The sequence below is a fragment of the Podarcis tiliguerta genome (genome assembly GCF_965153285.1).
Source record: "Podarcis tiliguerta genome assembly, chromosome: 7".
Lineage (NCBI taxonomy): Eukaryota > Metazoa > Chordata > Lepidosauria > Squamata > Lacertidae > Podarcis > Podarcis tiliguerta.
In genome coordinates this window covers 74,481,804-75,058,519 of record NC_139540.1, presented here as the reverse complement: position 1 = coordinate 75,058,519, position 576,716 = coordinate 74,481,804, and the positions used below count along the sequence as shown (strand labels likewise).

The window sequence follows — 576,716 nt, the reverse complement described above, 5'->3', positions numbered from 1 at the left end:
CCAAGACATGCTTAATTTAAATGATGAAGAGATAGCAAGAGAAAGCCAGAGCCACTCCGCAGGAAGATGAAGAGGCAGGCAAGGAGGGATGTGGAGGCTGAGACAGCACAGCGAAGGAAAGCCCTTCCCTGTCAGACAGAAACGCAGGTGGGATTCAGTTGCATAGTGGCAAATCCAGGTTGTACACTTAAAGTGGATTTGGCACTCTTATGCAACAACCCTGCTTCACAAAAACAAAACAGCAAGCATTTTGCTGTAAGGAAAGAGATGAAGAAATGCAGTGGAAAGTGTGAGGTAACAGCTACCGTATTTTTCGCTCTATAAGACGCACCACTGGACTAGTACCCACTGGTGGCCTTCTCATGATTTGTCCAGTCCTATTTTAAGTTACTGTATTTTTTGCTCTATAAGACGCACCAGACCACAAGACGCACCTAGTTTTTGGAGGAGGAAAACAAGAAGAAAAATATTCTGAATCCCAGAAGCCAGAACAGCAAGAGGGATAGCTGCGTAGTGAAAGCAGCAATCCCTCTTGCTCTTCTGGCTTCTGGGATAGCTGCGCAGCCTGCATTTGCTCCATAAGATGCACACACATTTCCCCTTACTTTTTAGGAGGGGAAAAGTGAGTCTTATAGAGCAAAAAATACAGTACTTGATAGAACATTGCAAGTCCCCCGCAAACATGTGAGAAGGAAAGCTCAGATAATCGGTCTGTGTTATATAATCTCCTTGCAAACTTTGCTTGAACACTTCAATCGACAGATCATCTGGAAGCAACTGCTATCTTGCTTCACAGAGATTGCTGTGAATTAAGGTTTTTTTTCTCTTAACTGTGACACAATTGCCTCAGTTTCTAGTTCTGACCATGGTAATATCAACAGTTGCAGGCCTGGTCCTTTTCAGCCACTGCAGTGGCAAATCCTAGTGGAATGCAAGCAATAAGCAGGTTTCCATTTCCTCCGCCATAACTGATTGCCCAGAGCTGAAGGATTTCTCTATAAGCAGCCTCACCCTGTAAGAGACTTTTGACAAATTTCCAACTGATCCAACAAATGAGGCAGCAGCTGTCCCATGGTTTCATCTCCAACACAGCACTGGACCACATTGGGTATTTCGTGGGCTCGCGTCATAATCTTCACCCACGATTTGTCAATGTTGGAGAAACGCTTTGCTTCCTGTGTTAAGGTACAAACAAGGGAAGCATGTTTTTCAACAGTTTAGCTTCTCATGCTATTCTCTTGCGGCCACACTAAGTACATGTTCAGGGGTGTGTTATGTTGCAAGGGACAATCATTTTATTTTATTTTTTTATTTTTTTATATAATATTTTATTAAGATTTTCACAAAAGATAAAAAGAAAAATACAAAAATAATAAAGAAAAACAATTAAAAACAATTCAAATTTTGCATAACACATTCGGACCTCCCCACACCTCCCCTCTTTGTATTCCAATTCAGTTTATGTATTCAGCAAATCCTTTCCCTCTTTACTTTATCCTTATCGTGATCTTAATATATTATATCTTTAAATTTTCAGCTGTTAACGTTCCATTTTTACATATCCCTTCATACAGTTGTTACTAAAAATCCCTTAACCTTAATCCAACATCATTCTAACATTCATTAATTTTATAATATTTATGTAAATAGTCTTTAAATTTCTTCCAATCTTCCTCCACCAAGGGACAATCATTTTAAATACTCAAATTGCCCTGAACACATCTGCCGATTCCATCAGACAAAATCAAGGCACTTACCTTTGGAAGCTGTTTGGCAATGTCTCCGCCTACAAAGACAGCCTCTAAATAGATCCACAAATTCTGCACTGTCATCCAATTCTCAATGATATCAGTAGTGTTCGAGAGGTACTGTACCCACTTTTGTATTTGAGCTTTGAATGGTGTGTTGTACCTGAAATAAATGCACGTGTTTAGACAAATTATTAAAAATGATCACATAAATAACTTATCAGAAGAGAAAATGAGTCTTCCATATTACCTGTTGCTCATTAGGGAACCCAAAATCATCAAGCTGTCCTCCATGCTTGCAATGGTTTCGGAAGTGCTGTCTCCCCTCAAGAGCAGCTCCCCGCGAGTTTTAAAGTTAGCAAAAGTAAATGTTTTGTTGTCCCACTCTGCAATCACTTGTTTCAGCTTCTGTTCAATGTCTCTCTCCTTTACTGCACTGATGCAGATATCCTATCAAATCAATCAAGATTTTTTTGCATAGAATTTAACAGCTTGTCATAGCATCACCCAATACACAGGACTTAGAGGGGCTGTACACATCACTTCAGATAAGACTGTTTCAGCTCTTTGATGCGGCCAGCAAATAGGTACATGCAGTGCTTTTTTTCCTGGGGAACGCAGGGAGACGCATACCCCTAAACATTTTGTGAATCTCAGTTTGGCCTCATTGAGGGGCAGTATTTCAATATGAGTTGGAAAATGAGAGTACCCCTAAACATTTTTTTAGGGGTGGGAGCACTGCGTACATGATTAGTGCTCAGCAGCAGCAGTTCCCATTTAAACAATGAGCTGATGTCCCTTCTGAATGACCAAGTATTGTACTACACTGGAAGTTGGTGGCTTAAGTCTGCATGAATTGGCAGTATGCAGTTAATCTTGGCTTAGCCCAGACTCTTAGCATTCTTTTTCTTAGAAAGTAGGTCAATCCAATGTCTATAAAGAAAGTTAGAAAGCAAACTGTGGAGGCAACATTCGAAGATATATTATGCAGATATGGAGGTGCTATAAGCAATCAGGAGGAAGGAATGGAAGACATTCCCTGCATCTTCCCTCCTAAATAGATTCACTCTCTTCCAACAGGACTTCTTTCAACAGTAAGAAGTACAGGTAGAGGAACGAAGCAAACAATGTGTCTTTAATAGCTGTGTGACAGGCAGCAATCAAACAGGGCAAGCCTTCTTTAGTGTGGAAATGCAACCAGTTCTCACTATCAGACATCTTACTGTATCCTTGATTTAATATCAGACCCTACATGTCAGTACAGCAGCTTGTGACATTCCGAATACTGAGGGAAACGCCAAGAATAAACCTTTTACAAACTAAACAAGTTCGTCTGGATGAACTTGGATGGAACTAGTTTGTTTTGTAAAAGTAAAAAGAAAATTTAACTGGAACTAGTTCCTTAGTGGACAGGGTTAGACAGTTTGTTTATTTATTTATTTTATTTAATAAAATGTATATACTGCTTGATTGTAAAACACAAGCAAACATCAAACTGTTTTACAAAAAGAACTAAAACGGGGCTTTTTCCCTCAGCCAGAACTCAGGTGGGTGCCATTGCTAAGAGAATGAGGGTGGTGTTCATGATGAGTCCCACCACCTCTTTTTCTAAAAAAATATCACTGACTTGAACCACTTCCTTTTTAACATGAAGTTTCTTAACACTGGGTACGGGTAGGAATTCTTTCTGCCCTTTCTTTCCTCTCATGGTCCAAACCATGTACGAGCATGTGAATAAGACAAGTGCAGGTGTCATTCTAAATATAACAAGATAGTGTTCCTGTCCTACCTTCCGTTCTTTGGTACAGAAGCATTTGCTGACAGAGATGCTAATGTTTCCTTTGTGACTGGATGCAAAGGAAGATTAAATAGGTAGATCCTAAATTTAAATACTGGAGACGTCACGTCACTTACCAATGGGCTCATCTCAGTACTGCCAGCATTATTCATACCTCAATTTCCTCTTTGTATTTCAACAAAGGTGCTTCCATGATGTTTCTCAGTTTGAATGACTCATTTTCAACATCGAAACTGTGATCAGTGAGATCGGTGATGCGCTTCCAGTGACGCGCCATCATGGCTTTATTGGACATCAGATCAAGCAAAGGGCAACATTCATTGAAGTCGTCAATTGTTTTCTTAAGGTCCAGAAATGCTTGCCACTCCTTCAAAGCTCGAGGCAGCTTGCGGCACCTAGGGGCACACACAACAACCACCCATTATTTTAACCTGATTTCAAACATTTCCACAGTGCAATTCAAACATTATGGTCCACAACTCCTATCATACCTAGCTAGGAGGACCAGGGGACAGGGATGATGGGAGTTGTAGTCCAAAAACAGTTGGAGATCCAAGTTTGAGAAACACTGACTCAGATGTAAACCCTGCTGGGTTCAAATTCTTCCTAGCCTGCAATCCCATACACATGTCTCATTTCTCATTTTGATCCTCCTTAAATATCTACTCATAATTTTCTTCAGATTTGATTCCTTTTCACTCAGGCAGTTAAGAACTCATAGCTTGTTTTCCCATAATATTTTTGCAGGCAGTGCCAATCTTCAGGCTTATGGCTTTTTATGAAACATTCTTTTAATTTAAATACAGAAGAATACAGAAGACAATTAATTGAGTAAAGAATATCACTAGTCCCCCTCCCCCTCCACCCCTTCCTCTTTATTTCACTGAAACTCATTGCATACACAGTTCAGTATTCCATAATTTATAAATTAAGTCTTCACATTTTGAGCCATATACAGCACATGAAGCACTAATAGATCATTACTGTGTTAGCAGCTGTCATTAGTGGCTATTCCAAGATTTCTATGGCACAACCTCAAGCAAATTCCACTACAGTGGTACCTCGGGTTACATACGCTTCAGGTTACATACGCTTCAGGTTACATACGCTTCAGGTTACATACTCTGCTAACCCAGAAATAGTGCTTCAGGTTAAGAACTTTGCTTCAGGATAAGAACAGAAATCGTGCTCCGCTGGCGCAGCGGGAGGCCCCATTAGCTAAAGTGGTGCTTCAGGTTAAGAACAGTTTCAGGTTAAGAACGGACCTCCAGAACAAATTAAGTACTTAACCCGAGGTACCACTGTATATATCCTTGGTTCTGAGGATATTGTGTCTGCGTAAGGAGCACTGATACCACAAGACCCACCTTAAAGCACCCTTTATCGATAGCAGGGGAAGGGAACTCTAGCTCCCATTAGCCCCAGTCACATTCCCAGTGGTCAGAGATTATGGGAGTCATAATCTCTGGAAGGCTCCAGGTTCCACGCCCTCCTCCGCCAATAAGAAAATCCAGTTTATGGTTCTCTTAAGAAGAGGTAGCGCAATCAATATTCCTATTTGTACTAAAGGCACATCTGCTTCTCACATTAAGAAACAGTCACAACACCTTTATAATTATCAGAAGTGTTGAACACTTAATGGGAGAGCAACACCTCGAAAGATGAAAATGAAATTGGTGACAGATTCTGCCTGGCAAGTCAGGGACTAAAGAAGATTAAGTAAAAAAAAAACAATCAACTGAGGCTCAATATTTGTTCCATTGCTCTTTCAGAGATTTGCTGTAAGCCGCTAAATATTAGCACCAAATTTGAAGGAGTAAATAACATGGCCCATGTTTAACGCTAAATGCAGATTGAACGTCCTGGTGTTTTCTCACCTGTTCTGAAACTCAAGGAGTTCATTATTGATCTTCTCAATGTTCACTTCTGACCAGAGGATATCATAATAGCCATTTACTGTTTCAATGATATTGTTGTACAGGCTATAAAGCTTCTGCAACAAGTTCAGCTGCTTCTTTATTTCCAGAAGCTGAGGGTACTGCGTCACGGGCAAACCAAAAAGCTCTTCGCCCCCAGTGTAGGTGATGTATTTCCGATAAAGGTTGTCAAATCGGTTCTGGAGTTTAAAATCACATTTGAGCATACGGTGCTTGAAATCGCGAAAAATAAAATGAACACGGCTCAAAGAGGCCACTTATCTAAAACAGGAATAGTTAGCAGCTAAGGGAAGCAAGAGGTATAAAATGGAATGGAGAAAGGATTCTGCAGCAGAGCTAAATTCTGCATGTGGAAGATCTCAGGTTCAACCCTGGGCAACCTCAGTTACAACTGGGAAAGATCCTGAATGTCTCTGCCAATCATTGTAAACTGTTGTTCTGACCTAGTAGAAGGTGGGTTCTTCTGAATTTGTCACAGGTTTAGTCTTCCTTCCTTGTACTAGAAAGCCCTCTAAGTTCCCAAGTACATGCTAGTTTTAAGACACACTGAAAATCAAGCCAACTTAGTTCAGGGCTGGTCACCACTAGCAGAGGAAGGGGGGTGCGGTGGGTGCGGCCCACCCTGGGTGTCAGCCCTTGGGGGGGCAACATTGCCGCACCACCACACCAGGGTGCTCACCACAGATGGTACTTGCTGCAGGTGCCAGATCAGCTAGCTCATGGGTAGGCAAACTAAGGCCCAGGGGCCGGATCCAACCAAATCGCCTTCTAAATCTGGCCCGCAGACAGTCTGGGAATCAGCGTGTTTTTACATGAGTAGAATGTGTCCTGGTTATCTAAAACGATAGAATACTTTCATATTGCTGAACTAACAGGGAGGATAGGAGCAGATATGGTACAAAAAGTGAATACGGAGTGGGCTATCTTTAAGGAATACATCAAAAGCTATGTGGAAAAAGTAGAACTTTGGACAGATACGGAGTGAATCCAGAAAACGAATAGAGTGAAAGGAGAGTGAGGTTAAGATAGAAGAAGAGATTAAAGAAATAAGAAATGCGTTTAAGCCAACTGCAAATATAAAGTAGCGAAACAAGAACGGCTGGAAGTCAAGTCACTTTGGGGGTGTTTGTGTGGGGTAGGTGTGTTGATATGTATAGGATAGGCAGGGGCGAATGAAGGTGTTGTGACACCTGGGGTGGGGCATCGCTACATAGGGCGCATGTGCGGTGTCGCTATGTACGACACATGCGCTGTATGTAGCAGCGCTGCACATGCGCTGTACATAGCAGTCTGCCAGCGGCGCCACTCCAGTGCTGTACAGACGGTGCCGGGATCCTCTGCTCGTGGCTGCAGCCGCGAACGGAGGATCCTCCACATGGGGCTGCGGCGGTGCGATGGCTGCTCGTGCCGCCATGGGGTGCCTTCTTGTCACCCCCCACCCCCAGACATGGCACCCGGGGCACACCGCCCCACCACCGTTCGACGTCACTGAGTATAGGTAGGTATTATATAGAGTGCTGTAGGTACGTGGGTGGCACTGTGGGTTAAACCACAGAGCCTAGGACTGGCCGATCAGAAGATCGGTGGTTTGAATCCCCGTGATGGGGTGAGCTCCCGTTGCTCGGTCCCTGCTCCTGCCAATCTAGCAGTTCGAAAGCATGTCAAAGTGCAAGTAGATAAATAGGTACCACTCCAGCGGGAAGGTAAAAGGTAAACGGCGGAAAGATGTGCTGCTCTGGTTCGCCAGAAGCGGCTTAGTCATGCTGGCCACATGACCCGGAACCTGTACGCTGGCTCCCTCGGCCAATAAAACGAGATGAGCGCCGCAACCCCAGAGTCGGTCACAACTGGACCTAATGGTCAGGGATCCCTTTACCTTTACCTAGGTATGCTTTATGTTATGAAAATAAGGTACTGTGTTGTGCATATGTACTGTGTAAATGTAAATGTATGTGTTCTATATGTTAATAAAATATTTTAATAATAATAAAAAAGATATGGGCTAAAAGGTCAAAGAATACCTGGAACATGATGAGTCTGTCACTAGCTTCCTGAGGTTCAATACCAGTCACCATGGGACCATTCTGGAAGAGAGAATTGACATATCCTATAAATAAAAGTCCCATACATTTGTATAGCCTTTCAGAAAAAATAAAAATCACCCTTAGTTTTAAAAACTTCTCCATTCTGCCACCCCTATTCTGGCTACTTCATAAATTTTTTTTATAAAAAAAAAAGTTTAGTAAATTTCAGATAATCTGTAGAACTGTTGAAAGATTATTAGCTTTATTTCACAGAATCACAGAATTGTAGAGTTGGAAGAGACCACAAGGATCATCTAGTCCAACCCTCTGCACTGCACGAATCCTTTTTGCCCAACGTGGGACTCAAACCCACAACCCTGAGATTAAGAGTCTTGTGCTCTACCAATTGAGCTATCCCAGGTGAGCCACAGCATGGCAGATAGGGGGCTTTAAGCCTTTGCCCGTGCTGTGGTTGTAATCCAGATGAGGACCCCCATGCACTGGGAGAAAGACAGACAGACAGACAGACAGACAGACAGACAGACAGACAGACAGCAATTCAAATTGCAGGTGTTGGGAGGGGGGCTCTGATCTGAATCAGGACTGAAGTGGGGACAACTACTTCAAAAGCTCCCAGATTTGACAGTGGAGTGGAAAAATTAAGATTCCCTCAGTAAAAGCAATTATCTCCCCCCCCCCCCGACACCCTCCTGCATTCACCAAAGGATGTCAGTCCCATAGATTACGCTCTGGCACATGGATCAAACTTGAAACCTGTACAGAATGGAGCATGCAGGGTACTACAATAACAGTGTGATACAATCACAGAGAGCTGGTTCGCACATACAATAGTGCCTTATATGAGGGAATGCATCCCTATAAATTGAACGCAGTATGTTCGATGCCACTTCTAACACAAAGCTTTGCAACAGAGTTGGGTCATATATTTAGCTACAAGTCACCAATTGCACGGTAACCAGGTGTACAATACAATGGTACCTCGGTTTTTGAACAGCTTAGTTCCCAAACAACTTGGAACTCAAACACTGCAAACCCAGAAGTAGGTGTTCCGGTTTTCAAACTTTGCCTCAGAAGCCGAATGTGCTCCTGAGCTTCCGTTTTTACCCTTGTGCAGCTAATTTAAGTCCCGTCCCCCCATCGTAATTAAAGCCTTCTGTTTCTGATTGCAGTGTTCTGAGGTGATATTTGGTGCTTTTGTTTTTGCTTTTTTAAAAAAATTGCCTTTTTGTTTGTGTGGCTTTTTCATTTTTGTGACTGTGGCCTGCTCTTCGTTTTATGGGACTCTTGACTTGTGACTTCGTTTTTGTAACTTGTTTTTGTGACTGGAACCCAGTTCAGCTACTGATTGATTGGTTGTGTGACTGTGGAAATGGATAAAAGCCCCCAAACAATGACTATCATCAATGCAGGTAAGGAAAAAAAAATTATTTTAATTTTTATCATCTACAATACTGTCTTATTTATTTTATATTACAGAACATTGATTATTGCTTTCATTTTATGGATCAATGATCTTGTTAGATAGTAAAATTCATGTTAAATAGCTGTTTTAGGGGTTGTTTTTAAAAGTCTGCAGCGGATTAATCTGTTTTGCATTACTTTCTATGGGAAAGTGCACCTTGGTTTTGGAATGTTTTGGTTTTGGAACGGACTTCCAGAATGGATTAAGTTTGAGAACCAAGGTACCACTATATAGTATATGCATGCATATGTGAACCAACCCTTATTCTAAAATCAGGAGTGGGGAGTCTTTAGTCCTCCTGATATTGCTTGACTGCAAGTCCCATCATCTTTGACCACTGACCTTGCTGGCAGGAGCTAATGGAAATTTGAGTCAAACAACATCAGAATAGCCACAGGTTTCGCACCTCTATCTTAGAACCATCTGACAATGTTAACCCTTCCCAAAGGCTTAAGAAAGGACACAATCTTATTGCATGACTTTGTGTTGGTACTAAAAGGTTAAGAGGTAACAAGTCGCTCTAATCACTGAGCAGCTGGAAGTCATTAAGCATCCAGGAATGTGAGTTAGTTTGTATAAATAGTCAGTTCACCCGTGTGTTTCCGCCCCCCCCTGCCCCTTTTTTGACCTGACTCGCAGACTCAGTTTGTGGCCATGGGCGTGTTTGCTGATATGAGTTAAGTTTAGAGTAAAGTTTTCTTTATGCCGGAGATAAAAGCATGTGTGCTTTATTGCCAGGGTTTTTCTTTTGTAAATAAAGTTTTTTTCTGAGTTCCAAAGTGCTTGCTCCAGGATTCTTCATTGAAAGGTACTGACTCTCCTGCCTTCTTCAACCGCTGCACGAAATTCTCTGCTGAGATAAGATTTATGGCGTTGGAAGCGCACTGGACGTTTACTTAACATTAAACTAATTAAAGTTTAATGGACACTTTGGAATATCTTCCCTATTAGAAGACTTCCAGAGCCTGACCTGGAGATAAAAACATTTATATAGTTGTAGTTTTGTTTGTCGGCTGACGTTGGCCTTTTAAGACAATGCTGTTTAAGTATGGGACTGTTTAAATGTGTGTGAGTGCTTTGTTTTGTTACGAACTGGTTTTGCATAGGGATGAAAAGGCAGGTTATACACTTTAAACACACACTATCAATTAGAGCAGACTGCTTCATTGCAACCCATTAAAAAGAAGGCATCCACAGACCAAAAGAACCTAGCCAACCTAGTCTAGCTATTTTCAGTCCACAATCCAACCCCCTTAATGGAATTTGGGTTATCATCACCCATACTTGTTCTGTATAAAAAACAACAACAGCCTGAGATTATTCTTCAAGACAGATCATAGGATTGTGGAGCTGGAAGGGACCCCAAGAGGATGTAGTCAACTAAAATATACCGTATTTTTCACTCTATAAGACGCACCAGACCATAAGACGCACCTAGTTTTTGGAGGAGGAAAACAAGAAAAAAAATACAGCGGTGCCTCGCAAGATGAAATTAATTCGTTCTGCGAGTTTTTTCGTCTTGTGAGTTTTTTAATCTTGTGAAGCACCGCTGTGTATTGATGGTTTCCCATAGGAATGCATTGGCAGTTTTTAAAAAAAGGCGCAAGACGTTTCGTCTTGCGAAGCAAACCCATAAGGAAATCCGTCTTGTGAAGCAACTCAGAAAACGAAAAACTCTTTCGTCTTGCGAGTTTTTCGTCTTCCAAGGCATTCGTCTTGCAAGGTACCACTGTATTCTGAATCTCAGAAGCCAGAACAACAAGAGGGATCGCTGCGCAGTGAAAGCAGCGATCCCTCTTGCTGTTCTGGCTTCTGGGATAGCTGTGCAGCCTGCATTCGCTCCATAAGACGCACACACATTTCCCCTTACTTTTTAGGAGGGAAAAAGTGAGTCTTATAGAGCAAAAAATATGGTACTTTCAGTGTTTAACGCTTGACGCCTTTTCAGGCAGCTTCCCAAAAAATCTATACCTTACAAATAACAAAATGATATCCCCACCACCACCCACCACCCCAGTTTACTATGATCCTTCACCTTCTCATAATCCAAGTAGTACTGATCGCAGTCTTCCACAAATATCTCCACCGTGCTTATGAGCTCCCCTCTGAATTTGGGTTGCAAGGCTACTAATTCATTCTGCACTTCGTTTCCTCGAACCAGTACTTTCTCCCAGGTATAACGCAACGTGTCCACCTTTTCCATCTCTTCCTTTGCCACCAAGAGCTCATACTTGTTTAACATTGCATAGGACTCCTGCCGGGACAAAAGGCTGTTATCTATGACCATCAAAAAATAATCACCTGCATATAAGTATGTACATAATGAAACATTCTTTGGGGAACTAAAGATCAAAAATGTAGCAGGTGGTCCTGCTAAAGATGCAAAGGAGCTAGGCTGGTGGAACAGGTAACTTAAAATTGACGGTGACATGGAATTTTAATTAGCTGTACTTCTAGTTCGGCAACATGGCACCAGGGATGCAACAGAAATCTAAGAATTTCAGTTCTGAGAGTGAATCATATTTGCAGCTACAGATATGTGCCCCAGAGGTTGCCCCCAGAACTGAGGGGGCCCAGAGCTCAGTGTGTGCACCTGATGTCACATGAGCCATACATAATGAAACCACCCCTCCCTCTATCAAGAACAATTTTCTGTTTATGATGAATGATGGGCATATGTAAAAATAAGAAGATATCCATGCCAAATGAATAGAGATATATAAATTGGCTTAGTACGGCTTAATATTGGTATTGGTGCTGACCTTTAAAGCCCGAAATGGCCTCGGTCCAGTATACCTGAAGGAGCGTCTCCACCCCCATTGTTCTACCTGGACACTGAAGTCCAGCGCTGAGGGCCTTCTGGTGGTGCCCTCACTGCGAGAAGCCAAGTTACAGGGAACCAGGCAGAGGGCCTTCTTGGTAGTGGCGCCCGCCCTGTGGAACGCCCTCCCACCAGATGTCAAAGAGAACAACTACCTGACTTTTAGAAGACATCTGAAGGCAGCCCTGTTTAGGGAAGCTTTTAATGTTTGATGCATTACTGTATTTTAATATTTTGTTGGAAGCTGCCCAAAGTGGCTGAGGAAGCCCAGACAGATGGGTGGGGTATAAATAATATATTATTATTATATAATATCTCCATTTGCACAAGCAAGCAAAATAACAAGATAGTCTTCCATTAATGATAATTTCTCATTTCACTCAAATTGGGAAACAAGGATTAATGGTTTCAGAACAAGGCAGAATAGTGTTCTAAACCTACTAACCATAGTTACCCAATCTGGGCGATATGAGAAACTATAGTTAATGGTAGAGTTCTTGGTTTGTTTGCTTCGTCATGCAAAGGGAGGAACAAAGGGAATATGTAGACAGCCAAAGGCTTCTTCATAAATGATTGTCTGAACACTAATGCTAGGAGGATCTGAAAGGATCTGCAAGAAATCAGAAAAACCTGCCCTTGCAAAAATTGCAAATCCTCTCTTTTTTCTAGAGAAATGCACAAAGAATTCAATGTCGCTTTTCAACATCCACCAAAGCAAGGAACATTTTGCACAACCTGACATGTCACTAAACAGTTAAATTAGTGACCAAGGAAAAATCATTAACATCTCATGTGAAACACTGTTGACCAAACAATTTCAAGCCATCCTTTCGATGGATCCTGCACTACTGTGTTAGTTGAAGCGATAATGAGCCCCATCATAAACATACAATAGCAGATTAAGCCGTGGAGAAATATATAAAATACCTAATTTGTTTGTAAAATGGAGGGGAGGTATAAAGGAGTCCATAACTTTGCATCAACATCAGGTATGGGGAGGAAAATTGGTTTGATCAGCATTTAAATTTAATTTGTTTTTTTATGTGAGATATTATTGTTTTGATGTTCTTAGCTGCCTTGAAATTCCACTAGGAGAGAAAGGCAGGATATTAAATTGCATTGGGGAGGGGGGAATTATATAAAATAAACAAAAGAGCACAGCAGACTGTGATAGGACCCTGAGTTGTGGGCCAGGATGGGGACAGACACAATTCAGTGCCAAAGATCCCATCAGGAAATGGGTACAGGCTCCCTTTCCAACTACCTCAATTGGTCCCACTTGGAAGTCTATGGGGATCTGTTGCTCTCGGATCTCTTTTAAGGCAGCCATTGCTATCCTTATGTCATCCAAGTCTTTAATCGGACGGTTCAGTTTCTTGCTGATTTCCTCTACAAAGGCAAATATGTTTTCCATCTCTGTCCTGTATTTCTTGTTACAGTGGCGTCCAAAAGCAACCATCCAAGCCTTGGTTTCTGTTGTTAGGGCCAATTTCAGATCCGCTGAGGGAACAAAAAATCATTCAGTGACAGCCAGCTAAGGAAGTAGTGACACACCCCTTCCTGAATCCACCCCTCCTCCTTTTTCCATTCCGTGAATTTGGCGAGAAGGGACCAAAAACAAAACAGCTTTTATAATGCATTGTAACATACAGTCATGGGACGCAGGTGGCGCTGTGGGTTAAACCACAGAGCCTAGGACTTGCCGATTAGAAGGTTGGCAGTTCGAATCCCTGCAATGGGGTGAGCTCCCATTGCTCAGTCCCTGCTCCTGCCAACCTAGCAGTTCGAAAGCACATCAAAGTGCAAGTAGATAAATAGGTACTGCTGCGGTGGGAAGGTAAACAGTGTTTCCGTGCGCTGCTCTGGTTCGCCAGAAGCGGCTTAGTCATGCTGGCCACATGACCCGGAAGCTGTACGCCGGCTCCCTCGGCCAATAAAGCGAGATGAGTGCCGCAACCCCAGAGTCAGTCACAATTGGACCTAATGGTCAGGGGTCCCTTTACCTTTACCTAATATACAGTCATACCTTGGTTTTGGAACAGTTTAACTCCCAAACATGTTGGCTCCTGAACGCCGCAAACCCAGAAGTGACTGTTCTGGTTTGCAAACTATTTTTGGAAGCTGAACATCTGACGGGGCTTACACAGCAGCCATTCGGAAGCCGTGCTTTGGTTTTGGAAGTCGAACAGACTTCCGGAATGGATTCCGTTCAACTTCCAAGGTATGACTGTACGTTCATTAGAACCAATAGGTAGAGCAAAAGGAGTGACATTTACAACACAAATGCTATATATGAGTTCAATGGGATTTACTCTCAGGGAGGTGTGTGATGGATTGCACCCTTTTTGTTTTAAGCAAGATTCGCAAATGCAACAGAGACTAGCATGAATTTGATGGCATTTGAATATTAAATCACCATACCAGTAAATAGCGCAACTGTTCCCACACATATGTATTCAGGCTCAGAGTTAATTTCGAGTTCTAAGTCTCTGTAATATAGAATTTGGGATTCAAATTCAGAAAGCAGAGGGCTTCCTTTGATGAAGTTTTCAATGGTTTCCTCTTTCTCTCTCTGCCAGATGTGATGGTAACATCTGAAGCGCTCCAAGGCTGCAAGGACTTCCTGAAACATTAACAAGTCACAAAGTAAGGCGGCTGAATAAGCCAGCTCCACTACAATGTTTTACCTGGTTCCTAGGAAAAATGTGCAGGAAGAGTTAAGATTAGAATGAAAACAAACTCAAAGAAGTTGTGAACCTTCAAAAAGGAGTATATTTAATTCTGATCAAAAGAAAGACTTTGCAAAAGAGGACTCAAATTTCAATATTACAATAATTCAGAATAATAAGAAATTGTTATCTAAAACATATAATCTCCTAATGGACTAGGAATTGATGGATGAAGAAGTGAAAGAAACGATGATAAAATGGGCCCAAGATGTCGGCCATACTATTTATCTAGAGCAATGGGAGAAACTCTGGCAAGGAGCTATTCGATTTACCCTCATACACAATCAAAGAAAATTTTGTTAAGATGTTCCACAGGTGGTATCTAACACCAGCTAGGTTGGCAAAGATATATAAATTGAAATCCAACATTTGTTCGAGATGTGGTAAAGAAATAGGAACAACAATACATATGTGGTGGAAATGTGAGGAAATTAAGAAATTCTGGACAGTAATACATGAAGAATTGAAGAAGATGCTGAACATATCAATAATTAAAAAACCAGAGAGATATCTCCTTGGATTGATGGGGAAGAAATAGCACGGCAGCTAGAGTAGTGATTGCTACTAAACGGAAATCACAAACTCTACCTTCAAGGGAGGAATGGATTTGTAAATTAAATGAATACTTAGCTTAGGCGAAATTAACAGTTATGATAAGAAATCAATCGAATCAAAAATTTAAAAAGGAGTGGAAATGTTTTGATGAATATATGGAAAAATATTGTTCAAAAAAAGATATACTAATATGCCTAGATGAAAATGTAAAGTATCAGAGGGAATGTAAGTTAGTAAGGAAGGACAATAAGTATACATACATGAATTGAGAAGTCTGCAGAATGCAAGATAAATGTACTGTAATCTCAAAATGTAGAGGAAATTGAGTGGGGGCAGAGGGAAGCGAGGGACAAAAGAATATTACGTTTGATTGAGGATATAAATGATAAATATATGCGGGGATGGGGATTATGTGGGGATGGTTTTGGTATATTTGCATTGTGATGTAATATGGAATAAAATTAATTTTAAAATTTTTAAAAGAAGTTGTGAACCTTCAAAAAGGTTTGTCATGTTGCATTTATTCAAGTAGCTTAGCATGGAGTTGTGTGCTCAGTCAAAGCAACATCCACAATCACACACACAAAAATCTAATTTACAGTTTACATAAATTGCAAAAGGTTAAAGCTACAAGCTCCCAAACATGCAAACAGACCAGCATTGTGAGCCAAGAAAAAGGTCCCATCTCAACTGGCTGTTATATAGTCCAAAAAGGTCACTATTTCTTTCTAGCTCCTGTATGCAAACCCTGCAGTCTTGAATGGCTTAACGAATAAACAAAGATGCTCTCTGCAGAATGGCAAAATCACATGCCGTGTTGCAATGTGGGTTTGGTTAGCTGGAAATGGAAGGGACCCAGAACAGCCCTTCCGTTCATGGTCTGGTACAGAAAAGGCCTTCAGGCATGTATTGAGACAAAGCTCTTGATAGGGTGTTTTCCTTCACAATGTAAGGAAAGTCACAAAGCCAAAAGCAAAAGTAGTTAAGCACCTATAGCCAATGAGATTTATTTGTTGTTATTTTCCCCATTTCGAGGACTGTGGAATTCTGCTAGCTCAGAAGGCTGCCCAGGTCAGACATGGACCTGCAATAGTTGCATTCTGCCACCCTCTCCTTCTCATGGAAATTCCACTCAATATTGATGCAGAGCAGATTCCAACATAAACTTAAATACGTGGCAGGATTCCCAAAAAATAGACCAGAACCAATTGTACAGTGGTGCCTCGCAAGACGAAAAGAATCCGTTCCAGGAGTCTTTTCGTCTTGCGGTTTTTTCGTCTTGTGAAGCAAGCCCATTGACGGATTAGCGCTATTAGCGCTGTTGGCACTTTAAGGGCTAAAAACGGCTTTTTAAGGGGGGGGATTAGCGGTTTTGCTGCTAAAATGCTTCTAGCAGCTTAGCGATTCAGAATAAGGGGTTTTGGAGCAAAAAAACCCCTCAAAATTGTTCGTCAATTTTCGTCTTGCGAAGCAAGCCCATAGGGAAATTCGTCTTGCGAAGCGCCTCTGCAGACGGAAAACCCTTTCGTCTTGCAGGTTTTCCGTCTTGCGAGGCATTCGTCTTGCGGGGCACCACTGTATTTAATCCAGCAGAGCTTTACTGCTCCTGAAGGCAAATGAGCATAATGGTAACAAATCTAATCAAATCAGGATTGGCGCTGTCTGTAAGAAATCCATTTGCAGCAGACTTAACTTAAACTTACAATAACTTATAACAAAGCTGAAACTTAAAACTAAGCATACTATATACAGAACACCACACCAGAAGGAAAGAGATAGAAAGAGTGAAAACAGGACACCTTCTGGCCTTACTATTATAGTCAGCATGACCTTGACAGAAGAGCATGAACTTAAACAGGACCAGTTCAAGCCAGCTGCACTCAGCTTCTCTGAAGGTATAACCCAAACATCATAAACCTTCTGCTTGTTTCTTTCACACAGAGAAGCTTCCAGAACCCTCTTGAACTAATTAGAATAGGAAAGATCTCTACACAGCAGATCAATACTTTCTGCACTAAGAAATTCAAACTGACACTCCGAACAATGTTTGCAGTCCCATTTTTCCACTGACTTCTGCCAATTCCTTCCTCCTCCTCCTCTTCCTCTTGCTTTCCATGTACTTTCCTCCCCATCCCTTTCTGTGACTCTTTTCTCTTCCCGGTTTGGTTACTTCCTTTTACCAGCCACCTCACTTAAAGATCCCCTCTACACATTTACTTACCCTTTTGGTGGAATTGATAGATGTGCTAAGAACGGACATCAGCTTAATTATTTCCTTATTCTCTGAAATGCTTTTGTAGTAGTTCTTGTTTTGGACAGGAGAAGGCAAGATCAGAGAGGCTGTATCCGAAGCAGTGTCTTGAGCGGGGAAAAATTGCAGTCATCACATTAATACATTAGGCCTCAGAGACAAAATCAGAAATGTCAAAACACATCTTCATTATATATTGTGCTGACCATTCTAAAAACTTAAGCACAGCCTAAAATCACATGCTGATAGCTTTGCAGTATATTGATGCTAAGTTAAGTAATAGGCTCTTGTTCAATTGCTTCCTGGAGAACATTTCAATCTTCTCCTGGTGATTCTGTTATCTTATTTATTTGTTAAATATGGATTCCAGACAAGGTCTCTTGACATGTATTCATTTTTACGTTGACAAGCTACACCTCACTTCAGGCTTTGAGGGCCTCCATATATTATAGAATGTGGCAAAAAAAATACACATGGGGACTAATGCATCTGGTTTTGCTGATGTTTTAACATGCAAAAATCATCCCGAGTTGCACACGTCAGCCTGCTTGCAGGATCCTGCTCATGAATTCCTCCAAAAATTATGTAGAACCCTTGTAAACTTCACTTGCTTAGGAGATCTAAGTTACCATAAATGTTCCTTAATAACAATTTTTTAAAGTACAGATTTCTGCCAGTATATCTAATAAAGGCAAGATTCATACATAAGTGCTGCAAAGTATTACCAAGGATATTTCCAACTTCAGTTTGTCTCATTTCAGTCTCGGAATCGCTGTCTCCTTCATTTCGCAAAGCAGCCATTTTACTTTCTAGCATCTTTTGCTGGGCAGAAACAAAGGGGAGAGGGAGATTATGTGGTACCCAAACCTGAATGTATCTTATCAGGAAAGTTATCAGAAACACAGAGGTGCCATACCTTGGATAGCCTCTCCTTGCTCCACTGGCCAACTCCTTTCATGACGCTTACAATGCAGTCCACAGCCTTGTTGAGCGTTTGCTGTACTTCCTCAAGTGTGGGCATCATAGCAAAATTTGGAATGGAAAGGATAACACTAGCCTTAAAAATGGGCTGAGCACTCTGTCTCTGCTTGGAGGCACTCTCCTTATCTAAAAAGAAATGCAAGTGTCAGGCTTCGGGGAATCAGCTTTCTCCCCCATCGCAGTAGATAAGCAGAACAAAGGAAAAGAAGTCTTCTTACCAGTTAGAAACTATAATAATCATAGCAAGAGAACAAAGAACACATCTCCTAAGTAATGGTGGTGCTCCCAATTAAGGACTCCACCCCCTTCTGTCCCTATTAATCTATGGCACTTTTGTATCTCGTGATCTGAGTTTATACCCTCTGTGCTTTCTGTTCTGCCACTTTCTGAGCTCTTCTCGACTTTGGGGAGGGTGGTGGAGGAATGCTGTCTAGAGACTGTGAATCTGTTAATCCTCTCCCTTCCAGTTTTTCGTCTCCTAGCTGTTCCCCATCCAGTATTTCCCAGCTTCTGCCTTCTGAAATATGTCCCTCTGCAAACCACTGTTCCAAATCTATACTGTCCTCCTGCTCCTGGGAAGATTCAAGATCCAGATCAGGAACAGGGGGAGGGCGAGGCTCCCAACACTCCTCCTCAGTGCAGCCCTCTGCAGCACAGTCCCTGACAGCAAGACAGACAAACCATTATTAATCCAGGACAGTCTGCTGAAGAAAAATAAGAATCTCCAGGTGTCAAGTCTTCAGGGAACCCTATCCCTCCCCCAGTGGGAGCCAAAAATGCAGATAAATACAAAGAGTCCTTAGCACATAATTTATTCAGTATTCACACAGAGAAAGAATGTAGCCTCTATTCAATGATGGTGTTGCTCCAAGTAAAGTCCCACTCCCCTATATCTCCCTTATTTGACGTCACTCCTGCGTCTGTTAATCGGAGCTTTCTGCCTCTGAGCTCTCTGTTCTAATACCCTCAATGCCCATCTGGTCTTGGGAGAGCGGGGGCAGGAATGTTTTCCAAGGACACTGAGTCTGTCAGCTGGCTCTCCCCCGGTGCTTCTCCTTCTTCCTGCTCTCCCCTTCCAGTATTTCCCAGCTTCTTCCCTCTGCAGCCTCTGAACTATGCCCTTCCGCAAACCACTGTTCTAAATCTATACTATCTTTCTGATTTCAGGAAGGTTCAGGAGAAGGGGATGGCCCCCACCGTTCCTCTTCAGTCCAGTCCCTGATACAGATGACTTGGTGACACTCCAAAAGTGTTTCCACTGGAGGTGTCCATGGTTCTGGTTTGGCTTGGGGTGGTAAACTAAAAAAAGAACTATTCCTTGTAAATCCTTATATGACTCAGCACAGACAGACCCTGCACATATAGTGTCCATTATTCCACATGCACCAGCTCATGCTAGCCATGCAGCCCTGAAGAGGAGATGACCACCATAACAATCTGACAGTGGAGATTACATGTGCAGCAGAAGCACACCCAACACACCCAATCCTCAGTCCCATAGACGTTCCCATGATGTGCCTTCACTAGAACAAATCTGTATTGCGGGAGTATGCTAGGATTTGCAGCACTTGCGTTGTGGCCCACACACTGTGTCTCGGTGTGCTGGCAAACAAGGTTGCGTGTGGTGTCCATGCTGAGAGAGCATAAGTCTGCTCGACGCCATATCTTCTCTGATTAAACAGCAGCATTCTGTCAACGCAGACATCTAGGATTATTTAACCATGCTCCTCATCAAAACCCACAGCGGTTCATAAAGAAAGCACTAGCATGTATTTTCAATGCACTGCAGAACTTCAAAGCACCTTTGTCCCCAATCTGTCTGCATTCTTTCCCCCTTTTGCATGAAAGAGTAATATTCAGGAAGCTACAGTCCACCTCCATTAGCATCGGGGGAAGTTATCCCACTGATGTCAAGGGGAAGCAGATTGTGTGCCCTGGGAACCTTATCTGCTCTGTTTGATTGCTAAAGTCTGCTTTGTGCATAGACTATGGTGTAGCACACAAGTCGGTGGGGAGACGCAGAGGATGGAATAATCAGCCTCAATGCTAAAAATTAGGACTTGTCCAGGAGATACTGTATTTTTTGCTCTATAAAATGCACCAGACCATAAGACGCACCTAGTTTTTGGAGGAGGAAAACAAAACAAAAAAATATTCTGAATCTCAGAAGCCAGAACAGCAAGAGGGATCACTGCGCAGCGAAAGCAGCAATCCCTCTTGCTGTTCTGGCTTCTGGGATAGCTGTGCAGCCTGCATTCGCTCCATAAGACACACACACATTTCCCCTTACTTTTTAGGAGGGGAAAAGTGAGTCTTATAGAGCAAAAAATACGGTAAGTCCATTGCCGGTTCAAATAACAGCATGCAGCCTGTCCGGTATCCCCTAAGGCAGGCTTCCTCAAACTCAGCCCTCCAGATGTTTTTGGCCTACAACTCCCATAATCCCTAGCTAGCAGGACCAGTGGTCAGGGATGATGGGAATTGTAGTTTCAAAACATCTGGAGGTCCAAGTTTGAGGAAGCCTGCCCTAAGGTAACCTGCTGCCCTTGGGGGACAGTGAAATACAGTATGTTAGGGGAAAGATTCAGCTGGCAGCCTAATGAGCTTTTCAGCGTGGAATTGGGGAGGTAAGGCAACAGCTAGCCCTTTGCCTCAGGTGGCAAAATGTCTTGAGCTGGCCTTGGCTGATCTGGCAAAGTTTTGTTGTTGTTGTTTAGTCGATTAGTCGTGTCCGACTCTTCGTGACCCCATGGACAAGCGCACGCCAGGCACTTCTATCTTCCACTGCCTCCCACAGTTTGGTCAAGCTCATGCTGGTAGCTTCTAGAACACTATCCACCATCTTGTCCTCTGTCGTCCCCTTCTCCTTGTGCCCTCCATCTTTTCCAACATCAGGGTCTTTCCCAGGGAGACTTCTCTTCTCAAGAGGTGGCCAAAGTATTGGAGTCTCATCTTCACGATCTGTCCTTCCAATGAGCACTCAGGGCTGATTTCCTTCAGAATGGATAGGTTTGATCTTCTTGCAGTCCATGGGACTCTCCAAAGTCTCCTCCAGCACCATAATTCAAAAAGCTTTAAACAAGCAAAGCTTTAAACAAGCCGAATATTGTACCATCCAACTGTGCAGTCTCACCTAAGGCCACCAACAGCCAGTTCCATCAACAGCTTGTAAGAAGATGGGATGTTTGAAATTTTAACCGTGGTTTCGCTATGCCCAGCTTGTCCTGCTGAGTATGGCACGAGACTTACCTAAGAAGCTGAACATAGAAGAGGCTTGGATGCGCCTTCGCATGGCCTCCAGGGTGTTGCGAGTAACTTTCAGAAGAGCATCCACGTTGCGGTGGTTGAAATGGGACAGCAGCTCTTGGGCTTCTTCCTCTAGCATTTCCATTTCCCTCTTCTTTTTCTTGGTCAAGGGGGAAGACAAGCCTGCTGACATCTGGCTAGCTGTGTGCGAGGATGCTAAAGGGTCCGATGGCCCATCCTCCTCCGCTCCTGGGAACAGTAATCAGTGGAGTTAAGTCAGTAGCCTTCTGAGCAACCAGTCCTTAATCTTGACTATGTGCACAGGAAATGTGCCCGAATCCCCAGTCGCACAGAAAGCTCTGTGTGAATATGAATAGAAACTTTATACAGACCTTCCCTGTGCAACAAGGGGAGGGGAGAAACACTCACAATGAAATTGGGACTAGGGCTTGCACATGCACCCATCCCCCTTAGAGATATTTTGTGTTCATCTGAACATGCCTTCGGTCTGTCTGTCTGTCTGTTTCTTTCTCTCACTTTTTCTTGTTGTTAGCCACTTATGTAATTCGCTAGTTAATATGAGTCAGAAGCATAGCTGTCAGCTTACAGATTTGAAAATAAGGGACCAGTAGCCTCGAAAATAAGGGATCAGCAGCCAAAATTAGGGATTTTCCGAACACAGGTATGTTCAACTTCTGAGCCCCTCCGAGCCAAAGGCAGAAAGCCCAGCCAGCAGCCAAACAAAGCCTCAAGCAGTGGTGGAATGCCAGTCCTTACCTTCATGCATTTCCTCATTGCTGCTTCCACTCAGAAACTTATTGCCAGAATCCCCTCTGATTTGCCCCTCCGTGTCCAGTAACATGTTGATAAGCTCGTTTGCTGCTTCCTCCACCAATGAGCTTTTCAGGTGCAAAGTGCATGCTCCCTTCGTACAGAGTTCCTGCAAAAATGCCAATATCATTTAGATTTAATTTTTTTTCTTTTAAAAATCTTCTTTTTTATTTTGACAAAGTAATAATAATAAACAAATAAGAATAAATATATGCACCCCACCACCGAGACCATTCCGTTGTAACTATCCAACCTCCCAAAATTTCAACACCTGTTGCAATGGTTTGACCCCTTTCCGTTTTAACAGTACAAATCCTACAAACACCTTCCATATTTCCTCAAAATCATTTCTCCTGCATATTCCCTGTATTAGCTTAATGGCACATGTTAATTTATCATTAATAACCATATCACACACCTCTTTATACCATTCTTCCATTTTATATTCACCTTGCCCCTTCCACTTCCTAGCTATCGTAATTCATGCAGCTGTCAATCAATTAGGTTTAATTCTGGCTTAGCAATGCTAGCAACAAGACAGCTGTGTATGTAGTTCTCTTGAGTTACATAAACACATGGAAAGAGCCAACAGTCTTTGTTGCATTTTTGTCTCATCGTTGATCCAAGGAGCTCAGGGAAGCATATATGGGTCTATACAGACACAGAGAGACAGACACACAGACATGTCTGCTGTCACCATCCATTTTATCTTCCCAACAGCCCTGTGAAGCAGATTGGCTTGAAAGATAGTGACAGGCCCAGGGTCACCCAGTGAGATCTGCATAGCTGAGCAGGAATGATTTTGAACCAGAGTCTCCCAATTCCCAGGCTGGTATTCCTACTCCACACTCACTGTGACTATGTCATTTCAACAGAAACAAACAGGCCAGTCTTCAGAAGGCATCTGCTCAGCTCTGATGAGGCAACATTCCAGGGTGAACAGAAATGCCCTTTGCATTATTTTCTATGTGCAGGGAAGTGTGTGTGTGTATGTAAGGACATGCAATAATGCAAGTAGCTGAAAGTGGTGCAGCTCAGGCACAGGTTTACTTCCTCAGTGAAGGCTAGGTGTACATGATGACTATACCTTTGTCATGTGAAGGAATTGCTCGCAGGTCAGCGGATCGTCTTCAGGGAGATTGCAAAGGGGCACAGTGCTCATTTCTTGAAGAACAGCATTGATACGAAATTCTATTAGGTCATTTACTCGATCAAGCAGCAGCTCAAGGTCAGCTTTAAGGGCAAGGAAGAGAATAAATATAGTTAGGCCGAGTACTTTCAGAAGCCACTTTCCCCTCCCTTTTAAGCATGTGTTAGGAAATTCTTTAAACCATCATTACGGGGTGTAATGTAGCAGCCAGATGAGAGGGGAGAGGGCTTTTCATCATCAAAATCTTGAAGAGGATAGTTGAAAAATATAAAAACTTTTTATAAAAGAATGGAAATGGTTTACTGAATATTTACAAACAAACTGTAAATAGATAAGAACATTGGCAGGATTGCTGTAATAACCCACAATTTTATAAGAGTCTATATTTAAAGTAGATAAATAAATGAGTAAGTAAAGTTAATTTGGAATATGCAGAAGATATTAAAAATAAATTAAAGGAACCGCAGAAAGAGGGGAAAGGAAGTAGAATTTTGAAATGTTGAAATGATTGTAAAATTATTGAAATGTATAAAATTAAATAAATAAATTAGAAGAAAAATAAAAACCAATCACTTTTTAAGAGTTTCAGAAGTGAAACAAAACTGCACACAGGCTGAAACATAGACTTGGGACTCAGCTACACGGCTGCAAATACAGCGTTTTAAGTGTGTTGTAAGTTTATTATATAATTGTGACACTAGATGGCACTGGTGAGCTAATGGTAAATTCCACATATACTGTGGTTCCTCAGGTTACATACGCTTCAGGTTACAGACTTCGCTAACCCAGAAATATTACCTCGGATTAAGAACTTTGCTTCAGGATGAGAACAGAAATTGTGCTCTTGCGGCGCGGCAGCAGTGGGAGGCCCCATTAGCTAAAGTGGTGCTTCAGGTTAAGAACAGTTTCAGGTTAAGAACGGACTTCCGGAATGAATTAAGTACTTAACCTGAGGTACCACTGTATTTTAAAAACGTTTTTAAAAAGCATTTTCACAGTGTTTTTTACATATGTGTAGATTCAGCCATAGAATGGCTAACGCTACAAGACGTGGAATGGCTGGTGCTGCCACACAGCAAAGCTATATGGGAAAGGTATGATTTGAAGCATGGAAATAGCAGGCAATGGATCAGGTCTTTAATCTATTCTCTACCTCTTTTCCCTACACATACGCACAGCTTCTTCTCTGCAAGTAAGAAGCTTTCTTTATTGCTTTACAATGGTTTGGTCAACAACTGGTGTTCCCAGCCCCATGTCTTCTCCTAAATATCTAGCTTGGCATTAAAAATAAATAACCTATCACACTCTATATCGTTATAATTTCCACTTATAAGTAAGGATAAAAGGATGAGTAGTACAAAGAAATAGTGATAAGCTTCCTGAACTCCTTCCTGAAGTTCAAAGTCTTTATCCTGGCAGTAGAGAAGACAACAAAGATGAAACAAAAGAACAATTGTACAGTAAGTCTAGCTGGCCAAACACTAATTTCTTCTTGATGTCATTTAACACACCAATGAACGTCTGTGCTTTGCACCTAACAGTATACAGTAAGTCTGCAACTTACGCACATTTAACATGTGTGCATTCAGCAAAAAAAAAAAATCAATAAATTTAAAAGGGTGGAATGGAAAAATGACTTTGGCAATCTCACCCGCCATTGAACCTGATGGGTTTTGACTATACATGATTATGGCTTTGGGTGCGATCCCCGGAACATAACCCCTGCGTAAGTTGCAGGCTTGCTGTACCACCAGGACCGAACAGATCACATGCAGAGTTTGAACCGCAGTCCTGATCATTAACAAGGCACTGCATTTGTGTGCTCATTGGTTATAAGGGTCTTATTCCTAATGATAAGACTTACCGAGCTTATCCAAAATATTCTGTAAGTACTTCTCAATATTCAGGGATGTCCAGGTCAGTGTGGTCAAACCAGGCTGGATCGCATCATCCACTTTCGCCAAATGAGGAGCCATTAGCACATGAAGGGGAGTTTGGATTTTTGATTTCACTCTTTTGTATTCTGCCAGCATCATCTGAAATGAGGCCCAGGAAGAATTGTAAACATGCAGCATGAGAATGGCACTCAAAGGTACCAGCATCCCTTAAGATACCCCCGAAAAATCTCAGTATGTGTGTTATTCCTACTGGTGGATCATGTCCTCCCCATTTTGTAGCCCTGTCTCTTTTCAATGCGGCCACCATTTTGTGTTATGCCGTACACCCTACGGCAGCCATTTTGTATTATGACACACCCCACAGCAGCCATTTTGTGATAGGCACCCACAACATGCTCTCAAAATCCCAAATGTGCCTGCCGAACCAAAAAAAACCCTTTATCCACTTTATCTTGTCAAGTTCTGCTCTACAGATTAAAGACATACTTGGACTACGTTCAACTGACTGGGTCACAAGTTGTCCATCAACCATGTATTGTGGCCTGGCAATATATTTTATAACCATCTTGTTTTTGCTATCCTGGAAAAAGCCACTGCTGGGACTCAGCTACATTAGTAAAAATAAAACGTTATAAATGTGTTACAACACTGTGACACCAGATGCCGCTGTAGAGCTGAAATTGGAATTCTATGAAATTTTCCATTGTGAGCTTTAAAACTGGTTTTTTTCAGAGTATTTTCACAGCTTTTTTATAGTTGTGTAGATGCAGACTTGGCAGCCATCTATATCTGACAGGGTGGGTCACAGTATGTCAAACCTGGTTTAAAGGGTATCAGGATACAAAGAATATGACAATTTGCAAGGATACTCTTTTTTTTTTTAAGGTTTTGCTGTAGTTCATCTCATCATTATACTTGATAAGCCTCCAAGTTTACCGGAGGGAACACCTAATCAAATTTAGTGACATATGAGGATATAGTTTGAGTTCCTCACTAGTAGTTTTATAATCATTTAATGTGTCAACACGAATAGATGTTACGAATATTGCAGTTGTTGTATAAGGGATTATTAAGATGACTGGAATGTAATGGAAATTAATAAGATTTTGGAACACAGAAATAAAGCAAATAATCCAGCCAACAATTCTAGCACGTGGGGAGCCACCTTATCTAAATTATGTAATTCAGTATTTGAACTTTTGGTAGTAATAATTGAATTATAAATTGCTATTGTTATAATGAGGCTGTTATTGGATTGCAATTGAAAAGTAATAAAAATGATTATCAAAAAGAAAAAGAAAAATTTAGCGACATATAGATAAATTCAGTAGGAAAGACTACATAGCAATTAAAACAAGACAGGATTTCAACCTACTGGCACATCCCGGAGATCCTTAAAAAACTGTTTTATCTCTAAAGGGTCATATGTAAACACCGCATGAAGTAAACTAAAAAGACTGCACGAGGATAGTTTATCCTGGGACATCAGATATCTTCTTAAACCAGCGAGATGACTTTCCCATAGATGCAACAGTTAGGTGGAAGAAATCCAAGAATACCTGCAGCTTATTGAAGTTCTGTTTGTAGGAGTCACGTTTCTGTTGAAGTGCAACAGCAAAGGGTGGGATGTCTAGTCCCATGCGTGACATGCACTCTGTTTCCCTTATTAAGGTGAGGATCTCTGGGTCAAAATTGACAAATATTTCTCCTGGCTCTGGAGCTTTCACCAATAACGAGGCCTGAAGCCCGGCTCTAGTTAGGTGGACCTGCAGACAAGATATGTTACAGACATTACTGTCATCAAGAGGAGCTCGCATCTGGCTTTGTGCAAAACTATCACCTTACACCAGAGGTTTTCAACCTTTTGGGGTCCACAGCTCCCTTGACCAACTGCATTCTTTCTGATGCAGCCCTGTAGGGCTCAGGAGCCCAGTTATGCCACCCCTTGCCTGCAGAGCCGGCAGCCCCTCACCCTATTTTGAGCTTCCTCCCTTGTGAGCTCAGCCTACTCTCCTCTCCCCTCTCCTTGGGAGTCCTCCGGGCAGCCACAACTGCCACCCCTGGTCTCTAAACTGCCCCAGCCCCACCCCAAAGAGTGGTGCCTCCTCCCACGACCCCACAGGGGCCTGGGAAGCATCCCCTGGCCAACCCCAGAGACACTATTCACCTGAGGAGCTTATAGCCAGGGCTGCCTCAACAAACAGCTAGGCAAGCCTTTGGGAGGCAGAGATGCGAGAGGGCATCAGAGGAAGGGAGGGAGGGAAACGGGGATAGAGGCCTGTGTTGCCCGTGGCCCCCTGACCATCATTCAAGGCACCCCAGTGTGCCATGGCTCACTGGTTGAAAACCCCTGCCATGCACAAAAGCAGGCGCAGCCCAATCTAACCATCTGAGAAACTGGGATGCAACCAGTCTCAGAATCCTGCTCTTCTAACTATCTGGAAGCTTTCCATAGACTTTTGATTGCTATAGACTGGCTTGAGGATGAAGTTAGAAGACACAACTAGTTGATGCCTTTTATGCTATGCACTTGAGGAAGCCATCCTGCGTGGAAAATACAGCCCCAGAAGCCCTTTTCAGTAGCCTGGAACCCCACAAAAATACCTAGAAGAATCCTTCATGCTCATGGGTGGGTTTCAGTGTTGCGCTCTTCCAATTGTTCTGTCTGCGCAAGCGTTTCAGATTACCAGATGGAATGATTCCCCTCTCCTCCACCCATGTGCTGCTATGGGGGTTCTCCCAACACATACACCCAAGTCAATTTGTGGGGCCGTAGGGGAGGCGAGGGGGAAAACCCCATTGGGCAAGCAGAAGTCCTTGCACTGCAATTCCACTGATGGGGCTCATTAGGTAAATCCCACCCTAAGTAATGAAGAGGAAGTAACATATCAGCAAGCTACTGGGCAGTTCTGTAGTTCTATGGTTCTAGCAAACTGCAGTTCAACATTCACATCCAGCAAGGTTGGAGAAATGGCACTTTCTACACTTCATGGCGGGACGCGAGTGGTGCTGTGGGTTAAACCACAGAACCAATTGCCAATCAGAAGGTTGGCAATTCGAATCCCGGTGACGGGGTGAGCTCCCATTGCTTGGTCCCAGCTCCTGCCAACCTAGCAGTTTGAAAGCACACCAGTGCAAGTAGATAAATAGGTACCGCTCCGGCGGGAAGGTAAACGGTGTTTCCGTGCACTGCTCTGGTGTGCTTTCAAACTGCTCTTAGTCATGCTGGCCACTTGACCCGGAAGCTGTACGCCGGCTCCCTCGGCCATTAAAGCAAGATGAGTGCTGCAACCCGAGTCAGCCATGACTGGACCTAATGGTCAGGGGTCCCTTTACCTTTACTTTACACTTCATGGCTACACAACAAGCCCAGCTCTGAACCAATGTTGATCTTGGTTCTCCTCTCCCAGAGTTCCTGAAGCAAGGAGCCCTATTTCTGTGCTAGCCTTGCCAGAGACAGAAGCTGCTGTTGACACATTGCATGCACATTCTCACATGCTGTATATTCAGAAACCTTTCACTGAATAACCCATGTGAACATAAGGGGGGGGGGAATTATACTGAGTCAGAACACTGGTCCATCTAATCTTATACGGTTTCATCTCACTGATCATGGCTCTTCAAGACCTCAATCAGGAGTCTCTCTGTCCTGCTATCTGAGAACCTTTTAACTCAAGATATAAAAGACTGAACTTTCCACAAGCAAACTTTATATTATACCACTGAATCCTGGCAGCAATAAACCCACCCAGATTAGTAAACAATCTAATATACTCATTTCTGCTGAGCAATTTCACTCAAGAGAACACATTTTGTATACTATTTTCACTAATCTGCACATTAATGTGCCCATTGTTGTACATGCTACTCAGCTGGAGAACTGCATTGCAAAATTCAGAGAAGTGTAAATTTAAAGGGGACAACTGTGTTTCGGTTCGTGTAGTGTTTCAGAAAGTGTGAATTGCGCCAGCTTGCCTTAAACAGGAACTCAAATTTCTCCCCATCTCTAGCATCAATTCATACCACTTGAATTCCACTACAAAAACAACAAGAACGCCATCTTACCTGTTGAAGCCAAGCCCTGTGGTAGACAACCTCAAACTCCAGAAGGACTTTGGCCACCCTGTTGTAGTTGCGGATTATGGACTTGGCTTCTGCTGTCTGCAGAACGAGGGGGTGCTTCTGGAAGAGATCCATGGGTTCTTGAATCCTGTGGAACAGCTGCCGAGCCCACAAGATCTTACCAGCCACAGGAGGAAGGTTGCGCCCCAGCGGTGGGTCATTCTTTTGCTTGGAGTACAGCTTAGAGACCATCTCAATGTCATGACCATAGTTTTGAAGGATTATCTTGTATTTCTCATCAATGCCGAGGTCAGGAATTCCTAGTCTGCAAAGAGAAAGCATCACCGCCAGGAGAGGTTTGTGAAGACGGAGTTAGTTCATCGGTTTCTCTTCACAAGGTTGCGTACCAAGGCACTGTCTTGCCAAATGCAAGGCGGTTCTTACACCATCAAAACTTAACACAAGAAGGAGGGAGGGGGAAGGAACAGAGGCAAGAAGGGTAACCATATTAGAATTACTACCTCCTCAATATACAATTGGTCTTCCGGTTGGGTTTTCCCATACTGGCACCCAAGCCACAAAGTTCCCAGGAGAACAATAAAGCACACTGACATGAAGTATTTTGGTTTATGGGTTCAATTAGGCAACAAGTTTATTTATTACAGGTGTGAGAGGTTTGGCTTCAGCATTGTGGTGAAGCTAGGCTATATCTTGACTCCTGCCCATCTGCAATGAGTCCACTTAAGGGTAAACTACCAATAGGGGGCACCCTATGACTTACATCACATAGGGGCCCCCAAGGAGTCCCCGTAGGGGCTGTGACATGACCCTAGCCCACATCCAGGCTTCAGACAGAATTCACACCCCGAATCCCTTTAACAGGGTACCCTTACTGAGGAGGAGCAGGCGAAGGCTACAACCTCCCCTCCATCCAGGCAAAGGCTTAAAAAAGCTAAAGGACCCCTGACAGTTAAGTCCAGTTGCACTTTACAGGCCAAGGGAGCCGGCGTTTGTCCACAGACAGTTTTTCCGGGTTATGTGGCCAGCATGACTAAGCTGCTTCTGGCACAATGGAACACCGAAATCAGAGCAGCACATGGAAACACCATTTACCTTCCCGCCAGAGCGGTACCTATTTATCTACTTGCAGTTTTGGGCATGCTTTCGAACTGCTAGGTTGGCAGGAGCTGGGACCAAGCAACAGCAGCTCACCCCATCGCGGGGATTTGAACTGCCGACCTTCTGATCGGCAAGCCCAAGAGGCCCAGTGGTTTAGACCACAGTGCCACCCATGTCCCCCAAAACAAAGGCTTACCCAATGCCTAACTGCCACTCAAGCCCAACGCCCACCCTGAAAGCTGATTGGCTGAGGAAGTCCCACAGGGGGCAGACTCTAACAACGATGACAAGAGGCGGCATCCTTCTGCCCCCTTGGCCAGTAAACCATTGAGACCCGGCTGCCTGGCCACAACGCCACCCACCAGGAAAGGCGAGCGGACTTCACAAAACAAGTCTTATCAGTGGAAGACCTACACAAGGACTTTTGCTTGCAATGGGACTTTCCTTCCTCTCCACCCCCGTGAACCCCCCAAAATTGACTCCAGGGGGCACAGGAGAACCCTCAGAACAGCTTACAGGGCAAAGAGGGGGTCATTCCCTCTGGCAAGCTGAAATGTTTGGGTAGACAGGACATTTGTCCTAGCATGACATTGCATTCCACCTACAGAGTTGGAAGACACCACAAAGGGCATATAGACTCTAGATGATAAATTAACATTCTTTTATCTGTGAGCAACACTTTGAAAAATTAATTCAATAATAAAGGATGGCAGGGTTACAGAAGTACTGGTAGTTTCACATTAAATGATTTATAGGTAATCATCTTTACCTTTCGAACTTTGTCAGCATACTAAGGGCTCTTTCGGTGTTTGTAATCTTTTCAAAGGTAATATCCATAAATGCCTGTAATTGTTGCTGCAGGAGGAAAATATGAGGATGGAAGATGTTTATCAATTATATTCTAAATTAACTATCACAACCAAAGGACCGCCTCTTTCCGTATGAACCTAACCCAGACCCTGAGATCATCTTCTGAGGCCCTCCTTCGTGTGCCTCCTCCTCAAGAGGTCCAGAGGGTGACAACACAAGAACGGGGCCTTTGCTGCAGTGGCTCCCCGTCTGTGAAATGCTCTCCCTGGGGAAGTTTGCCCGGTGCCTTCATTATACACCTTTAAGCACCAAGCAAAAACATTCCATTTTAGCTAGGCCTTTGACTGATTTGGTTGACATCCTAGGCCCTTTTAAAATGTGGGGGTTTGTGGGGGGGGGGGTTATTGGGTTGTTGTTGTTGTTTTGAGTATGTATTTTATGGTTTTGTACTTTGATTTTGTTCTGTGAACCGCCCTGAGAGCTCCAGGTATAGGGTGGAAGAAGAAGAAGAAGAAGAAGAAGAAGAAGAAGAAGAAGAAGAAGAAGAAGAAGAAGAAGTAGTTATGTAAAGGTAAAGGGACCCCTGACCATTAGGTCCAGTCGTGACCGACTCTGGGGTTGCGGCGCTCATCTCGCTTTATTGGCTGAGGGAGCCGGCGTACAGCTTCCCGGTCATGTGGCCAGCATGACTAAGCCGCTTCTGGCGAACCAGAGTAGCACACGGAACCGCCATTTACCTTCCCGCCGGAGCAGTACCTATTTATCTACTTGCACTTTGACATGCTTTCAAACTGCTAGGTTGGCAGGAGCAGGGACCGAACAACAGGAGCTCACCCCGTCGCAGGGATTCGAACCGCTGACCTTCTGATCGGCAAGCCCTAGGCTCTGTGGTTTAACCCACAGCGCCACCTGCGTCCCATATGTAGTACATAGTAGTTATGTAGGGATGTATTTATTCTCAGTGACAAGGGTGATCAAGAATAAAATTTGCAAGTATCAAACTTACATGAAGATCATCTGTTTGCTTGCAGAACTCTTCATAGTCTTGATCAAAATCAGTTTTCCTCTGATCTAAAAAGTTGTACTGCTTTTTCTTCATGGTGGCAACAATACTCTAAATATAATTGGGAGTGAATATTGTTATAAAGGTGAATTAATCTCACCCGTATAGGACTGAACATTTACTTTTTCTCCCCCAGTGCCCGAGTAAAAATAAATCTTTCACATGGGGGTGAGGGGACCTACACAGCTTATATTTATAATAGTGTAGCTGATAATGCTAAAACGCAGGCAGCATTCATTAACTAGATAATAAAGTTTTGCACACAAAAAGGCTCAACCCAATGAGTTCTCATTTAAAAGCCAAATTTCTTTCAAGGAAAATAAATACTCAAACATGCAAAAATGTGCAACACTTCTGTAGAACACACTCTGGTGCAATTATTTATTTTGACAAAGGATATATAGAAGTAGAAACATAGGAGTTGAAACACAACGTCCCAGTGTTATTTCCTTTCATTCAAAGGCCTCCAGTGAGAAGCAAAAAAGTCGTATTCATAACCACAAATCACAGCATTAAAAACCCTGGCGCAAGTTACCTCCCATTGCTCCTGCATTGCCGTGGTCTGTACAAATGAAAGTACAATAAGATGTCTTACTACATTAATAGTCAGCAACTGCAAGGGGGTGAGAGGTCTCTAACGGATTTCTCGACAACCTCGACAAACTACAATTCCCAGGATCCTCGGGCAAAACCTATTACTGTTCAGCTGCTTGAAGACCAATATAAAATGTGCAGCAAGCGAAACACTGGATTTGGGTCTAAAACTCCCTATTTGGGTCTTGTTCTCCCTCGGGTGGTGAACTATGCAATGCATCATGTTTTACTATGGGAGGAAATGACCGAGAGCTCCTTTATACAAATACTAACCAATTCCCATGTGAAAATCGGCCAGAGCAGTGTTCCACAGCACCCTGAGGTGCTTTGAATGATGGTCAGGGGTGCTGTGGGCAACACTGGCCTCTGCCCCTCTTTCTTCCCTCCCCTCCTCTGATGCCCTCTCGCCATAGCTGTCAACTTACAGATTTGAAAATAAGGGACCAGCAGCCTCAAAAATAAGGGATCAGCAGCCATAATAAGAGATTTTCCAAGCACAGGTATGTTCACCTTCTGAGCCCCTCCGACCAAAGGCAGAAAGCCCAGCCAGCAGCCAAATGAAGCCTCAAGCGGTGGTTCCACAGAACAGCAACCCGGCAAAGGGGATGCAGCAAGGAAAACCACCGTCACCTCTCCGCTGGGAAGCGCTGAACAAAGGCAAGTCCCCAGGCAACGCGGCCGATTTGATCGCCACAAGGCATGCAAGCTCCACCCCCCAGTCGTTCTTAGACTCCTTATTGGGTGAGCAACGCAGCCAAGCAACACAGCTGGAGCCTCCCTCCTCCCTGGCCAGCAGGGAGGGAGGGAGGGAGGGAGGGAAAGGAGCTGCTTCCTTTGAAACCCGGGAAATTTAAGGGACATCATCAGTAAGGGACAGCAGCGGGACACGGGCTGGGATAAGGGAGTTTCCCGCCAAATAAGGGACAGTTGACAGCTATGCCTCTTGTGTTTCTGCCTCCCAAAGGCTTCCACAGTGGTTTGTTGCAGCGGCAGCCCTGGCTACAATGTGCTCCCCAAGTGAATGGTGCCTCTGGGGCTGAGCAGAGGGTATTGGTTGCCAGCCCTCGCTGTTGGGAATGGACAGACAAGTGGGAGGCCAGGCAAGCAGGCTGACCTTTCTTGTGCTTGCTGTGTGCATGGCCTACCTGGCAGCCAGGTGCCCAGTGCTGAAGGGGAGCCTTTCCGCCATGCAGGCAGGGCATTGCCCACCACTGCCTCCCCAATCTTTGGCCAGTCTCTGTCAGGCCACTAAGGCTGGGGGCATCCTCTTCCCAGGCCCTTGTGGGGCAGTGTGTGGGGGCACCTCTCTTTGGGGCAGACCAGGGTAGTGGCGGTGGTTGCCCAAAGGACTCCCAAGGAGAGGGGAGAGGAGAGGATGCCAAGGGAAACCCCCCCCCCCCCACAAGGGGAGAAGGGGAGGGTGTTCAGAAAGGGACAAGGGGCTGCCAGCTCAGCAGGAAAGGGGGGACATAGCTGGGATCCTGAGCCCCACATTGGTGCCTCATAAAGAATGCAGTTGGTCAAGGAGCTGTGGACCCAGAAAGGTTGAAAGCCTCTGGACCAGAAGCAAGAGCTCATGCCTAGCATTAGGCAATTAATGCATGGAGAAATTTAGACAGGCTTAGTGCCAGCTTTTGGCACACTTAGGCAAGTGTTTGGTTGCAGCAGTCCCGTCATGAGCATGACAGTGGCAGAAAGCTGGAACATACGGCTCTATGGCACAAACGTCCTGGGCTTAGAGGGCTCGAAACCCACTATGATGATCAAGGAGAATCAGGTGGAAGTGTGGCAGGAAAGGCCTTCCCTTGTCATAACAGCATGCCCTTTCTTATCGCCTTGACAAAATGCGACCTTAGCCTAAAATGCATTTTTTCTTAAATTCTGTCCCTTAAGATATACACCTGAGGTTTGCAGGTTTGTAGATAGGGACAGTGCTTTTGGGGGGAGAGAATGATGACAACAATAATAATAATGTGCCGGTACTTGCATGTTGATGAAAATGCAGTGGGTGCCAGCACAAAATGGCTGCCTTGAGCAGCAATACAATGAGCTGGCTGTAGTGTAGGAGAGAGAGAGAGAGTGAGAGAGATGAGGTTGGGCTCAACTAAAGGTAAAGTTAAAGGGACCCCTGACTGTTAGGTCCAGTCGCAAACGACTCTGGGGTTGCGGTGCTCATCTCGCTTTGCTGGCCGAGGGAGCCGGCGTACAGCTCAGGGCCATGTGGCCAGCATGACTAAGCTGCTTTCTGGCGAACCAGAGCAGTGCACGGAAATGCCATTTACGTTCCCGCCAGAGCGGTACCTATTTATCTACTTGAACTTTGATGTGATTTTGAACTGCTAGATTGGCAGGAGCAAGGACCAAACAACAGGAGCTCACACTGTTGCTGGTATTCGAACTGCCAACCTTCTGATCGGCAAGCCCTAGGCTCTGTGGTTTAACCCACAGTGCCACCGCGTCCAACTACTGATGACTAAATCCATTTAGGTTGGCTTTCTGCATACCTGGTATTTAGTGGCCATCACTTCTAGTCCTTCCATCTTGGAGTCTTGCAAAACTGAGTAGGTTGTGATGGTATCGAAGATGTGCATAATCTTAAGTAGGCGGCGATGAAAGGTTTCAAATTTTCCAAAGATATACATCTCACTGAAATCAAACTGGCGCTCAGATGGACTCTGTTCCAGTTTTTGTTTGGTCTTGTGGAAACAGTTCTGGTACTCCTTAAGACCGTGAGCCAGGAAATAAATAAATAGATGGATAAATGGAATTGGGTGCCATGACAAAAATGACACAATTGTTTACGACACACATGATCAGCAGTATACAGTCATACCTCGAGTTGAATGTGCTTCGGGTTGAGCGCATTCGAGTTGTGCTCCACGGCAAACCAGAAGTAATGGAGCACGTTACTTCCAGGTTTCGCCGCTCGCGCATGCGCAGACACTCAAAATGACATGACACACATGCATGAAAGCGGCAAAACGCGACCCGCGCATGCACCGTCGCGTCTTGCATTCCGTTCAGGATGCGAACTGGGCTCCGGAACGGATCCCGTTCGCAACCCGAGGTACCACTGTACTAGGTTGCTTTGATACAGTACACTGACTTTAGGTATTTCTTTGTATAAGTCAGAAAAAAATATATCCCTTGATGAAACACTACTATAACAGAATATTTTGCTATGTTTCTTGACAAATCCTTCACACTCTTCCTTATCCCCTCCAGATCTTAAACCTTGATTGTAGAATTTGTCATTGATTCACTGTTATATATTATACCAGGGTAGTTAACCTGCAGCCTGTGAACCACATCTGGCATCGCTAGAGGTTTTTTGTGCCATCCCAACAATTCCACATTTTTTTAAAGTGTTTTCTTTTGATATTGGTTGCATCCAGTGATTTTTGTATGTTTGCCCAGTGTTAGTATTTCATGCACCCGATGCTGCAGATGTGATTGGTGTAATTCACACGCCTGTCTGGGGGACCGTGGGAACAGAAGACGGGCTTATCTCTCTTCCATTGTGCGTACTGTTGGACTGTACTTTTGCTTTTACTTCGTTCTGTTCTCTCTCAGAGCTGATGAGAGAGGACGCCATCATTCTTTGTCTGTACATAGTGTGTAAATAAATACGTAGATTAGCTCTACGATGTCTCACGCTTCTTGCTGTGTAATGCTAGAAGACTAGTGTGCATATACCATCTGATATATGTCGCTGAGCGCACTGGAGAAGAAGGAAAATGCCTTTTCCAGAGTTGCGCATACCGGAGGACGCTTGGACAGCAAGGACTGCAGGAACACCTCAGGGCGTTTTTTCAACATTGGTACATAGCTGTCAACTTACAGATTTGAAAATAAGGGGCCAGCAACCTTGAAAATAAGGGATCAGCAACCAAAATAAGGGATTTTCCAAGCACAGGTATGTTCAACTTCTGAGCCCCTCCGAGCCAAAGGCAGAAAGCCCAGCCAGCAGCCAAACGAAGCCTCAAGCGGTGGTTCCCACAGCGCAGCAACCCGGCAAAGGGGATGCAGCAAAGAAAACCACCGTCACCTCTTTGCTGGGAAGCGCTGAGCAAAGGCGAGTCCCCGAGCAACACGGACGATTTGATTCTGCACAAGGCATGCAAGCTCCACCCCCCCAGTCATTCTTAGACTCCTTATTGGGTGAGCAACGCAGCCAAGCAACACAGTTGGAGCCTACCTCCTCCCTGGCCAGCAGGGAGGGAGGGAGAGGAGCTGCTTCCTTTGAAACCCGGGAAATTTAAGGGACATCATCAATAAGGGACAGCACTGGGACATGGCGCTGGGATAAGGGAATTTCCCTCCAAATAAAGGACAGTTGACAGCTATGCATTGGTAGCAGAGGATGGTTCTGAGACATCACCCTCTGGAGCAGCGACACCGGTTCTGCGTCCAGGGGGAACCTGCTGGTCGACACAGAAGCATGGAGTTCGGAATGAAGCTGAACTGAGCCGGTAAAACAGCCTGAATTCCAGACCTGCTACTGGAGTGAAGGAGCTGCAAGTCCCTTGATTTATGAGGTAATAAAATCCTCGGGGAAGTGAGCACCGTATGTTTGACACGCCGCTTTCATATTTTTAAAAAGAAAGCATGCTGGCTGCTTCTGTAAGTTCCCCCACTGTCGTACTGCGATGTCTAAAGTTTTTCTGTGCTCCTCTGAGCCCCCACCCCACATTTTAAACTATTCTTATTCTTATTAGGTTTGTATTCTGAACTTTATCCAAAGATCCCAACATTAAAAGAACATAATTTGTGCGGCATAATAATAAAAGCATGATACAGAGTATAACAATAGACAGCATAATAATAAAATAATAATCCTAATAACAGCCTCCACCCCCACATTTAACAGGCCAGACTATTTAATGTCCAAAGTCCTGGAGAAAAAGGAATGTGTTCGCCTGGCGCCTAAAGACATGCAATGATGGCACCAAGCAGATCTCCCTGGGGAGAGGAGAATGAATAAGGAATGATTTAAAAATAGTGGGGAAATGTCAGATAGCCTTGAGGACTGAAGTTCTCTCTACACCCACTTTAACCCTTCAGCCACACCCACTTTGCCGTGTGACCCATGGAGGGTTGACCATGGCTCATTGTAACGGTTAGCTACCCTGTCTTATGCCACGTTATAAGGTTACCTGCTTAAGTCGTATAGCGGCCTGTATTTTTTCCAGAACTACATCTTGCGGCTGATCCCAGATGGTTGCAGTGTTATTTTTGGTGATATAAGCTTTGCAGGCAGTTATCATTTGATTTGTAACCTACAGGTAAAACAAGAAGCTTAGTAGTCCCAGTCAGCTTTTTTTGTGAAATCAACAACTGTCTATCCCTGTTTTGGCTTGATCCAGGCCAGGCATTTTGCTAAGCGTAAAAAGCAATCCATCTCCGATGCTCACAAATGTAAAGCAAAGAAATCTAGAGGAGCTTATTTTTCATGAGTTCCCTTGATGCCTCCCCAAACTACTAGGGAAAAGAACCCACAACAAGAGAAATTTCACATGATAAGCATCATGTGAAGCCATATCCAAAAAAATACATCTAGCTTCAGTAGGCTACAATGAAATAACATACAAGTTATTGAAAATTAGCTCTAAGAGATTTATCAGTGACTCAACGGATCTCCATCCCAAAACTGAACGGATCCTAATTTTGGCAACTTAGCTTTCTACTTTGCATCTTTTTGCATTATTTCTTCATATGCTATATTTTCTATTGAAAGAAAGCTCATTTATCCACTCATATGATTAACTATGGCTGTGTTTGCACATAATCCTAAGCCATGGCTTGCTTTAACCATAGTTTGTTCAAGAAACCATGAGTAGTTTCACAGAAAAGCAAACAAGCCATAGCTTGTTTCTCAAAGCTTGGTTTCTTTTCCTGATGCTCTTGCCTTTTGCATCTGTATGCAAGACTGTTCGGTTCAGATATAACGCCATTGTTAAAACAAGTGAGGTTCAGAAACCAAGAGCAAGCCATGGTTTCACATCATGATGTGTTGCCAGAAAACAAACCATGGTTTAGACATTCAAAACACATACACTTTTGCTAAACAAACCATGGTTTAGCATTCTAAGTCTTTTAATTGTTCACAATAGCCTAACTTCAGTTCCCAAGAAAAAGAAAATAATTCAGTACAGTCTTTGCACCTACTTTCACAAACAAAGACGTTATCTTCTCCGACGTGTTATAATAGCGTGAGATACTGTGGATCATTTTGATAGCATGTATGAGTCCTGGAATAGCATCTACCATCGTCACCTGAAATGCCAACATGTCAGTAAGTGCAAATTCTTGTGTGTGTCATTTGGCCAAAGTGATCACTTAATAATATTATTCAACATGGACCAAGAGAGGTATCATTTTGAAGACACAATGCCACATGCTGTTAAAAATATAAGGTTAATATGCAAAAAATGTAATGTTTGTGTGCATAGTGTATGAAAAGATTTTGCAAAGAGACATTTGCATTGTGCAGTAGGTTAAACACTAGGTAAATTTGACAAGGAGAAACTGGAGATTTTCCATGAGTATGCTACTGTACTGTAATTTCTGGAGATGAAACTTGAGAACTCAATATCACAGCGGGAGAAAAAGCCAGCAGCTGCAGCAGTGGGAACTTAGCTTGTTGAACAAGCAATAATAATAATAATAATAATAATAATAATAATAATAATAATTTATTTATACCCCACCCATCTGGCTGGGCTTCCCCAGCCACTCTGGGTGGCTTCCAAAAAAAAATTAAAATACTGTAATACATCAAACAAGTTACTTAGTTTCTCTCTCTGGGAGCAGAGAGAGGCAATTACTGAACTGAATTAAGTGCTTAAAGAAGACTGGGATCCATTACTAGTATGTTTTACTTTGCATTTTGTAAAGTTTATTTGTAAATATTGTAAGACTGCTTTCAGTAAAGCTTTGAAACCCATTCTTGTGGACAACAAATTCATTTTTCCACTCTGCACAAGGGATTTAGTTAGCAGTGACTCTATCTGCAAACAATTTGATTAAATGTTAGGATTCACTATCATTCGCTTATGGCCTGGAAACTCCTTTGCTATACAGAAGCATATCTTTATAACAATGATTTGTTTTTTTAAAAAAAAACTTACAGGGTCACTGTTGTACAGAGGGTCACAACATTTCTCAAGCGTATACAGATACTTCACATTATCTTTAGCTTCATTTGCTGCATCTGTGATCCGAGTGTCCAGCTCTCGCCAACTCTTGGAAAATTAAAATGCAAAAAATATACTTTACTTTAAAAAATTTAATCTTTTTTTTTAAAAAAAAGGGGGGGAATTTCTGAAATGCTTTTGCCCTCAACAAATAATGAACAGAAATCCCTGTCTCAGGTCAAAGAACCACAATAGCTCATCCTGTGAAAGCAATAAGAAGCTGATTCAGACCAGCCTCCCTCAATTTATTTCTTTTCACATCTCTTGAACTACAATCCCCATCATCTGCAACTATTGGCCATGCAAACTGAGATTGATAGGAGTTGTAGTCCAATCCATGCAGATGGCACCAGGTTCAGGAAAGCTGCTCTTATCAACATATATTTACCCCTTGCCTATGTGCTAGGAAATTGCTGCAGGTCAATTTGTATTTAGGGGTATAATTAGGGGTTTAATTTATTAGGGGTATAATAAGGCCAAGGATAAGGGACATGGGTGGTGCTGTGGGTTAAACCACAGAGCCTAGGGCTTGCCGATCAGAAGGTCAGCGGTTCGAATCCCTGCGACAGGGTGAGCTCCTGTTGTTCAGTCCCTGCTCCTGCCAACCTAGCAGTTTGAAAGTACGTCAAAGTTCAAGTAGATAAATAGGTACCACTCCGGCAGGAAGGTAAACAGCATTTCCATGCGCTGCTCTGGTTTGCCAGAAGCGGCTTAGTCATGCTGGCCACATGACCCAGAAGCTGTACGCCGGCTCCCTTGGCCAATAAAGCGAGTTGAGCGCTGCAACCCCAGAGTCGTCTGTGACTGGACCTAATGGCCAGGGGTCCCTTTACCTTTACCTTTAAGGCCAAGGATATATCATTCATTTTATTGTATCAAAGTATATACCAAGCATAAGGAACATTTAAGAAGCAAGTTAAAGCCTTTGTTTTTCAACAGGCATAATTTCCTGTGCTAATCTTCATGAATTGTACAGCAGTTTTATATACAGTGGTACCTCAGGTTACATACGCTTCAGGTTACAGACTCCGCTAACCCAGAAATAATACCTCGGGTTAACAACTTTGCTTCAGGATGAGAACAGAAATCATGCTCCGGCGGTGTGGCAGCAGCAGGAGGCCCCATTAGCTAAAGTGGTGCCTCAGGTTAAGAACAGTTTCAGGTTAAGAACGGACCTCCGGAACGAATTAAATACTTAACCTGAGGTACCACTGTATATTTGTAGTAGTGCAATTGTTCTGTTACTGGAATGTTGTACATTATACTATCAGCTCTTTTACATTTTATAAGCTGAGCTGAAAGGCTCTCCCTGTGTGTTACTATATATGCATGTTATTTTTTATTGTTCTAGTCCTGAAATGTACCAGTACATTTTATTACGAGCTGCCCTATGGGCTAACCCCAATTGAAAGGCTCAGTGCGTGTTGCTATATTACAAGTATTAATTTTATAGTATTTTATTGTTCTGTTTATGGAACATGGCACATTTTATTATAAGCTGCCTTGTGAGCTGTTGCACTGGGTGGAAAGTCTCTCTCTGTATGTGTGTTTGTAAACAGGTATTGCCTTTAATACTTTAATAGGGATGCGGGTGGCGCTGTGGGTTAAACCACAGAGCCTAGGACTTGCCGATCAGAAGGTCGGCGGTTCAAATCCCCGCGATGGGGTAAGCTCCCGTTGCTCGGTCCCAGCTCCTGCCAACCTAGCAGTTTGAAAGCACGTCATGTGCAAGTAGATAAATAGGGACCGCTCCGACAGGAAGGTAAATGGCGTTTTCATGTGCTGCTCTGGTTCGCCATAAGCGGTTTAGTCATGCTGGCCACATGACCCGGAAGCTGTCTGCGGACAAACACCGTCTCCCTCGGCCTATAGAGCGAGATGAGCACGCAACCCCAGAGTCGGTCACGACTGGACCTAATGGTCAGGGGTCCCTTTACCTTTTTTATTGACTTTAAAGAAAAAGGAATGGGGTTCTAAATCTTATGAACACACCAGCAATTAACCAGCAGACTTACCTTCAGAAGTTTCGATTTAGCAGCCGTAAGCACTCCGAGCACAGCCTTCACATCTGAGGTCTTCAGCTGGTCCACCAGGTAATTAAACTTGGACAGACGTTTCTTCCAGTGATCCAGCTCTGCGCGTGGCCCCAGATCATCTGCTTCCTTCCGCAGCTGGCTGTTTTCTGCAATGACCTACAAAGCCACACAGGAGGTTATTATCAGGCGAATATGGGAAAAGCTAATTGCTCTCAGTGGACTGTGTGCAACCTGCTGGGCTTTCAGTGTTAACATCTTGAATCTGGTTGGATGCTGAGTTGTAATGCTAAGCAAGCTAGGAAGAAACTGACGGTTTACTTGAGAAATGCACTTTTCTCCTAATGAATTTCCATTAAAATTTCTGTCAGAAAGATACTAGCAGTCAGCAGTCAGCAAGGCCCTTAGTATCATAATGATGAATTATAGGTTTGGTTTTTTAATAATAATCATCACAATGTATAGTAAACTATTCAAACCTGGAATGCTGTGCCCAATTCTGGACACCACAATTTAAGAAGGATGTTGAAAAGCTGGAATGTGTGCAGAGGGGGGCAACCAAGATGATCAAGTGTCTGCAAACCAAGCCTTATGAGGAACAGTTGAGGTAGCTGGTTATGTTTAGCCTGGAAAACAGGAGACTGATAGGAGATATGATAAAAGGTAAAGGTAAAGGTACCCCTGCCCATACGGGCCAGTCTTGACAGACTCTAGGGTTGTGCGCCCATCTCGCTCAAAGAGGCCGGGGGCCAGTGCTGTCCGAAGACACTTCCGGGTCACGTGGCCAGCGTGACATCGCTGCTCTGGCGAGCCAGAGTCGCACACGGAAACGCCATTTACCTTCCCGCTAGTAAGCGGTCCCTATTTATCTACTTGCACCCAGGGGTGCTTTCGAACTGCTAGGTTGGCAGGCGCTGGGACCGAACAGCGGGAGCGCACCCCGCCACGGGGATTCGAACCGCCAACCATGCGATCGGCAAGTCCTAGGCACTGAGGCTTTTACCCACAGCGCCACCCGCATCCTAGGAGATATGATAGCCATCCTCAAATATCTTAAAGGGCTGTCACATGGAAGATGGAGCAAGCTTGTTTTCTCCTGTTCTGGAAGGTAGGACTCAAACCAATGGCTTCAAGTTACAAGAAAGGAGATTCTGACTCTACTGGAAGAACTCTCTGACTCCAGGAGCTTTTCAACAATGGAACAGTCTCCCATGGGAAGTTGTGGAGTCTCCTTCCTTAGAGGTTTTTAGTAGATGTTGGTTGGCCGTCTGTTATGGATGCTTTAGCCGAGATTCCTACATTCAGTATATTTGAAGGAGCGTCTCCACCCCCATCATTCTACCCGGACACTGAGGTCCAGTGCCGAGGGCCTTCTGGTGGTTCCGTCACTGAGAAGCCAAGTTACAGAGAACCAGGCAGAGGGCCTTCTCAGTAGTGGCACCCGCCCTGTGGAACGCCCTCCCAACAGATGTCAAAGAGAACAACAACTACCAGACTTTTAGAAGACATCTGAAGGCAGCCCTTCAGCTTTTAATGTTTGATGCATTACTGTATTTTAATATTTTGTTGGAAGCCACCCAAAGTGGCTGGGGAAGCCCAGCCAGAAGGGCAGGGTATAAATCATAAATTATTGTTGTTGTTGTTGTTGTTGTTGTTGTTGTTATTGCATCGGGTTGGACTTGATGACCCTTGGGGTCTCTTCCAATTTTACAGTTGTAGGATTCTACGATTCATCGAAACATCACCTGTTCAATTTGCTTAATCCACACTTTCATGCAGGCCTCTATCCGTTCCAGAGTCTCCGTACTATTTGATGCCACCAGGTAGTCTGCAGGTCCCTTGAGGGTTTTCAGATCATAGGTTTCACACTTCTTCAGATTCACCTAAGCAATATTTTAACCAGTTATTGTTCCATGTATACGTTCAGTAACCCATTCACCCAAGGAATTGTGGCTGTGCACAGACTAACCTCAAGGTTATTGTCTCTGCAAAACGTAAGACCCAGTCACTTTGAACTTCACACTGCCCTGCTCTAGACTTCAGCTGAATAAGGTGAGGTAAAGGTAAAGCACCCCTGGACGGTTAAGTCCAGTCAAAGACGACAATGGGGTGTGGCGCTCATCTTGCTTTCAGGCCAAGGGAGCCAGCATTAGTCCACAGAAAGCTTTCCGGGTCATGTGGCCAGCATGACTAACCCGCTTCTGGCACAATGGAACACTATGATGGAAGCCAGAGCACATGGAAACACCATTTACCTTCCCACCACAGTGGTACCTATTTATCTACTTGCACTGGTGTGCTTTCGAACTGCTAGGTTGGCAGGAGCTGGGACAGAGCAACGGGAGCTCACCCCGTCACGGGGATTCAAACCGCCGACCTTCTGATTGTTGGCTTTTCGCAGTAAAGTAACGCTGCAGAGAGCTTGCTGGGGAGAGCTTGCATTAAAAAGAAAAGGGACTCAAAAATAACTTAAACAAGGTTTTAATAAGAAAAACAAAAACTCCTTATACACCAAATACATCTACAAACAAACACGACCCAACCACCAACCCATCCCCAGCGTAAAAAGCAAAGCTAGGTGCTGCTCCTTATATACTACACCCAATTCCTGATGCAGCTCAATCAATGCAACTCAGCAGCACCTGCCATGCTCCACAGCTGTAAAGCTGGATCTCGTCAGCTTGCTCTGGCCCTTGCTCCGGCCCCTTAAAGGTATACACATTGGGTGAAACAATGATGAACCTTTACATTTAAAGAAACAGTTCAACACTGATCAGCAAGCCCAAGAGGCTCAGCGGTTTAGACCACAGAGCCACCCACTGAATAAACTGCATTAGCAGCATACCTCTGCTTCAGAATAACAATGGGCCGTTGCCCACATGACCTGCTTATGTGCTTCCCTGAGGCATCTGGTTGGCCACTGCAGAAACAGGATGCTGGACCAGACAGGCCTTTAGTCTGATGCCACAGGGCTGTTCGAACATTCTTAGCATATAATTTTCAAATGATGCTACCAGTAAATGCTGGGAATGGACACTCAAGAAACCTTGGAAGCTTGTCCATTACTTAATTCAAAGAGTACAATACCATTGGTGCATACTTCACAACCATGTCCTGTTTTAATAATAATAATAAATAATTTTTTTATTTATATCCCGCCCTCCCCAGCTGAGGCCAGGCTCAGGGTGGCTAACAACAATAAAATAATACAACATTCTAAAATCATTTCATTAAAAAATTGCTTCAAATCAAATTGATGGCAACCATTGGGCTAGAGTTCTGTGAAGATTGCCAAAGGAGGGAGTCAGGCTGTGCCCTGGCCAAAGGCCTGGTGGAACAGCTCTGTCTTGCAGGCCCTGCGGAAAGATGTCAAGTCCCGCAGGGCCCTAATCTCTTGTGGCGGAGCGTTCCACCAGATCGGAGCCACAGCCGAAAAAGCCCTGGCTCTGGTTGAGGCCAGCCTAACCTCTCTGTGGCCTGGGACCGCCAATATGTTTTTGTTTGAAGATCGTAAGTTCCACTGTGGGACATACCAGGAGAGGCGGTCCCATAGGTATGAGGGTCCTAGGCCATATAGGGCTTTAAAGGTTAAAACCAGCACCTTAAACCTGATCCTGTACTCCACTGGGAGCCAGTGCAGCTGGTATAGCACCGGGTGAATGTGATCTTGCAGTGAGGACCCCATAAGGAGTCTCGCTGCGGCATTCTGCACCCGCTGGACTTTCTGGGTCAGTCTCAAGGGCAGCCCCACTTAGAGCGAGTTACAATAATCCAGTCTGGAGGTGACCGTCGTGTGGCTCACAGTGGCTAGGTCAGGGCAAGAGAGATGAGGAGCCAACTGCTTAGCTTGGCGGAGATGAAAAAATGCCGCCTTTGTTATAGCTGCAATCTGCGCCTCCATGGAAAGGGAGGTATCGAAGATTACACCCAAACTCTTAACGGACAGTGCTGGCATTAATTGCGCCCCCGCAAGAGATGAGAGTTGGCCCCCCAATCCCATATCGTCCCGTCCCAGCCAAAGGACCTCTGTCTTCGAAGGATTTAACTTCAACCGGCTCCCACGTAACCATCCAACCACAGCTTCCAAGCATCTGATCAGTGTGTCTGGGGCCTAGTCAGGATGGCCATCCATCAACAGATAGAGTTGGGTGTCATCAGCATACTGATGGCAACCCAATCCAAAACTCCAGACAAGCTGGGCGAGGGGGCGCATAAACACCTATGCACCTTGCTCAGCTAATATTCTTCTAATACAAAAAGAAGAAAGATTACCTTCTCCATCAGGCTCTGCTGAGCCCCCGAAAGAACACTAACAAATCCCTCTAGAGAAGCAATGAAATCCTGCTTGATGGTAGCCCCTTTCTGTGGTCCACTCGACTCTCCCCAGCCGTAGTTCATTGTCTTCAGAGCTGGGATGAAGATATCAGACAGCAACTGCTGTACACTGTTCAGTAAACCCCCATGAGCTGTATCCATCATGTTGAAAGCTACTTCCTGGCAACAAAACAATACATCACATTGTTAGCTTGGGGCTGATTATACTACTGAAAAGAACACTGAGGACTGGAGCCTTGAATGAGGAGATCAAGCATGCAATCCCAGTCTGTTTTGCTTGATAAATGGCAAAGTGCAAATCAAACTCGAGATGGACACAGGGCAGTTCCCCTACATGCAATCACAAGTGCTCATGAATGCGACTAAAAAGCGGGAGATACTCACGCGATTAATATTTTCCACAGTGATTGGTTTGGATGGGTTAGTTCTGATGAAGAAAACGCATATGCCAGTTAAAGCAACATCCTTGCCTTCCGTCACAAATAATTTAGGCCCTTTGCTCTTAGCTGAGTGAGGGATATTTGCCGTAGAGCCTCCATGTCCTGGAACATTTCAAGGGGGGGGACAGTATCAGTGCAACCAACTGAACACTATGCTCTGGTTATCTCCTGCTTGGACAACTGCAATGCGCTCTATGCGGGGCTACCTTTCAAGGTGACCCAGAAACTACAACTAATCCAGAATGCAGCAGCTAGACTGGTGACTGGGAGTAGCTGCCGAGACCATATAACACCGGTCCTGAAAGACCTACATTGGCTCCCAGTACGTTTCCGAGCCCAATTCAAAGTGTTGGTGCTGACCTTTAAAGCCCTAAATGGCCTTGGCCCAGTATACCTGAAGGAGTGTCTCTACCTCCATCATTCAGGCCGGACACTGAGGTCCAGCTCTGAGGGCCTTCTGGCTGTTCCCTCACTGCGAGAAGTGAAGCTACAGGGAACCAGGCAGAGGGCCTTCTCGGTAGTGGCACCCACCCTGTGGAACGCCCTCCCATCAGATGTCAAGGAAATAAACAACTATCTGACTTTTAGAAGACATCTGAAGGCAGCTCTGTTTAGGGAAGCTTTTAATGTTCGACGTTTTATTGCTTTATTACTACTACTACTACTACTACTATTACTACTACTACTATTATTTGATGTTGAGCTTCAGACCATATTTTGCGCTCTCCTCTTTCACCCTCATTAAAAGGTTCTTTAATTCCGCCTCACTTTCTGCCATCAAGGTTGTGTCATCTGCATATCTGAGGTTATTGATATTTCAACAACCATTAGCAGGGTTTAATTCCCACTTATAATGTAACAAATACTGTGGATAATATGGATGGATACATAATATAGATTATGGAATAATACTGCATTTGTAAATGTTGACAATAGGACCCATGAAGGAGATGGGGGAAAGTCTCGAGATTCAGAGCAATCTCTAGATATGGATATGCATTTGGATTGTTGTAAATTTACATTTGTGAAATCAAATAAAAATGATTTCAAAAAAATAAAATAACCTTTTAAAAAGCACATCCGGTGTGTGTAAAGAGCTGATGGGTTGTATCTTTGACTTCTTTAGAAGTATGGGCAATACTCTCCCTACCTGTTTCCATTGCTTCCATCTCTTGATAGTAGAACATGACGTGACGAAAGCCTCCAGCAATGAAGAATTTATCAATACGCTCTATCTGTTAAAAGTTCATCATTTGTAGTTAACAGTTCAAAGTTAAATGTATATCAGTGCCTTGCTACGAGACATAGCAAGAGCTAAATGTGTCCATGTGCCAGAATCTTTGCATGCACTTGCAGAGAGTATGGAAATCAGGTCTTTCAACAACCTGCACATGCTTTCAACACCTTGGGGGCCTATCTGCTCTTTCCAGGCACGGGTCTGTGCTTAAAAGCTCTGTGCCCAAGCATTTTATTTTATTTTATTTTATTATTTTATTTGCACCGGAGCTTTCTCTGCGAAAACCCACTCTTTAGTGTTCCATCGGAGCAAACATCATGTTTCCCACAAATTGCCGTTTCCTCCGATTGAGCTTTAAAGAGCGGGTTTTCACAGGGAAAGCTACGGGGTGAAAAAGAGCAGAGCAAAGGTTAGTGTGGACACAGCCGTGGAGCAAGCCGATCAGGACCCTGGGGTGGCGCACGTGCCCTGTGCCCAGGGGTGGGGCCAGCCGGGGCAGGACATTCCGCAGGGCCTCCAAGGAGTCTGCCTGGCTCCTCCCACTCAGCCGCCCTACAGCTGAGGGGGAGGTGGCGGGTGGACCGTTTGGGGCAGCGCAGAGCCTGCGGGCTTCCAAGCCACCACATCACTCCCAGGAGAAGAAGAAGAAGAAGAAGAGTTTGGATTTGATATCCCGCTTTATCACTACCCGAAGGAGTCTCAAAGCGGCTAACATTCTCCTTTCCCTTCCTCCCCCACAACAAACACTCTGTGAGGTGAGTGAGACTGAAAGACTTCAAAGAAGTGTGACTGGCCCAAGGTCACCCAGCAGCTGCATGTGGAGGAGCGGAGATGCGAACCCGGTTCCCCAGATTACGAGACTACCGCTCTTAACCACTACACCACACGGGTTCTCAGAGAGACGTGTGACTCGGGTGCGCTGCAAGCCCTGCAGTGACTGCCACCCGGCATTTTGTCACCACCCTCAATGGTGACACCCGGGGCAGACTGCCCCCCCCCGCATCCCCCTTTCTCCACCCCTGTGTGAACAAGCCCTGATAGTGTAGTTGAGTCTGCTGAAGTTTTAAGCTCATTCCAGGCACAACTAACTGCAAACGGGTCAACGTTGCCCGATGGCATGTGACCAGGAAATCATTGGGGAGGTCTGAATTGCACTTCCCTGTGCTCTTGTGTGCTCTCATGGGAAGGGATCGTACCACAGGATCTCACAAGGAGAAGGAGACCTTAAAACAGTGGTTCTCAACCTGTGGGTCCCCAGATGTTGTTGGACTACAACTCCCATCATCGCTGAGCTCTGGCCTTGCTAGCTAGGAGTGATGGGAGTTGTAGTTCAACAACATCTGGGGACCCACAGGTTGAGAAAGGCTGCCTTAAAAAGGTCTTGGCCACAAGGGTTTGGGACTGTTTTGACACCCAGGCTTCCCACTCACCCTTGGGTAAGGCCCTCACTGAGCTACTCAGGTCACTGGTTGATAGGGTGTCAAGGACTGGCTGAATGAGGAAGAGCAGTGGGAGCCACCTGCCCAAGATAGCGACTTGGACCCCAGATCATGGTGGTGGGACTCTGAGGAGCAGTCTGGGATGTGCTAGAAGTGGAGGGTTTGAGCAATCAAGGGGCGTCAGGAGGAGGGCCTTCCAGGACAGGATTAGAAGCTGAAAGTCACAGTGTGAGTGCCGACTCAGACAGAGAGCAGCAGTCAGACGTTGCCCTTGCTACACAACAGCAGTGCAGCCCCAGTCCTGCTGGCTCTCTTGCCAGACAAGCCCACAGGGAGAGCTCACCAAACTCAACGCAGCTTTCGTCTGCTTGGGAGGAATCCAAAATGAGAGGCTAGGGTAGGGGTCAATTTTAGCAAAGTCCCAGTTAAATTAATACAAGCCAGAGGACTCTACTGTGTTATTTTCTGTTAATAAAAAGCTAATAAAAAGCCATTTCATGCCTCCAGTTCCTTCCTGCCCTGTGGATGACCTGGGCTCACTTGACAACCTCAATTGGCACCTTAGAAATTATGGATTTTTGAGACTGGTGCAGAAAACTCCTAATCCAAACTCCCCTTAAATATAACAAAGCCACAGCCCCAAGGAGCCTCAGTTGGCCTGGAGTAGCCAGTGTATCTGGCTGGCTACAGCAAGCCATCCCTCTTGGAAACGGCTCTGTAGCTTTGTGACATCCTCACACTCACAATGTGATTTGTACCGAGGCATAAACTGCCGCCCTGGAATCCTACTAGGATGAAGGGTGATCTATAAATATTTTAAATTATGTTCCTGACTCACTGGGATCATCCATTTCTAGGAAGATGACCCAGAACTGAGCAGGAGGAGAGGAGGAATGCTAAAGCATCAGCAGAGGCAATAAACCGGCGTACAAAACATCTGAAGGGATTTCTCGAAAACCATTTTGCTCCATTTACAGTGAAGCGAGTGCACATTTGGCGCACGCCAACTTGCATGTTCTTAAATGCATCCACAATCAACATGGCATTAAATCCGTTCCGCTCCCAGCAGGTTTCTGCCTTCTGAAGCTACATCCATTAGCCTACCTGATTTCCTTCAAGGATTGCATCTTCCACTTCAGCCTTCTCTAAATCCACACAGGAAGCAACAATCGACAGGATATAATCATGCCTGCCATCCAGGTGAGCACGCTTGGCCTCTTTTTCCTCCTTCAGCTTTTGCTGGAAGGACAAAATTCCCATTAGTACCTTAGAGGCAACTTAGTGTTTCTTTCCAGGCCCTGCATTAGAAGCTCAAAAATTCCCAATGCTTGAATCCATCAGTGAAAAAGCAAAAACTTCATGTGATATTCTTGGGGGAGGGGGAAATCTCATTTTTTTTTTTTGTTTTTTTTTTGTTTGTTTAAATAATATTTATTCGAATTTCCACAAATACAAAGATAAAATTTAAAAAGACCAAATACAATAGAGGAAAAAGAGGAAAAAGGAGAAAAAGTAAAAATTTAAAAATACATAAAAACACCCCCCCTCCACCCCACCAACAAAAAAGAAAGAAAAGAAAAGAAAAAAACAAAAACATTTAAAAAGAAAACACTTCCATTTTTCAAATTCCATCTTTCAATAACTTATTTCCTCGGCTTCCTCCCGCCTCCCTTTTTGTATTCCAGTTGTTAATTAGATCAGCAAATTCTTTCCATCTTTCACTGCTTACTCGCTTATTTGCCTTAATCCATTTAAACCTTATTCTCCCATCAGCATCTAAAAAGTTGTCCAAACTCCAATCTACTAAACAAAGAAAAAAAGAGAAGAAAAAAACCTTAAACCTTATAGCCTTAAATCCTAATATCGTATACCCTTAAATCCTAATATCTCAAATCTTTATCTTATTTCCACTAAAGCCAAATAGATTCATTCCACCATCTCCCAAAAGCCCTTAATCATACAATGTTATGCTAAATGCTATTTTTAAAAGTTCCCAATTTTTCCCCACCATCTCTTCCCCCTGGTTTCAGATTCTGCCAGTCTTTTCTACAAATTTTATCAGTCTTTCCTGTCAGCCATTAAGGGGGGAAATCTCATTGTTGACTGGGTAGGGCTGCAGTCATATGTAAGTTCCTTCGGATTCGTTCAACGGGAACTTTCCCCCAAGTATAAATGCATCATATGTAAGGCTGCTTCTGAAGACAGTTCGGAAACTTCAGCTAGTGCAGAATTCAGCACCCTAGTTGCTCACCGGAACAAGACAGTTTGAGCATTTTACAACGATCCTGGTCCGACTGCACTGGCTACCAATTAGTTTCTGAGCCCAATTCAAAGTGCTGGCTTTGACCTATAAAGCCTTAAATAGCTTAGAACTGCATATGAACCTACCCAGACCCTGAGATCATCTTCTGATGCCCTTCTTCATGTGCCTCCTCCTTGAGAGGTCCGGAGGGTGGCAACACGAGAACGGGCCTTTTCTGCAGTGGCCCCCATCTGTGAAATGCTCTCTCCAGGGACGTTCGCCTGGCGCCTTCATTCTATACCTTTAGGTGCCAGGCAAAAACGTTCCTTTTTAACCAGGACTTTGGTTGATCTATACCCTTTTAAAATGTGGCTTTTTTCGGGGTTGGATATAATTGGGTTGTTGTTTTTTATTCTGATTATATATGTTGTGATCTTTTCTGTGAACCGCCCTGAGACCTCCTAGTATAGGGCGGTATATAAACTCAATTAATCATCATCATCACATCATGTATAGAATTGGGCTCTGAAGCTGTCAAGGGAGATAGGAATGCAGATGGACTCCAGATCCCCAGTGGTGGAGGGGGGTGGTCCGCCCCAGGTTTCATCCCTGAGGGGGGGTGACATCGCCGCCCGGTCCCCCTGGGACACTCACTACAGGCAAACCCCCCCCCCCCCGGATGCTTGATGCTCACCGTGGGCGGCAGCCCCCTGGGACACTCAATGTGGGCGGCACCCCCTACGGCAGCTAGCCCCGCCCCCATGGTGGCTAGCCCCACCCCTGCAGGAGGCTAGCCCCGCCCCCAGGTGCATAGCATGTGGGCCGCACCAGGTGCTTGAGCAGCTAGCTCCGCCTCTGCAAATTCCATCAGCCCCAGCCAGTATGACCAATGGTCAGAGGTGATGTGAATTGCAGTCCAACTACCTCATGGTGCAATGAATCAGTGTGTCCGGCTGTTAACCAGAAGGTTAGTGGTTCGAGCCCACCCAGGGACAGCTGTGGGCAGGATTCCTGCATTGTATTCCTGCAACCCTACAATTCTATACATCTGGAGGGGCACATAGGCTTTGCCACGTACCCACAGGAAGGGATTGGTTATGCACTGTTTTCCTGACAGCTGAGCGGACAGAATGATTTCTTCGTTTATTTCCAATGGATTCCAAAACGCCTGCTTCTCAAAATGAGATCTAAGCGGGCTTTCGATTGTCGCCCAAATGAACCATGCTTCATTTGACTTCCTGAAAACGTCCTCGCCATGGGGTTGGAAAACAAAAGCCAATCATTTGATAAAAGCAACCTGAAAGATGGAGAGATCTCATTTCACCCGGGCAGCAAATTGCCTTCGACCGTTTGACAATAGCAGAAGCAGCTGCCAGAGCTGCTAAGCAACAGGTTACCCAAGCTGCCACAAACAAAACATTACAGAGGGGGTGTGCCAGTCTCTAGTCTCAGGCTATCATTTTCAGTCGTGGTCCAAGCTTCAGAAAGCCAATAGGGGTGACGCAGGGGGGTGTCTTTGTATTCAAAAAAACATGAGAAAGGATATCGCATTTAAGAACTAACATACAGTTCCCCTCAGTGGCTGGCAGGAATCCTGACAAAGCCCACAATCAGCAACATGAAAACAACAAAATTATCTGTAGTTTTTGGGTTTACATTTAGTTACCATGACTAAAAGACCTATTTCGCTTATAACAAAAGGAGGGGGGGCTGCAACTCGCCAATGAAGGTACTGAGACAAAAAGCAATCCATCATGAAATAAATAATACTGCAATATCAGCTCATGAATCACAAGATACGGTATTATAAGGATTCCAATATACACAGCTCAATCCATCATCTACGTTAAGTATCTGAAAACAAGCCGTCATTCCATATCTAAAGACCTTCTAGAAGACGCAGCGGTCTTTACGGCGGGAATTTTTCCTATTCAAAATACATAAATCATCAGAGCCCATAATGGGCGGAAGTTTAATTCATGAGGTAATAATAAAAAATTATGCACTAATAATGAACTGTCACTCTTCTCCAAATGGAAAAGTGAAAAGGATTTTAAAAAATAAATAAGAGAAAGAGAAGAAGCTTCACGCAAGAAAACCACCAGTGTCTATCTGTTCTCCAGGAACTCTTTACCTCATGTTAAAACAAGAAAGTTCTAAGCAATCCTGTGCTTTCTCTCTGTGTGCAATCGTTTATCATCTTTATTGTTTTGAACCAATAAAATGGTTATTGTGGGGTGTGGAAGGGTATCCTTTTGGATTCTGGATGTAGAAGGGGAGATTTAGTACTAAGAGGCCCAAAAGAGCATCCCTACATTTTGTGATGCCCATCTCTCACCCCAGCTACTAGTTTTTGAAGAATACGGGAGAAAATCACATGCCCATACTTCCACTTGCAGCTCATCCAGACCTGTGCTTTCCCCCAGGAAAACCCAATCTTTACTGCTGAATTGGAGCAAACACCAACTGGGTTTTCTGCATATTGACATTTGCTCTGATTTAGTGCATAGTTTTCTTCAATTATTATTTTTATTTGGACCATTTATATACCGCTCGTAGTTAAACAAAACTCTTAAGCGGTTTACAGCATAGGTCTTAAATATCTTAAATAAACAGCAAATACCAAAACAAAAAAGAGAGAATTTCTACGTTCTATAAAACTTAACTAAATAGAGCATCAAAATAAACATGGCCACATAAAAATCATCTGCAAAAAAAAATGCAAGGAAAATCCATAGTAAAGGACTAAATCCAAGCATCCTCTAAAGATCAGGAAGCAAAATAATTAAAAATGAAAATGAGCTTAAAAGTATAAATTTCACCTTTTTTAAAAAAAAACTGATTCGCAATGAAGCAAAAGAAAATCATCTCATTCTTCCCCACCACCATATGTCAATCAATCATCCCATTAAATGCTGATTATTGAGCATTCATTCCCATTTACTCTCCTGTACTTTTCAGCACATTTCCCCCTCACTTTCCTTACTGCAAAGGATTCAGGGAGGGAAGTAGGTTTGTTGCTCAAGAGCACCGAATCCACTTGTATTGCACAACCAGAATTGGCTGGTATGCAATTCCCAGCGAGGGTCTCTGGCGCTTACCTTCAAAACTCTGCTGATGCTTTGTTTCCAAAGTTGTCTCTTCCCACTTCTGAACATTTTGCTAGCTAAAGTTCACTAACAGTTAATCGGAAGCCAACATTTGCTCAGTTGCTCCAAGTCCCTTAGTCGAAGCTTTTGGGGCACGAGGATCTCTGGTAAAGATTAGGTGCCTTGAAAATTGGTTTAGATTCCCGAATGTGGCCAACGTTCACAGCTAAAACAGATTGTGAACAGAACCTGGCCCACCCAGAGAAGCCACCAGGAGTTCTAGAACTCAGGTGTTTGAGCTGCTGAGACAAGCCCAACATAGGTGTGGTGTTGTTATGGTAGTGTTGACTTCTGAAACTACACCAGCAAATTTGCATAGCAATCTTAGCTGTCCCTGTTCCAGTGCTCTCTCCTTTTTCACCACACTTCATCTTTGGTCTTGTTTGCTCTACGGGTCTTGGGCAAACACTTTCCCCTTCCTTTCTTTCTTGTGCTCTGTGAGGCAAGACAGGTGAATGGCTGTCAAAAGATGTCAAACCTTACACTGGCTTTAATTAATACAGCCACAAACAGAAGCCCAGTCTCTGACGCAGAGCTCCATGAGCGTTACTATGATCTCTCGCCATCTTGATCTGCACTGCCCTGAAATCTAATATGGTGAAATGTGGTGGATAGTTGTTTTTAATCAATGAATAAAGGTAAAGGTAAAGGGACCTCTGGCCATTAGGTCCAGTCGTGGCCGACTCTGGGGTTGCGGCGCTCATCTCGCTTTATTGGCCGAGGGAGCCAGCATACAACTCCCTGGTCATGTGGTCAGCATGACTAAGCCGCTTCTGCCGAACCAGAGCAGCGCACAAAAATGCCATTTACCTTCCCTCCGGAGTGGTACCTATTTATCTACTTGCACTTTGAAGTGCTTTCGAACTGCTAGGTTGGCAGGAGCAGGGACAAAGCAACGGGAGCTCACCCCGTCATGGGGATTTGAACTGCCGACCTTCTGATCGTCAAGTCCTAGGCTCTGTGGTTTAACCCAAAGCGCCACCTGCATCCCTTCCTAATCAATGAATACTTCAGTCTTTTTTCCTTTTTCTTTTTTAGGAGCTTTGCTCAGTCATAGAGCCTCTGCTTTGCCTAAAGTAAGTCCCTTGTTCAATACATGGAATCTCTAGGGAGGGCTATCTCCACTTCGAGCCCAATTCAAAGTGTTGGTGCTGACCTTTAAAGCCCTAAACGGCCTCGGTCCAGTATACCTGAAGGAGCATCTCCACCCCCATCATTCTGCCCAGACACAGAGGTCCAGTGCTGAGGGCCTTCTGGTGGTTCCCTCACTGCGAGAAGCCAAGTTACAGAGAACCAGGCAGAGGGCCTTCTCGGTAGTGGCACCCGCCATGTGGAACGTCCTCCCACCAGATGTCAAAGAGAACAACAACTACCAGACTTTTAGAAGACATCTGAAAGCAGCCCTGTTTAGGGAAGCTTTTAATGTTTAATAGATTATTGTATTTTAATATTCTGTTGAAAGCCGCCCAGAGTGGCTGGGGAAACCCAGCCAGATGGGTAGGGTATAAATAAATCGTTGTTGTTGTTGTTGTTGTTGTTATTCCTTTTCTCAAAATGGTTTCTTCCCTCAGATTCTCGTTTCTCAGTCTGTTGCTTATCCCGCATCATCTCATCTCTGGCCAGATGCCTCCCTGACCCTTTAGTTAGTTAGTTAGTTAGTTAGTCAGTCAGTTAGTTAATTTGTATCTCAGGGTGGTTCACAGCATAAAAATACAAAGTGCAAATGCGAATATCCCCACGTCCTGGGACTTCAGCCTGCCTCACAAAGCTATTCCCATTCCTAGTGACTGTGTGAAGTTTAAATACCAGCCAAACTGACAACTCTCTATCCTCACGGGAGATGGACATGAAACATTGACAGGTTTGTTCCCTGAGCTGTTGAAATGTTCATCAATGTTATGTGCCATCACGCCAGCTTAACTGATCGGTGTCAGAGAAGCGAATGGCCTTGATGCATTTTGGGGGGACGAATTCTACATTTCCCATGTTCAGAGACTAGTTTTGCAAACATAGAAAAGAGAGAGCCAATAGACCTTAAGTTTGGATATAAAATTAAATTGGTTCATGCTGTGCAGTGCTGTGATAATATTGTGCCAGGACGAACAGCTCATTGCAGCTAAAACCAGCTTTCGCTTTAAAACACACAGCCAGCAGGATGCCACCTACAAGGCTATGAGAAGGCACTTGAAAAGGGGTGAGATTCTCTTGCCCTGCAAAATGCAGAAAAGCAATACTGTGGTGCCCCCCAGTGGCAAATACTGTAAAATAAGCTACATTGAGCTCCCTTACGTAAACTACAGTATAAAGAAACAACTCACACGCAGTTTAAGAAAATGATTCAATATTCCTTTGTGACATGGAGATTACAGCTTAAGCTTTCCATGAAAGTCAGCAAGACTGTGCCAACACAAGAAAAAATCCTTGTGCCCAGATATGTGGTGAAACATTCAGAATTTTTGCGCCTGGGCATATAGAATAGGTAACTTGAAGTAGCAGGCTGGGTGTAAACAACATCGTGCCATGGTGGTCCTGATCTTTCTCTAGGGGCAAGATGCATCTCCCAATTTATGCCCAATTTAGAATCTCTCCCTCATTATAATTGGAAGAGCATATGGATTCTTCTTCTTTAAGACTGGAAATCAAGTCACACTCTCTGGCTGATTAATTGATCTAGATATCTAGATTCATCCCTTCATCAAAGGTCCGTATAGTAAAAGCTATGGTTTTCCCAGTAGTGATGTATGGAAGTGAGAGCTGGACCATAAAGAAGGCTGATCGCCAAAGAATTGATGCTTTTGAATTATGGTGCTGGAGGAGACTCTTGAGAGTCCCATGGACTGCAAGAAGAACAAACCTATCCATTCTGAAGGAAATCAGCCCTGAATGCTCACTGGAAGGACAGATCCTGAAGCTGAGGCTCCAATACTTTGTCCATCTCATGAGAAGAGAAGACTCCCTGGAAAAGACCCTGATTTTGGGAAAGATGGAGGGCACAAGGAGAAGGGGACGACAGAGGACGAGATGGCTGGATAGTGTTCTTGAAGCTACCAGCATGAGTTTGACCAAACTGCGGGAGGCAGTGGAAGACAGGAGTGCCTGGCGTGCTCTGGTCCATGGGGTCACAAAGAGTCGGACACGACTAAACGACTGAACAACAACAACATCTAGATTCATCACACTCTTGTCTCAAGGAGCTCAGATCTATCTCCCACCCCTCACCCTCACATTCCAGGATAAAATAATAAAGCAGGATAGCTTCTGTAAATTCGGAACTGTCCCTGGAAAATAGGGACACTTGAGGGGTCTGGAAGGCCCACCTAAAAGAAAACAGGGAGACAAATGTGCCTTCCTCCAACTCTATGAATCTATGGTTGGCAGATCCACATCAATGGCGCCATTACTGAAAAGGCCCTGTCTCTCGTTCCTGCCGATCTGATTTTGCCTGCTGGTGGCTTGCAAGCAAGCCCTCTGCAGCAGATCATAAGCCCCAGGCAGGTTCAGATGGAGGCAAGCGGCACTTCAGACATGCTCCTTGCAAACTATCTGGGGCTTTAAAAGGCCAACATTGGCCTTTTAAATTGAGCTCACAAGCAGTCAGGCAACCAGTGCAACTGATACAGAATGACTGTATCATTAATTATTTCATATGTTCCAAGGTTCAGCCATGGGACTGAATATCAGTTTCTGGGCTGAGCCCAGGCACAGATTCATCGCTGTTTCATCTGTGGTTTGTACCGGAGCTGATCTGAGTTCTTCTGGAAATTAAAAGCTCACATATCTTTAAAAGAAGAAGTGCAGTTTCAAGGAGGGAAAAAATGAAACCACAAGAGCGACAGTATCTGCAACAGGTCCTCCCCATTCCACTCCTACTTATACCAGTGACCTTATATTTCATAGAATTGTAGAGGTGGAAGGTACCCTGTAGATCATCTAGTCCAACCCCCCCCCCCCCCAGTGCAGGAATCTGCAGCTGTCCCGTACGGGGATTGAACCTGCAACCTTGGAGTTATCAGCACCACGCTCTAACAAACTGAGCTATCCAGCCTTCCACTATTTAACAGATGTTTCTCCACTGGCACTTGGAAATAATGTGGAATAGGTCAAACACAGGATAGACTTTTACAGGCTGGAAGCTAGCACATCGAAACGGGATCACAGTTAACTGGGGAAACAGGGGGTACTTCAGAGCTCAATTGACCTCAGTGACATGAAAGTGAATGCCAGTAACAGATAATAATGCATGCATCCTGGTTTAAAGGTAAAGGGACCCCTGACCATTAGGTCCAGTCGTGACCGACTCTGGGGTTGCTGCGCTCATCTCGCTTTATTGGCCGAGGGAGCCGGCGTACAGCTTCCGGGTCATGTGGCCAGCATGACTAAGCTGCTTCTGGCGAACCAGAGCAGCACACGGAAACGCCGTTTACCTTCCTGCCAGAGCGGTACCTATTTATCTACTTGCACTTTGACGTGTTTTCAAACTGCTAGGTTGGCAGGAGCAGGGACTGAGCAATGGGAGCTCACCCTGTCGTGGGGATTCGAACCACTGACCTTCTGATCGGCAAGTCCTAGGCCCTGTGGTTTAACCCACAGCGCCACCCGCGTCCCTTGCACCCTGGTTTACAGTAGTGCAAAATGCAGGTTGCCACCGGCAGACCTGATAATGAAATTGATTTGCACTCTGCTTTCTGTTCTTATGAGCAATTGACTGACATTAGCTAACAAGGGTGGCTTTTAATTAGAGGCTGTCGACAACTAGAGTTTCATGGCCACATTGCCAGATGCAACTCTAAATTTAAGAGGGCAGGTGGTCTTGTATGAAGAAGCGCTCAACAAACTGGGGAGGGGGAGAGTTGGATTTCTTGGGAGACTATTTCTTGGCTCACTCATTAAGTACAATAGAACTTGCTCAGGGAAGAAAGAAAATTCATTCTGGGGTCCGTATGTACCCCGAAAAGTCCGTATCTAGAGGTGCCACTTCTGCACACACACACGGTGCGATAGAGCGCTTCTGCGCACGCGTGCGCAGTGAAACCCGGAAGTACACACTTCCGGGTTTGCCGCGTTTGCAACCCGAAAGTTTCGTTACCCAAAGGTAACATAACCTGAGGATCCACTGTAACTTAATGCATTGCAAGGCAGTTCAGTGGCCTGACTGGCACCTTTTTTTGTCCTTCAGATCTCTCCTCAAAACCCATTTTCCTTAAAGTGTTTGTTTTTAACTCCTTAGACCCAGTTCAGGTACCTTTTGACCACCATGGAATCACTCCCCTGTGAGAGACCCCTGGGCATCTTTTGCAACTCAGACAAGATAATGCAGTGCTTTGAACCAACGTCTTCCCCATGGTGAGTGTGTTGTAATATACAGGTACTGAATCACACTTGCGTGCACGAAAGGGTTAATGAGCCCTGAGCTGAAATTACTAGAGTGGGTGCGGCTTAGCAGGCTCTCAGCAGCCTCTGCTCCCCAGCCCTTCTCAGTCTCTTTCTCTGTGTGTTTCCTGGAACAAGCAAAGGAGCCATGCAGCCATGGCTCCCTGTAAGTGAAATAAATCTCTACAAAATGAGATTTCATAGCCTGCACCTTTGCTAACCTAAAGATTGCACGATCCTTTTTGTAAGGAAATCAAGCACTTCTTTTTTAAGTCATTTGGAACCTTTCTTCTACTTTGTTTTACTGCCAAAGGATGGAGATTGTTTGATAAAAACTTCTGGAAGCCCTGAGTAAAAAAAAAAAGATAAGAAAAGCCTCACTTATTTAAAAAGCAAAGCATCTGTGATTTATTCTAGCCTAATTATTTCATGGCGAACTTTTGTTCAAAGGTGGATGATGGCAGATGCAAATCTAACCAAGTTTTAATGTGCTTACTGCAATTACCCTTGTGCTTAAGTCTGCTATGAGAGCAGTAGAGATCTCTCTTCCAAGCCTCTCTCTCCAGCAGAGTGGACATGTGGCTCCTGTGACTTACATTATAGCAGCAACTCAAAAAAGGTTTGCCAAAGCGTCATGTTTTGTTTCAGTGACCAAGGACAGGAAACCTTCAGCTAGAATAATTAGCAAATTGCTGACCCACTCTGAGCCCTTAGAAGGTGAAAAGTTCATAACCAATCTCACCTAATGGCAATCATGATCCCATAGTCATTTGCATGGGAGCCAAGAAAACACCTCAGTGAGGTCTTGGTTCTCATTCCGAACTATAGCAAGGACTAAATATATGTTGAACTACAATTCCCATCAGCCCCTGCAAGCATGGCCAATGGCCAAAGATGATGGGAGCTGTAGTTTGGCAACATCCTCTTCTCACAGTAGCCAACTAGATGCCAACACTTCAGAATCCCAAGTCAAGTGGCACCCCCATCATCTTCAAACCAGCATAAGTGCAATTTTACTCTCCTCCTTTTGGAATTATAGGACTTTGTGTCTTGGAAATCTACTCAATATTGTTCCAGAGTAGATTCCAATATATAATAAACATGGTTCCCAAAAAAATAGACCAGAGGCAATTAATATTTCATCCAGCAGCGCTTTACTGCTACTGAAGGCAAATGAGCATAATGGTCACAAATCCAATACATTCAGGATTGGCACTGTCCATAAGAAATCCAGTTGCAGCAGACTTAAACTTACAGTAACTTACAATAAGTCTAAACCTTAACACTATAGCATACTATGTATAGAATGCCACACTAGAAGGAAAAGAGTTAGAAAGAGAAAGCTCCTTCTGGCCCTACTTTTATAATCAGCATGACCTTGACAGAAAGAGATAAGAGAACTAGTTTAAACCAGCTGTACTCAGCTTCTCTGAAGGAATAACCCAAACATCATCAAGTTTCTTTCACACAGAGAAGCTTCCAGAAGCTTCCAGAACCCTCTTGAATTAATTAGAATAGGAAAGATCTCTACACACCAGAACAATACTTTCTATACTAAGAAATGAAAACTGACACTTTGACCCCAGAAACCACAAAAAGCCACCTCACTTTTAGCCTGTATTGTCGATGCAATGCATGACCACCGCAGCATAGACACCTGCTTTTGAGTCACCAGTTTTTTCTGGTTTTGCTATCTGTACTGTCCATCCTATGCTCAAGTTTGAGGATCAAATCTTAGGGTGGAGCAGCCCCTTATCCTTGGAGTATTTGACCAACAAAAACCCATATTAATTCCTTACAGCTCAGACAGGGCTTCCTTAACACATTTCCACACTCAACATTTGCACACTTAAGTTTAAATTCCTCCCTCCCCTCAATTGCCCTGTTGTTTCATCTGCGTCGTATTGCAATTGTAGCACTGAGGCCTGTGACAGAAGAGGTAGCAACAGGTGTAAGGAAACATCAATGTTGCTGGAAATAAACAAAAATGGGAAAACCCCTAATGAGGGAAGCAGCCCCCCAAAAAAACAACAACAGAGAGAACTGTATGTGCTCAATGCCCATAGAGTACTGATGAGGTGGACGGAGAAAATCAGATGGGGAAGTGGTACAAAATTGCATGAGGGGACATTGCTAGTTGATAGTGCAGTCCTATACATGGCCACTGCTCCCATCACCTCCTGGCAAATGGAAGGGGAAGAAATGGAGGCAGTGAGAGATTTTACTTTCTTGGGCTGCATGATCACTGCAGATGGTGACAGCAGCCACGAAATTAAAAGACGCCTGCTTCTTGGGAGAAAAGCAATGACAAACCTGGACAGCATCTTAAAAAGCAGAGACATCACCTTGCCAACAAAGGTCCATACAGTAGAAGCTATGGTTTTCCCAGTAGTGATGTATGGAAGTGAGAACTGGACCATAAAGAAGGCTGATCGCCGAAGAATTGATGCTTTTGAATTATGGTGCTGGAGGAGACTCTTGAGAGTCCCATGGACTGCAAGAAGAACAAATCTATCCATTCTGAAGGTAATCAGCCCTGAGTGCTCCCTGGAAGGACAGATTATGACGCTGATGCTCCAATACTTTGGCCACCTCATGGGAAGAGAAGACTCCCTGGAAAAGACCTTGATGTTGGGAAAGATGGAGGGCACAAGGAGAAGGGGACGACAGAGGACAAGATGGTTGGATAGTGTTCTCAAAGCTACCAGCATGAGTTTGACCAAACTGCGGGAGGCTGTGGAAGACAGGAGTGCCTGGCGTGCTCTGGTCCATGGGGTCACGAAGAGTTGGACACGACTAAACAACAACAACAAATACATGTCTCCTCTGAGGTAAGCCCTATTGATTGTAATGGGACATTCTCCCAGGTATGTGCAGCCTAGAACGCTAAACAGAAGCACTCAAACATTTTGTTGCATATGCCACGTGAGTGGGTGTAAAACACATTTGGCCAGAATGCTCCTTCACATTACAGGTGGCTGAATCTTTGCATAAACAGTGCAAGAGAGGCCCGAGGCTCAAAGATCATTTTGCTTTGTCAACTATTAACCAGATTTGTTAACCTGCCAGCCCTTCCTCCAGGGAACTCGGCAATAATTTTCTCTGATAGCTTGGGCTAACGCAGGGGTCAGCAACCTTTTTCAGCCGTGGGCCTGTCCACCGTCCCTCAGACCATGTGGTGGGCCGGACTATATTTTTTTATATTTTTTTTGGGGGGGGGGAGGAATGAACGAATTCCTATGCCCCACAAATAACCCAGAGATGCGTTTTCAATAAAAGCACACATTCTATTCATGTAAAAACACCAGGCAGGCTCCACAAATAACTCAGAGATGCATTTTAAATAAAAGGACACATTCTACTCATGTAAAAGCACACTTATTCCCGGACCATCCGCGGATCAGATTGAGAAGGCGATTGGGCCACATCCAGCCCACGGGCCTTAGGTTGCCTACCCCTGGGCTAACAGATATGAGCTGGCTTTGCACCCAGAGAGTTTCATTGCCAAGAATCCAACACTCCAGCCACCACACAATAGCAGCATTCCCTTTTCACACTTCTAGCACATAAGCATGTGAAAGAGAGAGAGAGAGGGAGGGAGGGAGGGAGGGAGGGAGGGAGGGAGGAGGGGAGGGACAGAGAGACAGAGAGCATGCCACAGTTTACCATCTGCATGCCCAGATTTTCTAACATTAGAAGCATCCCAGAAACTCTGGATTCAGCATCTAACTATTATGTCTGTTTGATCCCTTTTAACCGGAGCAGTCCACATCCAAATTATATTGTCCTTACAATAGCTGGGTCAGGGCCAAAGGAAGCGGGCTCTTAAATGAGCAAGAAGCTGTTCTCGAAAGTAAATAATGTGTACACATATTCAGAGGTATTTGGCAATATATAGCAGTCCCCTTGGCAGAAAAGGGTTGCTAGTCAGAAAATTGGCAAAGGAGATTGGAAACCACCAGCTCAGTCCCAATATCCAGAATGATGTACTAAAGATAGCTGGAGAACAGCCTTTACCAAAGGTGTCATGGAGTTTGAAGACACTCGAACTCAGAACGCAAGGGAGAAACGAGGAAGGCACGCTTGGCAAATCCACACTGTGATCAAGTCCCTCCCGGGAACCAATGTCCCCACTGTGGAAGGATGTGTTGATCCAGAATTGGCCTCCACAGTCACTTACGGACTCATTGTTAAAACCGTGTTTATGGAAGACAATCTTACTCGGCTATGAGTGATAGCCAAAGAAGAAGAAGAAGACTAGGGATAGAACACAAGCTCAACTATAGACATCTGGGGTTTTTTTTAAAAAAAATTGGTGGTTCTTCTGCTTTTAAGTAACCACAGACAACCTCTGTCAAATGGATTTGTGAGAGGGGGCTTTCAAATCCCAAAGTATTATTTGCAAGCAAGTTTAAGCGATAGTGTCTCTCATTTTAAAAACCAAGCACTGTTTAAAAATTAGAGCCAGTAGAGTGGTCAGGTTATTGGAACAGGGTTGGAGAGTGCCAGATTCAAACCCTAATCAGTCACAGAATCAGAGAATTGTAGAGTTGGAAGGGAACTCTGAGGATCATCTAGTCCAATGCAGGAATATGCAGCTGTCCATGCGGAAATTGAACCTGCAACCTTGGCATTATCAGCTCCATGCTCTGACTAGCTGAGCTATCCAATTGGCAAAGAAGAGATCCTTTAAGGCTTGAAACCCACAAGGCAAACACCACAGAACAATTGCCTTACCACTGAGAGTTCCTTCAGATGACCAACTTACTGAGCATTAATCCTGATTTGTTTGCACCAAGCTTATGCAGTGGTTAGACTACATCTGGTCTTCACTGAGCATTCATTTTGTTTGTGGGGTAATCATATAACAATGTGCATTCATCCTGCTTAAATTGCAGGGTGTTTACACATCCTTCCACAAATAATTTGTTCATTCTACACTTTTCAGTACATTTCCCCGTTACTTTCCTAACTGCAAAAAGTCCATGTTGTGTGTGTGGTTCTGGTTTTAACTTGCACTAGGGCAACAAAGCACTTTATTCCATAACTGTTAGCTGCACAAATCTAAACTTCTGGCACGGGCTTCAGTCCTTTCCACAAAATACTTGGCAGTCTTGAGGCAATCTGGGGCCCTTGATCTAGTCACTCACTCATTCTCAGCTTGACCTAACTCAAAGGATTATTGTGATGCTTAAAAATAAAAATAAGAAGTGGGGTGGAGGGAGAGAGTCAGGGCCGCTGTCTTGAGCTAACAGGGTTTCCCAAACTTGGGTCTCCTGCTCCTTTTTGGGACTATAACTCTCATAATCCCTAGCTAGCATGACCAGGGGTCAGGGGCGATGTCCAAAAACAGCTGGAGACATAAGTTTGGGAAACCCTAAACTAGAAACCAGGACGTGGGTGGCGCTGCGGGTTAAACCACTGAGCCTTGGGCTTTCCGATCAGGTCAGTGGTTCGAATCCCCACGACGGGGTGGGCTCCCGTTGCTCGGTCCCTGCTCCTGCCAACCTAGCAGTTCAAAAGCACACCAGTGCAAGTAGATAAATAGGTACCACTCCAGCGGGAAGGTAAACGGCATTTCCATGCGCTGCTCTGGTTTGCCAAAGGTGGCTTAGTCATGCTGGCCACATGACCCGGAAGCCGTACGCCGGCTCCCTCAGCCAATAAAGCGAGATGAGTGCCGCAACCCCAGAGTCAGCCACGACTGGACCTAATGGTCAGGGCTCCCTTTACCTTTAACCAGAAGAAAGGTTAGATACAGAAATGAATACACTAAACTCTAAACTCCCCAAAGTTCCTACAAGCAGTTGGGAAAGATATGGCACACAGCAGAGGTAAGCACCCTCAGGGAAATAGAGTGATCAAATTTCAAGGTGCTCTTGCGCTCAAAACAGGTAAGAGCCTCTCCTTACACGTTTCTGGGCAGATTGTGTGCAATGCAGCGTATAGGACTCTTCCCCAGCTGACATTGCCGGAAGGCAGTCAATATCCTTCAACCTTCGTCTCAAATGCCCATTTCTTTCTTTGCATGTTGTTTTCCAAGTTCCCTCCCTCCCGCCCCCCACCTCCTTCCTCGTGAATACATTTCGCAGCGAGGCAAAGTTTGTTCTCGCGCAGCAAAACAGCACCAACTCGGAAGAGGTATGGGGAGAAGGAGTTTCTGCGGGTGCAGCTTCTGGCGCCCTGGCATGTCATGCAGCAGCAAAAATAAAATAAAAAATAAAAACCTCTTTCCCAGTTCTAATAACAAGAAGAAATCCCTACCCTACACGTCCACAGGTTCAGATTGCCACCCGGGAGCAGGGAGCTGTACCCCCATAAATCCCCTCTTTTTGAATGCTTTGTTAAAGACCCCGGAACAAACTCGGCTAGGAGATCCGGGCGCAGAAGCAGCTTCCCCGCCTCTGCGTCTCCAGGGTCCCCCTGGAAGGGTCCCCTTCGCGCAGCAAAAGCATCCCGGAGAGCAAGGAAGGACCAGCGCGAAGATTCTCACCTGCATCTCTTTGATGTTCTCCATCGGCGCGATGGGCTGAGTCGGTCTGGGATGCTGCGCATGGGAGCCCAACTTGCTGGCGACGGCGGCGGCCGACGCTTGGCGACCCCCTTCCCCCTTCTCCATCGCTGGCCTTGGAGAGAGAGAGAGAGAGCGCGCAAAGCGCCTCCTGCTGCTGCCCACTTGGCTGAAGCGCCAGCTGCCTGGGCCTGTTTGCTGCCGCTGCTGTTTCCATGGTGAGCCTTGAATCCTCAGACACTTTGCAAGGCTGCTGCTGCTGCTGCTGCTGCTCTTTCTTGCTTCTCCCCCAACCCGCTTTTCTTGGCTTGCCTCTGAGCTGCCCCTTCCCGAAACATTCCTAGTGAACCCTCAAAAAAGGCCTGTCTATCAAGTGCAACCTTCTTTTTTAAATGCTCCTTGCACACCCCACCAACAAAAACATGCAACCTTTCTCTATTTCTTATTATTCCTTTGCCTGCCTCTGAGCTTTTTCTCTCCCCATCAGGTTGCTGGAGAACATACAGCCTGGAAAATGGCCTGTTCTACCATGTACATCCATGTGTTTTATAGATAGATAGATGATAGATAGATAGATAGATAGATAGATAGATAGATAGATAGATAGATGATAGATAGATAGATAGATAGATAGATAGATAGATGATAGATAGATGATAGATAGATAGATAATTTTTATTAAATTTTCTGTTTTTTCACTATTTCAAATACCCATTTTACATCCGTAAGCTATCAAGAACTTTCCTTCTTCTCTTTCCATGGTTCACTTTACATACCCTAAATCCCTGCATATTTTACAAAAACTGTACCATTCAATATTCCATTATTGCATCTATCAAAACTTATTTACACTGTTTAATTTATCTTAATACTGCCAGCATTTTCAGCTGTGCACAATTATTCCCCATATATTCAATAAACGTCATCCAATCTTCTTTAAACATATGTTCTTCTTGTTCTCTTATCCTATATTGTGAAGTCTGCAAGTTCTGCATATTCTGTCAACTTATACCAAGCGCATCCATTGCTTCGCCCACAGACTTGCAAGAATTCCAGCTATGCGCGTGCAACATTTTCATGCTGCTTCTGGCCACCACTACAGCCCACCCCATTACAAATCTGCTTAGCAACGTCAATGAGATTTCAAAGTCCTGACCAACCCTTAGGAAGCTGCAGGTGGAGGCTTTGAAAGTGACCTACCCCCCCCTGCCCCCGCCGCCAGCTCTCCATGTACCTTCTGGCCTGGAACTGGAAATACAATCCAGCCAAGTCAAACTTTTCATTGATTAGCTGGGATCCAAAGTGTGTGTTTCCGTCTCTTGTTTTTTAAATCAATGCACACTTCACTGGGTTCTTCACTCTTCCCAGAAGGAAGGCGTGAGCCACAGAGTAGGAAGAAAGAGACAGGGAACTTGCATACCTCCTTTGGAAATCATAACATGCAAGATTCTTCAAAGCGCTGTCACCAGACAAAACAGAAAGCAGCACTGAAAAAGAAGATTTAGAAGCCTCTGGAATTTAATCCTTCTCTCCTAACTTTTTTCATTTTAGCAGGAGGAGGGTCCACGTAGATTTGCTGAAGAATGAACACACAAACGCACACCACTGACACCAGGATTCCTGTGCGACGCAGAGGATTTGGTGATGTATTCCAGGCCACATTTTCAGGTCCTATGACTGATAACTTACCGTATTTTTCACTCTATAGTGCGCACCTAGTTTTTAGAGGGGGAAATAAAGGGGGGGGGAGTTATTTCCCCCCCCCCGAGCCCCAAAGAGCAAAGAAGCTTCCTCTTTAGCCATGCACAACCTCTCCAGCCGGGAGAGGCTGCGTGCGGCTTCGTTTTTAGCAGCGGGGCTGGGGCGTTGGAAGCCCAAGCTTCCCCCGATCCCAGCCCCCAGAACAGGTCCGGGAGCGGAGGCAAGGTTGCGCAGCCTTGCCACCGCTCCCGGAGCTTGCAGGCTGGGGGAGCGCTCCAAAGGCTTGTGGATAGCTTCCTGAAGCCTGGAGAGCGAAAGGGGTCGGTGCGCACCGAGCCCTCTTGCTCTCCAGGCTTCAGCGAAAGCCTGCATTCACTCCATAGGACGCACACACATTTCCCCTTCATTTTTGGAGGGGGAAAAATGTGTCCTATAGAGCGAAAAATACGGTAACTGCCCCAGGGTAGATTTCTCCCTGTCAAGTGGCAAAACTGTGCATCAGGTGGAGAAGTGTGATAGTCCAGCTAAGGAGGACCTTACATCTGATGATATATTATGCCATAATAAATATATAGTAGCCATCTATCATATTATTAATTATTATTAATATATTATGCCATAAGAAATGTGTTTAATATAAAAAGGATAAAATAAAATCATTAATTTAGAAAAAGTCAAAAACAACAATTAAAAACCTTTTTTTATAAAAATTTCAACAATTGTCAGTAAAGCATGAGACTCTTAATCTCAGGATTGTGGGTTCAAGCCCCACGTTGGACAAAAAGATTCCTGCATTTGCAGGGGTTTGGACTAGATAACCCTCGTGGTCCTTCAAACTTCACAATTCTATTATTCTAATAAGCTAAAAACCAGATGAGCACTCACATAAACTTTCTACATGTCTTCAGTACCAGGCTGTTTTGTGCCCTGGAAAAAGCTAGCTACTTGCGCGCGCACACACACACACCCCAACATTTCAAAAACAGGTGTCTTGTGGGGGGGGGAATGAAAAGCACAAAACTTGAGACCGCTGCATTTATTTTAAATTGCAAGAATAAGTAATGCAATTAGTAATGTTTGATTAGCTTTCTCAAATACAAAACAAAATGTTTTAGTGCACCAATTGTTTTGAATAGCCTTGTGAATGGTGATGTTAAAATTTAAGTTTCTTAAAAGTTTTAATTTCAGGCACATCAAAATCTCATTTTGTGTGCCTTTTTCCTTGCAATTCCTTCAGTTCAAGAGCTGTTGCTTGGGCATGTTCAGTTAATAAAGTTTCCAAGCCAACTAGCCTCCTTGGCAAACATTGTGGACCGTATGTCAGTTTTTGAGCTTTGAGAAACTGTTCACTGCATGCCACTGACACTGGAAGTGGAAGAGTGCTCTTTAGAGCAACAGAAACATGAGTTTTTGTTGTAGTATGAAGAGAAGTACTTCTTGTGGCAGCATAGACCTTGAACATCTTAAAACTATTGCTATAAGTTCACAGCAAAAATCTTCAGCATCACTAGACTGTATTTGTTTCCCTTGTGCATCAAGGATTTTTCCAAATTATACCTTTAGTCGATTTTTGTTGTTGTTGATACTGTATAGGTCATACAGGAAGCCAAATAGGGAAATATCTTCTTGTAGCTGTTGGACTCTCTCTTCAACAGATTGTATGGCCATGTCTAAGACAACAGAGCAGAAACCTATTTTTGCTTTGGATCTGGCGGTGCTTCTTCTTGGGCTTCATATGCAAACTGCTGTTTCTTTCACCTTTTTCTCAAAGTTTGGTAGTCTTTCTAGCTCCTTTGCAATCTCAGTAGGATGTATCCAAGTTGCTGAAAACCCTCACCACACCTACAGCCCACAAGGTAATTCTTGGTCACTTGCAATTAATTGCCTTTAGCTGAATTTGCATTGGCTTCCTTGTTTTGTAGTAGCTTGCTTGTAATAATGACTTCAAAATAGTGTACGATGCAACAAAGGAAACCACAAACTTGAATTCACAAATTGCATCATCAAGGGCCTTAGCTTCAATTTGGGAAATATTTCCAGATAAATCTTTTAGGCTTGTATCATCAAAGATCTCTCTAAAAACATCATATATAACACCAAGATGATATCTCAGTGGTTTCAAAGCCACAATTTGAATTTGAATATGGGGTGCAGAGCTCATCTCCGCTTTCAGGCCGAGGGAGACGGTGTTTGTCCGCATACAAATTTCTGAGTCATGTGGCCAGCAGGACTAAACTGCTTCTGGCACAACGGGACACCATGACAGAAACCAGAGTGCATGGAAATGCCATTTACCTTGCCGCTACACCAGTACCTATTTATCTACTTGCCCTGGCATGCTTTCAAACTGCTAGGTTGGCAGGAGCTGGGACAGAGCAATGGGAGCTCACCCCATGACGGGGATTCAAACTGCCGACCTTCCAATCAGGAAGCCCAAGAGGCTCAGTGGTTTAGACCACAGTTCCACCCGCCTCCCTCTCCTCTAGCCTGATAGAATGGTTGCAGTAGATGGCAATGACAATGTAGACAATTTCAGGTCCAGGGAAGGTCTATGCTTTTCAGCCTGCAGTGATACATCAGGCATTTGTCAGCACCTGTCAATCACAGTGCAAGCTCACTGAGGAAAACTAAGCCTTCTCACTCCAAAAATCATCTCTCTGCCCTTCTGTTCCAACAAGCATAGACACATCCGACACAGTGGCTCGGTGTTTCAAGGCAAGCTTTGAATCCTCTGAAGGCAAGTTCACGCTACCTAGCAAACATTTGGGGATCCCTAAATTGTGCCTCTTAAAAGCCTGGTTCTCAGGTCCATCTATAATAATAATAATAATAATAATTTATTATTTGTACCCCGCCCATCTGGCTGGGTTTCCCCAGCCACTCTGGGCGGCTTCCATAGAAACAAAAAATACAATAAAATATCACAGATTAAAAACTTCCCTGAACAGGGCTGCCTTAAGATGTCTTCTGAATGTCAGGTAGTTATTTATCGCTTTGACATCTGCTGGGAGGGCGTTCCACAGGGCGGGCGCCACTACCGAGAAGGCCCTCTGCCTGGTTCCCTGTAGCTTTACTTCTCGCAATGAGGGAACCGCCAGGAGGCCCTCGGAGCTGGACCTCAGTGTCCGGGCAGAACAATGGGGGTGGAGACGCTCCTTCAGGTATACTGGGCCGAGGCCGTTTAGGACTTTAAAGGTCAAGACCAACACTTTGAATTGTGCTCGGAAACGTACTGGGAGCCAATGTAGGTCTTTCAAGACCGGTGTTATGTGGTCTCGGCGGCCGCCCCCAGTCACCAGTCTAGCTGCCGCATTCTGGATTAGTTGTAGTTTCCGAGTCACCTTCAAAGGTAGCCCCATGTAGAGCGCATTGCAGTAGTCCAAGCGGGAGATAACCAGAGCATGCACCACTCTGGCGAGACAGTCCGCGGGCAGGTAGGGTCTCAGCCTGCGTACCAGGTGGAGTTGGTAGACAGCTGCCCTGGATACAGAATTGACCTGTGCCTCCATGGACAGCTGTGAGTCCAAAATGACTCCCAGGCTTCGCACCTGGTCCTTCAGGGGCACAGTTACCCTATTCAGGACCAGGGAGTCCTCCACACCAGCCCGCCTCCTGTCCCCCAAAAACAGTACTTCTGTCTTGTCAGGATTCAACCTCAATCCATTAGCCGCCATCCATCCTCCAACCGCCTCCAGGCACTCACACAGGACCTTCACCGCCTTCACTGGTTCTGATTTGAAAGAGAGGTAGAGCTGGGTATCATCTGCATATTGATGGACACCCAGTCCAAACCCCCTGATGATCTCTCCCAGCGGCTTCATATAGATGTTAAAAAGCATGGGGGAGAGGACGGAACCCTGAGGCACCCCACAAGTGAGGGCCCAGGGGTCTGAACACTCATCCCCCACCACCACTTTCTGAACACGGCCCAGGAGGAAGGAGCGAAACCACTGTATAACAGTGCCCCCAGCTCCCAGCCCCTCTAGACGGTCCAGAAGGATGTTATGGTCGATTGTATCAAAGGCCGCTGAGAGATCCAGCAGAACCAGGAAACAACTCTCACCTTTGTCCCTAGCTCGCCGGAGATCATCAACCAGCGCGACCAAGGCAGTTTCAGTCCCATGGTGAGGCCTGAATCCCGATTGGAAGGGATCCAAATGGTCCGCATCCTCCAGGCGTGCCTGGAGTTGTTCAGCAACCACGCGCTCAATCACCTTGCCCAAGAATGGAAGATTTGAGACTGGGCGATAGTTGGCCATACTGGCCGGGTCTAAAGATGGTTTTTTAAGAAGCAGTTTAATGACCGCCTCTTTCAGCGGATCTGGGAATGTTCCCTCACAGAGGGAAGCATTCACCACCCCGCAGAGCCCATCGCCCAGCCCTTCCCGGCTTGCTTTTATTAGCCAGGATGGGCAAGGATCAAGGAGACAGGTGGTTGGTTTCACGCGTCCAAGCAGCCTGTCCACATCCTCGGGGGTAACGGATTGAAATTGATTCCATGCAACTTGACCAGACAGAGCTCTAGCACTCTCCCGCCCCGGCCCTGCTCCCACGGTGGTGTCTAGCTCCTTCCGAATATGAGTGATTTTATCTGCAAAAAACTTTGCAAAATCGTTGCAGGAGATCTTGGGGTCTTTACAAGGCCCCGGTGGTAAAGGTGGTTCCGTTAAATTGCGAACCACCTGAAAGAGTCTCCTGCTACTATTTTCTGCAGATGCAATAGAGGTGGTGAAGAAAGTCTTCTTCGCCGTCGCTATCGCCACTTGGTAGGCTCGACGTTGAGCTCTAACCTGTGTCCGGTCAGATTCGGAGTGAGTTTTCTGCCACCGACGCTCTAACCGTCTCAACGATTGTTTCATCGCCCTCAGCTCCGAAGAAAACCACGGGGCTGTTCGGGCTCCATGCAATCGGAGAGGGCGCTTCGGAGCCAGACAGTCGATAGCCCTGGTTAACTCCGCATTCCAGCGGGCCACCAGGGAATCAGCTGAAAGGCCATCAACATGGGCTAAAGCATCCCCTACCACTCTCTGGAAACCATTTGGATCCATTAAGTGGCGGGGGCGGACCATCCGAATTGGTCCCACCTCCCTGCAGAGGGGAAGGGTCGCGGAGAAGTCCATCTAGAAAGGCAACAGAGCCTATGTGTTTTTAAAAAGCGGCATTACAGGGGAAACTCTTAATTTCAGAGACTTTGGAGACTAACCACTAGAGGGGGAAGAAGATCCCAGCAGGAGAGCAATCTGTAGCTATGTCACAATTCAACACCACAGTTCCTGATTTAGTGGCAATAGTAGCCCTTTTCTGCTGTCTTTCAATGTGGGGGGGAGCAGGATTCTACTCACTGCCGCCTTTCCTGCGTTCATTGCAGGAAAGGAATAGAACCTACTTGTATACAACTATGCTTAAAAAGGTAAAGGTAAAGGGACCCCTGACTGTTAAGTCCAGTCGCGGACGACTCTGGGGTTGCGGCGGTCATCTCACTTTATTGGCCGAGGGAGCCGGCGTACAGCTTCCAGGTCATGTGGCCAGCATGACTAAGCCGCTTCTGGCGAATCAGAGCAGCGCACGGAAACACCGTTTATCTTCCCGCCGGAGCGGTACCTATTTACCTACTTGCACTTTGACGTGCTTTCAAACTGCTAGGTTGGCAGGAACAGGGACAGAACAACTGGAGCTCACCCCGTTGCGGGGATTCGAACCACCGACCTTCTGATCGGCAAGCCCTATGCTCTGTGGTTTAGACCACAGCGCCACCCGCGTCTATGCTTACCTTATTATAAAGTGACAGTGTACAAGGGATTTTCAGTTGTGCAAGGAGAACTATGCACAGATTCTATCTTGACCTTTAGCGAATGCAGGGGCAGTTGTTTTATTACAAAAGAATTTCAGAAATAGACTTGAAAGAGAAGTTGCTGAATTACAACCTATTACTAAACTGAAAGAAGGGACGTGGGTGGCACTGTAGTCTAAACCACAGAGCCTAGGGCTTGCCAATCAGAAGGTCGGCGGTTCGAATCCCCGCGATGGGGTGAGCTCCCGTTGCTCGGTCCCAGCTCCTGCCCACCTAGTAGTTCGAAAGCAAGTCAAATGCAAGTAGATAAATAGGTACCACTCCAGTGGGAAAGTAAATGGCATTTCCGTGCGCTGCTCTGCTTCGCCAGAAGCAGCTTAGTCATGCTGGCCACATGACCCGGAAGCTGTCTGCGGACAAACGCCGGCTCCCTTGGCCTATAGAGCGAGATGAGCGCGTAACTCCAGTCATCTGCGACTGGACCTAATGGTCAGGGGTACCTTTACTACTAAACTGAAAACTATGGAGAGACCTGGTCTGAATAGAGATATTGGATTCTTGTCTCATTACATTTGCTAAAGCTATTTTTGCTCATCTGTATACTATCCCTTGCTTTTTCCTGTAGGACTAATTGCAGTCGTTAACAGTCGTCAACAGGTTTACCATACCCATTGAGTCAATCACCCATCTCCCACTACCCTTCTGAGAAAAACCCCAGCTCCACCCTCCCACTATATATAGGGTCTGGTGACTTCTGTTTCAGAGTATCTGAAGAAGTGTCCATGCACACAAAAGCTCATACCCAGAACCAACTTAGTTGGTCTCTGAGGTGCTACTGGACAATTTTTTAATTTTTTTATTTATTTCGGCTACATCAGACCAACACAGTTACCTACCTGAAGGTATGAGGCAAAATCACATGGAAGACATCTGTTTGGAGATTATTGTACTTGGCCCAATTGAGGAGTAAAAGGTCTTGAGCACTGTTTTCAGGAGATGCCACAAACTCTTAACCATCATCAATGATGGATGGCCCTGCCTTTGTTGCTTCCCTTATATCTCTTGACAAAGAAGGCATGCCGTTAATGGCAGTCATGTTAAACAAGAACAGGCCTGGAGAAGCGAAAGCTTCTCTGAAATGGAGCTCATAAACTGCTAATTTGCTTCAGAGTTTCCCCCATATTCTGCATGACATTAACGCCCCGTGGAAGCTGCCAAGAGAAACCAGTGCTCAATAGCTACTCAAGCCTTTTTAAATTATAAATATATCAGTTCGTTTTTCAACTTGGACTGAGCTCATCTTGAAGGAATGAGACTCTTCTGCCTGGTCCAACACTGCCCTCAAGAGGCTTTTCCTCACCCCTATACCAATTTGAATTTAAAGCCGTTCTGCTCAGATGTTTCTGGGGAAGGCTGCTCAGACATGGATGTTGGATGGATGCAGTCGCTTTGAAAGCAATTGTTGTTGATGATGATGATTAAATTTTTATACCGCCCTTCGTCCGAATATCACAGGGTGATTCACATACTAGAAACACAAAATGAGAACACAAAAATACATATTAAAACAAAAACAAACCAATAGCTCCCCTCGTATTCCTCTGTCCCGTATGATTCATCCTAAAAATGAAATGATAGTACCTATACATACATACATATATATATATATATATATATATATATATATATATATATGGTTTTTAAATTACAGCTTTTACAATCACATATCCAACATATAACATAAAAACAAGATTCCAAAGAATCTCCTGGACTTCCCCCTCCTCCCTTTTGTGGGGCCCATTATTAGTCATTTCCTCCTGCATCTTTTAAGTACACGGGTGGCGCTCTGGGTTAAACCACTGAGCCTAGGACTTGCTGATCAGAAGGTCGGCAGTTCAAATCCCCGTGACAAGGTGAGCTCCCGTTGCTCTGTCCCTGCTCCTGCCAGCCTAGCAGTTCGAAAGCATGTCAAAGTGCAAGTAGATAAATAGATACCGCTCCAGCGGGAAGGTAAATGGTGTTTTCGTGTGCCACTCTGGTTCGCCAGAAGTGGCTTAGTCATGCTGGCCACATGACTGGGAAGCTGTACGCCGGCTCCTTTGGCCAATAAAGCGAGATGAGCGCTGCAACCCCAGAGTCAGTCACGACTGGACCTAATGGTCAGGGGTCCCTTTACCTGCATCTTTCATAATAATCCAAATCTTTTACAACTCCATTATATCCAAAATTCACCATTAAACTGCAAGTGTTACTCCGATCCTACTAACGATTTTAACTGTTTACAATGGTTTTTAAGATAAATTATAAATTCCCCCCATTCTTTATTAAAATTTTGGTCTTCCTGATTTCTGATTCTTCTGGTCATTTTGGCCATTTTGGCATAATCAGTCAACTTGATCTGCCATTCTTCTCTGGTCAGGACTTTATCTTCTTTCCATCTCTGGGCCAACAACAGCCGCGCAGCCGTGGTCACAGACATGAATAGTCTTTTCTGCTGCCCTGGGATTTCGGCACCTAAAATTCCTAAAAGAAAGACTTCGGGTTTTTAAGAAAAAGTTATTTTAAACATTTTTTTAATGTTTTAATGTTTAAAAAAGATGTTGTGGGGGAAGATAGTACAGTGGTACCTCGGGTTAAGAACTTAATTCCTTCTGGAGGTCCGTTCTTAACCTGCCGGCGCCGCCATGTCAGGAAGAGGGAGAGAGAGGGAAAGAACGTGCGGGCTGGCGATCCACGTAGTGATTTCCAGACCATCCGCAGGCCAGATCCAGAAGGCAATTGGGCTTGATCCAGCCCGTGGGCCTTAGTTTGCCTGTCCACGTGCTAAACCATGTTATGCGCCAACCACAGCCTAAGGAGTTCTATGCAGTTGATGGGTTGTTCATTAAACTACATATAAGCTTGCTCACACACACATAGTTGATCTTAATATTGGTTCTTGAAGAGTTGCACTCCTGCCAACAAAAGTAGGTAGCAAAATCACATCAATATGCATCCTCAACCTTTGTGTAAGGCACTGCTTCCCAATTCTAAAAATATACCGTATTTTTCACTCTATAAGATGCACCAGACCATAAGACGCACCTAGTTTTTGAAGGAGGAAAACAAGAAAAAAACCATTCTGAATCTCAGAAGCCAGAACAACAAGAGGGATCGCTGCGCAGCGACAGCAGCGATCCCTCTTGCTGTTCTGGCTTCTGGGATAGCTGTGCAGCCTGCATTCGCTCCATAAGACACACACACATTTCCCCTTACTTTTTAGGAGGGAAAAAGTGAGTCTTATAGAGCAAAAAATACGGTAACTTAGCAAATTCCTATATGGCCTATGACTGGAACTGTTTGAGCTCCCTCCTTCCATCTAGAATGGAAGTACCTGTTAGTAGCTGGTATATAGACAGAGGCTTATTAAATGATGTATTTAATTTCTTTGCTATGTGTTTTATGCTGTTGGGAGATAAGCCAGTTGGAGAGATCCTCGTGTGATACTGAAGTATTGGCTTATTTGAGAGAGAGACCAGCTACTTTCCCCTTTCTTTTCGTGTGTTTGGTACATTGCAAAAGGCAAGCGGTGCTAACATAAAATAATTTGATGGAACGATTGCAACAGTATGCTTAAAAAAAAACAGAAAAAAGCAGCAACTGGTCATTGTACCTGCGATGAAGGTTTGAGCATCCCAAAAAAGATTCCTATGGGACATTAACACTTCAGACATACTATGGGAAACTGCTTGACTCTATTAAACGGTGAAAATAGACAATGCACTATTTTCACAAGTAATTTACTCCAGCAATCCCAGAACATCCACACAGCTTAGATAAGAATGCTACATTTCAGGCAGAAAGGACAGAATGATTGCTCCCGTATTCTTCATAACAAGGCAATCTGCAGTAGAATATCCACTCAACGACTGGAGCAATGCACCATGTTGGAGAGTCCATCACATGCCCCACATTTGCCACATTGAGGGCAAGGCACTTTTCAGAGTGAAAAACAAGGTGTCTTAATGTGACTACATTTCAAGTACAGTTGCAACATTTCTATTATTACCGTATTTTTCGCCCCATAAGACACACTTTTTTCCTCTTAAAATCTAAGGGGAAATGTCTGTGCGTCTTATGGAGCGAATGTGTGGTCCCTGGGGCAGGGGGGGGGGACGACCCGGGCTTCCCTCGCCAGCCCTGACAAGCTCTGGGAGCAGTGGAAAGGCTGCGCACAGCCTTTCCGCTGCTCCCCGACCTGCTCTTTGGGGCTGGCAGTGGCTTTCCCGGGGCTGGCGGTGAGGGAAGCTCAGCTTTCCCCACCACCAGCCCCACAAGCGAAAGGAACCTGAGGCTATCTGGAGAGCGACCCCAGAGAGCGGCGGGAGCTCCAGAGGCTTTGGGATGCCTTCTGCTGAAGCCTGGAGAGCGAGAGGGGTAGGTGCACACCGACCCCTCTCACTCTCCGGGCTTCAAAGATAGCTGCCTGAAGCCTCCGGAGCGCAGCAGGAGCTCCCGCTGCACTCCGGAGGCTTCGGGTTCCTTTTGCTGAAGGGTAGGTGCCCCTTCAGCTAAGGTGCAGTGCCCTTTCAGCTAAGCAGGGGGAGAAATGGAAGGGGCTCCGTTTCTCCTGCCGCTTCGCTGAAGGAGCGCTGCACAGAGAGGGGGAGAATTTTTTTTTCCTTGTTCACCCCCTCTAAAACAAGGTGCATCCTATGGTCGGGTGCATCCTATAGAGCGAAAAATAGGTAAATTCTAGCAAAGGGTCCATTGGGGACCAACTCTGCATATTGAAGATACTGTGTTTTCTTGGGGAGGGGGAGGTGATTATTAAATAGCATTCAGAAAGGGAAAGACAAGGATATGTGGCTGCCAACCAGTCTTTCCACTCCTCCTGTGCCTTGAACAGTGGCTCTATACAAGGTCCAGCTCCAATGTCCCTCCTTTCGCTTGTCTGTCACAGAGCTTATTACCAGGCCACAGAAGCCTGCCTGGAAGAAGGGAACCATCAGCCCCTTAGAGACAAGGCCAGAGGAGAATTCTGTTTGGTTCACATTTTGAAGCAAACTGACCTAATTCACACCTCCCAGATGAAGACACGGATAAGAACATAATTATCCTCCAGATTTCACACGTCTCCAAATTTTGTGATGCAATTCTCAGCTCAAAAACATATCCAAATTGCCTGTTACATGCCGTACTGTTTTTGTTAAAATGAATAAAACGTTGCCTTTTTTTAATCAAAGAAAAAACATACAAAAATGTGTTGTTGTTTTTAAAAAGCATGTTTTAGGATAAAATAAGGCTAGAAACGAATCCACTGAAATAGAATGTGCAAATAATAATTGCTGTGTGTGTTTTCATAATCTGCAGGCAGGATAGAAGGAACTTATAAATGAATATATGTGGATTGGTATGCAGACAAAGAAACCTGGAAACTGTAGTTTCCATTTGTGTACCTCCACCTTCACACCTAGTTTCGCATTGTGAACTGAGGAATCATTGATTGTGTGTTCAGACCCAGAGACCTCCCCCCTAAATAAATTCACACATGACTCAAATTTTAGTTTTGGTTTTTGGCAGAATTTAGGCCACAACTTTATTGATTACAGAATGTGAGTGGTTGCATAAGCTCTGGTTCAACTAGCTCCCTGCACCCTTGCAGGCAGTGCTGACCCAGGGCACCAGCATAGGTCAGCCAACGGTGAACACCTGGGTAGGCGAAAAGCCAAGAATAGACTATGTTCACCACCCAGATGCCCCCCTGGACTCAGGCACGGGCACAACCCCCTCTCAGGGGTTGACCAAACCAGCTGAGTCCCTGGATTCCTTTAACGGAATACCCTTCACATAGGGATGGCGAGACCACTCTCCCATCCCTATCACATGAACCAGTGCCTATCCGCCACACGAGCACCACGCTCACCGCCAACCACTCACACCTGTAACCAATCCCTTAACCCCGCTGACATGGAGGTCAGCCACAAATCATTCCCAATTACAGACAGATGAACCCCATCAAGCCTGTAAAGGGATGCATCGTGGAAGGTAATGCCCGGGTGATGGATCACCATCCCACCCAAGGCCAGAACCTTCTTGGCCACTGCGCTCTGGGCACACCTCCATCTCTGCGACTCTTTGTCCTGCGTTTGGAGCGATGATTTCTCTGCCGCTTGCCACCAGATGAATGGACTCTAGGCACCAGGAGATTCTCCTCAGAAGACTGGACACTGAGTGCCTCCCTCAAAGGTACAGACCGAACCTGTACAGAACTAAAAATATGTGAGGAGCTTGGCTGGGAGAAAATTCCCCCTCCCACAAGCTGTGCTGGCTGAGGCCCTGAGCTCCCAGAACCTGGGGGTGATGACTGCGAACGAGGTAGCCCTGACCGAAAGGTCTGCTGTACCAAAGCACCCATACGCCTAGGACGACCCCTAGGACTCTATGGGACTGGGATTCTGGAAGGCAGAAATTGGGAGAGCAAGGCCCCAAAAGGGTCATAAACCTCGCTCCCTTCGCTCACATCCGAAGGACCATGAGCCCCAAAAGCAGTAGAAGACATGGAGGGGTCCGGCTGAGCGTCAGGCTGGCTCCCAAATTGTTGGGCCAACAACTCAAGTTCTGAATTGAACCTAGTCATGGCAGCAGGGTCTGAACCAATATAGCCATAATTGCACTCAAGCGATCCAGCGTAAGCTGAGGGACCGCAGGGGCCGGCGCTGAACGCAGTGACTGAGACAGACCTCTAATCACCCTCTTAGAAGGGAGAGCAGGACTGGGATTCCTTTTAGTAGGCATCGTGATCCCTTCCTTACCGGGTGGGGGGAGGGGTACTAAATCATAGAATCCTAGAATCCTAGAGTTGGAAGAGACCACAAGGGCCATCGAGTCCAACCCCCTGCCAAGCAGGAAACACCATCAGAGCACTCCTGACATATGGTTGTCAAGCCTCTGCTTAAAGACCTCCAAAGAAGGAGACTCCACCACACTCCTTGGCAGCAAATTCCACTGTCGAGCAGCTCTTACTGTCAGGAACTTCTTCCTAATGTTTAGGTGGAATCTTCTTTCTTGTAGTTTGGATCCATTGCTCCGTGTCCGCTTCTCTGGAGCAGCAGAAAACAACCTTTCTCCCTCCTCTATGTGACATCCTTTTATATATTTGAACATGGCTATCATATCACCCCTTAACCTCCTCTTCTCCAGGCTAAACATGCCCAACTCCCTTAGCCGTTCCTCATAAGGCTAAATCAACGTTCACACAACAGGACCCAGGCCGTTAAGATGGCGCTCCCGCCAAAACTAGGCAGGGACGAACCTGTCCTTGCAAAAGGAACCCAAAATGGCGGCCGGAAGAAAAGAAGGGGGATTTCCCTCCCTTAAACAATACCCAACCAGACTTATTCAAAAGGGAACACACAGAAATCGATATTGCAAGGAGAGGGAACTCTCAATGCAGCGAAACTACTCAAAGCGCTTAACGGAAGTGCCCAGAGAGCGACAATCGCAAATTGCCCAAAGTTGCGTTAACTAAAAATCCCAAAGCTGCAGCCGCAGCCAAGGACACCAGCTGCTGCAAGGAGAGCCGAGTACGCAAAGATCAACAGGCAGCGGCAAGCTCCGCAACCGGGAGTGCTCAGGGACTGGAGCCCCTGTGGGGCAAAGCCCCATTAGAAGGAAGGGGAGGAGAAGGAAGGGGGGGAGAGGACAACTCAAAAAAGGGGAAGAATAAAGAAAGCAGTAGTGAAAAGGGGGGGAACAATGGAAAGAAATCACCAAGTCGATCCGTCTCTCGGCTGCACAGAGGACATGCTGTTAGCTTGTTCCAAATGCACGAGCCAAAAGAGGAAGCTCTGGGTATATATAGGTCCCTCGATCCGTTTAGACTGCACCTCATTGGCTGGATTGAACCCAACATTGAGGGACCTACCAATCGGGTGTTGTGGCTGACCTATCCAACCCACCCACAACACAGGGGGTCAATCTCCAGGTCTCACTGCAACATGTGCCCTCTTTTTTGCTCATAATCATTGCTTAGTTTGTCTTGGGTAACCTATATAGGGTATCTTTTCATTCATCTAGGTGTTGTGCAACTTAAAAGCTACGTCTTACGATTCCTGTTGACTTTTGGCTGTATAGTAACGCTGCAGAGAGCTTGCTGGGGAGACCATGCATTAAAAACGGACTCAAAAATAACTTAAACAAGGTTTTAATAAGAAAAACAAAAACTCCTTTTACACTAAATACATTAACAAACAAATACGACCCAACCACCAACCCATCCGCCAGGGTAATGGCAGCTAGGTGCTGCTTCTTATATACTACACCCAATTCCTGACACAGCTTAATCAATGCAACTCAGCAGCACCTGCTATGTTTCACAGCTGTAAAGCTGGGTCTTGTTATTTTGCTCTGGCCCTTGGTCTGGCCCCTTAAAGATATACACATCGGGTAAAACAATGATGAACCTTTACATTTAAAGAAACAATTCAACAATTCCAAGGCTATAAGGAGTCTGTATGAAGTCACCATGCTTGCCTCTCTCCCTTTCACAGCTGGTTTTTCTGAATAATGTGTAGCTAAGTTTTTCTCTTAACACCCCAAGTCTGTATGACTCTTTCTATAAGGGTGAAACCTTGGGAGGCTGGAATTCCATTCTCTGAGGATGCTTGGCCGAGAGAACAAACCCAAGCTTGATTGTCAGATGACTGAGCCCCTCCAGTCAGCGACAGCATTTTGACAAGAACTACATAATCACGTGGTTTAATTTTTGTGGAGCCTGGAAGCTTATGAAAAAAGAAATGTACATATTCATCATGCGGATGATGACTGTTCTGCTAGGTTAGGAAGCAGAAGTGAAATCGCCGTGTGCTTCCAATTTTACCTGATCAGAGATTATATTCATGAATTTTAAAATTCTGGCCGCTTTGCTGTTGCATTCCAGTGTTGAGTGTATAACCAAAGAGGCAAATTAAAAATGAATTGGAGCTTTCAGTTCCCCCTCCTGTGCAGCTATCCCAGGTGAATTCAAGTGGAAAAATGAATAAACCTCTATTTAATGAATGCTGATCTAGCATGGAACGCTTTAACAGTCTGGTGCCACTGGATGTTCGGAGTTCTTTCCTATCCCCCCGCCCCAGCCCCCAGCCCATGGGTTATACAAGAGCCAGACTGCTGAGGTTCTCAAAACATTGCTTTGAAACCACGGCAGCTGCTTGACCTGAACATCCAATCCTACAGTGAATATTGTAAAGTAACAGACACGCACCGCTTCCTTTGGGAGCACTGAACGCTGAAGGGAGTCATTGAAGACTTCCTCGCCAGAGTGGTGCTTTGTATTTGGCAGAATCAGATAGGAATGGGACGATAGAGACCCAAGCGGTAGACATGGTTATAGCCCTATTCATGTAGTACACATCTAAGTCGACCTTCAAGTTACAGGTTGGGAATTAATGCCTCTACATTAGAGAAGCCCTGCAAGTAGAAAAGGAGTAGAGCAGGGAGACTGCTGTCTAACTCCCTGTAATTAGGCTCCTTCTATTTCATCTCGGCTTCCTTAGAATTCTCTTGTTGTTGTTTAGTCGTTTAGTCATGTCCGACTCTTCGTGACCCCATGGACCAGAGCACGCCAGGCACTCCTGTCTTCCACTGCCTCCCGCAGTTTGGTCAAACTCATGCTGGTAGCTTCGAGAACACTGTCCAACCATCTTGTCCTCTGTCGTCACCTTCTCCTTGTGCCCTCAATCTTTCCCAACATCAGGGTCTTTTCCAGGGAGTCTTCTCTTCTCATGAGGTGGCCAAAGTATTGGAGCCTCAGCTTCACGATCTGTCCTTCCAGTGAGCACTCAGGGCTGATTTCCTTCAGAATGGATAGGTTTGATCTTCTTGCAGTCCATGGGACTCTCAAGAGTCTCCTCCAGCACCATAATTCAAAAGCATCAATTCTTTGGCGATCAGCCTTCTTTATGGAGAATTCTCTTAATTTGGTTAAAAATAAGCTGCTTTTTCCCCCCTTGAGAAGTACACAATGAGGCAAAGTTGAATCACTCAAATCATTTGGGGGCATGTACAGAGTTCCAGCCGAACTGAGCTACTCGGTAACACAATTCGCTCTGGGTAAGCAGCCCCTCTGTAATGAGTAGATTATGTCTCTCCATTCCCCAGAACGTGACGATAAAGCAGTGATCATTTGGACAAGATTGTCAGACGCTAGGCTCTCTGCCATAGCGTAGAGGCACAGATGACACATCAGTGTAATGACAAGAATTCACAGTAGACAACAAGAGGTTCTGCTAGAGGTTATAGGGCGGGGAGCTTTGTAACTCTGGGTTTGAAATTACACTCCACTGGGTAACACCGAACCAGTAAGAAAGACTGCAAATTCAGAACTGTAGCTGAAACAAATTAAACAGTTTGCCGAAGCACAATGCTTGGTATAGAGACAGTGGAGGAATTACAGTGTGACTAAATAATCTATCATTTCTATTATCTCTATTTTATTAAATAGGCATTCGAGTTACAATGTTTAGTCACACGCTATGATTTCTCTACTGTATCTGCATTGAGCTTTCGGCTTCAATAAACAGTTTAATTTGTTTCAGTTACAATTTTGAATTTGTGATCTCTCTCGCTGGTTCAGCTTTGCCCATTTTGCAGTGTAATTTCAAACCCAAATGTCAAAATACAGACTTGGGGGCGGGCAAACACCCTGGAAATATACAGTTGGGGACATGCAGATACCATGATTTTGGGACAGAGACAAGCAACACCATTTCAACCTACTAAACATGTGGACCAGAAAAAAACCTCAAATCCTACTAAGGTGTTTATCTTATACTTATCTTATAATTAATTCCTAAATTTATATGCCACTTGGTTGTTGTTGTTGTTGTTGTTTTAAAAACAAACAAACCTGAAAGTGTGTTAGAAAAAGGTAAAACAATAAAAAGTTGGAACAGAATTTTAAAACTGTTAAAGCTGCATTGGTTTGAAATGCCTGCAAAAGTCTCTACCTATTTTTTATATTTTTTATTTATACTTTTTAAATTTATACATTTCATTAGTTTTACAATCAAAGTTTGACTTCCTTCCCCCTCTTTCTGCGGTTCCTTAAATTTATTTTTTAACACCTTTTGCATATCCTAATTAACTTAATTTGCTCATTTATTCATCTCCGTTAAATATATACTCTTATAAAACTGCAGGTTATTACATTAATCTTGCTAATGTTTTTATCTGTTTACAATTTATCTGAAAATAGTCAATAAACCATTTCCATTCTTTTATAAAAAGTATGTTATCTTGATTTCTTATTCTCCCGGTAAGTTTCGCCATTTCTGCATATTCCATAAGTTTCTGTATCCATTCTTCCTTTGCTGGGACTTCTGCTTCTTTCCAAAGGTAGTTCCTACCTACCCTCACACACGATGCAACTGGAGGTGAACCAAATTGGGATGGAAGTGGGGAGGCATCTGATTAAAAATGTAGCTTGCTGAAAAATGTGGCCCCCAATTTGGGGGAGGGCGGGCTGTGAAACAGGACAAGCATCTGCGTCCAATCAGATTGAGGACAAGAAACACTGCCCTCGGTCTGATTGGCTTTTGTCACCATGATCTCATGAGTCGTCCATCTCAGTGGTGGCTGAAGCCTATTGGGAGAGGGTGGACAGCACTGATAGGAAGACCAACAGAAGCTGTCACCAGATCCAGCTAATTCTAGTTTTGTCCCCATCCGCCTCTCTGCTGAGTTACAAGAGGGGAACGATGAGGCTAAAGAGAAGGAAGCTGATATGTGGTTCCACTTCCTGGGCTGGTTGTAAGAAGGCAGGCTGAGGACAGAGTTGAGATTGGTGGGGCAGTGCCCCATTCTCCTTAATGGGGTAGCCTCCACTGCTACAACTAGCTCGAAATTCCAAAATTAATGGTCTAATCCAATGGTGTTGGTGTTTTAAACAGCACACAAAAATAACCTTGCACCCTTTTTTTTCTTTATTGCAGCTAACACCAGCTTGGCCACAATGGTGGGTTGTCTATTTGTGCCCTTGGGGAGCTGTATTCATCAACTGTACATGCGAATCAAGGCATTTTAGCAGATGGGCCTGTCTGAAGATATCCAGGAGGTTGCTTGTGCACCAAATGTGGATGAATTCTGGCAGGAGTCCTGCCAGAATTGGCCAAACAGCTGCCCATTCTTAATTTACACGCTGGTGCTTTCATCAAACCCGGGGAGAGTAGCAAACACGACGGAAAATTATTCCTGTAAAGCAGAGGAGGAACTGTCAATTTGCGAGATCAGGGTTAGCAGTAGTGTAGCATCTTTTCGTAAACTGTTTTACAGGATATACATGTCAAGTTTATATATAATCTGTTCAATATAAAAAAGCAACGAGATGGTTGCATTAAATTAAAAGCACACAAATATGCTGACATGTCTTCTTGTGCCAATAATGAATAAAAGTAAGCAAATTCCCAGGTGATTCATTATTGCCTTCCATCTTCTGACTTAATATGGAGGCAATTTCAACAGGATGGCGTTCAGGGAGTTTAAATTCCAGCATTTTATGTAGCTTAAAAGGTAAAGGTAAAGGTACCCCTGGGTTAACCTGGGTTAGCGGCGCAGCAGCAGCAGGAGGCCCCATTAGCTAAAGTGGTGCTTCAGGTTAAGAACAGTTTCAGGTTAAGTACAGACCTCCGGAAAGAATTAAGTACTTAACCCGAGGTACCACTGTAATTTAAAATATCAGCTGGAACGGCTGGAAGTCAAATCACTTGGTGTGTGTCCGTGTGGGGTAGGTGTGTAGGTATGTTGATATGTATAGTATAGGTAGATTTTATATAGAGTAATGTGGGTATGTTTTATGTTATGAAAATAAGGTAGTGTGTTGTGTACATGTATTGTGTATATGTATATGTATGTTTTATATGTTAATAAAATAATAATAATAAAAATATCAGAACAGTTTGTTTGTGTGTTTTGTTACCTTTATCACCACCTTTATCTTCCAAGTATCTCAAGGTGGTTCTCCTCCTCCCCATTTCATCTTCACAACAACCATGTGAAGTAGGTTAGGCTAAGAGGTGTTGATTAGCCCAAATCACATAGTGAGCTTCATGGCTGAGCAGGGATTCGAACCCTGTTGTCCCAGGTCCTCTAGTCCAGCACTCTATCCATTATGCCATGCATAAACCCATACAGATCGTGAAGCTGAGGCTCCAATACTTTGGCCACCTCATGAGAAGAGAAGACTCCCTGGAAAAGACCCTGATGTTGGGAAAGATTGAGGGCACAAGGAGAAGGGGACGACAGAGGACGAGATGGTTGGATAGTGTCTTCGAAGCTACAAACATGAGTCTGACCAAACTGCGGAGGCAGTGGAAAACAGGAGTGCCTGGCGTGCTCTGGTCCATGGGGTCACGAAGAGTCGGACACGACTAAACGACTAAACAACAACAAACCCATACAATTAAAAAAAAACATATAGACATTTTATATCGCAAACATACATTCCACTTAGTCTAAGTAAGGCTTGTAAATTAACAAAAGTCATTGTTCAGTTTCTTTTGACTTACCATGTGCTCATTCCATTATCCCATTGTAAGGCAGTCTCATAGTACAGTTCAATATCTGGCATAGCCAAACCTTCTTTTCTAGCATTTAGCGTAGCATCACTTAGCCTTCCGATTCTCCTAGGAAGAGCCTAACAAAAACCTGCCTGGACAGGCTTTTATACTTGAACAAGTTAGCAGAGGTAAAGAAACTTGTTCCGCAGGCTTCTTGCCAGCATAAAGTAAGTGATATAGCTTGTTAAGAGCAGCTACGTGGAATTTATGCATTTCCGCATGGTAGAGTTCGGTCCTTGTGGGATTCATTATTCATTGCTTTCTGTTGGTAAAATTGTCACCGTCCCACTGAAATTAAGCATTCCATTTTGTAGATCAGGGGGGAAGGGAGGTTGAGTATAGTCATTCAATTCACTGAAATTGTAAACGCTTGTACGCATTACTATGTTTTTAAATTTGATTGGTCGGTAACGGAATTATTATTATTGGTTTTTAAGTTATGCTTTATTATACTTACTTACAGCTGTACAACATAAACTAAAATTCATTGTTACCAATAAACTAATACATTAAAAAACACACACAAAAAAACATTTTGACAATCAATTTTCTTCCAAAGAACGGAATTCTAGCGTTCTCATGCAACTGGCTAACATTGGTTACAGGGGAGGTGTCTAGTAAAGGAGAGACTCCATTTTATTTGAAGCAGTATGAAGGTGTTTTAGAATCCACTGTGAACACTGCTAACTTGAATGGAGCGTTGGAACAGAGTGAATGTGCTGGTCCTGAGAGTTAACCATGCGGCGAGGTCTGAGTCCAGTCAGAGGTCGAGGGTGCGGTATGGAGGCTGTCCGTCAAAGCTGAAGCGGGGTCCAAGGCAGGGAGTCGGGTGAGGTCAGGAACTCTGGCAGAAGAGCAGGACAGGGTGCAGGCAGGAACGGGCTACCAACAACGTTGCTTCCGCAACCTGGGACTGGTTGGCTTTTATCTGCCCCGAGGCATAGGGCAGCCCCGGTCCACAGGTGACTCGGCTCTCCTGGCCTGGAGGCGAGCACTCCTCCTGCGAGAACTTAGTTCCCTCCGCCCCTCTGCCCTGAGCCTCTGCAGCTCAGGAGAGACTGGAGGGTTACCAGACCCAGAGGCAACCTCAGCTTCCTCTGACATGGCTGAGAGTGGAGCACCTGCAAGCAATGGGTCCTCCATCCCCTCAGGAACCAGAGGAGACTCAGCTGGTGCCTGCACCTGAGGATGCAGCACAGGTGAGGACCCTTCAGGCTCAAGCCCCGGCTCAGCTGGTTCTGGAGGCGGGGACTCCTGCGCAGGCTGGGATTCCTCAGGTTCAGCCTCCGAGTCTGAATCCCAGGCCATCACAGTGAAGCTGCAGGGGAAGATAAAAGTGGAAATCTCTCATAGCGGTTGCAAGGCATAGCCTGTTTGAGATACAGAAGGCTGAGCGTTGAGCTCTGGAAAGAGAGAAAAATAGTTAGCCCCCAAATAGAAAATGAGTGAGGTCCCAACCAAAGAAGAATGGCAACTTAAGTTATAAAAGTTATCTTAAACATCCTCGTACCTACGGGAACGCCTCTCCTGGTACGCCCCATGGAGGACCTTACGGTCTGCAAATAATAACACCTTGGAGATCCCGAGCTTCAGAGAGATTAGGCTGGCCTTGGCCAGGGCCAGGGCCTTTTTGGCCTTGGCCCCGGTCTGGTGGAACACTCTGCCACAAGAGATCAGGGCCCTGAAGGATCTGACATCTTTCCGCAGGGCCTGCAAGATGGAGTTGTTCCACCAGGCCTTTGGTCAGGGCTCAGCCTGACTCCCCTTTTCTTTTTGTATAAGAACTAATATGGAAGAGGCCTCCCAGCATTCTCACAGGCCCATATAAGATCAACGTAAACAGTTGGGCCGATGAGCACTTACTGTTCCCAACCCTAACCCTGCGGAAAGCCATCTAATTAGACTTTAATTTGATTTTGACCTGTTTTTAGGAGGTAATTGAATTATTGTTTGATTTTATACTAATGTTATATATCTGATGTTAGCCGCCCTTTGGCCAGGGAGGGCAGGATATAAATAGAAGTTTATTATTATTATTATTATTATTATTATTATTATTATTATTTCATTATAAATTGTTTCCCAATAGTTTTTGATTCTTTTGCAATTCCACCACATGTGGTAAAACGTGCCCTCGTTCTCTTTACACGTGATCTCTCATTCATTGGAGGTTTTTAAGCAGAGGTTGAATGGCCATGTGTCATGGATGCTTTAGCTGAGATTCCAGCACTGCAGGGGGGTGGACTAGATGACCCTCAGAACCCCTTCCAACTCTACAATTCTTTATTCTGGCATACTCTTTTATATATATATAAATTGTTATTAGTTTTTTTTAACATACCATTTTCAACAGTAATTAAACATGTTTTTACATCGTATTCAATTTTTTTTGACTTCCATCAGTCCTGTCTGAAAATTTTCCAATCTAATCTCTTAGTATACATTTCTTATTTTCCCTGTTACAGTCATACCTCGGGTTGAATGCTCTTCGGGTTGAGCGCGTTTGAGTTGCGCTCCGCGGCAACCCGGAAGTAACGGAGCGCATTACTTCCAGGTTTCGCCACTTGCGCATGCGCAGACGCTCAAAATGACATCACACGCATGTGCAGAAGTGGTGAAAAGGGCCGCACGCGTGCGCAGACGTGCCATCACTAGTTACACTTGCTTCTGGATGCGAACAGGGCTCTGGAACGGATCCCGTTCGTATCCAGAGGTACCACTGTACATTTAAAACAAATATTTCTACAGTGGTGCCTCAGGTTAAGTACTTAATTCATTCCGGAGGTCCGTACTTAACCTGAAACTGTTCTTAACCTGAAGCACCACTTTAGCTAATGGGGCTTCCTGCTGCCGCCGTCCCGCCGGGGCCTGATTTCTGTTTTCATCCTGAAGCAAAGTTCTTAACCTGAAGCACTATTTCTGGGTTAGCAGAGTCTGTAACCTGAAGTGTATGTAACCTGAGGTACCACTGTATTCTTTATCTACTTTGTAGCACTTCATATATTCCTCCTTACAAAACTTCTTGTAGTCCTACTAGCGTAACTTGTTGGTTACAATGGCTTTTCAAATAGTTCATATACTTCTTCTAATCTTCTGTAAATCTCTGGTCCCACAGGTTTCGAATCCTTCCTGTCATCTTGTCCAATTCTGCATAGTCCATTATTTTCGTCTGCCACTCTTCTTTCGTCAGAATTTCTTCTTGTTTTCATTTCTGGGCTAACAATACTCTTGCCGCATTTGTTGCATATAAAAACAATTTAACATCTTGCCTATTAATGTCCTGACCTATAATATATTCCGGCATACTCTTACCCCTGTTGTTCTTTTATAGCAGGCAGCGTACATGCGCCAAATAATCTACCTTCAATATGGTGGGCAGAGCTATGCTCACTTTAACAACCAATAGGAACAGAAAATGATCACACACGGCTCCCAGCTTTTAAAGTGGTCTCCCTCTGGTGAATCACTCTGTTTTGCGTTGGGGGGTAGCCTTGTAAACATGTGAAAGTTCCTGCTTATACAGATTTAGCCTGTTGCCGCAGGTCTCCAGATGTTAAACATCTGAGCTTGGAATAGACAGAAGCATTGGCAAGATGCAACACTCTCCATGATCACAGATGTATTGGGGATTGAACAACCCAGCATTTCACAAAATGCAATAGGCAAGGTTTTTTTCCCCCCTTTTAAAAAGTTTTTATTTATACTTTTCAAGTTCATTCGTTTCATTGGTTTTACAATCAATTAATTCAACATTTCAAAGTATGACTTTCTTCCCCCTCTTTCTGCGGTTCCTTCAATTTATTTTTTAATATCTTCTGCATATCCAAAGTCATAAGGCGCGAAACCGTGATGGCGGACCTCTTCGAGCTCTGAAGAGGGGCACCGCAGAAAAGGGTTGTTTCGCTACGGCGCAGCGGCAACCCATCAAGAAAAACCACGGACAGAGAGAGTCCGTGGCCGTGGGACTCGGCGGGCACCTGGAGCGACCCCAAATTCGCGGAAGGGACCCCGTAAGGGGCTCCGGAGTGAAGGAGGGGGAGCGGTGCTGTGAGTTCATCGCTCTTTCTGCGGAGGCGAAGCCGCGCGGCTGTCACGGATGAGCGCTGACCTTTCTTCCAAAAAATACTACTCTGAAACAGCAAACCCGTGAGTAAGGACTTAAGATTTGTTACAATAACTTGAAGAAATTTGGCTGAAACCGGGAGACGAGAAAGAGGAAGTCCGTCTTCCGGCACTGCTTATAAGATCAAAGCAGACTGTTTAAAGAGCGGAAAGCGCTGTGAACAGGGAAGCTTTAAGGCTTTAAAGTGGGACTTTCGTGCACACTTGAAATTCTATTCTTAAAGGAAGAAAAAATACAGTTTAAATTGGACTTGGAGCGGTCCCCCATGGGGCGAGGGAAGACTCTAACCCCAAATCTTCGGGTGGCCGGGTGAAGTTGCTTGACTGCGGAACTGTTACAAACTTCCAGATACTTTTGTAACTGAAGTGCAACTTTTGGGCTTACTTAGTTTGAGTGGATACAATTGCAGGCACCTTGTTGGAACATTGTTAAACGTTTTAAAGTGCTCTGCAGGACTTTTTTCTTAGTGTTTTGGAACTAACTTGCTTTTAAAATTGTTTTTGAAAACGGAAACTTTAATGGCGGAAAAGTTACCTTCTTCTTACTAACTTTTGGTGGCACTCCCCCTAGAGGACATTGGATAACAAAGGCCTGGGAAAAGTTTTTCTGCTTACTTTCTTTCTCCAGACTGTTTATAAATTTGGACTTGTCTTTCCCATGGGATTACAACATCTGACCTTGAACATTGACTGATGAGTGGTACAGGAAAGACAAGAGCAGCCAAAGCTAAGGAAGCTAAGGAAAAAGAAAAAGCAAAAAAGCAGGCACAGCTTTTGCAAACAACCTTAACTCAGGGACGTAGACTATCAGTGCCTGCTGTGCTTGCAACACAAAAAGTAGAAAGTGAAAAGCCTGAAAAATCTGAAGAGGAAGATATGGCATTAGGAGGAGCAGAGGCAGCACTGAAACAAGTTTTGGAACAATTGTCAACATTAAATCAAAAAATTGATAACCAATCAACAAAAATTGACCAAGCTACATCCTCGATCCAGAAATTGACAGATCAGGTTTCCCAACACACCCAAGCAATTGAAAAATTGCAAGGAGCAACGGAAGAGAACCGTAAATTGGCAGGGGAAGCCGTTGAAATCGCAACATCAGCTAAAAAAGAGGTTGAGGAAGTTAAAGCAGAAGTCAAGCCTCTGCATAAACAGATAGGGGACCAACAAACCTATCTCTCTTTGGTGGAACTGAAAAACCGGGAGACTAATCTTAGGCTTAGGGCGGTCCCAGAAATCGAACAAGAAGATTTGATTGGATTTTTGACAACAGAATTTTCAAAGTTCTGGGGCTTAAAAGAAGAAAGTGATTTTAAAATAGTATCGGCTTTTCGACTGGGAAGATTGGTAAGAAAAGATAGATCTAGAGACTGTCTAATAGCTTTGAGATCAAGAGAGGAGAGAGACAAAATATTAGGCCTACACTTCAAAAACTCAATTGAGATACAAGAGAAAAGGGTGGAAATCTACCGAGATATTCCTAAACAGCTATTGGATCTGAGAGCCACCTATTCAGAATTGGCTAAGTTGTTGAGACTTAACTCAATCCCTTATAGGTGGGAGTTCCCACAAGGACTATCATTTACTTACAAACAGAAGAAGGTTAAAATAAGATTACCAGAGGATCTACAAAAGTTCCAGCACGACCACGGAGAAGATCTCCAAAAAGAAGCAGCAGCCCTTTGGCCTATACTTAAACCAGGACCCACTCTGCCAGCAGGCGGAGGGACGCCTAAACCCTCGGAATTAGAGGAAAAAGAAGATACACCGCTCTAGGTGTAACAGAATAGTTCAGGATGTCTCTGCAGCTACTCAGTTGGAATATAAATGGCGGAAATTCCCCGGAGAAAAGAAGGAAACTGTTTCATATATTGAAGAAAGAACAATTGGATATTATTTGTTTACAAGAAACCCATGTGACCAGGCTCCACAGGAAAGTTTTGGTCAATTTCCTCAGACAAGGTAAAGAAAAGAGGAGTGGTGATTTATGCTAAGGAGAGCCTGATACCTAAATTTTTATTCAAAGATGAATATGGAAGAATTCTGGCAATTGAAATCCAGACCCAAGGAGAAAAAATATTGATACTAGGAATTTATGCTCCAAACGACGGGAAATCAGAATTTTTCAAGAAGCTGCATGAGACGCTGCTGGACTATCTGGACTATGCTAACATCATAATGATGGGAGACATGAATGGAGTGGTGTCTACACATATGGATAAGTCTTATAACCAAAATCTAACATCAGACGGCAGACTGCCTAAAACTTTTTTTGAAATGACTGACAATCTGGATTTGATTGATATATGGAGGACAAAGAACCCCCTAGGTAAAGAAGGAACTTTCTTCTCTGAGGCCCACCTGTCCTGGTCAAGGATCGACCAAATCTGGACCTCCAGGGGGCTGGCACCCAAGACTAAAAAGGTGGAAATCTGCCCAAAAACATGCTCCGACCACAACGCTCTGAAATTAGATCTCAGACTTACTCAAACCGGTTCCTTCAGATGGAGAATGAATGACACTCTTTTAAGAGATCAAGAGATTGTGAAAAAGGCCCAAAAAACATTAAAGGACTATTTTGAGATAAATTTGAATACTACAGTAGAAAAAAGAACGATCTGGGACGCAAGCAAAGCTGTCATGAGGGGGTTTCTGATACAACAGAATACAATTAAGAAGAAGCTCTGGAATGGAAAGAAAGATAAAATACTGGAGAAAATACATCAAGGAGAGAAAAAATTGAGAACTAAACCAAAGTCAAAGGATCTGTTGAGAGAAATTAAATTCCATCAAGCAGAATATTCAAAATTGATTAATCAGGAGATTGAATGGAAAATAAAACAGATGAAGCAAAGATCCTTTGAATCAGCAAATAAATGTGGAAAGCTGCTAGCTTGGCAGCTGAAAAAAAGACAAAAGTTGAATACAGTTACAAATCTAGAGATTGAAGGAAGAACGGTGCAGAAACCAGAGGAAATTAGGAAGTGCTTCCACAGATATTTTAAAGAACTTTATGTACAGGGGCCTCAGAAAGAATCAGAGATAGATCATTTTTTAAAGACAAATGGACTATCAAAAATAACTCAAGATAAAAGATCAATCTTGAACTCTACAATAACCACCCAGGAAATTGAAAGTGCCATTCAGAACATGCAACTAGGCAAATCTCCAGGCCCGGATGGGCTTACCTCCAAATACTACAAGACTTTGAAAGACTATTTAACACAACCCTTGTTGGAGGTATGCAACCAGATCATGGATGGGAAGAGGGCACCAGAAACGTGGAAAGAAGCGTTCATCACATTGATACCTAAGATAGAATCTGAAAAGACTCAACTCAAGAACTACCGCCCCATCTCACTCCTGAATGTGGATTACAAAATATTTGCAGACATTTTGGCAAGTAGACTTAAAAAAGTTTTAATTGAAGTAATTCACAAAGACCAAGCAGGCTTTCTCCCTGGTAGACATTTATATGAGAATACCAGAAACATCATCGATATTTTGGAACTTTTACAAACTAACAGGAACACAAGGGCGGTGTTAATTTTTGTTGATGCGGAGAAAGCATTTGACAATATATCTTGGATGTTCATGAAGAAAAACTTGGAAGGGATGGGAGTGGGGCGGGGGTTTGAAAATGGGTTACGAGCAATTTATTCAGAGCAAAAGGCCAAATTAATAGTGAACAATGTGGTGACGGAGGAGTTCAAAATTGAAAAAGGGACACGACAAGGGTGCCCTCTATCCCCTCTTTTATTCATTTCAGTCCTGGAGGTGCTATTGAACATGATAAGGGAGGACCGGCTGGTACAAGGGATAGAGGTCGGAGTGAAACAATATAAACTTAAAGCTTTTGCAGATGACCTAGTTTTGACATTGCAGGAGCCAGAATCCAGTACAAAAAGAGTTCTTGAACTTATATCTGAGTTTGGTCAGGTGGCGGGGTTTAAGTTGAACAAACAAAAAACCAAGGTTTTGACCAAGAATTTGACACTTACAGAAACAGAGGGGTTTCAGAGAGAAACAGAATTAAATGTGGTAAAGAAAGTGAAATACCTAGGGATCTATTTGTCTTCCAAAAATTTGAATTTATTTAAGGACAATTATGAAAAATGCTGGTTGGAAGTAAAGAAGGATTTAGAAATTTGGTCAAGATTGAAACTTTCCTTGTTGGGAAGGATTGCAGCAATTAAAATGAATGTATTGCCGAAAATGTTATTCTTGTTTCAAACCCTACAGATCGTGGACAGAGAGGAATGTTTTGGAAAATGGCAGAAGGATATATCTAAGTTTGTCTGGCAGGGCAAAAAGCCCCGAATAAAGTATAAAATATTAACTGATTCAAAAGAAAGAGGGGGGTTTGCCCTGCCGGATTTGAGGTTGTACTATGAAGCTGCAGCCTTCTGCTGGCTGAAAGATTGGTTTTTGCTAGAAAACACCGACGTCCTAGATCTGGAAGGTTTTGATAATGCATTTGGTTGGCATGCATATCTATGGTATGACAAGGTTAAAGTTCACAAATTGTTTAAAAGCCATATTGTCAGAAAAGCGATTTTTGCAGTCTGGATGAAATATAAAGACTTATTAGAGAGTAAAACACCGAGGTGGCTATCACCGGTGGAGGCCAAAGCTCGAAAAAGACCCAATATGGAGGCCTATTGGCCGAAATATTGGGAATTAATTGAAAAAATTGGAGACGGTTGGAAGTTGCAGAGCCAGGACAAATTAAAAAACAAGGTGCGAGATTGGTTACATTATGCTCAAATTCAAGAGGTTTTTAAAATGGATAAAAAGGTTGGTTTCCAGGAGGGGAAATCGAAACTAGAGACAGAATTGTTAGAACCAAAGACCAAGATTTTATCTAGAATGTATAACTTGCTGCTTATGTGGAACACACAGGATGAGACAGTTAAATCTGCTATGATAAAATGGGCACAGGATGTTGGACATAATATTATGTTTGAAGACTGGGAAAGGTTATGGAACACCGGAATGAAATTCACGGCATCTAGTGCCTTGAAGGAAAACATTATGAAAATGATATACCGGTGGTACATGACCCCAGTCAGGCTAGCCAAGATGCATCACCTGTCTGACAACAAATGTTGGAAGTGTAAGGAAGCAGAGGGGACTTTCTTCCATCTCTGGTGGACCTGCCCAAAAGTGAAGGCCTTCTGGGAAATGATTTATAATGAATTGAAAAAGGTATTTAGGTATACCTTTCCTAAGAAACCAGAGGCCTTCCTGTTGGGCATGGTGGACCAGAAAATGTCAAAGAAAGATAGAACTTTGTTTATGTATGCTAGCACAGCAGCAAGAATACTCATTGCAAAGAGTTGGAAGACACAAGATTTGCCCACGCTGGAGGACTGGCAGACGCAGTTGATGGACTACATGGAGATAGCTGAACTGACCGGCAGAATCCGAGATTTGGATAAAGAAACAATTGAGGAGGACTGGGGAAAATTTAAAGATTATCTGAAAAAATATTATAAGCTGTATGAATCTTAAGAAAGTGCATGATTAGGAAACGTTAAGCTTCTGCGAATATGATTAAGTAAATGGTAAAATTAGTGACAAAAGAGAAAAGGAGACAATTTAAATTGAATATGTTATGTTTATTTTAAAGGTATTGAAATTGAGATATAATATATTGTATTTGGATACATAACATTCGAAAGTTACAACAAGGTATGAAATAAGGTAACAAAATGCTGACATTGTTAATGCAAAGAACGCAGAATCGGAAGGGGTGGGGAAGTCCAAGTTTTATTTTGTTTTTGTTGTTAAAAAAGAGAAAATTTGTTTCTTGTAACTACTTTATTTGTTTATAAACCTATAAAATTATGGAAAGAAACGCAATAAAAAAATTTATAAAAAAATAAAAAAAAAACAAAGTCATAAACTCTTAGGAAGGAAACTGCAGGTTAATACAATATTTTTATCTGCAATTTATCTGTACCTATTCAATAAACCATTTCCATTCTTTTATTAAAAGTTTGTTATCTTGATTTCTTATTCTTCCTGTAAGTTTCACCATTTCTGCATGTTCCATAAGTTTTTGTATCCATTCTTCCTTTGTTGGGACTTCTGCTTCTTTCCACTTTGGGGCAAGTAACATTTTTGCTGCTGTAGTAGCATACATAAATAAATTTCTATACAATTTAGGTAGTTCTGCCCCTATAATTCCCAAAAGAAAAGCTTCTGGGTTTTTTTGTTTTTGTTTTTTTTAAAGAAAAAACAAAAGCTATTTTGAACTTCCCTTTCAATTCATTGTATATGATTTTGGCAAGGTTTATTTTTGAACCGTTATTATTCTGGTAAATGACGGGCGGAGAATTGGATCTGGCCGAAGACTGGATTTGTTACACCCCCATGGGCCAACTTTGATAGGTCATTACAATCAGCTCCTCTGAAGTCAATCTGCAGGCGTGGTGTGATGGCCTGGGATTCAGACTCGGATGCTGAACCTGAGGGATCCCAGCCTGCACAGGATTCCCCGCCTCCAGAACCAGCTGAGCCGGGGCTGGGGCATGAGCCTGAAGGGTCCTCACCTGTGCTGGATCCTCAGGTGCAGGCATCAGCTGTAAGCCTGCTCTGGCTCCTGAGGTGACGGAGGACCCATTGCCTGCAGGTGCTCCACTCCCAGCCCCATCAGAGGAAGCTGAGGTTGCCTCTGGGTCCGGTAACCCTCCAGCCTCTCCTGAGCTGCAGAGGCTCAGGGCAGAGAGGTGGAGGGAACTAAGTTCCCGCAGGAGGAGTGCTCACCTTAAGGCCAGGAGAGGCGAGTCACCAGAGGATCGGGGCACCCTATGCCTCGGGGCAGATAAAAGCCGGCCAGCCCCAGTCCCAAGTTGCAGGAGCAACATTGTTGGTTGCTAGTTCCTGCCTGAACCCTGTCCTGCTTTCCTGCCTGAGCTCCTGACCTGCCCTGGCTTCCTGCTTGCATGCCTGTTCCTGACTTCACCCGACTCCCTGCCCTGCACCCAGCTTCAGCTACTACGGGCTGCCTCCACGTTGCGCCTTTGACCATGGACCGGACTTGGACCTTGCCTCAGGTAACCCACAGGACCAGCACATTGGTTTGGATTCAAAATGCACCTGTAAATGGACAAAGCAGAACTTGTTGACAGCACAGATCAGCTGATTGGCGCTGGCAGTGAGCTCCCGCGGCTGCAATGGAGAATTCCAAGTGGGCAGCTCCTTGATGCAACCGATACAAGTGGAGCTTGCTATCGAGGAGCCCCATTTTGTTGGTTTGCATGCGTGGGTGGTATGAATCCAAAGCACCATTGCAAAGGGATTTGCTGTAATTAAGTGGGGAGTTACTTAATGCAGCTCATCCCTGCATGTTGAGGTCCCCAAGCCACCCCCTAAATAAATCACAATTCACACAGAAATTTTTGTTTAAGGTTTTTGGCATAATTTATTAAAATACATGTGAGTGGTTGCTTAGGCATTGGTTACAACTATCTGTCCCCGCCCCGGGACAGAACTGACTTTGATTCCAGTGAAAGCCAGTAAGGGAAAATAATATTGGGTAGAGAATGGGGCTGGGCAACATACCGTCACCCCTCCCTGCATGCTCCCAGGGGCTTGCACGGCCCTAGTGTTAAGTTGTGGGTGAAAATATCAGACGACACAGCGATTCTTCAAACAGCTCTTGTTTATTCACAGGCCAGAACAGAACTGAACTGAAGGGTTCCTCCAGTACAACGTACCTGTAACAATTTTCTAAAACTATCCAATCACTGAACGTCACTTTCGATCTCTTATTTGCATAACTATCTACAGTATCCCCCTGCTGGCCCAGGGTGAGAATTTCAGTACATAACACCTAGCCCCTTGCCGGGGATCCGCACAAAAACATGGCAAACCCCTGGATTCCTTTAATGGAATTCCCTTGCAGCAGGCCTCTGCCCTAGCCAACCCTTACCAACCAAATTTTAACCAATGCCTAACCGCAACCTTACAAGTTGTGACGATTTGCTACACAGTAGCAAAAACCAAATGGCACCAGCCAATCTGCCAAATGGACAAAATTCCTACCAGGCCACTGCCCCAAAAGCAGGCGACCCCATGACAGGAACAGCAAGGTCAAACGCAACAGCGAGGGTAGGCAGGCGATCCGATGCACACAGCAAAAGAGACTGAAAAAACTGTGTGCCAAGAATATATAACCTTCAGGCCATCCCTCTAAATGGTAAAATCAAAATCTCCCCAACAACCCAAATTGGCCCAATCTCAATCATGGCCATCCAAACAGTCCCGCCCAGTAACCAAGAGTGGGTATCCTGTTAGACCCCACCGCAACACGTGTTCATGAAGAACACGCTTTGTATGATCACTGACTAGTGCTGACAGTGAGCTCCCTTGGCTGTGGTAGCCAATTCCAGTGAGGCTGATTGATGCTGTTGCAAAGTGCTGCTTACAAAGGAACCAGGCAGGCCAAATTTGTGGGCCAAATTGGTACTCTTGTTGAGCCTAATTAGGCTCACCAGTTAGAGGTTCCTTACCCCTGCAGTCTATATTTAAAAGGGGGTAAAAGTGATTTCTCCTTTGAAATTGGTGCAGGACACAGAATTGCAGTGAGTATAAAATAAAGGAAGGGGGAATTAGCAGCAGAACAAATATAAATTTGCACTATGTGGACCACATCTTTAAAGTATGGCATGAGAAACAGCATTGTACATATGAGCAGGAAAGCTCCAAAACCACAAGGTGGTGTTCTCAATGTTCTGTGGCAAGCTGGTCCATCAATCTGAAAAGTTCTTAAATCAGAAGCAGAATTGGAGCGAGTACCGGCAGTGGATTCAGTTCTGTTTCCCCACTGAAAAGTCACAGCAGGTAACCACAGGAAATCTGTTGTGCATCTCTCTCCATAGCTACACCCAGGCAATGTTCCTCTTAATGTTGCATGAGATCATCTACAAATAAAAATGTAGTAAGGCTGCCATATGGTCTGGCTCTCTATATGCAACATAATAAATTAAGATTTGCTTTTGTTCTTTTTTAAGTACAATTTTACAGCTTGAACAATGAAGACTGAAGAGACCTGTGTTCTGGAAAGCTGAATTTGTGTGTGAGAGAGATAAACAGTATAAGCTAAACAAGCTATAGCTTAGGGACCCACTCACTTGGGGGGGCCCAAAAGATTTAAAGGGGGGAAAACTGGATGTACATTTCCAAAATAGAAGATAAAAAAATAAAAATAAAACCTACATACAGCAACAGTGTTTTGTGTTGTGTAGGCTCCTATGATGTAAGTAATGGGCCCCGCCTGCTAGCCTGCTCCCTAAAATATCACTAGTTTGCTCATTTCTCTATATAGGGTGCCTACATTCTGCATGGACTGGTGGCATGGCAACATGTGCAAATGGCTTTAGATACCAATTAGGTCCATAAATTCCATCTATCATATATTCAACACAAAAACCAGCGACAATTTGCTGTTGACAAAGGACAGCTGGACATATAAAGGGCCCCATTACCTTCAGTAGCTTAGGGCCTCTTCAAACCTAAATCCAGCCCTGAGCATGGGCCAGCTACAGCATCTCTTGCCTTCAGGCTGTCAACAGTTGCAAAACCCTTTCTCTGGTAACTCCCATGGAGTTACAGTTTATCGGATCTTTATATAATTGATTTAATGCGTCATTCCCCAATACAGGTATAAAATCGGGGGCTGCTCCCTGTACAGCCTGCTGCAACACCAATGAGAGGTGCTTAAAGTAAAGGTAAAGGGACTCCTGACCATTAGGTCCAGTCGTGACTGACTCTGGGGTTGCGGTGCTCATCTCGCTTTATTGGCCGAGGGAGCCAGCGTACAGCTTCTGGGTCATGTGGCCAGCATGACAAAGCTGCTTCTGGCGAACTAGAGCAGCACACGGAAACACTGTTTACCTTCCCGCTGGAGCGGTACCTATTTATCTACTTGCACTTTGACCTGCTTTCAAACTGCTAGGTTGGCAGGAGCTGGGACCGAGCAACAGGAGCTCACCCCGTCGCGGGGATTCAAACCGCCAACCTTCTGATCGGCAAGTCCTAGGCTCTGTGGTTTAACCCACAGCGCCACCCACGTCCCTATGAGAGGGGCTTACTTTGAACCAAATAATAAAGACCTGTTGTACCCTCAAGAAAAAATACTCAAGAGAATCTCTAAAGATCAGCTTGTAAACAGACACATGCGAGGACCGATGATCCATTCCCAAACCCTGTGATAATAATTCTAGCAAAAGAACATATAGGTAACCATTTCCACCACAGTCAAATTATAGGGGCAACCAGTGCTTTTTTCTGGGTGTACGCAGGGGGTACGCATACCCCTAAACATTTTTGTGAATCTTTGTACTTTTGTCCATTTACTATATTTATTTTTCCCGATTTGAGCTATAAAACGGTGCTTTTCTTGAGTCAAAATGAGAGTACCCTTAAACATTTTTAAAGGAAAAAAAAGCTATGAGAGCAACATCTGAAGAAACTCCAGCAGCAAATCTACAACCTAGAAGGTTTGAAGTTAAACCATTAAAATGGGCCAATATAATGGCTTCTCTGTATTTAAAAAGGTAAAGGGACCCCTGACCATTAGGTCCAGTCGTGACCGACTCTGGGGTTGCGGCGCTCATTTCGCTTTATTGGCCGAGGGAGCCGGCATACAGCTTCCGGGTCAGGTGGCCAGCATGACTAAGCCGCTTCTGGCGAACCAGAGCAGTGCACAGAAACGCCGTTTACCTTCCCGCCGGAGCGGTACCTATTTATCTACTTGCACTTTGACGTGCTTTCGAACTGCTAGGTTGGCAGGAGCAGGGACCGAGCAACGGGAGCTCACCCCATCACGGGGATTCGAACCGCCAACTTTCTGATCGGCAAGTCCTAGGCTCTGTGGTTTAACCCACAGTGCCACCCACGTCCCACTTCTCTGTATTTAGGTACGGATTAAAAAACATTAAGACATATATTCAAGAGTAGACCCAAGCCACGCCCTGTGACTGCCAAATATGACCCATTGGTTAATGTACTTAGCTTCTGCAAATCCCTTGTTTTAATTTTCTCTTCAGTGGTACCTCGGGTTAAGTACTTAATTTGTTCCGGAGGTCCGTTCTTAACCTGAAACTGTTCTTAACCTGAAGCACCACTTTAGCTAATGGGGCCTCCTGCTGCTGCCGCACCCCCGGAGCACGATTTCTGTTCTCATCCTGAAGCAAAGTTCTTAACCCGAGGTACCATTTCTGGGTTAGCGGAGTCTGTAACCTGAAGTGTGTGTAACCTGAAGCGTATGTAACCCGAGGTACCACTGTACATTTAGCTTGCTTCAAATCCACCGACACAAACAAAAGGGAAAGGAAGCAAGGCATTTCTCCCTGTTAACTCTTTTACATGTAGACACATAAGAGCCTTCCAACTCCCAGTGACTTGGAGGCGGCAGGAGAATAAATTCAGAGCCAATAATTAAGGTATATCTGGGCCAGATAAACTTATATATGGATAAACTTATTTATATGTATACACTTATTTAGGCAGATAAATAGAACCCTCCTCTGTACCTGGCTCAGACCTGCCCTTGTGGTGATAGTTTCAAGAAAATATTGAAAAGGATTCAGGTATTCCACCTTACCTCCTCCTTCCAAGTCCCTAAAGCACTGTTCTCCTTGCTATCACTGAAACACAGAGCTAAACACTAGGTTTCATATCCAATCTCTCGGTGGTTATCGTAATTCCCTGTTTTGCTGTCTTTGCATCTCATGTCAGATCTCATGAGGAATACCACCACAAGTGACCAGGACAGAACAAGCCAGCATTGCCTTTTATAGGCTAAAGTCTTGTCATTCCTTTCTTTTTTTTAATTATACTTTTTCTTAAATTTCTGTTTTACATTCTAGAATATTCACGTAAACACCCTTAAAATATCAGTGACTTCCTCTCTTTCCATGGTTCAGTTTGCACAACATAAATCCCTGCATATTTTGTACAGACCATTCGGTAGTCCATTATAACATCCATCAAAACTTATTTGCACTGCTGAATTTATCTTAATGCTGCCCACGTTTTCAAATATACACAGTTTTCCTCCACATATTCAATAAACATTTTCCAATCTTCTTTAAACGTATGTTCTTCTTGTTCTCTAATTCTATATGTTTGATCCATAAACTGCGCATATTCCATCAGTTTCAGTTGCCATTCTTCTTTAGTTGGGACTTCGTTCATTTTCCAGAAGTCTTGTCATTCTTAAGATCCCATTTTTAAAATGCCAGGCTTTTCTCAACCCTTTATCCTTCAGATGGAGGCCTCTGGTAGAAGCCTTTAGGTGCCATCCTCACAGAAGATTGCAAGGGACCAGAACACCCCCTTCTATATTTAAGTCACCAATTACTTCCCTGTGAACAAAAACTTCCCACCATAAAATGAGAGGCCCTAGCCATAAATTGGGCCTTTCGTTCCCTGCATTATTCTCCATTTAGTTGCTGACCACACCCCTCCTTCAATGGAGGAAAGATGCAAACCCCCACATTACTTGGTCGTATTTGTCATTGCAGCTCTATACTTTTACTATTGGCCATCAGAAAGGCTCACAACCAGCCCACACCACTTGTCAAGGATCTTGGGATGACACTTTCCTGGCAGAGAACCAACACGGCCTGATGTCCCTCTTGTGCGAAGGGGTACCTTGGCGTACGCTGCCACCAGATGAGCAGGCTGCCCACATGTTGTCTCTGCTGAAGTTCCCCTGAGCTGGGGGCGAGTTTGGCTGCTGCCCAACAGCAGGGGAGCCGGTTGTTTGACTGGCTGCTACGCCAACCCAGGAACTAGGAAGGAACCCAGCGGCTGCTCATTACTGAAGAAGGGGCAGGGTTGCCAAAAAAGCGCAGGTGAATGCAAACAGTGGTCAGTGCTGCAGAAAGGAAGCAGAGTTAAAGGAAGCAGTAAAGGACAGGTCTAAGGGATGCGGGTGCCACTGTGGTCTAAACCACTGAGCCTCTTGGGCTGGCCGATTGGAAGGTTGGCGGTTCAAATCCCTGTGACAGAGTGAACTCCTGTTGCTCTATTCCAGCACCTGCCAACCTAGCAGTTCGAAAGCAAGCCAGTGCAAGTAGATAAATAGGTACCACTGCGGCAGGAAGTTAAATGGCATTTCCATGCGCTCTGGCTTCCATCATGATGTTCTGTTGCGCCAGAAGCAGTTTAGTCATGCTGGCCACATGAGCCGGAAAGCTGTCTCTGGACAAACGGCGGCTCCCTTGGCCTGAAAGCGAATTGAGCGCCATAACCCGATAGCCATTTTTATACATCAACATCCTTTGGACTTCCATCAGCCTATCTGACAATTCTCCTTAATCTCACTACATCTCACATTTCTTAAATTTATATTGCACTTTACCACTCTTAATCTTAACCTTTCTTTCAAACAACATTTCAATCGATCTTTTTCACAAAGCTTCTTGAAAGCCAACAAGCGTTAGTTGCTCCTCACATACATTTTTGATATATTCTGTAAATTTATTCCAGTCCTTGGAAAATCTCTGGTCGCGTTGGTTTCTTATTTTCCCAGTCAATTTATCCATCTCTGCATATTCTGTCAACTTCATTCTCCATTCTTCCTTGGTCGGCATTTCTTCCTGCTTCCATTTCTGGGCCATCAAAATTCTTGCTGCTGTCACTGCATACCTAAACAATTTCACATCATTCCTGCTAATTTCATTCCCTACTATTCCAAGTAGAAATGCTTCTGGTTTCTTAATAAATGTATATTTCAACATCTTCTTCATCTCATTGTAAATCATTTCCCAGAAGCATTTCACTTTTTTACATTCCCACCACATATGGTAAAATGTTCCCTCTTTTTCTTTACATTTCCAACATTTGTTACAAGTTTTGTACATCTTACCAAGTTTCACTGGTGTTACATACCATCTATACATCATTTTCATTACATTTTCTTTTATTGTAGTGCATGCAGTGAATTTCATTCCCTCTTTCCACAATTTTATCCATTGATCAAATTGAATATTATATCCAAAATCTTTGGCCCACTGGATCATAACCGATTTCACTTCCTCATCTTTAGTATGCCACTCAAGCAGTAATTTGTACATTTTTGACAGAACTTTGACATCATTATTCAGGATCTCCTGTTGAAATCTCGATTGCTTTTCTTGAAAACCTCTTTCCAACAGTGTCTTTTTAAACATTGCATTTATCTGATGGTAATGCAACCAATCATTTACGTTTTTCTTAACTTCTTCATATGGTTTTAATTTCCATTTATCACCTTCTTTTATTATCAAATTCTCGTATGTAATCCAATTCCCTGACATATTGACCCTTCTTACACTTAAAATTTCCAATGGTGACAACCAGTATGGAGTTTTAAATTCTAACAGGTTTTTATACCTATTCCAAACCTCATTCAACGGTCCTCTAAAGATGTGGTTTTCAAAGCCTTTGTGCACTCTATTCTTTTCACACCATAACCCCATAGCCATTTTTGACTGGATGTAACCGTCCGGGGTCCTTGACTTTTTCCCCCCAAAGGACAGCCACCTGCCCAAGCAGAATGGGGAGAAACCGAGAAGGAAGGGAATAAGAGAGTCACTGAGCCAGGGGCAGAAGAGGCAGGCTTGGATGAAAGGAAGCCCAACATAAAATGCAAGAGGAAGGATGGAAAGATTAGAAAGAAGCAAACAGGGCTTAAGCTACCCTGCTTAGGACCACAAGCAAGGCACTCACCTGTTGCTGGAATTGTAGGAGGCTCCTCCCCATCTTGAGTACATAGGAGGCAAGATGGGATACCTACAGAGCCCGTGCAGAAAAGGGACGATGACTGGATGCAACGCCCCCCAGGCAGTTAGTCCAACTTCCCATATGGACAACATCCTCTGCAACACTTATGGGAAGCTGGATTAACTGCATGTGTTGTGGTAGATGGCCCATTTTCTGCTCAGGCTTTGTCTATGATGGCCACTGAATGCTTCGATGAGCCTCTGCTTGCTGACCACTTTGCAACAGCCAACATCTAATGCAGGCATAGGCAAACTTGGCCCTCCGGATGTTTTTTTTGAGACTACAATTCCCATCATCCCTGACCACTGGTCCTGTTAGCTAGAGATGATGGGATTTGTAGTCCCAAAAAACATCTGGAAGGCCAAGTTTGCCTATGCCTGATATAATGAATTGTCCAATGATGGATTTAAAGACGTAATTCTACAAGTCATGCAACTGGTTCTAATGCAGGCAATACATTTGAGGAGCTTTCTTGCCAACTTAAATTGCAACCTACGCTGCCCCAATCTTGGTTTCAGGAAGAGCAGGGAAGGGACTTCTGTTGGCCTCCTGATGGACTGCAGCCATCATCACTGACCCATTGGTCATGTTAAAATTGTAGAGTTGGGAGGGAGGGACTGCGAGGGTCATATACAGTGGTGCCTCGCAAGACGAAAAGAATCCGTTCTGCGAGTCTCTTCGTCTAGCGGTTTTTTCGTCTTGCGAAGCAACCCTATTAGCGGATTAGCGCTATTAGCGGCTATTAAAGGCTTAAGGGATTAGCGGATTAGCTGCTAAAAGGCTATTAGCACCTTAGTGCCTTAGAAAAAGGGGGTGGGGAGCGAAAAAAAATCGCAGGAACTCGCAAGACATTTTTGTCTTGTGAAGCAAGCCCATAGGAAATTCGTTTTGCGAAGCACCTCCAAAACGGAAAACCCTTTCGTCTAGCGGGTTTTCCGTCTTGCGAGGCATTCGTCTTGCGGGGCACCACTGTAGTCCAAACCATGCAATACAGGAATCTTTTGCCCAAGGTGGGGCTTGAACTGACAACCATGAGATTAAGAATCACATGCTCTACCGACTGAGCTATCCACAGGGCTAATGAAAGCTGGAGTCCAACAACATCTGGGTGGTCCCAACTTCCGCATCCCAATGTACAGATGTAAACACTCCCTTAAAAAAAGCCACCGGACCTTTGAGGTGAAATAGTTTAGCAAAGTGGAGTTTTTTTGGCCAGCAAAGTGTGTAGATGACCTTTTAAGACTGATAAAAAGAGAATTGGGTTAATAAAATTTTGGGAAGATTTCTGGCAAGCTGTCATCACTCCGCAGGTGGCAAAATTTGTTAAGGCCGCTGTCGCTCCTCTCAGACTTTGCCAGCACGTAGCTTGTCACTCTCTTTAATCTGCTATACTTGAGGCTGTGATTTTTGCATTTCGTGTTAATGGCCCGTTGGCAGTAATAAACGAACTGCTACTTACTCCCGTAATTGTAATTGCACACGTTGACAACTGATTCGGGCATCTTCCTCAAACGAGGCTCCTGCTAATAATGAAAGGTTAGAAAGCGGGGGAGGCCGCTTCTTGTGAGCACTTTCACCTTCCAACGCTCCTCACTGCTCTCGGCTTTCAGAATTGCACTACTTCCATAAAGGAAAGGGCACTTGACCTGCGGCCTCGCTTTATGGGCTCCCCATTTGGCGGAGGAGGAACCACACCTTTCAATGGCCTCCCCAAGAGAGAGGGCGCGCTCTGCTCCCCACCCCGCTGCCATCAAGGCGCATTAAATGCATACTCCGGCGCCGAGGCATTAAAGGGGATTTCCCCGCTTGCACATAATGCACCCCCCGCCCAGCCAATAGCAAAATGATCTTTCGCTCCGCGCCCCAACTGCCTCTTTCCTGTGCAGCCTCGCCGAGCGCGCACGGAGCTGCCCGGAACTTCCCGACAGGCTGCCGCTCCCCTCCCTCCCTCCTGCCCCGCTCCGAGGCTGCTTTCTCTCTTCCCCCAGCCAACCCCCGGCTTCCCTGGGCGGGGAATCGCCTCTCTTCCTTCCTTCGCTGTCCCCACCCACCTTTTGCAATGGCAAGCAAGATGGAGGAGCGGGGCGGCTTCGGCGCCCTCCCAGGGCGCTGTTGTTAAAAAAGCGCAGCTGCTCCCCAAAGGCTGCGGCGCCCTTGCTCCAACACCCCAACGCGCCCCGCTGCCCCCCTCTTCCCGGATTGCATCCCTCCCTCCCCACCCTCTCCCCCCATGCGCCCTCCCTCCCCTCCTTCCTGCAATTGTCTTTGCTTCTCCTCCCCCCTATCCTGCATGCACCCATTGCTTATGCACGCGCTCTCTGGAGAGGCTCTGCCAGAGCTGTGATCCCTCCACGCGCGCGCGCGCGCGCCTCCATCTATTATTGCGATCCTTTGGCTGCCGCCGGTGCAACCGGATCGATCCATCCACCCATCCAGCTGCCCCTTTCTTTTCTCCCCCCCCCCCCCCAATTTCCCCCCTCCTCTCCCCCTCCCTCCTTGCGCCATCGTCATTGCCAGCGCCGCCGCCGCGTTTCTTGGATGGATTTCTTCTTCCTGGGTGTTTTTGCTTGGAAGGTGAAGCCGGAGACCCGGGGCCCCCCGAGGTTTTAGATCTCCTCTTCTTCCTCCTCGACCTCCCAGCTCCTGTCAGCGATCCAGGCCGAGAAGGGAGCGAGGAGCCCGGTCAGCGTGGCGGTGGCAGCGCGCTCGGGTCCGGAGGAGCCACCGACCGCGTCTCGCAGCCATGAGCGGCTCCACCGCCGCCTCCTCCACCAGCGGCAACGCGGCCGGCGAAGGGGCGGAGGACGCCGCCAAGGATTCCGCGGACATCGCGGCTTTCTTCCGATCGGGTGAGCGCTCCGCTTGGCCGGAGGGGAAAGGTGGTCTGGCGTTGGGGAGGAGAGGGTTGGCCTTTCCAAGGAGTTTGGAGAAGGAAGCGAGGGGGAAATCTCGGTCGTTCCGATTTGATTTCCCCCGTCCGGTGGTTTTGTGCGCTTTGGAGTGTCGCTGCTTTCCTTGCCCAAGAGCTAAAAAAAAAAAAAGGGGGGGGGGAGGGAGGTATCAATCCTTGCCTCGGCAAGCCTCATATTTTTGCATGATTTCTATGGCCGTGCGTTGAAAAAGGCCAAGTGTTCACAGGACCAGCCATATGTACCGCTGTATGCGTTTTACAGGGTCTCTTTAATATTTGGTCGATGGATCTGGCTGTCAACTCCAAAGCCCCGATAGAGATTATCTTTTAGCCAGTCGGGGTACCTTATCGCGCCCCATTCTTCAGAGCCGCCTCACCTCCTTTAAAGACTAGATTTCCCCTCCTTGATAAAGTCAATAGACTACAGAAGGCCAAGACTATCTGTGGACTGTAGCATGTGTCTGGGTGTCATAATCCACAGCCTTTGTCACTGTTTCTAGACAGCTGCTGTAACCAAGGAATGGCAACCCAGCCGCATCCCCATCTTTCCCTTCCTCCATGGGGGAAAAAAAAAACCAAGCATTTGTTTTCTTGGCTAGCTTTTGGCTCCAGCTCTGGGTGTGTGTTTATTTCTATTAAAATGAAAAGCTTCTTCTCTCTCCATCTCTGCCTGCCTGCCTTTGCGGTTCGAATGCAAGTCTTGGAAGAGCAGGGTGTAAATAATCTACAGAGAGGCTAAGATAGAGTTGGCTTTGTTTGTCAGTTTTTTTTCTTTTCTGGGGAGCGAGCGTTTTTATTTTAATTTTTAATACAAATCTGGCTTAAGGAGTGGACAGTTGATTGTCTTTGTGCATTGATTTTGGTAGATGGTTGGATTTCGGGGGGGGGGTGCTGTTGGCAGAGGAAGACATGCATCTTGCATAGTTAAGCTGTAAGGGAAATACTTTGACACAAGGCAGGTGCTTGGAGCCTCTCCTTACATGGTCACTCCAGCTGTTGCCCAAACCTCCTTGTATCCTGTTACCCTAGGGTGGTAAAACTTTTATTATTATTATTCTCGTTATTGAGTGCTTGAGATGGGGTAACGGCTGCAGCTGGGAAACAGAATGGATAAGGCGCAGAAGGCAGGCGATTCCTCCAAAACAGACCTTTTCCAGAAACCCTACAAGTGCAGAAAGGTAACCTGTACATTAATGATGCCTGCCCTGTGTGTGAAACTGCCATGTTGCAAGGCTCCCAGTGAATCCATTGCTTATGGCCACAGGGACACTGGATTTGTATAAGACGGTAAGGGGTGGGAAAGGAGTAGTTAGCTGGGCCTGTATGTTTCTGGGCTTGCAGCTGAACTGAAAAACCGCTTTCTCCCCTTGGAAAACGGGGTGGGGGGAAAGGGTGGTTGTTGGGTCATATGTGCAAGTCACAGACATCCCTTTGCTTCTGGAGCAAACGTACCCGGTTCTGACAAATCCAAGCAAAAGCAAGGAGGCTCTGTGAATTCAGGTGGGGAGGGATATCTCTGGAAGGAGGGAGGGAAAAGGCATGGGGTTGTCCCAACCAATGCCTGCCTGCTGTTGGGGGGGGGCAGGGGGAGGAGGCTGAAGGGGAAGCCCAGCAGAAAGGCCCCCTGTAACGGCTTGCCTGTCAGACTCTGAACACCGCTTTAGACAGAAGCTCTCGCTTTGGGTTTTCCTCCCTCTTGCCAGAATTTGTTTGGTTCCTCCTCCTCCTCCTCTGCTGCTGCTGATATGCCGCTCATCACCATCCTTCCAAGGAGGTGGGGAGAGGGGGAGATAGGACAGCGGGCTTCTTTGCTTGCTTCATCTGGATGCCTTTAAAAGGACCGAGCCTAGGAAGTGGGGATAGGTTGGGGGGGGGGGGAGAGAAAGAGAAGAAATGCAGACTCATCTCTGGAGAACCGAAGGGGCGTCTGAGTTAGGTAGGTATTTTGCCTCTATTAGTGAAGGAGTGGACCATGATTGCTTGGAATAAGTGTTCGTTTGCTAGCGTTTGCCCTATTTGACGGAGAACTGGGGCAGTGCGGGGGGGGGGGGAGGCATATGGAGAAAGGAAGGATGAAAACTGTCAGTTGTTGGGTCTCCTCTTTCTTCTCCTCCTCCCCACTCCTCGAGTTGGTTATGGTCAGGGAACTTGTATACAAGGGTGATCACAAGCTTCTCAGCTCACAGTCCCTTAATCTGGTCCAGATATGATCCTTGAGGGTGGTGGCTGTGTGGACAGGTGGCTGCTTTTCTCGTGAGCTTTGATGTTGTTGTTGTTGTTGTATGAAATGGGCTCCCAGGATAGACTGCATGGATCATGTTCCTCAGGAACCCATAATCCCTGTTGGACATCACTGCCGTGGTTATATTGTCTCGCAGCGCTGAGTTGCAGGGAGACCCATTCATTCTGCATGGCTTCAAGGGTGAGTGTTTTGCTTTCCTGGGCATTTCTGGCGTCATGGGAATTGGGTGAGTTGCTGCCTAGGTACACTAACCAGCCCAATTGAGGCTGCTTTCCTCTAGGTTTGATCTGTGCTGCGTGACAAAGATGTTCTGGTGTGTGCCCGTTGCGAAACATAAATGAATTTTTTACTGTTGAAAAGACTTTCTGCACTGGGGTTATGTCAGAGCATTCTGGCTTCTCTTGAAGACAGGCTTTCAAATTCGTCGGCAAAATTTACTGGCCTTCATACCTGTCTATAGATACTTGTTTGGGGCTGTATCCACTGTCCTGGGGATAAGATTGTTGAATTCAGCAGGATTTGAAACCTGACAAAGGCAACATATGATTTCCCTTCCCTGGGCTACCTTGAGTTGATTCTTCTTGCCTCAGAGAAGTGACTACGGTATTTGCAAACCTTGTTCAGAATGTGTTATCCCATGGTGGTTCTGCTTCAGGTTTTATGTGATTTCTGATTCACCTGTGTTGTTACCCATTTTGAGCCATTCTGCAGTGAAAGCATCCCTGAGAATATTGGTAGTGAGAAGACTGGGAGAATTGGAAAGGCTGTTAAACAATAAACACAGGAGCTAATCATTGACAAATCCTTCTCTTTAGAATCCACTTAGATCAGGCATGCAAAGACACACACCGACTTGGGCTGTGTCTTAAATTTAATCCCACCTAAATCATGTTTTTTTTTTAAAAAAAATATAAGAAGACCTGATTTGGCTTTCTTTGTGTTGATTAGCCATTGACTTTGGGAAATTGGGAAAGGCATTCAAATAACTGCACATCTCTATAGGTAAGTCCTGGTGGTATGGGTAATAATAGACAATGAATGGGGTGGAAAGTGCAGCAATAGGAACAAAAAAAGTGGGGGGGGGGGGACTGGGAAGATCAGGGATGGGTGGATGGAATACCAGAATGGCGTTTCAAGCATGCAAGTAGGAGTTTGGGCGGGCACCATGACTGGTCTTCCAGGACCGGCAAAGAGGGAGGGGGCTTTGATTTTGGAATGGTGCAGCTGCTATGGAAGAGTATCTCTGAGTCATTGGGATGGGTGAACTTTTTATGGCGTGGAATGTATTAACTGTGGACTGCTGGTTGCTTCCACTGGACAAACAAATCAAAATAGGTCCTCGGAGCCTCAATGCTGAGGCCTGGAGGTGCTGTTGAATAGCTTGAGGACCTATTAAGATAAAGCCTGAAATGGAATGTGGTGGGGCTGGGATGCTGTACAGTGGCTGGTTTGGTGCAGTTAATAATGGTACATCACTCCCATGATGTTTGCTTGTTGCAGGAAGTGGGGAGAATCCAAAAAAGCAACTAAAATAATGCTTAAAAAAAACAAAAAAAAAAAAACAGATGGCTGTGTTGCATATTGGAGGTAGGAATGCCTCGTTTCGCCTATAATATAGGAATGACCTTTTTATTTAGCCTTAAAATGTTGGTCTCTTGAGCCTATAGGAACTACAGACTTTGTGACCAAACTATATGAGATGCTCTCTGATTAGATTTCCATGAATTTTCTGGGGAAGGTGGAAAATCCTCAAAATTGGATTCTTGGGGAGAAGGGGTTTCTGACTTCCTTTGCCCTCTACCCAGTCTGTCTCCAGCGTTAGAAACTCAGCTATATAAGCTGGGTGCCAAATGGGTTGCAGTCGCTAAAACAGAATGCCTAGTTGCCGTTTTGGGGCCAGGTGGCTCGGAAGTTGTATTTTTCAGTTTGACTTTTGGGTTCCTGAAATTCTTTCCGATTGTGAAAATAAAATATAATGGATAGAATTCCACAGGGTGTGTCGCTAGTGTGTGAAAACAGTCAAGATCCAAGGATTTCCAGGCAGGCACCTCCAGATGGTGTAGATGTCAGGCGCCATCCTCACGCCCGGGCATCTTCACTTGGTCACAAATGGTCAATAAAGGTAAAGGTAAAGGGACCCCTGACCATTAGGTCCAGTCGTGACCGACTCTGGGGTTGCGCGCTCATCTCGCTCTATAGGCCGAGGGAGCCGGCCTTTGTCCGCAGACAGCTTCCAGGTCATGTGGCCAGCATGACTAAGCCGCTTCTGGCGAACCAGAGCAGCACACGGAAATGCCGTTTACCTTCCCGTCGGAGCGGTACCTATTTATCTACTTGCACTTTGACGTGCTTTCGAACTGCTAGGTTGGCAGGAGCAGGGACTGAGCAACGGGAACTCACCCCGTCGCGGGGATTCAAACCGCCGACCTTCTGATCGGCAAGTCCTAGGCTCTGTGGTTTAACCCACAGCGCCACCCGCGTCCCTCAAACAGTCAATAGACAGGTGCAAAATGCGCCTGGCGAATTTCGAGTTTGCCGCCTGTGGGAAGCATGTGTGATTTTCCCAGCTGGGCAAATAGCATATTTGGCATTGTGGAAGCGGGCAATTTATTGATCAGGATAGTGGCATGAGTGGAAAAGGGATAGCTCCCCTCCTTCCCAGTGCCACAGCCCCGGTTCAGCGTGGCTGCTTTGTATAGATCAGAGCTCTGATCTCAGCTCATTGCCCTTAGCTTTTCAGAAGTGTGGTACCTCAAAAGGAAAGAAGCACTTCAAAGCAATGCAATGCTTTCTGCTTTCTTGGAAAGGGTAGACGTATTTCTCAGCATGCTGTAACTTGGGTGGAAATGTTTCCTTAATGCTTGAAATAACAGGCACAGCAACACTTTTGGCCCATTCCAATACGCACACTTTGAACGGATGTTGTTGCGCTTGTGGGCTTAATACTTTGGCATGCGCGCCGTTCCTGCCACTTTCAATTTCCTTATTTTTATTGGCAGAGATCAATATTGGTAGCACGATACTGCCCTCCATATTAAAAAGGCGGCGCGAGGGCCTTTCATGCGCTGACTTTCTGAGCCTCGTATACACTGCTGTGGTGTAAGCGGGACCAGGAGGAGCGAAGACTTCCTGTGCTCTCGTTCTCCCTCGTTCCCTGCAATTATATAACTGGGTCCACTCGGTTTGATGTGCAGTATAGCACTTCGTGGTCTACATTTTTTAAATGCTTCCTAAAAATAGAGGGAGGGATGACTTTGAAACAAACTAGATCGAGGAAGTTGTGTAACGCTAAGAGTTCTTTTGCTACTTCAGTGGGTAATTTGAACTACTTTGAAAGCAGGGTTTTTTTCCCTCTTGGGGGCCACATTCTCTTGCGGGGTAATCTATTTGGGGCCGCATGCTGGCTGCGGTCAGGGCTGCTCCCATTTCTCTCCCCCATTTCTTTCCCTTTTCTTCCCCAACCCTTTTGGTTGCATGCAGAAGGTCAGAGGTTTGAACTGAGAGTTTGTGGAGAGCTTTGTCCTTCAGTCCATTTCAGTTTTGATTCCTTTCCACCCTCCTTGTTTCCCTCTGGGTTTTCCTCACCTGCATGAAAACAGGCCATTTCAACGGAATTAGTATATTTTTATTAAACCTTTTTTTTAAAAAAAACAAACCTAAAATGCCCAAACTTTTGAAATACACAGTGCATTTCAACTCTTGTTTGGATTCTTGATTCCTGGATATAAAGTAAATATTTGCCCGGACACTTTCTAAGCCACTAGCAATCAAACTTCGCACATTCAGATAACATCAACTTGTCTCAAATAAATGCTGCATATTGCTGAGAATTCTAGCATGCCCAGTTGGATTGAGTTGCAGATGATTCAGGAATAACACCAGACCATAGTGCTATGTGAACAAGCAATCAAAAAACCCTGGGCTCCTCTTCTCAGGCATGGTAATGATTCCCTATCCCGTTTCCTGTAAAAAAAACAGCTATAAGTAAGTCAGAAATTAAATCACTATAACAAGTGGGGGGAAAAACGCTATGTAAAAATCAGAGATTTTTTTTTTTTTTTGCTCTCTGGCGCCATTTGGTGTTGCATGTTTGTAGCACATTCAAGGAGGTCCTTGAGAAATAATAATAATAATAATAATAATAATAATAATAATAATAATAATAATAATTAATAATAATTACAGTATTATTTATACCCCGCCCATCTGGCTGGGTTTCCCCAGCCACTCTGGGCGGCTTCCAACAGAACATTAAACTACAATAATCTATTAAACATTAAAAGCTTCCCTAAACAGGGCTGTCTTCAGATGTCTTCTAAAAGTCTGGTAGTTGTTTTTTTCTTTGGCATCTGGTGGTGGTGGGGGTGTTCCACAGGGCAGGTGCCACTACCAAGAAGGCCCTCTGCCTGGTTCCCTGTAACTTGGCTTCTCGCAGTGAGGGAACTGCCAGAAGGCCCTGGACCTCAGTGTCCAGGCAGAATTGCAGCCCTGAGCCATTTAAGACTTTATAGGTCAAAACCAGCACGTTGAATTGGGTCCGGAAACTAATTGGCAGCCAGTGCAGTTGAAGACTGCTACTCAAGATACACGCAACATTTGTCTGAGGTTGCTTGTTGCAGGTGAATTTCAGTGGTTCTGTGCAAAGCTATATATGCTTCTTGGGTCATTTGCAGTCTTCCAAATGAGTAAGCTTCTGAGAAACATGGGGGTTCCCTGAAACATAACTTTGAAAGCCACTGCTTGTGAACTGAACCAACATTCCTTCTGATTAAGGAAGGAAAATCTTTGGTCTTCGTTCTGTCCTTGGTTATTTCCCCAGGACATCAGTTCTTTTGCCAGATACTGCCATTATTTTTTGCTATTTCAGAAACTCTTCTTTTTCGTTCACCCTTCGTTTCTCATCTTGGTTATCATCATCATCATTTTTAATTTGTATACCGTCTTTCTATCTTACAGCGGTTTACAAGCTGAAGAAACAAAAAATGTACATCTTACAACAATCTAATGCAATACAAACATGTGATAATAAAACATAACTTTAAAATAGGCAGCCAACAACAAAAAAGTAACATTCAACAATCATTAGAACAGTATAAAATAATAATATCAACATATAAAAGTTAAACAGAAATCCACTCAACAGTTACAATAAATAATATCTAAACTATGGTCAATAAAACAACGGTAAGCCACAGTACATAAAACAATACAATACACATTGAGAAGCAGAGACTAGAGGGTGGGGCAAGGCAGGTGGAAGGAGGCCTTGCCTGATGGAGTCTCTCCCCTCATGATTCTTTTTTTTTGGGGGGGGGGGAGACAACGACTTCCTTCCTCAATATAACCTTTCGTCCGCAATTCTGCACTTTGCCTGCTCACCATGATATGCTGCTATTACTGTTAATATTACAGTGGTACCTTGGGTTACAGATGCTTCAGGTTACAGACTCCGCTAACCCAGAAATAAGACCTCGGGTTAAGAACTTTGCTTCAGGATGAGAACAGAAATTGTGCTCTGGCAGCGGGAGGCCCCATTAGCTAAAGTGGTACCTCAGGTTAAGAACAGTTCCAGGTTTAAGAACGGACCTCCAGAACGAATTAAGTTCTTAACCAGAGGTACCACTGTATTATTAGTTAATAATAGTTTATTAGCTGTCCTCCACTCTAACTTCCAAGGGTGGGTTGCAACAATTTAAAGAATACAACACAAAAAATGGTTTAAAACAAATTACAATCACAAGAATAGGGTGGGTTCTAAACATTTATATTTCAGGGCTCTTTGGGTAAAGAAGTGTGTATGTCACTCTCATGTCACTTCCCTCTTTTATTCTAATCACTGACATCCAGTTTTGTTTTGTTTTCTTGGTTTACATGGTTCTTCAGTTTACATGGTTGCGTCCTGCCTTTTAGAAATTCCCCACAAAGCAGCATTCTAGCGTTCTTTGATTCAGCTCCCCTTTGATTTCTCATTAGGTTTCAGTTTTGACTGTGGCTCTTTTCTTGTTATGGCAAAGATCTCGTGTTCCACATCCTTTTTTCTCTGGCCTCTTCCTGTGCCTGGAATGGTTGTTCTGAACATATTTTACCGTATTTAAAAATGACGTTTCCAATTTATCCAAATTGAATCTTTTTGAACATGTCACCCTTGATACCGCTAAGAAATTAAAATTACCAGGATGTCATAGATCCACTCTGCCATCAAATTCCACTGTTGAATATTAATACAGCACATCATTTTGCAATCTCCTGATTTATTCCCTTCTAAACTACAAATGGAATTTTCTACTTGGGCCAACAAAGCAGAAATGGACCCGCCCAAATATGAAATGCAACCAACACGTTATCTGCCGTTCACTATGATATTCCTGTCCTTGCAATCCTTCTGAGCTTTTGAGCCTTTTTGGAGATAAAGGGCGGGCTTTTAGTTACAGGACTACTTGGTTACTTGAATTCTAGAACAGATTTCAGAAAGACTCTCCTCCCTGGAAGAGAGGGGAGTGGTTGTGGGTGGGAGCCCGAGCTCCGCCCCTAGCAGGCGGCGTTAGCCCCCTGCCTCCCCCACTCACCTGGCTGGCGCCCACGCCCATCGGCAGGCACCCAACCAGGTGCCTCCGAGGGGGCGTGTACAGCAGCCTAAATGCTGCAGCGCCAGCCCCTCCTCGGCCTCACTCTCCGTCGTCCCGTCGCGAGTCACCCACCCTCCACTCCCTTTTAGCTCAGGGTCTAAGTTTTTCCTTGGCCTTGCTATGGACCTTAGGTTGGTCGCCCTGGTTGTCCGGGGGGCCTGGTAGGAATTTTTCCATTTGGCATTAGGCTTTTTGGCTTTTTCGCCTACCTCGTAGCAATCGTCACAACTTTCGTGGTATTGGTGGGTAGGTTAGGCATTGGAATAATGTGTTTTGGTGTGTCGAAGGGCTAGGTGTGGCCATCGCCTATGCCTTCAATTTTTGGGTATTCCTTTAAAGGAATCTGGCGGTCGTGTATTCTGTCCGATGCCTGCTTGGCGGGAGGCCATGGCAAGAGCCTCGGTGACATCAGGGGAGAGCCTATAGTTGGATTAGCATCAACAGGCTCCACCTACTGGTGAATAAACCCCCCTTGTTTCGGACATCCAATGCCTAAGCCAATACCTTTTCACTGCTGTAATCAATAAAGATGTGGCCTTTTCTTGCCCATTAACCTTATATCACGTGTCCTTGTGTATTCATTCCACATTGCGGGGGTTGGGTCCTCGAATCACAATCAGGAAATCCTGAGAAGGTTAGAGTAGGGTGCCATAGTCAGCAAAATGTCATGCTATAGTTCTTTCTAGCACATTATAACTAAAGGCTGCAAGTGGGTGAATAATGCTGGAATCTTTCTCAAATGTGCAGGGAATTTTTTTTATATATCGAGGGACATTCTGCAGGGATGTGCTAAGTGTAACCAAAAACGATAATTCTCAAGAAAGAAGTGTCCACAAAATGTCGCACTAGTGCGAACAAATTGGGGATTTCTAGTAAATGGTAAGAAGCCAAAACTGCTGTTGAACAAGTCTTGAGAGATTTGAGGTGGTGGAACAATTATTTTGATCTCTCGCAGCTTCATGAACCATGGTTTATGTAGTGGGGGACAAGCATCAGGACCAAGTGCTTCTCCCATGATCTCCCACCTCACATCCTGGAACTTTATTCCTGACTTTTACTAATCCAGGGTTGCTGTTACTATCTGAACGGTGAACTATTGCTTAATCTTGGGTAGCAAACCGGGATAAGTCAGCCGATATGCGAGTGAAGGGGAAGAGCACTTGAACCCAAAACTTGTTCCTAGCTTCAGGAACAGTTAATTGTTTTGTCAACGCAGACAAAACACATACCAGGGAACTAATTCGTTTGTGAAGCTGGGAAAGATCACCCGGACAATACCAACATGTGATTTTGTAAGAAATCTCTGGAAAGAATTGGGACGCGGCTGTGTTAGACCAGTGAAGGCAGCCCCAAGTGTACCACCCTAAACTATGGAGGAAGGGTGCAACAAAAAAGCAGTGTCATTAATCTCGAGTGTAAATAAGGTCACTGGGCACCTTGTAATTTTACTTTTCCAATTCTCCAAGTGAGGAGAAGCCGCCATTTTGTGGGATTCCTGTCCTCCAAGGCTCATGAATAGAGCCAGATTGTCGCCTGACTGGGCTCTTGGAGCTCTTTGTGGCAAAAGGGATGGGTTGGAAGAGGAGCTATGGGAAAGCATAGCCTACTTTTTATGAGCCCAGTCATGTGACCGTTACATCACCATGTGGAGTTTTGAGCTTAGCCATGTGGCTGTTGCATCACAAGAGGAGTGGGTGGGGCTACAGCAGGTTGAGTTTTTCAGCCATCTTTCTCTAGCCTAGTGAGCACTTGGTCACTTGCTTACATTGAGGTGAAGTACCCCCATGTGATTCACCACTCCAGCAAAGGACCAGGGCTACTGCTGACCTGATACTCAGGCAAGACGCCAAGGAACCATGTACTTCAATGAGGGGCACATGCTTTTCAGGCTCAGTTGTGGACATCTCTGTTTAAAGGCATTCTGGAAGTGGGAATGGGCAGAATCTGTTCCTGAAGCCTTGGAGAGTAGCGTAGTACTAGATTAGGTGGGTGATTGGTTCAAACTCTACGTAGATCAGCTGCTTGCATGCTTGGTTTGCAGTCTTGCGCAACTAGCGAATGTGAGTATTGCATAGTTTATTTCTAACCTCTTTTTCTTCTTCAAGGAAAGGCTTGGATATCTTTTTGAAATAATTCTAAATGGTTCTTCATCCCAACCGATTCCCTCAGTGGTGAACAATAATAACTATTCAATAGAAGCAAAATGTGATTCATCATAGAACAATAAAAGCTAAAAGGCAGCAGCAAAAAACAAGCACTGTGCGCAAGACAAATGGAGCCCCTTTAAAATGCCTGAGTAAGCAAGAAAATCTTAACCTGGCATCTAAAATATTGTAATATTTTTGCCAGTTGAGCCTCCCATAGGAGAGTGTTCTAGAGTTGAGGTTCCCATCTCCTTCTTGGGAATGTATTGCAGTTCAGCAAGCGATGGAACCTGGGGAAAGGCCTTGGCTGAACATCTTAATGCGTGAGTAGGACAATCATGGGATGAACTATATGGATCCCAAGCTGTTTAGGACATTAAAGCGAAGGATCAACACTTTGAATTGCGCCTGGAAGCAGATTGGCACCCAGCGTAATTCTTTGAGAATTGGAGTTATACAGCTCCATCTATGCACAGCAACATCTGGATGGACTGAAGCTTTTAAGCCATCTTCAAGGGCAGCCCCAAGCGTAACCCATTACAGTAGTCCAACTGGGTGGGCACCAGAGTATGGCTCACCATAGCTTAGCAATCCCTACCCAGGAATTCTAAGCGTACACAACTGTTCAGTTCTGTCGGTGGCTGTTGGTTACAATAGTCCCAAACAAATACCGTACTTTTCTGTCTGTAAGACGAGGTTTTTTTCTTCAAAAGCCATGTTAAAAATTGGGGATAGTCTTATACATGGGTAGTGCATTGTGGGGATGTGGGATTGGTGGCTGCAATGAGTTGGAGAATGTTGGTGGCTGCGTCAAGGGGCTGGTGTTGATTGGCTGTCATTGTGACAATTGGGCAGTCAATTTGCTTCTTTTTTTGACGAAGGGACAGAGGATAGGTGGCTTTTGCAATGCCGGCAGCGGTGGATTAAGGAACATATACATTTCCCCCCAAATAAATAGGTTACCTTGATAGCCTTGGTGCATTTCTGTGTTTGATTCAGCAAGGGAAATTTCTAAGTTCTAAACAGAAATCTAAAGCCAGTTCTTTTTGTGTAACTTTTATTATTTCGAAGGCTTGAGGTGCTTCCCCCCACCCCTAATTAAAACAGGGATTGGTGTGCGAGTCGGAACTGCGAGAGGGGAAAAAATAAAAATAAAATGGTGCTTCTGTTAATGCTTCTGAAACGACAAGTTGTGTTTTACCAGAAATCTCCTGCAGAGAATTATTAGCACTTCATTTTTATATTTCTGGGAAGCGTATCTCTGTGTGGACGCCTTCCAAAAACATTAACTCTTTAGGAAGAAAAACCTGTTGTGGTTTTCATTACCAATATGGGAAAACATTTTGGATCTTCAGAGCAGAGCTTGGGCCTGTTTCTTACTGTGAGGGGTTGCCACGGTGAGAAGGAGGATGCTAGGATGCTAGGCTAGATGTGCTGTTGTCCATCTGGCTCGTAATGTTCATCTGTATCCTGGTTCTGGTCTTGTATGTCTTCTTCAGCCTGAAAGTTCTCACATCCCAGAATGTTCCTCCACATGGAAAATTGCTTCTTGCTTTTTCTTCAGGTGTCTGCAGAGGGTTCCTCCTGGGTGGGAGAGCTGTCCAGAGAACAGAGGCCATAGCAAAGACCCGCTTCCATGTTGCTTCTAGATGGGCACAGTTAGCGGAATCTCCTTTGATGATCTGGGTGACCCACAAAGGTGTCTCTTGGGGAAGGTGGCCCCACTCAATCACCTGGTTCCAAGTTGTTTGTGTGTGTTACTAGCAAGAGATGGAAAGAAGATAAAGTCCTGTCTGGAGAAGAATGGCAGATTAAGTTGATGGATTATGCCGAAATGGCAAAAATGACCGGAAGAATCAGAAATCGGGAAGACTAAAATTTTAATAAATGATAAATCATTTCCCCATTCTCTATCTTAAGAACCATTGTAAACAGTTAAAATTGTCAGAATTGGAATAACAGTTGTAGTTTAATGGTGGATTTTGGATATAATGGAGATGTAAAAGATTTGGATTATTATAAAAGATTCAGGAGGTAATGACTAACAATAGGACCCACAAAGGGGAGGAGGGAAGTCCAGGAGATCCTTTGGAATCTTGTTTTTATGTTGTATGTTGAAGATGTGATTGTAAAACTAATTTGAAAAGCCACTGCATTCTGAACTGGCTCTAGCTTCCAAACCATGCTCAGGAGTTCATAAACACTATTCCAGTTGCAGAGTTCCCAGTGTGCGACCGCAGTCGCTAAGCTCTCTCTGTCCAAGAAAGGGCGGTTGATGTGTCAACCAAAGGTGACCATCTATTCTCCTTTCCTAGTGATAATAGTGGAACCTGGAGAACCCCCCCCCCCCAAAGTATGGTCATTGGGAAGCTCTCTAGCTCATTTCTTTGTGTGCAGAAGTTCCAGGTCCAATCTCCTTCATTTCTAGGCATCAATTCAGGTCACGCATAGCGGTTTTGGATTCCGATGTTACAGACAAGTAGAACTGGTTGTCATCAGTGCAACGTTCGAAATTCGCCAGGCGTATTTTGGCGTCTAGCTTATATACCTGAGTTTCTAGTCTTGCATCATTGTACAGTGATACCTTGGTTCTCAAACTTAATCCGTTCCAGGAGTCTGTTCCAAAACTAAGGTATGCTTTCCCATAGAAAGTAATGCAAAATGGATCAATCCGTTCCAGACTTTTAAAAACAAAACAGCAATTTAACATTAATTTTACCATCTAATGAAACCGCTGATCCATAAAATGAAAGCAATTATCAGTGTCTTGCACTATAAAATAAATAAGACAGTATTGTAGATGATAAAAATAAAAATTGTTATTTTTTCTTACCTGCGCTGATGATAGTTATTGTTTGGATGGGGGGCTTTTATCCATTTCTGCAGTCACACAGTCAATCGACCAGTAGCTGAACTGGGTTTCACACAGTCACAAAAACAAATGAACTGAAAAAGCCTCAAAAACAAAAGCGCAAAATAAATAGCAAAAACAAAAGCGCCAAACTTAATCCGTTTGACTTCCGAAATGTTTGAAAACCAAGGCACAGCTTCCGATTGGTGCAGGCACCCCGGAAACAATAGCCGACAGCCACATTGGACTGACTTTTGGGTTTTCGGCGTTTGGGAACCAAGGTGTTTGAGAACCAAGGTACCACTGTACTCCAAAATCTCCTAATGACAGCTCCCTGCATCTTAATATTAGATAGCATCTGAGTTACTGTACCATCAAGATCTGTATTGGCTCCAGTTATCCCTCTCTGCCGGTCCCCCATCCCACCTTCCTTGAGAAGAATAGGGAAATTGGGAATCAAGCCATTGCAAGTCATAACTAAAATTTAGGAGGAGTTTAGGCTCAGTTTATAATGGGACCTCCCACTTCCAAAATTTGCCGTCATCGGTAGCAACTATTTTCTTATTTCTCCCACATGATAGCGTCTAGGTTGAGTCTTTCTATGGATACTTTACTTACTCGCAAGCCACCCAATCAAAAGCATTGTGAAAATGAAGGATTCTGTTGCATATTGTACCACTTTCCTCAACGGGATGCAAAAAGAAGAAAGTGTTGTGGTTGTTGTTGTTTAGTCGTTTAGTCATGTCCGACTCTTTGTGACCCCATGGACCAGAGCACGCCAGGCACTCTGGTCTTCCACTGCCTCCCGCAGTTTGGTCAAACTCATGTTGATAGCTTCGAGAACACTGTCCAACCATCTCGTCCTCTGTTGTCCCCTTCTCCTTGTGCCCTCCATCTTTCCCAACATCAGGGTCTTTTCCAGGGAGTCTTCTCTTCTCATGAGGTAGCCAAAGTATTGGAGCCTCAGCTTCAGGATCTGTCCTTCCAGTGAGCACCCAGGGCTGATTTCCTTAAGAATGGATAGGTTTGATCTTCTTGCAGTCCATGGGACTCTCAAGAGTCTCCTCCAGCACCATAATTCAAAAGCCTAAGGGCCCTCAATTTTCGCCCTCCCTGCCCAGCCTGTTTTCTGTGAAACATAGGTAGGGAGTTCTCTGACGCAGCTAAACTTGAAGTTCTAAATGGAAGTAGGTAGGAAGAAGGACTGTGATTCAGTTTGCTACCAGCCCCTGGAAAGCTGAATCACTTTGTTCAGGAAAAATGCTGCATGACTAGGAAGTGATTCATAGTGCTGGTGACTTCCTTGCAGCTCTGGTTTTGATGCTCACTGTTATAGAAGGAGAAAAGGGGGGACTGGAAGGGGAGGAAAATTTGGGTTGAAAAAGAGACTCCAGTTTGCACCTTTAGACTGCATGAGCTATTCTGTTTTTTTTTTTGTTGCTGGGGGAAGTGGGCAACGCTTTCTTTCACATGGGGGTGGAAATGAGTCAGTGCAGCCAGGTAGGGAACATGCAAGCTGACTTTTGGCTAGTGGGAGTGTATCTGCGACACCAACCCACCTTTCAATAATGTGAGTGTCTTAAGAACTGTGATTTTTCCAGACCAGATGGCTTTTTGGGTTGGGCTTTTATTATTACACGTGTTTCAGGCTATCTTTTTTTTAGTGTTTTTTGCTACTAGCTGCAGTGCTTTTGCTCTAGAAAAAAAGGTACTGGTACTGCACACCCTTGCGTTGAGTTGAGTTGGTGGTGGTGCTGTGGTCTAAACCACTGAACCTCTTGGGCTTGCCGATCAGAAGGTTGGCGGTTTGAAACCCTGCGATGGGGTTTCATCGTTGCTCTGTCCCAGTTTGAAAACATACCAGTGCAAGCAGATAAATAGGTACCTCTGCAGCGGGAAGGTAAACAGCATTTCTTTGCGCTCTGATTTCCATCACAGCGTTTCGTTGTGCCAGAAGTGGTTTAGTCATGCTGGCCACATGACCCAGAAAGCTGTCTGCGGACAAACGCCGGCTCCCTCGGCCTGAAAGCGAAATGAGCGCTGCATACCTTTAGTCACCTTTGACCGGACTTTACCGTCCATGGATCCTTTACCTTTTACCCTTGAGGACCCCCAGAAAAAAAAACACTGGTAGTAAATGCTGAAGGACATGTCATGCTCCTTCTGGGGTAGTTTGTCCACCTTTGGTCCCCACCCAGCACTCTGCTGTCACCTGGGGGCGCCTGCTTTGCACTTGTAGGTTCCCCACATGGTGTATAATGAAGGTGCCCGGTGAACTTCTCTGGGGAGAACATTCCACAGATGGGGAGCCATTGCAGAAAAGGCCCGTTCTCATATTGCCACCTTCTGGACCTCATGAAGGAGGTGCATGAAGAAGGGCCTCAGAAGATGATCTCAGGGTCCAGGTAGGTTCATATGGAAAGAGCTGGTCCTTGAGGTATTGCAGTCCTGAGCCGTTTAAAGCTTTATAGGCCAAAACCAGCACTTTGAATTGGGCCCAGAAACTAATTGGTATCCAGTGCAGTCAGACCAGGATCGGTGTAATATGCTCAAACCATCTTGCTCTGGTGAGGAACCTGGCCGCTGAATTCTGCAGTAACTGAAGTTACCAAACCGTCTTCCGAGGCAGTCCTACATATGCGTTACAGCAATCTAACCTTGAGGTTACCAGAGCATAGACTACAATAGTTAGATTATCTCTGTTCAGATAGGGGTGTAGCTGGGCCACTAGCCAAAGCTGATGGAAGGCACCAAAAATGGCGCTGTGGCAGCGGGAGGCCCCATTAGCTAAAGTGGTACCTCAGGTTAAGAAGAGTTTCAGGTTAAGAACGGACCTCCAGAACGAATTAAGTTCTTAACCCGAGGTACCACTGTAATGACTGAAGGGGGCTTATGAAGCTCATTAAGTGGCTTTGGGCCAGCTACCGTCTCATGGCTTGACGTACCTTGATGGTTGTGAGCCTAAAATGAGACAATCTTTTTGGACACTTCCCTGAGCTTGTAGAAAGGGCAGGTTAGGAACAGGATACATTTGCACATGTGTGTTTGTCTGCTGCCCTTTTTGCATGCGACGAAAACGTCAACAATTGGTCTGACTAAGAGGAACATAATGTATGTCTGGCTTTAATCTGGCCGCTCATGTCAGAAAGCAATTTCTTCACCAGGTTAGCTGCAGATAGGAGCAAACTACTGTCCTGTGTCCATGACTTTAAGCAAGAGTCTGGTTCCAACTATAAAAGGCCGGTGTGGGGGAAACAAAATAGTTTCATAGCTCCTACAGCTAAGTGCCTACTCCCTCGCTTTGACCATGGAGGTGGAAAAGCCAGGTGAGATGTGGTCCAGGAACGAGCCCCTTTGTCTGCCTAAGGACAGGTCTTGTTCTCTTCACCCCTTTAGGGGAAGTGTTGAGGTAGAACTCCCTACAGTGATGAGCTTTCTAGGATCTCTTCCTGATAGATTGATCTGCTGTGGGTGGGAATACTGTTACTTGTCATTAGCTCTTGCCTGATGTCTGGAGAGGAAAGTGGTGTTGCACTTGAGTCCTGCTAATGGACTTCCTATAGTCATCTACGCCAGTGTGGTGTAGTGGTTAAGAGCGGTGGACTCGTAATCTGGTGAACCGGGTTCGCTTCCCCGCTCCTCCACATGCAGCTGCTGGGTGACCTTGGGCTAGTCACACTTCTCTGAAGTCTCTCAGCCTCACTCACCTCACAGAGTGTTTGTTGTGGGGGAGGAAGGGAAAGGAGAATGTTAGCTGCTTTGAGACTCCTTCGGGTAGTGATAAAGCGGGATATCAAATCCAAACTCCTCTTCTTCTTCTTCCTTTGTGAACTCAGGATGGGGCACTTTCCTGGTCTGTCAAGCAGTTCTTACATTCCACTTTGCAGCAAGAAACATGGAGGGCTCCAGATTCGAGGTGGTGATCTTCCTAGGACAGAACCCTTCCATTCTTGATTTCATGTCTCTTCTGGACCACACAGGGGCCTGTGAATGTCCTCAACCAGCTTGCTACTGGTGAATATGTCTTTTAATCTGGTGCGATGAGCTCAGTGCAACATTGGTTAGGTAGGGCTAGGCGATATCTGGTTTTCAACATTGCGATCCATCACCAGCTAAACATCATGATCCACTGGTATATCACAATGTTTGAAATAAGGATGGAGCTATGTAGACGCATTGTCTGGCTTCCTGATTCGTGATATATTGCCAGGTCAGGAATTTCGAAACCGATATCAGGATATGGACTTCAGACCAATTTTGGACGATATATTGGTGTATCGCCCAGCCCTAACATTGGGTAGAGTTCTTGTCCACAAGACTTTGGAGAAAGGCAGGGGATCTTCCTTCCAAAATAGCAGTGAAGTAGTGAGGGAGTTTCTAGATCTCAGCATGGCATCTAGGGGGAAGACTTTGTCCTCTTCTCAAGTGGTGGTGGGGAGGTGGCAGGGTTCGTGATGAGCGTAAGTTTTAGCGGACTACCAGGGCCAGCAACTCATTCTCCATACAATAAGACAAATCTGTGTTCAGGAGGCTCAGACCCAGGAGAAGGTAGGTCCCTGGAGATTTAACTCCCCTACAGGGATCAGTCTGTCTCAGTGTGAGAAATCCTCTTTCCCTGCCACAGTGTGTGGAAAGGTTTTTGCCGGGTAAAACATACCATTTAGGCTTGATGAATGAAAATAGCTACTAAGGTTTAAAAGGAGATGAGGATTCCTTGAACTTCAGCTGTTAGCTCTGATTGCTGTGCTTTGCTTGTTATGTGGTTCAGAGCACACAAATGGACTGCGGAATGTAGAACGAAAGCATTAAAGGGACTGGGGGAGGAGCTGCTGGAAAGATTAATATAATAATATTAATAATAATCCCACAACCCACCCACTTGCCTGTTAGATGTCCGGGAGAATACCTACAGCAAGCAAAAGGATTATGAAAGATGGGCAGTGTTTTACCGTGAGATGAAAGGTTTAAAGAGATAAGATTCTGAAGCGACCGGCCTTGTTTATCCAGGCTAGTCCCTATTAAGTTGCAAGCCCATCCATTAGTGTGATATGTCCAGTAAAGACAACTGTATGGGAAGAATGTCTCGGATGCTTAGTGTGCAGTTTAGGAGACAATATAGCTTTTGTGTGTTAATGGCTTTCGGAACTGGCTTGCCAAATAGCTACACGACTAGAGATGAGAGTGTCTGGGGGGATAAAACAAAAAGAATACCAGGGTGCTTGTGTGTGTGTGTGTGTGAGAGAGAGAGAGAGGGGGGGGGCATGTCTGTCTGATTTCTCTACCTACCCCTACCTTGCGAACCAGTGTTTGTAGAAATTATTTCACGTCACGGACATAAGAACCTTTTTTCTGGAACATGACTAATCTCCAGGCTTACAATGTGTTTTTAATGCACTCACCATTTATGTATGGAATAAGCTTTAGATACTAAAACATTGCTTTCCTCTCCAGACCCTTCTCTTCTCCTTTGTTATTGAAATGTTGAGTGTCCGGTGCTTGCTGTACGTTTTTGCTCCTGAATCTATAAAGTCCCATATACACCGACATAGTAGCAGTCATACAGAACAGGCACTGAATGCTACAGGTTTGTGACTGGGGCTGCAATCGTAGCCCGACCTACCTGGGAATAAACCCCATAGAAATCAGTGAGACCCACTTCTGAGCAGCTGTGGCAAGGAGTAAGACTTGTGCTGTAAGCTTAGTCTTGCTGTAAACTAGTCCTTTTGTCTTAATTTGACGTGAGCAACTCCCTGGCATATAGGGCAGGGGGGTGTATGTCAGACTTGGTACATCTCTCTCCCATTTACCCCAATGGCATGTATGACTAGAAGGTAGGTCCCATTTTTTATTCTCTACCTTGAAACGGGCAAAGCTCTTGGGTTCCCCTTTTGAAATAGTTTCTGTACTTTCCTGAGATAAGGTGGTGCCCCGCAAGACGAATGCCTCGCAAGACGGAAAACCCGCTAGACGAAAGGGTTTTCCGTTTTTCAATGTGCTTCGCAGGACAAATTTCTCTATGGGCTTGCTTCGCAAGACGAAAATGTCTTGCGATTCTTGCGATTTTTTTCCGCTCCCCACCCCCTTTTTCTAAGGCACTAAGCTGCTAATAGCCTTTTAGCAGCTAATCCCTTAAGCCTTTAATAGCCGCTAATAGCGCTAATCCGCTAATAGGGTTGCTTCGCAAGACGAAAAAACCGCTAGACGAAGAGACTCGCGGAATGGATTCTTTTCGTCTTGCAAGGCACCACTGTATTTCCCTATTTCAAGAAAATGTATTTCTTGTTTCAGTATTCTTTAGTAGCTAACCGGTTCTTTAAAAATGCCCACTCATCCTGCAGCTGGCTTCCTCCTAAGGAACTAGAAACGTGAAGGGAACAAATCCTGTATATGTGTGTGTGTGTTCAAATGTGTAAAAATTGCTTATGTACAGGTGGCAGATCATTTGAAATGAAATACACCATCTTCTTAAGCTCCTTAGCGTAGCTTAATTTTGACAAAAGCTATTTATGTATGACCTTACTGCCCCCTTTTTATTCCAGAGGGAGGGAACTAGAAAATAATGGCTTTTCCATGTCTTCTGGGACAGATTTGCCCAGTTATCTATTGATTCGCACTGTTTGGCCATGTAAAAACTGGACTAATACTGTGATTTTCACCTTCCTGAAGTTACTTCATCTTTGCGAACAAACAGAAAATCCTGGGAATTTTCTGCCCTGTTCCCAGTTCTGAACCACAGTAAGGAGAATGTGATCCAGATTCTTGGTATGTTCCCAGTTGATGTCAAGGAGAGGCACTTGAGGATTCCACAGTTAATATTAAGTACAGTAAACTGTGGTTAGATGAAAACACTACTTGTGGTTCCACCAGAAGAACAGAGAGGGTGGAGAGCACATAAGCCAGAGACATAACATGAAACAGCAGCTTAGCATCACATTCAAATCGGGTGATTGACCAGACTTGCGCTAGAACAAAAATTCCCCTAACCGTAATCTGTACCTTAGATTATGACTTTGGTCTGCCTACATAAATGGAGCATCATATGAAAAAAAACTGTTCCTGTACAACTTCAGAATGCAGATGTTGGATGTATATTTAAAAACTGCTTTATGGGAGAAGCAGACAACAACAGTTTCCCTTATGGATATTTATACTCTATAAATGGCCCTGTAAGCTACAACTTAAATTTCCTTAGTGGGTGTGGGGTGGGAGGAGGAGATTTAAGAAATTGGTGAGGGAACAGGAAACAAGCAACTTCAGTTACACCATATTGAGATTCGTTTCATTTGGGGAATGAGTTTCAGAAGTGAAGCCTTGCAGGACAGAGATTATGGCCTGTGATATGAAGGTAAGGGGTATTAGTTCTGGGAGAAGTTTCCAACCAGAAATGTATCACCAATCCTTTGATTGCCTTGTTAGCATGGAACGAACACCATTCGTGATTGCTGTTTTGCGATCATTTTTTCACAAAGTGGTTATGTGCCGATTGCGATTATCATCACTTTTGTTTGTATGTGTACAGTGGTACCTCGGGTTAAGTACTTAATTCGTTCTGGAGGTTCATACTTAACCTGAAACTGTTCTTAACCTGAAGCACCACTTTAGCTAATGGGGCCTCCCGCTGCTGCCTCGCCACCGGAGCACAATTTCTGTTCTCATCCTGAAGCAAACTTCTTAACCTGAAGCACTATTTCTGGGTTAGCGGAGTCTGTAACCTGAAGCGTATGTAACCCGAGGTACCACTGTACTGGCCTTCGTATGAGAGGAAATACTGAGGCGTTCTTCTCAAGACGTTCCATGTTCTCACTTAGTACATTTATTTAATTACTGTTTCGTCTAACTTAATAGCCTGAAACCTGAGGTTTTGAGGGTGGTTCTTCCTGTTCACTGATGCTATTGCTTACTGGTTTGTATGAAAAAGACCATTATCTGCCTTTCTCTGAAGATTCTGGCTGATTTCATCATGGCTGAGGACTGTTGTATTCTTTCATTTCCTTTTGGGCGTTGGGAGCGTTAGTTTGTTATCCAGCTTTGCCCAAACAAACCTTGTGCGCTGCTAAAAATAGGACACTCTGGGTGCCAACTTTCTCTTTGAGTCATGTCCTACACGGGTCATTCAAAAGAGGGAAACTTGTGTGAGAGAGACAGAGAGAAAGGGAGCAGCTGCAACTGTAGACTAATGACTTTGACATCGTTCTTGAACGTCTAAGTGTAAATGATGTGCATCTGTTGGGTGTGGCCCTGTTTTTGTAATCATTCATTTAGTTATAAAAGGTAAAGGACCCCTGGACGGTTGTGTCCAGTCAAAGGTGACTATGGGGTTGCGGTGCTCATCTCACTTTCAGGCTGAGGGAGCCGGCGTTTGTCCACAGACAGCTTACTGGGTCATGTGGCCAGCATGACTAAACCGCTTCTGGTGGAATGGAACCCTGTGATGGAAAACAGAGTGCACAGAAACGCTGTTTACCTTCCCGCTGCAGCGGTACCTATTTATCTACTTGCACTGGCGTGCTTTTGAACTGCTAGGTTGGCAGGAGCTGGGACAGAGCATGTGAGCTCACCCCATCGTGGGGATTCAAACCGCTGGCCTTCTGATCGGTAAACCCAAGAGGCTCAGTGGTTTAGACCACAATGCCACCCGTGTCCCATGTGCGTGATAAATAGGTACCACTGTGACGGGAAGGTAAATGGTGTTTCTGTGCACTGTGGCTTCCGTCACGGTGTTCTGTTGCGCCAGAAGCAGTTTAGTCCTGCCGGCCACATGACCTGAAAAGCTGTCTGTGGACAAACGCCGGCTCCCTCGGCTTGAAGGCAAGATGAGCGCTGCAACCCCATAGTCGCCTTTGACTGGACTTAACCATCCAGGGGGTCCTTTATTTAGTTATATACGTGGACATCAAGGAGATAGGATGTTGTGGTCACAAATGCCCATTGCTGGATCTGGATGCTGGCCTTTTAGATCAAGAGGCAATTGTTCTTTCAATGGACTCTTAGAAGTGGGTACATTAGCTGTAGATCAGGGGTCAGCAACCCTTTTAAGCCATGGGCTGGTCCACCGTCCACCAGACCATGTGGTGGACTGGACTATATTTTGAAAAAAACTAATGAACGAATTCCTTTGCCCCACAAATAACCCAGAGATGCATTTTAAATAAAAGCACACATTCTACCCATTTAAAAACACGCTGATTCCTGGACAGTCCGCAGGCTGGATTGAGAAGGCGATTGGGCCGCATCTGGCCCCCAGGCCTTAGGTTGCCTACCCTTGCTGTAGATTATTTGTCGTTGAAGTGGTATCCTGGGGTCACTCGCACAGAATCCCCACACTAACAGCACAATGACCCACATTTCTCTTTATTGCACACCTGGGACAGCAATAGTACACCTTTGCTGGGAGCAACCAGTGTTCATTGTGTGCAGCCCAAGCTTCCTCTGCCTCAGAATACATTTTAAACCTTATAAACCTTTCCGGGACAGAAGCATCTGTTCCCCGCCGAGGTTCTTCTTCTGCACCTTTCACTTCAGCACTCTTCTCATCGATCTTCCCCTCACAGTTTTGCTTTCAGCCCTTCTGCTGGCTGGCAGGATAGGTGGACACGGGGTCATGTAAACCTCACAAAGTGTGTGCCATCCAGTTCTTTCCTGTGGGGTAGCTTCAGATATGAGGGTCAGCACCATAAACCCCTGGCTAACAGTTTAATTAGATTAACTCGCTTTGATCACTCAACCGGGGGTGAGTTTTAATTAGCTTTCAATCCTCTGTGTGTGCTGTTGTTTTGCTGTTCCCACACAATTTGCCTGTCTTGCCCTGTTTCTTGCCCACTTAATTCTCTGATGCAGATTGTCAAACCAGTTCTGCATTAAATCCATTTTTTCTCTTAACACCATGTGCCTACTGTTCTGTTTTTACTGGAATGGTTTTACTTGTTCCTTTAGCTGTATTTATTATTATTATTAATTACTGTACAGTGGTACCTCGGGTTACATACGCTTCAGGTTACACACTCCGCTAACATAGAAATAGTGCTTCAGGTTAAGAACTTTGCTTCAGGATAAGAACAGAAATCGGGCTCTGGCGGCGCAGCGGCAGCAGGAGGCCCCATTAACTAAAGTGGTGTTTCAGGTTAAGAACAGTTTCAGGTTAAGTACAGACCTCCGGAACGAATTAAGTACATAACCCGAGGTACCACTGTATTATATTATTGCAACCTGCCCTGAGACATGATGATGAAAGGCAGAAAAAGACACCTTATCTATCAATAAATAGGTAGCTTTAAAACGACATTCTCTCCTTTCCAGGCTATCTGAAACTTTTGAGGCCGACTTACCTATGTTACTGAATGGGCTTGAAAAAACGGACCCAGGGAAAGCAGAGAAAGGAATTGGGAGAAAGAGTTTTTGTAATGTATGGAACTTGCTGTGACAGCAAAAAACCCACTTCTGATAGTGCGTATGGGAGAAGCGGAAGATGGGACAATTCCATCCTGACTGAGAAGAGAACATTTAAATGGGGCATTTGCTTTGTTCCCTTCATGCCTTCTCTCAGCCATCACAAAATATGGTGATGGCCCCAAATTAGAAGGCTTTAAAACAGGATTAAACAGATTCATGGAAGATGAGATTGTCAATAACTGCAAGTTGGAGACAGTATGCCTTCAAATTCCAGTTGCTATAGCGGGAAAGTGCTATTGTCGCCATATCCCGAGGCACCTTGTTAGTCACTATGGGGCGCTGGGCTAAATAACATCTCATCTGATCTAGCAGACCTGCTATGTTGCAGCATGGTGACTGAGGTTTTAGTTCTGTTGATTCCTGATTAGAAGCAGTGGGTTCAGTTGTCTTCTGAGACTTAGCTTGGAGCGAACTGGTTTGATTTTTTTATTGTTATTATTAAAAAAAGTTGACGTGATAAAAAATATTAGCTTTGGTGTTTAGCTCTTAGAATCATAGAATTGTAGTGCTGAGAGGGACCCTGAGGTTCATCTAGTCCAGGGGTGAGCAAACTTTTTCAGCAGGGGGCCAGTCCATTGTCTCTCAGACCTTGTGGGGGGCCGGACTATATTTTGAAAAAAATGAACAAATTCCTATGCCCCACAAATAACCCAGAGATGCATTTTAAATAAAAGGACACATTCTACTCATGTAAAAACATGCTGATTCCTGGACCATCTGTGGGCCAGATTTAGAAGGTGATGGGTCTTAGTTTGCCTACCCATGATCTAGTCCAACCCCTACAGTGCAAGAATATGCAGCTAGCCCAAACAGGGATCGAACACATGAACGTGGCGCTACCAGCACCACACTCTAACCAAGTGAGCTCAAAGCACTTGGTATTCACTTCAGCCATCCTTAAAACAGGCCTGCAAGGTAGGTCGCTGTTATTCTCAGGTGACTGAATAGAGGGATGAGATTGAATGATGGCTAGCTTGGCATCACCTGGTAGCCCACCCAGAAGATGCTTCCTCTCTCTCTCTTTTGTAAATATTTTATAAGAACTAAACCATTCAGTACAGTGGTATCTCTAGTTACGAACTTAATTCATTCCGGAGGTCCGTTCTTAACCTGAAACTGTTCTTAATTAGAGGCGTGCTTTTGCTAATGGGGCCTCTTGCTGCCACTGCGCCGCCAGCACACAATTTCCGCTCTCATCCTGGGGCAAAGTTCTCAACTCAAGGGAACTCTTCCAGGTTAGTGGAGTTTGTAACCTGAAGCGTTTGTAACCTGAGGCATTTGTAACTCGAGGTACCATTGTATTCCTTCATTGCATCCATCAAAACTTGTTTACACTGTTGGATTTATCTTAATGCTGCCAGTGTTTTCAGCTGTACACAATTATTTCCCTTATATTCAAGAAACGTTTTCCAATCTTCTCTAAATGTATGTTGTTGTCTTATTGTATATGTTAAGTCTGCGAATGGTGCATATTCTGTCAACTTAAGTTGCCATTCTCCTTTGGTTGGGACTTTGCTCGTTTTCCATTTTGGGGCTAACAAAACACAGGCCGCAGTAGCGGCATACATAAACAACCTTTTTTGGCACCTGGGGATTTCAGTCTGAATTATCCCCAACAGAAAGGACTCTGGTTTTTGGGGGGGGGGGGGCAAGTACTTTTAAACATTTTTCAGAAGACGCTTCTTCATTCTGCGGCTCAAAGAAACAGCACCCCCAATCTTTCCATACTGTGCTCTAGGGTGGAAATACTTATTTATTTATATCACCCTTCCTCTCACAGAGGGGTAGGGTGGGTCATGCAGTAAAAAAACCCCAATTGCAGTGGTACCTCAGGTTACATACGCTTCAGGTTACATATGCTTCAGGTTATAGTCTCCGCTAACCCAGAAATATTACCTTTGCTTCAGGATGAGAACAGAAATCGTGCTCTGGCAGCGCGGCAGCAGCAGGAGGCCCCAATTAGCTAAAGTGGTGCTGCAGGTTAAGAACAGTTTCAGGTTAAGAACAGACCTCCAGAACGAATTAAGTTCTTAACCTGAGGTACCACTGTACGGTGAAACGTAGTAATAAAGAAATCCATTGCAGCAACTAAGCTAACAGTAATACTTCAAACCCTGTGTGTGTGTGTGTGTGTGTGTGTGTTTGTGTATGTGTATGTATGGATGCGCGCACACACACACACACACACACACACTGTTCTGGAGGTTCCCGCAACCCTCTGGAGTAGATTTAGGGAGGTTGCAGGAGGGGAGATACGTTATGGAAGCTGAAATATTGCGTTGGTGGAACATCTTGGTTGAATACCACCCATGAGAGACAGTTCTTTTTACTAGGGGAAGAAATGGCTGATCTGGAACCCCAGACACCTTTCAGAAAGTCCTGGCTTTTTCCTTTAATTCATAGCTGGGTTCTTAAATCATAAGATGAGAATATCGGTGAAGGCCCTAACCCACCAACGGTCCATTTGTGTGGGGAGGAGGAACTGCATCCCTGCACTGAAAGCTTGCCCTTAACTTGTATTTCTCAACCAAACGTGAGGCAGAATCTTTCCTTACGACCCCTGGAACTTGAAGCAGAAGTGAATTCCGAAAAGGCTCATTTGCTGCCTCCAAAAAGGCCGCCTTCGTACACTTTGACATGTCGCCTCACTTCTGCGTCTTGTGTTTTTGGGAGTGGGTGGAGGCAAATGACGTTGGGCTTGCCGTTCGATAAATAGAAGTATTGAGACCCGGCCAAAACACGGGTCATAAGGGAAGTACTGAATCAGAAGCTCATTCCTAAATAAGGCGTCTGTTTTTAAAAACACAAACCTTTTGCCTCCCGTATCTGCTGCTCCCTGGATGGCTGAATCGCTCGTTTTTATACATGAGTAAAGTGTGACTGGTGCTGTGAATCATCATTTGTTAACTCTCCATATCTGGTCTGTGTTGAAACTTTGCTTGTAAAGACCTAGAGAAAGTCTTTGTGCCTGAGATTAAAAAACAAAAATCAAACCCATGCTCAAAACTCTCCCTGTTTTGAGTTGGTGAAAGAATCTTTCTTTTCGCAAAATCCTCTGAATCAATAATTGCTTATTTGCCTTGCTTCTGCTCTTCCTCATAAAGAAGCATTGTCTGTTTGGCATTTAGTGAAATAATCAATGCTGGGTATGTTTGAGTATCTCCAACGAGGCGGCACAATTTGACGAACAGCCGTAAGGAAAACGGAAATATCAAACTTTCGGCATAGCATTGCTCTGAGAAGGGTAGATTTTGATAATAACAATGAAAGGAAGTGTGCTTGTGTATGCATGTTTAGACTCCATTGTCTGTTGGTGGCGTTCAGTGAAGTCGGTGGGTTCTGAAACTTTTTGGAGGACAGCAGGCCTTGCGTCCAAGGGGAAATCTTGAGTCTCAGACTTTTCTTTCGTGAAAAGCAATGAGACAAATTAGGCTCTACGAGAGATGGGAACCTTTTTGACTTGAGGGCCGTGTTCCTTCATGTGCCCATTTCTGTGGTGCGTTGTGGCCACAGGCAAACAGTGGGTTGAGCAACAGATGCAACTCCTCCTTTCAAAGGCCTGGAAACGATGCCTTATGAGGAACGGCTAAGGGAGCTGGGCATGTTTAGCCTGGAGAAGAGGAGGTTAAGGGGTGATATGATAGCCATGTTCAAATATATAAAAGGATGTCACATAGAGGAGGGAGAAAGGTTGTTTTCTGCTGCTCCAGAGAAGCGGACACGGAGCAATGGATCCAAACTACAAGAAAGAAGATTCCACCTAAACATTAGGAAGAACTTCCTGACAGTAAGAGCTGTTCGACAGTGGAATTTGCTGCCAAGGAGTGTGGTGGAGTCTCCTTCTTTGGAGGTCTTTAAGCAGAGGCTTGACAACCATATGTCAGGAGTGCTCTGATGGTGTTTCCTGCTTGGCAGGGGGTTGGACTCGATGGCCCTTGTGGTCTCTTCCAACTCTATGATTCTATGACTTTCCCAGCTATGCAGGAGTCAGATATTTCTACAGAAAGACACATCTCTCCTTTCCCTTATCCAGGCAAGCAAGAAACATGTTCGCGGTTCAGGGATGCATTCCTGGCAGGCAAAAAATTCCTGGCAGGGCTGGTGAGTGTTGTTATTATTTTGACTGTTACATTACCTCGTTATTTCCTCCAAGAAGTTCAAAGTGATGTATAGGGTGTCTCCCTCCCCATGTTTTCTTCACAACAGCCCTGTGAGGTTGGTTGGGCTGAGAGACAGCGGTTGGCCCAAGGTCACCCCAGTGAGGGATGTGGGGATTTGAACCCGTGTCTATCGTGTTTCTAGACTAGTACCACCCAGTTTGTGTTACCTCTGAGGAGACAGACCCACTGACTTGGAGGGTTTCCTCCCCTCTTCATAGTAAAGGTCCTGTGTGTGTTTGTGTACGAATGCAGCAAAAACTAGGTTAAGATGGGTAAATGTTAAATTGTAGGTATAAAAGTGATGCAATGAGATATGGGTTGCTTTTATGAATTGCACAACTAATATCTTCAGTATCTCTTTGTTAGGTATTACGGACACTAATTAGTTGGTGTCTGATTTGTACTCAGTGTTGCCATGTACTTGGGTTTAATTTCTTTGGAAGAACTTGTATTAATCCATCTTGTATTTTTATGCTGTGAACCACCCTGACATCTGCGGATGAAAATATCATTTAATAAATAATAATATCTCATTTAATATAATGATGATGATATAAATAGTAGTAAAATGCTTGGGCCCTGATCCCAGTGAAGTCAAGCTCCTGTCAGCAGCAATGAGACTTGAATTATTTTTATTTTTTAAAACAAATTTTATATATACCACTCGATCGTAAGGCAGCCTCTAAGGAGTTTAAAATATATTAAATGCGTACTGCTGATGCTTAAAGCTGCATGCTAGGCAGCAGAGGGACGCGGGTGGCGCTGTGGTCTAAACCACTGAGCCTCTTGGGCTTGCCGATTGGAAGGTTGGCAGTTTGAATCCCCATGATGTGGGGTGAGCTCCTGTTGCTCTGCTCCATCTCCTGCCAACCTAGCAGTTTGAAAGCACGCCAGAGCAAGTAGATATATAGATACCGCCCTGGTGGGAAAGTAAAAGGCATTTCATTGCAGTCTTGCTTCTGTCACGGTATCTCGTTGCGCCAGAAGCAGTTTAGTCATGCTGACCACATGACCGGAAAGCTGCCTGTGGACAAACGCCGGCTCCCTTGGCCTGAAAGCGAGATGAGCACCGCAACCCCATAGTCGCCTTTGACTGGACTTAACCATCCAGGGGTCCTTTACCTTTATTTTTATTAAAAAAAAACCACAAACAAACAAAACCTGCTAGGCAATGTGCTTCTTCAACCCTGAAGCATTTTCTAAACATCTCGTTTCCCATGTTTTATTGTTAGCCTTCGAGTTATCTGGATTCACCTTTTCTGTGCTCCTAGGTTTGTGATACACAAGCAGTTGGCACCCTAATGCATTCCTGAAATATCTTGGTGTAACCAAGGAAGCTGGATGGGTTGTCAGCCGCTTAATTGTGTGTTGAGTATCTTTTGCCCATTGCCAAAGGTCTTTGGCTGCAATCCTAGATGCACTTACTTGGGGATAAGTCCCACTGAAGTCAATGATGCTTCCTTCTGGGTAAGCATATCTAAGGTAATACTCACATTTCTTAACAGCAGTCGGGAGCTAAAAAAAAAGGGGGGGGGAGCAGGATACTTGCATCATTTTGACCGATGGTACTCCTTCTGAGAAGCTATTCCAAAAGCAATCTGAAAAACAATTTGGTGTAGCCAAAGCTGAGAGGAATGAGTTAACCTGTTCCAAATCAGGAGGTCTCTATAATATTCTTAGCCAATCATGTCTGCTGATCAACGAAAGGTGGCAATTTTTTCTTCAACAGGAAACATTGCATTTTCACTTGATGCTGCTGTCCTGGCTTTTGCACACGCGACTCCTAGTAGCAAGAAAATTGCATAGCTTGGCATTTTCTAAAGCTTCGCATTAGTAATTGCCCCCGATTCGTAATTGCACTGCAATTCACCGGCTCAATTGATTGTAAACACACCAGAAACAATATTTCCCCACATCCCAGTTGCCAGCATAGCACCTTGCCTTACAGGGAAAAAATGCCCGAGGGGTGTGCACTGAATAATTACTCCCATTTAAAATTTCTGAGTTGAGCATATGTAAGAATTTTGTTCGAGGAAAGTAAATCCATCTTATATGTAACATAGATAGACTTCAAAACTGTTTCCTCCAACTCCCCCCTCCATTCAACTGTTGTACAGTGTTCACGAAGTTGATGTTGAATAATCATTGCTTCGGCACTGGTGATCTTTGCTTCTTCCAGTACACTGGCATTAGTTTGCCTGTCTTCCCAAGTGATGGAATCTTTTGAGGCGTTGGAGATGGTGTTTATAAGTGGTCCATGTTTCACAAGCATACAGTAAGGTTGATAATACAATAGCTTTGTAAACAGGCATTCTGGTTTTCCTACGACTGTCCTGGTCCTCAAGTGCTCTGCACTTCAGTCGGGAGAAAGCTGCAGTCGCAGAGCTCAGACGATGCTGGATTTGGGCATCAAGGTCGGCCCTTGTGGAAAGATAACTGCTGTCAGCCATCTCACCTGGCTTCACTAAACAGAGAGCCAAGACAGTGAGGCCCTCTACTTCAGAATCATAGAAACATAGAATTGCAGAGTTGGATGAAACCCTCTAGACTAACCCCCCTGCAATGCAGGGATATGCAGCTGTCCCACACAGGGTTCGAACCTGCAACCTTGACATTATCAGCACCATGCTCGGACCAACTGAGCTATCCTGACCTGTCATGCGGTTTTTGCTCTGCCAGGACCATTTCATCTTGATCACAAGTAACGTCATGAAAGTGCTAATGCCTAGAGGTCCTTCTTTGTCTCTGTACCCGAATTCTTCACGCTTTCAAAAATGCTCCACGATCTCTCAAAATTCACTATTGACAGCAGCACCAAAAAAGAGAGACCCCCCTCTCAAAAGAAACGGCTGGTTATACTATTCCATTAGAACAGTTTCCTGCTTTGCATGGATACATAAAAGATAGGATGGAGTCTAATAATCTAAAAGTGGCTGCTCAGCTCTTAACAGGTGGCACTATAATATCTGTATTGAGAGAGATTCTGTATAATGCGCCGGTTACTTAGGAACTGGGATATTGCTTCTGTGATTGTGTAAACTAGCTTAGAGAACATGCTAGAGAAGAAAAACAATTTAATTGTTTTTGGTAGCGTACTCCTGCTGGACTGCCGTTAGCTCTGGGAAAGGCTAGCTGGAGGAGCAAGAAGGCTTCCATGGGAAGAGATAGTCTTTTAGGTACATATTCTGGACCTTCAGTTGAGCATGGCTGTCACACCACCGCATTTCAAATATTCTTCGACGCAGAGCACATTGCAGTTATTTAATTTAGAGGTAACCAAAGGCATGTCTCACTGTGGCCAAGTCTGATCTTCTTAGCAGTGGGTTTATTTAGATGCTGGACCTCAGCATCCTTGGCCATAACTTCTACTGGAGTATCCAAGAGCACTCCCAGACCAGAAACGTTTAATTTCGAGGGGAACACAATGGCATACAAGACAGGCTGAACCTCTGCTCCCAGATCAGTTGACGTCCTTTGTTCTTCCTGATTAGGCTTCGTTTCGTTAGTCTTTGACCAGTCTATTTTTGCTTCCCAGAACTGATTCAGAATATCAGCAGCTTTTCTGAAACTGAGAGAGAAAGCCTTGTTGGGTACACTCTTGGGAGAAGGTCACGTCCATTTTATAACAGCTGCACTGGCTTCTAGTAGGTTTATGGACACAATTCATTAAAGACCTAAAATGCTTTGAGCCCAAGGTAGCTAAAGGACCAGCTCCTCCCTATAGGCCTGCTTACTTTTTAAAATCATAGAATCATAGAGTTGGAAGAGACCACAAGGGCCATCGAGTCCAACCCCCTGCCAAGCAGGAAACATCACCAGAGCACTCCTGACATATGATTGTCAAGCCTCTGCTTAAAGACCTCCAAAGAAGGAGACTCCACCACACTCCTTGGCAGCAAATTCCACTGTCGAACAGCTCTTACTGTCAGGAAGTTCTTCCTAATGTTTAGGTGGAATCTTCTTTCTTGTAGTTTGGATCCATTGCTCCGTGTCCGCTTCTCTGGAGCAGCAGAAAACAACCTTTCTCCCTCCTCTATGTGACATCCTTTTATATATTTGAACATGGCTATCATATCACCCCTTAACCTCCTCTTCTCCAGGCTAAACATGCCCAGCTCCCTTAGCCGTTCCTCATAAGGCATCGTTTCCAGGCCTTTGACCATTTTGGTTGCCCTCCTCTGGACACGTTCCAGTGTGTCAGGGTCCTTCTTGAACTGTGGTGCCCAGAACTGGACACAGTACTCCAGGTGAGATCTGACCAGAGCAGAATACAGTGGCACTATTACTTCCCTTGATCTAGATGCTATACTCCTATTGATGCAGCCCAGAATTGCATTGGCAATTCTGCAGAGCAGAATGTGGAGCAGGATTTCCTCCACATCCCATGATTTGGGGAGACACAGCTGGCTGGGGCATTAGAGAGGACGTTCTTTGGGGCAAATTGATTTGGTCCCCTTTCTTGGCATTATATTTCCTTCCCTCACCACCACACCAGCCTGTCAGTGCACGTTCTCCAGACAGATGACAAATGCTGGGGTTTGGTGCTTTGTTTTTGAAAATGTAATATTACTTGCCTCACCGGGCTTTGATTCTCCACCCCCCCCCCCCCACCACAAACACATACATAGGCTTTCTTATGAGAAACAGGTCACTTACTCAGTGCTTCCTGGTCAAATAAAACAATGTTGTGACACGCAAACTGGCTTCGTGATGACGCCAGTTCCACAACCGTAGCAGAAACACTGCTTTGAACCTGTTTGTGATGTCTTTATGATGCTGCAACAAATACACCTGGTTTTCAAACTTTCTCATATGCTAAGGACCCCCTCAAGCATTACAGGGGATTCTGGGTAATTCAGACGCATATCATGTGGCAAATTGGCCAGCTTAGGCCTTTCAGTGGCCTTGTGTGAGGATGAGCACACGAAGTTCTTCCTGCCATATTTGCATTGCAGATTTTCAGTGGTGGGCAATGTTTCTTTTTTATAATTTTTTATTGTTTTCTGCTTTACTATTTAAAATACGGTACTCTTTTTATATCCTTAAGATATCAACGACTCCCCTTCTTCTCTTTCCATGGTTCATTTTACATATCACAAATCCCTGCATATTTCACGAAAACTTGAACTGGTGGAGGTGGAGTGGTTTCTGCAACTTCTCCATAGGGCCCAGAACTGGAACTAGCTGCCCGGACACTAGGTTGGTGCATGTAGCCATCCGGAGCTACAGAAACGACTGTGGTATCTTTGACCATAAAGAGTTAACTATCTGCCGTGTGCATTCCTTAGCTTCAATGCTTCAGGTGAAATACCTGAATTTCTGTGCTTGGAAGTTCAAGTTAATAAGGAAGCTGAGCCACTGCTGCAAAGGAGATGAAAACGTCTATTCTAGTACAAATGTTTTACTAGGAAGAAAGGGGGGGGGGGGAATGCTTTCGGATACCAAATGCTCCAGTAGAAAGCGCCACTTGATGACTTTATTTCCTTAACTTGGTGTTGGCTGAGATTTCAGAAATTGCCTTTGAAATCTGGCGAGAATATGCTTCTGTGTAATAACAAAAACGTCCTCCAATTGCTTCCTTTTGCATGCTCTGTAACCTATCATTACCAGAAAAAAAATTAGGGTTTTTTTTTACTGGTCAAGCTCATCTGTCTGTAGTTAGGCGGAGAAATCTGTACGCCATAGATGAGTCATTTTCAGCACTGACTCAGATCCTTTTCTCGACTCTTTTGGAAGGAGATGCTCACTTCAAAACCTTCTGGAACTGAAGGCTTGGCTGCCGCGTTTGCCTCTTAATAATGCGCCATGTGAGCAGAATCCCCTTCTCTTCCTGAACAGGCCTCTAGGGCTAGGGAGTGGGGCTTCCTCTCCCCTGAAGCCAAAATGGGCAAGGATTGCTTTGGGTCAGTTGTACTGCTTTGCATTGCATTTTCTTTAGGTAAGAGCAGGGGTCGGCAAGGTTTACCTCGCCTGGGCCGGTTCACTCCAGCGTAGACGCCTCTGTGGGCTGGATCGCACGCGTGCCCCCGATTTCCGGCGCCCTCGCAGTCACGATTTCTGGTGCCTGCGGAAACAAGTCCCCGCGCTATGCTGCGCCATTTTAGCGCAATGCGTGGGGACATGCCAAGCAGGCGGCTCGGTTTGGGGGGGGGCTCGTGGGCCGGTTAAACGACCCCCCTGGGCCGCTTGTGGCCCTTGGGCCTTAGGTTGCCAACCCCTGGGTTAAGAGCATAAGGAACACCCCCCCCACACTGATTCAGTAGTGGTGAGGTGTTGTTGTTGCTGTTGTTGTTGTTTCATTTAGTCATGTCCGACTCTTTGTGACCCCATGGACCAGAGCACGACAGGCACTCCTGTCTTCCACTGCCTCCCGCAGTTTGGTCAAACTCATGTTCATAGCTTCGAGAACACTGTCCATCCATCTCATCCTCTGTCGTCCCCTTCTCCTTGTGCCCACCATCTCCCCCAACCTCAGGGTCTTTTCCAGGGAGTCTTCTCTTCTCATGAGGTGGCCAAAGTATTGGAGCCTCAGCTTCAGGATTTGTCCTTCCAGTGAGCACTCAGGGCTGATTTCCTTCAGAATGGATAGGCTGGATCTTCTTGCAGCCCATGGGACTCTCAAGAGTCTCCTCCAGCACCATAATTCAAAAGCATCAATTCTTCGGCGATCAGCCTTCTTTATGGTCCAGCTCTCACTTCCATACATCACTACTGGGAAAACCATAGCTTTAACTATACGGACCTTGGTTGGCAAAGTATGTCTCTGCTTTTTAAGATGTTGTCGAGGTTTGTCATTGCTATTCTCCCAAGAAGCAGGCATCTTTTAATTTCGTGGCTGCTGTCACCATCTGCAGTAATCATGGAGCCCAAGAAAGTAAAGCACCCGCAAAGGTGTTCCATGAAGCTGCCACCCTATTTAAATGTTGCTTGCTGTGGGTGCTGGGCCCCTTGCTTCTGTACCGGTGGAATATCCTCCTGTGACCCAGGCAGTCTGCATGCTGCGCCGTTTGTGTTGGACAGAGCCTCTTAAAGTCTTAATAAGACGCTAGCTGTGGGAAACAGCTATAGGATTAAGTGCTTTCTGCATTTGGGCTCCATCTGCACGAAGCATTTAAAACAGCATCGTACCACTTTAAATGGTCGCGGCTCCCCCCGCCGCCGCCGAGTACCCTGGGAACTGTAGTTTGTTAAGGGCGCTTAGGGTTGTTAGGAGACCCCCGTTCCCCTCACAGAGCTAAAATTCCCAGATTTCCCAGAGGGATTTATTGTTACACCACTCTGGGAACTGTAACTTTGTGAGAGGAACAGGGGTTTGCTAATAACTCTCACCTAGTCCCCCTACCCGCTTACCAGGCAGGTGGGATATAAATAAAAAAACTGTTAGAATTATTATAATTTTTATTTTGCCTTCTTGGTGCAATTGGGACTCTGCTCAGATAATGAGTGGAGGAAGTCTATAAGGTAATCTTGGTGGTTTTGCTACTTACCTTCTCTCATTCCTTCAGTAAAAATGACTTAGTACCAAATGTTTAACTGCCTCCCCTGTCCAGGCTTTGTTTTAAAACAAGCTGCTTAAAGCAATGTGTGTGTGGTTGTTGTTGTTTTTATAGTACAGGTCCAACCAGTCTGAACCTTCCTGTTTTCTGTAGCGTTTTAAGGATTGTGTAGTTTAAGATCCAAATTGTCCTGAAATTGGCAACTGCCTGGCGCCCAGGCCTTACTAGGAAGGGAGTCTGCCAATTTCATGCAAGTACCTTATAGCAAAGTTTCCTACATTTACTGTAAATCTCTCCAACACCAGCTTTTAGAAGCTGTTTTGCATAACATGAACCTGCATGTGTGGAATATATATATATATATATATATATATACACACACACACACACACACTATGCAACTAATGCAGGTCCAATAGAGACCACGTGGAGATCTCTGAGTGCCAGGTTGGTGAATGGGGAAAGCAAAATGTCACTTAGAGAAGTATCTGAAATATTTTCCTTGAATTAGTTTTATTCTGGATTGTTTCGTTTGATTTTTTTTCTTTATGTGTTGCAAACTGCTTTGAGATTTGTTCTTTAAAATATAAAGCGGTATAAAAATGGAATTAATAATAATAATAATAATAATAATATCAGGGATATCAGGGAAAGGGGAACAGTGTCTAGACCATGGGTAGGCAAACTAAGGCCCTGCGGCCGGATCCAGCCCAATCGCCTTCTAAATCCGGCCCACGGACGGTCTGGGAATCAGCATGTTTTTACATGAGTAGAATGTGTGCTTTTATTTAAAATGCATCTCTGGGTTATTTGTGGGGCACAGGAATTCGTTCATTATTTTTTCCAGAATATAGTCCGGCCCCCCACAAGGTCTGAGGGACAGTGGACCGGCCCCCTGGTGAAAAAGTTTGCTGACCCCTGGTCTAGACTTGCCATTGTGGCGACTGCAGCCCAGGTTTAAGGTGTCATTTGGCGATTAGTTTTTATGTCTTGAGTTTCTAACCGCGTGTGTTTATGTAGCGTTGAATAAAGCATGTACTGTTGGCATGCCACGGGCAGATAAACACTGACCAGCACTCCTTTCCAAAGCAGTAATATTAATGATAACCGAAAGTTTTAGCTTAAGGCAAAGCATTAACAGCAGACCAATCAGTGGGTAAAATGTTTGCATGCATAGCCCTCTTTAAGTTCAGCGCACACAAATTAAACCTAAGCGAGTTTCTTTCTAGCGTGTTGGTTAGCATTCTTAATTCCTGCAATTCAGTTCTCCTGTCAGCAACCCCTCTTTCTACAAAGATTTGTTTGCAGCCCTTTCACTGGGACCTTTGCCTATAGCAGTGCTGGCCATGTCCTGTCGTTAGCTGTGAACAGTTGCAGCTTGGTATTACCAGGGGATTAAAAGCAATCATTGCCAAAGCCTATTTGGTAGCAAATCCAGTCAAAGCAACTGTTGAGCAAGCTGACGTCCTCACAGGGTCTGGGAGGAAGATGTCGAAGCAGACGTCGTGCGCCGGGCTATGGGTGTCGTGAAGACCCCGATCTTTAACGCGCAGCCATGGTGGAAGAAATACTGTATCTTCAAGATCTGCTGTTTCAGGAAGAGAGCAAGACAGAAAGGAGGGGAGGTAATTTAAGTTCAGCAAGAATTGGCTTTGGCTAGCCAGACGTTTGGCGCTGACCTAGTTTGTGCTTGCATTGAAGCAGTAAATTCCTAGAACCTGAAGCTGCCCTTGTCTTCCCTTTTTAAGAAGGGACCGTTTTGTTTTAGCAGTGAGCTTCAGGGTCTATAAGCAAATATATTGATTTTTTTTTTTAATTAAAAAGCCCGTTTTTAAAGTTGTTGCTTTGATTATGCTTGAGATTTAGCCCTGTACTCAGCTGTTGCATTTAGCTTCGTGTGTGTGTGTGAATGCTAATTAGCATTAAAGGGCTTGGTATAATTTCCTCTCTCTTAGAAATATGTGACTCTCTTTTTTTACCAAATGGAAGCCAAAGAAAATGGAGGGTTGGTGATACTCTAAGAATGGCAGGCTGGTTTGTTGGTTAATAGTCATGTAGCTTGCTGAACCTATAAATGTATTTAGTGTTTCGTCATTTCTTCAGTTGCAGCCTAGGATCCATTGTCTTGGTGATTTTCTTCAGGTGATTTTATAATATACCAAATAGCAATGGTTCATTCCTATATGCTGTATAGAACATGCTCTATATATTATAGCAACCTTATTATTAATTGAACAGTGATTCATTTTGATGAGCCATTTTAAAAAATATAGTGCTGTCAATGTACAGGTCGTTTTGTTGAGTACCACAAGCCAAAACCCCATTGAGTTTCCAATTTAAGTGTTGACAAACGGAGGGGAGCAAATGAATAAATGCCTACATCATTTCCAGTTTGGTGCAGGGTATTTGTGTGTGTAACTGTAGAGACCATACAATGCTTTGTTGTTAAAAACGTAGAAAAAGAACCCTGGCCCGGTGACGGCATTTGGTTCGGCCTAAGAGGTGTCAATGTGCGTCTAATTTTAGAAGATGGTGGCAGCATTCTTACTTGACACTGTTTCCTGGTAACCTTTTTGTTGATCCTTTCGAAAGGCATCTGAGAAGGAAAGTTACGCGAGAAAATGCCTGGTATGTGACCTCATTTTCCATTTCTGTTTCCAGATGTAACACTGTAGAGTCTCTTGAAAAAATAATAATAACGGGACTCTGGTCGTGTGATGGAAATGGCTACGGGTTTAATAATCTGATATTCCAGGCCAAAAAGAGCTAGGAAGTAATCAAGCCTATAAATGGCTTTTTCGGGGGTTGGCATGATATGTGCTTCATCTTTGCCATCTGATAACCTCCTATGGATATTAAAAGCATAGGTCTGAGAAAGAGTAATACAGATGTGATCTTTGTTGGAGTGGCCACTTATGCCGGAAAATTCCCAGCCAAGGAGACTCTTGGAAGATGAAAATGCTGAATAAAAATATTGACTTTGCCACTAGGCTGCATTAATGCGATTTACTTTTTAATCTTTTCATTTTGAGTCCCGGCCTTAATACATATTATAACATGAAAAACTGCAGTCGGGATTCCTGTGCTAAATATTACTGGCATCAGATGCTGTGCGAAATTTCTGCGGCTTTCACAGTCAGATCCTCGTCTTTTTCATGTGTGTGTGTTCCAGCCTATCGACTGATCTTTAGCAGCTCTCCGCTCTTCTTTACTGTCTCATTATGCAAATATTTTCAAGTGAACATAGATCTTCAGACAGATTTCCCCCCTTCCTTTCCCAACTTCCTTTATGCATCTGTATCTAGGCCAAGCATTGTTGGACTCCAACTCCCATTAGCTGTAACCAGCATGGCGAATATTCAGAGATGTGGGCTAAAAAGCAAAACAAAACATGCCACTGCTGGTTAGGAGGAATTAAAACTATTTCCTTGTCTAGAAGAAGGAATCAACTTGAAGATGTACCACACACTTGTAGGTGGCGACTTCTAACATTAAAAAAACCCACACAAAACAGAGCTATGCTTCTGTACTTGTGGTCAAATGTTACCATGATTGGAGTAACCTCAGGGCTTTCCTGATAGTCTCCAAAGTGATTGCTTGAAAAGCAAGCTCAGGTGGAGGATTCAAACGTGTTTTAATGATAATTCAGCTGCTCCTGTTAGATGCTTAACAAGCAGCAGCTGCTTACAGGCCCTGCCCATTGTTTGATACAGGGCAAGGCTTTCTCTTTATGTTGACTATCGGTGCAGCCCAGCAGCACGGTTTGCAAGCATTTGTTTACCTGGTAGAAGGTGAGGAGTTTGCTAAGTGATGTGTGTGCAACTGTTGTATCCTGCTTTGGAAAGTGTACTTCGAACTTTATACTTTCAGTTTGCCCCACCCCTTGCTGCAAAGCCACAGGCTCATATTGGTGATCTCAACCTGTTGGTTTTTAATGTTGTTTACTGTTGTGTTGTGATTACGAAGCTGTATCCATCTGTACAGACACAGCAAATGAATTTGGGGGCATTGGCTAGTACTTTGAAGTTCAATGGGACCACCAGGCCTTTTTAGTGAGCGCTCGTCTCTTTTCTCTCATATGGAAGGCATATTTGGGGGTCCTTTGAGTGATGATTTAACCTGCTTCCTTTCTGTTCCGAAGTTGGGGGGGGGGCAAGAGGTGTGAATTTTGCTTCTCTTTGTGCTATTACAGTGGTACCTCGGGTTACGAGCTCAGTTCGTTCCGGAGGTCCGTTCTTAACCTGAAACCGTTCTTAACCTGAGGCGCGCTTTCTCTAATGGGGGCCTCCCGCTGCCACACAATATCTGTTCTCCTCCTGGGGTTAAGTGTTCTTAACCTGAGGTACTACTTCTGGGTTAGTGGAGTTGGTAACCCAAAGTGTTTGTAACCCGAGGTACCACTGTATTACACTTGACGGTAGCGTGCATATTTTGCTATAGTGAATTGGCTCTGCAATTTTGTGTTGTCGTGGATTAATGGCATCTGATCTTACACAGCGTCCTTAACTTTTCTATTGTGAGTCTTTTTCCATTGACAAAACGGAAGGCCAGAGGTCAGGTTAAAGCAGCAATCGTATACAGTGCCCCAGACATTAGCAGTAGTATTGACACATAGCTTATGTTTGGTTCTGGACCATGTCCCCAATGTCTTGATTGTTGCTTTCCTTTTCCTCCTCTACAATTGTTGGACATTTAGGTAGCTAGGTAGTTTTCCTTTCCATATGACCTGGCAGTTCAGCCTGGCTATAGTCATTTCGATGGCACATTGTGAGCAGGCATAGCTGTCAAAACTTCTTGTCTTGCCATAGTCCTATAGCATCACTCTGCAGTTTACCTGTTGCTTGGTAATGTTAGCTGTTGCCTCTTTTGAGTTAGGTCCACAACCCACTCTCTTTTTCTTGTGGGTAGAATTACAGTGGTTCAGCAGTTTCCAGGTATTTGTATACTTTTGGAATTAGACATCTGCTTCCATTGTTTATGATCAAAGTTGTACTCTAGTCTTTTTTTAAAACATAAACAATAGCCCCTTATAGTAGGTCTGGTCTCCATTTTCACTGTAGTACAATTGCCAATAGCTTCCAGTATGGATGAGAGATGCTTTGGGCTGCATCCATTTATGACATCTTAATGGTCAACATCTTAAAAAGCAGAGACATCACCTTGCCAACAAAGGTCCATATAGTTAAAGCTATGGTTTTCCCAGTAGCGATGTATGGAAGTGAGAGCTGGACCATCAAGAAGGCTGATCGCCGAAGAATTGATGCTTTTGAATTATGGTGCTGGAGGAGACTCTTGAGAGTCCCATGGACTGCAAGAAGATCCAACCTCTCCATTCTGAAGGAAATCAGCCCTGAGTGCTCACTGGAAGGACAGATCCTGAAGCTGAGGCTCCAATACTTTGGCCACCTCATGAGCAGAGAAGACTCCCTGGAAAAGACCCTGATGTTGGGAAAGATGGAGGGCCCAAGGAGAAGGGGACGACAGAGGACGAGATGGATGGACAGTGTTCTCGAAGCTATGAACATGAGTTTGACCAAACTGCGGGAGGCAGTGGAAGACAGGGGTGCCTGGCATGCTCTGGTCCATGGGGTCACGAAGAATCGGACACGACTAAACGACTAAACAGCAACAAGAGTTGAAACGGACCCTGGGGGTCATCTAGTCCAACCCCCCAGTGTTGCAGGAATCCGCATGTAACTCACGGGCTCTGCCACTGAGCAAAGTCCCCCATCGAAACACAAACAAGAGTGAATAAGTCTCGCTACTCACTTCTGCATTGGTCCTAAATGGATTCCATTTGGGAGACGTACCAACATAGGCAAACATTTGAGTTTGTTGGGTATGGGGCTCCCCAACAAGGCACCCTTTTCCTTCAGGATGTGACAAACATTTTGGCTTGGTTTGGGATCAGATTGCATTGCCTAAAAGGAAGGATTAAAAGAAGCTTTTTCCAGCAGTGCTGTACAAGTGAAAAATATGTTACCTTGGCACTATAGCAATGATTATTAGCTTGGTTGTGCTTTTGAGCCCCAGAGAGAGTTCCTGGATTAGCAGTTAACAGGAAATAAAGCTTATGCAAGTTCCTGTGTGGCAGGTGGTATGGGATGGATTTCCCACCTTAAAGTAAGGTGAAAAGATGCTCTTCTCAGATAGGAGTAATAAGCAAGCTCAGAAGAAGTTTTCTGCCCTTTCCAAGAGAAGTTTTCAGCAGTCTTTCTTCCTGTTAAATGTTAATCCAGTGCCCCCAACAGACTGTGAACTTTCTGTGGGAACAAACCTAACCTCCTTCCTGGCTTTTGCGTGTTCCCCTTTTCTTCTCCAATGCTGCTGTGAGGAGGAGCTCAGCTGTTTCTCCCTCCATTTTTGATTAACCACAGTTTGTCCGAACCCAGAGAAACCATGGTTCACCTTAACTGCTGTTAGCGGAGACATGCTTATGAAACTGGCTTGTTTTCATGATGATTACCCACCGTTGCGGTGCACCAAACTGCGCTTAATCTAAAGGAGGTGCTTCTGGTCTCCCTGGAGCCCGTTTAGAAGATGAAGAGGGGAACAGTTGAGCCTGGGATGGAGGCTCCATCCTTGTAATGCTGAACTATGGTTTAGCATTTGCATCTGAAGGAATCTGCCAGTGGGAGGCTTAGGGGTGGGGAGGGGAATATGGTTACAAAGCATTAGAATAGTAGGAAGCAAGCAGTGTTAGAAACTCAGGTGTATAGCTAGAGGGCACATGGGTCCTTAAAACAAGGTCACAGTCACCAATATGGAATGTCTAGTTGCTGTTTTTGGGCAAGATTGTTTTCAAGTCTTATTTTTCAAAGGATGGACTGACTGCGATCGATTCTGAGTTAAACATCTGGCTAGCTCCGATGACAACCTTGAGCTAGGTTAAGAACTTTGAGAACTTAAGGAAGAAAAGTCACTTGATCCATGGAGAGTCCACACAAATATTAGCCTATTCCTACCTCTTAATGGTAGGACGCTGGTGGCGCTGTGGGTTAAACCCACAGAGCCTAGGAATTGCCGATCAGAAGGTCGGCATTTCGAATCCCCGCGACAGGGTGAGCTCCTGTTGCTCGGTCCCTGCTCCTGCCAACCTAGCAGTTCGAAAGCACGTCAAAGTGCAAGTAGGTAAATAGGTATCGCTCCGGCGGGAAGGTAAACGGCATTTCCGTGCGCTGCTCTGGTTTGCCAGAAAGCGGCTTAGTCATGCTGGCCACATGACCCGGAAGCTGTATGCTGGCTCTCTCGGCCAATAAAGCGAGATGAGTGCCGCAACCCCAGTCTGTCACGACTGGACCTAATGGTCAGGGGCCCCTTTACCTTTGCCTCTTAATGGCTGCACAGATCATTCAAAATGTAGGAATATTCTTCACAACTGTGAGCAGGGCAGTGGGGTGGCGTGGGGGTAAGTGAAGACAAGTTGCAACAATGAACTATATAATGTTGCTCCCTGCTCCCGCTCAGGCCACACAGAAGAAGCATTTTGGTTCCTGAAATGCATTCCGATCGTGCAGATAAAATATAGGTGATAGACTTCTACAGGATGTGTTGCTTGTGGGTGAAAACAGTCAGGATCCAGTGATTCCCAGGCATTCACCTCCAGATGCTGGAGACATCAGGCACCATTCTGGCACCTGGGCATCTTGGTCGCAGGTGGCCAATAGTCAGGTGTAAAAAGCGCCTGGCTAATTTCAAACACCATTAGGAGCTGATAATTTACAAAGGTGACAGTTGTGGCTGTCCTTACTGATGTGGCTTTCCTCCCTCGTTGCTGTGGAGCGGGTCATTCACATATTTATAGAAGAGAGCTATATTTCTATCTATCGATCCGTTATTATAGCTGTAACTCTTGACCAAGTGCCTAGCAGACAAAGGTCTTCAGACATTTATGGTTGCTGATGATAACCTAAGAGGTAGAAACAGAGGCAAAACGGTGTTAAAGTTTTGCAGTAGGAATGGTTCATAACGCCTGTGTGTGTGTGTGTGTGTGTGTGTGGTGCATTCACTCGTGAATAACGCAGGAAAATGCACACAGACTATTTCATCTCCAGACAGTGCTTTGCGTAGCAGAGGTGGATCTTAAGAAACTAGCACAGACCATGCAGACCTTATAAGAGCCACATGGTTAAACAAAAGGTAAGCGCTGCGTTTTTATACTGATGAGAGGGGCTGATTTGTGTGTTCTCTGAGCAGGGAGCTGGCTACAGCCGGCTGAATTCAGGCAGGCAGCAAGAGCTTGGAAAAAATGGGTGTTCCCTTAGTGTGGCTTATGTCACTAGTGTTCGCCACTGGACAGAGCGCTGACTTAATAGGCAAAGCACAATGTGAGTGAAGCAGCCGGCTGGGCTGAGTAACAAAGGGAGTTGCCACCAGTTTTTGTGTGTGTGTTTTTTAATGCACATCTGGGGGAAAGAGTGTTTAGTGCAGTGGAGTTGCCTCACCCTTAGGAAGGAAATTTGTTTTTTTGTTTTTAATGACAAATGGAAAAGGGAGTGACCTTCCTGTCCTCCATTTACAAAACCCCACCCTTTGAATTCGTCCAGAAATCAGGTTGCCGTCCCAGTTTTGCTGTGAGTTTAATGCCATCTGTGGCTCTTGCTTGAGGTTTTAAAAGCAGGTTTCATCAGATTGCTTTGTTTGGGGTGGGAGAGGGAAAAACAGGTGTGTTTTTTGTGTGTGCCGAGTTCTTTCTGACATCTGGAAGCCCTTGTAAGAAGAGGGGGATCAGGGCAAGGTGGATCTCTCTCTCTCTCTTTTTATTTTGTGACATTTTCCAGCTTCAAAGGTAGGAGGAGGCAGGTGATAACTGCAGGAGCAGAAGAGGCAAAGCAGCTCCATCTGGCTGGGTGCTTTTGGTTTAAGCGTATTCACTGGCTCAGCTCTGCAAAGCGATGATGTAATCCGTTCTGCTGCAAGGGCTGCTGACTGTGGGTAGATGTTCTGTTGCTGCATTTTGCACGGATACCCGTGGCATTGTGCTGCTTCATTATCCAGAGTGGTTTCAGAGCTATCATAAAAGGCAGGTAGATTTTTGCCCCTTTCCCTTTGGAGTTTTGAATTATCTCCAGCATTGCGTCGCCTCTGAATTCTAGCAGGGCTGTGTGTTTGCTTATTAGGGAGGCGAGGGCTATTCCTTGTCCTCACAACTTGCCACTGTCAACATGGAATCTTTGGGACATCTGCCTGGGGATTGGATGCTGCCCTTATCCTCAGCTTTAGGGTGAGGCGGGGGAGGAAATATGGGTTGCTCTTGGCAACCACTTGCCTACATAAAAAGTGCATTTTTTCCTCTTTTGTGTGTAGCTCATTTTTCTTGGGATCTGAAAACATGTCACATATGGGCTCACTGCAGGAAAATCATGGATTTTAATTTTTATTTTTTTTGCAATAAAAATGTGTTTTTCTTTTAACCAATGCATTTTTAATGGGGATTCAGATGGTGCTTTTGCGATGGGGATATTGGGTTGATAATTTTCCAGGAGTGGTTTGAAAGGAATTCTGCAGTTTAGCACCAAACCTTTGTGCACAAATGCACAGCAACCAAAACTCTTCAAATCGTAGCGGAGGGAAGCAAAAAACTGATAAGAAGGGAGATGAGCTAGTGCAAAATGAGCAAATTGGGGGAAGAGTTCAAGCATCAAGTTGGGTTTCTTTACAATTGAAATCGGGGCGGAGGGCTCCTTAACACAGTTACATGATTGTGCTTCTCTTACTCAGTTTTGCAATTGCTTTTAACCGTGCTCAATACCACTTTCAGTGGGGTGGGTCTTTCCTAAAGCATTACATGGGGAGTTGGCATTTTTCCAGCAGAGCTGGCACACTGACTTAGAATCAAACAGTTGGAAGGGAGCCCTGAGGGTCATCTAGCCCAGCCCTCTGCAATGCATGCATTTCAGCACATGGTCTCCCATCCAGTTTGAAACCATACCGAACCCTGCTTAGCTTTGCAAATGTGCTAGTGGTTTTATTGCTGCACCGCTTTGGGTGGTGTTTATAAAAATCTGACAATGCTTCAACCCTCCCCTAGTCAAAAAAAAAGACAGGATGTTTTCCTTTGGTCCTTACAACAGAAATAAGTTTTTAATTGTTTGGACAGTGTTTGGTGAAACTTCTTAAGCAGGGAGCGGCATGGCCAGCAAGCTTTCTAGTGATTGGAGAATGAGATGTTATTGTCCCCCTTAGGACTTGGAGACGTATAAAAGAAAATCACAAAAACTAGGAGGGTAGTAATTTACACGATTCCTTGTTGCAGAACTGCACTCTTCTTGGTGTGGAATGTCAAGAGCACACAGCCCTGATGATTGGGAAAGGATTGCCAGTTATGTAGCTGGGGATCACATAAGAAACATTTATAGTCCCCGAAAGGGGTAAGAATTTGAACTCATGAATTTATGAAGTGTAGTGTTTATAATTATCTGGGTTGCTGTGTTTTGAAGTGGGAGCAAACATGGAGGTCTGACACCTGCTTCATCCCCTTAAGATGCTCCAAAATTTTAGTTAACCGTCAAGTAGGATTTAACTTGTTCACCCAAGACCCAGTCCCTTGCACTATTCTCCACAAAAATTTCACCTAGAACTATAACTCCACTTCTTCAGTTTCCCATAATCTTTGACCTGTTGGTGTGTTTGCAATTTCTTTTTTAATAATATTTTTATTAAATTTTCAACAAAAACAAACAACAAACACAACAACAACCACCACAAACAAAGAAAAATATACACAAAAACAATATCAAATCCATAAAATGGGATTCTCTTGGACTTCGCTCTCCCCTATTGTTAATCATTTCCTCCTGCATCTTTTATCCAAAATCCTTTACCTCTACATTGTGTCCAAAAGTCACCCTCAAACTACAAAATTCACCATTTTCAAGTGGACCACTTGGGATTGCTGGCTGCCGGGACTCTTGCAATGATTGCTGGGCTGGGTGGACCTTAATCTGACCCATTGAGGAACTCTTTATCATGGTAACAAAGAAAGCATGTGAAGGAACATTTAACACTGATTAGTTGTGCCTTCAGTACTTTGTTGTTGTTGACATCCAGCTGTCTTAAGAGGGTGACTCCAAGGGTGAGGTCAAACCACTAGATTGGCAACACTGAAGTGAACTTCCATGGTACGCAAGGCTGATCAGTGTGTCTGGAGGTCCAGGGCTGCCCAGATGGCCAGACCCTCATCTCTGCCTCACTGATGTGGTCCAAAGGAAAGCAGAACAACATGTTTGGCACCTGCTTGGCTGCAGGAGTTGCCGGAAGGGGGCATGGGGGCATCGTATTAGGGATTCCACTCTGGGTTTGTGTAGGATTTACTCCCTATCTTCTCCTGAAGATATCCACAAGGCGGCAGAGGATTACTTTACTACTAAGGGATAAGAAAATAAGAAGAAAAGATTAAAAGGTAAAGGACTCCTGGACGGTTAAGTCCAGTCAAAGGCAACTATGGGGTTGTGGTGCTCATCTCGCTTTCTGGCCAAGGGAGCCAGTGTTTGTCCACAGACAGCTTTCCAGGCCATGTGGCCAGCAGGACTAAACTGCTTCTGGTGCAACAGGACACCGAGACGGAAACCAGAACGCACAGAAACGGTGTTTACCTTCCGGCTGCAGCGCTACTTATTTATCTACTTGCACTGGCGTGCTTTCGAACTGCTAGGTTGGCAGGAGCTGGGACAGAGCAGCAGGAGCTCACCCCGTCGTGGGGATTAGAACCGCCGATCTTCTGATCTGCAAGCCCAAGAGGCTCAGTGGTTTAGATGGTAGCGCTACCCGCGTCCCATTACATCTTGGAGTATTTCACTATGCTACTGCTATGTAAATTCAAAACTAGTGCTGAGAGGATATGGCCTTCTAAAATTCTCAGAAAACTGAGAAACTCTGATTCTCTTTATGTTCAAATGAACTCTGTCTTGGTTCATCCTGTTGGAAAAAGGTAGCTGGCGTTGACCAAGAGATGAGGACCGGAAGGAGTAGGGGCCATGCTCGTTGTTTCCCTTGTCCATATTTAGATGAAATTAAGACTATTAGGACGTGGGTGGAACTGTGGTCTAAACCACAGAGCCTAGGGCTTGCTGATCCGAAGGTCAGCGGTTCGAATCCCTGCGACAGGGTGAGCTCCCATTGCTCGGTCCCAGCTCCTGCAAATCTAGCAGTTTGAAAGCACATCAAAGTGCAAGTAGATAAATAGGTACCGCTCCAGCGGGAAGGTAAATGGTGTTTCCGTGTGCTGCTCTGGTTCACCAGAAGTGGCTTAGCCATGCTGGCCACATGACCTGGAAGTTGTATGCCCGCTCCCTTGGCCAGTAAAGCGAGATGAGCGCTGCAACCCCAGTCGTTTGCGACTGGACCTAATGGTCAGGGGTCCCTTTACCTTTTAAGACTATTATAACTGGATCTAGTTTGCTGGATCCAGATTTCTCCACCACCTTACCTGGTAAAATGGGAGCTGCTGTTTCACTGATTATTATCCAGGGGATGACTGGCAGTCCTCAAAAGTTTGGTAGGGGCATGAAAGAGAACGATTTTTAAAAATTGTCAAGATTTTCTGGTAAATGTAAAACACATTGGTAGTTTCTGGGGGTTTGACAGTGAGAGTCCAGTGCAAAGTACTGACTGCAAAACTGAGGAGTGGGCTGGCTTCTGTTTTTGTGTGGGCGGCTCCCCCCCCCCCCAACCCTCCCTCTAATCCGGCTGTGGCCCACCAACCTGTTTTCCAGCTAAGGTAATATTTAAAAGGCTCTGTGTATCTACTTCATAGTGGGTGGAATTTTGTGTGCCTTTTATACAATCTGGAACCAAATGATCTCATCCTGGTCAGATGCTGCATTATGAGAAAGCACGCTTTTATCCTGACTTTCAGATGAGCTAGGATTATTTTAAATATTATGCTTGGTGGGGTTTTTTGTTGTTGCTTTTGGCAGTAGTGGTCTCCTTGGCTTTTTTTGCTCAAGAAGAGTTGGAACGCGTCCCAAGTTTGGATTGACTTGCATGTTACGTTACGTTAATTTGTTTGAGGTCGAGATGGCATTATTCACTCAGATGGCACAGTTTAGTCTTGGTTTTCTCTTGTATAAATCACGAATTTGGAATGACTGGCTCTCAGCAGCGATGCTCCTTAGGAAGGAAAATGGGCAATAAATCTGCATTTGGGGCCGTTCTGTGGACTTATCTTTACATTGTGGCGATTACAGTAATTGACTGATAACAGGAAAGTGTGATGCTCTGGTCCCAGTGCTACTGGTAAGCTGAGCATTTCCTCTCGCTAAAGCAAGCAGGTTTGCAACTTCAAAACTCCTAATGTTGATCTGGCCATTGCTGATGGGTTTGCACAGCCAGCAAGCTAGAAATAATATAAAGGGCAATATGGCGGCATGCTCAACTGCTAGAAACTACAGTCCTTTGATATCAAAGTGGGGAGGAGATTCGCAGGAACTGCGTTTACTGGGCTTCCTCCAACTTGGCCCTCCAGATGTTTTTGGCCTACAACTCCCATGATTCGTAGCTAGCAGGACCAGTGGTCAGGGATAATGGGAATTGTACTCTCAAAAACATCTGGAGGGCCAAGTTTGAGGACGCCTGGTGTGTATGGTGCAATATCCTCCTTGCGCGTAAAAAAGAACACCATTCATTTAAATAATGCATATTCAGCTCCAAAATTTACATCCTCGCTTTGCATAATCCTGGTTTTGGTAGCTCTGGGGAGATGCAAGGAACTGTGCCAAGATGCTTGCCTCTTCCCTCCACCCTTCCATGTGTGTTTCATCCTAAAGTTTTGGTATTTTGCTCCATTTGTAAAACGGGCACATATGTGCTGTGCCATTGGCTCTTGTTTAAATATGGTGGCTCATTCTAGACCAGAGTCTGATGGAAAGTGAAGATTCTGTCCATAACAGAATCTTCATCCGAACCAGCAGCCTATTGAAGCTAGTGATTCTTTGCAGAGTCAACCTTCCTGCCGAATATAAACCTTGGCTAGTTCTGATTAAGAGACATCTTGTTAACAGCTACCTAAAGGTGATCTCTTCCACCCTATCCTTTTGGCTCTCCAACTTTGACTCCAATTCTTGTGTGGAGCCAGGGCAACCAACCCAAGTTGCCATCTCTCTCTCTTTGCTTAGGAAAGCTTGCCTTGCCTGTAGATTCCTGTCCCCCTTCTTGATTCATCCTTTCCTGCTTTCACCGCTACTTTCTCTTCGCTGCTGTCCACACCTAGTCCCCTTCTGGTCAAGCTTGTGGCTATGCAAGTTGTGTGATAGTCACAATGAGTGCTAGTAAATGGAACTACAGATATGGCAGTAGGAATGCAGCCTCCTGCAGGTTTTTGTCATCAGAAAAAACTGCTTCAGCCCAACCTAACAATATGCTGGACTAACTTTGAGCCTGATCCTCAAAGTGTGATACTGATAGCACCTTGTATGCAAACTAAGTCGCTGCGGTTCTGTGGCTTTTGTGACTCTTGAATGAGTTTGGGCTGTAGTATCAAAGTTCAAACAGCAGTTACACCACCACCACTTTATGTCCTCTAAGATTCTAGGTAGCTGAAATTGTTTAAAGAGTTTGGGGAATAAAGGCAGCCAAGCAAATTAAAACTTTTTTTTAAAACAGAAATTAACTGATTAAGAAATCCAATTAATCATATTTTCCGATCCCTTGTCCCTGGTGTTCCTTCTCCCCAGCATCACCATCAAAAATGAAGATGAAAAAAGAAGGCTTAAAAAAATAAGACTTTTCTGGCATGAGTATTCCAGAGCTGGTTTCTGTTAGGGCTGGTTAACAGGCAGAAGACGAATTTGGGCGCCCCAAGAAAATTTGCAATGGTTATTTGTCCTTCCCTTTTTCAAGTTTTAAATTACTGTACTTTTCCGTGTATACATATTTTTTAAATAAAAAAGTATGTTAAAAATTTGGGGTCGTCTTATACATGGATTGTCAGTGGCTATTTGGTGTGCTATTGGTGACTTTGTCAAGGTCTTGTGTTGATTGGCTGTCGCTGCGGCAATAGGGCAGGCGATTGGTGGCTTCTGCCGGCGCGGGGACAGATGATAGGTGGGTTTTGAGACATGTATGAGTGGCAGTGTAGGTCAGGCTGGAGAGCGATTTTTGGCAATCCCCCCTAAAAAAAACTCAACAACTCTGGGCCACCCCCTGCAAGGAAAAGCTCAACAATGCTGAGCAATCTCCCCCCATTTTCTTAATTTGGAGTCCCCCCAAATAGGGGGGTGTTTTATACACGGCGACGTGTTATACACGGAAAAATACGGTAAATCGTTCAAATTCAACCAAGCATATCGGATCCAGTCCATACCATCTACTGTCAAGAGTATGTTATTGAAAATGCACCCACAGAGCACCCAGGATGGTGATCTGTATGGCTATCTCTATGTAGCTTCTTTGGAGTGGTTGGCCATTTACCAGAGAAGGCGGGAGGTTGTAAGGTCGGGGTCAGTCCCAGGCCCAGGGTGGTGAGTAAATTCAGGAAGTGTTTAACTGGAGTTGGTAAGAAGCCCCTGCAAAGATCTCATAGAATCCATCCATAATGAATTGGAAAAAATGTTTAAAAGTACTTTTCCAAAAAAACTGCACCAACCCAGAGTCCTTTTCATTGGGGCTAATTCAGACTGAAATTTCCAGGTGCCAAAAAAGGTTATTTATGTTTTTTTAAAAAAGATATTTATTAAAATTTTCAATATATTACAAAAATTAGAAAGAAAGAAAGCACGTCAAAGTGCAAGTAGATAAATAGGTACCGCTCCAGCGGGAAGGTAAATGGTGTTTCCATGTGCTGCTCTGGTTCACCAGAAGCGGCTTAGCCATGCTGGCCACATGATCTGGAAGTTAGAAAAAGGTTATGTATGCTATTACTGCGGCCCATGTTTTGTTAGCCCAGAAATGGAAAAAAAGCGAGGTCCCAACTAAAGAAGGACATTGGCAACTTAAGCTGACAGAATATGCGCAGCTTGCAGACTTAACATATAGAATAATTCTCATGGGGATCTGGTGGCCACTGTGAGAACAGGGTGCTGGACTAGATGGGTCACCACTAGGCTCTTTTGGGTGTTTTTGTTTTATTGTGAAGTGGGGACACTGCCCTCCATTAGGGCATCACTGTCAAGATGCTCGGTGAACTGATACAAAAATAGGGCGTGACTTTTCTAGATGGTTCAATAAATTCAGTATTTGGTGAAACTCCCAAGTATTGTTCTTAAAAGCTTTCTCCTAGTCTTCTTCTTAGGTTAGTCTTGTTTCATACCATTATTGCAGCTTGTAAAGGTAAAGGACCCCTGGACGGTTAAGTCCAGTCAAAGGCGACCATGGGGTTGTGGCGCTCATCTCGCTTTCAGGCCGAGGGAGCCGGCGTTTGTCCTCAGATAGCTTTCCGGATCATGCAGCATGACTAAACCACTTCTGGTGAAATGGAACACCACAACAGAAGCCAGAGTGCACAGAAATGCCGTTTACCGTCCCGCCACAGTGGTACCTATTTGTCTACTTGCACTGGTGTGCTTTTGAACTGCTAGGTTGGCAGGAGCTGGGACCGAGCAATGGGAGCTCACTCCGTCGTGGGATTAGAACTGCCGATCTTCTGATCAGCAAGCCCTAGGCTCAGTGGATTAGACCGCAGCGCCACCCACGCTTGTACCCAACAGTGAACTGATTAGAGTTGCCAGATTTCTAGAAGTAAAATGGAGCTTTTGGGGGGAAATGAAATTCAAAGTTGTTGAACATTTTTAAGGAAAAAATTCTGGGAAATACTGGATGTATGGCAACCCTCATACTGATGGGATATTAAGAATTACAGTGTTAGCGGCTCATTTTTGAAATGTACATAGGATTAGCATTGATTTCATATACCTAAAGGAGATTATAGCTTTATAGATCTTAACCTTTTCCTTTCAGTTGTCTGAAAAGCTTTGAAGACCACGTTAAATATTTTTGCTGATACTTTTAGTTGCTCTGGCGTGGCTGCACTTGCATGGGTGCCACACTCTTTCGCATAAAACAACAACAGGAGATTCATCTATGTGGGTGAAGGAATGTATGCTTGAGTTTGGCCACTGAAATACTTCATTAGCGGAACGGAAATGTTAGTTCACTGACTATATTTCTATCCTGGTTTTTGCAGGTGGGCAGCGAGTTTGCCTCTCAGAACGGCTTATGACAATCCAAGCGCTAAAATGCATCTTAAAAAAATTATAAAATACCCAACAGTAGTAGCAAATCAACAGTAATAAAAGAGGAAAGATTGGGATCTGACTGGTTTAAAACAGTGAAGATAAATGTTCATCTGCTGTGAGTTCTTGGACATCACAGAATGGTTTATCTGCTTTTTCAGACTTGGCTTCTTAGGGGATCCTCATTTTGAGCATCGGCTCATCTGTCTTTCAGCGGAAGTGACTAGTATTTCAGAGAATTGAGTGTAGCACCCTTGAAGTATAGCTTCTCAATTGCAATCGCACCTTTCATCTCTGAAATAGAGATTTGACATGAGATGTGATGAGTAAGTTTCAGAAATGAGTCCTTGGGAAGTGCATGCAGTCATACCTCGGGTTAAAGACGCTTCAGGTTGAGCATTTTCAGGTTGCGCCCTGCGGCGACTCGGAAGTAACGGAACGGGTTCCTTCCGGGTTACGCCACTCATGCTTGCGCAGACGCTCAAAATGATGTCATGCGCAGAAGCAGCAAATCGTGACACGCACAGACACGGGTTGCATTCTGCTCAGGTTGCAAATGGGGCTACGGAACAGATCCCGTTTGCAACCAGAGGTACCACTGTAGTTCAAAAAGCAGCCAGACCCCTGAAATGGAGGGTAGAGGAAAAGCCCATGCACAGTTGTTGTTGTTGTTGTTTTTAAAAAACAAAACAAAACCAGAGGCCAGTCCATCTAGTGTAGGCATAGGCAAACTCGGCCCACCAGATGTTTTGGGACTACAACTCCCATCATCCCTGACCGCTAGTCCTGTTAGCTAGGGATGATGGGAGTTGTAGTCCCAAAACATCTGGAGGGCCGAGTTTGCCTATGCCTGATCTAGTGCCTAGAGTGGATTTCTGCTTCCCTGCTCTTTTTGTTCCTCCAAACTTTGGGCTTGGGAGGACAGCTTTGCAGGTGATAGAACTTGAAAGAGGAGAAGCCAGCCAAAGGGGTGAAAAACAAACAGGATATATGCTATAATATTGTATGGGAGCAGAACAAAAACGTCTGTAAAGTGATGGGCAAGGAGATTATCCATCCTTCCTCCAGGTGCTTCCCTGTGCTCAAATCTTCCTGAGATGGCAAGGCAAATGGACAAAAGAATTATTATTTCCTTGGACTTTTATGTCCGACAACATTACTGTTGTGAAATATGGGACACGGTGCGTAGAATGAAGCTTAGAAGGCATTCGCAGGGCAGTTTATTCCATTTTCACGACTTTCCCCCAGCCTAGCTGTTAAGTTCTTCGCTGTATTTGAGGTTTCACGTGATGTAAAAGCCACTTCTAGAACTGTAGTGCTCATTTCCTTGTTACTTGCTTCCAGAAACAACCCATTTGCAAATAGTACAGACATGCGTGCTAAATGTATTCACTGTAGTTGCAGATAAAATGTGGAAATTGGAATAAACTGGCATGTGAATGCAGCCTTAGAAAATACTGGCTGGAGTGGCTGCACTGCATTGTAGAGATCCCTTAGCCAAATCTTTTGCGGGATGCTTAAGGAATTATTATACTTGTTTTTAATGGTAGATAAGAATGTCATGCTAGAATGTTAAAATTCCTTACAGAGTACAGATATGGGTATATGAAGGCATACATTTTGTGATTTTTTAAAAATGTTCGTGATGTTCAAGGTTATATGCATTAAACGGCTCAGGACCGCAATAACTCAAGGACCGCCTTTTTCCATATGAACCTACCTGGACCCTGAGATCATCTTCTGAGTCCCTCCTTCGTGTGCCGCCTCCTCAAGAGGTCCAGTGGGGGGCAACACGAGAACGGGGCCTTCTCTGCAGTGGCTCCCCATCTGTGGAATGTTCTCCCCAAGGAAGTTCGCCTGGTGCCTTCATTATACACCTTTAGGTGCCAGGCAAAAACATTCCTTTTTAACCAAGCCTTTGGTTGATTTGATTGACTTCCTATACCCTTTTAAAATGTTTTGTTTTGTTTTTTGTGAGGAGGGGCTATTGGGTTGTTGTTTTTATTTTGATTGTATATTTTGTGGTTTTATATCTTGATTTTGTTCTGTGAACTGCCCTGAGACCCCCCTCCCTGGGTATAGGCCAGTATATAAATTCAATAAATAATAATAAAATGATAATAACGGGGGTGGGGACAAAGTATCAAATAAGATCAAACAAAGTTTGGATCACTTACCGGGGGGGGTGTTGCCTAAAAGAATTATTCCTTGCCTACAGTGGGGTTTATTATCTCGGCTATTTATAGGAGAGAGTTTGTTATCTATGACATTTGTGGTTTGCGAGGATAAACAGAAAAGAAGCGTTGCAAAAATGGGCAATTCTCCCCACACTCATGAAGCAAATTAGTTGTTTCATTGTTCCTGCGGAAATCTTGTGGCCCTGTTAAATTCAGGCTTGTCAAAGCATAAACGACTATGCTTTGTTAGGTCAGGTAGGAATGACGTGAAGCCCAGTTCGTGAATCGATACGGTTCAAGCGTCTGCACGGAATAATGAGAGAATAATTTCCCTCCCATGTGCTGCGTGCAAGCGGGATTCAAATAAGGGAGCTCTTTCTGAGCTCCCCAGCTCGGATCTCGGCTGCGCTGCCTTGCACTCTGGCAAACCCGGCGAATACTGCAGGCATTGCAGTGGCAGCCGGAGCTGCAGACTGCCCTGATTTTGAAAAGATGACATCATCTCTATTAATGTGCGGTGCTGAGGATGCTGGAGGGAGGGATGCCGAGCCAGTGTGTGAGTAGAGATGGATGCAGATATTTATGGATCTGTACACGCATGCAGCAATTTTCAGAAACCCTCCGTGTTCAGACCTCAGCTATAGATGTTCTGGGGTGATTTACTTTAAAAAAAACCAACCTTGTAAATGGCTGGTGCTTGGCGTGAATTTCATGGCACACTTAGAGGGGGGAAAGAGGCACAATTTGTTTCTGGGTAAATAACCAACAATGAAATGCGGACTACTTTATTTGGTAATTGTTCTTGCTCACCTGGGCTGGAATCCATGCTGGAGGGAATCATTTTAAGGCAACCTTTTAAAAGACAAGGAGTGTTGATATATTTATTTTATTGTTGGAATTTAACGAAAGGGCATCCACAAAACCACCCCCTCCTTTCCCCTTCAGCATGTGTAGAACATGTTAATTTGGCCATAAATCGGTATTCTTGTATTTTATTAAGGCATTCCTCAAGAGTTGGGAGATACTGATTTCTTTGGATATCTGGAATAAACGAGCTATATATTCAAAAAGGGGGGATGGGGACCGGGACTTACATGCTTTTACCAAATGTAAAAAGCTGGTCAGAAGAATTGCCCACAAAAATGCAAGTATGGAAAATCTGGCTGCCTCCCAGAACAAAGGAAGCTGAGAGGGGGAATGGAATTAACAGGTAACACTGAGAGTAATGCAGTAGGGAGGAGAGAGGTGTGTAGATTTAAAGCTCGTTGGTTTGCTACTGACCATCCTCTCTGGGTCCAACTCCAGATAGTTGGGTGGAAAGTCTGAAGGCTAGGGGATGGTTCAGATGATGCATTTGTGTGTGTCTCCCCCTCAATGATCTTCAAAGTATTTCCAGCGGAAAAGTCTGAAATTGTTTTGTGTGTTGCATAAACGTATCTCATTCTGGGGTACAGTGGTACCTCAGGTTAAGAACTTAATTCATTCTGGAGGTCCTTTCTTAACCTGAAACTGTTCTTAGCCTGAGGTACTGTGGGTTAAACCACAGAGCCTAGGGCTTGCCGATCAGAAGGTCGGCGGTTCGAATCCCCGCGACAGGGTGAGCTCCCGTTGCTCGGTCCCTTCTCCTACCAACCTAGCAGTTTGAAAGCACGTCAAAGTGCAAGTAGATAAATAGGTACTGCTCTGGCGGGAAGGTAAACGGCGTTTCTGTGTGCTGCTCTGGTTCGCCAAAAGCAGCTTAGTCATGCTGGCCACATGACCCGGAAGCTGTACACCGGCTCCCTCGGCCAATAAAGCGAGATGAGCGCCGCAACCCCAGAGTCGGTCACGAGTGGACCTAACGGTCAGGGGTCCCTTTATCTTTACCTGTACATGTGGGAACCTCCCAGGCTCCTTTGCTCAGCACTTCAGGGTATCTGGAATATGAGAGGCAACACCTCATAAAAGATATTACACGGTGCAGGATTATTCGCGAACAGCAGCTTCGTACAAAGTCAGTCTGGATCGGATCAATTGTAAATCATCGGCAATTTCCATCCGCTTCTCGCATTTCCAAACTCATACATTATCCCAACAAGCCTGTGTACTGATTGGCTGCTAGGAGAGTTGAAATCTATTTTCTTGCAGCTAAATAAAGCATGGGTAGCTACCAAGGAGCATAAACCGGAACATCTGGTCGTGTTGCCCGTTTCCCTTTTGTGCCTTGGAGTGAAAGTGTGTTGGAATTGAGGAATTGATATAGAACGAGGCTGTTGCTATGCAAGCACTCTCCCCATCATAGGTGAGGCCTTGTGCAGGACTCAGTCCGGCAGCTTTAAGACAGCCAAGCTTTGATGTTGCTTTGACGGAGCAGCAGTCCTCTCCTTGTTGCCAGTTCCACCTTTACTGAAACGTGTCTCTTCAGTTAGAGGAGCCCAGCTTGTTCCAGCAGTCATGTATGTTAACAGAGTGAGGGATATCCCGGTGGCAATGGGGCTTCTGAGATGGAGTCCTCTGAGGGATGGCAGTGTGACGAGCTTACTGGGGACTGGGGGAGTCGCAGATAAGGCTTGCCGGATAAACCAAGTCCTCAGAACGCCCGATCTGAGGTTTTAATGGGGAACTGTGTCACTCTCACAGTCTCTCCCTTCTTCAAAGTGCTGGAATTCTTTCAGCCAAAAGACTCCATGACTGCCATACCATGTGACCAACCAGGAAGTCGGCAGTGTGACATTCTTGGGCTAGAGGGGTGCACTAATATCATAGGCTCATCTCGCAGATGTGATCGCCGAGATAATGTAACACTGGTCCTGAAAGATATTCATTGGCTCCCAGTACATTTCCAAGCACAATTCAAAGTGCTGGTGTTGTCCTTGAAAGTCCTAAACAGCCTCGGCCCAGTATACCTGAAGGAGCGTCTCCATCCCCATCGTTAAGCCCGGACACAGGTTCAGCGCTGAGGGCCTTCTGGATGTTCCCTCCCTGCGAGAAGTGAGGTTTCAGGCAACCAGGCAGAGGGCCTTCTTGGTCGTGGCACCCGCCCTGTGGAACGCCCTCCCATCAGATGTCAAGGAAATAAACAAGTACACTGGTACCTCTAGTTGCGTTCCGCTCTTGTTACGGACTTTCAGCTTACGAATGCAGCAAACCCAGAGGTGTTTACTTCCTGGCTTGCTACGCACACATGCGCAGAAGAGATCTGTGCGCTTCGTGCATGCACATGTAAGAGGCGCTCTAGTTGCGGACTTTTTGGGGTGCGGATGGCACCCCAAAACGAATTAAGTCCACAACTAGAGGTACCACTGTACCTCACTTTTAGAGGACATCTGAAGGCAGCCCTGTTTAGGGAAGTTTTTAATGTTTGATGTTTTATTGTGTTTTTAATATTCAGTTGGATGCTGCCCAGAGTGGCTGGGGAGGCCCGGCCAGATGGGAGGAGTATAAATAATTCATCATCATCATCATCAGGGATTGCCCCGCATGCAGTTCCCCTTCTGACATTAGTCCTTAGTTTCATTCCCTGAAGAAAAGGGAGTCTGCTTACAGGATCATGACATGCACAAGGCAGCTTACAAAAGAGATGAACTGTACAACCTTAACACCAAACAAATTAAAAAGCAAGCAGAGGTTTTAAAAAGCAAATCGCACAACGGAAGATTGAGGGCGATGGGATTGCACTCTCCTCGCCCTCCCTGGCTTTAGTTTATCATGCCAGCCGTAACCAGCACTGTTTGTTTAGGAAAGTAAATGTGAGATTAAGAGGTTGTGTTTTGCCATTCTATAGGTATCTAAGGACACTAAGCAAGATCACTTACTCGCAGACTAAAGGACCGAAAGTTTGCATGAGGAAAGGCTGTTGGTTAACTGGGCAGTATAATGTGCCTGTCGTGAAAAATAAAATGCCCACGTTGTTTTGGATAATGATTTTAATCAACTATCTGCACTTTCTGGAAACAGTTGAAGACATTTTGTTCTGACAAGCTTACCCAGCTGGAGAAAAGAGATTTTACCACTGGGGTTTTAGTCTTGCTTTAAATATACTTGTGTTTTAAAAAGGTAAAGGTACCCCTGCCCATACGGGCCAGTCTTGACAGACTCTAGGGTTGTGCGCCCATCTCACTCAAGAGGCCGGGGGCCAGCGCTGTCCGGAGACACTTCCGGGTCACGTGGCCAGCGTGACATCGCTGCTCTGGCGAGCCAGAGCCGCACACGGAAACGCCGTTTACCTTCCCGCTGGTAAGCGGTCCCTATTTATCTACTTGCACCCGGGAGTGCTTTTGAACTGCTAGGTTGGCAGGCGCTGGGACCGAACAACGGGAGTGCACCCCGCCGCAGGGATTCGAACCGCCGACCTTTCGATCGGCAAGCCCTAGGCGCTGAGGCTTTTACCCACAGCACCACCTGCGTCCCCGACACATACTTGTGTTTTAACTGTTATTAATTATCTTACCTGTAAATTGCATCGAGAAGGTGATTTAGAAGGCAATTAATAAATGTAATTATAATAATAAATAACAATTTTGCAGCTTACCCTGAAGAATTTCACATTGTCTTCATTGGTGTTTAGTTCCTGTTAAGTGTGTTTTTGGATTGCAGCCTAAATATTTGCAGCACAATGATAAATACGTGGCAATACTTATTGTGTCATACTTATAGTGCTTGACCTCTTGGCTCATATTTTGGACCTGTTTATGTTCTCTTACGGGCTTTTAACTCAAATATATGTGAGAGGATAATGGACTCAGATTTAAGATTTTATAACTGCGGTTGTTAGAGTATGCTTTTTTGCATGTGGATGACATTTAAACTAAGCTGTTTTTTTAAAAAATCTGATTTTAGGGCTGCTGTTCTACTACAGCTGCATTGAATAGGGTAGAGTTTTTCATGGGGAACTGTCCAATAAGCAGTCTTCTTCGCTCTCTGCAGTGTAATATGAAATGGTACAATCCATAAAAAAAGCTAGACCATGAAATGCTATAGTCCCAGAAACTTTTGTCTCTGTTGAATATGTATAGCTTAGTTCTCTTCTGGGAAACGCATATTGATTTTAAAGCCAAATAACCTCCATTTTATTTATTTCTTCAGGATTTCGTAAAAATGATGAAATGAAAGCTATGGAAGTCCTGCCAATCTTGAAGGAGAAAGTTGCATACCTGTCAGGTAAGGAGATGCATTTTGTGTACAACCCTGACCTGTATTTCATGGATATTTAGTCAGTGCTCACCAGCAACACAATGTTGTCCATTTTTACTCAGCGGTCAGGCTCATTTGGGTCAGTTGAATTTACCTGCATGGGAACGTGTGTTGGGCTTGCAGTCTAGGACATGAATGAGGTGTTGGCGGCAAAATAAAATATAAGATGCTTTGAAGAAAAACTTAACCAGGTTTTTCTCAAGTCATTCTCCTTTCCATGTAAATAACAGAAGTGTTTAATTTGTATACATCAGAACCTCAGTTTTCAAAAATAATCTGTTTGAAACGTAATCCGTTCGAAAACCCAAGGATCAGTGGGTGGTCGGCAGAATCCATTGAAAAAATGGAGAAACACGCCTCAGAAGTCGTTCGACTTCCGAGGCGCGTTCGAAAATGGAAGCAATTACTTCCGGGTTTTCAGCGTTCATGTTCCGAATTGTTCGACTTCTGAAACGTTCAGAAACCGAAGTTCCACTGTATAAGCAGTTCAAACAACTTCATATCTTTAGAAGTGTTGTCCTGTTTTTAAATTTACCTATCTAACAAATATTATTTGTCTTTCTTTTGTTTTGAGGTAGGGGGTGCATTCCAAATACTCATTTAAGAGTGGATCACTCCTGCATAAAATTGCTCAGGAATTTTTAACTTAAAAAAAGGATATATATTTTTTGTTTCTCCCGATATATATACTCCATAGTGCTACCTCTGAGGATGTCCGTCTGGGGTAGCCATTAGTACCTGGAAGACCAGGGTTGAAATCCCCACTCAACCACTGGGTGACCCAGGGCTAATCTGGGTATCTCAGCCTAACCCTATGGAGAAACACCATCTTGAGCTCCTTAGACGAAAAGCGGGCTGTAAATGTAATGAACTGTTCTTTATTCCTCTGAATCTTCTCTTTTTAAGAGAGGTTAATAGGACAGTCTCTGTATTCATTTGTTGTCTTGGGCTTATTAATCCAAGAGCCAGGTTGAGACATCCTAAACAGTTTGTGATGGGTTTGCCTTACTGGTTAAAAAAAGAGAAAAGGTTAAGGACCCCTGGACGGTTAAGTCCAGTCAAAGGTGACTATGGGGTTGCGGTGCTCATCTCGCTTTCAGGCTGAGGGAGCTGGCATTTGTCCACAGAGAGCTTTCTGGGTCATGTGGCCAGCATGACTAAACCACTTCTGGCACAACAGAACACCGTGATGGAAACCAGAGCTCACGGAAACGCTGTTTACCTTCCCACCACAGCAATACCTCCTTATCTACTTGCACTGGTGTGCTTTTGAACTGCTAAGGTTGGCAGGAGCTGGGACAGAGCAACGGGAGCTCACCCTGTTGCGGGGATTCAAACCGCCGACCTTCTGATCAGCAAGGTTCAGTGGTTTACACCACAGCGCCACCCACGTGTGCCTGAAGCTGTTACGGCATTTCAAAACAGGCTAGTTTCTAAATCTGTGGAAGAGCGGGAACTGAAAACCAGTCGGACCCTAAACATTGAAATGAGCTTTCTACGGCCCCATACGTCGCTAGGTAGCTTTCCAGAGAGCAGCATGCAACGTGCTTTAATGGTTTGCGGCTGTTAAATAGACTACGTCTGTGACATTCTTTCAAGTTTAAACACTTTAAAAGCTGTTGGGATTATCGTGGAGCAGTCTTTTCGCCCACAATCCCTAAGCAACTGACTACTTAAAAGGATGTGTTCTGCCTCCCAGCTCTGTTTGGTTTAGCGGTGTGAAATCGCAGAATGCAAAAAAAGGGTTTTAACTCTGTCCTATCGCCGCGGCCCAGATTTGCTTGAAAAACCCACTTGCTGGGCTCAAAACAGCACCCTCCCCTTTGACGCATCCCAACAGAAAATAAATGCGAATGCTGCTTATATAGTTGTATTATTGTGCTCATAGGAATACATTTAGCGCTGTATAATACTTTTCAAACTTGGTTTGAGTCTCATCTTAGCCATAAGTAGCCTGAGGAAAATTCCAAATCTGAGTTATGAGGATAATTATTCTGATTAGAGACATGAAGCTCCTTTTTTGAAAGGGGGGATGCAAAAAAAAAAGGGAGCCCCCTCCCTTTCCCCTAAAAACTGAAAAATGTTGGACTATGACATATGAAAGGGTAGAGAAGTTTGTTTTAGTCTGGGCAAGCCTTCAGTTGTAATTATTATTATTATTATTATTATTATTATTATTATTACTGCCATTCATCTGAGAATAACAGGGTGGCAGGGTGGTTTATAATATAAAAACTCAATAATGCACAACAAAGTAACAAAACCAGTAACACCAGTGCCACACAGACAATTTAAAAGGACATAGATTGTGTTAATAGCCAAAGGCCTGAGACAAGAGAAATCCATGATAAATATAACAAATATGAAGAAGCAGAAACTGAACGATAGCTCAGGAAAGGGGACTGATAATATTTCATGTAGTATTCATTGAGTCTTGGTTTCCTCCCTTTCTTCGCAGCTCTTTTTGTGGAAATAAGTTCTTTATTTCTGCTTGACACTTAGCTCATGGTGCCTAAGGTTAGTAAGGGTCGTGTGTTGCATGTTCTGCCACCGTGAGCAGTGGCCCCGACACGAGTTACCACCTTTTAGTGGAGGCAAAACAATAGAGAAGATTTCTGAGATCCCAAATTCAAGCATGATTTATCTGACCGTCGCGCAGGAGCCCAGAAAAGCACTGACGCCGTAAGTCAAGACACACACTCCCTCCCAACCCCATAACTGTACTTAGGGTGGAATTCAGAACCTTCAGAGTGCTACATGGTCAAAGTTAGCTCCGTACCCCTCACCAAGTTTGGGGCTGGCAGTGGCTGGATTTGTAGACATTTTGAGTGTTAGGAATATGGTTCCGTCTTTCTCAATTTCTAAAAGTCAAGGTGGCCATTTTTGTTGACCTTTGTTTTACTCCAGGCACTGCTTGTGTGTTGGTTACGACAAGCCTAGACTTGTATGGGGCCTCGAAGTGTGAGATAGAAATTTCTCTATAAATACCGTATTTTTTGCTCTGTAAGACTCACTTTTTCCCTCCTAAAAAGTAAGTGGAAATGTGTGTGCGTCTTATGGAGTGAATGCAGGCTGCACAGCTATCCCAGAAGCCAGAACAGCAAGAGGGATTGCTGCTTTCACTGCACAGCGATCCCTCTTGCTGTTCTGGCTTCTGAGATTCAGAATATTTTTTTTCTTGTTTTCCTCCTCCAAAAACTAGGTGCGTCTTGTGGTCTGGTGCGTCTTATAGAGCGAAAAATGCGGTCAGTCAATCAGTCAGTCTTATAGCAGGGAACTATTCCCAAATCAAGCTGAGCTCTCAAATCAACCTACACACACACACACACACACACACACACTTACTTGTACCTCAGAAGTTGAACGGAATCCGTTCTGGAAGTCCGTTCGACTTCTAAAACATTCGGAAACCAAGGTGTGACGTCCGATTGGCTGCAGGACCTCGTTGGACGTTCAGGTTTCAAAGAACGTTTGCAAACCGGAACACTCACTTCTGGGTTTGCGACAGTCGGAAGCCAAAATGTTAGACTCCCAAGGCGTTCAGGATCCAAGGTACGACTGTACAGCCTAGGCTTTAGTCAGGGTAGTTTGGTCTATGGTTAGCAGAAGATACGCGCCCTAGATTCCATGTTACATCTTTCACCAAGATGGGCTTCGATTTCTTACACAAAATGCCTGCCTTTTGCTACAGATCTTCTGTAGTTGCGTAAGAGGCAGCCTCCCTGCCATTTATGTCAGCCGGTGAAAGTATATGGAGCTAGAACCATTTTTCTCTTTTGGTTTCTTCGGCTGCAGATCTGTGGTTCATTTGTTCGTTGTTCTTGGTTAAACAAGACTGTGTTTTCTCATCCGGGAGAGTCTGACTAAGCTCAACTCGCCCTAGGTGTAAGTCTTTCTCTGCTAAGCCAAGTTAACGGAGCAGCGTGGAGCAGATGGGTAGTTAGACTTTGGAAGTTTAAAGTTTCGCTTTGTTATCTCGGTAGTGCCTCTCATAATATATGAGTCCAACAATGCTTTCACCCCGGTAAGTGTTGGTATCTATTGACAATGTCTCTCTCCTGTGTTAGAATATCCTTAGTTTCTGCAGTGAAGCTGGAATAACTAAGCACCCATCTAATCTGGGCTTCTACATGACCCCTGGAGACCCCAGTGGGTTCTTGCTGTTATGTTTCAGGGCAGAGGTGTTGTTGCCATGCGTGTAAAACGGGGTGAGACCATATTTTCTTGGTTTACTGTACCCCAAAAATGTGTGAATCCTAATCAGAGATGACTGTCAAAGATTAGGGCTGGAGAGAGATCAATATCTTATTGGGTTTGGGTTCATTAACAGTTGCACATTCCTTTTCTCCCACCACCAAACCTACATTCCTGGAGATTATAATTTTGCAATAGCGTTAAAATAAAGAAGAAAAATACCCTCCCCCCTTTTTTAAAAAAGGCGGTGTAACTGTATAGACAGGTTTGTTTAATTTAAAACATTTATTATGAGTTTTTCATTGCAAATACAACTCCTGAGCAGGTTACAAATGAAAGCAATTCTGGCTATAGGTACTAAAAAGTAAGGCAGGTGGTTAAGAAGCCAGCTGAAATAAACCTCAGCACTGGCACCAAAGTCCACAAACTGCTGTGTTGAATAACCAGGTTTCATCTGCTTTCGAAAGGCTAAAGTAGTGGGTGAGTCTCCATGGCAGATCTCTACAAATAGCATGGACGTGCCGTAATTGATTGGCTAATTTAACTAGAGTGAGCTGGAAAATTGTCCTGGGGGAGATAATAAAAACAGGTAAAGTTGCGCAGTTATGGGAGGAGTTGAAACTGATGAGATTGCTTTTTGTGCCTTTGCTCCACTGCAGTAAGTCCAACAAAATTTGTTTTCTGGCATTCCTTTTAAGTCAGGGGTCGGCAACCCATGGGGGCTGTTTAACTGGCCCACGAGCTGCCCCCGAACCAAGCCGCCCGCTGCGCTAAACTGGCGCAGTGACTCGCTTCCGTGGTGCTGAAAATCGCACATGCGCATACGCTGAAAATCGCGTCTATGCAGACTCCAGAAATTGCGCATGTGTAATCTGGCCCAAGGAGGGATCTCCGCTCGACTTAACCAGCCCAGACGAGGTAAACCTTGCCAACCCCTGTTTTAAGTGGTATAGTAATACCGATGTTAGTGATGGATGCCTTTACTTCCCCATAATTGGACCTTAAGTTAAGCACGTAGCATCACCAGGAATGCAAATAGTCCCCTGGACGTCAAGGAAATAGTCACAGCAGTGGCCACAGACTTTCCATGTCAGGTTTGGCACATGTCCTTTGTCCTTTCTCAAAAGGGGGCCAAGGTAGGAGATGAAGGAACGTCTGATGAGGTCATAGCCAGTCCTGGCTCCGTGTCGTTTCTCACACTGTGCATGCAGCTGACTCCGCCATGTGTTCATTGCGGCTCAGTGTTTTGCTGTCTTTTGCAAATGCCTCAGCTTCTATCTCTTGTAGCCTTCAAGAGCCTCAATAAAGGATGCAAAAGGCACATGACATAGTTGCTGGTATGAAGCTAAGGTTTCCGGGATCTGGCCAGTGTCTGCATGGAAGACTAACTGGGAACTCCATGCAGCCTTCTCTATAAAGTCCTTGGAAGTAGGGATAGGGTTGTTGGTTTTCTGGCTTTGAAGAACAATCCTGGTCTGCATGTTTTTGTAGTGGTCATGTTGCTCCAATGAGTAGTTTTCTGTTCTTGGCCTTTCCAAGTCGTATGAGAGGCATTGTAGAGTGTTATTAGGAGTACCAGTAATTGTATCTATCAGTGTAAGTGTGCAAAGTGGTTTATAGACTCCCAGTTAGCTTGCCGTCGAGACTGGCCAGTGGGGACGGGAGGGAGAGATGGAGGGAGCAACAGAGGGGTGTGGTCAGGGACTGGCTGGACAATGAGGAATTGTAGGAGGAGCCACCCTAGGGAAGCTTCAGAAGAGGACACAGTGGGACACGGGAAGACAGATCAGAGGATGAAGCGGGGTCAGAATGGCTGGATGCTGAACAAGTAACAGGCTCGAGTGAGAGAGAGGAAGAAGAGGCAGAAAACACTGCAGACGTAGGACAGGTAGCTGAGGAGGAGGCTGAGGCTGCAACAAATTCACAGGAGCCTTCCAGTCCTACTGTATTCCGCTCCGCTCCCCTCTTGTCTCCGGGAAGTCGGAGACTTTTGCATGTAGCAGAACGACGAGCACAGAGGAGACTTAGGGGGAAGTGGGAGGCTGGATTTTCAGTTCTGGCATCTGCTTGCAGTAGGTTTCTTTATATTCTGTTTCCTTGAATAAAGAATCAACTTTACTGCAGGTCAGTCTCCATGCTGACCTGCAGCTCACAGGTGTGAGCAATAGATAGTGTCGGCATTGGGAGTGGAAGATCTGGGTTCAAATCTCCATTTAACCTTCCAAGCTTATTGGTATAAGGTCCCAGGGTATGGTTTGAAGGCACATGAGGCCACCATCTTGCTAAAAACTAAGCAAATTGTAGTCTGATCCGTGGCTGGATGGGCCACTGCCTGAGAATCACATCTACGCTGCCTTTGGTTCCATGATGGAAGGAAGGCCAGATACAAATGCAATAAAATAAACCACAAAATAAATGTTCTGGGTTGTTTGGGGAATTAACAAAGGGTTGCTCTGTGAATGCTGATCTTGAGTCCTGGGACAAAGGCTGGAATGCCAATGTGATCAGATAAATATTAAATATTTACTTCCAGCATGTTTAGCATGGTTCTTGTAGACCTGAAAACAAGACCTTTTGTAAACTGCTTGTCCCCTGGTGGTGTGTGTGTGTGTTTTTGTTTTCAGCAAGATCTTAAAACATATTGGCAACATCTTTTTATTGAGCCAAAGCCACGCTTGTAGAAATGAACATGTGTAGAATCCCGTGCTGTCTTCTCAAATGCGTACTGTCAGATTTCATCCCTCCCCTGGGCAGAATCTCTTATCGCCAGTGCACACCGTAGCCTGCAGTTGGCACTCAATATGTTTCTTTTTCAGGTGGAAGAGATAAGCGCGGAGGCCCCATTCTAACATTTCCAGCTCGCAGCAACCATGATAGAATACGACAAGAGGACCTTAGGAGGCTCATTTCATACCTAGCTTGTATTCCTAGGTAAGGGCATCTTCCCTGTATTATGATTTGAAGCTGTGCTACTTGCCTCGCTGTGTCAAAACAGTTTAAAAGGGAGTCCTGTGTGGGTTCATATCAAGTTCATGTTCCTCTAACCTTCGAGTTGTTTAAGGAGATGTAACTCAGCAACCAGGCATGCCGCTCTGGAGAATTCAGAATGCTTTCAAAGAAGAAGCAGATCGCCATAAAGTTGGAGTAAGGTTGTTTTTCTGCACCGTCTCGCCCTGAATGATCGGGGCTGCAATTAACAACGACAACAACAGCAAATGCATTATTCCAAGAGGATTGCCCTTAACCAGGAGTGCAAAGTGAATTGTGGCGTGAAGCCAGAGCCTGAATCACTATTGCTGCATTTGCTAGCGTTTTTCAGGTTGCAAGACCAGTTTATGCAACTAGTGATAAACTCAGATGATAAAAACAAACCTATCCCTGGACTGTACCACTTCCTGCAGCGGGTTTGTGGTGGGGGGGCAGTTGTACACTATTCCACATTTACACACAAATTGAAAAAAGCATGTCAGGGAAAGCGTTCAGCCTAGTCATCTCTTCGACGTAATTTTTCCTGGGGGTGGGAATGTGTGTGTGTGTGTTAGCCTTGGACTGTGCAACCTACACCTGCTGCCTGAAGTGGCAGAGTCCAGAAAGAGCTTTACCACTTGATTCTGTGGATTTATAAGCTGTTCCGAATTTATGAGCTTTTTGGCAAAGGAAGAAAATGGCTTTTTGCGAACCATCGCTTCTTGCTGCACTGTTGAGGACCAGCCTTGTTGAGAGTTAATTGTGACTTTGGCCAGTTTTGGTGCTTTGGCAAAGTGGCAACACTTAAAAGATGTTTTTCCTGGTTCACACTAGGCTGAAGCTGCTGCTGCTGCTTCTTTTTTAAAAGTGCCAGTTTCACAGGGGGAGGACATTTCGTTGAACCGACTATTAATTCCAGAGTAAAGTTTGCACCTTATAAATGGTACTGAACATGACTCTGCAAGACTGCTCTTCAACCCAGAAATAGCTCACATCTGAGCTGGCTGCCTCTCCTTCAGTCGGTCAGAATAATATTGAGTGAAGTGTAAATTTCCTCCTTGGGGCCAGCTGGCCTTACTGTATCTGGCTATGAATTGTGGAGCTTCAGAGCTTTCCAAAAGACTCGGCGTGGACCGAATGCCAGGCTGAATTTAGGCACTGGTAGCATTTGACTCGAGTAGTCAAGTACGCAGCTCTTTGTTTTTTCTTTTGCCACTTCAGTAGGTTGTTTGGACAACAGGCAAGTTAGCAAGGCACCTTCGTGAAGGAGGGAGCATTGTGGGATAGCTGATGAACATTAGAGAGTAGTTTTTGTCGGCATTGGAAACTTGGGCAGCTGCTTTTGCCGCTCATTTGGAGGCATCTGATAGCTGCTAACCTAGATGGCTTTAAAACAAGGTTAGAGAGATTAATAGGATTAGGCCAGCCCTTGTAAGAACAGGATGCTGGACTAGATGGGCCATTGGCCGGGTCTAGTAGATTCATCCTAAATTGTTGCATACACAGGATGAGGTCCACTCGCACAACCAGACCTCCCTGCCTCCTTCCCCTCCGCCCACCCTCCACCCCCTGAATCTGCTCTTGAGGGCTAGAGGGGGAACTCAAAACAGGATTAGCAGGGCACTGGGATAAGAAAGGGAGGGGGAAGCCCTGCTAGACTAGTGGAAACCCCTGCGCTGGATACAACCCACCCCTCCGCCTGTGCACATCTGAAGTTTAAGCTAAAAAGTAGAGCATTAACATCATTGCTGCTTCTTTGGTGATCATTCTTAGCAGATAAGATTGTCTTCCATGAACACAGTCTAATTAGTAAGTCCATAAGTGACTGTGGGGCCAATTCTGGATCCACACGTCCTTCCACAGTGGGGACATAGGATTCCAGGCAGGAGTTGATCACAGTGAGGGTTTCCCAAGCATACCTTCCTCTTAGCACGTTTCTCCCTTGCGTCCTGAGTTCGAGCCTGTGACACCATTGGTAAAGGCTGTTCTCCAGCTGGAGTGCTCGCAGGCCAGTATTTCCCAGTTGTCAGTGTTTATACCACATTTTCATTTGCCTTTGAGAGAGTCCTTAAACCTCTTTTGTTGACCACCAGCATTGCGCTTTCCATTTTTAACTTCGGAATAGAGTAGTTGCTTTGCAGTTCTGCCTTGACTGATCTTTAAAGGAGAAACATCCACCATGGAGCCAAGGCCCTATATCAGATGGCTGAGAGAGTTGAAGCAGTAGCAAAAGTCAGTGGAAGGTCTTGTGAAACAAGCAGCTTGCAAGGATGCCTCTTCCGAATTCTTCACCCAACCAATATAACATGGAGGGGTGGTGCAGAGGGAGGAAGGCGGGAGAAAGCAAGACCTCGTTGGCTGCACACATACTTAGTGGTACCCCAGCGTATTTTTATTGGGGAGCATGGGGAATATGAGTGCTGTCACCCTGACCTGGGGGACGAAACGTTGCAGTGTATTTTCAGCCCTGGCAATCCCAGAGGAGAGATAAATAGGTTTTCAAGGAACTAGGACAGTCCATCAACAGACAATTGGTTTTTTGTTTTCTGAATCTCCCTAGGCTAAGTGTCATCAACATTCTGAAGTCAATAGGTCCTTGTTAGACTATGTAGGAAGGGTTTGAATTAGAGGGCATCTTAACAAAACAGAACTATTGTCTCACTGATATCTGGCTCTGTGACGCTACGGTTGCTTCTGTGCTGAGTTTTAAATGAACTGTTAAATTTTTACTGAAACCTATGTTGTGCTTTATCCACTAGTGCAGGGGCACTCCAATAATAGAGGTAAACTAGGCAGGTGCCTGGGGAATTGTAGAGTCATAGAATCGTAGAGTTCAAAGGTACCCCAAGGGTCATCTAGTCCAACCCCTCGATGCTTGAATCTAAACTAAAGCATCCAAGACAGATGGCCGTCCAGCTGTGAATACCTGTTGCAGATGTTCAGATGTTCTGCAGAAAGAGGGAGGAGAGTGTGTGCCTGAACGTTTGAGGAGATGCACCGAGACATCTTGGCATCTGGTTGCCTGGGTGATGTACATTATGTATGTGTAAAATGTTCATTCATCTAGGGCTGGCCGTGCACTAGTGCTTAATCCTACCAGCTTGTGCAAAATTCCAGTGAGATGTCCCTCTTCTACAGGTGAAGCTCCCACCGAGTTGACGGATGGGAACGAGAGTAGAATTGGCAGGCAGAGTAGCCAGGTTGGCGCCTGGGGACCATTCCTGCCTCTATTAACTGTTGTCTTGTTTGCTTTCTAGTGAAGAAGTATGTAAACGAGGTTTCACCGTTATTGTAGATATGCGTGGATCTAAATGGGACTCTATTAAGCCACTTTTGAAGATCTTGCAGGAATCCTTTCCCTGTTGCATTCATGTTGCACTGATAATCAAGCCAGACAACTTTTGGCAGAAACAGCGGACTAACTTCGGCAGCTCCAAGTTTGAATTTGAGGTAAACTTCTCGATAACCAATGCTGGGTGCCCAAAGTGCTGCAGGGAAACCCAGCATTTGAACAGTGTTTTGGGAAATGTTGTAAAACTAGCATTTGGTACATTAAAGTCCTCTCATTTCAACGTCGCTGAGGAAACTTACGGAGCTTAAACTCCTGTACTCCTCCATTGATGCTCAAGACTGCAGGTGGGAAAAATAACCCCAAATGGCAAAACAAGCAAACTAGAAATAATTCCTCAGTGGCCCTGGGAATGCTGGCTGTGTCAGCGATGACTGTGTCAGCGATGACGCCCATCATAGTTGTCAACAGTCCCTTATTTGGCGGGAAACTCCCTTATCCCAGCGCTGTGTCCCGCTGCTGTACCTTATTGATGATGTCCCTTAAATTTCCCGGGTTTCAAAGGAAGGAGCTCTTCCCGCTCCCTCCCTGCCAGCCAGGGAGGAGGGAGGCTCCAACTGTGTTGCTTGGCTGCATTGCACACCCAAGAACGACTGGGGGGTGGAGCTTGCATTCCTTGTGCCGATCAAATTGGCCATGTTGCCGGGGGACTCGCCTTTGCTCAGTGCTTCCCAGCAGAGAGGTGACGGTGGTTTTCCTTGCTGCATCCCCTTTGCCGGGTTGCTGCACTGTGGGAACCACCGCTTGAGGCTTCGTTTGGCTGCTGGCTGGGCTTTCTGCCTTTGGCTTGGAGGGGGCTCAGAAGCTGAACATACTTGTGCTTGGAAAATCCCTTATTTTGGCTGCTGATCTCTTATTTTTGAGGCTGCTAGTCTCTTATTTTCAAATCTGTAAGTTGACAGCTATGATGCCCATATGTTGCTCACACGTGGAAGGAACCAATGAGCCCTCTGCACCAACACATACTTATGACATCATAATGCCCATCAGACCATCAGTTTCAGTGGCCCAACCATGCCAAAGCTTAGGTGATCCCTACAGGCAGAGGTTCAGATCTCTTTACATGGTTAACCACTGTGATTTGGGGGCACAAGCTCCCTGGAGTTTGGTTCAATGGAATTGTACATTTCCAGTGCTTTAAATGTGTCTCGTTGTGTGGTTAACCTTTAACCGTTGCTGCTTTTCAGACCAACATGGTGTCTCTGGAAGGCCTTACCAAAGTTGTCGACCCTTCTCAGTTAACTCCCGAATTTGACGGCTGCTTGGAATATAACCACGAGGAATGGATAGAAATCAGAGTTGCCTTTGAGGATTACATTAGCAATGCCACACACATGCTCTCCAGGCTGGAGGAGCTGCAGGACATATTGGCCAAAAAGGACTTGCCTCAGGACTTGGAGGCGGCTCGGAGTATGATCGAAGAGCACTCGCAGCTGAAGAAGAAGGTCATCAAAGCGCCCATTGAGGACCTGGACTTGGAAGGGCAGAAGTTGCTGCAGAGGATACAGAGCAGCGAGACCTTCCCCAAAAAGAACTCTGGGTCTGGAAATGCGGATCTGCAGAACCTCTTGCCCAAAGTGTCCACCATGTTAGACAGGTTGCACTCGACGCGGCAGCATCTGCACCAGATGTGGCATGTGCGGAAGGTGAAACTGGACCAATGCTTTCAGCTCAGGCTTTTTGAACAAGATGCAGAAAAGGTAAAATGTCGGCAGGGGGTGGGGGTATTTCTTGGTCAACTTCTTAAGTTGATGGGATGCGGGTGGTGCTGTGGGTTAAACCCACAGAGCCTAGGACTTGCCGATCAGAAGGTCGGTGGTTCGAATCCCCGTGACAGGAAGAGCTCCCGTTGCTCGGTCCCTGCTCCTGCCAACCTAGCAGTTCGAAAGCACGTCAAAGTGCAAGTAGATAAATAGGTACCACTCCGGCGGAAAGGTAAATGGCATTTCTGTGCGCTGCTCTGGTTCACCAGAAATGGCTCAGTCATGCTGGCCTCATGACCCTGAGCTGTATGCCGGTTCCCTCGGCCGATAAAGCGAGATGAGTGCCACAACCCAAGAGTCGGTCACGACTGGACCTAATGGTCAGGGGTCCCTTTACCTTTACCTAATGACTTATTTAATGCAGATACCTCTATGATTTAGGCAAATTAATCGTAACAACTGGGATCTGAGAGAGATGCTTTACATGCTCACACTGCTTTTCAGCGCAGATCGGCTTTCGAAACAGATAACAATTAAAATCCGGCATGCAACAAACAAAAGCCTAATAAAACAGCAAGCCTCTCAATGCAGTGATTGTGGTTTACATCCCAGCACCCCAGACTCCTTGTTCTAGTTTTTACCAATTTCTCTTAACTCAACTCCTCTTTCACTAGAAGGGTTGGGGGGTATACAGGCAACTGAAAGCAACACCTTTGACCTGAGTCTCGAGAGAATAAACTAACCAGAGGTCATGCCCTTTCCCTAGCTTGCTCCTAAAGTGACCACCACAAAGGTTGTTGCTCCTTTGGGGTGGGGTGGCCTGCCACCCTTGGTGGGCCCAGTGTAAATAACCTCTCTGGAAATAATTGCAGAAGCAGATGTTTCTCACAGCAGGGGTGGGGTAGAGCAGGCCTTCTCTTCTGACATGATATTTGCTCATAGTAGACCAATATAAAGTAAGGAGCACACAAAACACTACCAAACCATTCTGCGTTCTAAAACTCACATTAATAATCCAAAACTTGAGAGAACAATGTACAAGATCTACTACAGAAGCCACAAACAGAAAACTCATTCAAATTGTGTCCAAAGGGAAGATTCAGTCTTTAAAATTCCTTTAGCCAGGCTCCTGTAGATATCAACAAAGGTAGGTTTGATCAAACGAAGTGCCGGTGATGTTACGCACAAGACTTAGACAAGGTGCCGGCTTCTTCAGTAAATTCTCTCTCATGGTTTTGATATATTTATAAACATTCAACTTCATATGCTAAGTTCTTTCTTGACTTCAGCATTTATTCATTTACATAAACTGGCAGTAGATATCACCACAGCATCAACGCTGTAGTGTTCTGGATTTTCATGCCACTTAAGTTGTAAGTGTCCAGCGCTGCTTGTTGTTGGAATGATGTACGGATTATTTAGTAAGAACGTACGGACCACCCTGCTTGTCACAGGAACATGCCGGTCAGTTCAAAGATGGAGTTCACTCTTTATTAGCAAAAACACGGTCTCTGCAGACTTGGCTGAGTGTCAGGCCTAATGAGCAGAACAGCTCATTTCCATTGATCTTCCTCCGTGAAAATCACTTGCCAAGGCTGAAAGACCCTGTCTCCTTGTGGCTTTCCGCAAGCAAGCGGAGACTGTGCCTGCATGCAACCAACCTCTCCACCCTTTTCATGCCTCTCCTGGTTCTAGGGGACAGAGGAAGGAGAGCTTGTCGCAGCAGGATGGGAGGGAAACTTGTAACATTTCGCCTTCCTGACTTATCTCTGCCTCTTGGCCTCCCTCCTCCTTGTCTCCTGCTTCCACTTCTGCCCCTGATTCTGGACATCTCTCTGCCATAGACTCTCCCTGCTCACTAAGACCTGTTACCTCTTCAGCTTCTGATACCTCTTCTTCCCAGTCCTCTCCCTCTGACCACTCATCGTTGTCCCACCACCAATCCCCGGGCTCTGAGCCTTCTTCCCTTGGTGGTTCCTCAGCTGGTGCCTCCTTCCTCTGCTCCCAACCAGTCCATGACATTGTCGGATCTGGTCAGGGACCAGCCAGATGCCCATGGGGGAAACAGAACCTAATCACTACATGCTCCCCATGTGCAACTCTTTGCAACTGGTATTCCAAGGCATATTGCCTCTGACAGTGGAGGTAGAACAAAGGTTTCATCGCTAGTAGCCATTGATTTATGTCTCCCTGTGCCAGGCTGCGTAGATACAACTTCTGTGCTGTTACTGAACATATGCAGACAAGGATGAGTCTAGACCCCCCTAATCTATCTTGATTCCCACCATGGCTTTGCAAGAGGCATTTCACTAATCAAATAGATCCTGAGTAAGTTGTAGATTAAATAAAAGCCCACGTATATTTGACAGTGGCTCCAGTTTAATATTGAAACATGGAATTGTGCTAAGCATTATTGCTTTATGTTGCAGGGTTACAACTACATAGGGATGGTATCAAGGGTTTGTAATAGCCCCCAAGAGTAATTCCAGTGGGGCCTTACTCATACCTTACTCATACATTTTATCCTCCAACTAAAAGGTACCTAGAGACAGAAATTAAAAACATGAATAATGCGCATATTTGAATTTTTATTACAAAAAAGTAGGTATTGTGGAATGAATGTTTGGGGTCATTTGGACCGCGAGTAATTTAGACATGCAGTTTTTAATTCCGCATTTTCGTTCTGTTGCAGTGGGGGTGTAAATGCTTGCAGTGCGCTCTCCTTAGCGAAACCCTCAAATTTAAGATAGAAAGCCCTAGAGGAAGCAAAACGATTGGCTTCTTTCACCGTAAAGTGTGCATACACCTCAGTTGCTTGGAAGGGTTTTAAAAGGTTAAAGCTGAATATTGTTCAAAGCTCAGGCCTGCTTGTCTAAGGACCAGTTCCAAAATCAGAAAGCCACCTCTCTCTTATCTGCATGCAATTGGCGAGCCTGAGGTTAGAACCCTGGACATTTTCACTTTGCTTCTGCTGCAGTTAGAACGATGACTGGCAAGGGATTTCCTTTTTGTAGAGCGCTACGAAGTTATAATACTTCCTTTGGGCTCTTCCTGCAAAGAGAGTAGAGTTGAGAAGCTCCAGGTGTACTCATACCTGTTTTGCAGCCGAACCCAAGAGATTTTCCTGTTTTAGAATATGCACATCCATCTAGCCCTTCCGCCCAGCCAGGGAACTCCCCCCAAGATTTAGGGCTCAACAGGGGCTGGGAAGCAGCATATGGAAATAAGAGATCCGTCCTCTCTGCCAATGACAACAGGAGATGATAACAGGAATCGGAGCCAATTCTGACATCATATTTTTCCCCCTCTAGCTGAATACCCGTGGAGGATTAACTATGAGAAAAGAAAGTTGCTAGAATGGGAAATGCATGTGGATTTTACTGTTTTTATCCTAAACGAAAGCATGTGTATATACAATGGTATTTATATTGAAGTTTTGCTTACTAGTTCGGACACTCTTCATTAAGTTGGGAATGCCTGATTCAGTGCCTGCCCACCCCGAGCAAATTGTTCCTGCCCGTGAAGTGCCATCCATTTTGACAGTGGTTAAAAGCAGGGGGAAATTAAGTAGACACCGTACAGAGGTGGGTGGAGTACAGCGCAAATTATATGCAAATCACGGGAATCGGAGAACACCCTATTCCGCCCAAATGTCTCAGCTGATCTGCACAGATCACCTCAGGAGGAGAGGGGGATAGTGTGCCTGGCCTGTGTGTGTATGACAGAGATCCTTTTTCGGTCTACGCATACGTTTCAAGTTTTGTCCGTAAGCTTCTTTCACAGGTGTTTAAGCCATCTGCAGGACCAGGGTGGTGATGAATAATAAAGCATGACTAAAGACCAACATTGGCAAAGGAATGAGACAGATTCTTTCACACAGGGGGTGGGGAATATTCTGACAACTGGTCCTTCAACGGTTTCCCACCCTCCATGTAACTATAGGCTCAGGCGACCAAGACACAGAATCATGGCAGAGTTGGAAAGGACCCTGGGGGTATATATATATATATAGTTGGTTTTTCATATTAAAGTTTTACAATCACATATCCAATATGCACCATAAAAAGAAGATTCCAGAGAATCTCCTGGACTTCCCTCCTCCCCTTTGACGGTCCTAATGTTAGTTATTTCCTCCTGCATCTTGTATAATAATCCAAATATTTTACATCTCCATTCTATCCAGAATTCACCATTAAACTACAAGTGTTATTCCAATCCTACTAACAATTCTGTTCACAGTGATTTTTAAGATAAATTATAAATTTCCCCCATTCCTTATTAAAATTTTGGTCTTCCTGATTTCTGATTCTTTCGCTCATTTTAGCCATTTTGGCATAATCCATCAACTTGATCTGCCATTCTTCTCTGGTCGGGACTTTATCTTCTTTCCATCTCTGGGCCAATAACATCTATGTAGCACCTAAAATTCCTAAAAGATAGGCTTCAGGTTTTTGTTTTAGAAAAAGTTATTTTAAACATTTTTTTCAGTTCATTATACATCATTTCCCAAAATACTTTTACAACCTGACACGTCCACCACATAATATGATAAAAGGTGCCTCTTTTTTCTTACATTTCCAGCATATATTTGACCCTGTTTTATACATTTTTGTTGGTTTACTGGGAGTTAGATACCAGCAGCACATCATTTTCATATAGTTTTCTTTCAACGTACAGTGGTACCTTGGTTCTCAAACTTAATCCGTTCTGGAAGCCCATTCCAAAACCAAAGCGTTCCAAAACCAAGGCGTGCTTTCCCATAGAAAGTAATGCAAAATGGATTAATCCGTTCCAGACTTCTAAAAGCAACCCCTAAAACAGCAATTTAACATGAATTTTACTATCTAATGAGACCACTGACCCATAAAATGAAAGCAATAAACAATGTACTGCAGTCACACAATCAGTAGCTGAACTGGGTTCCACACAGTCACAAAAAGAAAACAAAAGGAGCTGCTAAAACAAAAACGCAAAATAACAAAAACAGACAGACCTCAGCTTAACACTCAAAATGGGAGCATAACACTCAAAACGGAGCATGTTCGACTTCTGAAAAAAGTTCGCAAACCGGAACACTTACTTCCGGGTTTGCAGTGTTTGAGTACCAAGGCATTTGAGAACCAAGGTACCACTGTATAACATGCTGTAAATTTTAAATCTCAATTCCGTAACTTCTTCCATGCTGTAAGTCCAACCTCCTTCAATGCATTGGCTGCAGATCTGCTTGGAATCCAGGGTCAGATTGCAAGCCTTCTCTCTGAAGTGCTACATTTTGTGACGTGAGGGCACTTGCAGGCAAGTGATTCGCTTTGTGATGGGAACCTTCTTTCTGGTATAGCCCTTGCCTTAAGACTCTACCATCTTAGAGCCGGCTGAGATGGAATAACATCTAGGAACACTGAGAGCATGATGGTACCATGATTACTCCGAACATGTGCAAGCAAAGTGCATTAGTGATCATGCCAGTGGGGTTGGGGAGGAAAATTCACCAAGCCTGGCAAGTGTTGTCTTTTCCATTCAGGGATGGAGACTTGCTGTGCGGAAATGAGGCCCTTTCTAGACTGGCCTTAGAAAGAGCGCTAATTAGTTATGGATTAAGCATCAACATTGCTCACTTCAGGTGAGACGGAGTGGTAAATCTCAAACCCAGATAAGGGATCTGTATCGAAGAGTTTTTGTGTTAGCTTGCTTGTTGCTAAACCATACCAACACACAAAAAAAGAAATCAGACAAATAACATTGGAGTTTTGTAGTGAAGCTCAAAAACATAGTGAAGGGGAAGAGCCGGCCGAGACAATATAATTGGATGTTTTATAGAACTCTATAAAATTGCAGCTGTGCCATCTAAAGCGCACTACTGACAAAGAAGCAAATGTAATTCATTGACTAATAAATAATTGCATCTTTTTACACAGGCTGTGTTTATTCCCTCCCCCCCACCCCCGTTTCTAACTAGCTGTGCCACTGTTTCACATGGGATTATCTCCCTCACTTACAGCCAGCCTATACAATAAAAGGCTAAAAGCCAAATTAAAACAAAGATTAATGCCTAAGATGGATGCGCACGCACAGGGAATCGTAAGGTTGGCTTGTGAAGCGGAAGCGTCAGTCTCAAATTTTCACAGGAAGCGGAGTGCAGGGAGCTTAGACGTATCTAAAAATCACTATTTGATGCCCTGAAGATTTCACTTCAAATCTGCAAACTTCTTTATTTTTATTTTTTTAAAAAAACCTGGTGAACTCTGAAATGCCGTGAAGTAGATTATTAAAAAATCCAAATTGAAAATTTCTCAAGGGCTCTCTTGAAGCCAGTCTTCCATGTATGCTGTTTGTTAAATTACTCTTCTTTAACGCAGGCAGGAAAAAAAATGATCATTTTGTGACTGAAGGAAATAGCTAACCCGTTCCTTGCCAAACTGTACCAATTGATTAAGGAGGGTTTTTTTGGTGGGGGGAATCTAAGTCTAAATAGGCCTTCAAGGCCATTTTGCCTGCTGCAGAAGCCACAATGAAATACTCGAAGGAAGTAACTGATGCCCAAAGAGTGCAAACTATTAACGATGGCGGTGTGAGGGGCACCATTTGTGCTTGGGTTTCAGGCAGCGAAATGTCTCGGGCCTGCATCTGTGCTGGTAGCGAACATATTGCTCCCCATTAATTAGAGCTGAAATGTTTAATCAAGCTTAGCTGGGCCAGCTCTGTTGTTGGGGGTGGCTGCCAAACGCCACCGGAAGCCAAGTTGGCCCAGAAATTTCTGTGTTGGTTTTTCCCTGTCCGCCATTGCTGCTCCCCACATTTCCACGGCGGATGGAACTGGGGGTGAGCACGGAGCTCAGCCAGGCAGGCTTTGTTTTGCTGCCAGTCCTAGGGGCTCCTGGCTGCCAGGCAAGGATGCGGCTGCCTTAGGTTTTGTGTAGGTAGTGCCACAAGCGCTCACCTTCCAGCTCCCCAGTCTGCCAAGTTTGCACCATTCACAGATGTACAAAATAAAACGAGGGTAGGTTTCTTCCTCTGTGAACCCTCTATTCCCTGGTCTCTGGACCAGACATTGAGAAACAAGCTGGTTGGCTAACCCTTGTGATGTCGCCAAGAAACCCCTCTTCTGCCCCCCCTCCAACCCTCTACATAATCTTGTTTTCTAGCAAGACGACAACTTGCATGGACACTCTCTTAAAAAGCCCAGAACAGACAGCCTCTCTGAAGCATGTCGGAAGAGGCAAGACTGACAGCTGTAGCCATGCTCAGTTTGATGTACGCTGGTCTGTCATCTCAGCTGCAAAACTAGTAAATGGACGTGCTGTGACCGGTCCTTTTTATTTTGCAGCTTGTCTTCCCTCTGTATCTCAAAATGCGGAGAACTGGATATAGCATTCCAACTGTACTTGTAACTAGTGCAGTTCCGGGTGGTCCGGGTGAACTTTCATACTGTGTTCATTAGCAATTACTGTATTTTTCGCTCTATAAGACGCACCAGACCACAAGACGCACCAAGTTTTTGGAGGAGGAAAACAAGAAAAAAAATATTCTGAATCTCAGAAGCCAGAACAGCAAGAGGGATCGCCGCGCAGCGAAAGCAGCAATCCCTCTTGCTGTTCTGGCTTCTGGGATAGCTGCGCAGCCTGCATTCGCTCCATAAGACGCACACACATTTCCCCTTACTTTTTAGGAGGGAAAAAGTGAGTCTTAGACAGCAAAAAATACGGTACTTGTTGTGGCCCTTTCAATGTACACAGTTGCCTCGCAGTCCTTACGACATTTATTTCTCTGCTGACCTCTGAGATGTCTTAGAAATGTGATATCCAGTGCAACTGAGGCCTCCTTTGATTTTCGAATAGTTCTGATGACTGCTGCTGTTGCTGCTGCTGCTATTATCCTAAGTTAACCTAGTGCTTGTTGGTAGTATTCCTGCATAACTGGCCATCTTACTTTCGGTCACTGTGCATTTCTTTAATGTCCTTCTCGCTGCCTCTCTTTTAGCTGTAGGTTTTTTGGTTTTGTTTTACATTAATCTCTTCCTTCACTCAGTTTTCAGCCTAATTTTCCAGTTTACTAAGAATCCTTTGGACCCTGTCCTAACCCTCAGTTGTGATAATGGCATTTCTTCCCAGCTTTGTCGAAGGCACTTGGGGAGTGCCTGTTTGCTCCCTTTCAAACCAGAGAATTTGATGTGTTGGAACAGGATAGACACCCATAAGGCCCACCCTGATGCTTGCCCCTGCTGTTTTGGTCCATTGTTGAGCAAGTTGAGGAGTGTGGTGCTCTCACAAGTTAGGTATCCACCAAATAATACAGCCTTCTTCATAGTGTTTCTCTGTTTTTACTTGTGCTTTGCAAATGGGTACACAATGGACATTACTAGTAGTCCACAACAATTGCTACTTGCTTCACTAGTCACTCCTATCATTTACCACTTGGGGCATGTCGATGGCTGAAAAGAGCCGACTCATTTCTTTGCGAAAGCTTCTCCCAGCCGGTTGCTTGGGGTCAGTTCTTCCTTGCCACGGTTGTTGTTTAGTCATTTAGTCGTGTCCGACTCTTCGTGGCCGCATGGACGAGAGCACGCCAGGCACTCCTGTCTTCCACTGCCTCCCGCAGTTTGGTCAAACTCATGCTGGTAGCTTCGAGAACACTGTACAGCCATCTTGTCCTCTGTCGTCCCCTTCTCCTTGTGCCCTCCATCTTTGCCAACATCAGGGTCTTTTCCAGGGAGTCTTCTCTTCTCATGAGGTGGCCAAAATATTGGAGCCTCAGCTTCACAATCTGTCCTTCCAGTGAGCACTCAGGGCTGATTTCCTTAAGAATGGATAGGTTTGATCTTCTTGCAGTCCATTGGTACTCTCAAGAGTCTCCTCCAGCACCATAATTCAAAAGCATCAATTCTTTGGCGATCAGCCTTCTTTATGGTCCAGCTCTCACTTCCATACATCACTACTGGGGAAACCATAGCTTTTACTATACGGACCTTTGTTGGCAAGGTGGTGTCTCTCCTCGCCACAGGGGACTAGGCAATTGGATATTTACAAGTCCGGCTGGCAGAACTCTGTGCTTAAAGCTTTGCTAATTTGGAAAGTCTTTGCTTGTAAACATGCAAAAACATGTTGTTGTTGTTGTTGTTTAACCTGGTGCCCTGTCCTGTGATGAGCATTAATTCCTCTTTTCTTTTAGATGTTTGACTGGATCACACACAACAAAGGCCTGTTTCTGAACAGCTACACAGAGATTGGAGCCAGCCACCCTCATGCCATGGAGCTCCAGACACAGCACAATCATTTTGCTATGAACTGTATGGTAAGAATATTGGAACTTGCAACGGCACTTTGTATTTGGCAAACAGCTTGTATTTCACAGTGCAGAGACTCATGAAAGTCTGACCCCAGGTGCTGGCCCTGTCAGTATGCAGTGTGCTGGAGAGGAAAGAACAGAATCCAATCTAAATAAACAAGGTAGGAGAAGAGAAGGGAGGAAGAGAGACTGAGAACAACATGGTTGCTTCGGGTTTTGCAGAACTATTACAGCGGCCATGGTAGCAACTTGCAGGCGACATGCGAACAGGTCCCCCTACCCAGAGGGCCTGTAATCTTCTTATTCATTGGAGGCAGGGAGTAAACCGAGAGAGAAATAACTTTGTACATTATGGCATGAGGACTAGGGAGTTGTGCCCAAGGCTAGTGAGTCATGCTGCATAGAAGTAGCTGGATTATAACGTATATGGACTCCTTCCAAATTCAGCGAAAGTTGGAGGCCTCATTCCTGTGTATGTGTGCTTTTGCCACAGGGATTGTAAATGGCTGTGCAGTGATAGATTAGCTAATAGTAATAATTCTGCAAGTTGCAAAACTCCGCTGAAACAGCTCAGCTTTCAGGAACCGTTCTCCAGGCTGTCATTTTTAAATGAGGGTAGGTAAATTAAAGCCTGGTGGAGTTTTGTTTGCACTCAAGAGAATGGGGACAACTACGTCACACACAAACACACACCCTGATTGTATGAAGGCGCATGACAGTGCTACATGCATAAAACGAATCCAATACTAATTAGATTCATGTTTAAACAGGGGTCAGCACTGATAGAAGAGACATTGGCAGTTCTAAAAAACAGTTTGAAATGAACTAATATACCAGTAAGCTAGGATTTGCTAAAGCTTTTGTGGTTTTGGTTTGTCCTTGCTTGCATTGCTTTTGGTTTCAGATTAGGGATTCGAATGCGGCCTATTTTGACATCGTTTTCTAACGTCTTAATGATAGCGGTTCGTTGCAGAGGCCTGCATGGGCTTGCCTTTTATCAAAAGGCACTAATTACTGAAGTTAATTAGCATTTTGGACAGTCTGAGCCAAGGATAGGGATTGAGATCGAGATGGAAACAAATGCTGACATGTCTGAAGAGTTCGTTCTAGGTGAGGGTTATGCAAAAGCCGAGCATTCTGCTTGTGTTTCTGGCTTGACATTCAGCCCTTAGGAGTCCACTGAGTAAAGGGGCCAAGCGCTCACTTGCCCAGAAATGTTGTCACTAACAAATCGCAGAGCAGGAGTATTCATCAGTCCAGCAGGCCATAGTGACCTATCTGTGAACCAGTGAAGGCAGTGAATGTCCTGTGTGAGTGCCTGGAGGTGGTTGGAGGATGGATTAACAGATTGAGGTTGAATCCTGACAAGACAGAAGTACTGTTTTGGGGGGACCTGGGGCAGGCGGGTGTGGGGGACTCCCTGGTCCTGAATGGGGTAACGGTGACCCCGAAGGACCAGGTGCGCAGCCTGGGTGTCATTTTGGACTCACGGCTGTCCATGGAGGTGCAGGTTAATTCTGTGTCCAGGGCGGCTGTCTACCAGCTCCATCTGGTACATAGGCTGAGACCCTACCTGCCCATGGACTGTCTTGCCAGAGTGGTTATCTCTAGTTATCTGCCGCTTGGACTACTGCAATGTGTTCTATGTGGGGCTACCTTTGAAGGTGACCCGGAAACTGCAATTAATCTAAAATGCGGCAGCTAGACTGGTAATTGAGAGTGGCCGCCGGGACAACATAACACCGGTCCTGAGAGATCTGCATTGGTTCCCAGTACGTTTCCGAGCCCAATTCAAAGTGTTGGTGCTGACCTTTAAAGCCCTAAACGGCCTCGGTCCAGTATACCTGAAGGAGCATCTCCACCCCCATCATTCAGCCTGGACACTGAGATCCAGCGCCGAGGGCCTTCTGGCAGTTCCCTCACTGTGAGAAGTGAGGTTACAGGGAACTAGACAAAGGGCCTTCTTGGTAGTGGTGCCCACCCTGTGGAACGCCCCTCCCATCAGATGTCAAGGAAATAAGCAGCTATCTTATCTTTTAAAGACATCTGAAGGCAGCCCTGTTTAGGGCAGTTTTTAATATTTAAGGCTGTATTCTTTTTAACACTCGATTGGGAGCCACCCAGAGTGGCTGGGGAAACTCAGCCAGATGTGTGGGGTATAAATATTATTATTATTGTTATTGTTATTGTTATTTATCATCATCTCCCAGGCTGCGCACTTGGATTCAGCCAGCCAGTCCTATCAGCAGAAGCGCTGCTCAAGGACTTACACTTATGCAATGAAGCTTCCCCCCGCCCCGGTCACACACACACACACACACACACACCTGGTACACCCCTGAAATTGGCTCACATTGGGTGGCAGGAGAATCCCCCAGAACATCATACAGAGCAATGGGAGTAACATAGAATCATAGAATCATAGAGTTGGAAGAGACCACAAGGGCCATCAAGTCCAACCCCCTGCCAAGCAGGAAACACCATCAGAGCACTCCCGACATATGGTTGTTAAGCCTCTGCTTAAAGACCTCCAAAGAAGGAGACTCCACCACACTCCTTGGCAGCAAATTCCACTGTCGAACATGTCATCTAGCAAACAGGAATGCTTGCACAGGTGGCACAATTGAAAGAGCAGGGCTTTGAAATTGACCCAGTGGGTTCCTAGTAGTCTGGGATGCAACTCTGCCCTGAGAGTGAGGAGGAAGTTCTGTGCAGAAAGCCCTAAAAATGGGACTCCTTTTTGGCCATATCATTTTTACCAATTTTACCATAATGCTTTCCATTACAATCTCTCCTCTTATATTATACAATTTGGCTTTTTAGGGCCATGACTTCCTTCAAACCTTCCTTATGCTTTTCTATCTTTCATTTCAAATTTCTGCATTTTCGCTACTCAACCATTGCTTTCAAATCAAAAACATCAAAGCATCATATTTTCTTCTTCTTCCCTGCAGTGATTTTTATACATTTCCTTACAAAGCTTCTTGCAATCCTACCAGCTGTGTTTGATTGACTACAATTGTCTTTTAAATAATTTACAAATTTAGTCCAGTCCTTGATGAACTTATTATTTGAAAAATGGGACTCCTTTGCTTTGTGTAATGGTGAGTTTATATAGTATCGGTCTATAAGGTGTTGTTGTGGCTGATAGTTGGTAGCCTCCTTGGATTTGAGTGGTAAAATCTCACATCCTAGCAATCTTATTTGAACACAGCATGAAGCAATGAGGTCAGATAAGGTAAAAAAATAAATAAACAGTCCAAGAATAGGCAGTAAGAAGTTCACCCTGACCCCCGTTAAAGTCCCTCCCAGCCCTTCTGAAGGCTTAAGGTTTCTTTTCCTTTTTAAAAAACTTCTAATATTCCCTTTTAATTCACAAACCCGTCAGGCTGATTTAATAAGCTGTTTTTAAGCCCTCCCAAAGTTCCGTTTGAGGCCGCAGCAAACAAAAGTCACAGTGTTAATGGAAATCTGTGTAAATGAGATCAGTCCAAGGTACAGGGTGATTTTGCTGTTTCTGCAATGTGCTTTACTTGATCAAATAAAAGTAGGCTTTTGCTCGAGAGAGAGGTGCTCATTTTTCTGCCCTGCTTTGAAAACATGTCGCGGCAAAGGGCTTGGAGAAAGCAGTGCTGGCACGATGGCATTTCGCTGTTGCTTTCCAGAAAACAACAGGGGGTGCTGAAATTGGGAGCAGTCAGTTGCATTTTGTCCCTGATGGAGTAGCGAACGCTGCTTACCTGCTAAGTGCACACAGCCCTTTCTTCCCGTTTTTAAAAGGGAATATAGGAAGCTGTGAATTCTGCCAGAAGCCCTGGAGTTAAGAGGGGCTGTCTTGTGGTATGGCTAATGGCTAGAAAAAAACCTTCTCCAACCTAGTGCCCCTGCTGGCTGAAGCTGCTAGGAGTTGTTCTCCAAAACACCTAGAAAGCACCAGTTTGCTAACTTTTAGCTGCATGAACTGGTGCTTTCTAAGTGTTTTGACGCCAGTAAAGTTAGCTAAAATGTATAGAAAAAGAGAAAGAAAATGTTGGAAATGTAAAAAAGTAGACGGGGATTATTTTCATATGTGGTGGATCTGTGACAAGGTTAAAAAAAATTGGGAATCAATTTATAATGAACTCAAAAAAATATTTAGGTATACTTTCCCCCAGAAGACCGGAAGTGTGTCTATTAGGTTTAATAGGAATGGAAATCAAAATGGGAGACCAAAATTTGTTCATGTATGCTACGGCCGCCGCAAGAACCCTCCTGGCCCAAAGATGGAAAACACAAGACATACCAACCACCCAGGAGTGGCAGGTGAAGTTGACAGAATACGCAGAACTTGCCAAATTGTCAGGGAGGATCCGGGACCAGGAAGACCAAAGATACCAAAATAATTGGAGTAAATTTATTGAATATTTAAAGGAGAATTGTAAAGAGGTCAAGACACTAGCAGGATTGACATAATACCTTCAATGTATAATAGTACTATTGTGAGAATGATGTGCGTGATAGAAAGGGGGGTTAAATATATCAATTGCAGGGAGGGAAGGGAGTTGCGACTCGGCAGAGTCAAAGGGAATATATGGCATTAATATGGTTTGTTGGAAAAGAATATGTAAGGAAAACAATAAAAAATTACTTGGGGAAGAAATAGAAAGCACCAGTTTGTGGAAGGCTGGCCTGCAATCTTAGTCCATGGTGTTCTCTGAAGAATAGTTCTCATGAGGGGTTGCTGCCCATTTGATGTCCCCATTCCCCATAGTCCTTGCGCCTCGCCGGGCTTTGGGAAGGAAGTATGGTGGCTCGGACAGTATCCCAGAGTCCTCCCTCCTTCCCAAAGCCTAGTTAGTGCTTGCCCAACTTTGGGAAGGAGATGGGAGGGCTCTAGGACCCCGCCAAAGCCTTGTGCCACCTTCCCAAAGCATGTTATCTCATTTATCCGGCTTGGGGAGGTGGCGCCAAATTTTGTGCCAAGGTGACAGCCTTTGTGGTTGAGTGGGTAGCTAGGGAGCAGCAGTAAGCCATGTTTTCCTCTGTTCTGATTACTTTGTGTTTAATGAAAGCTTAGATTTAATATTGCCCGTGTAAGCTCTGAATTTTGCACCACGTGCTGAATTTAGCATCCTTCCAGCCTACTCGCTTGTATTATTTTAAAAAAAAATAATAATGGATGTTCAGACTTTCCCAGGATGTCAAATTCAGGATACTGAATTCTGAACTTACACAAAATGCGCACGGCCCTGGTTATCACACTATAAGGATACGAGCGAAAAGCTGGTTTGCAATGCGATAGACTCTTACTTTCTCAGAGAGGTCTGCGGCATGCTTGGCATTCTTATAATAATAATAATAATTTATTATTTATACCCCGCCCATCTGGCTGAGTAGTAGTAGTCCAAGCAGGAGATAACCAGAGCATGTACCACTCTAGCAAGACAGTCTGCAGGCAGGTAGGGTCTCAGCCTGCGTACCAGATGGAGCTTGTAGACAGCCACCCTGGGCACAAAATTGACCTGCACCTCCATGGACAGCTGTGAGTCCAAAATGACTCCCAGGCTGTGCATCTGGTCCTTCAGGGGCACGGTTACCCCATTCAGGACCACGGAGTCCCCCACACCTGCCCGCCCCCTGCCCCCCCAAAACAGTACTTCTGTCTTGTCAGGATTCAACCTCAATCTGTTAGCCGCCATCCATCCTCCAACCACCTCCAGGCACTCACACAGGACCTTCACCGCCTTCACTGGTTCCGATTTAAAAGAGAGGTAGAGCTGGTATCATCTGCATACTGATGAAGACCCAGCTCAGACCCCCCTGATGATCTCTCCCAGCGGCTTCATATAGATATTAAAAAGCATGGGGGAGAGGACGGAACCCTGAGGCGCCCAACAAGTGGGAGCCCAGGGGTCTGAACACTCACCCACCCCCACCACTTTCTGGACACGGCCCAGGACAAAGGAGCGGAACCACTGTATAATGTGTTTTTGTTCTTGTCTAATGTGTTTTGTTTCCTCTCTTTCCAGAATGTGTATGTAAACATAAACCGCATCATGTCTGTAGCCAACCGTTTGGTGGAATCCGGTCACTACGCCTCGCAGCAAATCAAGCAGATTGCTAGCCAGTTGGAGCAGGAATGGAAAGCGTTTGCTGCAGCGCTGGATGAGCGAAGTACCTTATTGGACATGTCGGCCATTTTCCACCAGAAATCGGAGCAGGTCAGTAATTCCGCACAGCGGCGACAGCAGACTGAGCATGCACGGTCTCATTTAATCTTGAAATGGGTTTTGCCTCTCATGTTTGTATGTTTGCCTCTTAAAGGGGCTTTGGGGCAGGGTGAGTTCCTGGTTTCTTGTTTCTTTTAGAATAATTTTTATTAGTTTTCAATTACATCCTAATAATAGCCTTATTATAACAATGCCAACTGATAATGCAATTGTTAATACCAATAATTCAAATACCGAATTATATGATTTAGATAAGGTGACCCCCCCCCACGAGCTAGAATTGATAGCTTGATTATTTGCTTTATTTCTGTGTTCCAAAATTTCCATTACATTTCAGTCATAATAAGAATCCCTTACACAACAACTGCAGTATTCATAACTTCTGTTTGTGTTGACACATTAAATGATTTCTAAAACTACAAGTGAGGAGCTCAAACTATATCCTTGTTCTTCCTCTGTGTCGCAATTATCTTGTCCGTGGTGTTTACTCCTGTCCTTGTAAGATGTGTCTGTCTTTCCCCCGGTTGTTGCTGTTATCCGTCATGCCTTGGGCGAAGCTGATATCCCATTGTTGTTCCAGAAGTTTCTTCATTGCTCCATTGCTCCAGCAGGTTCTGTTGATCCTCAACCTGCTCCAAGTCCGTTTGACTTGAGATCCTTACTTTGGACAAGGGATGAGGGCCATCGCTCCTCAACACATCCTCACTGTAGCCGTAACACCACCTATATTTTGCTAGAAGGAACAAGGAAATCCTCGTTTTGATTTTGGTTTCTCTTCTTCCCTCCAGCAAAACACACGCAAGCTGCATAGGTCTGTCCGGTCGTCCTCAAAGCATGGGCAAGTAGAGGGATCTCATGGCAAGCCTGCCTGTAACTGCTTTGGGAATTGGTGGTCACTACAAGCTACAAATAGGGACGCGGGTGGCGCTGTGGGTTAAACCACTGAGCCTAGGACTTGCCGATCAGAAGGTCAGCGGTTCGAATCCCCGTGACGGGGTGAGCTCCCATTGTTCGGTCCCTGCTCCTGCCCACCTAGCAGTTCGAAAGCATGTCAAAGTGCAAGTAGATAAATACCCGCTTCCGGTGGGAAGGTAAATGGCGTTTCCGTGCGCTGCTCTGGTTCGCCAGAAGCGGCTTAGTCATGTTGGTCACATGACCCGGAAGCTGTATGCCGGCTCCCTCGGCCAATAAAGTGAGATGAGCGCCGCAATCCCAGAGTCGGTCACAACTGGACCTAATGGTCAGGGGTCCCTTTTACCTATAAATAAGCTTTTTTAAAAAATGTGATGCCTTGTTAAGAGTCAAACGTACGACGTGGTCTTGGAACTTGGCCGGTGGGCTGGTGAGTAAAAAAGCATAAGCAAAAGCAGTTGTTTGTCGCAATCAGGTTCCAGCGTCTTGAATGGCGGCATGATAGTTCCACCATCTACATTATACATCAAAGGTTTTGCAAGGATTGTAGAGGATAACTAGAAAGCTGAGGACGCAGGGATGCGAGATTAAAATTAAAAGTTTAACCTGAGGCAAGCGTTTGACTAGGGTCTCTAGCTGCAGGCGTTCTCGGCTATTTAAAGTAACAGTTCTAAGTTATGCGTAGCCACAAGTGAATTAAAAACCTGATTTAGTGAGAAGCAGGCATAAATGTTCCTCTTATCCCCTGGAGGGCTGTCTCTATAAGTAGAGCGTGTCTTCCTTAAGGGAATGAGCTGCTCACTTGCAAACTCGGCTTTGAGTTGCCCGTCAGTTTTGTTTCTGTTATAGTTAGTGGTGTTACTTAATTGTCCTTTTATTGAGCTAAACGGAAGAGTGAAATATAAGGAGTGGCTCTCTTTGACTTGCTACGGCTGAAGTTTTGTATTCGACTCTCTAGATGTGATTTTCTTTTTATTCCGTTTATTAACATTCAAATGAAAATCATAACCATACATTCAAGATTCCCTGAATCCTTGAGCTTCCTTCTGCCCGTTCCTGGGTTCCATTGTAAGTCTTTTTTTCAACTGCGTTGTATAATGTTCTCCATTTATCAGTTAACTTTCATTTTTATCACAGTTCTTGTTACATTACAAGTGTTGTTAAAATCCTGCCAATGGTTTTAATTGTTTACAGTGTTCTTTAAGGAAACTTATAAATTTCCCCCATTCTTTATTAAATTTGTTGTCTTCTTGATTTTTGATCTTCCCGGTCATTTTTGCCGTTTTAGTATTGTCCATCATCTTTATCAGCCATTCTTCTCTGGTAGGGACTTTGTCTTCCTTCCATCTCTAGGCCAAAAGTAACCTCGCAGCTGTCGTTGCATACATAAATAGTCTTTTCTGCTCCTTTGCTATTTCTGCACCTAATATTCCTAACCAAAAGGCTTCTGGTATTTTCACAAAAGGTTATTTTAAACACTTTTTTAAATTTATTGTAAAACATTTCCCAGAATGCTTAAGTTATCTTGCATGTCCACCACATATGATAGAAAGTGCCTTTTTCTCTTTGCATTTCCAACACATGTTTGTAGCAGTTCTATACATTTTTGCTAGTTTAGTAGGAGTGATTTATCCCCTCAAACAGTGAAGAGGACCAGATTAAAGGAGAGCAGGCGTCTCTATACCTTCAGTAATTGTGAAGAATAGTCAATATTTCACATAGTTCTATAAGAAGTATATGAAATATTGCAGTAAATATTTATGAGACTGGATTTTAAGCTATGGGTTATTAGAAGTAATAGTTAGGATAACAAATGTAAGATTAAGAGGTTTGAAAATCATTAGACGTGGTTGATGGAAGTCTCAGGATAAAATAGCCAAAATGTTGCATGAGATGAGATGATATGTTCTGTTTGGAAAATACATGTAAAAACTAATAAAAATGTATATTAAAAAAAAGAATAGTCAATTCTGGCAGGGGCAGCTTTTTAAAATAGCTGCACATAAAATAGCTGCGATCTGCCAAAATAGTATATTGCTATTAGTGGAGCAAAAGAGGGATGAATGTGGCGCAGTTAGGCGACATTGTACCAAAACCGAACATGGAACTGGGTTGGTTTTGCTTGTGGTGGAGCAGTGGCTAATAAGACATGGAAGACCTAGATTCAAATCTTTCCTCACCTAAAGGAAAGCCCTGAGCAGGTACACTATCTCTTGCAGAGAGAACTGAGGTCCTGAGTTCAGATATCACAACCTGCCCAGGGCTGCTGTATGGGGATGGTGATAAATGCTAAGTATTTGGGGAGGGGTCATAGCTTAGGATAAATGGTTTGCATGCAAAAAGTCAGTTCCTGGGGTCTTTAGCAGAAAGGCTGACCAGACTGGGAAAGAGAGAGACCTCGAAGCCAGCTGCCAGTTGAGGTAGATAGCATTGGACAGGACCCAATGGCAGGTTCTTCATCTGCCATCTTCAAGGGGTTTAGCGTGAGTTCAGATACTGGCGATGCGTTCAGTCTACCAGGAGGCAGGTTCCTCCGTAAAGCCAGTCAATTTCCCTTCCTTCTGCTGGAGATAGTTGAGGGTTTTAGGATCGGGTTTGCTTCCCAGCTCTGGGCCACGATTACTGTATTTTTTGCTCTATAGGGCACACTTATTCCCCTCCAAAAATTAAGGGGAAATGTGTTTGCATCCTATGGAGCGAATGCAGGCGCCTTGGCGTCTGCGATAGCAACGCGAAGCCTCCGAAGCGCAGAAGGAGCACTCCCTCCGTGCTCCGGAGGCTTCGCGTTGCTTTCACTGAAGCCTGGAGAGCGAGAGGGGTCGTGCGCACCGACCCCGCTCGCTCTCCAGGCTTCAGGGATAGCTGCCTGAAGCCTTCGGAGCACAGTGCGAGTTCCCGCTGAGCTCCGCAGGCTTTGGGTTCAGCAAAAGGAACCGGAAGCTTGCAGAGCACAGCGGGAATTTGAAAGGAACCGGAAGGGAATTCGAAAGGAACCTGAAGCCTCCAGAGCCCAGAGAGAACTCCCACCATGCTCCAGAGGCTTCGGGTTGTCTTCACTAAAGCCTGGAGAGCGAGAGGGGTCAGTGCGCACCGATCCCTCTCGCTCTCCAAGCTTCCAAGGTAAGCCGCCTGAAGCCTCCCGAGCGCAGCGGTAACTCCCGCTGTGCTCCGGAGGCTTTGGGTGAATGCACCTTGACCGCACCTTGTTTTAGAGGGGGAGAGCAAGAAAAAAAAATTCTCCCCCTCTCTGCACAGCGCCCCTTCAGCGAAGCGGCAGGAGAAATGGAAGGGGCTCTACAACAAGGTGCGTCCTGTAGAGCGAAAAATACGGTACTTGGCTACTGCTGCTGCTTTTTAGTAGATCCTACGAGATTAAAATAACACCATAAGGAACTTGGGTGACAGGGGTCGGCAAACTTTTTCAGCAGGGGGCCAGTCCACTGTCCTTCAGACCTTGTGGGGGGCCGGACTATATTTTTGGGGGGGAAATGAACGAATTCCTATGCCCCACAAATAACCTAGCGATACATCTTAAATAAAAGCACACATTCTACTCATGTAAAAACACGCTGATTCCCGGACTGTGCATGGGCCAGATTTAGAAGTCGATTGGGCCGGATCCGGCCCCTAAGCCTTAGTTTGCCTACCCATGGCATCCAGCCTTCTTTCTCATTCCCAGTTTGCGTTATAGTGCTTGCCTTAAGTTCTCCTAGTACTAATGCCAGTTTGAGCATGCTTCTGTTTCACAAGAAAAAGTTTGCATTGCGTAATTACAGAACAAAAAGGGTGCATCTCCTGCAGCCAGCTTGCTATTGGATGATACGTCTACGGTCCCCCAAGTGCGCCTGGTCGTTGTGGCAGGAGTGCCCAAATAATTAAGAGGGAGAGACTTTTATTTTCTTTCAGTGTTCTCCTCTGTGTAAACTTGAGGAGAAATAAAAATAGAACCTGTAGGCGGAGTCTGGGACTAATTGAATTAGCCTTATTAATGCATCGTTCTGCTGTGTGCTTAATTGTAGTGCTTTCGCCACAGGAAAACAGGCTACGAATTATAAGCTAACACCATGACTCTGTATGTTAGGGAGCGTGTTAACAGTGAGGATGATCGGGCTGCCTGATCCGACAGGATTTTCTGCTGCCAGAAATTGCAGCTGAACCCTTTAAAGATTTTTGGATGCATTTAGAACTGTCCTGTTTCGCATGTCAATTGAGGTTTGGCTTCGGATTGCTTTAGTGCTTCCATATGTGTTTGTTTCCTCTCCCAAGCCCCTCCACAGCTTAACAAAAGAGCTCTCATTTAACTCAAGCGATGTTTCCCCCCCCCCCTTTCTTTTACAACTGTCTCTCCGTTGCAGAGGATAGCAAAAGAAATATGTAATTCTTCTTCCTTCTTTTTTCTGAAGGCATCCTATTCTTTGATCTGGATTAAGCAAGGGCAGAAACGAATCTGAATTCATGCTAGTAGCTAGCCGAAGAGGTTCCTAAGGCATTCCTGCTATTCCTCATAGACTTGAGCGTTTTCTGGATAGAAGAGCGCAGGGTTTTAAAGGGAGGCGGATAAAAAGCTTGCCTTCAGGAGGGCTAGTTTGCTCCTTGATTCACCCTTATTTGTCTAATGTTATGCACGAAGCCTAATGCAGTCTCTTAATTTACGTTCTGGTGCAAATAACTAGGATTTTCTTTCCTTCCAGTACATGAGTAACGTGGATTCCTGGTGCAAGGCCTGTGGAGAGGTAGATCTCCCCTCAGAACTTCAGGACTTGGAGGACTCCATCCATCATCACCAAGGAATATATGAGCACATTACTCTGGCATATTCTGAGGTAGGTAACACCACGGCCCCTATTTTTAAGTGGGATGTTTGTCGGACTTAATCTGATGCAAGGGCTGCTTCGCACTTTTCACTTTTTACCACCGAAAAGCAGCACCCTAACGAATAACAGTTATAAAGGCATAAGTTTGTGGGGACTGGCGACTCCTTCATTAGATACAGGTAGTGTTATCTTCAGTCGACGGCACACACACGTGAAAACAGAGGTACTTGGGGCAGAGAAGAAATAATATTTCCGCTGTTTACTTCTCTTGTACAGTGGTACATCGGTTTAAGAACTTAATTCGTTCCGGAGGTCCGTTCTTAACCTGAAACTGTTCTTAACCTGAGGTACCACTTTAGCTAATGGGGCCTGTCGCGCCGCCGGAGCACAATTTCTGTTCTCATCCTGAAGCAAAGTTCTTAACCCAAGGTACTATATTTCTGGGTTAGCGGAGCCTGTAACCTGAAGCGTATGTAACCTGAGGTACCACTGTATATGCAGGCAGTGACCATTTTGTGTGGGGTTTCCGTTCCTGGCCCCCGCATGCTTTTCTCGGGGCGAGCATAAGCCTGCCCCCTTATGCCCCTGTTCTGTCCTCTCACTGCCCTTTTCCGGGTCCCACACGTCAATCACAGGTCAATTGGATGTATGCAAAATGGTTGCCACCTGTATTTCCAATTGAGGATAACAGTTGGTTCAGCTGATGAAATGGGGTCTAGTTTGCAAAAGCTTGTGCCCCACTCCCTTTCCTGGAGGGGCCATTGTTTTTGTTGCTGCTTGGATGTTCTGTATTTTATTGTTAGGTATTGTTTCAGCCTTCATTAGCATGAAATACTGGTTTGCTCTTGGTTGATATTAAGAGTGGGTTTTTGTTAACATCATTTCCTGTTTCGCAACTGTTGATTCATTTTCTTGAAATGTTGTTAACTTTTATTCCGCATGTCATTGTGCTGCATTGAGCATGGTTCTATCATTATCATTATCATCGTTATTATTCATTTCATTTCTATACCGCTTTATATTTTTAAGAAAAATCTCAAAGCGGTTTACAGCACATTAAAACATCAACAAAATGATCCAGAATTAAACTTTACTGAAGAAAGTAAAATATAAAGCATACAAGTTCAAAGTAACATAATGAACAGAAAACTAAAATATTAAAGATTTCAAAATAAAATGTTACAAAGGAGGTCAAATACAGAATACGTATTTAACACAAACACAAACATGGTTCTATCAGCATACAAATAGACTCATGATATTAATAATAAATACAAACGTGTTGGAGTAAGGTTACCAGATTTTTTTCAATGAATCCCGGGACACTTTTCAACTTCAGTGGATTTTGTATGGGGACTGATTTGTAAATCTGGGGACTGTCGTCTGGTAACCTTAGGTTGGAGAGTATTCTGCTGCTTTTGCTACGACAGATTAACCCCACTTTTCTTCTGGAAATGTTTACGCTTTTTAAGTGTACACAAAGATGCTTTAAGTGTACAGTTTCAGCTGCGTAGTGCAAATGTCAGGCATACAGTTTGCAAACGTGTGCGATACGAATTTGCTGATTTGGGAAGGAGCTGGGATTGGCTCCCTGTTGAGAGTGCATCTGTAGCAAAGCCAGATTTGCTTCTGTGTGAAAGGCCCTAAGGGCTGAATACTACTAGGGACATTTTATGCTGTTTTTCTGTGGGCTGTGTGCAAGCATAATGCCATTAATTAATTTGACTTGTTGCCTCATGGATGCAGCATTGATTTGATCATTCAGTTTGGGTCTCACAACAAATGCTGGCTTTGTTTCACGTTATCTTGGTGGGGAAGAGGTGCTATAGTTGTTAGATGTATTGTGTCAATAAAACAGCTGACCTGTGAATTTCACCGCATTTGTTGAGGTGATGGGTTCACTCAGTCTTTACACAGGTTCCCTTCCTTGCTAGGGGGTGTTGCTGTTGTTATTACTGTCAATAATGATGATGATGATGATGATGTTACCCACTCTTCACCATAAGGTCCCAGGGCAGATAGAAGCAACGAAAACAGTACTATTGAAAATAAAACCAAGCAACCATGCACAATGGGTATCAGGTTAATTTCCGGTTTCCAGGTGGGTCACAAATACTTTTCAGCTGTCAAAGGCAAGGGTAAAGAGATACGAAGAAAGCAGAATAATGATGCTAAATGAACCTCCGTAGACAGTAAATTTCACAATTTGGGGCATACCTGAGAGAAGCCTTCTTCTGGGCTGCCCCTCCTTGAACTTCTGAGATTGGTGGAGATATGAGGACTTCTGCTGAGCTTCACACTTAGGATGCTCTGTAGGAGAATCAATTGGTCTTTTGGGGAAATGTAAGACTTTTCACTCTTCCTGGCAGCCTTCAGTCCCCATCCCTCTGTCGCCCCTTACAATGTGCTCTACCTTTACACTTGGAAAGCTTTCCATTCTGTGCTTTTTCTTCTCTAGCTCTTGACTACAGAACATTCTTTGCATTTTTCTCCTCCCTCCACACCCAACTGCTTTTTCCTAAATCCTCACAGTAATTGCTGTGGAAGCCTGAGAAGAGGCAAGCAGAATGATAGTTTTGTTCATGAATTGGGTAGTTGTGATCCTCTTTACCAATTTCAGACACCCGTCAGCTTATTAGTGTCCCTCAATATAGTTTGACAATGATAACCTTGAAGACTTGTTTTAGTAAATTATTGGCTTGTTTCTGTATACAGTGGTACCTCAGGTTAAGTACTTAATTCGTTCCGGAGGTCCGTACTTAACCTAAAACTGTTCTTAACCTGAAGCACCACTTTAGCTAATGGGACCTCCTGCTGCCGCCGCACCGCCGGAGCTCGATTTCTGTTCTTATCCTGAAGCAAAGTTCTTAACCTGAAGCACTATTTCTAGGTTAGCAGAGTCTGTAACCTGAAGCGTATGTAACCTGAAGCATATGTAACCTGAGGTACCACTGTACTGGCCAGAGGAGGCATAGATCTAATCTCACTTGCCTATCCTTTCAGGTTGAAATGTTCCAGTCAGTTTCTTTCAGTATCCATCTTGCCTGTCTTTCGATTAACTTCAGTGTGTGGGCAGGAACACTGAAACAAGTATTTTCTATGCTTCTATTCTCCAACCGTTATATTAAACAAACAAACCTGTGAAAAAACAAAAATATTGTGTGTCCAACATCCACCCTTATACCCAAGAGATCCAGAGCAGGAGAAAAGTGGTTTCTGTTTATCAAGAGACAATCAGATTGTGTGTAAATACAAATGTGACATCTCACATTCTTCTGGGATAACGGTCCATCATGACTCCACCTGTTCTCCAAAAGCAAAAAACCTGAAGGAAGGTGTGCCTTGGCCTTCCTCAACCCCAGCCCATTTCCTGCCTTCTTAATTTTGTCTTTGCTCCTTGTGAGTTATAAACGTGACCTCTCACATTACTATCTGCCTGCAGCGAAGGGAGGTAGGTGGGAGTTTGCAATCTGCTCCCGATCTCAGAACTCCTGGAGGCTTTGAAGAGTAGGGAGAGAACTGGCATCTGAAGGCGCACCAAAAATAATCCTTAGTTTTGCTCAGTCAGTCTTTGCCATCTGTAGCTGAAATATGAACGCTGCACCTTTGACTCGGAGCTATCTTGGTAGAGAGGAAAAAGGACACTTCTTCTATCAGTGCATGTTGATACAAACTGAAGTCATTTCCCCCCCTCTAGAAGAGGCAGCCAACAGCTTAAATGAGCCCCGTGGCCACTGTTTCTCTACTGGAGTCAAATGATAGAGACGCAGGAAGGAATTCAGTGTTGCACTAAACCAGGCTTCCTCAACCTCAGCCCTCCAGATGTTTTCGGCCTACAACTCCCAGGATCCCTCGCTAGCAGGACCAGTGGTCAGGCATGATGGGAATTGTAGTCTCAAAACATCTGGAGGGATGAGTTTGAGGACGTCAGCACTGAATAAACATACGTTCCTTCAATACAAGCATTTCCTATTGACCTCCACGCCCTATGTTATGTTCTGGGGGTCCTCCCGACCCCCTAGAGCAAGTTGGGGTGGCAAAAGAGGGGAGAAAACCTCACTGCTTTTGTAAGAACCATTGTAGTGGCTCCTTCTAGCAGAACTACTTACTTGAACCTGGTCCTCAAAAATCCCAGCCTTTTGGGTGAACTAGTTGCTGTTCCTTCACCCCCAGCGCCAGAGATGAAATCACCGCTTTGCTATAATTTCAGTACATAAATGCGCTGTGTGCCGTCGGCTATATGTGGGGTTTCCAGAAGTTGCCGCCCAAGAAGCAGCTCTCTGTAGTAGGAGAAGAAGAAGAAGAGTTTGGATTTGATATCCCGCCTTTCACTTCCTTTAACATTCTCCTTTCCCTTCCTCCCCCACAACAAACACTCTGTGAGGTGAGTGGGGCTGAGAGACTTCAAAGAAGTGTGACTAGCCCAAGGTCACCCAGCAGCTGCATGTGGAGGAGCGGAGATGCGAACCCGGTTCCCCAGATTACGAGACTCCCACTCTTAACCACTACACCACACTGGCTCACTGTAGTAAGCTTTCACAGCAGGAAGATGCTCTAGGGCAAGTGTGGAAACCTTATGTCCCCTGTGGACCAACTCTGACAAGTGGATTGTTGCCCTGAGTAAGTAACGAGGTTTCTTAAGAACCTACCCTATACAGTTACAAAAGAATAAAAGTTTCCTCAAGGAGAGTACGTAGCTTTGTGTCCCTTTAAGGTTCCTGACTAATGCAAAAAACAACAACGAAGAGAGATGAGGTGAGGGAGCAGGATTGGAGAGGCAATGGAAGGGCGATAATAAGAATAAAAATTTTATTATTTGTACCCCACCCATCTGACTGGGTTGCCCCAGCCACTCTGGGCAGCTTCTAACAGATATAAAAACATAATAAAACGTCAAACATTAAAAACTTCCCTGGACGGGGCTGGCTTTAGATGCCCTTTTAAAGCTGTATAGTTATTTATCTGTTGGGAGGGCGTTCTACAGGGCGGGCGCCACTACCAAGAAGGCCCTCTGCCTGATTTCCTGGGATCTCGCTTCTTGCAGTGAGGGAACCAGAAAACCCTCAGAGCTGGATCTCAGTGTCCAGACTGAACGACTGGGTTGGAGATGCTTCTTCAGGTTTACAAGGATGATTGGGGTTGGATCAATCTTCCCTCGTGAGGACTGAACAATGTGGTCTCTTGGGGACAAATAATTCAAGACTTAGATTCCTGAGGGGGAAAGGGTTATCTGAGGCGATAGGTGAATTTGAATCTGGCCGCTCATAGGGAAAGGGGATTTTCCAGATGCACTGAGTCAAACAAGGTATGACGACCCAATTTTCCCCAATCACAAGATAGAGAGGGTGGTCTTAGAGAGCAGAGGCAAGAGCCATGAACCAATTATAGTAGTGGACCCAACATCTGTGCTATCCTTGGAACTTCAGTGCCGAATGCAAAATGGCAGCATCTGTACAAGACAGATGAAGAACACTTAAGAGATGCAAGCGACTGCGGATCAGTTTACCGTTAAGGCAAAGTCACTTAGAAGGGAAAGTTTTCACCTCCGAAGCCGCCATTATTTTACTGCAGTTCCTTTTAATGCAGAGATGAAGGAGCGAAATAAAATCTGTACTAATTGTGCATCGCCTCTCCTGGCTGCTAGATTTATATTTAAAAGCAAAACAGATACACTGTGCTTTTTAGCTGGATAAATATCACATACAGCATCTTTAAAATAATAAAGTGAGAGTCTTGTGAAAGATGGGAGGCGTCAAGTCTCTAAAAATGTTTTCAAACGAAAACCCAGGATATTTTTGAAATATGGTGGTGTCGACTTGTTGCCATATGTGCTGGTTAGCAGCTAACCTGTATTGGGGACACTGTTTTTCAACTCTGCATTGGCAGAAAGGCCAGAAATGTAAGCTCTGCCCACTCGTTCACACCTACGCAAGCACAGGCCCAGGCGAAGGGCTTTTTAATCCCATCTCTCTGTGTGTCTACAGCAAAAGCAGTTTGGGCAGAGCCCTCCCCTTAATGCACACATCAGCTGCTATGGGCTTGAACCTAGGCATGGGTAGCACATTGTGTGTAATTGGGGGCAAAAAGGTGCTACCAAGGTGCTTAATTGAGCTGGCACTCTGAGTATGCCCTTGATCATTTAGCTTCCTTCAAGAGTAGATGAACCAAGAGAAAGAAGGCTTTGACAAATGCAGAGGGGCCAGTGAGCCCTGGCATACCTTAACTATCCTCATTAATATCAGGCACACTTTCCCTCTGTATCTGAGAGGGGCAAGAGCTCCAGATATACGCTAATACCCGACTCGGCACTCTTTATCAGTTTGCCTACTGCTGACAGGACATCGATAGAGAGCCGGTGTGGTGTAGTGGTTAAGAGCGGTGGACTCGTAATCTGGGGACCCGGGTTCACGTCTCCGCTCCTCCACATGCAGCTGCTGGGTGACCTTGGGCCAGTCACACTTCTTTGAAGTCTCTCAGCCCCACTCACCTCAGAGAGTGTTTGTTGTGGGGGAGGAAGGGAAAGGAGAATGTTAGCCGCTTTGAGACTCCTTCGGGTAGTGATAAAGCAGGATATCAAATCCAAACTCTTCTTCTCTTCTTCTTCTAGCCCTGGTGTGAAACTGTGAATCGGCAGTCCCACACAAATCAGGCTGTATCATTTCAGCAGGCAGGAGGTCCTTACGATGGCTGAGGATGTAAAAAATAAAATTAAACATGGGAGAATGCTATGGTCCACATCTTCCCCATGCCATTCCTTTCACTTTCAACAACATGGTGCCCTCCAGATATTCTGGACCGGGGTCAGCAACCTTTTTCAGCAGGGGGCTAGTCTAGCGTCCCTCAGACCATGTGGTGAGCCGGACTATATTTTGAGAGGGAAAATGAACAAATTCCTATGCCCCACAAATAACCCAGAGATGCAAAAGCACACACTCTGCTCATGTAAAAACACCAGGCAGGCCCCACAAATAACCCAGAGATGCATTTTAAATAAAAGGACACATTCTACTCATGTAAAAACACGCTGATTCCCGGACCGTCCGTGGGCCGGATTGAGAAGGCGATTGGGCCACAACTGGCCCCCGGCCTTAGGTTGCCTACCCCTGTTCTTGACTATAATTTGCTGTATCTTAACACCTTTTTTTTATTGTGCACGAACATTCAGACATTTATATCACCTAGCTACAGTTTTTAGTGCTATTATCCAGTAATAGACTGTAATTTCTCTCAGTATTAAACAGCTATTTGACATTGCTCTTTCAGTCATGTTAATTCGGGAGGATTTTCCCCCAATTAAAAACAAAAACTCCCAAGAGATACTGACGTTGTGTTGAAAAACCAATTCTTTAATCTGTTAGAATGTGTTTCAAGAGGGAGGGAAGTAAGCAAGCTTGTACAGTCAGGGTACAGAGTCGGTTATTGTCATTGGCGTGAAGCGAGAAAGAAATTAGACCCAATTTCTACATAATGTAAAAAGGAGCTATGAAGATTAAGGCAACCATGTTTTTTTCCTCGTGTTCAATAAACTTTAATAAATTGTAACTAAAAGATGTGTTCACTCAAGCATCAGATTGATCACTGAGTGAAAAATTACTGCTGCCACCACTGTCATACTTCATATTTGGCTGTTCTTTGAAGATAGATGGGCAAAGGAACCAGGTTTACTGAAGACTTTCCGTCCTTCTGCAGACAAAGCCACTTCAAGCACTCAGCCTGGTAAGGCTGGAATTCTTAGCTAAGCAAAATGCATTCAGTCAAGCTAGATGCCGATAAAACTTTTCAATGAAATCGTTTTCGAGCAGACTCAGTTCCTGTATGGCTTCAAAATTCAGAGAGAGGCAATCTTGATTCTTGACACTCCTTGCCAAATATGTCTTAACGCCCAGGCCTTAAAAACCCACCATGTGGTCAAAAGCCTCCAGGTGCCTGTAGCAACTTCTGTTTTTGGGAGGTGTTTGTCAGCTAGAAGGCCTCATTTTTGTGCCCCCTCTCTATCTTTTGTGTGCTGTTTCTCATCTGCTTGCTTGGTCACCTGTCGTATACAGGTTCATTTTGCAGAAAGGAAGCCGCTTCGGTGCTTCGTATGGGTTCGGCTGGTGGTGGCACTTGTCAGAACCAATTGTCTTCTAACCATATGAAGACAATTTGGAGGGTTTACCATTTAATGCTAAAGTTCAGCGATAATGCAACCGCTGGAACACACTGAAATGCTTGCTGCACTTGGCCTAATGTGTAGCTATCTGATGACAGCTAACAACTGGCCGAATAAATTTATTTGACAATGATGGCACTTTCCCACAATTGTGTGATGTTGCATCTAAACCGCAGCCTGCCTGTTGCTCCTCAGACTTAAATATGATGTATTGAATGTAAAGTATTGAGTTATTGAAACTAAGGCCCCTTCTGCACTGTAGATTTAAAACACTATTATTGCACGACTTTGAACAATTTTGGCTTCCCCCAAAGAATCATGGGAACTGTAGTTCCTGAGAGTTGTTAGGAGAGGCCTGTTCCTCTCACAGAACTACAATTCCCAGAGTGGTTCAACAATTGGTCCCTCTTCCCAGGGAACTCTGGGAATTGTAAGTGGAATAGGAGTCTTAGAAAGGGCCTGACTCTTCCACTGTATCCACACACACACACCTCCTTTTGGGTCCGCTTCAATGGTAGACGAGATAATTAAATACGACCATTACCTTTTAACAAGTTATTAAAAAATATCTATGGAATCATTTGTAAGATGAAGGCTGTAGGATAATAACCATATTTCGTGTTCGTAAAAGGGGTGGGGTGGAATCCTGCAATTAATGTTTCTTCTAAAAATTCAGGAAAAGTAGGGTGACAGAGCTAGTGGTGTTTGAAAAGTTCTGGGTTGTTAATGGTGCCTGCTTTTATACAACTGGATTCAAGAGACCATATGTTGTTGCGACTACTTAAATTTGCATACCTCCCTATACTCACAGGTCTCAGGGTGGTTACAACATAAAATCACAATATAAAAACACAAAATACATAATAAAAACAACCCAGTGCCCCGCCCCATACTCCACAGACCTTCCTTGTTTCTGTGTGTGTGTGTCTCTGTCTCTCTCCCTCCCCCCAACCCCCAGCAGCTTGGGGGGGTCTTTGAGAGCAGGAATGGGGAACCGGTGGTGGTAACAACAACAACAATTATTATTATTATTATTTCTTTACACCCCGCCTGCCTACCTGGGTTTCCCCAGCCATTCTGGGCGGCTCCCAACAGAATATTAAAAACGCGATAAAACATTGAACATTAAAAACGTCCCTAAACAAGGCTGCCTGTTATTACTATTACAGAACTACTGGTTACTACTATTATTATTTAATATATTACCTGCCCTTCACCCTAAGGTCCCAAGCAGGATTGCAATGCTTTAAAATCCAACATTTAGAGCAACTTACAATCACAAAAATAGAGTGGGTCCTAAGATGGTGATATTATTATTATTATTATTATCCAGACATTGTTGGACTACAACTCTCATCGTCGGGAGTTGTAGTTCGGCATCACCTGGAGGGTTGGGTCACAGGTTTCTCCACCCCTGCTCCGGAAGAAGAATTTATTGTAGCGAATGGGACTGTGGCTGAAAGAGAAAAGCTGTACTCCCCTCCTTTGAACATAGTCGCCTTTTAATTCCAGCCATAATAAGTAATGCCATGCTTCCCGTTCTTGAGGCGGAGATATTCTCCTTCATCGTTAGATGGGTAAGCGACTGTGAAATTCTAGTGCCACATCCTGGAAATTTGCGTAGCCTGCAGGTGAGCTCTTAAATTCTTGTCTCGCTGAACAGGTGAGCCAAGACGGGAAGTCGCTGCTCGACAAGCTGCAACGGCCTTTGACTCCTGGAAGTTCAGACTCCTTAACCGCTTCCGCCAACTACTCCAAGGCGGTGCACCATGCCCTAGATGTTATTCACGAAGTGCTGCATCACCAGAGGCAGCTGGAGAACATCTGGCAGCATCGGAAGGTCCGCCTGCATCAGCGGCTTCAGCTGTGTGTCTTCCAACAGGACGTTCAGCAGGTCAGTTCATGGCTCCTAGGGTTGGGAGATGTTCTGTTGCAGATGTTTGCAAGGGGTTTTTATTTTTATTTTTTACAAAACCACCCGTTTCCTATACGTTGCCTTTGACTAAGAAAAGAAGAGAACTGGGGGGGAATTAGAGTTCTCAGCCAGTGTGCTTTGGAACCCCTTTCAGTTAGCCAAGGGCACGAGATGCGATTAAAATGATTATTGGGGGCGCGGGTGGTGCTGTGGTCTAAACCACTGAGCCTCTTCGCCTTGCCAATCAGAAGGCCGGTGGTTCGAATCCCCATGACGGGGTGAGCTCCCGTTGCTCTGTCTCAGCTCCTGCCAACCTAGCAGTTCGAAAGCACACCAGTGAAAGTAGATAAATAGGTACCGCTGCGGCGGGAAGGTAAACAACGTTTCCATGCGCTCTGGTTTCCATCACAGTGTCTCGTTGCACCAGAAGCAGTTTCGTCATGCTGGCCACATGACCCAGAAAGCTGTCTGTGGACAAATGCCGGCTCCCTCAGCCTGAAAGCGAGATAAACACCACAACCCCATAGTTGCCTTTGATTGGACTTAACCGCCCAGGGGTCCTTTACCTTTTACCTAAAACGATTATTGACAGTTTATTGAAAGCTAAGCTAAAATTTAAAACCAAGGCCGAGAACAAATGTTAAATTTCCAGCTGAGAAGGGAGAACATTACTGCACACTGTTGATGGATGGGGATATTTGGCTCTCTCTATACAGTAAGCCATTAGTGCAGAAAAGAAAATGGCGGCCGATTCTGGCTGAGTCTTTAGAGGCCTACAATCTGAGAATCTTGTGCATCCTCATTGTACTTTCATATTACAGAACATGCACGTGAATACTATACTTTCTGAGGTGTGTGCAGATACAGCAGCAAGGCATGTATGATGAAGGCAGATTTGGTTTATATTTAAGGGCAATTGTAAAAACAAAGAACAAGTGTACACCTTGGCTTCCACAGAAGGCCTCGCGTTCCTCCTCTCCCCAACCTTTCTCAGAGCAAGCAACTAAATTTTGTGCGGAAAATTCCAAGCATGCTCGGTTGAAGGAAACCGGGAGACTTCCAAAAGGAGGGTGCATATTAAAGGACTGAACTTAAACTTTCAGTGAGGAAACAGTTGATTCCCGGCCAGGTGACGAAAGAAAAGCCTAGTTGGGTGAAGGGGGAGATCACACGCAGAAACACACCTCTGTTCGCTTTTGGCTATGTGGCACTAGAAACTCTCTACCTCTCAACACAAGTTAGTGGAATAAATAAGGAAGATGGCATGGACAGGGCATGTTTGACTGTTAAGTAAAAGACTTGAGCGTCAGCCACCAGAGCTGGACTGACAGAGGAAGAAGCAGTACTTTGAGAACCTGTCACTGCGTCGTCCTTACCAGCCAATCTCCCAGGACCTTCCAGCCTCTTCAAAGTAAGTGAGGCATGTCTAGGGCTCTCGGTGGAGTATGGAGGGGAAGCCCCTACCAAGCTTGTCAGGCAGCTTCAAAAGATCCCTTTAGGGACCTATTCCCCAAGATCATTTGTTGGCGCCATGCAGCCTCTGACAATTATAAAAACGACTAAGGTGACCCACTAACCTGAGATGCCTCCTTTCCTTGTTCCCTCCCCAAGCCTCACTGGCTTTCGTTTACATCAGGAGCCCAAATAGCATCTCCCACATTCTCACCTGCATTTCCTACTGGTGGATTAAAAGGGGGGGGGGGGGAGAGGAGGAAAGGAAACGGTTTTATTTTGTCACAAAATTGACAGGTGTAATTTTGAAAGTGGCACTGCTGTCATATCGTTTGATCTGCACATACCAGTTTGTTGAAAGCAGCGGTTGCCTGTCATCTGCATCAGTGACTATCAGATGAATTAGGGTGGCTTTGAATCCATCAAAAATTGACCTCCCGATGAATGCAGAGACCCAGAGTGATTTCACTGTTTGGGCAAAAGCGTCATCTGTTGTAATGTTTTGCCACTTTCTGCTCCCATGTCTACCCTACATGAATTCCCTAGGTGTGAGAGTTTCATATCCTCCTTACACACACACACCCCCCACTTGAGCAATTTTTATCTGGCCTGATAGCTCACCAGATTTTAATCAAATTTGCGCTACATTCTCACCGACTGCAAATAGGTTGCATCTTCTCAGCATGTAGGATTTAGCAGAAATGTTAAGTTTTTCCAGATCTAGCTTTCAAGCACCGTATCTTTTCATCCTACAGCCAGGGACCTGTAAAGTAAAAAAAACATGAAACAGTATACAAATTAGTTGAAGCTTATATTGTACGTGATGAACAGGCTTAATTTCGCAATGGGTTTTTCTGCTGCCTGGTCCCTAAGCAAATGATGTCATCTGGCTCCATGTTGTTGGAGAGCGAATGTGGCTTAGAAAACTAAATATAAGTTCCAATAGCTATTCAGGAAGCTGCTGAAAATGCTCATAGCAAGGATATATACACACTCATAAAAACTACATCTGTTTCTTTTGAAGCAATGGGGAATTTTTAGGTGGAAGGATTTTGGGGCAGACCAGGGAGACCTGCTCCTAATATCTTAACGATGTTGACTGGTTAGGAAATTCTAGTTAAGAAAGAACCAGGGTTAGTCAGAACGCCACCAGCAGCCTTAACAATGATTTAAAACGCCAGTGGGAATTTCTGCACGAGGAGAATTTCTGCATGGCTGTTCCATACACTCCTGACCTCTTAACCACGGTAAAGAGACCAGGTACTTTATTTACATTTGCACTAGTCTTTTGAACCGTCATAGAAAACCGCATGCTCGATTCAAAATTATAGTGCAGTGTTTGAAGACATCCTTTCTTCCTTTGCGCAGAACTGCTTCCTTTGTTCTTCATTCTTCCTCCTTCGCAGACCTGCAATGCTCTCTTTTTTCCTCTAATTTGAACAATGGTTGAACTTCTGGCTAATGCTCAAGGCTTTTGCTATAGTCAACCAGGGAAGAATCTGTAGAATGAATGTTTGCCCGAAGGCTGTATAATATCTCTGACTAATATAAGCAGAAGCGGAATGTCTGATGAATGAGGCTTCGCTATGTTTGCAGACTCCAGGGTGGAAGTTGGCTCTTAACGTTACATGCAATTCCTGAAAATATTACTTGGACGGGCTTGAATTAAACTTTGCTTTTAAGGAAGAGCTCTTCAGTTGCACTGGAGCCTGCCAGTATGATGCATCTGTAGAGAATTTGTGGAGTAGGGGAACATCTTGCTTTTGTTACCGTCTTAATTGCAATAGCATTGCGATGTGTCTGTTGGCTTCGGATCCCAGAATGTTTAGCTGCTGAGTAGGTTCTGATTAGTAAAAACTTTGGGGCCCGATGTGTATTGAAAGCAGAGTTCTTGCCCGATGAGACAATTAAAGCCCTGCATTTGATGGTTAGACATGCAAAGCAACGTCTCAGGATAAGAGACAGTTCTACTTAATTTCACTGGTTTTCTAACGTGACGCCTACAGGGAACGCTTTGTATGAACTTGTCTTCCAAGCAGGCCTTGCATATAGACCTTGGAGTATGCAAAGGATTCTGGGGAATGTTGTAGCGTGCACATTTAGTTCACATGAGATATTTGTTGGCAAGGCCTGTTACACCTTGCCATCACTGTATACAAACTGTGTGTACGTTTCGAAGGGCAATTAGTGCATCATATCAGTAGAATGTAGTGTAGGTGGCCACAACAAGCAGCTATGAGATCTCTTAGGAATAATATGGACATTTTATATGAATTAGCAGTTATGCAGTTAGTACTCGATGGGGCCGTTGCCTTTTTGCTGCTTCACAAAGATCCAGCTCTCACTCTGTGCAGCATCTATGTACCTTGGTCAGGCCACACCTGGAATGCTCTGTCCAATTCTGGGCACCACAATTTAAGAAGGATGTTGACAAACTGGAACGTGTGCAGAGGAGGGCAACCAAGATGATCAAGGGTCTGGAAGCCAAGCCTTACGAGGATCGATTGAAGGAGCTGGGTATGTTTAGCCTGGAAAAGAGGAGGCTGAGAGAAGATACCCATCTTCAAATATCTCAAGGCCCATCATATGAAAGAGGGCACAGCTTGTTTTCTCCTGCTCTGGAGGGTAGGACTTGAACCCATGGCTTCAAGTTACAAGCAAGGGGATTCCCACTAAATGTCAGGAAGAACTTTCTGACAGTAAGAGCTGTTTGGCAGCGGAACAGTCTTCTCTGGGAGTTTGTGGTCTCTCCTTCCTTGGAGATTTTCAAGCAGAGGTTGGATGGCCATATGCCATGGATGCTTTAGCTGAGATTCCTGCATTGCAGGGGGTTGGACTAGATGTCCCTTGGGTCCCTTCCAACTCTACAGCTCTATGATTCTATGTAATTGAGAATCCTGGCATGTTTGGGGGATTTTCAGCTATGGAAAGTACATTAGGAAGAACTTCCTGACAGTAAGAGCTGTTCGACAGTGGAATTTGCTGCCAAGGAGTGTGGTGGAGTCTCCTTCTTTGGAGGTCTTTAAGCAGAGGCTTGACAACCCTATGTCAGGAGTGCTCTGATGGTGTTTCCTGCTTGGCAGGGGGTTGGACTCGATGGCCTTTGTGGTCTCTTCCAACTCTATGATTCTATGATTTGATTGATTGATTGAATGAATGAATGAATGAATGAAGTTCCTTTTATATTGCCTTTCAGGATCATAGATCCTCCCAAAGCAGCTTAGGAAAAAATCAGCCATTGCCAACCTCATGCCCTCCAGTTGTTTTAAACTATGGCTGTGCCGGCTGGGGACTATAGGAATGGCAGCCCAGAACATTGGATTCAGCAGCTCAAGCGACACCTAACCCCAGGAGCATCTCTCCCTTTGGAGACTTGACAGTCTGAGGTCCAGTGCGCACGATACAGCTGCCGAATTATACAGAGTCCATGTCTGCAGCAGCTTCTTGCATGGCCAGTTGACTCACTGTAGAGTTTTGAGATTATTATTTTTTGACGTCACTGCAGACTTTAGCCAGAGAATTGCCACAAATCTGTGTGGTGGACAACCACTTTGCGGATTGTTTTTAATGTAGCCTCTATGCAGCAGGTTTTTTTATGTGCAGATTAATCTGAGGTGAGAGTTTTAATAATCACTAGGCTTTAATTTGATTTTTACTTGGCTTTTATTTGGATTTGGATATAGATCTATATACACAAAATGTTGCCTGTCCTGGTCTTTTGAGATATTTTGGGGAGAAGGAATTTAGATAAATCTGGAACTTGATTGTGGTTAAATTGATCTGCCCTCTTCGTTACAGCAGCAGTAGATGCCATTTGAGCCGCGTTGTAAGCAGATAATTGGGATTCCTTCATGCTGATGTTTTCTTGCAGGTGCTGGATTGGATCGAAAACCATGGAGAAGCTTTCCTTAGCAAACACACAGGGGTTGGTAAATCGTTGCATCGAGCCAGAGCGCTGCAGAAACGCCATGAAGACTTCGAAGAAGTGGCACAGGTAGGACTCACCCATGAGATGTTCATTTTAGTATGTCGAAACTTAACTTGTAAAATAATGTACTGCAAGCCTGGGGGGGGGGGGATGGAATAGTTTGGAGTTTTGGCTGATATATCGTGCAAACAGCAACAGTCCGCAGAGCTGGGCAATACTCCGATTCATTGTCTGAACCAGCATGTCGTTCACATTGCGAACTTTTTGAGCTACCGGTACATCACGGCTCCCTAGCCACTGCACCTCAAACCAAGAAGTTGCAGCTGACCATGATTTTAAAGTTTGCTTCTGAATCCTGATTTGTTTAGGAGCCGTTAAAAGTAGTTCCCTAAACAGGAAGCTACAGCTAACAACATCACAAGCAACCTAGTGAAAAACAGATCTGTAAACTGCTGATCATCTTTATTAAGACAGAGCTTTACTTTTGTGGTCCATTGAGTTTAATCAGAACTGTTTGTGTTTCAAATATAAAGCACTGGAATTCAGCCAGGAATTCGGCCAGTTCTGGAGTTCCTTTCTTTCATGCTTGATGTTCATGGTGGCGGTGTGGAAGAACTACTCATCTAGGATTATGTGCCATTGGCATCCCATCAGTTTGGAAATGGCTCTTGTCAGTGGGTTCTAAGTTCTGTGCTCCCGGTCTGTGTCTTGTGTTCTCGGCAGAGATTTGTTGGTGTACCGTATTTTTCCAAATTGCTAGGCCACCTTTCAGAGCTGACCCTCTCAAGGCAGCTCACAACACTGCAAACACTAACAATTTATAATACAGTCGTACCTTGGAAGTCGAACGGAATCCGTTCCGGAAGTCTGTTCGACTTCCAAAACGTTCAGAAACCAAAGTGCGGCTTCTGATTGGCTGCAGGAAGCTCCTGCAGCCAATCAGAAGCCATGGAAGCCCCATTGGACATTCAGCTTCCAAAAATGGTTCGCAAACAGGAAAAGTCGCTTCCGAGTTTGTGGCATTTGGGAGCTGAAACGTTCGAGAAGTAAGCTGTTTGAAAACCAAGGTACGACTGTAATAGATTACAATCCCTAAAGTTGCAATATAAAAATGTCAGCCAAATGAAACACTATCAGTATTAAAAAGTATAAATAAAAAATACAAAAACAAGCAGGGTGGAATAAAAAATAGAAACAGCAACCAGGAGCCCTCTGAATGTTGAACGGCTGTGTCATACGTTGGATACAAAAATTTAGAGGAACTGAACAAAGTTAGCTATGAAAATGACAAACTTCAGTGGATCAGGTTCTTGTGGGTTGTTGTTTTTTTGGTAAACTTGGGGGAATCTCTTCCAATGGATGTGTTGTAAGATTATGGTAGAGATTACCATATTTTTCCGTGTATAAGACTAGGTTTCCCCCCTAAAAATAATGTCAAAAATTTGGGGGCGTCTTATACACGGGTACCTCTCCCACCATTTTCTTAAATCAGAGTCCCCAAAAATAGGGGGCGTTTTATACATGGGGGCGTCTTATAGATGGAAAAATACGGTAGGTTCCTGCAGAAATTTCCCTTTTGCAATAACCCTTGCCCTGGTTTTTCTGTAGAATACATACACCAATGCAGACAAGTTGCTAGAAGCAGCTGAGCAGCTGGCGCAGACAGGAGAGTGTGACCCCGAAGAGATTTATCAGGCAGCACACCAGTTGGAAGACCGGATTCAAGATTTCGTTCGGCGTGTAGAGCAACGCAAGATTCTTTTGGACATGTCCGTGTCTTTTCACACGCACGTTAAAGAGGTAAGTAAGCAGCAAAGTGTATACGTCAATGATAGTTCTGGGACCATAGTTTAATGTAAGCCAGTTTCAAACTGGCTTGGGCAAGGATGACTTCAGATTTGATGGAGTCCTTGCAAACTGTCCTCTGGCGGACCTCCTCTTCTGACTGTGCGCTTTGGCAAGCTAATGCTTTCCCTGGGCCTAAGTCATATTTCCCGGAGCTAGGGGATTTGTTATTTTTATTTATTATGAAATTATATCCCACATTTCTGCAAAAGTACACAGGGCGGCCTGGACAAAGTTTAGACGGTGCAAAATACGACAGATATGCAACCTAATAACAAGCCTAAATGCAACCTACAAGAAAACCATCCACAGTTAAAAATGAAAAAACGGATCATGCAGTAGAAGATTGGGAGTTTTGGAACTGCAATTTTTTCCCCTCCGCTGGCTCCCAATATCTTTTGCCACCCTTAACCAGGGCTACCTTTTAACTAAGATTTGAAGCCAGGATCTGAATCTGCTTCCACGGTTTTGATCTCTGATAACAAGTGTGTCAGGAAGAAGCAGGCTCTCAGCTGAGGAAGGGCCTGGCGCTTTTCGCAATTCCTGCCTGACCAGGATTTTCAGCTCGTTGTCAGAAGCACTCAGGCTCTTAGCGCTTGTGTTTTGTTTTATCCATTATGTATTTGTCAGCTTCTTTGTGTGGGCATTCGCCCCGAAAAGCGGCCTGAAGATATTTTAAGGAAGAAAACCGTTCTCAGCAAGCTCATAAAACCTACCATTGCTTGAGGCAGTTTGAAGCCATGCCATTAAGTTTGTAGCATATATCTGCTCATCTTCTGCATAGAGTATGAATCTTCAGTGCAGAACTGACCCAATACATTTTCTTTTTGCCTGAGGTGAAGGCCAAGAATGCCCTCATTCCACGTGCAGAAGTCAACTGGACTGACAGTTGAATGTTACTTCATTGTTGGTGACAGAAAAACATCCCCCCACCCCGCCATACCTTGGAAAGCAGGCTAGTTTTGGAGGCACAAGGCAAGGCATGTGGCAGCTGCCTCACTCTGCCTAATAGCAGAGCTGGCCCCCACATAGGTGAAAATCTCGCTTTGTGTTCTTAAACTCCAAAGTCAGTTGTTTTCAGCAGCCTTAATCATAAGGTTTACTGTATTGAGAAAAATGTAGTTTCCCTTTTTCCAGGAACAAAATCATTGTTCCCATTGCTCTCTCGTGCCTCTGAGCTGCAAATTAGGCCATTTTCGAAGTTCAAATGCTTCCTCTTGGCACTTGAAGCTACTTTTTCTTACCTCATTACATAGCAACTTCCTGTCTGTCGTGTTCTCACCCTTACTCTGGATGTAACACGCAAACAGCAAGCTTGGCTCTGAATCAGAATGGCTTTTATGATCTCGGTGTAGCATTGCTCGATTTGTTTGCCCCAGAAAGTGTTGTCTATCTTTCCATTATTTGCAAATGGCAATCTCCACTTTGAGGCGGGAAGGTTTCTCCGTCGTTTGTAGCGGAGGAAATGTTCAGTTGAATTTGGTTTTATGGTGTCCATTTAGGCTGTTTTTGGGCATGTGTGCATTCACATGCATGCAGCATGTGCGTACAGTGAAACCTCGTGTTATGTACCGTCCTCCTTGCGAATGCTTTGGGTTATGAGCTCCTCTAACCTGGAAGTAGATGCTCCCGGTTGTGAACTTTGCCCTGGGACGCGAGTGGAAGTCGTGCGGCGGCAGCGAAAGCGCGCCTCATGTTATGAGCGGTTTCAGCTTGAGAACGGACCTCCAGAACAAATTAAGTTCATAACCGGAGGTACCACTGCACATAGATGTGTCCATGCCTTCCTGCAAACTTGGGAGAGGAAAAGCTGGGTTTCAGTGGCAACTAAAAGTAGATGTCTGCCTGTGTCCATATCTGTTAGTGTTTGTTCTAAGACATAAGTTGTTCTTTGGTTCTGAAAGGGTTTGCAACTAATTCTGGCAAGAAAGCATTGATTGAAAGGAGCTCGTGCCGTGATGAAGGTCACCTGCCAGAAGGATCTTAAATAAAGCCTTAAGATGTACTACTTGAGTAAAAATCGGAAGCGGCTTTGATGGAGGATACAATTAGATGTGATTCATAAACGTTGGGAAGCCAGCGCAGATGTATTGGAATGGTGCCTAGCTTTCCCCCAGTGCAGAGAAATAATACCCTGGCTTCAAACCTGCCCCCTCCAATTTCTCCACATCTATTCCTTGTCTTAGTTATGGCAATATTCCATGGTGTATTAAGGAAATATTCTATCTAACCTACCAACAGTGCAGCTGTAATTTAATGTGAATTCCTGGTGCTGTTTTTAGCAACCCCTGTGATAACCGGAATGAGTATATTGGAGGTGGATCAGGGAAGCTTAGGTTTGAATCTCAGTTCAGCCATCAAGTCCACAAGGGGATCTGGGACCAATTTGTCTGTCTCAACCTAACCTTCAAGGTGATCGTTGGCAGTAGGGGGCAACCCAGTGCTGCTTTGAGCTTTATGGAAGAGAAATGGGTGTGGTTGATAAATAAACAACCGGTCAGCAGGCAGGAGCCTGAGAGGAGGATATGATAGCCATCTTTAAATATCTTAAGGGCTGTCACATGGAAGATAGAGTAAGCTTTTCTCCTGCTCCGGAGGGTAGGACCTGAACAGATGGATTCAAGTTGCAGGAGAGGAGATTCTGAACGAGCATCAGGAAGAGCTTTCTGACGGTGGGAGCTATTTGACATGGAGCAGACTCACTTAGAAAGTGGTGGACTCTCATTGGAGGTTTTCAAGCAGAGACCTGTCATGGATGCTTTAGTTGAGATTCCTGTGTTGCAGGTGGTTGGCCTAGATGACCCTCAGGGTCCCTTCCAACTCTACAATTCTAGGATTCTGTGCATATTAAGTTGTGCTGAGCTGAGGTAAGGCGTGTGAACTGGGTTTGAGTAACTATCGTGGTATTGTTCTTCCTGCTTGATTGCTATACAGTGTTACTTCGGGATGCAAACGGGATCCGTTCTGGAGCCCAGTTCGCATCCTGAACAGAACATAAGACGCGTCTGCATTTGAGCAGGTCGTGTTTCGCCGCTTCCGCGCATGCGCGTGACGTCATTTTGACCGTCTGCGCATGCGCGAGCAACGAAACCCGGAAGTAACGTGCTCCGTTACTTCCAGGTTGCCGTGGAGCGCAACCTGAAAATATTTATCCTGAAGCATATTTATCACGAGGTATGGCTGTAAGATGGTTTTGTGCCATGACCAGGTGTTTCAAGAAAAGTGATGGCACCCTGTGGTGTCATTGGGAAAGATGGCACTTTGTACCTTGCTGATTGGAGGAGACGGCGATTTCTCTGCACCAACCAATGGAATCCATTGATAATCGCAAGTGGGAATCGCACACGGACCTTCCCGCATTGGTGAGGGCGGCCCATTCTGTTTTTGCCGCCTGAGGCAAAACGAGAAGGTACCACCTTGTTTGCGTGCCACCCACCCTCCCCTTGCCACTATAGTTATTCAAACAAGTTCACACACCTTACCTCAGCTCGGCACAACTTAATATTTTACTAGCGCCTCAGTAAGGCTGTGTGAGGACTTCGTGAAATTTCACAGGATTCTCGCCGAGGTCTTGCCAGAACCTGGAAGCCGCTGTAGCTGCGTCTCCTCCAGCAGAGACAGCCCTTGGATTCTGCCGCCTGAGGCGCTTGCCTCAGTCTGCCTTATGGGTGGGCCAGTCCTGCACATTGGCAACAACCAGTGGGTTGCTATTCCCAAATGTACACAGATTTGTGTTTCTTGGGGTGTTCATATCGACCAGGCCCCTAATTCCTCGCCTCAGATGTGGAAGGTGAACTTAACTTCACAAGTAACCTCCTACTTAGCGCTGATATTTGTTGAATGCTCAGTGGCCCAAAATCATAACCGGGAGGCAAAAGTTCAAAACATTTTTGCAAGCGGGCTAACAAACCGATTTAAACCCAAAGAAAAAACCCTGACCTTTTGTGGGTTGTTATTCTTTCAGCTTCAGTGCTCAAATGGATCGTGAACTGAGCATCGTGCAACGGGTCTGGCTCTGCCTTGTGCCTTAGGAGCTGGATGAGAGACTCTGTCTTGAGCAAGATGAGTAGGAAAAGGAGTCTTGTTTACAGCAACAGTTGCTTAGATGGAAACCCCAGGGCAGGGATTAATGGCAGAAAACCCTCGGCCATTTCCCAGAGTGCCGCTTATCAACATTCCCTGAGTAATGCAAAGTCGGGGCGGGAGGTTGTTCAAAAGGTGCTTTGAGTAATGTCTGCATGTGTCTGCGCTCATAACTTTTTGACTGTCAGCCGTACAAATGTGCATTTAAATAACTCCCTTTCCTCCAATGGGAAAAGCTGGAACGAGCGCTGGCCAGGTGTTTGCGCAGCGGTGCCAAAGCGCAGGGAACAAATCAACTCTGTCAACTCTTTGTGGAAGATTTCAGCGATGGACCCATAAGTGCCTTAATATTTTTTTTGTGGCAATTCGTACACCACACTCCTCGGTGTCTTGTGAAATGAGCGTCCAAATACTTTTTGTGTCAAACTGTCTGTAGTATTTAGAAAGCCATGTCAACTACTTTATCGGTCGTTGGTGCAAGTGTCTTCCTCCTGATTTTCTGCAGAAGTCCAGACTAGATTGGAAGAATAGAGGCCTTTATTGGCATTAGATGAGGATTAGCAGGCATGTTCCAAAAGAGTCTGAAGCTTTCGCAGTCTTGAGAAATGAGACTTCACTGCAGAAAGCTAATACAAATTTATCGTTTGCTTTTCTTGCCACATTTTCTGTGTTTGTGTCACTCGCATGCAACGAATCTCGTGTGATTTTACAGCTGTACAATCAGAAGGGTTTTTAGCACTCAGAGAAACAGTGCTGTGCCAAACACAAAGCGGTCTGTTTCTCAATCCACTTTTTGGGGGACATCGCTCCCCTTTTGCTTTACGTTAAAGATGCAAATGGGAAACCAGAAATGGCACAGCACTTTTGCAACGTCAGAATAGTCAGGGTGCAAGACTGCCACATGGAACAAGTGTCCGCTCTCAGATTCTTTATATCAAACTCTTGAACATTGAGGTAGGGGAAGTAACTCTGAAACGAATCTTAAATTGCTTTAAATTTAAATTGCTTCTGGTGCTTTGATTCCTGAAAAGAGATGGAGGTATTCTGCAAAGTATTCGGTTACACGATTTTACAAACTGGTAGCATGCTCTCTCAGCAAGGGCAGCATGCAAATTTAATTAATTAAGAACAGCTCAGAATCTTTACAGCCTCAGAAACACAGTAATATAAGTAACACTATCTGAATATTGCAGGTGGAGGGTGGGGAACTGGAATTGGAAAGCACTGGCTTGCCTAAGGCTCCCTAATGTATTCAGACTGAGGTGAGACTTAAACTGGGGACTTTATTTGGCTCGCACTCGGAGCCACTATGCTCTACCAGCTGTGAGCAAGGAGTCTCCGGTTTTAAATCTCGGCTTTTCCTGAAGACTCACTGGGTGACTGGAGGAGAGCCGCCGTTTCCCCCCCAACGCCGCTCCTCTCCCATCTGCGGCACAGACTGAATAATACTCAGGGGCTGTATAAATGCTAAGTAGCATTATATTCACATCGCAACCAATTTTCCGTAAACTGCCAGCAGGAAAATGGCAAAGGGAGGGGGGGCTGGGAAACCCAATTTGTTTCCCAGTTTGTTTTCTTCAAGCAGCCCGTGGGGCTTCGTTCTTTGCTGATTTTTCTTCTTCCTCCTGCAGCTCTGGACGTGGCTGGAAGAGCTGCAGAAGGAACTGCTGGACGATGTCTACGCGGAGTCGGTGGAGGCCGTGCAGGAGCTGATCAAAAGGTTTGGGCAGCAGCAGCAGACCACGCTTCAGGTGACGGTGAACGTCATCAAGGAAGGCGAGGATCTCATACAGCAGCTGAGGTAAGAGGTTGCCTTCCCTGGAAAGAGCAGCCCTGCGTTGTATTTTGTGCCGTTCCTTCAGTAACGCGCAACCGAATGCCTTTTGTCTGATTCAGCTGGTGGCCCAGCTGCGTCCCTATCTGGACAGCGATAGCCTAACTACTGTTGTCTATGCTCTGGTAACCTCAGCATTGATCCAGAGCAGATTCCAGCATATAGTTAGCAGGGTAAAACCTTAAACACACCGCAGGATTCCCAGAGGCAATTAAAATTTCATCCAGCAGAGCTTTACTGCTACTGAAGGCAGATGAGCATAATGGTCACAAATCCATCACATTCAGGATTGGCACTGTCCATAAGAAATCCAGTTGTAGCAGACTTAACTTAAACTTGCAATAATATAATAAGTCTAAAACCTAAACCACTAAGTATACTATGTACAGAACACCACACCAGAAGGAAAGAGAGATAGAAAGAGAAGGTGAAACACAGGCTCCTTCTGGCCTTACTTTTATAGTCAGCATGACCTTGACAAAAAGAGATAAGAGAGCCAGTTTAAGCCAGCTGTACTCAGATTCTCTGAAGGAATAACCCAAACATCATGCACCTTCTGCTTGTTTCTTTCGCACAGAGAAGCTTGCAGAACCCTCTTGAATTACAGTGGTACCTCGTCTAGCGTCTGCTTCATCGAGCGCCTGTTCCATCGAACATACGTGGCAAACCCGAAAGTACCGGAATGGGTTACTTCTGGGTTTGCCGCATGCGCAGAAGCGCAAACCGCTCCGCCCGTGTGCGCAGACGCGGTAGTTTGTCCAGCGTCCTTTTCGGCCAGCGACTGGGGCTCCGGAACGGATCCCGGTCGCAAAACAAGGTACTACTGTAATTAGAATAGGAAAGATCTCTACATGTCTGATCAATACAGTGGTACCTCCAGTTACGAACGGGATCTGTTCCGGACAGTGGCGTAGCATGGGTTGTCAGCACCCGGGGCAAGGCAAGTAATTTGCGCCCCCTAAGCCGTGGATTTGCGCCCCCTAAGCCGTGGATTTGCGCCCCCTAACCCTAACCCCCAGATGTTGCGCCCGGTGCAGCCGGCCCCCCCTGCACCACCCACGCTACGCCACTGGTTCCAGAGGCCCAGCCGTATCTCGAAAACTTCGTAACCGGAGGCGCTTTTGTGCACATGCTCGCAGTGTGATTGAGCGTTTCCGCGTGCGCAGAGCACTTCTGCCCATGCGCATGGCAAAACCCGGAAGTATACACTTCTGAGTTTGCTGCGACCGTAACCCGAAGATTTCGTAACCTGGATGTTACACAGCACGAGGTACCACTGTACTTTCTGCACTAAGAAATGCAAATTGGCAGACCCTGTGCCCACCCTGCCTTTAGGGACAGACTTTCAAATTCCAATGGCACCCTGTGAGAGCCCACATTTTGTACCCCAACCCACCTCCTTCCATTCTGCTCAATTTATTACGTCATGGTTGTGGCGCTGAAGAATCCTGTGCTAGACACCCAAGCTCTGATTCCTCAGCCCTTGAGGAGACGTGGAAAGGGTTTCCTGAGGGAAGAGAATTTGAAAACCAGTGGCAAGGGCTGGCTCTTCCTCTTCGACTCCCGCAGGACAAGAAAGGCAGTGGAGACTACTGTTCACGTACACATGTTTCCTTTCAGGTCCTGTTTTCCTACTTAGAAGTTTTTCTCCCCCCTTTTTAATAGGGATTCTGCCATCTCAAGTAACAAGACCCCCCACAACAGCTCCATCAATCACATAGAGACGGTCCTTCAGCAGCTGGATGAGGCCCAGTCACAGATGGAGGAGCTGTTTCAGGAACGCAAAATAAAACTGGAGCTCTTCTTACAGCTGCGGATATTTGAGAGAGACGCCATTGATGTGAGCCTTCAATTTCTGCAGAAATGTTGTGGTTTTTTTCCTCCTTTCTCGCCTGAAGGGTGGGCTGGGTTTAAAATGGGGTTTTTCAGTAGAAGAGCAAAAATATGAAGCTGTTGGTTGTTTCCTCTGATTGATTTGGTTTCCTTTAACCCCCCACAGAAAGAGACATCACTGGGTACTTAAGGATTGTAATCTCAGCGCTAATGCAGACAGTTATAGCCCTGGGAAAGTTCAATCTATTTTGCTGTCAAGAAGTCTGAATTTACAGCCATCCTCTACCTGTTTTTCAGGAATGTGGTGTGAATGAATGAATATATCTGTAGAGACCAGAGAGAGAGAAAAAATATAAGTACTCCTTATAGGTTGCTTTGTTAGTTATCTTCTCCTTTCCCCTGTGTACGTCAGTATTTTAAGTATCAATATATTTATCTCCGCATAAGTGCTCCTGATGTTCCATATGTTTTAGTTTTGGAAAGCTCCACGGACATTGGCAGTTGTTCATTCTATTCTTTTAAATTGCAAGCACAAAACCTTTAACGCCATGCATTGTGCAGCACCCATTTTTAAACTGGTTTTAGTTCAGTCCCTCTTTCACAATCCATGTTCAGAAACGGTGGCTTGCATAGATTAGAAGAATCTTTATTTGCACCAGCCACTAGCCATAGCAATAAAATAAAATGTACTGAAGATAGAGGTAAAAACTTAACAATAGAAAATACATTTTGAGGGTTTACATCAATAATCAAATAATAGGACTTATTCTAATTGCCCCCGCTAAAAACCTCTGAGCAGATGATCCCCAACCACATACTCCATGCTTCCCATGAAATCCATTTTAAAACTTCAGCTGAAGCGAGTATGAAGTCTGTCTTCCTCCATCCGATATCAGTGTTGCCCACCGATTCTGCCTCTGTTCTTCAGTTCATGTCCCTTGATTTGTGTTCCAGCCAGCTGTTGAACATACAAATGGATGCCTCTGTCCTCCTTCAAACATTGACTGCAAACTAAAGTCTTCTCCCTATGAGTTTATGAACAGCCGCTTTGAGATAGATGGCTTATATAGACTTCAGGTCTGGTTTTCATTTGCCAGCTTGTAATCAGCCCCTGTCCTTTAAACTGTCCAATCTGAGTGCTCTGTGGAACTTGTCTTTCCATCAGAAGTGAAGTTCAAAACATCTCTTACAATCTTTTCGTGCCAGCAGTCTGATTCCAGTTCAAGGAGACCCCACCTTTTCAAATACAGTTTCTCCTGTCCCAAAATGCTACCCAAAGCCTAAAAGCTTCTCGTTGACCCATCAACCCCATTCACAACATTGAGACCTTATTCTTGTTAACTAGGCCTGCACATGAAACAAGAACATCCCATCTAATAATCTTGGTCTGATATCTAGGCTTCTTTGACTACAATTGCCGTTGTCTTTGGTATACCACATACCATGGCTACCAACTCCTGCCAAATGTGCTTGGAAAAGGACAACGGCTTGTTATTGTTAGTGATTTCCTACATCTCACGATGGGACGCGGGTGGCGCTGTGGGTTAAAGCCTCAGCGCCTAGGGCTTACCGATCGAAAGGTCGGCTGTTCGAATCCCCGCGGCGGGGTGCACTCCCGTTGTTCGGTCCCAGCGCCTGCCAACCTAGCAGTTCGAAAGCACTCCCGGGTGCAAGTAGATAAATAGGGACCGCTTACTAGCGGGAAGGTAAACAGCGTTTCCGTGTGCGGCTCTGGCTCGCCAGAGCAGCGATGTCACGCTGGCCACGTGACCCGGAAGTGTCTGCGGACAGCGCTGGCCCCCGGCCTCTTTGAGTGAGATGGGCGCACAACCCTAGAGTCTGTCAAGACTGGCCCGTACGGGCAGGGGTACCTTTACCTTTACCTTACATCTCACGATGACGGTCTCCTGTTCTCAAGGCATTCATTGTCCACAATGTTTGCATCTCTCCTGTGTACCTGAGATTCTCATGTGGGTTCCTTAGTTCTCTTGATCCCCACCGCCAAGGTGTTACAAAAAACAAACTTGTTCTTGGAGAGTAGACTGCTTTGTTACTTTTTAAACAAAGCGATTGATCCTTTGATGCCTTTTGAGTTCCACTGGATAGCCACGGCCTTTGTTGTTCTTACTCCATGTGCTCAGTGTTTTCTTCTTCTTCAACTTCTCCCGCTTTAGATCATTTCAGACCTTGAGTCCTGGAACGACGAGCTCTCTCAGCAGATGAACGATTTTGACACCGAGGATCTCACCATCGCTGAGCAGAGGCTCCAGCACCATGCGGACAAAGCTTTGACCATGAATAACCTGACCTTTGATGTCATCCACCAAGGGCAAGATCTCCTGCAGTACGTCAATGAAGTACAGGCTTCTGGTAAGATGCATGCGTCCCACCTTAACCAGGTTAATGGATTTATAGAGATTATCTAAGCTGGTTTAGGGCACCTAGGGCTCCGCTGACTCTTGAACTGAAAGAATCTCTGAGAATTAGGACGCACCAGGTTCTGCACATTAGAGGGGGGAAATACCTATTTATTAAAATACATATCAGTATGGATTAACACATATTCTGTTTTTAAATATAGACAGGCGCGGTCAGGGCTTTTCAGCTGAGCGGTTTCGGCTACTAAGCTCTGCCCTGAATAAGTTCCTGGCGAAAACTAATGTAATCTTGAAACTGTAAGCACAGAGGATATGATCCATTGTGCCCTTTGATGAATCCAATAGCTGAAGCACACCCTGCTGCTGCTTTTTAAAGGACCTAGTATGTTTTAACAAATGCCTTTTGAATGTATCCCATTTCCCTTCAAACTCCCCCCCCCCCCCCCAAAACCAAAAGCAGTCTGCCATTTCTTCTTGTGGTTTGCTGTTGGCAAAAGAGAAGCCTACAGTAGTATATTTTTGCAGAATTCTGAAAGGCAAGATTGCCCCTAAGGAAAGAATTTCATGTCAGACAGTAATAAAATATTTTGGGCACTTAAGAGACCCTTTTCTCTCTGGTTTATTCTTGCATTCATTGCTTTCCCGCTGTTTTTGGTTTTGTGGTATCAGCTGGTTAGTCATAGGCACAAAGGACAACCAAACCAAAAACCAAGGGGAGTATTGCTTACAAGCACCAAGACCAGAAGTCCAGTCGTGTCTCTGCTCAAAATAATGGTGGTTAACAGCAAAGCTGATGTATTTGCGTGTCTCCAGCAGAAAAAGATTGAAATGATGCTCAATCTTTTGCTGTATGATTTTTAATTGCACTTTTATATTTTCAGGGCTGCCCAGGACAGAATTAGCATTGGGGGGGGGGTGTGATTTTGGGAAATTGGCAAAATGTCTGGATTTTTGAAATTTTCCCCCAAAAAGCTCCACAACTTTTTGTGTCCGGAGTTTTACTTCTTGAAATATGGCAATTAAAATTAAATTAATTTTAAATTTAAATTCCGTTGATTTCAAATATAAGAAACAAAAGAACGGTAGAAATGCAGCTAAAAACAGATACGAACATTTAACCCAATGGATGTGCTGTCTGCCGTTTTTGGCCACAAATGCATGGACACACCGTGGACAATCTGAATGAAGCTTGTGGTCTTCTGGTGATCTGAGGAGCGTCCTGCAGACAATGAGAAACCACGATTTGGTTTTCGAACGTTTTGGAAGTGGAACGGACTCCGTTCAACTTCCAGGGTACAACTTTATATATTGGGTCAGCAAACTTTTCCATCTGCAGGCCAGATCGCCTGTACGCAAGAGCGTGCATACCCATGCGCATGCACACACGTCCATCGCTCTTTCCCCGCTGGCTTTTGGAGCCATGGCGGGGGGGTGGGAGGAGGTGTCTGCAACTTCCTATTGGCTGCAGGAGCTTCCTGCAGCCAATAGGAAGCCGTGGCTGCATCCCAGAAATTAGTCCCTTTGCAGAGCAACCAGCGCAGCGCGGGGACTGACTGAGCGGGTGGCAAGGGCCGGGGGCCAGTTTAACGACCCACTCGGGCCGTATCCGACCCACGGGCTGTAGTTTGCCGAACCCTGGTATATAACATCACACCCCTGCAAAAGGCCCCAAACTTTCACTGGCACCTAGCCTGATCAAGAGCCAGATTTTACAACCTGTATAAATTAGCATCTTGTTTTCTGCTGTTGATAGAGGCAGTGTTTTAGGTGGAGCTCCGAAGCACCACGCAGCACGTCTCCCCTTCCTTGTGCCGCTTCCTTCTGATATGCCAGCAAATAGTACCCTCATGGGTGGCGCTGTGGTCTAAATCACTGAGCCTTTTGGGCTTGCCGATCAGAAGGTCGGCAGTTCGAATCCGTGCGAGGGGGTGAGCTCCCGTTGCTCTGTCCCAGCTCCTGCCAACCTAGCAGCTCGAAAGCACGCCAGTGCAAGTAGATAAATGGGCACCGCTGTGGCGGGAAGGTAAAAGGCGTTTCCATGCGCTCTGGTTTCCGTCACAGTGTCCCGTTGCACCAGAAGCAGTTTAGTCCTGCTGGTCACATGACCCAGAAAGCTGTCTGTGGACAAATGCCGGCTCCGTTGGCCTGACAGCAAGATGAGCGTCGCAACCCCATAGTCACCTTTGACAGGGGTCTTTTACCCTTGTTTTTTTAACCCACACTTGTCGAAATGCCAATTTTTCAGGCACTAGGGCTATGCACCCACCTCTAAAAAGGCATAAACTTGAGATATGATGCACACAAATAAATGTGCATGGTAAAGTCAAGACCTGAGAGAAAGAAGTAGTGGGAAGTCCCAAAATAACTGCTGCGTAAAAATGGGAAATGTTGTAATCGTAAAACTGAAAACTCAAGGAAGGGTTTGGAGATATTGCTGTGTGATGCTGTGAAGGAACTTCAAATGGTAACCTGTGTTTGCCGAGGTGACATTTGCGAATGCTGCTTGCAGGTGTCGAGCTGCTCTGTGACAGAGACGTAGACATGGCGACGCGGGTTCAAGACTTGCTGGAGTTCCTTCACGAAAAGCAGCAGGAGTTGGACCTGGCGGCTGAGCAGCATCGGAAGCACTTGGAGCAGTGCGTGCAGCTGCGCCACCTGCAGGCCGAAGTCAAGCAGGTACGAGGCAGTGCTGTGCTACGTGCCTATCTGTTCGGTACACAACCTTCTTCATAAAATGGTCACGGGGACAGCGGTTGTACAAGCCTGTTTGGAGAAGCAGCAACCATGACACAACAGCAGTTCGTGTTAAATCATTCCACTCTCAAAATCAAATACCTTTCTGGGTCTGCGTCCCTCCCCCCACAAGTACCAAAATGCCATATTGTTCCCTGTGTGGCGACTTTTTTTGATTAATTTTTTTTAGTGCAAAATTGGGGCGCGTGCTATACATGGATATTCTCCCCCCCCCAAAAAAAAGCTCTTAATTTTTGGTTCAGAAAATAGGGGGCATCTTAGGGGCATCTTAAAAACAGAAAAATACAGTACTTTTTTATGTACAAAAACATGACACTGGACTCCATAAAAGATATAGGAGTTGTCTGTAGAAAGCTGCCCCCGGGCAAGTTGCATCAAAATGAATGGGAATTGTAGCAGAGATGATGATGAATTTTTTTTTTATATCGCCCTTCATCCAAGAATCACAGGGTAGTTTGCTCTATGAAGCCATAAAAATGGAACAGCTTAATAACAAACAAAGCAATACCCCCCAAACAACAACAACAATACACAAGTGGTTTGAAAGGCCATAGATTGTTTAAATAGCCAGAGGTTTTGGAGAACCGAAGCGTTTTCACCTGGCGCCTAAAGAAACATAGAGACCTCTCGTTTCTGTAACTGAGCTATGCTGTCAACCAGTGTGGCAGAATGAAACCAGAGGCAACTGGCTAGCCACTGTTAGAAGCAGAAGCTGAAGCTGTGGCTTTCAACCAGTGTGCTGTGGCACCCTGGGGTGCCTTGAATGATGGTGGGGAGTGCTGCCAGCAACACTGGCCTCTGTCCCCCTTTCCCTTCCTCCCTTCCTCTGATGCCCTCTCGCGTTTCTGAATCCCAAAGGCTTACATGGCTGTTTATTGCAGCAGCCCTGACTACAAGCTCCGCAGGCAAATGGTGACTCTGGGGCTGGCCAGTGGGTTCTGGTTGCCAGGAGCTGAAGCAGCTGCGGAATAGGCAAGCAATTTGGTGAGGGAGCCCAGCCAGTCAGTCTTCCAGCCCTCGCTGTTGGGAATGGACAGATAAGTGGGAGGCCGGGCAAGCAGGCTGACCTTTCTTGTGCTTGCTGTGTGCAAGGCCTGCCTGGGAGCTGAGTGCCCGGTGCTGAAGGGGAGCCTTTCCGCCATGTAGGCAACTGCCTCCCCAATCTTTGGTCAGTCTCTGTCGGGCTGCTAAGGCTGGGGGCGCATCCTCGTCCCAGGTCCTTGTGGGACAGTGTGCGGGGGCACCTCTCTTTGGGGCAGACCAGGGTAGTGGTGGTATCTGCCCAAAAGACTCCCAAGGAGAGGGGAGATGAGAGAAGGCCGAGGGAACCCCCCACAAGGGGAGGGTGTTTGGAAAAGGGAGAGAGGCTGCCAGCTCTGCAGGCAAGGGGTGACATAACTGGGCCCCTGAGCCCCACGGGGCTGCCGCAGAAAGTATGTGGTTGGTCAAGGGAGCCATGGACTTGCAAAGTTTGGAAACCTCTGAGCTGAAGAATTACGACAGTGCAGCGACTTTTAGCTGAAGGGATCCCACAGAGCTCTGCCTACGTTCTTAAACTTTACGTTGGAGCTGTTCTCAGCAGATTGCTTTGTATGCATCATGGCACCGAAATTGCCTTACTCTTTTGCTTAAATTGCTGCTCTTAATAACTGCTGGGATATCACTGTATCTCATCTTATCCTTCCTGCGAAGCCTTTTTGAGTGGTGGTGTTTTTAAAAGAAAAGTTTGTTACTTATCAGCCGGCCAGCTTGAGCACTCAGGACATCTGAACACATATGCAGCTGATGCATCTGGTAAATTTTGCCCCCGTTGTCAGAATTATTATTATTATTATTATTATTATTATTATTATTATTATTATTGGCATTTTGATTTTCCCTTCCGGCAGATGCGTTTGAGACAGCTGACAAAAGCTAAAAGTCATCAGTATAAAATAAAAACCAAATGCCAAAAAGCAACAGCAACAGCAACCATTACTACCCTCTATGAGTGTAATCTGTAAGGAAATTCACTATAAACTTCAACATGGCCAGCAGAGTTTCCATGTTTGCTCCTTCTCAAGAAACTTCCTTCACAGGGGCTCTGGTGGAAACTTAGATTAGGAAATTAGATGGAGGAAATTTAAAATAAACTAGTCAAGTGTTCACATTTTCATTGTCTCATAGATATGTTCCATATGCATGTTGATTTATCTCAGTCAATGTGCTAAAAGCTCTTAAGTTACTGTTTGCATTATGAATTTAAACATATTAGGAGTTGAGGCCAAAATAGTTCTATTTCCCCTCTTTTATCAATTTGCATGAAGTTGGATTGGTGGAATTTACTCACAAAAGACCAGTGAATTAGAAAACCCCCAAACCAGATACATTGATCCCAATTCTGTAGTCTTCCCAATGAAAAGGATTCCTGAATTGAGTTTCTTCTCCACAAGTCTTACGTTGTAAGCCTTTTGGGGGGCGGAAAGCTCTTTTTTATCTGTTGACATAAGTGACCTTGATGCAGAAATACACATTTCATTCTTAAGCCAGGAAGGAAGATGTCTTTCTGTTTTTCCTCTGAGATAGAAAAAGCTTTGCAGCTCGGCAGGTGTTCAGCCAGACAGAGAGAATCGCGTGTTTGCTGTTTGTTGTGTTGGCTTCCTGCGGCACTTGATCCACAGTTCCTTTAGCTAATGACCGCAACTTCCTGCCAGATTTGCTGCTGCTGGACTAGGGGACAGAAGGATACTTTCTTAGTTGGTTACACCAAACTTTGGCTTCGCTAAAATGGCGGGTGGTACAAATAATCTGATGAGACATGCGTTACTATTTTTTAAAAGTTTGCTGTACAAAGATGCAGGCGGTTGGTAGTTGAACACTTTGTAATTCTGGCGTTACATTCTCTCTGTTCTTTGTAACCTTTAGAGCATGTCCCTAACTTTACCCTTTAAGGCTCACGATTTTTGCAGGCGTAATTTCTTTTGAATTAGGTTTCTTCTGTGCAGTCAAGGTAAAAGCAGCCATGCTCTGTAAATACAACAATAATAGTACGGTTTCTGTCTCTCTTGGACGTTTTTCCAGACAGTCTATTTTTAATGTTAATCTTACTTTAATAAAGTACATATCTGCAGTTGGTGTTTTATCTCTTACCAGAAAAAAAATGCAGCTACATATTGAGCTGCCACTAATAAGAATGTTGTGGCTTTGTTTTCTAGATAGTGCTGAGTTTATCCAAAGTATCCATTAATAGGACACAATGGGATTGATCTACTTTCTTTTTAATCTTCCTTGCAGAGAAAAAGGCTCTGTACTTTTGCGACCATTATTGTAAAATGGTGATCTCTGTAGCACTTGGTCCATCATTGTGAAGGTGCATTATGCTTTCAAGATCTAGTGCAGTTGCCACACTTACTAGCATGGAGTGATCAGGTGTGAACCAACTCACCCTGCTCCACCCTTGCACATAGTCTCCCTCCTTTGCTATGGTGCCCTGTGATATCGAAAAATTGGCCCACAATGCACCTTTTAGAATCCTGATTAAATTTCCATTCATAGCAATCAAATGTATGGTAAGCCAGGATTTGAGGAGGCAGGAGGAGGGATGGGAGTCCACAGCCCAACCAGGAAATATGTTGTTTCCTCTACAGAAAAGAACAGAAAACCAAAGTATGTTTGATAATAAGCTGGTGAAAGCTGAGCTTTGGAATGGTCTGATGTTGGCACCATTGTTAACATTGCAGCGTGAAACAAATTCCCCCATCTTTGAATATTGCTCTTTAACAATAGGAACGTTTTCAGATGTATTGCTTTAGAGCAGGGTTTCACAAACTTGGGCCTCCAGCTGTTTTTGGACTATAACTCCCATCATTCCTGGCTAGCAGGACCGGTGGTCAGGGATGGTGGGAATTGTAGTCCAAAACGAGCTGGAGACCCAAGTTTGAGAAACTGCTCTAGACGTAAAGAGAATGTTCTAAACCAGCAGTTCTCAAGCTCCCCCCCCCCCACGCCACACTTTCAGAATAAGAATTTGCTTTCACCGCACCGAATTTTATGTTGTTAAGAAGTACATTGGAAAACCAAAAGAAACAATTCCTAGCGGTGCTTGGTTTATAACATAGAGCACAACTACTTTATCATATGATCGCGGGACATCAAGAAAGTATAAAACAATGCAGGTACATAAGAACATGTATCATTCCCAAAATATAAAGATAAATGAGTTTTATTCAGCACACTGTTAGAATGGTGCTTCTGGATCACAATTGAAATTGTATCACCCATCCATATTCTGCAAATAAATAAATACAGTGGTACCTCTGGTTACGTACTTAATTCGTTCCGGAGGTCCATTCTTAACCTGAAACTGTTCTTAACCTGAAGCTCCACATTAGCTAATGGGGCCTCCTGCTGCCGCTGCGACGCCACCGCACGATTTCTGTTCTCGTCCTGAAGCAAAGTTCTTAACCCAAGGTACTATTTCTGGGTTAGCGGAGTCTGTAACATGAAACGTATGTAACCTGAAGCGTATGTAACCCGAGGTACCACTGTCCTCTGATACTATACTGTATTATACTATATGGGAATGTTTAAATGTTTGGTTTTCCTGGAATCTTCCTGCCACCCCCTTTGAGAACCACTGTGCTAAGCTGTGCTCTCTCCTGTTGCATTTCAGGTATTGGGCTGGATCCGAAACGGAGAGTCCATGTTAAATGCCGGACTGATCACTGCCAGCTCGCTACAAGAGGCTGAGCAACTTCAGCGCGAACACGAACAATTCCAGCATGCAATAGAGGTAAAAGTGTTCTTGGCTATTACTCTCAACTTTGCGGTCCAGCAGAGCGTGCAGAGATACCTTTCGTTCTCTTTTTGCACTTACACTAGAGCAGGCTTCCTCAACCTCCGCCCTCCAGATGTTTTTGGCCTACAACTCCTATGATCTCTAGCTAGCAGGACCAGTGGTCAGGGATGATGGGAATTGTAGTCTCAAAACACCTGGAGGGCCGAGTTTGAGGAAGCCTGCACTAGAGGAACAACTCAGTTTATAATTTAAATTTGCTGGTTACTAATCATGTGTCAGATTGATAGTGTTTAAATCTCCCAATGCCAGGAGATAGCTTCAGAAACAAGGCGGTCCTTGTCTGATTTTTCATGAGTCTGCCCCTAACTATATTTTACACAAGATGAGAGATGTTAGTCAAACGCCCGTTTGCCTGTTGATGTGTATCAGCCAGCAGAAAAATAACTTAAGGTATTTGTCAACATGGCACAATGACCTGTGAAGGGTTCCTAAAGATGCGGAAATAGTATTTTGACTATTGCTTAGTGAAAGTCTTCATGCAGAATGTCCCAGATTCAGTCCAGGTCTCCAAAAGACTCTTTTGTAAAATGCTAGAGAACCGCGGCCAGTCAAGGTGGACACAATATTGAGCCTGATTGCTTGCTAGTCTGACTCTGCTTAAAACAGCTTTCCCGCCTTCTTATGATAGCGTCAGCCCTCAGCAGGACAAAATGGTGACTAAAAACTTTGTTCGTAAATTTGATTTCTGGTTACCTCTTGAGCAGCATTTGTGGCTATCACTGTGCATTTCACCGGGTGGAATTCATTGCTGAAGATTTATTAACCAAGAGATAGTTCATTTGCTATGGGGACATCATCATTTTACATTGCTAAATGCCACACACTACCATGAAGCAATAATGTGGAAAGCCCTCATGCCACTGCTAACGTGCATCTTAATTTAATGTGCTTCTTTAGTTTAATACGGCTGCCAGACTGGTGACTGGGAGCAGCTGCCAGGACCATATAACACTGGTCCTGAAAGATCTGCATTGGCTCCCAGTACATTTCCAAGCCCTATTCAAGGTGTTGGTGTTGACCTTTAACGCCCTAAACACTTTCGGCCCTGTAAACCTGAAGGAGTGTCTCCACCACTGTCATTCAGCCCTGAGGTCTAGCTCTGAGGGCTTTTTGGGGGTTCCCTCACTGCGAGAAGTGAGGTTACAGGGAACCAGGAAGAGGGCCTTCTTGGTGGTGGCACCTGCCCTGTGGAATGCCCTCCCTTCAGATGTCAAGGAAATAAACAACTATCTGACTTTTAGAAGACACCTGAATGCAGCCCTGTTTTGGATGTTTTACCATTTGTTGTGAGTTGCCCAGAATGCCTGGGGCAACCCAGTCAGATCCGTGGCATATTATTATTATTATTATTATTATTATTATTATTATTATTACCACTACTACTACTACTACATGACCAGCAACAACCAGGGTGTTCAAGTAACTTTTAAATCCTAATCTTCACCTTACTTGGGATAGGTGTCTTGACTAAAATAGAGGCCCAAAGCATTGAAAACGACTGCTGTACGGTTTAACTTTTTTTTCTGGTAATACGTAGTGAGACGTGAGTGCTTAAGATTGCTAAAAGTAAAATCCTTTGCTTTTATCCATTGGGAAGCTTTTTATTTTCAGAAATCCTTGGTGCTACAGTAACTGCCTTCTGTTCTACTGTCGTTCTGCGGAGTTTTCCGTTTTCCCTTTCTGTTGTTCACAGTTTGCAGTGTCTGTGTCCTCACTCTTGGCAGCTTTGGTAAATTTTCGGTATAACATTCCTTCCCTTTAGAATCTGCAGTGTAGATATTTGTCCTTTTAGGGGATAAATGTGTAGGAACTATAACCGGGGGCTACTTTGGTAGAATGCGATAGAGCGGGCTATATACTGGTTATACTTAAGGATTCCAGAGCAAAGTTAGATTTCAAACCTGGAAATTCTGCTTTCCTCCAGCACACCCTCTCTACAACTCCTTTTTATTTATGCATTTGTTTTCTAACGTTCATACCCCTCTTTTCTTCCATCAGCAAATGTCTTAAGTCAAAAAGGGGCCCAGGAATCTGCATGGCCTCAGAGCACTTAATAATAACCTGTAGCAAAACAGTTCAGTACATTTTTGCTCTGCAGCAGTTCTTAAACAAATATCTACTCTTCATTGCTGTAAAGAAGTACCTGGTTACTAATACCAGCCTATCTCTCAGGGCTGTGGTAAGGATACTGTGAAAGTATCTGATAATCACTTTGAACACTCAACAGTAATAGGATTGAAGCTTGTTTGAAAAGTGATATTTAAAATTACACAATAGCAGTAATAAGGGACGCGGGTGGCACTTTGGGTTAAACCACAGAGCCTAGGACTTGCCGATCAGAAGGTCGGCGGTTCGAATCCCCGCGATGGGGTGAGCTCCCGTTGCTCAGTCCCAGCTCCTGCCAACCTAGCAGTTCGAAAGCACACCAGTGCAAGTAGATAAATAGGTACCGCTCCGGCAGGAAGGTAACGGCATTTCCGTGCGCTGCTCTGGTTCGCCAGAAGTGGCTTAGTCATGCTGGCCACATGACCCGGAAGCTGTATGCCGGCTCCCTCGGCCAGTAAAGTGAGATGAGCACTACAACCCCAGACTCGGCCATGACTGGGTCCCTTTACCTTTAATGGCAGCGCAGGTGGAGTACAGTTGGATGGGCTTCCCTCTACACATTTAACGAACCCATCACGTATGATTGGGAGAAGCAGGACCCCCCCCCCCTTTACTGCATGCAGATTATTGGGCTGACTTCAGTCAGCTCACATCCCTCTCCAAGCGATCAGGAACACACCGCCTTTGAAGAATTCCCAGTCTTGTTGAAAGGGGAACGCATCTGCAAGCATAGCCATGCTATCCTATAGCAGACAGGTGAAAAATGGCTACATAGCAGGGGGAAACCTGCTCTCTCCCCCCACCACCACCACCTCACCCCCAACCCATGAGCGTTCTAGAAGACCTGATAAAAGTGGGACAAACTTACTCCCAAAGTGTCCCACTTAGAGGGTATAGAGAGGTCCCCTTTTTGCAGATATGCCCCCTTCGTATAATTCGGGTAGTCGCTCCAGGTGTGGTGCTCTGGTTATGGCATGTGAAGCTTTGCGAGCACATAAAAAGGCAACCAGTTACTCCCAGTCTCCCGATGCTGCTTGAACTGGGATCCAGTATGCGGAGCAACAAGGGCCTGTTGCCTAGTTCACTCTGCTTTCCCCACCTACCCAGTGTGCGAGCATTGCGTGCAGATTTATTGCTCTTCATTCACGTGCCATGTAGTCCCATGTAGTTACAACCTAGACCTGGAATCCTTAACTATAATCAGGTGAGAGTGCTCTGATTTCTGTCTCGTGGGGCTTGCTTTCTCTCGCTGCTGTATTGTTGCAGCTGTGTGTAGACTAGATGTAGATGACACAAAAGGTGTGTGCTGAGAGCCTAGCTTTTAGGGGAGGCAGTGGGGTGGCTGAAATATGAATCCTGTTATCAGCTTCTCAACCATTCCAGCAGTTGCTTTCCTTCCCCGTTAGAAGAAGCTACACAGAACCAATGGAAAGAGAAATACTTGTCTCCGTGTAGACAAGTTATAGGTGACCACTCCCTGATTTCCCACCAACATTTCATAGGTTGCCTTGCCATTCCTGGTGGGAAAACACCCCCTCTCGATGTGAAAAAAAGCCTACCATCTTGCACAATATTATCAGAGAGCTTCTGCAGCATCTTTTCTGCTTCCCTTGGGGTTTGCTATATGCAAAGAGGAGATTCTGTTCTCCTGCCATGCCTCTGTCTCATGGCTTCTGCCAGCGGTGCTTTGGCTTGGCTAAGGAAGACTGACAGAAAGCCTCAAAACAGGAAACACCCACCAAGAAGAGAGCCCTGTAACTGACTTTGTTTCAGGGATTATGGGATCTGTGGCGTTTTTTGCGTCGCGACCTCCTAATTTCTCCTGCAAAGGTACCCTTCAGAAAGTGGCCGCTCTCCCACCGATCCTGAACTATTTCATTCTATCTGAACGCAAGAGACCGTTCCGGTGAAATGTTCTGGATTCCTGTGGGACAATGCTTGGAATTATTCGCAGGTATCATTCCATGTTGGGGGGGGGGAGACAATGCTTCACGGTGCTATACACATAGCTCAAGGGAGTCACATGAATTATTATTGCTAAGAAATAACTCAGCCACTATGTACACAGTGCTGTTTAGTGTAACATAAGCAATGGGGGTTGGGGGGAAATGGGTTGGTGCCCCAACCAGCTCACAGTTTAAGCTACTACAGCAAGGGAAAAGATGGGGGTGTAGTAAGTTTAACAAGGTGTGCATAGTTCACATTCTTTTGTTGGGGATGAGGTCAAGTGCTGTGATCTAAACCACTGAGCCTCTTGGGCTTGCCGATCAGAAGGTCAGCGGTTCATATCCCCGTGATGGGGTGAGCTCACAGAATCACAGAATTATAGAGTTGGAAGAGACCACAAGGGCCATCGAGTCCAACCCCCTGCCAAGCAGGAAACCCCCTGCCAAGCAGGAACCCCCTGCAAGCTCCCGTTGCTTTGTCCCAGCTTCTGCCAACCTAGCAGTTCGAAAGCACGCCAGTGCAAGTAGATTAATAGGTACCACTGTGGTGGGTAAGTAAATGGCGTTTCCGTGCGCTCTTGTTTCCGTCACAGTTTTCCGTTGTGCCAGAAGTGGCCAGAAGTGCTGGCCACTTGACCCAGAAAGCTGTCTGTGGACAAACGCCGGCTTCCTTGGCCTGAAAGCGACATGAGCGTCTCAACCTCAGTTGCCTTTGACTGAACTTAACCGCCCAGGGGTCCTTTACCTTGATAGTTTTGAGAAGGATTTCTAAGGCAGAGGTGGCACCTAGAAGTCAGTCCTAGGTTCTTAACTGTTCTGGCTTGTGGATAATTCTTTAGTAACACTTGCGGACAACATATACAACTGATGCCACATTTTAAGATACACCCACAAGGATAGCCTCAAAAGCCAGCACTTGAATACTGAATGCTGCATTGCTGGGTTGGCTTCCTTGACCCTAAGTTGGCCCAGAGTTAGGAGGAGGGAGAAAGAGGAAGGACATTTCGCTTGCAGTTGCCAGATTAATGAGCATTTAGCTGGTGTGCAATCTCCATTTAACTGACAAGAGGAGGGCGCAAACCCATTTTGAAAACGTACAGAATGCTTTTCACGAATTAAGTGTTGTGTTCCGTTTGTATTTGATCAGAAAACGCACCAGAGCGCCTTGCAAGTGCAGCAGAAAGCCGAAGCGATGTTGCAGGCGAATCATTACGACATGGACATGATCCGGGACTGCGCGGAGAAAGTGGCCTCTCATTGGCAGCAGCTGATGCTCAAGATGGAAGATCGGCTCAAGCTTGTGAACGCCTCCGTGGCCTTTTACAAAACATCGGAGCAGGTAGAGGACAATGGCTGGCCGAGCCAACAGTGTGGCTGCTGGTAAATGGTTTCAAGGGCCGGTTTCACGACAGATTGGTTTTAAAGCCCAGATTCACTCAACTGAGGTTAATAAGGGAAACCAATTCCATTTTACAGACTTGGTTCATTTGCTTTTCTCTGTATGTTGTCATCCAGCATTACAGTCACAATACTTGAAAATGGAAACACGTTCCTAGGTGTAACTTGAAAATGAGCATGATCTCTGTGTGTATATTTTTTGTATAAAACAAAACACACCATTTCCTGAATGGACTGGGTTTCAGGTAGTAGGTGTATAAGTCCTAAAGCTTGCTTTCTAGTAGTTTCTCTACCACTCTCCCTTTAACCTCAGTAGTTTATTGATTCCAGTTTAAATTAATCTAAGGCCAAAACTAGACATTAGTGAAGGCGAGAGGGTCCTGTTGCTGCCCTTAACTTTTTTTTTAGAGCTTCTTAACTTTTCTTAGGCCTCTTAACTTTTCAAAGAGCGAGCCTTAAAAGTAATTGCAGCTCAGGAGCAATTAAGCCGTTCCAGTGCTAAAGATGGGCTTGCTCACATTACCAAGGGCTTACTAACAACTGCTTTGTTCACTTGGCTTTAGCAGAATGGACCCATGGTATTGAAGTAACCTCTGTTTGCAAACCACAAGTGAGGGAAGCTGGGAGTAGTCAAGAGACGTAATGTTGACCCACTGTTTGCATTGTGTGACTTCTGAGGAAGCTGTCAAATCAGGTTGTAGATGTGAAGTGAATACCAGTCATTTCAGTCTTCTTCTTCTTCTTCTTCTTCGGCAATCACTCATAGCTGAGTAAGATTGTCTTCCATGAACACGGTTTTAACAGTGAGTCCGTAAGTGACTGTGGAGGCCAATTCTGGATCCACACGTCCTTCCACAGTGGGGACATAGGTTTCTGGGTGGGAGTTGATCATGGTGAGGGTTTGCCAAGCGTGCCTTCCTCTTAGCACGTTTCTCCCTTTCGTCCTGCATTTGAGCATCTTCAAAGCCCATTAAAAAATTGTCCAGTAGCACCTTAGAGAACAACTAAGTTTGTTCTGGGTATAAGATTTCATGTGCATGCACACTTCTTCAGATAACAGACTGCTAACGACTGCAGTTAGTCCTACAGGGAAAAGCAAGGGATAGTATGCAGATGACCAAAAAAACGTCAACAGGTTTACCATATCCATTGAGTCAATCACCCATCTCCTACCACCCTTCTGAGATAAACCCCACCCCACCCTCCCACTATATATAAGGGTCTGGTGACTTCTGTTTCAGTGTATCTGAATAAGTGTGCATGCACACAAAAGCTTATACTCAGAACAAACTTAGCTGGTCTCTAAGGTGCCACTGGACATTTTTTTTAAAAAAAAATTATTTATTTTGGCTGCGTCAGACCAGCACGTCTACCTACCTGAATCTAGATTCAAAGCCCATGACACCTTTGGTTAAGGCTGTTCTCCAACTGGAGCACTCGCAGGCCTGTGTTTCCCAGTTGTCGGTGCTTAGACTACATTTTTTAAGATTTGCCTTGAGAGTCTTTAAACCTCTTTTGTTGACCACGATCATTACGCTTTCCATTTTTTAGTTCGGAATAGTGTACTGTATTTTTCGCTCTATAAGACGCACCAGACCACAAGACGCACCTAGTTTTTGGAGGAGGAAAACAAGAAAAAAAATATTCTGAATCTCAGAAGCCAGAACAGCAAGAGGGATCGCTGCGCAGTGAAAGCAGCAATCCCTCTTGCTGTTCTGGTTTCTGGGATAGCTGCGCAGCCTGCATTCTCTCCATAAGACGCACACACATTTCCCCTTACTTTTTAGGAGGGAAAAAGTGAGTCTTATAGAGCAAAAAATACGGTAGTTGCTTTGGGAAAAGTTAATCAGACATCCACACAACATGACCTTTCAGTATTGATGGGTTAGCCCTCATCCTGCAACAGAAACCCTTACTCTGTCTTTTCTTGTCTGTTGGCCAATAGGTATGCAGCGTACTGGAAAGCTTGGAGCAAGAGTACAAGCGAGAAGAAGACTGGTGCGGAGGAGCTGACAAACTGGGCCCCAACTCGGAAACAGACCATGTAACGCCTATGATAAGTAAACACCTTGAACAGAAGGAGGCATTCCTGAAGGTAACAAGGAGAAGTTCGTGTGCCTATGAACACTATATTTCAAGGCTGGGTTTTGCAACCGTGCATATAAAACGGGCAGACAAGATTGCCTAATCTATGGGTAGGCAAACTAGGGACCGGATCCGGCCCAATTGCTTTCTAAATTCGGCCTGCGGATGGTCCGGGAATCAGCGTGTTTTTACATGAGTAGAATGTGTCCTTTTATTTAAAATGCATCTCTGGACCAATGGTACGAAATACTATGGGAAACAGCCCTACTAGAAAAATTAACCAATAAACTGAAACTGACACGGGGACAAACAGAAGAAGACGCCTTTACCTCGGTATGGCTCCCCTTTATCACATACACAGCCCAACAAGACAATGGCAATAATCCACCAACAGCATAGAAATCAATATGGCTAACCTGATCCAAAACACCCACCCACCCCACTCACACACGAAAACAAAGATCACGTCAGCCAATCACAAACAAACAACCATACCCTAGGCCAACCCCAACCTCTCTCACCACCAAAGAAACTCAAATGAACAGCACGAGCAACGCTGACACCAAACCCTACATACATTAAGCAAAAAAAAAAATGCATCTCTGGGTTATTTGTGGGGCATAGGAATTCGTTCATTCCCCCCCCCCCAAAAAAAAATAGTCTGGCCCCCCACAAGGTCTGAGGGACAGTGGACCAGTCCCCTGCTGAAAAAGTTTGCTGACCCCTGGATCATCCATTACGGAAGGATTGCCTAATTTGTGAAATTCTCTCCCCCTTGAGATAAGCCGTGCCCTTTTGTTTTATTTGCTTTTTGACACTGCGCCAAATCCATACCTTTCCACCTAGGCTTTTTGGTAGAGTTGTGCGAATGCTCCACTGCCTACTAGTGACGATCTGCTGAGATCTGATTATTATATCTTTATCTTAACGTGTTTTAGCTGATGTTTTAATGTTTTAGCCCATTTAAATTTTTGTTATTGTATGGTCTTATCGTACTCTTAAGTTGTACCTACTGTACTCTATGTTGGTATTATTGGGCCGCATCCAACCTTAGTCATCCTTAGAGTAGTCCCATGGGAATCAATGGAGCTCACTAACTTGGGTCCATTATCCTAAAGGGAAGGTGCTACACAGCGTGGAATCCTGTTCGTGCTCGCGGAAGGGTTTTTGATCCTGCTTCCTCCTAAAGAAGAAAAAGAGAGATTGTTTTTGTGTCTTTCTCCCTATGTGTGCAGCCCTCAACACCCCTGAAAACTTCCTATATTTTGTTGGGGGACCCTACAGAGAAGGCGGAAGGAGGAAGGGAAAAACAGCAAAAAAATCACCTCCCCTTCCTTGGTCATTAGCAGCAGGTGTCCATCGAATCAAAAGCCCGTCTATCAACTTAAGAGCACCAATTGGATCCTCCTACCTAATATAAAATTCAAAAGCGGGTCCCTGGTGTGGCAAAGTTGAAGCCAGCAGCTGTCAATCCGATCTACTGTTTCTGCAGAGGAAAGGGGCAAGGAAAGATGGACTGGAAAGCTAACGGGCGGGCGCAGGATATAGAAGGAGGTTTGCGGCTTCTCAAAATAGCAAATAAAAGCTGTCAAACACAGTGCAGTTAGTTAATTGGAGCAGAAGGCTGAAGAAGCGAAGAAGCACAAGGACATCAATCTGCTTGATTGCCCATTTAATATTGAAGCAAGCTCGTTTTGGGCCGTTTCTGACGGCGCTAAAAATAAAGCAAAGCTTACGAGATACCTTGTGAAAACAGCAGAGTCTTGCAGCAGTTTTCAAAATTAATAGGTTTAATTGTGGTATAAGCTTTTGTGGACGAGGGTCCACTTTGCCCATGAATTTTGTTGAATGAATAAGAATTCTAAGGTCAATGTATAAAGGGCTTAACATAGTGACTTGACCGGATCAGGGGCTTCCAGCTGTCACCTCTGCTATCACTTTTCCATGTAATCTGTGTTCAGATCTCAGCAGCCCATTTTTAGAGAGAAAGGCTGCAGCTGTTAAGGCGAGTGTGTGTTCTGTAGTGTAAACTGATTGCTACTGTGTCCATTTAGGTGAAGGTGACCAGAAAGTGGACCTCAGTTGGTACCATGCATGAAATGTAAAATGCTCCCCTTTGTTTCTGTTGGCTTTTCAGCCACTACTAAACATGGTTACTCAGATGTGAACCTCATTTGAGTACCTAAATCTACATTTAGGGCTGCAGCCTTTATTATATCAGTGGGCACCTCTGTCTTCTGCCTCCAATATTCAGTTAGTCTCCTTGATTAGTAGCTTCAAGAGATTGAGTGCTGCTTGGGGTTTTTTTATGTTAGAGCTTGTTTTATTCTTTGGCCTGCTACCCAAAGAACTCCAAATATTCAAAACAAGCGCTCTTGCTCTTTAGAAGCTGGTATAATTAAGAGATTTTTGCACTTATGTCCTTGTCTGCTGGTGCCTGCACAGTGATCGTGCTCCTAGTTTATAATCTGCCGATTATGAGTCCTAGCAAATAATGTAATAATTGAGGGCAGCTGGTCACATCAAGCAACTATTTCCCTATTAGTGTTTAAGAGCAAAACACAGCATGAAAATGCTGTGAAAGGATTTACTTCTGTTCCTGAATCCTGAGTGTTGGCGGCTTGCTTAAGGAAGAGAGCGCTTAACCACAGTCTCATGTTTGGATGCTGCACTAAACCAGACCTTGTTTTGGCTGCCACGGCATGCTAAAAGACTCCAATCACTGAGGTCCTCGGATGGGACACTTCTAGTGGTTCTCCACACCCCTGAGGTTCCTTTAGTCATCGCTAGGGACCATCACCTCCTGGCAAATAGAAGGGAAGAAATGGAGACAGTGAGAGATTTTACTTTCTTGGGCTCCATGATCACTGCAGATGGTGATAGCAGTCACGAAATTAAAAGACACCTGCTTCTTGGGAGAAAGGTGATGACAAACCTAGAAAGCATCTTACAAAGCAGAGACATCACCTTGCCAACAAAGGTCCGTATAGTTAAAGCTATGGTTTTCCCAGTAGTAATGTATGGAAGTGAGAGCTGGACCATAAAGAAGGCTGATCGCAGAAGAATTGATGCTTTTGAATTATGGTGCTGGAGGAGACTCTTGGGAGTCCCATGGACTGCAAGAAGATCAAACCTATCCATTCTTAAGGAAATCAGCCCTGAGTGCTCCCTGGAAGGACAGATCGTGAAGCTGAGGCTCCAATACTTTGGCCACCTCATGAGAAGACTCCCTGGAAAAGACCCTGATGTTGGAAAAGATGGAGGGCACAAGGAGAAGGGGACAACAGAGGACGAGATGGTTGGACAGTGTTCTCGAAGCTACGAACATGAGTTTGACCAAGCTGCAGGAGGCAGTGGAGGACAGGAGTGCCTGGCGTGCTCTGGTCCATGGGGTCACGAAGAGTCGGACACGACTAAACAAGAGACCAAGCTTTTAGTGTGGCAGACCCTGCCCCGTGGAACTCCCTGCCACAGTAGAGATTCAACAGGAAGCATCCCTCCCTTCCTTCAAACAACTTTTTGTTGAAGCACCTTACGACATGCATTTTTTCCTTTTCTTTTAACCAATCAGTATTTATTGATGTATTTAATGATGCCTTAATGACCATTTCACTCATTTTTATTTATACATGTTGCATCCAGTCTTGCTATATATATATATATATTTATGAAAGTGCAGATTATAAGTTTGCAAATAAATAAATAAAAGGACTGCCGGGGGGGTGGAGAACAAAACTGGTGTAATCTCCTCCCCAGGAACCAGTGTGCTTACAGTAAGCTATGTTTATTAGCTCAGCTTTATGTCTGAACGTGGCCCATGTAAAAATATGACCAGTGACTGTCCTATAAACTTAACTAAACTGCTTCCCCCCCCCCCCAAACCACTGTGATGATATTTTCATTGATCAAAAAATAGCTTGACAGTTGATGCCATGCAGCCACACTCTGGAAAAAGTCCTAGCATGTGTTACTAGGAGAACTGAGGTTGGGGAACAACAAGGCATGGAACATCCATGGAAAAACATGGCACAGAGGAATTGAGCCTTCCTACTTGCTCATAGAAGGGACACTGGTGGCTCTGTGGGTTAAACCACAGAGCCTAGGACTTGCCGATTAGAAGGTCGGCGGTTCGAATCCCCGCAATGGGGTGAGCTCCCGTTGCTTCGTCCCTGCTCCTGCCAACCTAGCAGTTCGAAAGCACATCAAAGTGCAAGTAGATAAACAGGTACCACTCCGGCGGGAAGGTAAACGGTGTTTCCGTGCACTGCTCTGGTTTGCCAGAAGCGGCTTAGTCATGCTGGCCACATGACCCGGAAGCTGTACGCTGGCTCCCTCGGCCAATAAAGCGCGATGAAGGCCACAACCCCAGAGTCGGCCACGGCTGGACCTTATGGTCAGGGGTCCCTTTACCTTACTTGCTCATAGAGAAGCATCTGTGTTGTGCAGCCCAAGAGGAATGGGCCAAATTTGCTTTGTTTGTTCAAGCCATTACACACAGGCTGTAGCGGAATTTAAATTTCCACTTGTAGTGCCTAAAACGACAAGGTCAGTTAGCATCACCTTGCGCATGCCTGCCCTGATGTGTCTGTCTGTGGTCTCTTCCAGGCTTGCACGCTGGCTCGGCGGAATGCTGATGTCTTCCTGAAATACCTGCACAGGAATAGCGTCAACATGCCAGGGATGGTGACTCACATCAAGGCCCCTGAACAGCAGGTGAAAAGTAAGCATGCATGATGGGCTGGCTACCTGTCGATCTTAATAGAGTTCAACCATTCCGTTGGTAAGGCGGCGATACAGTTCTGGTTTATGCGGATGGTACTCACGAAGCACACACAGAGCAAGGGTGCAAATCAGCTGTGCATCAACTGCCCCTGTTAGCATCGCAAGCCATGCTAAGAGCAATAAAGAACTCCTAGCTGTGGTTGTCACCGGGTAAAAAAATAAGTTTTTTGGGGGGAAGCACAACAGTGGAAGTTGTGGAATTTTTTGCAACTTGAGATAATGTATTAATAACAAATGACCACAGTGCCAAACATTTAAGCATGTTTCCTCTGTTTGTGTAAATTACACACTTACCTGTTCCTGCGTGTGAAACAGAGTTTCTTTCCCCCCTCTTTTTGAATAAATTTTATCAGGTTTTATAAAGAGAGATACAAAGATTATAATCAATTATCTTTCTTGTCCAGGCTAAAACTTTAATCTAGATCAGTGGTTCCCAACTTTTTTTTTGGCCATGCATCTCTAAAATCCTGATTATTCAAAAAGTGAACTCCTATTCACATGGAGGAAGCCTAAAAGGCCATTCGCTGTTAATAACTCGTTCTCGAATTGCCTCCCTTAAAAATCAAATTGCTCCCCTGGTTGGGAACCACGGATCTAGATAAAATGAAAACATCAACCCAGAGGGGAGGGAAAGAAAATAGAGGAGGAAAAATAGAGAGAGCAAGAAAGGAATAGATAGAGAGAGATAGCGTTAAGAGAGAGAGAGGTTAAAAAAACTAAGAAACTTCCACTTAATTGTCTGTCAGCTATATATATAAATACACAGATTTTCTAAATATTTCATGCAAATAAAATATTCTACAAACCCAGCAGCACATTTATTTATTGCAAACTGCTAAATAAAAATAAGAGCTGTAACAGAGACATTAACACAGAGAAAATGATCAAGACCTATCCTTAAAATAAGCAGGAATCAGAATGCACAAAAATAATGAAATCAGTGTCCTATGTAGTGCTTACAGCTTTTTAAAGTCTTCCATGAAGTTAGTTGGTGGTTGCATTTTAAAACCCTGCACAGCTTGGCCAACATGGGTCCCCAATAGAATATCTGTTCCTACAGCAGCCAGACATACACCTGTTTTCAAAGTCCCTCCTCTGAGTGGCCAGACCATTGGAGGTGAGGCAGGTGATGACTGGAGAGAGAGCTTTTTCAGTTGTGGGGTCCCATTACTAGAACTCTCTCCCCAGGTGAGCTTGCCTGGCACCTGTGTTAGTAACTTTTTAAGTGCATGGTGAAGAATTTTTATTGCCTGCTCCCCGACCAGACTTTTAACACCTGTTTGTTTGTTTTTTTAAGTGATTAGTGGCTCTGTTTTTAATGCTTTTTCTGCACTCTGTTTTATTGACTGTTCCTTTAAATAGAAAAATGATGTAAATTGAAGGGTGTTACAGAAATACCTTAAATGAATAAATAGACAAATTAATGTGTTTGTAAACAGCAAGATGAGGACCAGTTATGAGTATGGCGAACACTTTGGAGTGTGAAAATAAATTGCAGATCTCAGTGAGGAGCTGAAATGGCAACACTTTGCCTCATTTATTTTATTTTATGTGTATATACATAGCTTTGTATTTTTTTCATGCTGATCTGCCATGAATTCTGGGACACTCAGTGGCCGCCTTGGGATGATCGTATCTGCATTTAATAAGCCAAGATACAAATGGATCTAGTATCTGTGCACTTCTCCCTTTGTGCAAGCAAATGAACATGCCAGGAAGTCTTCAGTTAACACTAGTTTCTCATTAGGTCTGAACTGGGACGCTATGGCCAGTGGTTTCAGAACAAGCCAGGATATGAATCCAACTCTAAACTATGATTTCATATCCTGGCTTCTACTGAAACTGTCAGCGTTATGTTCCTAGTTTGGATGCAGTGGAACACATCGGTTAATGATAGGAAGATTTGCTTACTTGTTGGTTCACTCACATAAGAGGAAGTGGATGTGTGCAAGGGTACTAAGCTTGTTCATATCGCAGCTTATTAAGCAATATATGATAATCCAAACACAGTTAGATACACTGATATCCCGAAAATTCAAGCAGGCAGCACTGGGTGTAGAAGTTATCACTTGTGAGAGTTGCTTCATGCATTGACCGCTTGCCATAACAACATAAAGGCCATATTTAAATGTAAGACACAGATACACCAGACACTTTAAGGATGTGGGTGGTGCTGTGGTCTAAACCACTGAGCCTCTTGGGTCAGCAGTTCGAATCTGCATGACGGAGTGAGCTCCCATAGCTCTGTCCCAGCTCTTCCCAACCTAACAGTTCAAAAGCACACCAGTGTGAGTAGATAAATAGGTACCACTATGGTGGGAAGGTGAACGGCGTTTCCATGCACTCTGGAATTTGTCGCGGTATCCCGTTGCACTAAAAGCGGCTTAGTCATGCTGGCCACATGACCCGGAAAGCTGTCTGCGGACAAATGCCAGCTTCCTCGGCCTGAAAGCGGAGATGCGCGCCACACCCCAAAGTCGAATTCGACTGGACTCAACCGTCCAAGGGTCCTTTACCTTTACCCTTTACACCAGACACAGGAGATTCAACCTTCCTACAGACAAAGAATCCTTACTTTGTATTGCAAGAGCATCATGTGAGATTTAATGAAACTTGTTTTTCAGTCTGTTCTCTTGCCACTGCTGCTTGTTTTCAACTATTGCTGCTGTATGCCAGACTTCCTTATGTTTATTTGAGTTACCGTATTTTTCGCTCTATAGGAAGCACTTTTTCCCTTCCAAAAATTAAGGGGAAATGTGTGTGCGTCCTATGGAGCGAAAGCAGGCTCCTTGGCTTCAGCAATAGCAACGCGAAGCCTCCAAAGCGCAGAGGGAGCGCTCCCTCCGCTCTCCAGAGGCTTCGCGTTGCTTTCGCTGAAGGCAGGAGATCAAGACTCTCCTGGCTTCAGCAGAGAGGGAGAGCTGCTCAGCGCCCCTTCAGCCAAGCGGGAGGAGAAAGGGAAGGGGCTCCGTTTCTCCTGCTGCTTTGCTGAAGGGGCGCTGAGCAGAGAGGGGGAGATTTTTTTCTCTCTTGTTCTCCCCCTCTAAAACAAGGGTCCGGAGCGTCCTATAGAGCGAAAAATACGGTGCCTCAGCGGCTTGCCAGATATATCAGTTCCATAAGCCTTTGCCTTTTGCTCAGCGCACCGATTGATTTGGCCTCTTTATGATCCGGCAGATATCCTGAACGAGCTCTTCCAGAGGGAAAACCGTGTCCTACACTACTGGACAATGAGGAAAAGACGCCTTGACCAGTGTCAGCAGTATGTGGTCTTCGAAAGGAGCGCCAAACAGGTCAGGGCCTGTATTTTAAGCAGCCTTTTCTTCCTGACGCGGTTGGGTTGGAATGCCCATGTTTGCTTGCAGGCCTTCTCCCAACAGGCAGCCCAGAAGCAAGTCGCATCACGTCTCGCTGATTTGTATAGCCTGTGCTAAAAAAATGCCCTCGTGTCCCTTTTCTCTGCTGTGGCAATGCTGAATTTGCTTGCGAGTGTGTCGGCACTCTAACCTCTGGTCCTTTTGTGCCACAAGGAGTTTCAGTCAGCACGATGCTGCTTGCGAGGAGGCCATAGTGTGCAAAGTGCTGAATGTGCTAATAAATCCCTAAGTATAAATGACTTGGGACGCGGGTGGCGCTGTGGGTTAAACCACAGAGCTTAGGGCTTGCCGATCAGAAGGTCAGCGGTTCGAATCCCCGCAACGGGGAGAGCTCCCATTGCTCGGTCCCTGCTCCTGCCAACCTAGCAGTTCAAAAGCACGTCAAAGTGCAAGTAGATAAATAGGTACTGCTCCGGCGGGAAGGTAAACGGCATTTCTGTGCACTGCTCTGGTTTGCCAGAAGCGGCTTAGTCATGCTGGCCACATGACCCGGAAGCTGTACGCTGGCTCCCTCGGCCAATAAAGCGAGATGAGCGCCGCAACCCCAGAGTCGGTCAGAACTGGACCTAATGGTGAGGGGTCCCTTTACCTTTATAAATGACTTGCTTTTAAACTACAGTAGGTTGTAAGCTGGTGGCCCACTAGCAGAAAGTTGGAAACACATAACTGGGATCTAGAGGTCCAGGCGCAATCTTCTGCTTTGCAGCCTCAGAGGTTTTCAGGTCCTGCATTCCCTACGCATTTCCCGAAAAGCCGCTTGTGAGGGACCCGCTAGCATCTTTTGCAGCAGCAGGGTATGTAGACTGTCAGCGGCGCTCAAGCTGGAGTTGGCTGTTGTTCGCCCTAATTGGCTGTGTTTACTACAGCTGCCGAGGCATGGCTGGAAGGATCCAATGGGCTGGCTCTGGAGATAGCACAGGTAGGGAAGGAGATTCAGGGACCAAGCAGCCTCTTACAGCAACCTTCCTTGACCCAGCTGCAAGATTTTATGAGCCATATACAATAGTAGCAATAACAATAATAATTTATTATTTATACCCCGCCCATCTGGGTGAGTTTCCCCAGCCACTCTGGGTGGCTTCCAATCAAGTGTTAAAAACAATACAGCCTTAAATATTAAAAACTTCCCTAAACAGGGCTGCCTTCAGATGTCTTTTAAAGAGAAGATAGCTGCTTATTTCCTTCACATCTGAAGGGAGGGCGTACCACAGGGCGGGCGCCACTACCGAGAAGGCCCTCTGGCTGGTTCCCTGTAACCTCACTTCTCGCAATGAGGGAACCGCCAGAAGGCCCTCGGCGCTGGATTTCAGTGTCCGGGCTAAACGATGGGGGTGGAGACACTCCTTCAGGTATACAACAGAGAAAGGAAAAAGCGAAGGGCAAAGAAAGAGCGAGTATGTACCGGTGCCATAGAAAAGATGGCCCATTCAATTGGGTAGTTCTATGGGGATAGAATTTTGTATGTTGGAATTCACCAGCTAGAGTTTTTGTCAGAGTGCAGGTTCCTAGTAACTTTATTTATCACAATCTAGCTTTTACGAAGTTTTCTAGGAAGCCTGTTAGTTGGGAGTATTCATTTGTGGGTGGGTGGAGGGTAGGGGTGGTAAAGACACAAAGATGGGATGAAAAAGTGTACAGTAACCCAGATTGTCTTTTATATATTTTAATATTATACAGTGCAGTCACGGCAAAGAAAAAGAATGTAGCATTAAGATTATGGTGTCATTTTACATGGTCTTAAAACACTGGCAGTCCGTATAGATTCTCCATGGACAGTTTGGGGAGGCTGTTGGGAGAGCTTTCCTTTCTTTTCCTCTTACATATGAAAAAAAAAATGGTTTCGTCAAAAGTATTTTCCTTTATAACCCCATTTGCCACTCTTCTAAGCCCAGTTAGTTTCTTTTCTTTTTTTTTTCTTTCTACACATCTTTAATGAAAGTTCAAAAAAGTACATAATTATATTATATGTGCGCTAAACATGGTGAGACGTAAATAAAAGAGGAAAAAAGAAACAGCACCCATGTATAAGGGAAAATAAAGGGGGGAGGGGGAACCACCCAAAACTGTATACTTTACAAAGTTATTATTATACAATAACCCAGACTGTGCAGTTTGTACTCTGCAGCAGTGGCGTAGCGTGGGTTGTCAGCACCTGGGGCAAGGCAAGTAATTTGCGCCCCCTAGCCCGTGGATTTGCGCCCCCTAACCCTAACCCCCAGATGTTGCGCCCGGTGCGGCCGCCCCCCCCTGCACCCCCACGCTACGCCACTGCTCTGCAGCCAGTGGCACATTTTAACAGTGGCTTAATAGGGTTGTATCCAGCACTGCACAATTCCATCCATGCAACAGAACGCCCTCCTTCACTCCCCTGCAGATTCCCACCCACCCTCCAAATCTGGTCCAGAGTTTTTGGGGGAACCCTTTAGAGCAGATTTTGGGAGCACCACCGAGGAGAGGAGGGAAAGAGGAAATCCCGTTGCATCCAACCCAATGAACCGCCCTTCCCCCTCTCCAAAAGAACTCTAAAATTGTGTTTTTGTTGGGGTGCTAGGAGTAGAGGTGTAAAGATGGCCATTGCCAGCACAACGGTAAAAGAGGGTTGAAAAGTATTTCTCTCAAATTTGGTTGAAATGGATTCAGACATGTGAATTAAATGTAATGTAACATATCTCTAAAATGAATGGATTTAATAAAGCTGTAGGAACTCATTCCAATACTGTAGAAAACAAGCTTTCAATTAAATGTATTAAGACCAAAATAACTAAATACACAGAAAAGTGGGGGGAGGTCAAGCTTCTTCCGGGCAATATCAGCGGGGATTGGTGGGGCAGGTTTCAGTAAGTTTTGTTTCAAATGAGGCATGGATCTCTGCAGATTTTCTCATCTTTCTGATCTCTTGGAAAATAAGCTATTCTTTATTGAACTCATGGTCCAAAAGCTGGTGTTCTATTCTCAGCAAAGTCCCGCTGTTTCATTTTTGTAAAATTATGTGTTTGAACATTGATGCTCTCAACAACCAAACTTCTTTGATGGTTGTATTCAGCTCAGTTTAGCTGGGAGATATTCTAGTGTATAATTTTTGGTAGCTGGTATGGAGCTTCAATTGCAGTGTAAAAAGTCCCCTGATGCCTAACATCTCTTTATATAATTCTCCAGAACATTGTATTCTGCCTGTCGCATCTCAAGTATTTCTGACCTGGAACTAGCTGTGCTTTGTGCATTTTTTACGTGCTGATATAGTTTCATCCTTGAAAAATGTTAAAACAGAGCAATCATAACTCTTTTTTACTCAGAAGTAAGTCCCACTCAGTTCGATGGGAACTACTTCTCAGGGACACTGGTGGTGCTGTGATCTAAACCACTGAGCCTCTTGGGCTTGCCAGTCGGAAGGTCTATCTATACATGACCGCTCCTTGATTTTCCACCAACATTTCAGAGGTTGCCTTGCCATTCCTGGTGGGAAAACACCCCCTCTCCCCAGTGCAGTAACCCCTCTCTATGTGAAAAAAGCCCACCATCTTGAACAATATTATCAGAGAGCTTCTGGAGCATCTTTTCTGCTTCCCTTGCCATTTCTGGTGGGAAAACACCCCCTCTCAATGTGAAAAAAGTCTAAAATCTTGCACAATATTATCAGAGAGCTTCTGGAGCATCTTTTCTGCTTCCCTTGGCGTCCGCTACTTGCAAAGAGGAGATTCTGCTCTCCTGCCATGCCTCTGTCTCATTGCTTCTGCTGGCGGTGCTTTGGCTTGGCTAAGAAGACTGACAGAAAGCCTCAAAACAGGAAACAGCCACCAAGAAGAGACCCCTGTAACTGACCTCGTTTCAGGGATTATGGGATCTGTGGCGTTTTTTGCATCGTGACCTCCTAATTTCTCCTGCAAAGTTACCCTTCAGAAAGTGGCCGCTCTCCCACAGATCCTGAACTATTTCATTCTATCTGAACGCAAGAGACTGTTCCGGTGAAATGTTCCGGATCCCTGTGGGACAATGCTTGGAACTATTCGCAGGTATCATTCCATGTGGGAATGCTATACACATAGCTCAAGGGAGTCACATGAATTATTATTAGTAAGAAATAACTCGGCCACTATGTACACAGCGCTGTTTAGAGTAACATAAGCAATGGGGGTTAGGGAAAACATGGGTTAGTGCCCCAACAAGCTCACAATTTAAACTACTACAGCAAGGGAGAAAGTGGGGATGTAGCAAGTTTAACAAGGCGTGCTTGGTTCACATTCTTTTGTTGGGGATGAGGTCAAGTGCTGTAGTCTAAACCACCGAGCCTCTTGGGTTTGCCGATCGGAAGGTCAGCGGTTCGTATCCCCATGACGGGGTGAGCTCCCATTGCTCTGTCCCAGCTTCTGCCAATCTAGCAGTTCGAAAGCATACCAGTGCAAGTAGATTAATAGGTACCACTGTGGTACCACTGTGGTGGGAAGGTAAACGGCACTCTGGCTTCCGTCACGGTGTCTCGTTGCACTAGAAGCGGTTTAGTCATGCTGGCCACATGACCCAGAAAGCTGTCTGTGGACAAACGCCTGCTCCCTCGGCCTGAAAGAGAGATGAGCACCACACCCCATAGTCGCCTTTGACTGGACTGAACCATCCACCCTTTACCTTTCCTGCAGTGCAGGAAACTTCTGCCCAATGTGCGCCTCAAAACCCTGACCCTGAGATTAAGAGTTTCATTCCATGCCGACTGTTCTGTCCCAGGTACGTTCTTCACAGTATTTGAGCAGTAGTATATTTGCATGGCGAAGAAGGAATCTCTGAATTGTAGAAACCAATGGCTACATCTCCCCGCCACTTAACTCCAGGCCTTGATGTTCCAAGGATCATTCACAGGTTCCAATCTGTTTCTCTCTTTGCAATTTGTGGTTTGTGCCATCAAAGGCTGCCGGAAACCTTTGAGCAAGTATCTCTATTCAAAGCACATTCACTTCGATTTTGATCCAATGGATGCCTCCGCTATTGGAAGGAGGAGGGCAATTTTTGCCGATCTCCCCTCTCCCTCCCATCCAGTTCTCCCCAGGAATTGGAGACCCGCTGCAATAGGGTGACATGTGGCAGGATGCTGTTACAGGAGGAAGGACAAATTGGCAAAAAAAGAAGAAAACCATTAAAAGCTCTTCCATGAACAGAAGGGCGTCGATTGAGTGCATTTATCTATTTATATTTGGTGCAGTTGTACCCCGCTGTTCAGCCAAAACAGACTCCCAGAGTGGCTAAAACGAAAATAGACCCAAGAATCTAAAAGACACGGCACGCAAGGAAAAAGGGACGGGGAGGGAAAAGATAAAGAGCGATTGCTGGCTCCACTTCTTGAAAGTTATATAATAATTCTTAAAGTGACCAGCTGAAAACAATTCAGGAGTAGGAACTGCCTAATGGAGCTGATCTTTCAGGAAAGGTGACACGACAAGCTCTGCTTGTCATCTCTCCCACTGAGGCAGCCTGCTTGGATAATGTTAGGAGATGCCTGGGCGATGTTAGGAGAAGCCCAGGAACAGGTGACCTGAGTTTCAAATGGGATTCTACACCTAGGAAATAAGTTGCCTTTGCTGAAAGGTAGTCTAACTCTTCTTCTTTGTCATCTTTTTCTCCCTTAGGCTCTTGAATGGATCCATGACAATGGAGAATTTTATTTATCTACGCACACTTCCACCGGCTCCAGTATCCAGCATACTCAAGAGCTGCTAAAGGAGCATGAAGAATTTCAGATTACGGCCAAGGTAAATTGCGACGGCAGTTTAAGGTCCCCTGCCATTTTCTTACTGTGTCTTGTGTCTATTTTTATCTCTTTGGGAGAAGTTGATCAAAAGGGGTGCAAGGCAGTCAAGTACGTTCCCTCTTCCCAACCACATGTAGTCTCTGCACCTGGACTGGGGGACCCTTTTCTGTCAAAGGCCACTTTCCCTGAGCATGCAGATGAAGGATGGAGCCAGAGACAAAACTGACTGAGCAAGCTTCCAAGAAAGGACATATCTCTCTTGTTGCAGAGAGCCTTCTCCTTCATCCGGTGCTATACCAGCTGCACTGGCTCCCAGTGGAGTACAGGATCAGGTTTAAGGTGCTGGTTTTAACCTTCAAAGCCCTATACGGCCTAGGACCCTCGTACCTACGGGACCACCTCTCCTGGTATGCCCCACAGAGGAACTTACGGTCTTCAAATAAAAACATCTTGAAGGTCCCAGGCCACAGAGAAGTTAGGCTGGCCTCAACTAGAGCCAGGGCTTTTTCGGCCGTGGCTCCAACCTGGTGGAACGCTCTGTCACAAGAGACTAGGGCCCTGCAGAACTTGACATCTCTCCGCAGGGCCTGCAAGACAGAGCTGTTCCACCAGGCCTTTGGTCAGGGTGCAGCCTGACTCCCTCCTTTGGCAATCTTTACAAAACTTTAGTTTATGGTTGCCATCAATTTTGAATTTGATCTTAATTAATTTTTTATAATGTTTTTATAATGTTGCACTATTTTAGTGTTGTTAGCCGCCCTGAGCCCAGCTTCGGCTGGGGAGGGCGGGATATAAATAAAATTTATTATTATTATTATTATTATTATTATTATTATTATTATTATTATTATTATCATCCTCCTTACATCGCCTCACCTTTTGGGGCTTTCTCCACCATGATTTCCCCCTTCTTCTCTCCAGCCAGGCTCTGAAATTGAATTGAGGGGTGCATGTGACCCTTGGCCCAGCGGTTGCCTACCCCTCCTCTAAATAATAATAATAATAATACAGTCATACCTTGGGATACAGACGCTTCAGGTTGCGTTTTTTCGGGTTACGGACCGCCGAAACCCAGAAGTACTGGAACGGGTTACTTCTGGGTTTCAGCGGTCACGCATGCACAAAAGTGCTAAATCGCGCTTTGCGCATGCGCAGAAGAGCCAAATTGAAACCCGTGCATGCGCAAACACGACACTGCGGGTTGCGAATGTGCATCCCGCATGGATCACGTTCACAACCCGAGCGTCCACTGTAATAATAATAATTTATTATTTATACCCCTCCCATCTGGCTGGGTTTCCCCAGCCACTCTGGGCAGCTCCCAACAGAATATTAAAACCATGATAAAACATCAAGCATTAAAAACCTCCCTAAACAGGGCTGCCTTCAGATGTCTTCTAAAAGTCAGATTGTTGTTTATTTCCTTGACATCTGATGGGAGGGCGTTCTGCAGGATGGGTGCCACTGCCGGGAAGGCGTGGTTCCCTGCAGCTTCACTTCTTGCAGAGAGGGAACCACCAGAAGGCCCTTGGAACTGGACCTCAGTGTCCGGGCTGAATGATGGGAGTGGAGACACTCCTTCAGGTTCCAGTGAGTTCTTTGAAATGACTGTGTGTTTTGGGGTGCTGCTGCTCTACTTTCCATTATGCGTCTTGCCTGCTTGTGCCAAAGTTTCTTGTTAAAGGGAAAAAGAAGGCAACAGCAGCACCAGTCACTCTTTTTGCTTTGTAACAGGGTCCTCTGTGTTCTGAAAGCATATAGGGTTGGCTAGCTAAGCATGTAGGGATGCGGGTGGTGCTGTGGTCTAAACCATTGAGCTTCTTGGACTTGCCGATCAGAAGGTGGGCGGTTCGAGTCCTTTAACACACAGTGGATTATAACAGAGTTAGAAATTATGGCGCACTGTGGAAACCCAATTAATATACAGTGGTACCTTGGGTTGGGGACGTGGGTGGCGCTGTGGGTTAAACCACAGAGCCTAGGAATTGGCGATCAGAAGGTCGGCGGTTCGAATCCCCATGACAGAGTGAGCTCCCGTTGCTCGGTCCCAGGTCCTGCCAACCTAGCAGTCCGAAAGCACGTCAAAGTGCAAGTAGATAAATAGGTACCGCTCCGGCGGGAAGGTAAACGGCATCTCCGTTCGCTGCTCTGGTTTCGGTGTTCCATTGCACGAGAAGCGGCTTAGTCATGCTGGCCACATGACCCATAAAAACTGTGCTGACAAACACTGGCTCCCTTGGCCTGAAAGCGAGGTGAGCGCCACAACCCCAGAGTCCGTGACTGGGCTAAACTGTCAGGGGTCCTTTACCTTTACCTTTAGCTAAGCATGTAATGAACAACTCAGCACTTGACCACTAAACCGCATTCTGCTTATATAGGAGCAAGCAAAGATTTTGTGTGCTTTGTAGTTGCAGTTATTTTGTACCTACGGAGTCCATTCCGTGATGGATATGCATATTTGAGCTATGCTGTGAAAGGAACACAAGAATACATTTCACTAGTTGATAGTGGTATCAAAACAATTTGAGTATGGTGTTTATCAGTAATGTGTTTCAGGAAATGCAGGGTCCAGAGGAAGAACTGCTTGAGAAGTAGATGAATTATATTATATTTTCTTTATGACCTCTGTGTGGTGCCTCAGAGCATGTGCTCAGAGCCAGTGTGATGTAGTGGTTAAGAGCGGTGGATTCGTAATCTGGTGAACTGGGTTCACTTCCCTGCTCCTCCACATGCAGCTGCTTGGTGACCTTGGGCCAGGACTTCTCTGAAGTCTCTCAGCCCCACTCACCTCACAGAGTGTTTGTTGTGGGGGAGGAAGGGAAAGGAGAATGTTAGCCGCTTTGAGACTCCTTCGGGTAGTGATAAAGCGGGATATCAAATCCAAACTCCTCCTCCTCCTCCTCCTCCTCCTCCTCTTCTTCTTCTTGTAGTAAAGAATTTCAACAAGAATCTTAGCTGGTTCTGTTATTGGATCCCACCTTTTATGCTCTTAGCTGTGCCACTGAAGTTTGGTTTAAGTTGAGGCCGTGTCAGAGAGCCAGTCGCTTAAAAGACAACACCAACATCACATTTTATATTCTTCTTATTCCAATTCTTGAGATTTAGGCCATCTAGGATGGTTTATGTAAGGAGGTCCATAAAGCAATTGGCATGTGATGAGCAGGAAGACAGGGATTAGTTTGGGGGTTGTTTAGTAGAAAATGGAAACTGTAAGGTAAAGGTAAAGGTACCCCTGCCCGTATGGGCCAGTCTTGACAGACTCTAGGGTTGTGCGCTCATCTCACTCTATAGGCCGGGAGCCAGTGCTGTCCGCAGACACTTCCGGGTCACGTAGCCAGCATGACGAAACTGCTCTGGCGAGCCAGAGCCGCACACGGAAATGCCGTTTACCTTCCCGCTAGTAAGCGGTTCCTATTTATCTACTTGCACCCGGGGGTGCTTTCGAACTGCTAGGTTGGCAGGCGCTGGGACCGAGGAACGGGAGCGCACCCCACCGCGGGGATTCGAACCGCTGACCATGCGATCGGCAAGTCCTAGGCGCTGAGGTTTTACCCACAGCGCCACCCGCGTCCCTATGGAAATTGTAGGGGGATATAAATATGCTGGCTGCGAGGAATCCTCCTCCCTTACTTCTGCAAACCTATTGAGATATTCCTTGGCTTTCCTCTGCCACCATGAGGTCTAGAAACTTAAGCTCTCTGTTCCTTGCTTATCAGCAATCTGGGGTAACATAAACTTGAGCTGTGAGGCTGGAGGAGCAGAATTCTAAGCTAAATTCTGCTTGCCAAATCCTGAGTTTGTAGGACCCTGAAAACTCAAAATAGATGATTCCTCCTTTAAATGGATGGTTTGAAATCAAATAACAATCCTGATTTTTTGTGTATTATGGCAAGAGCAACAGAGAGCTGTTCAGAGATGGCCTCGTCTGTTTGCAAACTATCTGCTAAATCACTTGTGAGGATGCTTCTTTTACTGGAGAGGTGTCGTTCTGCCCCAGTTCTACCTTTCTGCCTTTTGTGTTTCCCACAGCAAACCAAAGAGAGGGTGAAGCTGTTGATACAGCTGGCAGACGGCTTTTGTGAAAAGGGCCATGCCCATGCAGCGGAGATTAAAAAATGTGTCACAGCGGTGGACAAAAGATACAGGGACTTCTCTCTGCGCATGGAAAAATATAGGACCTCTTTAGAGAAAGCCCTGGGGATCTCTTCGGATTCCAATAAATCGGTAAGTGCTGCGGGGTTTTTCGGTTTTTGTTCTTCTGCTAGCAGAAACGTGGGCTGGCTTAGTGCGGCTGCTTAAGCTCCTTACTAGACAGCTGCCTTTTCTCTTTTCCCCCTGCCTCTGCTAATTCTGTTGTCTTCCCCCTCTTAATTCAGAGTAAGAGCCTGCAGCTGGATATAATCCCCGCCAGTGTCCCTGGGTCAGAGGTGAAGCTGAGAGATGCTGCTCACGAGCTTAATGAAGAAAAGAGGAAGTCTGCCCGCAGGAAAGAGTAATGCAGTGTTTTCCGCACTCTGTAGAAATCTTTGTGCATGGTTTAGCTTCGTGTGTGGTTTGATATCTTCCCCCCCCCCCCATTTGTGCTTTTCCACTTCCCGGTACTAGCCTTACACATTGAAAGGAGCAGGCTTTTTGAGTAGATGAAATGTTTGGTTTTGTTTGTTTTTTTAAAGCTCTCTTCCTATACAGATGGTAAATTTTAAGTTCTCCTTTTGGAAATTCTCAATATACACGATAAAAAAGGACAGTAAAGCAAGCATGGTGTACAGAAGAAAAAGGGAGAAATCAAAGGGTTCAAAAAATACATGGTTTATTATTTTTTTTAGGAATCTGACTTCAATCTGGAAATCCCAATGCTTTCACTTCTCGCTTTTTGTGTGTATTCTTTGGATATGCTTGAAGTGATTTATTTTCCAGGTTTGTTCACTGACTTTACAGCAGAGTTCCCCGGTTCAGAAATAACGGGGAACCCTGGCTTAATCCAAGCTACCATCTCCATGCCCAGTCTGCACCAAAGCTGGTGCTCAAGGGGTGAGGGAGAAGTCTCCATAAACCATGCTTTATTCAGTCTTGGACTGTTAACCCAACATTGTCTCTGCTTAAGAATCGGCGAAAACAAATAAACTCCTCCCCCCCCCCCCCCCCCGTAATTACTTTGTGTTCTGGACCTCTGTCCTGCTTTTCCTATTCACAATAGAAAGCAATGGTTAATCAAGAGGTGAGCAATGTGTGACAATTCCAGCACACCGATGTTTCCTTTCTGTTTCAAAGGTTCATTATGGCTGAGCTTATCCAGACAGAGAAGGCTTATGTGAGAGATCTCCGGGAGTGTTTGGATGTAAGTGTGTGACCATGTGGGATGGGTCTCACGTTGAACTTTTGCAAACTGTAGAACTGAAGGGCCAATTTGTGCCATCTTGCATCTTAAGCAGACCTGTTCGTCAACTGAATTGTCCTAGGCAGCCATTGTTGACTGGGCCAGCATCTTGTTTTGCTGCTGCAAAACTCCTATGTTAGCTTGACATGGGCACAGTTTGTTTACACTTTTAATTTTTTTATTTTGGGGGAGGATTCACCATGAGCGGACTGCTGCCTTTGTTTACGCTTTGGTGTTTTCTATAAAAGAGATGATCCTCTGCTAATGCTTCCATTATGTGTGTCGCACATTCGAGAGCTGGCTCATTCTCTTTGAACAGAAATGCCTGTTCATTGTTAAAACCAGAGAGGAATCATATTCCCGTTGTAGCTATTGCAGTGCTTGGATTTTAAACTCTATGACTTCATGCATACTATGAAGCATTTTGCCTATGGTTAGAATTTCATTTGTATAAAACCAGACCAGAGTTTACCATAAAAGCTAAAGTGGCCACACATTACAAATATTGGTGTGATCTTGTATATCTCAGTTTTGGAAAGGTTGCTTTTTGAGTTGTTACCCTCAAGCAAATTCACAGTTCACCCTTTTTGTCTTGTGCTTTTGACCAGACATATCTATGGGAAATAACAAGTGGCGTTGAAGAGATCCCACCTGGTATTGTCAATAAGGAACATATTATTTTCGGAAACATGCAGGAAATCTATGAATTCCATAACAAGTGAGTAAGAAGACCTGATGTCAGTAAAGACTGACTTAATGCATTTCTCACACTTGTAAAGAAATATATGGTTGTTATTTGCCCGTAAATATATCGAGAGAGTATGTAGCTGCAACGGGTGAATCTTCAGTTTCTGTGGCATCCACTTTTTGTTAAACAGCTGGTTAAAATAGACTTTAAATCTCTAGGCCAGAACGAAAGTGCAAAATGCCAGGTTCATTCTGGTAGAGAATGAGATATTCTGGATTTCTTTTTCTTAGCAGATCTGCATAGTCCATAAACGAATGAGTATGACATTTCATTTTTCATTTATGGGGTGATAGTTGCAGAAAGCTCTTTTCAGATATCAGTAACGGTGAACTTGCCATAATTGGAGCACACAGCCTGAATTCAGGATTTCCATGAAGCTTCATACTCAATAAGGGGGAAAACAAAGAGTACAGTGGTACCTCGGGTTACATACGCTTCAGGTTACATACGCTTCAGGTTACAGACTCCGCTAACCCAGAAATAGTACCTCGGCTTAAGAACTTTGCTTCAGGATGAGGACAGAAATCATGCTCCGGCGGCACAGCAGCAGCGGGAGGCCCCATTAGCTAAAGTGGTGCTTCAGGTTAAGAACGGTTTCAGGTTAAGAACAGACCTCCAGAACGAATTAAGTTCTTAACCCGAGGTACCACTGTATTTGCCAGGGTGGTGGGGATATAACTGCACCACAGTGCACAAAAATCACGCCTAGGCCTCCTGTTAACAAGATACCAGTATCACCTGCTGGGAGGAGTTCAGGAATGCTAGTGCACTGAGTTGACAAAACGATGTTGCTTTTCTGTTTTTTAAAAAACATTCTCACAATTTCTGAAAGCTATCCCTGAACGTAAGAACAAATACCAACCGGGCCTTGCAAGCAAAGCAGTCATCTGGCGCACACTTGTGTGGCGGAGGAGCCCTATTTTATGCAAGATTTATCTTTGCCAATACTGCGCAAGCTGGAAGGTCAGGAATATGCTTGTGCCGGGGTCCCCTGTGTGTTTGGAATGGTGGGCACCAGAAGCAAGCTCTGTGCCACCCAGTTCTCTTGCCCTCCTGCACCTTTTAAGGAGTGGCATTCAGATCTTAATGTGACCTGTGTGGAGACCGGTCATGGTACTGCCAAGGAATGCCTTTGAGTTGGAGGAGAGGAGAAGAGTCGGGGCCGGAACAGTCAGAAGGAGACAGGGAGGAAGTGACGGAAGGGGAAGAGGGAGAGAGCCAGGAGGCAGGAAAGGTCTCCGATACTGAGGCAGAGCCCCAGCACTGCACAGGAAGCTCAGGTACAGATGGGGAGCCTATGCCTGTGCCTTCGGCACAGGAAAGGAGAGGGTTAAAGCGCAGGGATCATAGATGTCTCATGAAGCTTCCCCGCCTTTTCTGTTGGAGGAAAAGCAGGAGAAGACCACTCCTCGAATCTGAATCAGAAGATTCGGATGCATGATTGTACTGTGCTGCTTGTACATATGTAAAATAAAGAACTGTAAATATCTCTCTGAGTGAGCAGAGGGTGCTTATTGCAAAGAGCATACACAAACCATCACAACACCTCTGCTCTGTGTGGACATATACACAGATTTGGGGCTGTCTGTAGGCCCTATCTTGGCTCCTCAGTATGCTATGCTGGATTATGGCCAAATCAGTTCTGAGTATGTAACTAGGAGTCTGCCATTTGCTCATCTTCACTGTTGTGCTTGAAACTAGATTAGGATGGGAGATGCAGTGGTACCTCTGGTTACGAACTTAATTCATTCCGGAGGTCCGTTCTTAACCTGAAACTGTTCTTAACCTGAGATACCACTTTAGCTAATGGGGCCTCCCACTGCCGCCGCATGATTTCTGTTCTCATCCTGAGGTAAAGTTCTTAACCCGAGGTACTACTTCCAGTTTAGCGGAGGCTGTAACCCAAAGTGTTTGTAAGCCGAGGTATTTGTAAGCCGAGGTAAAGGTAAAGGGACCCTGGATCATTAGGTCCAGTCGTGGCCGCCTCTGGGGTTGTGGCGCTCATCTTGCTTTATTGGCCGAGGGAGCTGGCGTTCAGCTTCTGGGTCATGCTTCTGGGAAGCCAGAGCAGCGCACAGAAACGCCATTTACCTTCCCGCCGGAGCGATACCTATTTATCTACTTGCACTTTGATGTGCTTTCAAACTGCTAGGTTAGCAGGAGCAGGGACCGAGCAACGGGAGCTCACCCTGTCATGGGGATTCGAACCGCCGACCTTCTGATCGGCAAATCCTAGGTTCTGTGGTTTAACCCACAGCGCCACCCACGTCCCCAACCCAAGGTACCACTGTATATTAATTGGGTTTCCACAATGCGCCATAATTTCAAACTCTGTTATAACCCACTGTGTGTTAAAGGCCCAATTTGGGGCAGCTTGAGTTAGCCCGTAGTGGCAGATTAGAAGTGGGTTTTATGATGTTTGGCTGCTGCTGTCGTCACACCTTTCCTGTAACGTGTTGATTCTGTGGTCCAGCCAAAGTAAAGCAATTTCAAAGTTGCATTTAATTCTATGAGGGAATCCATAGCACGTAGCATCCTTTTAATTCTTCTCTTACTATTAGTTGAACTTAAATACTTCAGCTGAAACTGGATTGTACAGATAATTTTTCACGGGTATATGTACGTATATGTTTATGGTCACTACTTAAGATTTTTGGGTATCCTAATGAAAATCTGGCAAGGACTTTGAAAATAATTTTGTCACTTTGTTGTTGTTTTACAGTATATTCCTGAAAGAGCTAGAAAAATATGAGCAGCTTCCTGAAGATGTTGGTCACTGTTTCGTCACTTGGGTAAGAGAGCTGGTTTTTTCTATAGCAGATAATCAGTTATGAGTGTGTGTGTGTGTGTGTGTGTGTGTATGTGTGTAAGAGAGAGAGGGGGGGGTGTTGTTAAAAAAACAACAGCCCTCTGTACATGTGACACCACTGTTCTGAAAAAAAAAATAAGTCAGATTTAGAGACATGTTATGAGAAGCTGAAGACTAATGGGGTCCACCAGCTCTATAAAGAGCCAACTTAATTTTTTCCCTGCTATTTATTTCTATTGATTTTTCAAATTACTACAAATAATTGCCAAATTGATACAGTCTAAAGCGCCAACTCTAAATGGTGTTGGGGCATAGAAAATGGTTTGCAGAATGCGAATAAGAATTCTGTGTTTCAGTTTTAAAGAATACAAAGAGGCACAAGACAGGATCAAAATGCAACAATGTTAGAATGAAATTAAGACAACTCATGGTGGATCCTTGGAATTTATTGATGCAGAATAGATTCATGGTTAGAATCTTTAACTGCTAGACAAACACACGTTAATAACATCTGAATGGATGAGTGTCAGAGGGCCTTTTTCAGTTTTAACTTTATATTCTGACTTTTCTTTCCTCTTTAATTGCTCTTGCAAGTTTCCTTATCCAGCTGAGTAGGATAAGAAAATGATCCTTTGCAAGATAAAGTTTGAATCAGATGTAACGTTTGGAAGAAAACGCTCAAAATTTGTTTGTGTTTTTGCAGGCAGATAAGTTCCAGATGTATGTGACTTACTGCAAGAACAAACCAGACTCTACGCAGTTGATACTGGAACACGCAGGTTCTTATTTTGATGTAAGTACCAGAACCCTTGTGCTTGAATTAAATCTCTCACCCTTTTGAAAGTACAGTGGTACCTTGGTTTACGAACTTAATCCGTTCCGGAAGTCTGTTCTTAAACCAAAGCGTTCTTAAACCAAGGTGTGCTTTCCCATAGCAGCGGGGGACTCAATTTGCAAATAGAACATACTCTACAGGAAGGTAAACATGTTCTGCTTCCAAGGCAAAGTTCACAAACCAAAACACGTACTTCCGGGTTTGCAGCGTTCTTATTCCAAGTTTTTCATAGACTAAGCTGTTCTTAAACCAAGGTACCACTGTATGTTTATGAATGAGACACCTCTGTGTCCGTGTGTGTGTGTGTGGCTTTTAGACAGTAGAAGTTCATAATGAGTTGAGCATTATCCTGTTAGCTGTTGTTCATTTTTTAAAGTTACCAGCCTGCAGACTTTGTGATGCCTCGTCGAAAGGGGTGCTGCTGTTATACTGTAAAGTTATTTAGCACCCATCAGCCACAGAACTTCTCTGTGAGTGGAATTATAAACTGCCCTAGTTGTGTACTCACAAACACACACACACACAAATATCAATATGCTGTTATTTCAACAGCTGGAGCAGAAATTGCTTTTAAAATACAGTGCTTTGTTCCTCTTTGAAACCATCAACTGTATTGTGCTTGTAGGATTTGCCAGACATAAATGAAAGAAGAAATCTGCTTCTGGAAGCACGAACTGCTCAGGAATACATATAGGGGCTTATAATATTATATTCTGAGTATTATAACTTAGTCTAGCTGGTATAGAATGAGCAAATCACTATTAAAAACCCCTACCAATGTGTTCTATAAAGAGTAGTGAAGAATAAACACACATTTTAAAAAGGTATAGGATGTTAATCAGATCAACCAAGGTAAAGTAAAGGTAAAGGGAGCCCTGACCATTAGGTCCAGTCGTGACCGACTCTGGGGTTGCGGCGCTCATCTCACTTTATTGGCCGAGGGAGCTGGCGTACAGCTTCTGGGTCATGTGGCCAGCATGACTAAGCCACTTCTGGCGAACCAGAGCAGCACACGGAAATGCCGTTTACCTTCCCACCGGAGCGGTACCTATTTATCTACTTGCGCTTTGACGTGCTTTCAAACTGCTAGGTTGGCAGGAGCAGGGACCGAGCAACGGGAGCTCACCCCGTCGCGGGGATTCGAACCGCCGACCTTCTGATCGGCAAGTCCTAGGCTCTGTGGTTTAGCCCACAGCGCTACCCGCGTCCCTAGATCAACCAAAGACCTGGTTAAAAAAGGAACGTTTTTGCCTGGCACTGAAAGGTGTATAATGAAGGCGCCAGGCGAACTTCCCTGGAGAGAGCATTCCACAGATGGGGGAGTCACTGCAGAGAAGGCCCATTCTCATGTTGCCAGCCTCTGGACCTCTTGTGGAGGAGGCACATGAAAAAGGGCCTCAGAAGATGATCTCAGGGTCCAGGTAGGTTCATATGGAAGCAAACTTGGGTGGTCAAGTGCCTATTACTTTGGACATAAAATGGCTCCACCCACATATAAGGTAACAGTAGCTCCTTAAGTATGCAGAAATGTGTTCGTTTTAAAATTAAAAGCAAAGGAGCAGGTGGGATGGACCCTAGAAGCTCAGTGAAGGTCTCCAGGAAGTATGCAATGGCACCAGAAAGGAAGTTCTTGAATTGTTTTGTTTCAGCCCCTAACAGTTGAATAACCATCTTACAGGCTTCCCGCATGCATCCGGCTGGCCACTGAGAACAGGATTCTAGAGTAAATAGACTTTAGACTTCACACAGGCGCTTCTCTAAATGCAACCCACCACATTCATGCATTATTCTATTTGTTTTTGAAACTCGTAGCTCCCTCTGCTGGCTTTCAGGGTCTTCTAAAAGAAAAGAAAAACGTCCTCTCTGGTACAATAAGCAGTCCTTAAAACGGCCGATCGCACTCATAGGCCGTCGCCCTCCCATCCAATTCCCAGTGTTCCCATTTCTGCAACCAGAATAAATACTGTGTAGAGGAATGGTTGATTATATTTTCCCTTGGAATGAATGAGAATACGATACGGCATGTAAATAAAATTAGTAAGCATGCGGCTGGATGTTGGATTTGGTATATCGTATTTTGTGTGCGTTTTCTTTAGGCATGTGCATGCTTAAAAAAATCACTTCATTAAAAAGAAATTAAAAGGAAGGTAGTCAAGGAGCTTACAACACCAAAGACAGAGACTTCAGGGTACCAAGAGAGGAAGGGGCTTTGGGGGAAAGAATCTGAAAACTCATGCTTGGTTCTCATCATAATTGCAACACGTCTGAACATTTCTGTGTTATGCTGATGAAAAGCAAGTAACGCTTCATATAGCTTTAAATTAACAATCCATTTTTACATATTCCTTAACATTGCTGCTAAAAAACCCCACTTAACTTCAATCCAGCATCATTCTAACATTCATTAATTTTGCAGTGTTTCTGTAAATAGTCTTTAAATTTCTTCCAATCTTCTTCCACTGACTCTTCTCCCTGGTCTCGGATTCTGCCAGTCATTTCCACCAATTCCATATAGTCCATAAAAGATAAGATAAAAGATTAAGATAAAATTAAAGAGGGAAAGGATTTGCTGAATTAACCAACTGAACTGGAATACAAGAAAGGGAGGTGTGAGGAGGTCAGGGAAACAAGTAAATGAAAGATAAGATATGGAAAGACTGATTTGTTTTTAACTGTTTTTATTTTGTATTTTGTATTTCTTTTTATTCTTTTTTATTCTTTCTAATTTTTGTAATATGTTGAAATCTCAATAAATATCTTTTTTAAAAAAAGCAAGTAACACTTGCCTTCTGTTAACACTACCCAACTTTCATGACATTGCACTATTAATATTTATTATTATTATTATTATTATTATTATTATTATTATTATTTATTATTATTTGTACTGCTCCCAGCTGGTTAGGTTGGCCAAGCCAACACTCTAACTCTACCAAGAGTTCTGTGTATTATTTTTTTAGTTGCCTCTGTGTTTTCTCATCCTGCCCATGGTGGGAATTCTAGTAAATAACGCTCTTCATAATGAGTGGCTTACTTGCCATCCATAATTCTGTTTTGTGTGAAAGAGGTTACAGTCCTGTTCGTACTTGGACAACCCCCATCGAACTTAGTGGTACTTGCTTGTAACTAAACAAATGTTGACTCCACCTAAAAATTGTAAACAGACTTCGGATCTCATAATACAGATGCATAACTACTGTGGGATCTGCTCCCATTCTTGAAACAGAGAATGTTGCAGCAAACTTTCTAAGTTGGCTACTACTCTCATATATTTTTCTTTCCAACACAGGAGATACAGCAGCGGCATGGGCTAGCCAATTCAATCTCCTCATACCTTATTAAACCTGTCCAGCGGATAACAAAATATCAGCTTCTTCTAAAGGTAAGCACCATTTTTTTATTGGCAAAGCCCCCAGATGTGTGGGTGGGTACCTTTTACACTCAAAAAGATGCTGCTTCAAACATCTTATTTATTTGAGTGTGGATATTGAGGGACGCGGGTGGCGCTGTGGGTAAAACCTCAGCGCCTAGGACTTGCCGATCGCATGGTTGGTGGTTCGAATCCCCGTGGCGGGGTGCGCTCCCGTCGTTCGGTCCCAGCGCCTGCCAACCTAGCAGTTCGAAAGCACTCCCGGGTGCAAGTAGATAAATAAGGACCGCTTACCAGCGGGAAGGTAAACGGCGTTTCCGTGTGTGGCTCTGGCTCGCCAGAGCAGCGATGTCACGCTGGCCACGTGACCCGAAAGTGTCTCCGGACAGCGCTGGCCCCCGGCCTCTTAAGTGAGATGGGCGCACAACCCTAGAGTCTGGCAAGACTGGCCCGTATTTGCAAGGGTACTTTTACCTTTACCTTATTGAGGTACAAAATAGGCTTATTGTGTCAGTTATGAAGGACATAAATCCTTTACTCTTTGAAAAAAGGGGGGTTGTTAGCAGCAGAGATTGCTGGAATATCTGGGGTTGATCTTGAAACTCTGTTGCAATGGAATATTTTACTTGGAATCTGAAAAGGAAAATAGTCACTTAATTGCCTGATTTAAAATGCTTCATAATTCAATGTGATACACATAATTGGTGATAAGTTGTCATCGGGTTCTTTCAGAAATCACATTTCTAAAGTGCACCTTCAGTCTACACTTCATGCAGGCAACACGATTCCTACAACATGCACAGCAGTGTAGTTCTACATCTTGTACATGAATCCAGGACACCGGTCCAAACAGTGTATGCATGTATGTCTTCTACAGGTTATTTACTGCAAGAGCACACACTTAATTTAGCAGCTCTATTTACCGCTTCACGTTTTGCAAATGTTTGATGGAATTTACCAGGAAAAATAGAACGGTGACGTTTGCCATGTGAAGCATGTGTTCTGTGCTAAGTGGATTTTCAGGACCATGTTTTGATTTAGGTTTTTAATAGCATTCAGTTAAATGTTTTTAAATAATATATAACTTTTTTGAAAGCATAAGCGTTTGGGGATGAGGAAGATTAAAAGTCCTAAATGAATAAATGAGGAGCTTCAATCCCACGCAGTTGTACTTTGGTTGCATTCTGACCCAAAGGGCCCCACTTGAAGCAATTTACAGCAAACCATAAAATACAAATTTAAAACAACAGTAAACAACATAAAATGTTCATCAGCACAAAAACAAAACCATCAGTTGGCAAAGAGCCAGACAAGGATCTGATCACAGTGAACAGACCATTGAAGCCCCGTTTGAACTTCCTGAAAGATGCTTGATGAACTTCTGGGGGGAGGAATTCCCAGAAAGCCCCACCCCCCGTGCCGCCCTAGAGATCCTGTCCCAAAGAGCTTAGTAGGCAGGGAGATAGGATCAGGCGATGCTTTAAATGTGGTGGGACCCCTGACCATTAGGTCCAGTCATGGCCGACTCTGGGGTTGCGGCGCTCATCTCGCTTTATTGGCCGAGGGAGCCGGCGTACAGCTTTCCGGGTCATGTGGCCAGCATGACTAAGCCGCTTCTGGCGAACCAGAGCAGTACACGGAAACGTCGTTTACCTTCCTGCTGGAGCGGTACCTATTTATCTACTTGCACTTTGATGTGCTTTCGAACTCCTAGGTTGGCAGGAGCTGGGACCGAACCACGGGAGCTCACCCCGTCGCGGGGATTCGAACTGCCGACTTTCTGATCGGCAAGTCCTAGGCTCTGGTTTAACCCACAGCGCCACCCGTGTCCCTTGATGCTTTAAATACTGCAGCCCAAAACCATTTAGGACTTTAAAGGTGACATCCAACACTTTTGAATTCGTCTCAGAAACAAGCCAGGAACCAAGGCAGATCAAATAATGTCAGAGTGATGTGCCTTTGGCACCTAGTGTCCTCACCAGCTTCAGTCTCCAGCACTCTTCAGAGGCAGCCCCATGGGCAGAGCATTACTGTAGTCCAGCCTAGATGTGGCAGCGAGTGCAGGCATCTGATCTCCATTTGGGGCAGAGTCTGTCACCCCCTTTTAACATATGCCGATCAGCATGGTTACATTGACCCCCGAGGCTGCTCCCACACTGGCCAGTGTGAACGCTTTCCTAGCCATGCAGCTCCTCTTATTACAGTCATACCTTGGAAGTTGAACGGAATCCGTTCTGGAAGTCCCGTTCGACTTCCAAAACATTCGGAAACCAAAGCGTGGCTTCCGATTGGCTGCAGAAAACTCCTGCAGCCAATTGGAAGCTGTGGAAGCCCTGGCAGATGTTTGGCTTCCAAAAACAGTTTGCAAACTGGAACAGTCACTTCCAGGTTTGCAGCGTTCAGGAGCCAAAATGTTCGAGAACTAAGCTGTTTGAAAACCAAGGTACGACTGTATAGTGTTTTGGGCATATAGGGCAAAGGACCCATATTTTCAGACATGAGACTAAACAAGCTGCTAAATAAACTTCACACGTTGTTTAAAAAAAAAATTATTCTACCCTATATCCATGGTCTCGGGGCAGTTCACAATATAAAAGGTAAAGGGACCCCTGACCATTAGGTCCAGTCATGACCGACTCTGGGGTTGCGGCGCTCATCTCGCTTTATTGGCCGGGGAGCCGGCGTACAGCTTCCGGGTCATGTGGCCTGCATGACTAAGCCGCTTCTGGAGAACCAGAGCAGTGCACAGAAACACCGTTTACCTTCCCGCCGAAGCGGTACCTATTTATCTACTTGCACTTTGACGTGCTTTTGAACTGCTAGGTTGGCAGGAGCAGGGACTGAGCAACAGGAGCACACCTGTTGCGGGGATTCGAACCGCCGACGTTCTGATCGGCAAGTCCTAGGCTGTGTGTTTTAACCCACAGCGCCACCCGCGTCCCTTAGTTCACAATATACGAAGCACAAAATACAAAATAATAATAATCAAAACAATAGAACAGTACTGATGTATACACACTTATAAACAACATACTCCCCAATAATAGCCCCTAAACAATACTCCAGCCCACAGATGTTAAAATCTAAATTAATATATAACATTTAACAACAGTTTAAAACAAGCCAACCCTCCAAATAAAACAGCACCCACGCAAGTTAAACCCTCATCCCTGTTAAAACAGTAATTTTAACACAAGGGGGCTGGCCCCACACCCTTGTTCCACCCTTGAAGTGCTGCCACCACAGAGACGACGCTCTTTGGTGTCTCCCCTTTGGTGGCGACGGCCCCACCAGGATGTTTTTACTTGGCAAGCAGCCACAGAAAAGTCAGTTACTGTGTCAGTCAATTCATGCAAGGAGCGCCTTGCTTGGCAAGGTTTCCTCTGGTTTGTGAAGTTGTCGGGAGGAAAAGTAAAGGAAGAACTGGGTTCATCGCAACTGGCCTGAGCGTACGAAATCGAAAGGAAAAGTGCCCTTGTTTGGCTCCTCTTGCTGCCTGGGCAAATCAGTGCTCCTAATAAAATCTAGAATATGTAATTAGAGACAAAGGGGAACGTGCTTTGCATATGCGTTACTGCTCTTGCTTATTCACAGGCACTTCACTTTATTCATAAATTAAGTCTTGTTGTTTGCTTACACCTCTCTTTCGTGGTTTTAATTAAACATGTTGCTTCCCTTCCCTTGCATCCCTCCTTCCTCTGTGTAGTCAACAGCAGAGAGGGATCCCATCTTTCCAATATGCTTCAGAGAGCAAGGTTACTGCGCACCTGCTCAGCAGAGCGTCCAGGGACCCAAAATCCCATTAAAAGCAATTAAAGGAAGCTTGGCAGATGGTAGAAGTTGTGTATGAATAACTAGGCAAGAGACTTGAGAGCCTGCCCATGAATGAAATTGTCTACCAAATGAAATTTGTGACATCCAAGCAACTTTTCTGTATTGTATTAGATGCACTTAATCCATCTCCTCTGGATCCTTTTTAAGTGTCACAGTGGGGACGACGACCCCAAAGTAATCTATTTTTTTTTCTGGAATACATTAATAGGCCTTTGAGAAACCTCAGGCATTCTTTATACTGAAAGGCTAAGGTGCTGTTTGCTGAAGTTTTTACACCAGCCTCTTAGATAAAAGCAGTGGGGCTTGTTTATAATTACCGTATTTTTCGCTCTATAAGACGCACCAGACCACAAGACGCACCTAGTTTTGGGAGGAGGAAAACAAGAAAAAAAATATTCTGAATCTCAGAAGCCAGAACAGCAAGAGGGATCGCTGCGCAGTGAAAGCAGCAATCCCTCTTGCTGTTCTGGCTTCTGGGATAGCTGTGCAACCTGCATTCGCTCCGTAAGACGCACACACATTTCCCCTTATTTTTTAGGAGGGAAAAAGTGAGTCTTATAGAGCAAAAAATACGGTAAATGATGGGGCAGAATTATAAATGTGGGGAGAAATTCAGACCCGTGGTATAGTTGAGAAATTTGAAGACTTCAGGCTTAATGCCGGCGTTTGTTTATTTATTTATTTATTGGAGAGTGCTTTTTAGATGGCAGTGGGTATCGCTTTGCTTGCTTAAAAACATGGTAAGATAACCCTGCTGTGCTTTCTGTCCCCTGCTTCTTCGATTGAGTGAGTGGGGTCCTGAACTTCTACCCCAGAGTCCTGCTCCAACAGCACCACTGCTTCACACATTGATTTCCTGACACCCAATGCCCCTCTCCATCTGGTCCAATCAGGGTCAAGCTCAAATCCCTTTGGGACTGACCCCCCAATTTCTGACCACAGAGCCAGCCTTACCTGCCATTGCTTTTTTCCTAACTTTTTGAGACACCTGGGGTGTTGGCAAAGCATGCTGATACGCAGGCCCTGAGTTCTGGGAATGTGGTTCTGTTCTCATAAATAGCATTCATGCAAAGCCCTGCCAGTAGCGTAACATTGCCCTATCCTGCTGTTCTCCATTTCCCCAGTAATTTGGGGAACAGCGGAGATCACATCGGGCTCTGCAGTAGGGACCTGATATGCTCCAGTTCTTCTTTGGGGTGTAGGTGAGTTTTCAGTTGTCTTGACATTCAGAAAAGCGGTCTGTGCTTATTTCCAAAGGGTGCTGGGGGCAGGGTTTGTACATAACACTGCTGACTTTCGTGCCACAGTTTTCCCCCTTGAAGTTTCCCCTTTTTTGACGGTTCTCGGGTGCTAACAAGCTTTACTGTTGGTTTTTGTGAAAGGAATAAGTACCTCGGGTTAAGTACTTAATTCATTCCGAGGTCCGTTCTTAACCTGAAACTGTTCTTAACCTGAAGCACCACTTTAGCTAATGGGGCCTCCCGCTGCAGCTACGCCGCCGGAGCACAATTTCTGTTCTCATCCTGAAGTGAAGTTCTTAACCTGAAGCACTATATCTGGGTTAGCGGAGTCTGTAACCTGAAGCGTATGTAACCTGAAGCATATGTAACCCGAGGCACCACTGTAGCGGGAGAGCAGAGTTTCCAATACTTAAGACTGTTTCTTAGCCTCCTCTGAAACCCTGGACATTGTGACCTATGGAGATGAGCCATAGCTGAGCAAAAGTGCATTCTTTGCACTCATAAGATCCCACATTTGAACACTCGTATCTCCAGTTAAACGCTGTTGGGTTACTTCCACTGGGAAGGATCTCTGCCTTGAAGACCTGTACAGTCACTACCAATCAGTGTAGACTGACTGACAGCATCACAATTGGGGATTGTGATTCCATCTGACATCAGACAATCTCCATCCCCTGAAGGTTTCAAATGGGCCTTGAAGACTTTAGCACAGCTTTTAGCAGCTTACATTATCTTGAGTTTCAGAGCCAGTATTTTCACCTGATTTTGCTAATTTTATGTTATGCTAGATCAGTGTTCATCCTCTTTTCATATAATAATGTTCTGAAATCTGTTTTGAGATTCACATGGTGGAGTTTTTTGTATTATTTATTGAGGCTTGAGTTGTATTCTGTTGTATGTTTGATCTGCGGCATGTAAACCACTTTGGGAATAATTTTTCTTGAATAGCAGTATACAGATTTGTAAAAACAGAGCGATCCAAGCGTGATAAGCACTGTAATAAATGATGCTGTTGTCTTTGCAGGAGCTGCTCACCTGCTGTGAGGAAGGTAAAGGAGAAATTAAAGACGGCTTAGAAGTGATGCTAAGTGTGCCAAAGCGAGCAAACGATGCCATGCATCTCAGCATGCTGGAAGGTAGGGTCCAGGGCATTCACTTTGCTCTGTGAAAACATATTTCTAAGAACTCAACAGCAGCTCTGGGCAAACACCTATTTGCATGACCGCCTGTGGCAAGCAAAAATCACCTCCAGGTGACCAGGGAAGGTTTTGTAACCTGGAAAACAGCTTTAGAAATTGTGATGGCCATTGCTCCAACCACACTGAAATAGTCTGCTGGACCATGAGGTTCCACTTCCACAGTCTGTGTTCAGGTTGTTCATACATTGGTAATAAGGAAGGCTTTTTTATTGTACAACTCATTTCTCACCAGTAGAGGGATATGCAACCAGATAATAGAGATCAGGCCCATGGTGAAATCACTAAGCAGCCAATTTGTGGCACACAGTCCATTTATATTCAAACAGCATCTTGGTTGTGGTAGAATCATCGCCATATTACTACTTTGAGGTGAATTTTGAGGGTTCTGCGGAGGAGAAAATTATATAGGCATTTCATTGGTCAATTAAAATATTTGTTATAAGTATCAAAAAATGTGTGTGATTGCTGCTTTTCTCATCTTTTACAATGACAACCAGTAGAAGGGTTCTGTCTTTAACAATGTACCTGGTCAATGCTTTCTAGAATATTTCATCTTAAATCTTTATTTTGACCTTCCCATAACTTGAGTTCCTGCTTAAAGGATGTCACATGTTCAGTTTTTTTAAAAAAAACCTGGTGGCATCTGATTGAAAAACCAACTTTCACAGTTACATTTTATGTGAATTATGCCTGTCTGCATGCTTAGTTTTTTGAAAGTTTTTTTAGTTCAAGAATGAACTTTTTTGGAAACCTTTTCCTCAATAAACAATCATTTCCCTAAGTAAACCTTTTATTCTTGCTTTCATGGTCTGTCACTTTGCACAGTTTCTAAACCCTGAGTAATTAATATCAGTAGTAGTTTGTGAGGCCTTTACTACCACATATTTAAGCAGAAATGTTGCAGTGACCACGAAATCTAGCATTAGTAGTTGACTTGTCAGGAAGCATGTGGGCAGGCTTTATGGAATATTCCAATATTTCTTTTACACAGGTCAGCCTTTTAAACAAGCTCTGTTGAACATTTGCATAGTTGACATGTTGACATCTCAAGTGAAAGCATTTCCTTTTAGGAGCTGATTTCTACGGCTCCAAATCCATCTGTTGATAGTTGTGTCCTTTGATGGATTATATATTAGACTTTATTAAAGTGAACAGTTCCTTACTACCATATACATACATTTTCAGTTTGGCGAGGCAGGGATGGAAGTGATGGAAATTGTGTTTCACTATTTCAAGCCGGTTCTGTCTTTGGTTGGTGTTCTTTAGAAAGTATAAAAAGCTTCATCCACGTTAAATCATTGGCTTGTGTCTTTACTGCGGACTGAATACCTTTTATATCGAGCTAATAAATGAAAGCATCTCCCACTTAATAATAGGGAATGAACTTTTAAGTAATCACAATTTCTTCCCCTTATTTTCACAGCTCCTTTATGGGTTTGTAAATTCAAGGTAGCAGCTACGTTCCAAATGGCTATATGGGGGACACTAGTTTTAAGAACTGCTACATGAAGCAATATTAGCTTTTCTAAAGAGGCATTGTATTTATGCATACAGTCCATCCCTAGCAGGTTGAAATAAAGCACAATTTTGGAAGTTCTGGAACCATTTTTGGTTGGGAATCAGTTGAGTCAAAACTGTTATTAGACAGTTCCATTGCAAAGTAGCTTGTAATCACGTGGTGTGTTTTTTTGGGGAGGGGGGAGACAACTTCAATGAAGTTTTGCAAAATGGAAATATTGTTGAGTGCGAAATTAAATGCTAAATAATACATTAAAATATGTTGGTAGCTTTACTGAGTACTTACGAGACTGTAACAAAGTATTAAGGCAGGGGACTTCCAATTTTGCTTTTTCGGGAAAACCCTTGCAAGGAAATGTTGATTATGTAGATTAGTTATCTTTGAGGTACCTAGCTTGTCCATCATTACTAACCTTGTCATGGGGGGGTGCATTAAAGGCTTCTGAGGAAGTCCAATGGTTTCCCAGAACTGGTTCAAAAACTGCTAAGGTAAGAGAGTGTAGGAAGCTTTGTCACTAAAACAGAGTTTTTGGCTCCCCACCATCCTCCGTTTCTCTTTGCTTCTTTCAACTGTTCCAACTTTCTTCCTAGGTTTTGATGAGAACATTGAATCTCAGGGGGAGCTCATCCTTCAGGAATCCTTCCAAGTGTGGGACCCCAAAACTCTCATTCGTAAAGGTCGCGAGAGGCACCTTTTCCTCTTTGAGATGTCGCTGGTCTTCAGTAAAGAAGTGAAGGACTCCAGTGGGAGAAGCAAATACATCTACAAGAGCAAATTGTTTGTAAGTTTGAAGCGAAAACCCAGCCAAATCTAGTTATTAACGACAAGCAGATGGGCTCGGATGTTGCAACCATGAAGAGCTTTTCAGTATAGTGTGTCGCTACTCTTCCAGGCTTTCCTTCGAGGCTGGAGAAAGGAAAAGAGCCATTTGAAGGTTAACTGTTTGCTGCAATAGGGCCATACTATTTGGCAGCTGTAGAGAAAATGACAAATCTTGCAAATCCAAGGGGAGAGTTAGCCGAAGGAGCTCAGATCCGTTTCAGAGGCCTCATTCTCTGCACATCACTGACACGGACTGGCTGGCCTAGTTGCTAGCCAAACACTTGGTTGGGACCGCTCAAAGCCTGGCCAATTAACTTCAATCTTAGAATCATAGAATCATAGAGTTGGAAGAGACCACAAGGGCCATCGAGTCCAACCCCCTGCCAAGCAGGAAACACCATCAGAGCACTCCTGACATATGGTTGTCAAGCCTCTGCTTAAAGACCTCCAAAGAAGGAGACTCCACCACACTCCTTGGCAGCAAATTCCACTGTCGAACAGCTCTTACTGTCAGGAAGTTCTTCCTAATGTTTAGGTGGAATCTTCTTTCTTGTAGTTTGGATCCATTGCTCCGTGTCCGCTTCTCTGGAGCAGCAGAAACCAACCTTTCTCCCTCCTCTATGTGACATCCTTTTATATATTTGAACATGGCTATCATATCACCCCTTAACCTCCTCTTCTCCAGGCTAAACATGCCCAGCTCCCCTAGCCGTTCCTTCATTACTCCACTTTTGAAGCTCAGACACATGGTGCTCTCCAGACGCCATTTTGCCTCTAAAGAATCAACAGCTTTTTAAGGAAACACAGATCTGATGCTGGAGTGTGCTCACTTGAAAACCACAGCAAGGCATTTCAATTTGCCAGTCTTATAATAGCCAACTAGTAATCACAGACCCAGCTCCTGGTATTGGGTGGAGGGATGGATGTGAGAAGAACTCAGGCAAAAGGTGTAGGGAGTGAAAGTTAGTTATTTGCAGTCTCCTCTAATGGACTGATGTGGAAAGAGAGTGGCTTCTGGCTTCTCCTTTTTTGCAGATCAAGTGAGAAAATTGGGTATTTTAGGGTCTTTCTTTCTCTTATGCGCTGATGAGGATTCCTACTTTTTTAGGGGGTGCCATACGGTCTTACAACTTTGTGACAAGCTATAACAGAGCAGGTGGAACTTTGTCATATCGTTTTAAATGTCCAGGGGTGGCGAGGTGGTGGCTGTAGTCCTCATCTAATAAAGTGAAAAGCTTTCCAAGTTTCCAAATCCAAATAACAATTCTTCCTTTGTGGAAATCATCAGTTTTGCAGATCCAAGGCAGGCGTCTATTAAGAGCTGCATTAGTTCTTCCTTGTGCATTTCTGACAGTTCCAATGTCAATGACTGCTGGCTTTCATGGAAAGTCTTTCTCCAATGGCCATTCCAATGCACAGATTCCCCCATGTGGAAAGGCCCTTTAAATGTACCTATTTAGAAATGGGTCCTGTATGGTGATTCTTAATTGAGAAGATTGTGGGTGTCGTTCCACATAATTAAAAGACCTCAAATTTATTAACAGTTGGATGATTTGAGTAGTACACAGGCATTTTTAGAGAGGGCCCCATGGAAAACATATGGTGGTCTATGCCTTTTTATTGCAAAAAGAACTAATATTAGTGTCGGAAGCCAGAATGAGGGAGCTAAAATACACTGAAACAGTCACATATGCACCTCCTAGCATGGTTCTACAACTGTGACCTAGAAACAGACCCAACATTAGACAGAAGAATAACTTCAGGGCACAGACTGCCAGTCACGCCAATTTGCGTGAAAGCTTTTGACTGATGCAACCAAACATGATAGCTTTTGTCCTAAACCAGGATTTGACCTAGAGCTTTCAAAGGAAGAGCCTCACAAATTTATTCCACTGAACCACGTAAAGTGAGAATGATCTACAACCGATTGTCAACTGCATCATGTCAAGGAACAAAATCCAGACATGTCATCTTTTGGCTTTTGAAATTATTCCAGTGTTCTGCTTTATGTCCAGAATTATTGATAGAGCCTCTCTTTGTCCTGTGTAGAGTTAAGATCCTGAACTACTTTATTCTGCAGTATCCTGTTTGACAACTGAAACGGAATGCAGAAAAGAAGTAGAGAAATAAACATTCCTAGAAGGGGGCTACAGAAATCTTCTGAAAATGCCAGAGTACTGATGGACACCCACTCTCACGAGAGAGAGAAAATACACTCTAACAATTTTATAGCTAACTATAACTGTGATCCTAATATGTAACTACTCATAAATAAGTCCTATTCAGTTCACTGGGGTAAGTGTGTTTATGATTGCAGACTAAAACGAAGCATTTTAGGATAGTCTTTGTCCCAGTAATGGACAAAGGAAGGTAATTATTGAAGCTTACTATAATACTCAACCTATCATAAAACACCCTATAAATCAGTAGTTGACACCACCTGCTCATTCTTTTATCTCAAAGTAGCAGGATTCTGAGATTTGCAGTTGGAAATTAATTGCTGTCTATCAATACCTGTGTCACGTTTAACGAGCTGTAACTTTCCCAAAATCAGCAACCTCTGTCCATTCAGAGCATTCAAAAATACATTAGAATTTTAGCAATAGCTTGGTCAGATCGCAAAATACTTTTTATTTAAGATTATGGCAGAACAGACATTAAAAATCACTTAAGAAGTATTTAGTGTTCTTGACTAAGGCGGGGAAAGGACAGACTGAAGGTTGGAATATGGATAAAATACAGGGCTGTTGTCAACAGGAAACCAGTCAGGGAACAATGGAAGCAATTGTTGTTTGTCTGAAAGGGCATTGACCAGAAGTATGCCTTGTTGTTGTTGTTGTTGTTTAGTCATGTCCGACTCTTCGTGACCCCATGGACCAGAGCACCCCAGGCACTCCTGTCTTCCACTGCCTCCCGCAGTTTGGTCTTCATGTTTGTAGCTTCGAGAACACTGTCCAACCATCTCGTCCTCCATCGTCCCCTTCTCCTTGTGCCCTCCATCTTTCCCAACATCAGGGTCTTTTCCAGGGAGTCCTCTCTTCTCATGAGGTGGCCAAAGTATTGGAGCCTCAGCTTCACAATCTGTCCTTCCAGTGAGCACTCAGGGCTGATTTCCTTCAGAATGGATAGGTTTGATCTTCTTGCAGTCCATGGGACTCTCAAGAGTCTCCTCCAGCACCATAATTCAAAAGCATCAATTCTTCGGTGATCAGCCTTCTTTATGGTCCAGCTCTCACTTCCATACATCGCTACTGGGAAAAACCATAGCTTCTACTATACGGACCTTTGTTGGCAAGGTGATGTCTCTGCTTTTTAAGATGCTGTCTAGGTTTGCCATCGCCTTTCTCCCAAGGAGCAGGCGTCTTTTAATTTCGTGGCTGCTGTATGCCTATGACTATTCTAAAAATCTGAATTATATTCCTCTAATCTCTTCTGATTTTCAGACCTCAGAGCTGGGTGTCACAGAGCACGTGGAAGGTGACCCTTGCAAATTTGCACTCTGGATTGGTAGGACTCCTACTTCAGACAACAAAATTGTACTAAAGGTAACTGTGGGTGTACGGATACTCTTTAAGCGTGTGAAATTATTTTTGAATAACTGTCCCCCCCCCCTTCATCCGGCCTGCAGAGCACAATACAGTGGTGCCTCGCAAGACGAAAAGAATCCGTTCCGTGAGTCTCTTCGTCTAGCGGTTTTTTCGTCTTGCGAAGCAAGCCCATTAGCGGATTAGCGCTATTAGCGGTTTAGCAGCTATTAGCGGCTATTAAAGGCTTAAGGGATTAGCGGATTAGCTGCTAAAAGGCTATTAGCAGCTTAGTGCCTTAGAAAAAGGGGGTGGGGAGCGGGAAAAAAACCCCAGGAATCGCAAGACATTTTCGTCTTGCGAAGCAAGCCCATAGCAAATTCGTCCTGCGAAGCACCTCCAAAACGGAAAACCCTTTCGTCTAGCGGGTTTTCCGTCTTGCGAGGCATTCGTCTTGCGGGGCACCACTGTACCAACAGTTCTGAGCCTTACACATGAATTAGGGGTTCAGAAAGATGGCTTCGAGAGGAAAAGAGCAAGCAGTTGAAATGTCCTGCTGCATTATGGTTTAACTGTCATTGAAATTCTACTCAATATTGATCCATAGCAGATTCCAATGTATAGTTAGCAGAGTAAAAACTTAAGCACGTTGCAGGATTCCCCCAAAATAGACCAGAGGCAATGAATATTTCATCCAGCAGAGTTTTACTGCTACTGAAGGCAGATGGACATAATGGTCACAAATCCAATACATTCAGGATTGGCACTGTCCATAAGAAAACCAGTTGCAGCAGACTTAACTTAAGCTTACAATAACTTACAATAAGTCTAAAGCTTAATACTAAGCATACTGTGTACAGAACACCACATCAGAAGGAAAAGAAGTAGAAAGAGAAAGTGAAACCCAGGCTCCTTCTGGCCTTACTTTTATAGTCGGCATGACCTTGACAGAAGAGATAAGAGAACCAGTTTAAGCCAGCTGTACTCTGCTTCTCTGAAGGAATAACCCAAACATCATGAACCTTCTGCTTGTTTCTTTCACACAGAGAAGCTTCCAGAACACTCTTGAATTAAGTAGAATAAAGTAGAATAAGAAAGATCTCTACACATCAGATCAATACTTTCTGCACTAAGAAATGCAAACTGACATTAACTCTGTGTGCAAACCAGGCAACTGTATGAAGTATAATATGAACATCTCTTTTTCACAACTACTGTAATATAATTAAGAAATACCATTCTGCAAATATAAACCGTGAATATACTACTGTAAATGACACAACCAGGTTTGCTTCATCCCTCCTTCATACGTGGAGTTGACTAGTGAAGGTAACATTAAAAAAATAGGTTGCTTATTTTGTCTTAAAGGCCTCCAGTATTGAAAACAAGCAAGACTGGATCAAGCACATCAGAGAAGTAATACAGGAAAGAACGATTCATCTCAAGGGAGCTTTAAAAGAGCCAATTCATATCCCCAAAACTGCACCAACAACAAAACAGAAAGGAAGAAGGTTAGTAACTGCAGAGAATGTCAAGTTATACACTTCCAGCCCGTCATTCATGATATTTGTCTCAAATGTATGTAAGGCTGAGCTCTTTGGGAAACATGTTTTTTTTTATGTTGCTAGTTAGATCTCAGTACTGAACTGTAAGCTCTTCAAATAATTACACAGCACAGAAACTTGAGCACATGCATTATTTTGTTGCGTGTTATTCAGACCCTTATTTTAAAAGTTGCTGTGCTTGACTTTTGAAGAAGTTGACACATGTCAGATGTACTAAACAAACAAGCAAGCAAGCAAGCTGCTGACACTGTACTGAAATGTATTGTATAGCAAATTGCAGTCACCAAATGTCTGGCTCCGTAATTTCAGAATGCACAGGTTTAACACATTAGCTCCCTTTATTTTGGAAAGTGTTTGGGGAGGGGTTTGAGTGGGTTATGGCTTGAAGAATGTGCATAAATTGTCATACTAAACAGGGAATTTTGTGCATTTCCCAGTTCATAATCTCCTGATATATAGTAGTCAGACTGTGCTAAAAGTGATGGACAAAGGAATTTATTCATTTCATACATGCCAAGATCAGTATACTCTCCAGTGAGCATTGTAAAAACAAAACACCTCCTCCCTTAGGCTCACTATTTGTATGGATTTTCTGTACCTTCATGTGAACTTGCAGTTGATAGTGTTTGTGTACATTCTTTATCCACTTTGCATGATCCATCCATTATATATTAACCACAATCGATTTTAAAACTAACTGATGTAACTAAAAGTACAACGGCATATCTGATTCCCTTCTCTTGGGTTTTGTGTAGCATATTATTGGCCTCCTATTTGAATGTCACAGGACACGGGTGGCGCTGTGGGTTAAACCACAGAGCCTAGGACTTGCCGATCAGAAGATTGGTGGTTCGAATCCCCATGACGGGGTGAGCTCCCGTTGCTCGGCCCCTGCTCCTGCCAACCTAGCAGTTCGAAAGCATGTCAAAGGGCAAGTAGATAAATAGGTACCGCTCTGGCGGGAAGGTAAACGGCCTTTCTGTGCGCTGCTCTGGTTTGCCAGAAGCGGCTTAGTCCTGCTGGCCACATGACCCGGAAGCTGTACGCCGGCTCCCTCGGCCAATAAAGTGAGATGAGCGCCGCAACCCCAGAGTCCGTCACAACTGGACCTAATGGTCAGGGGTCCCTTTACCTTTTACTATTTGAATGTCTGCTTTTGTACATGGAGATGAATATTAACATCACCCTACACAGAAAATGTTTTTCCAGCTAATGACTCTTAACTTCTTATGTTTTTAGAGATGGAGAAGACTTGGATAGTCAAGGAGATGGAAGCAGTCAGCCAGATACGATTTCAATTGCATCACGAACCTCCCAGAATACACTAGACAGCGATAAGGTAAGACAAAAGTATATTTAGGTTTTTGGTAAAAGTTTGCGTATGCCTTTCCCCCCCTATAATCATTGGCAAGTGATAGCTGTGGGTGCCTTTACATTACCTCTTCATATTTTGGAATCATGCATGGTTTTTTCCTACAGTGGGTCAAAATTCCACATGAATGGGCGCACAGAATTCATAGGCTCGAAATCCGATCTTCATGTACCTAAGAATGGAATTGTATGTTTGCTTTACTTGCTTTTATATCCTGTTCTTCCTCAAAGTAATGTACAGCTGCTTACATATGGTTCCCAGGTGGTGTGCTGTCCAGACATTGCTCATGGCCCCAACCCTTTAGTTTCAACAGTCAAAAACCGTACAATGGTCTTCACACCATTCCCTGGGCCAAGATAATGATCTGTGCAAAAGGACTCTAGCTACTCATCTTTTAATAGGTCTCGTGGATGCTTTCAGTGCAGCTGTATATAAAATATAAGTGGGTATTTTTACATTCCCCAGTAAATCAATTCCTAAGTTTCTCTAGTTCATGGTTTCTTTTTGTTCAGCTTGGGCCTTAACCTAGTACAGTCGTACCTTGTTTTGCGACTGGAATCCGTTCCGGAGCCCCAGACGCTAGACGAAAAGGTCTCACAACAAAGTGCCACTTTGCGCATGCACGTGGAGCATTTTGCGCTTCTGCGCATGCGCGAGTTGCAAACCCAGAAGTAACCCATTCCGGTACTTACGGGTTTGCTGCGGATGTTCGGCGAAATGGACGTATGACAAGGCGGACTCAAAACGAGGTACCACTGTATGTGAAGTTTTTGGTTTCTCCACAAAGGCATTGTTGAGCGCTTCCATCACCAGAAAGCAACTTTCCTTCTTAGAATTTGCATCAGGGGGTGGTTGTCAGAAGCAAAACTTATTTTTCACTTTGTAATTGAAAGGTTTGGAGGTGTGGATCAGCTGACCTGATCCACAGCTTTAAAAATATTTACAGGCGTTCTCCTCTTCTCTCTGCCCTCCGCAGCTCCCCTGCATACAGAGAGCTAGCTTGAAAAAGGAGAGCTTTGAAGGTGCAGATTTATTTTTTCAGACTGACAGCCAACCCAGTTCAGGGTCTTTGCAGCCTACGCATTGCTGGGCAGTCTTACACCTGAGAAGTAACCTTTATGCCTTCCAGTATTTTGGCTAATAACACACACAAAAATTAAGATTGCTGGTGTGACCATTTTTATTAAAATTGTGCTGTTCGAATAATGTACTGTTTAATGTTAAATTCAATGTATTGGGCTACTTCTACACAGACTTCTTCTGTTTGGCTAATTAATGGCACCCTGCAATTGTACCTTTGAGGCTCAACGTTCACTGCAAAATTTATGACTCCAGGCCTAGCCTTTCTGTGTTTGTGTCAATATTTAGACACTGCCAGGATACCTGTGACTCCTGAGAGCTATCTTGCCACAGGCAATTCCAGGGCAGCAAATCTGTCACCTGAGAGTCACAATGTACATTTATTATAAATATATTTTCTGGCATCACTGTGCCAGTAGCAAAGGTGAGATTTATTTGTTTTAGAACAATGCTGTCAGAGAAACTATGTCAGTTCTGTGTAGGAAAAACCTCTTTTTAGTTTTCAGGCGATGATAGGACCAGTAGATGATGCTGTGACATGATAAATTTAGACCCTTGGGAATCGCTTCGCTTTTTTCATGGAAAGTGAAGTTTTCCTCCATATCCTCAGGAATGTTGGATACAACTTTGACCACAAAGCGCTTCATAAGGAAGATTTTTCAAGAAAGGGCCTTTATGGGCGCACAAGTATTTATTATTTCTGCTGAATTCACATAACCGCTCATTCTGAAATCCTACATCTTTGACTCAATATTACTGTGCAAGCAAGGGGCAAATAAAAGATTCAAGTGACAAGCCCTCCTGGGAAACAGGGGCTCAACTTTTATCTTAAGCTTGAGCCAGCAAATAGTACATTGTTATTTCTGGTCCACCTGGGTGAGCAAAGTACAGAGGGCTAGAGACTCAGCTACACAGCTGCAAATAAAACGCTTTAAATGTGTTGTAAAGTGCAGTATACAAATGTGCCACTAGGTGGCAACAGTGAGCAATGCAAAATTCAATGTATTTTTCAAAACTTTTTTTTAAAAGCATTTTCAGAGCATTTTTTTCTATGTGTGTAGATTCCACCTTGGTGTACACAACTAGTAGAGTAAGTAAGTACTAGCTGGCTGGACCTGGTTACCTTATGAGGGTAGCAGTGTGTAACAGAGCTAATGCAGCTGAATGATATTTGGATAATTTGCTGTGCAAGATGTTTTACACTACATCATTATTCTGATATGAAGGCTTTACTGAGAACTTAATGGCTCCAGAGTAGACACACACCTCGAAATAATGTTTTAATGGGCTGACAAGCTTGTGACCGTCTAGATGTTGTTGGGATTAAAGCCACAAAGGAGGAAACGAAGAAGAATTCTTTATTTTGGGAATCTTTTTACATATATAAATCATAATATGTGGCTTACTGTGAGTACGCAGGCAAGATGCCTGTGTGTTTTCTAGAAAGGCAGTGTGGAGGGAAACCTGGACAAAGTTTCTGAAGTTCTGATTTGCAAATTCATTAAAAGTTGGGAGGTTAAACTGGTATTTAATTTCATTTTTATTATTCATTAGAAATATTTATAATCTAGCGTTCAGCAGAACATCTCAGGGCAGAAAAATGCATTGTCCAAACCAACAATTAAACACTAAAATGTGAAATCCCATTACAAAGAAAACCAGCGACCAAAACTCAAATGCCCATTTCACCTCACTCTTTAATTTTGCGTATTTGTTTCCGCATTACTGTATTTAGGATGTTCAAATCTTTGTTATGCAGCTTATCAGCAGAATGTTTATGAAGTGATGAGCGAAATCTAATTTTTTGATTTTGCAGAATGAGGAAGTAATGAGGTGGATTTGGATTTTCAATCGTTTCACTTTTGTTTTGAGCCACTTTGGGCATATTCGTAGGGAAAAGCAGCGTACAAATAGTAAATAGTACATAAATAATAAACCTAAAAAGCTGAATAAATAAGATACTTGCTAACTTGCGGTTAAGAAATATTGTTCAGAGCATCATACAATAAAGACTAAAAACAAGAGTCTTACAATAAGTATAATCTCCTTAACATCTATTAACAGATACTAAAACTCCCTTAGAAATGCATCTAATTATTTTCAGGCCCATAGTACTAAGATGGGACTGCCCTGATGGAGACCCAGGCCTTCTTATCATGCTTAATGGCACAGACCTAGTTTCCTCAGGAAGGTAGCTAATTCCTTTTAAGACCCAGAATGGTTCAGTTTATGAGTTTCGCTTTTGATGGGGGCTAGATGCATTTAAACTGCTATTTTTATTTGCTCCGCAGCAGTGCTGCGCTTCAGTTTTCCTTCCCTCCTCCTTTCCACTTTCTTTATCACAATTGCTTTGATGTTTTATGAAACTTCGAAGGCCATCTGTGGCAGAAACGCAACACACACACTTTGTAGATTAAGTGAAGTGGTGGGAGAGCCTGAATGAGGCCTGCGGATGGCGGTTAAAAAATAAACTGTTCGCCACATGCTAATTTGAGGCATGACTCTAATAGTAAAATGTCAGCATCTTCCAAAGGGCGGTGATGCTTGCTGCCTTATAAATCGGCAGCTCAATCTGTCGCTCTTTTGTGTGTAATAGTTTTTGGGACTTCTCTGAAGTGTTGCCTTATGCTTCTTCTTTTTCCCCTCAGTTGATAAATCATACACAATCCTGAGCAGCATGTCTTGGGTAATCTGTACGTTCAAAAGACAAAGTAGGGCTCGTAAACAAGCCCTGCTTCTCTTGAACTTCGGAACCGACCCCCTTGAAAGAGCTGTTTATTGGGCTTGTCTGAGGGCCACAGCAGCCGTATATTTCAGGATCTTATATATGGTGTTTGCTCTCGCCCAAGTCAAATTTTGAAGGTTGAGATTTGCATGTCTCTTTATGAAAGCAACCATCAGCTTTGCATGGGCTCAGAAGCACTTGAGGTACCCTGATTCTTGTTGTGTTTTTTTACACAAGTTGGCAACCCTAGGGTTGTATTCTCAGTGCTTACAACAGGAGCCACTTTTCCATAAGTGTATGGGAAAATGTTCCCTCCCGCACTGCTTGCAGTATGGTGTAAGGTAAAGGGAGCCCTGACCATTAGGTCTAGTCGTGACCGACTCTGGGTTTGCAGCGCTCATCTCGGTTTATTGGCCAAGGGAGCCGGCATACAGCTTCTGGGTCATGACTAAGCTGCTTCTGGCAAACCAGAGCAGCGCAATGAAACGCCGTTTACCTTCCCGCCAGAGCAGTACCTATTTATCTACTTGCACTTTGACGTGCTTTCGAACTGCTAGGTTGGTGGGAGCAGGGACCGAGCAACGGGAGCTCACCCCGTCGCGATGATTTGAACCGCCAACCTTCTGATCGGCAAGCCCTAGGCTCTGTGGTTTAACCCACAGCACCACCCGCATCCCCTCAGTAAGGGTGTATGAGGCCTAATATAAAAATCAGAGGAAGGGGCTATTAATATAAGGGGATGCCACTTGATCAAGATATATAAGATCGTGTATGGTGTGGAGGAAGTGAACAGAGGGAAGATTCATCCTCTCTCACAGTGCTAGAACTCTGGGCCAACCATTGAAGTTGAATGTTCGAAGACTCGAGACAAATAAAACGAGGCATTTCTTCACACGGCACATAGTTAAAATACGGAATTTACCACCGCAGGAAGTAGTAATGGCCACTGCTGGACTTTAAAAGGGGGATTGGACAAATTAATGGAAGATAAGCCTGTCAGTGGCTTGTTGCCATGATGACTGCCTGCTGCCTCCCATGCTGGATGTAGTAGGCTGCTGGAAACCAATGGTTGGGGAGCAGAAATGCGCCACCCCACCCACTAGGCAAAGTAAGGCGGCCGCCTCAGGCGGCAGGTTCCACAGGGGCAGCCTCCAAGGAATGTGTCGCCCACTGCTGCCGCCGCCACAGGCTCAGTAATGCCTGTGGCGTGTTCCTTGGAGTCAAGATCTGCCTACTCCTTGGCAGATGGATGAGGTTCCCCTCTTTTTCCTGATGTAGAGCTTCACTCATCCCTTCTTCCCTGGTGGAAGGGGTGCCATTTTGTGGTTCTCCTCAGGTGCCAAGATGGCCGGGCTTCTAATAGTCTATTTTGAGGAGTGGTTGTGGAACTAGGTGGATGTTTGAGCTGATCTGGTAGCACTCTCCTTCTTTTGCTAAATCCTCAGTGGTTAATAGTGGAGAGAGACGCAGAAGCTGTTAAGCACCTTAAAATTGCACTTCCTGAGCTGCCCTGATGCATTTTCGATGCAATTTCATGCAATTTACTCGAAAGTCAGTCCTACTGTCCTCAATGAGGCATACTCCCCAGTGAATATGACTGGGATGGCAGATTTCCTGTCTTGAACCCTTACTTCTGAAACCCCAAGATAAGTGAGCAAGGCTGGGCTACCATCTGCCCTCCCAAATACCTCTTAGCTAAGTCATTGTGCTTTGCAGTGCACTGTGAAGAGCAAGCTTTTATCTTTATGGCGTTTCCACACTTTGATACAGCTTCCTCGGGAATGAGCATGGTATCTCTGAGGCAACAAGAAGCACTTTGAAATGCTCTTCAGTAAAAAGGCTTTCATAAGTATGTGTTTAATTTCCTTCTGTGTTTAAATTCCAGCTTGGCTGACTGACTACCTTGGGAAGGCTGTAAACAGGCAAATGTTTCGGTCAAGAAAATAGGATAAAGTTAATAATTCTGTCAGGATTTTTGAGGCGTGCCTTTCACTTAGATAAATTGCCCTTCCGCTTGCTCTACTCAAACCTCTGCCATTGCTTAAAATTGCCATTTTCTTTTCAGTATTCCTCGCTTCTTGTTGTACTCAAAGCTTCAGCTCAGCTGCCTTGTGTGTGAGAGAGACAATGGGTGCAAAACCCTCAAATATTGCACAATACTTCACTCAATGCATTTTTTTTCTGGAAGTGGTCTGTGTTCGAGGGAAAAGGGAGCTGAATGTGAAAATGGTTGCAGAAAAGCAAATAAGAAGCATAGGACTGGGTGTGAAGGTGGAATCGGGTGTGAGAGAGGCTGCAGAGTAGGAGACAGTGGCCTTGTAACTGGGTAGAAGTTGCAAGAAGGTCTTAGTAGTTGCTTTTTTAATTTTTATAATAATATTTTATTAGTTTTCAATTGCAGTCCAATAAAAGCCTCATTATAACAATACCAGTTTATAATACAATTATTAATACCAATCATTCAAATACCGAATTATATAATTTAGTTAAAGTGGCCCCCCCACGTGCAAGAATTGATGGTTTTCTTTATTTCTGGGTTCCAAAATCTTATTAGTTTCAATTACATTTCGGTCATAATAATAATCCCATATACAACAACTGCAGTATTAATAACTTCTATTCGTGTTGACACATTAAATGATTTATAAAATTTCAAGTGAGGAACTCAAACTATATCGTTGTTCTTTCTGTGTGTGGCAATTACTCTGTCCTTAGTGTTTCTTCCCGTCCTTTTAAGATGTTATATTTTCCCTGATTGTTGCTGTTAATCCATCATGCCTTGGGTGGAGCTGATTTCCCATTTTTGTTCCAGAAAGTTCTCCATCACTCCATCATTCTTTGTTTTGTACCGAGAACTGTCCCAGTAAATAAGCTGTTTTCACCACTTTTCCTCTCAGCAAGGAGTGGTCTGTAGAACTGCAGATGACTCAATAAAGAACCTTATCAGTTCCTTGGCAGCTCATAGATGCCTTTCATCCTTCCTTCCAGCTGAAGATATATGACCATTTATCCTTCCAATTGTATTAAATTCCAAATCCTCTTAGCGTTATTCAGTTCACTTCATAGATACTAAAGGATGGGGAAGAGTCAGTTCTAAGTTTCCATCGTAAACCTTTTGCAAAATAGAGCTTCCCTCCCTTTTTCCTTTTTCCCCCGTTTTTGCACACACAGTTCCATTTGAAGATATATTCCATATTTATAATCCAATTTCCTCCATCCTCGCTTGTACAAATATGATTTGAACTAACATTCAGAGGAGGGTGGCTGAATCATAAATGTAGAGAGGAAAACTTTAAATAAAGAAACCGTAGGCTCCCCTCCCCCCCATCTTTTGCACTGAATGAAGTCTTATCTCAAATTCAAACCTTGAAGTCCTTGCAGTTGGTTTGTTCCGCAGTTTGTGATCTCATCTATTCTAGCACACGTCTGTTCATTAGTCCAAATTAAGCTCTAATTTACAAGAGCACCTCTGCTTCTTAATGGTGACATCAGAGGGTTTTCGGCAGGCAAAGGGCTTTTGCACTCAGCGCCTCCCTGCCCGCCGCATCCCATGCCGGAGCGAGAGCCAGGTACCAAGACGAACTCCCGAGTGAAGTCCATTTCCCCCATCCCTGGGGCGGAATTTGCAAGGATGATTTACCCTCAATCACCCTTGTTTTTCCTTCGCCAACAATCTCCCGCTGTCATGAGGGCTCTCTCCAGTAAGGCATGGAGGAACCGGAAGCCCTGGCCTTAGACATTGCAATGTGCAGTAGGAGGAGGAAGAGGCAGGAGATTCCCATGGGAGTGGTCTGTGCGCAACAAGGGTGTAAAGCAGGGCTGCAGAATACAAGATATGGCTTCAGAAATGGAGTTAGGAAGTGGAAAAGTGAGGGCAGTAGTTGAATAGGGTTGGAGGACCAAGGGGGTTAATGTAGGGGTGATTGTTGAGTGGAGGAAGCAGGGGTGCACCCCCTCGTTAAACATACAAAGGACCTACCCTAAGTCCTCTCTTCCATTCTTGTTTCTCGTTTGCACTGCTTTACTTCCTCCGTGTTTGGTTTAATACACCAACGCCCAAACCTGCAGGAACGCCAGCTTCCCACGTGGAGACGGACGTGTTCCAGACACCTGCAGGTTATTTGCGCCTCGATCCTCCATGACAAAGCTGGTAGAGCCCAGTTGTGAATGATCTGTTATTCAGGCTGATCTTCAGCATGTTCTGTTCGCAAAGTTGTCGGTGTGCGTACGTTTGAGGGAGGCCTACGTTTTGACGTTTTGTGGTCAAACTCTAAATCAAAAAGGCCCTTTTCTCAGAGCCTTCGGGCATACAGCTGTTTTCAATTGTTCCTGACTCCTATCTAGGGAGAGCCATAAAAATAAATCACTGCCAAAAAAAAACTCGAGAGCTTTCCTTTGCCTCCCCCCTCCAGCCCCTCTCCCAGCCTCCCTTTGGCATAATTTTGAATGGACTGAGAGCAAATATATAAGAGAAGTAGGGCTGAGGTGGGAAAGGGCACCCCAGCTCACATTTAACAAGCGAGAAGGCAGCTTGTTTCTGAAAGTGTGCACCTCATAACTTGAGTAGAGACTGTCCAGAGAGACTTAAGTAGGAGCAGTATGATTAATTCCTGCCTGTGTCTTGACGGGTTCATGCTGATTTATTTTACTTCATTATGAGAAACATAAGGCTTCTCTTTACCTCCCCTCTCCCCCTCTCCATCTCCCAGAACTAGGATTTAGGAAGCAAGGCTGGCAGGCAATGGTCATGGGAAAGCTCTGAGAGAATTGCAGACATCCTGAATAAAGTTGTGTCACACAGAGTGTGGAAAGGAAAGGAGCAATTGACCCAATTTTTTTTTTTTTAAAAGTGACTCCGCAGCAGATAGCTTCTTACACTTTTCCTTAGCATGGCATATCAGTGTCCTTAATAACAAAATGCATTTTCCTCGCAGAATCGCCTGTGCCTTTCAGAGTTCAGAAATGACAGCAACCGGTTTAACGAAATTGGCACAGTAAAATCACTTTCCTTGCAATGTGTTAGAATGTGGCTGAGAATTGCTTTTTTGCTTGTTTTGGGACCATTGTAAGAAACCCTGAAAATATATTGATGTGGGTGGCATGCCCCACCAGAATTCGTAAGCCTACGGTACTAAACCTTCCTCTGTTTTGTTGGCTTCTTTTGCAGCTGTCTGGTGGGTGTGAGTTGACCGTGGTCATCCACGATTTCACGGCATGCAACAGCAATGAGCTGACAATCCGCCGTGGTCAGACAGTGGAGGTTCTAGAGCGGCCACACGATAAGCCTGATTGGTGCCTAGTACGAACCACCGACCGTTCCCCAGCTGCGGAAGGACTTGTACCCTGTGGGTCTCTCTGCATTGCGCACTCTCGAAGCAGCATGGAGATGGAGGGCATCTTCAACCACAAAGGTAGGAGAACCAGGAAGTCGTCTGCCCTTATATTTCTCCATGTTTTGTTTATCAGTGCTTTGAGGGAGTCTTTGGAAATTGGTGCACGGCTTAGGAGTTACAGGGGTTCATGCCTGTTAAATGACCATCACCTCAGCCCTGCACTTGTATTTATTTATTTATTTATTTTAGATTTTTAAATATTTTTATTAAGTACAAATTAGAAAGCATACATATTCACAACAAAAGAAAATACAAAAGAAAAAGAAAATACATCTAACCAAGGGGAAAAAATTAGAGAATGAAAAAAATTAGAGAATGTTTTGTCTCTTTTCATATTTACAGTTATTTATACCTCTATAAAATGCTATTCACAATAAAGCAGTGAAATGAAAGATAAGATATCAGAAAAAAAGAACAAAGAAAGAATAAAGAAGTAAAAGAAAAAGATCATAGGTGCAGCCCTGCACATGTATGATGAGACTCTGCGCACCATGTTTTGTAGATTTTGGGTTGTGACATTAAAGTGGAGCTTCACATAATTGTTGTCCACACTGAGCATTCCAACAGCTCCATGGGTGTGGCAGATAAAATATGGGTGGTAATTTGGCTGTGCTTGTTGAACAGCCCTATCGGAGTGGTTGAAGAACTGCGGGACGTACCACGTGGCTTCTCAAAAAATTGCAATAGTTCCACACAACTCCCAAATGTAAAAGCATGTATTGCCATATAGCTAGATGACTAGGATCTACAAACCGAGAACCCTCCGACAGCTGCTAAGATCCCCTCTCCCAGTTCTCCCCTGTGAATTGCGGAGGAAAGGGAAAGGGTCTATTCACAGGTTTGCCCGCACAACACACCGGCCAGACCTTGGCTTAACAAGACTGCATGAGTATGTGAGCTCCCGTCTCCTTTTTGCTGCCAAGCCATATTGAACCAAGCCAAGGTTTAGCATAGCCTGTCATCCAAACTGAGCCTGGTGGTTAAGCTCTCTCCTCTCTAGCCGTGAGCTATATAACCAAGATCTGGCTAGTCTGTGGCTAGTGAGGAGGGTGGGTAACAAGCCCTGATTTCGTTGACATGCCAAGCCAAACTTTGGCATAGTAGCCAAAAGGACCAGAAAGGAGAAAATCAACTGTGAGTTCTTCTCCAGGAGCCCATGCATTCTCACTAAGGTGCAAGGTTTGACATGACCTGGTGAAAACCAGGCCAGTGTGCCAGGAGCGAGAGAGCGCAGCCCCAACTCCTCAACATCCACGTTGCCCAGAGAAAATTTTGGAAGCTGATCAAGGGGGTCAAGGTTCGCACTGGTCTTTGGAGAAAGGAGTGGTGAAAGAGATTTATACTGCTTTTCTCCTGAGGTCAGCACAAAGTGTGAGAGAGATACTCCCACCTTGAATGCAGCGAAGAACCTGAAGGCGCTGGGTAAATAACGCCCACAAATAATGTCTGTTAACACCAGCGTGATATTTGTGGACCCTTGCGCATGACAGTCTCATGCTCAACAGTCTGAGGGAGTTAGAGAAGTTTCAGGGGAGCGCCGTGTGTTTAAACAAACCAGAAGATATATTGTATGTACTTGTAAAACAGACTTACCCAGCACAAACTGCTTGTTAAAGTCTGAGCCGTTTGTTCCATACTTAATTGGTATAAGACATCCGTGTACTCAGAACTGTCTCGGTGTTCTGTTTAATGTATTTGTCAGACTCTTCATAACAGTTTGCCCTGGAGAGAGAATGCAGCCTTCAAGAGTCTCACCACCACAACTTTCTTACATGAACTAGGAAGAGCTTGCAGAGTAGAATACGTAGTAAAGTAAACTGGTTTTATATACTTAGCTTTGTATGTTTTCTCCGGTTTTAGAGAGAACCAAATCATGGAACAACTTATCATTAAGTTGCAATTGTTAAGAATTTTCCCCGGGGGGAAATAAACCTTAGCATATATTTAAGACTGTGTTTGCAGCCTATCTGCTAAGCGACTGAGTTGTGAACCAAGAACTCCCAGGTTTTAATCTTGTCTCTGGCCTGAGTAGCCTTCAGTAAGCCAATAACTCTGAGCCTCGCCTGCAATGTGTGGATAATACTTTAAGGACTGTTGGACAGTTTACTGAGAGTTTATGAAGTGCTTTGAATGTTCACATCTTTGAATGCTTATTATTGATAATGTTATTATTACAAAGAAAACCTTGGAGTAATTTTACAGCTAAACCTTAGGATGGTTAAAACACCAGTATGCTAGGCTTTGTTTATTCTGCTCACTTGTTCTTCATCAACCAAAATATGCAAGCTGTCATATTGCTGGGGGCATATTTCTGTACAGTATTGGTTTTTAATAGCTCTCAACAAAAGGCTTTGTGTGAACACCAGGCCTATCGCACACACTTAAATATACAATCGGTTTGAGTTCCTGGACAACACTTGACCATGCAGCCAGATGTGTTGATGGAGTGAACTCAGGTTGTGTATGTGACAGGATGGCTACGTTTGCTTCTGTCTCTTGCTAAATTCGAGAAAGTCATTTCAACATTAGCAGAGAATGTTCTGAAATCAGCGGGCGTCAGGGCCACCGGATTCTGATGATGTAGCAACAGCAACTGAATTGACTTGTGTTCCTGAAAATCACGGTTGATACACCAACCCATGATAAACAACTGCCTCTCAGGCCTTGAAGGACTTGATTAGCTTATGATACTCTGTTGTAAGTCAACTATGTCAATGTATTATTTATTTCTTATCAGGCTTATACCTTGTCCTTCTGCACTAGGCTTTCAAAGCAACTGACAAAAGGACATAGCAATACAATATAAAAAGAGTTATTAAGGTGTAGGAACCACAATCACTATAGAAGAACAATAAATTGTTCAGCTGCAGAGAGAAGGTGTTTGTGTGCTTGCCCTGCATTAGATTGTTCTTGCTTCTTAAAGTAATTTAGGTGATATACGCTGCATTTCTCAAGATAGCTTAGTGAATTTATTTTGCAGCTGTTTGGGACTTCTTGTTTCCGTGTTTGTCCGCAGGGCTGCTTTGAACATTGTGGCCAGTCTTTCATTGGGAGTGCAATTAATTCCACGTGCCACTAGGCCGCATGACAAACTGTTTCTGATGTTATCAGGACTTTGAAAAGCAGTTTGTGATATAGCGTTTAAGGGCTTTTATGGATTAAGAGGACTTCCATGATAGCACCTGAGTGTCTTCTAAACATAAATTTAAAAAATCCATAACAAACTTGCAGGAAAATGGCAAGCAGTTCAGTTTTAGTGATTCTGAGTCTTGGGCAAATGGTGTTGCAAATCTCTTGAAACTTTTGGGGTTTCAGTAACGTAAGTAAGCCAGCATTTACCATAAAACATAACTGAATCATTTGATAAGGCAAAAGGATTTAGGTATTATCTATGTTGGTTTATTCTGTATTTCCTTGAACAGTGCCTTGAAAAATTAAAGCAGAGTTGGGGATCTGTATGCCTGAGTCATAATTTTGCCAGTATGTGTTCTAAGGCATGCATATTCAGAAGCTCAGGATTTTGCTTCCAATTAGTCGGCTAATTAATTGCTTAGTTGTGAATTGCCACACTTTCACCGCTCAATTTTGGAGCTCCTCAGAGAACGTGAATGGGTTAAATGAAATCCTAGTTAGTCATAAATGTGGACATTCTGATGTCTTGCTCAGGGTTGGGTTTTTTTATCTCCCATTGTGCTAATGTCTCATTCACTTGCATCAGTTTTGGCAAGATTTGTAAAGTCAGGCGAACTAGAAGCTGAGACGCATTTGCCACACCTGAATGTTCCTTGTTCTAGCTGTGGCTTCATTTAACAGTCCACATTTGAGTAGTCACTTCTTTTTCACAAACAACAAAAGTTAGAAGGCAGAATTCTTTATGCAGTCTTTTTGACCACCTCGAAGCAATTCCTGAGCCTTTCAGGCCATCTCCCATCAATTTCGAAAAGGCCTTTAATAGGATACTGTAAAGAAAGCAGAGCTGTTGGCTGTGTCTTGCAGGCAGGGGGTGTGGGGGGTGGAGATGCAGTGAATTATTGAGCATTTGGAAGAAAAGGCCTTTGGGCCATTTGCACTCAAATGGGTCAGCATCTGGCTGACCCAGTAAAAAAAATTGCTTTTGTTTGCAAGGATGCGAAGCTACATGAAATAATACCCTAGATATTTTCCAAAAGAAACAATTTTCTAGTCATTCAGTTCCTTTGCAAACTGGCTTTTTTAAAAAATCTGTGGGGTAGAAGGAACCGCGAGAATTCAATGAACAGGGCAATCTTTGTGTTTATAACCTAAGAAATCAAAACCCTACTGGGTGCAGCTGTGCTGGTAGTGCTGAAACTGTAGGCACATTGTACAGTAAAGGCAAGAAGAACTCTGTCCAGAATTTGTTGTAAAGTCACATTGTGCTTACCCAGAAAGTATTGACCCCAGAATGATTTACCGAAGCTTTCTTGTTGGGGAAGATTGTACAGCTTTTTTGGCTGAGGCCAAGGTAGTTAAGGGCGGAGAACAAAGATGAAACTGGCAGGATGGAATGATTCTTTGCTGCTGAGTTCATGAGCAAGCACTCCCTGCCTCTCTCCTTACAGGAAGTGTGTACTGTAAATAAAATTCCTGGTAATTTGTGTAACTTGCGTTTTAATCCAAGCATTGAACAGTTGCGGCCTTATGTTGGACCTTTTGACTTTTGGGATTGGGTGGCCTTGCGTCCTGTGAGTTTGAGCAATTCAGCATGATTTCCAAGTTGCATTTTGCCAAAATGACAAATTGTGATTTATAAGACTAGGGAATTATTGTAAAGTGCGTAACAGAGAGAAATTTGTTCAGTAGTTCAGTAGAGTGGCCTGGAGCCTCCCTCCCCCTCCCGCACCAAATGCTCCATCTATTCATCCCGTATTCTCTTCAATATAAAATTCTCAAAAATGAGGAGCAGTATTCACAGTAACATACATCAAAAAAATCACTGAAAGCAGGAACTTAAAAGCAGGCAGAGGGACAACAACTACTAAGCCAATATTTTAGCACTGAAGGGCCTGCATAATTAAGGAGTCTTTGGAGCTTTTATAAAATGTAAGGTAAGGTAAAGGTAAAGGTACCCCTGCCCGTACGGGCCAGTCTTGACAGACTCTAGGGTTGTGCGCCCATCTCACTCAAGAGGCCAGGGGCCAGCGCTGTCCGGAGACACTTCCGGGTCACGTGGCCAGCGTGACATCGCTGCTCTGGTGAGCCAGAGCCGCACACGGAAACGCCGTTTACCTTCCCGCTAGTAAGCGGTCCCTATTTATCTACTTGCACCCGTGAGTGCTTTCGAACTGCTAGGTTGGCAGGCGCTGGGACCGAACAACGGGAGTGTACCCTGCCGCGGGGATTCGAACCACCGACCTTTCGATCAGCAAGCCCTAGGCGCTGAGGCTTTTACCCACAGCGCCACCCGCGTCCCTGCATTATAAAACGTAACCACCCACCTAAGCTTTCTTACACAACCAGCGTTAATTGGGAAGGGTGCAGGAGGGGCCATACTTGAAAATTAGATTCTGCAATTTCATGCGGCTTTCATGGACATAATCTAGAGAACGTCCTACGACTATGTCTTACAATAAAAGAAGAAAAGGTGGGTTTTGCTGGCAAACCATGTTTTCTTGGCAAGGTGGAAGGGCCAAGGAACAGAGAAATGCCTTGGTGCGACCTCCTCTAAATTCCCAGCTCCTTCTTGCCATAGCGTGTCAGGTTTACTGCATGTTGGCAAAGTGTTTGTTGTATCGATTGGACCAGGGGTAGGCAGCCTAAGGCCCAGGGGCCGGATACTGCCCAATCGCCTTCTCAATCCAGCCCACAGACGGTCCGGGTTTCAGCATGTTTTTACATGAGTAGAATGTGTCCTTTTATTTAAAATTCATCTCTGGGTTGTTTGTAGGGCCTGCCTGGTGTTTTTACATGAGTAGAATGTGTGCTTTTATTTAAAATGCATCTCTGGGTTATTTGTGGGGCATAGGAATTCCTTCATTTTCCCCCCTTCAAAATATAGTCTAGCCCACCACATGGTCTGAGGGACAGTGGACCGGCCCACAGCTGAGAAAAGTTGCTGACCCCTGGTTTGGACCAAAGGGGCTGTTGTCTCTGACCCCCATTGTCCAATACAGTTACTTTAGAAGGGAAGACTCTGCCTTCCTTCGCCCCGACAAAGCAGCTGGTGTGGGGAAGGATTTCTTTGCTGTAAGAAGGCCTAAACAATTAAATTGCAAAAAGAAGAAGGCCTAAACAATTAAATTGCAAAAAGAACATCAATCACATTGGCTACAGGAGTTGCACAGTGATAATACTTTCTGGCCATTATGACACTCAAACTAAGATGAAAATATGTCTTCAACAAAAGTTTTGTGATACTTCTGTAAATATATAGTTGCTAATGGCTGCATCCTGTTTAAGAAGGTAGAGCTTAAAAATAGCACCTCCTATTGGCCACTGTCTTTCCACACAGATATTCCATATATACACACAGAGACGCATATGTATGTGATGCTATATTTGACAGTGTACATACAGGCTTTCTCATAATATTTGAAGAGACCTTTGCTAGTATAGGAAAAGTTCCCAAGGAATGGTAGAATCATTTCTGTATCATAAAGTGGTGTGGAACCATTTTCCCCCTCAGTTCTAAACATTCACTAGAATCGAAATAGCCAAAAATATATGTGAGCATTTACACTAACCAATCACACACACACACAAAACGGTGATATGTCGTGGCATTTTCTCTCTCCCTTTTGGCTAGTAGCTTCTGGTGTTTATGATTGGGATAGCCATAAGTTGAAAATTAAGGTAGCATTGGAAAAGAATGCCTAACTCGTGATTTTCGAGCTTAATTTCATGATACAGCAATGTGCTTTTTATTAGCTTGACTAGAAGAAGGCCTTACTGCTGGATGGGCTGGTCCCTTGCTTTTGCACCGTGAAATTAACCATCCACGGTCCTTTCTGCTCGCTGAATTGCACTCCACCCTCTCAGAGGGAACGAATGAGCTAGTTGTCGGCAGAGCCAAGAATTTTTCTTGAACTTCAGTTAGGCTAGTTACGGTAGAGGGTAAGCCATCGCATCTGGCTATTCCCACGTGTGAGCCTAAAATCTGGAGCTGCGCTGTGCAAGTGAGTCAGAGGAGAGCATCCCCTGAAGGGAGTCGCTAGGACAAGGGGCTTTAAAAGAGCTGTTATTCTGCTCTCAGTTCTTAGCTAAGGAGTTCTCAGAGGGAAGGAGGAGGAGGAGAAGGAGGAGAGCACAGTGTGTGGAAATCCTCTGCAGGAGTTTTGCAGCAAGCTAACAGTTTGCCATGTCAAACGGAGTAGAGCAAATTGACGCCCTGGAATCTCTTCATTCACCGTACTGTGGAAATGGGCAGCCGGGCAGCTGCAAATACTGGATCCTGGACTTAGGTACAGATGGCAGGCAAATATTGGTTTGGGCGGGAGGAGGGCAAAGGGTTTCTTCCTCTCCTTTTCAGAAGCAGATGTGTTTGGGTGAACAGTATAGCATGCTGTGGGCTTAATACCAGCAAAGGGGAGAGCAAATGTACTTCAAATTCCTTCTATCAGACTCTTATTTCTAGAAGATACAAGCACAGTGATGCTATTCTTTCCATTCCTAAATTGCTATAAAGGGAGACAGGGGGGTGGGGGGTGGAAATGGGGATTTTCAAGCCAGAACGGGGAAGAGTAGCATAGCTGTTCCTGTCCAGTGGTCTACCTAAGAATATTTATCCGTAGCAGAAAGAAGCCACTTTCCGTTTGCATGAAATGAAGGTTGATGCGGGGGACAGGGAGAGATGCATGATCTAAAATGTCATTTATCTTATGCAAATTTTTGAAAACCTTCTCCAGCAAGGGGGGAAAAGATTCAAACATCTACAAATCAAACATTTCCAATTAAATATGATCCGGCAAGTCAGGAATCAAAAAGGAGGCGGTCTATTAATACATCAATGCTAACTGTGTGTCTTCTATACACTATTACAAAGATACACAAACCTATCAGGGATCAGATTTTTGTGTTTGCCTGTTGTACCAGAGCAGTCATCCAACAAATGGGTTGATTGGCTCTCAATATTATCAGATGTCATTATCTGTTCCAAAACAAGTTTTATCTTCTTCTGTGGCGTTGTTTAGTCTGCCCGCATGAGCAGCCATTAACTTAGATCTAACCATGGTAATAAATTTTAAAGGTCTGTGTTTCTTTGGGTGAAAGGAATGGGATACTTGAAACTTGGTTGATGAGTAGAAATTACAAGGATTTGCACTAAAGACTGTTGAAACCCATTGTCATAGAGGTTGATTAAAATGTATCTGGATCTTTATGTTTCCCTACTTATCTTGAATGTAATCTAAATGCAGCCACTGGCATTCTAAGGATCTAAGGCATTCTAATGTTCATGTGCAGCCTGATCCTGTTTATAACTTGTAAAGGTAAAGGGACCCCTGACCATTAGGTCCAGTCGTGGCCGACTCTGGGGTTGCGGCGCTCATCTTGCTTTATTGGTCGAGGGAGCCGGCGTACAGCTTCCGGGCCATGTGGCCAGCATGACTAAGCTGCTTCTGGCGAACCAGAGCAGCGCACGGAAATGCCGTTTACCTTCCCGCCAGAGTGGTACCTATTTATCTACTTGCACTTTGATGTGCTTTTGAACTGCTAGGTTAGCAGGAGCAGGGACTGAGCAAGGGGAGCTCACCCCATCATGAGGATTCGAACCGCCGACCTTCTGATCGGCAAGCCCTAGGCTCTGTGGTTTATAACTTACTCAGAATCAAATCCCACTGGCTTCACAACTGCTTACCAGTTAGGATTGCAAGCTCAAAGTGAATTAGGAACAGTTTGGGTAGACTGAACCTGGGGCATGCATCTGGGCTGGAGGAGTTTCAACTGTGGAAAAATTACCGCAAGGTACGGCTGATGTGTGACAAATGTCTGAAATGAATTGGAAACAGCATGGAACTGTGTACCTTTCATGTTCTTCGTAGTGGAAGAGTTCTTGTGCCTTTTGAAAAGTCTGCAGATCTCACTGTGCTGTTCATGATAAATTCCAGCTCCAAAGATAGCATAAACTTCTCTGAGGAACATCTGACAACCTCCCAGATGCGTTACTTAGCAGGAATGTTTCTCAGATGCCACAGCCTGCAGTGTCGTTCGGATAGATGCTGTACCAAACCAGGTAGATAAAGCACATTCAGTTGTGCATTGCATTTGCCAGCTTAGGCTCATAGAGCATGCTCACGCTGGGCACAAGCAGCAGGAAGTAAGCACACCTGGCTAGATGGCACATTCTTAAAAGCATACTGGATCTGTGAGCAGCCTAAGAGGGAAAACATGAGTCAGAAATGCATTATAAGAGAATTTTGCTTTCATGCAAGAATCTGATTATCTCAAGCTCATGTTTGTGGCCAGTGCGCTATGCATGCTGATGACTATCTAAAAATTAATTGAAACTATTACTTCCATGCATTGGCATTTAGGCTTATTCATTTTTCCTCTTTTCGAGGTCTGTCAAAGCCTCCCGACTTTATTAATCATTACTGCACATTTTAGTGCAGAAATCAATATTTCCAAGGCCATCCTAATGTTTTCCCACTTACGCCTCAAGTTAAAAATGGCTAGCAAATGGCTTGCATTCCAATAAGCTGAATCACCTGGCAGGAAGTCTCTACAGTTCCTGGGTGTTTTGCAGTCCATTCTGGTTTTTTTCCTGTTTCCTTTTGGTCTGTGTAGAACTCTTCACATTGTTAACACCTATAGAGGATGTTCTGGGGGCAAGTCAGCAGAAATAACTGTGATATTGTATAAACCAAAACCTCATTAATTACCGTTGTACATATTGCATGTCTGTAAATAAGAACTGAAATTTGTAAGATTCATACTCCTCTTTGATATATGGTCACTTCTATTTAAAATAGACAGAGCCTTTTCAATATGATTCTCCTCCAGACATCTATAGTTGCTATATCACACTTTGCAGTACTGGGATGTTGGCTGCAGCGGGGCAGCAAGCATGCTTTTCCACCAAACTTTTTCTTTGAGTATTAAAATTCATACATGCTTTAAAATCCAGATTAAAATCCTTTGTGTCACTACATCACAATGCCTTAAAAACAAAACAGTCAACAAGTTGTTACAGAGAAAGTCCTCTCCCAGGAAGAATGAGAAGAGAAACTGTTACTGCATTTTCTGCCCCAATGTAAGATTCTTTAGGGAAATGTAACAGGGAAAGATTAGAGTCAAACAAAAACATATTTTTAAAACACTACTAGCTATCTCAAAAGCAACAGCTTCTTAGCTTGGGTTTCGGGTTTTAATATTGTAATTCTATGTTGTGAACCACTCTTGATATCTATGGATGAAGGGCTGTATACAAATTTAATAAATAAATAAATAATAATAATAGATTTTTTTTCCCCCACCTTAGGGAGCAGTGGAAATGTACAGTCATACCTCGAGTTACAGAAGCTTCAGGTTGTGTTTTTTCAGGTTATGGACGCTCCGAAACCCGGAAGTACCGCAGCGGGTTACTTCCAGGTTCCGGAGGTCGTGCATGCGCAGAAGAGCTAAATCGCGCTTTGTGCATGCGCAGAAGCACTGAATCGCAACCCGTGTGTGCGCAGACGCGCCGCTGCGAGTTGCGAATGTGCATCCCGCACGGATTATGTTAGCAACCCAAGCGTCCGCTGTATATTGGATTGTGTAATGGACGCACTTCCTACTTCCTTAACGGATCATACGAAGCCATGTTTCACTGGTAAATTTCAAAGGTAACATGGAACAGTATGGATGGAAACCGAAAGAAACATGAGAGATGTTAATGCATTCTGTAGTGTAACAGGAAATAGTGGGAGGAGGTTTCCATTAGTTTTGCCTTTTAGTTATTGTTGTTGTTGTTTAGTCGTTCAGTCGTGTCCGACTCTTCGTGACCCCATGGACCAGAGCACGCCAGGCACTTCTGTCTTCCACTGCCACCCGCAGTTTGGTCAGATTCATGTTTGTAGCTTCGAGAACACTGTCTAGCCATCTCGTCCTCTGTCGTCCTCTTCTCCTTGTGCCCTCCATCTTTCCCAACATCAGGGTCTTTTCCAGTGAGTCTTCTCTTCTCATGAGGTGGCCAAAGTACTGGAGCCTCAGCTTCACGATCTGTCCTTTTAGTTATTACAAAATCCTATTAACCCTAATCGAACATACGCAAATGGAGCCCCGTGAAAGTAAGCCTGGGCTGCCTTATGCTTTCCAGAGCAGGAAATGCTCCATTCTTGCCATGAGACTGCACACACTTGAGTATTGCCAAGCACTGCAAGGCATGTCCACGTGGGACTATCGTTTTCGGGGAGCTGTGCCACAGATTCAGCGCATCTGATCCCCACGATCCAAATGCATTCTGACTTCCCACTTCATTTATTTATCTGTTTATAAAGCAGACAGAACAAGCAAAATCATCCCAAATGGAAGAGAACAGTATAAAATCAGTAAAAGAAACAGGTCTCACAAGTCTTTAAGATCCACAAGCATGAGACTCATAATCTCGGGGTGGTGGGTTTGAGTGCCACGTTGGGTGGAAGGTTCCTGTATTGCAGGGGGTCAGACTAGGCGAACCTCCCTGGTCCCGTCCAATACTACAAATCTGTGATTCCATAATCTGGACTGGGGCATGTGTATCCCTTTCTGTGGGGGCACTGCTTCCTGTTGTGTGTGTTTTATCGCCCTGCAGAGAGAGCTTGTAGCTGCTACATAAAAGGTAAAGGGACCCCTGACCATTAGGTCCAGTCGTGACCGACTCTGGGGTTACGGCGCTCATCTCGCTTTATTGGCCGAGGGAGCCGGTGTACAGCTTCCGGGTCATGTGGCCAGCATAACTAAACCGTTTCTGGCAAACCAGAGCAGCGCACGAAAACGCCGTTTACCTTCCCGCCGGAGTGGTACCTATTTATCTACTTGCACTTTGACCTGCTTTCGAACTGCTAGGTTGGCGGGAGCAAGGATCGAGCAACAGGAGCTCACCCCGTTGCGGGGATTCAAACTGCCCTTCTGATCGGCAAGTCCTAGGCTCTGGTTTAACCCACAGCACCACCCGTGTCCCTTCAGCTGCTACATAGAGAGGCTGAAAAAGAGTGGGGTTAGGTGTTGCTCACGTAGGGCTCTCATATTTGTGCTCAGGATTTGTTGCCGTAATTGATTCCGGCTGTACTTCAGGTAAGATTTATAGCTCAAATGGAACACACGAGCTTTCCTCGCTAAGTATTTCTTTTTTTTTAACATTCACATCCAGTATCACGATGGTGCGTGCATGTAATATATCTCTCCGTTTCTACTTGAGGGATAGTGTTACCGTGAAGCGGTTGCTGGGAAAGGGCGCTCAGGAAAAGAGGGTGAAGGCTGGAATGCAGTAAAGTATCCAGTGTAGCTTGCAGGGTGGTGTAACTCTTGGATGCGTGCCAGTTCTGAAAGAAGTGCGTAGTCCTAGCCTTTGTGGCACAGATGGAAGTTGTTAAATGTGTTGCTGTAGACCCTCGCCAGAGTCGGCCAGAACAATGGGCTGCAAAATCTCCCCTGGAACAGAGCACATCTGGGTGCTGGGGAGAGGCATGTCTGTCGGCTAATGCGCTGCAGGCCTGTCTTTCCTACCTTCGCTCAGTGGGGACCGTCTCTCAAGCGTTCTTTTGTGCACAATTCATAAACAGGAAGTTCCAGTTGAAATCTCCCTTTTAACGAACTTGAAGGTCTTTTTTTAAAAGGAAAAAAAAACCATTTTCACGTGTGCCCATGGAGAGGGAAGGAGGGTGTCTAAAAAAATAACGATTTGCTACTGAATGGGCTTTTGTTAGCTTGAGTTTAGGGGCACAATTTCTGCCTGTGGTGGATGTGGTCTGAGGTTCGAATTCTTCCAAAGAGCTTTAGAAGAGACGGGGCCCCAACCTCATTGCATGTAAACCACAATAAGGTGAGAGACCCCCATCGTTTTCTTCCCACCCACTTGCTCCTTTTAAATATCACTTCTCCCTAATGTATTGTAGGGCTAATTCATGCATGTTAGGTTCATAACTTGGTGGTAATAAAAAAAATGGAAACTCGCATAGGATTTGAGCCATCGCAAATCAAACACCATTTGCATTGCAAGTCAAACCCAGTGCTTTTCTATGCAGTCAGTTTATGTGTTCTGCGTCAGATGGTCACATGATGTTCATGTATGTGTGAACTAGCTGGAAGCTCCTTTCTGAAGGCCATTAAAGTTGGAAAAACTGGAGGGGGTTGTCAGAGCTAATAACAACTTGGCATGGGAATGTTGAGGGTGCATGAAAAGGTAGGAGAGAAACATATTAAAGCACCACCTCTCTGAGTTTCACTTCCTTGATCCAGCTAAGCTGAGCTGCTAAAAAGGGGTGATTTTAAGGGTCTAGTTTTGACCCATAAGCAGTGGGACAATGTTCTGCCCTCCATAGAATGGGGCTTTTTGCATTACAGATTGGGAAGCAGCTCTGTGGCAACTCTCAGTGCTACAAAGCTGATTTGAGAAGCTGAACCTCTCAAAATTTGATGGAAACCAAAAAGCCAAATTTCTTGGGGCTGAAACGGTCTCTGATGAACCCCAAAGAGCCATCCCATTAGACATCTAAACCCAGCTGTTCACCTGCCTAGCTCTTTCATGAATCTTTCTATGAATCTTAGTCATAGCCTTCAAACCACTTCCTCCGGATTAGTCCCAGTGACTTCACTATGACTACTCCAGAATAAGTATGTTTGTGGGTATGTTGGTCCTTAACATTCCCCATTGGTTTTGAAGTGGAGACTTTTGTTCTATCATTTCTTGTAACGTCCCAGGAAAGGGGGAAAACATATACTTGCATAATTCCTAAAGAGCCTTCAAATCTTAATTACTAATTCATCAGGCAAAGACATTTTTTTCTATTGTATGTTATGCATTACTAAATGCATGTGTTAATAAGCCAACATTGCATTATTACATGATCATGAACTTGCCTGCGAAGCATTTTTAGTTATGCCCTGCTCTCTCTCTCTCTTACTTTCATATGCAGAGAATTTTAAGTCTTTGTTAAGCAAAATCCATATGGAGGAAGGTGCTGGCTTTCAACCCCATTAAATACATTGGGGGTGTATTTACCGTATTTTTTGCTCTATAAGACTCACTTTTTCCCTCCTAAAAAGTAAGGGGAAATGTGTGTGCGTCTTATGAAGCGAATGCAGGCTGCGCAGCTATCCCAGAAGCCAGAACAGCAAGAGGGATTGCTGATTTCACTGCGCAGCGATCCCTCTTGCTGTTCTGGCTTCTGAGATTCAGAATATTTTTTTTCTTGTTTTCCTCCTCCAAAAACTAGGTGCGTCTTGTGGTCTGGTGCGTCTTATAGAGCGAAAAATACGGTACTTAACCCACAGCTTCTCAATACATTTGCTATTAAAACAATGCTCCATAAGATAATGGGAGGGGGGGAATGCTTTCCTAACAGTCTTATAGCTTTGCATCCCATCAAAGTTTATGCATTGCTTGCAAGTTGCATGAAGCTCTGAAGGGAAGAGGAATATGTTGGTATCCATCTGTTTCTAGAGACAAAGGAGCACATGTTCCCCACTGAAAGTAATAGCCCTTCCCTAACACCCCATACACCCCAAGAGGAATATAATATAATCTTCTTTGTACATATAGTAGAAGGATATTTATAATTTATCACTCCCTACCTTGGTGATTCCTTAACTTAGATACCTGGGGTACAGTTTTGACTTTTCGTTTTCTAGATGAAAATTGGTGATGCCCTTGACACTTGGAAATAGAGAATTTCATACTCTTGATAAATCCCAGAAAAATGGGTAGACATCATCATTGCAAATGCATAATAGCCATTAACATTGCCTCCTGTCATCCTGCTTTCCCCCTTTGTCTTGTGACTTCTAGACTGTAGTGATGGTTCTGCAATTGCCCTGCACTCATCAGCTTTGAATACCAGGAAATCCTGGTATATGCTTTGCCTCTTTCAAGACGATATATTGGGACAGAGATGTTGGCTCAATGCTTTGGACGATATAAAGTGTTGGGTGCATCTAGTGTAGTACCTTAATTTTTCAAGATGCATTTCAGCCCCTCTGGCAGTGTTAACACACTGTTTGAGAATCAATGCCCTAGCTATGAAACATGTTTGCTGCAGAACTCCTATGAAAATTGGTGAGGTTTTGGTGCTGGAGCTATTTGCTGTGCAACTGTGATTTTACTTCATACTCTCTAAGGAACATTACACACATTGCATAGCAGTGAATCAAAGTTTTCTGCAGTGCATTCACTCTGTGCCGTAGTTCACACATAATACTAAGCCATGGTTTGTTTAACAAACCACAAGTTTTTCTGCAGCTGCTCAAATAACCCAATGGCTTGTTTCTCCACAGTTTGTTTTCTTTCCAACTACTCTTTGCTTCTGCCTTTGTAGCTTGATGAGTGTCTGAGGTGGGTAAATTGCTGGCTTCACACATAATACCATGCCATAGTTAAAGCATAGTTCATTAGGCAACAACAAACCATGACTTCGTATTGTGGTTTGTTGGCATTAAATAAGCCGTAGTTAAACCATTGGGTAAAAGATGGATGATCACATTAACAATTTAAAAATAAATCATAGTTTAATCAACCCATGGTTTAGCTCTAGGTGCGAACCAAGCCAGTGAAGGGTTGCAACTAAAGCTGGGTCTCTCAAGTACCTATATGATGATTGCACAGGCTTTTTGCCTGCACACTTCTTGAATCCAAGATACTTTTATAGATATACCTTTAAAGCAACTTTAAAACATGGGTAACTGAAGTTGAAGAAAAGTGGTGATGCTTTTGACTTGTGTTTATCCTTCGGGGTGCAGAGAGGAGCAGTGACATGTTGTTGTTAATGTTGTTGTTGTTAAAAATTGATATTTCATGCACCTAGCAGCGGCTATATTTCATCAACTGATTCATCATTTTCATTGAGATTTGGAGCAAAAGGAGCTAAGAAACAATTCAGTGGCAAAAGCTGCAGAGCTTTCCCCCCCCCCCCCTTCAGAACACTGTGTTTTCATCAGAACTTGTCATGATCTTGGAAGTGCAGAAAACCAGCCGTACCGCAAAAATATATCGGTTGAAACATGGAACTCTTGGCACTCATGCTAAAACAAGCCCCACAGCACAGTGATGGGTTTTTTTGCCAGAAGAAAGCCCTTAAGTAATATCCGTATAAATCCGAAACCTCCGGTTTTAATCTAGAGAGAGGGCTAAAGCTGGCTCTATTAACTGCATCACATAAAGTGATGCCTGATTCAGTGATGATGGAATCCTTTGTTCTTGGCTACTAACAACATGAATGATACTTTTCCTTTTGTAGTTTGGAAAGCATCCTCTTTGGAGGGGAAAGGAGATTTGAGTCCCGTTTCCTCTTTGGTTGCGGTCTAAGGTTAAGAACTCATAAAAGTACATGTTTGGGACATGGCAGTCACTGTACAGCATATTAACATGTATGGTTTTCCCATTCTCCTTGCCCAGTTGTACTGTGTCCTTGCTTGGCTTCACTGTTGGGCAGGGCAAAGGTGGTAAATGTAGGTTGAATGCTGTTAATGCCTGTTTCCGGGTTTAGGGCAGTCAGCAGGCAAATGCAATGCTCACACTCAGATGCAGAGCACCATGCCAGAGATCCAGCAGGGGGCAGTAGTCTGTTTTCCTTTGCACTTGCCCTTGTTCCCAAGCAATGGAGACCAGACTCTGAGTTGGTTCCTCTTAGATCGTGCAGTACAGATGTTCTCCACCAGCCAACACTGCTGATGGGAGCTGTAGTCTAAAACAGGGATGTCCAACAGTTCGGTCGCAATCTACTGGCAGATCCCCGAGAGGTTTTGGTAGATCGCGGTCGATCTCTGGTTCCTTTTCCTTAGCATCACTAAAACTGACTCCTGCCCTGCCTTCCATTGTTGTATGATCTCTGGAAAGGAAGATGGGAGCTTTCTCTGTGCAGCTGTTTTGATCCATAGCAATCTTTTTGTGAGTGACTTTACCCCCTTTGACCCTTGCCTTTAACTCCCCCCCCCCCAAAAAAAAGTTAACCCCTAAAAATGGGGCTTTTCTCCTCCCTAAGGAAAGCTCAACAACTTTGAGCTGAACCCCCCAAAAATAGGGGTAGATCACTGCCAGTTTTTAATTCTGAAAGTAGATCGCAGTCTCTTGAAAGTTGGCCACCCCTGATCTAAAATATTTGGAGGGCACCAGATTGGGTTTTTAGCTGTCAGATCTGTTCATTCACCATATTTTAAGTGTCCATAAGAACCGTCCACTAAAAATGTGTAGCAAAAATGTTACACGATGGGAAATGAGCATCAAACGGCTATGCTAGTTGAGGAAACAATATTGGTTATGACTCTTGGTTGTGTTTAGTCACAATAGCAAACCAGGATTTGCTTTGTGTAATGTGTGAAATGGCCCTTCCTTGTTGTTGCACCTTCCCCGTCCATTTGCCAGCTTCAGTTATCCTTCCTTGGCCATTGACATGTGGAGTGCTCCATGCTTCTTATGTTGATAGCGTGCTCTGTTGGCCATAAATTATGCCTCGAGGGGATACACAACCCTAGTAGCATATGTGTCACATCTGGCTTTTAGAAAGCATACCGTGGAGGAATTGGACACTTCTGCTTTTATGTCTGCCTTGAGTGGAATGCTAAGTTGAAATTAAGGCCCCCTTTTTTTTTAAAAAAAGCTTTTATCCTTGGGCTTTTGTTGAACCTTATGGCATAATATTTTCCTTGCTTGGAGGACCATACCAAAGATACACTTAGCACAACAGTTGTATCCTTTCTAACACGCCTGAGAAACACTTAAGCTGGACTTGACTATCTCTTGTTTGACCTCAGCATCTGGTACTCGGAGGTACAGTATATCTGCAAATCAATTTAGCCACCTTTGCTAATAGCCATGGATATGTTAGATTTCATTATAGCTTTTGATCAGTCTTTAGTGTCCTTTTCTTCAGATAAAAGTTATTTTGTAGATTGAAATACTGTGCTGTTCAAATTATACACAGTATTCACCTCTGCTTCATTTTATAAGTAGGCTGGAAATTATGATAGGCCCTGGAAGATCTAATGAAAACTGTCCATCTGTCAGCATGCTGCATGCGTAGGGGGCGCTGCCTCAGTCCTTGAGCCTTTAGAATATGTAGGGTACAGATGTGAGTAAGTTTTGCCACAACCGAGCTCATTACGTCAGGAGAAAAACATAGAATAAGCTTGTACTAATGAGATTCCCCAGTCATGGCGTGCCCCAATAAGAATTGTGTGCTGCTTAAATCATGGCTTGCTGCTTTATTTTATTGGATTCTTTAATTCTACTTCAAGGAGGCCACATCAGCTTCCATACTCATTCTCATTCTCTTTCTCCCCTTCTCTCTCATATACTCAATTTTGTCTGTAAGGTAGGTTAGGCTGAGAGACAGTGATGAGGCCAAGACCACACAGTGAACATGAACAAGGATTCTAACCTAGGTCTCTATGCCCATCACAACACACTATTTACTACAGCACATTTTGTCATAGAATCATGGAAGGGACCCTGATAATCATCTAGTTCAGCCACCTGCAATGCAGGAATATGCAGCTGTTCCACCTGGGATCGAACCTGCATCCTTGGCGCTATCAACACCTCGCTCTAACCAACTGAGCTATTCAAAAGGTGTCTGTAACCATGGGAAGGAGAGAAAATGCTGCAATGAGGTAGAGAAGCAAACACCTCCGGTGTTCAAGTCAAACCTTCAATTTAGTATTATTATGACTTGACCGGAAAAAGAGCAATTTCATATGAGTTGAAAAATGGCCTGTTTCCCATATCAACAAGAAAGGAAATGACTTCAAGCTGGACTCTTTCCAACACTCTTTCCAACACAGTTTGACTGTGAGGGACTCGGTTGTAACCACAACTTTCATTGGTTTCCCTTCCCTACAGGTAATCTATATGCAGAACTTCTTGTGTGCTTAATCACACACACACACACACACACACACACACAAACGAATTTTCAAAGCACTTTATATATGCTGTCTGTAATTTCTGCTATGGTCACGTAAGGTTTGCCAGTAACATTCTGCATGTTACAGATGGGGGCCTGAGAATATGCTAGATGCTTTTTTGTAAACTATAATAGCTATATTACTATGCAAGAACATACAGGTGGGCTTGATTGACAGGAGGGCAGGCAAGTGGAACATGCCCTTGGGGAACTAATTTGATGTTGAATTGTAATATTGCCAAACAGGTTAACCTGTGGCCAGTAGAGTCTTTTACAGTGGTGTGCATAGTCTGGTTACAATGTGTTGTTTTAAGTTGTGGGCTCAATCCCATTGAAACCAAGCAAGGAACATGCACGGCTCTCATAATTATGGAACTTATCGTCTACTGCTTAGTTTCCTACGTTTACACCCCACCCTTTCTCCAAGGAGGTCAGTGCAGGATTAAAACCACATAGCATAACAGTGTGTGTTAGATTAAGCTCAGATATCTTGATTTGCAAAGGCCCCTGAGGAGGATTCCTAGCAGAAAAGCCTTCTTGGTGTCAGTCCAGCTTTTTTCTGATACTCCACACGAACGTGTTGTATTAGAGGCAGCAAAGTGACACAAGTCCTCTGCTTCTATTTAACGTATGCTCTCAACTCGCAAGACTATATCTGTTAAAAAGGAACAAATGATCCTCATTATGTCAACAGCGAAAACGAAAGGGCTTCCACATAGTGATTCATAGTAAAATATTCCTTTTCCTTTTCATAAAATGGCACAGTGGCCATTTCCACTGATTACCTAGAACAGAACAGCCTTTTGTACCTGTATCTGTACTCTTTGATACAGATATTTGATTATTTTTTCTCCCTGCTGGCTGGTCGTCTAAATAGTAAGAACTGGGAACAGGGTCTAGCTCTGTTCATCTGAGAAAGCCTGTTGAAACTCTGTTATTTTTTGTCATGAAAAAAATGGCAAATCCACTAGTCAGTCACTCAGGAATGTAGATTCACTACCTTAGGCACCAGAAATAGAAGGGCAGCTTTCTATGAATAATGTAATGGTTTCATTATTTTGATTGCTGGTATTGTAATGTTTAGGGTTATCTGACTTTAGACAAGTACAGACTTACATAGAGGTATTCTTAAAAATCTCCATAATTTGTCATCCATGTGCTTAGCTGAAGGTGATGACTGCTGCTGTCGCATAATAGGAAACTTTTCTCAGAGAAGTACATTTACGGCCCTGTTCTCTGACAAGTATATAATAAAATGTGTCCGTAAACAAACATATGTCACATGAATGCATGGCATTACTACATAGAAAGCATTTTGGGGGAGTAAAAAAACCTAGAAGCTAGTGAGGCCTTCCAAGAAATTGTTACAGTGTGGAGCATTCATTAATTCCAGTGTGTCTGGTCTAAGTCGTCATCGTCTTCTTCTTCTTCTTCTTCTTCTTCTTCTGCTGCTGCTGCTGCTGCTGCTGCTGCGATCATTCGTAGCCAAGTAAGATTGTCTTCCGTAAACACAGTTTTAACAATGAGTCTGTAAGTGACTGTGGAGGCCAATTCTGGATCCACACATCCTTCCACAGTGGGGACATAGGTTTCCGGGCAGGAGTTGATCACGGTGTGGATTTGTCAAGTGTGCCTTCCTCTTAGCACATTTCTCCCTTGCGTCCTGAATTCGAGTGTCTTCAAAGCCCATGACACCTTTGGTAAAAGCTGTTCTCCAACTGGAGCTCTCGCAAGCCAGTGTTTCCCAGGTGTCGGTGCTTAGACTACATTTTTTAAGATTTGCCTTGAGAGAGATTTTTTAAACCTTTTGTTGACCACCAGCATTACACTTTCAATTTTTAAGTTCGGAATAGAGTAGTTGCTTTGGAAGACAATCATCAGGCATCCGCACAACATGACCAGTCCAGCGAACCCAAGTTGAATACCACCTGAGGAGTTTTGTACATTATGCTGGAAATAGCAAACGGAGGAAAGGGAGAGAGAAGGTGCTTTTGCACAGGTAGATTTAGAAAGCAGGTATTTCATCTCTGGACACCAAATTGTCTCTCCCAGTATTGATGCTAAGTGGACATAAAGTCGAGCATAATTGTGTAGTAGCAAGCCTCAGCTCTACCCTATATGAAGCACACATTTCAGTTAAAGAAAGGGGCACTTGGATGTGTGTTTTGTTTGGCAGAGGAAAATTAAATATATCTGTTTCATGGAAGGAAATGGTTTTTTTGTTGCCTCTGGCCGCGTCTTAAATATTATTAAGTTGTCTGGAGCTCAACAGGAAAATCTGAGGCAGATGCCTTTCTTTCACCAAACAACAGGGCATGATTAAGGAGATTTTACACACATACAATGAGCCTGCAACTTTAGTGCATTTAACTTCTCCGCATTCACATTTACACGCATGGCAAAAAACTAGAAAGGGTGTAGGATTCCCGGAAAAATGACTTTGGCAATCCCACCCACCATTGAACCCAATCAGTTTTGACTATATGTGATTTTGGCTTTAGGAGCGATTCCTTGAACGTTACCCACATAAATTGTCATACAGATGAGCAAGGTCTGAGTCCTTTGCTTTGGGTTTAGAATGAGTACTTGGCTGTAAAATTTTGATTTCCATCTTTTGTTCTAGCTTAACTATTCTGCTTTCTCTTCAGTTCCTTTGTTTTGTTGTATCAAATGGACTTTGCCTGAACTCCAACCTCCATTAGCAGAGGTACATATGGAGCTGTACTTCGAGCTTGTGGAGAATGTAGTAAATTATCCCTTGGAGGGTTTGTGGCTAGTCTAAACAAAAGTGCACCCTTGAGATATTTGATAACAGCGAGTCCCAAAGGCTCATCTGGTGTCTGTATTTATGATTAGTTTTATGAACTTGGACAATACCCTTGACTAGCCTTGGAGAAATGCGAGTTACTTTCATAGACTTAACAAGCGGGATAAATATTTATCATCTTGTTAATGGAAGATCTGGGAGACTAGTGGGTGGACATCTTCTTAAAAATTCACAGGACATTAAAATGGACGCAGACACAGTTAATCGGTTTCTTAGCAAGTTTTATATAATAACTGAGGGGCATTTTTTTTACAATATAATCTAACACCACTATCCACACACCCACACATGCAAAAAGAGAGAGATAATTCCCTCAAGCAGTATTAGGACTCTGTGTGCTAAATTGCTCCCTGCTGACATCCCTTTGACATGTGAAGATGTCTTAGTCCAGGCCTTTAGGCAGAGATGAGATTAGGTCCTGAAGGGATATTACTGGTTTTTGTCCACCCACTACTTTTTAGACTGTTTTTGAGGTTTTATGTCTGTGTAATGTTCTATAAGGGACGCGGGTGGCGCTGTGGGTAAAACCTCAGCGCCTAGGACTTGCCGACCGCATGGTCGGCGGTTCGAATCCCCATGGCGGGGTGCGCTCCCGTCGTTCGGTCCCAGCGCCTGCCAACCTAGCAGTTCGAAAGCACCCCCGGGTGCAAGTAGATAAATAGGGACCGCTTACCAGCGGGAAGGTAAACGGTGTTCCGTGTGCTGCGCTGGCTTGCCAGATGCAGCTTGTCACGCTGGCCACGTGACCCGGAAGTGTCTGCGGACAGCGCTGGCTCCCAGCTTATAGAGTGAGATGAGCGCACAACCCTAGAGTCTGTCAAGACTGGCCCGTACGGGCAGGGGTACCTTTACGTTTACCTTTAATGTTCTATATGTTTTACTTCAGAGTTATTGTTTGTTTTTTGCTACATGCACAATATGCCTACAGTTGTTTGGTGAGGGCAAAATTAATACAGCAATGAATAAAAACTCATAGAACGCAATATTGGCGTGCAATTCAGTTCCGTAGGAAAGGGAGCGTCTCCCCGCTCCTTGCAGCTTCTACCCCTTATGAATGTGAAGATAAGGGCTGCATAGTTTATAATTTCAGAATAATTGTGAAAGTGTAAAACGGATTGTGTAAGATAAGTTATGCAGTTGTGCTCAGTTTGCCCAGGTTGTGTGAGTCCTGAGTACAGAATTTTAATTGTTGAGTGCAGAATACACAAAGCAGCAGCAATTTTGTGCCCGATGTGGAAGTGACAGGTATAAAAAGCTCATCTGGTAATCGGATCCAGGGAAGTTTTTGTGGTTTTGCGGGGCAGGGTTTAATAGAGAGGCATTCAGTCGCGTGAGCCCCAACCAGCAGCCTAACATAATGCAACCCAGGCCTGGGTTAACGACCTCAGTAACGAGGAGGCCTAAAATAAGGTAGTGTTTTTATCCCTGTAACTTGTAATTCAGATACTAGGCATTTTGGGGGTTGGTTGCACATCTGTCCCAATCCAGTGTACAGCATTATTTTCACCCCATGTAGAATACAGTGGTACCTCTGGTCCGTTCTTAACCTGAAACTGTTCTTAACCTGAGGTACCACTTTAGATAATGGGGCCTCCCGCTGCCGCCGCCGTGCGATTTCTGTTCTCATCCTGAGGTAAAGTTCTTAACCCAAGGTACTATTTCCGGTCTGTAACCCAAAGTCTTTGTAACCCATGGTGTTTGTAACCTGAGGTACCACTGTACACTTAAGTTTACATACCAATATTCATTGAAAATCACGATTGTCAAATACTAAGGCAAAGCATATATAAACTAAATTATGTGTCTGGGTAGCCTTGTTGAAACCAACAAAGAAGGGTTTTAGCAGGAATCTAAAAAGCATAGGGTGAGAGCCTGCCTGATGCTAGAATTAGAAAAGAACTGTGCAAAAGGAAAAGGAGAAATATAGCTTGCATTTTTTGTGGGGTGGAGGGGAGAGAAACTTGGCTAATCAATATCAGCTACTAGTAATGCCAGTTTATATGCATGCGCTGTTTGTTACAGCAAGGTTCCGGGTTGTGCTTGGGTGGAGTTCATGTCACAATATTACCACCTCCAGCCACTCAGGCTGGGTCAGTGTTGTACAGAGTCCCCACACTGACATTATATCTACCTGGGAGCCAGCAGTACTGGCGTGGAACCCCCCCCCCCCCCCTGCAATCCAGCTGGCTCACATGGTTGCAGCAGGGAACCCTCTGTACAACCGCTGACATATCATAGTGCCTACAACTGAGTCTTGTGTCTGATCCATGCATACAACGGCAAGTAACAATATGGTGTTCCGCAATGACCAAGGTTGAGTTCACGCCAGTTTCCTTGCATTTGGATAAATTCCAGAAAGCGGCTTCGACGTTGAATTTGTTACCCGTGGCTCTCGCCATTCCTCACATGAAGTCAAGTCTACCCAATGGGCGTGGTTGCTGATAGATCTTCCATTGATCATTCCATTCCCTTCTCTGTTTCAGATTCTCTTTCCGTTTCCAGCAATGATGCCAGCCCTCCTGCGTCGGTAACATCGCTCCAGCCCCATATGATTGGGGCACAGAGTTCCCCAGGTCCAAAGCGCCCGGGTAACACCCTGAGGAAATGGCTCACCAGCCCAGTGAGGCGACTTAGCAGCGGAAAGGCAGATGGGCATGTCAAGAAACTGGCCCACAAGCATAAGAAGAGAGGCGAAGTTCGCAAAAGCGCTGATACTGGCTCTCAGAAGGACTCCGATGACAGTGCTGCTACACCACAAGATGAAACTATTGAAGAGGTGTGTGTTTTCCAAGTTTTTCTTTCAATATTATATAGGTACACTCAGTTGAAATAGGAGTGTTGATTCAGGTATTATTATTTTTTGGCCCTACCTACAGCATCCTGGTAGGGACGCGGGTGGCGCTGTGGGTTAAACCACAGAGCCTAGGAGTTGCCGATCAGAAGGTCGGCGGTTCGAATCCCCGCGACGGGGTGGGCTCCCGTTGCTTGGTCAACTGCTCCTGCCAACCTAGCAGTTCGAAAGCACGTCAAAGTGCAAGTAGATAAATAGGTACCACTGTAGCGGGACGGTACACGGCGTATCTGTGCGCTGCTCTGGTTCGCCAGAAGGGGCTTAGTCATGCTGGCCACATGACCCGGAAGCTGTACGCCGGCTCCCTTGGCCAATAAAGCGAGATGAGCGCCGCAACCCCAGAGTCAGTCACGACTGGACCTAATGGTCAGGGGTCCCTTTACCTTTACCTTACAGCATCCCTGGTACTTTTTGTTTTGTTCTTGGCCACACTGGGAGAAGCACCACTGCCTGGGTCTGGTTTTTTCTTTATGACCAGAGAGATACTTCCTTGTTTTCCGTGGCTGCCAGAATCCTTAACAAACAGTTTGTTTTCTAAGTCTTCCATGGCACTCTTCCATAAACAGCCACATCTGGCTGTTTCCATTCCTCAAAATGTGTTGCCTCATTTCTCTTCACTATGTTTCACTGCAAAGAGAGGGAATCTCATGGGACATCTTGACTATTCAGAAACATCTATGCTTTGTGATTGCCGTCTTGATCTATACTATGTGATACATTGCACTCTGATCCTGCAGAGTTAAATCAGACAATTGTAAAAAAATAACTGTTAGCTAACATTAGCTAACAGTTTAAGTACCAGCAAGATATGATCTCTGATTGAGGTTTACTATACGTGTTTTAGCCCCTTCTCCCTTAGTAGTTTTAACATGGAAGCACGAGCCCAATTTTGCTATATTGAAAAGACATACTTGCATGTGTCTGTAGTGTACTTTCAGTACGCAGACGCGACCATTCTGGCCCAATTCAGACATACTGATCCCAGTTTGATGACCCAAGACCTGTGAAACTGGGGTCAAGGTTTGTGCTCAAACGCCCTCCTTGCCCCCTTCCTTCATGCTCCCAGCTTGAGCAAAGTTATCTGTTTCTTAAGCCCGGCTTCGGCTGGGGAGGGCGGGATATAAATAAAAAAAAAAATTATTATTATTATTAAAACACAGTGTCCCACGATTCCAAAAAAGGTACATGTTTTAATGGCTTCCTATAAACCAGGCTGAGGTCAAGAATTCTAGGGAGCAGGTGTTTGCTCTAGTATGAAATAATCAAAATTTGAAAATACAGTGGGTTTGTTTTAAAGTGGAAGCTTAAATTCTCCAGGGAGGGAAAGGAGGGTGTGAGCCCAAGATTCGGCATGGCTTCTTCCATAGCACATAAACCGTGGGTTATTTGCTTGTCTGAGCTAGGACATAGTCAAGCCCACTTGATTTTGAACCAACATATGGTTGTTGTTGTTTTAAGGACATCAAACGCCTCTTCACAATCCAAATTCAGTAACAGAGTGAACTTCCATTCTATTTTGTATGATTGGGTTTCCAGTTAAAATTCTCATTTGTTATCAGTACTGCTGCCATTGCAGGTTTTACTGTCAATTGGCATGTTTCTTAAAAGCACATTTTGGGGAGGCTTGTCTTCTTCCACCAGAAGGTTAAAATGAGCTGAACTCTCCCAAAGGATATATGAATAGCGATGGGGTCTATAGAGTTCTCTCGGATTTGATAATTTTCATGGCATATTAGAAAGGGAGATGAGACAGTGTGTAAGAGACTGGGCTATGTACCAGAAATGCTGGCCTTCAGACATTATAAGACTGCTGTCAGAAGATGAGGCTCTATGAAGTAATTTCCATATTCTGAAACATTATATAAATGCTAAGTACTGTTAACGTTACATTTGTAGAGAGGGCGTAATGAGGGTTTGAGCAGTGGCACGCTCTCCAAATCATCCTCGTCAGGCATGCAGAGTTGTGGAGAGGAGGAAGGTGAAGAAGGGGCTGATGCTGTTCCACTTCCCCCTCCAATGGCAATCCAGCAACACAGTCTACTCCAGCCAGATTCGCAGGATGACAAGGTAAATAAATGAAAGGAGGGAGATCCCGTGGCAGAATGGTTTGACTGAAATGATTTGTGTTTGGTAATCAAAGCTGTTCGACGTGCAGTGTGTCATGTCAAACCCGAACATTTTGCAGAGCAGTATGGGCTCCCTATGAACAGACCAGGAAGAGAGTAGTAGGTGGTTCATATCCAGAAGCCTGTGTGGGGGTGGGGTGGTGGTAATAAAATCCCTGCGCCACAAAAGTTTGAAGTCTACACAGTTAAAAACAATAAAACAGCAAGCCAGACCCACAGCGCAGAGTAGAGCAACATCAGTCCTGTTTCTCAAAGGCCTCCCTGAAGAGGAACATTGTCATTGATCTTCTGAAGGTCTGGGGAAAGAGTTGGTGGGGTGTGCCTCCCTAGACCTTCAGAACATCATCCTGCCTAGCTGTTCTCATTCCTGCATCTGACCCCTCCATCACTGTGGCATGCGGAGGTTCCTTCCATCTTTTTGGATTGTTTGTCTGCCTTTGTCCTTCGTTCATCTCAAATTGGAAGGCTTTGTCAGCGCAAAGTTTTGCCAAGCAACCTGGATTCTTCACATGTTGCATTTCACTCGACGTTCTGCTGCTTTCAGGCTTATCGTTTGGATTTTTGAAAAACACACCCACTCGGCATAATTTATGCCTTCTGACATAAACAAAAATGTATGATTCACACCTAACTTTTCGAAAATACAGATTTTGTTGTGTATTCTCACGGACTTAGTTCTGCACCAAATACTTACTTTCCAAATGCACTTTTGAAAAACCAGTGACTTTGCTTTTTAATATTTTCTTCTTCCTTTTTTGAGGGGCGGGGTATTTTTTTATGTGAGATCATGGCTACGCTTTCTTGGCAACAAGCCACCATTTTGGGCAAAGCAGATGTTTTCAGCATTTGGGGGTTTCCTACCCCCCCTTCCACACCCTTGTGGTTTTCTTGATGATCTTAATCATTGTTAAGGTAACCACATCCTGACTAGCAGTGGGAATTTCCTGCATGCTCAGTAAAATTGACTCCCACAGTGTATAAAAGCATGGTAGAACCCAAAGTGAAATGTTCCTAAAGATGGACAGGAAGACCCCAAATTCCTCCTGTCCTTAGAATAAGTTTGATTCTTTTGCACATTAAACATTTGAGCCCCTACCCAGATGCTATCACAGGGCTCCAGCCAACAGAAGGAGCCCTACCTGGGCCAGAACTTTCTCCATTCAGTGAGTTGAGGAATGCCATGTCACAGAAGCTGCTAAGAGCTTCCATAGCATTGGAGGCCCTGCTGCTTTTGGCTGAGATGCTAGCTCTCGTACTAAATGTAAAGCACCTAAAATCATTTTGTCACCCTTGGAAAGGATTTTGCTTCTGTTTCTCATCTCTGTGCATGGGAAAGTCTGGAACAGACCTTTAAGGTTCATGTGCTTCCATCTAGACCCTTGCTCTCCTCACCATTTGTATTGTCTGGTGGTTTTAAAATAGGAAGTGTTAGAGGAGATCTGGAATACAGTGGTACCTCGGTTTTCTAACGTAACCCGTTCCAGAAGACCGTTTAACTTATGAAATGTTCGAAAACTGAAGAATTTACTTCTGGAAGCATTTACTTACGGAAAACTCAATACGTTCAACTTCCAAAAAGTGTTAGAAAACCAAAGCAGTTACTTCTGGGTTTTCGGCGTTCAAAAACTGAAACGTTTGACTTCTGAGACGTTCAAAAACCGAGATACCACTGTATCAGAAACACAGGAACTTCTGTCTTTTTGGAGCCATGTTCTGCATGCTGTGAGAGGACTGGGGAAGAATATGCATGAGCCAGAGACGTTGTCTCAGTGTCGCCATACATAGCAGCGTGAAGAAGGAAGCAGCACCTGAACAGTCCTAAAGGTCTGGAAAGTAATTTGACAAACCATTAAAAGTTAATTTCCACCCATTCCTCCACATTTCTCCATTCTGGAGTCCCATGTGTCGTATAAACTTGACAGTGCTAGAGGGTGCAAGTGTCAACTACTTTTTAAAGGGATTTTTTTTCTCACAGGACTTCTCTGTGCACCAGTACAAATGCCAGAATATAAAACCCACCATCAGTTGCATGCTTGTGTTTTGCTACGGGGCAAATAGGGCTTCCGCCTTGGCCCAGTCATTGCTCACACATTCTCTTAGAATATGGTGAGAAAAATACATGCATGATGCTTGATGGACACCATGTGAGCTTTGTGATTGGCTATCCATGTCACAGAATCGCAGAAAAAAGCAGCACGGGGTTTAGAAATGCATCTCAAAACTTCCTTTACTTTTTTTTTCACCTCATCTGCTTTCCTAGTTGGGTAGACACCACTTAGATGATTGACATACGTATAAGGCAATATTAAGAGTTCTAATCACTGTTTATTGTGCCAAATGGCTTTTCCATTCTGTTAAAACACTTACCCAGGCCTTTTTATGGTGCAGGAGTGGCCCAAAACCTGCGTGCACGCTCATATTTACACACGCAGTTATATCACAGGGTGCTCCAAACTGACACCCACACTCATGCTGACTCATAATCGTACGTGTGGTTTGTTCCCACTCAACAGAAGTCTCGCATACCGGGTGTTGGTGTGATTGGGTGTTGATGTGAAGCACCCAGTTCATAGCTGACATCATTGCACAGAGGACGGCTGAGGGAATCGCTCCTCCTTCGTCGTCAGATGGGCAACCATCTGAACTGAGGCTAGAATCTAATGTGGGCTTTATCATTAACCCTTCGATCGCCAACACTGATACTGTTTTGTGACTCTTGATACCCCACTCCTAAACACACTTGCGCCAGTCTTTTAACCTGAAATGCCATCTTTCGTAGGCCTGCTAAACAGTTGTTCTCTGTCTCACCGGAGCCAGGAACACAGAAAGTTCATTGAAAAGTAGCTTAGGGTAAGAGGCTGGCCTCTTCCTGCCTCCGTGCAATTTATTCACCTCCCCTCGTTACCCTCACAACCAAGAACTCTCATTGTGTCATAAACCCACCTTGAATTGCTATGTCCCTAGCTAAATCGTCAGAGGCGCAAATGAATCACATCCCATCCCCCCCCCATAGTGATTTAAAGGGAACTTGTGTAATTTCATTCTGATTGGATTTTTTAACCCCCACCCCCACACCAAAATGTGGCAAGCTCTAGTTGACATATTCAGGCAACTAGGTTTGACTGAGTTTTCATCTCCCTTTGCAGGGCAGAAACCACCTATTATGTATGCAACTTCTTGCACTTAACAAATTGAGATTTGGGCTCAGTAATTACACCTGAAATCTCATTTATTAGGTACAAAAAAGCTGTTGCATTATAAATATTTTGCTCTGTCCCATTTGGAAAAAATAATACTAAATATGGGAAAAACTAGTAAAAGGGGATAAGATTACAGAGAATCTTTCTCTTTCTCTCCATGTTCAATAGGTTGACCATGAAGCATTTCCCCCATTTCCTTAATATTTTTCGCCCTGACCTGACAGGGTAAAACAAAAACAAGCAGGTCTGGCAGTCACATATTTCTTTATTGCAGCTTTGTTGCAAGGTCTGAGATAAGAGTATAACTGTGGTAACCTGTCCAGTTCTCAGGTTCTTATCCTCTAGTTTCTTACAATGATTAGGAATTCAACATAACCTGCCATTCGGACTAAAGCAACCAAGAATGCCTCTACCACAAGGATTATTTATAATTCCCACAATCTCTGGATCAGTTCTCACAACTAGGCCTAGAGGCAAGGTTTTCCTCTTCAGATTCCAGTCAGGCAACAGGCGAAATTAACAATTATCTCAGCTCCACCTTCAGTACCTGACAGCGTTCAAGTTGCTTGAGCTTCTTCTTCTCCTACTTTAGTAATGTTTGTACCATCCCTTAGTTTGAACTCCTTAGGGCCATGGTTTCAAGCTGTGTTCCAGGGAATTCTGGGATTCCTTGGAAACGTCATGTAGGCATTTCTCAAGTAGAAGATCAGTAATGGCGAACAAGCTCTCTGGAAAAAGGCTTCTTTGCAAGTACAGTACTGATCTTCTCCTGTAATGCATGCGTAGCTACATAGCAGTTTTGGTCATGTTCTGAGGAAGTCAAATCTCCGTTCTCATGCAGCTATGGTGAGGCCCACAGGCTTCACCAGTGTATCTTATGCACTGCCTTGTATACTCAGGAACATTTCCCAGAATTCTCTACAACTTGTGAGGGTGCCTTGGCAGCCAAGCTGATGTGGGGGGAAATCCCTGAAGGAAATAAAAAACAACAACATAGTGATATATAGCAAATTTCATCCGGGCAGGAATGGGCATACTCCAGTCTCAAGCTGTAGTGGGCTGCAAGGCATATGTGCATGTTTTGTTGTAATATGTAGCCATTAAAAAGACAATTCACAAGTAAGTATGCACCTTCCATTTTATGATGGTATTCCTGTGGGAATTAATTCTTCTCCAGTGTTTTGGTGCTACACAACCAAGCTGTTAATTGCTTTTTTTTAAAAAAAGAAGGTATCTCCTGATTTGCATTTCAAGTCAGTCATTGTGAAAGAATTGCCATTCTGATACACATCCAAGGTTTACCCAGTTACAGTGAGCAGAAAGGAAGGATACAACAACAACAATGGCTGCCTCTATTTCCCTGTCCCTTTAAACTTGCTCAGGTGACATCCCTGTCCAGCCACTAGCACTTAATTCGGTGTCACTAAATAACAACCACTTCCATCACAGGATCTCAAAGATTCTTCAGTTTTCCATTTGGCGGTGCCATACATCATCATGAGTTGTGCTTAAATTGTAGCTTCTGAGTTTTCTTCTTGTTTTGGATAGAATTGCTAAGAGAGCTGCTATATTACTGTATAACTAACCTTTTTTTGTTTTTGTTTTCCTTTGTTTCTTTTCTTTCTTTTCTTTTTACTCTTCCTTTAGCATTATGTTGATTTATGTTCTGTCTCTGCTTTGGCTCAGTTTCCCTACCTCTCCATTTAGAGTTCCTTGTGTGTTCTCGCATTTGCCCTGCTCCCAGTATCCCCTGTCTCATCGAAGCCAACTCTACAGCACATGAAATTCGCATATTATTATTAGTATTCTTTAAATTATGGGAGCTAATCTTTCTGCTCCCATAGATGAGGTTGAACAGAGTTCCGTGTTCTGAAGCATTGTACCTGTTGGTTTAACATGTCCGTCCAGTGGTGAAGAGCAACGTAACCTGTGTTTTGCATGCTGTGCATCCCTGCTGGTCCTTGTAATATGAAGTGAGGTTCATATTATTATGCCTTGTTTAGCTTCCAGTTACTTAATGGTACATGTAATCTGCAAACAGGCTTGCATGTTTGCTAATTACTGAAAGCCAAATCCAGTGGCCACCAACCCTCCCAATATCCTTTTGCTGTCAACACCTTTTATCCTCAGTTGCAGCCATAAATTGGCATCTTGTAGCTTTTGAGGACAGAGATCTTCTAGACTCTGCACTTACCTTTGGGGGAGATGGATGGCACAAGGAATGGTGAGCAAAATGACCCTGCTCCCTTTTAGAATCATCAATTGGCTCCTTGTTTAGTAGTCTTAGCCTACTCTACAGTTGATTTATTGTTCTGTTCACTCGTTGCATTTCTTTTCCCTGTGGCTTTATAATGTGAGTTGAATTGGGAGGGGTGGGAAAGGATCCTTAGATAATTCAGTACATCCGGAATTGGCTTTGCGTAGTAGCTTTGATAGGTTCTACAGAAAGAAAAAGATCAAGGCTATCCAAAAAAATATTCCCAGTCATCCAGCTGCAAACGGAGCATTATGAGAGCCTATCCCGGTATTATAAAAGCATTAAATGGACACAGGCAGATTAATGTTTGTCAATACCAGAGTTTATTTAAAACTTCCTTTGGTGCTTGTGTCAAATAGAGGGTTTTTTTAAAAAAATAGAAGTGGAAAGAGAGGCATTTTGTTCATTAGCAAGATGCCTCGGGGACAAATATTGATAGTGTGTATAGCCTTAAATTGATATTGGGGATGCCTCTTCTCCTGCTTTTCACCCCATTGTGCAGACATCTTCCCGGTTATTGGTACGTCCTACCAGCTCAGAGACTCCCAGCGCAGCCGAACTTGTCAGTGCGATAGAGGAGCTTGTGAAGAGTAAAATGGTGAGTCTGATTTGTTGGGTGGCATGTTTTCCTTCCTTTTGGGGGAACCCTAGAGGCCCTCAATACGTTGTTGGACCACAACTCTCATCATCCCCAACCATATTAGCTGGGACTGATGAGAGCAGGAGTCCCACAATATGCGGAAAACTATGGATTCCCCAGCTGAGGTCCAGCTCTGAGGGCGTTTTGGCGGTTCCCTCACTGTGAGAAGTGAAGTTACAGGGAACTAAGCAGAAGGCCTTCTCGATGTGGTGCCTGCCCTGTGGAACACCCTCCCGTCAGATGTCAAGGAAATAAACAACTACCTGACTTTTAGAAGTCATCTGAAGGCAGCCCTGTTTAGGGAAGTTTTTAATGTCTGATGTTTTATTGTATTTTAAATATTTTGTTGGAAGCTGCCCAGAGTGGCTGGGGAAACCCAGCCAGATGGGCAAGGTAAAAATAAAGTTTTTTATTTTTTTTTTTTTTATTATTATTATTATTATTATTATTATCCCTGTTTAGAGCAGCATGGCATCCTATCAAAACATGTGGCTCTAAGAGCCATACTGGGGAATCAAACCAGAAGTCTCCCCTGTTGTTTTGTGTCCAAGTATTTGGTATTCAGTGGTACACTACTTCTGAACATGAAGATTCATTTAGCTCTGAGAGCCAATCCAGATTACAGTCACCTAAGCTAACGGCCGTCGCCACTTATTGTGGTAGTACGCTTCACAAGATAAGGAACTTGTTTCATTTATCCAGGCTTCAGCTTTGATTGCTGGTATCAGGCCCCTTCCTAGAACCCTGGACTTAGGCAAGGGTTGGCCTATGTTAGTGTGGACCTAAAAGGAAACTGCTTGCTGGGTGCAGCAAGGAGGGCTGCAGGAGAACCTCTGGTGCCTGCAAATGGCCACACACATTGCAACACATCTTGCCACTGTTTAATTGCACCAGGGAAGGAGAGAGTTGTGAATACCCTTACACAGTTGACAAAGGTGTTAGAATAATAAATGATCAACATGTTCTTAAAATAGATAAAAGTACAGCATGCGTATGTGAAATAGATTGTCCTGATGGTGTTGCCCCAATCTCACTTGTTTATCGTTTTCCTCTTAGGCTCTGGAGGATCGTCCAAGCTCACTGATGGTGGACCAGGGAGACAGCAGCAGCCCATCATTCAATCCTTCAGACAACTCACTTCTCTCCTCCTCTTCGCCCATAGATGAGATGGAAGAGCGGAAGTCCAGCTCTTTAAAAAGGCGACAGTAAGACTTGCCCACCAATCCCTTTCCCTTATATGCTTAAGAAGAGCGTCTGTCCTTTGCCTTCTGTGTTGTAAAATCTGTGTTATTGTAGACATTAGTTTTTACCACTTTTGTTCAGCGAGTTACGACTTGGATTATTTCAACTGTTGGAGGATTTTGCTAGAAAGCCAGCTAAATTGCAATAATTTCCCCTATCTAGCACATTAGCCCCCAGTCTTGTGCTTGTAATGCTTTTAAAAACTTAGCAGGAAAGTTGAGAGTCTCAGAAACATAAAATGTTTACTTGGGGGGCTCTTCAGTTCTCACAAATGGTAGCTGCAACAACCAGTAAGGCCTTTAACGGTGCCACTTTGTGGAATGTTGATTATATTAAATCCACTTGGCATGTACACTTCAAATTTCAGTATGAGGAACATTAGTACTTTTTAACTATTCTTGAAATAGATATTTTTTTTAAAAAATCTCATGTTGCTTAGTCACACCATCTTTTACCACAGTATTCCCTACTGCTGTCACATTATTTGCATGCATAGAAATTGTTCATATCGCAAAACGCCACCCTTAACTATTCTCACTTTTCATAACTTTGCAGCTATGTTCTACAGGAATTAGTGGAGACGGAGAGAGATTATGTGAGAGATCTTGGTTACGTAGTAGAGGTATGTCTTTTTAAAATCAGTTGTGCTGCTTACAGTCCGATCAGAAACACAAACTTCAGAAGGGTAAAGAGGAAAGCGCAATTCCTCTCCATCAAACACCTTTGGAGGATGCTATCAGCAATGCTTGGAGAAATCTACTTTGTCACCTGTTATATTAGTCCCTTTTTAGCTAGTTATGAACTAGGTTAAGATTTGTAATTACTAGACAACAGTTTCCAGTGTTATTGATGAACTAGCAATAATTCCCTATGTAAAATATCTTTGAGAAGGCGCTTTTTACAAGCTGCCAACTTAACTGCATATGGACAGCTGAAAATGTAAATTCTGAATCCTGGCTGTAATTAGTTTCCATTCCAGCACGAGATCAGGACCGCCTGCTGTTTCTTGGCTCTTCTGTAAAATAAGCTGTTGAATCTTTAAGGCCGGCTTGGTAATATATTTGCCGCGAAGGGGCCTGTTCAGCCCTTGTGCAGGAATGCAGGCAATGGAATGGCTGGCAGTATTTCAGTTTTAGAACGGACAGCTGGAACACCTTTTAATAAACAGGCCTCTTAATAGATTTAGGAACAACTTCTGAACGTGGCAGCAAATTAAACAAGTACAATAGATGTACTTTAAAAATGGATTCAATTAGATTGCTTTGAGTTGCTGCTTCTGTTGTCCTGAATTTATGATCTGGAAAGAATCAGAAGTGTGGGATCGCAGGGCTCTCTAGGCTGAGTTACAAATTGCATTGAGTACCCCAGCTTCTGTGTTCCAAATTGCGTTCATTCGTGCAACCTAATTGAGCAGATTGTTGCCCACACCAGGGCTGCTCTACATATAGGGCTTCTTCGGGCTCTTTATAGCACAGTAGACAATTTGTATGCTTGCATTCCTTGCACTAGCGGATCTGCTTGCTCCCGCAAATGCTTGTTTCAGGCTATTAAATCCCCCTACGCAATAATATACATGGGTCCATGACCAAACAGAAAACAGTTTGTATAAACTGGATGGTATGTGTAGTGAATCGTTAGCTGTTGCTGGAACGTGTGCAAATACACTCGTGGAAGTAGCTGTTGGTTCTGCGCGTATATTATTCTAGTTCACAACTACCGTATTTTTCCATGTATGTACTTTCAGCCACCCCGCTAGATAGATAGATAGATAGATAGATAGATAGATAGATAGATAGATAGATATTATTAAAAACACATCAGCCGGCAGGGGGATTTTGGGGGGTGGGGGAAGAATGATAAAGGGCCCAAGATGATACTCAGCAGTCTGCAATGTTAAAAGTAATAAAAAGGTGAACAGCGGCGCTCATGTCCATTTTTCTTACTAACTTACTCCAGGGTTACATGGCACTCATGAAAGAAGATGGTGTTCCGGATGACATGAAAGGGAAAGACAAAATTGTGTTTGGCAACATTCATCAAATATATGACTGGCACAGAGAGTATGTATGTTTTTGTTTTTGTTCATAACTGGTTTTCTTTCTGGTTCTCATCTCGCATAACCAGCTGAAGAAGTGGACAAAAACCACCCCAAGCAGCGTAAAAATATTATACTGGAAAAATTCAGTTGAGCACGTTGTAAAGATTGACATGGAACCATAGAATTGTAGAGTTGGAAGGGACCCCGAGGATCACCTAGCCCAACCCCCTGCAATGCAGGAATCTCAACTAGATCATAAATGACAGGGGGCCATCCAACCTCTGCTTAAATATCTCCAGCGAAGGAGAGTCCACCACCTCTCATGGGAATCGGTTCCATTGTCAAGCAGCTCGTACTGTCAAGAAACGTCTTCCTGATGTTTCGTTGGACTCTCCTTTCTTGTAACTTGCATCCATTGGTTCGGGTCTTAATCCTCTGGAGCTGGAGAAAACCAGCTTGCTCCATCTTTCATGTGACAGCCATTCAGAGACTCTTTGCCAAGTGTCAGGCAGGGAACTACTGGATAAGGGGGTCTTTTCCCTGGAGGCACACAAATTATGTATTTTTTCAACCAGGCATCCACCATTAGGTGCCAGGCAAAGGTTGCCCTGTTCACTTGTGCTTTTTGTAATGAACGGATACTGTTGGAAGGCCATTCCTGGATATGCATCTGGTGCCCAGTTTATTTCAGTAGAAAGAAATTAATTTGGTTTTTACCACTTGGGGGCAGTTTCCAATTTACAGCATGCCACAGGTGGAATTATAAGCCAGTTATTTCCAGCACTAAGGTGGTTTAGCTGTGCCTTGTTTCAGATGGAAGTCTGACCTCTATATTGCAGTTTGTTTCTTAACATTTGGACATGTCTGGTACCTAAGGATGGAGCCTAGTCCTAGTTGTTCTAATAACAGGGATGCCCTTGATTTAATATAACTTTGTGGCTCAAGAACATGGTCTCAGCTGAAAGTTTCAGATCCCTTCATTTCACAATTGTGCAGAGTCTGCCATAAGATGAGATCTTAGCTTTTGGTTCTGTTCTATCTGAGCAGCAATTGCTCCTAGTGTCTGGGAGTCTTATATTTGGAAAGTCTACAGACAAGAATAACTGTCTGGTGGACTATTTGGACTATTGCAAGACATTTCTGAACGGATTCATTTATCTCTGCAGAATCTGTGGATGGAAGGCCTACATTGCAAACATTGTTAGGGCCCCGCAAATGGCCTTCTGTGTCTTCTATCCCTTTAGTATCTCTACGAACGAGTGGTGACAACCACATAATAGACAGACCTTGGATTAGAGCCAGTTCCTCAACTGCTAGTGCAGGTTCATGTAACATGATTCATCTACACTGGAATGTCCCTTATCCCTAGATAAAGATAATTTTGCAATTTGCCTTTTGCTCAAGTTTGGAAGTAACATGAGTGCATTGACTTGCAACTCTACACACCGTGTTCACTACTCAGCTGTTTGCCACTGTGATGAAGAGGACATGGCGTATGTGTTAGTTGAGCTCTGATTCAGAGGAATCCCAAGTTAAGGCAAAGTTTCCTTGCTGTTGCTTGTTAACTTTCATTTTGAAGAAACTCTACACTTTCCCCAGATGTTCTTTGCCTGGGCTCAGAATTGTCCCAGCCACACAGTCAAACCAAGTGGTTGGTTGAGGCAATTAAAATTTTAAGGGAACTTACTCAGCAGTGTCCAAGCTGAGAGGGGCACCCTGGGATTTCTTGCAGCATTTAAGAAGTTGCCGGGCTGGACATAACACTGGGGCGATGTGATATGGCTGCTGGCAAATGACATAAGTGTCTTCAGCCAATCCACTGATGCGTCTTCCACAAACCGTTCTATTTCCAAAAGTGGATGCCTCCCACAGAGGAAATGCACCCAAACTGTTATCTGCTGTTGAATCAGTTGTCTGTTGCCACAATGAGGCTAATAATAAATATATTTTTGTACTGCTCAGTTTCTTTTTAGGAGAATTAGAGAAGTGCCTTGAGGATCCAGAAAAATTGGGATCACTTTTTGTTAAACATGTAAGTATGCTCCTCCTCTCCATTGCATATATAGAAGCTGCGTCGATCATAGATCTGGATATTTGACAACATACATATTTGAGAGCCAGTGTGGTGTAGTGGTTAAGAGCGGTAGTCTCGTAATCTGGGGAACCGGGTTCGCGTCTCCGCTCCTCCACATGCAGCTGCTGGGTGACCTTGGGCCAGTCACACTTCTTTGAAGTCTCTCAGCCCCACTCACCTCACAGAGTGTTTGTTGTGGGGGAGGAAGGGAAAGGAGAATGTGAGCCGCTTTGAGACTCCTGAAGGGGAGTGAAAGGCGGGATATCAAATCCAAACTCCTCTTCTTCATACAAGCAGCCCTTATATCTTCACCCATGTATTCTCCATTCTGTGCCTTTTTAAAAAATGCATGAACTTACTTTGCTTTGCTTCTTTGCCTTCCAAAATGCTTAGTTAGAGTGGCAGGAATAGTAAACTTGGGGGAGATATAAAGAAATTATGCACAGAACAAATTCCAGCACTAACGCCTTCCGTTCTCTCTTAAATGTGTAGGCAGTGACAGAACGTGCAATCTGTTACACTCTCACTTCGTTTCCTGATTTTTCTACTTAGCCAGACTTTTCTGGCTTTCCATATGTACAACGAATCTGAAACATGCTCTTAAAGAACAGAGGTTATTTCTTCACTTCTTTATTTGGACCATGACACATTTCCTCATGGTGGGGGTGGGAGTCTCCTCAAGAAGATCGGCCATGGTGGCCACGCTTCCTGAAAGATGGAGTTGTACATTGCTGTCATTTTAGCCCTGCAGAGCACACAGCCAGAGAGAAGTGTTGGACCTTGCTTTGACTCAACGTGTGCCCTAGAATGCCCACAACCTTAGAGTACACTCCAGAATTCTTTGCAATATAAGGAGGGTTCATGACTGGCTCTGACAGTTCCTTGGCAGTGGGAAGCAGTCCCTGAGGGCACAAAGTTTTGGAGCAGCTGCTGTCATGCACAAGCCTGCATAACAAATGGATTTATTAATTTGGGGGCAGCAGGGAGGATATGCCTTGACAGTAATGTGGGTCATAATCCTCTGCCAAACGTCTCTGGGCACAAAGTGTAGACTTGAGGCGAACATAGATATGACCACCAGCAGGCTAATTGTGTAAAAGGTGCAATTATCGTCGTTGGCTGTTTTCGTGTACGGCAGTCATGGGGAACCTCTCAACCTCCTGCTGTTGCTGAACTGCAGTGGCCATCACCTCTGAGCATTGCCCATGCTTTCTTGGACTGGTGGGAAGTGTCGTTCAGCAACATCTGAAGAGCCAGAAGTTCCCCAAACCTAGTCTGTTGCACACTTGATTTATTCAAGCACTTGTGAGCATATGCAAGGAAGAGAGTAGGTGAGACAGTATGGAAAATGCAATATCTTATATGGACCATTATATTCCTGTAGAATATGGTAGCTTTTGTTCTAATGATCTGTGCTGTTCTGGTCCGTGCCAAGTATGCTTTACGTTTTCATGAAATACAACATCCTTGTTCTTTTCCCTCTGCTCCAGGAGAGAAGATTGCACATGTACATAGTTTACTGCCAAAACAAACCAAAGTCTGAGCATATTGTCTCGGAATACATTGATACTTTTTTTGAGGTAAGTGCCGAGAAGGGGGTTGGCTGTCTCTTTCTGGGCAGAAGAAAAACGCTCATAATCTTTTCCAAAATTTCTTGTTATTTGCAGTCTCTGAGACATTATCTCTCTCAGGATCTGTGGCTGAGATCGAAATTAGTTTATTGTTACCAAATGAATAAACTCTCTCCCCCCCCAACCCCCAGTTAGCTCTAGGGTTTAATAACTCTGTACATCAAATTCCGCTTCAAGGTGAATTACAGCATGGAATCTTTTTTTGTGATTTTACATACAATACTTGTGAGACATCAGGAAGCCGAGTGACATCGACTCGTTTAAGTGGATGTTAAGATGTTGTCATAGCAACCTGAATTCAAATCACTAGCTGCTTTCACATACCAAGCCAAAGACATTCAAATGAGGGGGAAAGTTTAAACCATTGTTTCCCAAGCTTGGGTCTCTTACTGTTTTTGGATGGTGCTCCCATCATCCCTAGCTAGCAGGACTAGTGGTCGGGGATGATGGGAACTGTAGTTCAAAAACAGCTGGAGACCTAAGTTTGGGGAAACACTGGTTTAAACAAAGAGTAATAGAGACTACTACTTATTCAGATGTGGCTAAATTTCTGTTTATGGTGTTGATTCTGCCAGTTTGAAGGTACAAGGAAGGATAGGTGTTGGTCCCTAGATATGTATGAACACATGATGCCTGTGTATTGACTGAGCATCAGGTGTTAAATAGAAGACTACTTTTAGCCCAACAGACAATCCAAGGGAATAGTTTACTTATGCACCCTTCTTTTGCCAGCCAATCAAAGCCTGGAAAATTCAGTAGGGCCAAAGTGAGTCTTTCTTGTTCCCAAGCTGGCCTGAGGTTGCTGCCACCATCATCTCCCTTTCCTTTTAAAGTTTAAGCCCCCAGGTTATTAAAATGTAAGCCCCCCCAGGTTTGGCATCCATAGATGGTCTGGCTGTGTGTAACTAAGAATAACTGTCGTCCTTTAACAGGAGGGATGATAGGCCCAGACAGGATAAAGGGGATGAGACTCAACAGATTTCTTTGGGATATGGGTAGAATGAAGTCAGGGAAGACGTGAGCCCTACTGAAAAGCAAACTTCTTCTTTTTTTGACAGTTCCTTTTGCTAAGTAAATGAGAGAGTTAATCTAAGGGAAGCTGTTAGGAATCCTGAAGGGAAATCTGTATTTGAGTGGATGTCAAAACTAGCCTCCTTGGTGATACTGTCTCTCAAAAGAGAGAGTTACAGGATGTGCTCTGAACTTTTATTTTACTACTACTAGGACCTGAAGCAACGTTTGGGTCACCGACTTCAGCTCACCGACTTGCTGATAAAACCAGTGCAAAGAATTATGAAATACCAATTGCTACTAAAGGTAAGGCACTTTGAATGCTCTCGGTTGGGGTTTTTATTGCTGTATAGCATTTGGAACCCTTAAAAAAAATAGATTGCTTTGCATCTTATAGATATAGGCAGACATTTCTCAGAAAGTACCCACAAATGTTCTTTGTTTTTGTTGGAGCACTGTGTGTCCGCTAAGGTAGTTTACATAAGTATGCATCAGGAAATAGTAAATAACTAGTGTTAATTCTGATCTGAAAATGTTTCATTTCCTCTGTTTGCCAATTTCAAAGAAAGCAGAGCCCTTTGTGGGGATTTATCATTTAGTGAATAAAATGATATTTGTTTTGGTTTTGTTAGATTTCTTACCTCCCTTATAACATATGGTTACAACCATAAAATACACAGCCTAAAGCACTTTCCCATATAAAACAAAAACACAGTAAAATATGCAAAACAATTGAAGGACAGTCAGGGAACACACTTTCTTTTTACTGTTTGATTTCTTCACCTAAGCATTTTATTTCTGATATGCTATACATCAGGGCTTCCCAGAAGTCCCAAAATGGGATGGTAGATAAATGCACATTTTATTATCATCAGCAGTTTCTGATCATCAGGACTGTCCAGTATATATGCATACACATATATAATTTTAATGGAAGATGTCAACTCATGGTTCTTTCTTTTTCTTTGCAGGACTTCCTTAAGTACTCCAAAAAAGCTAATCTTGATACAACAGAATTAGAGGTACTTAGAAATACTGTTTTCTTAAATATTTATGCCAGCATCAAGACAGCTGTTGTAGCAGAATTATAGCACTCTTTCTGTATCTGTCTGCAGTCTGTGGACCTCCTTCACAAAGATTGTTCTGTTTTTGTTTTTCCACATTGGATTTATTCTGGAATTAATGGTTAAAATGGCAGGTCCATCACTTTGGGAGAATTCATCATGGAGATTACAGGAAAGGGCAGGGTGTTCCCAGAAGCAGTCTCCCAACAAATTTTATTATATAGCCTGCATCTTTGATGTGTGCAATCAATCTTGGTAGTGGCACCTTAGAGAATCTGAAAAGAATAACTAAAAGGCATTGCACAGTTGACTGTTCTAATCTCTCTCTCTCTCTCTCTTGATTCAATAGAGGGCTGTAGATGTAATGTGTATAGTCCCAAAACGGTGCAACGACATGATGAATGTTGGTCGTTTACAAGGATTTGATGTAAGTCCTTCCTTGGGTTTGGGCACCTTTTTCTTCACAAACAGCATCCTCCCATTTCAATCTGGTTTCGAGTCACCTGGAAGCATTTTAAGAATAAGTGCATGTACTCTTAACATTTGGACTTGTTTCAGCTTCAAAATTACTCCCAAAATCCAATTAAAGTGCCTTTTTCTCGCTAGAGGTTGAAAACAGACCATAGGGAAGTAGCCTTCTCGCTCGCTTGCCCCTGCTAGGTCCCTGAACTGTAATGCTGGCAGGTGGGCAGAGCATAAGGTTAGGAATAGTACAGGGAACCGTGCCACTGTAGGCTTGCACCCAAACTTAGATCTCATGGTCTCTTGTCCCTGTCCCTGTTTATCCTCCTAGAGCGCCTGGGCTGGATCTACACTGATCTGGAAAATGCTATTAAAAAATAGCTCCCAGTGCAATTTCCCATTGGCAACACATCGCTACTCTACAGCTCCCTCTGGTGTTACATTTTTATAACACATTTTAACGTTATAACTCACCAATGTAGATTAGTCCCTGTTCTCATCTGACCTATGCATCTTGGATGTCACTGTTGTTTGAACAAGAGCCAGTATATAATGTGCAGAGATAATGCAGTGAGCCCAAATTCACGTGGCTGTTGTGTAATAATGGCTCAGATGATATACATCAGGTGGAAGTAAGGCATAGCTGTCAACTTTTCCCTTTTCTTGCAAGGAATCCTATTCGGAATAAGGGAATTTCCCTTAAAAAAAGGGGGAAAGTTGACAGCTATGGAAGTAAGGAGCTGCATTGCTGAACCCCACTAAATTGTACATTTGCTAACGAGTGGGGCTGCTTGCTTGTGACATTTCGAGATGTCTCCCAAAGGAAGTGTGCACACAACCCATGATCATGTGGAATGGGAAGAGGCTTCCTGATGACCATGAGAGATTGTGCGATTTTCTTTCTATGATCTTAACTGTATTGATCCCACTGTTTCTGCCATTTTGTTGTTGTTTTTAATCAGTCACATGTCCCTTTGGATTCCCAACTTCGGTCTTCTACAGGCTACAGTCCTTCAGGGATAAATATAGCAGAGCACCATAAGAATGTAGATATAGTTTGAATCGGAGAGCAGCACTAATTCTCAGTAACATAGAATCATAGAGTTGGAAGAGACCACAAGGGCCATCGAGTCCAACCCCCTGCCAAGCAGGAAACACCATCAGAGCACTCCTGACATATGGTTGTCAAGCCTCTGCTTAAAGACCTCCAAAGAAGGAGACTCCACCACACTCCTTGGCAGCAAATTCCACTGTCGAACAGCTCTTACTATCAGGAAGTTCTTCCTAATGTTTAGGTGGAATCTTTTTTCTTGTAGTTTGGATCCATTGCTCCGTGTCCGCTTCTCTGGAGCAGCAGAAAACAACCTTTCTCCCTCCTCTATATGACATCCTTTTATATATTTGAACATGGCTATCATATCACCCCTTAACCTCCTCTTCTCCAGGCTAAACATGCCCAGCTCCCTTAGCCGTTCCTCATAAGGCATCGTTTCCAGGCCTTTGACCATTTTGGTTGACCATTTTGGTTGCACATAACCATGTGGAATGTAAAAACGTTGTTAGCCATACTTTCTTTGGTAATATAGCTACTTGTTTCAGCTGGAACTGGATCCAGCAATGGGGCAAGTTGATCCTGTGCCGCTCAGAGAGGAAGGAATAACAAGTAGGGAGAGCACCCAATTAACTCTAATTGCAAGAACGGTTGAGCATATCTTCCAACAAATTAGAGGTATAGCCTCTCAAATAACCCAATTACCCAAAGAGGTCCACAGTTTATCAGTTCATAACAAGCAGGCATTAACAGAACACCATAGTACCAAAGTGAACTGGCGACAACAAGAGCAGACCCCTAAGCTCAACATAGAACGCGCAGAGGCTCTTAAAACAAACTCTTCTTATTTATTCTTCCCAAAAAGATCTGCATGACAATTTGTGGAAGGCCAGATCAAACTCCTAACTGGAAAGGTGCCCAGCGTTCCAAATGACATTTATCGGACTTATTTCAGCCGATGGACTAAAACGGGTTGACTCAACTTGTTCTGGCCTCTCTTTTTTAGGGTAAAATTGTTGCCCAGGGTAAGCTGTTGCTGCAAGATACGTTCATGGTTACAGATCAGGAAACGGGACTCTTGCCACGTTGCAAAGAAAGGCGGGTGTTCCTGTTTGAACAGATTGTTATATTCAGTGAACCACTAGATAAAAAGAAAGGCTTCTCAACGCCAGGATTCTTATTTAAAAACAGTATCAAGGTAAGTCTTCTGCATATGTTTTTTCTGGGCTTGAGGGTTCAATTCCATTTTGACAACAGTTTCTAATCCAACTGTGCTCATAGTCTGTTTAAAGGGGGGGTGTCCCCTTCCTCTGAGATTAATCTCCTGATTCTGCAAAAAACACTGGGAAAGGGTTTATTTCAAAGCTTAGTGAAAATATACCAATGATCAGGAGGTGAAAAGCTAGCTGTGGGTTAAACCACAGAGCCTAGGACTTGCCGATCAGAAGGTCGACGGTTCGAATCCCCGCGCCCCTTCCGTTTCTCCTACCGCTTCGCTGAAGGGGCGCTGCACAGCTTTCCCTCTCCAGCTTTCCCTGCGCAGCGCCTCTCCAGCGAAGTGAAGCCAGGAGAGCAAGAGGGATCGGTGCGCACTGATCCCTCTTGCTCTCCTGGCTTCAGCGAAAGCAACCCGAAGCCTCCTGAGCACAGTGGGAGCGCTCCCTCAAGTGCCTCCCTAAAGTGACTGGGTTTTAGGAAATGGTTTTCAGAGAAATTAAGTGAATTTCAAAGCAGGAATTAACTTCTGTTGCCTACTTTGGCTGCAGCACAAATGCTTATTATAGCCAGAAATTGGAAATACTTGCAGCAAACCAGCCAAAAGGCCTGGAACACAGTCAGGTGTGGTTTCTCTTAATTATGGGGGAAATTGCAAAATGCAGTTGATTAGGAGTCAAATTTTAAAAGACTCTCATGTGTCTGGCAAAGCTTTATAAGTTAATATATCAAAACTGTTCCAATCAGGTATGCCAGCATTTAGAATGCTGGACCATCCCATAGTAAGTCTGGAAATTGTAGATGGTGTCTTGTGAACGATGTGCCTCTTCTAAGAATCTGTCTAATGACATAAAGAATTTTATTGATTTATGGCAACATAACATTGCTCAACCCCATACGTCAACTGCAAATGATTGTTGTACTTCCTTTACCTGTTTTCTGTGCTGGTGTGCTTTTCCAAACCCCATTTTATTCATGCACATTCCCACTGTTCATCTTTTAATCTCAGATATAAATCAATATCTATGTTTATATTGAAACTCCATGAAGGTTTACTCCGTGAAGCAGTGCGCCCTCCTCCCCTTTATGTGTCCATAGCGCACACATTGTGATCAGGCCCCTTGACCTCCCTGCCCTTTTCAGTATGATTCACCCTTATCTCACCATACTTGGAAGCTGTAAATGTGCGTTTTCCCACCAGGTGGCCTCAACAACTCGCTTCGCAAACTGGATGTGAAGATGTTGTGTCCTTTATTGGCTCATCTGTTGGAACGACTTCCCGAGTTTGATTTCTGGGTTGTTTGTTCACACTTGAGTCAAGATCCCAAGCTGTGCTTGGTCACTCCAAAAATTGCTGCAGAGAGCGCTTTAGTCTGTCAGCAAACTAACCTGGAATGGAATTTTATGAATCCCTCCCTTCCTCCGGGGAGCGCAGAGTAGCAATTTATTCTCACCAGTGCCCTGTGACGGATGTTGGGTTGAAAGAAAAACGATTCAAACAAGGTCACCGCAGAGAGCTTCGTGACTGAGTGGGGACTTGATTCTAGGTTTGCCAAACCCAGCACTCTAGCTATTGCAGCACACTTAATGCAAAACTACTGTGTGTTTCAGCGGAGCTAAGAGGAGCAGGTGCAAGTTGGCAAATGGCCTGCTGTTAAATGTTAACCTGAGATGAAAGTTGGACTGAAAGAGGTTGTTCATAGTTACTGGCAGCATCTTGTATTGTTTTGTAGCTCAGCCTTGCAAAAGAGCCCGCACAAGTTACTGGCCTGTGCAAAAAATTATTAGTATGCTAAGAGACTAGTAGCCTGTTATCTCCATGCTGGCCAAAGAGGGAAGTAAGCATGGAATTTTAAAAGTTGCCTTCTCCCAAGAGGACTGGTGGACTCCACTGTTTCCTTGCTGATCACAGAAGAGGGAACTATCCCTCTTCTGTAGCCAGCACAGAAACCAAACAAGCTTGAACAGAAGGGGTGACATGACCCCTCCCTCCTTTGCCATCATGCTCACGTAAAGGTAAAGGTAAAGGGACCCCTGACCATTAGGTCCAGTCATGGCTGACTTTGGGGTTGCGGCGCTCATCTTGCTTTATTGGCCGAGGGAGCCGGCGTACAGCTTCCGGGTCATGTGGCCAGGATGACTAAGCCGCTTCTGGCGAACCAGAGCAGCGCACGGAAACGCTGTTTACCTTCCCGCCGGAGCGGTACCTATTTATCTACTTGCACATGCTTTCGAACTGCTAGGTGGGCAGGAGCAGGGACCAAGCAACGGGAGCTCACCCCGTCGCGGGGATTTGAACCGCTGACCTTCTGATCAGCAAGTCCTAGGCTCTGTGGTTTAACCCACAGCACCACCCGCGTCCCTATCATCTCACTTACCTGCATGAATTTCCTTGTCGTCTACCAGGCAAGCTGTTAATTACAAGGCTGTTGTGATATCCTCCTCCTTTGACTGTCCCCTGCAACAAATTTCCCTGTTGCTGCATTCTGCAGCTTTCCTAACCTTTGAAATGGGATTGAGGATTCCCATGTTAAGGCCACCAGCCCACTTTTATGTTTCATACCAGAGTGGCATGGGATGCAGTCATAGAGGACCTGCTCCTACTTTGCTTGGGTAATGACAAATCTGTAGGGACACGTGGAATGCTGAGAATAAGAGGCACTGTCTCATTCGTTTGGTGTTGAGCACGACTACTCCCTGGTTTAGCACTTTTTCTCATTTCTAGGTGTATTTGAAGCCTTTCGAGCAATTCCCCCTCATCACTAACAAATTGATCAGGTGTCAAAGTGCAAATGGCTTCTTCTGTGCAGGGGCAATTCAGAAATTCCCTTGGCAAGCAGGGAGGGAAGTTTTTAGAAACTTAAGAGAGGGTGCGTTTTTCCTTCTTTGCTGTCAGGCTGTTTTGAATGATTAACATAACACTGGCTGTCTAGGTAGGCTAGTGAGATTTGCTTGAAGACTTGAAATTAAGACATGACTATTATTATTATTATTATTATTATTATTATTATTATTATTTTTACCCCATCCATCTGGCTGGGTTTCCCCAGCCACTCTGGGCGGCTCCCAACAGAATATTAAAAACATGATAAAACCTCAAACATTAAAAGCTTCCCTAAACAGGGCTACCTTCAGAAGTCTTCTAAAAGTCAGAGAGTTGTTTATTTCCTTGACATCTGATGGGAAGGCGTTCCACAGGGCGGGCGCCACTACCAAGAAGGCCCTCTGCCTGGTTCCCTGTAACCTCACTTCTCGCAGGGAGGGAACTGCCAGAAGGCCCTCGGAGCTGGACCTCAGTGTCTGACCTGAACTATGGAGGTAGAGACACTCCTTCAGGTATTCCAGGCAGAGGCCTTTTAGGGCTTTAAAGGTCAGCACCAACACTTTGAATTGTGCTCAGAAACGTACTGGGAGCCAGTGTAGGTCTTTCAAGACCGGTGTTATATGGTCTCAGCGGCCACTCCCAGTCACCAGTCTAGCTGCCACATTCTGGATTAGTTGTTGTTTGACGCTTTGTGTGGGCTGGGCTGTGAACAAAATGGACTAGAAATGAGTGTTACAAATAGGCTCTGGTGCATTGCATCCCGAACTCCAGTGCCAATAGGCTCTGGTGCAACAAGTTCTCCAATTGCTAGTGCCTTTTCTGAGGTTGCTTCTGGCTTTGGCTGTGTATAGTTGTGACCTTCTTGCAGAGTGGTCTTTATTGGGAATTCCTCGACATGGGTGCTCCTGCTAAGTTACCACATGCCATCTGATCAAAAGTAGTATTTTCTGAAAGCTTTTCCCTTTTTCTTTTTAATGAAGGTGAGTGGCCTGTGCTTGGAGGAAAACATAGACAACGATCCCTGTAAATTTGCACTAACGTCAAGGGCAGGTGATGTTATGGAGACTTTTGTTTTGCATTCCACCAGTCCAGGAGTCCGCCAAATGTGGATCCACGAAATCAACCAAATCTTGGAAAACCAGCGTAATTTTCTAAATGGTAAAGTGAACTTCATTTCTACTTCCTACTTAAAGTTTCAGAATTAATCTAATTCTCCAGACGGTTTCCTTTGTCTTGCTATTTTAAAAGTCCCCCTCCATCACGGTTCCGTATTTTGAGTTCATTGACGGAGCTAATAATTTTGCATTCCTTGTGGAAGCTTTTTGTCAGAAGCTTTAAGTTCCTTCCCAGTAACCTTCCATGCAGAATCACACTGAAGCTAAATTTCTAAAAGCCAGCCGTAATGGTTTGTCATGTCGTTTTGCTTACCTTGCTTGCTTGCTAATTAATTATATTTGAGAGTGGATGTCCATCTTCCTTTTTTAAAGAACTTCTGCTAAATATCTTGTCCAGCCCTGACTTCCTCTTTTTAGCACAGATAACCTAAATAATGTCCCACAATTTATTCAGTTTAAAATACCTAGATAGCATAGTCTGATTTACAGATGCATATTTCAGATAATCCCATTTTTTCATCCACCCAAAATTAATTCACATGGTTGTTATAATGCCACTATTTCATATAAATAGATCGTCAAAGCAAAAATCACTTTCACTTCGACATTCTTGGACAAATAAGAAGTTGTCCATAGTATGTCCATACTGTAATTCAGTAACTCACACAACGCAATGTTAATTTAATCACAGTTGTTTCATAAATAGTATTGTTTTCCTTTTCAAATACATCAGAATTTTTTGCTGCCATGAGTATATTTGCTTTTAAGTTGCTTGGCTTTATCTGGGAATGATGGTGTGAGTAATACCTGCCAAAAAACATGGCGATTGTGCAAAAGAAGATACAGTCAAACCTCGGGTGTCAAACGTAATCCATTCCGGAAGCCCGTTCGGCTTCCGAAATGTTTGACAACCGAGGCGCAGCTTCCAATTGGTTGCAGGAGCTTCCTGCACTCAAGCGGAAGCTGTGCTGGACTTTTGGCTTCCGAAAAACGTTCAAAAACCAGAGCATTTACTTCCGGGCTTTCAGCATTCGGGAGCCAAGGTTTCACTGTATTGTTATTGGGGCAACTGAATTTGAGACTCTTATTGACAACTGGCTTTGCATTGCCTTCCATTTTTGTGTGAACCCCTCTTGCTTTTCTCAGCCTTGACATCACCGATCGAGTACCAGAGGAACCACAGTGGTCCTGGTGGCGGCGGCGGCGGCAGCAGCAATAGCAGTGGCCCTAGCACCTGCCCTGGAATCCCCAGCTCCAGCCGTAGCAGGCCTTCCCGGATCCCGCAGCCGGTCCGACACCATTCCCCAGTCCTGGTCTCCTCTGCAGCCTCAGTCCAAGCAGAGGCAGACAAGATGTCAGGTATGTCCATTCACAATTCCTCCCTGCCTCCCCACACCACCACCACCCTAGAGGCTGGCCTTAGCCAGGCAGGCAGGCACCCGGTACCAAACGCTCAGCAGAACGGTCCAGAGAGAGAACCCGAGAAGATCCCCAAGATGAAGGCGATGGAGAGCCCCCGGAAGGCATCGGGAAGCGCTTGCGGCTCGGCAGACGCGGATCAGAGGGAATGCCGCGGGAACTCGGAGGAGATCCGTTCGAGGAGCAGCGTAGGATCGCTGGCGCTGGGGAAACCGAGGCCCGGAGCCGTCTCGCCAATAAACTCTCCTCCCGCAATGACTTTCCCTTCTCCTTTTGGCAAGGAAGCCTTTCCTCCCAGCAGCCCCCTGCAGAAGGGCTCCTTTTGGAGCTCCATCCCAGCATCCCCTGTCAGCCGCCCCGGCTCCTTCACTTTTCCCGGGGACAGTGACTCCCTCCAGCGCCAGGTCCACCGCCACTCTTCACACAGCAAGGACACAGACCGCATGAGCACATGTTCCTCGACCAGCGAGCAGTCAGTACACTCCACCCAGAGTAATGGGGTAAGAGCTGGAGCGCTTCTATCCTGCGAGCTCCTCTAAAAACAAAAAAATCTTCCCATGCTCCTCCTCCCTTCCTGTGCGTTGCCATCATTCTCCGTACTAACTTCTGGCTCTCTGGTGCTGCACCGCTGCTCTGAAATAATAATAATCAATCGCTCCCAGTCTTTCTATGCAAATCTCAGTAGAAACGTATGTCGCCTCTCTGTGTGTATACATAAGACATGAACTTGCAGTATGTATACAGACACGAAGAAAGCCTTTCTAACTCTAAATGTGACTTCCACCTCTGCTGGGAGGGGGGCGGAAAATCTGCTAGTCTGGTTTCTACTAACTTGCTGTTGGCTTTCTCCCCCTCTAACACAAAGGCACAAATTAACATTCTGTGTACAGCTGCCCTGGTGGAGCTCAGTTTGCGCCTCACCTGTTTTTCCATAGGCAGGTTTGCTTAGGGATTCCTCTGCCGTTCATATACATGCATACAATTCACCCCCCGTGCCACCCCAGCGAGACTTTGAAGAAAATAAGAATCTCCCCGCTGGATCAAAGCAAAGATCCATTCTGTTCCCAACAGTGGCCAGCCAAATGAACCCAAGATACCCACATGGCAGTACATGATTTCAACACTCCACTCCTCTCCCCTGAACTCTCCGACATCCAGTATTCAGAGAACATGGAGGTTCTGTTAGGCTGCGCTTCCTGTGTTTCGGTTGAGCTGAAGCATTCTGTTGACTTGCTGTCTTTTAAAAACCCGTACCTGGTCAAGGAATCTTACAGCATCACAAAAATAAACCCTGATAAATACACTTAGTGCACACAAATAGAAGGCTACCGTAATCAAACCTCCAAGCTAAATACCTTCTGTTCTCTAAGAAGCGCTGCGCTGGGGCCACCTGGAGATTTCATTTTTCAGCCCGCTCTGCGAGGAAAGATCAGGTTGTCGGCCGGCAGACCTCGGCTCCTTTTCTTTAAAGCTGCCAATCTGGAAATGCAACCTGGCAGTCAAAGGACACCTATTGTTATTTTCAGAATAGTCGTTCTTCAGGGGGGGTGCAATAGTTGCATCCTCAAACTCGATGCTGGTCTTAAAACCACACCCTTTCCCCCACCCCACACCCCAATTTAAGTGTGTGGTACACTTCTTCAGCTCCTTTCACAGCTTCCGCACAACCTCGATCGCACATCACTTGGCCTTCAGAACCTTTCTTGAAAGCATGCACTTACTTGGTTGAATTTTTTTTTAACAATGTAGACCTCTTCTGATTTCCTCTTTCACTCACTGTATTGTAGCTGTAGGGTAAGAAATTCCGCTTTGCATGTTTGTTCTGTTTCTGAGCTCCTGTTATATTTATTTGATTTGGCTTTGGCATACCTCCTTAAATTGTTTTCATAGCTTAGGGAAATGTCGGCTTGGCAGCCAGCATTAAAAAAAGGTTGTTCACTGTAAGGGATGGGGCTGTTCAAGGTAGTATTTCTATGTGTTCTTAATATGCTGCATGGGGGGGGGGGAATGCCATTTCTCCATATGGAGAAAATGTGCTGCAGAGGCGGATAGCTTCATACTAGGAACTAGCTGTCTTGGGTTCGAGATTATACCTATGCATCAGGCAAATAGCCAGAAGTGGCTTAAATTTAAAGCAAAACAAATCTTTTAAGAGGACTCGGCAGTTATTTGAAGGGAGATTGCCTTAATTTTTTAAAAAAATGCTTCTTAGACTCTTACACATAGGGGAAATAATAATTTTCCCTCCACCACCCATTCACTAAAGGTGGATACTGTTCATTTCACCAGCAAACAGGAACATTTGAAATAGGAATCTCACCATTAATGGAAACACCACCTTCCCCTTTAGGCTTAGCAGTATATTTCTTCCCCAATTAACTTTCCTTTTCCAGATATTGTATTGGGATAAAGGAACGACATACTTCCCTGTATCAGTGGCTGGAAACATCTTGTCCCCAAGTCATTTTTGCAGAATCTGGGGATTTGTTAAATTACTGCCAATCTCTGATTTCAGCCAAATAAAAAAATGTAGGGTTGTTTTTTTTAATAGTTCAGGCATCTGGTGTTCTTCAGCCCAGAATGGGTACTATCCAGTGCTTTCTGGACAGAATGAATTTAGCAGCACTGGGATGGGCAGGGCATGCAGCTTACAAACTCTAGAAAAGGCAGGGTAAGGTGACTTAGTGAGCCATTCCTGATAAAATGATCCCACTAAACCATAGCTTATCACACCAGAAGGTAGTGTCAGTCCCACACCACTTGTTACTCACCAGCTTTAACTTGGCTATTTCAAATTGCAATTCCCTGTTGCCTCTGAAATGGGGGACTGAGATTTAATGTTGGTTTACTAACCAATATCTTAAGCTGCTGTTGGGTACTGCTTTTAAGCTCCTGATGAGTAAACAGGCTGGTGCTTGTTTGTTTAATGGAAGGTTTACAGAGATTTTCTTAAGCCCAAACGTGCATCATTTCCTGTCCTTAAGAAAGGAGGCTAAATGATTAGTGCATGAACATAAAAATAACAGGTTCACACTTAATGATGGGATATTAAGAACATAAGCCCTCCTCCAACTACTGGTCAGTTTAATTTACTTGCTCTGTTTAGTAGATAACAGCTCCTTGGGGTCTATCTAGATTCTGAAAAATCTCAGTACTCATATGGTTCGTTTAATACAAGCTTATTGAAATGACTATTCTTAGGAGCTAATGTCACGGAAGAGAGGCATTCTCTCCCCCTTCTCCCCGGTATTTTTGTAAACTGTCTCCTTTTTCCTCCTTGTTTTCCTCTCTCTACCTGATTGGTTCACCGACAGAGTGAAAGTAGCAGCAGTAGCAATATCTCCACCATGCTGGTGACACACGATTATACGGCAGTGAAGGAGGATGAGATTAATGTCTACCAAGGAGAAGTCGTGCAAATTCTAGCCAGCAACCAACAGAACATGTTTTTGGTGTTCCGAGCCGCCACTGACCAGTGCCCCGCAGCCGAGGGCTGGATCCCCGGCTATGTCCTGGGGCATACCAGTGCAGTCACCATTGAGAACCCCGATGGAACAATGAAGTAAGTGTCTCGGGTGCTCCTTTTAAGGTGGACATTTTTGGTAAGATTGTTAGTTTGCCATGCACCCCAGAGGAGTAGCTGTGTTGGTCTGTTGCAGCAGGAAAACAGGCACGTGATAGACCTGGCTGGCTGTCATGGACTGGTTGGACACAAAGGCATGCTGGGAGGAACCAGTTGAGGAACCCCCCAAGGGAAGGAGGCTCAGAGACTGGAGATTGGTGGTAGGACAACAGTGAGAAGACTGGGAAGATGAGATGTTAAAAGCTGAAGAGGTAACAGGGCTTAGTGAGCAGGGAGAGTTTGTGGCAGAAAGAAGTATAGAATCAATGTCAGAAGCAGGGAAGAGGAATCCCAGGAGGCAGAGATGGGTCAGGCCTTCGAAGAGTCACAGGTGTTCCCCCCCCCCTTTTTTTTTTTTTCTTTCGTGGAAAGGTAAGTCTGAGGCCTAGTTTTCACTGAGGTGAAGAATCTGGAGTGGTTGAAGCTAGACGCAGATGGGAGCTTACATAACAGAGTGCTTTCTCATGCAAAAATAAATCGATCTTTTCACAAAGAAAACTTACATGTGAAAGAGGAAGCTGAGCTCGAATTCTTCTCCCGATATATAGTTTTCTATGGGAGAAAACTTTTTTGTATGGATGAGAAAAAATAACTGAGCCCTGCAGTCCGAAAGGGTGCAGCCTAGACACAGGTTTACAAATGCAGCAAGAACTAGGCTCAAACTAGTTGTTCCTGTAAAAATGATGACAGAATTCATACTCTTTGAGTCAAGGCCACCAGAAGAACCATGTCATTTCATCGATCATTTGTTCGTATACTCACTGTTTGGTGGATTATCCGTCAGATGTTCCTCCTTCTGCATGTTTTAATGTTTTCCAAGGCAAGGGTCCAGCTAATCACAATGCTGTTGTGTTCTGGCTTCAGGAAGTCGTCATCTTGGCACACAGCACTCCGTCTAAGGAAGAAATCTGAGAAAAAAGATAAAGACAGCAAAAGGGAAGGCAAGCTGGAAAATGGTTACCGTAAATCTCGAGATGGACTTGCCAATAAGGTTTCCGTGAAGGTAACCTTTCTTCCTCGTGTTCTTAGTTGTTCTTAGTCTATACAGTACAACAAGTATCTCACTTTAACAGTACTTTTTTTACTTGAAATACATTTGCACCAGTGTTCTTTTCTACCTTTCATTACTAGAGATACAAAGTGCTGAAGACCTGTTTTCATGTCGTGTTTTAGGGCAACTGTATATAATTCAGATTTGAGTATCCCTGTACAGGCTAACCTACATACTGGAGAGTAAATCCCATTAAACTCAGTCTTATTAGGATTGCACTGTAAATGTGATACCATTTAAAGGGGGGGATATCAGTTAGTAAGATTCTTGCAGAAATATGGTGGGTTGCACCTTCTGTATTTCAAAATCTGTCGTTAACATGCAACTAGAGCCGTGGTTGAAAACTTCACGTGGGAATAGGTAGTAGGAGTGAAGGTTTAAGATTGGAACTCTCTGATGTAGGTATTCTCAGGTAAAGGGTGAAAGCCTGGGTTGACTATAGCAGTGTATTTTTTTGTGTTGGGAGGGAAGAATGGGGGAAAGTTTTCATGAGGAAAAAAAGATGGCTGGACTCAGGAAAGGAATCATAGAATCATAGAGTTGGAAGAGACCACAAGGGCCATCGAGTCCAACCCCCTGCCAAGCAGGAAACACCATCAGAGCACTCCTGACATATGGTTGTCAAGCCTCTGCTTAAAGACCTCCAAAGGAGGAGACTCCACCACACTCCTTGGCAGCAAATTCCACTGTCAAACAGCTCTTACTGTCAGGGAGTTCTTCCTAATGTTTAGGTGGAATCTCCTTTCTTGTAGTTTGGATCCATTGCTCCGTGTCCGCTTCTCTGGAGCAGCAGAAAACAACCTTTCTCCCTCCTCTATGTGACATCCCTTCATATATTTGAACATGGCTATCATATCCCCCCTTAACCTCCTCTTCTCCAGGCTAAACATACTCACTTAGCCGTTCCTCATAAGGCATCGTTTCCAGGCCTTTGACCATTTTGGTTGCCCTCCTCTGGATACGTTCCAGTTTGTCAGTGTCCTTCTTGAACTGTGGTGCCCAGAACTGGACACAGTACTCCAGGTGAGGTCTGACCAGAGCAGAATACAGTGGCACTATTACTTCCCTTGATCTAGATGCTATACTCCTATTGATGCAGCCCAGAATTGCATTGGCTTTTTTAGCTGCCGCGTCACACTGTTGGCTCATGTCAAGTTTGTGGTCAACCAAGACTCCTAGACCCTAGAGTAGGTGCAACAGCTTTTAAGAAAACCATTAACAACCAATAAAAGTTGGCAGCCTGAACAAGAACAGTAGACACCTTGTAGTAGCTTTGTTGTTGTTTAGTCATTTAGTCATGTCCGACTCTTCGTGGACCAGAGCACGCCAGGCACTTCTGTCTTCCACTGCCTCCCGCAGTTTGGTCAAACTCATGCTGGTAGCTTTGAGAACACTGTCCAACCATCTTGTCCTCTGTCTTCCCTTCTCCTTGTGCCCTCCATCTTTCCCAACATCAGGGTCTTTTCCAGGGAGTCTTCTCTTCTCATGAGGTGGCCAAAGTATTGGAGCCTCAGCTTCAGGATCTGTCCTTCCAGTGAGCACTCAGGGCTGATTTCCTTCAGAATGGAGAGGTTTGATCTTCTTGCTCTCCAGCACCATAATTCATAGTTGTAGTAGCTACGTTTGTGCATTGCTAAGGACCTCATGTTGGAAAACGATAGGGGTACATTGTCTTATGGTTGAATTCAGCAGCTTGCCAGGCGAAATAATCCCCACCCCCACCCCCATCTGTCCCTGAGCCAATTTCAAGGGACACAGTGGCAAGGGAGGAAGAAGCCCCGTTGTGTAAGCCAGAGTCATCTTTGCACAAGGTTTTGACCGGTGGGGCTCGTTCAGTGCATTTTGCACACTGAATGGCTGCCCGCTTTTAACAACAAACCCCTTCCTTCCTTATGGAACAGCAAAATGCACAAAGAGACTGCAGATGGTACAGATAAAGCTCGTTCAGCTTTGTTCAGGGAGTTATATTACAGGGAATATTACTCACTTTCATTTTTTCTGGAGTGCATGAGTCAACTTTCAGAACACACAGGTTGAGCTCACAGGAAGCAACCGTTTGCTCAGAGAACAACAAATATTCTTGACCTGTTAGCAGTTTTAAGGCAGAAGTGCACATGCTCTATGTTGGCCAAACCGCCTTTAACATCAATCCGCAGTTCAGAAGTTAAAAGAAGCATCTTTTCTGAGTCCTAATTAATCCTTTCAGAAGCAGTAGTAACAACCGCTTCCTCAGTGTATTGACACTAATTTTACTACCATGAGTTAGGATATTAGATTATGTAAGAAGAGATAAATAATCTCTTTCCAGCAGAATTTTGTGTATCTGATGCAGCATCCATAACAGACCACAGGTGCATGACAGAAGCCTCCAAAAGTTTACAAAGCTTTAATATCAAATAAATCCCTTTGCCATGACTTCCTACAATAAATCCAGATCCATACTTCTACACCCCATTTTAAACATTTTCAGTACCCCCAAAAAGGGCAGTTCTCAAGTCAAATATATTATCAATATCGTATATATATATATATATATATATATATATATATTATCAAGACAAACTGTTATATAAATATCACTTCCATACAGCTCTAACAGAACAATAGATGGAACTGTTACTCACTTTAAGCGGGGGGGGGGGGGAGCATTTCTGAACCATTGTAGGTGAGAATACTTTGGGCTAGACTTGTAGTGAATAAAATTCTCTCTGTATAACATCATCATGTACAGTGGTACCTCTGGTTACGAACTTAATTCGTTCTGGAGGTCCGTTCTTAACCTGAAAGAGTTCTCAACCTGAGGTACCACTTTAGCAAATGGGACTTCCCGGTGCTGCTGCGCCGCTGGCGCACGATTTCTGTTCTCATCCTGAGGTAAAGTTCTTAACCCGAGGTACTATTTCCGGGTTAGCAGAGTCTGTAACCCAAAGTGTTTGTAACCCAAGGTACCACTGTAATATCATAGAGCCATCATACTGGCACCATGGTTGGGTGATGTCACAGATGATATTTGGTCACCATGGACCCACCAGGATTCTGAGCACTCCACAATTCCTGTGCTGAATGAAAAGGGAGTGTAAAAAGATTTTCAACCTGCCTGAATTTTACCTGGAGATTAGATCTTCAGAGGAGCAGGGGGCATTGTAATCTGGTACGTCTTCAGAGACCCAGCAAAGGGGATATTTCTTGGTGGCGTTGTCAGTCAGCAATGTACTGCTTTATCTTTTCAGGAAACATTTTGGCATAAAAATCTCACTGCTGGTCTCTAAATGTTCCATTTTAGGGAATGTAGTGGGAAAAGCTTTGTTAGTACAAGTGCACAGAAAATACCACGTTGTCTATTGATCATGATATGTTAAGTACACCTGGCTATGCTGATGATTGTTGACCTTACAACATCATTGAGCACAACTGCACACAGTCTTCTGTGTCAACAGTTGGCAGATGTTTAGACTTCAGTTTTTAACCTTATTGTCCTTAAGAAATGTCTGGAGACTTTCGAAATGCTAACATTTTTCAACTTCCCTTTTCAGCTTCTCAACCCCAACTACATTTATGATGGTAAGTTGTGTTTAAGTTCACTGTTGCCAATAGTATGAAAATACATTTTTTCATTACAAAGGCAGAGGAAGTCTAAAATGCATTTAAAATGCGGCTGGTGAGCCTGCTAAGCCAGCAGAGGGAACTATCTGTGGGGCTGCAAAACGCCTGGGGAGTCGTAGATGCAATCCCTCTTCAGACATTTTCTAAATACCATAATGGCCAAACCAGTGGGCACCAGAAATGGGCCTTGGTGCTGAACAGTAGTCAGTGATGTGTGAGCCACCTGATCTGACTAAAGTCTTTTCAGTTTAAATGTAGAGATGTATTTTATCAGAGAGGCAATAGCAGAGATACAGTTTCTCCAATATCTTGGTTAAGTCATGAGAAACATTGCGTTGTCACAGGAAAAAAAGAGTGGCTGCATCTGAGAAATAACATTTTTTCCTAGCAGAATGTGAGACACAGTGCACTAATTGTGTCCGTCCCCCTTGACTAGGCAGGAACCCACATGACAAACCTTTTCATCACTTCCTCCTCTCCTCCTTTTGCTTTCAGTTAATTTCCATGTCGGAGCCAGACAGAGAAATCTGTTAAGAGGCAGCCTATAGAACCAGAACAATAAAGAGAAATAGAAACAAATAACATAAGATCTAAGGGTTCGTTCCTAGTCTCTATATAGGTCACACACATCCTAATGGGCCTTAAGGCATATGCTGCCCTATATTTTTACCAGACTTAAACTGTACTGGCACTAACCGTATCGCAGAGGTAACATGCAAACTGCATGTATTTAAGTGACAGAGAAGATGTATGAATTAACTCTTTAATGGCAATTGTTTCCTTCTCTTCCCAGTTCCCCCAGAATTCATAATACCATTAAGTGAGACAACATGTGAGATAGGAGAGACTGTCATTCTGAAATGCAAAGTCTGTGGTCGTCCCAAAGCTTCAGTAACTTGGAAAGGTCCTGAACATAACACACTGAGCAGTGACAGTCATTACAGCATCTCATACAGGTACCTGTGGCTTCTTCATTTGCATGCTTTATACTGTGTCAAAAAGGGGGATTTGTGAGATAGTTGGCAAGAAAGCATAAAGAATATTTTGAAGGGACTAAATGATTGTGAGCATAAATACCAGTTGAGTGTTTATAAATCTCACATGTTTACAAATTTATAATATTTTGCAGTGATTTGGGAGAAGCATCTCTGAAAATCATTGGTGTGACCACAGAAGATGATGGTATTTATACCTGTGTAGCTGCAAACGATATGGGTTCAGTTTCATCTTCAGCCAGTCTACGAGTTTTAGGTGGGTCTGTCTCTGTGGCAAGGAGGCACAGAATAAAGAGAGCAATGCTTTTCACATGTTAAATGCTCAATGTTAGATTATTTTTTTTCCACTTTTCAGGTCCTGGAAGTGATGGGATCATAGTAACCTGGAAAGATAACTTTGATTCCCTGTACAGTGAAGTGGCTGAGCTTGGCAGGTATGATTCAGCCTATTTTTGGAAAGAAATGACTTCTGTGTTGAGATGGGCATTCAGCTGTTCTAGCATACATTCAAGGACCCTGATAATGCAGAAATCAAGTGCTTTCTTAGAAAAGAGTTTGCATGGCAAGAGTAAACTCTAAGCTTTTGGTGCTGGGGTATGAAAAGTAGCCTAAAACAATGTTATTACTTAACGTATATTAATTAAAACCTGAGTCATGCATTGGAGCAACTTCCACTAAGGAAAAATCATGTCATTCAGCTAACATTAATGTGCAAAAGCTACCAAACCAGAATGAGATCAGGCAATTGTAAAATCGCCTCCACACCATTTTGGTTACATATGAATCGGGCAAAATAAGCTGAACTTTGGGGGATCTTTGGACAGATCAATGTGCATTCAGAGAGGCTGCATACACACAACATAGTTTAGTGCTAATGTGCACAAGCAGAAAGGAACCTGCAAGGAACATCAAGCCTGTGCTCCTCTTCTCTGTTCATTCATAGGCAGGAGAATTGGTTTCACTTTTTATGATCGACTTCTTGTTGCATGTGATTATGGTTTAAAGTGAACTCATCACTTTCAAAACAAGCCAAACCATGGGGTATGCAGTTGGCTTGTTTAACTAAACAGAGTTTGCTTTAAACCACCATCTCTGGTTCAGACAATGAGCCAGGAATTGTGAGAAATGAAACTTAATTCTGATGAACCCCTCCTGGCCCAGAGGTAGGGAGGAACATATGAGCCCAGGTCTTCATAAGAGCAGCTTTCTACTCATGAATGTAGCTCTAAACTCTGAGTTTTAATTTTGTTCTTGTATTTCCCTGTTATAGCTGGCTCACATGAAAATACTGATACATACACTTATCATAAGAGCATCATATTTTTAACTAGCACACCTGACTGTCCAAAACATGACAAACACGCCCAGACTGATTTAGTATACCATATTTTTCGCCCTATAGGACGCACTTTTTCCCCTTCAAAAATGAAGGGGAAATGTGTGTGCGTCCTATGGGGTGAATGCAGGCTTTCGCTGAAGCCTGGAGAGCGAGAGGCGTCGGTGCGCACCGACAACTCTCGCTCTCCAGGCTCCAGGAAGCTATCCGCAAGCCTTGCGCACCCGGCGATAGTTCCCCCGGCGTGCAAGGCTTGCAGGCAGCAGCCTGCAGCGCGGAGCACGGGGCGCCCTCCGGAGGACGCCCTGTGCTTCGCGCAGGTGTCGGCAAGCCTTGGGCACCGGGGGGAACTCCCCCCGGAGCTCAAGGCTTGCGGGCGGGAGCATGGGGCGCCCTCCGGAGGACGCCCCGTGCTTTGCGCAGGTTTCGGCAAGCCTTGCGCACCGGGGGGAACTCCCCCGGGAGCGCAAGGCTTGCGGGCGGCAGCCTGCAGCGCGGAGCACGGGGCCCCCTCCCGAGGACGCCCCGTGCTTCACGCAGGTGTCCGCAGCCTGCCGCCCGGCGCGTGGGGCACCCTGAAGCAGAGCGCCCCTCGCGCTGGGCAGACATTGGCCAGCCCCACAAGTTTGGGGGACAGCGGGGAGGCGCAGCGTCGCCATCCCACTGTTCCCCGACCTGGTTTTGGGGGGGAAATAAAGGGAAATTTTTTTTCCTTTATTCCCCCCCCCCCAAAAAAAAAGTAGGTGCGTCCTATGGGACGGAGCATCCTATGGGACGAAAAATACGGTACTTCATATAAATTATTATTATTATTAAAAATTATTTAGTATTGTAAGTGCCTCAGAAATTGGACATCTAGTTGCATTTCAAAGGGAGAAAGTTTCTCTAATAGTTCAAGACCAGCTTTGAATATGTATGTTTGCAAGTGTGGGGTGCGAAAATAAATACATCTCTCTTCCTTGCCGTGTGGAGGTGACTTTCCTTTCACCGTTTGTTTTGCAGGGGCAGGTTTTCTGTCATTAAGAGATGCGATCAGAAAGGAACCAAGCGAGAAGTAGCCGCTAAGTTCATAAATAAGAAACTGATGAAACGAGATCAGGTCACCCATGAACTCGGAGTTATGCAGAATCTCCAACACCCTCAGCTTGTCGGCCTCCTGGACACCTTTGAGAGTTCCACCAGTTACATCTTGGTGTTAGAGATGTGTGTGCCCTTTTATGTTACCTAATGTTATGTTGTGGATTATTTTATATGCCCCTTTTGGGCCCAGATTCTTCCCAAAGTGGTCAACAGAATATTAATGCAAAAGGAAAATGCACTAAAACTACAATAAATCAACCAAAACAATATAACATCTAAAGAAAATCCGTATAATGCTAAACATAGAAGGAAAAAATAGGCAAACTGTTCCCAGCCCCAGCCCCGCTAACCCCCCTAGCTCATCACCCATTATCCCAATACACAGCACAAAACCTCCAGATAAAAACATGGCAAGCCAAAGGCCTACACCGTCTTAAAGACTTTCACAAAAACAACAAACCCATACTGACACAAGAAAAACAAGACATACTTGGAGACACCCAAATACCCTGGCTAACACAGCACCAACTACACACCTTCTTAAACAATCCAACAGTAAAATCAGGTGCCACTAGGCCCTTGACCACCTTTGAAAATCTTCTCCTGACAGTTCTTTGACACAACGAACAATGGGAGCATGACCTAGGCTATGAAATTAACCCCACCCAATGGACTAGAAAGTGGTCTAAACCTCCATCTCAGCCAAAAGAAAGGAACTCACACTGAAACTCACTACAGATGGTACCTAACACTACAGAAACACTACAGAAACTGGCATTGATACGCCCAGGAATAACACCAAAATGTTGGAGAGGCAGCACCTCTACAGGCACATACCTGCACATGTGGTGGGAATGCCCCCAAATCCAACCATTCTGGACAGCAGTCCTAAAAGAGATATGCAAAATAACAGGTATTAGAACTCAACCCAGAACTTGCCCCACTAAACATTTTCCAAGAGCATCATGAACGCTCACATGATAAAGACCGTATAATCCACCTACTCTCAGCAGCCAGACACTGGAGAGACCAGTCAGGAATGAACATGGACCAATGGTACCAAATTGTATGGGAAACAGCCTTACTAGAAAAGCTAACCAATAGACTGCAACTGTCACGGGGACAAATAGAAGAGGATGCCTTCACCCCAGTGTGGCTCTCCTTTATCACATACACAGCCCAGCAAGACGACAACAAAAACCCACCAACAGCATACAAAACAATCTGGTTAACCTGACCCCCACCCCCCACCCACACGCAAACAAATCTCACTGCAGCCAACTAAACACAACCAAGCATTCCTTGGGCCCCCCAGCCAACCTCTTTCACTACCAAGGAAATATAATAAACAGAAAGAGAACCTTCCCAAATGATACTGACATAAAAACCCCACATACAAAATATAATAATATAGGTTTACCATTTCCCCACCTCCCACCAGGCAATAGTCCTGTTACTGCAACCTGCAGATATTTTGCTCCTACGTGAAGTTGGTGATACATACGACTCTCAACTTACGCAGGGGTTGCGTTCAAGGGATAGTCACCAATGCCAAAATTGCTTATAGTCAAAACACGTTGAGTTGAATGGTGGGTGGGATTGCGAAAGTCTCTTTTCCAAGAAGCTAGCCCCCTTTTAAATGTTTTGTGTGTGTTGTTGTTGTTAAGCACATAAAACTGAATGTGTGCATGTTGCGAGTTATTCCTCGCTATTAACTTTGAGGGGGGGAAATACATTCCTGTTTAGGTAAATGTAAACATTACTGTTTACCAGGGTATTTGGAAGCTAAAAGTTCTGTCCCAGGCAACCCTGAAATTAATAGTTGCAGAGCGGGTGATTGCTTTTCATTAGTTTTTTTGGAAGGGGATTTTAAACCATTTTAAAATATGTTTTAATAGCATTAGTATGGATACTTTTGCAGCCCTGGACTCCTTTGGAGGAAGATGCGGGGTATACATCAAGCAAACAAGCATCCCTCTAGCCTCTCTTGCCTCACACATCTGGTTGCTTGGAAAGCCACTCAGTCGGGATGCCAAACGAACCAGGATTACGCCTGAATCCTTGGTTCAGACATGATGACAAACCACATTTAAAGCAAGCTGAAACTGATAAGCTAACAGCAAACCACGGTTTCAAGTTATGGTTTGTTGCCGCAGAACAAATGGTGGTTATTTGTGCAGAATGTGTTTGGGTGTTCAGACAAACCATGAATTAAACAAACTATGGCTTAGGAGCTATGTTGTGAGCCTCCATCCATAGTTCTTCAGGCACTCTGTCCACCAAATCTAAATCCTTAAACCTGTTCCTCACTTCCACTGTGTATTCATAAGGGATTTGATTTAGATTGTATCTTACCAGCCCAGTGGTTTTTCCTACTTTCTTCAGTTTAAGCTTGAATTTTGCTATAAGAAGCTGATGATCTGAGCTACAGTCAGCTCCAGGTCTTGTTTTTGCTGACTGTATAGAGCTTCTCCATCTTTGGCTGCAGAGAATATAATCAATCTGATTTCGATGCTGCCCATCTGGTGATGTCCATGTGTAGAGTCGACTAAACAACAAGAAGAACAATGGCTTAGCTCTACATTCAAACGTGGCCAATATGTTATGCTCTTGCTTTCTAGATGTTAAATGTTGAAGATAGGAAAATCTTACATGATTAGAATTTTACACTTATTTTGTCAGTACGTCTTCATAAATACACACCTGAGTGTAAATCAGGCTACATTTCTACTTCAAGTTAATCCTAAGAACAATTAATCACAGAGCAATAGTGGAGATTTCTCACTTCATGATGAGATTTGTGTGGGTTAAAAAAAATAGTTACCGTATTTTTTGCTCTATAAAGACGCACCAGACCACAAGACGCACCTAGTTTTTGGAGGAGGAAAACAAGAAAAAAAATATTCTGAATCTCAGAAGCCAGAACAGCAAGAGGGATCACTGCACAGTGAAAGCAGCAATCCCTCTTGCTGTTCTGGCTTCTGCACAGCCTGCATTCGCTGCACAGCCTGCATTCGCTCCATAAGATGCATACACATTTCCCCTTACTTTTTAGGAGGGAAAAAGTGAGTCTTATGGAGCAAAAAACACGGTAATTTATTTCTACATACACACACCCCTCTATAATAGTTAGGACTAGCTCTACCATGCAGCAGAGTTAAATCATTTGCTTCCCCGCCCCCCCACCACCCGAATGTGGACAGCTGATGATGATTAACATGACACTTATGCTTTCATAGTGCTAACCAGGGCCGCCTTCTGGACTACATCGTGCAATGGGGAAACCTCACGGAAGGAAAGATCAAGCTGTATCTGGGGGAGATTCTGGATGCTGTACAGTATCTTCACAATTGCAGAATAGTGCACTTGGACCTAAAGGTGAACGGGATAACAGGTTTTTCTCCCCCCAAATACCGTCAATACCAGGATATACTTCAGAGCATCTGCACATTTCTGACAGACTAGCTGGTGGTCCAGTCTTGTGTGTAGAAACAAGGTGCATCCAGGGGACATATTATTAGCCCAGTCCCATCTCCTTACTGCACAAAGGCTGTAAGTGCTGTGAGAGCCTTGTGTGAATAGGAAGCCAGCTCAAGGAACAATGTACAGTTGTGGCCCAAGCCCACATTGAACCTAATGTCGGGGACTGGCAGGACGCTAATGAGTGGGCATCTGGGGCAAGCGAGCTGGAGCCCGACTTGGGAGAGGGGAGCAGTGAGTTGGGGGGACCCGTACCAGCCAGGGGGCAAGAATTGGAGGATGGAAGAAAGAGGAAGACGCTGGTCAGGCAAGGGGAGGGCTGGGTGCTGCCCCACCCTCTCCTGCACCACTCTCCCCCAGAACCAGGAGAGAGATGAAGCGGGAAGAGCAGAGGCAAAACCTTCCACGCAGGCGTAGTCTCTGGCTGCGTGTGCACTGCCTGTCAGGGGGAGGTGCTTAAAGTGGTGGAGGCGGAGTGGTCCCCTGTTGCTGCAACTGCTCCATAGGATGCAGACCTGGGAAGAGTTGCCAGGACACTAGATTGCTGCATATAGCTATCCAGAGCTGTAGAAGCAACTAAGTTATCTTTGACCATAAACTATCTGTTGTGTGCCTTCCATTGGCTGGAAAATGCCCTTGACAGCTGTGTACACATCCCTGTAAGCCACGGTTTATGCTTAGCGTGAACAAGCAGCATTCTGCTCAGTCATGTCTGCTCTACTCATGCTTTGTTTGGAAGGAAGCAAACTGCTGAGTGTTGGTTTTTTGTTTAAAGTGAACTTGGCTTTCTTTCTATATGCCGTACCTTGATGCTTAAAGTAAGAGAAATTATTGGGACTTTCACATCTATACTTCACAATATTTGGTTTGCAGAATTCTTAACGTCAGGGGCAACCTATCTACGAAGTGGAAGGAAATTTGACTTTTACCCTCTCCAATTCCCTAATGCAAATCTCCCCGCCATCCCTGCAAAAGAGAGCAGTAACTGCTGTTAGCCACAGAGGAGGAAACATAAAGGCTCTTGTATTATTCCTTTGTGTTTTCTCCTAGGTGGCTAACAGCAGCTTCAATAGGAGCATTTTTTATTATTCTGTAGCATTGAGGGAATGCAGAACCGCCTAGTTTGCAGTTCTGATCACCCTCCACAACCGCTCTTCCCAGCAGCTGCTTTTAGCAAAATAAAAAGATGCTGCGAGATGCATTCAAGTATTTTCTCACATAGCATTTTAAGTTTTCCTCTCGTACATTAAATGTGTAGATGATACGCTCATCTCGTTTTGCTGTGCGTTTCATTTCGGAATCTGTCGAACGTTTAGAAATCATAGAATAGAATCATAGAATCATAGAGTTGGAAGAGACCACAAGGGCCATCGAGTCCAACCCCCTGCCAAGCAGGAAACACCATCAGAGCACTCCTGACAATCGTGCCGACATTTTTAAGGCTTGAAAGTACAAGTTAGGTTGTTACGGGTGAGGCTGTTTAACATGTGGCGCTTTGCTTGGCGTAACAAGTGACAACTTCCCCTTCTTCGTCTCTTCCAGCCTGAAAACATTCTGGTGGACAAGAGCTTGGCCAAAGCAACGATCCGACTGGCTGACTTTGGAGATGCAGTCCAGCTCAACACCACGTACCACATCCACCAGCTACTTGGGAACCCAGAGTTTGCAGCTCCCGAAATTATCCTTGGAAATCCTGTCTCCCTGACCTCAGATGTGTGGAGCCTCGGAGTGCTCACATACGTTCTCCTTAGCGGCGTGTCTCCTTTCCTGGACGAAAGCGTAGAGGAAACCTGCCTGAACATTTGCCGCCTAGACTTTAGCTTCCCAGACGACTACTTCAAAGGAGTAAGCCAGAAGGCCAAAGATTTTGTCTGTTTCCTATTGCAGGATGACCCAGCCAAGCGCCCGTCGGCTGCACTGGCTCTGCAGGAGCAGTGGCTGCAGCCAGGCAGTGCCAAAAGTGCTGACAGCATTGACATAGCCAGACTGACTTCATTCATTGAGCGGCGAAAACACCAGAACGATGTTCGACCCATTCGTAGCATTAAAAACTTCTTACAGAGCAGGCTCTTGCCAAAAGTTTGACCTATCTTTGATGTGTTCTCTCATTCTCTTTCACCTGTCAGCTAAACTGCGGGTGAAGCTCTCCTGCCAATCAGCTGTTGACTTGAATTTGGGGTGAAGGAAAAAGAAAAACAGAAGCCAATCAGCTGCTAGCGTATTCATCGTGTGGAAATTGCATTCCAAGTAAATCTTAAGCACGGTTGTACTTGGGACTAGCACTGCAAAACTATGTTGGGGTGGAGGACTGCAACATTGTACTCTGCAAAAGGCAATGAAGAACTTGACACTTACTACAGTATTTTAATTCAGGGTTCTGCAAAAAAAATAAAAATCCTTTTTTAAAAACGTCTGACGAGAATTGAAATTTTGCAACCGATCTTAACTAGCGTTTTCAAGATTTTAGACAGAGGGGGAAAAATATGCCTTTGTTCAAAGCACTGGTATTGAGAGACAAGGTACAGACACTGACACTTAAAAGACGACTGAACAAAATGGCTGCCCGTCCAGATGGTGTCCGTTTTGACCCATCTGATTTTATTTTATTTTTTTGGACTTGGACATAGAGCTTTCCAGTTGCCTCGCCTGTGTGTATCTTGCATAGCAGTGCACTGAGATCGGACTCTGCTTTTAAAGTGCATCCAACCTCAAGATTTTTGCATACAAATAGAATGAACCATTTTGCTCTGATAAAATGTAGGCCTTACTTGTAAATAGACTGTTACCTGCCTTCAACCTGTGTCTCTTTAATTTCCCCCCTCTTCTCCCCTCCCTATAACTTCCCCCTAAATGGTGGTGAACCACTGTGTGGGTCTTCAGTTCAGGTCAGCCTTGGCTTGACCTATCAGAAAAGAACTCTTGGGTTTGGTGTCCTTAAGCCAACCTCTTATCGTCAAGCAGTATACAGCAGGAAGAAAATACTGTAAATGCACTCACTTTGGGATTTTTGTTTTGTTTTGGGTTTTTTTTTTTAATTTCATATCATGTGCAATGTTGTGGCTTTAACATTTTATGCAACTATTTATGAGGACCCCTGTTGTAACTGTAATAAATATATAGAAAAAGCACATTCATAGTATGGCGAACTTTATGACTTTTGTGTTGGGGATTTCCAGGGCTGGGTTGGGGGGCTGGGTTGGGGGGTTTTATCACTGTGTCATTAACTTGAGCCTTAGCTTAGGACCTAGTTCGGAAGTCTTGCTGGTTTTAAAAGGATTGTAAAACTATTTTCATTTCCTGAAATGCAAACTGGATAAGGAAAACAAGGCGACATTTTCAAAAGACGGTTTGTTTTGTTTGTTCGAGATGCCAAAGTGTTATTTTGCCCCGTAGTCGATCTCCGCTTTTTAGAATTTTCAGATTTGTCTATTGCTTTCTGTACAATAACTGAGTGAATGGTGTGTGTGTTTTTCCTCTTTGAAGAAAATAACTGTCATAAATTGGACCGGAACCTGACAGAAAATAACTGTCTGCTTTTTTAAATGAGTTCCAAGACATAGGCAATATGTGAAATATTAAGTCATTGATGGTTTTCTGTGCATAAGTGAACTAGCATGGATGTTCAGCCATCCATGTTTCTCTTTGTGATTTATGCCTGTTGAAACATACCTAGCCTGCATCCCTTACAAAATAGACATAGCAGTCCGTCTTAAGCCATAATCTGGCTTTGGTTTTAATTTTAATAATTGCAACTGCCATTGTAATCTATTTATTTCTCTTTTTTGTAAAGTTGTACAGAAACTTTTTAAACAAAAAATTAAAATCAAAACTGGATGGATATGTATTCATACCAACCATAACTTTTTTTTTTTGCTTGTGAATTATTATTTCATTCCTTATTTTAGTTGGATTTTTGCTTTATTTTGCATGTATATTTCTTTGTACAGCAACATTGCGTGTTTACACAGTATGATGTGATGTAAATATTTTATTTTGCCATCAGTTATTTTGAAAAAAATTAAACATATTTAACAGATGTGCCTGATTACTACTATTATTTTTTTAATTAGGAGTCTCTAGTAGATCGAGTGCTATAGCAGTTTTCATTATAAGTATTAGAAATGTGTTCAGTGTTTTAAAAAAAGGAAGGTAGCTTCTTTCTGACTTTCGTAGGTGTGTGCCTGATAAAGGCAGGATGCCCATTACAAATGATGTTTGCACAGAACGATAAGCCTCTGGCTTAATAAACCACACTGTGCACAAACAGCTTGTTGGTACAGATAGCCTGATGTGTACCATTGCTTTGCAAGACCAGAAAACTGGATATCTTAACATTTATTTTGTGTCTTCCTCCAAGACAGGATCGTTAGCAAGCCTTAAATGCAAATTTTGTTGTTGACTAACCAGGGTAGATTTGATTTGATTTAAATCAAATCGATTTAAATCACAATTTAAATCCCAAGTCAGTAAGACTTGATTTAAAAAATCTTCTTTTTTTCCAGAAGACTCGTTCTTGCTGGTATAATCTTACTATTTACAACCAGATGAAGGTTTCATTTTTGGAAGAATAAATTTTCAGAGTAGTTTTTACAGTTATATCCAAAATTACTAATTTAGTTATACTATTAGAAATACATAGACAGGTAATTATGAAATTATTGTGAGGTTCAATAAGTTAACTGTTTATATTTGGGCAACTTTTCTGCTGCACTTAATTGGAAGGAGGAAAATAATCATTTTCTTAATAACAATTTAAACAATTTATTTAACTCAAACAGGCTTCCTCAAACTCTGCCCTCCAGATGTTTTGAGACTACAATTCCCATCATCCCTGACCACTGGTCCTGCTAGCTAAGGATCATGGGAGTTGTAGGCCAAAAACATCTGGAGGGCAGAGTTTGAGGAAGCCTGAACTAAAACAAAAACATTATAGCATATGTATCCATGTTTGTTAACTGATGTGGATAAACATTTTTTTTTTAATTAAACAAAACCAGACTAAGCTTTAGCACTCATTAAAAACTTAAAACAAATCCTTTTCCCCTGGTGAATAGCCTTTCGACTATAATGTAACTTAAGTAGAAAATTATCTTTAGAAAGATTTTTCTTCCAAAAGCATTTTATTTTAAAAATCCAATTTAAATTTTTTAAAAAATCCATTTTCAAAAATAAAAAAATCATTGATTTTTATCCACCCTGTGACTTACAAATCCTGGCTTGTTAGAGAGAAGCAAACCATTATTCTGAGTTCAGACATAATGCTAAGCTATCTCCTTCCTGGTTCATTTGCTTGCTTTTGCAATGGGAAGAGCAAAGTGGGAGAAACTGGGCCACATGCCCCACCACACAGCCTGTGTGCACAGTGTTAGTGTGGTTGCTGCAAAGGATTCTGTTTATTAAGAGACCAGAGGAAATACAGTTAGATGTATTTGTAACTGTGTGCACACAATCTATTTCAGGGGTAGGCAATCTAAGGCCTGTGTGCCAGATGCAGCCCAATCGCCTTCTCAATCCAGCCCGCAGACTGTCCGGGAATCAGCATGTTTTTACATGAGTAGAATTTGTCCTTTTATTTAAAATGCATCTCTGGGTTATTTGTGGGGCCTGCCTGGTGTTTTTACATGAGTAGAATGTATGCTTTTATTTAAAATGCATCTCTGGGTTATTTGTGGGGCACAGGAATTCATTCAATTTTTTTTTTCAAAATATGGTCCAGCCCCCCACAAGGTCTGAGGGACAGTGGACCGGCCCATGGCTGTAAAAGGTTGCTGACCCCTGGTCTATTTGCTTCAGGTAGGTAGCCGTGTTGGTCTGACAGTGGGGAAAAATTAAAATTAAAAAAAAAATTGTCCAGTAGCACCTTAAAGACCAACTAAGTTTGCTGCTGCTGCTGTTTTTAAAAAGTGTATTGATCTGTTTTTAGCATAATTGTATTCTGCAGTTCAAACTGCAGTAACATGAATTCCCAACTGAGGCTCACCTCACAACTTTGCAACTTGGTGCCAACTTGGAACAAAATATTGTCGGGGGCCAAGATAAGCCCCACCCCGCATAATCAATTAGAAGACGTAGTGCGCACACATAATTTGAATGGGAATGCCCCATCAACTTTGTGGGGGGCTGCTACTGCTGCGCCGCTGGAGCCCAATTTCTGTTCTTATCCTGAAGCAAAGTTCTTAACCTGAAGCACTATTGCTGGGTTAGCGGAGTGTGTAACTTGAAGCGTATGTAACCTGAAGCATATGTAACCCGAGGTACCACTGTACATATAAACAGTGCTTTTTTCTGAGGGGATGCAGGGGGACGCATACCTCTAAACATTTTGTGAATCTAAAGGGAGAAGAAACAAATTTTTACAAGATGTTTAGTTTCTTCTCTAGCACGGTGAATTATCAGTTCCGTTGCTACCCCCTTTTGTCCATTTACTGTTTTAATTTTCCTGATTTGAAGTATAAAATGGTGGTTTTCTTGAGTCAAAATGAGAGTACCCCTAAACATTTTTTTAGAAAGCACTGCATATAAAGTATCAGTATGTTTGGAAGGTCCACTATTTGTGGCAGAGATGCCTGTAATGACGAGTGTGATGATGTGGAACCTCTCAACTACTCGGGGAGAAAAGCTGTTGGTCACGCAAGATTCATAGTCCCAATTCTGCTGCCCTAGCTGCTTCTCACTTCTCCAGAGGTGAAGGCCGCCTGTGGCAACTCCACCCTGCTCAAGATGACGGCCTCAGTCCGCCTCATGGTCCTACAAATTACACAGAAAATGAAGCCTTTTTCAGAGGAAGAAAACTTTCAACAAACTGGAGGACAGGGCTACAGCAACCATTTTGGGTTTCCCTTGGAGATTTAAGGAGTTCTTGTAATAGCCACTTCTCCCACATCCGATCTCCAGGGAGAGAGATACAGTGGTACCTTGGTTTACGAACTTAATTCGTTCCGGAAGTCCGTTCTTAAACCAAAACCGTTCTTAAACCGAAGCGTGCTTTCCCTAATGAGGCCTCCTACCACCGGTGCCCATCCACCGTTTGGATTCTGTTCTTAGACCAAGGTAAAGTTCTCAAACCAAGACACTATTTCCGGTTTTGCGGAGTTTGTAAACCAAATCGTTCTTAAACTGAGGTACCACTGTACTGTAGTTTTACATCTTCCTTTCAGACTCTTATCTCATTCCAAACTTTCTCCCTCTCACCGTCCCTCCAGCCCTGCTTCTACTGTTTACACACACACTTAACGCATCCACCTTGGTTGAGAGACAGTAAATATACGATTCCTTCCCCTGAAGACTTTCACGCTTTCGAGATTCTAGAGTTGTCTCTGTACCAAGGAATCATTTCCTGAACATCTCAGATCACAGAGAAACAATTTGCCTGGTAAGATATATGGCCAAGCCAGTACTCTGGTACCATTCGCATGAACAAGCAGTTTAGCAGTAAGGGGAGTACTCCAGGTATCTTGCAAAACCGTTTAAAAAAAATATTCAACAAGATACTCAAACTCTGACAGGAAAAGTGGAGTCCTCTGATTTCTGAATGAATGCTAAACATGTTTGCATCCTATCTATGCATCATTTATTCTGCCACGGTCTTGGGTTCAAGCTACAAATCAGAGGAGGAGCCAGCTGAGTCCAGGGTTGTTGTACTACCAAGCGGAGTAGGCTTCTGATGCTGATGGTTCAGTGATTGAGGAACAGGAGGTTGATAGTTCAGAGCCCACAGTACCTGAGCCAGGATCTGCCATCCCTAGAACCAGATGTTATCAGGATGTGCCTCTGGCACTAACACACCTGCCCACTTGTGCAGGGAGCACACAGGAATGAAGCCACAGAGAAGTAAAGCAGCACTCTTCCGGGCTAAAGTCTTCAGGCCAAGGAGGGGGAGCTTGGGAAAGGGGGTCACGAGGAAGAGACATATAAGACCTCAGCTATCTACAGTGTCATCACCTCTAATCTGCCTTGATCCTGTGGGTATCTAATATGAACGGGTCAGAACACACTGCTGCTGCTTCTCCTCACAAGGAAGTGTAAGGAGACACATGCGGCACTAAAGCCTCACCCTCTGACTTGGAAATTGTACTTAGTGGCTTCCTGATATTAACTTTGTCTTTGAGATTTAGGTCAGGAATTTTGAAAAGGTTTTTTGGGGAGAGGAGGTTATTGAAAACAATTAGAGTGTTTAGTTACTTTAAAGGGTGTTTACCTAGTTCCTAACATGGGGGACGCTGGTGGCGCTGTGGTCTAAACCACTGAGCCTCTTGGGATTGCCGACTGGAAGATTGGTGGTTCGAATCCCTGCGACGGGGTGAGCTCCCGTTGCTCTGTCCCAGTTTCTGCCAACCTAGCAGTTCGAAAGCACGCCAGTGCGAGTAGATAAACAGGTACCACTGTTGTGGGAAGGTAAGCAGCGTTTCCTTGCGCTCTGCTTTCCGTCACAGTGTCCCGTTGCGTCAGAAGTGGTTTAGTCATGCTGGCCACATGACCCAGAAAGCTGTCTGTGGGCAAACGCCGGCTCCCTCAGCCAGAAAGTGAGATAAGTGCTGCGACCCCATAGTCGCCTTTGACTGGACTTAGCCATCCAGGGGCCCTTTACCTTTTAATGCAGAGCGATGGCCTGTGAGAAGCCACCATTTGATGGGATGTATTGGGTGCTTCATACAACTGTGGAGGCCTCTCTACCTTCCTGAATTAGAATTCCACCCTTGGACATAATCGCTCCTATGGACATGGGCAAGTGCACAGAAGAATCCTGGTAGAAAAACCTGATGCTGTTAATGGGAATGCAATCTTTTGTACACTGCTCCAATTTAGGACGGATTAAACTGAGCTCTCCTGCAGCCATCACAGAAAAGAGAAGCCTCCTTCCTCTATGTTACGTTCAACTTCTTTTTGTGGTTTGCATCTGGAGAAGTATCTGCACGAACGATGAAATGTTTCTTGAGAAGTTTATCGGAAACGTAACAGGAAGCCTGGGCTTCTCGCTGTTCAGTCTGTGAAGATTAGCTGTTTCTGAAAAGGCGGCTTTCTGTGGCAATGAGCAATTGAATTAAAGGGGGAAAGAATTCTAGCTCGAAAGACCTTTCACTCAGCTTCCAATTTAGAGGATTTAGAGATGTTTTGAACAATTGGACAACCAGGATAATGATACGGCAAGTAGATGATGAGTTGACAAGAGTGAGGATTGTCAATTCAGCAGAACAAAGGGACGAGTTCCTGGAGCTGAAATGGTGTGTATGTTAAGAACTCTTAAGAATTTTAATCTGTAGCATTACACAGTTGTTTAGGGACACATTTGCAGGCAAATATTACCATATTTGATGCTAAGGATGGGTATGTAGTCCAGTATTTTGTACATAAGTGTAAAATTTTGGGTAAAAGTGTTTTCTTCCCCCACCCCCAGGCAGAAGCGCCACTGGTTATCATACAACACTATTTTTTACTAGCCAAATGAAAGTCTTATAGTTGAGATGTCAACTATAGTTGAGATGTCTGTTGCTGAGCGCTATCAGTGTTTGCTGGCCAGCCTTGTACTGGCTAAGAAACTCAGGTTAAAAGCTAATCACCATAGTGGTATTGAGACATGTTTTTTTGTATGGATGTATGTGCATGCGTGTTGGGGAGCGAGGATATATTTTGCCTTCTCTTGGTAGTGCAGCGTGAGGTGTTTGGTAAGTCGGAAATAAATTAAAAATTGTTGATGGAAAAGCATTCTTCTCATGTCACTGAGAGCTAGTTTAAAGAGAATCATAGAATCATAGAGTTGGAAGAGACCACAAGGGCCATCGAGTCCAACCCCCTGCCAAGCAGGAAACACCATCAGAGCACTCCTGACATATGGTTGTCAAGCCTCTGCTTAAAGACCTCCAAAGAAGGAGACTCCACCACACTCCTTGGCAGCAAATTCCTGGTGGTAAACCCTTTCCTGGCTTTTCCTCATGCCCTGATTGTGGGAAACAGGACTTAACTGGGCTCATGACCTCATCTTGAAGCAGTTATGCATGTACCATTTCAGAAGGTACGTAGAGGATTCCATGCTTAAAACTCCCCTCAACAAAAGAAAAGAAAAATTCAAAAAATACTACCTGCATGTAGAAAATGAGAACACCAAATAAGTATTTGCTAAGCTTTCTCCTTGGTTGGCTGGTTTAGAACGTATATATGCTACCCAAAAACCTAAGCTGTCTCAGCTGCTTCCAGTCAAATTTTTAAAAGTGATCTTTTTTTTTTTAATGATCATAAAATCATAGAAACTAATACTGCATACAATCCAACATAGTCTAAAAACAGCAGGAGAAAATAAATCAGGACAGCTAAACTCACAGCAGTCCCCAAAAGTTATTTAAATGCTATTTTAATAGGTGAACTTAGGACTTTCATATCTAAGGGTTAGTGAAATATTACTCTTACCCTGGAGTAAGAGCAAGCTTTAGCTCCTTGGTCTTTAATGAGAGCCCTCCCACATTTGCTGCTTCCACCTCAGTGGCAGAAAAGACTACAAATAAGACTTTTGGGGAAACCTCCTCCCAAGATAAGCTCATCAAAAACATTCCCTTTTTCTGTCAAGGCTGTTGAGCCCCTTAGAGTTTATTTTCTTGCAAACAGGAAATCGAGAGCAGATCCTGAATTGCTTTTTTAAAAAATCATTTTTGTTTTTAAACTTCTCAAGATGTTGGCTTTGCTTTGCCTCACTGTAAGCCGCAGTGGCAGCCATGTAGGGTAAAGTTAATTATAAATCTAGATACATCAATCAGTTGCGCAATGTGTTTGCACCAGTCCTGAAAGCCTCGCCGGCCACCTTTTAATTGCTATTTCATTCCACTGGCAACATCTCATAAAAGCAAAATGTGAGCATGTTGTTCTGTGCAGGAGTTACTTGGAAAATAAATGTTGACCTGGAAGTCTGTGTTTAATTTGTACATTTTAGCTACATAGATTTGCATGTAATGTTTCATAGTGGCTGCCACACTCCAACTTAAGGGAACAGTGGGTTCAGTCTAAAGATCTGCCTCTACAAGGAGCAACACATCCATTTTCTGTCTATATCTCCAGTGTCCCAAAAGTTTAACTAGTATCTGGGCCACAGTGACTTGACAGCAATTGATGATACTCAAGTTTCACCAGGCCTGAATCACTTCCGTTAAAGATTTGTCTTGAAAGCTCCCGACAACTGAAGAGATGGCTATCAACAAGAATTGTAATTTCTAGATCTGGCCGTGAAAAACCTCCTAGGCTTTTAAGGCTGATCAGTACCTGCCCTACTGTGAACTAAGGTGGGATTTGGGGCCACTATTAGAGGCAGCAAAGTAGAAGCTAGTGATCTGTGTTGCATCTTACTGGGAAGTTGTTCTGCACTCATTCCAGTGAACTGGAAGAACAACTTAGGAAAAGCACAGCCAAACTGCCTGATCGTGACAGAAGTGGCAACTGGCTGATCTTCCAGTGAATATTGGGATGCTCTGACAATTGAAGTTTCCAGACTCCCTAAGAAGAGACAGTACTCTTTAACCAAAGCTGTGGCAGAGTAGATAGATAGATAATTTATTATGGTCGGAGACCAGCTTATAAAACACACTTGGGGGTACAATTCCAGAAGGAAAACAAACATTTAAAACAACGTGGAACAATAAATTTAAAATTTATAAATGCGATAAGCGTATAGACACCTCAAACTTTAAGATACGCTACCGCAGAGAGATGACCCAGAGTCACCCATGGAACCGAGAGTTTGGGGATTTTCTTAACAAACTAGTTTGGGTTGGGGGATGGTCTGCGCCTACAGATCTGTACACAGAATCTGGCGACCATCCGGGTCGTCTTATGATCTTTGCCTAACAGGAAAAGGTCAAATATTGCTTTTCCGGGAGGTCAGTGAGCCTCACCAGCAGGGGATCAATGGTCTCACTTCGTGCCTCTTCATAAAAGGGACATCTAATGAACAAGTGCTCTGGGCTTCCTATATCCCCCAATGAACAGGCGCAAAGTCTCTGAGCATATGGGACTTTTTTAAAAGGATCCTTCCAGGACCAGCAAGGGCAGAGCCGAGCTTCTGGCCAGTGTAAAAGCCCTTCTTGCATTTTTGGATACGAGAAAGAAGAGAGATGCTGCCGGTGCGGCTATATTGATTTCTCCAATTTTATAGACGGGGCACCTTGAGCAATACTGTTGGTGTCTATGATTCTTTGCCTGACTGTAGCTTTTGCCTGGCCCAACCCGAGACTTAAAAGGGCTTGAGGGGCAAAACCCAGTTTCTGAAGGGTGTTCAGGACTGCTGTCTGCCAGCCTGACTGGAAGTGGTCGCAGAGGATCAGTGGGGCTATTCCTCAGGGGAGCAGATTCAATGTCAGCCATTTATAGATTGATATTAGGTGGATATAAGCCTCCACTCTCATCATCCCTGTTTCTAGTCTAACCCATGCGTTTGAAACGCATCTGGGGACTTGTAGGAGTTTGCTGTGGCAGAGCATTTTTTAATAATATAGACCTCTGAGGATTGGTATGTGCGTGTGTTGATTTTTTAAAAAGCCGTACCTTGTGATTTGTTTATGGAACAGATGCAAAATATGGCCTTTCCCATAGCAGTACATGTAAAATACTGCATTTCCTGGAAACTAATTTCCATAATCAAATATATAGCACAGGGATGAAGAACCTGGTTTCCTCCAGTTCTGTTGAGGCTGTCAACTCCCATCAGTCCCAGCTGATCTGGGATGATGGCATTTGTAGTCCATCAACATTTGCAGGGCCACAGATTCTCTGCACCTGACACAGTGGCTAACATTTGAACTATCAAGCATTCTATTGTTTTGAATTGGGGGGTGGGGGCTAAACCCTAGGAATTAATAAAGGGTAGGATTTTGATTATTTTGGATGTGAAGGGAGAATAGAAGCTGCAGAGGAATTCCCGGGCTAGCTTTTGCAAAATGACCTGGCCAGGCTAGGGCCATTTAAAGCAAAATACGGGGCCATTGAGGGCCACTGGCAATGCAAGAGGACTGTCCTTCCCCACTGGCTAGAGGTGTGAACAGAGGCAGCAGATTTGGACAGTTGCCAGGATAACTAGGTGTCACCGGAAGAGTTTGGGGCTTTTGACAAGAGGCTTGGAATAGCTGGGAAAGGGGCAGAACCATTTTGGCTGGCTGGCTGAAGGCAGGTTGGGAGAGATGCCTTGGACTCCAGTGTTGCACTGCTGTGAGGAACAAGCCTCACTTGAGCGGACCATGCTGTAAGATCTGGACACCCTCTATGTAGACTAAAGGTGCGACAGTTCCCACCATGTCTTGATTCTCACAGCAACACAGACCCTTGGTGAGTGCCTGGAATCTTGCCACATGTTGAGGGTGGAGTCCAACTTTTGCAACACTATTTTCAATAGCTACCAGCCAGATACAAAATGCACCCGAAAAGATAGGATATTACATTGGATAAAATATGATGTTTCAATGCAACACAGGCTATATTACAGCCATACAAGGGACGCGGGTGGCACTGTGGGTTAAACCACAGAGCCTAGGACTTGCTGATCAGAAGGTCGGCGGTTTGTATCCCTGCGACGGGGTGGGGATCCAGGGCACAGTCCTTCAATGGCTGCGCTCGTTTCTCTCTGGTCGGGGACAAAGGGTGGCGCTTGGGGGGGGGAATTGTCATCGCGCCACTCCCTGGTGTGTGGAGTGCCTCAGGGTGCGATTCCCTCCCCGATGCTTTTTAACATCTTTATGCGCCCCTTCGCCCAGCTTGTCCGGAGTTTTGGGCTGGGTTGCCATCAGTATGCCGATGACACCCAACTCTATCTGTTGATGGATGGCCATCCTGACTCGGCCCCAGACACACTGACCAGATGTCTGGAAGCTGTGGCTGGATGGTTACGTGGGAGCCGGTTGAAGTTAAATCCTTTGAAGACAGAGGTCCTCTGGCTGGGACGGGGCAATATGGGATTGAGGGGGCAACTCCCATCTCTTGTGGGGGTGCAATTAGTGCCAGCATCGTCCGTTAAGAGTTTGGGTGTAATCTTTGATACCTCCCTCTCTATGGAGGCACAGATTACAGCTATAACAAAGGCGGCATTTTTTCATCTCCGCCAAGCTAAGCAGTTGGCTCCTTATCTCTCTCACCCTGACCTAGCCACTGTGATCCACACGACGGTCACCTCCAGACTGGATTATTGTAACTCGCTCTACGTGGGGCTGCCCTTGAGACTGACCCAGAAACTCCAGCGGGTGCAGAATGCCGCGGCGAGACTCCTTATGGGGTCTTTGCTGCGAGATCATATTCATCGGGTACTATACCAGCTGCACTGGCTCCCAGTGGAGTACAGGATCAGGTTTAAGGTGCTGGTTTTAACCTTTAAAGCCCTATACGGCCTAGGACCCTCGTACCTACGGGACCGCCTCTCCAGGTATGTCCCACAGAGAAATTTATGGTCTGCAAATAAAAACATTCTGAAGATCCCAGGCCACAGAGAGGTTAGGTTGGCCTCAACTAGAGCCAGGGCTTTCTCGGCCGCGGCTCCAATCTGGTGGAACATTCTGTCACAAGAGACTAGGGCCCTGCGGGACCTGACATCTTTCCACAGGGCCTGCAAGACAAAGCTGTTCCACCAGGCCTTTGGTCAGGGCGCAGCCTGACCCCCTCCTCTGGCAATCTGCACAGAATTTTGCTTAATGGTTGCCATCAATTTGATTTTAATTAATTTTATAATGAATGTTTTTAGAATGCTGGATTATTTTGATTGTTGTTAGCCGCCCTGAGCCCAGCTTCGGCTGGGGAGGGTGGGATATAAATAAAATTTATTAATTATTATTATTATTATTATTATTATTATTATTCCGTGCGCTGCTCTGGTGTCATGCTGGCCACATGACCCGGAAACTGTACGCCGGCTCCCTCGGCCAATAAAGCGAGATGTGAGCCGCAACCCCAAAGTCGGTCACGACTGGACCTAACGGTCAGGGGTCCCTTTAGCTTTACCTTACAGCCATATAAACTAGAGGCCAATTTCAAATAACATTTCCCACCTCTGAGACTGTTGTTCTTAAATCTCCACCATTCAAAAACCAAGCAGTTTAGGTCATTGTGCTGCTTTTTGTGGACTACTGAAGCAAACGGTTTGGCAGTTATTTCCTGATGAAAATTATTTGGGCTGCTGTTTGTTTGTTTGTTTGCTTGCTTGCTTGCTAAATTATCAGCATGTACAATACGCACGGGGTGGGGGACAGTTGCCCCTCCTGGATTAGCTATCATCTCTGGATTCCCAGATTTCTTAATGAAATGTTTTTTAGAAAGCAACTCTCACCATCGTAGAACCTAAAATAATTGGCAAAATATGCAAGAACTATAATGCCCATTCATTTTGTAACAAACTAACCTATTTCCGAAAGTCAATGTGTTTTCCCAACGAATGAAATCATGGTAACGACTAATATCAGGAAAGCAATTGGCCAACTAATCACTTGAACAAAGAGAAGTTGAGAAGGACACACCCATTGTCCAGAGAAGAAACTTATTGACTCATTGTATAGCCATTTTTGGTCTTCCCTGGTAAAGTAATTGCTGCAATCTAGCTCAAGTGTTATTACGCCACTATCCCCAGCTAAACAGGTGCAGAACACAGTCCTGAACTGTAGTCCGGTGTTGCTCTGTGTTCAAATTTGTTTTAGATGGGGCAATCAGGCCAGGCTACTGCTTAGCCTCCAGACCTACCAGAAATGATAGACCTGTTATCTGATGCTAGTCGTATTTGGTTATGTATTTGCAGTATTTACTTATTCCTCCACCCTGCAAAAAAGCAAATCCTGGTGATCCCCCATAAGCATATTGCTCAGTGTCTCTTTCTGCTATAACTGCAGACTCTAATATAAGCTTTTCTTCAGATCAGAGCTATGAATTGTTCTAGTGACCAGTTGCCCAGAATTCACGTGGGCCTTTTTCTGCTGAGCAGGCTGTGTTTTTAGAAGTCTTTGAGCTGTTATGTGCATTTATTCTGAAACTGCTGCAGTAGGAACAAAATAGCTTTTGACTGCTAACACTTTAAGGCCCTTCATCGGCTCCTTTCTCATCTTGCACAACGTTTTCAGAATGTGGATGTCAAAATAGTACCATGCAGTGCATTTCACAAAACCTAGGCTCATTACTTTAAAAAAAAGAAAAGAAAAACGGCTTTTCAACAAGCTGTGTCCAGCAGCCTGTCAAACCCAACACAAACATTTTTTTAAAACGGAAGGCGGGGCTGGTGAGGTTGCAGTATGGTTTGGATGCAGTGCGCGATTCTGCCGTCGCAAAAATTGTGGAATGCCTCCCTTCTCATGCCTTCCTTCCAAAACACTGCCAGGACCAATTCAAGAATCAACGGTAATCTTTCCTCTCTTGTTTCTCGCTTCCTTGCCCTCACATCTACTTGTAACCTCGCCTTTAAAATGCCCAAGTGCGCCTCGACACAACTCCAGCAGCACCAAGAGAAAGGGAGAAGAGAAAGTGGGCTGTTACTCCGCGAGGGCTTTTCTGGCGATCGGGGCGTCTCTCCTGCCCGGGCCGCCAGCCTCCCAGAGGCGTGGCCGGTGTCGCCTTTGTGTCCGCCAGCAACGGGCGGAGTGAGGCTGGTGTCGCGCCTTCTCCCTTCCTTTCTGCCGCCTCCACTCACCCGCGCCCGCCCTCTGAGTGCGCCGCAGGCAAGAAGAGGCCCGAGCAACTGCGAAGGCGGTAAGGAAAACCAGTCCGCTGTCAGCGGCTCTTCTCCGAGAGCTTCCCCGAGGGCGAGACCCGGGGTGAGGAAGGGGCGCTGGCTGCGCGCAATTACGCAAACAGCGGAAGGCAGCGCTTACTTCTCTCTTTCTGCACTTCCCTTCTCTGTCTGGCGCGCCCAGCTCTTGGGCTTCCTTTTCCCACAAGCAGATGTAGCTGAGGGCCCCGATTCCATACTTCCAGCCAAGTCCCCCCCTTTTTTGCTGCCTGACCTGTGCGCTGGGAAAACTCGGGAAGCGCCTGGGGTTTTTTTGCCCGCGCGCAAAAGCGCTCCAGGCAGGCACTTTTTACGCGTCGCCTTTGTGTATAGGTGCGCGGTTGAGTTTTGGACAAGGAAGGGGAGGGGGTGGGTGCGTTGCTAGGTTTTTATTTTATCAGATTGCATGGGGGAGGGGTGGGAACATTTGCTTGTAGACTCGAGAGCGTTTGGCACTAGGCGTTATGTGCCAAAAATGGAAAATAGGGAAAAGTTCAAGGCCAGAGACATCCTTACTTCTCATACAAGTTGGATGGCTCAGCTGGTTAGAGCCTGGTGCTGATAATGCCAAGGTTGCAGGTTCGATGCCCATATTAGACAGCTGCATATTCCTGCATTGCAGGGGGTTGGACTGGATGATCCTCAGGGTCTTTCCTAACTCTTATCATTCTAAGTCGGCAGTGAACTAAAGGTAAAGGTACCCCTGCCCGTACGGGCCAGTCTTGACAGACTCTAGGGTTGTGCGCCCATCTCACTTAAGAGGCCGGGGGCCAGCGCTGTCCGGAGACACTTCCGGGTCATGTGGCCAGCGTGACATCGCTGCTCTGGCGAGCCAGAGCAGCACACGGAAACGCCGTTTACCTTCCCGCTAGTAAGCGGTCCCTATTTATCTACTTGCACCCGGGAGTGCTTTCAAACTGCTAGGTTGGCAGGCGCTGGGACCGAACAACGGGAGCGCACCCCGCCGCGGGGATTCGAACCGCCGACCATGCGATCAGCAAGTACTAGGCGCTGAGGTTTTACCCACAGCACCACCCGCGTCCCTTCGGCAGTGAACTACACCTCCTCTTTACAGTAGAAGTTAAGGCTTGGGGCAGGGGTGAGAGAGAAAAGCAGTCTAAAAGGCATTGTGGCTAGAGCATAATCCTCACACATTATGTGTGATCAAGGATGCAAATGTTTGTGGTATCCTAATGTGGGTTGCAGTTGCTTATTCTTTTGCGCACTCACACTCGCAGGGTAGTGTAGATCACTGGCTGGCAGCAGAATGGGTACCTGTTATATTTCTGCCCACAAGTAAATAGCAGCTTCGGGGGGTGGTTTTAATTGAGAGGGGAGAGTTAACACTTCCCCCCATTTCCCAATCCCAATCCTGCCCCATGCAGTTGTTTTCAGTCCTTAAAAAAATGTGGGAGATCTCATTCACAGATATTCTACATCACATCTGATTTGGCCTGAAAGAAAGAGCTGTGTATTAGGAAGCTGTTTGCTCAAATTCATCACTATTGTTAGATTATCATTTTGGAATCCATCCCAGGAAGCCTCAAAACTCAAGTTTTGCTCAGAGCTCTTTTGGCAGTGGGGTAGAGTGCCAACCAACCAAAAAATAGCCCCTCATTGGTTTTATGTTATCACTCTGTCAACAGTCAGCCACCATTCTGTGGCACACTCATGTTCAGCCCTCCTTGCTTTGGTTTGGAGTCCCCCTCTTAGGGTACTTTTTCCATAAAAGTTTTCAGTATGCCTAGAAACCTTGAAGGTTCCCCCAAACCTGCCTGAAACTTCCCTCTTGTGTGTGGCTAGCAGGGTTTTGACTACTTGAGGATCCACACTTGGGTAATTGAGTTTGCCATTAGTACAGTGGTACCTCGGGTTACATATGCTTCAGGTTACATACGCTTCAGGTTACAGACTCCGCTAACTCAGAAATATTACCTCAGGTTCAGAACTTTGCTTCAGGATGAGAACAGAAATTGTGCTCTGGCGGCGCGGCGGCAGTGGGAGGCCCCATTAGCTAAAGTGGTACTTCAGGTTAAGAAGAGTTTCAGGTTAAGAACGGACCTCCGGAACGAATTAAGTACTTAACCTGAGGTACCACTGTATACAATAAGCCCACAACCTATGTGGGAGTTACGTTCCAGGGATAGTGCCTTAAGCCAAAATTGTTTATAGTCAAAACCTATTGGGTTCAGTGGCTGGTGGGATTGCCAACATCGTTTTTCACAGAACCTCACCACTTTAATTTTTTTTTTTTTTAATTTATCAAGTGTGTAAAGCTGAATGCACACAAGTTAAATGTGCATATGTTGCAGGCTTATTGTAAATGAGGATGTAGCTACAGTGGTACCTCGGGTTACATACGCTTCAGGTTACATACGCTTCAGGTTACACACTCCGCTAACCCAGAAATATTACCTCGGGTTAAGAACTTTGCTTCAGGATAAGAACAGAAATTGGGCTCCGGCGGTGCGGCGGCAGCAGGAGGCCCCATTAGCTAAAGTGGTGCTTCAGGTTAAGAACAGTTTCAGGTTAAGTATGGACCTCCGGAACGAATGAAGTACTTAACCCGAGGTACCACTGGTACTTTATACCATTGCCAATGCCTGGGCTGTCTACTCTGGCAGTGGCTTTCCAAGGTACCATTCAGGTCTGAACCCTGCACCCGATCCTTTAGCTGAGTATTGATCTGGGACCTTCTATATAAAAAGCATGACCTCTGTCACTCTAAGCAACAACCATTTCCCCAGAGAGATTCTGCAGAACTGTGCCTCGATACTATCAGTTCTGTGTTATGCTGCTGTCACACAGTGGAAGAACTCAGAGTTTCCAAAATAAGGTTAAGGTTGTTTGTTTAACAAAACACCTTAAAATAAAACAGTAGTTTTAAATGCAGTAGAAGTTGTCGCTTTGAACTTGCCTTACCATATGCCAGACCCAGGGGTAGCCATTGTGTTGGGTTATTAACTCCCATCATCCCTGACAATTGATCGTGTTGCAGTTGACAGCATCTGGAGGAAACCACACTGGCTCTCCATGTCCTACGCAATAAACGTTTATACAGTGGTACCTTGGGTTACATACACTTCAGGTTACAGATGCTTCAGGTTACAGACTCTGCTAACCCAGAAATATTACCTTGGGTTAAGAACTTTGCTTCAGGATGAGAACAGAAATCGTGCAGCGGCGGCACGGCGGCAGCGGGAGGCCCCATTAGCTAAAGGGGTGCTTCAGGTTAAGAACAGTTTCAGGCTAAGAACAGACCTCAAGAACGAATTAAGTTCTTAACCCGAGGTACCACTGTAGACGCTTCTGGCACAGGGACATTCCACACAGGAATTGCAATTGAAGAAGAGCTACAGAATATTGCAAGTTTGAGTGCTGGAGCAAAAAATCAGCCTCAAGGGCAAGAAGTGTGGGGATACCGAGCCCCTAATATGAAACAGCTGCAGGATTTTTAACAGACTTTTAGTGGGCACCTTATAGAAGCCTTTAAAGAAAAGAAGTGAGCTTGGGTGTGACATGCAAATGCTCAGTCAAAATAGGCAGGCTTTTGTAGTTTCTGTTCCTCCCTTCTGAAATATCAGAATCCAAAGTCCAGGCTTTCTAGACCACTCCCTTTCTGACAGGTGTACCTAAAGCAGCCCAGTCCTGTGCATATCCTTCAAAGACAGAGATAGGGAACCTGCGGCACTCCCATTGTGATTGGACAACAGCTCCTATAATACTTGGCTATTGACTGTGTTAGTTGGGGCTGATAGGAGTTGGAGTCCAACAGCATATGGAGGGCCACAGGTACCCCCCACATAGAAACCAACTCCTAGAGGCTGTGGTCTCTTCACCCCCCCCCCAATAAAATATTTGAGGAGGCTGCGACCCCCCCCCCCGGCAGGTTGATGGGCACTGACATTCAAAAGGTTTGTGCGCACACCATGTCTTGTGATCAATTATGTACCAATATTTTTTTCAAGTTAGTGCCCCTGCTCCCCACCACAGCTCGAAGATAAGGCCTCTTCTGAAAGCCTGAAAGGCAATGCATATATTTTTAACCTGATTTATCAACCTCTACACGTTACACACACTTTGAAATTTAGGGACTCCCCAGACATCCTTTCTATTCTACACTCATAGTGATTTGTGTTTGTGATGATGTGGGAGTCATTATACATGATCCTGCTATTTGAGCCTTCAAAAATTTTGGAATGGGCATACTACCGTATTTTTCGCTCCATAGAGCGCACCTAGTTTTTAGGGGGGGAAATAAAGGGGGGGATTTATTTCCCCAGCCCCAAAGAGCAAAGAAGCCAAGACAGTGAGCGGGATGGATCCCGCTCGCTATCTTGGCTTCGTTTTTAGCTGCGGGGCTGGGGCGGGGGAAGCCTGAGCTTCCCCAGCCCCCAGAACAGGTCCAGGAATGGCGGCAAGATTGTGCGCAACCTCATCGCCGCTCCTGGAGCTTGCGGTTAGCTGTGCTCCCTGGGCTTCAGGCTTCAGGCTGCTATCCGCAAGTCTTTGGAGCCCGGCGGGAACTCCCGCCACGCTCAGAAGGCTTGCAGGTAGCTGCCTGAAGCCCGGGGAGCGAGAGGGGTCGGAGCGCACTGATCTCTCTCGCTCTCCAGGCTTCAGCGAAAGCCTGCATTCACTCCATAGGACGCACACACATTTCCCCTTCATTTTTGGAGGGGAAAAAGTGTGTCCTATAGAGCGAAAAATACGGTACTTCATTTCCAATCAGTGCATGCCCTACTGAAACCCTGGGGACTTCTCATACGACAGACGTTCTGGTGTTTTGCTTGGGTTTTGTCCTGCTTTCACTGCACTGCAGTGAAAGAGCACCCCCATCCAGACAGAAATCAAGTGGTCACATTGGGGAAGCATTGCAGAACAACTAATAAAGCAGAATGGATGTGTGGACAGTCCAGTATGAGTCCACCATTAATGCACCAGGACTGCATCAATAAAGACGCCCTTATTTGACTGATTTACTTCTCCCTTTGCCAAGTTAATGAGGCGAGGGAAATGCCGTATCTCTTTGGAAGAGCACATGCCTTGCATTCAAATGTCTGAAACCCTAGAGAGCTGCGGTCCATCCGTGTAATGAGCTAGATGAACCAATGGCAAAACTTTGCATAAAGAAACTGTAAGGCTTCTTTTGGCAAGGCGTGCTTTTGTCGCCCTATATTTAGACAACTGTTTTATAAGCAGACAGCTATTGGAAGATGTTGCTTTTTGGAACATTAGCAACCAAGACAGGCATTTGCATCCATCAGTACAGAGGTAAATGTAGGTATTTCTTCTTCTTCTTCTTCTATCAGGTACAAACTGACCTTCTGCACTGATGCTAGCAGCAAAGTAAACTTACTGAGGGGAAACATGGTTATTTAAAGTAACCCCTCAATTTTTTTTAGGGTGCCTGCCTTAAAGCCAGAGGTCATTTCTCAGGAAATGGAAGGGCAAACGGGCTAGAATGAAATGTTTGGACATGGGTAGTCAAACTAAGGCCTGGGGACTGGATCCGGCCCAATCACCTTCTAAATCCAGCCCGCAGACGGTCCGGGAATCAGTGTGTTTTTCAATGAGTAGAATGTGTCCTTTTATTTAAGATGCATCTCTGGATTATTTGTGGGGCATAGGAATTGGTTCATATTTTCCCCCAAAATATAGTCCGGCCCCCCACAAGGTCTGAGGGACAGTGGACTGCCCCCCTGCTGAAAAGGTTTGCTGCCCCCTGTGTTTGGAGATGATTATGAGCTTCATTTCTGATTTTGAGTTACCTGGAAGTGATGGGAGGCAGGGCAAGCAACCAAACTAGCTTCTCACAGCCTTTTTTAAACATTCCACACTAGCAACTGTCTCCAATTTGACCTTTTAGCTGAAATGCCTGATGGTGGTCATGGGGAGACCTAAAATGTGAGATCTGAGAAAAGCAGAGCTAAGGAAGTCCTTTCCCCAAAAGAGGCCGACACTAGGTTTGCTACCTTCATGCGCAATGGTTCACAGAATCAGAACTGTAGGATTGGAGGGGAACCCAAAGGTCATCTAAGTGCAACCCCCTGCAAATACAGGAATCTCCACTAAAGGATCCGTAACGGATGGCCATCCAACCACTGCTTTAAAACCTCCAAGAAAGAAGAGTCCACCACCCTCCAATCGCGCACCACCTTGCCCTGTTGCAACCCGTTTCTCAACCTTGTGGTCAGTCTTTTGGCTGGTTGACTTATTTCAGTTTTGTGACTTCTCAGTTGCAAGTACAGGCTTATTTTTCCCCCACTTTTTGTTTACAAAATGGCACGAACTGCCAACAGTAAATTGAAAGATTTCCTTTGCACCATTTTTTTTTCTTTTTAAAAAGGGGACTGGGAAAATCTGAACAGGGTCCCTGATCTGTAAATACTGCTTCTGTTTTCCTGACTGCCTGATGTTTCATTAGTTACGAATGTGTCATTAATATGGTGGGTCGGGGCACGGGGGTCCATTGCTGTGTGCCTTCTAGGAAGAAGTGAGGGTATGCTGTTGTACGGTAGGGGACTCTGAAATGGTTGTATTGTCGCATTGATAATACAGTAATACCTCAGCGAATGTCCGCCGCGTTGACCGTCATTTCGGCTAACGTCCGTGGCAAACCTGGAAGTACTGGAATGGGTTACTTCCAGGTTTGCTGCTCACGCATGTGCAGAAGCGCTAAATTGCTCCACACGTGTGCGCAGAGCAGCGCTTTGTCGAGCGTCCGGGGTTCCAGAACAGATCCCGGACTCAAAACAAGGCAGCCCTGTTCAGGGAAGTTTTTAATATGTGACATTTTAGTGTATTTTTCATCTTTGTTGGAAGCCGCCCAGAGTGGCTGGGGAAACCCAGCCAGATGGGCGGGGTACAAATAATAAATTATTATTATTAATTATTATTATTATTAACAAGGTACCACTGTAGTGCTGAGAAATTAATAAACCTTACATTTTAGAAGAATTACTTTGTCAATATATAAAAACAATGAAGGTTAATAATTCTTTTTTTTCTGTTTTTAGGATAGAATGATGTACCCTCTTAGATCAGAGCTGTCAATCACCCCTACATGTTGCAAGCTGTAAAGGGACAGTTTGCATTAACCATGACTCTTCTTGCTACTGCTCTGTGGTATTGCAGGCAACTCTATACATATATTGCTCATTTGCTAAAATGGTAGGTTTGATGGAGTAATTCTTCCTCTGAAGTGCCAATGCTCCATGGTTAAAGTCAATGGGTGGGAGGGAAAGCACAATGAATGGTCAGTGCAGCCAGATATTATGGTGGGCAGAGTTTGCAGGATTGCATAGTTTTCCTCTGTGTCATCCCAACCCATCCCTTTTCTCTCCTGTGTGCACATGCATAGAACCATGGAATTGTAGAGTTGGAAGGGACCCAAGTATTATTTAGACCAGGGATGTCCAACAGGTTGATCGCGATCTACCGGTCGATCGTGGGGCGTCCCTGATCGATTGTGGTCAATCGCATGATCTTTATTGATTGCACACACCACCCTGCAAAAAAAGACCCCAGCTCACCCCCCCCCCAAAAGCTCAACAACTTTGGTCAATACAATGGGTCGATCACTGCCTGTTGTTTTTTTAGCGGGAGCAGATTGCAGTCTCTTGGAAGTTGGACATCCCTGATCTAGACAACCCCATGCAGTTCAGCTGTCCCCTACATGCACATACAAACACACACACACACACACACACAGAAAGAGGAGACAATTACCAATTGGAGCAGTCTGGAAAGCTAGAAGTTGGGTGTGCAGTGTCCAGAGATTCAGATGACGCGGAGGGCTGCATAAGTAGGTTTTTCCAGCCCAGCATTAGAACCAAGTAATAGCCTTGCTAAAACAGATCATGAGTCCTTCTAGTCTAAGAGCAGGGAACCAGGTATCTCTGCCAGTTTCCAAGGTTTGGTATTCAGAGGTACAAGATGGACCAACATTGTAGTGTGGATTGATGCTGTTCAGCAGTCCAGCTACTCTGCTCCATATGATTTCGCTCTCAGCTTTCCCTCCATTTTTTAAATACCGTAGTTTTCTGTGTATTAGACCCCCCCCCCATGTATAAGACGCCCCCTGTTTTGGAGGACTAAAATTTAAGAAAGTGGGGGGAGAGGGCACAGAGTTGTTGAATTTTTTTTACGCTCACCCGCATGTGGCGCAAAATCTGCCTCTCGTCTGTCCCCTCGCTGGAAGAAGCTGTCAATCGCCTGCCCAATTGCCACAGCGTCAGCAAATCAACACTAGCCATTGACGCATCAACCAATAACACACCCAATAGCCGCTGACAGCCACAACAGCAACCAATCAAATGTCTACCCTATGCACTACCCACGTATAAGACGACCTTCACCTTTTAGCGTAATTTTTAAAGAAAAAAACCTAGTCTTATACATGGAAAAGTACAGTACTTCTGCAAATATCAAAATTCCCCCTACCTCAACCTCTAGTGAGCCAGTGCTGCCATTTTGGGTATATAAACAATGGTCCTCACAGCCTGGACATTTGAAATAGAAAGCATTGGGCAGCCTGAATAGCAGTAGCAGGAAATTCCACATGGAGACTCCATTTTGCCATCAGGGCAAATACTTCTTTATAGCGCTTTAATTTTTCCTAATCCTTTCTGAAGGGCCATCTAAGCTAGTGGCCATTTACCATATCTTGTGGTAGCGAACTACCGGTATATTTGTTTTTGTGTTACACAATGAAGTGCTTCCTTCGGTCATTTACAAACCTCCTGCTCACCAGCTTCCAACAGTATAAATTATTATTATTATTATTATTATTATTAATGATTATTAAACATTGCTTACTTGATGCAGACTTTCTGATTACTGTTCTTGCTGTTTGGCTTTCAGGTGGAGCAGATACCTGCAGAGAAAATTCACAAGTAATATATGCAGTACTGTGTAAATGTTCTTTTTTGGGGGGGAAATTCATATAATCTTAAACAGATTCATTTTATTAACTGATACCTGCGTTTATACTTAGATAACCAAGGTGTTTTGGCTGAAGCTGATTTGCTTGGCTACTGTGCAAAAGAATGGAAAGAAGAAACAGAGCAGGCCAAACACATGAGAAAGGTAAGACTAAGAATGAGAGGGGTGAGCTACTAATACGGAAATGGACACACTGCATGGATGGCTGAGCAAAGTTCAGCTGGCTTGTTTGGCCTTCGGTTTTGTATATTTTTAACACAATCTCTGCTAAATGCCCGAGATATCAAGATGAGTTTGGGCACCTGCATACAGAACACAATTCCCTGTTGCAAATTACAATTTCAGCATGACCGACCCCTGTGCCATTTTCAAAGCAGGGAGGAAATTATCATCTGTTTATTAAGTTTTCCGTATATACCGGCCTTTCATTCGAGGATGGCAAGGCAATTTACAGTGTAAAGACACAAAAATATGTAACTTAATAAGAAATGAAGCAACACCCCCCAGTTTAAAAGGCCACAGGTTGTTTAATTAGCCAAAGCTCTGGGAAAAGAGGAAATGTTTTCACCTGGTGCCTTAAGATATGTAACAAAGATGCCAGATGAGCCTCCTTGGGGAGCTCATTCCACAAGAGGGGAGCCGCCACAGAAAAGGCCCAGTCTCATGTTGCCACCCTACAGACTTCTCATGGAAGAGGCACACAAAGAAGGGCCTCAGATTATGATCGCTGGGTCTGGATCAGTTCATATGTGGGGAGGCGATCCTTGGGGTAATATACTGCAATGCAGTATCTGCCTTGAAATTTGAAATATCCCAAAGTTGGCATGCAAATTCAGGACACAGTGAGTGTGGTTCGATGCAATTGTAATCAATGGCTTAGTTTTAAAAGAACAAGTTGACTCATGCCTGCACCCCTTGCTTGGAGGAGGGGATCTAAACCTTCCACTTTTGAATAAAAGATGGCGTTCTGTTACATCCACATTTGAGAAACCGTGCTTAGTTCAAAGGAACCAGGGTCATACTGGTTTCAGATTTGTTAATGAACCAGGTAGACTAAATCACAGGTTCCCACATAACTAGAAACTGGGATTTGGTCAAAAGGTGACGCTTTCAGTCCTCCCCCCTCAGATGCAGAGGAGGAGAGGGGAGCAAAGACTGTGCAAACATACAACTTGTTGCAGCTTGTTCTCCTACGAAACCAAAGTTCAAAATCCAGCTCAGCCCTCTCCCACATCAACAGACTTTCAAAGAAGAAGAAGAGAAGAAGAGTTTGGATTTGATATCCCGCCTTTCACTCCCTTTAAGGAGTCTCAAAGCGGCTAACATTCTCCTTTCCCTTCCTCCCCCACAACAAACACTTTGTGAGGTGAGTGGGGCTGAGAGACTTCAGAGAAGTGTGACTGACCCAAGGTCACCCAGCAGCTGCAGGTGGAGGAGCGGAGACGCGAACCTGGTTCCCCAGATTACGAGGCTACCGCTCTTAACCACTACACCACACTGGCTCACTGCATGAAAGATGCAAGCTGCACTACAGTGTCTCCCTTGAACGCATAGATTAAGCAATAACATCGAGCACATCCCTTCGCAACGTAATTCCACTTCATTCCTTACAGCCATTTTCAAAGGGGAGCAAAGGCGCAAAATAGATCGTAATGTACTATCCATGACAAGGTCTCCACCTCAAAAAAAGGGATGCTTCATCTAGTAGTGCATAGGTTTATAATAAATAAAGCAGAACTCCAACTTTAAAAGCTTCCAAAACATGTGATTTTTGCTGTTGTTGTTACTAGCTAGCTTTCTACTGGTTTATGGCCTTGCCTTGCTTGCTGCCTGCCTGCCTGCTTCACCTGTAGCACGTAAAGAGGTTTGTTGCCCAAGGCTAGGATATATTAAAATTAGGCTTCAAGGTGCTACAGTGGTACCTTGGTTCTCAAACACCGAAAACCCAGAAGTAAGTGTTCCGGTTTTCGAATGTTTTGGGGAAGCTGAACATCCAGTGCGGCTGTCGGCTATTGTTTTTGGGGCGCCTGCACCAATCAGAAACTGTGCCTTGGTTTTCAAACTTTTCAGAAGTCAAGCAGACTTCCGGAACAGATTAAGTTTGGCACTTTTGTTTTTACTATTTATTTTGCATTTTTGTTTTGGAAACTTTTTTGGTTAATTTGTTTTTGTGACTGTGTGGAACCCAGTTCAGCTACTGATTTGATTGTGTGACTGCGGAAATGGATAAAAGCCCCCCATCCAAACAATGACTATCATCAGTGCAAGAAAGGAAAAATAATAATTTTTTTATCACCTACAATACTGTCTTATTTATTTTATAGTACAGTACATTGATTATTGCTTTCATTTTATGGATCAATGGTCTCATTAGATAGTAAAATTCATATTAAATTGCTACTTTAGGGTTTTTTTAAGAAAGTCTGGAACAGATTAATCCGTTTTGCATTACTTTCTATGGGAAAGCGTGCCTTGGTTTTGGAATGCTTTGGTTTTGGAACAGACTTCCAGAACAGATTAAGTTTGAGTACCAAGGGACCACTGTACTTTGTTCAGTCCCTGAATAATTGGTATCCCCGAGGTGAACACGGCTGTCTAATGGTTAGTTCCCATATATCGCATTGCAGTGAAGGAGACAGAACACAGGAGAAGGAAAATGAAATGTTCTCAGTGTCTGGAATCTTGGCCATTCAGGTATTAGAAAATTTGATAAGGTGTGCTTTCCCCCCCCCCCCCCGTCCCCACTAATTAACATGGTGCACAATCCATTGGGAAGCTCTCCTTCACAAGATTCACCGAAAATGCGGTGGTCTTGTGTGAGATAACAACTGTGCTGCTGCGCAGCTCCCATTTGCTTAATTGAGAATTGAATTGGAGGAATTTCTCCCCGTGGGTTGCATTCCAGTGGTCATAGAATCATAGAATCATAGAGTTGGAAGAGACCACAAGGGCCATCGAGTCCAACCCCCTGCCAAGCAGGAAACACCACCAGAGCACTCCTGACATATGGTTGTCAAGCCTCTGCTTAAAGACCTCCAAAGGAGGAGACTCCACCACACTCCTTGGCAGCAAATTCCACTGTCAAACAGCTCTTACTGTCAGGAAGTTCTTCCTAATGTTTAGGTGGAATCTTCTTTCTTGTAGTTTGGATTCATTGCTCCGTGTCTGCTTCTCTGGAGCAGCAGAAAACAACCTTTCTCCCTCCTCTATGTGACATCCTTTTATATATTTGAACATGGCTATCATATTACCCCTTAACCTCCTCTTCTCCAGGCTAAACATGCCCAGCTCCTTTAGCTGGTCAGCTCTGACTGCCACCCATTCGGCTGCTCTTGCTGATACCCAAAATTTAGCCCCTGACCTTACCTTGTGGTAGAGCTGCTTGTGGTGTTCTCCTTTAGAATGGTCCTCAATCAACTGCTCCAGCCAATCATTTGTCCCCATCCAAAATTCATGAAATACCATTCCATGTTAATTTGGTATTTTCTCTCTTTTTCTTTTAAGGCCTATGAAGAGTTGTTTTGGAGACACCATGTGAAATATGTACGGCAGGTCAGGGGAGATAACTACTGTGTGCTGAGAGCCGTGTTGTTCCAGATTTTCAGCCAAGGTATTCCTCTTCCATCGTGGACAAAGACAACAGATGTCCTAAAGGTACGTCCTGAAACAAATGATTATATGCAAAGTGAATGATTTTCTAGTATATTAGTACATTTCCAAGCACAATTCAAAGTGTTGGTGCTGACCTTCTAAGCCCTAAATGGCCTCAGCTCAAGTATACCTGAAGGAGCATCTCAACCCCCGTCATTCAGCCTGTATGCTAAGGTCTTACTCCGAGGGCCTTCTGGTGGTTCCCTCACTGTGAGAAGTGAGGTTACAGAGAACTCGGTAGTGGCGCCCGCCCTGTGGAACGCCATCCCATCAAATGTCCAGGAAATAAACAACTATCTGACTTTTAGAAGACATTTGAAGGCAGCCCTGTTAAGGGAAGTTTTTAATGTATGGTGTTTTATTGTGTTTATAATATTCTGTTGAGAGCCGCCCATAGTGGCTGGGGAAACCCAGTCAGATGGACACACACACAGTGGTACCTCGGCTTAAGTACTTAATTTGTTCCGGAGGTCCGTTCTTAACCTGAAACTGTTCTTAACCTGAAGCACCACTTTAGCTAATGGGGCCTCCTGCTGCTGCCACGCCGCCGCCACATAATTTCTGTTTTCATCCTGAAGCAAAGTTCTTAACCCAAGGTATTATTTCTGGGTTAGCAGAGTCTAACCTGAAGCATATGTAACCTGAAGCGTATGTAACCCGAGGTACCACTGTGTGTGTGTGTGTGTGTGTGTGTATACATATATTATTATTATTATTATTATTATTAATGTAGTCTACATAGTTCTTCCCCTTTCTGTTTTATCCTCACAACAATCCTGTGAGGTAGGTCAGGCTGAAATCAACTAGTGAGCATTATTCCCGAGTTGGGATTTCAACCCCGGGTCTCCCAGGTCCCAATCCGACACTGTACCCAATGCACCATGCTTTCATTCAGACCGAAATCCTAAAATTCCCACTGAACTCCTCCACTCGTTATGTTCTCTTCTATTTCAGCTCCCAGAGAAACTTCTTTATTCGCAAGGCTGCAACTGGATCCAGCAATATAGTTTTGGATCAGAACAGTACACGGGCTCCAATACATTGGGGAAATTGCGTAGATGTATTGAAACGTTGAGAAGCCAGGTGAGTGGGAAGGTATTAGCAGGATGGGTGGGTTGCCCTTTGTCACTATAAACTATCGCTGTGCTATGGATGAAATATTAGGGCCACAACCTTACATAGCAAGCTGCCATATCAGCCCATTGGTCTATGAAACCCACCCAGTATTGTTTACACTGACTGGCAGCAGCTATCCAGGATATCAAACAGGGTTTTCTCTAAGCGCGAACTGGAGGTGATTGGGATTGAACCTGGGATCATCATACAAAGCAGATGTCCTACCACTGACGAAATGGGAAGGAGACAATTGAGGTGCAAGGAGGCAGAACATTCAATTAGTTTAATCTGTAGATCAGTTAACAGAAGCTCTAGTCAACTAATTAGTGAGAGTAATCTTAATTGGAGAAGGTACATTTAATATTAAAGGTCGTGGCAGACTCTGGGGTTGCAGCGCTCATCTCGCTTTATTGGCTGAGGGAGTCGGCGTACAGCTTCTGGGTCATGTGGCCAGCAGGACTAAGCCGCTTCTGGCGAACCAGAGCAGTGCACAGAAACGCCGTTTACCTTCCCGCCGGAGCGGTACCTATTTATCTACTTGCACTTTGATGTGCTTTCGAACTGCTAGGTTGGCAGGAGCAGGGACCGAGCAACGGGAGATCACCCCATCACGGGGATTCGAACCGCTGACCTTCTGATCGGCAAGTCCTAGGCTCTGTGGTTTAACCCACAGCGCCACCCGCGTCCCTCACATTTAATATTACAGGCCTGCAAAATAGAATTAAAATACACTTTTTGATGGGATGGGGAGTGGAGTTATTCTTATCACTTCACAGTTACTGAAGAAAACGTTCACACCTTTTTTACACAACCATAGTATCTCAAAAAGGCACCGCATTGAGTTTTCAGTGATGTACAAATTTATTGAACCGATGTGGTTTTAAAAAGCGGGAGATTAAGTGCATCAAATAAAGGCTTGTCTCAAAGGGTACCGTTTGTTTTTAAAGCTTGATAACCCACCTTTAAGGACAACTACTCAGAGCAGTGAATGGCTGAGAGCTGAGTGGCTGAACCACAGGTGTTTCAAGCTACCTTTTACACCTGTGAATCACCATTATCTGTGTGCAAGTGGGACCTGTAACAAAATCTTGCAAGGGACAAAATATTTACAGTGTTCCTGCACATCTCTTCCACAGTATTTCATTTCATTCCTTCACCCCACAATTTTCTTTTCTTTACTTCCACAGCCAGTTGGCATTCCATGACCACCGAGCAGGCTCAGTCCTCACTGGGCCATTTTGGGATTTATTTACTTTTTTGCCACCTTAATAGTACAGTGGTACCTCAGGTTACATACGCTTCAGTTACAGACTCCACTAACCCAGAAATAGTGCTTCAGGTTAAGAACTTTGCTTCAGGATGAGAACAGAAATTGTGCTCCCGCAGCGCAGCGGCAGCAGGAGGCCCCATTAGCTAAAGTGGTGCTTCAGGTTAAGAACAGTTCCAGGTTAAGTACAGACCTCTGGAACAAATTAAGTACTTAACCCGAGGTACCACTGTATGTTCTTGTTTTGGTATTCTGCTGTCCTTGGGCTTTACTCAGCTTGCTGGTGTCTTATTCCTACTCTTGGTGCCATTTTGGACCAGAATTCAGAGAACTTGAGTTTGCTGTTAGTATATACAATATTAAATACTTCAGCTAAAAATAAAACTGCTACTTGCTGTTTAACTGGTTTATTCCTCAAGCTAACTTTTTGCCCCCACCTCTTCTGCTTTTTGTTGTTCTGTGCATTATAGTGGATGGAAGTCAGTAGTATTAAAGACCCATATGAAAGAGGGAACTTGTGCAATGCCCTTTTTGCTGACAAAAGTTTGGAGCACAAACTGTACGAGGCCATAAAATTCATCATGCTCTACCAAGTAATAGAAGCCTACGAATGCTTGAGCAACAAGCAAGAGTGCCTCCCAAGTTTTTTTAACCAGCTTTTTGTACGCGATACCTCCTTGGACCCTTTGAGCTACATGATGAATCATCTGAACGCCATAGGGGAGAGAAGAGGCCTCGATCAGGTAAATATGAGCTGGAAAAACTAAATCCAATGATTCTGTAGCATTCATGAACAGCTTCAAATATGGCAGTACTTGGATGGGTTCATGAGGTTAATGCATCTTTGTCTACATCAAGAAAACAAATGATAGGGCAAGCTGTGTGCAGTAAAAAAAAAAAACAACAGATTTTTTTTCTTCAAGAGGCAACCTGAATTGTGCTTCTGTTTCTTCTATCTCTACTAGTCACAAGGAAGGGACAATAAATACATGGGCCCTGAAGCTTCATCTCCTGAGCAGTGAAAACCTTATTTGGCCATATTTATTTTATCTGAGATTTCACAAGACATCCCCCATGCACTTTCAAGCCTATCTTATTTGGCACCTGGATTAGTAACTGTTTTCTAAAATGAAGGAGCTCATTTTCTTTCTTAAGAAATTGAATTCTACTCTTGTTAGTTATTTGAAACATATATCTCCATCTTTTCCGCAGGAAAGCTTACAGAAGCTAACAAGAGAGTTAGAAAACCATAAATTAACAGTTTAAATCATCCCTTGCAAGGAAATAAAAGAATATAGCAGCATTTTTAAATGAAGTCCAGAGACAGTTAAAGCTACTTCAATAAAACACCCATTTACAACCCTAATGGAATCTCACCAAACCTTCTCACAATGCTTATTCACATACACGTTTTTTCTCACATCAGATTTAAATTTCCAGAGGTCTATCAGTCAGTTTCATGAGTTTTAGTAGATATTCCAGATATAGAATGCCATCCTACATGTCACAAATAGAACAAACAAAAGAATAGGCTTGGGATCACTTATCATAAAACTTCTATTCATGGGTTCCCACTTGTTTTTATATGGTACTTTTCTTCACTGCCTTTAAATGTCTGAGTTACATCTTTTAATTGCTGACATGACTCCAGATAAATGTCACCCTCGACAAACTTAATTTATTATGGTTTGCTAGTGTGTAATTCTCATTCTTTTCTGCTTAACAGGTTGAACTGTTTCTCCTTGGATATTCTCTTGAAGTCAAGATAACCGTTTACAGGTTGTGCAAGTTTAATTCAGCCGTTTCCCAAGAAAGCTACACAGACGTGTATCAGAGGGACTGGCCAGAAGTCTTTCTGCTGACTGAAGATGACCGTCACTATCACATCCCTATTATCAGGATGTAAATCTAATTTCTGGGGATGCTGTCAGAACTGTCTGCCATCGGATCCCCCTGCCGAAGAACCATAAAATATCCAAACTTTTTTTTTAAGAGTGACTCTAATGCCAGGCTTAAAACTATGATCTAGGCCATTTCTCAGCTTAAGCTATCTCACAAGTTGTGAGGGTAACATGTTATAAGCCCATCTGTTCCACTCTCAAGGTCCCACCAGCAGCATATGCCTATTGATAAACATCTTTGGTAATGTCACAAATTGGATGTGCGGGTCAGTTCACACAATATTGGTTTTGTGTGCTTTTCAAGATCAAATCACATTGGGTGTATCACATAGACTTGTAAACTAATAGCCATTCCTTTTCCCCAGGGAACTAGCTCTGTGAGGGAACTGGGAATTTGACACATAATTCTCAACAATATCGCCCACTTAAAATTTGCAGGGAAATCATATAGTGGCATTGCTATAAAGCCGGTATTAAGTTGGTAATGTAAATGGGTGCTCTGAGGCTGTGATCTATGGACAGCTCAGTTTTACTTATATCAACCAGTATCGATTGATAACTATACAGTCTCCAGTGTGGCCAGTCCTGTTTATTTAACAGAAATAAGGCCCTGCATTGGGATTGCCAAAAGCAATATTATATCAAGTCCTTCAGAAACATCACAGTATTCTTCAAAGCCACTTACTTGCTTTGCAGTTAAAGGACCTTGTTATACATCCCATTGTAAAAAATAAAAGGAGGGGGGTACCATTGACTATACTTTCAATCTTGTCTCCTTACCAACCAAAGTTGTTTGCACATGTATTTTCCACATTTACACAGTTCATTCTGTGTGAAATGGTCCAGATGCAACAATTACATTGGCTCACAAAAATATGGCAGACAGATGTTGGGTTGCCATCTGACAATAAACATGCTGGGAAGAGCTATTTGTGTTAACTCTGCTCAAGCACATCACTTCCACTGCCTATAGCTGACCCAGAATGCCATGGGATTTGATAGGTCATTACTGCCAGGATGGTTATGTTGTATTAGTTTTGAATAGGATGCCTTAGAATATCCTATGGCAGAATTCAGAGCATTGCATTCGGCCAACATCAGAGCTGTGCATACGTTCCACATTCCGTGCCAAGAAAATTCCTGCCACCTAAGTAAATTTGCATAGTTCTGTGATTTGCACTGTACTGTATGCTTTTTTCTGGTTTTGCCTGCCATTGAGAAAGCCAAAGAGTTGCTCAAGGCACTGCTGCCATATCGCTAGCCAATGGAAATCTTATTAAACTGCCCCGGTGACTGCCGAAATCTCACCTGCAAACTTTCAAACATACATTCATAGCCATAAAAATTAGTAACCTACTCTTTATTATTATTCCTTTGAAAAAGCTGAGATTCTCATACTGCTGAATTATCCAATCAATGCCCCTTTTTGCACTCCTTGCAGTCATATGGAGTCACAACATATACAGAGCCTAGGTATTCTTTTTTAGAAAGAGTAATTGCGACTTTCTCAAAGTAATCACTGCAGTACCTTATTCCTCTCAAAATGTACTTAAACATTTTCAACTTGCATTTTTGGTGAAAATGTTAAGCCTCTGGCTTTGTAATACTGAACAGATTTCATATTGATTCATTTCTTTGAAGAATGGTTTGTAAATCACTTGTGATCTTTACATCAGTGTTGTTTAATCTTCCTAAGAATAGATCATATTAAGCACTGTGTGCTTTTGGTAGCAGAGGCTAAATTCGTTCCGTGTTGTAGAGCAAATTTCTCTTTATAGTTTGTGTATATATGCGTTGCGCAAAACCGTAATATCAAAATGAGTTGTCGAGTATTGTAAGCAAGCTCCGGGAGTTGTGTTGATTTGATGTCTTCTGTGACTTTGCAAACTTCAAAACAAATCTAGAACCCTCCACTTGCTTAAATAAATATATTTATTACTACAGCCTTCCACTCCTCACGTTGCTCGCTAACTCTGCCAACCCCACATCTCATTGACTCCACTACCACAACTCTCTGCTACATTTTGCCCAGAAATCTGACCCACCCAGTTACTTGCCTTGCCTTACTCTGTTGTGTGTGCATGCAAATGGGCAGGCAGGTGGTGGTGATGATCATGGGGAGACTGTCTAGGCCACCTGCCTGCTTCCTTGCTCTTCTAGCCTGCTTCATGATGGCTCCAACCTCTGTTGTCCTCGTACAGTGCATATTGCTGCGTAAAGGTAAAGGGACCCCTGACCATTAGGTCCAGTCGTGACCTACTCTGGGGTTGCGGCGCTCATCTCACTTTACTGGCCAGCGTACAGCTTCCAGGTCATGTGGCCAGCATGACTAAGCTGCTTCTGGCGAACCAGAGCAGCGCACGGAAACGTCGTTTACCTTCCCGTCAGAACAGTACCTATTTATCTACTTGCACTTTGACCTGCTTTCAAACTGGTAGGTTGGCAGGAGCACAGACCGAGCAACTGGAGCTCACCCCGTCGCGGGGATTTGAACCGCCGACCTTCTGATTGGCAAGTCCTAGGCTCTGTGGTTTAACCCACAGCGCCACCCGTGTCCCATATTGCTGCCTACTGGCAGCCAAAACAAAATAAAAAAATATTCCTTGCAGTAGCACCATAGAGACAAACTAAGTTTGTTATTGGTAGGGGCTTTCGTGTGCATGCACACTTCTTCAGGTTGGCTTCAGAAGAAGTGTGCATGCACATGAAAGCCCATACCAATAACAAACTTAGCTGGTTTCTAAGGTTCTACTGGAAGGAATTTTTTAATTATTTTGTTTCGACTATGGCAGACCAACACGGCTGCCCACCTGTTACTGGCAGCCACAAATGACCATTTTTTCTCCTTACAAAAACACTATATAGTAAGATAAACTTACACATTCATTTGCATACTTTTGCTAATACTACACTTCTGTTTTGTACTTGATCACTGTAAACTCTATCTAGCTAAAACCCGACTTAAAAACAAGGAAGAAAGGGGAAAACAGAACTATACTTATTTCCCCTCTGGAAGGCTTGAGGCATGTAGCAAAACTCCACAGATGCACTTTGGGGTTTGTTTGTTTTTTAGAACACCCCACAACAGAATCAAATTTCTCTACCCATTGAAGTTAATGAACATAACTAAGGTTCATTCATTTCAATGGCTCTAACTTAGTGATACACAACCCAAGATACGAACGTAGATATATACAGGTAATTCACATCTTTTGTGGGGGTTACCGTGTGTATAAGCAAAATTATGTAAAGCCAGGAAGCCCCAAGACTGCTCCCCAACCCCTGCAAGATGGAGGGAAGGAGGCATGAGGGCTCTTGAGAGGGTCCCAAGGCCATTGTGCCACATTTCCAAAACTAGGTAAGCTTCCGATTGCAGCTCTGCAAGATGTTGGGGGAGAAGAGAGATAAATAAATGGAGAGTGGGTTTCTCCACTCTTCATTTATTTATTTCCTACCATCACACATGTAAAGCTGCAGTTGCATAACTAAAATAAACAGAAGTTGAAAGTTACCTATTCGTTTCACAGTCGTTAGTTACATGTATTGACATAGGACTCTTGATACGATTAGCTATAAAGCCTGAAACAATGGCGAAGCAGCAACATCAACATTTTGTATCTCAATTGACGGCCTAGCTTGTAAATCTGTGTCCGACCGAAATAATTGGGTATCAGCCCACCAGTGAAGAGCGAACATGAGGGAATTGGCTGCCTCTTCCATTTCTGACAAACCTATATAGCTTTCCTTCCTTAAGCTGAAAGCGTTTAAAAACCCAAAAGTTTTGGATTTTGTCTGTCTGGAGTTCCAAACATTCAAATTCACAGCCCTCTTTACCTCCCAAAGCTTACCTCCTAGGCCCTTCTTGCCACACCTTTTTGGGCTAGTTGGTTTTAAATGGCCACGGTCCCTTTTCCTTTGCACACTTCTCTCAGTACTTTTTCCTACAGTCACAGGTTTGTTCTGTCAACATTCACCACAGTTAATTCAGAAGTGGGTTATTTGCCGCCCACAGCAGGAGATAAATCAGCAGCATCTGCCTCCTAGCAGGTCTGCATCCACACTGAGCCAGGTAGGCTCAGAGACACCTTTCCTGTCCCTCTGTCTCCATGGCAACCAAACTCCCCACATTATTACATACAACCTGAAGGTTCAGGGCCCAGCTTTAAGTGGGGAAGGCAGTAGCAGCTGTGAGGCATTTAGTAAACAGGGCAGGTGATGACTAGGAAAAGAGACGAGTTAAAGGGCAATATACTCAATTCTCCCTGCTCTCTGTTCATTATGAAATTTATTTATATCCAGGCTTTTCAGCTGAAGTGCTCTAAGCGGCTAACAGAACTTACAAAACACAACAGAAGCACAAACATGCTGAACTGAAGCAGTGTCCGCGCCTGCCAACTTTCCTCCTCCCTTTTGTTTCTCACATTTTCATAGCTTGCTTTTCACCCTCCCGACAGACACAACGCTTCAGCAATCCTTGTGTATTCTGGCTGCCATCTAAGTGCAAAGGAAATGGGGTGTTTTCCTACTTTTAACCATTTCTTTCGACATTCCTCTGTAGGAGTGCATTTCTTGTCCTGTAGTCAAGAATGGCACCATTTCAACGTTAGAGGGCAGCAGACAACCGCCACATGAAGAAAAACTGGCTTTTAAAAAGATAGTGACAGTTTTTGAACCTTTTTTTTTTCTTTCTAGCAGCCAAAAGTAAAATCCTGGTTCTGGCTGATGTAGCCCAAAGGTAAAATAATGGCCACTGTTCCTTTAATGTAGCCGAAAGGTAAAATGGGAATATATGAGCACAAGTATCTAGCTATGAATATATTTTCATAACTAGAGTAATAATTTGCCTGCTGCACTTTTAATGGCTAGGCCAGGGCTTTTTTTCAGCCAGAACTTGCCCCTTTCAAGTAGGTGCCATTGCCATTAAAAGAGAACAAGGGAGGTGTTCATGCTGAGCTCTTTTTCTAGAAACATAGAACTAAGCTGGAGGAAACGGCAACAGCAGTTTTTTTTTAATGGGTATAAATTGGTGTCACCCAGTTGACCATAGCTGTCAACTTTTCCCTTTTCTTGCGAGGAATCCTATTCGGAATAAGGGAATTTCCCTTTAAAAAAGGGAAACGTTGACAGCTATGCTGTTGACCCAAGAAATGGGGGAATTATATAGAAAGAAAGAGTTCCTCTGAAATCAATGCCTTCTTTAAGTTGACCTCTTAGCAGTGTGGTCGGAATTGCTGGGAACAAACACTGAGAGGGTAAGCCTTGCACCACTTCAAGTCTGGAAGTAGAGAGGTCACATCATTTAATTGCTCCTCCATTCAAAAATAAATAAATTCTCCTGTGGTGTATGTGTGTGCAAACATTGAGAATCATGGTGGCAACTAATTTTCCAGGCTGCGCTCTCCGAGGTGGTGATGGCAGGCAAAGCTTCTAATACTCCAAGCGAATTGGTGGGGGGGTATCTAGAGAGACGACTGATGTACCCCCCATGAAATTACAATTCCTAGAAACCCTTAGCAAACCGTGATGCCCAAAATTCTTGCAGAGAGCAGGAATGTGCTTCAAATGTGCTTTAAAGATGTAAGGAACTGTGATAGTAAGTACCAGGAGCGCCAACTTTGCCACGTGAACATGGGTGTCCGGGGCCATGAATGCCATTCAGTGAGCATGGCCCTGGCACTGAAATTTGTGAGTGCCTGGCCCCTTCATGGGGACTTTTGTGGGTGCTCAGGCACCCAGAGTCCCGGAGAGTTGGCACCTATGGTAAGAACTGCATTTTCAAGGGCAAATAGAGCCACCAAAAAGTATTCCTCTAGCCAGACCCTTTCCCTGCTGTATGACTAGGCACCAAACACTAACATCAAGGCAATCTTTCCACTATTTTAGGTGGGCAATTGAAACATAATTCAGTATTTACCCAGGTGAGCTGTGATTCACTTTCAATCTACAGTCATTATGCCCATCTGTTAGTCCTCTGGCTGTTCTGAGAAGGTTGTTCTCATCAGAAGGCAAGTTTAAGGTTGCAATCCTAAAACAAGTACTGGAGCCCCATCAATACAGTGGAATTTGCCTCTGAATAAACACACATAGGATTGCATTGTAAATCGCTAGAACACTTCTTAACTGCTTTTCTCCTGCTACTACCCCTTTTTTCTGGTCACTCCTTGTTTTTCTACTCCTCCTCTTTTGGAAAGCCTAGTCCCAGAAGCCAGTCTTCAGAAACTCTAAAAAGACAAAACTTCTTTGCACCAAGAAATAAACTGTAGGTTCTGGAAAACTAAGCATGGAAGTAAAGATTATGGGGCTCTTCATTTTAACTCACTGTGCCTGTTTTAAAGATCTTCTAAAACACAGCGATCTTTCTCTCTTGTGTACTCATCTTTTTTTTTTACAACCAACCCAAGATGTATTTCCTTCCACCCATGTTACCAGCAGGAACCAAAGCATGTTATTAACCAATTTGCAAATAAAACACGCCTGTCTGCAAACACGCCCACTGCGTGGCCAGGTTTGAAAATGCAGCACTCTATTTTTATTCAGTGTCTCTTCTCCCGTTAGGAACCTTGGGGTTGTTGTTTTTCCTCCTCCTCCACAGACCTAAAGCTCCGGCATCAAAGCCGAGAAATGGACAGTCTTTTGCCATAGGTTTGCTTCCTCAAATGGATTTAGCATTTCTACCGATGCTCTGCAGTGAATGGAAAACTAGTAAGGGCAATATGGAAGAAGTCTTAGCAAAAGTAATAACGAGACAAGGTGTCCACAGCAGAAATTTAGTTAGGAATATCATGAGTCATAGACATGGAGGAGGGAGGAATTTGTGGGGGACGCGGGTGGCGCTGTGGGTTAAGCCACAGAGCCTAGGGCTTGCCGATCAGAAGGTCAGCAGTTCGAATCCCCTTGACAGGATGAGCTCCCGTTGCTCGGTTCCTGCTCCTGCCAACCTAGCAGTTCAAAAGCACGAAGTGCAAGTAGATAAATAGGTACTGCTCCGGCGGGAAGGTAAACGGCGTTTCCGTGTGCTGTTCTGGTTCGCCAGAAGCGGCTTAGTCATGCTGGCCACATGAGCCAGAAGCTGTACGCCGGCTCCCTCGGCCAATAAAGCGAGATGAGCGCCGCAACCCCAGAGTAGTCCGCAACTGGACTTAACAGTCAGGGGTCCCTTTACCTTTAGCCCCCTCAAGGATATTAGAGGCCCTTTCCTTTAATTTCCAACTTCCTCAAATAAAAAATTGTATGTTTCCAGCCCCTGTCCTTGTGTGCAAGAAGAAATATTGTTCACTAAAAACTGGCGCTTCCTCCGTTTGAAAGGCCACCCACTACTAATCCAGTTCAAAGATCATAGAATTGTTGGATGGGATCCCAAAGGCCATCTAGTCCGACCCCCTGCAATGCAGGAATCTCGGCTAAATAGATTCATAAGTAGGAAGAGTAGAAGCTGCCTCTAAGTCACCCATCAACAGTTAGCACCTGAGCAGCGGATTACACAGTGGATCACTTGGTCTGAGTCTTCCTCACTATAGCGCAATGGATTGTACAATATCTAAATTTGCATCTGTCTGTATACATAAATGAGTGTATGAAATCTTTGTCATCTTCTTTAGCAACGTGGAAAGTGCTCCCCCCACACCTGTATTTTGGTTTTGGCTATTGTATGTTGATCTAGGATGCCTCATGATCCCATCCAGCTCAATAGTTCTATGATTCTATTATTCCAGCCTTGCTACCACACTTTTCGTGTTAGGGTAGGGCTTCCCCTAACATTTCTGGGAGCAATGCGATAATGACAGCTAGTGGTTTCCAATTCTGAAACATCTCACTCCACAGGCCTGGTCTCTGCTACAGCTTACCCAACCTGACATCTCTTACGACAACTCACCTTTCTTGGTATCTGTACTGAACCCATACTCTCCCACAGCAATGTTAAGAAACAAAACAATCTCGTTGCCTGAAGACCCTATGTATCTGCAACAAGCAGCTAGGTGGGTGACTATCAACAAGCCTGCTTTAAGAGTAAAGTATGCAAGGTTTTTGTGTTTTGTTTTGTTTTAATGATATCGGAAATGCCAATAATGGCTGCAGGCTATGGAAATGCAACCACGGCTGTAATTGGCGAAGTTACCCGCTGCTGTCAGTACTTATGCTGTTAAGTACTGAAGCATGTTGCACTGATAAATTCAGACACATACTTTACTCAGCTCAAAAGAACATAATTGTTTGTTGATGTCAAACTGTCAAACTGTCTAGAACTCTCGCGGTGAGCTGCATGCACATCATTTCCAAACTTATAAAAGTGCAATGAATTACCCTAAGGGTAGTGCCAGTTTCAGCATTGCACAGCAAGTCAAGCAACTATAGTTACCGGAAAGGACAAGTAAGTAAACTGTTGTATGCATTTGTCTTGGAGGAAGGAAATGGGCGTTGGGTGGGTTCTAATAAGCCTTTTCTCTTTTAACTTTTATAAAAATGTGCTTACTATAAAACAAAGTTTACATCTCTTATCTAGTGCTTTTTTCATTCCGTGAACAAATATTAAAATTACAGTTTTCTAATGACTGGGGGGAAATACCATCAGCAGGATCTTCATAAGCTTTTTTTAAAGAGCAGCAGAACACAAAGTGTCAAGCAGTGGCAGACCTACGTTTGGGGGGCCCTAAAGCTTGGACGGTCATGGCGGGGCCCTTCACAACCACCAACGAGGTCTGGGTGACCACCGTTATCTTCTTCAATGGGGTTGTTTCATGCCAGATCATCACTCTATATATATATATATATATATATATATATATATATATATATATATATATATAAAAATAGCTACTATATGTCAGATTTTGATTAAAATTGCTGTACAGTGGTACCTCGGGTTAAGTACTTAATTCGTTCCGGAGGTTCGTTCTTAACCTGAAACTGTTCTTAACCTGAAGACCACTTTAGCTAATGGGGCCTCTTGCTGCCGCCGCGCTACCAGAGCACGATTTCTGTTCTCATCCTGAAGCGAAGTTCTTAACCCGAGGTAATATTTCTGGGTTAGTGGAGTCTGTAACCTGAAGCGTATGTAACCTGAAGCATATGTAACCCGAGGTACCACTGTACTGGATTATCTTACACATCAAAGTCACAGGTGTAAATAAAATTTCCTAGGCCTTATAGTTTTTGAGTTATGTGTATGGGGGGTGAAAATTAGGGGGAGATTGGGAAATGTTATAGATGTGCATAGTGTACTGGTGTCTGATGGTAGCAGGTCTCATGACAGGGATGTGAATCCTCATACAAAAAAAGCTATAAACACTTAATGCTCAGGCTCCTGGGGCAATGTTGCCACTACTTCTGCCACCAACACTACTAAGAAATAGGGGATTCAGCTAGCAGACCAATTGGGGCCAGTTCTGATTTATGAGCTTCTGTTCACCACTCTTTTTTAAGTGTTCATTGCTCAACAACAACAAAACAACCCCCTCTCCCATCACCTCACAGCTCACTCCCATTCCCACGCTCTCCTTGTCATTGCTGCTTCCTTCTCTTAGCGGCCTGAACCCCTGGCCTACCTGGTGGCAAAAGCCAGCATGTCAAGTCCCCAGTCCAGAGTCAAGCCACACGTCCAAAATCCAAACCAAAGCACAGTCCCACAGAGATCTAGGGTCCATCAATGTGGGCAGTGGGGCAGACAGAGCACCTCAGCTCTGCTGCCCTGTTGGCCTTTGCATGCTGGTTGCAGCATCTGGGCTTGATAAGGCAGATGACCCTCACCTGTTCAAAGCTGAGGAATCACACCCCTCCTCCCAGAGCTAGCGAGCCCCACCTGGCCAGCTAGGGAGCTGGAATGTGGGCCCTTGCCTGCCTCAGCCCTGCCTGCTGCTCCCTATGCCCCAGAGCCCTCCATGTTAATGGAGACAGGGGCCCCTCTGCCTCTGGTGATGGGTCCTGCTGCTGTGGCTCCTGTGCCCTGAGCCCACCCTCCATCATCCTGTGAGTACTTCCTACACCAGGGGTCTGCAACCTTTAAGACAAAAAGAGCCACTTGGACGCGTTTCCGAAGAAAAAAAACCGGGAGCCGGAAAACTCGTCATTATATAAATAACTTTTTTGTCACTTTTTTTTATTATTTCTTTGTTTGACCCCTCAGAATTACTCCTCCTCATAGAAATAAATGTTAAATTAACAAGTTACCTTTTTGTGTGTTCTTCACTCCCCTTCAAAACAGTGACCAGCGTACATGCCCCCTTTCAATGCAGTGACCAGCGTACATGCCCCTTACAATGTAGCGGGTGGGCGGGCGGGAAGGTGACGTCGGGATGGTGCGTAACTAACGCATGCACTGCCCCCATGCGACGTCACAGCCAATACAGCGCCCGCCACAGTGGGGAGTGTCGGGGCACACAATGGGCCTCCTCCCCTTGCTAGTATCCGCCCCAGAGCCACGGCAAAGGTGTAAAAGAGCCACATGCGGCTCCGGAGCCGCTGGTTGCAGACCCCTGTCCTACACCAACCTCTCCTTCCCCATCCTCAGCTTGCCCCAGGGTGTCCTGGTCCCAGTTACACCCCTTGCTGGTATCCTCTTTCTCCTCCCCATTGTCCTGCCAGGTCATGATGCTCAGTGGCAGCAGCAGTGGTGGGGCCAGCAGAGAGAAAATGCCTGAGCCACCTACCTCACTGCTTTCATCCTCTATCCACCTGCCTCCTTGCTTGCTTGCTCACTCCACCAACTTGCCCAGGGCTTCCCGTGCTTCTCTCACCACTTTAAGTAGGCTGCGCATGCACCTTTGGTTGGCAGGGACACGAGTGGCGCTGTGGTCTAAACCACAGAGCCTATGACTTGCTGATCTGAAGGTTGGCAGTTCGAATCCCCGCGACAGGGTGAGCTCCCGTTGCTCGGTCCCTGCTCCTGCCAACCTAGCAGTTCGAAAGCACGTCAAGGTGCAAGTAGATAAATAGGTACCGCTCCAGTGGGAAAGTAAATGGCATTTCCGTGCACTGCTCTGGTTCGCCAGAAGCGGCTTAGTCATGCTGGCCACCTGACCCGGAAGCTGTATGCCGGCTCCCTCGGCCAATAAAGCGAGATGAGCGCCGCAACCCCAGAGTCGGTCACGACTGGACCTAATGGTCAGGGGTCCCTTTACCTTTACCTTTATGATGACAGAGAAGTGAAAACATAGCACAGAGCAGTGTTTCCCAACATTGCGTCTCCAGCTGTTTTCAGACTACAATCCCCAGCATCCATGACCGCTGGTCTTGCTAGCTAGGGATGATGGGAGTTGCAGTCCAAAAACAGCTGGAGACCCAACACTGGTATAGAGAGAACTTCTATGCTGCAATCCAGATAAATTAAGTAGCACTTAAAGCACATTTAATCAACGTGTGAAGGTAGTCATGATTAACTTGTCTGTGAGACTTAAGTGTACTTGACTTTGCCCGAAAGTGGTTAAATGTGTAATATTGGAGCAGGGCTGGATTTAGGTTTGATGAGGCTCTAAACTATTGAAGGTAATGGGGCCCTTTATATGTCCAGCTGTCCTTTGCCAACAACAAATTGTCACTGTTTTTTGTGTTGAATATATGCTATATGGTAATATATGAACCTAATAGGTATCTACAGCCATTTGCACATAACAAATAGGAGTCTACGCAACACAAAACACTGTTGCTGTGTTATTTCAATTGTTTTTTTATCTTATATTTTGGAAATGTACATCCAGTTTTTTCCTCTTTAATTTTTTTGGGGGGCCCCCAAGAGATTGGGGCCCTAAGCTATAGCTTGTTTAGCTTATACGTAAATGCGGCACTGTATTGGAGTCCCATCCTATACATGGTTGCTTGGAAGTAAATTTCACTGAGTTTACGGAGGCGCACTTCCAAGTAAGTGCACACGGGATGGCTACCTAAGGTGGGTAAATTTGCTTTATGGCTGAAAGGAGGCAAAAATGTAGTACTCTCACTGCGGCCGGCATCTGTTCTGGTACACATCTGTTTGCAATCCAGACAGAAACAATATACACTTTTATTTTTGGGACAATAAAGGAAGTTGTCTAGAAGTTTGAGAGGAAGTGAGGAAACGATAATTCTTTCAATGTGATGTTTCCAGTATTTTTACTGTGGTTCTAAGCTCTGCAAATAGCATGTTAGGGGAAGGCAAAATTATAAATGCTTATGAATTGTCGTATAAAAGGCGCATAGCGAGGTGAAAATAGAGTTGTGACACCGTATTCTCAAAAAGTAATAATAAAATAAATGGAATACTGAGGTTCACTGTGGTCCACAGCCTACTTCACCCAATACCACATGTTTAGTTTATGAGAGTTAGGCCACAATGAATCTGTCAGTCTCAAGGTGCCCGAAGCTCCCATTAGTTAGTGTGGTAACTGCTATTCTGAAAATACAGATGTTATTCACTGCTGCTGCCAGAATATTGTTTTCAATACATGAAAAGGATTTGGAGATGAAAGCTATTATAAGCTGTACTATTTCAGGCTCTCTTTCATAATGTGGTAAAAAATAATAATGCGTGAAAACATCATGTAGGGATCTGGGAGAGATAAGACAAGATGTGTCCAATATAGGCTGGGAAAGGTAGCCATATACTTTCATTTAAGCCAGATTTGCACGGGGGGGGGGGGCTTAAATAGAAGACACCTTCAAAGTGAGGGCTGCCTTCTGACTGCCCTTCAAAACAGGATGGTGCTAAGGCTGAGCCTCACTGAATTAAAGGGATGAAATGGCAGCAACTCATCTACCAAATTCCACTTCACGGTGTTGTGCCCTAGCAGCCGAGGCAGGCTGTGAATCAACATGCCAAAGGAAATGCCAAGAGGGATTTGTGTTCCTGAGAATGCTGAATGATTTAATGCCATAGAAGAGTAACATTGAGTAATGTTGTAAACCTTGTTTTTGGTTTTATTAGGCAAGGTTTGTAATACAGTGGTACCTCTGGTTGTGAACGGGATCCGTTCCGGAGGCCCGTTCGCAACATGAAAAGCCTGCAACTTGAAGCGTCGTATCTGCGCAGGTGCGCGGCACGATTTGGTGCCTGTACGCATGCGCAAAGCACGATTTAGCGCTTCTGCGCATGTGGGATTGGTGAAACCTGGAAGTAACCCTTTTCGGTACTTCCGGGTTGCTGCGGAACACAACCTGAAAAAATGTATCATGAAGCAAATGTAACATGAGGTATGACTGTACTAGATAAGGCTCAGGATCATCAGGAGTCGAACAGGGCATTTTATATAAAATAAAGGAAAATGCTTTTCCAAATGCAGAATTATCTAATGACAAGGGGCTAAACTACACTATTAAAATGCTTTATAATGCCTGGCTTCCCTTCACTGGAATTCTGGTTCCACCCCCCCCCCCCCCTGTGAAATTGCAAAGAGTGTGGCGTGATTGACTACTGCAGAATAACACACGGTGTGGCGGCCACTTCAAATGTTTTTGTAGTGGAAAAACAATCTACGACACACATACTATCCACAACCATGAGGGCCTGCAGTGTAAGTAAGGCTCTCAACATGAGCATGTAAGTCCGGTTCACGTGAGTCTTCTGCTATTTTGTGAGGGAGGAGAGCATATTGCGAATGAATACTCCATGGGATTGGGCATTATTTTGTACAGAGGACCCCGCTTACTCTGCAAGTTACGTCTCCTGGAAGGAAGGGACTCCTGTTCAGGCCTTTGAGGCACAGGCTCCTGACACAAATTTGCTAAAGATAAGAAATGCAAATTTGTATGTATAGATGCCTGCCTCTTGGAAATTAAGATAGTGGGTGTTAACGGAGGAATCTGAGGGCTCCCTTGGGCAAAAAACAAGACAGCAACCAGGACAATTTGGAGCAAAACAGCAGCCTGTAGGCTTGGCCTGTATTGGAAACTGTCGTGACAGGACTGACTCCCACCCACAACAAGATGAAGCAGAATGGAAGCCCAGAACAAAAGAAGACCCCAACTTTTACTAGTTACTAATCCCCCAAACTACACCCCTAAGACTACATCACAAAAAGGAGGGGTTGAGGGAGGAGTTGTGGAGGTAACCTGAGTATCTTGTCACCTGGCTGGTTCCTCCTTTCCCTCCCTCCCCATGAGTACTTTCCAGGTGACAAAGGAGAGTTTGCAGTTTCCTGCCCCCAGAGGGAAGAGCTGATCATTGTTCCAGTCCGTGCTGAATCCACTCCTATATGCAAGTTCTTTGTGACCTTGATGGTCTTCTGCTTATGGCCATCAGGGTTGGCATAGCAACTGGGCAGGCTCCTGTGTATGTGCTGGTATGCTCAAGGGATTATAGCTGCCCTGTATCAAACCTTCCCCATTTTGTAGTCCTTCCTTCATGGAGTAAAATAAAAGTGGAACGGTGCAGATCCAATGTATGGTTGATTTTCTATGAATTTATAACAGAAGCGTAGCATAAGTTGTGTGTGTGTCAAGTTTGTACAAACTGAATGATTGGGGGGGGGGGGTTCCTGTGACAGTGGGTGACTTGGATTTCACCAGCATTGAATTTTGCAGTTTGCCCAGCTGCCCTATCAGCAAAGGGATTTTGGTTTGGTGTTTAAAAAAAAAAATAACGAGGAAGAAGGAGCAAGAAATCTAGTGCATGCTGCGAAAGACCCGAGGCTTGGGGCACCCCATACCAATCTTTCGCCCCACAACTTATCTGCTCACACTGCTCTTTCCCACTGCTGTTGTAACACTCTGTTCTAGTGGAGTGGAGCATCGCATGTTTTTCCTGACCACAGTTTTCACCTTCTTGGCGCAGCTATCTCACACGTTTTTTCCAGAACTATGCCTGCAAAAGAAAGCAAAGTAACAGATTTCTCACTCTGTTTGGAAATGAGAGGAGCCCAGCCCATGGTAACATAAAGCAGGACAAAATGAATTGAGGCACACACCGTATCCTAGAAAGTCCTCTGTGAGTGCAAACCACAAGGAGGAAACAGTCTGGCTTTCTGATATTTTTATCCTGAATTGTGGCTGCTCAACTCAACTAATCTGACCAGGACCAAATGTCAAATTCTAACGAATTGTCGTGATTAAACTGTGGCGGAAGAACAGCAGGACAGCAAGGCCAGTAAATTGCAACCATCTGCTTTCCCTTCATCCCTGTTTTTGCTTGACCTTGGCAGCTCCTTCCTGCGTGAAACGGGACATTCAGCCCATAAAGCCGAATAAAAAATATTTTTAATATGTACAAAAGTTTCACTGCTGTTACTGATAAACTTAACTTTGTAGCGGTTGTTGGTGGTGGTCCTTGTTAAACCTGCAATGTCTGTTTAACCACAGCAGGGCAGAAGAATGAGAGAGAATATCCTGAGCAATGATGCCTGGCTATAAGAAGAGGTTCCGGAACATTCCTGCACACAGTTGTCATTCCCTGCAAATTACCTCTGGCTGTTTTCACCTGTTGAGGCTTATGTCCAGAGCACAGCTAGGTGTGTGTGTGTGTGTAGCAGAGCAGGATTAAAAGCTGGTGTGCAAGTGTTAAGTGTTGAATAGTGGGTAGACATGGCAGACGACATGGCGATTTCTCCAAAGCAGCTCTTTATTTTGTAAGCTGGAACAGAACTGAACAGCAAACAGCTCAGCCGGCCTGCTTTTATAGGAGCTGGCTGTCAACATTGTAGCAACAACAACCCAGGGTTTCCCGCCTAAAATAACTGACGTGGACCTGAGTGAAAACTATCTACAGTATCCCCCTGCTGGCCCAGGGTGAGAACTTCAGTACATAACATTAAGCACCCTCTCCGACTTGCTGATTTCCCCCCGCAAATTATATTTCATCCACATCATGAGGGAACCTCAGTAATAGGAAGCCCACTCTGAGATTCTAATCCATTATTATTTCTTCTTCTTTAACAAGTAATAAGAAATAATTGAGAATAAGATATAGTTTGTCATAGCAATTTCTTATTTGTGTCTAATGTCAGCTGCTGAAATGCAAAAATTAAAATGTATTAGTTAATTCAAGGCCTGGTTTAGGTTTGATGAGGCCCTAAGCTACTGAAGGTAATGAGGCCCTTTATATGTCCAGCTGTCCTTTGTCAACAACAAATGGTCACTGTTTTTTTTGTGTTGAACATATGCTATATGGTAATTTATGGACCTAATAGGTATCTAAAGCCCTTTGCCACTGTTGTTGTGTGTAGGTTTTATATTTTGGAAATGTACATCCAGGTTTTGTTTTTCTTTTAAAAAATTTGGGGGGCCCCAAGAGAGTGGGGCCCTGAGCTTTAGCTTGCTTAGCTTATACGTAAATCTGGCACTGGGTAAATTCAAAGGACTGATTATCATGGAAGAATTCCATCTGCTGAGATGCTCCGTGATGCTCTATTTTTGTTTTTTTTGCTCAGTATTTCAGTCTCCAGTGACCTGTTTCTTATTGATTTCTTTGACAGAGTACATTACTGCAGAACAGCTATTTCTCTATTTCTTTGTTTTCACAGTCGGTCAGCCTTCACAACTACTTTGGGGAATTAAGAAAAATAGTTTAGCAAATAAGATTTACCCGAAGCAAACCCAGCACTTGGGTGGCGGTGTGGAATTCATTAAGAGGCAGCTTACATGGTTACATACAACCAAGACAACCCTGTCTCACTAAAGCTTTTGCAGAAGGTCTGCATTCGTTGCATCCTTATCTTGAACAAACTGTTTGCTTTAAGTTGGTCCCAAGTCATCTCACTCAGAGCAATGCCAATTAGGGATCTTGTTTTTGACAACTGACGATTTTGACAACGTGAATAGGCCTTTTGAGAGACCATCTTGCCCTGAGGGGAGAAGAGAGGAAAGAAGACCTGCTTCCAGAGGTGGATAAATGCTTCTATCCAAGCTTGAAATTGACCTGCAGGGGGACCTCTACCCCTGCAAAACGACGAAGACTTCCCCCTTCGGTTGTTACCTTCTGGGTTCATTCATGAACCAAATTGTTCCATTGCTGTCCAACTCACAGAGGACATCTGTGTGAACAGGAGAGCCTTCCATATCTGTGTGTGACACCTGCATGTTTTAGAACTTTGTTTTCCAGGCTTGCAAAATAGATTGGGAGCTGCCACAGATGCAGCAAGCTGTCTGCTCCACACAGCTGGCCTTCAAATGGACAGCAGCAGAGACAATTCTGGAGTCTGGCACAGCTGGTATGTTTGCCACACAACCCTTGCATGTTTTCTGAACCCAGAAGGGTAATACCTGAAGAGGGCCATAATTGGATTCAGGGCACAGGGGGAGGAAAGGTGGGAAGTTCCATTGCACAACCAATATGCTCTCCGTTTCCAAAAAAAATAAATGTTTATGGGACAGGCAAAGGCTTCTGCAGCCAGCAGAAAGCATAAGCAAGAATGCCTTAAGGCGTGTATTATATTATAGAAATATAACATGCAGGGTTGCTACTCTGAAAATCAGAGTTGCTGTGTAGTGTAATAACAAAAAGACATTAGCAATCTGTTTTTTTCCAATAATAGGACTACATATCTATGATTAGTTCCAATAAGACCCTTGGTGTCCTAATTACTTTGCCTCACCCATGTGCTGAATGGCTGATCCTTCCATAATCTGCCAGGTCAAAAGGTTGGTAGGCAGTGTGTACTGCATATTTGAAATATACTTTGGAGAACCGTTTTGTTTTTGCTTAATTCCTTATGTTAGACTGAGGGCAGTGGAAAAACTGCTCACTTGTGGTCATGAGAGGGAACTAGCTACGAGCAATTTCCTTAGCTGTGCTCCTCTGAAAAGTCAATAATAGATGACACATTTTCCAAGGAGGAAGTTGCAGACTCACTTGCTGGCAGTCTGGGCAAAGTGCAGGGGCTATTTGGAAGTGAGTCCGCACTCCAGGTATGCACAGGGTGCCCACAATCAGGATACAGTCCAGTCTTTAAAAAATTGTTTTAATGTCCCCAAAATTAGCAGTAGCTGGATGTGCTATGACACTTCTTGAAATAATCAGATCATTGTGATATTACAAGTTGACCTGAAGCCCTTGTTCACGGTCAGAGTCAGATACTACAATTGTGGCTGAAAAGGTGGCTTTGGGATTGTATGTTTAAAATGTTTCTATCCTGCCTTTTGCCTTCAGTTGTCACTGATGGCTCATAACAATAAAATCCACAATAGCAATTTCATAGAATCTAAACAGCAGCACAAAAGGATATAACCCGATTCTAGCCATTGACTTTTATTTTTTTTGTCTTGTTCAAACCATGAATTTAGTCTAATTTCATGCTGGAGGCAGAAGCTCAGGTATTTTACAGTTGGTGCCACAGGAAAGTTGATTTAGTACTTAATTGGAAAGGTTGTCAGGTAAGCTTTATATACATGAAACAATAAACAAGGCATGTGGCAGGAAGAAAACAGTTATATTTCACACCATTTTCACAGTCCAAGATACAGTGGTATCTCAGGTTACAGACGCTTCAGGTTACAGACTCCGCTAACCCAAAAATAGTACCTCGGGTTAAGAACTTTGCTTCAGGATGAGAACAGAAATCACGGTGAGGCAGCAGTGTGGGGCCCCATTAGTTAAAGTGGTGCTTCAGGTTAAGAACAGTTTCAGGTTAAGACCTCCAGAACAAATTAAGTTCTTAACCGAGGTACCACTGTAATTCAACGAGGAGCTGGACTTTATGGATAGATGAGCTTTCTGCAAAATAAATTGCACACCTTTATTTCCTCCAGCATTTTTACTCAGCAGTGCAGAAGTAAACTCCCTTGAAATGCAGGAGAGCAAACAAGCCAAAGAAATGCAATCAGGTGATTTAAGGTAGGGTTCTTCCTCTCTATATTTAAAAACTAATTGAAATTCCCCCCCCCCAAAAAAAAGTTATTTTGCTACAAAACTGATTGATAGAGAATAGGTAAATTTGAAGCACTGTAATATTGCTACAAAACTGATTGATAGAGAATAGGTAAATTTGAAGCACTGTAATATTTAAATATGAAGCACTCATTTTCTATAGTAGAAACTTGGTTTCTAAGCGGGATTTATTTTTAGCAGAGGAATGTTGCATGCGTTTGACAGACACAATTATTGGACTATATGTGCAAGACTGGAGTCATCTTTTAAAATATCTGCACCACGATCCCAGTCTTTCTTAGCCCTTGATTTGCTCCCATTTCAACTGCACTTACACCTATCACCCCAACCCTACAGACCTGTGCAAGAACATATTTTGTTAAGTTGCTTAAAGCATAGCTTTCTGGAAAGTTTGGCGGTTAGGAAAGCAGCAAGATAATGCACTGAAAAGTATGGGTTAGTCAAATGACTAACAGGAAGATACAGTGCTATTTCTCTAGAAAAAGAGGTGCCAGAATTCTCCATGAACACCTCCCTTGTTCTCTTACAATGGCAATGGTGCCTACCTGAGAGGTGCAAAAACCGAGTTCCGGTGAGTTCTGGCTGAAAAACCCCCCTGGGAAGATACATAAACAAATAAGCAAGCAAATCAGGATAAATTCAAGGTGATTGCTCATTTTTTTATAACCTTCCCATAAACCAATCATGACTAATCCTCAATACAGAACAGACATGGTCTAACCTCCATGTTAGGCCTGTGCAAGCAAATCAGGATAAATGATTACAAGGCAGGTCATGTGGAGCAGCCCATAAGTGAATCTGGCTTGACCAGCCCATATCCTTTTTTCTCCCACTTTGAAACTGTTATGTACTGAAGTTCTCACCCTGGGCCAGCAGGGGGATACTGTAGTTTTCACTCAGGTCCACATATGCAAATAAGGGATTGAAAGTGATGTTCAGTGATTGGATAGTTACAGAAAATGGTTACTGTTGCATTCCAGTGGAGCTCTATATAAGCAGGCTGGCTGAACCCTTCAGTTCAGTACTGTTCTGGCCTGTGAATAAACAAGAGCAGTTTTAAGAATCGCTGTGTCGTCTGATATGTTCACCCACAACTTAACAGAAACCCCCCTGCTTCCTTCAAAATGGAAACGTCGTTTACCTTCCTGCCGGAGCATTACCTATTTATCTACTTGCACCTTGACGTGCTTCCAAACTGCTAGGTTGGCAGGAGCAGGGAGCGAGCAACGGGAGATCACCCTGTCGTGGGGTTTGAACCGCTGACCTTCTGATCGGCAAGTCCTAGGCTCTGTGGTTTGGAGAAATGTTGGAGGGTATTCTTCAGGTGGAGGCAGGATTGTTATCAGAACTACAGTGGGGTAGAAAGGGTTCAGCCCTCTTTCTCCATGTGCCCAAGCCTGATCCTGATTGGCCCTCTCCCATGACTGTATTTAGGGGGGACGAGACTTGGGGGAAATGCAATTAAAGTCGTGTCTGGTTGGCCCTGAGTGGCAGTTCACTTACGTGTGAAACTGAAGGAGTGCGGTCAGGGATATCATCAGGCTGAAGAGAGGGCAAAGATTTGGAAGTATTTACACCAAAGTACTGTACAAGCAATAATTTTCAGACCAATTTTAAAACATGTCTTTTGATCTATGAACACATTTTTCTCCCGGTTCAAGTATGCGCTTCAACAGAATAACTTCAGTCAGCCACACTGAATTCGCTGTTTCTAGATGACGTTTGTCAAAAGTGTCGATTTAGACAGGCGATCAGATTTATGTGTTGGTTCGGGGAAGTGCTCCAACAGTATATTGCAAAGCAATTTTGGAATTTCTGGATGGAAATGGGGCATCATTCTTGTGCCCATGTCGTCTCTGCTCCCCCATTAGGCTCCTTTGGCTCACAGCTCAGCTGTGTGAAGCTGGTTACGCTACAGTCAGGAGGCTGGTTTGTCAGAATCAGCAGAGAATGCATCACCATTGTGCATTATGACATGGTAATTTCCACCTTATGGAAACGCAGGTGATTGGTCACTTGACCTCTGAGTACAATGAAGCAGTCATAAGAGCCATCCCTAGTCAATTCCACCACCCCACCAATCTTTAACACTATTATATGTGCCCTTGAAGAGTAGCAAACTTCAGCAAGACTCCCTTGATTATTATCTTTGTGCCTAACTTTGTAAATATCTATTATAAAGGTAAAGGCACCCCTGACCATTAGGTCCAGTCGTGGCCAATGCTGGGGTTGCTGCGCTCATCTCGCTTTATTGGCCGAGGGAGCCGGCGTACAGCTTCCAGGTCATGTGGCCAGCATGACTAAGTAGCTTCTGGTGAACCAGAGCAGCGCATGGAAATGCCATTTACCTTCCCACCGGAGCAGTACCTCTTTATCTACTTGCACCTTGACGTGCTTTCGAACTGCTAGATTGGCAGGAGCAGGGACCGAGCAACGGGAGCTCACCCCGTCGCGGGGATTCGAACCGCCGACCTTCTGATCGGCAGGTCCTAGGCTCTGTGGTTTAACCCACAGCGCTACCCGCATCCCTAAATATCTATTATACTCCATCTTTTTTAGCATGAGATTTTAGCTGCCACTGCCAGCAGAAATGGTTAAGAATTCCAGCTTCCAATAAGAAATTTGTTTTCTTAAAAAGCTGCTGCTGGCCCTCCCTCCTGCTGTATTGGTGATGTGACTTCCTTGGCTAACCAAGGTGAAAGGAGCAGCCGACTCGTGTTTTCATAATGAATCTCGTTGTTTTCACAAAACCTACTCAAGGAAGTCGCCCACTTCAGTGAGTTGACTTAAAACGTCAAGTTTCTAAACCTCTGAGCTGTAGGAGGCAAAATTCTTACAGAAAATGCACTGTAATGGTTCTGAAGGGTGGGGGACGAATGGAAGAAATACAGCTTATAGACAGCTCTGTGCTGCTGGAAATCATAGTAAGTTAAATATTGTGGTTTGTCCAAGGTAAGTCGGGTTCAGAAGAGCATCCTGGGTGTTTTTTACAGGTGTCAAACAGTGTGTTTGTGAGACAGGAAGACAAGGAGAATATTCACATGAGGCAATTCATGGCAAGGTGAACAAAGGCTGTATTTTGCTGTAATCTGTAGTATTAATAATCTCTTCTGCCCCTACCCTGCCTGAGTGCTTACATCTGAATTGACTTCTATGGTATCTTTCTTGTTTATTTCTGTTTTGTCCGCATGCTATATTTTCTTCGGGTGCTATTTCTCTCAGATTGCACTGGTTTTCCTTTTCTAAATTAAACCATCAGATCTACACTGGAATCTGGTGCCCCTGTGGATCCTGCCACCGGAGGCAGTTACCTCAGCTTGTCTCAAGGGTGGGCCGGCCTTGATCGCCAATTTCCCTCATACTATTTTCCGATCAATTTTAGCAGGAAAATTGAGGCTCTCATCCAACAAGCGACTGTCTACGTGTATGTGTATCTTAAGAACTGAAGTTCTGATGAGACCAAAGCTGAGAAAGACCCTCCTTTTGCAAACTACTGGAACTTCTTGGTGCAAGGGAGAAAGGTTGTTTTCTGCTGCTCCAGAGAAGTGGACACGGAGCAATGGATCCAAACTACAAGAAAGAAGATTCCACCTAAACATTAGGAAGAACTTCCTGACAGTAAGAGCTGTTTGACAGTGGAATTTGCTGCCAAGGAGTGTGGTGGAGTCTCCTTCTTTGGAGGTCTTTAAGCAGAGGCTTGACAACCATATGTCAGGAGTGCTCTGATGGTGTTTCCTGCTTGGCAGGGGGTTGGACTCGATGGCCCTTGTGGTCTCTTCCAACTCTATGATTCTATGATTCTAAGTTTTAGTCCTGAGTGTTTGCCCCGAACCATCTTCCTTTTGTGTTAGACTAGAGGAAGTTCGGTGTAATCCAGTGTGTTTCAGCATATCATAAGTAAATCACTGTAAACTCCAGAAATAAAGGCACTCATTATTTCAGTCTCCATAAACCAAATAGGACAAGCTGAATGTTTCTTTTCCACACAGGAGATTCCAGTCCTACATCTTTTTACCACTGCTACTTAAAAGGAAGTTCTGGTTGCACACAACTTGAGCTGCTATTCTCCTTGCCTGTTTCCTCTGACTGACCAGGACAAGACTTCCTTGCAGACTTTTGATCCGGTGAGGTTACTTTTACGTCAGCATCTGGGTCCTCTTTATATCCCTGAAATAAAACCAGAACACTGTTTCTGATTCATTCGATAGTTGTTTTTCTCTACCAAAGATTTACTGAGCAGCTGTTTCCTTCTCTGCCTACCTACATTTAATTTGTTGGATCCACTTTAAGGCATGGGGGTGGGGAAGGAGATGTCCTCAAAGAGGCAGCAGGCCTTCTCGAGTTAAAATAAATGTGTACATAGCTAAGAGAAGTGGAGAAGTGGAAAGCACATTCTGAATCGCTGGCTTCCTGAGGTGAGCGTAAAAGCAATGAGATGTGAAGAGCAAAGAAATGCCAACCTTTCCGCTGGGTGCCACGTGATTCCATCCCTGGTGGTTCTTTATAGCACCTAATTGGGAAGCTATGAAGTTTCTGCAAGTGAGATTAAAAGTATGGCTTTCCCAACCTGTGTTTTCCTTCCTCATCTAACAAATGTGGGGACAGGTGGGCACTTGGAGAGGAGACTCACTGATTACTCCTTTCCCCACGAGCAGGTTTTCCCTACAAATGCTCAGCCAGTTTATCTGAATCATTTTTGTGGGCTTTGCAGCCCAATCACAGATGCATGTTTTGCTAGACAAGCCCAGGGCTAGAAACTTCCTAGAAAGGACCCTCTGTGTGGTCACTTCCCCTCCCTGCTCTGGACAGGAATCCTGTAACAAAGGAGATGATCTTCCTTCGGCCTCTGAGGAGACTCTCTCTCCACCGTGCTTCCAATCTGATCAGACGTGTGTTGTAGGGTTGCCTTATTTCAAAAAGTGAAAACCTGAACGAAGTTGTTGAGCTTTTGGGTCAAAATGTGTCCAGACAAAGGCAGCCTATTTTGAAGGCAACTTTTGTATGTTGTATTTTGTACACGAGACATTTTCTTACTTACAGTGGTGCCTCGCAAGACGAAATTAATTCGTTCCGCGAGTTTTTTCGTTGTACGAGTTTTTTCATCTTGCGAAGCACCACTGCATTTAAACACTGACAACGGTGAGCGGGGCGGGGAGAAGCAGGACAGCTGCCGCAGCCGGTACCTCAGACTCACCCGCACATTGTGGCCACCGCGCGACGCGGCTGCTGGAGGGCGGCGGGGCTCAGGGGCGCGACTCAGCGGAACCGCCACCAGGGAGAGAGAGGCGCTGGCGGCAACGGCTCTCTGAGGGGAGCGCGCGAGGGGGGTGGGTAGCGGCGCGAGGCACCAACCATCAGCGGAAAGGTGGGAGGGAGCCGGAGGAGCGGGGAAGCGAGCGTGCGTGCGTGCAGTGCGCGTCGCCATGACACGAGAGGCAGGGCCATTTCATCTAGCAAAGCAAGCCCTTAGGGAAATCCGTCTTGCGAAGCACCTCAGAAAACGAAAAACCCTTTCGTCTAGCGAGTTTTTCGTCTTCCGATGCATTCGTCTTGCGGGGTACCACTGTATTTGCTGTCTGCTAGAAATATACTGTATGTTCCAGTGTACAAGACGACTTTTTATCCCTGGAAAACCACCCCAGAAGTCGGGGGTCGTCTTATACGCCAGGTATACGCGTTGGGAAGGAGGAGAGGGAGTCAGTGAGCAGAGGCGCCCCTTCTGCCGTCGCTCCTCCTCCCTCCCCACAGAAGGGGATGTGGGAAGTCCTTTCAGTGTGGTGCTCACCCGACCGACCACCCAACGCCTCACCTTGGGCTGCTGCTGCAGCGCTCAAACTCTATAACTCTAAAATTGAACAGCAAAAGTTGGGGGTCATCTTATACGCCCAGTCGCCTAATAAGTAAACCTTTTTTCTTACTCTGCACTGGAAGTGAAGAGGGAACCACAAATAAAAGGGGGGAAAATGTGTGATTGCCTTATTCCTAAACTTTGGTAAACTGCAAAACGTGTTAGTGTTTTACTCTGCTAAAAAGGCTTCGCAGGACACTGACTTTGTTTTTCTCCTACACACAGATTTAATCCTCAATCGATTTCCTAAAATTATTCCCCAGGCGAACTAACAAACTGGAAGCCCACCTGAAAGGAAAAGAACCAGGCTAGGAAGGACATTTCCAGGAAAGAATCAGTGGGAAGAGAAAGGTTAAGCATTCCTTCCCACCCACTGATTATCTCCTAACCTCCACACAAACTTGTAGAAAGAGAGAGAAGAAGAGGGCAAAAGTGTGTGAAGTGACTTTTCATTCTGCCATCTTTCTCTATTAATGGCTTATGCTGCAGTCACTGCCACAGTGAGAGGGTTCTATCAGAAACAATGCAATGGTTCTGACTCCAGAATCCCTAGAATACACTTAACTTGGCTAACACCAATTGCACCCAACCCAGGAGCAGAGGTTTCTGCAGTAATCTGCATGCCTGCTAGCAATCAAGTTATAGTCCAAGGCTATGTTTTCTCCAGGACGCGGGTGGCGCTGTGGGTAAAACCTCAGCGCCTAGGACTTGCCGATCGCATGGTCGGCGGTTCGAATCCCTGCAGCGGGGTGCGCTCCCGTCGTTCGGTCCCAGCGCCTGCCAACCTAGCCGTTCGAAAGCACCGCCGGGTGCAAGTAGATAAATAGGGACCGCTTACTAGCGGGAAGGTAAACGGCGTTTCCGTGTGCGGCTCTGGCTCGCCAGAGCAGCGATGTCACACTGGCCACGTGACCCGGAAGTGTCTCCGGACAGCGCTGGCTCCTGGCCTCTAGAGTGAGATGAGCGCACAACCCTAGAGTCTGTCAAGACTGGCCCGTACGGGCAGGGGTACCTTTACCTTTTTTATGTTTTCTCCACCTGCAGCATTTCCTCAAACTTTCTTGTTGTGGATACCAGGATTTTAATGCAATTGGGCTGCTTTGCGGTGGTGTATTCCCCACCACCCCAGACAGAGGTAACCTCAGGATGAAAAACAGGGAACATTTGGAAGGAACTGTTGAAAACCCATTGAAAGTGGATTTCTTGTTTAGCGATCCCTCGTAGCCGAGTAAAATTCTCTACCATGATCACAGTTTCAACAGTGAGGCTGTAAGTGACTGTGGAGGCCTATTCTGGATCCACACGTCCTTCCACAGTGGGTACATAGGTTTCTGGGTGGGAGTTGATCACGGTGAGGGTGCCTTTCTCTTAGCATGTTTTGTCCTGAGTTTGAGCGTCTTCAAAGTCCATGACACCTTTGGTAAAGGCTGTTCTTCAATTGGAGCACTTGCAGGCCAGCATTTCCCAGTTGTCAGTGTTCATACTACTTTTTATTTTTTTAAAAAGCATTACAGTGGTACTTCGGGTTACATACACTTCAGGTTACATACACTTCAGGTTACAGACTCCACTAACCCAGAAATAGTACCTCGGGTTAAGAACTTTGTTTCAGGATGAGAACACAAATCGTGCTCTGGTGGCGCACAGCAGCAGGAGGCCCCATTAGCTAAAGTGGTCTTCAGGTTAAGAACAGTTTCAGGTTAAGAATGGACCTCCAGAACAAATTAAGTATTTAACCCGAGGTACCACTGTAGAGCTTTTAAGCCAATAGCAAAAACAAAAAATGAAGCTGATTAGTGTTACATGCTACTCCAGCTGTAAGCAGTGTGAGATACCAGGAGCCCAGCTGCTTACCCAGGGTCCGTGATTCCCTTTGGAGGCACAGGAGAGACGGTAGTGTCTTTATGATTATTCATTAGGTTATCCATGCTGTTTCCTCTTGGCACAGGTCCCAGCTGAATGAAAAAGGAAGCGGTGGTTGCAAGCTTGGTATGCATCCACCCACCCACAATGCCTTTGGGCAGGGACTGCCAACATCTGTTTTCAAGTGTGCACTGCAGTGTAAAGCAGAATCAATCTGCATTCGTAACAAACCAGTTTCTCGCAAAGCACTTTTCAGCGGCAAAAAATATGCAGTAGATCTAGATTGTTTGTAGACTACGTGGGTTGGGGGGCTAAGTGCTCAGTCTCCATTGATTCTAGAACAACACGTTTGTTTGCACACAGACTTTATGTGTTGAGGTAAGGTTAGCCAGAGTGTTGCAGATTGGACGGCATTGGACAGCTGTGTATCTATTGCCCGACAACAACTACTTTTATTATTAGATTTATATTCCACCTAATGCCCAGATGGCTTCTAAAGGTGATTTACAATGGCTTATTTAAATAAACAGCCCATTGTACAAATTTGCTGAATTCACGACAATTTTTTTAAATATGCAGTAAAAATTCCCAGGTCAAGAGATCACAGGGAAGCCTTTGCAAACAGGTGTGTCTTCAAAAGCCAGTGGAATGCCATTACAGGCAGGGCCTCTCATATTTCACTGCATTCCACAACACTGGTGCCACCAGTGAAAATGAAAATTGCTCCAATAGCTAATATGTGGCTGGCCAATTTATTTACATGTGGCAAAATAGGATATAAAAGTTCGAAACTAGTGAGTGGTGCTGTGCCAAAACTATTTATTCAGTTTCGTTTTCACTGTTATCCTTAAATACTTCCATTTTCCATTGTGCTTTTTAGAGTTCCCTTAACCTTTTCTCTACCTTTTAAATCTAAAATTAGGTCTCTACAGTTTCCTCAGAGCATGATATCCTGGAGGTATTTTTTTTCCGAGGGGGGGGGAATCATTTTTGTGTAATGTGAAAGTATGTTTGACAAAATATTCTCCCTTACTGCAAATGCAAATTTCAATCCCAAACTAAAACCAGATTAAACTGGATTAAAAATCTGTTCAGTCCTACTAGAGACATGTCCTACTAGAGCAGAGGCTTGACAACCATATGTCAGGAGTGCTCTGATGGTGTTTCCTGCTTGGCAGGGGGTTGGACTCGATGGCCCTTGTGTTCTCTTCCAACTCTATGATTCTATGATTCTATGATTCTATTCTATGTTTTTGAGAGATTGAGAGGGAACTTCTTTAGATTTTGGAAGAATAACATTTCTCTGTGTAAATACTTACAGCTCTGATGAGTTGGCATCAAGTATATGTCATAGAATCATAGAATTATAGAGTTGGAAAGGATCCTCTAGGGGTCATTTAGTCCAACCTCCTGCAATACAGGGATCTCAACTAAAGCATCAATGATAGATGGCCATCCAACCTCTGCTTAAAAACCTCTAATGAAGGAGAGTCCACCATTTTCCAACGACATCCATTCCACGGTTGAACAGCTTTTACTGTCGGAAAGTTCTTCCTGGTGTTTAATAGGAACCGCCTTTCTTGTAGGGATGCAGGTGGCACTGTGATCTAACCACTGAGTCTCTTGGGCTTGCTGATCAGAAGGTCGACGGTTCGAATCCCCATGACGGGGTGAGCTCCCGTTGCTCTGTCCCAGCTCCTGCCAACCTAGCAGTTCGAAAGCACATCAAAGTGCAGGTAGATAAATAGGTACCCCTCTGGCGGGAAGGTAAACAACATTTCCATGCGCTGATCTGGTTTTGCCAGAAGCGGCTTAGTCATGCTGGCCACATGACCCGGAAAAACTGTCTGCGGACAAACATCGGCTCCCTCGGCTAGTAAAGCGAGATGAGCGCCGCAACCCCAGAGTCGTTTGCGACTGGACTTAACTGTCAGGGATCCTTTACCTTTTACCTTTCTTATAACTTGAAGCCATCGGATGAAGTCCTACCCTCCAGAGCAGGAGAAAACAAGCTTGTTCCCTCTTCCATGGGACAGCCCTTGAGATATTTAAATATGGCTATCATATCTCCTCTCAATCTCCTCTTTTCTAGACCAACATACCCAACTTCCTCAACTGTCCCTCATAAGGCTTGGTTTCCAGACCGTCAATCATCTTGGTTGCCCTCCTCTGCACATGTTCCAGCTTGCCAATATCCTTCTTAAATTGTGGCACCCAGCACTGGAAAGTAAATGGTCAAATAGTCTCATAAACCAATGTAGTCATGTTGAAGAGAACAACAAAAGAAGGTATTCAAGGTTTGGTTTTTGACCTCCAGCTCGTTCTGTACCATCTAGAGGACAGTGTCCAGGTTTTTGAGTTCATAACTGAGGTTTACAAGGGGTGTGTGTGAAATAACATACTGGGTTTCTGAAACATGACCAAGCCAAAGTGACTGAAAATAAGTATTTCCTGGGGACTGTAAAACACAAATTGAGCACTGGTTCACTCCTTGTCCTCAGGATGTGGTTGCACTTTTGGCAATACCGTCTCATTTTGGCAATGATCCTGTGACAGAAGGGGAATAAAATCAGGAATTAAACAAAAGTCCTTTAAACCTTATTTTCCCTCCTCCCTTCTAGGGCTCAGATACCCTCATTCACCTTGGGTTTCTTCCTCCAGTACACTTGTTTTTATCATGGAATTGAACTTGTGGCAAATTTATTTCACTTAAAGTGAGTTGGATCCAGACTTATTTTCAGCAGGGATGTTTGCACACTGGAGGAAGGCAGCAGCAGGAGCAGACTTTGGTGATATGGCACCCTGAGCGAGGACAAAACTTGGTGCGCCCTCTCTTAAATATTTCTTATTTTCACAATAATCCCTTTTGGTACCATTGCTTTTTAATGGCTCTTCTCAGCACATACCCATGCGCACCAACCCCTCTCGCTCTCCAGGCTTCAGGAAGCTATCCGCAAGCCTTGCGAGCCCGGCGGGAGTGCCACAACCCTGAGATTTACAGTCTCATGCTCTACCAGTTGAGCTATCCCAGCAACATCTTGTTGGTGGCGCAAATCTGCTTCGTTTTTATTTCATTTCTTGTGTACCATCCAACTACCATCCAACTAACCTCTCGGCAGTTCACAAATTAAAATCCATAAAATACAAATGCCATAAACTTAAAACGGTTACGTTCTAGGACTGGCGCTCCTATTGTAGGAACGTGAAACCAGTGTGAATCAATGTAAAGTCAATCAGAGCAGCGTGAAGACCAGGCGAGGGGAGAAATCGAGTTGTGTCCTTGTCCGTGTGCCACAAAAACCCTGTGCTACAAAATCCAGAGGCTATGTAGCAGATGTACAGGGATTCCATTGCAAATAAGTATGGGAAAGGTTTTCTGTGTGCGGGAAGTTGGCAAACCACTGCCAGAAGTGACTTAGAGATGTTTCATATATTACCAGCAGGATACAGGGGGAGGTTTATAACAGGGCTGCTCCCACACTGCTCCCTGCTTCAAGGAAATAGATCACAGGGTGGGTAATGTGGTTTCTTCCCTTGCCAGGATTGCTTTGTAAAGTATTAGCTGTCCTTTAATGGGGTAACCTGAGAATAGGAGACAAATTACTTGGGCAAAAAAAATGAGAGGCACAAATACAAGATGGGTGACACCTGGCTTGAGAGCAGTACATGTGAAAAGGATCTAGGAGTCTTGATTGACCACAAACTTGACATGAGCCAACAGTGTGACGCGGCAGCTAAAAAAGCCAATGCAATTCTGGGCTGCATCAATAGGAGTATAGTATCTAGATCAAGGGAAGTAATAGTGCCACTGTATTCTGCTCTGGTCAGACCTCACCTGGAGTACTGTGTCCAGTTCTGGGCACCACAGTTCAAGAAGGACACTGACAAACTGGAACGTGTCCAGAGGAGGGCAACCAAAATGGTCAAAGGCCTGGAAACGATGCCTTATGAGGAACGGCTAAGGGAGCTGGGCATGTTTAGCCTGGAGAAGAGGAGGTTAAGGGGTGATATGATAGCCATGTTCAAATATATAAAAGGATGTCATATAGAGGAGGGAGAAAGGTTGTTTTCTGCTGCTCCAGAGAAGCGGACATGGAGCAATGGATCCAAACTACAAGAAAGAAGATTCCACCTAAACATTAGGAAGAACTTCCTGACAGTAAGAGCTGTTCGACAGTGGAATTTGCTGCCAAGGAGTGTGGTGGAGTCTCCTTCTTTGGAGGTCTTTAAGCAGAGGCTTGACAACCATATGTCAGGAGTGCTCTGATGGTGTTTCCTGCTTGGCAGGGGGTTGGACTCGATGGCCCTTGTGGTCTCTTCCAACTCTATGATTCTATGATTCTACTTTTCCCCGCCTTGAAAGTAAAAGCTTAAAATGCATATGTTTTGACTGTCTAGAGCATTTAATGCCATGGCCCCACAGTCGCAAAAGTTTAAATTTCCACTGCCCTCAGTACAAAGGTTAATTCTCTAATCATGGAATGATAGGTAGCAGCTAGAGTAAAATAAGAAAATCTATCTATCTATCTATCTATCTATCTATCTATCTATCTATCTATCTTTCCATGTTGGAGGCAGAAAGAGAAGGTCAACACGTGTCTCTATTTCTCTCTCGGTTTCTTTTTCATTTTAAAATCCTACTACGTCAGAACCAAAAGGAAGAAAACAATTAGGCAGAAACCACATGAAAATGGAAATGAAAACGTTTTTGAGTTTTGTCGCAGAGTGAGGTATACTTTGTCATTTGATGGTGATCGGGAAAGTGTAATGGGATTGTGGGTCTTCAGTACTATGTGCTTTTACTCTACCCACAAGCCCACACACTTCCTCTCAGTTGTTGTTGTTGTCGCCGCTGTTGTACTTTTGGACTTTATTCTTCCTGACCTGGTCTGTGAGACCAAAGGATTCCAGGAAGTATAGGATTGTGGGACACAAAGAGCCAAACGTATGCATCCACATGGGGTTTGACTCAGTTCACTGCGGCACTAATAATATATCTGGAACAGCCCATCATTTGCAAAGGTTTCTTGAGTATTCACTGTCTAGAAGTACATTCACATTCTGATATGTGTGAGTGCCAGATTCTCTGGCTCACTGCGAAGGGATCTCTGCTTTGCGGGGATCAAAAAACTGTGAACTAAATTTTGTGCACACATCTTCCTGCCTACAGTTTAAATTAGGGAGGGAACATATATCCAGAAAAAAAGGAAGCTGTTTTTCTTCTCTTGCCCTGATTTCAAGGTACAAATCATCAGGAAGCAATGTGAGTAAAAACTCAGCATAAAAATGCTAACTAATAAAATGGTACGATAATTGCTATTGATCATGCCAGCATTGTCTGCTCTAAAGAGCCACCAGCAATGGATCAAACATAATGTTAATAATTGATGTCCTGAATCTGAAAAATAACTGGAAAAAAGGGGTGATTTATTAACCCTTAGATGTGCCAGTAACTTTGTGATAATGACATGTCCGATTTGAAGGGCAATCATTTGCCATTATGAAGATTTTGCAGGGTAAAAAATAAATAAACCCCACCCATCTGACTGGGTTGCCCCAGCCACTCTGGACAGCTCCCAACACATATAAAAACATAATGAAACATTAAATATTTTAAAACTTCTCTACATAGGGCTGCCTTCAGATGTGTTCTAAAGGTTGTATGGCCTTGGCTTATGGGTTGCATAACTCCACACTCTACAATATTTGTCTGATGAAAATAGGGACATCCTAAGGAAAAGTTGAGATGGACATGGGTGGAGCTGTGGGTTAAACCACAGAGCCTAGGACTTGCCGATCAGAAGGTCGGCGGTTCAAATCCCCGCGACAGGCTGAGCTCCCATTGCTCGGTCCCTGCTCCTGCCAACCTAGCAGTTCGAAAGCACGTCAAAGTGCAAGTAGATAAATAGGTACCACTCCGGCGGGAAGTTAAACGGCGTTTGCATGCGCTGCTCTAGTTCGCCAGAAGCGGCTTAGTCATGATGGCCACATGACCCGGAAGTGGTACGCTGGCTCCCTCGGCCAATAAAGTGAGATGAGCGCCGCAACCCCAGAGTCAGCCACGACTGGACTTAATGGTCAGGGGTCCTTTAAGGAAAAGCAGGACATTCAAGTCAGAAACCATGATGTCTTCTGTAAGTCCTGGAAAACAAGGGCACTTGGAAGCTCTGCCTCTGTTTGGTCATTGTGAGAACAGGTTGCTGGACTATAAGGGCCACTGGAAATACCATCTTTCTGTCTCTCACTCTTTAGACATGCATTTTTCTTTGCATTCTGGTAAACGGTTTTAAATGCGGACCGGACAAGACCTTGGAGGAAAAGTCTACCAATGGCCATTTCTCATGATGGTTATCTATTGCCTGCAGGATCAGAGGGGGTCAGTATGTTCTCTATAATCAGGTCCATTCAATGCTGGCCATGACTGGAGAACAGCAGCAGGAATAGACCTTTTGCCTCCTTGTGGGTTCTTGGGGAATTGTGTTGGCCACTGTAGGAAACAGGATTCTGGGCCTTTGGTGAGATCCAGCAGGGTTCCTCTTATGTTCATATGTGTGCAAATCTGGGTAGGGAAGGAGTGCTCAGGAGTATACTTTTACTGTAAGAAATTCAAGGTGCGTCTGTGTGAAGGAGACTGATCTGAATTTCTGCTAGAGCTGCAGCATGTGCTTAATTATAATGGTTGTAATGTGTTAACCAACAGATTGGTTCTGGGGGAACATGTGCCTCCTCCTCCTCAGTTCCTCTCAGTATGTAGGTGCCTGTATGATGGTTCACCCTCAGCGCAGTGGCCCTGTGAAATATACTCACAGTCGAGAGTGGATTTCAGCTCATTCATGCTCTTTCTTCAGCTCATTCAGCTTATTCAGCGACAGAGGACGAGATGGTTGGACAGTGTTCTCAAAGATACAAACATGAGTCTGACCAAACTGAGGGAGGCAGTGGAAGATAGGAGTGCCTGGCGTGCTCTGGTCCATGGGGTCACGAAGAGTCGGACACGACTAAACGACTAAACAACAACAACATTCAGCTCATAGTGGTGAGGAGGAATGGGAGTTCCCCCACAATATCCACTTTACATACATTATTTACACAATGGGCTGCATCTGATTGGCTAATTCCGGGATTCTCCTGTAAGCCAATCAGGTTGTGGATTCACTTCCACCTGGAGCTGGATTGGGTGGCTCCTGCGGACCAATCAAACTGCTGCATTGTTCTAGGACCAATCAGACTGCTGCATTTTGAATCCTATTGTTCTAGGACCAATCAGACGGCTGCATTTTGGATCCTATTCAACTCAGTATATAACACGCTGGGAATATAGGTGTACCGTTCTGGTCGGGCAAGAAGACTGGAGACAATTCTCTTTCCTTGTGGAACAAAGATGCAACTGATTCTGCAAAGCTTGGCAGTAGAGATCCTGGACTGCAAATCCTATTGCCCGAAACTGCACATAACCAGTGCTTATTCTTCCCGGCTGAAATTGTTGCTAGAGTGGGAGGTTTGTGAGTTACACTCACATCTGGGATCTTGCTTTGGACTTCCTATCAAAAGGAACTACGAGAGGCTCTTTGCTGCCACCTGCTGCTTGGAGTACAAATTAGCGGTTCTTGCCACCTGCCAAAACAGTTAATATTGCAACACTGTCAAATGTTTGCATCTTTGTGGAAGATGCAAAGGAGCCAACTCTCTGACCGTGCCCTTAAATCAGGCATAGGCAAACTCGGCCCTCCAGATGTTTTAGGACTACAACTCCCACCATCCGTAGCTAACAGGATCAGTGGCAAGGGATGATGGGAGTTGTAGTCCCAAAACATCTGGAGGGCTGAGTTTGCCTTTGCCTGCCTTAAACTAACCACGAGAAATGCCAAAGGGCATAGACTTTCACTGGCATATCAAGACTGTGGAAGGAAGGAGCAGTTCTGAATCTGAAGATGCCATATGGCTTTGTCCATTAATAATCTCCTGTTGATATTGTTGTATATATACAGTGTTGCCTAGCAATACCTTGGGATGTGGGTTTGCTAACTAGATACCCACATTGGAGACCCACATTTTCCTGAGACGGAGCTTGAGTGTTACATACATCAGTGTGTGTGTGTGTGTTGTGTGTGTGCAACACACACACACACAGCTTTTCCACATAGGTGTTCACGCAGACCTTTCAAAGAACTGCAAAACAAAGAAAATAATAATAATAAAATAATAATAATAATAATAATAATAATAATAATAATAATAATAATAATAATAATAATAATATATTTATACCCCGCCCACCTGGCTGGGCTTCCCCAGCCACTCTGGGCTGCTTCCAACAAAATATTAAAATACAGTAATGCATCAAACATTAAAAGCTTCCCTAAACAGAACTGCCTTCTTCCTTTTTAGTGAGGTCTTTCTATTTACAAAACTTCACCCCACCCAAAATATTGCTGCTTATTATGAGGGGGCAGGGGCAGTGAATGATGTGAGAGCAATAGATGTTGTTGCAGGTGAGCAGACCTGATGTTTGCTTGGATGCAACCACTGGGAGCCCCACATAAGCCTTTCTGAGCTATTAAAAGGTCTAACAAACACAATCATTTAATAGTAGTTTCTTTGAAATATTATTATTATCATTTTTAATTTCATTTCTTTACTCCTTTATGTTTTTAAGGGTGGGGGAACCTGAAGCCATATACAGCACATTAGAACATCAAACAAAGCAATACAGAATGAAACATTACTGCAGAAAGTCAAATATAAAGCATGCATTCAAAGCAACATACCGTATTTTTCGCTCTATAAGACACACCAGACCACAAGACGCACCAAGTTTTTGGAGGAGGAAAACAAGGAAAAAAATATTCTGAATCTCAGAAGCTAGAACTGCAAGAGGGATCGCTGCGCAGTGAAAGCAGCAATCCCTCTTGCTGTTCTGGCTTCTGGGATAGCTGCCCAGCCTGCATTCGCTCCATAAGACGCACATACATTTCCCCTTACTTTTTAGGAGGGAAAAAGTGAGTCAGAGATAAAAAAATACGGTAATTAACAGGAAACCAAAACATTATCTTAAAGATTCCCAAATGAAACATGACAAAGGAGAATGCACATTTAACACAGCATAGTTAAGAAAAAAACCTATCTCAAACATCTCAAAATAAAACATTACTAAAGGAAGTCAAATATAAAATGCACATTTAAAACAGCATAATTGGGAAGAGAATACAGTACAGTATTATAAGCATAGAGCATATCTACTGCCAATACTGCCAATGGTGGTTTCTGGCGGCTGTGGAAGCTCAGGCTCAGTGACCTGAATCTTCACTAAAAGACAGCCAAGATGGTCTCTGGCCTCTTCAGCAGACTCAGCTTTTGTAGTTGGAGTCAGTCAGAGCCCCACCCTCCAGGCCAGGTGGGAAAAGGCCTGCAAGGCAGGGAGCAGGTCTTCCAGGACTGACAAATATGTGTGCTTCTACCTCCTCAATACCGAAACTCACTCCTTTCATTTGTTCACTTTTGCAAAAAGTCATGGCAGGTGTGCCTTCTCACCTGTATTGCAAGCTGGCTGTGAAGACACACCTTACCCACACTTTGAAACTCTGACAAGAATTTGACACACATCTCAAAGCCCTGCTTGCCGGGCAGTTGTGAACTTCGAACTACTGCTAAGAAAACATTTGAAATATTTCGTATATCTAGGTCAATAATTCCATCCACATTTGTTTTGCACGTGACCCTGGTCAATCCCACTGCAGTTAACAAAACCACACTGGGTGTAAACGAAGGCCAAGTTCCGTCCTCTTATAATTTTTTTTATTTTTCTTAACCAACTGTGAAGAAGTTTGCATCCCCGAGAGGAAGGGAAGCAAACTAAGGGTGGGTTTTAAAAATAGAACTGGACTCATTCAACCGGACTGAGAAAATGCACTGCATGACCCAAAGCAATCTGTGAGGATTATGGGTGAATAAATGAAGGCATATTTGAGCAACCTATAGTTTGAATGGTTTGTTTATGCAGGCCTACGTAACCCACCAAACTAGAACCTAGTCAATGAAGCTCTAGGACTGGGTTGAGAGAGGGCATGTGTAGGCAAACTAAGGCCTGTGGGCCAGATCCGGCCCAATCGCCTTCTCAATCCGGCGCACGGACGGTCCAGGAATCAGCGTGTTTTTACATGAGTAGAATGTGTTCTTTTATTTAAAATGTATCTCTGGGTTATTTGTGGGGCAAAGGAATTCATTCATATATTTTTTTCAAAATATAGTCCGGCCCCCCACAAGGTCGCAGGGACAGTGGACCGGCCCCCTGCTGAAAACGTTTGCTGATCCCAGTCTAGAACCAGGGCTTCCAGTAGTCACACTCTCTATCTGCACAACTAGCACTCAGTTACTACTGCAAACCTGCTGGGCTTCAAGGGTAAAGGTAAAGATAAAGGGACCCCTGACCATTAGGGTCCAGTCGTGACCAACTCTGGGGTTGCGGTGCTCATCTCGCTTTATTGGCCGAGGAAGCCGGCATATAGCTTCTGGGTCATGTGGCCAGCATGACTAAGCCGCTTCTGGTGAACCAGAGCAGCGCACAGAAACGCTGTTTACCTTCCCACCAGAGTGGTCCCTATTTATCTACTTGCACTTTGACATGCTTTCAAACCAGCTGGTCTAGAGACTCCAATGCCTTGCTTCCCTTATCCCAATATTTGCCTTCAGTCATGACCCTGGTTAGACATTGCTCTCATATCTGTTTTTGGCTCTCCTGGCCTTCAGTTTCCTGCCTTAGATTCCACACGCTGCTTCTCAAGGCTTGATTTTGATGACATTTCTGTCTCTAAACACTTTCCTATTGCCCTTGAGTCCCTGATCTGACTTCTCTGGGACTTGACCAGTCATTTTCATTTTTGTTTTCTGTATAACTTGGGAAGAGGGGGAAGAATCACAGAGGTTTGCAAGCACCTGTTAAATCACATTATATTTCTTATCTCTTCTAAATTACTGCGTTGAATCTTTAACGTCACAATTCTGGGAAGGTTCTATGGAATATTTGAGGGCTTCACATCCTGGATGTGCCTCACGTGAGGCAGCTGAGAAAATGGAAGAGGGAGAAGTTTTAAATAACCATCTTTCCTTTCTCTTTTCTCCAACAGTAGCAGTTTGAGTAAAGTGGGAGTGGAGAGATACTGAGATGAAAACTGTGGTTTTCAACAACGTATGTATAAAAATGTTGTTGCATTTTAAAAGAGTAAATGTTTCAGAAGCTTTTAATATTTGATGTTGATGTTGTTGTTTCCTGGTATTTTTGTTGGAAGCTGCTGAGAGTGGCTGGGGCAAACCAGACAGATGGGTGGTGGGTGGTTGTTGTTGTTGTTGTTGTTGTTGTTGTTGTTGTTGTTGTTGTGTCAGGTCTTCCTTCCTCTCCTCATATCCCCTCACTCCAGTTCCAGTACTTTCTTGGTACAATAGATTGCTTTTGAACCAGCTTTATTTGCTGGAGTTAGGGAAACACATATGAATTTCTTAAATTGGAGTAAATTGAACCATGTGGGAGTGAGTAGACTTACTAAGCTGTCATCCTTCTGGGAAAATCAGTTACCTCAGACTCTAGTAGGAACTAAAAAGGAGCCACATCTCCTGTCTGCCCGTTTCCTGGAAAGAATGTTGTTTGCCTGCCATCTCACGTCTAGACAGCCACAATATCTAACCCTCCAGCCATATTGTGAGTTAGAACCAGACTGGAGTGGCCTGCTGAGCCATTTCCACCACTGACTCTTAAGTCAGACTTTATATTTCCTATCCACCCCTGTCTGTGCTGATTTGTAAGATCTGCATCGGCATTCAAGAAGTGTTGCCCTTCACACCTACAGATGATCTTGTGGCCAGACAACACATGTTACCAGAGATCCAAGATCAGATCTGCTGATGCCAGTGCTGTTCTACTAGAACAGGCATGTCCAACCAGTAGATCGCGATCTACCGGTAGGTCCCCAGCTGATCCTGGTAGATTGTGGGACCCTTATCGATCGTGGGATTAAATAAAGTTAGCAAATAAAAGCTGAAGAACTCTGGACAATCCTACCCCCAAAAAGCTCAACAATTCTGGGCAATCCACCCACCCCATGTACGCTCCTCCTCCCTCCAATGACAATGAGTAGATCACTGCCAGTTTTTTTATACTGGGAGTAGATTGCAGTCTCTTGGGAGCTGGACGTGCCTGTTCTAGAAAAAGAGGTGCCAGAACTCACCATGAACGCCTCCCTTGTTCTCTTACAATGGCAATGGTGCCCACCTGAAAAAAAGTCCTACGTGATGCATAGGTTAAAACCCCTCCCCTCTGTGCACATTGACCTTTTGCAGAGCTGCTACAGACACTCATTGTTGTGCCTGCATGCCTTGTCCCCTGCAGCTCCAATTCTCCTCCAATTAAATTAAAAACAAAACAGGCTTTCAGCTGCATTCATATCAGGTTCTCTCCCACCCACGGACAAGTCAACACCCAAGCCCAAAGGCATCAACTGTAGAAATTCAAATGACTCCTGCATGTTCAATGAAGGATCAAATTCTTACAGATTCTAGACAATCCGAGGAAGCTCACCCATTTAGATCAGGACTAGCCAGCTTGTGGTCCTTCAAATGTTGAACTCTCAGTTCCCACCAGCTCTAGCCAACATGGCTATCAGTCAGGGATGATGGAAGTTATTGTTAAGTTGTGGGTGAACATATCAGACGACACAGTGATTCTTCAAACAGCTCTTGTTTATTCACAGGTCAGAACACAACTGAACTGAAGGGTTCAGCCAGCCTGCGTATAAAGAGCTCCACTACAACGCAACTGTAACACTTTCTGTAACTATCTAATCACTGAACGTCACCTTCAATCCCTTATTTGCATATGTGGACCTGAGTGAAAACTATCTACAGTATCTCCCTGCTGGCCCAGGGTGAGAACCTCAGTACATAACAGTTATAGTCCAGCAACATTTGAAAGGATACAGGTTCAGTACTCTTGATTTACTCGGCAAGCAAAGTAAATGGACGGGAAACCAGCATTAGACAGAGAAGTAGCCATTATTGATGATAACTTATTTATACCATTTTACAACATGGCCAAATATGTTTAGGCCCACAATCTTTTTGTAAACAGTTTATTCGATATCTATATGTTAAAAAAAAGTTTCCAACATTCCAGCACACACCCTCACGTAGCCATACAAGTTGAGGAAACTTGAAGGATGTTGACAAGCTGGAATGTGTGCCAAGGAGGGCAACCAAGATGACCAAGGGTCTGGAAACAAAGCCTTATGAGGAGCGGTTGAAGGAGCTGGGTATGTTTAGTCTGGAAAATAGGAGACTAAGAGGAGATATGATAACCATCTTCAAATATCTCAAGGGTTGTCCCATGAAAGAGTGAACAAGCTTGTTTTCTCCAGCTCTGGAGGGTAGGACTCGAACCAATGGCTTCCAAGTTACAAGGTAGAAGATTCCAACTAAACATATGGAAAAACTTTCTGACAGTAAGAGCTGTTTGGCAGTGGGACAGATTCCCAGGAGAGGTTGTGCCTTCTCCTTCCTTGGAGATTTTTAAGCAGAGGTTGGATGGCCATCTGTCATGGATGCTTTAGCTGAGATTCCTGCATTGTAGGGGGTTGGACTAGATGACCCTTGGCCCCCTTCTACGATTCTATTATTACAAGTCCTCCTGTTCAAGATTCTAGCCACTCATATCCTCCTTCCTTAGGGGTGCAAGCAGGCCAGTTCACTCATTCCCCTCTGTTGTAAATAAAAATAGGCCCTTTTCCTTTATGGGGTATCCAGGAGCCCATATAGAGTCCTTACATAGGTTCCCTATTGGTAGGAGAAAATAACAGAGGCCAACCAGAGAATATTGAGAAGCAAAGCAGCTAGTAAGCCTGATCTTTATTGATCTGTTGCAACAGGGTGCTCCCCTCACATGCAGGAGAGGAAGAGGACCCCCCAAAATGTCGTGCAAGGGCTTATAAAGACTTTTGAAATTCCCATTCTCTAGATCAAGACCACCCCCAGAAACATTATGCATACATCACAGAAGGGGTGTAACCTAAGACCACCCCTCAGATACATCCCACCTACATCACAGAAATTTAAATGTGTTTCGTCACAGTTTATCTCTTGTCTGGCAAGTTACTTGATTGGATTGCCTGGGGAGCCTGGTCATTCTTTTGTAGTGGTAAAATACTTATTTCCTGGGCCAGGTCACAGGCTCACACCTTATTCAAACAGACATATCCTTGAGACAGGATTTGTGAGGAAAGAGACAATGGGGAGGCTTTTCCAGTTTAACCTTGCAGAGAAAGGATTTGATCAGTTTAGGAATCAAAATGGTTCCAGGTTGGTCTTCCTGTGTTGATCTATGTATGTGCAGTTATGAACATTACCATATATCTAAGACCATAAAATTCCTATCACACCTCCTCCTTCCCCAGTTTTCCATTTTTATTTTCCAAATGGCCCCAGCAAGTCACTGACCATGCTCAGTCATCATTGGGCTGTGTTTTTCAGTTCTCACCACCTTTTCAGGTTGATGATGATGGTGGTGGTGATGATGATTGAAATGATGGTGATGTTGATGACATACCTTGGGGTTCACACCCAAACATACACCTCCCTTTTTTTAAATCTCAGTAGACCCATTTTATATCTTAATTCTGTCAGCACTCTAGCTCCCGTGTTTTCTCTTCGAAAAAATATTTAGAAGATCTTGTTTTAAATGGCTGGGGAGCAAATTCAACCTGCAACCTAATTGCTTCCCAAAGTAAACTGCTCTGTTATCTTTCATTAGGGAAACTGGAAGAATTTAATTCAGCTCACATTTAAAGGCAAATGTACCACGCTCATACCTTCCAAAACAATGTGAGAAACAAAATACAGGCATCCTTTTAAATGAGCACTTATCTGAATTTTGTGTTGCAGTTCTCCAACCAAACGTTTTCAAAAATGCATTATATTTGGGGGAAATTGTTGGCAAAATTAGGTACATTCGTCAAAACGGCATACAAAAAAATGTTCTTATTAGGGGGAATTTGCACTAATTTATTTGATGAATTTTCATGAGGATTCTTTTTTTCTAAATCCCAAACTGCTGCAGAATTGTGGAGAACTGAATGTACAATGGGGAAAGATGGAGAAACTGAGAGAACCAAAGCTGACAGATTTTTCCATTCCTGTCTTTCATACAGAGTCTGGTGTATTTGCTTACATTCCTGCTTTTCTTGGGAGGTGAAATTTCTGCTTTTCTTGGGAACAGATTAATATTATTTTTTTACTGTAGTGAAGAGTCACTGAACACATCTTGAAAAACCTGGCCACTTCCCCCAATCTCTAACCACAGTTTCCTATGCTCACAGAATTTGAGATTTTGAGATACTCTTGATTCTCAGATATTTTCAGAACAAAAATGGACATATTTTAATAGAATATGAGGATTGTCAGTTTCACTCGGAAAGGTTCCTGAAAAGGAGTATGTTTGTTCTAATTATTAATATAAGTCAACCTATATGGAAATAATGTCTGAAGAAAGTATCGTGAAGCAATTAACAGTTCTCTCAAAATTAATCTGCATTACTATCACTGGCTTTTACCAATAAAACCCAGTCACATTCCATGTTGGAAGTTGGGGTGGTGTTGTTGCTTTTTAAAAAAATACAGTTTTACTCCATAGTTTTTCTCAGGTATGAATTAAGATTCCAGTATGCTTTGAGTTTTGTTTTTGTTTTGTTTTCTGCAGTTACATCATCTCCATTGCAGTCAAGGCTGGCCCAAGAATTTTGGTGCCTGAGGCAAACCACCAAATGGCGCTCGCCTCCCCACCAAAGAAGAAGGTGTGAGTGAATATCTAAATCAGGAACAAGGGCGGCGGGGGGGGGGATTATGGGTCTATGTTGGGATCTGCTGCCTCTGTGGATCTTGCCGCCTGAGGCAGTTGCCACATGTTGCCTTATGCTTGAGCCGGCCCTGATTATAGCATTGTAGGAAGAAAATAGTCAACAGGCCAACCAGACAACCTATCTCTACTGATGTTAAAAGGGGATTTTTTGGACATTTGCAAAATTTGTCAATGTTCACTTGCTGATGTCAAGGTCTAGCAAAAGTACAAAGCAGGTGGATGAAAACAGTTGAGCCTAGCTCGCATTTGGGTATTGTGGTTCTTGAAACACCAATATGGGAAATGGGATTATGGTGGCAGCAAGGAAGCAACCTTTGCTGTGTGTTGATGGCTTATAGAGATTAGGATGCAAAATGAAGTCATCTTTCAGAACCTGGCATACCGGATTGCTTTGTGGTCTATGGAAATAGATGTTAAAGTACACTCTTGACAAATTGCCCCGCTTATGAGTTAAAGTGGAATGTCTGCTGTTTACTTCAGGCAGCAGAGGGAAGTCCCTGATTTTGTTTTCTGCAACGTCCACCCAGCTCTCCAGCCTCGTATTGCTGGCTGACAAGTGATTCCTCCTTGACCCAGTTTCTGCAATCTCAGGTAGACATCATTAAGTCATTGGGGGGGGGGGTTTCCTCTCCACTTTTCTATATTCTATGGTAAAGCTGTTTTCATAGCTAGGACAGAATTTTCAGAGGATGTGGGGCATTGTACTCATTTTCAGTCCTCTTAGGAATCCACCCATTTTTATTTTGTAAAGAAGTTACTTTTTTAGATACTGTCCCTCTGCCACAAATGTTTTCTGCATTTTTGGGAGGCTGTTCCCAAAGTTCCCACGATTAAAGAAGGATTTGGCAGGAAATATGGTGGCCGGCTGTATTTCAGAAGGTGAGACGTACGCAGAGGTTTCCGGACAACTTGTTGCAAACCCTCTATAGCTCACAAAGCTGGCCACCCAAACAGGTTTGGAGTATAGCTTGGCCTTAGAAAGGAAGCATTTAATTTAACAATGAATTCCACCCTTGTTAATCTGAAGCTCTAAAAGAGCATAACAATATGAACACCCTTGTTTACAAGCCTGAGTTTCTGTGGTTGTTCATAACCGGCAAAATTATCTTGAAGGAAAGCCTTGACTCAGACAGCACAGTTCCATATACAAATCCTTGTGGCACCAAGGTTAGAACATCTTGTTTCTTCTTTTGACTTAGCAAGTCACTTATTTGGCACCAGTGATTTCTCAAAGCCAGGGAAGAGTGAAATATCGTTTATTCGCCATTTTGAAGTGTATTGTTTTTAACCGTAGGCCGACACAGCAATTATTTCTGCATAACAAGGGCTCTGCAAAACACACAATAGATTTTGTGAGCCCATTGAGACTTCCCAAATTCAGGTTTGCTTTAGATATTATTCAATGACAGGTGGTGACACTGGAACATCCTGATAATTTTTCCAGTTTTATTGATAAACTTTTTAATTCTTTTGAATATCCTCAAATGATTTGCTTGAAGAGGAACCTTGGAAGTGAAACTGGTTTCACTTTGGTCAAATAGAATTCACTGTGTGTACCAATAGGAAAACAGGTAAGTGTCCTCTCTGAGAGTTATTGATAGGGGCCTCGCGAGTATTATTTGTCTTGTTACAAACAAGTTGCAGATATTTAACTGCACATCCTTAAAAATAATGAGCTCTCCAGTGCATTCCTATCCATGTTTATTAAAATGCAACTCCCAAAGTGTTTGGTGAGATTTACTCAAATGTAAGTGTGCACAGGATTGCACCTTTAAGCTATCTGCAACTAATGTGGTCCATTTATTTAAATGGCTCTCATTCTCAATATATTTGTTATGTTTGTAATTAATATTGTCACAATTTTACCATTAAGAGCCGAACCAAATGGATAAAAAAAGCAAAAGATTTCTTTCATTAGGAAATCTCTATTTCTTTAGAAGGTTCCTGAATTCTTTTTTTTTTTTTTACTCCAAGATGTTCATTCTTTAGATAAGACTTTTCAGCTTCCAGTGTAGAGGGTTTTACAATAGGACAACCTTATCTACATTATAACAAACAAGGTCTGGAACACTGACTAATGACAACACGCAAATGCAAATATCAGCTGTATTTCGTTTTGCAACTGTCCTTGTCTTTGAGCTCCATACAAATAAATTAAACATGTTATCCTCTTTTTACTGCGGAAAAAGAGGATCCTAATCTCCATGGACCATTAGCCCTGCTGGCCATACCACAGCTACAGAATGCTGCCTGGTTTTTTTGTTTTTTGTTTTAAAGGTAAAGGACCCCTGGAAGGGGGCCAGCATTTGTCCACAGACAGCTTTCTGGGTCATATGGCCAGCATGACTAAACCGCTTCTGGCGCAAGAGAACACTGTGATGGAAACTAAAGCACATGGAAACGCCGTTTACCTTCCCGCCATAGCAGTACCTATTTATCTACTTGCACTGACATGCTTTCGAACTGCTAGGTTGGCAGGAGCTGGGACAGAGCAATAGGAGCTCACTCCGTTGCAGGCATTCGAACCACCGACCTTCTGATCGGCAGTCCCTAGGCTTAGACCACAGCGCCACCCGCGTCCCTTAGCATATTACATATTTAGGTATAAATGTGCTTTATGACATACTTTGGGTACACAAATGTTCTCAAAAGCATGCTTAATGACAGGAATATGGGAGCAGGAACTGCTACAGGAGAGGACTGGCAGGTGGGATTTTTTAAATTTTTAACTCCTTCTGTGCTCACAGAATTCCCTCTACAAATCCCACAGCTTGTTAACCAGTTCTGCTGGGCTTATTTTGGTCTGTTGGTTTCTGAGCCCCTCTAGAGGAAAACAAACACATTAACAAGTGGGGATGTGTGCAGGGGAGAACTGGTAGCTTAAGTTAAAGGTAAAAGGACTCCTGACCATTAGGTCCAGTCGGGGACGATTTTGGGGTTGCGGCACTCATCTTACTTTATTGGCCGAGGGAGCCAGCGTACAGCTTCCAGGTCATGTGGCCAGCATGACTAAGCCGCTTCTGGCAAACCAGAGCAGCGCACAGAAATGCCGTTTATCTTCCCACCAGAGTGGTACCTATTTATCTACTTGCGCTTTGATGTGCTTTCAAACTGGTAGGTGGGCAGGAGCTGGGACTGAGCAATGGGAACTCACCCCGTCGTGGGGATTCGAACTGCTGACCTTCTGACTGGCAAGTCCTAAGCTCTGTGATTTAGACCACAGCGCCTGTTAGAAAATGGTTAAGACACATGCCCTTGATGTGCAAATGCTTTGCCTGCTTCCCACTGCATTAGCGTTTTCTGCAGGAACAGGGGAATGGGAACACTGGTTCTTTCTTGCCTTATAAGGTCCTGTCCTTCAAAGACATGTTGACTAAATGCAGCAACAATGAATTTGAAAAGATATCTGTGCCTCGAAGCTGAAACTGTTGGAAAGAGCCATCAAGGGCAAAGCTGAGATTTTCCTCACTATTACTCACTATTTGTGGATTTGAAATCAAGGCTGGATCAAGACTTTTTGCTGCCTGAGGCGAAAGACAAGATGGCAGCCCTTTTCCAGTGTATGTGATGTTTGGACTCTCACATCAACATTGGGACAGCATCCTCTTTTGCTCGAGAACGTAGCGGGTTGGTTTGGGGGCACAGGATGATTTTTGTAGCTGTATTTGTGGTAGGATTTTGAGGTCTTAGATATATTATAATGTTCATAAGTGTACCAACCAAGCACGTACATAGATCAGCACAGGAAGACCAACCTGGAACCATTTTGATTCCTAAACTGAGCAAATGTTTTCTCTGCAAGGTCAAAGTGGGAAACCTCCCATTGTCTCTTTCCTCACAAATCCTGTCTTAAGGGCACATTTAAGATATGAATAAAGTGTGAGCCTGTGACCTGGCCCAGGAACTAAGTATTTATCATTACAAAAGACTGGCCAGGCTTCCCAGGCAATCCAATCAAGTAACCTGCCAGACAGGAGATAAACTGTGACAGGAGAAAAACAACATTCAAATTTCTGTTTAGACCGCCTTTTCTGTGATGTAGGTATGATGTATCTGAGGGGTGGTCTCAGGTTACACCCCTTCTGTGATGTATATATGATGTTTCTAGGGGTGGTCTTGATCTACAGGATGGCAATTTCAAAAGTCTTTATAAGGCCTTGCACACCATTTTTCTGGGTTCCTCCTCCTCTTCTGCGGGTGAGAGGAGCACCCTGTTGCAACAGATCAATAAAGATCAAGCTTACTAGCTGCTTTGCTTCTCAATATTCTCTGGTTGGCCTCTGTTATTCTCTCCTACCAATAGGGAACCTATGTAAGGACTCTATATGGGCTCTTGGATACCCCATAAGGGAAAAGGGCATTTTTTGTTAACAACATATTCTCTATTCTCTGACAGCGCACCTTCAGGCTGAGGTGGCCACTTCACTCTGCCTCATTTTGCTAGGAAGCTTCCCTTCTCTTCCTGTGTTCCTCACAATGTGAAAGGAGAACAAATATTAACTGGCGCTGTCACTTGGTTACCGAAACCTGAGTTGATTTTCCATCAGAGCAATCCTAAAGTTGTTTACTAGGGAGTAAGCCCTGCTGAGCTCAGTTGGACGGGCTTCTGAGTAAACATGCAGAAGAGTACACTGTTAATCAATTAGCTAATTAAATCTACATCAATCTGTGATGGAATAAAACCAGTAGAACAGAAGATATTATTTTTAAATGAGAAAAGAATGCTAAATTATTGGAATCAGCTGCCTGGCTGGGAGGAAGAGAAGCAGCAGCAGACAGCAGGGTGAACTGCTGTATTTGCCATCTCCACTTGCGAACCTCCAACTGTTCCTATTTTCCAAGTACAGTTGCGGATTGACAGAAGCCATCCCAATTTCAGATTTGATCCTGGAATGTCCCGCTTTTCCTTAGGACGTCCCTATTTTCATTGGAGAAATGTTGGAGGGTATGGAGTTATGCAACCCCTGAGCCAAGAAGTAACTACGCAACCTTTAGAAGGCAGCCCTGTATAGGGAGGTTTTTAAAAATGTTTCATGTTTTATCGTGTTTTTAGATATGTTGGAAGCTGCCCAGAGTGGCTGGGACAACCCAGTCAGATGGGCGGGTTATAATTATTCTTGCCATTTTTCTAGCGAAAGAAGTGCCAGAACTCATATGAACACCTCCCTCGTTCTTTTATAATGGCAGTGGCACACACTTGAGAGGTGCCAGAACTGAATTCTAGCAAGTTCTGGCTGAAAAAAAAGCAATGATGATGATTATAGTACCTCGGGTTAAGAACTTTGTTTCAGGATGAGAACACAAATCGTGCTCCGGCGGCGCGGCAGCAGCGGGAGGCCCCATTAGCTAAAGTGGTGCTTCAGGTTAAGAACAGTTTCAGGTTAAGAACAGACCTCTGGAATGAATTAAGTACGTAACCAGAGGTACCACTGTATAGGACGTCCCTATTTTCCCCTGAGAAATGTTGGAGGATATGTACTTGCTGCAGCCTTTGCCAGCTCAGCTAGTCTCCTTTGCCCACCCTCCTACCGTCTCTCTACACACACCACAGGAACCAACGGCCCTGTAATGAACAGAAGGTCATGATGCAAGATTACTTATTGGAGGCCATCCACAGCTTCTTTTTGAACTGCAAGCAGCCCATGATAGCGAGTTTATTTGCCTTTGAGGCCAGAGGTGTCATCTTGTGACGAAGAACTAGTGCTAGTATTTACTTTCTCCCCTCCTGATTCCTTTTCCTTTTGTGTCGTATCTTTTAGATTGCAAGTCAAATTATTGCTCTTTGAAAGATGTCCTGGGAACCTTTTTCAGCTGAGGGGTGTGGTAAAAAATGCTTTAAACAAATAAAGGAATAGCGCATGCACGTATACACACACATGCAAACTGCAGAGAAGGCATGCCTTTTCAGCAAGGACAGTGCATGTCCACATTGGTGGTTTTTTTAAATAAAAAATAATTGTTTAAAAAACAATTATTGTTAGCCAGGGATTCCTTTCCAAATGATGAAAAAGTTTTATTGGACTAGAAATCGCAAGTCCAATATTGACCTACTGCTGCAATGAAAATTGCCCATTTAAAGATTTGTTCAGAGCTTAGGCTGCATACAGATGTACCTTCAAATCATTTGTTCAGAGGTTAGATTGCATATTCCAACATACCTTTAAACAGAAGCCTTGCCTTGAAGTGAGATCCATTTAGGCCTCTTGCTCAAAGATATCTTGCTGTCCAAGGTGAAGGACAATGTGATTCCCCACCCAGGACATTAAAAAGGGGTAAAGGACCCCTGGACGGTTAAGTCCAGTCAAAGGCGACTATGGGGTTGTGGCGCTCATCTCATTTTCAGGCCGAGTGAGCTGGTGTTTGTCCACAGACAGCTTTCTGGATCAAGTGGCCAGCATGACCAAACTGCTTCTGATGCAACGGGACACCGTGACGAGTGCCAGAGCGCACGGAAATGACGTTTACCTTCCCACCACAGTGGTACCTATTTATCTACTTGCACTGGCATGTTTTCAAACTGCTAGGTTGGCATCTGTCTCCTGAGAAATCTCTATGTGGGACAAGAAGCTACAGTTAGAACTGGATATGGAACAACTGATTGGTTCAAAATTGGGAAAGGAGTACGACAAGGCTGTATATTGTCTCCCTGCTTATTTAACTTATTTGCAGAATTCATCATGCGAAAGGCTGGGCTGAATGAATCCCAAGCCGGAATTAAGATTGCTGGAAGAAATATGAACAACCTGAGATATGCAGATGACACAAACTTGATGGCAGAAAGTGAGGAGGAATTAAAGAACCTTTTAATGAGGGTGAAAGAGGAGAGCGCAAAATATGGTCTGAAGCTCAACAACCAAAAGACTAAGATCATGGCCACTGGTCCCATCACCTCCTGGCAAATAGAAGGGGAAGAAATGGAGGTAGTGAGAGAATTTTCTTTCTTGGGCTCCATGATCACTGCAGATGGTGACAGCAGCCACGAAATTAAAAGATGCCTGCTTCTTGGGAGAAAAGCAATGACAAACCTAGAAAACATCTTAAAAAGCAGAGACATCACCTTGCCAACAAAGGTCCATATAGTTAAAGCTATGGTTTTCCCAGTGGTGATGTATGGAAGTGAGAGCTGGACCATAAAGAAGGCAGATCACCAAAGAATTGATGCTTTTGAATTATGGTGCTGGAGGAGACTCTTGAGAGTCCCATGGACTGCAAGAAGATCAAACCTCTCCATTCTGAAGGAAATCAGCCCTGAGTGCTCACTGGAAGGACAGATCCTGAAGCTGAGGCTCCAATACTTTGGCCACCTCATGAGAAGAGAAGACTCCCTGGAAAAGACCCTGATGTTGGGAAAGATTGAGGGCACAAGGAGAAGGGGACGACAGAGGACAAGATGGTTGGATAGTGTTCTCGAAGCTGCCAGCATGAGTTTAACCAAACTGTGGGAGGCAGTGGAAGACAGGAGTGCCTGGCGTGCTCTGGTCCATGGGGTCACAAAGAGTCGGACACGACTAAACGACTAAACAACAACAACAGGTTGGCAGGAGCTGGGACAGAGCAATGGGAGCTCACTCTGTCACGGGGATTTGACTGAATCCCACTTCAAACACTGGGATTGATACAACCACCAATCCTTTCAGTCTGCAGTAAGACCCACTGCATTCAATGGAACTTACTAAGTGTCCACAGGATTGCACCCCTAGGCTGCACTATATCCTTACTTGGAGTGTTACAGAACGGAATGCAGTATACTTCTAAGTAGACAGATGTATAAGAACACACTGCTAGGTGCAGTTACTCACTGTATACATGCATCCCCTACTTTAAATAGTTTAGAGCTGAGTTCTCAACCTGATGATACCTAGCTCAAATGTAGTTCTGGCAATATCCCCAGCATCTTAGACGAAGAAATATATTTTGGTGCGGTGGTGATTAAAATGTTACAATGTAGTAGATTAAAATGCATCCTTTATGGCTCAGCTCCTGCCCACCAAATGCTCCCTGTGTGCATAGAACAATATGTGTAATTCTGCTCCAGAAAATAGCCACAACGTTTTTCCAATATGATACCATTTTAAAATCTCTTACTCACTTTCTGTCCTCATTTAACAAAACTGAAGAGAAACTCCATGATAAATATATATGTGGGAGAGATGGGTTATTGGTTTGTTTTGTCCATATTTATGTTTTTATTATGCATTTTGTGCTTTTTTTATCTTGTATTTTTATGTTGTGAACTGCCCAAATATCTATGGATGAAAGATGGTATACAAATTTAATAAATAATGGCAATAAGTATATTTAAACAAACCGTTAAGATTGGTCCTGTGGAAACACTGTACACAACTGGTATTACAAATGTTTTTGGTTTGAGATGGTGATTTTTCACAATAATTGTAACAACACAATCCTTTCTGAGATACTGTGTTGCTAAGGGAGTGGAGTCTTTCTCTACTATAAGACATTGTGATGGCCACTAACTGTTATTTAAACAATAAACAATATTAAATGAATTCCTGGTCCACCTAAGGAAAGCCGGCTGAGATACCTCCATTGGACAGAGATACTGTAACTCTGAAGATTGTTCTTGGGAACAAAACCCATAAGGAAGGGTTGGCTGCCTTCCGGCCCTCCTTATGACCTTCTAGTTACGTTTGGCTTGCCTGCTTTTGGTGGCAATACAAACGCTGGTCCCGATCCTGAGAAGGCGAGCTCTTTAATCCTCTTTGGCGCTCCTGGAGCATTTTTTGGCCTACGCTCATCTCTGCAGCGCGCAAGGCAGCCTGCAAGCCGGAGGCTGATGCTGTGCCCGGGCTCCGGCGATAGGAGGAGCAGCAGCAGCTAAATAAAGCCTCTCTTTCTCTTTACTTTTCCTCTTTAGGGGAAAGAGGAGGGAGGGGAGAGAAAGAGAGAGAAAAGATAAGCAACGAGCCTGTGCCAGAGAAGGCCACGTGCTTATGGAGCACTGGCAGAGCAGCAACCCAAATAACATTTAATATATTTTTTAATTTCAAAAGAGCAGGGCCTGCTTGTGTGCGTGTGTTGAACGGCCTCTCCTCTAGCCTGCTTTACGGTTCTTCCTCCGCCGCCAGCAGCAGCAGCAAGCAAACTCAGCCGCTCCCCTCCCCACCGCTCACCCGGGGGAAAGAAGAGGCGGAGGAAGGAGAGGAGGTGGTGGTGTAGGAGGACGACAGCAGCCGGGCAGATCCTGTCTGATCTGTGCGCCGGTGATGGGTGGTGGTGGTTTGTTTTCCTTGCCGCCCTCCCCGCGTCTCCCATCCTCTTCCTGCAGCCGGCTCGCCTAAACCAAGGCGAGGCGCAAAAGCGCGGCGCAATTACGCGCGCCTGTTTGTTTTTTTGCCCTCCGGGTTCTTGATAATGGAAAAAGTGCCCAGAGAAATTTCTGGCGGCGATGGTGCTGGTGCCGGCGGCGGCGTCCCTCCTCTTTTTTTTTCCACCAGCAGCGGATCACCATTGTGTGGGAGGAGGGCAGCGGCGGCAGCAGCGGCGGCGACAGGGATGGACTTGGTCTTTGGGATTTCTTGCTAAAGGGAGCAGCACAGACACCCGGCGCACCAGACCAGCAGGGAGGCGGACGCGAGAGGAGCTGCTGCGCTCACTTGCTGCCGTTGCCTCCGCCTGAGCGCACCATCGCCTTCTCTGCCGGCAAAGCCACAAGGCTCTTCCGTAAAGAAGCGCCTGGCTTCTCCCTTCCTGCCTTCGTCTTCACCGCCTTCCCACCTTGCAGCCTCCCCGCTGCGGCAGATGTGTTTGGGGTCACCGCGCAGCTGGGACTATGGTGAAATTTCCGGCGCTCACTAACTACTGGCCCCTGATCCGCTTCTTGGTCCCTTTGGGCATCACCAACATAGCCATCGACTTCGGGGAGCAGGTAAGAGGCCACCCGCGGCCAGATAGCCGCCCATTCTTTTTTTAGTTTATGGATTTATTTTTAATTTTATTTGCAACTCTTTCCTGCGTACTCCCAGGGAAAGGAAGCCGTCGCTGGGCGATGCAAATCGCCTGCAAGGTTGCTACGGTGCTTTTGCCCGGTCTATTTTTAGGCTCCCTAATGCTGAGTGATGACAAAACGCGCAGCGCACTCCTTTTCCTCAGGAGCCCAGAAGCTCTGGCGGAGAGCAACAAAGCGCTGGCTGGATGTTTGAATGTCAGAAGCCAGCCGGCTTTCCTTTTCCAGAACATGCAAGGAACAGAGACCAGGCGCGGGGCGGGGGGCATGGATTGTAGGGATGGGCTGGAGGGGGTGTGCAATGCAAAAAAGCAACCAGAGGGAGGGGGGTGTGATATAACACTCTGAGGAACGCACAGCAGACCTGCTTGGGGTGCTGATTCAGGCCACGATTGGAAATGCAAAACAGCCATTCATCTTCCTGCGTCTTGCAGGAAGGGGGTTTTGCTGTTATCCAATGTATGTGCTTTTCATTCTCCAGGCTCTTAGGCATCAATGTTACAGGGGATGCTCCAGGCATCAGTGTTACTGGGGATGCAGCAAAGGCCTGAAAAGCTGCTCACCGAAGAATTATGTAATTTGGAATGCCACTAAGTACTGGCTACGCTTACATACATTTAATAGGACACCTCGGCTGAGTTTCTGCAATCTGGGCGGATGTCAGGTCCATTGTTTATTAGTGCTAAATAATGCTCAGGCTGGAGGTGGTGATTATGGGTGTTGCACGCACGTTGTTTTGCAGAAACATTTAGAAATTCATTTGCTCACAGCTCAAGCTTGTGTATGTTTACTTGGAAGCAAGTCTCACAGGAATCCCAAATGAGCCTGCCCTTAATTGCTGATTTCCCCCTTCTCCTGGGGAGTTGCGGTTGTGGGTGAGGGCTGAAGGTGCTAAACTTTTTTGCAGGCATCCATATTATTTTTCCCTACTCATGGTCTCCCCCCTCCCTTCACAGAAAAGCAGGTGATGCTCTAACCCCTTCAGCCACCAATGAGCCAGTGGTGGGAAGGTGTTAGCTCTGCTTGCTTGACTTAAGCTGCCCTTGGATGACTGAAGATGCTGTGTAATAATAGCATTAGGAGAGAGTGAGTGCTTTTGGGGGTGGGGAGGAGAGCTGGAAAGGGATCATGCTGCCAAACGCTTCTGCTTAGAAGTGAGGCCTTGCTTGTTAGGACTTGTGTAAACGTTGTTTTCTACAGAGTAGACTTTGAAAGCCTATTGTTTTAATCCTATATTATTAGCGTTAGCCGGGCCTGTTATTCTTTAGTTGCAGGATAAGTTAGAGAAATGGTTTTCTGATAGTTTTCTGCAGTAAACAACCATGTGCATTTCAGCTGTATATGTCTGCTTGCTTGGTTGGTTTACCAACATGAACACTCTCTTAGGCCAATGAAGTAATCACAGTGAGAAAGCTGGGAAGCCCCTGTAATTTTCAGGTGTTATACCCACCAGAGATGCTTCACATACTATAGTGGTTTTTTAAAAGGTATACTTCTATATATATTTTTAATATACACCAAAAAATGTAAAGCATGAATGTGGTGAACAGGTGTTTAAAGAAATTCATATCCAGCATCTTCATTAGAGTGCTAGGACTGTGTCTTGCTTTTTACCGCATGTATACACTTTTGCAAACCCAGGTTAGTTGCTGTGCCATGTGTAAAATAGCCCTTATTTCTTTAAGTGCCAGAGTGCTAACTTTGAGCTCCTTGATATTTGCATTATTTGATACTGCTGTGTTGATGAGAGGCAGAGTGTTTGTCCTTTTCTGTTACTGCTCAGTTGACCAGGGCAGCATCACTCATTAGGCAGTGTTAAGTACTCTTTGGGCTGCAGGAAACTTTGTGTAAGTGATTAGCAAATGCTAGAGAACAAAGGTTGATGCACCTCCTAGGTAGCTCATGTTTTCAACTGCTGGTTCATTCAAAAAAGTGAAGGGGAAAAGAATCCCCCAGAATGCATGTGTGTTAAAGGTGTGACTTGTACTTCCCCATGCTTCCTTCTGAGCCACTGAGGAGGAGGGAGCCCTGCATCACATACTTAAGAGCACACTATTGTACTCCACATTAAGTCACCCAGTGATGACTCTTTGTCAGTTCATCCAAGCCAGCTTCTGCCCTTCTGAGTTCATCATCTCACAGTGCAATTCTATATAGATATACTCAGAAGCAAGCTCTGTTGAATTTAATGGGGCTTACTCTCAGGAAAGGATTGTACTCAACAGTACGCAGTATGAATGAGAAACTGCTTCCCTTCCTTTTTAAGGATGCATTGAAAATGGAAAGCGTGGTTGCAAAATGGTAGTTATAGGGTGCTGATGTGTAACTAATTTGTGTTAACTGATCTTGAGTTTTCTTGGAGGAGGAAGAAGATGCATTTTTGACTACAGGGCACTCTTCATAGCATCATAGTGGGAGTTAATGGGGATTATGGGCTGGGATGGAAATAGGAATGTGATATGTATATGGTTTTTACATGCGGCTTCTTACACTTAAGACTTTCAGCAAGCTGTTATTATACAACACACAAACAAACCTATTTTTACTGTTTGTAGACTCGAATAATCATTTATCTCATTCTCTGCCTCCCCAACTGAACATAATAAAGATGCTTGAAAGGGAAGCAAGGCATGCAAAGTTAGAAAAGTACAGTACATTTTTCTCTTCTAAATCTATTAGGTAGATAATGGCCTCATATAACAATTCCACTTCAACCATAACATCTTACTGGGGTACCTGGGAGACTGTTACAGTGACCCAACAATCCAAGGTTTACTTTTAAGCTTGTTGCTCCCCAAAGTACCATTGTCAGATCCAAGTGAGCAATTGGTTGAATTTTGTTATGTGATTCTCAAGAGAAGGGTGGGGAAGCATTTGGCTTCTGTGCCTACTCTGTTCTTAATCCCTTTTCCCATTTTGCTTGGCGAAAAGGTCCTTTCCAACAATACTCGCAACAGCAACAGATGGGGGTCCAGTAAAAATATCAGTATATTCCAACTGGGTTTATTCTATAAGAACAACCAAAAAAATAAAAATATCAGAATCTCCCAATCAAGAGAGAAAATATCACTGTTTTTTTTAAAATTCATAACCTTTTAGTGCCTTCTGGTTTCTTGCAAATTTACTGAAGCAGAGCTAACTAGGAAGCCATAGCCAGCCCCATCTGCACTTCTGAAAGCATTGCAAATGAATTAGGCATAATTGGCTCAAAGTGTGACCACCCCACACTCCTGAGTTATCAGTCGCGCTTTGCAGAGCAAGGTCCACCTAATTCAGTTTTATGTTGCTGCCAGTGGTGGCAGCCAGGTACTTGTAAGTGCTAAGTACTGGGTCATTGTTCTTTGTCCTCAGTATCTAGTACAGTCATACCTCGGGTTGCAAACGTGATCCGTACGGGAGGCACGTTCGCAACCTGCGCAATTCAGAGCTTCTGTGCATGTGCAAAGCGCGATTTAGTGTTTCTGCGCATGCAGGAACCCGGAAGTAACCCGTTCTGGTACTTCCGGGTTCAGCGTGGGCCGTAACCCAAAAACGCGCAACCCGAGGTATGACTGTACAGTGGTATCTCGGGTTAAGAACTTAATTCGTTCTGGAGGTCCGTTCTTAACCTGAAACTATTCTCAACCTGAGACACCACTTTAGCTAATGGGGCTTCCTGCTGCCGCCATGCGGCGGCGGCGTGATTTCTGTTCTCATCCTGAAGCAAAGTTCTTAACCCGAGGTACTATTTCTGGGTTAGCGGAGTCTGTAACCTGAAGCGTCTGTAACCCAAGATACCACTGTATTTAGAGGTATACTGCCTCTGTTCTGTGTAGCTATGGGGGCGGGGGGTGGGCCTGATAGCCCTTTGTTTAAAGCCACCTAAACTGGCAGCAATCTCCAAAAAATTTCATAGTTGTGTGTTGAACTACAGTTCTTTTTGGCTACAGCATATAAAAAACAAGTGTTAGAAACTCAGCTATCTATTATAACCCCCAAATGGCACCTTAAACCTAGTTTACGGTCGCCACAATGTAATGTCTAGGTGCTGTTTTTCTTTTGCAATGGAGTTTATTATTATTATTATTATTATTATTATTATTTATTTACTATCATTCATATCATTTCTACACCACTTTATATTTTAAAGAACAAATTTCAGAACGGTTTACAACCCATTTAAACCATCAAATAAAGCAATCCGGAATAAAACAAATTCAAGCTTCAAGGAGAATATTTCAGACCCTCCTTCTCTTAAGTAACATCTTGCTTTCCCCGCTTGCAAACCTGACTTCCGTAGATCTCCAGGTAGTTGCAGTTGGACCCACACCAGTCACAAAATGCACCCAGCACCTGGCTAATTTATAATATTGTCAAACACATACCTGGGACTGCAAGTGCTGCAGGCTTATTGGAGGTGGTTATAACAATTGGGGCAGTAGTTTTGATGTGCTGAGAGTAGCATAGTATGTGCAAGTGCAACCAAATAATGTTTGTGCTATACTTTCTCAAATACCGACACATGTAAGGACAGTGTTGGCAGCCAGTGCCTCTACCTGTGATTGGTAGTATTCTTACTTAGGCAGAATTACTCTATATTAGGAATTCCTTCGGTAGAATTTAAGTCAACTACACCATTGTACTGTGACTCATTTAACGGAGTAAAATAAACAAGGCCATTGTGTGATAGCTAGCCAGCTATATGAGCTAGCTACTTTTTATAGAATCATAGAATTGTAGAGCTATTATTATTGCAAATGAATTAGGCATAATTGGCTCAGAGTGTGACCAACCCACACTCCTGGGTTATCAGTCACTTCTTACAAGAATCGCTTTGCAGAGCAAGGTCCACCTAATTCAGTTTTATGTTGCCAGTGGTGGCAGCCAGATACTTGTAAGTGCTAGAATTTAAATAGAATTTAAGCTTACTATACCATTGTACTGTGCCTTATTTAACAGAGTAAAATAAACAAGGCCATTGTATGATAGCTAGCCAGCTATATGAGCTAGCTGCCTTTCATAGAATCATAGTTATTATTATTATTTATTGAATTTACCGTATATACCAGCCTATACCCGGGGGTCTCTGTTGGAAGAGACCCCGAGAATCCTTTAGTTCAACCTTGTACAATGCAGGAATATGTAGCTTCCCCTTACAGGGATCAAACTTGCAACCTTGGCATTATCTGCGCCACACTCTAACCAACTGAGCTATCTTGTGCGCCCTTGTGGGGAACGCGCTTCTAAATAATCCCTGAAATAAAAACAAACTTGCGTATTCCCACCCACCCCAGATTCTCAAGGCCTATTTTCTCATCTGAGTGTCTGATATGGTAAATGCCCATTGTCACTACCTACCATAGCAGAAAGCACATACACACATTTTTTTTTTTATTTTACTGTCATGGGCCAGGAACAACAACAAGAAGCCTCGTGATACTGAGTTGTGACTATAGTCTCACTGGTGGTTGCATGTTTAGAAATCTGAGGTCCGGTTATTCAGTTGACTCTAGAGTTTTAGCACTGATCCGTCCTGAATAAATAGGACCAGCTTTCGGCTTGAGGGGCACCTGTCCACTATACAGGGGTATCCCAGGCAGCCATAATGGGTGGTGGCTCTATGTTGGGCCTTTCACAGCATTTTAGGGAAGCTAAATAGGAGGCCCATAGGTGCCCCATTTGAGAGCCCCCGGACACGTATCGGCAACAGTAAGGCCCCATCAGAATTATGAGGCCTAAGCAGCTGCCCCAAAATGGCAGGTATTGCTATAGACCAGGCATGACCAAAGTCCATTTCAGGAGCCTACTAATCCGGCCTGCTGGTCCATTTAATCCAGCCCCTGTGGCAGTTTATTTCCTGGGGTAAAATCCTAAAAAAACAACACCTCAACAACTTCAATCCTAAAAGAAACTCAACAACTCCAACCCTAAAAGAAGCTCAACAACAACTTCAATCCAAAAATAGGTCAATAACTTTGGTCGGCCCCCACAGCCCTTCACTTCATCATATCTGGCCTTCTTTGAAAAAACCTTGGACACCGCTGCTATAGACCGTGTAAATAAATGACACATTTGAGGAGGGATAGTGGGGGGGGGGGGATGTTCGGCGATAATAAGAGTATTCAAAATGGCAAAAGGCCCAAGGAAGAAGGCTCAAAATAATCCTCTGCTATTAGTTTTGGACATGACAGGGTGTGAATCACAGAATCATAGAACTGTAGCGTTAGAAGGGACCACAGGATTAATCTGTAATAATTATAATTTAATAATAATTTATTATTTATACCCCGCCCATCTGGCTGGGTTTCCCCAGCCACTCTGGGCGGCTCCCAACAAAATATTAAAAACACGATAAAACGTCAAACATTAAATGCAGGCATCTTTTGACCAATGTGGGGCCCAGACCCATGCCCCCCCGAAGTCTCATGCTCTACTGACTTAAGTCAGATAATTTTTTTTTTTAATAGTATATATAGTATTATATTTTGGTATGCCTACTTTAAAACAATGGCTGATAACTTTTCAACTTAAACCGATTAAGGGCAGAGACTTGAGAATGGTTACTTTGGAAGCAATGCCTGTTTACATTATTTGAGGCTTGCTTCTAAATAAATGTGGTTAGAATCAGGCTACAAAAGTTTCTTACCTTAGCGTGTAACTGAATTCAGCTTTTTCATTTTGGATGCTGAAGGATTATCTGTTAACTTGAAATCTTCTGTATCCTTTCCCCTGCCAGATGTTGATTTAACAAAGAGAGCATTTTAACTGTACAGAAAGCACACTTGGGGTTGTGTGAGAGAGTGTGTCACAATTTTCTATTGTGATGACATCAGCATATTGTGATGACATGGGTATATTGCAATGATGTAACAATCAACATCCCTGAAGAAAAAGTTGAAGCCTACATACCTTTCAGTGTGAAAGGAAACATGGAAAAAATTTCAAATAACTGTAAAATGGCCTTCTTCCACTTGCGTTGTGCCAGTTTGGAATAATTCTCAAGAAGGTGCACTGGAATGAATCCAGCAGCAGCTGAAATATTAGTATTTGGCTCATACATAACTGAACGCTGAGAAATGTGAGCTTTTCGGAGAAATATTGCTGGCTTAGCTGCAGTGGAAGACAGCTGAATGTTTCGTTAGATCAGATTGCTTAGTTTTCCAGTTTTTCTGAAGAAGGAGAGTGGAGAGTGTGACAGAATGAGCGGATATTTTGAAAGGGACTTGAGAGATGGAGCAGCCACCAAGAAAATCCAACTGACTAGCTGACAGGGGAAAGTAAGTAAATATGTATCAAATGATTGCATCTGGCCTGTTTGTTGCTTATGATTCTACACAGGGACGGTCGCTTTCAGATTTACTCCAAACAGCCATGGGTAAAATGGCCACTTGTTTGGTTTTTAAATGGCTGTTGGGTTTAGTGACTATCTGACTTTTAGAAGACATCTGAAGGCAGCGCTGTTTAGGGAAGTTTTTAATGTTTGATGTTTTGTTGTATTTTTAATATTTTGTTGGAAGCTGCCCAGCGTGGCTGGGGAAACCCAGCCAGATGGGCGGGGTACAAATAATAAATTATTATTATATTATTATAGTGAGGTATTCTTTGGCTGATGGAGGTTTGCGTCTGGCTTCCCAAAGGCACTACTAATTTGGTCGCAGTCTTTCCCGTGGACACATTCGGATCACAAGTGGTTTTGATTCCATTCGTTTGATTCCTTTCGCAAAACAGGTTTTTATGCCTCAAGGGTGCGGGCGGCAACCATTTTGCGCAGGGCCTTCTGTTCCTGGCTCCCATGTGCGTCCGCAGAGCGCACTTCAGCCCTCCCTATCCTGCTTTCTTCCGGGTCCAAATGGACCCTCACATTGGCGGTCACTCGCCATTTCTGAGGGGCACAAAATGGCCTCCCTCTTGTATAAAGTGCCAAGTCCCACATGGAGTTCCTCTCGGGCAAGTATATACAGTGATACCTCTAGCTGCGGACACAATCTGTTCTGGGGTGCCGTTTGAACCCAGAAAAGTCCGCAACTAGAGTGGCGCTTCTGTGCAAGTGTGGAGCGCGATAGAGCGCTTCCGTGCATGTGCAAAGCGCACAGAACGCTTCTGCGCACACAAGTGTGGTGAAACCCAGAAGTATACACTGCCGGGTTTGCTGCATTCGCAAGCTGAAAAGATGCAACATGAACCTAATGCAACACGAGGTATGGCTGTACAGCCATACCTCGGGTTGAAGTACCTTCGGGATAAGTATTTTCAGGTTGCGTGCTGTGGCGACCCAGAAGTATTGGAGTGCATTACTTTCGGGTTTCGCCGCTCACGCATGCGCAGACGGTCAAAATGATGTCACGAGCATGCGCAGAACTAGCGACACGCGGATCCCGTTTGTATGCAACGGTACCACTGTACAGGATTTCCGGCTATAACAGTTGTTATAAGAAAAACTGCTTCCTTTCCCTTATGGGATATCCAAGAGCTCTTATAGAGTCCTTAAGTGGGTTTCCTATCAGTAGCAGAAAACAGGCCAGCCAGAGTATATTGAGAAGCAAAGTGGCTAGTAAGCGTGATCTTTATTCAAGGAACTGTTGGAACAGGGTCCCCACACCCAGGAAGGAGGAGAACTCTGAACAATGGTGTGCATGCGCTTGTATAGACTTTTGAAATTACCCACCCTGTAGCCGGAAACCCCCCCCCCCCCCATCATACAAACATCACAGAGGGGAGGCGATCTATGGCAGAAATCCTGTCTGCCAGGATACCTTATAATGGTCGCTGATTGCATTACCTGGGCAGCCTGGCCATTCTTTTGTGATGGTTAATGCTTTAGTTCCTGAGTCCAGGTCATAGGCTCACCCTATTCATACACAAATATGCCCATAAGACAGGATTTGCAAGCAAAAAGACAATGGGAAGGCTTTCCCCCATTTGCCTCCCTTACAGCAGAGGAATATTTGAGGTCATTGGGAGAGTCAGAATGGCTTCAGGATTGCTCTCCTATTTCAGACGTGTGGTTCATAGATTTAGATATGTGTGCATTTATGAATATTCTGTATTTGAGACCTCAGAATTCCTATAACACAGTCGTCACGCATACAATGCTCATGATGTCACATACAGGCACAGATTGCGCATGACATCAGCCCCCCCAATGTTGGGCGCAACTCTGCGCATGTGTATATGTGTGTGCTTGTTTCTTGGCGCATGTCCATGCATGTTGACGGGTGTGTATATCTCAAAAAGAAATTATTAATGACGTGGAATAGGTGGGATAGAAAACTTCTAATTGGAGTTATAAAGAAGAGGGGGAATTCGTAACATAAAGATCCCCCAAAAGCGGTGGATTTTTTAAAATAAAAAAATTGGTGTATGTAAAACTGAAAAATTGAAATATTTTTTTTTAAAAAAAGAAATAAATAAAAACTTTTTTATTTGATGGGGTTTTCTGGCCAGTTTGATACCACTGATGATTCGGCTCAGGATAAGAGAAATCTCTCCCCTCAGTTATATAGTAAATTTGGTTAAGCGATGCCCCATAGCAGAAACACCCTCACAAAGATTTGGACAAAAACAGCTTACAAGGATGTTGTTATTACAATTTTATTAAGACACCATACACATAATTTTTTTAATGAAGATTTCCTTTTCCTGGTTCCTCCCCCTCCCACATTTATGGAAGGAAACATCTTAGTGTCCCTTCTTCTCTCAGTAGATTTATAGGATGCAGGTGTAATTGGACATGTTAATGTGCATTCTGTATAACCCAAAGTAGTAATTAGAATTGTAAAGTGTTCTGGTGGCAGAGCATTAACTTGAATTTTATATCATGACATTAGGAGTGGCTTAATAGTTATAATTTAATATTACCTGCCAAAACTCCCCCCCACACCAGGATTCTTTCTGTATGGTGCCTTACAGATTCCTCTAACCCAGTAATTTCCAAATTTTGAACTGTTGTAAAAGCACTGTTCTTCCCTTGCAGTAATATAAGGCTTGTGAACTGATAGTATCCTAACATTATTTGTTGTTCTGGCTCCTTACAAACAGCCTCTGCTTGGGTATGCTTGTGGTTGTTGTTATTTAAATTTCTATCCTGCCCTTCCTTTCAGGTGAGCCCAGAGTGGCAAAAAAACAAATACAATTAAAATAAAAACACACTTAAAAACAACCACATTCTCTTCCGGCTAATTATTTAATGTTTTAAAATTCCTCCTGTATGTTGTTAATAAGGGAAACAAACACACTCCACCGGAGAGAGTATTCTGCAAACCTTGTATTGCCGCTGAGGAGGGGTCCTGTCGGATTTCAGCACCAGATTTCAGTTTTCTATGCGCAGACATGGAGGAGACTCTTGTATCTCTGTGTGAGTCAGTGTTCTGGGCTTGCCTCCTATAAATCAAGAGGCATGCCTAGATTAGTTACTCATTAGAGCCACAGGGGATTGACTCATCTGAAGGTGGGCAGTTTTTTAACACTTATCTAAAAGCACGTATTTCAGAATTTGAAACATGTGTCCAGGTTTCATGCAGTGTGCCTCAACCTTTCGCAAATCGAAGTCACTGTTGGCAGAAATGATGTTTTGTTTTGTTATATTTAAGGTCACTTGCGGAGCTTTATTGATATTTTTTTAACATTTCCTGTGGCTTCCTTAGAGCTGTTTCTTTGTCTCTCGGAACAAGGTAACGAACTCTGCAGTTTCTCATTGCAATCCTCCGAGGAGCTCTGTGTTCCTTGCCATCTTATCCTTTGAAATAGTGAAATGGGACTTTTTGTTAATGTGCAACTAGGTCACTAGATTACATTTCTTTCGGGCCGCTTGTAACGTTACATTCTGTTGCTATGTCTTCTGATAACGCGGATGGGCGGCAATCTAAATTAGGCCATGGATAGGGGGGGAAAGAGAGATTGTGTCATGTAAACTGAGCTGAACTACTGGGGACACCAGGAGTTCTTGTGGAGTTCATCTTTTCTCTCGTTTTTTTCTAGATTAGGCGCTGTCTCCTTGTGATTTTTTTAGTTTAGCTGTGAGAGCACAACCCAGCTTGAACTTAACTGCATGGTAGTTCTCCCAATGAATGCAGGGTGTTCACCTCATAAATGGCTGGGGTGTGGTCCTTGATCTGTACTATAGAATGGGCACCAGTGTTGTTGTTGTTTGGTGGTTTAGTCGTGTCCAACTCTTCGTGACCCCATTGACCAGGCACCTCTGTCCTCCACTGCCTCCCGCAGTTTGGTCAAACTCATGCTGGTGGCTTCAAGAACACTGTCCAACCATCTTGTCCTGTGTCGTCCCCTTCTCCTTGTGCCCTCCATCTTTCCCAACATCAGGGTCTTCTCCAGGGAGTCTTCTCTTCTCATGAGGTGGCCAAAGTATTGGAGCCTCAGCTTCAGGATCTGTCCTTCCAGTGAGCACTCCTGGCTGATTTCTTTCAGAATGGATAGGTTTGATCTTCTTGCAGCCCATGGGACTCTCAAGAGTCTCCTCCAGCACCATAATTCAAAAGCATCAATTCTTCGGCAGCAGTGGTAGGATGCTGTAAATTTAACCCCTTTGTCCCCACTTACACCTGCAGTTTGAATTGCTGTCTGTCTGTCTGTCTGTCTGTCTGTCTGTCTGTTTTTCTCCCAGTGCATGGGGGTCCTCATCTGGATTACAACCACAGCACGTGGCAAAGGCTTAAAGCCCCCTATCTGCCATGCTGTGGCAAACCTGGGATAGCTCAATTGGTAGAGCACAAGACTCTTAATCTCAGGGTTGTGGGTTTGAGTCCCACGTTGGGCAAAAAGGATTTGTGCAGTGCAGAGGGTTGGACTAGATGATCCTTGTGGTCTCTTCCAACTCTACAATTCTGTGATTCTGTGAAGATCAAGGCCCCAGTCTGGCAATTTGCACTTAAGGGCAGAACTTCACGGTTCTGGCCTCTAACCCAGGCATCCCCAACCTTCGGCCCTCCAGATGTTTTGAGACTACAACTCCCATCATCCCTGACCACTGGTCCTGTTAGCTAGGGATCATGGGAGTTGTAGGCCGAAACATCTGGAGGGCCGCAGGTTGGGGATGCCTGCTCTAACCAAAGGTTCTAGAGTAACCCCTTTTCCTGCAAACTCTAATTAGGTGCTTTTTCTGTAATAATATTCTGGGCCTACCCAACATGGTGCCCTCCATATGCTGTTGGTTAACAAGTCATGCTAATTTAGTTGAGATCCTTGCATTGCAAGGGGTTGGACTAGATGACCCTTGGGATCCCTTCCAATTCTATGATTCCAAGTCCCATCAGCCCCACCCAGCTTAGCTGATTGTAATGGGTGGTGGGAGTTGTCTCTTTAAACACACGCCCAACGTGAATGCCCTGGGCCAGATATCTGGGCCAGATAGCAATAAATTGGTGCCTTACTCATGAATATGGAGGTGGAAACTGTCATTAGGGGTGTGTGTGTTTGCTCACAGTTCGTTTTGACTGCATTAAATAAAGGATTAGACCACTTTGGGGTGGGGTGTGTCTATCTATACCCATTACCCATTACCCAGTATCCTTTGAAGGTGACTAGAAGTGGGTTGTTCTGTTCATGTTCAATTTAAAAGTGTCCCAGAAGGATCTGGTTGGCCCAGAACAGGGGTCAGCAAACTTTTTCAGGAGGGGGCTGGTCCACTGTCCCTCAGACCTTGTGGGGGGCCGGATTATATTTTTTGGGGGGAGGAAATAAACAAATTCCTGTGCCCCACAAATAACCCAGAGATGCATTTTAAATAAAAGCACACATTCTACTCATGTGAAAACACGCTGATTCCCAGACCATTCGTGGGCTGGATTTAGAAGGCGATTGGGCCGGATCCGGGCCTTACTTTGCCTGCCCATGGCCTAGATGACCCCCAGTCTCACCCAGCAGCACCATTTGTGCCTTATGAAACACAGGAAGCTCTGGTATTTATTCTATGACTTGCCCATATTCATGTCAGCTGGCCCAGGACTGTGACTTCTTAAGTCCTTTGGTCTGGCAATAGATGGCCACTTTTAGTGCAGACCTGATTTAGGACATGGGAAAAAGCACTAGGCAAACCTTTGTATTCTGCACCGTAGCTCATATGTAGAAAATTCTGAGCCACAGAAGCTACTTAGCTTGAGAATTATCAGGGAGCTGTCCTTTCGGGGACTATTGTGAAGGCCAAGTAGGCCTTTCAAACCTCGCAAGAAGTGTAATAACTGCTGTTCCAAAAATCCCCTAATCCCGATGGCTTATCGCCACAACTATTATTGTTGTCTTGACTCACCAGTTTAATTGGTATTTATGAAAACTGCTGACGTTCTATTGATAAAGGTTTGTGTGCGGAGCTGCCCTTCTGTTGGTGGAAGCGATTTTGATTCAGCATGGAGGCCTCTGCTAAGAGAAGGGAGGAAGTCATTTTAACTGGACCCCCCCTCCAAAAGACTGTAAGGGGTAATGTTCAGAGGACTGCCCCCCAGAGCAGCTGAGGGGAAGGGCACTTGCATAAATTGCCTCCTCTCTTCAATTAGCACTGACCTTGCCACAAATAGGACTACTTCCACTCTCTGAAGGGAAACATTGGACACAGTCCAATGTTTCAGCTATCCCAAAGGACTTGGGATGGAATTAAACATTATTATCTGCAAATGTGTGGCCCCTTGTACACTGATTCTTCTTTGCAGATGCCTGCTATCCAGCAACTGCAACTATATTTCTTCCACCTGGTCCCACACCTGATTTTGAAGCCAGGCTAGAGGGGGAAACAATTTAGAACTGCCTGCTGGGCATTTGCAGTAGGGAATTGGTGAGTGGTTAACGCCCCCCTCTGCATATTGTAATAAACACAATCGGCCCTTATTCCCTTATGGGGTACACAAGAGCCCTTGTAGAGTCCTTACATAGGTTCCCTATTGGTAGGAGAAAATAACAGAGGCCAACCAGAGAATATTGAGAAGCAAACAGCTAGTAAGCTTGATCTTTATTCAACTATTGCAACAGGGTGCCCCCTCACAGACAGGAGAAAGGAGGAGGAACCCCTAACAAAAGTTTGCCCACCCTCAAGTCCAAGACCACCTCCAGAAGCATCATACATACAACACAGAAAAGGCAGTCTAAAACAGAAATCTGAGTGCCTTGTTTCTTTCCTGTCTGGCAGGTTACCTGTTTAATGGTCACTTGATTGGATTACCAGGGGAGCCTGGCCAGTCTTTAGTAATGATAAATACTGAGCCAGGTCACAGGCTCACACCCTATTCATATCTTAAAATGTGCCCTTAAGACAGGATTTGTGAAGAAAGAGACAATGGGGAGGTTTCCCACTTGGGCCTTGCAGAGAAATATTTGAGGTCAATTTGTTCAGGACTTTTTTTCTGTGGGGTTTCAGACATGTGGTTTATATATTTATGTACGTGTTTGCTTGTTACATTTATGAACATTTATATCTAAGACCTTACAATTCTTAGAACAATATCATCACTTCTCCCCTGCAAGTGATATGCAGGACCCATAACACCCACATTCTGAGGGAAACACAGGGTTTTCTCCTCTTGACATCTAGTTATGCCCTCGAGATGTCTACAGATGTACAAGAGTTGCTATAAATAAAAGAAGTGTGTTTGCCAGCAGTTGCTAGTACTGTACAGTATGCTACCAGAAATACAGGAAAACACTTCTAGCTTCCATCCCTCACAGTGTCCTACAGAATCACAGTACTGTACTTAATGGTAAAGTAAAGGTAAAGGTATCCCTGCCCGTACGGGCCAGTCTTGACAGACTCTAGGGTTGTGCGCTCATCTCACTCTAAAGGCCGGGAGCCAGCGCTGTCCGCAGACACTTCCGGGTCACGTGGCCAGTGTGACAAGCTGCATCTGGCGAGCCAGCGCAGCACACGGAAACGCCGTTTACCTTCCCGCTGGTAAGCGGTCCCTATTTATCTACTTGCACCCGAGGGTGCTTTCGAACTGCTAGGTTGGCAGGCGCTGGGACCGAACGACGGGAGCGCACCCCGCCGCGGGGATTCGAACCGCCGACCTTTCAATCGGCAAGTCCTAGGTGCTGAGGCTTTAACCCACAGCGCCACCCGTGTCCCTATACTTAAAGTATACTTAATGGTATACTTTGTAATTAAAGAGTTGTGTTTTCTTGTGGGATATTTCTGCAGGACATCGGCACCCCTCATCTTTGTTTAGCAGCGTTGGTTCACAGAGAGGCTTGCAGCACTAATAATTCCCCTTTCCAGTTGTTAGTGCCATTGCAACAGGAATTTGTTTAGAGACTTTTGAAAGGGTTGCAGGTGTGTGTGCCTGGACTCACCAGCACTCATGTATGTTCATAAACACACTGCTGAAAAGTTTAGGATCTTTTGCTGATGCTTGTTATGAATGTGTTAACCCGTAACCTTATGCCCACAAGGAGCTCTCTCACAGAGAGGAGCAAAGAAAGCTTAGTTTATTGTATGAAATTGGAGTGTCAGAATATATGTAAATGCTTCTTCAATAATATGTATATAAATGCGGCATGAGAATTTTGCTATAACCCCCGACACTAGAAGTGGGGAGAAGGGAGAAGGAAAGTATAACTACCAGAAAGTATGGGGTATAAATAACATTCTTGGATAATGCTTCCTAGTAGGGACAGGAGGGGTTTTGAGATGAGAAATTCCTCTCTTTATCCCAGGGTTCCTGCACATTTCTCACCTTGCCCATCCTAGTGAGAAAATGACTGAAAACTGGCCATCCTGTTCCTTTAACAGAAGGGTGAAGGACTTTGATAGTAAGTCATTATCTGGTCATCTCTGTCTGCTACCTGCATTCAGATCACCTGGTCATTGTGCTGATGGCTCCCATTGAGAAGTTGAGTACACTGTATGTGGCAACTAAATTTGCATGTGTTAATCTTCAGGTCAGATATGGGTGAACTCTGGATATACCTGCATGCCTTGTAGGAGGAGGCTAGAATCAGGTTTGTTCCAGGGTCACCAACCTTATTATTAATGCCATGATCAACAGAGATAAACCATATCATAAGTTCAGATTCACACACACCTCTTTACAGGAATATTCAGCAGTATATAAATGCTAATGAATGAATAGTGCTCAGGTTACCATAACACACAATGGATTCTACAGAAGCAAAATATACTCGGAGTGGCACATAGTCGGATTGTCCCCATCATCACCAGGCCCTGGGCCAGCTTTTGTGATGTCACCATGGAAGATTGCAATTTACGTATTTTGATGGATGTTGGGAGCCCATACCTGAAGGTTTCCTCCTTGGAAACCACTCAATTTTCCTCCTTTTGACTCTTACTTTGATTGGATTAATTCAGGTGCTGTGTGTGTGTTGTGGTGGTATGGTTTCACCTTATTAATACAGAGTTCCAGTGGTGTATGAAAGAGGATGGCTTGATTACTGAAAGGGTTTGCCAAGCATTCCCCAACCAGCCCTGGAATAGAGCAACTGGAGGGGCTCTGTAAGCATGTTGTCTAGCTATGGATCTGTTTGCACAGCCAGATTGTTGACTAAGAAGAACTCTGCTGAATTGGACTAAAGGTCTATCTAGTGCATGGGTAGGCAAACTATGGCCCGGATGAGCATACACAGTGGATGACAAAAGTCATCGTCCTTTCCTGGTGATTCTCCAGCAACTGCTATTCAGTACAGTGCTGTCTCTGAACCTGGAGATTCTTTTTTTAGCCCCCTTCATGCCCAATAGCCATTAATAGACCCATTCTCCAAGAATTTGCCTAATCCCTTTCCTAAAGCTATGTGAGATAGTGGTCATCAGCACATCTTAGGACAGTAAATTGCATACAAGAATCATGTGTGTGGTGTGAGTTACCTGTTGCCTGTTTTGTTTTGTTTTTTGTTTCAAAAGGCTTGTTCCACAGGCTAGAACTGTGTATTATTAGTTTCCCTATATGCTTTCCTTATCAACATGATGCTGGCAACAGGTAAAAGTAGGGAGCAGGCAAACCACCGAAGGGAATCGGTTTGTGGTAAGAAGGAGCCTGGCAGAGCTATCTAATACGTCTAATTGTAGACGTATGTAATCCTTGGATAGAAATGCATGTTACGCAGCTGGTTCTCCTTTTTAAACTTGCCACTGCTGCTTCTCTGCAAAGCAGCATCAGGGAAAGGAGCTATGTGGAAAAGGAAGCAGGATGAAGGATGTTGTTGTTTAGTCGTGTCCGACGCTTCGTGACCCCATGGACCAGAGCACGCCAGGCACTCCTGTCTTCCACTGCCTCCCGCAGTTTGGTCAAACTCATGCTGGTAGCTTCGAGAACACTGTCCAACCATCTCTTCCTCTGTCGTCCCCTTCTCCTTGTGCCTTCCATCTTTCCCAACATCAGGGTCTTTTCCAGGGAGTCTTCTCTTCTCATGAGGTGGCCAAAGTATTGGAGCCTCAGCTTCAGGATCTGTCCTTCCAGTGAGCACTCAGGGCTGATTTCCTTAAGAATGGAGAGGTTTGATCTTCTTGCAGTCCATGGGACTCTCAAGAGTCTCCTCCAGCACCATAATTCAAAAGCATCCATTCTTCAGCGATCAGCCCTCTTTATGGTCCAGCTCTCACTTCCATACATCACTACTGGGAAAACCGTAGCTTTAACTATACGGACCTTTGTTGGCAAGGTGATGTCTCTGCTTTTTAAGATGCTAAGTTGGTCATTGCTTTTCTCCCAAGAAGCAGGCGTCTTTTAATATTGTGACTGCTGTCACCATCTGCAGTGATCATGGAGCCCAAAAAAGTAAAATCTCTCACTGCCTCCATTTCTTCCCCGTCTATTTGCCAGGAGGTGATGGGCCCAGTGACCATAATCTTCGTTTTTTTGATGTTGAGCTTCAGACCATATTTTGCGCTCTCCTCTTTCACCCTCATTAAAAGGTTCTCTAATTCCTCCTCACTTTCTGCCATCAAGGTTGTATCATTTTCTGCCTGCAACTTTACTCTCCCGTTGCTCTCCCATGGCCCACCCGGCGAGGGATCCAGACCATTGCTTCCTGCAACCCCAGCTAGGAGAAAAGCAGTGGGTCATCCTGCAGAACAAGACACCTTCTGTCACCTGCTTCCCGGTTGCAAATCTTGCCTTGTAATGCCAGCTTGCAGAGAAGGGGCGGGCAAGGTCTAAAGAGCTGAAGCTGCCTGGGAAACATTTGATTCCATCCATGTGTGTGTGTGTTTGTGTGTACACATGCACTGCATTCCCTATCTCATTCACCTTGGTCATTTGCTTGCTCCATCATTCCAGCTGCTGCCAACATCTTATTGGTAAGGGAAGCCACTAGGGGAAAAACAACTGCTGTCTGTATAGTCACGGCTGGCTGGGCCTCTTCATACTTCTAATGCACTTAGCCTCCTATCTAGATGATGTTGTTGTTTCTTTATCTCCAACATATTTAGCATAACAAGTTGTTTGAACAGTTTTTTGGAGCCTTTGATCTTTAGCCTTCCTTTCAGAAGCTGAACGCATGGGGATTGATGCTAACCGACTGCATTATTTTTAGCTCTCTGAATCCCGGCCAACGAAAACGAGCGAAATTTCAGATATTATCTTGGGGTCTTGCAGAGCTGTCGGCCAAGGTTTCCCTTTTAAGCTGACCTTTATTCTTTCAGTTAAAATCCTGGAGGTCCCTATCTATGGGGCCTGAACAGCTAGCGACCCACTTATCTCAATGCAGACCACCCAATGTCTCAGAGACAGTGGAGTGCTCTTCCGGGGGCAAAGTCCAATTGCTGGAGAAGCACAGTGCTTGTTGTGGCTGCAGAGACTGGTAACCCATAACTGCTGCATCCTGCGTTATTTTTGCTGTGTTAACACTGAGGTTACCTCTTCAGGGTACAACCTGGGCAGTGTATATGGGGTTTTTATCCTGCCCAGATGATAAGACCCCTCTCTTGGCCTCACTGATGTGGCCCAAGAAAGCAAAGCAATATATTTGGCACCAGCTTGGCTGCAGGAGGTGCCTGAAGGAGGCTGGCATGACGCCATCCAACTGTCTTAGAGACACCTCTCTGGATTTATGTAGCGTTTACTCCTCAGCCTTTTCTTCACCCACTGGTGTCCCGCAAAGCAGCAGGGACATATTTTTCCTCGGGGTTTACTCCTGAAGCCTTTCTTACAAATGGGTATAGCCGCAAGGCGCAGTGGAGGTTGGGGATCAGAGTTTTCCTTTATCTAGGTCATGGCAAACTAAGGCCCAGGGGCCAGAGGTGGCCCAATCACTTCCTAAATCGGGCCCACAGACGGTCCGGGAATCAGCATGTTTTTACATGAGTAGAACGTGCCCTTTAATTTAAAACACATCTCTGGGTTATTTTTGGGGCATAGGAATTCGTACATTTTTTCCTTCAAAATATAGTCCGGCCCCCCACAAGTTCTGAGGGACGGTGGACTGCCCCCTGCTGAAAACGTTTGCTGACCCCTGATCTAGGTGGGACAACTTCCCCAGTTGACTAGCCCCATCTGCCCCTAACATCCCTCAACCGCACGAGCAGAAACTTCCTTCTTGACTGTTAGACCCACTGTCTTGTCTGCTCAATTTGCCAGGGCCTGTGTTTGCATGCAGGGGAAGTCCCTAATTCATCAATGGTTTGAGACCTATTGGCTATCCTCACCTGGTTTAGCCGGTCAGTCAAAGCCATTTCCTGGGGTATGGATGCTGTCAGATGCTGACAGCTTCAAGGAGCCACAGGTGAGAGCTGAGTACAGGGTGCAGATCAAAAGTGGACAAACTACTCCAGAAGGAGCATGACCTGTCCCCTACCAGAGGTACCCCATACCCTAGTTGCCAGATTAGGGACACGTGTATCAGGAGGCTTGTCACATGGTTTGGCTGCATTTGGGGCTACAAAATTATATCTTAATCTGTTTGTCAATAATTGGGGAAATTGTAGGGCAGCTGTGTTTACTGAGTTGCATTTCTTCCCTTCTACTTGCCTCGGCTGTCTTGTCCTGCATTCTAGTAAAGAGTGCTGTTTAAAAATAATAATCACAAAGTGAGATTTGCCATATTGAAACCTCTGGATTAGTGCTACTGAACTAGCATTATACAGTACAGGGAGCACCTAGCTTCCAGAGACATTTTTAACAGAAATTGACCAGAAGGAACGGAGTCATATGGGGTCAGGGGGCACAGAGAAGAGTGCTGCTTTCCACCTGCAGTAACAATAACCAATAGTTGTGACCCACACAGCAGTCTCAACACAGCACTGAACATTTTGCAGAAGAGCCTCTCATTTTCTTATGGTGAAAAACTCATGTGCTTTGAGTGTTTGCAAAATGAATTATCTGCTAAGCCTTGAGAGATGAGAAACAAGTATGCATTCATTATTTAATATACTGGTTGATCCCTACACTGGAATTTAGAAAACGGGTTGTAGAATATATTGAAGTGCTATCCCAGAATAAAATGTAATGCTTTTAGCAATTGCATACTTTCATTAGCCGGCTTTTAGGTGTTCGGTGAGTGCAATTAGATTACAAACGTGGGAATTTCTCTTGCATAACCAGTTGTGTGGATACACTTCAGTTCTTCCCCACCGTGAAAAGGGTGACCTTAAATGAACAAATGATGAGAGTATAGTCTTTATAAGCACTGGGTTTGCAAGTTTTTTCCTCCAGGCCTTTTCTTTCCAGCTACTAAAGCATGACGACTTTTCTATATTTGCAGGGTTGTTTTTTCCCCCTCTCTCTAAAGAGGTTTGTGAGATATTGACAACGGTCTGTTGGTTAGGCTCAGTTCCAGCATTGTAACATGCTCTTAAAAAAGATCATTGAGGAAAGGTTGTGCAGACCTATGAAGATGTTTATTTTACAAACCAGCTCCCTTTCTAGACAGTAGGACTTCTGCAGGGAGAGCTTTATCAGGCACTTGGTTGGCATTCACAACCTTTTTTGTGCATTTTGAGACAAGGAATAAATTTATTTGTACATATGTGTGTATTCTAGAAAATATTTTAGAAAACACTTACCACTGTTGGGGTTTTTTTGGGAGGGCTATAATGTTTGTGGACAGGGACGCGGGTGGCGCTGTGGCTTAAACCACAGAGCCTTGGACTTGCCAATCAGAAGGTCGGCGGTTCGAATCCCCGCAACAGGGTGAGCTCCCGTTGCTCGGTCCCTGCTCCTGCCAACCTAGCAGTTTGAAAGCACACCAGTACAAGTAGATAAATAGGTACCATTCCGGCGGGAAGGTAAACGGTGTTTCCGTGCACTGCGCTGGTTCGCCAGAAGTGGCTTAGTCATGCCGGCCACATGACCTGGAAGCTGTATGCTGGCTCCCTCGGCCAGTAAAGCGAGATGAGCGCCGCAACCCCAGAGTCTGCCACGATTGGACCTAGTGGTCAGGGGTCCCTTTACCTTTACTATAATGTTTGTGGAGAATGCATGAAAACAGCATACTGTGTCAACTCAAGTAGGTTCTATGTGGGTTGTCTGAAGGATTTCACTGGATGAATCATGCAAATTGTAGAATCCCTAGGGTCATCTGGTCCAATCCCCTGCTATGCAGTAATCTCAGCTAAAGCATCCATGACAGATCGCTTGAAAACCTTCAAGAAAGACCACCAGCTCTCATGAGAGTCTGTTCCACTGTCAAACAGCTTCCACTGCAAGAAAGTTCTTCCTGGTGTTTAGTCGGAATCTCCTTTCTTGTAACTCAAAGCCATTGGTTTGGGTCCTATCTTCCAGAGTAGTAGAAAACAAGCTTGTACCATTTGCCATGTGATAGCCCTTGAGATATCTGAAGGTGGCTATCATATCTCCTCTCAATCTTATCTTATCCAGGAGAGACTTGCTGTCTCTCCAAACCTGATCCACTCCCCAACCCCCTGCTAATCTCTTTCCTTTTTAATCAAATCAAGTTAGCAGTGGAAGCCTAAACATGAAGGAGCCTCTCCACCCCCATCATTCAGCCTGGACACTTGAGATCCAGCTCTGAGGGCCTTCTGGCAGTTCCCTCACTGTGAGAAGTGAGGTTACAGGGAACCAGGCAGAGGGCCTTCTGCATAGTGGTGCCCACCGTCCCTCAGACCTCATGGTGGGCCGGACTATATTTTGAAAAAGAAAAACAACAACAACACAAATTCCTATGCCCCACAAATAACCCAGAGATGCATTTTAAATAAAACGACACATTCTACTCATGTAAAAACACGCTGATTCCTGGACCATCCACAGGCCAGATTGAGAAGGCGATTGGGACGGATCCGGCCCCCGGCCTTAGGTTGCCTAACCCTGATTTAAACCATCTGTCTTAGGTTGTGGCTTGCCCTATTCTCTCTTTTAACATGTCATTTTTGTGAGACAACTGGGCTGGACAGCTCCACTAGGCATCCTTCTAAAGCAAAAGTGTAATCTCTTTGCCAGCATTATGACCTCACAGAGCCAACCCCGTCAGTTTTGGCAGGGAAATGATTCTGTTTCCTTCATCCTTTTCAGTTGTTTTTGGAACAAGTTCAACACGTACATAGGGACATGCCTGTCAAGAAGTTGTATGTTTGTGTCGTATGCATCATTCCAAAGGAGGCCATCAATGTGTTGTTGTTTTTAATTAAAAAACCACTTTCCCTCCAAAATAGTGATGGATAGATTATCTGTATTACTATACAATGGTAAGAATTCTCTGGCCTCTTGTGTCAGGCATTGCCCCATAAAAATCTCCTAAGGGAGAAATGTTATTCAGTGAATGCAGTCCGTTTCCCTTTGGCGATGGCGTTTCTACCATTAAGCTGTTGCTGGATTGCACTTTTATTTATTAGAACGGCTTTGTCCGTTTACAGCCCCATTCAACAAAAGCTCTTTTACGGGTGTTGAACATTTCGTGAGATCCTGTGTGATTCCTACAAGGTTTTTTTGCACCCTTATGGTTGTAGCATCAATTGATGCACTAGAGCAGGGATGTCCAACAGGTTGATTGCGATCCACTGATAGATCCCCGGAAGGTTTTGGTAGATCACGGTCAATCACTGTCTCCCTTTCCTTAGTGTAGGTAAAATATAATCCGGCCCCGCCCTGTCACTCCGTTCTACATTGTTGCACCGCCTGCAGATTGGAAGATGGAGTTTATTCAGCAAGGCTGTTTGTTTTCCCAGCGATCTGCTGGTGAGCGGCTGTTCCGAACCCCCCAAAACCAGGGTAGATCATGGTTGATGTAATTGCACCATTGAACAAAAGGGAGACGGCCTTCTTTCCTTATGTTTGTACAGATTATGGGTAGAATTCCATGCATCTGCACAAGCTTTTCAGCTTGCCAGAAAGAATGGTTACCCCATATTCTCCCCCCCCCCATTTTCTGGTGGCTTTCCCACCCACCACCCCACTCCTGCCAATTTGGGCGTGGGGTGAGGAAGTTTTGTTGCGTAGACGGTGGAAATCCTTCTACTGCTGGGTGAATCCCACCCAGATTTTTTTGCAGAGGCAGATTTAGGACTGTGCAGTTGAGGAGGGTGCCTGTCCAGCTTTGAGAAGGAGTTGCGGGGGCTTTGGCAGGGTCCTAGAGCCCTGCTCCCTTCCCCAAACCTGGCAAGTGCTTTCCAGGCTTTGGGAAAGAGGTGAGAGGCCTTTAGGACCCTGCCAGAGACTTGCACCTCCTTTCCAAAGCCCATCTTAAGCCACAGGGCGGCATATTATCAAGGGCCACCCCTATTTTTGTTGAATATTCAGTCAAAGGAATGTTGATGCAAGAGAGCAATTTTTGGAGCAGGACTGTTTTTGCTCTGTCCAGCGGTGAACCCGATGCCAGAGCTGAGGGGAAAACAAGGGCGATACGTTTGGGCAATCTTGGTTATTTGGTGTTTCTTGCTGCCGAATGAAAAAGCCTTGTTTTCTACCTTGTTTGCATGGCTTGCCATCTGTTGACTGAAACGGCAAAAAAAGCTTGATATCCTACTGTTATTGTAAAGTCTTGCACAACTACATTGTAGGAGAGGGACTGTGAGGTGTTTCTTAAGACCAAGGTAAAGCTGTCAAGCTCCCTTGTTATTTTTGCTATTGCCAGAAGGTGTTCCCTTGTTAGTGTAATCTTGTTATATTGATAGAGTGCCTGGGGAAACCTAGCCAGATGGGCGGGTTATAAATAAAAAAAATTATTATAATTATTATTACTCTACTGTGGTGTTGTTTTTTGTATGATGCTATAATGGCTATTATGTTATTATGAAATTGTTCTTCCTGTTTTCTTTCTTGTAAGCCACTTTGAGCACAATTTGTTTTTGTGCAAAAGTGGCATGCAAACAAAATTATGAATAATAATGAGACAATTTATTATTTGTACCCCGCCCATCTGACTGCGTTGCCCCAGCCACTCTGAGTGGCTGCCAGTATATAAAAATATATAATTAAGCATTAAACATTAAAATGCTTCTGTACACAGAGCTGCCTTCAGATACCTTTGAAAGGTTGCATAGTTACTCATCTCCTTGACGTCTGGTGGGAGGGTGTTTGCTACCACTGAGTGAGAAAGCCCTTTGCCTGGTTCCTTTAGCTTCACTTCTCACAGTGAGGGAACCGCCAGAAGGCACTCGAAGCTGGACCTCAGTGTCCGGGCAGAACGATGGGGGTGGAGATGCTCCTTCACAAACTTTGGGTCCACCCCCCATTGGCCACAGTTTTTTCCCTGCAAAATCATAGTGAACCAGAAATAAGAGTTTTGCCTTCAATTGACCAGTTTTGTAGGCCCAGAGTACTGCAGTAGGAAATTCTCTATTTTGTTTTTGAAACCCATCACAGTCCTGAAAGGTTTTATTAGTATTTGTTCACGTGGGAACCATATAAAAACAACATTTATGTTATAATGGAAAATGCCCCCCCCTCCCCATGTAGCTGGTTCAGTTTTCACAGCTGTATATTGTTCTTTCACCCAGAGCTGGGGAAGGCCAGCTCATTGCTTGAGCAGGGCTGGCCTTGCTGCTGATGCTGGACCTGATAAACAAATAGGCTACTGTTGAGAGTTTATGGAAGGAATGAGTGGGAGCAGAAGGCAAGGGGGTTCCTGGAAGGCTGCAAGGGGGCTGATGAGAGCGGGCCAAAATTGGTAGGGAAAGGATTTACTTTCTGAATGTTTGAAGAGCACAGTGCCACAGGGGAATGACAAAGAACAGCACCTTTGAATCGCTTGTATCACGTGCAGGCTTATCTGTTCAGCTTCACGTGCTAATTGTGTATCAAAGACAAGCTTTGGTGTTTGTTTTGCCATTGATCCTGGCCTAGAAAAGTCTTCTGCGCAAAGTACTGTATTTTTTGCTCTATAAGACTCACTTTTTCCCTCCTAAAAAGTCAGGGGAAATGTGTGTGCGTCTTATGGAGCAAATGCAGGCTGCACAGCTATCACAGAAGGCAGAACAGCAAGAGGGATTGCTGCTTTCACTGCGCAGTGATCCCTCTTGCTGTTCTGGCTTCTGAGATTCAGAATATATTTTTTTCTTGTTTTCCTCCTCCAAAAACTAGGTGCGTCTTGTGGTCTGGTGCGTCTTATAGAGCAAAAAATACGGTACCTTTTACGTTTTTCTTCACTTGCGCTGCTATCGGGATCACCGCTGGTACCGGGGGCGAGCAAATGATAGTGGTGCTTTTCTGGTGAGCGCAGCCAGATTCATGTACCCAAAATTTGCAGTAGATCTTTCTTTTTTTATAAAAAAAAAATTATTAAGAATTTCAACACAATAATTTTAACAAAAATACATCATCCACATTATTTCCCCCCCAACCCCCTCCCCCCCTGAACATATACCCACTGTCCCGTCCCCGCACTGACTTTCCTCAGCTCCTGTCTCTGGTTTCTCAACATATATTTTTATCTGCATGTTATAGAGTTGTAAAGACCCTCAATTTATCTGTCTATATATTACCAACAAAGATTTTGTGAATGTTTATTCAAAACCTGCCAAAGAGTCCAGTTCGTATTGTTGTTTCTTCAAATATTTCGTAAAAGGTTCCCATTCATCTTTAAAGTCACAGTTATCCTTGTTACGTAGTTTGTGTGTCAAAAAAAAAATTAATGTGCGGTAGATCTAGTCTGTTTGGATTTTTAGCAGAGCTTTCCATGCGGTACTGCATTGGAAATCATTCAAACCATAAAAAAGTGGGTATACAGTCATACCTCGGGTTAAAGTTGCTTCAGGTTGAGTGTTTTTGGGTTGCGCTCCGCGGCGACCCGGAAGTAACCCTTTCCGGTACTTCCAGGGCACGGCGGGACGTAACCTGAAAGAACGTAACATGAAGCGGATGTAACATGAGATATGACTGTAGGGCATTCTAAAGGGTGGGTGCCACTACCGAGAAGGCCCTCTGCCTGGTTCCCTGTAACGTCACTTCTCACAGTGAGGGAACCACTAGAAGGCCCTCGGAGCTGGACCTCAGGAGGCTGAACGATGGGGGTGGAGACGCTCCTTCAGGTGATTTGTTGTGACACTTCATCTGCTACCAGGCTTAAGAAAGGTCAAGCATTGGAGCTTCAAGGGAACTGTTGCTTCAGCAGTTGCTCAGTTTAGACTGAGAGCTTATATAGGCTCCCTCCCTTCTGGCTTCTCGGCCGGGCCCTGACCCAAGCAGTTGCTTTCATCAGCTTCACCTTCCTCCTGAGGAGATGGCTATCTGGGCATTTCACCAGCACCTTTGAAGCTCCTGCCTGAGTGCTCCTCTGCTCCCTTGGGTGTGGGTGTCTGATAACTATCCAGGAACCCAGGCAATAGGTGTAGAGACTTCACCTCCAAGAAGACTCAGAAGAGGACTTTTCCACCCCCAAGTACACTCATGTGCTTGCAAACCTCCTTTGTAGAACCTGAGTGGAAATATTATGGTGATCTTGTCAAAGGAACAACAAATAGGTGGTTAGATGTATAGCGCAGAAATAGCAGCTGCACTTCAGCTACACTTTTGGTTCGCAGCCTTCAGTTACTGCTGGTGGTCCAAGGCCCTGAATTTTATCAAAAGAAAAAGAAATAGGTCTGCATCCAGACAATGCATTGTATATCTTTGCAGCAGCAGAAAACCCCTCCATTTAAGTCTTCATCTGACAAATGATTGCTTTTGCTGAAGTGGCTCCAAATACCCAACAGGAACAGAACATGAGGTGCTCCAATTACTCTCCTCAATAGTGTTTTCCCCCCTCTTCAAGAGTTGCCTGGGTGAGATAAGAAGGAAAGGTGCGGTGTCCACACCTAAACTGAAGAGTAAAGCTTTTCACTGAAAAAGAGGACGGGGGGAATACAAAGAAGAGAAAAGGATATCTTGGAATTGGAAAGGAGTCACAAAGTTGAGCTGCTCAAACTCTGCAGAGTTTTTCCTTTTTTTAAAAAAACATCTAACACTGTAGTCATCATATTTCCAGTATTTTCAGAACAAAGGGCCCATTATGTTGGGATGCAGAATACAGCAAAAGCACGTAGAATATGCCAGTGAGTAAGGCTGCTGATTGCGCAGAAGAAATATAGGACAGTTCAAGGCAGGAGCAGTTTCCACACAGTGTTTGCCTTCGGCCACCAGCCAGGTTGCCGGTCAGGAAAACATATAATTAAGTAGGCATATTGCTAAACTTCACACGCACAGCAACTGCCTGGCTTAAACGTGTCATTAAATGTTTTCTGCATTTGAGAATTGCTTCTTTGAAAGGGTTTCTGAACCTGTGGAAGAAAGGCAGACTTAGGGCTTGGTTCACACATGACCCCAGTGGGTAATCTTCAGTGGTGGTGGTGGTTCTGTATAGTACATATTCTCAACGAAGCAATTCAACTCAGCACAGATAGTAATGAAATCAGTGTTTCTGCTTTCATTTCTCAAAATTCACATCCCAGTAGTAAATAGCGTAGACTCAAGCCTTTCCAACCATTGTTTAGCAATTATAGGCCACAGCTTTCTTTTTTAAAATCATCTTTATTGAATTAAAATACAAATATATATACATAAGGTAAAGGGGCCCCTGAGCATTAGGTCCAGTCCTGACCGACTCTGGGGTTGCGGCGCTCATCTCGCTTTATTGGCCAAGGGAGCCGGCGTACAGCTTCCGGGTCATGTGGCCAGCATGACTAAGCCGCTTCTGGCGAACCAGAGCAGTGCATGGAAACGCCGTTTACCTTCCCGCCGGAGTGGTACCTATTTATCTACTTGCACTTTGATGTGCTTTCGAACTGCTAGGTTGGCAGGAGCAGGGACCGAGCAACGGGAGCTCACCCTGTTGCGGAGATTCGAACCGCTGACCTTCTGATCGGCAAGTCCAAGGCTCTGTAGTTTAACCCACAGCGCCACCCACATCCCAACATATATATATATACACACACACACACACACAAATATAAAAGAAAAGATTAAGACAAAAAAAGAGGAAAAAACACACACATACAAAACAAGAATTTGCATTATTATACAATCGTTCATTGAATTTCTAAATAAGACTTCCAATTCTTCTCATTGTACTTGTGTTGTTATTTACGTTTAATGCATAGCCTTCTATTATCCTAATTTGTTTTCGTAATCTGGGAGGACAGGCAAAGGTGTGTGATCTTGCCAGAGCTAGGTCATAAAACTATAGCTAGTATTTCTGTAGAGCACCCACCAGGTATCTAGCCAAAGTTCAACATGCTTTGAAGTCTTGATTTCAGCAGAGAAGAGAGTTGAACTTACTGCAAAAAAGTGAGCCTTAAGAGGGGCTTGTGTTTGTTTGAATTGTTTCCCAAGTTTGTTTGAATTTATTCGCCATGTTTGATATTGCCGAATGGTATACAGTTAAGAACCACAACACAAAGAAACAAAGTCTAGCCGGAGTTATTAACTGGCAGTGAGCAAACGTAAAGCGGTTTGAAAACAAATCACTTCGTTTCATGAAAGTTTTCATAAGGGAAGGTTACACAACAGTTAGAGAGAATAGAGAAGATTAGGCTAAAATGATGTTTTTAGAGATTCTTGGTCAGGAAGGCGCAACAACAAAGCCCAAAGACTCAACTGACATCATAGCATTTCTTGTGAAGTGTGGGGAGGGGAACTCACAAAGTTTTGTGTGCACAGATGTTCACAGTTTGGGAATACCGGTAAACTTGAAGCCAGCGAGTATGTTCTGCAGCAATTTTGATGCTTTGCCCTGGGTATCTACTACCTGCCTTTCTGTCATTCTTGCATGATAGAAGTTTGACATGAACACAATGGGGAACAGAAATGTTTGGAGAACATAGAAGGTATCATTTAATTTATTTATTAAAATGGTTTGCACTCTCCTTTAAGAAAGAAAAAGTAGTCCCCCCAAGGCAGCTGACAATCCAAAAAATTTGCAAATATTAAAACAACTCATAATCAACTCAATTCAATCCACCATAAAACCAACTGAATGAACAAACATGGCAACATGATAAAACAATCCCAAGCTATAGCAGTATGAAATGTTTATTTTGTACCCCTTATAACAGCTTTGTAGGATAGGTCTGCTTAGGATATTTCCAGGAATAGAGGTGAGAGTAGCAGGCAAATTCCACTAAGATGGATTTCTGTCCTAGGCACCACGGTAGAAAAGAATATTTACCTGAGTAAAAAAGGTATGCATCATAGAAATATAAAATTTTCAGGCATTGGTAACAGAAGCACTTTGATCCCTAATATCCATCAATGCTTTCTGATGGAATTTGATTGTGTCACGTTTAGATTTTCTGTAAGATGTGGCCATTTTCTTCCACTGAAGTACAATGTGTTAATTCAGCCAAGTAAATATTCTTTTGTCGCTTCAGGTGGCATGTCACAACACATTTAACACTTGGGTGCACACATTGGCCAGGAGGGAATTGCAAAGTAGTGTAATAACCTAAGAACCCAAAACCTCAAATCAACTCCATTGTCCTCGGAAAACAAGAATCCTCAGGGAAAGCTTTAAAAGAGTCTTGGGGGGGGGTGCATTTTAAAATGCATTGGAATCGCCTCTAAAACCAAAGCAGCTTTCCACCCTTTTGTTTAGAATGTGGAAGATTAATATGTTAAAATCTGTGGAAGTTGCATATTTTGGGAGAAGGCTGGGTTAGGGAGAGGAAGAAGGGAGTGCACAGAATGATACTGGCTTGGATGCTAATACAAGTGTTATAAGAAAAAACTGCTCCTTTATCCCTTATGGGGTATCCAAGAGCCCATATAGAGTCCCTATTATGTAGGTTTTCTATGGTAGGAGAAAATAGCAGAGGCCAGCCAGAGAATATTGAGAAGCAAAGCAGCTAGTAAGCCTGATCTTTATTAAACTGTTGCAACAGGGTGCCCCCCCCCCCCGTGCAGGATGGAGGAGGAACCCAGAACAGTGGTGTCCAAACTCTTATACAGTGGATCCTCAGGTTACGTTACCTTCAGTTTTGCCGCATGCGCAGAAGCATTCTATTGCGCCGTGCTCATGCGCAGAAGCGGTTCCTCTTAGATGCTGAGTTTTCGGGGTATATACGGACCCCCGGAATGAATTAAGTTCATATCCAGAGGGTCCACTGTATAGACATTTGAAATCGCCTCCCCCGTAGCGCAAGGCCCCCCTCCCCAAGAAAAACATCACACACAGGAGGTGGTCCCCAGCAGAAATTTGAGTGTGTTGCTTCTCACCTGTCTGCCAGGATAATGCCTTATCTGATTGCCTTTTCTGGGTAGCCTGGCCCATTCCTTTGAGATGGTAAATACTTAGTTCCTGAATCTCTTATGCATATTGATGGACTGCTCAGCTTAACGGATACTTGCCAGACTGTATTTCCAGGGAGGTGTAAGCCCCTCCAGACCAAAGACAATTGGAAAGCTTTTTCCATTTCCTTCCTCCTTGCAAAGAAATATTTGAGGTGAGTTTGGGAGAGTCAAAATGGCTTCAGGATTGTTCTGTACTATTTCAGACACATGGTTTATATACTTATGTATGTGTTTGCCTTGTACATTTATGAACATTTATGAACATATTATATTAGGGACGCGGGTGGCGCTGTGGGTTAAACCACAGAGCCTAGGACTTGCCGATCAGAAGGTCGGCGGTTCGAATCCCCGCGATGGGGTGAGCTCCTGTTGCTCGGTCCCTGCTCCTGCCAACCTAGCAGTTCAAAAGCACATCAAAGTGCAAGTAGATAAATAGGTACCGCTCCGGCGGAAAGGTAAACGGCATTTCCGTACGCTGCTCTGGTTTGTCAGAAGCGGCTTAGTCATGCTAGCCACATGACCCGGAAGCTGTACACCGGCTCCTTCGGCCAATAAAGCGAGATGAGCGCCGCAACCCCAGAGTCGGCCACGGCTGGACCTAATGGTCAGGGGTCCCTTTACCTTTACCTTATATTATATTAATGTGTGTGTGTGTGTGTGTGACCTTCCTATAACACAAGTTAAGGATTTTCCTGGAAGTAAACTTTATTCCTTTCCTGTGCCGTGCAGCCTCTTGCACCTCTCTCCCCTCCCAAAAAATCTCTCTGGAGGGTCAAAGGGCTCTCCTGAACAATGTGGGATGAAGTCAGGGAGGCAGCCAGGGGAGGAGAGATGTTCGCTCACGAGCCAAGCATTTTGAATTGCTTCAGATGCTACACTTAGGGTACCCAATGGTACCGTGTGATCTTGAGTAGCCAATCTCAGTTCCAGGATGGCTTTGGAAGCAGTCTCGGTTGATGCGGAAGTGGGAAGTGCATGTGGGAAGTATTAAAACTGCCTGTAGAAACATGCCGTTGGACACTGCCGCCTGCAAGGGGTGCATCTGGATTTGCTGATAAAGCATTTCTTGGTGACGTTAGCTGCTTCTTGGAGAAGAAGCAGAAGCTAAGGTTTATTCAATCTGAAGATGCCCTTCATATTTTCCTGCTTATTGACCTCCCGTCTTAATTTCTCTTCAAAAGTTTGTTGCTGTCCAGTCCAAAGCAGACTGCGGTTGAAAATAGGTGCTGCTGTTTTAAGTGTTGTTGTTTAGTCGTTTAGTCGTGTCCGACTCTTTGTGACCCCATGGACCAGAGCACGCCAGGCACTCCTGTTTTCCACTGCCTCCCGCAGTTTGGTCAAACTCGTGCTGGTAGCTTCGAGAACACTGTCCAACCATCTCGTCCTCTGTCGTCCCCTTCTTGTGCCCTCCATCTTTCCCAACATCAGTGTCTTTTCCAGGGAGTCTTCTCTTCTCATGAGGTGGCCAAAGTATTGGAGCCTCAGCTTCAGGATCTGTCCTTCCAGTGAGCACTCAGGGCTGATTTCCTTCAGAATGGAGAGGTTTGATCTTCTTGCAGTCCATGGGACTCTCAAGAGTCTCCTCCAGCACCATAATCCAAAAGCATCAATTCTTCGGCGATCAGAAATAACATTAATGTGCCTTGACATTTTCTGTGCTGGCCAAGATAATTTCAAGCCTGGTATTCCAACAGAGGAGACACACCAATGGGTGGAAAATCTGCTGATGATTACTACTACTGTTAATTATTAAATTGCTTATATAACTTTAGTGCTTTATTGCCCATTCTGGGCGATTAAAGATGGGAGCAGATGCCTTTCTATGCTAGTAAACATACTGGAAATGAAGGGTTGACGTCAGAGACTAATGGCAAGAGAAAGCAAGCCTGTCTTAATTTTGCTACTCATATCCAAGTACTGAACATACCAAACAATGGAAAAAATGTACATAAGGAACATTTCCAGGTTAAAGATGACTTGCCCTTTGTGACAAAGTGCTAATCCTTTAAGACACCAAACAAATAAATCCATTGTATTACTTCTCAATTAAGTTCCAGTGGCACACATGATTCCTAAAAGATTTAAGAGCTTTTTGGTTCCATCTCCAGAAATTGCAACCCAGTCAAACATTATTTGTGTGGTTGGAGTGTTGCGATTATTGGAAGTGGCACATGATGAATGTGTTTTGCTGGTGTATTTTGATAATGTGATACATTTATCCAAGCTCATAAAAGTGGTAGCCATTTATATATTGTCGTTTTGTAAATGTTTCAATAAAAAACGGACAGGCAAAATAAGGCAAGTTTGATACCAACCTCAAAAGAACTAGCTGGATGTGAAATTATTATTACTTTTTTACTGGGCTTTGCTACCACAAGTTGAGAACTAGAAATAAAACAGCAAGCCTCAAAGTCCGTAAAGTGATTTGACTTTTAGAGTCAGTGTTCTAGCACAGTTTTGAATTTCAGTGGAACCACATTGTACTATTGGTACTTGATGTTCATGGTGGTTGAGGTGGGTTGGATGATGTTATAGCCAAAAGCATTTAAAGATATTTGGTGAATTATGTAGACAGTTCTATACCATAAATGTAGTGGTTAAGGTACCCCTGCCCGTACAGGCCAGTCGTGTCCGACTCTAGGGTGGTGCGCTCATCTCGCTCAAGAGGCCGGGAGCCAGCGCTGTCCGGAGACACTACACTTCCGGGTCACGTGGCCAGCGTGACTAAGCGGCATCTGGCGAGCCAGCAACAGCGCCGCACACAGAAACGCCATTTACCTTCCCGCTATAAAGCGGTACCTATTTATCTACTTGCACTTAGGGGTGCTTTCGAGCTGCTAGGTGGGCAGGAGCTGGGACCGAACGACGGGCGCTCACCCCGCCATGGGGATTCGAACCGCCGACCTTGCGATCAGCAAGTCCTAGGCACTGAGGTTTTACCCACAGCACCACCCGCATCCCTAATGTAGTGGTTAGTTATACTCAAAAGACCGCCCCCCCCACATGTCATCAGTGTACCTCACACTATACAGCAGAGCTGCGTCGGCTGCGTTGTGTAGGTGTGCCGCACAAGCACTCCCCATGCTCCTCCCAGGGCTGGAAGGGGGTCATTTGAACTTCTGGTTTGCTAGTAAAATTCAATTACTGTGTTGTGAAATGCTGTACAGGGTGACATAATAAAACCGGCCCTGATATAAGGAGCTTCCAGGAAAAGATGTCAAGAGAGGCTTCATAAAATGAGTATTTTTTTTTAACTTTATTTTTCAGTTTCTGAAGATTCCGCTGGGGTTACGTTCTGGGGGATAGCGCCGGAAGCCAAAATCGTCTAGTCAAAACACATTGGGTTCAATGGTGGGTGGGATTGCCAAAGTCGTCCCCCCCCCCCCCAGTTGCCCGCCTGCTTTCCACACCCTTTTCAATTAAAAAAATTGTCAAGCGCTTAAAGCTGAATGTGCACAAGTTGTGAGTTACCTGTACTGAATAAAAAAAATGTACCATACAGTTACAAAATTATCTTTGGCTTTTGTGTGGCTTAGTGCTCTGAGATACTTTATTAGACGCTGGAACGTACTGTAGCTCCTTGTGGAGAAATGTATCCCACCATGCCTCTAAGTTAGTAGCTGTTTAGCCCATATTGTGTTAATATATTTCCAGCTGCAGACATGAAAAAGATTAGTTGGTCCTTAAGCAGTAAATTATTATGGTCATATAAAAAACAGATTTAATAAAGCCTACCTTGGGTCAGGCTGTATCAGGTTGCAGTAGCTGTTTTCCTTGTAAGCAAGCACAGTATTGACGAAGGATTTCATTGCACAAAGGTAGCACTAGGCATTGGTTCATCAAAAGTTCTTTGCATAAGAGGCAACAAGGGATAATTAATGCTATAAAGCATGGGTAGGTAAACTAAGGCCCGGGGGCCGGTTCCGGCCCAGTTGCCTTCTAAATCCGGTCCGCGGACTCTCTGGGAATCAGCGTGTTTTTACATTAGTAGAATGTGTGCTTTTATTTAAAATGCATCTCTGGGTTATTTGTGGGGCATAGGAATTTGTTCATCCCCCCCCCCAATAGTCCAGCCCCCCACAAGGTCTGAGGGACAGTGGACCTGGCCCCCTGCTGAAAAAGTTTGCCGACCCCTGCTATAAAGCAACAGCAGACTTGCTTGTGGCTGAGTGTAGTAGAATTAGTGGAGGAGAGGGAAGAGGCTGAAGTGAGGCCCACATGAAAAAAATATATATTTCTAAAGGAATATAATAGAAACGTGAATCTAAAATAGGAAGCCCTAGTGAAAGCGCAGTTGCCCCCCAAAGAACTGAGCTGTGTTTCAAACAAATGAACCTTATTTAGATGTACAGCTGTATCGTGAGAACGAGCTGCAGTGAGCCTCAGACTTTTATCCAACCCCCACTCCCCCTTCTTGCTGCCACGAGGAGGAATTTTGAAATTTCCCCCTCTTTTGGATTAACCAGTTTAGAGCATAGTAAAGGTAAAGGTAACCCTGCCCGTATGGGCCAGTCTTGCCAGACTCTAGGGTTGTGCGCTCATCTCACTCTAAAGGCCGGGAGCCAGCGCTGTCCGCAGACACTTCCGGGTCACGTGGCCAGCGTGACAAGCTGCATCTGGCGAGCCAGCGCAGCACACGGAACGCCCTTTACCTTCCCGCTGGTAAGCGGTCCCTATTTATCTACTTGCACCCAGGGGTGCTTTCGAACTGCTAGGTTGGCAGGCGCTGGGACTGAACGACGGGAGCGCACCCCGCTGCGGGGATTCGAACCGCCGACCATGCGATCGGCAAGTCCTAGGCGCTGAGGTTTTACCCACAGCGCCACCCGCGTCCCTGTTTAGAGCATACTAATCTTAACTGGAGTTTGTTGGAACGAACGCGCTTCAAACCATGGTTTACGAAGCTGATTCGTTACAACACACCATGGTTCAGAATAGCCACGGTATGGTTCAGATGACTCCCTAAACCAAGGTTAATCTGAAACAGAACTGGAAGCTATAATTCTCAGTTCCTTCTCACAGCCTCACCAGGGAAGGGGAGAGTAGAATGTGTGAACCTGGGAATCTTACATGTCCGAACGCAGCCACCTAGGATTCCAAAGCAGGACCAAGAGATCAGACTTGGTCTTACGAAATCTGTTTGGCATCCATCCCAAGCAGATGTTTGCAAATCTTCTCCAATCCCGGAGCCACTGTTGTTATTCTCTAATGTCTTTTGGTCCGAAGTTGAGTATCAGCCCTCAGTATCGTTTGATGTGCCATTAATCCTAACCAGATTTGTTGTTTTGCAAGGAAATACAAAGGCAAGTGACTCAGCACTGAAAAATACACTTTGTAGCATGTCCCGGAAGGAAGATTAATATGAAGAAAGTAAACAGTGTACAAATGACCCAGCAGATACGATTTGTGAAGGGCAGTGAAGCTAGCAAATCTAATGGGAGTCCCTGCAGCTCTAAAGTAGTAATGCACAGCTAAGAAAGAGGGAGCGTTCTGTGCAAGGTTTCTGCCTGCATTCTGCAGGAATACACAGGGCCGGATTTAGACCTGATGAAGCCCTAAGCTACTGAAGGTATTGGGGCCCTTTATATGCCCAGCTGTCCTTTGTCAACAACAAATTGCCACTGTTTTTTGGGTTAAATATATGCTATATGGTAATTTATGGACCTAAGAGGTATCTAAGAAGGGACGCGGGTGGCGCTGTGGGTAAAACCTCAGCGCCTAGGACTTGCCGATCGCACGGTTGGCGGTTCGAATCCCCGCGGCGGGGTGCGCTCCCGTTGCTTGGTCCCAGCGCCTGCCAACCTAGCAGATTGAAAGCACCCCCGGGTGCAAGTAGATAAATAGGGACCGCTTACTAGCGGGAAGGTAAACGGCGTTTCCGTGTGCTGCTCTGGTGCCGGTTCGCCGGAGCAGCTTCGTCACGCTGGCCACGTGACCCGGAAGTGTCTGTGGACAGCGCTGGCTCCCGGCCTCTAGAGTGAGATGAGCGCACAACCCTAGAGTCTGTCAAGACTGGCCCGTACGGGCAGGGGTACCTTTACCTTTAAGAGGTATCTAAAGCCAACATGTTGCCATGCCACCAGTCCATGCAGAATGTATGGGTACCACTGTATAGGGTACCTCGGGTTACATACGCTTCAGGTTACATACGCTTCAGGATACAGACTCCGCTAACCCATAAATAGTACCTCGGGTTAAGAACTTTGCTTCAGGATGAGAACAGAAATCGTGCTCCAGCGGTTCGGCGGCAGCAGGAGGCCCCATTAACTAAAGTGGTGCTTTAGGTTAAGAACAGTTTCAGGTTACGAACGGACCTCCAGAACGAATTAAGTACTTAACCTGAGGTATCACTGTATATAGAAATGAGCAAACCAGTGATGTTTTAGGGAGCAGACTAGCAGGTAGGTCCCATTACTTACATCATAGGAGCCTACACAACACAAAACACTGTTGCTGTATGAAGGTTTTAATTTATTTGTTTTTTATCTTCTATTTTGGAAATGTACATCCAGTTTTTTCCCCATTCAATTTTTTGGGGGGCCTCCCAAGAGAGTGGGGCCCTTAGCTATAGCTTGTTTAGCTTATACATAAATCCGGCACTGGGAATACATATGCACAAGCTGAATATACTGTCATAGGTATCTTAGTTTAACTGCAGCGGAACAAGATATGAGAAGGGTGAAAATACAAACTAGCAGAAATGAGGATCATGCAGTAGTTCCAGCATCCCTTGTTGAATTATTGCACCTCCACTCTGTACACGTAACAAAATACATCATGTCCTGATGTTCTCGCACGGACTGTTTATTCCATGCACACCTCTCATATCATTGACTTTTGCTGACAGAGCGCAACAGGGGGACATAGGGTAAGGTTTCGTCTCATTACAACCAGGTGTGCAGTATGTTGTTTTCACATAGGGCGTCCTAATCACTTAAATGTTCCCAGTATTGTGTGGTACGTTCTTTAGAGATGACTGCGCCCATGCTGATATTCTAAAAATGGAAAACAAACAGAAAAGCACAAACTGTGTGCACCTTACTGTAAGAAATGGCAGTATTAATGCCTTCCATGCAAATTCCTTCCATTCAGTTACTGTGGATTAGTCAAATAGGCAAAGTTTCCATACAAAAGCTAAGGGTGGATGGGGCGCCTATGGGGCGCACCTAGTTTTTTTTGGGGGGGGGATTATTTCTCCCCCAGGCGTGGGGCTGGGACGGGGGAAGCCGGAGCTTCCCCCGACCCCAGCCCCCAGAACAGGCTGCTATCCGCAAGCCTAGTGAGCCCGGCAGGAGTTCCCACCGGGCTCCCCAGGCTTGCGGATATCTGCCCGAAGCCTGGGGCACGCTCCGCTGCGCGCCCCAGGCTTCGGGATGCAGGCTGCTGTCTGCAAGCCTTGGGAGCCCAGCAGGAAGTCGCGCCAGGCTCCCAAGGCTTGCGGGATAGCTTCCTGAAGCCTGCACTTGCCCCATAGGACGCACACACATTTCCCCTTCATTCTTGGAGGGAAAAGTGCATCCTATAGGGCGAATATGGTAGTTTTCAAGGTTTCTCAACTAATCCTAAATGCTAGGGAAACTGGGTTATAGGTATACCAGAGCGACTCAGAGGTTCATTTTGTGCGATGAACTGCCCCCTAACCTTGTAGTGTTGGGAAAATCATGTGCTCTGTACAAAACTCATGGCACTTGCGAAACTATGGACTGGGAAAATTGGCTTTTAAAATATGGGTTGAAAATAATGGATTTTCAGGGTGTGCCTGGTATGTTATCTGTCTGTCCATATCTTCTGACAGGATTGATTTATTTTAAGTGAGGAATAATGAGCTATGTCAGCTATAATGCAGGGAATTCATCCTGTATTGCCTTTGTCGACAGCCTTCCTGGACCTGTATGCCAGAGGTCAAGGTTGGTGGAGGAATGCATACGACTTGTACCTTTGTACGGTAGTCTACATTCCACCTGGAGTGAATGGAGCAGGTCCAGCGATGGGTGTGGCTTGGGGAGAGTTCAGAGGGCCGGAAACAGAGGACTGGGGGCCATATTTTGCCCTTCCCATTTGGAAGTTCCCCATTCCTAGGGTTTATTCGTTGTTGCTTTCAATCAAGCTTATAAATGGCCACCTATGGTGAGCTGGCAAGGACATCTTCCTAAATCAAGAAAACAGCTACTTCTCTCCCTCTTCCAGGCCTTCTGTATGAATTTATTAATGCAAATGAGCTAGTAAAAAAATATAAAATCAATTATAAAACACAGCGATTGTTCACTCGAGTTACCAGTACAATTTTGCTCTACCAAGCCTCTCAATGCGTTTTAGATGCATTAATTTATGACTATATACAGTGGTACCTCTGGTTATGTACTTAATTTGTTCTGGAGGTCCGTTCTTAACCTGAAACTGTTCTTAACCTGAAGCACCACTTTAGCTAATGGGGCCTCCTGCTGCTGCCGCACCGCCACTGCGCGATTTCTGTTCTCATCCTGAAGCAAAGTTCTTAACCCGAGGTACTATTTCTGGGTTAGCGGAGATTGTAACCTGAAGCGTATGCAACCCGAGGTACCACTGTACAGGGTTGTCGTAAGCATATGCAGCGCTGGGGTGCAACGATCCTCCCCGACACACACACACCCCGGTCGCCCAATCTCAGGAGGGCGGGGCCGGCTGCCTGCTTCAGCGTCTTGCTGGCTCGGTCACCCCCAAACTCACGGCTCAGAGCCGCTCGGACTCTTGGCCTGGTGCCCCTGAGAGCCTGGCTCCCGGGTGCCCCACACCCCTAGCGCCTATGGGTAAAATGGCCCTGGCTATATAGTTGTCATTCTAATACACTGAAGTTACTATGGGTAGGGAGAAACTATCACAGGGCTTAAGAATTTCAACATAGCAAATTATCAAAATACATCATCTTCATTCTTCCCCCCCATTTTTTTCTCCACCCCCAAGAAAAACTCTCCCTCCCCCCCCAAGACTTCCTTCAGCTCCTCTCTCAGATTTTTCAACACCTGTTATTCTCTGCATATTGTAGAATTGTAAAGATCCTTAAATTATCTGTCTGTTATGTTAACAATAAAAAACTTTGTGTATGTTTATTCAAAACCTGCCAAGGAGTCCAATTCATTTTGTTTTTCCTTTAAGTAATTTGTAAAAAGTTTCCATTCTTCTTTAAAGTCTTTTTTTTAGAAAATGTAGATCTTCTATCTGTCTGTACTTGAGATATTGGTTGTTTTCATGAACATCTCATTGATGCTTTGCTGTCAACAGTTTGAACCGCTAACCTTTTCGCCAATACAACTGCTTTACTGAACAAGCAAAGCTCTTTTGTAACTCTCACAAGTAAAAACAAACAAACCTCTCAGCAAGTCATGCTGCGTGCCACATACGCGATAGCTTTGGGGTTTGGTTTAAACACCTATCCCACCACCCCCGGTGTTACTGCTTTCCCACCCTTTGACGTCAAATGCCTTGGAATAAAATTAAACATGCCTGCCGCAACCCTAAAGTTACATTTCTGCAAAACCACTTCCTTTCTTCCCCAGGAGTTTGTTGTATTTTGCTTGGCTGGCTCCTTCGCTGAGGGATTCTATAGGAGAGAGGTCACTTGGGTTTCTGCTGTACTATTGATCACAACAGCTATCCTCTCAAGAAAGCTTGTCTTCGGTGACCTAAGAAATAGGTTTTTGTTATGTGGAAGATGATGAACCAAGTCAACCACATAAGGCTTTCTTGTTGAATATTAAATATGTCTGCAATCCAGAGAGGGACACTACGAGAAGGGAACATGAAACCCCAGTGACTGGTTCCACTGTTCTCAGATGTCTAGTAGAGTTATATCCATTGCCATATTGGCAGGGTTCGAAATTAGCAGGGGGCCAGGCGCATTGTGCACCTCAAGTTTTTCCATTTGCGAGCATCTCCAAAAGTCTGAGTGCCTTTTTTTTTTTTGCGCTTGGCTGACACTCAAATGTATGTGCTTTGAAGCCTTGAAATATACGTTAAGGAGTTTAACAATAAAGAGTAGAGTGTTTTGAAAACATGTTTTAACAATTTCTGCTAAAAGTGTGATATTAACAACGTGTCACTTACGCGAATTGCGTATTAATTCATGCTTATCAAAATACAGCGGTACCTCGGGTTACATATGCTTCAGGTTACAGACTCCACTAACCCAGAAATATTACCTCAGGTTAAGAACTTTGCTTCAGGATGAGAACAGAAATTGTGCTCCAACGGCGCAGCAGCAGCGGGAGGCCCCGTTAGCTAAAGTGGTGCTTCAGGTTAAGAACAGTTTCCGGAACGAATTAAGTATTTAACCCGAGGTACCAGTGTAATAAATTAAAAGTCTTACCTATCTCCGCTCCCGGTGGCAACTAGACATTCTGTTTTGGTGCCCACAACCCAAGTCCAAGAAGCCATTAGGTTCCTACCCCCGTTTCTAACACTGCATATTGGTCCCAGAGAGTAAGCCTATGTCTACTGTGGCATTTTGCACTCTGGTGCTGATAAAAGGTAAAGGTAAAGGGACCCCTGACCATTAGGTCCAGTCGCGGACGACTCTGGGGTTGCGGTGCGCATCTCACTTTGTTGGCCGAGGGAGCTGGCGTACAGCTTCTGGGTCATGTGGCCAGCATGACTAAGCCGCTTCTGGCGAACCAGAGCAGCACACAGAAACACTGTTTACCTTCCCGCCAGAGCGGTACCTATTGATCTACTTGCACTTTGACGTGCTTTCGAACTACTAGGTTGGCAGGAGCAGGGACCGAGCGACAGGAGCTCACCCCATTGCGGGGATTCGAACTGCCGAGCTTCTGATTGGCAAGTCCTAGGCTCTGTGGTTTAACCCACAGCGCCACCCGCGTCCCTCTTGTTGAATGAGTTAAATACCCACACATTCTTGAAACATCTTTACAGCCCTACTACTGATCTTTATTCAGAATGAAGAACTGGAAACCAATTAACAACATTGTGCTTACTGGCTCTCAAGATGAGCCATTACTGTGTATTTTCCATATCTTGAGAATAAATAACACCTGTCAAATTTTGGAATGAATTTACAGATAAGGCGATTTGACCAAATGGTTACATCATTCTTCCGAATGCTTCTTCCACATACCTTTTAGTCGATCTATTGTTTATGAAGAATAGAAAAAGACGTGCAGAATATTTTTCTCTGCCTTTACTAATTTTAAATGCAGATTATTGGCAACCATGCCATCTTGCAGTCACAGGATACGTTGTTTTTTGTTTTGCTACCCGACCGTCGTTACTCATCATCTGTGCTTCACCATATGGCTCATTTTTCTCTGCGTGGAAAGTGATGCATTTCAAGGGATGACATTGGATAAGATAGTTACCATGAAATATTTTGTTCATTGGTTTAGACAAATGATGTCAGTTTCTCTGTTTCAGGAGGAATAATATTATTCCCCCACACCATAAATAAACCATTTCGACCTGATAAGTTGATTTAAATTAAGTACAGTGGTGCCCCGCAAGACGAATGCCTCGCAAGACGGAAAACCCGCTAGACGAAAGGGTTTTCCCTTTTTCGATGCGCTTCGCAGGACGAATTTCCCTATGGGCTTGCTTTGCAAGACGAAAATGTCTTGCGAGTCTTGAGATTTTTTTCCGCTCCCCACCCCCTTTTTCTAAGCCGCTAAACCGCTAATAGCCTTTTAGCAGCTAATCCGCTAAGCCTTTAATAGCCGCTAAACCGCTAATAGCGCTAATCCGCTAATAGGGTTGCTTCGCAAGACGAAAAAACCGCTAGACGAAGAGACTCGCGGAACGAATTAATTTCGTCTTGCGAGGCACCACTGTACAGGTATGATTTTAGCGAAACTATTGCTCAGCACTTGGGGTGGGGTGGGGGGCTGTTCAGTTGCACCCAGCAGAGTATCTTGTCCCCCATGCTTTTTAACATTTATCTGAAAGCACCCAGCTCCAGCTCTCTGTTTCACCTAGATTAGGCAAGGTAGACCAGGAATTAAATGCTGTTTAGAAGCAGTGATGGGCTGGATGGGGGCAAGCATATGTTAAAAGCTGCGCCTTCCACTTACATTATGCATTTATTTGTTTGTTTATAAAAGTACCGGTATATCAAAGAAGTTGACAGCAACCATTCCTTTGTACAATAAGACCACGTGTAAAATAAAACCTGAGATTGATGACTGAATTGCCCACAAAACTTGGCGGCATATAAGAGATTCCAGGAGACAGTTGAAGGTTAAAACAGAATGCATCTCCTGAATTTCTGTTGGAAGAGCCTTCCATAGAATCATACAGTTGGAAGGGATACCAGGGGTCATCTAGTCCAACCCCCTGCAATGCAGGAATCCCAATTAAAGCATCCATGACAGATGACCACCCAGCCTCTGTCCAGAGTGTGTGGGAACCATGATCCTTTGCAATTCTCCAGTGCCTGTCCAGAGAGTGTCGCCAAGTATTTGGTGATGCAAGTCTCCTTGCAGAGTTTATGAGCACAACCAATGCCTGGTCTAGTTGCAGCAAAAATAATTGTTGCGGGAGATATGTTCTCTATGAAACTTCTATGGATGTCAGTTTTGATCAATTTCCCTTCACATATTGGGGCAATTAAATTAACGTCCACTTCTCTGTACATTGGTAGATAGGAACATGCATGAATGCAGTTTTTATCCAATTATGCCATATCTTTACCAAAGACATACCGTAAATTTCCGTGTATCAGACAAGCTTTTTTGCCAGCTAAAATCATCTCAAAAATTGTGGGTCGTCTTATACACGGATAGCATATAGTGGTGACGGGGGATTGGTTCCTGCTGCGAGCAGCAGCTTGCCAGTGGTGATTGCGCTGTTGATTGGTGTCTGCGACAAGTGCTGCTTTCAATTGGCTGTTGCTGTGGCCAATGGGTGGGTGTTTGGCCGCTTCTGTGGGCAGGGAACTTATGGCTTCCGTGATGCGTCCATTGATCAGGCTGGTGAGCAACATTGTTCGCCACTCAAAAAAGCTCAACAACTCTGAGAGCAACCCCACCCAAACGTTCAACAACTCTGGGCAATCCCCCCCCCTCTTTCTGAATTTTGAGTTCCCCAAAATAGAGGGCGTGCTATACATGGGGGTGTGCTATACGTGGAAAAATATGGTGCTTCAGTTCAGCCTTATCCAGTCCAGCGTTTTCTATTGAAAAGGAGCCAAACAAGAATGGGATACACAAGAGGAACAGGAAGTTAATAGCCTTCACTTCTTTCTTCTCATCATCTTGTATTCGGATGCCTCTGAACATGGACGTCGTATTTAGATAATTGTTGTTGATAGGCATCCATTAATGTGTCTGATCTTTTTCTAGTCCTGTCGTGTGGCAGCAAATTCCATTACAGTGGTGCCTCGCAAGACGAAAAGAATCCGTTCCGCGAGTCTCTTCGTCTTGCGGTTTTTTTCGTCTTGTGAAGCAAGCCCATTAGCGCTATTAGCGGTTTAGCGGCTATTAGCGGCTATTAAAGGCTTAAGGGATTAGCGGATTAGCTGCTAAAAGGCTATTAGCGGCTTAGATCAGCTGATAAGCGGCTTAGATCAGCTGTTAAGCAGCTTAGCGAACAGCTGTTAAGCGGCTTAGGGGCTTGGGAAAAAGGGGGGGGAGGGGAAAAAACCCCAGGAATCGCAAGACATTTTTGTCTTGCGAAGCAAGCCCATAGCAAATTTGTTTTGCGAAGCACCTCCAAAACGGAAAACCCTTTCGTCTAGCGGGTTTTCCGTCTTGTGAGGCATTCGTCTTGCGGGGCACCACTGTAGTGAATTATGTGGTATGCAAAGGCTTCTTATTGTATCTTACATTTCATTTCCATAGAGTCCTTTAGAGAGGAAAGAAACCCCATGCCTTTTTTTAGTCAACAGACAGATGTGACTGCTAGTGTCCACCTGTGCCTTTTAAAAACACATTTTTTTTATCCTACATATCCTCAAAGTGGCCTTTGTAGCCCACTCTCCCTTTTATCTTCACAACCACTCTGCGAGGTAGGTTTTGTTGCGACAGGTACTCCTACTTGAAGTAGACTCATTGAAATGAGTGGACATGAGTCATGACTAACTTAGGTTCATTTATTTCAGTGGGTCTACGGTGCTGTTTTCCTAGAAAAAGAGGGGCTGGAACTCGCTATAAACACCTCCCTTGTTCTCTTACAAGAACAATGGCGCCCACCTGAGAGGTGCCGGAACTGAGTTCCAGCAAGTTCCGACTGGAAACCCCCCCCCCCTGATCTACTCTTGAGTAGAACTTGGCTGAAAACAAACCAGTGATTTACCTGAGGGTCTCCAAAGTCAATCTCTCAGGGTGCCGAGCTACAACTCCCAGTAGCCTTTGGTCATGATCGCTGAGGTTGATGGGAGAGATATTTCAGCCACCCCTGATCTAACTGCTGCACCACACTGCCTATTATTACTTTGCTTTCCAGTAACATCTGACACCTTGGCCAGCAACACGGAGATCCGCAGCGTCAGTTCCCATTAGTGTTAGCTCTGTCGCTCGCAGAAAATGCTTAATCCGTTGCGCTGTTGTTAAGTTAATTTAATTTTGCCACCTGACGTAATGTTGTTAAGTGTAGAAGTAGTTCCCAGGATGTCTATTAACAGTGTTTGAGAAGGGCACCAGCTGCTTTGAGCGGGAGAGGACAACGAAAGGGGCATTACAGGAATATCCTGGGATCAAAACGTCAGTTTTAAAGCTGGTGCAATAACTTCTACCTTCTGATTGCTTTCCTTGGCTTGGTTGCTGGTGGACTTTGCTGCATTCCATAGCCTCCCGTAAGAATTCTTGCAATCCTGCCTGTCATTCACGTGGGCGCCACATACCCGTGAGATGACCACCCTCATAATTGCTCAGCACCAACATGCTCCTTATGGAAAATCGCCAGGTGGAGTCCTTCTTTGATATTGTACCACTTCAGATGTGCATCTGTTCTTACCACTGACCTGTCCTGTGGATTGCATTGTCAAGCAGTTGTGCATCACAAGCCATGAGATCTATTTATTTTTCCACCATGATGGCAAATATTAAAATAACTATATTGCACAGAGGGACGCGGGTGGGGTGGCGCTGTGAGTTAAACCACAGAGCTTAGGACTTGCCGATCAGAAGGTGGGAAGATAAACAGCGTTTCTGTGCGCTGCTCTGGTTTGCCAGAAGCGGCTTAGTCATGCTGGCCACATGACCCGGAAGCTGTACACCTATAGAGCGAGATGAGCGCTGCAACCCCAGAGTCAGTCACGACTGGACCTAATGGTCAGGGGTTCCTTTACCTTTATATTGCACAGAAACACACAACAAATGAATAGCTGGAATGAATTGGGATAAAGTGTGTAAGGGGCAGTGAATTAATGCGAAATTAGAGAGGATGGGTACTGCAAAGATCTGGACTCTAGCTTTCCCCAGAATAAAAGCCCTTTCCAATTTCCTATTTTTGGACGGGCTTCATTTATATGTCTCTGACACTTAGCAGACCAAGTGTGAATTGCTTTATTCCTCCCTTCCTGCTCTGACAACTGATCAGCTGATGCTCAGCTGTTATTGACCCTTTACTTTCTTCAGCCATGAGTGATTTTCAGCTCCCACACATAATTCATGGTTCAATGGGTCAGCCTATATTAACCTCTGCACTGATACCAGCATCTACCTTGCCTCTTTTCAGGGTAGAGTTCAGCAGCAACACAGCTGTGCATATAGACCGATCGTTAATTCATAAATTAATTCTGTAATTGGCTCATTTACAGTCGATACATCTTTGGTGTAGATTGTGGGTTTGTTATGGGGGAATCAGCATGATAATTCTGGGCAGGAGTTGGACGTTGGATGTGCACTAAATGATCAAATTTCATACCATCAATAAATGTGCTCTGAGGCAGCCCAAATTCAGTGCTCATCATTTAAATTGCCCATTCTCAGAGCTGCTATTTTCTGCGCGAAAGTGCCATATAGATAGCTACCTGCAAATTTTCTTCCCAGGGATAAGTTCAATGGGGGGGGGGGATGCTCAGGGAGAAAAAGTTAACCTCCTACTTTTCCAGTGCAGTGGTTGTGCTATGATTTTGGTCTTCCTTCTCCCCATAGCTGCTTTCAACTTACTCCTTTTTAAGTAAAGCTCTGGGAGATTTTCATCCTCACATCTCATTTAGTTGTGCCCTGGCTGGGGTTGTCAGCCCATGTGTCTAGGCCTGTGCCATTTCATCCTGCATGTGGGGGTTCTCATGAAAAAGGAATTTTCACACAGAGAAAATTAGTGTGTCAGGGAGAAGAAGGAAGCTCATCTTCTTGATATCTAGCAGGGTGGAATTTTCAGACACAGAGTTGCCAGTACAAAATGTTACAGCTCAAATATAGGTTTACCACTTCAACAGCTAACTACAATCGTACCTTAGTTCTCAAACGCCTTGGCACTTGTACGTTTTTGCTCCCAAATGCCGAAAATTCAGAAGTAAGTATTCCGGTTTTTGAATGTTTTACGGAAGCCGAATGTCCGACGCTGCTTCTGCTTGAGTGCAGGAAGCTCCGGCAGCCAATCAGAAGCTGCACCTTGGTTTTCGAACGTTTTGGAAGTCAAATGGACTTCTGGAACGGATTACGTTCGAGAACCAAGGTACAACTGTACTAGGTCAGAGTCGCAGCATGGTTGCTGCTCTTTCACATGAGCACAGGAACAGAGCAGCAAGAATGCACCGCTGCATCACTCCCAACCTGGAAAACGATAGTGAAGGAAAATAAATTCAGATGTACCCAATTTCTCTGAAGGAGATGACCCTGATTTAATCTTCTGACTGAATAGTCCTTCTTTGTTCCGCAGAATTGTGAGGGGTATGCCAGCTATTAGGACAAGACCAGGAGACACCGTGAATACATTAAAAGAACCATATCTATATCTATATCTATATCATCTATGGAAGATTATTCCCTAGAACAGTAAAGGTGCAAACAGTTAGCAGACATACTCAATAGACCATCGGGTATGTTTTCTTGATCAATGGGACCTCACTTCTGACAAAGAATGGAGACCCCCTTCCTATATGAGCCACCTTTTCTTATACCCTAAATTTTGTCAGCACCAGCTTCTTGGGGGCTACATAAGTCATGATGCTACCCTTCATCATTTGATTGGCTACAGACCCCAAATCATCTCATTTTTGCAGAGACCCTTGAAACTGGTTGTTCCTCATTTTCTGTCCGCCTGAAAGGTTGACTCATCTTCTGTCTTCTTCCGTCCTCTACTTTGCCCAAGAAAACCAGCGACCTACTCTGAGTAATGCCCCCACGTGTTCACTTTGCCCCATAACCTTGCAGTTTCAGTTCCTCATTCTTGCGTGAATGTCCACGTTCTCATCACATGTACCCGAACGTGCAAGAATATTCTTGCAATCTCCGTTAGTAATGTTTTTCCAGTCTTGCCCTCTCCCCACCCACCTCCAATCTCAAGCATAAGCAGTTTTCAAAAAAACCAGATCAGCATATCAATACAGTTTAATACAGGGGTCATTGAGGCCTTCCCCCTAAAAGCTTGAGCTGCTGGGAAGGCTTCAAAATACCCACACCTACAAAACCATTCTTGACCCCACACCCCACCCCAAGATGCCATAACTGTTTCTCAGCCTTTGTGCTTTCTCAGCGAGCAGCTTGTGTGGGAGAGGTGATTATTTTCTGTGATATAAAAAGTTATTTCCGTCACTGTGTAGGCTTGGCTCCATCCATCATGCCTCGTTTTTTGTTTTGCTTTGCTGCGTCACTCTGTTCCCCGGCCCTGACTTAACAGTTGCATGAAGTGGGCACTATGCCCTTAGAATAACGCATTAACCTTGGCCTGCAGCAACATTGTCGGGACGTGAGTGGAGAAAACTGTCATAGGTTACTGTGTGCTTGAAGCTTCGTGGTAGTAGAAAATACTGTTTCTGAATGCCTCCTCTTCACAACCACCTCGCCTTAAAATAGATTACCTAGGAAAAGAAAATGCATCCAGAATGTGTAATTGCTTACACATAAGAGATTTGAAGAAAGGGGCAAACAGCAGCCTCTAATGGGGTGGGCGATGGATGGACAGCTTTTGCTGGGGAGAAATGGTGCAATGGTTCAGATCTGAAATTGTGCTAATCGGGTTTGTTGTTTTTTTTAATGCATGAGAATCCTATTCACGTAGCTCTCAAGTCATGCCCTATTGGGGCAGAGGCAATCGTGCTGTTTAGCCCATATACAGAGCTGCCTTCAGAAGTCTTCTAAAAGTCAGGTAGTTGTTTATTTCCTTGACATCGGATGGGAGGTTGTTCCACACATCGTTCGAAACTCCCATTGTTGTAGGCGCATTTGCGACAGGGAATCTCATTAGCACGAGCAGTTTCTGAGCTCTGGGCGCAGTACTCCACCTAAGATTTCAGATTAAAACTGCAGAGTGGAAGGAAAGGAGGTCCTTTTTCTGCCTCCCCACTTCTAGCTGCTCTCTGAAGACTGGAGAAGAGACCCTCTTAAGAATATTAGGGGGTTGGGCAGGGAAAGGACTGGACCATGTGAAAAATGAACACAATATTTTACCTGAAGTTCGTTCATTTTCAGCTTTGTATTCTTGTTATATAAAAAAGCGTGCCTTGACATTCCATTGTTGAGCCCATAACCTCGGCTTAAGGTGCCATCAAGCTCTCAGCCTTCAGATCTCAGTTTCTAACACTTGGTTCCACAGGGCGGGTGCCACTGCCAAGAAGGCCCTCTGCCTGGTTCCCTGTAACCTCACTTCTCGCAGTGAGGGAACCACCGGAAGGCCCTCGGAGCTGGATCTCATTTCTCCATTCTGCCACAATTCTACAATTTAGGTTATCCCCACACACCCAAATGAAATGTGATTGTCTTGTTTTCCTTCTTGCATTGGCTAAGCTGTTTATTGACCTTGCTTAGTGTGGTGTTGGGGCATATGAAGGCATCGTTTATAAGAAGTTAAATTTTCCTAAATTAAAAATCTAGACTTGGCTGTCTCTTCAGTTTGTCTGTGGATGCTTTCTTGACCCTCAGGGCAGTTGCTGCCAAAAATATGTTTCCTAGATGAAGAGCAACATGTTTGGGGGATCAAAAATATCTTAAGTGCTCTGAAAAGGAACAGGAGTATGTCATGTTTCAGATTTGCCATATCAGCCTGATAGGTCTTGTGCAGTTCTTCCTGAGCAAATTTCTTTGGAAGAGAGAGAGAAAAAAAGGAGTAGATAACCTACACAACAGCAACATATTCCCGTTTTTCTCCTCCAGACTTCCTGTTGCTATAGAGACACAAAGAAGGGAGAAGCGGCAGAGGGCAAATTAAGGCTGTGGTTTAATGCAGCAGTACTTCAGACATGAAGCACAAGGCAGATTATATACTGAAAGCTTCAGGCGAAAAATATTCATTTCCTGACCTGCTAGGGCATTTGTGATAATTTAAAAACGTCTTCGAACACTTAAAACTATCAAGATTGTAATGGAGAGTCTGTAAAAGTGGTTCATGGGTTACCTCTTGACTGTGGGTTTTATTTACTGTGTTGGTTGTCAGAAAATTGATGTAGGATGGCTTTGTCTCTTTACATCTATGGAGAATGTGGCATGACAGAACAGTTTGCTCCAGAAGCTTAATAAGTCCTAAGGCAGGGTACAAAAGTTTTTTCTTTTCTTTTAAAAAGTGGATTCAGACAGCCCAGGCCTTAAGCAAGGAGCAGTACCACTCTGCATCCCTCCACATACCTGAGATTCTTCCCTCACCCCAGTGTCTGTTTCAGCTTCTATGGGCATGCTGTTGAAATGTCTATATTTCAGAATTCATCCATATTGCAAATGAAAAGTTTTATTTAGGAAAAATAAGTTGTTTCGAAAGACTCCCATATTTTTTGCCGCGTATTGTATGCATGATTGTCTCATTGCTTGATGCCCGCTTCATAAACTACCATCAGTGATGATCTAGTTCTTATGATGGGGTAGGAAGCAAGGAACATTCCTTGCTTCTCCCCTGGGTGCAATAGGCATTCCACTGTACTCTGCTGTAGCCACTAACTGCCACATAGCAAATACTGAGCCAATAGCTCACTCTCTCTCTGAGTCGTCAGGTGGTGCAGAAAGAAAGGGCCTGGGTTGCCTTCAGACTTCACTGTTTTGCACGTGGGATCAACACCCATATCAGTAAATGTGCGTAGGCTCAACAAACCCACTTTAAAAAAAAGCAAAACAGACTTTTGCAGTAAGGAAAGTGATGGGGAGAAGTGCCAGAAAGTGTGAGATGCTGGAAGAGTGACGGGAAATTGTACAACCTCAATGCAAACAAATTAGGGTGAATACTCAGTTCAGGAGTGGATGCCGTAAACCTCTGCACAAGCTTTGTGAAAACAAATTGGGTTGAATGCTCATTCAGCAGGGCACATCTGGAAGCAAGCTCCCGGCACCCACATGTAGGAGCTGAACAGTTTCAAAATCCCATCCTTGGCAGCAGAATTAAAAGCAAAGAAATTAGACAGTGTCCAAGCTATGATAAAAGATGACTCTCTCCATCTTACCCCTGCTTAACAAATCAGGCAGCAACTAAAGGGACCCCTGACCATTAGGTCCAGTCGTGGCTGACTCTGGGGTTGCGGCACTCATCTCGCTTCCGCGTACAGCTTCCGGGTCATGTGGCCAGCATGACTAAGCTGCTTCTGACGAACCAGAGCAGCGCACGGAAACGCCGTTTACCTTTCTGCCAGAGCGGTACTTATTTATCTACTTGCACTTTGACGTGCTTTCAAACTGCTAGGTTGGCAGGAGCAGGGACCGAGCAATGGGAGCTCACCCTGTTGTGGGGATTCGAACTGCCGACCTTCTGATCAGCAAGTCCTAGGCTCTGTGGTTTAACCCACAGCGCCACCCGCATCCCCATAGTTAAGATAACCTATGGTTTAATGTGCATACTGTTGAAATTGTGATGCTTTGTTCCTCCCCCAGTCCTGATGCTGCCATGCCAGAGAGAAACATAGTCTGTTGTAACTTTTGGGTTCTTTCTCTCCAAACAAACTGCAGCCAGTGGTTTGGGGGAAGCAAACCATGAGCCTGGGTTCAGAAGCAATTTCAAGCCCAAACTATGGCTTGCTTTTACCCAGCGTGGCAGGAGCAAAGCACATGCAATTTCAACAACAGGGGAAAGTACTTCTCATTCACATTAAGTCATAGTTTATGCAATCTTTTCAAAGGGGGAGATTTAAGTATGTACTTACTGAAATCCGTAGGACTTAAAAGGCACCTAACTTGGGCAGGTTATAATAATATAATAATAATAATTTATAATTTATACCCCGCCCATATGGCTGGGCTTCCCCAGCCACTCTGGGCAGCTTCCAACAAAGTATTAAAATACAGTAATGCATCAAACATTAAACACTTCTCTAAACAGGGCTGCCTTCAGATGTCTTCCAAAAGTCTGGTAGTAGTTGTTCTCTTTGACATCTGGTGAGAGGGCATTCCACAGGGCGGGTGCCACTACCGAGCAGGCCCTCTGCCTGGTTCCCTGTAACTTGGCTTCTCGCAGTGAGGGAACCGCCTGAAGGCCCTCAGTGCCCGGGCTGAACGATGGGGGTGGAGGCCTCCTTCAGTTTGGATTGGGTCCCACATGTTGAAAGTTCCAGGCTTGAATTTGCCTTTGCTAGGACTCACCAAAAAAGAGCACATTTCTGCAAAGTTGTGCTCCGTTTAACTTTTCGTTAAAAATGAAGTATTTAAATCAAGGCCCTATCCGATCCCACAGATAAAGCCAGAAACATTTTCACTGTAGCTTTAGTAGTCCAGTAGTCTTCATAATATGTACATATAGAAGCATCTGGAAGGAGCAAAGCCAGAATTGCTTTGATTCACAACTTCCTCCAAGTTTAAGGCCAATGAGAGACTCTTATAAGAAGGCATCCTTTTTGTCTGGGTTGAGTTGGCATAAACAACAGAAAAGTACAACTGCCTCCGTCTAGAGGAACTGAAGCATTTTGCCCAGCAAAAAAAAAAAAAAGGTTTAAAATTAGAAAACACATTAATGTACCACAAAAGCCTCAGAACAAATTCTTATTTAACTCCACCTTCGTGTCGGTGGCAAAACATCCTGGCCACACAAACCAAGAGAGCATCCTTTGTGGAAAAGCTGGCTTCAGTGGCGATTACTCACAAGTCCAAACAAAATGATTGATTTTGTTTTTCAGTTTTGATCCTCCACTCCTTCAGTCTTCAAAAGAGAGTGGCTTATTCAACTCCCATTGCTTCTTAAGTATATAGGATGACTGGGGTTGCTATCTTGCCAATTTATAACTGTTTAGACCATTTTTAAAAAAAGTTTATTTTAAATACACCCCCCCCCCCCGCCTCAAAAAACACCACCACCACCACTCACTTCTATTTTAATGTTTGGTAATGTGGATTTTGAAGACTGCATATATAGAACTGTGAAAGCAACCAGTGGTTGCCATATGCTGTGTGCGCTTAAAACCTATCCAAAATAATGGGACCATTTGCACATAACAACTAATCAAGATTTTAGCTGGTGGAATTGGCAAGGGTATCTGAAAAACACTCTTCAATGTGCTGCTTTGAACAGATATTTCAGTATGATGTGACTTTTATGTAAGGAACAGGACACCGAAAACTTAAAGGAATATGCAGTTTCTGAGTCGTTTATTTAAAGGCATTCGTGTTTACGGGAAGATCTCGGGAGCAACAGACTGCAAGTTTGACAAATTCTTAACTAACTACCCTGATTTAATTGCTCCAACCCTAGGCTCATCAGACAATGCAGTAAGCCAAAAGCAAAGAACCCGCAGATAATTGGGAGCTGTTGCGCTTATCTTTTCCATTTTCAAATAAGTGACCTTGGATGGAAATTGGATGAAGTTTGCAGAGGGAGATGGAGTCTCAGATTTACTGCAAAGGCTCCTCGTATTAAGATGATCATTTTCAAAAAGTGTGCACCACCCTATGCCAGTCTGATTTCATTGCAGCTTGCAATCTCATAAAATAAATGTGTCTCGCTGAAACTAGAGTAAAGCAGCAGAATGCAGAAAGAAAACCAGCTGAGATATCTAAAAACTCTGAGTAATAGCCTTAACCAACTGCCTAATAAAAAGCAAGGAAGTTGCCAGTTAGGTCTCCTTTAGCAGGTATCAAGAGCCAAAAATGCCATATGTTTGCCACGACCCACCTGATTGCTTCCACCCATTGTTATGGAAGATCATGTAGCTGAATCACCCAGAGATTCTTGCATGGGGAAGACCTGATCTTTTGAGAAAGCAATCGCGAACAGGCCTTTGAACTGCGCAAACAACAATGACAACAGAAAGTGCAGTACTAGACAGCAACTGTGGCTCTGTGGTCAATATCCTGTTGACGGTGAGATGTATTATAGCTCTTATCCTTGCTGGCTTTGTTGCCATGGATACAAGAGTCTTAAAAAAGGGGTGATAACTGGGGGGACAAGATGTTCTAGGAAACACAGATGGATTTAATTGAGTTAGTGTCTCGGCATCCAAAAGTAACCCAGGCTGATTTCTCAAACAAGTTTGCACCTGTTCTCTGGCTACATTTGATGACAAATAGCAGTCAGGACATCTCCCCACACCCATATTCCCAGGAATATATCTTAACTTTGGCTGCAGGATCAGCCACCACAGAAGGGCAGAAGCTGCAGCAAGCTATTTTCAGCACAGCAAATTTAAGTCGGTTGTGGAAAACAACACACCTGCATGAAGACTTCAGTATCAATAAGCTATTATTATTTATCAAGTTGTATACCACCCTTCATCCGGGGACCTTAGGGCAGTTCACAGCATGAAAATACAAGATAAAAATGTAAAATACATAATGAAAATCAAAAACAAAGCAAACCAATAAACCACCTGCCCCAGTGCTTTGAAAAGGATATAGGACAGGCTTCCTCAGCCATGGCCCTCTAGATGTTTTTGGCCTACAACTCCCATGATCCTTAGCTAGCAGGACCAGTGGTCATGGGTGATGGGAACTGTAGTCTTTAGACATCTAGAGGGCCGAAGTTGAGGAAGCCTGATAGAGGATGATCATCAACCAGAGGTCTGGTTTAAGAGGAATGTTTTCGTCTGGTACCTAAAGGTATATAATGAAGGTACCAGATGAACTTTCCTGGGAGAGCATTCCACAAACAGGGAACCACTTCAGAAAAGGCCTGTTCTTGTGTTGCTATCCTCTTGGTGTCTCATGGAGGGGTCACACGAAGGAGGGCCAGAGATGATGATTGTAGAGTCTGGGTCTGTTCATATGCGGAAGGACAATCTTTGAGGTATTGCGGTCCCAAACAGATCACCTTCCTTGTTCTCTTAGAATGGCAATGACACCCACCCGAAAGGTGCTGGAATTGAGTTCCGGCTGGAAAAAAAATGCCCTGTAACTATATGGTTAGAGCATGGGTAGGCAAACTAAGGCCCGGGGGCTGGATCCGGCCCAGTCACCTTCTAAATCCGGCCCACGGACAGTCCAGGAATCAGCGTGTTTTTACATGAGTAGAATGTGTGCTTCTATTTAAAATGCATCTCTGGGTTATTTGTGGGGCATAGGAATTTGGTCATTTCCTCCCCCAAAATATAGTCCGGCCCCCCACATGGTCTGAGGGACAGTGGACTGGCCCCCTGCTGAAAATTTTGAAGACCCCTGGGTTAGAGTGCTGGACTAGGACCTGGGACAGCAGGGTTCGAATCTCCATTCAGTCATGAAGCTGACTGGGTGACCTTCTCTAAGCCCAACCCAACTCAGAGGGTTCTTCTGAGGGTGACATGGGGAGGAGAACGATACATACCACCTTGAGACCCTTGGAAGATAAAGGTGGTATATAAATGTAATCAATTGTGATATATAAAAATAGCTATACGGTGGTACCTCGGGTTAAGAACTTAATTCGTTCCGGAGGTCCGTTCTTAACCTGAAACTGTTCTTAACCTGAAGCACCACTTTAGCTAATGGGGCCTCCCGCTGCTGCCATGCCACCGCTGAACGATTTCTGTTCTCATCCTGAAGCAAAGTTCTTAACCTGAGGTAATATTTCTGGGTTAGTGGAGTCTGTAACCTGAAGCGTATGTAACCCGAGGTACCACTGTATATATTAAATAGCATGACCCTTGCCACATTGCCACATTACCTCGTGAGGCAACAGAGCCTGCAGTGGTGGTGTTGGTGAGATGAGAGCCAGTTTAGTATTGTGGCCAGAAGACCGAACTCTGAACTGGGAAGGCCCTGGAACAAAAAAACCCCTCACTTGTTCCACAAACTTCCTAACTAGCCTTAAGTTAGCCTTCGTGTTCAGTCTCACATTTGCAGTATGGAGATAATAACATTCTCCTGCCTCACAGGGTGGCCGTGAGACCTCCGACAAGATAACGGTTGCGAAGTGTTTCAAACAGTCAGGAAAGAATGCCATATAAACACTTCAGTATTATTATTCTGCAGCGACACCCAGGATTTATTCTGTTCCAGCTGTAATTTCCAAACAAGTGCTAGGTGATCTTTAAGCAACTCAGGAAAACGTTCCTTCTTCATTGGCAGAACATTGCATTTGTCTAGTTGATCCCAGATAAGGAGGTTTTGCAAACAGACTGTCTGGCAGTGCTTCGCAGTCAGAATTTAATTTCCTCCAAAGATATTGCCTGAAATCCCCTTTGAGAGTACTTCAGAGACCCGAGGTTGTTTTCCTGATAGGTATATTGGGGTATTGTTCAGTAATTTCATATAGCCTCATACCTTGACAGCCAACTCTACTAGCGATTTCTTCCATATGTGCCTTCAGTTACATTTAAAGTAGCTGTAAATAAACGCTGAGGAGTAATTGCTCTTATTATTTAGACGCTTCAGGAGATCTCTGAGTGTATCCCTTTGTCCTGAAACCTTAGGAGTCAGTGCTATAATTGTAACAGGTGACTAGCCAGATGAGTCGTGGCACATGATGGAAAAGAGTCGTCATGCGCACTGCAGAGGTATGATTCCTCGCTGTCTTGTTCCCTTCACCCCTGGTGTTCACTATATTTAACCCTGTCCTACTTCTTATCAAGGCAGAAGGTGTCTAATGCCAAAGGAATATGAATGGTACATATTTTTCTTTTTTCTTCTTTTAAAAAACCTCTTTTAAAGAAGTAATTTGAAGAGAAAAGATAACTTTGTAGCTACACTCAAAGAGCAGCCAGTGTGACAGTTCTGATACCGTATTTTTCGCTCTATAAACGCACCAGACCACAAGACGCACCTAGTTTTTGGAGGAGGAAAACAAGAAAGAAATAATCTGTATCTCAGAAGCCAGAACAGCAAGAGGGATCGCTGCGCAGGGAAAGCAGCAATCCCTCTTGCTGTTCTGGCTTCTGGGATAGCTGCGCAGCCTGCATTTGCTCCATAAGACGCACACACATTTCCCCTTACTTTTTAGGAGGGAAAAAGTGAGTCTTATTGAGCAAAAAATACGGTATGTTGTAGGACTCTGCAACTCCTGTCATTCCTGATCACAGGCCACACTGGCTGCACTGACAAGAGCTGTGAGTCCCAACAGCATCTGTCTATTACCCCTACTTTGCACCAGCCTTCCCTGACCTGTTTAAAATCTTTATGTGGGAAATAGAACTATGTGTGAGTTCTAGTTAGTGCACAAAGGGGTTAAGAACACAGAGTTAGATTCCTAGACTCATCTAGGTCACTCCCACTACTTCTCTGATGAGGGAGGTAACCCACCAGGGAGAATGTGTCTTAAGCAAGCTCAAAGCTCAGGGCGTGCGTTTGAAGCTATCTTTCTGTAGTTTCTCCCCAAGAGTATTCTGCCTATGTCCTCCTTGCTGCTTGAATAAATGCATGAATCTGCCTTTGAATCTGTAAGTAAAGCATTTTTAACTTACCTATCAGTATGTGGTCTGTTCATTGCAAGATGGGTAGAAGGAGGCAAGACCTGTACAGGATTAAAAACAACAACAACAACAACAACAACAACAACATAATATACAGCTGCTAAACTTTGATGAGCTTACACTCTGCTACTGGGGGCTCTTTCCTGCTGGAGAGTAAGTTCAGCACTGTGTTTTGAATCTATACACCCAGCCAATTCTTTTATTATTCTCCCTACATACACTTTCAAGTATATTGCCCATGTTGTTGCTACTCCCTACTCCAAGGAGCTTATTTGTAATCATTTATTAAGAACTTTTTGACAGTGCAGCAAACTCCCTCGAAAGGTAGTGGACTTTCCTTCCTTGGAGGTTTCCAAGCAGCGGTTGGATGGTCACCTGTCTACGTATGATCTAGTTGAGATTCCTTCATTGCTGTGGGTTGGACTAGATAACCCTTGCGAATCCCTTCCAGCTCTACAATTCTATGATTCTGTGTTTGTTTCCCAGAAGAAGAAAGATCTCAACACGCATCTTTTGTAACACAGCCATGGACAGGTGGTATAATTGTGGCACTTTACAGTAAACAGATTGGGATGCAGTATCTTCTTCATAAGGATAAACGTGTCGTTAGGGTAAGCAATGATTACTTGACGTTAAAGTAATAGCATTATTCATACACAGGTTATTGGCACGATAAAGCAGAAAGAACTTCAATTATGCAGTAGAACGAGTTGTAAACAGCCATAGTTAGCATGCATAACAGAAGGGAACGAGAGAGTGAGAGCACATGAGAGTAGCTGGATGGTAGACACATGTCTCCTGTTCTGTCGGTAAGGAAGCCATGTAATTAAGACCTTCCCTGTTCCTAATGGGCTTCATCCAAAAGCCTGCCACGATGCCAGCCAGTGTGTAGGCGGTAAGGCCTTGCAAAACCAAAAAAGGAAAGGAGGAAGGCCTGACCATAAAGACAGACAGATAAACATCTATAAAAAGAGAATTTGAAAACCATGACTTTCAGGGAGACGGGGACCCATGGAGCATGTTGTACTCCTTGACCCTGCTGATTTATAGGAATAGATTAGTTCCCGAAAGAGAGGAACAGTGGGTTTACAGGGCAGTCGGTGGTTACCAAGATGGTGCAGGGTGAAAAATCCCTCTGACTGGAATCTTGTACCTAAGAGGGGGCGGTGTGGGGGGGCGGGCAGGCCAAAAAGGCAGGCATTGGAACAGTCTTCATTCTCTGTGAAAATTGTGCTTAGGAGAAACAATATGAATAAAATAAAGGAGTAGCTAAGCTGTCTTCCTTCCTGTGGATAAATAAGCCTGTTTGCTTTTCTGTGATTCTGAAGTAAGAACATTTCCCAGTACAGGCACCTTTGTTGTTGTTGTGCCTTATTCCTCAGTTGCTCAAGTTTAATGGCTTGCTCCTTATGTGGGTAAAGTATGTAATGTATCAGAATGCAGTTTTAGTATTAATTCCAGGAACCCACCCACATGGTGTGGTTCAAAAAGATCCACAGAATACTGGGACTCCTGTTAGCTGAAAGCAGCAGTCTTGCATCCCACTGACTTGGTGGAGTTCCATGATGCTTGGTAAGATTGACTTCCTTGCCTTCCTTGTTTTCTAGGCAAACAGAATAGAAGACTTGTGATACACTGCTTAACAGTGATATGCTGTTTAACAGGAGCCAGTGTGGTGTAGTGGTTAAGAGCGGTGGACTCGTAATCTGGTGAACCGGGTTCGCTTCCCCGCTCCTCCACATGCAGCTGCTGGGTGACCTTGGGCCAGTCACACTTCTCTGAAGTCGCCCACTCACCCCACAGAGTGTTTGTTGTGGGGGAGGAAGGGAAAGGAGAATGTTAGCCGCTTTGAGACTCCTTCGGGTAGTGATAAAGCGGGATATCAAATCCAATCTACAGGCTATAGAATCATAGAGTTGGAAGGGTCCAACCTCCTCCACATGCAGGAAACTCAGCTAAAGCATCCACCACAGATGGCCACACAACCTCTGCTTAAAAACCTCCAAGGAAGGAGAGTCCAAAACCCCACAAGGGAGACTGTTCCAGTGTCAAACAGCTCTTACTGTCGGAAAGATTTTCCTGATGTTTGGTTGGAATCTCCTTTCTTAGAGTTTGAAGCCATTGGTTCAAACCCCACCTTCTTTCTGGAGTGGGAGAAAACAAGCCTTCACCATCTTCTATGTGACAGCCCTTGAGGTATTTGAGGATAGCTATCCTATCTCCTCTCAGTCTCGTCTTTTCCAGGCTAAACATACCCAGCTCCTTCAACCGTTCCTCATAAGGCATGGCCTCTAGACCCTTGATCATTTTAGTTGCCCTCCTCTGTACAAATTCCAGCATGTCAACTTCCTTCTTAAATTGTGGTGCCCAGAACTGGACATGGTATTCCAGGTGTGGTCTGACCAAGGCAGAACAGAGTGGTCCTATTACTTCCCTTGATCTGAACACTATACTTCTGTTGATGTAGCCTAGAATAACATTTGCTTTTTTCTTTGCTTTTTTTGCTGCTGCTGTTGCATCACACTGTTGACTCATGTTAAGCTTGTGGTCCTAGATTCTTTTCCACCTGTACTGCTAGGCTATGGGCTTTTGCCCCTTGCTTGCTTCTTCCTTTCCTTCTTTAATTATCAAGTATAGATCATTAGAATAATAATGCCAAGATTTGAAATAGCAAAGATATGTGCCCAGGACTAAAACCCAAACAACTCTTACCTCGTCTGTGTTTAGGGATGCTTCAAATAACTATGATTTAATGTTTTGATGAGAGAGTTGCACATTTCCTGTGGCTGAACAGGTGACTGGATGTATAAGATGTGTAATGCAGAACAATGAATAATCTGTGTTATAGAGACATGTCTGTGCTTTCCTTTTTTTAAAAAAAAGATTTTTTATTAGGTATTTTATACTTATATCAAGAAAGACAATAAAGAATAATAAAAGAAAAAGAAAAAAAATACACAAATTGAACAAACAATACATCCACAATAGAAACTGAGATAAAAACAATATAACAATACAACATAAAAAACAACAAAAAAAGTAAAAACACACATCCAGATTTTATATCCACATCTTTCATTAGCTTATTTCCTCGACTTCCTCACACCTCCCTTTTTTGTATTCTAGTTCAAATTATCTAATTCAACAAATCCTTTCCCTCTTCTTCAATTTAATCTTTAATTTATCATAATACAATTTAATTTTCAGTTTCCCAATTTAACGCATTAACACTTACTGTTCATCATTCTTAACATTCCTTCTGCTAAAACCGTATAATGTCTGTGCTTTCCAAAGGGGAACGTGCTACCCCATGAAGCCGGTTGCAGATAATATGCACACAGTGGCTAACAGTTATGCGCAAGTTGTGCAGCGAAGTCTGTGGTGTTCAAATATGATTCAGATCTCCATTGCATTGCCTAGAGAGAGAGGACTGCTTTTGAATGGGAAGCATGACATGCAATTAAGCCCAATGCATTCCCCAACATGTTTGGGAGATAAATCGCAAAAGCTATATCTGCGTTTGCAGATGTGCCCCCAACATGTAACGCCATGTGTAATGTAGGGATATATGAAGAAATGGATAGGTTTTGCACATTCCTATCGTAGCATTTGCCCGTCAATACCCCTCATGTCTTTCAATATGCTTTTTTAAGTATATATAATGTTTATTACTTTTCCAACAATTACAAAGAAAAAGTAAAAGAAAAAAGAAGAAGAAAAAAACAATACAATACAATACAAAAACAATTTAAAATACATCAAACACATCCAACAGTTTCAATATCTTATCTTTCATTCACTTATTTCCACGACCTCCTCACACCTCCCTTTTTGTATTCCACTTCTATTAATTGTTTCAGCAATTCCTTTCCCTGTAATCATCTTAATACATTCTAACCTTATTTTTCCCTTTAATACTCTATTAATCTATTTACACTTAATTCCTTATAACATTTCTACTAAAGCCATGTAACTTCATTCCAACATTTTTCTAACATTCATAGTTTAACAATATTTCTATAAATAGTCTTTAAACTTTTTCCAATCTTCTTCCACCGCCTCTTCTCCCTGGTCCCGGATTCTGCCAGTCCTTTCCGCCAATTCCATATAGTCCATCAACCTTCTTCGTATTTAAAGAAGAACTTTACTTTGTCCTCTACTGATCTTATTTTTATTTTCCTTCTTTTAAAACTGAAAGATAGTCCTTGGGGGAACTTCCACCTGAAGATGATTTTATTCCTTCTCAGCAGGGCAACAATATCTTTTTTTGCCCGTCGCTTTTCTTCTTCATAAACACTTGTTGCACATAAGGATCCTTTACCCGCAGAGAGCCAACTCCAGGAACATACAGTGGTACCTCGGGTTAAGAACTAAATTCATTCTGGAGGTCCGTTCTTAACCTGAAGCACCACTTTAGCTAATGGGGCCTTCCACTGCCACCACGCCATTTCTGTTCTCATCCTGAAGCAAAATTCTTAGCCCAAGGTACTATTTCTGGGTTAGCAGAGTCTGTAACCTGAAGCGTCTGTAACCTAAAGCATCTCTAACCCAAGGTACCACTGTATTGTAGTTAGAGAGCTTGTCTTCCTACTCTCTCTCCTTGAGAGCAGATATTAGACCGTGTGTGCACAGGGGCGGACTTTGGCTATCTTTAGTAATATGGTGCCCTGTGCGAAGCCAAAATTTGGTGCTCCCTAATGGATCTTCTCAATTTTGCGCCCCCTTGGCTTGGTGCCTTGTATGGGGGAACTGGCCACACCTCCCTAAATTCAGCATTAGAAACTGAGATATGAAAGCTAGGAGCTAAATGACAGCTTAAATCTAGGTTATGGGCACCACAACGGAATGGCAAGGTGCGCTTTTTTGATAACCAGAATACAAAGCTGAAAACGAATAAACTGCAGCTAAAATCTTGTGTTCATTTTTCACATGGTCTAGTCCTCATCTGAAGACTCCCCACAAAAACACAAAGCCATGCTTCCCCTGCTCGCCTCCCTAATATTCTTACGAGGGTCCCTTCTCCAGAGTGGCTGGAAGTGGGGAGGCAGAAAAAGGTCCTCCTTTTTTTTCCAGCAGTGGCAGTTTTAATTAGAAATCTTAGGCTCAGTACTGCGCCCAGAGCTTAGAAACTGCTCGCGCTAATGAAATTCCCTGTTGCAAAACATGCCTAGAACAATGGGAGTGTTGAACGCTTTCTAAATTCTATATTCCCATTTAACACCCCCATATCCTTAGGAAGGGACACGGGTGGTGCTGTGGGTAAAAGCCTCAGCGCCTAGGGCTTGCCGATCGAAAGGTCGGCGGTTCGAATCCCCGCGGCGGGGTGTGCTCCCGTTGTTCGGTCCCAGCGCCTGCCAACCTAGCAGTTCAAAAGCACTCCCGGGTGCAAGTAGATAAATAGGGACCGCTTACTAGCGGGAAGGTAAACGGTGTTTCCGTGTGCGGCTCTGGCTCGCCAGAGCAGCGATGTCACGCTGGCCACGTGACCCGGAAGTGTCTTCGGACAGCGCTGGCCCCCGGCCTCTTGAGTGAGATGGGCGCACAACCCTAGAGTCTGTCAAGACTGGCCCGTACGGGCAGGGGTACCTTTACCTTTATCCTTAGGAAACAAAATGGTGGACTAATGCCACTTTGCTTTCTACGGTCTTGAGTTGAGGATCTGTCCTTTGGTGCTGACGAATTGTTTGGTACGAGAAGACAACACAGTGGTGACTAAAAAGGAGTATCCAACACTAGAAGGGGTTTCCAAATCTCTTCTTCAGTTCTCCTCACCACCAGAAAGCCTTTTATCAGGAAAGCTTTTGTCTTTGATGTAAGGAAAGCTTTTTGTCCTTGATGCCAGCCAGCATCATTTTGACCCCCTTTCACTTAGAACACTTATTTCTTCATTACATGTTGATGTGGCAGCAGTTTCTGCCTTTCAGTTGCTTTTTCTTCTTCACCACATAGTAGAGCAATTTTTAAGAGCCTCTGTGACTTGTACCCATCAAACTGCAAAATGCGAGACTGGGATTTATCCTTGAGCCTCTCTAAGCTTGCATACATACCTCTGGCCTTCTGTGTCTGATCTGTGCCATCTCATTTTTCTGTGCGGAAAGCACAACAGCTCGGCAGGCCTGTTAACTGTCTTTGTAACAACCCACTTCTTTATATGAACAGAGGCAAGGTCATAGCATAGCCTGATTCTGCTTTTCTCTGGCAGGTGGGGTCTGGCTTTCATCTTTCACGGGGTGTGTGTGTGTGTCCTCATGCCTTTCTTTCCTGATCTACCAAATAATAAAGGAAAAAACATTGCAAACTCCAGATGTGCACTCAGACTTGCCCTTCGCTTTCACAACACTCTGCAATGGGACAGCCCAGGCGTTAGACTCTTAATCTCAATGTTATGGGTTCCAGCCCCACATTGGGCAAAAGATTCCTGCATTGCAGAGGGTTAGACTAGTTGACCCTTGTAGTCCCTCCCGACTCTTCAACTCTACGAAGGAAAAATTGTATGAGAACAATTAATTTGCCTGCTTCAAGAAGGATAACGAGGGTTTTCTTCTCAAAATATTATTTTGGTGTCTTGCTGTTAAGCAACCCATTCAATCTGGAGTTGAGAATCATTCTGTTGGGGGCTAGCAGTATCACCTGCTTTTTCTAGAGGCATATAGCCATTACCTACAGGTGCAGAGGGACGCAGGTGGCGCTGTGGGTTAAACCACAGAGCCTAGGGCTTGCCGATCAGAAGGTCGGCGGTTCGAATCCCCACAACGGGGTGAGCTCCTGTTGCTCGGTCCCTGCTCCTGCCAACTTAGCAGTTTGAAAGCACGTCCAAGTGCAAGTAGATAAATACCTTCCAGCGGGAAGGTAAACGGTGTCTCCGTGTGCTGCTCTGGTTCGCCAGAAGTGGCTTAGTCATGCTGGCCACATGACACGGAAGCTGTACACTGGCTCCCTCGGCCAATAAAGCGAGATGAGCGCCACAACCCCAGAGTCTGTCACGACTGGACCTAATGGTCAGGGGTCCCTTTACAGGTGCAGAGTTGTACCTGGACAGGCCATGTATTCCCCTTCATAAATATTACGCAAATACCAGCAAATGGGCAAGGGCTGACATGCATTTGGCAATTTGTTTTCCAAGGGATACCTGCACCCTCCTGGTACATATGCTAGCCATGTGTGATTCTGCAGAGACCACACACAAAAAATGGAATGCTTACCTGTAACTGATGTTTTTTGAATAGGTGTCTCTGCAGTTGTGCAACCCCTGCATCTTTCCCAAAACAGGGATGTGAGTCCCTTTATGCTGTGCTTGCAGAGAGAGTGAATAGGAAGCTGCCCATCTTTAACTATTGGGCCTATGCTTCTAGTATGTCTTTGACATATCTCTTGACTCCCTGACTGAAGCCATAGAATTATCCAATAGATGAATAGAATTTATTGATCTGCTTGCGGGGTTTCACTGATGAACACCTGAAGGACATCAGCTGCAGTTAAAAAACCTGTTACCTCTTCCACATCCAGCACTCTACTCCCAATAAAAACGCAACACATTGTTTTTGTATGTTTAAATACTTGGTTGTTGTTTTTTACTGCTAATTTTATTTTTGTAAACCTCTTTGAGCTTTTATTACAATCAAGAAGCATATAACTCTTTGTGAAATAGGAAGGAAATGAAGGGCAGAACAAATTATTACCTTGTTCCTAGACATGCTTAAATTGCATTGTACATCATCCCGGATGACTTATTTTGTTATCCAGTACAGTTGTGTTTCCAGGGACTGAAATGCTGTCCAAGTTGTTGACGTGGAAGTAATATTTAATACAGGTGCAAACAGTGTTCCAGCTGACATTCCCCACAGTCTCCTTTTAACTGGATTTATCTTCAATGTTCACAGCCCATTTATGTTTCCAGACGTGCCCCAGTGTGATCCTTTCTGTCCCACTGTGGCACTGGTACATTGCAAATGACTAACCTGGAATTTATTAATTGTATTTGTAGTTGAGGTTCTTTAAATATTAATTGCTGGGGAGAGCGAGAGATACTATTTCAAGACGTTCTGCTGAGATGATGCCTTAACGACATAATTAAACGGTACCAGCTGCGTTGCCTTCATAAGCTATTATTTTTGGATTTCTGGTTCAGATGCGTCAGCTTGCTCTGGATAGACGGTTGGGGAGGATTAAAACGACTTTTTGCATTATGGTGGATACCTATAAATCATGACTGTGAAGTATTGGCCATGGGCAGCACGCAGTTCATGTGGCGATGCAATTTTTGCCATGTTACATTTCAGTCAGAAGAGTGGGTTTGCATTTGATGGCACATACAGAGCAACCTTACATGAAGGTGGGCCATCAATACACTTAGGGGTGTTAGGGGAGGGGTAGTGGCTCTGGTGTGGGACGCGGGTGGCGCTATGGGTTAAACCACAGAACCTAGGGCTTGCCGATCAGAAGGTTGGCGGTTCGAATCCCCGCAACGGGGTGAGCTCCCGTTGTTTGGTCCCTGCTCCTGCCAACCTAGCAGTTTGAAATCACATCAAAGTGCAAGTAGATAAATAGGTACCGCTCCGGCGGGAAGGTAAACGGTGTTTCCGTGCACTGCTCTGGTTTCGCCAGAAGCTGATTAGTCATGCTGGCCACATGACCCAGAAGCTGTTTGTGGAGAAACGTTGGCTCCCTCTGCCAGTAGAGCGAAATGAGCACTGCAACCCCAGAGTCGTCCGCAACTGGACTTAACGGTCAGGGGTCCCTTTACCTTTAAGGTGCTACTGGAAGGATTTTTGTTTTTGTTTTGATCCTAAAACTCTCCTGCCTTGTGGGACATCTTTGAGAGAAGAAAAGGATGAGGAATAAATCTGGATTGGACACCCAACTCTAAGACAGTTGGATGCTGCCTCCTTATAGCAGCTCCGGCAGCCAAGCTAGTGCCATACGTATTGCTCTGCTTTCCTTTGGAACACAACAGCGAGGCTAAGTGGGGGTGCGGTCCTGTCTGGGCAGCCCAGAACCTCCATACACACTGCATAGGCTTACGCCCCAGAGAGGTCACTTGGGTGGTGCTAACACAGCAGTTTAACCTCTTCCAGAAGTGCACTCCATTGTCTCTCCCTTTGTGTCTTCCGACTGCAATCAAGTGCTGACATGTAGATCAGGCCTGCATAAACACTCAGCTGCTAGGCGGCTCTCCTGTTTTTGTAGTCGCAGATAAGAGGACAGATGGTTTATTGAGCCTGCCATACCTTGTCTGGGGACTGCATTTGAGGCGATGGAGTGTCACAACTTAATAACACCTCAGGGGCTAGTCTTACTCTAAAAGACAAATGCAGTATGTGGAAACCCAACAATTATACAGGAAGTTTGAAGCAATGTCATTAAGAAAATCCTAGAGATTAAATGGAATTGACTTTAATAAATGTTTTGTAGAAGTGAACTACTAAGATCATGGCCACTGGCCCCATCACCTCCTGGCAAACAGAAGGGAAAGAAATGGAGGCAGTGAGGGATTTTACTTTCTTGGGCTCCATGATCACTGCAGATGGTGACAGCAGCCACGAAATTAAAAGACGCCTGCTTCTTGGGAGAAAAGCAATGACAAACCTAGACAGCATCTTAAAAAGCAGAGACATCACCTTGCCAACAAAGCTATGGTTTTCCCAGTAGTGATGTATGGAAGTGAGAGCTGGACCATAAAGAAAGCTGATCGCCGAATAATTGATGCTTTTGAATTATGGTGCTGGAGGAGACTCTTGAGAGTCCCATGGACTACAAGAAGATCAAACCTATCCATTCTTAAGGAAATCAGCCCTGAGTGCTCACTGGAAGGACAGATCCTGAGGCTGAGGCTCCAATACTTTGGCCACCTCATGAGAAGAGAAGACTCCCTGGAAAAGACCCTGATGTTGGGAAAGATTGAGGACACAAGGAGAAGGGGATGACAGAAGACAAGATGGTTGGATAGTGTTCTCGAAGCTACCAGCATGAGTTTGACCAAACTGCGGGAGGCAGTGGAAGACAGGAGTGCCTGGCATGCTCTGCTCCATGGGGTCACGAAGAGTTGGACACGACTAAATGACTAAACAACTAAACAACAAAGAAGTGAACTATTATGGTCAGTCTTACCCCCACCCCAGCCAACTGATACCAGTGTCTGAAACCTGTATTGCTACTTAGCTGAAGAAACTCACTGCCAGAATCTAGTACTGACCCACAAAATACATATTTGTGGGTGGCACATGATTTGTGTGATTTGATGAAATGGAATGGTGAAATGCTCATTTCCCTTAACTACTGGTGTGGTCTCTCTCTCTCTCTCTCTCTCTCTCTCTCTCCCTCTCCCCCCCCCCCCCCGCCTTTCTCTGACATTACACCTTGCTTCTTCGCTTCCTCTGAAGCTTTAGGGTGCTGTCTCATTCAAAACATTATTCAGTTGTTCAAAATACATTAACATAGATGGGTATATATATCAGCAGCTCCTTGTTTCAAAGCAGTCATTCAGAGCTTAGTAAGGAAATTTGATGGATGTTACTGGCCTGACACAGAGGCAAAGAACAGGCCAGAGCTTCCCTAGGAAGGATGCAGAGACTGCAAGCTAAACTTGTAATTTCTTGCAGAATGACAGGAAGAATTAGGAATCGACGAGATCAGAGATTCACCGAAGAATGGGAAAAACTTTTAGAATATATGCATAACCTAAGTGAAAAACAAATAACGCTTGTAACGTTTAACGAAGCTTTGTAAAAATGAAAGATAAAATCAGGAGTGAAATTAGATTTAATTTACAAAGTAGATGAGATCTAAGAAATGTGTGGAAAATTGAGAAGGGAAGGAGTAACAGCCAAGTTGAGGGAAGTCAAAAATGAGAGAATGGTTTTAAAAAATTGTATGAATTGTATCAATTTGTTTTATTTGTTATATTTAAAAAAAAAAAGAATGTTGCAAGTTTGTTCCTCGGTCTACTTGCCAATGCTGTCTGAAATTGGAGTAGCAATATACCCAAAACAGCCTTCACAATGCAGCTGCCCTTGTTTATTTTAATGGAGGGGAGTTTGTTGCAGATGCACTTTCAAGTTAAAGCTTAATCACAATGACACAAGGGGACAGGCAGTATTGTCAACACTTCGATAAAAGCACCCTGGCTATGTTTAAACTAGACTTTTTTTTAATCAGCTTATTGCAAACCCACAGTTGGTGATCAAAGGGCCTTAGAGATAATACAATATCCTTTTTATTACGTTACTCGTGAACCGTTTTGAATCCTGCTAATATTTAGAAGTCTGCTAGTAAAAGAGAAACAAAGCCACGCTTCCTTTTGGGCAACAGAGCTTATGGTGTTCAGTTTATTCAGGATGTTGACTTTAACTGTGTGTCAGCACCCTGAATAAACTCTGTGGGCTCCACATGGATGTATAAAGCACAAATGCAATTATTTTGTTTGGCATGCCATAGTATCAAATCATGATGGAGGCAATTAAGTGCTTTCTTAAGTACTACGAAGCCAATACTTTGTATTCCTTGGATTATCATTGAAACTAGGTTCGGCTTCCAACAGGTCCATCAGTGGAAAGTTGAGCACATGGTTAAGATGGTGGTTATGGTATAAGAAGGAAGAGGCAGGGTTTCCCCCCCCCCCAGCAGGAACTCACCGGAACTCAGTTCCGGCTCCTCCCAGGCCATTAAAAAGAACACAGGAGACGATCGATCATGGTGAGTTTGGGCACCCCATTTTCCAGAAAAATAGCACTGGGAAGAGGTACTTATGGGACAAATCCATAATTTAAATGTTTTACTTAAGCTGTAGCAGACCTGTCGTTAATTACAGAGTTCCTTTTGAAAGCCTTTTCCTAAAAGGAAATTTCCTAAAGTAAATGTAAGTTGTTGCCAAAGCAATTGCCATCTTTTCCCTTAGTGGGTCCTCTTCCCTTGTTTTCTTCAGGTTGTCAAACTTGCCCACTTGCCCTAGGCACAAAATAGGCACTAAAGATGGTGTACGATTGTTACACGTATTAGAATAATGCTACACCATGGAATATTTTATTTTCCGTGTGGGATGGTTAATAAGGGTGTTGATAAAATGGCAGATGCAAAGCCAAATGGATGGCAGTTTTCTCAGAGGATTAGTGAAGACAGCAAAGTGGCACAACAAACAGAAGTAATGCATTCTTCATGCCATAAACCACTGAAATAAAACAATAACAATTTATGCCCATCTGACTGGGTTGCCCCAGCCACTCTGGGTAGCTTCCAGCAGAATAGAACGAGGCAACAGCTGAAAACATGCAGCAGGCTATAGCAGTGTATCTGAACAGCGATAATTTAGTCTTCTTTGGCGATCACTCGTAGCCGAGTAAGATTGTCTTCCATAAACATGGTTTTAACAATGAGTCTGTAAGTGACTGTGGGGGCCAATTCTGGATCCACACGTCCTTACACAGTGGGGACATAGGTTTCCGGGTGGGAGTTGATCATGGTGAGGGTTTGCCAAGCGTGCCTTCCTCTTAGCATGTTTCCTCCTTGTGTCCTGAGTTTGAGTGTCTTCAAAGCCCATGACACCTTTGGTAAAGGCTGCTCTCCGATTGGAGCGCTCACAGACCAGTGTTTCCCAATAGCCCCAGATACTCTGGGGTAGCTTCCAACAGAACAGAACGAGGCAACATACATTAGGCTATAGCAGTGTATCTGAACAGCATGAGTTCAGTAGTAGTTCCAGGAAAGGCCCAAATTTAGTAGTAGTTCCTGGTGGTGTGTATGTGTATAGATTTGGAGGGCTGACCCAGAAAAAGGACACGAGTAATTGTATCCATGCTCTCTATTAAGAGCACTATTAAGCTCTCTTTGTAGCCTTAGGCAAGTCATTATCTCTTGACGAAGTCTGTTTCACAGGGTTATCATGAGGATAACACATAATTCAGGCAACCCAGTACCATGCCTGTATTAAGTAGGGATGGAAGGATCTGTCAGTTTCGGTTATCTCAGTCTCTTTTTTTTCCAGTGTTAAATTCAGTTTGCTGCCTTTCTGCAGCAATTTGCGATTTTTTTTAAAAAAAGATCCTCATGAAAATTCTCCAGCATTTGTTTGATTTTTCTCCTACTTAAACACATTTTTGTCTGCGGTTTTGACTAATGTACACAATTTTTCAATAAAAAATCTTTTTTTGCTGATGTAATGCATTTTGTATGTTACTTTCAGTGCATGTTTTCTCCTAAAATATGCATTTTTAGAAACTGGTTGGAGAACAGTAGTGCAAAATTTGGATATGTGCAAATTTTGAACGATAGCTATTTTTCAGTTCTCATTGTGTTTCAAAAAGTATTTGATAGCTGGCGGCTTTAAATGCAACTTGGATTTAATTTCCCCACCATCCCTACTCTGAAGTAAGTCTTACTATGCTTTGTAGGGTCTTCTTTCAGGTAAATGTGGTGAAGATTGCAATCTGAGTTTATTACTAGAGGGACAGGATTTGAATGAAACTAATATTTAGAATATTACTTGTCATTTAATAGTAGTGCTCTCTGCGCATTCTCTTGGCGGAACTAGAAACCATTATTCATAACTACAGTCTGTGTTCCATCAATGTGTTCTTTATACAGTGGTACCTCGGGTTAAGTACTTAATTCGTTCCGGAGGTCCGTACTTAACCTGAAACTGTTCTTAACCTGAAGCACCGCTTTAGCTAATGGGGCCTCCCGCTGTCACCGTGCTGCCAGAACACAATTTCTGTTCTCATCCTGAAGCAAAGTTCTTAACTCAAGGTAATATTTCTGGTTTAGCGGAGTCTGTAACCTGAAGCATATGTAACCCGAGGTACCACTGTATAGTTTTAATTATGCATTTCTGCTAAAAGTGTGTGAGAGTTTGAATGAAGAACTCACAGGTACAGTGTACTAAATTGGTGCATAGAACATACAATTCAGAAGCTGAAAAGCTGACATTTCAGTGTCAGCTTTCGGACGCAATTATTGTTCTACTTGCTAGACGTTTGCTTATTAAACCAGTCAAGCAACATCCTTTAGCCATGTGGAATAGATAGTTCAGGTCAACCTGTACCCCTCATGAATGAATGAAATATTTACACTGAGTGCGGCATAGAGAGGCTTAATTTCCTGTTTGATTTATGGAATTAGATTGCCGAGAAGGATTAGACAGGTAGACCGCAAACTCCGGTTTCATCATCCTAGCAAATATATATTGTCAGGAAAACCATTTTGCCTTGTGCTCAGATTTCCAGATGAGTTTGGCTAGTTTGCCTTTGTTAGTGCGCAGTCTTAGATTGTGCATTATGGTGTTGTAAACAAAAAATTGCCCTTTTCCCTTATGGGGTATCCAAGAGCCCATATAGAGTCCTTACATAGGTTCCCTATTGGTAGGAGAGAATAACAAAGGCCAACCAGAGAATATTGAGGAGCAAAGCAGCTAGTAAACTTGATCTTTTTTGATCTGTTGCAACAGGGTGCTCCCCTCACCCACAGGAGAGAGGAGGGACCCAGAAAAATGGTGTGCAAGACCTTATAAAGAGTTTTGAAATTGCCACCCTGTAGATCAAGACCACCCCCAGAAGCATCATACATACATCACAGAAGGGGTGTGACCTAAGACCACCCCTCAGATACATCACAAAAAAGGCGGTCTAAAACAGAACATTTGAATGTTGTTTTTCTCCTGTTGTTGTTTGTCTCCTGTCTGGCAGGTTACTTGATTGGATTTCCTGGGTAGTCTGGCTAGTCTTTTGTAATGATAAATACTTAGTTCCTGGGCCAGGTCACAGGCTCACACCCTATTCAAACGCAGACATACCCTTAAGACAGGATTTGTGAAGGAAAAGACAATGGGGAGGCTTTTCCATTTTCCTTTGACCTTGCAGAGAAAACATTTGGTCAGTTTAGGACAGTTTGGGAATCAAAATGGTTCCAGGTCGGTCTTCCTGTGCTGATCTATGTATGTGCTTGGTTGGTACACTTATGAACATTTAACATATGTCTAAGACCATAGAATTCCTATCACAATGGTAAATGCAATTTTGGGATAGAAATTTGCAACAGAGAGCATGCAAACACACCTTTGGCTTTATCCAGTAGTGTCTTTGCACTAGCAGGAAACACTTTCAGTTGCACAAGGCAAGACACCCATTTTTGTTGATTTACACGGCCCAGCACAACTTGTCTGAAAGCTGCTTCTGGTGTTTGGGGGACCCTCTAGAGCTGACATGGGGGGCTGTATTAAATAGGGCATTGGCAAAATTGGGTGCCCCCCCTTGTGTGATTGGAAGCAAATCCTGCAGCACAGAACCACATGGAATACAACTGATACTGCTTATCCCCCCCCCCCTTGTCCTTCCATATATTCAAGACCACAACCTTGCAGGGAAACTAATATAAATCATCTGCCTGGGAAAAGTAATCATATCTCTTATTGAAGGTTCTTCACACCATGGAGAGCGTACAGCTGCTTACATAGAGCTCTGCAATGATAAATATTGTGTCTTAAGAGAAACCAGGTGTAGCACTTGCAAGTCTGAGCACCTCTTAATGCTCTCTTCGTTTTCTCTCTTTCCCCTGGTCTTCCTCCTTAGCTCAAGAATGCAAGGCCTTTGCATGGACAGTTCCATAGATAAAACAAGCACACAAATTTATTGCTGTCATCTCCCCCATTTTCCTCACATTTCCTCAAAGAGCAGTCTTACGGCAGTTACCCAGCAATCAGGCAGTGCTTCTTTTTCATGGCACCTCGTTCTTCGTGCATGAACTGATGGAATAAAACATGGGCATTTCACACGCTTGACGCCTGGAAAAGGGGGTGGTGTGGGGCGAGATGCACACAATGGTCTGGAACGCAACCCCCACAGAAATCGGGAGTTGCTTGTGCCACACTGAAATGTTGAGATGTTTCTTTGATTGCCCTTGAATCTTCCTGCCACACTTGCCGTCCTCTCCTGCAACGTGGTGCGCCGCACTCTTGGAGAACCACTGACCTAGACCAGGAATGTCCAACTCCCAAGAGACTGTGATCTACTCCCAGTATAAAAAAACTGGCAGGGATCTACCCATTGTCATTGGAGGGAGGAGGAGCATGCGTGGGGTGGGTGGATTGCCCAATAGTTGACCTTTTTTTTTAGGAGGGAAGTGTCCAGAGTTTTTTGGGGAAAAGATTGCACAGAATTTTTTACCCCTTTCCCCGTAAATTTTTGAACACGGTAAGGATTCCACGATCTACCAGGATCAGCCAGGGATCTACTGGTAGATCGTGATCTACTGGTTGGACATCCCTGACCTAGGCCAATGACGCATACACCAGCTTTTCCCAACCTGTTGTCTTCCAGATGTTTTGGAGCACAACTCCGACCATTCCAGACTGCTGGCCCTTTTGGCTCAGACTGTAAGGAATTGTTCTCCAGAACATTAGGAAGACATCAGGTTGGAGAAGGCTGGTCTACACTGACAGGCAACGCCTCTCCCAAGATTTCAGGCAGGAGACTATCTGGAGATGCCAGGAACTGAACATGGGACTTTTTGCAGGAAATCTCATACTTGGTCAGCAATCTGTGGGCTTTCCTCGATTCGCCTATAAATTGCCCATCCACAGACACATTTTTGTGCAACCTCTTGCCTTCTTAAAAAACCCTGTGTTTTTCAGATATATATATACATATATATTATATTATATTATATTATATTATATTATATTATATTATATTATATTATATTATATTATATTATATTATATATAATATATATATATATATAGGCAGAGGGGAAAACAGAACAAAAACCTGAATGGATAATTTATTGTCTCTGTCTGTTTTGATGCAGTTGATGCTTTGAGCACTTGGAAACGATGAGCTGGGGAATATGCGACCTCTAATCCCTCGCTCACAAATATTAAGACATGAACTAATCTTGTGGCTCCACAGTCTCTCACTCTTAACAAAACTTCTTTGTACAACCAGTAGTGGACGAACTGCTGCTTTTCTGCTTTTTCCTACACTAGTTAAACAAAAATTAAACACCACAGAAGTGTCTCAGGGAAAACACTGGAGCATTGCTAGTGAGTCAGAAGTGGAGGAAAATCAGTCTCTAAGAGCAGTTTTAATAATATTGTTAGACCAAGATATATTGCTGAGCCAGTTAAGGAGATTGGCTAATTGCTCTTGCACCCATGTCGGATGATCGCATCGGTATATCCAGTTACAAAGATTTCAAACAAGGTTAGTTGAGAGTTGGAAGATACAGTCTTCTGGTAACTGATTAATCTGAATACTTTTTGTACATGCGGGTTCTGCCTCCCAATGTATTGCTTTTAATGGATCATTCCTATTTAAGGAATTCTACCCAACTCCTGCCAACCTAGCAGTTTGAAATCACATCAAAGTGCAAGTAGATAAATAGGTACCACTCCAATGGGAAGGTAAATGGCGTTTCCGTGCGCTGCTCTGGTTCGCCAGAAGCGGCTTAGTCATGCTGGCCACATGACCCGGAAGCTGTACGCCGGCTCCCTCGGCCAATAAAGCGAGATGAGCGCCGCAACCCCAGAGTTGGTCATGACTGAACCTGATGGTCAGGGGTCCCTTTACCTTTGCCCATAATAAATATTACATGTGGTATCTGTCCATATATTTTGTGAAGATACAATTGTGTGTCTGAGCCAGCTTTTCACCAGTCCTTTCTTTTAGATTAAAAAGAAGAGTGTGTTTGCTTTGAAGGAGAGAAAATGGGAAGAGCTTCTTCTCAAGGAGGCAAAGATCAATATCATGTTTGCTTTTGACAACAGGAAACAGAACCTAATGAGGGAAATGTTCTGTGGAAAGATATTATGCACAGTACCTACCAACCCTGTGGCCTGGAGTTTGGCGCTCCTATCGTTTTTGTAGTTCTAGATAGGGTTGTCATATTCTGAAGAGCTAAAAAGAGGACACATTTGCCAACTTCTACTTTTAACTATGGATTGCTATGACAACACTCATTTAAATACCCATGAAAAAGAGGATGAGTCCTGAAAAAAGAGTTCATGTGGCAACCCTAAGTAGGCATCGAAAACAGTAGGTTCATCTACTGGGGTGTCATACACCAGTGCTTCTCAAACTATCTGATGTGGCAAACCAGCAATTTTTTTCCTTCCATGTGCAAGGGAACAGTACCACATTTGGTCCCTGAAGTTACCACCCAAGCTAGGTTGTGGTGGAGTTGCCACGGTCTGGTAGCCAACTGGCACCAGTCTGTAGCCCACCACTTTGAAAAACACTGCCATACATAGCTGGTGGGCTATGTTTAGCTTGGTGGGAGATGAGTTGTGCAGGGCTGATCTGTTCCCAAGCACAATGACCCCTTTCCAGCAGTTTGCGCAATAAGAATCTTTTGTTACACAAGAGACATGCTCTGTATATTAATTTTATTACTGATTATTTAACAAGACGAACTATTGCATCTGATTTCCACAAATTGTGGCATCCATCCTTATCCGTCACTTGATTTCTCCTCTCTCCAGTTGTCCACAGAAGACATCTGGGCAGCTTTGGTCTTGGGTGTTGGTGGAATAGTTTACAATGGAGGAAGGAACATAGACACCCACACAATGTAGTTTGTTGTTCTAGTCCCTGGGCTTCTTCTGGTTGACTATCCTGGTTGTGTCATTAAGCTTCCAGTTCAGCTGTAAGGCACCTGTTGTCTCCATTTCAGACTTTATTTATAATATTATTGCTCTTTCATAAAAACCACAGCCTAGTCCGTGGGTGTAGTGTACTCGGTTGGAAAAAGGTTTCTAAAGTTCAGCAACAGTCTGGAGGTTTAATAAACTTGAGACGTCTGCTAGAGAAAGTATACAGAAAAGTGATCGTGGGTGATTAAAAATAGTCTTAAAAGTACGAGGTGGCATCACGAGAGACTAGCAAAGAATTTCAGAGCTTGTAAACATGTTCTAGGATTTTTAGTTAAATAACCATTAACACTGTGCACCCTCTTTTCACAAGGGAAATTCATTCTATGGGAATTGTTTTATTTCCTAATAATTTAGGACATTTGAGGGAGCTTATTTCCTAATAATTTAGGACATGTGAGAGAGCGTATTTCGCCAGCTGTGGACTAGACGTACCTGGGACCATGAAGGAGGTTCAAGAGACCCTAGGAACAGTGAGAAGGCTATCAATGAAGTAGATGGGGCTTTTGCCTGGTCCCACAGAATGATTCTCATATTCTTTCTTGGGAGTTCATTAATCAACTAGTGATGGTTCTGTTAGCTAGAACATTTTTTTTTCAATAATAGGAGTTTGGTTAAACTTTGGTTTAAGTTAACTTTAAGTTGCTGTTGTATAAGGTAGCGCAGTAGCATCTTTGACAAAGTTAGTTCATAAACGTTTCACATAGGATTGTGGTGTTTTGGTCAGACTGTGTCTCCTGAAAAGGCCACATTTGAGTGGAGTCAGGTAAAAGGTAAAGGACCCCTGGATGGTTATGGCCAGTCAAAGGCGACTATGGGGTTGCCCTGCTCATCTCACTTTCAGGCCGAGTGAGCCAGCATTTGTCCACAGAGAGCTTTCTGGGTCATGCGGCTAGCATGACTAAACCGCTTCTGGTGCAATGGAACACCATGATGGAAACCAGAGCACACGGAAATGCCGTTTACCTTCCTGTCGCAGCAGTGCCTATTTATCTACTTGCACTGGTGGGTTTCGAACTGATAGATTGGCAGGAGCTGGGACAGAGAAGTGGGAGCTCACCCCGTCGTGGGGATTCAAACCGCCAACCTTCTGATAGCTAAGCCCAAGAGGCTCAGTGGTTTAGTCCAAAGCACCACCTGCGTCCCAATAGTGGAGTCAACACACCAGTGCAGCAACCCCAATTCCAATGCAGGTGCAGTAGAAGCTGTTAAAAACTTCTGCACCAATATCTGCCTTGTGGTCCAGCTGTAACCAATGCTTACACCATGCAGGGATATCTTCTGTAGTGAAAGACCACAATTCAGGGCTTGTGCATGAAGAAGGCCCCAGATTCAATCGCTGACATCTCCGATTAAGAAGGGTCAGGTAGCAGATGACACTGAAGGCCACCGGCTGAGACTATGGTGAGCCATTGCCAATCAGAGTACACAATACTGGATAAATTATCTGACCTAATGTAAGGTAGCTTCTTATATATGCACCAAGGCAAGATTATGCCCCCAGACCACTGAATCTTAAGGAAAACGTAGACATTTTTTCTGCAGCACCCTTTCCCAAACTTGGTGCTATCCGGGTGTTGTTGGACTACAACTCCTATCATATTCTTTGCCCATGTTTTCTGGAGTTGATGGGGTCCAATAACCTCTAGAGCAGCCTTTCTCAACCTGTGGGTCCCCAGATGTTGTTGAACTATAACTCCCATCACCCCTAGCTAGCAAGGCCAGAGCTCAGGGATGATGGGAGTTGTAGTCCAACAACATCTGGGGACCCACAGGTTGAGAACCACTGCTCTAATGGTACCATATTAGGCAGGGTTGCTCTACAGCAGGGGTAGGCAACATAAGGCCCAGGGGCCGGATGCGGCCCAATCGTCTTCTCAATCCGGCCCACGGACGGTCCGGGAATCAGTGTGTTTTTACATGAGTAGAACATGTGCTTTTATTTAAAATGCATCTCTGGGTTATTTGTGGGGCATAGGAATTCGTTCATTTTTTCCTTCAAGATATAGTCCGGCCCCCCACAAGGTATGAGGGACAGTGCACCAGCCCCCTGCTGAAAAAGGTTGCTGACCCCTGCTCTACTGCATCTCCTTGGGTCTTCCTGGAAAGGGTAAACATTTCTAGTCTTCCATCATGCTGGATTAAGGCTCTTCAACTTTTTTGCTACAGAAAACTTGACTTGTCATAAATAAGCTCTCTTCCATTTTATTATGCTTTGGATCAAAGGATGTTCTTCAAACTTACTCATTGCATTGGGATAATATTTTATTTTGGGCAATCGCGGAGGAAGATGTTTGTCACATAAATTCTTCCTGGCACACAAGTATTCTCCGGCTGGCTGGTTGGCGGCTGGGCACTCTTCCCAGACAATAACTGTTCAGTTTCTTTAACCTGTGTCATTGAATTATTTTGCAAAACTCAATCTGGGTACTGACACTTGTTTTTCGTGACCATGTACAGAAAAACTAAGAAGTGAAAAGGAGGGTGGGGGAAACGAAGCATTGCTTTATTATTATCTTTTTAATTAATAGATGAACTAAACTGTGCGGCTAATTTTAATTGGCGAGGTTGTGAATTATGGGCAAATTTGCTCCTAAGAGTTTGTGGGGTGTAGGGGTTGGAGTCTCAAACTAGATGACAAGGTGCAGCTTGCTCTCTCACAGCCTAACCTGCCTTACAGGGTTGTTGGGAGAATAAGATAGGTAAGAAAAGCAATTTGACCAGATCCTTCCATCATCTGAGACATTTTTGAGATGGGTATCTGTATGTGTTGCAAAATATGGTCTGAAGGTCAACATAAAAAAAACGAAGATCATGGCAACTGGTCCCATCACCTCCTGGCAAATAGAAGGGGAAGAAATGGACGCAGTGAGAGATTTTACTTTCTTGGGCTCCATGATCACTGCAGATGGTAACAGCATCTTAAAAAGCAGAGACATCACCTTGCCAACAAAGGTCCGTATAGTAAAAGCTATGGTTTTCCCAGTAGTGATGTATGGAAGTGAGAGCTGGACCGTAAAGAAGGCTGATCACCGAAGAATTGATGCTTTTGAATTATGGTGCTGGAGGAGACTCTTGAGAGTCCCATGGACTGCAAGAAGATCAAACTTCTCCATTCTTAAGGAAATCAGCCCGGAGTGCTCACTGGAAGGACAGATCCTGAAGCTGAGGCTCCAATTCTTTGGCCACCTCAGGAGAAGAGAAGACTCCCTGGAAAAGACCCTGATGTTGGGAAAGATGGAGGGCACAAGGAGAAGGGGACGACAGAGGACGAGATGGTTGGATAGTGTTCTCGAAGCTACAAACATGAGTTTGACCAAACTGCGGGAGGCAGTGGAAGACAGAAGTGCCTGGCATGCTCTGGTCCGTGGGGTCACGAAGAGTCAGACACGACTAAACAACAACAACATCTGTATGTGTGCTCATGTGTACCCAAACTCTTGGTTTTGCTTCTTTGCTTCTGCAATTGTCTCTCTGTCATTTCATCAGCCTATTTTCTTTTTTGGTGTATTTTTGGAGACAACTTATATTTGCCCAAGGTGTTGAGAATGTACTGTCTTGCTGTGCAGTCTTGGCGACAGCATAGAAGTCACTTTGACCTACAGTGATTGCTCAGGGTTGAATTTTATTTTATTCCTGTCATTTGTTTCATTGCATCCAATTGCTCTAGTACTTCCGGGCTTCCGGAGGTGGGGCAGGTTTGAACAAGCATCTAACTAGTCCTGCTTGCTCTGATCTGGGCCCTGATTAAACCATGGTCCTACCCTGAAAACTGACTGAATACAGAAAAGAGGAAGGTGGGACGCCAGAAGCAACATTCAACCAGGGTATTCTGGAGCTACAAAGCGCATTAGCTGTGTATTTTTTTGTGAGGGTTCTGCTTGTATGTGTATTTTTCAGTGCACATGCAGCTTCTAAGAGTTACTTAGGGTGATACCTACTCAGGTATCAAAAATTTGGGGAGCACTGAATCAGTGTTCAAAATTAGCCAGGTGCCAGCCTCATTTAGCACCTGGCTATCAGCCACTTAAGGGACGCGGGTGGCGCTGTGGGTTAAACCACAGAGCCTAGGACTTGCCAATCAGAAGGTCGGCAGTTCGAATCCCTGCGACGGTGTGAGCTCCCGTTCCTCAGTCCCAGCTCCTGCCAACCTAGCAGTTCGAAAGCATGTCAAAGTGCAAGTAGATAAATAGGTACCGCTGTGGTGGGAAGGTAAACAGTGTTTCCGTGCGCTGCTCTGGTTCACCAGAAGCGGCTTAGTCATGTTGGCCACATGACCCAGAAGCTGTACGCCGGCTCCCTCGGCTAATAAAGCGAGATGAGCGCCACAACCCCAGAGTCGACCACGACTGGACCTCATGGTCAGGGGTCCCTTTACCTTTATCAGCCACTTGCGACACAATCAGAATGAATTTCAGGAACCCAAATGCTTTTTCCATGCAGCCTGAGCAGGAGCACTGAACAGTTGTGAAGGCTATCTCTACGTTATGAATGGTCCGTATTACCATTAACAAAAAGAGGTAAAAAAAGGCCAGACTTTTCTTCTTTAACTTCTCAAAGCTCGTAACGTAGCTCAAGGTTGGCCTCTGAACTACGATATTTACTTGAATATAAGCCGACTTTTTCAGCATATTTTTTATGCTGAAGAAGCCTCCCTCGGCTTATACTTGAGTGAGGTGGGCAGCGGCGGCGGGATGAGCCCTTTCTCGCCGTTCATCCCTCCACCACTGCCCGCCTCTCGCAAGGGCAGGCACAGGACCTGCAGCTGGGAGAGGCTCTGCTCTGTGCCTCTCCCAACCGGGCTCCTGTGCCTGCTCTTGCTAGCGGCAGAGGTGATGGCGGAGGAGGAGGAACGAGCAGCCCGAAAGGAGCCCTTTCAGGCTGCTCCTTCTTCCTCCTCTGCCTTTGCCTTTTGGGCTGGTTGTTCTTCCTCCTATGCTGCTGCTACCACCAGGTTTGTGGTGTGGTGAACCGACTTATTCCCATCAATAAGTTTCCCCAGGTTTTTTTTGCTAAAATTAGGTGCCTCGGCTTATATTCGGGTCGGCTTATATTCGAGTATATACGGTAGCCAGATTTTTAACGAAGAACCAATCGCAGTTGGTCCGTCGAAGAGCCATCTTGCCACAAAGTAGCAACTAGACATTCCATTTTGGCGACCGTAACCATGGTTTAAGGAGCCATTTGGCGCCTAGATTACATATTTGAGTTTCTGATACTGCCACTGATTTTTCTAGCCTGAAAGCATTACCAGTGAACGTTTGAGCACCCGGATTCATTAGCCCTTCTTCTTTGGCTTTAAAAAAGGGAAAGGCTGAGCCAATTAGTCAAAACATTTGGTTTGTCTGGAGGGAGTTAATTAAGCTCGACAGCCAAACTTCACAGAAGAGCTTTCCACACCTTCCCTCCCCCCCTTTTTTGCAGTGGTCATCCATGGGGATGCCACCCTTTGCATGATGTCATTGTTTTTACAGTGCCAGCTCTCCAGTGGTTCAACCCGTCAGCTATTCCTTCTTAGTGGAACAACTGGAGTGAGACGTTCTCTCACTATGAGTTCTTAGCAAAAGAAGAGCTCTGGCAGACCAGACCAAGGACACTGATTCCCTGCAGCCACACAGATAATTCTGGGGAGCTTATAAGCAAGGCTTAAATGCTGCCTCTGAAGAGGGTGGTTCTGTTTGGCCAATGTGGCTAGCAACCATTTTTAAATCCATTTATGTGGCACATTGACACCTGCTGTAGCAGTGAATTCCATAAGTTAGTTTTTTTTGTATTGTGACTCAACTCCTATCACCTGTCCATGGACGCTCAAGGAATATGACTTCGCTTGCAAATTGACTTGATACACCTTCCAGACTCATCAAAACATAATTACCCTTCAGGGTTTATGTTTCTCCAAATTTGGTAATGCAGTTGTCGGCTCAGAAAAGTAACAAAATGCGTTAAAATGCATATTTTAGATGCTTTGTGAAATGCATACATGGAGATAAAATATGTATTTAAATAAGAATTTAGGTAGGAATTATTTTGGAGGAAAGAAAAATGCCCACAGATTAATATGGACACTTGGATGGAGCACATTTATGAATAAAATGGACCCACACTCAAAATAGATAGATTTGTCTATACCTGGGCCAGTCTGTTTAAATGTGTACCTCTTGGGGGAAGGGGGAAGAGAAAAAATTGTACCCACCACCTGTAATTTTCTGAACCTGTCATATCTCCCTACCCGCCTTACCTTTTCTGTAAGTACTGTATTTTTCTGTGTGTAACACACCCCCTATTTTGGGGGACTCTACATTTAGAAAATGGGGGGAGATTGCCAAGACATTGTTGACTTGTTGAGCTTTGGGGGGGGGGAATTGCCCAGAGTTGTTGACCTTTTTTTTTTGGGGGGGGGGTGGCGAAAATCAGTCACCCGGCGAACCACCGCACACAACCTATCGTCTGCTTGCTCGCCACCATCAGCTGCCAAACATCCTCCCAATTGCCGCAGCGGCAGCCAGTAGACAGCAGCCCTTGCCGCAGCCACCAATCACCTGCCCAATCGCTGCTGACAATCTCCGGCTAAAACCATTCGCCCGTCCCACCACAGCACTACCTGTGTATAAGACGCCCCAAAATTTATAACCTTATTTTGGGGTCAAAAAACCCTCGTCTTATACATGGAAAAATACGGTACTTTTTAGTGCTTCCTAGTAGAAAAGATACTCTGACTTTCCCCTGCCTTCTTGGAAGTTGCTGCATGCCTTGAGCTTGCAGGCTAACTTTTTTTTGGGAAAATCAGGGCAGCCAGAGGTGAAAGAAGCGCTGTTGCTGCTGGAGTGCTCCTTTGTACAGTCACCGCCAAATTGTGCTTGCTTCTTTCTTCCATTACATCATGGGTTTTCTCCTTTTCTGTACGGTGACACTGCTCCTGTGGCTGTTGGCAAAAACATAGTTATTAGATGGTAATTTTCCTGAGATGCTCTCCGCTGTAGACTTCTTAAATCATTCTTCTATTTAGGCAATCGGAGACTGAAAGGACTATCTCGGATACAGTGTCAGGCTGCCATCCTGTTGGTGATAAAATCCCTTTTCTCTGCGTGTATGCTTTGACACGGAACCAAATTGCTGACAGGATGGGAATACATGTCCCAGTAAAGTGAGCGTACAAAGATACACAGCTTTGTTAGTAAATGTCAAGAGGAATGTTAGGACACAGAGCAGAAAAAGTGCTGTCACGGTGCAACCCTCTACATAAAGGTAAAGGGACTCCTGACCATTAGGTCCAGTCGTGACCGACTCTTGGGTTGCGCGCTCATCTCGCTCCATAGGCCGAGGGAGCCGGCGTTTGTCCACAGACAGCTTCCGGGTCATGTGGCCAGCATGACTAAGCCGCTTCTGGCAAACCAGAGCAGCACACGGAAACGCCATTTACCTTCCCACCGGAGTGGTACCTATTTATCTACTTGCCCTTTGACATGCTTTCAAACTGCTAGGTTGGCAGGAAACCCTATACATATCTGCTCAGAAATAAGCCCCCTTGAGTTCAATCGGACTTGCAAGCAAGTGAAAATAGGTTTACAGCCTAAATACTTCTTTCTTGGGAAGAAAAACTCATAGTATCCATTCATTAGTGGCCGAATGATTAAATGATCATTTATTTTATATCCTTGCTTTACATTTACAAAACAGAATAAAACATTACTCAGGAGACAATGGAGGAATGTGCCTTTGGAGGTGAAGTCAAAGTTTAATGTATTTGAACAATTAAAGCAATTAGTTAAAATGTGGGGGGAGATTAGCACAAGATAAAAATCGATACACAGCACAGATGCAGTGTACCTGCCCTATATTAATCCTCATCGATTTTGTCGAGCAGGAAAATGTTCAAAGCATGGTTAAGGGGGACAAACAAATAAAAGGTTCTGGGCATTTGAGTTTTGCCACGGAGAAAGGTTAACCGCTTGATAGGATAGCATGAATCTGGGTGTTATTTAGTGTGTGCAAATGCTTGGGTCCTAATTTAGCTTTAGTCAGATCTTAGTAGTGCCACATGGGAATGTACATCCCATCAAAAGTGCAATCTATATATGTCAACAGCTAAAGCACACTCTTTGTGGGGCTTCCCCTGAGGCTAACCCAGAAGCTGTAGCTAGCTGAATATTTGGTGATTCAAATGCTCATCAGCGCAGAATAGCACCACCAGTTAACGCCCGCACTGAAAGAATTGCACCGGCTGTCTATCAGTTACTTGGATAGGTTCAAGGCGATGGAATTGGTGAATGAAGCCTTATACAGCTTGGGACCAGGATACCTTAAAATATCATCTCATGCCCTACATAGTCAACAAATCATTGTGTTGCACAGGAGAGGGGATCTCACAGATACCATCCTGTCTGGAGATCTATTTTGAACCATTTTGAAATCAGGCCTTTAGTGTGGTGGCCCCCGTCCTTTGGAACACCCTCCCACTTTTTCTGTCATCTTCTCGGTGCTTGCGGAAGACATCCCTCTTTCAGCAAACCCATTCAACAGAGGTCTTTATCCCAGTTATTGTATTGGATCTGATTTGTTGCGGTCTGTTCGTGATTCTCTAGCAAGATAGAGAATAATTTGGCTATCATGTTCTGTTGTGTGGAGTTGGCTTGGCACATCTTAAACCTTTGTATCTCCTTTGCTTTCCCTTCAGGCCTTGAACAGAGGTATCGCAGCTGTTAAGGAAGATGCTGTGGAGATGCTGGCCAGCTATGGGTTGGCCTACTCCCTCATGAAGTTCTTCACGGGCCCAATGAGCGACTTCAAGAACGTGGGGCTGGTTTTTGTCAACAGCAAGAGAGACAGAACCAAAGCAGTGTTGTGTATGGTTGTAGCTGGTGCTGTGGCCGCTGTGTTTCACACCTTAATAGGTAAGCCTTCATTCCATTTGCTGAGGGAACAATACTATTTTTTGCTTATACGACTGGTTAATCCATTTCTCCTCTACATCCTAAAACCTCGTCTGCTTATGTGCATATTTCTTGAAGGAACCGGGGAGACGTTTTGTGGCTAGACTTCTCTGCCTCGACTAGGAGTGGGGAACCCCATGTTTAGGGATTGATTCCTGCCCTCCAGGCCCCTCTCTGTGGGTCTTGCCTAGGTCATACGTTCCCCACCTACACCAGGCCACAGCGCTCACCAAACCTGTTCCACATTCCCCAGGGTAGCCTTACTACAGGGGAATGTGTCTTGTTGGTGTGTCTGTGTGTTTCTCGAAACCTCTGGGTTTTTTTGCGGATCTTCAACGTAGCCTCCTGTGCAATGCTCTTTCCACTTTTATATCTGCCCTGACCACATTTGCACCTGCTCCCACCCACCACTGGCACGAAGGATTTCCATGGCATCTGGTTGGATGCTGTAAGAACAAGATGGTGGACATGGATGGGCCACTGGCCTGTTGCAGCAGAGCTGTTTTTAAGTGCTTATGATTCATACACTCCAACATTTGAACCCAGGTAAGAGTCCCCACAAGTCCAAGGGTGAATGGCTTTAAGCAGGGAAGACTCCTCTACCTGTGAAGGCTCCCGGCTCAATTTATAACCCTGATTCTGAAGACCTAGTCTTTTAAAAAAGGCCTTTGCTTAGTTATGTCGTTTTCATTGGTTATAAAAGCTATGCTGTTCTGTTTCTGTGCTGCCGGCGTCTCTTGGAACAGGTTGAATATTGTTAGCCTCTTAATTTGAATGTATATTGGGGCTTTTAAGGGATTATGTTCTGTTTTTGTTACTTCTTGTTAGCTGTCTTCAGAGAAAATAGGTGGGATGGAAATGTTTAAAACAAAAAAATTCACTGCAGGCTAGATGAAGTTGTGCACAATGGGATTCTCTGTCTTTATCCTCTTTTCGGAATGATGCAAGCCACTTAACTTATGATTAAAATGAGTATACTAATACTTTCCCCTCGCTGTAAGCCTTGTCTTAGCATAATGATAGTGTTCTCAAATGTAAGGCCCTGCATGGCACAGCAGAGTGTATTATTGGTGCTAAGTAACTCAGGGAAAAGCAGCAGGTGCTTTTCACATCTCCGAACATCACACTGTCTTGCATTAATGTACCTTACAGTGCAATCCTATATATGCCTGCTCAGAAGTACCATATTTTTCGCTCTATAGGACGCACCGGACGATAAGATGCACCTAGTTTGGGGGGGGGGGGAGGAAACAAGAAGAAAAAAATTCTGAACCCCAGAACAGCAGGAGAGATCTGGCTTCTGGGATAGCCTCTTGCTGTTCTGGCTTCGGGGACAGCCTGTGAAGCCTCCGCAGGGCAGTGGGGTGAAGGCACCCCGCTGCCCTGCGGAGGCTTTGCACAGCCGTCCCCAAGCTAGAACAGCAAGAAGGAGCGCTGTGCAGTGCTCCATCTCCCTGTTCTGGCAACGGGGTGCCTTCACCTCGCTGCCCTGCGGAGGCTTTGCACAGCTAACCCCAAGCTAGAACAGCGAGTCGGAGTGCTGCGCAGCGCTTCATCTTCCTGTTCTGGCTTTGGGCTTAGCCGCGCAGCCTGCATTTGCTCCATAGGATGAACACACATTTTCCCTTACTTTTTAGAAGGGAAAAAGTGTGTCCTATAGAGTGAAAAATACGGTAAATCCTACTGAGTTCAGTAGGACTTACTCCCAGGTACGTGGGTTTTGTATTGCAGACTTAAAGTTACAAGAGTTACAGTGAGTTTAATGAGGCACTAACATGCCTCTGGACACAATATATTTCCTCAAATTAGATGAGTTCAAGAACCATTAGCTATTGAAGCCCTGAGGCTGTGAGCAGCCGTGATGTGCTAGCTTTCAATTTTAGAGGTTTTCATCTGTTTATTTACAGCGAGGCTAGAAAATCAGTGGCGTAGCATGGGGGGTGCAGGGGGGGCCGGCCGCACTGGGCGCAACATTTGGGGGTTAGGGTTAGGGGGCGCAAATCCACAGGTTAGGGAGCGCAAATCCACGGGTTAGGGCGCGGAAATTACTTGCCTTGCCCCGGGTGCTGACAACCCACGCTACGCCACTGTAGAAAATGCAGGCTCTCTCCAGAATCACTTGAGATCTGGCAGTATATTTGGCCAATGTTCAGTTACCTGATAACGTCTTTGAAAGTAAATAATAATAGCCTATTCAGGACTTTCTTTTGATGATGTAATGGTATTAAATGTAATCCTCCACGTCTCGGGCTGGGACCTCTTTTTCTTCCAGCTCACAAATGTGTTTTACGAACAAAATAAATCTTAACAAACTTCCAACAGTTTTGCTTAGATTTGATGATCAGGTGTTGAATGGGAATAGTGTGATAATTAAAAAATGGTGAAAATACCAGCATAAGAATAGCAACACCCATAATGCTGCAGTAATGTGTGAATTGGACCCACCACTGAGACAGTTTTAGAATGAAGGATTTTGACCTGGTGTAACAAAGTAAACCCAGGTGTGTCCCCCTCCTCCAGATGTGTTGGTTATTCAGACCATGTAGATTTCTCCACTTGGACTTTACACTGTATTTTCTCAGAAGCATCCAGTCCATATTTTTGTACTCTTCCTATTTTGTCACTCCGAAATGGATCCTGTAGTGAGAACCTCAACTTCGCACTGTGGTCTGAGATACTAAAAGGAGAAGAGGTTTTTGCAGGTAATCTCACAAACCATTTGTTGTTTGGATACCACACATAAGAACATCCCTGCTCACAAATGAAGTCTGCTCTCATAAAGCTGCTATTTTCAAATACTTTATACTTCAGAGGGAGTATTCACAGCTAATGGTTTTATATTGCAATAGTCAGGCGTCCATAGATTTTAGTTGGCTGTATTAGGCAGCCATTATATTTGATTGCTCTCTCCCAAAAGTCTTTTGACATATATAGAGAATTTAGAGGAGTTGTCAGCCTCTCCCGTGCAGCAGGATTTGAAGGATCTTGGAAGCCGGGATAATCGCTTTTGCAACTTTGGAGGTCTTTTTTAAGTGCACAACTTAAGTAAGCTATTCCTTCCCTCCCCTGAGTTCCAGAGGATTTGGGGAAGTCTGAGCGAGCTGTTTCTCATTTTTGCCAGGATGTGCAATTTGTCTTGTCGCTCCTGTAGCACGAAATGAGTAATTTGCTCACTTTTGCGTGCTGTGCTTGCAAATTCTGGCAAAAACAAAACAAAACGAGAGTAAGTTCCTGCTACCTAACTTCCCCAAGTCCTCTAGGCATGCCAGTGGATTCAAGAAGGGACAGCCTCTGTCTCCCTCATAGCACAAAGTGAAAGAGCTGGCCCCAGGGCAATCCATGGAAAACATCAGAGGAATAGGAGGGGTCTGTGATGGAACTTGGCAAGCAGTCACATAGAAGACATTCATGAGTGCTAGTGGCAACATAACAACCCCAGGTAATGGTTTCTGACTCACCGACTGAGTCACAATTTATCCTCCTTCATGGTGCTTGTCAGCAGTTGCCAGTGTTTCCTAGGAAAAGGTGTGTGTGTGTTTTAAAAATGTGTACAGTATCTTATGGTAACTTTTCTACATTATAGTGCAGGGCTTATGTGAGCTTTGGTATCCATTAAATACGTCTAAAATTTCCCAGTGCATAGCAACATATTGAAAAATATATTGACCTGCAGACTATTGCTTGTTAGGTAAAGGTCAAGGGACCCCTACCATTAGGTCCAGTTGTGACCGACTCTGGGGTTGCGGCACTTATCTCGCTTTATTGGTCGAGGGAGCCGGCATGCAGCTTCCGGGTCATGTGGCCAGCATGACTAAGCTGCTTCTGGCGAACCAGAACAGCGCACGGAAACGCGTTTACCTTCCCGCCGGAGCGGTACCTGTTTATCTACTTACACTTCGTGCTTTCAAACTGCTAGGTTGGCAGGAGCAGGGACCGAGCAACGGGAGCTCACCCCGTCACAGGGATTTGAACCGCCGACCTTCTGATCGGCAAGCCCTAGGCTCTGTGGTTTAACCCACAGCGCCACCCGCGTCCCTCTTATTTCTTGTTAGGTACATTTAAATCCTAGTTTGGTGATTTTAATTACCCTGGAGCTAGAAGGGAGGCCAGATTTGGGAGCTGAGGTTGGAGAAAGAGTGATGGTTTTTTGTACAGACTGAAGCAAGCAAGGTTTCTAACAAGTGTGTGTGTGTGTGTGTGTGAGAGAGAGAGAGAGAGAGAGAGAGAGAGAGAGAGAGAGAGACAGACAGACAGACAGACAGACAGACAGACAAGACAGACAGACAGACAGAGACAGAGGGAGAACACTAGGTTAAGAGAGGCTGAAAGAGGTTGGGAAATGTAAAGTATAACAAAAGCATTAATGTGACCTCATTTAATTTTGCTAGGTTATGATACAGAATCATAGAATTGTGGAGTTGGAAGGGACCCGGAGGGTCATCTAGTCCAACCCCTTGCAATGCAGGAATTCTGCTCACAGCTGTCCCTAGATGGGCTCAAACCTGGTTAACAGCCAGACGCATAGACCCATTCTGCCACAGGAGGCTGTCTTACTTCTGAGTAGATATTGTAAGGATTGCACTGTTAAAACCTGTTGAATTTAGTGGGGGTTACTCTTGGGTAAGTGGGGTTAGGATTTCAGCCTTAGTCTAGAAGAAGCTGATGTGATTTAAAGCAAGTTGGTTTAAGTACACCTGCTAGAATCATTGTTGAATTGGCTTACGACAGCAGCCCATCAAGATGGTGGTGTTAGGTGTTCCTCCCTGTTCCTCCTTTCTCCCTCTTTATCCCAAAACAGACCTGGGTGCGTTAGGTATGTGATTTTTTAAAAAAATGATTATATTTATTTTTGCAGCATACAGTGATTTGGGGTACTACATAATTAACAAGTTGCACCATGTGGATGAATCGGTGGGAAGCAAAACACGCAAGGCCTTCCTGTATCTGGCAGCCTTCCCGTTCATGGATGCCATGGTGAGTCTACAACTTAGTTTACTATCCTCACTCAGAGTGGTTCAATGGATGCCAGCCCTTCCCTTAGCTTGTTCCCTGTTTTGTCCTAGTAGTGGATCAATATAAGCAGTTTGCTGACCTCTGATTCATAGGTTTCGCGGTTTCTAGACGCCTGGTTTGCACATCACATTAAACCATAGTTTAAAACAAATCCTGTATTTTATTATTGGTTATTGTATTTTATTATTGGTTATTATTATAGGTTATTGTATTTTAGTGTTTTGTTGGAAGCCGCCCAGAGTGGCTGGGGGGACCCAGCCAGATGGGCGGGGTATAAAAAATAAGTAATAAGTAATTATTATTATTATTATTATTATTATTATTATTATTATTATTATTATTTAATGTAAACGAGCAGCATGCGTTCAAAATGTCCCAGGGGCATGTAATGAGGCTGAGGCTACGTTTTATCATATGTGGTGGGCTTGTAAAAGGGTAAAAGGATATTGGGAAATGATAATTAATGAATTGAAAAAAATGTTTTAAAAGTCCCTTTCCCCAAAAAGCAGAGTCCTTTTTGTTGGGGATAATTCAGAGGGAAATTCCCAGGTGTCAAAAAAGACTATTTATGCATGCCGCTACTGCGACCCGTGTTTTGTTAGCCCCAAAATGGAAAACGAGCCAGGTCCCAACCAAAGAAAAATGGCAACTGATGGAATACGCTCAGCTTGCAGATTTAACCTATAGAATAAAAGAACAAGAAGAATGTACGTTTAAAGAAGATTGGAAAATGTGTACTGAAAATTGTGTTTATTTAAAATTCAATGCTGTAAATAAATTTTGATGGATGTAACAATGGATTGCTGAATGGTTTAGTTGATGTAAAATATGCAGGGATGTAATTGATTTAAGGTTGTTTAAATGAATATTTTGAAACATAATTAGAATACACACACACACACACACACACACACACACCTTCTTCTCCTTCCATGGTTCATTTTGCATACCATACATCCCTGTATATTTTGCATCAACTAAACCATTCAGTAATCCATTGATACATCCATCAAAACTTATTACACACATCCACACACACACCCAAAATGTCCCAGGCGCATTTTGCACCTGGCTATTGGCCATTTGAGAGCAAGTAAAGGTGCCTGGCGGGGTGCGCTCCCGTCGTTCGGTCCCAGCGCCTGCCAACCTAGCAGTTCGAAAGCACCCCTGGGTGCAAGTAGATAAATAGCTTACCAGCGGGAAGGTAAACGGCGTTCCGTGTGCTGCGCTGGCTCTCCAGATGCAGCTTGTCACGCTGGCCACGTGACCCGGAAGTGTCTGCGGACAGCGCTGGTTCCCGGCCTCTAGAGTGAGATGAGCGCACAACCCTAGAGTCTGTCAAGATTGGCCCGTACGGGCAGGGGGTACCTTTACCTTTTAAAGGTGCCTGGATGCCAACCCTGTAGAATTCTATCTGTTATATTTTATCTGCACAATCGGAATGAACTTCAGGAACCAAGAATTCACACTGAAAAATCTGACTTTCGAGCTGTCTGGCCCCAAAATGGCAGCTAGGCATTCCGTTTTGGCGACTTTGACCCTGGTTTAATGAGCCTTTTGGCGCCTAGCTTATAGATCTGAGTTTCTGACACTGGTTGCACGCTGCTGAAAAGTTCTCCTGGCGCTCCTTACCCACAGACAAAACGAGCTGGAGTCTGGCTTGCTGCGTCATTCAAACCCAGGCTTGTGGTTTGTTTCTCTCCAAGCAAACCATGAACAGTAGTCAAAGTTTGTCCTTGGTTTACCGCTCATGATTTGTTTGCAGGAAGCAAGCCATGAGCTCGGGTTTCGATGGCACAACAAGCCAGACTGTGGCTTGTTTAGTCTGTAGCATGGCAGCTGTAGGAGCAGGGAAGGAACTTTTGAGCAGCACAACAAGCACATTTTAAACTATGGTTTAGTGTGATATCTGAACTACGCCTCTGACCATGCAGTCTCAATTTCATTTCTAAATATTTTAGAAAAATAAATACATTTTCTGTCACTTCTTTGGCAAGTGGTTATTAGGTGTGATCGGTTAGCAGGATACTTAATGTTTCTTTTAAAAGATACATTCTATTTTTTAAAAAAAGAGATACAGTAGTTTATTCCTCAGAGAGGAAAAAGCAAAATCAAAACCTCCAAATGCAAACGATTGCTGAAATCTCAGCTACTTCAGATTTGGGATTAAATCAGTAGGTCAAAATACATCTATTTCTCCCTCCCAGCCTTTTCACCTGACTTGGTTTTGTTGTTTCCAGCTGCTATTTTTATAATCTTTACCGCAACTGTTTCAGATTTCCCCTTTGCATACGTGCACTTTTTCATCTCAACCCCTCGTTGGCAATCCTTTGTCATCATGTTCCCCCTTTGTGCAACGTCGTATATTTGTGATCTTTTAACAACTGCACCTGTGAGCATGAAGGGCTTTTGCCCACAAAGGAACAGCATCTGGCTGCACATTAGACGTGGAAGTCTGAGCAGGAGAAACTTACGTGCTCCATAGGAGCCAAAACCCTGTGTGATCAGGGTTTTGGCTCCATCAAAGTCTATGTGCATAGATTTCACAACTGGCTTTGCCATGGCATGTCTTACTAAGCCAAGCCAAGGTTTAACTTAGCCTGCTGTCCAAAATAGGGTTTGTGGTTAAGCTGTCTCCTCGCTCATAGCAAGCAAGCTGTAACCAAGGTTAGCAAGGAGAGATTTTAACCAGACGCCCTGGTCTGGATTGCACCCTAAGCCAAATCTTAGAGTCATAGAATCATAGAATAAGTAGGGACCCCATGGCTCATCTGGTCCAAACCTCCAATGCAGGACTATGGGGATCTATCCCGTGACATTTTTTATTAGTTTAGCATGGCAGAACAAAGGACTAGGGAGGAGAAAAGCAGAAGGGGGAAAAGTAGATGTGAACTCCTCTGGCAGCTCTTATGCTTTCTTTCTTTCTTTCTTTCTTTCTTTCTTTCTTTCTTTCTTTCTTTCTTTCTTTCATTTTACACCACCCTTTAACCAAAGATCCCAGGGCAGCGTGCAACATTAAGAACCTAATTTACACAGCATAATAGTAAAAACCTAAAGGGACGCAGGTGGCACTGTGGTCTAAACCACAGAGCCTAGGGCTTGCCGATCAGGAGATTGGCGGTTCGAATCCCCGTGACAGGGTGAGTTCCCGTTGCTCGGTCCCTGCTCCTGCCAACCTAGCAGTTCGAAAGCACGTCAAAGTGAAAGTAGATAAATAGGTACCGCTCCGGCGGGAAGGTAAACGGCGGTTCCGTGCACTGCTCTGGTTCGCCAGAAGCGGCTTAGTCATGCTGGCCACATGACCCGGAAGCTGTACGCCGGCTCCCTCGGCCAATAAAGCGAGATGAGCACCGCAACCCCAGAGTCAGCCACGACTGGACCTAATGGTCAGGCGTCCCTTTACCTTTAATAGTAAAAACATAATACACAACACAATAATACACAGCTTGATAATAAAACAATCATAATAATAACCTCTGCCAAAATTTATCAAGCCGTAATTATTTAATGGCCGGAGGCCTGGGTAAAGAGGAATGTTTTCGCCTATCCCTAAAGATATGTAATGATGGCACCAGCCGAGTGTCTCCAGGGACAGTATTTCACAGGAGGGGAGTGACCACAGAAAAGGCCCGTTCTCATGTTGTCACCCTCAGAACCTCTCAGGGATTTGGGACGTAGAGAAGGGCCTCGGATGACAATGTTGTTTGAATGGGGAGAGGCAGTCCTTAAGGTATTGAGGTCCTGTGTAAGGCTTTATAGGTCAGCGCCAGCACTTTGAGTTTAGCCCAGAAACTTAAGCCATAGTTCAGCTTTTCATGATGTCCAGACCAGGCAAATGTCTGCCTGCCTTGCCCAATGATATTTCCAGTTTCTCTTATTCTCCATACGGTCCAAAATGCTGCTTCAGAGAGCCCCTCAACCTTCTGGAGCAGGTTTGGAGGGTGAGCCAGGAGTTGCAGGGGGAAGGAGAAGTAGGAGGAGACCCATTGCCTGAGTTTGTGCTAAACTGGATCTCACCCATTCTTCTGTCCTCTTCAGGCTTGGACCCACGCAGGTATTCTTCTGAAACACAAATACAGTTTTCTGGTTGGATGTGCCTCCATTTCAGACGTCATTGCTCAGGTAAGGATTGATTCATGTCACGGTTATTTCTACTGCGAAAAGAGCCGTGCCAAATTTGTACAATAACCGTGTTTGGATCAGTCTGGGTTTGCAAGATTATCTATATATATTGATATAGGACCCTTTTGAAATGGAGTGGAAATAGATCTGCTTGCTGACATGAGGACTGAAGAGTTGACACTAAAGACACTAAATCATCTCAATTATTGCGAGTTGGGTCGCATTTCTCAATAATATAGTGGTATATTTTTTTCTGATAATAATTATTGTGTTGCTGAATAGCTGGATCTAGCTAATCTACTTCCTGCTCATGTCATTATAGCCAGTATGAATTAATCTGCTGTGCATTAGACAGCTGCGGAATAGATGTTATTAAATCCAATTTTGACTGTCTTTGTGCTTATGCTATACTTTGGCGTTCTTCCTTTCCCTCGGAGCCAGTTCACACAATTGCTTTTGGACAGAAAAGTCACAACGGATAAATTTCCTCTGTCAGCTTTCGTGCGGTAAAGTAGATGTTGTAGAAGCATCGTTTTGTACTAAAAGCGCAAGTAACAGCATTCGGAAAGGGAATTCCTTAAAAATGTTGGTGTGAGTTCTTTCAGAACATTATAAAAGTTCCCTAAAGAAAATGGTCAAGCTTCCTTCTTTGCGGTTCAAATAAAAAATTATTCTGTCCTTAGCATAATTCAAGATGACACTTCACACCAGTTAATGCCAGTAGGTGCATTGAATATAGACACATGGAAAACTTAAGTGACCAGAGAAAGAGTGTGCCATTGGCTACAGTATATTCCCATTTAAACTCTATTAAACTCCAGCCACTCATAGGCAAATACATTTTCTGCGCTGTTGTTCACAAACCCAGGGCTGTCAGAGTTCCTTAAAGACACCTGGAAATTATGAAGGATAGCATCAGGCCCATAAGTTAAAATGGCTGCAAAAGTGAGCTGTTTCATATTTCCTAGATGGGGTTTTAGAGTTTGCAAACTCAAAGGATAGTAAGTATAGTATGACTGTTATTAATTCAAGCAATTGGAGGAAATGCAAAAGGGAAGAACTCTCTGTTGGAGGGAATTCTTTCAATGCAAAAGAAAGGACCATTATGATTATGACTTGATTTCCCCAGCCTTTGAATTCAATTGTTAAAATTAATCTATGCCCCACTTTAACTAATTATCTCTCTATCTCTCTTGGCCTTCTACCTCAAAGAGCAAAAGGCAGAATACATGGTTTTTCCACACCGTGTTATCCTCACAACAATTGTGTGGTGGTTGAGAAAGCAATTGGCTTCAGCTTCATAGCTAAGTGAGGCTGTTTAAGCATATTTTTAAACAGTAAGTTTGTCTGACACCTAATTTGCCCAGGGTGGTATAGAGGCTAACACAGGGTCACCATATTTCAAAAAGTGAAAATCTGGGCACAAAAGGTGTTGAATTTCTGCAAAATCTAAAATAAAATAAAATAAAATGAAGTTTTAAAACTAATTTTTTAATGAAAACAGCCACAAGATTAACACTGCCGATATAAGCTGTCACCAGCTTTTAAACTGCTTTTCTAAAATTCCACCCAGACGCCATTTTCAAATCCCAGCTATGTCCGGATGTATGGCAACCCTCGGCTAGGACTTAGGATATTCAGATTTAAATTAATCACATCTACCAATGCAATGCAGTTATAAAACAGTTCTGCTAGGAGCGTAGACATCGCTGATTCAGAACTTACCCCATTAACTCACTAGATAGCTTAACTAATGTGATCCTTTTCCTTCAGCATCTCATCTGCAATATGGGGATAAGAATACTTACCTACGCTACACAAATGTTGTAAGGGTTACAGAAACAATACTTCTAAATCTCTTTGAACACTAGGAACCACTCGTATCATTGTTTAGTATTGCTATAGGAATCCTTTCCCAAATATGAATTGTGTCTGTTTTAGCATCGTTAGCATTGTGTGTGTACTACATCTCTCATGCTTTTTTGAAGGTGACCTCTCAGAGGTCGAAGTTATTTTCCCACCTCATTGTTACTGGGCGATACCCAAGTCCTACTCGAAGTAGACCCATTGAGATTTTAAGTTCATTGATTTCATTGGGCCTGCTCTAAGTATGACTTTGTTGAATATCGCCCCTGTCGTTCCTTGATTTCTGACATTAAATTAGCCTAATAGTATAAACGCATTCAATATATAGCTTTTTGCTATTGGATTCCACTGTGTTTGTCACTTGATTTCTCTGTGTAGTATTTTTTAAGTGATGCATGTTACTAGATGAGATGTATTGTACTGCGTTGGAACGTATCGTTCAAGGCTGCTTCTGAATTCATTCATTTTCTCCCTCATACTGCATATACATAATACAATCTTATTATAGATACCCTTTATCTCTATATTTATTTTTTTTAAAAAATAATCTCGGGCCTTCTAGCCATACCCATAGCCCTTGATGAATAAGCTCCTAACATCTAAAGAAAATGCTATCGTCTTCATAGCCTCCTCTCAAATTAATGAAATCGTTGGCTTCTTCAGGCAAGTTTATTGAGGGGGGGAACACTCAGAAGCTTCTGTTACATTTTTATAATAGAAAATCAATTTCATGAAATTAGAGGACCAGAGAATTTCCAGAACTGAACATACATTTCCAGCAAAGACCTCTGAATAATAATTAAGAATTGCATTATGTTCTGAACACTATGACTGTGTCCAAAACTATTTAGTTTTCACATCAGAATTCAGAATCTTAGTTTTCATAACCAGTCTTTCTTTTTCCCCCTTTCCCTTTCTCCTGACAGGTTGTTTTCGTAGCCATTTTGCTCCACAGTCATTTGGAGTGCAGAGAGCCCCTTCTCATCCCTATCTTGTCGTTGTACATGGGAGCCCTTGTCCGATGTACCACCTTATGCCTGGGCTACTACAGAAACATACATGATATTATTCCGGACAGTAGCGGGCCAGAGATGGGGGTATGTTTTGATGCATTTGTCGATATTGCTATATGATTACGTTCAGTGCACCAGGATTGCAAAACAGGACCTAAAAACCACTGGCCCTATTTACCGTGTTTTTTGCTCTATAAGACTCACTTTTTCCCCTCCTAAAAAGTAAGGGGAAATGTGTGTGCATCTTATGGAGCGAATGCAGGCTGCGCAGCTATCCCAGAAGCCAGAACAGCAAGAGGGATTGCTGCTTTCACTGCTCAGCAATCCCTCTTGCTGTTCTTGCTTCTGAGATTCAGAATATTTTTTTTCTTGTTTTCCTCCTCCAAAAACTAGGTGCGTCTTGTGGTCTGGTGCGTCTTATAGAGCGAAAAATATGGTGCTTTAAACTACTTGCTCATCTGCCCGCATACACTTGTGTCATGTGCAAGACCCGAACTGAAAAACAACGCTCTCCATTTGCTAGACAACTGGGGGAAGCTTTTGAAAGTGATTGTTAATTGCTAATTGTTAATTGGCAGTTTAATTGCTGCTTAACAGGCTTACAATGCACCCCGCTAAGGGGTTGCTAAGGTTATAAACTTCATTTATAAATGAGTACCGGCACCTCCTTTTATACCCCATAAACACACTGCCTATTATTATTATTATTATTACTACTATATTTGTGCTAAGGGTAACCTCCACCACAATGCTATACTCATTACTTGGCAGCAATTAATTGCCAGTTTAACTTACTTCTCTTACATCCTTCAATATATGGAAGCTGCGACTATGCCCTGATATTTTATACAAAATATATTTGTATTTATGTTGCTGCCTTGTCTCTGCTGATTGCAATCCTCGTGCCATAGCCTCTCTCTTGGCCATTTCTTGTAACCACAGTATTTTCTTCAGTGTAGTGAAGTTCGGTACTGGATTTAGAAAAAAAACCCCACCACATTTCTTTCTGTGCTGTTCTTTTAAGATGTCAGCATGATTAGCATAGAGCCAAGGAAATACACAGATAGTTGCAGGACCATTTCTGAGTCACTCAAAGCCGCATACCTTTACGAATGCTTCCTTGCAGGAGTGTATATCAGAATGGATTTTAAAACGTTAAAAAATATGGCACTTCTTAAATCCATAGTTGCAGATAGTACTTTTGTTAGGTGCCAGAACAATTTTTCTCATGAATTGAAAGCCCAGTGCTGCAATAATCCAAATCACATAGTCTAAAATCTATATCTATAAAATCTACCGTATTTTCCGCTCTATAAGACGCACCAGACCACAAGACGCATGTAGTTTTTGGAGGAGGAAAACAAGAAAAAAAAAATATTCTGAATCTCAGAAGCCAGAACAGCAAGAGGGATCGCTGCGCAGTGAAAGCAGCAATCCCTCTTGCTGCTCTGGCTTCTAGGATAGCTGCGCAGCCTGAATTCGCTCCATAAGACGCACACACATTCCCCCTTACTTTTTAGGAGAGAAAACGTGAGTCTTATACAGCAAAAAATACGGTATATCTTCTTTTTAACTTACTGGCTGGTGATATATGCATGCTTATGTTTCCTTGCTCTTTTTTCTGCTTGCACATACCATAGCCAACATTTGAAAAGGAGATTCTTTAGCTATTCTGTTGACTGCATCTCCATCGTTCTGCCCGGACACTAAGGTTCAGCTCCGAGGGCCTTCTGGCGGTTCTCTTGCTGCGAGAAGCCAAGTTACAGGGAACCAGGCAGAGGGCCTTCTTGGTAGTGGCACCCGCCCTGTGGAACGCCCTCCCACCAAATGTCAAAGAGAAAAATAACTACCAAACTTTTAGAAGACATCTAAAGGCAGCCCTGTTTAGGGAAGCTTTTAATGTTTAATAGGTTATTGTATTTTAGTGTTTTGTTGGAAGCCGCCCAGAGTGGCTGGGGAAACCCAGCCAGATGGGTGGGGTATAATTTATTATTATTATTATTATTAATTATTATTATTATTATTATTATTATTATTATTATTATTATTATTACTGCGTTCAGGTGCTGTCATTCACAAGGACTGCATTTTCTCATTTTACCCGCAGGGAGATGCTACAATAAAAAAGATGCTCAGTTTCTGGTGGCCTTTGGCGTTAATTTTGGCTACTCAGAGAATCAGTCGGCCAATCGTCAACCTCTTTGTATCCCGAGATCTGGGTGGCAGCTCTGCAGCTACAGAGGTAGGAGTCCTTGGTTTCCCTGTATTTATTCAGAAAAGTAGAGGGCCCAGTTCCCTCTCCGGCTGTCTCTGTTTTCCTGGTTCTTTAGGAATTCATTTTGCTGTTAAATGTCAACTTCCTCAGGGTGTTAAAGAAACCTACAGGCTTTTACGTGAAGTTTTTTTTCTAAAGTCTGAGCATCTTTCCCGACCGCTTCTGAAACGATAGCATTTTCTTTCAAACCTAAGGGCCAATCTAGATGCTACATGGACTTCTATACAGTGGTGCCCCACAAGACGAATGCCTCGCAAGACGGAAAACCCGCTAGACGAAAGGGTTTTCCGTTTTTCAATGCGCTTCGCAGGACAAATTTCCCTATGGGCTTGCTTCGCGAGACGAAAATGTCTTGCGAGTCTTGAGATTTTTTTCCGCTCCCCAACCCCTTTTTCTAAGCCGCTAAACCGCTAATAGCCTTTTAGCAGCTAATCCGCTAATCCCTTAAGCCTTTAATAGCCGCTAAACCGCTAATAGCGCTAATCCGCTAAGCCGCTAATAGGGTTGCTTTGCAAGACGAAAAAAACCGCTAGACGAAGAGACTCGCGGAACGAATTAATTTCGTCTTGCGAGGCACCACTGTATTATTTTTCCTCAGCATTTTTACTATTAGAAACGTAAGCGGCCTCAGCCAACTGCCGTCCTGAGTGGAGGAATGAAAGTGGATCGTGGCTGCTCAACCCTTCCCCCTCCAGACATTTTTCACCTAACAAAATACACGGACCCCATATCTCTTTCCCCATGGATAGAAAAAAAAAAAGGAAACCTCATTCTTCTGTCCTGCCCACTACTGCCATTTGAGTCTGATTTTTTATTATTATTATTTTAAAACATGAAGGAAGAGAGAAACAGAGTCCTGTCCATATTTTCTTTGGCCATTAGCCGGTTTCTCAGATCTTCAACAGAGTATTTGGCAACTCAGAAAGCAAAACAAAGACACTCATTTAGAGTCTGATTCTTCGCTGACTCATCTCTTGTGTGAGCAACGTTATTGGGCGAGATTCAGAGAACTGTGAGCGGTGTTGCACTTACGGAACTGTCGTCTTCTGCTTCCTGCCACATCACCCAATGCCATCTGTGTTGCTGGTTCTGAGGGTATAGTGACATTCGGGAACGGCATGTTTCAAAATATGGCGGACTGTCAGTGGAGGGAAAACGCATACTCTCCTCTAGCGCAAGTGTAAGTGCCTTTCAGCTTGTGCAAGGCACATTTAGATGTAATACCTGGCCAAAATTAGATTAAAAAAACCCTCCTCAAATTCTGAGACCTCTCTGTATGCATACCCTGAACCACTGGAGCTGCTTCAATATGGCATGATCCCATGGGCATAAATGGGAATAGCACAACTACATGGGCTGGGTTAATTGCACAGGACTCTTTTATGAAAAGTCCCTGAAGGTGCTAATTCTGCAGGCAAGTCAATATTATTGGTCCCTCCCACATGGCCAAGCTGTGAGCAAGGTGCCTGTATCGTATTGACTCTTTTATACTGCATATAGTAATTTTAGGCACTTTACAAACAAACGAATGAATAAATATAATCGTACCATATTTCAGTGGCTCACATATTGCAGAATGTACATGCAGGGGAGGGGATAAGATTTTACCAGATATTGCCCAGATGTTTGGAAACCTATCATTGCAGCCCGTATGAGCTAGAAATATTTTTTTTTAAAAAACGAAGCTCAGATTCTTTGTATATTTTCCCTCACTGCTAAATTCCACACACTTGCAGAATCACCAAATATGCACCACCCTTATTATAGGATTATATTCCTGACAACTTAATAAACATCAAGGTGATGGTCTTTTTATGTATATTTCTGCTTGTGATTTAAAGTAGAATAAGAGGAAGTATATAGAATTGTATCATGTAGTTGAACTTCAGAGTTCAAGCACCTGGAAATACTTAATTGCGCATTTCCCGGTTACTGCTCGAAATGTTTGTGCAATTAATATTTTAAGCATACCACTTTAACGTGGTTTCAGTTGCTAAGTGCAAAGAATGCATTCACTCGAAAGCAAATACTTCTCATATTATCTATCAGCTGATAGCTGACTTCATTAGTGCCTATTGTCCGTTTGTTCTTTTCGCTTCCGTTTCTGAAAGCATCACTACTGAAAGAGAAAGCGCTGGCAGTGCCAACAATCGGATAAGCCTGCCAGCACACAAGCTGAGTGCACTGCAAATTTCTGTACATGGCGCTGCCAGTAGCCCTTGATTTTGGCAGGAGGAGAAAAGAAGGAACTCTATGAAAAATAATGAGTTTGCATGTTTTACTTTGTTCCTGGATTTTTTGGTCAGGTGCTGTATTTGGCTTAGATTTGGCCAAGTACAGATGTACCGTATTTTTTGCTCTATAAGACTTACTTTTTCCCTCCTAAAAAGTAAGGGGAAATGTGTGTGCGTCTTATGGAGCGAATGCAGGCTGCGCAGCTATCCCAGAAGCCAGAACAGCAAGAGGGATTGCTGCTTTCGCTGCGTAGCGATCCCTCTTGTTATTCTGGCTTCTGATATGCAGAATATTTTTTTTCTTGTTTTCCTCCTCCAAAAACTTATGGTCTGGTGCATCTTATAGAGCGAAAAATACGGTAATCTTCTAACCATGGTTAGAAAATTGGAAATATGGCATATTTCCATAATTGGAAATATGGCATATGGCAATTTTCTAACCATAAATATGGTTTGTCTCCTAGTGCCAACACGGCTGTCTTTTGAGCAGCAGGCAAAACTCTGTCCTATTTTCTCAAACTTTTAAGTTCTGGGCATTTAAAAATAATTCTTTATTTATTGAATTATAAAACAAACAGGAGCATAACAACACATGCAAGTAGGGAGAATTCATCAAAGAATAATTGTTTTCAGTGTCACATTACAAAACCACTCATCTAGTATTAACAGTGCAACAACATCAATAGAGAAGTGCATTTTTTTAAATAAATCACAGTGATGAGGTCCCAGTTTCATGCTCTGCTTATAGGCAAAGACCTTTGCAGATCATTTGCAGTAGCATAAGCAATAAACTCCCACATAACGGGGTAGTAATGGTTTGGGTCTTCCGATCCTTTTGAGACTTCTAAATTGTGTGTTGCTTTCTCAGATGCCGCCAGACTCCAGACATTATTATACCGCAAACGCAATTGCAAATCAATTAGATTTTGTTGATTATCTTGCTAAGCACAATGCAAGCGCTCTTTTTGCTTGTGTGTAAGCAACCAGGTGGGACGCGGGTGGCGCTGTGGTCTAAACCACTGAACCTTGGGCTTGCTGATCAAAAGGTCGGCGGTTCGAATCCCCGCAACAGGGTGAGCTTCCATTGCTTGGTCCCAGCTTCTGCCAACCTAGCAGTTTGAAAGCATGCAAAAAAATGCAAGTAGATGAATAGGCACTGCTGCGGCAGGAAGGTAAACGACGTTTCCGTGCGCTGCTCTGGTGTTGGTGTTCCATTGCGCCAGAAGCGGCTTAGTCATGCTGGCTGCATGACCTGGAAAAACTGTCTACGGACAAACGCCATCTCCTTCGGCCTGTAAAGCGAGATGAGCGCTGCAACCCCAGAGTCATTTGCGACTGGACTTAACTGTCAGGGGTCCCTTTACCTTTACCTTTAAGCAAGCAGGTATGGGGCATTGTGGCCATACCGCTAGGCCAGGGGGTCAGCAACCCGCGGCTCCAGAGCTGTATGTGGCTCTTTTACACCTTTGCCACGGCTCTGGGGCGGATACTAGCGAGGGGAGGAGGCGCATTGTGCGCCCCGACACTCCCCACTGTGGCAAGCGCTGTACTGGCTGTGACGTCGCATGGGGGCGGTGCTTGCGTTAGTCACGCACCATCCCGACGTCACCTTCCCGCCTGCCTGCTACACTGTAAGGGGCATGTATGGTGGTCACTACTACATTGTAAGGGGCATGTATGCTGGTCACTACATTGTAAGGGGGCATGTACGCTGGTCACTGTTTTGAAGGGGAGTGAAGAACACACACACACACACACACACACACACAAAAAGGTAACTTGTTAATTTAACGTTTATTTCTATGAGGAGGAGTAATTTTGAGGGGTCAAACAAAGAAATAATAAAAAAGTGACAAAAAAGTTATTTTTATAATGACGAGTTTTGCGGCTCCTAGTTTTTTTTCTTCGGAAATGAATCCAAGTGGCTCTTTTTGTCTTAAAGGTTGCAGACCCCTGCGCTAGGCTGTGCCCCCTCATATTCAGGACCATTATCACTTTTAGAGCATAGCTGTCAACGTTTCCCTTTTTTTAAGGGAAATTCCCTTACGCTGAATAGGATTCCTTGCAAGGAAAGGGAAAAGTTGACAGCTATGTTTTAGAGTTTGAGGACAGGTTTTTGAAGCAGGGGCGGACCTGCTTCATATTTGGGAATGCTTCCTCTGCGCTTCACAGGCCTATCTGCGTAGCACCCCATATTGGATGAGATTGCTTCTTCCTGCTTCAGAACTCCATCCTCAAATTCGTGGAGGACTTTAAACTCGGGGATAGTGATGTGCCAGAGGGGGCGGAGCTAACAGCGCTCTCTCCCCGCCCTTTCTCGCATATTTAACTCACCCGCAGCCATACCCACCCCTCACATCTGAACAGGGCTCTACTTGCTTTTGTTTTTAATTGCGTGTTTTGATTTCTGTGACACAGTTGTGTAAACCGCTTGGAACCAGCTTAGGTGAAGGGCGGTATGGAAGTGTTTTAAACAAACAAACAGCTTTAACTGGACTTTGCAAGCAGTTTAATGATGCTGGCTGCAAATTTTGGTTTGAAGCTAACCATGGATAACCAAGTAATCTTGGTGAAGGCAGAGAGCTGAGCTAAAAATTGTCTTAAATTGTTTCCCTCCTTTTCTGGTTTTAGGATTAATATCTACATATAATACTGAGGAGAGCTCAGCCTATTCCTTTTTTCAAAAAAAAAACACCAACCCCTCTCTATTAACATTTTTTCACATACAAAGGAAATGCTTTATATTTCATTCAGTCTTAAGATGGCATACCAAGACCATTATTATTTTATCATGGAAAGGGAACAATAAACAAAGAAGAAACAAGAGAGAGTGTGTGTTCATAAGCTCCTTTTTTTTATCTCTACTGTGCATCTTCTTGCTTGACCATCTAAAATGTTACTGGTGTAACTCATAGGATTATGTGAATCTTGAGCAAGAGGCAACCCTTACGAGTTTTTCCAAGGATTTGACCTGTAATGTTCTCTCTCCCCTCTCCTCTGCTATAGGCGGTGGCAATTCTGACAGCTACATATCCAGTAGGGCACATGCCATATGGCTGGTTGACAGAAATTCGAGCTGTTTATCCTGCTTTTGACAAGGTGAGCTTGTTTTCTTTGATGAGAGCAAACCCTTCGCTTCTCTTTCAGATGCATCCTTGCCAAGTGTCAGTTTTATAAGCGTGTGAAGTGTATAGAAAATGAGACAGATTCCTAGATTCTAGGAAACTTCAAGATAGTTTTGTTGTTGCTGTTATGCTGTGCAACGCTAAACCTCTTCGCTTCTATAGAATACTGTTGATGAGTTCACTCATCTGTCTATCTGTAAGTTCGGCATCTCCATCTCTTGGGCCTGTTGGATTTCTGTAATGGCCAGGAGATGAAGTCCTCCAGCTGGTTTTTTTCTGCAGGGAGAATTATCACGGGGAACTGCTTGCCATTGGGAGTTGGAAAGCACAATTCAGGGGGCAGCCCCATGCTGGAAGCAGCGTGCAACTCCAAACTGATGTGACTTGCATGTGTCAGCGCAGGATGCAGGGCAGTGCAGGCTGAGCTGAGGGGGTATAAAATTCAGAACATCCATAATTGAGGAGATCCATTTGGGAGCACCAAATTTTGGCCTTGCACGAGGCACCAAAAGATTACTTGGATGTGAAAGCCCCTGGATGTGTGCTCTGAAAGTGGGGACGCGGGTAGCGCTGTGGTCTAAACCACTGAGGCTCTTGGGCTTGCCGATCAGAAGGTTGGCGGTTCGAATCCCCGCGACGGGGTGAGCTCCCGTTGCTTTGTTCCAGCTCCTGCCAAACCAGCAATTCGAAAGCACGCCAGTGCAAGTAGAGCAATAGGTACCATTGCGGCGGGAAGGTAAACGGCATTTTTGTGCGCTCTCGTTTCCGTCCCAGTATTCCATTGCGCCAGAAGCAGTTTAGTCACGCTGGCCACATGACCCAGAAAGCTGTCTGTGGACAAATGCGGGCTCCATCAGCCTGAAAGCAAGATGAGCGCTGGAACCCCATAGTCACTTTTGCCTGGACTTAACCGTCCAGGGGCCCTTTACTTTTACCTTTACCTTGCTCTGAAAGTACAGCTCCAGAAGCTTCTGATAATTGTGGGGCATTTCAGGACACACACCCAGTTTATGCCAGGAACTCACCACCCCTCCAGAATTGAATTTTAGCATGGCCAGTTCCCTGTGCTAATTAAGAATATGCCCCAGGATCTTCTTTGATGCCATCGGGAGTACCAGTGTCCCATTGTGCATGCCCAAAAAACATTGAGCTAGTCTCAACCTGGCAGAAGTTTGGATGAAGAACAGGTTGGAGGTGGTCCTTCAACTCCTTGCTCTCCAGCTCCAAGCTGTTAACTTCGTCCTTAACGGCCTGATTGGCATGCATCTCTCCCTGCCTCCGTACCCCCAGTATGTCCCTGAATGCTCATACTTCCACTTACCTAAGCCAACCATGAGCAATTGAGATTCCCCTGTTGTGTTCCTTGGGCATTGGCAAGGAACATGCCCTTGATTGCTTCAGGGTCAGAAAGCCAACTTTCAATAAGGAAGTTTCTCCAGGGCCCAGATACATTTAAAGCAAAGGGTTTGCATATCCCTGCAGAGGATCCTGGGAGCTGTAGTTAGATAAGGGCGCTGAGAAGATTATTTGGGGAAAACAATGTGCTTTTCAACGTATGCTGTGTATGCAGCCTTTATATACCCATTGGTCCCTCTTTTTCCCTAATCTACGAGACTCATTGTTTGGATGAAAAGAACGAGGAAGCGGTGAGTAAGGAAGATTTCAGTAGCGTACTTGAAATTTCTTACTCCTTCTATGCCTTTTAGCTGTAGTTCTTCATTGACGGATCCTGTTGAAGATTCCACGACTTCAGCTACATTCTGCTTTTTGCTGTTTACGGAAACGACATCTGCACATGTAGATTGAGGGTGGGCTCTGGGGAGGGAGACGGGGTTTGATGTTTGCATAGCGATACGTGGAATCTCCGGGCAGGACAGAACATTGAATCCCTTAACTTGTGTACAGATCATTAGCGTGAAAAGGAACCAGGTGTTTGGGGGCTGTTTCTGTAGGTTGCTTCCTTTGCTAATTGGGGGTGTAATGACTCAGGAGCTGCCACAGTGATTTGGATCAGCTTGTACCAAGCTGTATTCCTGGAGCAATATACTTATTTAAACAGAAAAGAAAAAAGGAAAAACAAGCTTGCAGTGTGATCAGCATCTGCAGTAGCATCTTCCTGCTTCAGACCACAAGGATTGCTTGTTTAAACTCCTGTTAAGAGCTAGGGACGTGGGTGGCGCTGTGGGTAAAAGCCTCAGTGCCTAGGGCTTGCCGATCGAAAGGTCGGCGGTTCGAATCCCCGCGGCGGGGTGCGCTCCCGTTGTTCGGTCCCAGCGCCTGCCAACCTAGCAGTTCGAAAGCACGTCAAAGTGCAAGTACATAAATAGGGACCGCTTACTAGCGGGAAGGTAAACGGCGTTTCCGTGTGCGGCTCTGGCTCGCCAGAGCAGCAATGTCACGCTGGCCACGTGACCCGGAAGTGTCTCCGGACAGCGCTGGCCCTTGGCCTCTTAAGTGAGATGAGCGCACAACCCTAGAGTCTGTCAAGACTGGCCCGTACCGGAAGGGGTACCTTTACCTTTAAGAGCTAGGAAGTTCAAATTTTGGACAAACAGGGCAGGTTAATGAACTCTGAGCCAATCTGCACTGTGGTTGTTGACATGGAAATATATCCTGCCGTCCCTTGTAAAAATCCTGTTTTGAAGCTGCGCCCATTTGAGTACGACCAACCAAACCACAAGTCTACTGGGTCTGTATTATTGTTTATGGCACTGCAAAAACCCAAGCTTGCACTTTAATATCTAAAATGCGAACCTCATTTGCTTGTTGCTTGCCAAATGCCTGTGATGCAGCCCACAGCTGAAATCCAGAGACCTGCATGTGTGTAGGTTCCTCAGTGTGGACTATGGCAAATGCAAGCATATAAGATGCCTTTCGTTTCAATTCCCAGTAACTGTAGGGCTCTGCCAGTACCTACAGAGCAGCATCACTGGATTATGGCTGGTATCTGCAATAATAAGAATTTCAGCCAGGTTTTTCCTCCTCTTCTTCATGCTATAAACACAATAGCATTTGGGGACCACGTTATTCATTCTGTAAGCAAAAGCCAGCTAATGAGATGCTCCTAGTTTATTGCCTAGGAAAGCTGATGCTCCAGGAAACCAGCTATTTTCTACGATTCACACCACAACCCTCTGCATGCATGTACAGAAGTAAACCCCACTGAAATCAATAGAGCTTAGCCGCATGAAAGTGGGTTTCAGATTGCAGCCTCATTGCTGCTTCTTGCCGCTTGTCTAGGAGGCTAATGCCTGTTTTTCTCTCCCTTTTCACCCTAGAATAACCCCAGCAATAAATTGGTGAATACCAGCAGCACCGTCACAGCAACGCATATCAAGAAGTTCACCTTTGTCTGCATGGCCCTGTCTTTAACGGTAAGGCATCAATCATCGCATGACTGTTCCTTTTGATTTATGCATTAATGCTTTTTTTAAATCCCACTCTCCCACCCAGGAGCTCAGAGCGGCACACACTGTCCTCTTTCCCTCCACTCCCACCCCCCCCGGTTTTGCCCTCGCAACAAACCTGTGAGGTAGGCAAGGCTGGATCATAGCCTAAGCAGGATTTGAACCCAGGTCCCTCCTGATCCAGCTTCCTAACCGTTGTATCACCCTGGCTGAAGTGAAATGAAATATTGGGCTTTGAAGCACGGGCACCGAGCTTTGGGTTCATCTCCTTGTGGTGCTGAAACGGGCCTTTCGCTGGGGAAAATAGCAAAATATTCGTTTCCACCTATGTGTGTGAGAGAGAAATTGTGTGTGCATTTGGCGTTAAGTAAAACGTAGAGGCTAAGGGCGAACTGTGAGCAACAAAGCTCACATTTCACCTCAAACATGTGCTCCCTGAGTAGCCTTTGGCATGCCATCATCTCCTTGCCACAGCCTACTATGCAGTATGGAAACAGTAATGCTGAAACACCTTTAAAGAGCGGTTGTAAAGATTACAGAGATCATCTGTGCAAAGCACTTTGAGCGCTGAAAAGCACTTACAAACTCCTCAATATTATTGCGAGCGCTCGCAAACAATAGGGATTGTTTTGTCCCGGGTCTGGAGTAAGTCACCTCCTTAAAAGCAGAGGGTGGACAGGAGCGGTACTATAGTTCGGTTTTCGCGCTGGCAGCCGCCACGCATTCTTTGCTCTCCCAGCACTAGAAAAGGGGGTTGCGTAAGAACTTGCAGCGACGGAGCTGAATCACTTGATGATTATCTGCTGACTTGGTCTGGTTCATTACTCACCTCCCTGTTCGTTCTTGCTCACTGCGAAGTCACCTGATGGAGTTTGGAGAGGTGAGAGCATATTTTCTGGGTAGCAACGAGGGAGCTGGACATGCCTGGAAGAAACCAGTACAGATAGAAACAGCTCCTCTTTGAAAGCCCGGTTTCGGTTGTGGTGGCAATTTTCCTGCCCCAGAGAGAGGAATTTCCTGCAACAAGATGCAGAGGCCGTGTCTGCTGGCTGTTGACTGCTTATGTCCTGCTGCGGGCTTCCCATAGTCTTCTGGTTGGTCCCTCTAGGAAACAACAACTTGCTGTCCTTCCTAGGCCTGTAGTCCATAATGTGTGGCAAACAAAACAAGGGTTGGGTGGAGGACCGCCTCTCCCCATATGAACATACCTGGACCCCACAATCATCATCTGAGGCCCTTCATCGTGTGCCTCCTCCACAAGAGGTCTAGAGGGTGGCAACACGAGAAGGGCCTTTTCTGCAGTGGCTCCCCATTTGTGGAATGCTCTCACCTAGTGCTTTCATTATATAGCTTTAGGCGCCAGGAGAAAACATTCCTCCTCAACAAGGCCTTTGGCTAGTCAACATCCTATATCCATTTAAATGTGCTTGGGGGTGTTACTGTTCCATTTCTCTTCCTGTTTTTATTATGTCTTTTGTGTTTTTATCTTGTATTTTCATGCTGTGACCTGCCCTGAGATCTTTGGATGAAGGGCAGTATACAGATTTTAAAAATAAGAAATAAATTCCTGGGCAGTGGCTATGTCTGCATTTCTCTCTCATGCCACCAGTGCCGGATTTATGTATAAGCTAAACAAGCTATAGCTAAGGGCCCCACTCTCTTGGGGGTCCCAAAAAAAATTAAAGGGAAAAACAACAACTGGATGAACGTTTCCAAAATATAAGATAAAAAACAAATAAAATAAAACCTACATAAAGTTAGAGCTTAATAATTATTTCACTATTAATATACTTCTTCTTAATTGTATTTCACTGTTAATATACTTCTTCTTAATTGCATTTCAGTTCAACAATTGCTTTGATAAAATACATATTTTGTTATGTTCAAATGGCTTTAGATACCTATTAGGTCCATAAATTATCATATAGCATATATTCAACACAAAAAAGCGACAAATTGTTGTTGACAAAGGACAGCTGGACATATACGGGGCCCCATTAGCTTCAGTAGCCTAGGGCCTCATAAAACCTAAATCCAGCCCTGCATGCCACCACAAATCTTGACTGGGAGGTGGAGCGTTTAGCAGTCATGTGAAGAAAATTGCCATAGCACTCCTAATAGTGAACTCTGTTGGAGAGTTCTGACAGGATTGTAGCCAGTAAGAAAGAATTGGGGGGGGGGGGAGCGTTGACATGCTCAGGAGGACTCCAAGGTTTGCAAAAAGCACATTAAAAACAACAACCCTCTAAGCAGAAACAGTCAAATGAGGACTCAGCATGCTTAGTCTCTATGGGGAGAGAGAACACTAGAATGCCCTTGTTGCGTTTCATATAGCTTACAAAATATCCTGTTACGGGGGGCATAATTGACTGGCTAACTGGAACTTTGAGTATAAGTCATGAGCGTTTGACACATTTCGCTGTCACTGCAAAGGCTGAATGATTTATAAGAGTGAAAAGAAAAAAGAATTAGAAGTCCCTTTCAAAGAGGGGTCCATCTCGAAACATGGACTCCGTTCCCCGAAACAGCAGAAGGAGGAAGCAGGTAACTTTCCAAACTCTCAGCTGAGTACTCCAAAATACTGAAGAAAATCCTTGCCGATTACTCCAAAATTGAGATTGTGGGAGGGCAGTTTGACTGGGGACCAGGACTATAGTGTGCTGCCCTGGCTTGGACTGAAACAAATAGTGCTGTGAAAAGCAGAGCTTGGGAAATGTAAGCACTCTGTTCAGCTCCATCAATTCATCAAGCTTCCCAGGAGAGGTAAAGATGGGGTTCTTAGCACTTCTGCAGTACTGAAGCCATAATTAGCGATATTGCTTCGCGCTAAAAAGTCAAGGCATTCACATATGTCTTATGAGAAGGGTTTCTTACGCAAGGCGTTTCATTTCAGGGCTGTAAAGACCTCAAGCAGATAAGGAACAGCTGTCGAGACTTAAGGATGAGTGAAGGGCCCGTCTAATTAATCAGATTAATGAGACTCTTGATTAAGAACAAGCACCAACTTATCCTGAGCAAACTGTTTTTTTCAGAAGCCAGGCTGAACCATAGTTGTTCAAATCAAGGAAGAAGATTAATGGCGCTGAAAAGGGTTCAGACGATGTCTTTAAATAAGAGATTTGAGTTATACAGCCACACTCTTAGAACAATTACATCGTCTAAACAAGCAAGTATTTATAGCGAGGATTCACTACTTAAATCACTCTGAGGGCCCCTTTTTTCATATTTATCAACTGTTGCAAAATAAAAATCAGTAGGGATAGATTTAAAGACATGCTAAACCCTCAAGCTGAAATTGCTGGAAGTTAAAACTTCTTAACTCAGGGTTGTATCCTGAGATTTGTTTTTCAGTGGTGGTGTTGTTGTTTAGTCGTGTCTGACTCTTCGTGACCCCATGGACCAGAGCACGCCAGGCACTCCTGTCTTCCACTGCCTCCCGCAGTTTGGTCAAACTCATGCTGGTAGCTTCGAGAACACTATCCAACCATCTCATCCTCTGTCGTCCCCTTCTCCTTGTGCCCTCCATCTTTCCCAGCATCAGGGTGTTTTCCAGGGAGTCTTCTCTTCTCACGAGGTGGCCAAAGTATTGGAGCCTCAGCTTCAGGATCTGTCCTTCCAGTGAGCACTCAGGGCTGATTTCCTTCAGAATGGATAGGTTTGATCTTCTTGCAGTCCATGGGACTCTCAAGAGTCTCCTCCAGCACCATAATTCAAAAGCATCAATTCTTCGGTGATCAGCCTTCTTTATGGTCCAGCTCTCACTTCCATACATCGCTACTAGGAAAAACCAAAGCTTTTACTATACGGACCTTTGTTGGCAAGGTGATGTCTCTACTTTTTAAGATGCTGTCTAGGTTTGTCATTGCTTTTCTCCCAAGAAGCAGGCGTCTTTTAATTTCATGGCTGCTGTCACCATCTGCAGTGATCATGGAGCCCAAGAAAGTAAAATCTCTCACTTCCTCCATTTCTTGGGTTTAATTTCCAGCATCTTCAGGGAATACAAAGCTCAATGGATAAAATGGGGTGACTCTGCGGCACTTGCTAAAATGTGAAAACACAGGAATTGATCTATTCATAGCCCTTGGGAATTTGAGTGCTGATTGCTTGCAGGGAGGAAGCAGGAAGAGAGAGAATCTTCTGGTCTGTAAATAAGGATAGCTAACCTTGATTCATTGTTCTAAATGCTAGGACTATCAGAATAAATGCTGTCTTTGCCACCTAAGTATCGGCACACTCAAACACACATAAACATCCTGCTTCTGTTGCTTTTAACCACCGGAGGAGCAGATTTCTCCCACACTGAGCAATCTAGCTTCCACACATGGTTAGTCACATAATTCATATATTTCATAAGAAATCAGTATCTTCTAATATTTAAGGGATGAAGACAGTGAAATTGTGGTATACATAATAATATATCTCCCACCAAAAATTTTAAACATTATGCCATATTTTCCACTCTATAGGATGCACTTTTCCCCCTCCAAAAATTAAGGGGAAATGTGTGTGCGTCCTATGGAACGAATGCAGGCTCCTTGGCTTCAGCAATAGCAACGTGAAGCCTCTGAAGCGCAGAGGGAGTGCTCCCTCCACGCTCCAGAGGCTTCGCGTTGCTTTTGCTGAAGCCTGGAGAGCGAGAGGGGTCAGTGCGCACCGATCCCTCTCACTCTCCAGGCTTCAGGGATAGGTGCCTGAAGCTAGGAGAGTCCTCCAGCTGCCGCCACGCCACCGGAGCACAATTTCTGTTCTCATCCTGAAGCAAAGATCTTAACCTGAGGTAATATTTCTGGGTTAGCGGAGTCTGTAACCTGAAGTGTCTGTAACCTGAAGTGTATGTAACCTGAGGTACCACTGTATTGCAGAGGGTTAACCAGTACAGTGGTACCTCGGGTTACATATGCTTCAGGTTATATACACTTCAGTTTACAGACTCCGCTAACCCAGAAATAGTACCTCGGGTTAAGAACTTTGCTTCAGGATGGGAACAGAAATCGTGCTCTGGCGGCGCGGCGGCAGCAGGAGGCCCCATTAGCTAAAGTGGTGCTTCAGGTTAAGAAGAGTTTCAGGTTAAGAACGGACCTCTGGAATGAATTAAGTACTTAACTCGAGGTACCACTGTATTTACTTCACTGGGTTCGTCTGATTGGCCATGTAGTTGTGCACCCTTTGCCAGTTTCAACTACTGTTCTAATAGAATTTGCTTAAAGCTGCAGGGGGAAAGTGGCTTTGTGTATGCAAGTTAATTCGGTCTTCATTTGCATTTCTCCTGCCCTGCATTTTCTGCAGATGCAGCCTGGAGCGCAAGTTGCCCGTTTTGTTGCTGAGCAAACCGAATACAAAGAGCGGCCCATTAAGGGGCAAATGAAGTTCTGCATCATTATTAGAATGCTGATGTTCTGTAAAAGACACACAGACCCATTTCCTCTTGCTTCTCATTCCTACTGACATCTAAACAAAGGGGGGGAGGGGGAGGAAAGCAGTTAGGTAGTAAGGGGTTTCTCCCTCCCTCCTGGATGTGCGATAAAGAGGAAAAGCACAGATTTGTATTGGGATGGAGAAGGGAGACACTAGAAGGGGATATGTGCAAAGGCGCTTTATAGTTGGATTCCCCCCCCCCCGGGGGGGTTTCGACTACTGTAGCTGCCAAAGATGAGGAGTCAAGCTGTGGTTTTGCCTCAGCTCCTTCATCCACATGGATCATGGCTTTGGATCATGGCTACTGAGAGCCACACACAGTGCTCTAGGAAGCTGGTGGGTTTAAAAAAAAGATAACTTAGGGCAGTGATGGCGAACCTTTTAGAGATCCGAGTGCCCAAACTCCAACCCAAAACACACTTCTTTATCGCAAAGTGCCAACACGGCAATTTCACCTGCAAATCTCGTTTTTTCTGTGTGTCCCACGTTTCTTCTTTATGACTGCTGTTGTAATAAATAATCCTTCATGAAACTTATTGTATTACATTCCTCATTAAATTATTTTTCCGTTGATATATAATTTTATGGTATAACTCAGTGCTTTTTCTCTCTATTCAGTTCCTTTCTCTTTTAAGCCCCTTCTATTTATTTATTTATTCATTTATTGAATTTGCACACCGCCCTTCGTGTCCAGGTCTCAGGGCAGCTCACAGCATAAAAATACAAGATGAAAAACACAAAACACAAAGCAAGAACAAACCAATAGTCCTCCTCCCTTCCAATACTTATTCCGCATGTAAACATCTACATTCACAAGATAAAAGGGGAAACACAAACCACATGACCCGAAAAGGGTCACCCTTCCGCCTGCCAAGAATTAAGCACCTGTTTATCGCAAAATGCAACCTGCACAAGCGTGTTTACATGCACCCCTATTAGTCCCAAAGGAAGTTGGCTGGCGGAAGTCCTGTTGAGCTACCCCTCAGGTACTCTTTATACAGTGGTACCTCAGGTTAAGTACTTAATTCGTTCCGGAGGTCCGTTCTTAACCTGAAACTCTTCTTAACCTGAAGCACCACCTTAGCTAATGGGGCCTCCTGGGCCGCCGGAGCACAATTTCTGTTCTCATCCTGAAGCAAAGTTCTTAACCTGAAGCACTATTTCTGGGTTAGCGGAGTCTGTAACATGAAGCGTATGTAACCTGAAGCGTATGTAACCTGAGGTACCACTGTAATGGGAAACAACCCATCAAAGAGGACGCCTATACCTCACACCCCAGTGTTGCCCACCATGTCACTCTTAATTCCCTCACCTACACCTCGCCCCCTTTGAGACACTCCTCCTTATTTTGCATACCCTTGCTTGGGAGTAAACCCCGCCAACCTCGGGGGTGCTTCCCATTGTGTCACTCTTAATTCCCTGGCCTACACCTCACCCCCTTGCCTGGCTTCCCTCCTCCTTATTCTGTACACCCTTACTCGGGAGTAAACCCCACCAACCTCAGTGACGCTTCCTTCCCTAGAAAGCGCGGGAGGTTTCAAAGGCCCCTGCGTGCCAATTCCCACGCGAGATCACCTCCCGTCTTGGATTTCTTTCTCTTTTTTTGCACTCAAGTCGCCTCCCTTTGGGGAGGCCGCTCCTTCAACGATGCCCCATCTCCTTACCCTAACCCTAACCCAGCCCTCTCCTCCTCAGTCCTCCCCTACCCCCGGCACGGAAGCTACACCACCAGGGCTGCAGGCTTTGGACATGCGTGTGAGCCCTTCTCCTCCCACCTCCAGCACGGTGGGGAGACTGTGTGCGTGCCCACAGAGAGGGCTCTGAGTGCCGTTTCTGGCACCGGTGCCATAGGTTCGCTACCACTGACTTAGGGGAAAAGGTCTGTAGGTCAGCGGCAGATGTCTTTGTTAAGTTGTGGGTGAACATATCAGACGACACAGCGATTCTTCAACAGCTCTTGTTTATTCACAGGCCAGGACAGAACTGAACTGAAGGGTTCAGCCAGCCTGTTTATACAGAGCTCCAGTACAATGTAACTGAATAGTCTAAAACTATCCAATCACTGAACGTCACTTTCAATCCCTTATTTGCATAACTATCTACAGTATCCCCCTGCTGGCCCAGGGTGAGAACTTCAGTACATAACAGTCTTGATCTGCATGCATATGGGAGCGGCATCTCTAGGTAGGGCTAGGTAGCCATTCTACCTAAAATCCTGAATTGTCACTGCACATAATACTGAGCTAGATGAGCCAGAGGGCTGCCCCTGTAACAGGTGGCTTCCTATGTTCCTTCCTCATTCTGATCCTAAAGAGCCATTATTAGAAAGAAACAGGACCGGGCAGAACAATATCTGCTGGAGATCTTTGTGATGCTCCATTTGATCTAGGTGTACACATTGGCACAGCAGGTTTGTGTGCCGGACCGTTTGCCCCTGAAGTTCTGTACCTCTTAGCATCTCCAGATGTTCCCAGTTCTGTATATTCCGTTCTTTGTTCATGAAAGTGCCGGGTGTGTTTTTATATCTGATCAGGTTCACTCTTTGGAGATGGAAGCAAGTTGATCAGCCCTATCTTGTCCTGTCCCCTGCCTTTTTGAAGCTGAACGAATTAATGAGTGCTTTATTGAAAACGGCACGGAGGGAAAAGTTTAATCCCTTTCTTTGTACCGGATTCAATTCGAGGACCTGTGTGGCTATTATGTTTCTGAATGTGGCTTTTAAGACAGCATGGATAACATGTTTGGCCCTCAATCTCTGAACCAGAAATTGGAGGACATGTTTGAGGCAAACTACTGTATTTTTTGCTCTATAAGACTCACTTTTTCCCTCCTAAAAAGGGGAAACGTGTGTGTGTCTTATGGAGCGAATGCAGGCTGTGCAGCTATCCCAGAAGCCAGAACAGCAAGAGGGATTGCTGCTTTCACTGCGCAGTGATCCCTCTTGCTGTTCTGGCTTCTGAGATTCAGAATATTTTTTTCTTGTTTTTCTCCCCCAAAAACTAGGTGCGTCTTGTGGTCTGGTGCGTCTTATAGAGCGAAAAATATGGTACCTTTTAAGTCCTCTTCTGCCAGGCAATTGACCCATCTGGAAGATGTCCACAATCCCATTTGTGTCTGCCAACTCCCAAATGTTCCTAAACTCTCTGCTTAAGAGCTTTATGACCAATTCTCCTGAGTTTGCTTGCTATAAAAGGAGCTGCAGTTAAACTGTGCAAAATATTTCTTTTTAGGTATTCTAACAGCATTTTTTAAAATTATTGCCCGTGTTTAGAATAAACTTGCAAATACAGGAGAGAGTATATATTTTCCTTCATATTGCATGCATAATGCAATGAGGAAAGTTATCCATTGTGCTTATATAAGTAAGGAACAAGGGACCACTTTGAGAGCTGTGTTTGTACGAAAGAGAGTAGCTGACATTTTTATCCCATGCAAGAAGTTGGCAGCTATTTAAATCTAATTTACCAAATCATGTTGAAATAATTTAGATCTAAATCTTCGCTGGGCGTGTGAGCCCTTGAAACAAGTTTAAATTCACTGAGGGTTTGTCATTCCCAAACACATTCAGATGGTAAATGAGAAGAATACAATACATTACAAAAAGAGGGGGAAATGTTCCCTTTAGGGATGCAGATTAATCTCTTTATTCATGCAGGGAATAGTGCCTTCCTAAGAAAACCAACTTGTCTTGTCAGGGCAAGCAATCCTTTCTTAATTCTCACAATAATATACTAATCTTTAAACTCAAGTGTGACATTGCTTCCCCTGCACCCAAATCCAATCTTGTAAATGTCTTCTCTTCAACCATGAAAGCAGATAAATCACTTCCAAGAATCAAGAGCAGTAAAACAGAAAAAAAGAAAAAAGGAGAGCTTTTACAAAGCATTGAACTCACTTTAATCCTTCATAGCTGTGTACATTTTCACCATAATAAAATTGTTGCCATTTCAAAAGAAGGTTTTAATTGGAAAACGATGTGCTCGACTTGCACATCTCCATTTTCAAAAGCAAGGTCGCCTTTAAGGTCTCGAGTTACCTGTCCCAGTAAGAAGAAAAAAGTACGCTAACTTCACTGGAATTGCGAGATAATGATGGCCGTGGCAGAGCAGGGAAACCCAGCCAGATGGGCGGGGTATAAATAATAAATTATGATGATGATTTATGGATATTCCTTCGGTGTGTAAAGTGGCTAAGAACAGGCAAATCTACCGTATTGGCCTGAATGTAAACTGTACCCGAATATAAGCCGCACGTTTAAAATTGGTAGGGGGAAGAGAAAAAATATCTGAATACAGTGGACGCTCAGGTTGCGAACGTGATCCATGTGGGAGGCACGTTCGTAACTTGCAGCGGCGCATCTGCGCACGCGTGGGTTGTGATTTGGCAGTTCTGCGCATGCGCGACCGCCGAAACCTGGAAGCAACCCGTTCTGGTACTTCTGGGTTTTGGCGGTCCGTAAGTGTCTCCGGACAGCGCTGGCCCCCGGCCTCTTGAGTGAGATGGGCGCACAACCCTAGAGTCTGTCAAGACTGGCCCGTATAGGCAGGGGTACCTTTACCTTTAACCCAAAAAAACGCAACCTGAAGTGGCTGTAAGCCGAGGTATGACTATGTAAGCCGCTCCGTTCCTTGCTACTTCTGGCTACACGGGGGTGGGGTGGGGTGGAGGGGACTATGCGTGGGGTGGGCGCCTCTTTGCCGCGCTCCTGGCGCTGTTTGCCCCACGCTCCTGGCTGCATACCATAAGGTCGTGAATACAAGCCGCACTTCAACTTTTCGCGGTCAGAATTGGGGCGGAAGTGATGCTTGGATTCAGGCCAATACAGTATATGGGCAGAACTGACTTCTATATCTCTATCATCTATCTATCTATCTATCTATCTATCATCTGTCTATCTATCTATCATCTATCTATCTATCTATCTATCATCTATCTATCTATCATCTATCTCTATCTATCATCTATCTATCATCTATCTATCTATCTATCTATCATCTATCTATCTATCTATCATCATCTGTCTATCTATATCTATCTATCTATATCTATCTATCTATCTATCTATCATCTATCTCCTTATGTCCATATATTTTTTTCCCCTTCTGTGTTTTCACAACACTTATTAATTGCATTGGTGCTTTCCCACTGTTGCTTCATTTATAATCACCAGGCATTGGGCTCTTTCTAGTGGGATTGGCTAAGGCATTTTCCAGTTTAGTGCACAACTAATTCTTGCTGGCCAAATTTCACTTATTGTGCAAAACAGCCCCTATATATATATATAGAGAGAGAGAGAGAGAGAGAGAGACTGAATTCTGCAGGGAGAGTAAAGTACCTTAAGAAATCTGAACATGTTTTTTATTTGAGTGTTTACTCTTTGAGGCACTAAAATCATTCCTAATAGCCCACCCCAAAGTACAGGGGACATATAGTAAAAACCAAGGGGGAAATGAGGGACCATTTCCAAATCCGTTTAGAATCGAGAGTATGGGACAATGTCAAATGTTTAACCTTTTTTTTCATTTTCCGGTTCTCCTCCCCCAGCTCTGTTTTGTGATGTTCTGGACTCCAAACGTGTCTGAGAGGATTCTGGTTGATATCATTGGAGTGGATTTTGCCTTTGCGGAGCTCTGTGTCATTCCACTTCGTATCTTCTCCTTCTTCCCAGTTCCAGGTATGGGAAAAGGGAAGGGAGGGAACCATCCATTAGATTATACATTAATCCCATGCATTTCCATTTCCTTCTCCCTGACCTGCATAAGTGTCTAGCCTGGTTCAACCAAAGAGATTCTAGTGATGGCACCATAATTTATATCAATGGAGGCTGGGTGCTTTTTTATATATACATAGTGTGGGTGGCACTGTGGTCTAAACCACTGAGCCTAGGGCTTGCTGATCGGAAGGTTGGCGGTTCGAATCCCTGCGACGGGGTGAGCTCCCATTGTTCGGTCCCTGCTCCTGCCAACCTAGCAGTTCGAAAGCACACCAGTGCAAGTAGATAAAAAGGTACCTCTCCAGTGGGAAGGTAAATGGTGTTTACGTGCGCTGCTCTGGTGTCGGTGTTCCATTGCGCTAGAAACGGCTTAGTCATGCTGGCCACATGACTCAGAAAAACTGTCTGTTGACAAACACCGGCTCCCTCAGCCTGTAAAGTGAGATGAGCAACCCCAGAGTCGTTCGCGACTGGACTTAACTGTCAGGGGTCCTTCACCTTTAGTGCAATGTCACCAAGAGGCAGCACTTGGGCCTGGCTAATGGAAATAGCAGAGAAAGTGCCAAGCCTCTCTGTATTGTTCTGACCCAGAGGTGTAGCGTGGGGAGTGCTGTGGGGGCCGTGGCCCTGGGTGCAATTTTGAGAAGGGCCTGACCCGGCGGCATCAGCTCTTCTGACCCAGCGGCAGAGGGCAGCTCTCCTCAGCTGCCCCGTCTCTGTCACCAGGTCAGGTCTGACCTGGTAGCTGAGAGTGGGTGGCACCTTTCCCCCCCCTCCCCCGAACTGTGGCATGTGAGAGGGCGCCTTCTGCACCCCACACCACTTGGGGGGGCGCCCCCCGCCCCAGACTTCACGGGCATATACTCTGCCATTGTTCTGGCCACAGGTGGGCAATTGCATCGTCCCGCACATCAAAATCTATCACATTCAAGAGATTTTCGGCTAGAACCTTTCTCATGTTTTTGTTTTCTATATGCAGATATAAAACGAATAGAAGTAAAAACAAAATGTTCAGTTTTTTATCAGCAAGTGACAGTACAGTGGTAACCCGGGTTAAGAGCTTAATTTGTTTCAGAGGTCCGTTCTTAACCTGAAACTGTTCTTAACCTGAGATACCACTTTAGCTAATGGGGCCTCCTGCTGCCGCTGCACAGCCGTTGCGCAATTTCTCTTCTCACCCTGAAGTAAAGTTCTTAACCTGAGGTACTATTTTTGGGTTAGCGGAGTCTGTAACCTGAAGTGTCTGTAACCCGAGGTACCACTGTATTCTAATTATTTTGTCCAGCAGGGCTTTCCCTACCCATTATACTTCACAGGCAGGACTGTGACTATTAAGTGGCGTCTTTTAATTGCGTAGCTGCTGTCCTCAAATCTGAAATGTTGGTGGTTTAATTACATGGAATATCTGCAGCTTTTAATAACAGCCCATGGCGAGCTTGAACTTCCATCGTGCAAACTACGGATATTGTCGTGAACTTGTCAGCAAATGAACTCTGAGGGCTGCAGACGGTAGCATTGAGAGCTTGGGCCAGTGCAATGCATTGGATTGGCTCCGCAACCACGGACCACACTGGACTGTGGTTCCTGTGCCTTACCCCTTAGAAAGCCGGGGGAGCGATGGTGCTGTATCTCTGCCACCTCACCAGCTGCTACTGGCCACAGGAGACCAAATGGTTTATCCAGAGAAAGTTAGAGAGTCTGCTACAGGCAGGATGCACAGCCAAGGTCTCCCTGCTGGTATCTGATTGTTCTTCCCACGTTCTTTTTACAGTCACAGTAAGAGCACATTTGACAGGATGGCTGATGACATTAAAAAAGACCTTTGTGCTGGCCCCCAGCTCGGTACTGCGGATCATTGTCCTCATCACCAGTCTGATTGTGTTGCCTTACTTGGGGTAAGTTTGTCTGGTTCATTTTTTTTCAGCATCTCGATAGCACATCACCCACAACATAAGAGGCACACAAAATGTCCCATGCATAAAATAAAACCACAGTATTATCCACCCACATGAAATTGCTGCACTGGTAGGTAGATGAATGGCAGGTGATGTTGACGGATTATGCTGAAATGGTAAAAATAACCAGGAGATTCAGAAATCAGGAAGACCAAAATTTTAATCTGGGATGGGGAAAATTTATAATTTACCTTAAAAACCATTGTAAACTGATAAAATCATTAGTAGGATTGGAATAACACTTGTAGTTTAATGTTGAATTTTGGATATAATGGAGATGTAAAAGATTTGGGCTATTATAAAAGATGCAGGAGGAAATGCTTAACAAAAGGGAGGAGGGAAATCCAGGAGATTCTTTTGAATCTTGGTTTTTTGTTGGTTGTTGGATAATTGACTGTAAAACTTTAAACTGAAAAACTGAATATATTTTTTAAAAAAGAGATTGCTGCAGTTCTGTTGCAATGCACACAGATGCCAGTTTGTCCAGAAGAGCTACCAGTGCCACCATCTCTGAATTTATTCATTAATGAGATATCTAACATGACAGTTGGCCCTTTATCTTTCTACGCATCCTCATCTGTATGGTGCAGCAAGTTATATTATTCTATTACACTATAACTAAAAGTAAACTTCTGCTCTACATAAATTTTGCTACACCACCGAAATGAACCACTGTTCAGCCACATGCCTAAAAACTGGTAGCTGCAGCCTTGCACCCAATCCAGTCCTTTGCAGTTGGCACCATTAAGATACACCTTTACAAAAATAACCCCAGAACTATTCTTGTTAGGCATATTCACAACAGACATTCCAAAAGATAATAAAAGATTTTGTCTGTACGCAGTAATGCCCGCCAGGATAGTGATTGCGAAATATTGCAAAAGCAACATAAACCCAACAAAAGAATGGTTATTAAAATTAAGTGAATACCTCGAACTGGCGAAATTAACAGAAATAGTAAGAAACCAACCAAATGAAAAAATCAGGAGAGAATGGGATGTCTTTACAAATTATATGAAGAAAGTCGGTTCCCAAAATTATAATTGGCTCAGTCTGACTAAAAGTTCCACAGGTAAACAAATAGTCTCTCCTTTAATGCAAAACGATTACAGACAACTAAAGATATGAGATCATATAAACGGTGTAATGGTTGAAGGAAGTCAACTTTTTCTATTTTCCTTTTGACTTTTTTATTTCTCTTTTTCCCACCTTCCCCTTTTTCTTTTCATTATGTATCATTTTCTTATTTTCTGTATTTTTTCTTCTTATTAGTAGCTTTTTGGTATTTGGTAACGTATTATTTGTATAGCTGTACTCTTTTTTTGACATGTATGTAATATTTATATAGAATTTTTTTAAAAAATTGTGGAAAACCATTTGTTTGCTACACCACTGAAATGAACCACTGTTCAGTCACAGGCCTAAAAACTGGTAGCTGCAGCCTTCCATCCAATCCAGCCCTTTGCAGTTGGCACTATTCCCAGTTGTTTCCACAAAGCTATCGGCTGATCAGTTCACCTGTGTCTGGTTTCCAGGGTCAGCTCTGCCTCTCTTGCCTTGCCCCATCTTCTTTTAGCCTTTACTTCTCAGCTCTCATTCAAAGGCTCTCAACAGAAAACTGCCTCATACCAGGTCAGGCAGGTCTCTTTGTCCACCTCGCCCTGGCATTATCTGTTCTGGCCGATGGTGATTTTTCCAAGGTCTCTCTTGGCAGAGAGTGGGGTTTCTCATCACCTGCAACTGATCCTTTGAACGGGAGATGCGTGGAAAATATGTTCTTTTCTATTGAGCTATATAGCCTGTCCTCAAGTTCACCTGGAATTTATTTTCTTCTTCTTCAAAGAGACTCTCCCTCTCATTCAAAGATTTCATTTCATGGTGTATCATGGTGATTGTATCCATGCACATAAATATCAGCCCCAACCATTTTGCTCTATGGAGGGGGCACCATTAGTTGTTTTTGCTTGTACTCTCTTAACAGCAGGAGGAATGAAACTGGCACACAGCCCTCAAGATTCTTGAGCTGACAACATGACAGTGCCCTGATGGTTCTTCAGAGAATATGCATATCTTGCCCTGTGTCCATAATTTCCTTCTTCTATTCACCTCCATGCTATTTGGGCAACGAGACATGGGTGGCGCTGTGGTCTAAACCACTGAGCCACTTGGCCTTGCCGATCAGAAGGTTGGCGGTTCGAATTTCCGCGACAGGGTGAGCTCCCGTTGCTCTGTCCCAGCTTCTGTCAACCTAGCAGTCCCAAAGCATGCTGGTGCAAGCACCGTATTTTTCACTCTATAGGATGCACCCAACCATAAGCCGCACCTTGTTTTAGAAAAAAAAATTCTCTCCCTCTCTGCACAGTGCCCCTTTAGTGAAGCGGCAGGAGAAATGGAGCCCCTTCCATTTCTCCTCCAGCTTTGCTGAAGGGGCGCTGCGCAGCGCCTCTTCAGCGAAGCGAGGAGAGCAAGAGGGGTCGGTGCGCACCGACCCCTCTCACTCTCCTGGCTTCTGGGATGGCCGCCCGAAGCCTCTGGAGCGCAACGAGAGCTCCCGCTGTGCTCTGGAGGCTTCGCGTTGCTTTCGCTGAAGCCAGGAGAGCAAGAGGGATCGGTGCGCACTGACCCCTCTCGCTCTCCAGGCTTCAGCGAAAGCAAAGCGAAGCCATGGAGCCGGCATTCGCTCCATAAGACGCGCACACATTTCCCCTTAATTTTTGGAGGGGGAAAAGTGCGTCTTATAGAGCGAAAAATACAGTAGATAAATGGGTACCGCTTCGGCAGGAAGGTAAACGGTGTTTCTGTGCGCTCTGGTTACCGTCACGGTGTTCTGTTGCGCCAGAAGCAGTTGAATCATTTCCACATGACCTGGAAATCTGTCTGTGGACAAACCCTGGCTCCCTCGGCCTGAAAGCGTGATGGGTTCCGCAACCCCATAGTCACCTTTGACTGAACTGTCCAGGGTTCCTTTACCTTTTTTTTAAAAAAAACCCTATTTTTGCAGGATGAGGGGATCCCCACTACAGAGGACGGCATTGTTAATGAGTTGGTTTTAATAGCAGTGCTTTGCTCTGCTGTCTGTGATATAAGTTTGCTGAAAGGTTCTGCTTTTCATATTCGAGAAAACGTAGTCAACACCCGGGCTTTGCATAAAAGAAAACAGTTTCATTTCCATTTTCTAACAATTTATTATTATTCTTCATTAAATTTGAATACCACCTTTCATACGAAGATCCCAGGGTGATCTGCAACAGAATTTAGAGTGCGTTCCGTAGCTGTAGTACGGTGATTTGGGCTTTCTAGAAAACTCTTGACAGGATTACTTTAAACGTCAGGAAAAGATTATTAACACCTACCTTGCACTTTAGCTAGAACAGTGGCCTCTTTGAAGGCATGCTTTTACTGCAAAATTGATTCTTTTTTTTTCTTTTTTTTTTTTTTTTTTGGTTACTAAATAATAAAAATAATCATTCACCTAGCTGCAGCTGCCAAGGTATTGTACGATCATTTCAAAGCAATGCAGTTGTGAAATTCAGCCTTGTCCCCTCTGCGTCTTTTTTCTTGATGTTCCTTGGCTTTAGCCCAAAGGCCGAGCCCCTTCTCCACCATCCCTTTTCCTCCAGTAGCATGCAAATCTTCTGATCACTGTGTGAGATGCGTATTACCCCTGCCTTGGTTCCTCTTCTCCGTGTCCCTTGTTTCTTCAAGTCCCTGCTCCTCTTTTGCTGCCTGTTCTGTCCCTTCAGCCACTCAGGCTCCTGAACTTACCTGTGCTGCTTGTCACAATTCAAGCTCCCTTCCTAGCTGAAGCCCTTTCCTGCTTAACTTTGAAGCCACACGGACATTCCATTGGCACATAGCCTCTCCTGTCTTTATATCTAGTGTAAGTCTTTTCTCCCTGCCATGTTCTTGTTTCAGCTTCGTGCAATAGCTAGGTAAAGGTAAAGGTACCCCTGCCCGTACGGGCCAGTCGTGTCCGACTCTGGGGTTGCGCGCCCATCTCGCTTAAGAGGCCCGGGGCCAGCGCTGTCCGGAGACACTTCCGGGTGACGTGGCCAGCGTGACGAAGCTGCTCTGGCAAACCGGCACCAGAGCAGCACACGGAAATGCCGTTTACCTTCCCGCTATAAAGCAGTACCTATTTATCTACTTGCACTTAAGGGTGCTTTCGAACTGCTAGGTGGGCAGGAGCTGGGACCGAACGACGGGAGCTCACCCCGCCGCGGGGATTCGAACCGCCGACCATGCGATCGGCAAGTCCTAGGCGCTGAGGTTTTACCCACAGCGCCACCCGCGTCCCTCGTGCGGTAGCTAGCGATGGTTAAAGTTGCAGGTTGACAGCTACCAGTCAACATTCTGTGCCACTGGAGCCAATGACTAAGAGGAAGGAATTGCTACAGGCGACAAGGCAGCTATTGTTAGCCTGTTACACTGCAAGAGACAACTGTGTTTAAAACGTCTGTAATGCCTATCCTTTATCATTTTAATTCTACCCTTCCTTATAGTAGCACAGTGAGCATGGATTAAGTATATATGTGAGAGAGATGATAATGAAAGTTGGTGTATTTTTTCTTCTCGTGCGATTAGGGTTCATGGAGCCACCTTGGGAGTAGGATCACTTCTGGCGGGCTTTGTAGGAGAATCTACCATGGTTGCAATAGCAGCTTGTTACGTCTATCAGAAACAGGTAAGAAATTATTGCCGCAGAGTGATTGCTTCCACAGAGCAGGAATAGGAAACCTGTGTCCTAGCTCTCCCTGAGATGACCGTTTTTGAAATTAGCTTGAGATGGAGGGAACTGAACATGCCCTTAGAGCACAGTTTGAGTGTTCCATTCCCCTATTTTCAACAGGTGGGGGTGGACCACTATTGTACTGTATTTTGTAGCCATGGAACCTTGTTTTCCTCTTTCAACACTGTATAAACAAAGCAGATTCGAGTTCATCAGAACTTCCTGGAGAGTCCATGTGACTACTTGATTTTGCAGGAAGTGCTGCCACGCTGTCGGCATGTGTTCCTTAAACTTCTCCAGCTATTGTTGGACTGCGAATCCCATCATCCCTGACCACTGGTCCTTCTAGCTATGGATGATGGGAGTTGTAGTCCAACAACAACTGGGAACCCAAATTTGAGAAACACCGTGTAAGCTGACATACAGAAAGCTTTGTGCTGCTATGAGTGCACACATGGTTTTGTCCTTTACAATTCTTCTTTTTTAAAAAGCTGAAGCAGCGCTGAGCAATATAAGCCTTTCCAGGTATAGACTGCAGCTCAAACTATATGTGATGTGAATGGCACACTTCCACCACATTTTCTTTTGTTACCTGAGGCAACTTCCCCACAGTAAGCTATGATGCCTTAGCGGGGGGAAATCTTGTTTTCAGTCTACGTTTCCCCACTGATCCCAAAGTCAGCCTCTTATTGGTGACTATTGCAGCCTAGGATCCTGTTTTGCACGATTGGGGCAACTCCCACTTGATTAACATCATGAGTACTTTCCAGTGAGAATTAGGCCTGAGCACTTGGGGATTATTTGGTTCCCTTGATTTTAAAAGCCAAGCAGACGTGCAAGGCCATCTCCCACAATGCTCTTGTCTCTCCCCATTAGAAAAAGAAGAGGAACGACAATGAGACGGCAACAGAAGGCGAGGACTCTGCCATGACTGACATGCCTCACACAGAGGAAATGACGGACATTGTCGAAATGAGAGAGAACGAATAGCAAATGACAGGCGACTGTTCTCTGCAGGGACAACTGGAAGCATATTTCTCTCTCCGTTTCTCTCTCTCGCATACTTCATTGTTTCTTTGTAATAAAGAGGCCTTGATTCCAAAGGTTTCCGATAACGAATTCCCTAGCATACCAAGTATGCAGGCATGGATGAAGGGACTGAAAGGAACAGTCTCTCCTTCCCTTCCCTCTCCCTTCGACTGAAATTCTTCTCTCACCACATGCAAACTCAAGAGAACGTGGCCGCTACACGGTAGCTGGGATCTCCCTTCTTTTGACAGTCTCCATTTGTCAACCAAAGTCGGCTTATTCGTGGATTCTGCTGCCGTCCTTTCTGCCTCTGCCAGTGCTTCCCTCACACTTCCTTTTTAAAATAATAATAATAATGGAAGGTTTGAAATGCAGCCTTTGGGACGGGGGATACACACATCATTAGCTTTATTTTATTTGCTTGAAAATGACTTTGATCTATTGACCTGTATCACGGTGGGTTCGTCACTTTGGTTTTCTCATTGTTCCGTGTAATCTGTTGTATACCGCTGCAAAGCAGAATTCTGAGGCTGGGGGTTCAAGAAAATGATAGGTGGAATACATTAAATAGACCATGATAAACACAGGACAAGACATTTGTTTAGAGTTTATGATAAGATGCAAAATAATCTTTCTGTTCTCTGGTTTCTCAGTTGTTATCTGTGCTACACTAACGTTATAACTGTTTTGTTTTTTTTAAATCAACTATGGACATTTAAATCAGACGCTTTATATAGAATATTAGTGTCCAGTCTAAAATCCTTTCTTCACGAGACTTTGGCTTCCATGCTCAGTGGTGTGCGGGATACTGTTGTTTAAGGTTTGAGGCAAGCAATCGTTTCCCAAAAGGAAGAGGACGAAAAAAGGCGAAGGGGGGGGGGGACCACAGCCAATACTTAGAAAC

At 44.3% G+C, this 576,716-nt stretch overlaps 4 protein-coding genes and 6 long non-coding RNA genes across 21 annotated transcripts in view; 4 read left to right on the top strand and 6 right to left on the bottom strand.

Annotated features, from left to right (window-relative positions):
- The window catches only part of DNAH5 (dynein axonemal heavy chain 5), a 159,857-nt gene extending 92,631 nt beyond the window's left edge, over positions 1 to 67,226 (bottom strand). Inside the window, exons 1-31 of the mRNA XM_083449239.1 lie at positions 67,035 to 67,226; positions 50,885 to 51,019; positions 48,255 to 48,339; positions 47,049 to 47,206; positions 46,602 to 46,823; positions 44,075 to 44,212; positions 42,312 to 42,488; positions 40,231 to 40,344; positions 39,269 to 39,376; positions 38,257 to 38,379; positions 35,605 to 35,820; positions 32,450 to 32,557; positions 31,403 to 31,488; positions 29,518 to 29,839; positions 27,012 to 27,218; positions 25,419 to 25,590; positions 23,492 to 23,637; positions 22,351 to 22,513; positions 21,577 to 21,822; positions 18,263 to 18,453; positions 18,072 to 18,168; positions 17,317 to 17,453; positions 14,233 to 14,434; positions 13,076 to 13,311; positions 11,026 to 11,244; positions 7,505 to 7,567; positions 5,424 to 5,662; positions 3,701 to 3,941; positions 1,999 to 2,198; positions 1,758 to 1,911; positions 1,012 to 1,175 (exon numbers count right to left, since the gene is read on the bottom strand). Of these exons, the coding sequence (XP_083305365.1) occupies positions 1,012 to 1,175; positions 1,758 to 1,911; positions 1,999 to 2,198; positions 3,701 to 3,941; positions 5,424 to 5,662; positions 7,505 to 7,567; positions 11,026 to 11,244; positions 13,076 to 13,311; positions 14,233 to 14,434; positions 17,317 to 17,453; positions 18,072 to 18,168; positions 18,263 to 18,453; positions 21,577 to 21,822; positions 22,351 to 22,513; positions 23,492 to 23,637; positions 25,419 to 25,590; positions 27,012 to 27,218; positions 29,518 to 29,839; positions 31,403 to 31,488; positions 32,450 to 32,557; positions 35,605 to 35,820; positions 38,257 to 38,379; positions 39,269 to 39,376; positions 40,231 to 40,344; positions 42,312 to 42,488; positions 44,075 to 44,212; positions 46,602 to 46,823; positions 47,049 to 47,206; positions 48,255 to 48,339; positions 50,885 to 51,019; positions 67,035 to 67,160 (5,195 nt within the window). The 5' untranslated portion in view covers positions 67,161 to 67,226. The remainder of the gene's footprint in view (positions 1 to 1,011; positions 1,176 to 1,757; positions 1,912 to 1,998; positions 2,199 to 3,700; positions 3,942 to 5,423; positions 5,663 to 7,504; positions 7,568 to 11,025; positions 11,245 to 13,075; positions 13,312 to 14,232; positions 14,435 to 17,316; positions 17,454 to 18,071; positions 18,169 to 18,262; positions 18,454 to 21,576; positions 21,823 to 22,350; positions 22,514 to 23,491; positions 23,638 to 25,418; positions 25,591 to 27,011; positions 27,219 to 29,517; positions 29,840 to 31,402; positions 31,489 to 32,449; positions 32,558 to 35,604; positions 35,821 to 38,256; positions 38,380 to 39,268; positions 39,377 to 40,230; positions 40,345 to 42,311; positions 42,489 to 44,074; positions 44,213 to 46,601; positions 46,824 to 47,048; positions 47,207 to 48,254; positions 48,340 to 50,884; positions 51,020 to 67,034) is intronic.
- Positions 67,227 to 109,087: 41,861 nt separating this feature from the next.
- Positions 109,088 to 366,090, top strand: TRIO (trio Rho guanine nucleotide exchange factor). Of its 7 annotated transcripts, none has more exons than XR_014513332.1 (57): positions 109,088 to 109,891; positions 170,331 to 170,405; positions 177,449 to 177,563; positions 180,857 to 181,049; positions 182,136 to 182,648; positions 191,817 to 191,939; positions 197,942 to 198,133; positions 203,746 to 203,877; positions 213,684 to 213,914; positions 219,259 to 219,381; positions 220,924 to 221,115; positions 226,875 to 227,044; positions 228,743 to 228,917; positions 231,085 to 231,280; positions 233,798 to 233,964; positions 238,694 to 238,813; positions 244,079 to 244,270; positions 246,275 to 246,424; positions 251,020 to 251,134; positions 254,374 to 254,489; positions 260,186 to 260,308; positions 264,337 to 264,531; positions 264,684 to 264,799; positions 265,579 to 265,645; positions 266,293 to 266,402; positions 269,155 to 269,224; positions 269,945 to 270,034; positions 273,366 to 273,458; positions 279,546 to 279,657; positions 281,830 to 282,020; positions 285,505 to 285,606; positions 286,954 to 287,096; positions 288,390 to 288,489; positions 297,495 to 297,738; positions 322,059 to 322,351; positions 324,323 to 324,493; positions 330,512 to 330,607; positions 331,706 to 331,854; positions 332,447 to 332,513; positions 333,848 to 333,951; positions 335,892 to 335,961; positions 337,494 to 337,583; positions 338,859 to 338,951; positions 339,617 to 339,667; positions 340,059 to 340,136; positions 342,229 to 342,420; positions 346,242 to 346,419; positions 347,523 to 347,735; positions 351,110 to 351,357; positions 352,282 to 352,420; positions 356,002 to 356,029; positions 356,865 to 357,027; positions 357,201 to 357,322; positions 357,422 to 357,500; positions 359,405 to 359,605; positions 362,722 to 362,860; positions 364,505 to 366,090. XR_014513332.1 is itself a non-coding variant. In XM_083449240.1 (57 exons), the coding sequence occupies exons 1-57, from the start codon at positions 109,786 to 109,788 to the stop codon at positions 365,045 to 365,047; spliced, it is 9,219 nt and encodes a 3,072-aa protein (XP_083305366.1). In that variant the 5' UTR covers positions 109,088 to 109,785; the 3' UTR covers positions 365,048 to 366,090. The 7 variants fall into 7 exon arrangements, 6 of the variants coding, with proteins under 6 accessions (XP_083305366.1, XP_083305371.1, XP_083305368.1 ...); XM_083449240.1 differs by having other exon boundaries at positions 347,523 to 348,295; XM_083449242.1 differs by lacking the exon at positions 109,088 to 109,891 and adding an exon at positions 111,602 to 111,889 and having other exon boundaries at positions 347,523 to 348,295.
- Positions 240,259 to 258,508, bottom strand: LOC310681694. Its single transcript, XR_014513519.1, has 3 exons — positions 258,393 to 258,508; positions 242,749 to 242,909; positions 240,259 to 240,644 (listed from the first exon to the last, which is right to left on the bottom strand). It is a non-coding gene; the product is annotated as an uncharacterized lncRNA (long non-coding RNA).
- LOC310681658 lies at positions 340,077 to 362,695 on the bottom strand. The gene is made up of 5 exons (XR_014513458.1): positions 362,589 to 362,695; positions 361,838 to 362,317; positions 352,180 to 352,325; positions 349,151 to 349,274; positions 340,077 to 340,212 (listed from the first exon to the last, which is right to left on the bottom strand). It is a non-coding gene; the product is annotated as an uncharacterized lncRNA (long non-coding RNA).
- A 3,420-nt stretch (positions 366,091 to 369,510) lies between the features above and the next one.
- LOC310681686 lies at positions 369,511 to 392,112 on the bottom strand. The gene is made up of 3 exons (XR_014513511.1): positions 391,980 to 392,112; positions 388,488 to 388,545; positions 369,511 to 369,709 (listed from the first exon to the last, which is right to left on the bottom strand). It is a non-coding gene; the product is annotated as an uncharacterized lncRNA (long non-coding RNA).
- OTULINL (OTU deubiquitinase with linear linkage specificity like) lies at positions 371,396 to 398,491 on the top strand. 4 transcript variants are annotated; one of them, XM_083449607.1, is made up of 8 exons: positions 371,396 to 372,183; positions 386,687 to 386,840; positions 388,533 to 388,564; positions 388,666 to 388,757; positions 392,118 to 392,267; positions 393,219 to 393,347; positions 395,118 to 395,390; positions 396,374 to 398,491. In XM_083449607.1, the coding sequence occupies exons 2-8, from the start codon at positions 386,734 to 386,736 to the stop codon at positions 396,551 to 396,553; spliced, it is 963 nt and encodes a 320-aa protein (XP_083305733.1). In that variant the 5' UTR covers positions 371,396 to 372,183; positions 386,687 to 386,733; the 3' UTR covers positions 396,554 to 398,491. The 4 variants fall into 4 exon arrangements, with proteins under 4 accessions (XP_083305733.1, XP_083305732.1, XP_083305734.1 ...); XM_083449606.1 differs by lacking the exon at positions 371,396 to 372,183 and adding an exon at positions 379,497 to 379,648; XM_083449608.1 differs by lacking the exon at positions 371,396 to 372,183 and adding an exon at positions 379,523 to 379,713.
- Positions 398,492 to 417,397: 18,906 nt separating this feature from the next.
- On the top strand, positions 417,398 to 419,498 carry LOC310681704. The gene is made up of 3 exons (XR_014513530.1): positions 417,398 to 417,514; positions 418,326 to 418,393; positions 419,322 to 419,498. It is a non-coding gene; the product is annotated as an uncharacterized lncRNA (long non-coding RNA).
- A 20,395-nt stretch (positions 419,499 to 439,893) lies between these two features.
- LOC310681670 lies at positions 439,894 to 455,697 on the bottom strand. Its single transcript, XR_014513484.1, has 2 exons — positions 455,531 to 455,697; positions 439,894 to 440,267 (listed from the first exon to the last, which is right to left on the bottom strand). It is a non-coding gene; the product is annotated as an uncharacterized lncRNA (long non-coding RNA).
- Positions 447,746 to 576,507, top strand: ANKH (ANKH inorganic pyrophosphate transport regulator). 2 transcript variants are annotated; one of them, XM_083449526.1, is made up of 12 exons: positions 447,746 to 448,827; positions 533,661 to 533,877; positions 538,772 to 538,890; positions 542,968 to 543,051; positions 545,844 to 546,014; positions 548,038 to 548,172; positions 553,446 to 553,538; positions 556,843 to 556,938; positions 567,931 to 568,060; positions 569,871 to 569,994; positions 574,639 to 574,738; positions 575,660 to 576,507. In XM_083449526.1, the coding sequence occupies exons 1-12, from the start codon at positions 448,732 to 448,734 to the stop codon at positions 575,771 to 575,773; spliced, it is 1,479 nt and encodes a 492-aa protein (XP_083305652.1). In that variant the 5' UTR covers positions 447,746 to 448,731; the 3' UTR covers positions 575,774 to 576,507. The 2 variants fall into 2 exon arrangements, with proteins under 2 accessions (XP_083305652.1, XP_083305653.1); XM_083449527.1 differs by lacking the exon at positions 447,746 to 448,827 and adding an exon at positions 455,776 to 456,161.
- LOC310681812 lies at positions 486,278 to 491,725 on the bottom strand. Of its 2 annotated transcripts, XR_014513642.1 has the most exons (3): positions 491,641 to 491,725; positions 490,597 to 490,786; positions 486,278 to 486,484 (listed from the first exon to the last, which is right to left on the bottom strand). It is a non-coding gene; the product is annotated as an uncharacterized lncRNA (long non-coding RNA). The 2 variants fall into 2 exon arrangements; XR_014513643.1 differs by lacking the exon at positions 491,641 to 491,725 and having other exon boundaries at positions 490,597 to 490,905.
- Positions 576,508 to 576,716: the final 209 nt, after the last annotated feature.

Excerpts from the sequence above, each read along its gene's own strand:
- TRIO (XM_083449240.1), top strand. The coding sequence starts at position 109,786 with ATGAGCGGCTCCACCGCCGCCTCCTCCACCAGCGGCAACGCGGCCGGC. Across the intron at positions 288,490-297,494 it reads ATACACTAGACAGCGATAAG|CTGTCTGGTGGGTGTGAGTT; the intron begins GTAAGACAAAAG and ends CTTCTTTTGCAG. Across the intron at positions 338,952-339,616 it reads AATACCAATTGCTACTAAAG|GACTTCCTTAAGTACTCCAA; the intron begins GTAAGGCACTTT and ends TTTTCTTTGCAG.
- OTULINL (XM_083449607.1), top strand. The coding sequence starts at position 386,734 with ATGTTGCAAGCTGTAAAGGGACAGTTTGCATTAACCATGACTCTTCTT. Across the intron at positions 386,841-388,532 it reads ATTGCTCATTTGCTAAAATG|GTGGAGCAGATACCTGCAGA; the intron begins GTAGGTTTGATG and ends TTTGGCTTTCAG. Across the intron at positions 393,348-395,117 it reads TTGAAACGTTGAGAAGCCAG|TGGATGGAAGTCAGTAGTAT; the intron begins GTGAGTGGGAAG and ends TGTGCATTATAG.
- ANKH (XM_083449526.1), top strand. The coding sequence starts at position 448,732 with ATGGTGAAATTTCCGGCGCTCACTAACTACTGGCCCCTGATCCGCTTC. Across the intron at positions 538,891-542,967 it reads TCCCGTTCATGGATGCCATG|GCTTGGACCCACGCAGGTAT; the intron begins GTGAGTCTACAA and ends TGTCCTCTTCAG. Across the intron at positions 574,739-575,659 it reads GTTACGTCTATCAGAAACAG|AAAAAGAAGAGGAACGACAA; the intron begins GTAAGAAATTAT and ends TCTCCCCATTAG.